The sequence below is a fragment of the Scyliorhinus canicula genome, chromosome 7, assembly GCF_902713615.1.
Source record: "Scyliorhinus canicula chromosome 7, sScyCan1.1, whole genome shotgun sequence".
Lineage (NCBI taxonomy): Eukaryota > Metazoa > Chordata > Chondrichthyes > Carcharhiniformes > Scyliorhinidae > Scyliorhinus > Scyliorhinus canicula.
The window spans coordinates 103,831,121-104,254,587 of NC_052152.1; the positions used below are offsets into that span (position 1 = coordinate 103,831,121).

A 423,467-nucleotide genomic window follows, 5' to 3' on the forward strand; every position below is an offset into this window, starting at 1 on the left:
AGCAAATCCAAATCAAGAACAAATAAGGGAAATCCGCCCTTCCTCATTTCATTTGGCCGATCTGTCGAGCCAGGTCTCCACTAAACCTACATCCCATTGACCAACATTCACAGTGTGTGGGAAGAGGGAGTTCCCCTACCCTGTGGGTGGAAGAAGTGCTTCCTGTTTTCCCTCCTAAACTCTCATTTTCAGATTCTGTTCCCTTTGCTGGATTTCCCCACCAGAGGAAATGGTTTCCCTCTCTCCACCCTTATTGAATCCTGAATCCATTTTAAGTACCTCAAATAAATCACACCTCAATCTGGCTGCGTAATTTAACCCTTTAAGCCCCAGCATTATTCTGATGAATCTGCTCTGAACCCCCTGGTAGTATCTTTTCTGAGGAAAGCGGACACAGCCAAAATCTGTCCAGTTTGTTTCTGCATCTGATTTGAGTTGGGTGATTGGTGAAGTAACAAGAGGTGGTCAGCTAGTGGGCAGAATCATAGAATCCCGACAGTGCAGAAGGAGGCCATTCGGCCCATTAAGTCTGCACCGACCCTTTAGAAAGACCACCCTACCTAAGTCCAATCTCCACCTTATTCCTGCAGCCCCACCCTAAGGAGCAATTTAGCATGACCTAACCACCTAATCTGCACATCTTTGGACTGTGGGAAGAAACCGGAACACACGAAGGAAACCCCCTCAGACAAGCGGAGAATGTGAAAATTCCACATAGTCACCCGAGTCGGCATCGAACCACTGTGCCACCGCGCGGTCCCACACTGACGGACCAGTTCCAACTAGTTGCACAGTAACTGAGGCACCCAAGACCGAATCCTGTGTACAAACCCGTGGCATTATACAACGAGGAGACTGTGTTCCCACAACGAGCATGCAAAACCATGAATGGTTGGAAACCTGCAGCCCTCACTCTAAGAAAGAAAGACTTACATGTCTATCACATATTTCATGACCACCAGCCATTAAGTACTGTTTGATTTAGTAACTCATGTAATGTAGGAAACGCAGCAGCCCATTTACACATAGAAAACTGTGGTTTTTGAGAAATAAATATTTGCCAGGATACTGGGGAGATTAACTCCCCAGCTCTTCTGTGACATGGTGTGGTACATAGACAGAGCCTCAATTAAATGTCTCATCCAGGTAATGGTCCTCCATGGTACGGCGCTGGAACATCAGCCTTCATATTGTCCTCACATCTCCAAAGTGGAACCTAAATCCACAATCTACTGACTCAGAGGCATGGCCTACTAACTGAGCCATGGCCAATAGCCAAATGGATGGTGGGTCAAATTCAGGCAGTTAACATTGTAGTTAATCTCGTTAAAAGGGTAGAGAAATGCTTATCTTAAAGAGCGCTTTAATTTGCTGTATCATGGCCATTGGTTCAGCGGTAGGTACAGAAGATTGCGGGATGCTCTAATCAAGCTTTTTAAGATGCTAAAATGATTCTGTAGGGAAGATACTTCCTTTGCTCGGTGAACCAAGAATGAGTCAACAATCTTTACATTACAATTGGGTCAGCCACTTTCAGCACTTTCTCAATTCTTCATTTTGCAATTCTCTCCCATTAAAAAGCTGTGGACACTGGGGGATAGTTGGGGTTTTAAAGGCAATGTTCTATAGATTTGTGTTGGATAAGGGAATCAAAGGGGCTATAGCAGGTACATGGAGCTTAGCCATATACCAACCATGATATCATGATTGTCATTTTGATGTGGCGATTGTCCCTTTAAGGGCAACACAGCAGAGTAAGGGTCACATGGCCTGTGTTTCCCTTGAAGAGACAATCACCACACATGTTCTCATTGAATGGTGGAGCAGGCCTGAGGGGCTAACTAGCCATCTCCTGTTCCTGTGATTTTTTTTTTATATTTTGAATCAAATGTAAAAATTTTAAGATTTAAACATATAAAGCACATAACATTTAAAAATAAAAACAACCCAAAACAAAACTAACCCCCCCCCCCCCCCCCACTTTCCCCTCTCCTCTCCCCCCTGGCAGTTGGGAGCAACCAGCTCCCCAAAATGCAATACAAACAAACCCCATCTCTTATGGAACATCTCACTCGGCCCCCCTCAGAACAAATTTCACCTTCTCCAAATGCAAGAATTCCCCAGCCACACCGAGGCACAGGGTGGAGAAGCTGACCTCCACCCCAACAGGGCCTGCCTGCGAGCAATCAATGTGGCTAAGGCTAAAACATTTGCCCCCCCCCCCCCGTACTCTTCTGCAACTCCGGCAAGTCCGACACCCCGATTATGGCCCCCAGGGGCCTACGCTCTGAGTCCACATGCAGAATCACTGGCATGGTGCTGAAGAACAACCCCCAAAATGTCTACAACTTCAGGTAGGACCAGAACATGTGTACATGATTGGCCGGACCCCTCCCACACTGCTCACAAAGATCGTCCACCTCCTCAAACTGTTCCGGTATTTCTAAATGCAAACATTACCGTTTGCCATCATGTAGATTCTCTGATACAGGTGGGGCCAGTGACAAGTAAAGGATTTTGATATTACAATTGTTAACTCTGGCTCTTTGATCAATTGGAATTTTATTGATTATATTTTTTAATGATACAAGAACAGTGTTTTAAAGTTTTGTGCCAATCTCTGCAAGAGAGGGCCACTGGGGGAGAAATGAAAAGTATGAGGTAAATCCCCATTTCTGTGTTAGGTATGAACATAGGCAGATACATAGAACTGAGGAGGAACCTCCTCTGGATAGTCAACGAAGATCGTAGGTTTGAGGTATTAGTCACACTGAAAACATGTTTGTAGAGATGATTTTGTTGGTGATTAGGTGAAGGGAAACAAGTGATGGCAAAATTGAGGGTGTGATCATGGATATGGCTGGGAGAGGTCATGTGGGGGACGGGGGGGGGGGGGGGGGGTCACACTGAGTGAAGGTGGCAGGACAGAAAATTGGAGAGGAAGGAAGAGATTTTAAGTGGGAGTCACCAAGCTTGTGTGAGTTGAAAAGTGAAGGACATAGAGCAGGGCCTTAACATAACTAGCATTTAAATAAGCGGCATATGAGCTCAGGGGAATGGGTCAAGCTGCCAAAGGAATAGGTGGAGAGGTCAAAATGAGACCGACCTATCCAAACAAATGTTGCCACTGAGATTGGGTTGGACCAAGTAACATGGATCCAGGTGGAGTTTCTTCGGTGAGCAGGGGGGAGTCATTGCCGGAATAGGGTGGCCATTCATCCAGTTGTATGCTGCACAGTCTGCTTCTCAGCTGGTCTGTGCTCTGTCTGGTACCAGAAGACAATGTCCAGCATTTTTATTTTGAAACACCCAACCTCTAAGAACCACAATCGAACGTGACCACCTTGGAACAGCCGAGGGTTTGGCTTTATTTTCTATTCATTTCCCTCTCTTGAGTCCATTTCTCACCAAAATACATCATTATTCAAGAGCAAGAGGCTCAGGTAGGTTTGTGGCCTGTTGGTGTTAGAATGATCTGATTCCAGTATCCCGACTCTCATTCCAGAGAGAAGCCTGCCTCCTCCCTACCCCCCTGCAAGCTTGGGAGTTTACTGCACCGTGACGATGGTTATAGACACGGAATAATCTGCTCACCTTCCAGAGGTCATATGTGTTGATGTTTACTGTTAACCTACCCAGAGAGCTATTTATAACTAGGCTATGGTGGACAATGTAACTAAATGTAAAATTACAACCTCACCTCTGAAATAGTTGTCCAATGGAACAGGAGATCATTTTTAAAAATAAATTCAGAGTACCAAATGATATTTTTCTAATTAAGATAAATTTAGCGTGCCCAATTCACCTACCCTGCACATCTTTTTGGTTTGTGGGGGTGAGACCCATGCAGATACGGGGAGAATGTGCAAACTCCACATGGACAGTGACCCAGGCCAGGATCGAATCCAGGTCCTCAGTGCCATGAGGCAGCAGTGCTGACCACTGCACCACTGTGCTGCCCCAAATGGTCGATGATTTTGCCTTGTTGGTGAAATACAGTGGGGTAAGAGCATACTGTACTCATGTCAAAGCAGAAGCATGTTCTTGAAGCCTATTCTGACAGTGACACCGATGCCACGAAATCCATTATTCCTGAGTCATTCAGGGGCCACTCTACCCAAGTAGGTTTCTGTCTACAATTGGTTAGTGTTTGGAGCCCGTTTGACTACAGGAGCATCACTGGCTCCCAGGATACAGAAGGATGTTGTATTGGGAGGGCAACAAGAGGTGTGAGTGATTGAAGGATGAGATCAGAGATGGTCTTATCTGTACTTAGTACAATGGAGGGGGGCGACGACTAGCAAGACCATGTGAGAAGACAATTTCAAGGGATGCGGCTGTGAACATAGTTTGGCGAGCTGACACGGGGGAAGAGATTTAGGGAGGATAAAAGAACAGTGAACACAGAGAAGAGAGAACATGATGAGTTGAAATGGAAGGTGAAATCACCGAGGATGAGAAGTTGCTTGAAGTAAAAGCTGAGGGTGGAGCAATCGCAGAGTGATAACAGTTATATTGCACTTGAGAAAGTGATAGGTAGCGAGGATTTTGAAAGAGAGGTGAGAGAGGTGGAACATGGCGGGATGTTAAAAGGAAGACAAAGTGTCAGAGGAGTACGGGAAAGAAGGAGAAAATTGTGATCATTGCCTATATCGGAGCCCTGGGAACCACAGTGGAAAAATGCAGATTAATCTATGTGTCCATATCAGTCCAATTTTAAATAAAAGGAAGAAGATTAAGTTATTCAAGTTTCCGACTTTGTATGTCAATGGATTAATACAATGTGAGTACAAGGCTGCACACAGTAAACTTTCACATTGAACCATAACATCACTTTCAGATTATGACCTAGAATTTAGTCTGGGCCCATTTTCAGAGCACAACACCCTACCCCAACAGCGCATTCAGAGTGAAGACATCAATGTTGGGCCTAGGCGTGGCCAGAAGCCTTCAGGTATGTCCGGAGAGGAGGGAATTGGAACAGGCCACCAGGGGGAGAAGGCAGTGGTCCGAGTGGAGTCCAAGGGAAGGACTCCTGCTCCAAAGGATGAATTTTTAAAATAGATTTTCATTATACCAACTGTTGTCACCGTTGGGGGGTCACAAAAGAATCTTAAGTGGGGAAAGACCCACTTATCCTTCCTGAGTTTTGGAACTGAGTCCTTTAACAGATGTTTTGCCCTTAATTTATGTGACCTGGGGACCGGAACATTTAAAAACAAAAAGAAATCACAAATTTAGCAGTGGGACCAACTGTAGATTGATTGGTAATGGTCATCCCACTGCTACATTGGACCAATTTGCACTCGTTTTCGACTCACAATGGACACAGGCCCAAGTTTCATCGGGACAGTCACCCATTTCTGCACCTGGGCTCCATCTAGTGGTTGATGATGAAACATCATAGGCAGAGAACAGGAAACATGGCTCCTGCTGACCTGGCCTGCCTCCTGGCAATGGTGCACGGCGCAAGGAGAAATCGGAGTCGCAATCCTGGTCAGATACATTCCTGGGAGTTCCATCACTCCCGCCTGCAAGTAAATCGCCCTGCCAAACAGCCTATTTTGCCCCCAGTCTCCAATGATTTTACGATTAATCGATGGAAATGTCCAAATCAAATGAAAAAGAAGTCTCCTTTCTTCATAGAATTTGCGAATGGATTTTGTTTCAAGAAGTGATTTTTTAAAAAAATAATTATTATTCAAGTTTTTTAATAACAATAACAAATTTTCTCACCGCAATTTAAAACAAACAAGGCGTGTTTCCACTCCAAAACAAAACAAGAAAATAACTCTCACCCCCAAAATAAATAATAACAAATAGCAATACAAGAAAGAAGAAAATAACATAACAAACCCACCGCCGTAAAAACACACCCCCCAACCATCCCCAAACCCACCCCCTGCCCCCCCCCCCCTGCCCCCCCCCTCCCCCCTGGGTTGCTGCAGAGACCGACCACTCTCTACCCCTTGGCCAGGAAATCGAGAAAGGGCTGCCACCGCCAAAAGAACCCCTGTACCAACCCCCTCAGGGCAAATTTCATCCTCTCCAACTTGATGAACCCAGCCATGTCGTTGACCCAGGTCTCCGAACTCGGGGGCCGCCTATCCCTCCACTGTAACAGAATCCTGCTCCGGGCTACTAGAGACGCAAAGGCCAGAATGCCGGACTCTCTCGCCTCCTGCACTCCCGGCTCCAAAGCTACCCCAAAGATCGTGAGCCCCCAGCGTGGCCTGACCCTAGACCCAACCACTTCCGACAAAATCCCCGCCACCCCCTTCCAAAGCCCCTCCAGAGCCGGACATGCCCAAAACATATGGGTGTGGTTTGCCGGGCCACCCGAACACCTCCCACACCTGTCTTCCCCTCCGAAAAACCGGCTCATCCTTGCCCCCGTCATGTGAGCCCTGTGCAGCACCTTCAGCTGAATTAGGCTGAGCCGTGCGCAAGAGGAGGAAGAATTCACCCTCTCCAGGGCGTCCGACCACATCCCATCCTCAATCTCTTCCCCTAGCTCTTCCTCCCATTTCGCTTTGAGCTCATCTACTGAGGCCTCCTCTTTCTCCTGCATCAGTTGGTAAATAGCTGAGATCTTCCCTTCCCCGACCCACGTCCCCAAAAGCACCCTATCCTGCACCCCCCTCGGCGGCAGCCGCGGGAACTCTGCCACCTGCCTCTTAACAAAGTCCCTGACCTGCATATACCTAAAAGCGTTCCCAGGGGGGAGGTTCCACTTCCCCACCAGCTCCTCCAGAGTCGCGAACTTCCCATCCAAAAAGAGGTCCCCAAACTGTCTGATGCCTGCCCTGTGCCAACTCCCAAATCCCCCACCCGTTCTCCCTGGCGCAAAACGGTGATTGCCCCGTATCGGGGCCCAAACTGAGGCCTTCACTTCCCCCCTATGCCACCTCCACTGTCCCCAGATTTTGGGGGACGCAACCACCACCGGACCCGTGGAATACTTTGCTGGGGGGAGTGGAAGTGGGGCTGTCACCAAGGCCCCGAGACTCATACCCGCACAGGACGCTACCTCCAGCCTCTTCCATGCGTCACCCTCCCCTTCCGTCACCCACCTGCGAATCATCGCCACGTTCGCCGCCCAATAATATCCACACAGGTTGGGCAGCGCCAGGCCCCCTACCTCCCTTCTTCGCTCCAAAAATACCCTCCACTCGGGGCCTTCCGCACCCACACAAACCCCACAATCGACTTATTCACCCTTCTAAAAAAAGCCTTCGGGATCAACATGGGGAGGCACTGGAAAAGAAACAAAAACCTCGGGAGCACCGTCATTTTAACCGACTGGACCCTGCCCGCCAACGAGAGCGGCAGCGCATCCCACCTCCTGAACTCCTCCTCCATCTGCCCCACCAGCCGCGAAAAGTTAAGCCTATGCATAGCCCCCCAGGTCCTAGCCACATGGACCCCAAGATACCTAAAGCTCCCCTCAGCCCTCCTCAACGGGAGTTCCCCTATCTCCCTCTCCTGACCCCCCGGGTGCAGGACAAACAGCTCGCTTTTCCCCACATTGCGCTTATATCCCGAAAAGTCCCCAAACTCCTCAAGTATCCTCAGCACCTCTGGCATCCCCTCAGTCGGGTCCGCGACATACAGCAGCAGATCATCTGCATATAGCGACAACCGGTGCCCCCCCCCCCCCCCGCACAATCCCCCTCCAACCCTTCGAGTCCCTCAGCGCCATGGCCAGGGGCTCAATTGCTAACGCGAAGAGCAGGGGAGACAAGGGGCACCCCTGCCTCATCCCTCTGGAAAGCCGAAAGTCCTCTGACCTCCTCCCATTCATCACCACACTCGCCACCGGGGAGCTGTACAGCAACCTCACCCAGCTAATGAACCCCTCACCAAACCCAAACCTCCGCAACACCTCCCACAGGTAACTACATTCCACCCTATCAAAAGCTTTCTACACATCCATGGACGCCACTATTTCTGACTACCCAGCCACCGGCGCCATCATCATAACATTCAGGAGCCTCCGCACGTTGGCATTCAATTGTCTCCCCTTTACAAACCCCGTTTGGTCCTCATGGATCACCGTCGGGACCACATCCTCCACCCTCCTGGACAGCACCTTTGCCAACAACTTGACATCTACGTCAAGGAGCGAGATCGGCCTATAATGAAAATGAAATGAAAATCGCTTATTGTCACGAGTAGGCTTCAATTAAGTTACTGTGAAAAGCCCCTAGTCGCCACATTCCGGCGCCTGTCCGGGGAGGCTGGTACGGGAATCGAACCATGCTGCTGGCCTGCTTGGTCTGCTTTAAAAGCCAGCGGTTTAGCCGAGTGTGCTAAACCATCTAAGACCCACACTGAAGGGGGTCCTTGTCCTGCTTCAGGAGCACAGTAAGAAGTCTTACAACACCAGGTTAAAGTCCAACAGGTTTGTTTCAAACACGAGCTTTCGGAGCACGGCTCCTTCTTCAGGTGAATGGAAAGGCTTGTTCCAGAAATGTTTATATAGACACAGTCAGAGATGCCCCGGAATGCGAGCACCTGCAGGCAATCAAATCATCAAAGATGCAGAGAGAGAGGTAACTCCAGGTTAAAGAGGTGTGAATTGTCCCAAGCCAGTTCAGTCGGTAGGCCTCTGCAAGTCCAGGCTTGTTGGTGGGGGCCGAATGTAATGCGACATGAATCCCAGATCCCGGTTGAGTCCGCATTCATGCGTGCGGAACTTAGCTATAAGTTTTTGCTCAGCAATTTTGCGTTGTCGCGTCTCCTGAAGGCCTCCTTGTAGAATGCTGACCCGGAGATCAGAGGCTGAATGTCCTTGACTGCTGAAGTGTTCCCCAACTGGAAGGGAACAGTCCTGCCTTTTGATAGTCGCACGATGCCCGTTTATTCGTTGTCGCAGTGTCTGCATGGTCTCGCCAATGTACCACGCTTCGGGACATCCTTTCCTGCAGCGTATGAGGTAGACTACATTGGTCGAGTCGCACGAGTATGCGCCGCGTACCTGGTGGGTGGTGTTTCCACGTGTAATGGTGGTGTCCATGTCGATGATCTGGCATGTCTTGCAGAGATTACCCTGGCAGGGTTTTGTGGTGTTGTGGTTGCTGTTCTGAAGGCTGGGTAATTTGCTGCAAACAATGGTTTGTTTGAGGTTGCGCGGTTGTTTGAAGGCCAGTAGTGGGGGTGTGGGGATGACCTTGGCAAGATGTCCATCCTCGCTGATGATGTGTTGGAGGCTGCGAAGAAGATGTCGTAGTTTCTCCGCCCCAGGAAAGTACTGGACGACGAAGGGTACTCTGTCAGTGGTGTCCCGTGTTTGTCTTCTGAGGAGGTCGGTGCGGTTTTTTGCTGTGGCGCGGTGGAACTGTCGATCAATGAGTCGAGCGCCATATCCCGTTCGTACGAGGGCATCTTTCAGCATCTGTAGGTGTCTGTTGCGCTCCTCCTTGTCTGAGCAGATCCTGTGTATACGGAGGGCTTGTCCATAGGGGATGGCTTCTTTAATGTGTTTCGGGTGAAAGCTGGAGAAGTGGAGCATCGTGAGATTATCTGTGGGCTTGCGGTAAAGCGAGGTGCTGAGGTGACCGTCCTTGATGGAGACGAGTGTGTCCAAGAATGGAACTGAATTTGGAGAATAGTCCATGGTGAGTTTGATGGTGGGATGGAACTTATTGATGTCATCGTGTAGTCGTTTCAGTGATGTCTCGCCGTGGGTCCAAAGGAAAAAAATGTCATCGATGTATCTGGTGTATAGCATCGGTTGAAAGTCCTGTGTGGTGAGGAAGTCCTGTTCAAACTTGTGCATGAAGGTTCAGGAGCAAAGAGATAATTGTCCTGGACATCGTCGGGGGCAAAGCCCCCCCCCTCCCTGGCCTCATTCAGGGTCCTCACCAGCAGCGGGCCCAGCAAATCTAAAAATTTATTATAAAATTCCACCAGGAACCCTTCAGGCCCCGGCGCTTTCCCTGTCTGCATGCTTCCCAGCGCCTCCACCAGCTCCTCTAATTCAATTGGGGCCCCCAAACCCTCCATCCGCTCGTCCCCTACTCTTGGGAACTCCAGCTTATCCAAAAAGAGGTCTATCCCGCCTGCTTCCCCGGGGGGTACCGCCCGATACAGCCCCTCATAAAAGGATCTGAACACCCCATTGATGTCCTTTCCACCCCGCACTGAGTTCCCACCCGCATCCGTGGCTCCCCCAATTTCTCTAGCTGCCTCCCGCTTCCGGAGCTGGTGAGCCAACATCCGACTTGCCTTCTCCCCGTATTCATACACCGCCCCCTGTGCCCTCCTCCACTGCGCCTCCGCCTTCCGGGTGGTTAAAATGCCAAACTTCGCCTGGAAACTGCGCCGCTCCCTCAGAAGCCCCTCCTCCGGGGTGTCTGCATATCTTCTATCCACCCTGACCATCTCCTCCACCAGCCTCTCCCTCTCGACCCTCTCCCCCTCTCCCTGCGATCCAGAGCCGGATCCAAGCGGTCCAGAGCCGGATCCAGCACCGTGTTAAAGTCCCCGCCCAGAATCAATCCCCCTGTCTCCAGGTCTGGGATCAGGCCCAGCATACGCCGCATGAAGCCCGCATCATCCCAGTTGGGGGGCATAAACATTAACCAAGACCATCTGCTCCCCCTGAAGTCTCCCACTCATCATCACATATCGACCTGCACTATCCGCCACCACTTTGGACGCGACGAACGACAGACTCTTACCCACCAAAATTGCCATCGGACAGTTCTTTGCATCAAGCCCCGAGTGAAACACCTGTCCCACCCAACTTTTTCTTAGCCTCACTTGATCCGTAACCCTGAGGTGCGTCTCCTGGAGCATAGCCACATCTGCTCCCAGCCCCCTCAAGTGAGCCAAGACCCGGGATCGCTTCACCGGACCATTCAGCCCCCTCACGTTCCATGTGACCAACCGAACCCGAGGGGCTGTCCCCTTCCCTCTACGCCGGTCAGCCATTGCCCTTCCTCAACCCACCATGTGCCCAGGGAACCCCCCAAGCCCGCTCCCCACGGTGGCAAACCCCCCTCCCAACCATCCATTCCCTCACAGTCCCTACAGCAACAACCCGGCACCCCCCCTCTGCTCCTCCCCCCCAAACCTCCCCCACCCCCCCCAAGCTAGGGCCCCCCCTAGCTACGTTACCCCCAACATTATGCTTCCGTGAGTCAGTTGACTTCTGCTGACCCTGGCTACTCCCGCCATGACCACGACCCCCCCCCCCCGGATGCAACACAACCGCCAATCCTTCCCTCCCAGCGCCGGCCCCGCCCCCAAATCCTCCAGCGCGGGAAGAAAGCCGCCAACCCGAGCCCCGCCCCTCGACCCAACACGCGGGAAAAAGACGGACACATGACCCATCGGGTCCCCAAACTACTCCCCAACCCACCAGTGGAAAAAACAAAAAATACCACCACAATAAATAACCAACAACCCCAAAGAAACCCCGAAATAACCCAAATAACCATAACTCAAATAGCAAAAACGGCGAAAGCTAACAGGAAACAACCATCAGCAAACACAGCCACTATGGGCGAAAGGATCTCTAAGAGGGCAAAGCCTCCAAGCAAAGTACATTTCCCCCCAGCCCCCCAGTCCTCAGTCCTCATCCAAGTTCTCAGCCTGGACAAAAGCCCAGGCCTCCTCCGGAGAGTCAAAATAGAGCTAGCGTCCTTGTACGTGACCCAGAGGCGAGCCGGCTGTAGAAGGCCAAACTTCACCCCCTTCCTGTGGAGCACTCCCTTCGCACGATTGAAGCCAGCTCTTCTCCTCGCCACCTCCGCACTCCAGTCCTGAAAAATCCGAACGTCCGTATTCTCCCACCTGCTGCTCCTCTCCTTCTTCGCCCACCTCAACACGCACTCCCGGTCAACCAAGCGGTGGAAACGGACCAGCACCACCCTGGGCGGTTCGTTCGTCCTGGGCTTCCGCTGCAGCACTCGATGGGCGCCTTCCAGCTCCAGGGGACCACAAAACAACCCCGCACCCATCAGCGAGTTGAACATTAGGACCATGTAGGCCGCCAAATCCGAACCTTCCAGCCCCTCCGAGAGGCCCAAAATCCGTAGATTCTTCCGGCGGGAGCGGTTCTCCATCTCCTCCATCCTCGCCTGCCATTTCTTGTGCAGTGCCTCGTGCGACTCCACTTTCACTGCCAGGCCCAAAAGCTCATCCTCATTCTCCAAAGCCTTGTGCCGCAGCTCCCGAATCTCCCCGGCCTGAGCCGTCTGAGTCACCACCAGCTTGTCCAGCGAGGCATTAAACGGCTCCAGAATATCAGCCGTGAGCTCCTTGAAGGAGCGCTGAAGCAGCTCCTGCTGGTCCCGCGGCCACAGCTGCCACTCTGCTTCCCCGCCCGCCGCTATCTTGCCTTTTCTGCCTCTCGCCGTTCTCTGAGGTAAAACCGATTTTTGGACCGCTCCGCTGCGAGTCCAGTCCATTCACCGGCTGCTGGGCACACTGGCTGTGTTTCCCCCCGGGGGAAAAGTCGAAACAGCACCGTTGCGGGCTCTTAAAAGAGCCCGAAAATCCAAAAGAAGCGGGAGCTGCCGAACGTGCGTAAAAGTGGACAAATCCTGGGCAAAAAGTTGGAAAAACACTGATCTGGCACCTTCCCCGTGGCCAGAGAGGAATCAAAAATTTTGGGTCCGAGCCCCTGCAATTTCCTCCCTTGCCGCCCACAGCAGTTTTGGACACAATTCATCCGGACCCGGAGATTTGTCCACTTTTATGCCTGCCAAGACCTCCAATATCTTGTCACTCCCATGTCAATTTTCTCAAGACCGTTGCAGTCTCTCTCCGAGTTCCATATGTACCTCCCCATTCCCTTGGATGAAGATAGATGTGAAATATTCGTTCAACACCCTCTGGCTCCACCCACAGATTGCCCCTTGGTCCTTAATGGGCCTATTCTTTCCCTAATTATCCTCTTCCCATTAATATATTTATAGAATATCTTGGGATTTTCCCAACTTTTACCAGCAAGAGATTTCTCATATCCTCTCTTTGCTTCCTTAAGCTCCACCCGACACTTTGCCTCTGCTGATTTGCTCGTCTTGTACTCTCTTTTCCTTCTCATCGTATCCTGAATATCTCTGGTCATCCATTGTTCTTTGGGCTTGTTACTCCTTCCTATCACCCTGGAGGGTACATATGGGCATGTATCCTCCCTATTTCCTTTTGAATGTCCCCCCCCCCCCCCCCCCCCCCACTGTTCTTCTGTAGATTTCTCCACAAGTAGCACTTCCCAGTCTACCTTGGCCAGATCCTGCCTTAATTTACTAAAATCCACTCTCCCCAGATCCAAAACAGTTTTTGTGCCTTGTCTATTTCTTTGTCCACAACAAACTTACATTGCAACATGTTGTGATCGCTATTACTAAATGCTCCCCCACCAACACATCAACCACCTATCTGGCTTCATTCCCCAGAATTAGGTCCAACACCGCACTGTCCCTTGTTGGACCCGTGACACACTGACATAAAAGATTCCCCTGTACACATTTTAAGAAATCCATTCCATCTAACCCCCTCACACTAAGGCTATCCCAATTAATGTTGGGAAAGTTGAAATCACCTAATATAATTACCCTATTATTATTTTTACACACCTTTTCGAATTTCGCACATATTTGCTCCTCGATTTCCCACTGACTATCTGGGGGTCTCTAGTAAACACCTAAAAAATTGTCTGGTTCCTTTTTTATTCCTAAACTCCACAAAGCTTCATTTGACTCCTCTTGCAGGATAGCATCTCTCCTTACCACAGTAACTGATTCCTTAACTAAGAATGCAATGCCATCTCCTCTTTAACCTCCTCCCCTCTCTCGCCTGAGATTCTCTATCCTTGAATGTTGAGTCTCCAATCCCGCCCCTCCCTCAACCACAACTCCATGATGGCTACTATGTCACAATTCCATGTGTCAATCCTCAGTCTTAACTTATCCATTTTACCTGTAATTCTCCTGGCATTAGAGGCTATCCAACATCGCATTACTCCATTGAAATTTTATACGGCTGTCCTCCTCTGTGCTTAATAGCTTTACTGTCTTATGCTGTGTCCCCTGCCTCTGCTGAATTAGTTTAAACTCCTCCCAGCAGCACTAGCAAACCCGCCAGCCAGGATGTTAGTTCCAACCTGATTCAGCCAGAAACGTGAGCTTTGTTCACTCTCCACAAATGTTGTCAGACCTGCTAAGGTTTTCCAGTTTTTTCTAGTCTGAACTGTGATGCTCTCACAGTTGATTAGATCCTACCAACTGGGCAAGGTATTGGAACATTGCAGACTGTCACAGGGCTGGAACACAGCGGAACATTGCAGACTGACACAGGGCTGGAACACAGCGGAACATTGCAGACTGACACAGGGCTGGAACAGAGCGGAACATTGCAGACTGTCACAGGGCTGGAACACAGCAGAACATTGCAGACTGACACAGGGCTGGAACACAGCGGAACATTGCAGACTGACACAGGGCTGGAACACAGCAGAACACTGCAGACTGTCACAGGGCTGGAACACAGCAGAACATTGCAGACTGACACAGGGCTGGAACACAGCAGAACACTGCAGACTGACACAGGGCTGGAACACAGCAGAACATTGCAGACTGACACAGGGCTGGAACACAGCAGAACATTGCAGACTGACACAGGGCTGGAACACAGCAGAACATTGCAGACTGACACAGGGCTGGAACACAGCGGAACATTGCAGACTGTCACAGGGCTGGAACACAGCGGGAATATTGCAGACTGTCACAGGGCTGGAACACAGCGGGAACATTGCAGACTGACACAGGGCTGGAACACAGCAGAACATTGCAGACTGTCACAGGGCTGGAACATAGCAGAACATTGCAGACTGACACAGGGCTGGAACACAGCAGAACATTGCAGACTGACACAGGGCTGGAACACAGCGAAACATTGCAGACTGACACAGGGCTGGAACACAGCAGAACATTGCAGACTGACACAGGGCTGGAACACAGCAGAACATTGCAGACTGACACAGGGCTGGAACACAGCAGAACATTGCAGACTGTCACAGGGTTGGAACACAGCAGAACATTGCAGACTGACACAGGGCTGGAACACAGCAGAACATTGCAGACTGACACAGGGCTGGAACACAGCAGAACATTGCAGACTGACACAGGGCTGGAACACAGCAGAACATTGCAGACTGACACAGGGCTGGAACACAGCGAAACATTGCAGACTGACACAGGGCTGGAACACAGCAGAACATTACAGACTGACACAGGGCTGGAACACAGCAGAACATTGCAGACTGACACAGGGCTGGAACACAGCGAAACATTGCAGACTGACACAGGGCTGGAACACAGCAGAACATTGCAGACTGACACAGGGCTGGAACACAGCAGAACATTGCAGACTGACACAGGGCTGGAACACAGCAGAACATTGCAGACTGACACAGGGCTGGAGCCTGGAACACAGCAGAACATTGCAGACTGACACAGGGCTGGAACACAGCGGAACATTGCAGACTGTCACAGGGCTGGAACACAGCAGAACATTGCAGACTGACACAGGGCTGGAACACAGCGGAACATTGCAGACTGTCACAGGGCTGGAACACAGCAGAACATTGCAGACTGACACAGGGCTGGAACAGAGCGGAACATTGCAGACTGACACAGGGCTGGAACACAGCGGAACATTGCAGACTGACACAGGGCTGGAGCCTGGAACACAGCAGAACATTGCAGACTGACACAGGGCTGGAACACAGCGGAACATTGCAGACTGTCACAGGGCTGGAACACAGCGGGAACATTGCAGACTGACACAGGGCTGGAACACAGCGGAACATTGCAGACTGACACAGGGCTGGAACACAGCAGAACATTGCAGACTGACACAGGGCTGGAACACAGCAGAACATTGCAGACTGACACAGGGCTGGAACACAGCGGAACATTGCAGACTGACACAGGGCTGGAACACAGCAGAACATTGCAGACTGTCACAGGGCTGGAACACAGCAGAACATTGCAGACTGACACAGGGCTGGAACACAGCAGAACATTGCAGACTGACACAGGGCTGGAACACAGCAGAACATTGCAGACTGACACAGGGCTGGAACACAGCAGAACATTGCAGACTGACACAGGGCTGGAACACAGCAGAACATTGCAGACTGACACAGGGCTGGGACACAGCGGAACATTGCAGGTGAACATTGGGCTGGATTCTCCTGAGTCGGGATTCTCCGTTGCGCCAGCAGCCCGAGGCTTTCCCGACGGCCCACAATGGGAAACCCCATTGGTCGGTTGGGGAGATGGATAATCCCGCCCATAGTCTCCCAAATGGAGAATCCCGTCCAAGTCATATCTTGCCACAGCAACCCCAACTCCTTGGGGTTGTCTGTTGGCTCTTAGCTGGATGGTCAGTGTTCACCAGATCAACAGCACAGATGGACGGCATGTGAAATGAAAATTAAAATTGCTTATTGTCACGAGTAGGCTTCAATGAAGTTACTGTGAAAAGCCCCTAGTCGCCACATTCCGGCGCCTGTCCGGGGAGGCTGGTACGGGAATCGAACCGTGCTACTGGCCTGCTTGGTCTGCTTTAAAAGCCAGCGATTTATCCGAGTGAGCTAAACCAGCCCCTTGTGCTGGTGTGGGGCAGTGGTTAGCACTGGGGCTGTGGCGCTGAGGACCCCGGTTCGAATTCCGGCCCTGGGTCACTGCCCGTGTGGAGTTTGCACATTCTCCCCATGTCTGCGTGGGTTTCACCCCCACATCCCAAAGATGTGCAGGTTGGGTGGGTTCAATTCCAGATCAGGTTGGGGTGGTTTTGGGATCTGTCTCCTTGCCCCCTACCCATGCAGGCGTTCATGGACCTGTGGGTTGGGATTGTCCCTTTGGGCAGAGAACTGAAGAAGATTCTCTACCCCGTGGTAGGAAGTTCCACATTCTAACCATTCTCTGAGTAAAGACATTTCTCTGAATTCTTTATTGGATTTACATAGCATCATACAGTATTGACAGCACAAAAATACTTCTGCCCATCAGTTCTAAACCAGTGTTCATGGCCTGTCTCTCACCCTTTGTCATCTAACCCTACCGGGATATCATTTTATTCCATTTTCCCTCATGTAAATATCTGGCTTCCATGTTGTCCACATCTACTTCCTGTGTTAGCCAGTTTCACATTCTAACCATTCTTTCCAGGAGAGGGATTATTTCCTGATTTCCCAATTGGAGGCAGTCCTCGGGTCTGCATCTCAATTGGTTCCTGAAAACCGCAATGTAAATCGAAGTTTTGTAAGTCAGAACTGATTTTCCCAGAGGAACAATGTTATAAATGGGGGATTGGTTCCTGAACCCGATTTTCACTGAAAAGCAACGTTCCCTTTCCATCAGCCTGTGGTCGTGGCACAGCAAAATGAACAGAGATATAGGGCGGGATTCTCCGACCCCCCGCCGGGTTTTTGGGCGGGGGCGGGATTCACACCACGCCGGTCGGGGGCCGTTGGCAGCAGCCCCTCCCCCCACCACGGCAATTCTCCGGGCCCCGATGCGCTGAGTGGCCGCCCGTTTTTGGCCAGTCCCGCCGGCGTGGATTGGACATGGTCCCACATGGCAGGACCTGGCAGATAAGTTGGCTGGTGCGGTCCTCGGGGGGGGGGGGGGGGGGGGGGGGGGGGGTGGGGGGGGGGGCGGATACCACCCCGGAGGGGCCCCCATGGTGGCCTGGCCCGCAATCAGGGCCCACCGATCTGCGGGCAGGCCTGTGCCGTGGGGGCACTTCTTCCTTCCGCGCCGGCCCCTGTAGGGCTCCGCCATGGCCGGCGCGGAGAAGACAACCCCCTGCGCCAGAATACGCCGGCCGGTCTGTGCATGCGCGGAACCACACCAGCAGTTCTGTGCATGCGCTAACTCGCGCAGTCCCTTCGGCACTTGCTGGTGAGGCGCCAACCCCTCCGGCGCCGGCCTAGACCCCGGAAGTGCGGAGAATTCCGCTACTTCCGGTCGGCTCGACACCGGAGTGGTTCGCGCCGTTTCTGACGCCGGTGTCGGGCCATCGCGCCAATCGCGGATAATCCCACGTATAGAGTCGTCCTTATTTGATGTTTTGTAGTTTTGAAGAGTTTACAATGAGTATTAAGCAAACTCAGACTGTTTGTCAAACAGGCACCTGACTCACCAGTTTCTGCTGTGTCAGTTAGTTTTAAACTGGGGCTTTTGTCACGTTAAAATTTGTGAGATTTTCTGTATCTGATAAGCAATTTACCCTTCCTGAAGCTGTGAAAGGTGGAATATCAAGGAACATAACAGGTGGTAAAGCCCAACTCAACTTCTCTCTAATTCTTCTGCCAAATTACTTTAAATCCATGCCCTTTGGGTATTGCTTTTTGCTATTTAATCAATTTAAAAATCATTTTAGATAACTCAATTCGATCTTCCTTTATTTTTAGAATCATAGAATCTCTACAGTGCAGAAGGAGGCCTTCGGCCCATTGAGTCTGCACTGACCCTGTGAAAGAGCACTCTACCAAGGCCCACTACCCCACCCTATCCCTGTAACCCTGGACACTAAGGGGCAATTTAGCATGGCCAATCTACCTAACGTGCACATCTTTGGACTGTGGGAGGAAACTGGAGCACCCGGAGGAAACCCACGCACACACGGGGAGAACATGCAAACTCCACACAGGCAGTCACCCAAGGGTCCCTGGCACTGTCAGGCAGCAGTGCTAACCACCGTGCCGCCCCAACAGTTTGCTGTTGTAGTGTTGTAAAGTCAAAACCAGTGTTGTAAAGCCGAAACAGGGTGTAATGTATAAATGTCATAAATTCTGTTTTTCATAACGTGAATGCCATAAAGACGAGAACTGCCTGTATTAATTACTGCCTTATATTTAGAGCCTCTGGTCTTGGATTCCCACATTATCAAACCACATCATAATTTTGTAGATGTCTTATTAATAATCAATAAATAGCAACGGTTCTTTGAGTAAATTTTCTCAGAGTCCAGCTAAAAGCCAGTCTTGACCAAGGTGTCAATCGATATAAAACGTGCCTTGATGTCCCAGGACTGTTGACCCACTTCCAAGAACAGGTTTGTTTCCTGAAGGAACTGCTAAATGTTGATCCGTAGCTTGAGAAGCCATGTTGGGCCGCAGCTCTTAGTTCAAGTTTCCCAGACCCCTCGGTAACCCTTAAAGGTTTTCCTCGGAATTGAATGTCGGATTGTCCACTCCATCGCTCGAAAGGGAATACTTGGAGATGCTCTTGGTAAACAAGCTGCTCTCCGATTGCATTGTGTAACCAGAGACCAAGCTGGAGCTGTCAGGAAGCTCCTCAGCAGAAGGGTGCACTCCGGAGAATTTACTGTAACTCACCAGGAAGACCCCAGCGAGGAAGAGCAGGGCCGATGAGAAAATGGCGATGTAGACAGCTACTCCCAACACCTGGCTCTGCGGTGTGCCAGGCAAGTGGAAGTGAGGCGGAAATATTATTTCCTGGTTACTCACCACAGACCTCATGTTCCAGGCAGCAGGTATCACCACACAGACACAAGCAAGGATATGGAAAGCTCCTCCAACCACAAACGCAAGCCAGGTTCGCCTGGGTTGTTGTTCTTCGCCAAAATAGACGTTCCTCAGCCCGTAAACATTGGCAATTTTCCCCAGGGCGCCAATAAGAACGGCTACCGGCAGCAGTCCCTGAGCGATGACAATCTCGAATGGGATGAATCGATCGAGTGCGTCCAGTCTCTGGCAGGACATCCGTTGGTAGGGTGGGGTGATCAGTACCTGGCTGTAGAAGCAGACCCTCCAGATGCCAACCCAGGCAACGCCCGAGGTGATCTCAACTGAGCTCACCTGCCAGACTCTCCACTGAACCAGCCCCATGGCAATGGCTGAACCAATCCAGCCCACCGTGCCCAGCACAAAACCCACCAGCTGGAGGGAAGCCCCTTTGGCTTGGTGACCCATGATCCTGAGGTCATTGGGTTAGCATTGGTTTTGCAAGTCGCTGAACAGGATTTGCAATTTTGTGAGGGCTGAGTGAGAGTTAGAGTCCCGCCGGCTCGCTGTAGATCAAGAACTAAAAGGGTTTTGTTTCTTATTGCTGAGCTCCTGTACTGTGGGTTACCTGGATACGCTGTAAACTAACTCTACCCAGTCCACTGCCTTGACCGGGCCTGGTTCAAGGGGCTTTTGTTCATCAGCTGGCACTGTTACTTAACTTAAACCCTGTCAAACCAGACATTCCAGCCAACCTGCATGTGGTAGTTCAAATCCTTTCTCCACAACCAACAGCACAATAGACTGAAAGGGTGATGAAAGCAGATTCAATGCTTCAATAGGAAATGGGATATGTTGTCAGAAAGGAAATAGTTGCAGGACTATGGAGAAAGAGCAACAGAGTGGTATGAATTGGACAGCTCTTTCAAAGAGCGAGGCACTGTGGGCTGAAGGGCCTTTTGCGCGGTATTGTGGTCGACTACTTAGCATCAAACTGTGCTCTCAGTTTGAGAAGGCCTGGGCAGAGCTGCTGTACAGGGGGAACCAGTAAACAGAGCCTCCCTTCCTCTCCTGAAGAACACTCTTTCCTCGAGGAAGGTTTAGTCAGCAGTGGCTCAACAATCTGGTCACCACTTGGACAATGGCAATGGACCTTCATTAATGCTCTCTGTGTTACAGTAACAGCAGGGAGGAAACAATAAGGTTCTGTTCCTGAACTAATAACCCAGGGAATGAGAAATCTACCAGCGTGGTTTGAGAATTTGAATTCAGCGTACTAGAATTCAGTACAAATGAAGTTGCCAAATTGCCAGAAAAACCATCTGGTTCATGTGGGTACTTCAGGGAAGGAACCAACCATCCTTACCCAGTCCGGCATGTGACTCCAATCCCAATCCTGAAATACTGAAGCAAGCCACTCTGGCGTATCAAAACTGCTTAAAGAATAATAAGACAGTTCTTGTGGGTGGATGTGTTTGGAGAGCAAATGTGCTCGTGTGTACGAGAGATTCTATAGTGTCTTTGTGTGCACATAGATTGTGAGGGGCGATTTCCTCTGATCATGAGTGAAATAGGGCGGCACGGTGGCGCAGTGGTAGGCACTGCTGTCTCACAACGCTCAGGACCCGGGTTCAACCCTGGCCCCGGGTCACTGTCCACGCGGAGTTTGCATAGTCTTCCCGTGCCTGCGTGGATCTCACCCCCACAACTCAAAAGGATGTGCAAGATAGATGAATTGGCCACACTAAATTGCCCCTTAATTGGAAAAAAAGAATTGGGTACTCTAAATTTAAAAATAAACAAATAAAAATTACGAGTAGCGAACTCAGTTTCTCTCCACGGAGGCCCTTTTGATGCCAACTCTGATTCTCGAGATTGGGTTTCCAACTGTGGTTGGAGTGTATTCCAGGAGGTTTCATCACATGGTGATTATCCAGGTTCCTGCCATTGGTCGGTTAGTCGCGTCAATCACCAGCATTTCAGAAACCAAGGAGTGCGTGTGTCAGGATCACACTGTATTCCAATTGTGGCTGTAGAGAAATGGGAAGGGAAAGAATCCCGATGATACTTCTCCCAGGTTGCTCTGAGGAGCACCTGGGACATTCATTTGCATTCCCGGTACAATCTGGGAGAGTTGGCGACACTACCCAGAGCTGCAGAGGGTTTGAGGAACTGAAGCACTCTCCATGTAACAGATCGGAAATTCTTCTCTTCTCTGAGAAAGATGCTGGGCCTACAATTCTTGTGTCATGGGAGAGCTGGGGATATGGGGGTGAAATCTGGTTCCACTGAGGTCGCTCTCCATTAGTAGGCCTAACAAAATTATTGGTTCCGGCCTGTCATATATGTGGATTGTTGTTGTGTTGTTGCATGGTCACTGGAATAGTTTAGTCATATGATAGTCCATGATGTCATCGGCTACTTCACTGGTTTTGCTTCAGTCGAGACCATATTATTCACAACCATCTAATAAACCTCTGTTGTTTATTGTAATCAGCCCAGGTGCTTCAGTATTTCCAATCTTTCATTCTGTAAGTACAATAATGTTGTATCTGGTGGGCAGCACGGTGGCGTAGTGGTAGCACTGCAGTCTCACGGCGCTGAGGTCCCAGGTTCAATCCCGACTCTGGGTCACTGTCCATGTGGAGTTTACACATTCTCCTGTGTTTGCTTGGGTTTCACCCCCACAACCCAAAGATGTGCAGGCTAGGTGGATTGGCCACGCTAAATTGCCCCTTAATTGGAAAAAATTAAGTGGATACTCTGAATTTTAAAAAAATAATAATGTTGTATCTGTAAATACTCGGATACATTGACCAGTCTATTAATAGTGTTCTAAAATGAATAGTTTTACCCAGGCGCCCTTATTTACAAGGTGAACAAAGGATAAAACAGGTTCACGGTTTAACGCAACTATATTCACAATTCTCTCACTCAACAAAGTATGACTCAAGGTCACAGCTGAGCTTTAGGTATTACCTACACTTAGTGAAGGAGGCTGGCGAGGCTACGATCACTCGATATGGATGTCCTCTCTGAGTTTTGAAACCCAGGATCCCTTCTTCTTGCAATGGTTGTGCCATAAAAGGAGTACTAATCAGCGCCAGCATGAGCACTTGCTGAGGAGGCCACTGAATTACAGGAGGCCGTTGGATATGGGATCGCTCTCGTTAATTGTATGGAAAAACGGCTTAAGTGGTGATAATTGGTTTCTCGCCACGCTACGGCGAGATCCCAATTTCACCTACGGGAGCGTGTCAGTTGCATCGCAAACTGTTTAGCGCCTGTGCGGATCTTGTTTCTGGCCTCTCCCGCTACTCACCGGCCTCGTTATCCTTTAGCGAAAGCACGATGAGCCGGAGAATCGGGCCGAGTGTCTCTAAGACAGTGGTGGGCAACCTGCAGCCTGGCTCCCCCTTGTGGCCCACCTGAGTTTTGAGTGCAGGCCACGAGACATTTTGTTGACCGTTGTCCAATACGTAGGGTTGCTACATTCCACTGATTTCCAACTGCGTAGTTTTTTTTCCTACCAGTATGACTGAAGTGATGGACACGTAAAGCAAGGACATGTGAAGTGAGGTGTATGCTAATTGCACACAACATTGTGAGAGCCGTGCACTCTTTCTGTGTCCAAAGTGTAAATATTTATTTTTGTTTTTACCACTTAAAGTTAATGACAGTTCTATGAATATATGAATGATTAAGCATTTTCTATAACATGTGATGAAATAATCAACATGTATGAAATGTAGTCAATCTTGTTGAAGGATCATAGTTATTGAACATGCTCGATTTTAATCATGAAATGAAAAATGAAAATCGCTTATTGTCACGAGTAGTCTTCAATGAAGTTACTGTGAAAAGCCCCTAGTCGCCACATTCCGGCGCCTGTCCGGGGAGGCTGGTACGGGAATCGAACCGTGCTGCTGTCCTGCTTTAAAAGCCAGAGATTTAGCCTGGTGAGCTAAACCAGCCCCTAATGCAGCCCACTGAGATGAAGGAGTGCCACGAGTGGAAGCCCGCCCACTCGCCTAGGTTTCCCGTCACTGCTCTAAGTGGATACATCATGGTCACAGTAGAGTTAAATGGGAAAACTGCAGAGCTGCCACTCTATGCTCTCCGAGGAAGTCTTTGGCTGGAAAAGATAAATTTGAACTGGAGTGCTGGGAATGGCTTAGTTGATTCAATGACAGATTTACAGACCATCTTAGAAAAATGCAGCAGTGTATTTGAGAACACATTGGGGCCCATGAAAGGAGTACAACTGTCATTAAAGATCAAGCAAAACAGCCAGCCTAGTTGGCTGTTTCAAGTCCACAGCAGTACCCTACGCTATACGTCCAAAGGTCGAATCTGAACTAGTGAGACTTGTGGATACAGAAATCTTCAAACCCATCACTACTAATGACTGGGGAACTCCTATTGTGCCTGTGATGAAGCAGGATAGAACTATTTGCAGCTGTGGAGATTTCAAAACAATTATCAATCCGGTTCTATGCACAGATCAATACCTGCTACCATTGATTGAGGATTTGTTCACAGGCCTAGCAGGAGGACAGAAGTTTAGCAACATTGGCCTATCGTAGGCCTACCTGCAAATGAATGTTGCAGCTGAATCTCAACACCTGCTCACCATTATAACACATAAAAGTATTTTCCGCTATAAGAGATTATCTTTTGGAATAATGTCAGCACCTGCTTTATTTCAATGGTCTCTGGACCAGATCCTTAAGGGTTTACATGGTGTACCTTGTTACCATGATGACGTACTCACTAGTACCAATGAGCAGGAGCACTTACGTAAGTTAGAAGCCACATTGAAACACCTTTGGATGTATGGTCTGTGTGTCAGGAAGGATAGGTGTGACTTCTTTCAAACATCAGCCCAATATTTAGGCCATGTGACCGATAGCAAGGGTTTACAAAGGCACCTAAGACAATGGAGGCTTTAATGGAGGCCCCATGACCAACAAATGTAACATGGTTAAGTTCATTCCTCGGGTTAATTAACTACAATGGGAAATTCATCCCGATCCTTGCAACCTTACTTAAACCATTACATGAATTTTTTTGTGCATAAAACAAGCGTGGCAATGGACACCAGAGGGCGAAAAAGCATATCAATCAGTTGAACAATCACTGAAGAAGTCAGAAGTGTTGGTAAATTTCAATCTGAATTTACCATTACAACTTGCCTGTATGGTGTTGGAGCAGTGGTGTCACATATACTACATTCAGGAGAAGAAAGACCAATAGCTTTTGCATCAGGTACCTTAACAAGTGCTGAATCAAACTGCGCTCAGTTGGAGAAGGAGACACTGAGCATTATATTTGGTGTACAGAAATTTCACCAATACCTGTATGGTCATCACTTCATGTTGTTGACGGACGACAGGCCCTTAACAGCTATTTCTGGGCCTCACAAAGGCCTTCCATCGTTGGAGCAAGTAAACTGCAAACAATGGTTTTTAGTATTATCTGCACATTCCTACCATATCAAATACTGCCAGTCAGATAGCGATGCCAATGCTAATGCATTGTCACGTTTACCTTTGCCTGCTTGTCAGATACCACTCAGCAGTGAAAATATCTACTATTACGCGCAGAGAGAACACTTTCCACTGACTGCAGCTCAGGTCCAATGACATACCGGAAATGATCCCGTCACAAGAAGGTCCTGGATATGGTATTAAAGAGGAAGACAGCAGGAATGCATCATGAATTAAAGCCATATATTTCCAGAAAGCTCGAGTTGACAGTTCTAGGTGGATGCCTCATGTGTGGGATGAGGGTAATAATTCCTCCAAACTTGGAACAAAGAGTATTAGAACAATTACGTCAGCGGATTGACCAGAAGTCACGGTCACACAATCTGATAATATGGATGGAGTTTCCTCCGGAGACAGTTCTGGTATCCATGCCATTGGTACATTGATGCTTGTAGATAACAACTGCTTTGCGAGTCATCTCCACACCAGCTCATCTTCAGTTTGTGCTGTGTAGGAGACTGGGCTGGTTTGAGCAGGAACCCACTTCTCACTAGTGGTATAGCTGCACGCCAACACTTGCTCTCCTTGTTTAAACAAGCATCTTCTGGGGACATCCAGGTATAGTTCGAATGAAGGAACTTTCACAGAGCTACGATGATGGCCAGGAATCAATACCCAGATAGAAGAAAAAGCCGAACTGCGCCAGCCATGTGTGCAGGTAAGGAAAGCACCGCTTTTTTCCCCCTTACATCCATGTGGCCTAAAATTCCTTGAAATGTCTACACATCGACTTTGCTGGTCAATACAAAGGGCACATTTTCATGCTCCTAGTAGACGCACACTTGGGTAAACAACCGTGGAACAAACCATTGAAAAACTCAATGAGATTCCCGCCAGATTTGGCAAACCAGAATAAATCATGAGTGATAACAGTCCACAGTTCACGGCTCAGGAATTTGAGGATTATTTCAAGATGAATGGTATCCAACACATAAATTCAGCACCTTACCACTCACCCATGAATGGTTGAGCTGAAAAGTTTGGCCAGTCCTTGAAGCATGCACTGAAAGCCTCCAAAGAGTAAAGTTCATTCCATCACTGCTAAAACAGTTTCTGGGCAATGTATCGCAACACCATTGCGGGTCAATCCGCTGACGCAGAGATTGTCGAGGAACCCCCCTGCTACAACTAATCTTCCTTCTGCAAAAGAGGCTGTAACGCCGTCCAGGATAAAGACATCCTCTGATGACCCAGAATATACCTCCAAGGTCAGGGACTAAATCGCTGAAGTGAGTAGACAACCAATGCGGAATAGAGGTCCACTAGATCGCCTTTCGTATTAACTGTATTTTTACTGTGTAATGATTTAATGCCTGCCCTTGTATATATGTTTTAATGACTATGTAAAAATAGGATCGTTATTTGTTATGTTGGACCTTAGAAGTAAAGGGGAAGGGATATTATATATGTGGGTTGTTGTATTGTTTCACGGTCACTTTAAGAGTTTAGTCACGTGATAGTCTGTGACATCATCGGCTACTTTGTGAGCTTTGCCTCAGTCTAGACCAAGCCTTTGTACAATTCATAACCATCTAATAAACCTCTTTTGAGTATTGCATTCAAGCCATGTGCTTCAGCATTTCCATTATTTTATCCAGCAAGTACAATAAACAACAAGACAAAAAGACAACTGGCGACGAGGAACGGATCAGAAGAAAAATTATTTTCCAAAAAGAAAAAGAAAATCAAAGCTTCCGACGGTTGACAGTGAGGGTGATCAACAGTAGGTCGGTGACCACACCCCACATTTGGCATTGGTCCAGTTGTTGAGCACAAATTGAAAAGGAAAAGGTCAATTGGCTCAAATTTATTCTGGCACCCTGAGGAGTTCAGGATGCAGAGCTCGCCACGTGCAGCAGAGTAAGACACAAAGGTAGAGTAGTTGAGGTGCCCTTGCGATCTCAGACCTACCTCAGCTGTGACTGTCCAACCTCTCCCAGTACAATTGCTATGGATCGAGGGCTGCCCACCTTGTGATAAGCTGACAGCATCCGGAGCCTGTCGGATGGCGAATGTGAGGCAACCATTTAGGAGGCAGCCCTCCAAGACGATCACTCGACTGGTCTCACTGCAGACAAGTGTGGAGCACTGCTATTGGCAGACCTGTCCCTGCAGGATTGGGTGGTCCATCCTGAACATATTAAATGGCTTCATCCCCTGGGAATTGGGACAGGGCCTAGTGTCCATGTAGGTCTGCTAACTTTCCAGGATTATTATCCCAGAGTCTCCAGAAATTAAACATGAGGCTGCTGGACACGATTGTGAACAAGCAGAGTGTGGTGAATGAGATTCACACGGTATTATAGTTACCAATGTCACTCTGTTCTAAGTATATATATATGTATCAATATTGTAAGTGCAGTTGCACTACATGACCACCAGGGGGAGTAGCTCTGGGAGTACTTGAGAGTTTGTACTGGGCTCCCCCCTTGGCTCCGCCCAGAACTCCTCCCCCTGGAGCTGCTGCATAAAGATCCGTGCCACAGAGTCAGCCAGCCAGTTCGCCGAAAGTTCAACGGCTAACAGGCTGGCTCTGTTGTGAGTATATTAAAACCGCTATTCTAATCCTACAAGCACGTGTCCGTAGAATTGATGGTTCCATCAATTGTTTCCATTAGCAGGGGAGACTAGGACACGGGGGCACAGCCTTAGAATAAAAGGGAGTCACTTTAGAACAGAGATGAGGAGAAATTTCTTCAGCCAGAGAGTGGTAGGTCTGTGGAATTCATTGCCACAGAGGGCAGTGGAGGTCGGGACGTTGAGTATCTTTAAGACAGAAATTGATAAATTCTTGATTTCTCGAGGAATTAAGGGCTATGGGGAGAGAGCGGGTAAATGGAGTTGAAATCAACCATGATTGAATGGTGGAGTGGACTCGATGGGCCGAATGGCCTTACTTCCGCTCCTATGTCTTATGGTCTTATGGTCTAATTTAATATACTTACGAAACAGTCGAAGTAAATCATGGAAGCAGCCCTCAAGCCCGGACGCCTAGAACTCGACCCGCAGGATGCAGAGGCTAAGGAAATTTTTTCCCACTGGCTGAGATGTTTTAAGGCCTACCTGGCAGAAGCCAGCACCGCTGGAACAACGGAGGAACAAAAACTCAGCCTACTGCACGTGAGGGTAAGCCACAGAATCTCCACACAGCTAAATCCGGCCGGTTCTTACACCGCAGCGCTGGCGATATTGGACAAAATGTATATTAGGCCCATTAACGAGGTTTATGCACTCCACGTGTTTACGACTCGCCATCAGCGGCCTACAGAAACGCTTGCCGAATTTGTAAGGGAATTGAACAACGTTTCCAATGACTGTAATTATCAAGGCGTTACCGCGGCTGAACATAGGGAGCTTGCTGTGCGGGACGTTTTCGTAGCGGGCCTTAGATCTAACTATGTGCGCCAAAGACTGCTAGAAAAGGGAGCCCAGGACTTAGATACTACTGTGGAGGCTGCTACCACTATGGAAGTCTCCTTCCGCAGCCTCACGTCGTTTCCCGCGGACCCCACGACCGCATCGTGGACCCCCGACCAACAGTCCCCCCAGGCCTGTGCCACACGGCCTCCCACCTACCGCGCTGTCAAAGCCAGTTACTCTGCTGCCCCAGTCAGCTACTCAGCTGCTCCAGCCAGCTACTCAGCTGCCCCAGCCTGCCATTTCTGTGGCCAAAGCCAGCACCCGCGGCAGCACTGCCCAGCCCGATCCGCGACCTGCAGCAGCTGCGGGAAGAAAGGCCACTATGCCAGAGTGTGCCTCGCGAAAAGGGCCCCAGTTTTTAACTCCCCAGTAGAGAGAACAAATCGCTCCCAACACCAGTGGGCCCGCGGGGCCCGAAACGCTGCGGCCTACGCCCCGACTCCGCCTCCTCCCGCCATGTGCGATCCACGGGGGCCGCCATCTTGGCAAACCTCCACCATGTGGCCGGCCACGTGCGACTCATGGGGGCCGCCATCTTCCTCGCCGCTCACTACGTGCGATCCACGGGCCCCATCTGCATCGGCATGCTCAGAAAGCTCATCTGAAGAATACGACTTCCCTGGGCACTCATCACGCGGCCCACAACTCAGCGCAGCGATCCTGCATCAAGCTCGCCAGAACGTACCGGCATTTACTCGACCGGACGCCCGCTCGGAAGACTACGACCTTCCCGGGCACTCATCACGCGGCCCGCAACTCAACGCGGTCACCCTAGATCAATCCCGCCCCAAGCACCTACGAAGTTCGATGGCGGAGGTCCAGATCAACGGGTACAGCACGCCATGCCTCTTTGACTCTGGGAGCACTGAGAGCTTTATACACCCAGAGCTGGTAAGACGCTGTTCGCTTTCTATTTTTCCTGTGAGCCAAACTATCGCCCTCGCTTCGGGCTCCCACTCAGTTCAAATCCAAGGACACACCGTCACTACGCTCACAATTCGAGGCGCTAGTTATTCTAAATTTAAATTTATGTCCTGCCCGACCTCTGTGCGCCACTATTATTAGGCCGGGATTTCCAGTGCAACCTCAAGAGCCTCACCCTCAGCTTCGGCGGGCCCCTGCCCCCACTCACTATCCGCAGCCTAGCCACGCTGCGCATCTCCCCCCCTCCTCTCTTCGCCAATCTCACTCCAGATTGCAAACTAGTAGCTACTCGCAGCAGGCGATACAGCCTACAGGATAGGGTCTTTATCCGATCGGAGGTCCGACGGCTGCTCAGTGAGGGGATCATAGAGGCCAGTAATCGTCCCTGGAGAGCTCAGGTGGTGGTTGTCAAGACCGGGGGAAAATTTTGCATGGTCGTCGACTATAGCCAGACCATAAATCGCTTTACGCTCCTCGACGCGTATCCCCTCCCCAGAATTGCAGACATGGTTAACCAGATCGCCCAATATCGGCTATTTTCCACGGTGGATCTGAAGTCAGCATACCACCAGCTCCCAATCCGCCCGGAGGACCGCCACTACACGGCATTCGAGGCCGATGGCCGCCTCTTCCATTTCCTCCGGGTTCCCTTTGGTGTCACTAACGGGGTTTCGGTGTTCCAGCGAGCAATGGACCGAATGGTAGACCAGTACGGGCTGCGGGCCACGTTTCCATACTTGGACAATGTTACCATCTGCGGCTATGACCAACAGGACCACGACGCCAACCTCCACTGTTTTCTCCAAACGGCACAGAAATTAAATCTCACTTATAACAAGGAGAAATGCGTTTTCCGCACAAACAGACTGGCCATCCTCGGCTACGTCGTGGAGAACGGAGTCCTGGGCCCAGACCCGGACCGCATGCGCCCCCTCTTAGAACTCCCCCTCCCTCATTGCCCCAAGGCCCTCAGATGGTGCTTGGGGTTCTTTTCATACTACGCCCAGTGGGTCCCCCAATATGCGAACAAAGCCCGCCCACTCTTTAAGGCCACACGATTTCCCCTGTCTGCTGAGGCGCGCCAGGCCTTCAACTGCATCAAGGAGGACATCGCCAAAGCAGCCATGCGGGCGGTGGATGAATCCACTCCCTTTCAGGTTGAGAGCAACGCCTCAGAGATGGCTCTAGCAGCCACTTTAAATCAGGCAGGGAGGCCCGTTGCATTTTTCTCCTGTGCCCTATCCACTACTGAGCTCCGACACTCCTCTGTCGAGAAGGAAGCACAAGCCATCATGGAGGCTGTTCGTCACTGGAGGCACTACCTCGCAGGTAGGAGGTTCACCCTCATCACCGACCAACGATCGGTTGCCTTTATGTTTGACAACTCGCAAAGGGGCAAAATAAAAAATGATAAAATCCTTCGGTGGAGGATCGTACTCTCCACCTATAGTTACGATATTAAATATCGACCGGGCAAGCTGAACGAGCCCTCGGATGCCCTATCCTGCGGGACATGCGCCAGCGCGCAGATCAGCCGTCTGAAAGCCATCCACGTTGACCTCTGCCATCCAGGGGTCACCCGGCTCGCCCACTACATCAGAGCCCGAAACCTGCCTTTCTCCAACGAGAAGGTAAAAGCGGTCACCAGGGACTGCCCGATCTGTGCGGAGTGCAAACCGCACTTCTATAGACCAGACAGGGCCCACCTGGTCAAGGCTTCTAGGCCCTTTGAATGCCTTGCGATCGATTTCAAAGGGCCACTCCCCTCCACTAACAAAAACATTTATTTCCTCAACATCATCGATGAGTTCTCCCGATTCCCTTTTGCCATTCCGTGCCCCAACATGACCTCCCACACAGTCATAAGGGCCCTGCATAGTGTCTTCACCCTGTTCGGTTTCCCCAGCTACGTGCACAGCGACCGGGGTTCGTCCTTTATGAGCGACGAGCTGCACCAGTACCTGCTCGACAAGGGCATCGCCTCGAGCAGGACTACCAGTTACAACCCCAGGGGGATCGGACAGGTGGAGAGGGAGAACGCGACGGTCTGGAAGACCGTCCTACTGACCCTCCGGTCTAGAAAACCCCAAGTCTCCCAATGGCAAGAAGTCCTCCCCGACGCGCTCCACGCTATCAGATCCCTCCTCTGTACAGCTACAAATCAAACCCCTCACGAGCGGCTCTTCATTTTTTCTAGGGGCACTACCATGGGAGTCTCACTTCCGGCGTGGCTGAGGTCACCAGGCCTGGTCCTCCTGAGGAAGCACGTCAGGGGGCACAAAACTGACCCCCTTGTTGAAAAGGTGCGCCTCCTCCACTCCAACCCCCAGTACGCATTCGTGGAGTTCCCGGACGGTCGCCAGGACACAGTATCCCTTCGGGACCTGGCACCCACTGGATCCAGCACCCCCCCTACCCCCACTGAAGAACCCCTTACCCCGTTCCCTATGCTGCCGCCCCCTCGCGCCCCCGATTCCGCAAGCTCGCCCCACCGGTTCCACCCGCCAGCACCAGCCCGCCCCCAGCGCCCCCAGTCTCCGGTCGAGCCAGAGGTGTATGAAGTTTGGACGAGACCCGCCCCGGAGTCTGCCATCGTACCCCAGCTCTCAACCCCCACCCACCCACCGCAAGAGGCTGCAACCCTGGGCAGCACGGTGGCACAGTGGTTAGCATTGCTGCCTACGGCACTGAAGACCTGGGTTCGAATCCTGGCCCTGGGTCAGTGTCCGTGTGGAGTTTGCACATTCTCCCCGTGTCTGCGTAGGTTTCACGCCCACAACCCAAAGATGTGCAGGATAGGTAGATTGGCCACTCTAAATTGCCCCTTAATTGGAAAAAATAATTGGGTACTCTAAATTTTTTTTTTTTAAAGAAGAGGCTGCAACCCCGGTGCTCCGCAGATTGAAACGAACAATTCGTCCACCGGACAGACTAACTCTGTGAGCCACCACCCCCGCCGGACTCAAATTAGTTCACAGGGGGTGAATGTGGTGAATGAGATTCACACGGTATTATAGTTACCAATGCCACTCTGTTCTAAGTATATATATGTATCAATATTGTAAGTGCAGTTGCACTACATGACCACCAGGGGGAGTCGCTCTGGGAGTACTTGAGAGTTTGTACTGGGCTCCCACCTTGGCTCCGCCCAGAACTCCTCCCCCTGGAGCTGCTGTATAAAGATCGGTGTCACAGAGTCAACCAGCCAGTTCACCGAAAGTTCAACGGCTAACAGGCTGGCTCTGTTGTAAGTATATTAAAACCGCTATTCTAATCCTACAAGCACGTGTCCGTAGAATTGATGGTTCCATCACAGAGACAATTAAATCATTGGCTCATTACAATTATTGTGGGTTTCATCACTTCCTTTGCGCACTTTTGTTTTGAAGAGATTGGAGAAAGGAAAATGCCCATTAAATGAGCCTCTCAGGAGGGGTCATCATGAATCGTAAATGCTATGTCTAATTGGTGACCCAAGGCCCACTCTGTAGGCTGAGGTAGGGGAAAGGATCCACTCCATCACAATGGCACTGAGAGACTGGGAGACACATAGACACAGACACACACACACCCACACCCACACACATAGATCCAGACACATAGATACAGGCACGCATAGTCACAGGCAGACACACACATAGATGCAGACATACATAGACACACACAGAGACACACACACACATAGGCAGAGATATACACACACACAAATACAGACACATACATGGGCGGATGCACACACACATTAAATCAGACACACATGGGCAGACACGCACAAACACACACACATAGACACACATATACAGAGACACACACATAGACACCAACACAAACAGACACACACACCAACACACACACAGACAGAAACATACACAGACACCAATACACACACAGACACATGGACACCAGCAGACAGACTGACACACACAAGGCACACACACACAGACTGACACACACATGGACACCAGCAGACAGACTGACACACACACACACACACAGACACAAATGTGCACTTGTCAGCACACACAGACGCACACACAGAGACAAATTGACCTAACCAACATTTGAATCAGCTCTTAATGATCTATTGATAAAAGCTTCCTCGTCCCCACCCTCAGTGAAGGATGGTGAAGATTCTCCTGTTTTCAGTTCTGTCTCTTTATTCACACTGAAGTCCGTGAACAAGGCCAGTCTGATCATTTCCCCTTGAAAAGTTACAGTGGAATTTCTCTCCAAGTAACTGTGTTTTCCCGGCTGAGTTCTTTTACACAGACTGACACATGTGGGTGTGACTAACACAGCTCTAATTTAGTAAGTATTCCAATCTAAACCTGAACAATCTGTGGACCGGATAGAACTTCCCAAACAGGAAAAGGGACTCGGGTCAAAAAGCTCCATTACTCTCCATAACCACTCTGTTATGTCAGTCAATGGCCAACAGAGGGAGCCGCAGACCACACACAGTCCCAGGCAGGAACGTTTATCGAATCTGATTTAATAAAACACTGGATATTTCCTCACTCTGCAGTGCTCAGCATGGCTCGTTACAAAATAACACATGGTGACACCAGCTCTAACTCACCACCACCTCTCTAGAGATCTCCATTACACCCCAATTTGTCACACTGCTCGTCACTCAGTACTGAGTAAACTAAACCTTGCAAAGACTGAAACCATTGTTTTCATCTCCTGCTAAAAGCTCCATCCTTTTGCCACCAGCTTCATCCATCTCTCTGCCCACTTGCTGAGGCTGAACCCGACACAAGCTCGTTTTCGTAAGAGCCAGAGAGGATCTTCCAACCACATAACCACTAAGGCTGGCTGTCCTCTACAGCTTTATCACATGGCCCCACTCTGTCCCTGCTTCAACTCAGATGCTGTTCTGAAGGCTGTGGTCCGGGGGAAATTATTTTGTTTAAGGCTCGTGCGGATAGGGAAAGGAGGAAGGAACGTGACCGTCTAGTGAGCAAGATAGTGGAGGTGGATAGGGAGTATTCGAGGGTGCCCACCGTGGAGGGATTGGCGAGGAGGAAAACGTTGTTGGGGCAGTTTGACAGCCTGACAACGGAGAGGGTGGTAGGGCAACTGCGTAGGGCAAGAGGGGTGGAATATGAGTATGGGGTTGAAGGCGAGCCACATGCTGGTGGATGCAGGCTGCGTCCAGGGAACTTGGGGATTCAGGTAGCGAGGGAATGGACGGGACTTCATAATTGGAACTTAATGAAACTGGTGGAGGAGGCCAGGGAGGATATTAAGAGGTGGGATCCACTGCACTAACGTTGGCGGGGAGGGTCCAAGTGGTGAAAATTAATATTCTGCCGAGGTTCTTGTTTATCTTTCAGGCTCTCCCGATCTTTATGCCAAAGGCCTTTTTTTGGAAAGTGGACACGATCATCTCGGACTTTGTATGGGTGGGGAAGGTGCCGAGGGTGGGGAGGACCCTGCTACAGAGGCACAGGCAGCAAGGGGGGGGGGGGTTGGCGTTGCCAAACTTGCTTCATTATTATTGGTTGGCGAATGTAGACATGGTGCAGCGGTGGTGGGAAGGAGAAAGGGTAGAGTGGGTGAGGATGGAGGAGGAATCTTGTAAGGGGTCTAGTTTGAGGGGAATGGTGGTGGTAGCGTTGCCCGTGGCTCCAAGTAGATATTCAAGGAGCCCAGAGGTGGTGCAGCCCACGGTGAAGATAGGGATTCTCCAAAATCCAGGCCAAGAGTTGGCGCCAGCGTCAAAACCGACGACAGCGACGCCGGCATCAATGGGCCTCCAGGCCCAGGAATTCACCCCTTCTTCGGGGGCTAGTACGGCACCAGAGTGCTATGCGCTCAAAAGCCGGCACGCCATGGCCGGCGCGGGTCCGTGCATACGCGCCATGGCCAGCGCAACTCCGCGCATGCTCGTGGGTTGCCGTCACTGCGCCAGCCCCCGGGCAATATGACGGAGCCCTACGGGGCCCAGCGCGGAGGAACATAGGCCCCCCCGCCCGAATTAGCCCACCCATCGATTGGTAGGCCCCGATCACGGACCAGGCCACCGTGGAGGCCACCCCCCCCCGGAGTCAGATCCCCCCCCCCACCAGGACGGCCCTGCAGCCGGACCTCTGAGGACCCGCCGGGTAGGACCATACGTAACCCACACCGGCGGGACTCGGCAGGCACTCGGCCAATCGAGCGCGTAGAATCACCGCGTGGTCTGCTTACAACTGCCCCTGACTGGCGTGACAGCGACCGGAGAATCGGCAGCCCGGCTTCAGAGTGCCATGGTGAGATTCTCGCACCGCCCCGGCGACTCTCCGACTCGGCGCAGGATCGGAGAATCCCGGCCATGGAATCAGTTGAGGAAGCATTTTAGGGTGGAAGAATGTCGGTGTTAACGTCGCTGTGTGAGAAAAATGGGTTTGGGCCGGGTGGTGGCGGGGGGGGGGGGGGGGGGGGGGGGGGGGGTTGGATAGTGTATACAGGAGGTGGAGGGAAGTGGGGCTGGTCAAGGTGAGGGATTTGTATTTGGAGGAAGGGTTCACCAGCCTGGAGGAGCTAAGGGAGAGGGTGGAGCTGCCATGGTGGACTGAGTTCATGTATCTGCAGCTTAGGGAAAGGTCTGGAGGGGGTACCCTAGGTTGCCGGGATACACCCTGCTGGAGTGACGGCTGCTTCCAGATGAATTGGGGATATATACAAGTGGCTGGGGAGCAGGGAGGCGAGCGGGTGGTGGGGCCCGTGGGGCCTCACGGTAGCATGGTGGTTAGCATCAATGCTTCACAGCTCCAGGGTCCCAGGTTCGATTCCCGGCTGGGTCACTGTCTGTGTGGAGTCTGCACGTCCTCCCCGTGTGTGCGTGGATTTCCTCCGGGTGCTCCGGTTTCCTCCCACAGTCCAAAGATGTGCGGGTTAGGTGGATTGGCCATGCTAAATTGCCCGTAGTGTAAGGTTAATGGGGGGATTGTTGGGTTACGGGTATACGGGTTACGTGGGTTTAAGTAGGGTGATCATTGCTCGGCACTGTGTTGTTCCTCGTGTCTTAATAAAGCTTGCAGTCTCAAGTGTGGAGAAGATGCTTTATTGTGAGTTCGTTCAGTTTCCAGAGCTCGACCTAGAACTACCTTCCAGTGCTAACTACCAGCTTTGCTTGCTGTGTGTCCTGCTTACCAGCCCGCCTGCTGTGAAGTGTTTCTCACTTCCTGTCCTGATCTATTTATATGGCTCTCCCGTGCTCCCTCTAGTGGTCGCTCAGTTGTGTTGCATCTGGTTAACTTGTGATCACCACATCCCCCTTTTTCTCTTAACATATTTTCTGAACATCGTTAAAGAAAATTGTACATCCTGTCCCAGTGTATTTATAGCTCTCCCGCTCGTGTTTGCTCTGTTGTTTTGTATCTGGTCAATCTACGATCACCACATCCCCCTTTTTCTCATTACATAGTTTCTGTACATCATTAAAGAAATTTTATACAAAACAGTAACTTATGATATGCGTATCTATACAAGTGATGATGCTATTGCCTTAGTTAACAAAGCCAATGTATTTATATGTCCAATCTTAATAAAAACATTTATGAGTCCAAACTTGATGAATTTGTTCAGAGCTTTTTTTCTTTTTGTTGTTGATGACGTGGTGATATTGATATTGCAAGTCCGCTGTGAATGTTGTTGGTGTTCCTTGTTATCTTAAGTACCCAATGCGTCATCCCGAGGTGTCTGCATGGTCACATCACTGATGTTGACTGGCATGGACTTTTTTTTTTTCTGTGCTTGTGGTGTTGATTTATTGTCTCATCCGCCTTGGATGCTGGTGTGCTTGCTCGTTCTGGAGCAGACGTGTGTTTATGCGATTCATCGTCATCCCATGACATGTTTGTAGTCTTGTCATCGTTTTGCCATGCGCTGTGGCATTGTCCGTCATGTGCCAAGTAGTTCCATTGTGTACAAGTCGTTGTTTCATTGCTGTTGTTTCTGTCGTTCTTGTTTTTGTTGTTTTCGTTGCCGTACTTGTCGCTGTTTTTGTCGTTTCCGTCTTTGGTGTTGGCACTGTCGTTGTTCCTGACTTTGTTGTTCTCGTTGCCGGTCTTGGTGCTGTTTTTGTTGTTTCTGTCTTTGGTGTTGTCGCTATCTTTGTTCCTGACTTTGTTGTGTTTGTTGCCATTCTTGTTGTTTCTGTCCCTGTCGTTGTCGCTATCTTTGTGCCTGACGTTGTTGTTTGTCTTGTTGCGCTTCATGTTGCTTTTATTCTTGCTGTTGTCGTTCTCGTTTCTGCTGTGCTTCTTGCTATTGTTGTTTGTCTTGTCGCGCTTCATGTTGCTTTTCTTCTTGCTGTTGTCGTTCTCGTTTCTGCTGTGCTTCTTGCTATTGTTGTTGGTCTTGTCGCGCTTCATGTTGTTTTTGTTCTTGCTGTGTTTCTTTTGACTTTTGTTTTTCTTGTTATACTCTATGAGTGTCCCGAGTGGATAATTTGAGTCATTGAGCATTCCGTCTCGCGAGTGGTGCGAATGATCTGATGTTGCATCGGTGCAGGTGACATCAATCAGTTGTGGAGAATTGGATTCCGCATCTTTGCTTTCTTGGTGCTCGTCTTCTCGCGAGTGGTGCGAATGATCTGATGTTGCATCGGTGCAGGTGACATCAATCAGTTGTGGAGAATTGGATTCCGCATCTTTGCTTTCTTGGTGCTCGTCTTCCGGAGTCAAAGTCTTCTTGATTACATTTGACGCGGTGTCTGTGGACTCTCGGCGCTCCTCTTCTGGAGTCCAAATCTGCATGATTTCAGTTGACGTGGTTTCTCTAGACTCTTGGTGCTCCGCTTCTGGAGTTAAAATCTTCATGATTTCTGTTGATGTTGTCTCACTGGACTCCAGGTGCTCCTCTTCTGGAGTCAAAATTTGCATGGTTTCTTTTTGTTTGATGTCTCTGGACTCCAGGTGCTCCTCTTCTGGAGTCAGAATCTGCATGGTTTCTTTCGGCATTGTCTCTGTGGACTCCAGGTGCTCCTCTTCTGGAGTCAAAATCTGCATGTTTTCTTTTGGCGTTGTCTCTCTGGGCTCCAGGTGCTCCTCTTCTGGAGTCAAAATCTGCATGTTTTCTTTCGGCATCGTCTCTCTGGACTGTTGGGTGGCCCGACTCTGTGCTTCTGTACAGACAAGCTGAGAACTGTCAGTCTCACTGTGATCCTGTACGTCGAGTGCGAGCACCTTGTCACTGTTTTCGCTCTGTGCTTCGGTACAGACAAGCTGAGAACTGTCAGTCTCACTGTGATCCTGTACGTCGAGTGCGAGCACCTTGTCACTGTTTTCGCTCTGTGCTTCGGTACAGACAAGCTGAGAACTGTCAGTCTCACTGTGATCCTGTACGTTGAGTGTGATCACCTTGTCACTGTCTTCGCATGCAGTGGGCAGAGGTGCATTGTCTTCTTCTTGTTCCTGTGAGCGTGTTGGACTTTCATAGTCCGCTCTTTCTTCTTGTTCCTGTGAGCGTGTTGGACTTTCATAGTCTGCTCTTTCTTCTTGTTCCTGTGAGCGTGTTGGACTTTCATAGTCTGCTTTTTCTTCTTGTTCCTGTGAGCGTGTTGGACTTTCATAGTCCGCTCTTTCTTCTTGTTCCTGTGAGCTTGGTAGACTTTCATAGTCTGCTTGCGGTTGCTCAGGTACAGCGGGTTTACCTTCATGGTCTTGTTCATGCTTGGTGTCCGCCCGGGAGTGTTTGCTTGCATCCCTGTTGGCGTCTTTCATCACTCGCACTGTGGAGCCTGTCATTGCTCGCTCCGTGGAGTCTTCCTGTGCTCTCTGTGTGGCGTCGTCTTCGTCTTGGGTATTGCTGTCATCCAATGTATCGACGAGCTGCCATGGCACCATGGTGTTGGATTCATCCACCATGAGTAGATTCGTGTTGAGCTTTGCAACGGTGTCGCTGATGCTGTGATCAGCATGTCCAAATAACTCCTCCATGTCTGAGTAGTATTCTTTGAAAGCCATTTCATCTTGGTTGGCTTCTTCTACCACGAGTTGGTTCGTGTTGAACTTTGCGACCGTGTCGCCGATGCTGTGATTAGCATATCCGACTGACTCAGCTCTGTCTGAGTAGTATTCTTCGAAAACCAAAGCATTTTGGTTGGATTCATCTACCACGAGTTGGTTCGTGTTGTACTTTGCGACCGTGTCGCTGATGCTGTGATAAGCATATCCGACTGACCCAGTCAGGTCTGAGAGGTAATCGTCGAAAAACAAATCATCTTTTGTTGTTTCGGAATTCTTTTTGTTCGCTTCACTGTGTGTGGTGAAGGCAGCTTTTTCCAAGGTTTTGTGCAAGTTGTTTTTCACTGTTGGTTTAAGTTCAGGCGTTTTTCGGTGTTCTGAGGCAAGAAAATTTGGTTTTACCACTTTAAGTGTCTTGTTTTCAATTTTCGGGCATTTCCCTTTTAAGTGGGCGTGGTCAGGATTCTCAGACGTCATGACGTCACGCGTAGGAACGACTTGCACATGCGCAAATCAGCTTTCTTTCCTTGTGCGGTTCGGTGTCCATTGCGCATGCGCGGCTTGCGCATGCGCATGACGGTCCGCGACGAAGACTTTTTTTTGACTGCGCATGCGCGGCTTGCGCATGCGCATAACGATCGGCGCCGCGATCTTTTGTAAACTGCGCATGCGCGACTTCCGGTTCCGGCGCATGCGCAGACGCGATTTGTAGTTCTTTGCTTACCAGAGACTGCAAAATGTGCTCCGACGCCATTTTATCGCGGATTTCAGCGTTTTTTCTTTCTAAAAGTTGTAAGTTACCTTTTCTTTCCGATCTGGACTGGATTTCAGCGTTTTGGCTTTGTGAAAAATTCATGTTATTTCTTCTTTTTGATCTGTACTGTGCATTCGCGATTTCCTGATCTTTTTGTGATTTTTTAAGTCTTGCATCACTCAGTCTCTGTGCAGGTTGGACTGTGAGCATGCCTTGCTGTTCAAATTTCTCACAGTACTCTTCAAATTTGTTTAGTAACGTTTGTAAGCTGTTCCTGTCTTCACCTTTTGAGTATTTAAATCCATTATACACTTTCCTATTGACAGGCCCTTCGATGAGAATTGCTATTTTAATTTTGTCTGAGGCTTCTGCTACATCATTAGCTATGAGATAAAAATCGAACATTTGTTTAAACCTTTTCCAGACATTTCTTACATTACCAGTCGTGTCCAGCTGAGGTGGGTATCCATGCCACATCCTCGAATTAGCGATGTCTTCCCCAGTCAAATGTCCAGTAGGAGATTTCCATGCCATTTTGTGCTTTCTGTATCTGCAGCTGAGTTGTCCTGTAGTAAGCGTCTGAAATCACTGCTGGTACCATGTGTTGTTCCTCGTGTCTTAATAAAGCTCGCAGTCTCAAGTGTGGAGAAGATGCTTTATTGTGAGTTCGTTCAGTTTCCAGAGCTCGACCTAGAACTACCTTCCAGTGCTAACTACCAGCTTTGCTTGCTGTGTGTCCTGCTTACCAGCCCGCCTGCTGTGAAGTGTTTCTCACTTCCTGTCCTGATCTATTTATATGGCTCTCCCGTGCTCCCTCTAGTGGTCGCTCAGTTGTGTTGCATCTGGTTAACTTGTGATCACCACAGGCACAACATCGAGGGCCGAAGGGCCTGTTCTGTGCTGTACTGTTCTATGTTCTATGTTCTAAATGGGAAGTGGAGTTGGGAGAGGAGATCAATTGGGTTGCATGGAGTGAGGCACTGTTGGGTAAACGGGACCTCCTCTTGTGCAAAGATGAACCTGATACAGTTTAAGGTGGTGCATAGGGTGCATATGACTCGGGCGAGAATGTGTGGCTTCTTTTAGGGCAGGGGTGTCAAACTCAAATACACTGTGGGCCAAAATTTAAAAATCGGGACAAGTCGAGGGCCGGACTGGTTCAATGTTTTTTTGCAAAACTTATTGAAATGAACTTATTGAACCTGGAACTAATAAAGCTTAGGTTATTATCTATAAAAACAACATTAAATATTAAATAAATAAAAAAATTAGTTGCATTTATTTCTTATTGCTTTATCTGGAGCTTTTCCTGAGTAATTTCTAATGAAAACATTTTTCCACAGGCCAACACTTTGTGATTCACACTATACCTGAATAAACTCGGCATCAGCCATATCATACGCCATAGGCGCTTCAATTGCTGGGGCCAGCTTTAATAGTAATTAGATATTATTAGGGCAGCACGGTGGCCTAGTGGTTAGCACAACCGCCTCACGCTGAGGTTCCAGGTTCGATCCCGGCTCTGGGTCACTGTCCGTGTGGAGTTTGCTCATTCTCCCCGTGTCTGCGTGGGTTTCGCCCCCACAACCCAAAAATGTGCAGAGTAGGTGGATTGGCCACGCTAAATTGCCCCTTAATTGGAAAAAATAATTGGCTAATATAAATTTTTTTTTAAAAATTAAAATTTAAAAAAAAGTAATTAGATATTATCTCGCGGGCCAAAGATAATTCCACCGCGGGCCGGATTTGGCCCGCGGGCCTTGAGTTTGACATATATGTTTTAGGGGGTAGCAGATGAGTGTCAGAGGTGTGGGCGGAGCCAGTGAATCAGGTGCACATGTTTTGAGGTTGCAAAATATTGGAGAGATTCTGGGCGGGAGCGTTCATGCTCTTAGCCAGGATAGTGGAGGAGGGAGTGGACCCGGACCCTTTGGTGGTGATATTTGGGATTTCAGAGAAGCCGGAGCTCATGGAGAGGAGGAAGGCCGATGTCATGGCCTTCACCTCTCTGATTGCACAGCGGTGAATTTTGCTGCCGTGGCTATCGGCATCGCCACCGGGGTTAGCAGCATGGTTGGGTGACCTGTACGAATTCCTGCGGTTAGAGAAGATGAAGTATGAGTTAAGGGGCTCAGCAGGAGAGTTCAAGAAAAGGTGGGGGTTGGTTGTGACCGTGTTTGAGGAGTTATTCATCGCAGGGGGGTGGGGGGTGGGTGAAAAAGGGAGAAAATCTATATCGGCTGTATAATTGATTGTTGGGAAGTATGTTTCCCGGGGTGCTTTTTTGCTGTAACCCGTTTTGATACATGTTTGTAATAAAATTCATCAAAAAAAATCTCAGCTGCTGCTGAAACCTTTCCAATTCTCCTCTGGCCAGTCTCCATAATCTTAAACTCATCCAAAACCTCCTGCAGCCCACACCCTAACTCACAACCAGTCCTGTCCAACCATCACCTTTCTGCTTCCAGTCTGACCTCAGTTTGAAACCTCTTCCACATATTATCAAATCGCTGTATGGTCACACCTCTCCCTTTCTCTGTCGCCCCTTCAACCTCACAATCCTCTGAAATGTCTGCACTCCTCCAATTCTGGAGGAATTTTAAATGGTTCACCATTGGTTGCTGTGCCTTCAGTACAATTCCAGGGCACCGCCACCCCCTCGCTTGACCAAAGTTAAGTGCTATCAATTTCCAGCTCAGCACTTCAAAATCACTCAAGAGTGCGGGGCATGATTGGAATGCACTTAACTCTGTTTGATGTGGTTGAAGTTTGTAAACATTGTGGTTACAGCACTTAGTGAAGAAGATGAATGAAGCAAGGTTAACAGCTGTTTTGTGGAAGCTGTCAATCACTGCCCAGTACTAGAAGTAAATGAGTGGCTTGCAGCTAAAGGATCTGAGGAGTTTAAGCACAGGTCACAGCTCTTCTCTTTCCATGAATGGACACGTGATGCTTCCAGGTGAGTGTTACAACTGCAATTTTTACACGGCCTCTGTTGGACTGCTCTCTAGTTTCCAGACATTGATCTCTTTTCTGGGGGGTCTCTTTAGTTAGGGGGTTTCCCTATTTAGGCGGTCCCTGGGGGAGTCTCTTCAGTTAGGGGGTCCCGGTGGGAGCAGTCTCTCTATTTTGGGGGTCCTGGGTAGGGGGTGGGGAGGGTACGGGTCGGGTCACTCCCATACTTTGGAAAATGTGGGCACCCAGAAAATTCAGGGGGGGGGGGGGGGCGCAGCCACGGGACTTCACTGTCGGCCCGCCCCCACAAAATCATGGTCCGATGACGGTATCCCCTCAAGAATCCCTTGTATTCCAAGAGATGCATAAATTTACAAGGCGGGGGATACTGAACTGCTTTATGATTTGCGCTCAAAATCAATAGCAATTCTCCTCCGACAGGAGAACATGGGGCTGGGTCCTCCGATTTTGCGGCTGAGTGCCGACGCCAGCACGGAAACAGTGCCGTTTTATGACGCCAAAATCAGCGCCGAACCCTCCCGATTTCTGGACCATTGAGGGGCTAGCAGCCGTGCCGGGTAAGGCAGCTGTGCCGGGTAAGGCAGCCGTGCCGGGTAAGGCAGCCGTGCCGGGTAAGGCAGCCGTGCCGGGTAAGACCCCCGGCTCCCATGCCAGAAACGGCCAGAGAATTGCTGGTCCGTGGTCACGCATGCGCATGGCGACAGCCTGCAGTGATCGCACCGTACAACATGGCACCGGACACGTGCAGACCCGCACCCCACCTCGCGACCCATGGACCAAGCCCCACCTACCCCCCAGTCCCTGCTGAAGCTCCCCCCCCAGCCAGCGGAACGCCCCCCCCACAGCTGCCACACGAGGTTGATGAAAACTCAGAGCACACGTGTCCCGCGCTGTCAGAAAGTCGGCCCATCAGGGGCGGAGCATCAGGGGGAGGGCCTTCAGGTGACGTCCTGAGGCTGTCCCAATGGCGTGCGGCGTATTCCCCGATTATGCTGTTTTGGAGGGGGCGGCGCATCCAAAAACAGATGGTACCCCCGATTTCGGCGTCAAAAGGTTACAATATCGGCGTCGGGCAACCAAGAATCCTGCCCACAGTCTCTCAAATGGAAAATCCTGTCCAAGGAAACAATTCATATTGCACTGAGTCTCTGTCACAGAAAGAATCCATTCTGCCCAATTAGCCCACGTTTCTGCCCTACTCGAACCGTATCCCATTTTTCTCTCACCTACATTTACCATCATAATCCTCTCTTCCCTCCTCCCTCAGGTGTCTGCCTAGTTTCCCCTTAAATTGATCAACACTATTCACTTCAGGGCAGCACGGTGGCACAGTGGTTAGCATTGCTGCCTACGGCGCTGAGGACCCGGGTTCGAATCCCGGCCCTGGGTCACTGTTCGTGTGGAGTTTGCACATTCTCCCCGTGTCTGCGTGGGTTTCGCCCCCACAACCCAAAGATGTGCAGGTTAGGTGAATTGGCCACGCTAGATTGCCCCTTAATTGGAAAAAATAATTGGGTACTCTTTAAAAAAAAAAATTTTTTTTTTAAAACACTATTCACTTCAACCATTCCCTGTGGTAGTGAGTTCCACATTCTACCACTCTTTGGGTGAGAAGGTTTCCTCTGAATCCTTGATGGGATTTCTTGGTGACGATCTGATATTGAAGACCTCCACAGTTATGCTCCTCCCTGCAACAGGAAATATTCTCTCCTTATCCACTGTCAGTCACATCAAAGAGCAGAGTTGGTAACTGGATGTAGTATTATTCATGGGGCAGAGCTGAACGCAGCAGTGGGAGTTACAGGTTTCCGCACTGCAACAAGAAGTATCTCAGCACCACATTTGCTCAGGAATCATCAAAAGCCTCTCCTCATAAAGCAGCCTCAATACCAAATGGCAGTTGTGGATAACTGCGCTGGACAACAACTTGACACTGTCACAGGATCCGATCCCACATTGTGCTATGTACAATACAAAATTGTTCCCATTTCGTAAGACAGCCTGAGAAGATCTTATTAATAAACTCTGGGACAGACACTAAAGTAGTGACAAGATGCACCCCAGGCCAAGGTGTACACCTGTCAAAGTGCTCGTTTTAAATGATTGCAACATTTAATAGATGTCAGCTCTCAGCAAGCCTAATCTACTATAAATATTCAGAACTAGGTTAAATATCGGGAGATGAATCTTTTCCCAGGGGACAGCGACCCCGTGGGCCAAGCTCCCGGCTTTGCTATGAATTCTTGATTCAGTGAGCTTCCCCCAGGTCATGGGGGGGTCTGTTCCTGGCTGGGATGGAGAGAACCTTGTACAAGAGGGAGTTCCTGTATAATCTTGTTTTCATTGCCTGTGGGCAGTCGGAGATGAACTGCCCAGATTTCCGTCTGGTTTTTCACCTCTCCCAGACGATACAAGTTGTTGTTGGGGTGTGTTGTGTCTCTATATTGGCGCACAATGGAAAGCCACTAGGTCAGCAAAGGATGGATGGGCTTGTCACTCCTTCCCTCTCTTTCAAATGACCATGATGTTTGTTAAATCCCAATTTTACAAAGGCAGGCAGCACGGTGGCGCAGTGGTTAGCATTGCAGCCTCACGCGCCGAGGTCCCAGGTTCGATCCAGGCTCTGGGTCCCTGTCCGTGTGGAGTTTGCACATTCTCCCCGTGTCGCGTGGGCTTCAGCCCCACAACCCAAAGATATGCAAGGTAGGTGGATTGGCCATGCTAAATTGCCTCTTAATTGGAAAAAATTAATTGGGTACACTAAATTTAAAAAAAATCCCAATTTTCCAAACTAAACGAGTCACGGTTCAAGAAGGTAGCTCATCACCATCTTCTCAAGGGTAATTAGGGATGGGCAATAAGCACTAGCTTTGTCAGTGACACTCACGTCACAAATGAATATTTTAAAAATCCCACTAACCTCGAGGGGAATGGAGGCTACAAGAGCAAGGAGGCATCAAAGAGTGAAGTTTCTATTGTTGGGGCAGCATGGTGGCCTAGTGGTTAGCACAACCGCCTCACGGCGCTGAGGTCCCAGGTTCGATCCCGGCTCTGGGTCACTGTCCGTGTGGAGTTTGCACATTCTCCCCGTGTCTGCGTGGGTTTCGCCCCCACAACCCAAAAATGTGCAGAGTAGGTGGATTGGCCATGCTAAATTGCCCCTTAATTGGAAACAATAATTGGGTAATCTAAATTTTAAAAAAAAGTTTCTATTGTTAACCTCAAACAATAAACAGCAGCTGTAACACTGCGCAAAGTAGGGCCTTGCCCATTAATGAACATTGAAGATGTGAACATCTTAATAGAGAAATCTAGAAATTTGCAAAACATATTTCCTTAAAGAACTAAAAGAACTAAAATACTCTGTAAGAAGTCTTACAACACCAGGTTAAAGTCCAACAGGTTTGTTTCAAACACGAGCTTTCGGAGCACGGCTCCTTCTTCAGCCGTGCTCCGAAAGCTCGTGTTTGAAACAAACCTGTTGGACTTTAACCTGGTGTTGTAAGACTTCTTACTGTGCTCACCCCAGTCCAACGCCGGCATCTCCACATCATAAAATACTCTGATAAGGGAAGAATGGTTCTGGAACTTTCCAGTCACAAGGGGAGTTTCTGTTGAAATCAGATGATCTACGTGGACCGAGGAATATTGTCCAAACCAGCCCCATATTGACAGGTGGGATTGGGATGGTTCGGGAGTTGACTGTAACCCGTGGACATGAAACAGAATATGAAAGGATTTTCGTCCTGAGTCACCAGGCCCAGGAAATCGATCCTGCCCATTTTGGGAGACTCCTGGGATGTCTGAGGGTTTTGAAATCAGGCTTAACCCTCAAACAGAAGTGCAGAGAGGACGGCAGGCAGGAGGGTTGGGCCTCCCGAATCTATTATATTATCACTGGGTGGCGAACGCTGAAAAGGTGAGGATCTGGGTCAGAGGAGGGGGGAGGGGGGAGGGGGGAGTCCCAGTGGGTTAGGATGTAGGAGAGTCTGTGCAGGGGGTCGGGGCTGAGGACGTTGGCAACAGCGCCGCTCCCGATGGCCCCGGGTAAATATCCTGGGAGTCCGGTGGTGAAGAAGTCCAACGCTGAAGATTTGGAGGCAGTTCAGGCAGCACTTTGAGTTGTGGGCGGGGTTAAGAGAGATGCCGATTAGGGGGAACCATAGGTTTGAGCCAGGGAAGTGGGATGGGAGTTTTCGGAGATGGGAGGAGAGGGGAGTTAGGGTATTAAAGGATTTGTTTCTGGAAGGCCGTTTTGCGAGGCTGGAGGAGTTGGGGAAAACATATGGATTGGGGCAGGGGGGAGGTATTTAGATATCTGCAACTCCAGGATTTTGCCAGGAAGGAGGTTCAGAGTTTCCCTATAGCGCCGGCATCCACATTGTTGGAAGAGGTATTGACGACAGGGGGAATGGAGAAGGGGGTGGTATTGGCGATTTATGGGAAGATTCTGGGGGAGGACAAGGTATCCTTGGAGGGGATTAAAGCGATTTGGGAGGACGAGTTGGGGGAGGGGATGGAGGACGGTCTGTGGTGTGAGGTGCTCCGAAGGGTAAACGCCACAACCTCATGCGCAAGATTGGGGCTGATACAGTTGAAGGTGGTATTTAGGGCGCGCCTCACGAGGGCGAGGATAAGCCAATTCTTAGAGGGGATGGAGGATGTGTGTGAGCACTGTGGGATGATGTTCACATGTTTCCGCCCTGCCTGAAATTGGAGGGGCATTGGAGGGAGGATTTTAAGGCTATCTCGGGGTGATGCATATGAGGTTCGAATCAGGGCCCCTAGAAACCATTTTCGGGGTGTCGGACCGTCCCAGGCTGCAGACGGGTGCGGGGGAAGGTGTCCTAGCCTTTACCTTGCTGATCCTGTTGAGGTGGAGGTCAGCTTCTCCGCCCTGTGCCTCACTGGGCAGGGGGACCTGCTGGAATTTCTGACACTCAAGAAGGTGAAGTATAAGTTGAGGGGGAGGATGGAAGTACTCTACAATTCACAGCCGTTGTTTATCTTGCACTTTCAAGAATTAGATGCCATCGGTCATTAGGGGGTGGTGAATGGGGGCAAGTGGGGGGGGGGGGGGGGCGGTGATTATATTGTTTATTGTTTACCATATATGGGATGACCGTGGATTTTCTTTTGGTCTTTCTTGTTATGTATTTGGGATGCAGGGGTGATGTTTGGGTTTGTGTGTTGGAGGGAGTGCTGGTTAGGGGATTGCTGTTGTATATGTCATTGTCGGGTATCTTGTGCTGGTTATATACTTGATGTAAAAGTGGAAAATGAGGCAAATTAAAATATATTCTTTTAAACTCTCAAACAGATGGCATTGCTCAGTTGGACTTGACCTGGATAATTAATCGGGGCCATTAAAGAATTTTGACAAAGCGCAAGAGGCCTCACGGTAGCATGGTGGTTAGCATCAATGCTTCACAGCTCCAGGGTCCCAGGTTCGATTCCCGGCTGGGTCACTGTCTGTGTGGAGTCTGCACGTCCTCCCCGTGTGTGTGTGGGTTTCCTCCGGGTGCTCCGGTTTCCTCCCACAGTCCAAAGATGTGCGGGTTAGGTGGATTGGCCATGCTAAATTGCCCGTAGTGTAAGGTTAATGGGGGGATTGTTGGGTTACGGGTATACGGGTTACGTGGGTTTAAGTAGGGTGATCATTGCTCGGCACAACATCAAGGGCCGAAGGGCCTGTTCTGTGCTGTACTGTTCTAATTCTAATTCTAAGATATCTCCCAACATTTCTGGAGGACATTTTGTGATACTGGACTATGATATAAATTATAGGTGGCCCTGTAACTACATTTGTGCGCCTATATTACTTTTGAATAGTTCTGATGAAACTAAAGGTACTCATTGGGTTAGATGTCTGTTTAGAAGAGGCAATTTGTAGAAATAGAGAGTGTATACACAATGCTGTCAATATCAGAAAAGACAGAAAATGGCTGTTAGCTATTTTGTGATATTAATGACACAAAATGGCTGAACAAGCCACATTCCATGTAAACTGTCTCATGGGACCCAAGCGTGGGTTCGTATAGAGAGTGTCCCAACAGCCGCTGATAACAGCTTCACAGAACAAGACTTGCAATGTATCCTTGATAAGCTCAAGGTCTAAGGCTGTAGACAGGACACATCATTATGTTAGTTTTGAATGACTTCTGTATGAAGTTAGGGGCGGGTAAGACAACACCCACTTTAACCATATATGTGATAAGTGGGATGCTAGGAAAAATTGATTGACTGCATGTAATAAGTGTGACGCGAATATAGTTGACTGGTTGTATGTAAATGAGAAAACAATTAATTCCGCCCCTTGAATCTGTATATTGAACCGTGTGAGCTTTAGCTCAAGTGGGATAAGGTGCTGTCAGGGGCTGCGGAGTCCCCAGATCTTGTCTCCCAGAATTCTGACATAATAAACTGCTTTTTTAACTTATACTCAAGCCTTTGTGTGAATATTTTCACCCCTAACAATGTAAAAGTGGAAAATAAGGCAAATTAAAATATATTTTTAAAAACTCTCAAACAGATAGCTCAGTTGGACTTGACCTGGATAATTAATCGGGGCCATTAAAGAATTTTGACAAATCGCAAGATATCTCCCAACACTTCTGGAGCAATGTAAATTATTAATATTCAAAGAAGGGCTCATTCTCCCCCTGTCTGCGTGGGTCTCACCCTCAGAACCCAAAAGATGTGCTGGGTAGGGGGATTGGCTGCACTAAATTGCCCCTTAATTGGGAAAAAAAAAGAATTGGGTACTCTAAATTTATTTTTAAAAAGGGGGAAAAAATATTCATTGAAGGGAATTAATGACCAGACAAACTTGCAGGAGATGGTATAGGATAAACAGTTTTCATCCTGACCCACATGGCTGCACCCACCCATGCCAGCCGCAATGGCCCAGTGCCCTGTCCACCAATGCCATCAGAGAGCCAACCCCTGGGCTGCATGAGCCGGGCCATCTAACACTGTTGCTGTTTGCGTTTGCCCCCCCCCCCCCCCCCATTCCCCAGGACAAGACCGCTCATAACCGCCAGGAGCAGGAGAAGACCAGAGGGAGACCGGAAGACCTGCGCCCCTCACCGTGCCCAAGCAGAGGGCATCGTCGCGGGCCGAGGGAGAAGGAGGTCATCGACACCGAGGTCGGAGGCGCGCCACCCAGTGAGACCCCCTGCCTGGTTGCAGGTCCTCACGATACATGCGTGCACACCTATCACCCCTCTCCCCCTCACCCCTCCTCCCTCACCCCTCTCCCCCTCACCCCTCCCTCCTCACCCCACACCCCCCTTATCCCTCCACCCCACATCCCACACCCCTCTACCCCACACCCCTCCCTCCTCACCCCACACCCCCCTTATCCCTCCACCCCACATCCCACACCCCTCTACCCCACACCCCTCCACCCTTCATCCCCCACCCCCCACACAGACACACAGCACACCATGACCCAGGGGACAAACACAGAGGACATCACGACCCAGGGGACGGAAATACAGGGGACAGACGCACAGCACACCACGGCACAGACCCCGGACTGCAGGTCCGATGAGGACATAGACTTTCCAGCCCTGCTATCTCCAACACCATCCACCATCTCAGAGACTGTCACCCCGGTTAGGCAATTTAATGAGGCGGCTTCTGGGACACTCACTGGTGCGTACCACACAGCCGTACCGGTACAGCAGGTGGAGGTAGGAGCAGCTGAGTGGCCGGATGGTCGGAGGGCAGACCGGCCCCAGCAACAAGCTGCCCCCCAGATGGGTCCCGGGCTTCTGGAAGATCCAGTCCCACCCGTAATACAGGGGCAGTCAGAGGCCCCCGGACTAGAGAAGGCGATGACGGCCGGCTTCCAGCATCTGCAGGGGCAGGTGGAGGAGTCCATCCGCGTGCAGGAGCAGGGGTTGGTGCCGGTCATACGTGCCACCCAGGCTGAAACCGCACGGCAGGCGTCCGAGGCAATGGGGGCGACGGTGTCAGACATAGGTTTGGGTTTGCAAGGCCTGGGGCATTCTGTGCAGGCGGGGGCCCTGGGCATGGCTGCCCACTCACAGGCAGCCATGTGCCAGAGCAGCTGCAGATTGCAGCGGCGCTCCTCAGCGTGGCCCAGCACCAGCAGGCCATGGCTGAGAGCATCGGCGCCATTGCCCCGGTGCTAGCCGGCGTCGCACAGACCAAGAGGGAGGTAGCACAGTCCCAGAGAGGCCTGGTCCACTCCCTGTGCTCCACGGCCGCAAACATACAGACCACGGTTGATACCAGAACGGGCATCCAGGACTGGCCGCTCCATGTGTCGGGGGGGCCTCGGGGTCTGACTCCGCTCACAATCCCGCCCCGTGGGAGGAGGAGGTGCTCGGGCCTGTGCCAGTGACTCCTGCAGGGGAGATCCCGGAACACCTCGGACCCCTCCCCCTCATTCGGCAAGGCCTGCCCTTCCTCATCCTCCTTCAGCCATCACCCCTCTGCTGGGCTATATTGTGGAGGATGCAGCAGACCACAACGATGCGGCGACCCTCCTGGCCTTGTACTGGAGGGCCCCTCCGCAGTGGTCCAGGCACCTGAAGCGCATGTTCAGCACCCCAAGGCACCTCCCCACCACAACCCTGGTAGCACAATGGGCATAATTGTAGCGGGTCTCCGCGTTGCTCTGTGGCCTCCGTATAGGCGTCATCAGCCACGACCACAACGGGTAACCCCTGTCGCCCAGCAACCAGCCAGGGGGCGTCTCTCGAACATGCTGGGGATCACGGATTGGGCCAACACAACGAATCACGCACACTGCCCGGGTACCAGGAGCAGATGTGCAGGATCCTCATTTGTTGGTCACGGACCACCTGAACATTCATGGAGTGGTACCCCTTCCTGTTCGTGAACAGCGGCCTGTTATCCGCAGGTGGCCGTAGGCGACATGCAGCCCATCAATTACCCCCTGGACCCCCTGGCGGTGGCAGTGAACCCCGCTGCCCGGGAATTCTGGTGGGCGCGGATGCACCTGTGCACCGATGCCTGGGAGATGTCGGACAGGTCCCCTCTCAGCGACTGGAACGACCCCGTGGCATAAAGTTCAGGGCAACCGTCACCTTGACGGCCACCGGTAGGTGGTGTCCTCCCCCACTCCCACGTGGTGCCAGGTGTGCCATCATGTGGCAGATGGATCGGACAGTCTCCCGGCTCATCTGTAGTCTCGTCCTGCATGCCCAGTCCGGGAGTTACTCAAGGACACACGGGGCCTCATCAGGCATCTCCGTGGCAACACCACCTCCTCCTCATCGTCTTATTCCTCCTCCTCCTCCCCAGCATGTTGGGCAGGCGGCCCTCCAGCCTGAGTGGCTGCCACCTGCCCCTCTGCAGCCCGCTTCTCTGCTGCAGCCTCCGCCGCCTCTCTGAGCTGCGTGCGCTGGCGTTGCCACAGGGCTGCATGCAGGGTAGCAGCCCCTGCCTCGGTGGCCAACATCACAGAGTGGTTCCAAACATTATGATCTGCAGGGTGTGAGGGGAGAAAATGTTACCATGGCGCATAGACCCAGGCACAACCAGGTGCCATGGGCTACATGGTTGCCATGGCTGGCACTGTGCATCCCAGCCACGCATGCCCCCCACCTCGCCCCGTCAGTGCCCCTGCTCCTGGCGCTGTCCCTGCTGCCAGGGCCACCTTTTGATGGCACGCCCCTCATCGGGGGCTGCCGTCAGTGTGGCCCTGGGTCTTCCTCCCGGTGGGTATCGCCGGGTGAGTAGGGCGGCCAGGGAGGGGGGCACCCACCCATAGGCCCGCTAACCTTTCGTTCACCCAGCGCCCGGGGTGGGTGGCCAACAAGATGGAGCTCTGTGCGTCGGCTCTGCCTTGTCCTGTCAGGGGCTCCCCAACTGCTCGGCCTTCCCACCGCAGATAAACATGGCTGGTGTCCTTTCCGGGAGGCCGCATTCCCCCCACGCCAACCTCTACCTCCTCCCGCGGCCACCTCGGTCAGCACACCAGCTTCACAAATTTCTATAGGTGGTTAGAACCACACCGTCGGGAAGGCGGCCATCTGGGCCGCTGAGGCCCCGGAGAATCGGTCGTCAGGGCACTTGTGACAATTCTCTGGGCTGCGTGGCGGGCGCCGCGATTCCATCGAGTTGGGGGATTGGGAGAATTCGGATTCGGCGCAAAACCGGCGTCAAAGCCAATTTTGCCATCGGAGCCGATTCCCCGGCCAATCGCCTTTTGCGATTTTGCGCGATGTCTCGGAGAATCCAGCCCCTCATTTTTACACAACGTGCTCTTACGATATGGAACGCAATGCCTCAAAGAATGGTGGAAGCACATTCAACAGCAACTTTCAAAAGGAAATTGGATACGGTCATACAAAACTGACAGGTTTGTCTAGTCTACTCCATAAAGATGGAACATTATGGCTGGTGGAGCAGATGGAGGAGGAATTTAAAAGGTGGGACATGGTGCCGCTATCGTTGGCGGGTAGAGTGCAGTCCGTCAAAATGACGGTTCTCCCGAGGTTCTTGTTCCTCTTTCAGTGTTTGCGCATCTTTATCCCTAGGGCCTTTTTTAGAAGGGTGACCAGCAGCATCATGAGCTTTGTTTGGGCGCATGGGACCCCGAGGGTGAAGAGGGTCTTCTTGGAGCGGGGTAGAGATGGGGGAGGGCTGGCGTTACCCAATATCTCGGGGTATTATTGGGCGGCCAATGTGTCGATGGTGCGCAAGTGGGTGATGGAGGGGGAGGGGGCAGCATGGAAACGGATGGAGAGGGCGTCCTGTGGAGATACAAGCCTGGGGGCCCTGGTAACGGCGCCGTGGCCGCTCCCTCCCACGAGGTATACCACAAGTCTGGTGGTGGCGGCTACCCTCAAGATTTGGGGGCAGTGGAGGAGACAAAGGGGAGAAGTGGGGGGCTCGATGGAGGCTCCGTTAAGGGGAAACCATCGGTTCGTCCCGGGGAACATTGATGGGGAATTTCAGGGTTGGCACAGAGCGGGCATCAGACAGCTGAGGGACCTGTTTATTGATGGGAGGTTTGCGAGCCTGGGGGAGTTGGAGGAGAAATTTGGGCTCCCCCGGGGAACATGTTCAGGTATCTGCAGGTAAAGGCGTTTGCTAGACGGCAGGTGGAGGGATTCCCTTCGCTTCCCGCGAGGGGGGTGAGTGACAGGGTGCTTTTGGGGGTCTGGGTTGGAGAGGGGAAGATATCTGATATCTACAAGGTTATGCAGGAGGTGGAGGAGGCGTCAGTAGAGGAGCTGAAAGCTAAGTGGGAGGGGGAACTTGGGGAACAGATCGAAGACGGGACATGGGCTGATACCCTGGAGAGGGTTAATTCTTCCTCCTCATGTGCGCGGCTTAGCCTCATCCAATTCAAGGTGCTGCACCGGGCCCACATGTCCGGGTCTAGGATGAGTAGGTTCTTTGGGGCGAAGACAGGTGTGTCAGGTGTTCGGGGAGTCCAGCGAACCATGCCCATATGTTCTGGGCATGCCCGGCACTGGAGGAGTTCTGGAAGGGGGTGGCGAGGACGGTGTCGAGGGTGGTAGGATCCAGGGTCATACCAGGCTGGGGACTCGTGATTTTTGGGGTTGGGGTGGAGCCGGGAGTGCAGGAGGCGAAAGAGGCCGGTGTGCTGGCCTTTGCGTCCCTAGTAGCCCGGCGAAGGATCTTGCTACAATGGAAGGATGCGAGGCCCCCAAGCGTGGAGACCTGGATCAATGACATGGCTGGTTTTATCAAGCTAGAGAGGGTCAAATTCACCCTGAGAGGATCGGTACAAGGGTTCTTTAGGCAGTGGCAACCTTTCCTCGACTTTCTGGCTCAACGATAGGGTACTGGGACAGCAGCAGCAGCAACCCGGGGGAAAGGGGGAGGGGAAGGGAAGGGGAAGGGGGGAGGGGAAGGGGAAGGGGGGAGGAGAAGGGAAGGGAAGGGGGAGGGGAAGGGGAAGGGGAGGGAAAGGGGGGAAGGGGAGGGAAAGGGGGGGAGGGAAAGGGGGGGAGAGAAAGGGGGGAGAGAAAGGGGGGAAGGGGGAGGGAAAGGGGGAGGGAAAGTGGGAGGGGGGACGATGACTATGTTTGTTTATTTAATTTTAATTTATTTTTAAGTTCTCTTGTTGTTCATTGGGGTTGGGGGGGGTGGGGGGGATGCGATACATGTGTTGATACGGTCTGGGGGGTGTTACAGTTATTATGGGGTTATTTTATTGCATTTCATTGTTTGTTGTTATATTTTCTGTAAAGAATTCCAATAAAAATTATTTAAAAAAAAAGATGGAACATTATGACTAAGATTTGATGAATAATTTTGATGCAGCAGGAATACAGGAACTGCAATGTTAGATGGAGATTTATAGTGGTAAGAGTGAACGGTATCGCCATTAGGTTGGTTATTCAGTGGTGGGTATCAACTGGGGATTGCATCAATGGTGACATCTATACACACACTGCTATGTTACCCAGAGTTGAATTGTTAGTTAGAAGCAGTCCAGGACCATTCATTCTGAATAAAAAACCTTCCGCCCAGGATATTCTGTATCAGCCTACACCGAGAAGGGTAGCAAGTGTGTCATCTGTCCTAAGTACCCTCCATTTCATCGACCATCCTGAACCGAACTTCTCTCATCGTCCCTACATCATTGCTGGGTTTGTCCATATTCATTGCGTGAGATCTACCAGCCGCATTGCACTCGAAAGGAGATCCCTCTTCCAGCATCTGCCTGGCTTGGCATGCATCACAAGACGTCGCTATGTGATCTCGCCCATTGTGGGCACCTTGAGAACATCATTCGGTTCTGGGCACTTCCAAGATGAGAAGTGATCTATTAGAGGGTTTTACAAAATTGGATTGAGTAGATGAAGGCAAATGATTTCCTCTTTTGGGGGAGTCCAGACAATGGGGCGTAACCTTGAAAAGTGAGCTAGGCCACGCAGGGGTGATATCAGGCAATAACTCTTCATGAAAACCGTAGCAGACATCTGGAACACCCTCCTGCAACAAAGCCGTTCGATGCCGGGCAATTTAATATTTCAAAACCGAGTGACAGGTACTCCTCTTCCTATGTTCATTTTCTTTTTGTGTGGAGAAGTGGTTTTAATGAGATTGAATCTCAATACTCAGCTCATGAATTGGATCAATTTGTAAAGGCAACATGCACACAGCCACACAAAGTGAAAGCCCCTGATAAAATTCGGGGTTAGTGCAGGTCTAGAACGTGCCTCAATGGTACCCAGGCCAGCGAGGGGAAAAACAGCTTTGATTCACACTTAGCTGGAAGTTATTGATAAGAACAGAGTCTGACCTGGCAATGATGTGTAATCAATTGTTATAAGACTCCGCAACAAATGTGACTAAGGTGGTACAGTGGTTAGCACTGCCGCCTCACAGTGCCAGGGACCTGGTTTTAATTCTGGCCTTGGGTGACTGTCCGTTTGGAGTTTGCACATTCTCCCTGTGCCTGTGTGGGTTGATTCTGGGTGTTCTCGTTTTCTTCTCCAGTCTAAAAATGTACAGGTTATGTGGAGTGGCTATGCTAAATTGTCCCATAGTGTCCAAAGATATATAGGTCAGGGGAGTTGCAGGGATAGGGTGGGGGATAGGACCTGGGTAGGGTGCTCTTTCAGAGATTTGCTGCAGACTCGATGGGCCGAATGGCCTCCTTCTGCACTGTCGGGATTCTATGGATTCTATGAAATGGATACATTGTTATTGTGCTAATGATGAAATGATACTGACAGGTGGCTTCCGGTGGCAGCCATGGTGTGAGCGGTCACACATTTGGTGACTCCCGCTGGTGGCGGTGTTTTTGAACCTTTTCCCCGGCTAATGGGCGGATTTGTTGAGGACAAAAGGTGCAGGAGTGGTGGAAGGAGAGGGTGTCCCGCCGGTGGATGGATTAGAGGACGAGGAGTGGTTTTAAAAGAAAGAAGCAGTTGCGAGAAGCTGTGCCTGCGACACAGAGAAAGATAGCGGAGGGTGAGGGTCGGGCCCTGGCATCTGAGTGGTCGATGGAGCAGCTGGTGGACTTCTTGAACGAGACGTTCACCCAGCAGAGGAAGGAGACTTTGGAGGACCTGGCAAGAGCGGCAGACCCGATTAAGGTCGGAGGGGGATCGTTTCACAGAAGTGGCTGGAAACGAGGCTGGAAGGTCAGAGCCAGACGATACAGAAGGTGGAGGAGACGGTGGGGGAGCACGAGGAACAGCTCACCACGATGACAGCCGAGTTGGGGGTGATGCAGGATACTCAGAGGCAGCTGCAGGAGAAGATGGAGGATTTGGAGAACCGGTCCCGGAAGCAGAACAAGAGGGTCGTAAGGCTGCCGGAGGGCAGCGAGGGAGCGTACGCCAGCTCGTACCTGGCTCAGATGTTCGAGAAGTTGCTGGGGGAGGGGGCCTTTGAACGACCCTTGGAGGTGGACCGGGTGCACAGGGTGCTGATGAGGAAGCCGCAGGGGAACGAGCCGCTGAGGCTGATGGTGGTGCGGCTGCACCGGTTTTTGGATAAGGAACGGTTCTTGAGGTGGGCCAGGCAGACAAGGTGATGTACCTGGGAGGGCAGCGAGCTTGGTGCATACCAGAACCTGGGTGCAGAGCTGGTCAAGAGGAGAGCGGGCTTTAACAAAGTGAAGGCCACCCTCTTTTAAGAGGGAAGTAAAATTCGGAATGCTGTACCCGGCTGGCTCTGGGTGACCTACAATTGCCGTGAACTTTATTGGATTGGAATGGATTTTGTTTATTGTCACGTGTACCGAGGTAGAGTGAAAAGTATTTTTCTGCGAGCAGCTCAACAGATCATTAAGTGCATGAAAAGAAAAGGAAATAAGAGAATATACATAATAGGGCAACACAAGATACACAATGTAACTACATAAGCACTGGCATCGGGTGAAGCATACAGGGGTGTAGTGTTATTCAGGTCAGTCCATAAGAGGGTCATTTAGGAGTCTGGTAACAGCGGGGAAGAAGCTGTTTTTGAGTCTGTTCATGCATGTTCTCGGACCTTTGTGTCTCCTGCCTGATGGAAGAAGTTGGGGGTAGGATGCTAGGTGCCGTGGGCGCGGCTGTCAGGCTAGCTGGGCGAGCTAGTTCACAGAAGCGCAGTGGGGGGTGAGCAGGTGGTTAGAGTGGTGGGAGGGGGGGACTGCTGACCAGGGAGTGGCTTTTGAAATGTGATATGGGGAAGGTGGATGATGATGGACATCTGAGGACGGGCCTGAGGAGGCGTGGTACGCGTGCTGGAGGCTGACCCAGGAGGGGATATGGTTGACCGGTGGGGGTGAATGGGGGGGGGCACCAGGCTGATCACATGGAATGTGAGAGGGCTGAATGGGCCGGTCAAGAGGGCTCGCATGTTCAAGCATGAGGAATCTAAAGACGGACGTGGCATTTGTACAAGAAACGCATCTGAAGACTGGGGATCAAACTAGGCTTAGGAAAGGGTGGGTAGAGCAGGTATTTCATTCTGGGTTGGACTTGAAGACGAGGTGGGTAGCGGTATTGAGAAATAAACGAGTAGCTTTTGAAGTGGGGAGCTTAGTGGCAGATTCGAGAGGGAGGTATGTTATGGTGAGTGGGAAATTAGAAGGCATGCCAGTGGTGTTGGTGAATGTTCATGCCCCGAACTGGAACGATGCAGAGATCATGAGGCGGGTGTTGGGGAAGATTCCGGACCTGGACTTGCACCGGTTGTTAATGGGGGGGGGGGATTTTAACAGTTTTGGATCCAAAGTTGGATTGGTTGAGTCCGAGATCGGGGAGAGTATCGGCGATGGCAAAGGAACTGGGTGGGGTTGATGGAGCGCACGGGGGAGGGGGGGGGGGGGGGGGGGGGGTTTGATCCGTGGAGGTTTGACAGGCCAAGGAATTCTCATTTTTCTCCCATGTGCACAGGGTGTACTACCGAATCGACTATTTTATTGTTGGCGGGGGTGGTCGGTTCGGAGTACTCGACAATTATAGTATCGGACTATGTGCCGCATTGGGTGGACTTGCAGGTAAATCGGGGGACAGGGGGGCAGCACCTGCATTGAAGGTTGGATGTGGGTCTGTTGGCAGATGAGGAGGATTGTGAGCGGATGAGGGCTGCCATTCGGAGATATATGTGGAGCTGAACGACATGGGTGAGGTATAGGCTGCCATGCTGTGGGAGGCATTGAAGGCAGTGGCAAGGGGGGAGTTTATTTTGATACAGGCACACTAGGATGAGATGGAGCGGGCGGAGATGCCGAGGTTAGTCGAGGAGATCCTGCAGGTGGATAGGAGGTACTCGGAAGCACTGAAGGCGGGGTTGTTGGGGGAGCAGCAAAAACTGCAGATGGAGTTTAAGTTATTATGTACGGGGAAGGCGGTAGAGCAATTGAGGAGGGCGAAGAAGGCGGTCTATGAATATGGAGAAAAGGCCAGTGAGGCGAGGAAGCAGGAGGCAGCAATGGAGATCGGAAAAGTGAAGCATGGGAGGGGGGGAGTAGATGGTCTTGGATCCGGTGGGGGTGAATGGGATGTTTGGGGATTTTTATAGGAGGCTGTATGAGTTGGAGGCCCCAACTGGAGTGGAGGGAATGAGGTGAGTTTTGGGGGGGTTGGAGTTCCCAAGGGTGGAGCAGAACCTGGTGGAGCGGCTGGGAGACCCCATTGGGCTAGTGGAGGGTCTTGGGGCAATGCAGGCAGGGAAGGCCCCAGGCCTGGCCAGGTTCCCAGTGGAATTCTTCAAAATGTTTTCAGGGGACCTGGGGCCTCTGCTGGTGAGGGAGTTTAATGAGGTGGGGGAGCAGGGGGTGCTTCACCCGATGTTATCGCAGGACTCTATCCCCTGAATTTTAAAGAAAGACAAGGATCCGGAGCAGTGTGGGACCTACAGGCCAATTTCATTGTTAAATGTGGATGCCAAGTTACTGGCCAAGATTTTGGCCTCAAGGATCAAGGATTATGTGCCAGGGGTTATAGGGGAGGACCAGACGGGCTTTGTTAAGGGGAGGCACCTGTTGGCCAACATCAGAATGTTACTGAACATTATATTGATGCCACCGGAGGGATGAAGTGTGGAGGTGGAGATGCCATGCATGCAGATAAAGCCCAACGGGTGAAGGTGATGCTGGAGCGGGATCGGGGAGGCCTGACTCTCCCGATTTTCACGAATTATTACTGGGCGGCGGACATAGCTATGGTTAGGAAGTGGGTATTGGGGGAGGGGTCGGTGTGGGAGTGGATGGAGGCAGCCTCTTGCAGGGATACGAGTTCGGGTGCACTGTTGACGGCGCCTCTGCCATTCTTGCTGGGCAGGTTCTGGTGGCGGCCTTTCAGGTGTGGGTCAGTGGCGACAGAGGCTGGAGGGGGCCTCTATTTGGGCACCGATTTGTGTGGCGCATTGGACGGAAATTGAGCAGTTTGGGGATCTGTTCATTGAGGGCGGTTTTCCGAGCTTAGAGGAGGAAGTTGAGCTGCCCGCTGGAAATGGGTTCCAGTATTTGCAGGTGAGGGACTTTGTTCGGAGGCAGGTGCCGTACTTTCCTCACCTCCTGCCCCAGGGGCTACAGGATAAGGTGGTGTCAAGAACAGGGGAAGGGAAGGGGTCGGAAATTTACAAGGACCTGATGGACTTGGAGGGAGCCCCGATAGGGGTAGTGAAGCGCAAGTGGGAGGAAGAGTTGGGGAGGGAGTTGGAGGAGGAATTGTGGGAGGAGGCCCTGAGGAGGGTGAATACATCCTCGTTGTGTGCTAGGCTGAGCCTTATCCAGTTTAAGGAGGGTATGCGTGAGTAACCTGGCAGAGTTTCTCAGATTAGAAAAAATGAAGTTCGTCTTGAGGGGTTCTGTGCGGGGAGGAGTTGCCCGGAGGTGGCAGCTGTTTATCGACTTCTTCTGCCGGGAGAGGGGGGTGGTGTTTAAACTGGGGAGGCAGGGGAGTTAGGAAGTGGGGGCACGATGGTGGAGTGTTTTGTTGAGTTTGTTATTTGCAGCCCTGTTGGCTTGTTTTGATTTGGAATTATGTTTGATGTGCAAAACTATAAATGCCTCAAGAAAATATTTTTCAAACAAAAATTATACTGGTAGGTTTCGCTGAAACAGCAAAGTTGCTCTGTTAAACTGAGTCCAAAAAAACCTTTCTCAGGCTTGACATGAAAGATCCAATGTCACAATTTCAAAAAATAAAGCAGAGGGGTTCGACCTGGTATTCAGGCCAATATTCATTCCTCAGGCCACATCATGAAAACAGAGAATCAGGTCATTGCTGTGTGTGGGATCCTGCTGTGTGCAAATTAGCTGCCAACTCCCCCCCTGCATTTCAACGCTGTTTATGGGCACGATCTGACCAAATCCCGTGATGAGTGCGTTTAGCCGGGTGTTTCCTGGCACTCACAGTGCCGAGAAATATCACCATATCTATTGGGACCCTGTTGCAATTTGGGCCTTTGGGGGGCAACTCCCCGCTGAGACTGCATTTAGTCCAGTTGCAGCTTTGCTCACTGGAACACCTCAGTGCAGGAAAAGATCGGAACGCCATTTTTAAAGGCATGATGATCTCTTGACCCCCTGACATGATGCTTGAACGTCAACTCACCTGTAAGGGGTCCTCGACCCAGCAACCCCCCCCCCCCCGGCAACACACGCGCAGGGCACGCCTGGGCCCGCTCCCCACTGCGGGGAAAATGCCACTCTGGCAACTAGGCACTGCTTGTCTGACACTGCCTCTCCCAGCCAGCAGTGCCACCTGGGCACTTTGGCAGTGCCGGGTTGCACTGCCACGGTGGCAGTGCCAAAGTGCCCATTTGGCACCAGCAGTGCCAAGGTGCCACCGCCCATAGGACAACTACCTGGGGGCCCCCAATCCCCCGGGGGAACTTCCAAGTGCCGTTCTGTCTGCTCCCTGTATGTGGGGCCAGCATTGAATGGCGCTTGCCCATGCTCTCCGGGATGAAGGTGACAGATCCCAGGGCCTCGGTAGATCCAGGGAGTGCATATTAAAGTGGGTCCAACTGTCTCGCTCTAACAATACTGATTCAGATTGCAATGTTGTGCGAGATCGCGTTAGCTCTTGCGAGGCATGACGAGTCGGATAGATCCCGGAAGATGGATTTCCCGGCGGCGCCGCCTTTTGGGCGCAACATGGCCGGTAGATCGCAACTTCCATTTCAAAAGTACTGTTTGGTATGTATTGAGATTGTGAAATATAATAGAAACACATGTCTTTCTATCAGCTAAACAATCTCCGCTCAAACACAGATCATTAAGTTTTAGTTATTTTTGAAATGAATTTAGAATATCCAATTCATTTTTTCCAATTAAGGGGCAATTTAGCGTGGCCAATCCACCTACTCTGCACATCCTTGGGTTGTGGGGGCGATTGGGCGAAGCCCACGCAAACACGGGGAGAATGTGCAAACTCCACACGGACAGTGACCCAGAGCCGGGATCGAACCTGGGACCGTGGCGCTGTGAGGCAACCGTGCTAACCACTTGCACCACCGTGCTGCCCTACACAGATCATTAATGTAACTACTGTATCAACATCCTGAGGTTTACCACTGACCACAAACTGAACTAGCCATATAAATACTGTAGCTACAAGAGTAGGCCAGAGGCTGGGAATCCTGCTGTGAGTAACTCACCTCCTTACTCCCCGAAGCCAATCCACCACCTGTTGGAATTCTCCACTTGCCTGGATGAGTGCAGCTCCAGCAACACTCAAGAAGCTCGATACCATCCAGGACAAAGCAGCTCATTTGATTGACACCCTATTCACAAAGATTCACTCCCTCCATCACCGATGCACAGTGGTAGCACCGTGTGTACCATCTACAAGATGCACTGCAGCAACTCACCAAGTTTCCTTATAGACAGAACTTTCCAAACCCGTGACCACTATCATCCAGAAGGACAATGGCAGCAGATACATGGGTAAACCATGTATCCATTCCCAAGTCACTCCCCATCCTGACATGGAATATTTCCCCGTTCCTTCACTGTTGCTGGGTCAAAACCCTGGAACACCCTCCTAACAGCACAGTGATTGTACCTACACCACAGAGATTGCAGCGGTTCAAGAAGGCAGCTCATCTTCTCAAGGGTAATTAGGGATGGGCAATAAATATTGGCCTTGCCAGCGAAGCCCAAATCCCAAGAATTAATTAAAACAACCCTTAATGGTGACTTTTAATGGCAAGCTGACTCTAATCCTGCAATAGGCTAGGTGATCTCCCATAGTGTTAGAACACAGCGAGTTAAAACCAGCATAGTGTCCAGGTGAAGGAAGATTAAAGGGTGGAGGATAATGGGGCCAAGGTATGAAGACATAATTAAATTAGTCCAATTTGAAAATCATAGGTTCTGTCCTTAACTATCATTATAAATTCCTATGTTCATACTGATCCTGGAAACCTCTGTAAACTCGCCACGCTGTAATCGCCTGCCACTGGCGGCGCTGCAGTGCCAAGTTTACAGAGATGCTTCCCTTTATAAATGGAAACACCTGACTTTTCAACAGAAAGAGTCAACAGGAAGTGCATGCAGAGATCCAGAGAAATAAGGCCCAGGTTTGATTCTGGCCCCAGGTCGCTGTCTGTGTGGAGTTTGCACATTCTCCTCGTGTCTGCGTGGGCCTCACCCCCACAACCCAAAGATGTGCTGTTAGGTGGATTGGCCATGCTAAATTGCCCCTTAATTGGAAAGAAAAAAGAATTGGGTGCTCTAAATTTATAAGTGCCCATTCAGTATTTGAAACAGAATGCTCCAGTGTCATGGTACGAGGCAGCTAAGCCCTTGCATTGTCCAAACTCTCCACGGTGCAGATCATTGCATTGTGGGTAGGATGTTGTATTTCGAATAGCACTTAAACCGCAGAAATAAGTTTTCTCTACATTACTTATAAACAGAACGCGAATACTGCACTTCCTCAGTGTGACACAGCTTTACAGTACAAACAGCACTGTCACGCTTCCAACAGTGCATTATATGAAGGTAAAAGTATCACCACCCCTTTGGCCATTTTGTTTTTCTAATGGTGAGATGTTATAACCTGTATCGTTTCAGACCACCTGGTAGTGTAGCCATAATACCTAAAAACAAAACCTCCTCTTGAACAGCTGGATGTTGGCAGAGCCTTGACAGCGATTGCTTGATCACCCTCACTATATTTGATAAGTAAGCTCTGAACATCCTTTCACTCCTGAACAGGATTGAACCCTATTGCAAGATGAAGGCAGAACCCCTTTGAGGTTCCTTCATGAGCTGACCCGAGTCTTTTTGTCTTAGAGTTTTTAAAGGCTACATTCAAAGGTCTGCAGGAGTATGTGAAAGATGGTTCCGTTGAGGCAAAGGTTTGGGTGTACAGATCTGTAAACCGAGAAATAAGATGCAAAAGTGTTCTGACAAAGATTTTTCCAACGAACAGACTCTAAAGTAACTGTCAGCTTCTGTAACCACCTATTTATTTCAATAATTGCTACAATAAATTAATTTAATGCACATTCTTTTTTTAAAGAATATCCAGTTATCACATCATTTTATGAATGTGTCATGTTTATCCAAATGAAAGAACCTGTTTGGGAAAAGAATGAAAAGTGTCGGAATCTTGCTCAAAACCAATAATGAAAGTTTGTTTTTCTCCATTCTTCGCAGATTAAAAAAAAAGACAAATTGGCAGGGGACGGTGGATAATGTTGATGTGGCAGGAAACAGAATCTGAAGTGTATTTGACTAAATATCCAGCAGTTTAAAAACATTAAATGTTCAATATGACAGAACTCAGTTCTGCAGGGAACATTGAAGCTCAGACTTGCGGCTCAATTCTTTTGAGTGATTCCTCCCATGCTCAGCTCCCCCCAGTGGACAGATCCAGCTATACCACACACACTGACAGAAAGAGGGGGGCACATGCTGATGGCAGCTCGGTGCCCAGTCGGAGTTAACCCTTCGGTTTCTTCTACATTGGTTTGCTATCGAGGGGCAGGCTCTCCAGCAGACACTTCAGCTGCTCCTCTCCCAGTTTGATCTTGTCCTCCAGCTCCCTTTGCTCAATGATGAGGGCCGATTTCATCTTCACAAAGTGCTCGTAGTCCTGGAGCAGCTCGTCTGTCAGGTAGCTGCAGAGAATGTCAAGAACCACCCGTTCCCTCCTGTCCAAGTTCTCCTTTAACTCCTTTGCATCTTCGTGCTGCCTCGTAAGGAGCTTTTGTTTTTGAGTGAGGGTCCTCTGCAAAAGGGTGAGGAAAAAAGCAAGAACAATGAATCACCTCTTGCTTAAATATTTGATAAACAGTTGCCACGCTAATTTCTGCGGTTAATAAGATGGTGAAAAAAAGCATATGGGCCACTTAACTTTATCAATCAACACATAGATTACAAAAGCAGGGAGGTGATGTTGGAGTTGCATAGAACTTTGGTGAGGCCGCAGCTGGAGGACTGTGTGCAATTCTGGTCGCCACATTATCGGAATGATGTGATTACACTGGAGGGGGTGCAGAGGTGAATCACCAGGATGTTGCCTGGGATGGAATATGTAAGTTATGAAGAGAGGTTGGATTGGCTTGGGTTGTTTTCACTGGAGCAGAGAAAACTGAGGGGTGACCTAATTGAGGTGTACAAGATTATGAGGGGCATGGACAGGGTGGATAGGAAGCAGCTATTTCCCTTAAGTTATTGAAAATTATTTTTTATTATTATTTTTTTTAAAATTCCAATTAAGGGTCAATTTAGCATGACCAATCCACTTTACCCTGCATATCTTTGGGTTGTGGGGCTGAGACCCACGCAGGCACAGGGAAAATGTGCAAACTCCACACGGAGAGTGGCTGTTCCCCTCAGTTGAAGACTCAGTTGCGAGGGGAAACAAGGTCAGGGGTGGGAGGTTTAGGGAGATTGAGGAAAAGCTTTGAGGGTATGATGGACTGGGAGGGTCCACTGCCTGGGAGGGTGATAGAGGCGGGTTGCCTCACATACTTTAAAAGTATCTGGATGAGTACTTGGCATGTCTTCACATTCAAGACAATGGGCCAAGTGCTGGCAAAAGGGGATTAGGTAGGGAGGTCAGGTGTTTTTCATGTGTCGGTGCAGACTCAATGGGCCAAAAGGCCTCTCTGGCATTGTATTATCCTGTGATTTTTACTAATCCTAACTGTTTTGTTCCAGATTTTGTAAACTGAATTCAAATACTCAAATCATCATACTGAGATTGGAACTGATGTTCCATGACTTATCAACCCAGCCCCTGACTGACTCGCCGAGTATCGTAACACAACACTAAATAATGATATTGGTGCTTTAGTGTGGCCTCTCTTGGTAGGTGGCCAAGCCTTGAACAAGGTGGAAAGACTTAAAGCCACGTACCCGCTCGTCCGGAGAGGCGCTCTCCTCCAGGGTGTTGAGGGCATTTTCTACCCTAGCCAGCCGACCAGAAAGGGACAGCAATAGGTTGACCACTTTGTCCAGGTCTCCGATGAACATTCGGAACTTTTCAAACTCGTTGGGTTTGCAGACCTCTTTGACGAAGGCCTCCACCTCATCGCCCAGGAGATTATTGGCTTGGATGTCATCCTGTAGGCTCTCTCGGGCCTCCCTCAGCACCTGCAGCTTCTTGCTTATACTATCGATCAGCTCTTGCTGTGGAATCAAAACAAGACCAAAATTGGTTCAAAAGAAAGAAGGCCCCCAGGATTTTCTAAAACACCACCTCAGAGCCAATCTTCCCACAATCTCAGATAAAAGCAAAATCTGTGGATGCTGAACAGCTGAAACAAAAACAGAAAGTGATGGATAAACTCAGCAGGTCTGGCAGCATCTGTGGAGAGAGAATCAGAGGGCAGGATTTACCGGTTGTTCACAGGTTTCCCGGTGATGAGGGGTGCTGTCATCAGCAAATCCCGTTGACAAGGGTGAGGTCCCCGCCTCTGCTGAAAAACACTCAGCGGGTGGTCAGTAAATCCAGGATTGGGAAGGGTCATACGGACACAGATGTTATTTCTGTTCCTCTCTCTGAGATGAGGAGGAACTACTTCTTGCAGAGGGCGGTGAATTTGTGGAATTCGCTGCCCCATAGTGCAGCGGAATCTGAATCATTAAATGGTTTCAAGAAGAAGGTAGATATATTTCTGGTTTTAAAAAAAGGGTTAAAGGGATATGGGGAACAGGCAGATAGGTGGATTTGAGAGCAGGAAGAGATCAACCATGATCTGATTGAATGGGGGAACAGGCTCGAAGGGCTGAATTGCCTCCTCTGCTCCTAATTCCTATGTTCTCCACAGATGCTGCCAGACCTGCTGTGTTTATCCAGCATTTCCTGTTTCCATTTACCACAATTTCAGGCTGTCTTCACTTACACTCAAACACCTTGATCTTAGACCCTTTTCTTTTTATGGGGTTTTATTATGAGCCCTTACTAAAGACCCACTTTTTGACAGCCTAAGACTATGGCTGAACATAACTCACTGCAATGATGCTGCAATGACTGGGGTGTGGAAAGGAAGATAGTGGATTCTCAGACTGCTAACCATGCAACTTTCTGTTATTGGAACCGGCAGGAAAACTGGGAAAAGGAAACCCTCTGGAAACAGATCGATCATCGCCTCAAGTCTAGCTCTAACAAGCAGCCTTATGAAAAATAATCTAGGTTTACAAATGTGCGCGTTTCAATCCTGTGAAGATGCTGATGTGTAGGCCTTTGCTACAGTAACCATAGGCCACATAGGTAAGTGGGCTCCAGATGTGGCTAATTGTCATTAGTGATTAATAAACAAACAACAAATAATAGACAGTCATTGGGCACATGCTCTCAAGACTCATATTTGCACAGTGAACTTTAACCCTTTTTTTGTGCTTTATGCTAAAAGGTTGAAACAAAAACAGATAGGCAGAGTGTTTGCTGACTGTTGTGAGTGCTTTAATTCCCTGGTTACTAGATGGTGGCAGATGCTTGTTAATAAATACTTACACACACACACGAAGCCTTCTAAGCTGCAGATCTGCATCCACACCTGTGGCTAGTCAGTGATTTCTATGAACAGCAATGGACCACAGAGTGTGACTGACAGCATTGCAACAGTGACCTCCACCTTTCATATGGTCAGCCAGAAGATTGGATGAGCAAAGTGGCAAGTTTTATGGCTCTACTACAAGCAATTGTGAAATCTAAACAGGCTGCAGGGTTCCTCTTTCCCCATCGTGCAGCCAACAGGAATAAATACACTTCCGAGTTCAGATGGAGGGTGTAAAGACTTTGGGTCCCCTGGAAATTAATGAAGTTACTGTTTTTTTTCCAATTGAGGGTCACCCAGGCCATTGGATTTTGCTTTTATTTGAGCACAGGGCTAAATCGCTGGCTTTCAAAGCAGACCAAGGCAGGCCAGCAGCACGGTTAAATTCCCGTACCACACTCCCCGAACAGGCGCCGGAATGTGGCGACTAGGGGCTGTTCACAGTAACTTCATTTGAAGCCGACTTGTGAAAATAAGCGACTTTCATTTCATTTTTTTCATTTCATTAAGGGGCAATTTAGTGTGGCCAATCCACCTCCCTTTTTGGGTTGTGGGGACGAAACCCACGCAGACACGGGGAGAATGTGCAAACTCCACAAGGACAGTGACCCAGGGCCGGGATGAAACCCGGGTCCTCCGTGTCGTAGACAGCAGTGCTAACCACTGTGCCACCGTGCCGCCCACCTACATAAGAAATGAAACAGCAGGTTAAAACTGGTGAACTAGATTCTGCTGCTGTTGCCGAGGACCCGGGTTCAATCTCGGGTCACTGTCCGTGTGGTGTTTGCACATCCTCCCCATGTCTGCGTGGGTCTCACCCCCACAACCCAAAAAAGATGTGCAGGGTCGGTGGATTGACCACACTAAATTGCCCCTTAATTGGAAAAAAAAGTGGATCGTCTAAATTAAAAAAAAATAGATTCTGCTGCTGTGTTCACAGCTCCATTGCAATAGGAATAGCAGCTCCCATTTTAAACAACGGTTTCTCAATGCAATATAAGCCCACGTCATTCCAGAAGTCCTCACAATCGAGCTTTACAAATGAAGATGTGAACACATCAGGAGTCACAGTCATAAGTGTGTCAGTCGTAGCTCAAACTGAGCCAGCTATATCTAATGTAGTTTTGAAGTTGCACTCCATTCTGAGCAGAGGTCAGGTACTACATTGCAGTGTCCCTCACTACCTCAATTCTTTAGGCCGAATGAATGACCGGATAAATTACCTTCTTTTCTGTGAGGTCATGACTGAGTTCGTCTTCGGAGTCCTCCTCTTCCTCCATCTGCTGCTGCATGTCCTTCATCTTATTCAGCAACTCAGCCTTTGGTGCAGACGTGCTGTAGTAGGTCGAGCTTGTGGTGAGAGAGTCTCCAATTGGCAGAATCTCATCCTCCCTGGTGAGAGAGACAGTTCAGAATAAACACTCGAAGCACCTCCGGACAAAATATTTTAACATGCAAGAAGAAATGACCTCGAGTCATAACCCTCGGCAGGGGTAACTGCTGGCTTTCTCCTCAGACAAGGGCTAATTACTCTGCTAACTTGTGGTGGGCAAATGTTGGCTAGTCTGCTGTAGCCTGATGGGAAGGTGTATCGAGCAAGGATGGAGGTCAGGCACCTGCCAGTGTTTGTGGAACATGATATCGGAGCAGTGAGATTACAAAGAACTTGGCTGCCTTCTGAAGTAGCTCACCAGGTGTATTAAACCTGCTTCCCCAATGGTTCCAGAAGGTCAGCTTCTCAGGGCAATGAGGGACAGTCAATGAATTCCCACCTTGCCAGCGATGCCCACATCCCAAAAATCCCAAACAGGAAAGAGCTGCAAATGTTACATTCCAATGAGCTCTGGACCTTCGACAGACACCGTAGGATCATAAAATCATAGAAATTTCACAGCACAGAAGGAGGACATTCGGCCCACCTTGTCCATGCCAGCCCGATGACACCTAGGCACCCTTTCTAATCTCATCTTCATGCACCCAGTCCAGCCCTATAGCTTAGAGCACTTAAGGTGCAGATCCAGGTACCTTTTTAAAAGTTTAATGTGACTTTTCCTAGCTGCTTATTCTTAATAAATCGCCTTACCTTTCCTCTGTCGTCTTGGGCGAGTAAGATCGACTAGGAAGCAGCTTCCTGCGTTGTTGTGCTTCCTGCAACAAAGTGTCATCTTTGGGGAATATTCCTTCCATCAAATCCATGGTGGTTTTCATTTTGGAATTAGGATACAATATATCCGCCAGGGATCGATCTTTGTCAACGATCTCCCTCGCCAGTTCCTCAGACTTGGTGTCTTCGACATTCTTTTCTTTAGTTTTCACACAGCCGGACACAGGAGAGAGTTCCTCCGTTTCTCTTGGGTTGCTTGCTGCCGCCTCAGACTGTGCGATGCTCAGACCCGTCTCCCTCACCCACTTCGGCTCCTGTCTGGAGTACGCGGCAAAGAGTGAATAAGGGTTCTCACAGGCCCCAATGCCTTCCGGCTGCTCTTTCTCACCAAAGCCAATGAGGTCCACATTGTTCAGGAGGTTGTGCCGGCTTTCCTTCTCCGTCTGACTTTCGGACCGAACTATTTTAATCGGCACCTTCTTGACCGTCATGTTGTTCTCCGTCACTTTCTCAATCCTGTCAAGGATAAACAACATCTCAGCAGAAAAAGAGGCACGAAGGGAAGGAAGTGAACGGGAACGTAAAGGGTCAGTCAGTCAGAAAGAGAAGGGACAACTCTGCAGCTGACGGCTGTCCAGCTAGCTTTAAGACCAGTCTTCAGCTGTTCACACAAACCCTTCTCAATGTGTAAATCAACACACAAACTGACTGGCTTCTCACAACCACACACATCACTTCCCTGACTGTGATTAACTGCTAAGTCTTTACATTGAATGCTACGAATTATCATTCCGGGCGGAAGACTGATAAGATTGTGATCTGACAACAAGTGATTATAATGTAGTGAATGGCCATTTGCAAGAATGCATGAATAATAAAAGACACTGCAGCACAACTAACTCAGTCCACCTGTAAGAGCGTTTACAGAATATTGAGTAAAAAGAAGGCAGTTACTAGGAGAAAGAACTAAAGGGACAAGTGCTCATTGTCTTGCTTTGCATTCCTACTGTGGAGGGAGCCTCACCCACTGAGAGCACACAATAGACATTCCAACATATTTGGCAACCATTTAAAGGCTGCCTCATCTGATAGGTAGCTCCCGAGGAGTTGTGAAACAATCCCTTATCGTTATATGACTGCCACTGCACATTTCTCTCTTTCTCTCAGCTCTGGCTCCAGCGAGGGCAGCACAGTGACGCAGTGGTTAGCACTGCTGCCTCAGGGCGCCGAGGTCCCATGTTCAATCCCAGCTCTGGGTCACTGTCCGTGTGGAGTTTGCACATTCTCCCCGTGTTTGCGTGGGTTTCGCCCCCACAACCCAAAGATGTGCAGGCTAGGTGGACTGGCCACTCTAAATTGCCCCTTAATTGGAACAAATGAATTGGGTACTCTAAATTTATTTTAAAAAATTTAAACGCTCTGGCTCTAGCCTCCCAGTCAGAAGGATGCAGCCTTGAGTTCCACTCCTCACAATTCAGTGCAGGACTGAGAGTGCTGCACTGTCAGAGTTACCATCACAAGTGGACATAAAACACACTACTTAAACAACAGGGAACTCCACTCCACTCCCCCCCCCACCACATAATCTGACCACCAATCTGACCCCCCAAATGGCCTGATGTCCGTGTCAATATTTATAGAATCCCTACAGTGCAGAAGGAGACCATTCGGCCCATCAAGTGTGCACTGACCCTCCGAAAGAGCATTCTATCTCGGCCCACTCCCCCACCCTATCCCCATAACAACACCTAATCGTTGGCCACTAAGGGACAATTTAGCATGGCCAATTCACCTCATCTGCCCATCCCTGGACTGTAATATCACAAAGCAAATAATCCAGTTGTTCATTTTAGCACTGTATGTGGGAGTTTGCTGTGCACAAATTGCTGTTGCATTCCCTGCATTAAAACGTTGTCAGGCCGATCATTGGGATGCCCTAAGACTATAAATGGGAGCCTTTTTTTCAAAGTAAACTATTCAATCTGGGCACAGCGAAGGCAATCGGGTCCTGCTCTAGTGGGCTTTGCGTTTGAAATGAAAATCCTACTTTGTCCAAGCATTGGCCACCTGCCACAATATCGCTCCGTGTCATTAAGTGTCGGATTTTGTTTGCGAACATTCCTTTTCATTTTATTTTTTAAAATATAAATTTAGAGTACCCAATTCATTTTTTCCAATTAAGGGGCAACTTAGTGTGTTCAATCCGCTACCCTGCTCATCTTTGGGTTGTGGGGGCGAAACCGACTCAAACACAGGGAGAATTTGCAAACTCCAGACGGACAGTGACCCAGAGCCGGGATCGAACCTGGGACCTTGGCACCGTGAGACTGCAGTGCTAACCACTGCGCCACCATGCTGCCCTTGCGAACATTCCTTGAGGTGACTTACAACACAAACCCAAGTTGGTGCTCTTCTGAGGGCAGCAAGCGGCACAGTAGTTAGCACTGCTGCCTACGCCGCTGAGGACCCAAGTTCGATCCTGGTCCTGGGTCAGTGTGTGTGTGAAGTTTGCATATTCTCCCCGTGTCGGCGTGGATCTGATCCACACAACCCAAAAAGATTGGTTACACTAAAATTGCCCCTTAATTGGAAAACAAATTGGGTACTAAAATTTAAAAAACAGTTGGTGCTCTTGTGTGTTGTAGGGACCTCCTCTTCTGACAGTGCCACTTGCACAGTGATGCACGGAAACACACACTGTGGGAACGTCACTTGTCAAACACCTCTGCTTAAAACGCCAGCTAAAAGTCGAAAGGAGAGGTGACTTGGGTTTGTGTTGTAAGTCACCTCAAGGAATGTTCGCAAGGGCAGCATGGTGGCGCAGTGGTAGCACTGCAGTCTCACGGTGCCAAGGTCCCAGGTTCGATCCCGGCTCTGTTGGACATGTGGAAAATCTAATCTTTGTATCACTGGACCATACCATCTGAATTTTGTGTCTGGCACAAACCTGGAGCCTCACATTTGCGGCAATCCCAGCCTCCAGATAAAGTTGAGAAACAATGAGATTCTCTACAGTCATCCGTCTTTTCATCCAATGTGTCTTCACCCCCTCTCCCCCATAGCCCTGCAAACCTTTTCTTTTCACACGCTTATCCATTCTCTTTTGAAAGTTATTCTTGAATCTGCTTCCATCGCTCTCTCTTTCAGGCAGCGCACTGCAGATTATCATGATGGTGTCGTGGTTATGTCACTGGATTAGTAATAGGTGCCCAAGCTAAGTATTCAAGTCCCAGCATGGCAGGTGGTGGAATTTAAATTAATTTAATAAAACTGTGGGGCTCGATTTAGTGGCTGCGGACCTGTGCAGACCAGTTAGATCACGGGAGAGGCCCAAATCGGGAACCGAGCAGTTTGCAATCTAACCGGCCCACTCCCGTTGATGGGATATGAATCCCATTTAAATGCAGCGGGTACAAATAATCACCAATTAAGGCCAATCTCCATCTAATTAACGAGATGGTCACCCAATCTAACAGCCTCCTGCAATGTAACCAGCTCCCAAGCGAAAGGTCACACAGATGCCGTTTAGTGCTGGTCCACACACGCGTGTAAGAAGTCTCACAACAGCAGGTTAAAGTCCAACAGGTTTGAAATCACAAGCTTTCGGAGCGTTGCTCCTTCATCTTGGAGACATTGGGCAAGCGCTGTTCAGTACTGGTCTCCACAAACGGGGACAAGATAGAACGGCACTTGTGGGGAGCTCCCAGGTGATTGGAGGCCCCGAGGTGCATGCCTTTTAGGCAGGGTGGTACCCTGGCACTGTTAGTGCCAACTGGGCACAATGGCGCTGCCAGCCTGGTACCTTGAGTGTCACTTGTGTGCCAGCCTGGCATTGTCAAGGTGCCCATGTGGCATTTTCTGCACGGGTGCGATCGGACCAGGGGTGTCTTGTATGGGCGTGGGGAGGGGGGGAATGTGCGGCGGGCTGGGGCCCCTCCCACAGTGCATTGGGGTTGGGGGGGGTTTAGGAGTCGCTTCGAGGGGCTTCCGGCAAGCGGAGTTCCTCAGTGAACAATACGGGGCCTCGGCCGCATGTTCCCCATTGAGACCCCATATCAAATGCGTTTTATAACCTTGTGCGGCTAAACAGGCTCACTATGGCAGTTGTTCCCATTTAGTAAAATTGCGCCCTAAGGTTAGATAGTGGTGGGGAACTCACCAACAGAGCGGGGGAGGGGGGAGAACTCCCAGCCAAACCTGCATGAAATGACGGTTAAAAACCTTTCCGTTAAATCGCTCCCCTGGAATATAAAGTTAGTCTCAGTAATGGTAACCATGCCAGCCATCATCGATTGTTGTAAAATGCCCATTTGGTTCACTAATGTCCTTTGGGGAAGGAAATCTGCCGTCCTTACCTGGTCTGGCCTATAGGTGACTCCAGACCCACAGAAGAAGATACAAAAGTCTGAGGACACACACCAATAGATGCAACAGATTGTTCCTGCTATTACCAGACTCCTGAATGACCCTCTTATGGACTGAACTGATCTTTCTACGCATCTTCTCTACAGTTGGAGCACAAAATACCATATACTTCACCCACTGTCTATGTTTATGTATTTTCGTTATGTAAGCTCATGTATTTATCGTATGTTCTATGTTTCATGTATGGAACAATCTGCTTGCACTGTACACAGAACAATACTTTTCACTGTACCTTGGTAGACGTGACAATAAATCTAAATCTAAAATGTGGTTGTCTCTTAACTGCCCTCTGCAATGGTCTAACAAGTTGTTTAGGGGCAATTAGAGATAGACAACAAATGCTGGTCTGCCAGTGATGCCCACATTCTGTGAAAGAAAAAAAACTTGCTGTGTGAATATAAGATTCCTCATTTGCCCTCTGGTTAACTACCAGTTAGACACTTCAAACAGTTTCTCCTCATCTGCTCTATCTTACTCATCCATAACTTTGAATGCTTCTATCAAATCTCCTCTCAACCAACTCTGATTTAAGAAGACCATCGCGCCCCTTCCCCGGTCTCTACGGGTAACTGAAGTCCCTCCTCTCTGGCACCGACTGAAGGGCCTCCGCCTCCTTCTTAAGCTGTGGGACTCAGAGTTGGACACAACACTCAGGTTGATGACTAATTATTAATATTTAAAAGTTTTTGCATTTACAGTTTGGAGCCAACAGACACCCACCCAACACTCCCCACACTGAGTGCCACACCTTAGCTGTCATACTGCATAGAACATAGAACATTACAGCGCAGTACAGGCCCTTCGGCCCTCAATGTTGCGCTGCCCTGTGAAACCAATCTAAAGCCCATCTACACTATTCCCTTATCATCCATATGTTTCTCCAATGACCATTTAAATGCCCTTAATGTTGGCGAATCCACTACTGTTGCAGGCAGGGCATTCCACACCCCTACTACTCTCTGAGTAAAGAACCTACCTCTGACATCTGTCCTATATCTATCTCCCCTCAATTTAAAGCTATGTCCCCTCATGCTAGCCATCACCATCCGAGGAAAAAGGCTCTCACTGTCCACCCTATCTAATCCTCTGATCATCTTGTATGCCTCAATTAAGTCACCTCTTGACCTTCTCTCTAACGAAAACAGCCTCAAGTCCCTCAGCTTTTCCTCATAAGATCTTCCCTCCATACCTGGCACCATCCTGGTAAATCTCCTCTGTACCCTTTCCCATGCTTCCATATCCTTCCTATAATGCGGCCAGAACTGCACACAATACTCCAAATGCGGCCGCACCAGAGTTTTGTACAGCTGCAACATGACTTCATGGCTCCGAAACTCAATCCCTCTACCAATAAAAGCTAACACACCGTACGCCTTCTTAACAACCCTCTCAACCTGGCAGGTGCAATTTCAGATCGCCTCCCTTAGTCATTCAACGTTATGGGGAATCACACCGCTGTTCTTTCCTGTATGCAGCCAGTGTACACACACATGAACTTTCCGCAGAAGTCGCTAACTAACAATGGTGAGTGAGACTGAGGGCTGCCATTTATTAATCTCTTTTCCTCACTACCCAAGGGCCTTGAGGCCATTTTTTTGCCTTCCGGAGATCAGCTAAACGAGCAAGGGATTGAACCTGGCACTTTCTCAGCCTCAGCTGCTCATTGCCTTCATCAATTGTGAAAGTGGGGCTCATACAAACCCCTATCTTTTTTTTTTATTTTTTTTTATTTTTTTTTAAATAAATTTAGAGTACCCAATTATTTTTTTCCAATTAAGGGGCAATTTAGCGTAGCCAATCCACCTATCCAGCACATCTTTGGGTTGTGGGGGTGAAACCCACGCAGACACAGGGAGAATGTGCAACAAACCCCTATCTTAAAGAAGTTGTCTAGTTGTTACCTTGGAACAGATTTAAATATTAGCACTCCTATTTTCTCCCTCAATTTATGTCACATTTCCAAAGACAAGCCTTTGTATATCCTCATGTCTTCACGTAGCAATGTTTTGTTCTGACCTTGGATATAACTTATAACATCTCCTCACCTTCCCTCCAATTCCTTTTGCCAATTATTGCTAATTGATCTCCTCTCGTTACTGACCCCCCCTCTATATTGATACCAACCTGTACCACAACACCCTCTACATCGATACCAACCTTTACCACACATCCTCTGCATCGACCCAACCTTTAGCACATGGCATCTGCATCGATCCAACCTTTACCACAACACCCACTGCATCGATCCAACCTTTACCACACCACCCACTGCATCGATCCAACCTTTACCACAACACCCACTGCATTGATCCAACCTTTACCACAACACCCACTGCATCGATCCAACCTTTACCACAACACCCACTGCATTGATCCAACCTTTACCACACCACCCACTGCATTGATACCAGCCTTTACCACAACACCCACTGCATTGATCCAACCTTTACCACAACACCCACTGCATCGATCCAACCTTTACCACAACACCCACTGCATTGATTCAACCTTTACCACAACACCCACTGCATTGATCCAACCTTTACCACAACACCCACTGCATTGATCCAACCTTTACCACAACACCCACTGCATTGATACCAGCCTTTACCACAACACCCACTGCATTGATCCAACCTTTACCACAACACCCACTGCATTGATCCAACCTTTACCACAACACCCACTGCATTGATACCAGCCTTTACCACAACACCCACTGCATTGATCCAACCTTTACCACAACACCCACTGCATTGATCCAACCTTTACCACAACACCCACTGCATTGATACCAGCCTTTACCACAACACCCACTGCATTGATCCAACCTTTACCACAACACCCACTGCATTGATCCAACCTTTACCACAATACCCACTGCATTGATCCAACCTTTACCACAACACCCACTGCATTGATCCAACCTTTACCACAACACCCACTGCATCGATCCAACCTTTACCACAACACCCAATACATCGATCCAACCTTTACCACAACACCCACTGCATTGATCCAACCTTTACCACAACACCCACTGCATTGATCCAACCTTTACCACAACACCCACTGCATTGATCCAACCTTTACCACAACACCCACTGCATTGATCCAACCTTTACCACAAGACCCTCTATATTGATACCAACCTTTACCGCAAAGCCCTCTGCATTGATGCCAACCGTTACAACAATGTCCTCTACATTGATACCAGCCTTTACCACAATATCTTCTTCATTGATACCAGCCTTTACCACGTCTTCTGCATTTATATCAATCTTTATCACAACACCCTCTGCATCGATGCCAACCGTTACCACAGCGTCCTGTTCTATATAATTCTTTCATTAAATCTCTGTCTCCCCATCATGTCAATCTCTCTTCTTTAAAACAAAATAGAAGCTTTGTGTCACTGCTTCATTTATTTAATTTTTAAAAGTTTGACAGAAGCACAGTAGTGTCTTACACCCTGGGCCCTGCCCTTGGGTTATTGATAGTCATAAATCAAACTACCTCGAGCTAAATTGAGCGATATGACCAGCTCGCTTGGTTGGCAAACAGCTTCTTCCCCACTGTTACCGATTCCTGATGGCCCTCTCATGAACTGAATTGATCTTTCTACGTATCTTCTCTACAGGTGTAGCACTATATTCCGTATGCTGCACCCGATGTTTATGTTTATGTATGGGCAGCACAGTGGTGCAGTGGCTAGCCCTGCTGCCTCACGACCCCGAGGTCCCGGGTTCGATCCCTGCCCCGAGTCACTGATCGTGTGAAATTTGCACATCCTCCCCGTGTCTGCGTGGGTTTCACCCCCACAACCCAAAAGATGGGCAGGGTAGGTGACTTGGCCATGCTAAATTGCCCTTAATTGGAAAAAAGAATTGGGTACTCTAAATTTATTTTATAAAAGACAATAAATCTAAACCTAATCTCATCTGATCCACCAGTTTAATCATTCACTCCCTCCACAACCCATTAATAGTGGCAGCCGTGTGTACCATCTACAACATGCACTGCAGTAACTCACCAAGGCTCTGTAGGCAGCAGCTTCCAAGCCCATGCCCACTACCGTCTGGAAGGGCATGAGCAGCAGATACCTGGGAACCCCACCACCTGGAAGATCCCCTCCAAGTCACTCGCCACCCTGACTTGGAAATATATCGCAGTTTCTTCACTGTCGCAGGGGCAAAATCCTGGAGCTCCCTCCCTAACAGTACAGTGGGTGTACACACACCTTAGGGGCTGCAGCGGTTCAAGAAGGCAACCCACCACCACATTCTGAAGCACAATAGGAATCGGTAATGAATGCTGGTCTAGCCAATGATGCCCACTTGCTGGAAGTGATTTTTTTTTTTGAATGATCAATTGATAAAATAATTACCTGGTGAGGATGTCATCTTCCACAGTTAGTGGGGGCTTATCGGTGAGTCGCTGTGGTGCAAATTGAGGAGAAGGAGACCGAGGAACATCCAGTGGGAGCTTTGCGATGAAATGGAATGCCAAGCTTTCACTGCTGTCGTCCTTCAGCGGCCCTCCCCCCAGGTGGGCATGCCTGGAGCATTCGCTGAGCTGAGACTCCCGTGAGTCCTGGCCAGCACCAGTGGCGGAACTTGGTGGTAGATCGGTGCCACTGGCTGGCGCTCCAGTTGTGCCCACACACGGCAGGTCAGGTGGCACCTGTGTGGGCTGCGGCAATAGGGTTGTCCCTGAACATGGGAGCTCCTGGGGCCGGTACTTGTCAGATTTTGTTGGCGTTGCCCCTTTCCTCCCCGCCGCCAGCTTCTCCTCAGCCCAGGTGAGATTCTCACCCGAGGCCCAGTATTTACTCAGCGTCTGGCTCTCAGTACAAGTCTGCAGATGGTCCACTTCAGCTTTCCTTTCAAATTCGTCTTCATCCGCTCCTGGGTACCGCTGCCCACTCAGCATGGTGACTGCACGCTCATGCCATTCCTGGGGCTGATTTCCACTGGCTTGTACATTTCTTTCAGACCAGTTGTGCTCAGACTTTTGCTCCAACGTAAATTTCTGTCCCTCTGAGGTATTCTCTGTGCTCCCCGAGTCCTGGTGTCTGCCAATAATAAAAAAAAACAATGCAATCTTTAAACAAGGTTGAATCTTACAGTACAGCAGGAGGCTATTTTGGCCCTTTGACCCTTGCTGACTCAAACCCATCCAATTAGTCCCACTACCCCCTGCTCTTTCTAAATGGAGCTAAGGTATAGCTCCATTTAGAAAGAGCAGGGGCTGGTTTAGCACACAGGGGCTGGTTTAGCACACGGCTAAATCGTTGGCTTTGAAAGCAGACCAAGGCAGGCCAGCAGCACGGTTCAATTCCCATGCCAGCCTCCCCGAACAGGCGCCGGAATGTGGCGACTAGTAACTTCATTTGAAGCCTACTTGTGACAATAAGCGATTTTCATTTCATTTCATCAAACAGGTTTGAAGGGCTGAATGGCCTATTCCCTCTTCCTACGCTCCACCAGCCATTATTCATTGTGGATGGCTCGTTCCCCATTAAGACCCAGCATGATATTAGTGTCATTGTGAGTGGCAACAAGTGCTGCGCAGAGCAGCAGCTATGATTTGCTTTCAAGGAATTACCTCTTTCAATTGAATCACAATAAAGGTTAACCCGAAAGCCTTTTCACCAATCAAGTTCTTCGCCTCCAAGATCATCTCTTTGCTACTTGCCGAATGAATTTAAAAAACGTATTTTGCCTAATGGACAGAATCACAGCACAAAATGAGTCCATTCAGCCCATCACACCCTGTGTTGACTCTGAAAAAGCTGCTCACTCATCTCCATTCCATACAGCTCAAAGATTTTTCTTTGTTAACATGTTCATCCACTTCCCTATGAAAAGCTATTTATTTTGTAATCTGCTCCGAGAACTGCTCCTGATCTGATATTCCACAATCCACTCTGTTCTCTTTGTGATTTTAAATTGATGCACTCCAAACACCCACTCACCGGCCAATGGAACCCACCTACCGGCACAGGCACGATGGCCTCTTTCTGCACCGGGCTTTTCTATGGTTCTGCATCTCCCAGTTTATCAAATCGAAACATTAACTTTGAGTCTCTCTTAACCATCCTCAAGTTGAAATGGTGTTGGGTGGCACAGTGGTTAGCACTGCTACCTCACAGCGCCAGGGACCTGGGATCAATTCCGACCTTGGGTCACTGTGTGGAGTTTGCACGTTCTTCCCGTGTGTGTGTGTGTGTGTGCGCGTTTTCTCCGGGTGCTCCGGTTTCCTCCCACAGTCAAACTATGTGCAGGTTAGGTGGATTGGCCATGCTAAATTGCCCCTTAGTGTCTAGGGGTGTAGAGGTTAGATGGGGTTACGGAGCTTGGGCAGGGCAATGGGAATAAATAGGGTGCCCCTTCAGAGGGTCAGTGCAGACTCGATGGGCTGAATGGCCTCCTTCTGCACTGTAGAAATTCCAGGAGAGAGCCCCCCCCCCCACCCTGCATTCCTTCACTTTATCTTGCTCACAAGTTTTTAAAAAAAATAAATTTAGAGTACCCAATTATTTTTTCCAATTAAGGGGCAATTTAACATGGTCAATCCACCTATCCTGCACATCTTTTGGGTTGTGGGGGTGAAACCCACGCAGACACGGGGAGAATGTGCAAACTCCTCATGGACAGTGACCCAGGGCCGGGATTCAAACCCGGGTCCTCAGCGCCATAGGCAGCAATGCTAACCACTGTGCCACCGTGCTGCCCGATCTTGCTCACAAGTTTGATCTTTTTGGCTAAATGAAAACACCTGAAAATGGCCACATGATTCTGCACGTTCCTTTATGGTAAGTAACAAGAGAGAGCAAGGCAGTCAAGGTAGTAAGCAACCTGTGCATCACATAACAAACACCACAGCTAAGGGGCAGAGCAGGCCCACACTTCTTTACCACACAAGGGAAATGTGGGTGCAGCAAAGTGGATCACCTGGATTCATAACCATTACTACCAAGGATGCCTTGAAACACCACTCGAACAAGAAGGTCTAGTTACTAGCTTGACTAGCGGCCTGCACGGGTTGAAGCGTCACACAGGTATTGGATACCTTTTACCACACACTAGTGACGTCAGCACTGCCTCCCGCAATATGGAGACAAGCTTGCAAGGGGGATTCTAGGCTGTGTTAACAGGAACGGTAAGGAACTCCCAAACCCAAGTCTAAAATAATTAAAGAATTAAAGAAAAGAACTTGCATTTAGGTGGCGCCTTTCACAACCAGAAGCACCTTACAGCCAATGAAATGTTGTTTTGAAGTTACTGTTGTAAAATTGGAAACATGGCAGTTAGTTTGTGCTGGGTGAGGTCTGACTGACTGCAATGCGATTATTACTAGTGTGTTATTCACCCTGGGGTAACACGGACTGCAACTGGATGCAGTTGTACTTGAAAGCAGACTCCAAACTTTGATGTTAGTTCAATACGCTTTATTGAACTTGTTAAGCAGTGCACACAGCTCGCTGTGGGTTGACACTCTACTAATCTAAGCGTGCTTACTATAACTAACTAGAGCAGACTAGCTCTGGGCCACGTGTAGAAGGTGCTAACTGACTGCCACTACAGTTGTCAGCAGTGGAAAGAGGCAGAGTGTTGATGCCTCGTGTATTTTATACTGGGAGACCACCCTTTAGTGTTCTGCCTGGTGATTGGTTTTGTTCTGTCCTGTGTGTTGATTGGCTGTACTGGGGTCTGTCACTGCCTGTCTGTATCTCATTATGTGCATAAGTGTGCTAAACCAGCCTCTATGTTGTCTTGGTTGAAGGATAAATATTGGCCATGACACCGGGCAGAACTCCTTATCTCTTTGAAATTGTGTCATGGATGGGCAGCATGGTGGCACAGTGGTTAGCATTGCTGTCTCACAGCGCCGAGCTCCCAGGTTCGATCCAGGCTCTGGGTCACTGTCTGTGTGGAGTTTGCATATTCTCCCCATGTTTGCGTGGGTTTCGCCCCCAAAATCCAAAGATGTGCAAGGTAGGTGGATTGGCCACACTAAATTGCCCCTTAATTGGAAAAAATGAATTGGGAACACTAAATTAAAAACAAAAAAAAAAGAAATTGTGTCATGGGGTCTTTTATGTTCCACTTGAGGGGGAAGATGGGCCTCAGTTTAATTCTTCCACCTGAAACACAACACTCCTGACACTGCAGCACTCTCTCAGTACAATACTGGAATGTCAGCCACTGGGGCCTTTTATCCACAACCCCAGTTACAGCTGCCACCTGCTGGAGTTTGAGAAACAATGTGTTATGTTATAAAGAGCCATGCCGAGCACTGCAGAGTGAGGAAACATCCAATGTTTTATTAAATCTTTTTTTTTTTTTTAAATTTAGATTAGCCAATTATTTTTTCCAATTAAGGGGCAATTTAGCGTGGCCAATCCACCTACTCTGCACATTTTTGGGTTGTGGGGGCGAAACCCACGCAGACACGGGGAGAACGTGCAAACTCCACACGGACAGTGACCCAGAGCCGGGATCGAACCTGGGACCTCAGCGCCGTGAGGCGGTTGTGCTAACCACTAGGCCACCGTGCTGCCTATGTTTTATTAAATCAGGAGCAGGATTCTCTCGGCCCAGGGCCGGGCCGGAGAATCCCCGTGACCGGCGTTAATCGCGCTACACCGCCCCGACAGCAGCACGTGATTTTCCGCAGAGCGGAGAATCGGTGCCAGGCAGTGGCGTGGTTGGTGCGGTGCTGGTCGGGGGCCGCTCTATGCGGCCGGCCTGCTGATTCTCGGGCTGGGATGGGCCAAGCAGCCATTGTGAAAACGCTGAGTCCCGCCGGAGCCATCCACACCTGCTCTCAGCCAGCGGGAACTCGGCGTGGAAGGGTTGGGGTGGGGCGACTTGTGGGGAGGAAGTGTGGGGGGGGGGGGCTCCGATGTGGCCCGGCCCACGATCGGGGCCCACCGATTGGCCAGCCGGCGTCTCTGGCTGGGAGCCTCATTTCTTCCACGCCGGCCCCTGTAGTCCTGCGCCATGTTGCGTCGGAGCCGGCGCATTGAAGGAAAGCACTCTGCATGCGTGCGGCGGTGTCACTGCGCATGCGCGGATCCCACGGCGCCCAGTTCGCTCTGTGATCAGCAGCTGGAGCAGCGTGAACCGCTCCAGTGCCATGCTGGCCCCTTTTGCGGGCCAGAATTAGTCGTCAGGTCAGCCCATTCACGGCGTGGACACTCTGCCGCGGGATTAGAGAATCCCGTCCCCAGATTCTATAAACGTTCCTGCCTGGGACTGTGTGTGGTCTGCGGCTCCCTCTGTTGGCCATTGACTGACATAACAGAGTGGTTATGGAGAGTAATGGAGCTTTTTGACCTGACTCCCTTTTCCTGTTTGGGAAGTTCTATCCGGTCCACAGATTGTTCAGGTTTAGATTGGAATACTTACTAAATTAGAGCTGTGTTAGTCACACCCACATGTGTCAGTCTGTGTAAAAGAACTCAGCTGGGAGCAGATAGTTACCAGGAGAGAAATTCCACTGTGACTTTCAAAGGGGAAATGATCAGACTGGCCTTGTTCACGGACTTCAGTGTGAATAAAGAGACAGAACTGAAAACAGGAGAATCTTCACCATCCTTCACTGAGGATGGGGACAAGGAAGCTTTTCTTTAGTAGATCTCTGAAAAAAAAAGTTGAATTGAGAGGCTGTTTGGTGTGAGTGTTTGTGCATGTGTGTGTATGTGCATGAGCGTGTGTGCATTTTTGTAATTGTGTGTGCACACACATGTTGAGTGCATGTGATTGCATGAGTGTGTTTCTGTATGTGCGTGCGCGAGTGCATGCGTGTGTACACGTGTGAGTGCGCTCACAGGATGTCTGAACGATGTTGGACAGAAGGTTGAACATTGGCTCAGATACCAGGAGATCCTCCTGCTCTTTGAATTGTACTGTGGGATCTTTTATGCTCACCCAAGATGACAAAGATGGGCATGCAGTGGCTAGCACTGTTGCTTCACAGCACCAGGTTTGATTCCCGGCTTGGGACGCTGTGTGTGTGGAGTCTGCACATTCTCTGTGTCTGCATGGGTTTCCTCCCGTAAGTCCTGAAAGACGTGCTGTTAGGTAATTTGAACAATCTGAATTCTCCCTCAGTGTACCCCAACAGGCGCCGGAGTGTGGTGACTAGGGGTTTTTCACAGTAAGGGCAGCACGGTAGCATGGTGGTTAGCATAAATGCTTCATAGCTCCAGGGTCCCAGGTTCGATTCCCGGCTGGGTCACTGTCTGTGTGGAGTCTGCACGTCCTCCCCCTGTGTGCGTGGGTTTCCTCCGGGTGCTCCGGTTTCCTCCCACAGTCCAAAGATGTGCGGGTTAGGTGGATTGGCCATGCTAAATTGCCCGTAGTGTCCTAAATAGTAAGGTTAAGGGGGGGTTATTGGGTTACGGGTATAGGGTGGTTACGTGGGTTTGAGTAGGGTGATCATGGCTCGGCACAACATCGAGGGCCGAAGGGCCTGTTCTGTGCTGTACTGTTCTATGTTCTAACTTCATTGCAGTGTTAATGTAAACCTACAATGAAGATTTTTAAAAAACAGGGCCTCTGTTCCATATCTCTTCAGTAAGATGGCACTCTGATTTTGCAGTACCCCCTCGGCACAGCATTGGAAAGTTAACCGGGAAAACATGCTCCTAATATATCCTGGAATGTTAAACTCCTGAGTCACATACTCTCCTGATTTCAATGATGTCTGTATGGGCAATTAAGGGGCAATTACCTACTCCTGTGAGACCCACACAGACACGGGGAGAATGTGCAAACTCCATATGGACAGTGATCCGGGGCCGGGATTGAACCTGGGTCCTCAGCGCCGCTGTACGGCTGATGTGCTGATGATTTAGCAGTGGCCTCATTAGTGAGTGGTTGAGTCACGCAGACTGGATTTAATACCTCGTTTACATGAATTATCTAGCCTCTGAAAATGAACAGATGCTGTCATATGTCTCTTTTGTATTTTTCATAAATATATTAACGGAACACGTTTTTAAAAAGTGTTTGGGGTATTTTAATGTTGTGTCACTGTTTATTTATCTCCACCAGAGAAAATATTAATAATCGGATAGATCTAGGGCAGCACGGTGGCCTAGTGGTTAGGACAACCGCCTCACGGCGCTGAGGTCCCAAGTTCGATCCCGGCTCTGGGTCACTGTCCGTGTGGAGTTTGCACATTCTCCCCGTGTCTGCGTGAGTTTCGCCCCCACAACCCAGAAATGTGCAGAGTTGGTGGATTGGACACGCTAAATTGCCCCTTAATTGGAAAAAATAATTGGGTACTCTAAATTTTTTTAAAAACAAAAAAAAAAATCAATCAGATAGATCTAACCAGAGTCGAGGAATTGATCATTATTATATCCTCTTTATTCGGTCCGACTTTAAGTTTTAGTTTTGCTGTTGGCTGAAAGAGTTTGTGCACTGGGTGAGTCACCACAAGCAGCACAAAAATTAGCAGCATATCTGTCAGGAATCACAAAGCACATGCAAACAGAGGGAAGAACAGGGTTGAACCCAGCATTCTGTTCAGCACAGGCTGCATTCAATCTCATGCAACATGCTGCATATGTCTTACAGTTCAGAAGGAGCAGAGACAGAGAGAACACATCCAAGAGTCAGCTATGCCAGGGAATAGGACCTGCAAAGTGGGAAATAAGCAATCAGGCTCATTGATTTGAGCGTTCAACTCCCCACAACAACCCTGCTTCCGGACACACAGAAAGGAACACCAAACCCAACCCTACTAGAACAGGTGAAAGAAAGAAAGGAAGAATTTGCATTTATGTAGCAGCTTTCATAACCTCAGGCTGTTCCCAAAGCGTTTGGACAGCCAATGGAGTAAGTTTGCAATGTTGCCTAGTTGTAATGCACATACAACATGAAAATGGTCAGCAAATCTGCTTTAGATGTTGGCTGAGTGTTTATTATTGACCAGGTCACTGGGAAGGATACCCCTGGCTCATCTTTGAAATAGTGCCGAAAGGCTTTCACTTCCAGCTGAGGTCTCAAATGAGGTCTCCGTTTGGTATCACCTCCTCCAAATGCATGGCCCCGCCCACCCAGCACTCCCCCGCTCGGCCCCGCTCTGCCCCCCGCCCACCCAGCACGGCCCCGCTCCCCCAGCACTGCCACACTGGTGTACCACTACACAGGAGTGTCAGCCCAGATTATGTCATCAAGCCTCTGAAGTGCATCTTGAACTCACAAACGTTCTGACTCAACGACAAGAGTCAAAGCTGAGACCAAAAAAAAGGCGGCGAACTGGGTTAGGAACCACAAAAAGTGCACAACATGACTGCTGCTTCTGAAGCAGGGTGGTGCGTTTTTGTCCTCGTCTGGATTTTCTGGATCATGCATCACTGTGACTAATCTATACCAATCCCATTCCCACGGTGGATCAAATATCCACTGGCACCGAAGTAGGGTTATTAACTCTGATTGGTACCAAGTCTGCGTGGGTCTCACCCCCACAACCCACAAAGATGTGCAGGGTCGGTCAATTGGCCACGCTAAATTACCCCTTTAAAAAATCTCTGATTGGTTGACTTCATCATATTTTCCCCAACCAACAACCAACCGGCCACACACTCCTGCCAATTGATCTGAACTGCTCATCATTGTGACGTCCCAACCTCTGAGGTCAATTAGGAAGTGGAGCAAGTCTTTCATTTCCCTGTTGTCATGATAGCAAGATATTAGGAACGTGGGTCCAGAAATGGGGTCCAAGATGTAGCAGGCAATTTTGGGATTAAATAGACTGAGGAAAAGACTACTAACCGCAGAGTCAGAGGGATATGCCACCCACGGCCTGAGTTCCCTTGTCCCATTCAGACTTAACCTCGTTAGTGGGAACAGACAGGATGCCCCTAGTTCAGCCAGGATGATCTACCTAAGTTCCATTGTCCTTCGGGACAACCGTATTTGACCGGCCAAGTCTCATGACCTATTTGACTTCTTGGCCTTTTGGCTGAGATGAACACGAGGTCAGGTGTGATGCCTGGATCTGGAATGTCTCTCTTGAGACATCCAAACCAACATAATAAAACGGGGTTGCTCTGTCTTTAACTGAAAGATGAAATGTAAAGATACAGGCTACTGATTAAAATTAACGTATTTGAAGGTACCAAGATATTTACAGAATCATCTACACTGGTCAGCAGAAATAAATACTGCATTGAATTACCAAAATATATTTAGTTTATAAAGCAAACATTTAACGTTTGTATTGACAGAAGTGTAAAAGTTAACAAACCAAAAAGATTAGCACGTGATTTCCATTTCATCCAGCTGATGGTGCGACCACAGAATAAAAATTGGATTCAATTTGAACTGGTTTTTGGAGCAACCAAGGAGCTGGATTAGGGATTTGTCCCTATCTATACTCTGATCTCTGGCTTTGTAACTCTGATAATTAAGAAAAAGTCTCATGACATATTTGTCCATCCATGGAAGGTTAGTTGTATATGAATGGCACAGCTCTGTTCTTTTGTAGAAAACGGAGTGGGAAATTAGGAGACAAGATAGCGATGATGTTTGGCCACCTCAGGGAGAACCTTTGTTTGAGGGGATGGGCAGAGCTTTGAGAGAGAGCATCAATGCTGTTCTGAACAGTTACAGGAAAGTGGCTGTGGAAATCGACAAGAAAGTTCATGAAAGTTGCCACCGATCAGGCTTTGCCAAAGGGTTCAGAACGAATGTCCCTAACAGACAAAAAATTGCAAGTATTGCCTTGGCTGTTCTGTGTAAGTGGCATGAGAACAGCATAGTTATTTAAACTGATGTTTAATGGGAGCTAGTGTGTTAAGGTTAAGAAACTGCATGTCATGCTAATGTTAGAGCTGAAGTAAAAGTTTAAATATTGTTTTATTTTCTTTTGTTATAATAGTTTGTTTATAAAATAGGGTGGTACGGTGGCACAGTGGTTAGCATTGCTGCCTCACGGCCCTGAGGACCCGGGTTCGATTCTGACCCCAGGTCACTGTCCGTGTTTGCACATTTTCCCCATGTCTGCGTGGGTCTCACCCCCACAATCCAAAAAGATGTGCAAGGTAGGTGGATTGGCTGCATTAAATTGCCCCTTAATTGGAAAAAAGAATTGGGTGCTCTAAATTTTAAAAAAAATAAAAAATAAATAAAATAACCAAGCCCTATTTCTTATATTATCACTCCTGGAACAAATCGATTTTTCCACAACGCATTAAAACTTTAAAGTTATGGCACCTGGTTCAATATCTTAGCCACTTTTAAGAGCTGACCAGGTGTCTGTAACACCATTGGATATTGCTCGACTGCCAGTCAAACAACCTTTCCTGCCTCATCTCTGATATTTTTATGGCTAATTAATGGAAGTGTCCAATTAAAATTCATTATAAGTGTATCAGTTGTTTTGTTTTTAATGATTTTTTTTCTCCAGTGGCTTCTTGCAGCAGAGACTCCTCACTAATTCATAGGATTTCGGATCAGGCGTAGCCATTCAGCCGCCCAACCATCCCATAAGGTCGTGGCTGATCTGATTGTCTCAATGTCTCATCCGCTTTGCATTCAAGGTTAACCCTTGGCTTCCTCGTACATCAGCAATCTGTCTAATTTTGGCTTGAATACATTAACCCAGCCTCCACTGCTTTCTGGGGAAGAGAGCCCCACACACTAACAATCGTTTTGAGAGAAAACATTTTCCTCATCTCCATCTTAAATGGTAGACTGTTCTTTCTTAAACCCTGGTTCAAGTCAATTCCACAATTGGAAACATCCTCCCAGTATCTACCGCTTCCTCTCAGAATCTTGTATATTTGAATGAGATTACTTCTCATTCTTCTAAACTCCAATTGGAACAGGACTAACTTGTTCAATCATTCTTCACAAGATAAACCCTCCCAGGAATGAGTCGAGTGAACCTTCTCTGTACTGCGTGTAACTAAATTATATATTTGTTCAAATAAGGAGACCAAGGGTGGGATTTACCAGCTGATCACGGCGGCGGGAAATTCCCGGCGATGAGGGGTGCTGTCACCAGGAAATCCCATTGACAAGGACGAGGTTGGTAGATCCTGCTGGTGGGCCGCCTTCGCTGCCAAAAAACACGCGGTGGGGCAGCACGGTGGCTAGCATTGCTGCCTCACGGCACCAAGGTCTCAGGTTCGATCCCGGCTCTGGGTCACTGTCCGTGTGGAGTTTGCACATTCTCCCCATATTTGCATGGGTTTCGCCCCCACAACCCAAAGATGCGCAAGGTAGGTGGATTGGCCATGCTAAATTAACCCTTAATTGGAAAAAAAAATAATTGGGTACTTAAAAATTAAAAAAAAAACACGCGGTGGGGTGATCGGTAAATCTTACCCAATGAGTGTACACACTTTTGTAGATGTGGTCTCAACAACAGTAAAACTTCCCTACTTTTAGATTACATTGTCCTTGCAATAAATACCAACATGCCGCTTGCCTTCCTAATCACTTACTGTACCTGTGTACTAACATTTTGCAATTCATGTACCAGAATGCCCAGATCTCTCTCTACCTCAGAGTTCTGCAATCCCTCTCCCTTTAGTAATAAACTGCATTTCTTATTCTCCCAGCCACAGTGGGCAAGTTCACTTTTTCCCATGTTTTATTCCATCTACCAAATCTTTGCCCACTCATTTAACCTGATTATATCACTTTGCCGACTCCTTACTTCCTGTCGGCAACTTCCTGTCCTATTTATCTTTGTGTCACCGGAAAATGTAGCAAACATACATTTGGTTCCTTTATCCAAATCAATGATATAAATTGTAATTAGTTGACGCCCCAGCAATGATCCCTAGGGCACTCCACTGCAGCTTGCCAACCTGAAAAAGACCCATTTATCCCTGCTTTCTGTTAACCAATCCTTTATACATGCTAATATGTTACCTTCTTCAACCTGTAACCTTATCTTGTGTCATAACATTTTGAGTGGCACCTTATCAAATACCTTTTGCAAGTTCAAGTACACCACATCCACAGGTTCCCCTTTGTCACTCTGCTTAATATTTGCTCAAAAAAATGTAATTAATTAAAAACACTGTCTGATCAAATAATATTTTTCGAAGTGTACTACTATAACTTCCTTAATGATGGAATCGAGCAATTTCCTGATGCCAGACAAACTATAATTTCCTGCTTTCTGTCTCCCTCCTTTCTTGAATAAAGGTTACATTTGCTATTTTCCAATCCACCAGGACCCTTCTCAAATCTAAGGAATTTTGGAAGATTATAGCCAACACCTGGGGCAGCACGGTAGCATTGTGGATAGCACAATCGTTTGACAGCTCCAGGGTCCCAGGTTCGATTCTGGCCTGGGTCACTGTCTGTGCGGAGTCTGCACATCCTCCCCGTGTGTGCGTGGGTTTCCTCCGGGTGCTCCAGTTTCCTCCCACAGTCCAAAGATGTGCAGGTTAGGTGGATTGGCCATGATAAATTGCCCTTAGTGTCCAAAATTGCCCTTAGTGTTGGGTGGGGTTACTGGGTGATGGGGATAGGGTGGAGGTGTTAACCTTGGGTAGGGTGCTCTTTCCAGGAGCTGGTGCAGACTCGATGGGCCGAATGGCCTCCTTCTGCACTGTAAATTCTATGATCTATGACCTCTGTCATCTCTGCAGCCACTGTTAAGACGCTAGGGTTCAGATCATCAGGTTCTGGAGACTTGTCAACCTTTCGGTCTAATAGTTTTCCGAGTACCTTTTCCCTGGCAATGGTAATTTAGGTTCCTGGAAAATTCCTAGAGAACCCCAAGGGGGTTTGGCCTCACTAGGTCCAGGGGAGGTTTCCCAGCCTCACCCTCGTGGTGACAATAGGTGAAAACATGGCAGCCTAAAGTGGAAAGGCCCAATCTGCATCTTACCATCCCTTGCACCAGCAGATGTGCATATGGGTGAACAATAAAAGATGGTCAGTAAGAGAATATTCAGACCAGTATCCATGTACAACAGGGGGGGGGGGGGGGGGGGGGGGGGGGGGGGGGGCGGGAGCTCGACACAATGTCCACATCAAATATCTGTCCACCCGGTCAAATGCCCTGCATTGCCAGCCTTTTTGTGATATTGTTTCAGATTCCCTATAGCTTTAGGTATATAACATATAGCGCATAACACACTCATACCCACCATCACAGCTTCCGAAGTCAGATTGGCCTTCCTGATAGTTAACCCTTGGAAGGCGTTTGGGTCCGGATGGGATCCCTGGTCGTGCACACAGAGCCTGCGCGGACTAGCTGGCAGGTGTGTTCGCGGACATCTTTAACCTGTCCCTACTCTGCTCCGAGGTCCCCACCTGCTTCAAGAAGACCACCATTATACTGGTGCCAAAGAAGAACCAGGCAATGTGCCTCAATGACTATCGTCTGGTGGCCCTGACTTCAATTGTAATAAAGTGCTTTGAGAGGTTGATCATGAAGCACATCACCTCCATACTCCCAGAATGCCTTGATCCACTGCAATTTGCATACCGTCGCAATTGGTCCACAGCAGACACCATTTCCTTGGCCCTACACTCATCCCTAGAGCATCTCGACAACAAGGACTCCTACAACAGATTCCTATTTATTGACTACAGCTCCGCCTTCAACACCATAATCCCAGCCAAGCTCATATCAAAGCTCCAAAACCTAGGACTTGGCTCCTCACTCTGCAACTGGATCCTCGACTTTCTGACCCACAGACCACAATCAGTAAGAATAAGCAGCAACACCTCCCCCACAATAGTCCTCAATACCAGGGCCCCGCAAGGCTGCGTACTTAGCCCCCTACTACACTCCCTGTACATACATGACTGCGTGGCAAAATTTGGTTTCAACGCCATCTACAAGTTTGCTGATGATTCGACCATAGTGGGCTGGATCTCAAATAACGACGAGTCACAATACAGGAGGGAGATAGAGAACTTAGCGGAGTGGTGCAGTGACAACAATCTCTCCCTCAATGCCAGCAAAACTAAAGAGCTGATCATTGACTTCAGGAAGCAAAGTAATGTACACACCCGTCAGCATCAACGGGGCCAAGGTGGAGATGGTTAGCAGCTTCAAATTCCTAGGGGTACACATCACCAAAAATCTGTCCTGGTCCACTCACGTCGACGCTACCATCAAGAAAGCACAACAGCACTATACATTCTCGGGAAACTAAGAAAATTCAACATGTTCACATGAACTCTTACCAATTTTTACAGATGCACCATAGAAAGCATTTTATCTGGCTGCATCACAGCCTGGTATGGCAACTGCTCGGCCCAGGACGGCAAGAAACTTCAGAGAGTCGTGAACACAGCCCAGTCCATTGCACGGACCTGCCTCCCATCCATTGACTCCATCTACAATTCCTGTTGCCTGGGGAAAGCGGGCAGCATAATCAAGGATCCCTCCCACTGACAGAGAAATTTCAGCTAGCTGGGGGGAACGAGCTACGGTACCTGCAGCTCAAAAACTTCCTACGAAAGGAGACAAGGACGTACCCACAACCGCCACGACAGACACTACTGGAAGACCTACTGGACGCAAGTATCCTAGAGAAAGGGAACTGTAGTGACATGTATGGCCGACTGGTAGATAGGGACGACACCGTACTGGACGCAACAAGAAGGAAATGGGAGGACGACCTGGGGATGGAGATAGGGTGGGGACTCTGGAGCGAAGCACTGCATAGGGTCAACTCCACCTCCACGTGCGCAAGGCTCAGCCTGACGCAACTAAAAGTGGTACATAGAGCCCACTTAACGAGAAACCGTATGAGTAGGTTCTTCCCGGAGGTGGAGGACAGATGTGAGCGGTGCCAAAGAGGCCCGGCCAACCACGCCCACATGTTCTGGTCTTGCCCCAGACTTGTGGAGTACTGGACAGCCTTCTTCGAGGCTATGTCCAAAGTGTTGGGGGTGAGGGTGGAGCCATGCCCGAGAGTGGCGGTCTTCGGGGTTTCAGACCAGCCAGATCTATTCCTGGGGAGGAGGGCGGACGCCCTTGCCTTTGCCTCCCTGATCGCCCGCCGTAGAATCCTGTTTGGCTGGCGGTCAACAGCACCGCCCAGAGCTGCAGACTGGCTGTCCGACCTCTCGGATTCTCTCCAAATGGAGAAAATCAAACTCAGCATCCGAGGGTCGGACGACGGCTTCCACAGAACGTGGGAGCCATTCATGCAATTGTTCCGGGACCTGTTTGTGGCCAACGTACAAGAGGAAGAATAGTCGGGGGAAGGTAGCCGGCGGGGAGGGGGGGGCTACGGGCTCGTTACGGGGGTTTGATGGCTAGCTAAGGCCCAAAACCAAACTAAATAAATGCCAATAAACATGTTGGGGAATGTAAAATATGTATGCCGGCAAAGAGGGGGAGGCCGCAGTTATTACTACGAAGATGCTCACCTGTAAATATATATGTTAATTTTTGCGTGTTTTTTTTTCTCTCTCTAACAATTTGTAATTTGTTCAATATAAAACATGAAAACTGAATTAAAAACATTTATAAAAAAAAGGATCCCTCCCACCTGGCTTACTCACTTTTCCAACTTCTTCCATCGGGCAGGAGATACAAAAGTCTGAGAACAGACTAACAGACTCAAAAACAGCTTCTTCCCAGCTATTACCAAACTCCTAAACGACCCTCTTATGGACTGACCTCATTAACACTACACCCTGTATGCTTCACCCAATGCCAGTGTTTATGTAGTTACATTGTGTACCTTGTGTTGCCCTATTATGTATTTTCTTTTTATGTACTTAATGATCTGCTGAGCTGCTCACAGAAAAATACTTTTCACTGTACCTCGGTACGCGTGACAACAAACCAATCTACTTTATTTAAATTTTGGAGAGGCACGGAGATTATTTGCAACTCAAACACCACTCAAAACATCTTCTAAAGATTTTCCAATCTTCTTCAAAAACAGCCACAGTTGCATCAGGATACTGAAAAAAACTTGCATCTATATAGCGCCTACCACAACATCGGGATGTCCCAAAGTGCAGTCACCGCTCTAATGCAGAAAATGTGCGCACAGCAAGATCCCAGTAACTGCAGTAAGATGGTGCCCCGATAACCTGCTTTCATGATATTGGCTTAGGGAGAAATATTAAACAGGTGGCCGAGAGAGCTCTCCTGCTCTTCTTCAAATCATGCCGTGGGATCTTTTACATCCAGCTAACAGGACAGGCACACACACAGTTCAAAGTCTCAACTGAAAGTTCCCCCCCTGCCCCAACCAGGAACTGCACTGGAATATCAGCCCAGATCGTGTGCCCAACTCCCTGGTGTGGGACTTGAACCTCCAACCTCTGACTCGGGGGCAGGCGTACTTGGCAAACATTTGCCTAGTACACAATGTGCCCAGAGTACAAACCTCTAAACAGTCTTTGAAGTAACAGGTTGCCGGGCCGTTCTGGTTGGCAGTCTCCCCGAGGGAGGTTCCCCACAATACATTACTCATGCGGATCGGAGGCCAGATTTAGTGGCACAGAATCAAATTGATCAGTGCTCCAGTTTAAGTTTCCCAAATTCAGATTAAAGAGCAGTGAGGTAACAGAAGGAAAGAGAGAGGAGCACTGCTCCTTCTTTGGAGAGGATTCAAACCAGGCTCCCAGTGGTGCAATAACAGCATTTGAAATGCCCATTTCACTCAGACGCTTCATGCTCGATGGTAGGTGTCAGGGAATAACAGAGCCACAGAAAAACGATCCTTTTGAAAAACATGAGTCATGAGCATTGTGTCTTTCTCCCACGAACTCCTCTGACCCAACCAAAGTAAACATTAACTTCTTGCACAGTGGTGGTGACAATGTGGCATGGTGTTTATGAATTTACAGCAGGCAGGTGTGTGTATATTATGGGCGCCCTGGGATATTGGATCAACATAAAGAGAGCAGTGGGATCCGACTCCTTGGATCCCTGGGAAAGCACACTTTGGCAAGTGAATACACGTACCTCTGGCTGCCACTTTCACAGAATCACAGAATTTACAGTGCAAAAGGAGGCCATTTGGCCCATCGAGTCTGAGCCGGCCCTTGAAAATAGCACCCAACTTCCATGCCTCCACCCTATCCCCATAACCTCACCTAATTATTGGACACTACGGGACAATTTAGTGTAGCTAATCCACCTAACCTGCACATCTTTGGACTGTGGGAGGAAATCGGAGCACCCGGAGGAAACCCACGCAGACACGGGGAGAACATGCAAACTTCACACAAACAGTTACTCAAGGCTGGAATTGAACCTGGGTTCCCTGGAGCTCTGAGACAGCAATGCTAACTATTGTGCCATCGTGCGGCCCCAACTTTCTCCCCCCCCCCCCCCCGCCAGCAATACAGATCGCTAGCAGGGTACTCTAAATAATTGGGTACTCTAAATTAAAAAAAAAAAATTTTGTTTTTGTTTTAAAGAGTACCCAATTTATTTTTCCAATTAAGAGGCAATTTAGCGTGGCCAATCCACCTACCCTGCACATCTTTGGGTTGTGGGGGCGAAACCCACGTGCACATGGGGAGAATGTGCAAACTTCACACGGACAGTGACCCAGGGCCGGGATCGAACCCGGGTCCTCAATGCAGTAGGCAGCAGTGCTAACCACTGTGCCACCATGCTGCCCAATGCAGAGGTACTGATGCTAGTTATAGTGCTGCTAGCCCTTGGGCTAGCTCACACTACCCAAGTCAGCAGAAGGTAGAGGCTGTGTTTAACTCCGAAATACCAAGGGAGTGATGAACTTTAGACTTCAAGCACTTTGTCTTTTCGCTGCTTTCTGCCGTCTACTCATTTCAGATGAGACAGCAAGATTTTCCAATACCAACAATCCAGAAGCTGCTGGTTCAGAGGTTTGAGAGAGACGCTCTCAGCTTTAATCCCTCACTAATAAGGAGTCACATTTACGGGGAGTTTCTGTAACCTCAGGATGTCGCAAGGTGTTTTACAGCCAATGAGATGCTTTTTGTAGTAATGCAGGAAGGGAAGCAGGCAACTTGCACACAGCAAACCCCCACAAACAATGGACAAGGAGCAGTGAATCAGTCTGTGTGATGGCCGAGGAAGAAATATTGGTCTGAACGCAGATGGAAAACTCTCCTGCTCTTCTCTGAGTAGCACGTGAGAGGGAAGACAGGACCTCAGTGTAACATCTCATCTGAAAGACAGCACCTCTGACAAAGCATCACCTCTTCAATTACTGCACTGGAGTATCGGCCTAGAGCACATACCCATGTCTCTGGTATGTGATGTGGTCCCTTAACCATCAGGCTTTGAGGAACCTAGTGAGTCATAGCTGAGACCTCCAAGGAGTCCTCCATGAGAATTGCAGATGGGGGGAGGTTACTTGTCCGTATTAATCTAAGCACCCAGATAGGCCTTAAATAAGCATGATCTCCCCCCCTCCTCACCTCTCTTGCCGTTATGGTATCCAATTGCAACTTCAATAGTATGATTATGATGTATCTTTGCACTGTCTCTAATGTTAACCTCTCCTCAGTACTCTGAACTAGATATGGTGCTTGAGGTGCAGTCTGAGCACAGACCTGTCCATTTGATACTGCTCTTGTTCTATGGTTCAATGTTCTGTTAGTGTTCTCGATGTTGAGATTAGGGGCTCAGTGGGTGGAAGTTTCGGACATGGGCCCTGTGGTATCGCAATCCTCTCTTACTCCTCTCCCGCCCAACCCAATAGTCCTGTCATCCACAATGTGCTATCTGTTGCTTTTGGCTGTCAGTAATTAGGTAGAACGCATTTTGTGGTAGATGATGCAAGAATCTAACCTCACCAAGAGATAAATCTGTTCTGTACCTGAGGGACAACAGCTCTCGTCAATAAATTAAAGAACAGCTCACTTTGCTTTTCTCTGGAAACTGTTCCAGAGTACGAATCAGAAGAATGTCAATCTCTAAACAGTCATGCCAGTTTGTTACGAGGCCCTGAATCCGTGACTGTATCGTTCACCTGGAACTCTCAGAAAAGAATTGCACTTCCTCCATGAACCAGGCCATGCAAATCTCTGCTGTCCACGTCCTTAAGGCACCTTGTCCTGTTCATCGCCGTGCTTGCTGACCAACCTTGTTCCCCAGTCCACAACACCATGAATTCAAAATTCTCACCCTTATGTTAAAAGCCCTCCATTGTCCTCACCAACACAGCCCCCACATCCCCACTCCCGTCTCTGAAGCTTGTCCAGCCCTATAACTCTCCGAGACCTCGGCACTTCTCCAATTCCAGCCTTCTGTGCATCGCCATTTCACTTTACTCCACCATTGATGACCATGCATTCAGCTGCCTAAGCCCTAAGCTCCGAAATTCCCTCCCTAAACGTTTCTGTCTTTAAGCGGCTCCTTTAAACCTACCACTCTGACTAAATGTTTGGTCTTCTGCACTAATGTGGCTCAGCGTCAAATTGTGTTTGATATCGTTCCTGTGACGCAGCATTTCATCACGAGAGATGCTACATAAATGCAAGTTTTGTTGTTGCTCTGTGCTTTACTGTGAATTGCAAACTCTACAAGTTGTGCTAATCTTTTTATTGATGAGTGTACAGATTGCCAAGTATACTCCCTGCGCAAACTTCAAACAGCCAAGGTTTGAACCTTGAAATGTTTCATTACTCCATGGCCCAGGTTACTTGAGCTTTCACTATTCACAGTTTGTAAATCTGTCTCTGATACCCCTCCCCATCCAACTACATTAGCCAAGCCCCCCTTGTGGCTCCTCTTTACCCTCTCTAATATATTTCCTGCCCTCCCTGGCCCCTTGATCTCAGAGCCATTTACTTCAATTCTCCCATTCCGTTTGTCTTTCCCCCCCCCCTGCAGGTTTAACTGTCCCCTGCAGTCCACTTCCCTTCCTGTTAACCAACCCCACCCACCCCCATCCACCCCTTGCACTCTCCCAGCTCAGCACAGCTACCCACCCATCTGTTGGTTTCAGCCATACTGAACAAACTCACTGAATGTATTCATCCTCAAGATGTGGGCATCACTGACACCAGCATTCACTGACCACCCAAGCTGCCCTGAGATGGTGGTGGTGAGCCTCAGTAGAGGTTTGATATTACTGAGCAGCCATTTTGGAGGGACGGTCAGAGTCAGCCATGTTGGTGTGTGATTGGGCAGCACAGTGGTTAGCACTGTCATCTCACAGCTCCAGATTCAATTCTGGCCTTGGATGACTGTATGTGTGGAGTTAGAACCTTCTCCCTGTGTCTGCGTAGGTTTCCTCTGGGTGCTCCGGTTTCTTTCCACTATCCAAAAATGTGCAGATTAGGTTGGGTTACGGGAGTAGTCCTAGTTTAGGGTAATCTTTCAGAGGGTCACCATAGGCTGCTTTCCCCTTTGATGGGGAGAGCTGACTGGTGGTGATTTAACCTGAGGATCACCACACCTTAGGCGAGCAGCAAGGTTGAGATAACAGGGCCGTCAGCCTTCAGCCGGTATGGGATTTGAACCCATGCTTGCATTGTCTTTACTGCACTAGGGTAGAGCGGGAGCCAAATTATTATTTTCTTATTCATTGTGCGATGTGAGAGTCGCTGGCAATGATGACATTTGTTGGCCGTCCCTAATTGCGCAAGAGGAGGTGGAGGTAAACCACAGGGAGGGGAGGAAATCAGGGAGACAGCTGCCAGGCTGTTGTTTATGCTTGACTTTTTACCAAGTTGTTGTTTATGCTCCACTCCAGCCTCTTGCTATCTTACCTCATCTGAATCTCCCATTCCTTCTAGTCCGCTAAAACAGAACACGTTTTTAAAAAAACATTTACAATCCACTGTGCCTCCTCTGGCCCTCGCTCCAGCTCCAATGCCGGTTTTGCCTGGTGGGGCAATTGCCTCCGTTCCCCTCCCCTCATTTGCACTTCTGGTTAAAATCAGGGGCCAGGATTATCGCATTAGTGACACTTCCCCCATAAGGAACCACCACATTCCAATGGGTGCATCCGGGTACCTGGGAATTCTATACTGCAGTCCACCAGAAAGGGCTGGATAACTCAACTGTTTGGCAAAGTGCCACTTTCTTCAATGGAAATGACCCCCTCCTCCCCACAAGGTCTGCCAGAGGAAGAGAAAACTGCAAAAGGGTCGAGGGGCACGGGCGGGTGGGAAGGGAGGAGGTCTCATCCCCCAAAATGTTTTTTAAAAGGATTTTAATCAGCCAGAACTGGAGAGAACTGCATGCTATAATGAAATGAAATGAAAATCGCTTATTGTCACAAGTAGGCTTCAAATGAAGTTACTGTCAAAAGCCCCTAGTCGCCACATTCCGGCGCCTGTTCGGGAAGGCTGGTACGGGAATTGAACCGTGCTGCTGGCCTGCCTTGGTCTGCTTTCAAAGCTAGCGATTTAGCCCTGTGCTAAATGCTGCCTTCCCACCATCAGCCCTGTACTGCACGGTAGCTCAAGTGGATAGCACTGCGGCTTCACAGCGCCAGGGTCCCAGGTTCAATTCCCGGCTTGGGTCACTGTCTGTGCAGAGTCTGCACATTCTCCCAGTGTCTGTGTAGGTTTCCTCCGGGTGCTCTTGTTTCCTCCCACAGTCCAAAGACATGCAGGTTAGGTGGATTGGCCATGATAAATTGCCCTTAGTGACCCAAAAGGTTAGGAGGGGTTATTGGGTTACGGGGATAGGGTGGAAGTGAGGGTTTAAGTGGGTCGGTGCAGACTCGATGGGCTGAATGGCCTCCTTCTGCACTGTATGTTCTATGTTCTACCCTCTCTCCCACTCTCCCCACCCAATATACCCATGGATCCCCAACTTAGCTGTTTCAGCTCACCTCTCCTAACAGTGGCTGACGTGGGCCGGCTACAAACATTGAAAGAACACGTGACCAGTGGCTGTAGACTGCTGTAACCCCCCCCCCAACACCACACACACACTAACAGTACAGATCTCTGCGGTGCGGGGGGGGGGGTGCTCAGCACCTTGGCATTAGCAGGCGTTGTGAGCAGTGCCTGACTGCCATGAGAGGTCACTCTGTGAGCTTTTCGAATATCGGCCAGAACAGCAGAGTGTATCAAACATGAATGGCACACAAACTCTGGGCTGATGCCCCTCACAAACAACAGCCTCTTTTGCATCGGTGCTCCAGAACAGTAAAGCCTTGCTGTAAGGCAGTGCAGAACCACTTAAAAGGGCCAATCCTGCAGAAAGGAGGCCAACTGCATTTAAAAAGATCTCACCACTAAGCGCACAAGTGACTTATATCACTATAGAAACACAACAACTTTATCTGTATAGCACCTTTAGCACACAAAAATGTGGAAAGGGGCTTCGCAGAAGCACAACTTGACAAAAATATATACTGAACTGACAGACAGATGGCTAAGATCTTGATCAGAGAGTAAGGTTTAATGAGCATGTTGAAGAGGAGAGATGGAGAGAGACAGAGAGAGATGGTTGGAAGGCAATGTACGCTGTAATTTGTTTTTGTAGCGTGTGAGCGATTTGCTTAGGTATGTGGGCCCTTTAAATTTTCTTGCGCCGACGTGCACGCATGGTACCTTAAACGGGCTGAATAGCACTGATGGGCTGAATGGCCTCCTTCTGTACTGTATATTCTATGTTCAAAACCGATTCAGCAACTCTAAATGGGCTAGCACCAGTGCCACGTGGAACGCAACCGGTTCCAAGGGAAATGGCACCAGATTTGCTGGGTCCGTGATTGGCGCACATGAGGCCCACACACCGCAGCCACCCTTAAATGATCCATTCCCACACACACACCGTCCCAACCAACAGGATGGCTGCAAGGAAAAGAGCGCTATGGTTCAGGGATGCTGAGCTGAACACCCTCCTGGACGCCGTGGAGAAGGATGACCCTGTACCCCGTCCCGGGAGGAAGGCCACCGGGCGCCGCCATTCGTTGTGCCTGGGCGCAGGTGACAAAGGCGGTCAGCGTCGTGGGCAATGCCGCCCGGACTGGGCAGCAATGCAGGAGACTACACGACCCCCTCAGGGTGAATTGGCTGCTCTGTGCCCCTGGCACTATACCCGCACTCCCACATACCCATAACTCGGCTCCTCCTCCCCAATGGGACGGCTGAACCCCCACCTTGCCCCACATGCTAGCATCCATGCCAGCCGCAATGACTGGGTGCCCTGGCCACTGATGCCATCATCTACCCAACCCCTAGGCAGCATGCTTTGGACAGTCTAACAGTGTCATTGTTTATGTTTTGCCGCATCCACCCCCCCCCCCCCCCCCCCCCCCCCCCCCCCCCCCCCCCCTCCAGGAGAAGGCTGCGCATAACTGCCGGGAGCGGGAGATGACTGGAGGGAGATGACCAGACCTGCAGCCCCTCACCATGCCTCAGCAGAGCTTGGGTGTGGCCCTGGGTAGTCCCCCGGTGGGTGGCTGCCAGTTCGGCGGGGTGTTCGGGGGCGGTGAGGCGCTGTGGCGGAGGTGTGGGGGCAGGTGCACCCATACAACTGGTGCCACTGTGTAGAACCAGGGGCCGTAGTGTTTGATCAGTGGGTGTTCAGCAAGATGGCGGTCAGTGCCTGGGCACTGCCCCAGTTCCATGGGGGGGTACCCTGGGTGCTCGGCTTGCCCTCGCCCCCCTCCTCGCCACCAGCCCCGGCATCCCCAGCCGCAGCTGCACGGCCAGTGTCAGGGCCAGCAGCCCACAGTCACTCCATGCCATTTGGTACCGCCGCTCTCTCGCTCAGCAGCCAGGACGCCAGGTTTACAACTTGCGAGAGCACAAGTGAACAACGCCGTCGGTAAATCGGCCATCGGAGGCGTTGAATCACAGAGGCCCTGCGGCATAGGGCGTCAGGCCCGCTAATGATATGCCGACTGTACTTTCAGCCCACTCGGCGAGCGATGCATTTACGCCAGTTTCTGGGTGCTGTGGTCTCCCAATTTGGCGCCAAACCTGCGCCTACCGCGATTTCGGCGTCGGAAGCTATTCACTGCCCAATCGCGTTTCTCGATTTTGCCATTGGTAAATGGAGAACCCAGCCCCCAGGCATGACCTCCAGTGCTGGAGTGAAGAAAATATCATACAAGGCAAAAGCTTGTCAAACATTATCACTTCAAACAAGACACTGCCCCTTTAAAGGAACCATAAGGGAGCTGAAACCCCAACGTCAATATTTGGATTCTGTTTACAAAGGCAGCAGAGTCCTGCTTTCTGCCCAGTGCATTCACACAGTGAGATGTTAAAGGGGACTTTCACTCCCAACCGGGGTGCAGAGTTGGGAGGATGTGTAAAATCAACTGGCAGAAGGCAAACTTTCCTCAGAAGCTGGCAGTCGGTGAATTACCTGCAGAATTACCTGACAGTCACAAGGCTTTTTCTTTCACGTCCTGTGATCCACCACAACTCTGGCACCATTACAACAAATTCAAATAGATCTGACATGTGCTGAGCATTCACTCCCCCTTCATTTGCATTTCAAAGGTTTCACGAAAAACCCTTCTTTTCATAACATGTTCTAGATTCAGCCAGAATTCTGCAAGTCTTAAAAAAAAGAGCTGTCTCCTTCTCTCCACTCCGACACCCTCCACCTCTCTAACCACCAAACCACCCCCCCCTCAAACAAACTTTCCTTTGGACCGTGAAGAAGTGTACGTGAGAGGTAGAGTGTGACATAAAAGGATGTGCCAACACCAGAAGAGAGGAACAGCCCAACGAGTAAACACACAGCAGTGTCAAGTCACTTCAATAACAGTCCTGGCTCTGAAAATTCCTAAACCGCAACTTTAAAACAGCGCTGGATGTTTGCAAACAAATTCCCCCATTACTTCTCCAGAGAACTTACCTCCATCTGCTATAAAAAAAACAGTCCTACCCCCTCAGCTGGAGGTGACACTCTCCCTCTCTCTGAAGTTTAAGCGAGGGGGGCCCTTCTTTGCAACACGACCACCTTTCAAAACATCCCGACCGTTCCAACTGAGTGAGCTCTCACTCCATGCTTCCCAGAGCAGGCTGGCTTTGCTGTAATGATTTATAGTCGAGAGACAGTCTCACAGATGTTCCACCCACATCCCCACTCCCTCTGTGCCCCACCCATACCACACAGCTGATTGGCTGAGGCTGCACATTACAACACGGGCAGTGACCTCACCCAGTCAGAGGGCTGCACCGACCCATAGCTTCAGTCTGGATTTCCCATCAAAACGTTCCACAAACCCTTCCAAAAATGACTAAAGAAAACGCTACACCTTCAAACCAAAAACCTCAAGTTAAAACATTAATTTGTGGATGACATCCCCACAGTAATATTCCACCCCCCTCTCTATTTCAACTGATGACAGCGTTAGAAATCGTGCCAACCATCGGTCTGTTTCCTTCAGAGCAGCGAGGGTTAAAATACGCTTTCATCGAAGTGCTCAAAATTGTGAGGGGATTTGATTGAGTCAACATGGAAAAACTGATTCCACTGGCAAGGGGGTTGGTAACCAGAGGACACAGATTTAATATCATTGCTGAAAGGAACAGAAGGGAGTTAAGAATAAATACTTTAATGCAGCGAGTTATGACGATGGCGCACTGTTGGAGAGGAAGGTGGAAGGAGATTCAATACTAACTTTTCAAAAGGAATTGGATAAGCCTTTGAAAAGGTGATTTTTTTTCCCCAAGGTAATGTGGACAGGGCAGTGGAATGGAATTATTTGAATGTTTTTTTCAAAGAGCATGTTCGGACTTCCTTTTGAACTGTAAGACTCTACTAATATTCAGATTGGGTTTTGCTTTGCTACCTGTGACTTTTTAAAATATATTAATTTAGAGGATGTGGGCGTCGCTATGAGCCAGCATTTATTGCCCATCCCTAATTCCCCTCGAACTGAATGGCTTTCTCGACCATAGCAGACAAGGAGCTAAAAGTCAACCACGTTACTGTGGGTCTGGAGTCACATGTAGGCCAGACCAGGTAAGGACAGCAGATTTCCTTCCCTAAACGGCATTAGTGAACCAACTTTTTTTTTTAAAACAACAATCGACAATGGTTTCATCACCATCATTGACTTTTAGTTCCAGATTTTTATTGAATTCAAATTTTACCATCTGCGGTGGTGGGATTCGAACCCGGGTGTCTTCTGGATTACTAATTCAGTGACAATGTCACAACGCCACTGCCTCCCCTTTCCACTTTGAATATTAGTAGAAGACAAAACAAAGGGTTCTGAATTGCCTGGATAGATCCTGATAGTAACTAAAGTGAGTCGGAGAATAGGTACAAAAGCAAGGGAGTCATGATAAGCCTGAGTATGACAGTTGTTTGGACTCATCTGGACTTTTGCATCCAGTCTGGGCGCCGCATTTTAGGAACAATATGAAGGTTCTTAGGTGGAATAGAGAGTATGATCCCAGGAATGAGGAACTTCAGTTAAGTGGATAGATTGGAGAGGTGGGGCTGTTGACCTTGAAGAAGTTTAAGAGGAGTTTAGAAAGAGGTATTCAAAATTATGAGGGGTCTGGACAGAGTAGATAGGGAGAAACTTCCTGGTTGGCATTAAGGGTCGAGAACCAGAGGGCACCATTGTAAGGCAACTGGCAAAATGAATAATCATGCCATGAGGAATGCACTGCCTGAGGAATAGAAAAGAGCCAACGTTCATCGGACTCGAAACGTTAGCTCTTTTCTCTCCCTACAGATGCTGCCAGACTTGCTGAGATTTTCCAGCATTTTCCTTTTCGTTTCAGATTCCAGCATCCGCCGTAATTTGCTTTTATGCACTGCCTGAGAATGTGGTGGAGGCACATCCAATCAATGCCTACAAAAGCTAAGTGAATAATCACTTTCAGAGAAAGATGTTGCAGGGCAGTGGGGAAGGGCAGGAGTGGGAAGCGGAGTTGCTCTTCCAGCGAGTCAGGCTGATCACAATGGGCCAAATGGCTTCATTCTGTGCTGTAAATCATTCTATGATTCTATGACTGTGAAGTAGGCTGAATGGAGGCAGTAATATAACACAATCATTTCATGGGTTATCAGTTTCTGCTTTACTACTTCCCAGTTTATCTCCGATTCCGATAGCCAACATCTTTGTCCAAAGGAACTTTGGACTCCTCAGCACTCTAACAATATGAGGCCTTTTCTGATTTCCACCAACCTCCAACCTCCCCCCCACCCCACTCAAAAACAAAGGTACAGAAAGAGAAAATAATGCACAATAGGTCAGTTGGCAGCCGAGGAGAGAGAAACAGAGTTAACATTTCAGGTCAATGACCTTTCATGACAACTAGTTTTGCCAGTCTGTAATACTATCTCTGTCTCTCTCTCTGTCTCTGTCTCTCTCCCCCCCACCACCATCCACATCACTACCACAGATGCTTTGTGGGCTGCTGTATATTCCCAGTTCTGTTTATTTTTCAGCATCTGAAGAACTTTGCTTTTGTTTGAAAATGAATGATATTAGGATGATTAGATGGAACACACCATCACTCCGGGACAGGATTAAGCATTCCCAGATCAGACCCGCACTGCCAGATGCAGTCAATCCAGTTTGGTTCACCTGCCCCCTTGAGGCCCCAAACCCCATACTCACGAGGGTTAATTTTCGTTTTGGAGTACGTGGGTAGTTTATTTAAACGCACTGCTCCTTTACATATTTTTCTGCTCTCAGGCACTTATTTAAAGAGCCCGACTTGTGTGTGGCCTTCTGGAGCACTTATGGGGTGCTGCACAGTCTGGAGGGGGCACTGCATTGAACCAGTGAAACACTCCCTGGTCTCGCTCACTTTCACAATGGCTCAGCTTTGACTTGGTTTTAAGTCTTCCGGTTGCCCCAGAATTCTCCTGGAGACCAGGCGGGTGAGAAGCATTATGGACAATGGCACGATGTCCGGTGTGGATGGGCACTGGGTACCGATTCCCCACGTGAAGGTTGCCTTAGTTTGAGGCCTGATCAGCGCTCCTTGATCCACTCAGAGGCTCTGAGCCACCAGACCACCCATGTACTCGTCTCAGTTTCCATGCAAATAAAGGACACCCTGACAAAAAAAAAGAATAATTTCCCTTCAGGTTTGCTGTGCACTTGTAACTTCATCTGGTCTCGGTTTACTGCAACCTACTGGCCTCCCAATGCTCAGTCAATTGAAGGCTCACGTGCCTGTCGTGCATGGGAAATGAGCAGTCACCCGATTTTGCCTCTCCTCTTGTCCAGCACTGATTCTCATAACCTCATACACTCTGTGCCAGGAGGCTAGTCTGGTCTCTGACCAAGCTCACCATGTGTTGACATGTGAAGCAAGCCAGCGGCTGAAGGAGCAGACACTCTGGCTTTGGTGTCCATCCTCTGGACAACTGCCCATTGTCCCGGGCGTGTCAGTCATGAATTCCTGCTCTCATGATGAACTTGCAAAAGTTTTTGTTTATAAATTTAGAGTACCCAATTCATTTTTTTCCAATTAAGGGGCAATTTAGCGTGTTCAATCCACCCCTCCTGCACATCTTTGGGTTGTCTGGGGTGCTTCGTGAGGCAGCAGGGCTAACCCACTGCGCTGCCGTGCTGCCCTACTCACGAAAGTGTCATGCACACTCAAACTCTAATTGCCATCTGCCTGCATTACCTCCCTCTCTCCCCTTTCTGAACTATCAACTCCTCACAACAGCAAGGCCTCCATTCATGGACATCAATCGAAAGTGGAAGCCATAACTGATTTGCTGTGTTTTTCTTTTAGCCCAGGGTTTATTGAGACTTTCAAACAAATCTCACATACAAAACCCTTTAGCATCATTACGCAGAGATTTTCCTGAACCTTTCTTGTTAATGAGTATGACATTGCTGAGGCAAGGCAGCCATCTTATAAGGTCAACAAAACTACGGGTGAGAAGGTCACAATGTTTCTGCGCGGATGGAAACAGGCTGGCAAACTGCTCTGGACGCAGGAAACATAGGATGTGTAGGGCAACCACTGACCACTCGATAATCACGGGATTCTACTGCAATAGAAGTGGATTTCCACTGCGTGACTACTACACTATGGGGTTAGCTTAGCCTATACAGATAGCAGGCTTTTGTTATTTCAGCTGTGAATCAGCAGTGCTGTTTACACAGACTCCACAGTTTATAAAGAAATGATTGTGCCACACCAGCAAGAAAAGTGCTGCTGTAGGTGGCTTCTTCCTCCCCCCTGGCATCTGCTGGTAATAGGCCGCACGGTTGGTGTGCACCATCTCTGGGACTGCTTAACTGTTCACAGCGGCAAGGCAGGAGCCCCGAACACAAAACTCCACACGCTGTGAGAAAACAGGACAGACGTACCTCACTCATTTCACATGAGGCCATTGAATCCGCTTAATACCTTTTCTCTTGCACACCCCCAATTTCCTTTACTTTGCCTTTGAGGTCCGTGCCACTGGCCATCTGGACTCTGAGCTCCGGTACTCCTTCCCCAGGCCACTTCACCTCTCATCCCCCGTTTTATAAAAAAACTCCTTGAACTCTTCTCCTTGGCTGGGCATTTGGCCCACCTGCCTTTATACTTCACCGCTGGCTCAGCATCAAGCATTATTTGTCCAATACACTCCTGTGCTGCAATCTGGCACATTTTATTGCTTGCTGTCTAAATGCAAGAGCTTGTTCCAATCAAACAAAGCAGTTTTAATTATTGTTTGTCTCAAATTGCACCCAGGAGCCACTCGGTCACATTTCCAGCAAAAACAACAGCCTTTTTGCACTTGAACTGTAGGAGGAAGGTCTTTTCAATGGGACCACTCGGGACTAGGCTAATCTTACAAGAGGGGACAAGTTTGCATTGCTATCCTTTCACAACCTCAGGATACCCCACTGAAGTAATGTTAAAGTGCGGTCATGTGCTGCAAAGTAGAACATGTGACAACCAATTGCTGCACAGCAAGCTCCCACAACAGCAATGCGACATGATGTGGCTGAGAAATAATAATAATTTTTGTTTATTCGTTCGCGAGATGTGGGCGTCAGTGGCTGGACCAGCATTTGTTGCCCATCCCCGAGGGCATTTAAGAGTCAACCACATTGCTGTTGGTCTGGCATCGCATGTAGGGCAGACCAGGTAAGGATGACAGACTTCCTTCCCAAAAGGGTCTTAGTGAACCTGATGAGTATTTAAAAATAAATTTAAAGTACTCAATTATTTTTTTCCCAATTAAGGGGCAATTTATCGTGGCCAATCCACCTACCCTGCACATCTTTGGCTTGTGGGGATGAGACCCAAGCAAACACGGGGAGAATGTGCAAACTCCACACGGACAGTGACCCAGGGCTGGGATCGAACCCGGGTCCTCAGCGCTGTGAGTCAGCAGTGCTATCCACTGTGCCATCCCCGAACCAGGTGGTATTTTACGACAATCAGCAATGGTTTCACGGTCACCTTCAGACTTTTAAGTCCAGATGTTTTTTATTGAATTCAAATTTCACTGTCTGCCGTGGTGGGATTCGAAAACCCAGGTCCCCAGAGCATGATTTTGGGTCTCTGGATTAATAGACCAACGACAATACCACAATGCCACTGCCTCCCCTTATTGACCAGGACATCTGGGAGAATTCCACTGCTTTACTTTGAAATAATGACCATAGGGTCTTCAACACCACCTGAGAGGGTAGACAGAGTCTCAATATAACAGTTCATCCAAACTATGACACCCCAGACAATGCAGCACTGCTTTGAAGCCAAGGTTGGTTGTTCAAATCTCTCCCGACTCAAGAGCAGAAAGACTGAGTGAGGGATGGCACCTTAGTGGTGTCAGTTGATTTTTTGTTATGGTTGAGCTCGTTTGAAGGCCAACTACAGGAATCATTGGATCTAACGAGGCCTAAACATCTCCATATCCTTTGAGGTTGCCAATTGCTTATGTCGCGGGCAGAACTGATCTTACACCACAGCAAAGAACTGGGTGATAGTCAGCCAGCCGTTTTCCACCCCACTCGACCACTGACCTCTGATCAAGCCAGCTTCCCAAAGGCAGGAGGACGAGCAACTAAACAGTCCGCTTGCCGCACTCAGATGCCTCAGAGCCAAAGGAAAGCCCTCCCTGGATACAAGTGGCTGACAGCTGCAGTTGTGCCCACACCCTCCGGGAGCTCTATTCCGTCAGATAACTCGGTTAGTTTCAACCCTTTCGGTGCAAGCATTTGACTGCTTTGGAAACATGTCTTCTCGATGCCAAAGAAGTATTTTCCCTATGGTGCCAAGTTCTGACAGAAGGTTGAGAATGGCCGTTGCTTCTGTGCCAAGGTAGGGGGAATGGGAGGAATCAAAAAAGGGGCAGAAGGATTGTGCCCTCAGGCAATGTGCTTCAGAGACAGCGCACTGGTCCACCCAGCATGCCGCAGGCCTCTCATATAGCACCTCTCATCCTGCCTAGATCAGTGTCATCTCCAAGGAGGGGGCAAAACCAGATAAAAGCCCAGACCAATTCGCCGGCGAATAGAATCCTGCAAATTCCTCCCCGTCACCCTTCGGTGATTGAAGCCAGCCCACGAGATCACTCTGGCCCCGATTAATGTTATACTGTAGAGTACAAAGTGATCTCCAACACAGACAGAAAAAGTCCAGCTCTCGATGGAGGAATCCAGTCAGTCAGAGTTAATTGCAAAGGTGGCAGTCTGTCCACAGGTTCACCAACACCATGGAAAAAACACACCTCCCAACGTTCAATGACCCCTGGTTCCCCTAATTCAGGAGAAGTAACCGACCTACACAAACACAATCACGTCCCTTGATCATCTTGTATTCCTTGATCAAATCACCATTTTGTCCGCACTTTGCTAAAATAGGCAGCTTTTGTGCTCTTTCCAAAGCTTTAATATCCTATGACATATGAGACCAACAAACTGGGCACAGCATTGTGACTGAGGCCTAATGAAGGGCAAGTTCAAGGACGATATGGCAGGGTGGGTTTTGTTGTGAATTGCCCTGCGAATGTGCTTCAGCTTCTCAGACTGACCATGGGCCAATAAAAGACTCAGATCACTTTCTCGGAGAAATTAAAATGTCAGGAGAGGCAGAAATCTGGGGCGGCGGGGGGGGGGGGGGGGGGGGGGGGTTAGGCTATTGTTTCATTATTGAGGGTGTGAAGCACAGGATAGGGATGGAAATGTTTTATGTACCATGTTTATGTTGCTGTTATTGTTATTATTATAAAAACTACAAAGACCCTAAAATAAAATGTTTTCTTTCCAATATAAAAGACTCAGATCTTTGTTTCTCTACTGGCTTTCATTCTTTTATTTGTTGAGCTCATGTGCATTTGGCATTTCACCTGCCCGGGTGCAGTACATGGCACTTTTCAAGGTTAAGCATCATTCACCAATCATTGACCCCTAAACTGGGAGCCAGCCCATCTGCCTGGAACAGGTGAGCACCATCTCCAACGTTAATTCTCCCACTTACCATGGTGTGGTTGGGAAACTTGTGCATTATTCCCAAATCCCTTCACCTAAATCTTAAATGAAAATAACGATGGTCTGAACACCTTTTCCTGAAGGAGCCATCTCTCAGTTTACCAAATCTGCTGCTCTGCAGATCTATAAAACATCACCTCTGACTCTGTTCGACCTCCAATCCTAAAGAACATAGCTTTTTACTGGAAGTACAGCAGTAATTGAACATCATAACCTACGTAAAAATGTTAAGAGGAATCAAGAAGAAAGGATCTAATGGTCCATCTTCCTAACAATGCTGAATGACTGCGATGGAGATGAATTAGTTCACAGAAGGAAAATGATGTCTTGAGCTGTTTCACAGCCTCAGCACATGGAACGTTTCTGTGATGTTTGAATGTTACTACAATGAAGTAATGGAGAGAGTGAAAATACTCAATGGCAATGTAGGAACAGGAGGAGGGCATTCAGCCCCTTCTGAGCCTGCTTTACCTTTCTGAGATAGTGGCTAATCTGAACTCCAGCTTCATTTGTCAAGCGTAGCTCCGTATCTCGTGATAACCTTTTCCCAACGAAAACCTAGCAATCTGAATTCTGAAAGCTCCCTCTGGCCCCCACCCCCTTGTGTGGGTGTGTGTGTGTGTGCGCGCGCGCGTGTGTGCGGGGGGGGGGGGGGGGGGGGGGGGGGGGTAAAGCGTTTCCTGATTTCCCGCCCCTAAGCTGCCATTTTGCTTTTTGTCTAAAAGCTTTGAGTTAACCAGTCCTCACTCAGGCTTTCCACTGAATTACACAATTGCTTTAGGGCACGATCAATTGTTGAAGACATCTGACCATGTTTCATTGCAGGGAGCTATAATTTCAGTGTGGGAGAAGCTAAATATCCTGGGATAACTTCCAAAAAACAACCCTTCCCGGGGATAAAAATCCAGCGTCCGGCATCATTAAAATAAGACCACAAGACATTTTGGCTCATGGATCCACGGTTTAAGTGTCACGTGACTGCACACCACTGCCTGGCGCTGCTTTTATTTACCCACCTTACGGGCAGGCTTGCCCTTCCTCCTCCAGCTGTAAGAGCGGAACGATCCATCGCCTTCTGGTAACCTTCTGGATGTCTTCTCACATCGATGGGAACCTCCTGCAGAATGGTTACAACAGGAAAGTTCTATTCATCAACCTATTATTTGACATCTGTAGTCTGTATTTCATGCAATGCGAAGCAGCTAATTTTGAAACCAAGCCCTGTTAAAGTGTAGAGATCTTGGCTGTGGGCTGGTGTTGGGATTAGTGCGGGAGGTTGGGTGGGAGGGGGGGGTTTGTTTAAGTGGAGGAAGAGCAAGAGATTGCTAACTGTGCAGCCTTTGGTTTCCTGTGCAGTTCACAAGCCCCCTTGATTTATCCTAATGTACCCTGCACTTATCCCATCTTAAACCACTTTGGTTTCCCTATACTCAGGAATGTGTCCTAACCAGATAATTGTAGGGTTAAGGCCTCATGTAAACAGTTCTTGGCAAGAGGAGTCAGTCCCTAAACTGTGCCACTGGATTTTGCAGGCGGGGTGAAATGGAGCTCGGAAAATTGGGCAAAAGTGTGGAAACATCTCAACTTAACACCACTTTTCCACTGACTTTGTTTTGAACTTCCGCCAAGAGCAATTTCACCGCCACATCTATTTTGGGGAGAGATTACAAGAACGGGAGAAGGCCATTTCAGCACCTTCAGCCTGTTCATGCTGTGAGATCATGGCTGATTGATGATCTAACTACATATTTCCGCCTTTGCCCCACATTTCTTTGGATATCCACCAGACTGATTCCTGGGATGGAGGGAATGATGTACGAGGAGAAATTGAGTCGATTAGGATTATTTTCACTGGAGTTCAGAAGAATGAAGGGGAATCTCAGAGAAACCTATGAAATTCTGACACAACAGGACAGATGCAGGAAGGATGTTCCCAATGGTGAGGGAGCCCAGAACCGGGGGTCACAGTCTGAGGATACGGGGTGGACCAGTTAGGACAGAGATAAGGAGAAATTTCTCCACCAAGAGAGTGGTCGGCCTGTGGAATTTGCTACCATGGAAAGTAGTTGAGGCCAAAACATTGTATGTTTTCAAGAAGCAGTTAGATATACCACTTGGGTCGAAACGGATCAAAGGATATGGGGGGGAAGGAGGAAACAGGTTACAGATTTGGTTGATCAGACATGATCATAATGAATGGTGGAGCAGGCTCAAAGGGCCGAATTTCCTCCTCCTGCTCCTTTTTTCAATGTTTCTAGAACAAAAAAATGAACGATCTGAGATTTAAAATGAACAACTGATCTAGCATCAACATGTCTGCTTTGGGAGCGATTTGATTTGCCTCAGTTGTATGAAGCAATGTCCTGGAGATTCATTCATTCCCAGAGATGCTGGTAGGGTTGACAATCCCAATTACTCTTCTCCCTGGGGAGCTTTGCCACGTCACCTCCAAATAAAAATGGGGATTCCACAATCGGGAATGGTCCCTTACCCACAACAGGGCTGGGAATGGCCAATTCGCCCACGCTCATATGGCTTTGCCTAACGCAACCACTCGTGCACCGATGGGAACTGAGGTTGATTGGGTGATGGGAATTTTGATCAGAGGCCCCTCAATGTGGTGCAATACAATTTCTTACTGTCAACATCAGTGACTAACTCCACATGAGCAATGACGTAAGAAATGTGTAACATCTGGCCCATCATCGGAGTCTGGGAGGGGCGAGAGAGTCTAGAGCAGCCCAGGGTGCACATTGGGAGAGTATTTTTCTCTCTCATTCTCTCTTCAGGGTGGTTTCTAGATTGATAACCGAAAGAAACTGCCTTCAAAAGTTCACCACAGCAGTTTGAGAAACTGAGTGCAGTTCTTAAAAAAAAGACATCTGGAAATATAAAGGAGAATAAGTAACTGCGACCACGAAGCTGCCGGACTGTCATAAAAACAAACTGGTGCACTGATGGCCTTCAGAGCATGCTGTCCTAACCGGGTCAGGCCGAGAGGTGACACCAGACACACACCAGCATGGTTGACCCATTAAGTGCCCCCTGGCCCGGCTCTCTGAGTGTACAGCAGCCCCAGTGGAAAGCAGCTCGCCAACACCTTCACTGAGCAGCCGGGGTGGGCACGAGACACGGGCCTCGCCAGAGACTCCCCCATCCCGAGAATGAGTAAGCATGCTGGCTGGGAACGGAAACAAAGATCATACTTTAAAGTAGCAGCAGAGGTGAATGGGGCAGGTCGGCACATGCTGCCTTAGTGGGGAGTACAGTGATAGACTATGGCGGGTGACAAAGGTCTGACTGTGCAATGCTGCTTCAGGTACTTATGTAAGTGTACACTCATTCCAAAGAAACTCAAGGTGTGTAAACATGAGCCACCCAATAACCCTCCTTATTTACACTCCTTGCTCTGTAAATGTGCACTTGTGAAAGGGACCAAGCACAACCTGGTGCTGCAATAATGTCGAGACAAAATTACACAGAAAGATCAGACCAAGAGGGCCATTCAGCCCCTCGCAGCCATCCTGCCATTCAATCAGAATATGACTGATTTGTATTTCAACTTCACTGACCCATTTTGACCCCATCTCCTTTAGGAGGTCACCGACCTAACAGCATTGTCAATTTTATGTTGAAATTTTCAACTGACCCACAGCTTCAACAGGTTTTTGAGGAGAAACCTCCAGATTTCCACTCTCTTTGTGTGAAGACGCTTCTTAATACCAATTTTGATAACCCTGAGACACTGTTTCAACATTTAAGATTGCGCCCCCATGAACGGGACTACCCACTATCACCCCCACCCCACTATCACCCCCACCCACTATCACACCCACCCCACTATCGCCCCCACCCCATTATCACCCCCACCCCACTATCACCCCCACACCACTATCACCCCCACCCACTATCACCCCCACCCCTGCCTACTATCACCCCCACCCCACTATCGCCCCCACCCCACTATCACCCACACCCCACTATCACCCCCACCCCACTATCACCCCTACCCCTGCCCACTATCACCCCCACCCCACTATCACCCCCACCCCACCCCATTATCACCCCACCCCATTATCACCCCACCCCACTATCACCCCCACTATCACCGCCTGCCCACTATCACCCCCACCCCTGCCCACTATCACCCCCACCCCACTATCACCCCCACCCCTGCCCACTATCACCCCCACCCGATTATCACCTCCACCCCACTATCACCCCCACCCCACTATCACCCCCACCCCACTATCATTCCCACCCCTGCCCACTATCATCCCCACCCCACTATCATCCTCACCCCACTATCACCCCCACCCCTGCCCACTATCACCCCCACCCCAGCCCACTATCACCCCCACCCCTGCCCACTATCACCCCCACCCCTGCCCACTATCACCCCCACCCCACTATCACCCCCACCCCTGCCCACTATCACCCCACCCCACTATCACCGCCTGCCCACTATCACCCCCACCCCTGCCCACTATCACCCCCACCCCACTATCACCCCCACCCCACTATCACCCCCACCCCTGCCCACTATCACCCCCACCCGACTATCACCTCCACCCCACTATCACCCCCACCCCACTATCACCCCCACCCCACTATCATTCCCACCCCTGCCCACTATCACCCCCACCCCACTATCATCCCCACCCCACTATCACCCCCACCCCAGCCCACTATCACCCCACCCCTGCCCACTATCACCCCCACCCCTGCCCACTATCACCCCCACCCCACTATCATCCCCACCCCACTATCACCCCCACCCCTGCCCACTATCACCCCACCCCACTATCACCCCCACCCCACTATCACCCCTACCCACTATCACCCCACTCCCACCCCACTATCACCCCCACCCCACTATCACTCCCACCCCTGCCCACTATCACCCTCACCCCACTATCACCCCACCCCTGTCCACTAGCACCCCCACTCCACTATCACCCCCACCCCTGCCCACTATCACCCCCACCCACTATCACCCCCACCCCACTATCATCCCCACCCCACTATCACCCCCAACCCACTATCACCCCCACCCCGTCCACTATCACCCTCACCCCACTATCACCCCCACCCCACTATCACTTCCACCCCCACCCCACTATCACCCCCACCCCACTATCACCCCAACCCACTATCACCCCCACCCCGTCCACTATCACCCTCACCCCACTATCACCCCCACCCCACTATCACTTCCACCCCCACCCCACTATCACCCCCACCCCACTATCACCCCCAACCCCATCCACTATCACCCCCACCCCTACCCCACTATCATTTCCACCCCCACCGCACTATCACCCCACCCCACTATCACCCCCACCCCACTATCACCCCCACCCACTATCACCCCCACCCCACTATCACCCCCACCCCCAATCACCCCCACCCCCAATCACCCCCACCCCACTATCACCCCCACCCTCACCCACTATCACCCCCACCCCACTATCATTTCCACCCCACCCCACTATCACCCCTACCCCACTATCACCCCCACCCCCCACCCATTATCACCCCCCCGTCCACTATTACCCCACCCCCGTCCACTATCACGCCGAACCCCACTATTCCTCCATGACCCCCAACCCACCATCATACCCCTCCCCATTACCCATCATCACATCCTCCCCACTACCCATCAGGCCCTCCCCACTACCCACCATCAGCCCCTCCCCACTACGCGCCATCAGCCCCTCCCCACTACGCACCATCAGCCCCTCCCCACTATCCACCATCAGCCCCTCCCCACTACCCACCATCACCCCCTCCCCACCATCACCCCCTCCCCACTACCCACCATCACCCCCTCCCCACTACCCACCATCAGCCCCTCCCCACTACCCACCATCACCCCCTCCCCACTACCCACCATCACCCCCTCCCCACTACCCACCATCAGCCCCTCCCCACTACCCACCATCACCCCCTCCCAACTACCCACCATCATACCCCTCCCCATTACCCATCATCACATCCTCCCCACTACCCATCAGGCCCTCCCCACTACCCACCATCAGCCCCTCCCCACTACCCACCATCAGCCCCTCCCCACTACCCACCATCACCCCCTCCCCACTACCCACCATCACCCCACCCCACTATTCACCATCACGCCCGCACCCACTACCTGCTACCTACTGTCCCATCCATGACCCACTATGACCCCCACCCCACCACCCACTATGACGCTCCTACCCCACTACCCACCATCACCCTCCTCCCCACTACGAACCTCTCCCAATAACAACCCCCCACAACCTATGAAACCATCTTCCCCTAATGACTCCACCACCCACTACCTGTTATGACCCCCCCCACTGCCACATTACCTGCTACGGCCCCCTGCCCCAAACCAGCTATGACCCCCCCCCATTACCCACTCCGACCCACTGGCCCATTATCCATTACGCCTCCGCTACCTGTTACAACCGTCCTCGTGACTACAACCCCCTCCCCACAACTCCCTACGACCCTCATCCTCACTATGGCCCCCCACCCCACTACCCGCTATGTCCCGATGACCCCTCCACCACATCACCTGCTACCCTCCGAAAGTCCGGACTACGACCTCCCTTATCCACTACGGGCCCCCCTCCCCAATACCACCCCCTACTACGAGCGTCCCTCCCCACTACGACACCCCCTCCCCACAACCCGCTACAATCTCTGTCCCCGCTACAACCCTCCCCTCCCCACTATGAACCCCCTCCCCACAAGCCACTACGACCTCCCTTCCCCACTAAGACCCCCTTCCCCACTACGATCTCCCGCACTACGAGATCCATCACCACTATGACACCCTCGCCCCATTACGACCCCCTCCCCATCCACTGCGACCCCACACTCCAACCACAACAGCCCCTCCTCCCCACTACCTGCTATGACCCGCCATCCCCACTAATCGCAAGAAATCCTCCTCCCCACTATGACCCACCCTCCCCACTATGACCCACCCTCCCCACTATGACGCGCCCTCCCCACTATGACCCCCTTCCCCACTAAGACCCACCCTCCCCACTATGACCCACCCTCTCCACTATGACCCACCCTCCCCACTATGACCCACCCTCCCCACTATGACGCACCCTCCCCACTATGACCCACCCTCCCCACTATGCTCCCTCCTCCCTACTATGACCCACCCTCCCCACTATGACCCACCCTCCCCACTATGACCCACCCTCCCCACTATGACCCACCCTCCCTACTATGACCCACCCTCCCCACTATGACCCACCCTCCCCACTACGATCACCTCCCCTATTACCGGCCACGACCGCCCCACCCTACTACCCACTGCCACCCCATACCCACCATCCGACCAAAGGAAAGAGTTTCTATTTATTTGCAAATTCCAGCTTTTAACTTAGCTCTGGGAGGTAAAACCAGCATTGAGGCTCAAGGATCTGCTGCCACAACCAGCTGACTACAAAGGAAAGTATTATCAAGAAGGACATGTAACCTGTGACATGGGCAAGACAATGTAGGAGCAGAAGTACACCAGACAGCTATGTGAGCATGCTCTGCTATTCAATAAGGTCCAGGCTGATCTTGGATCACAACTCCACCGTCTCGAATTAGCCCCATATCCCTTCAGTCCCGAAAAGTCCAAAATGCCTTGACCTCTCACTTGAGAATCCACAGCTCTCTGAGGTGGAGAATTCCAAAATTTCACAGCCTTACGAGTGAGGACATTTCTCAGTCATCTCGGTCCTGAATAGCCGACCCCCTTATCATGAGGCTTTCCCCACTACATCCAGACTCTCCAGCCAGGGGAAACAGCCTCTCAGCATCTACCTTTCGAACCGTCTCTGAATCTAGCTTCAATGTGATCAATTCTCATCGCTCTGAACTCAATCTCTCCTCAGAGGACAACTCTCGCTACCGAGGAACCAACCCAGTGACTGCATTCTCGCTGAAGCAAATGCACCCCGTAGGTATGGAGGCCAACATTAAAAAAAATTCTTTCATAGGACATCCCCAGGCAAGCCCAGAATTCGTTGCCCATCCCTAACTGTCCCCTGAACTGAGTGGCTTTTAGCCATTTCAGAGGGCTGTGGGTCTGGAGTCACATATAGGCCAGACCAGGTAAAGACGGCAGGGCAGCAGGGTAGCATGGTGGTTAGCATAAATGCTTCACAGCTCCAGGGTCCCAGGTTCAATTCCCGGCTGGGTCACTGTCTGTGTGGAGTCTGCACGTCCTCCCCCTGTGTGCGTGGGTTTCCTCCGGGTGCTCCGGTTTCCTCCCACAGTCCAAAGATGTGCGGGTTAGGTGTATTGGCCATGCTAAATTGCCCGTAGTGTCCTAATAAAAGTAAGGTTAAGGGGGGGATTGTTGGGTTACGGGTATAGGGTGCATACGTGGGTTTGAGTAGGGTGATCATGGCTCGGCACAACATTGAGGGCCGAAGGGCCTGTTCTGTGCTGTACTGTTCTATGTTCTATGTTCTATTTCCTTACCTAAAGGACAATTAGTGAACCAGATGGGTCTTTGCGACAATCAAAGATTGTTGTCATGGTCACCATTATGGAGATTAGCTTTATATTTTGCAAAGTGAATTTAAATTCCACCAGTTGCCACTACGCCACCACTTCCCTTCAGACACTGTTCTAGGTGCGATCCATGATCCTGGTTTTATGCTCCAGGAGTAAGTTAATTAACATCACACATCCTTGGTTGCCTTGACAACCAAACAGCTATCAACACGTGCGACTATCAACACGTGGGACTATCAACACGTGCGGCGGAACATTTTGGTATTTTCAACAACCATCTCTTTCGGCTTCCACGGGTCACATTTCTCTGGTGCCAGACCTTGAGTTACAAACTTAAAATCTGATCATCGCAGCAAATGGAACCCTTTAAAATTATGAAGTGATTTGTCAGAGCGGCCATGAGGAAGATGTTGACCCGGGCGGGAGGGCCCAAATCTAGGAGACATCCTAAAATAGTCACTGATAAACACAGCAAGGAATTTAGGAGAAATGGGTTTCCCTAGAGACTGTTGAGAATGTCCACAAGGAGTTGTCGTGAAGCATTGTGCAGGGGTACTAGACAATAACATATGGGCAAGAGGAAATAGTATGCTGATGGAGGAGGAGGAGGATTCAGTGGAGCATAATGCCCTCCATAGATATAGGGTCCAAAAGGTCCGTTACTGTGTGGATCATTCTATGTTATTCAACGTGAGCAGCTGACAGTTCAGCCGGGAATCAACCACTCAGCCTCCAGATACTGGCCCAGGCAAGATACATTTCTTAGAAGCCCCATTCTTCAGGTGCTGTTCGGTTGAGTCACAGGGCATTCGAAAGATAGGCGCATGCGTTGACTTTGCCACCACTGGCACATTCAAACCCTTCCCCCCGATCTGCCGTGTAAAGCCAGCCCACCCTCGCATGGGCCAGCCACATTTAGGTGCTTTGTGGGAACCTTCAAGGTACAAAAAACATGAAATGCAGTGCGAGAGCGCGGGCTTTCCTGTGGTTTCCCGCGTTGCGGGGCTGGGGGGTGGAGTCGATGACGGGGGGGGGGCCTTAACTGGTTCTTCTCCGCGATGGAGCGGTGCCTGGAGGAGGGATAGGATGGGGGATGATCCCACTTTGGGAGGGGTCGCGTTTTTGGCGGGAGTTTACGGGGTCAGCAGAAGTTAGCTGACCCACGGAAGTACAATGGAGAATACCGGGTTGCTGCTGGCAGGGTCAGGAAGGAGCTGGTGGGGGCCGGGGGGACAGAGGTGAGGTGTTGTCGCTGTGGGGACTGGGTGGGGCGGGGGGGTGCTGGCCTGGGGCGGGCAGTCGACGGGCTATGGATAGTCGACGGGGGAGGGGGGCGGGACGCCCTCTGATCCGGTTGGTCACCTGGAATGCGAGAGGATTGAATGGGCCGGTGAAGCGGTCGAGGGTACTTGCTCATCTGAGGGGGCTAAAGGCAGATGTGGCAATGCTTCAGGAGACCCACCTGAAGGTGGCGGACCAGGTCCGTCTGAGGAAGGGGTGGGTGGGGCAGGTTTTCCACTCTGGGTTGGATGTGAAGAACCGGGGAGTGGCGATTCTGGTGGGGAAAAATGTGTCGTTTGAGGCATCTGAGGTGGTGGCGGATAAGGGGGGTAGGTATGTTATGGTTAGGGGCAGGCTACAAGGAGAGAAGGTGGTACTGGCTAGTGTGTATGCCCCAAATTGGGACGATGCGGGCTTTATGAGGCGTATGCTGGGACGGGTCCCGGACCGAGAGGCGAGAGGTCTGATTATGGTGGGGGACTTCAATACGGTGTTGGATCCTTCACTGGATCGGTCCAGCTCTAGGACAGGTAGGAGGATGGCGGCGGCCAAGGTACTGAGAGGGTTTATGGACCAGATGGGAGGGGTGGATCCATGGAGGCTTGTGAGGCCGAGGGCACGGGAGTACTCTTTCTTCTCCCACGTACATAGGGTCTATTCTCGGATAGACTTCTTCGTGGTGAGTAGGGGACTGATTCCGAGAGTGGAGGAGGCCGAATATTCGGCTATTGCAATCTCCGACCACGCTCCACATTGGATAGAGTTGGAGATGGGGGAGGTGCGGGACCAGCGCCCGTTGTGGCGGTTCGATGTGGGGTTGTTGGCAGAGGAGGAGGTGTGTAGGAGGGTCCGGGCAAGTATTGAGGGGTACCTCGAGGTGAATGATACGGGGGAGGTCCAGGTGGGGATGGTCTGGGAAGCTTTGAAGGCAGTGATTTGTGGGGAGCTGATATCCATCCGGGTACACAGGGAGAGGAGCGAGAGGAGTGAGAGGGATAGACTGGTGGGAAAGATGCTGGAGGTAGACAGGAGATAAGCAGAGGCCCCAGAGGAGGGACTGTTGGGGGAGAGGCGCAGCCTACAGGCTAAATTTGACTTGCTGACCACTAGAAAGGCGGAGGCACCGTGGAGGAAGGCACAAGGGGCAGTGTACGAACATGGTGAAAAGGCGAGTAGGATGCTGGCTCATCAGCTCCGCAAGCGGGATGCGGCTAAGGAAATTGCTGGAGTGAGAGACAAGAGTGGGAATGTGGTGCGGAAGGGGGTAGAGGTGAATGAGATTTTCAAGGACTTTAATGGGGAACTGTACTGGTCGGAGCCAACGGGGGAGAGGGGGGGAATGGAGAGGTTCCTCGACGAGCTTTCTTTCCCGAAGGTGCAGGAGGAGCAGGTGGCGGGGTTGGGGGCGCCGATTGAGCTGGAGGAGCTAGTTAAGGGGATCGGGCAGATGCAGTCAGGGAAGGCGCCGGGGCCGGATGGGTTCCCGGTGGAATTTTATAAAACGTTTGTGGACCTAGTGGGCCCCTTGCTGGTGCGGACACTTAATGAAGTGGGAAGGGGGGACTTTGCCCCCCCCGACAATGTCGCGGGTGCTGATTTTGTTAATCTTAAAGAGGGACAAGGACCCCCAGCAGTGTGGTTCATACAGGCCCATATCTCTCCTCAATGTGGATGCCAAGGTGCTGGCAAAAATCCTGGCCACCAGGATAGAGGACTGTGTGCCAGGGGTTGTACACGAGGACCAGACAGGGTTTGTGAAGGGAAGGCAGCTGAACACGAATGTGCGGAGATTGTTGAATGTCATCATGATGCCGGCGATTGAGGGGGAGGCAGAGATAGTGGTGGCGCTGGATGCAGAGAAGGCCTTCGATAGAGTGGAGTGGGGGTACTTATGGGAGGTGTTGGGGAGGTTTGGATTTGGTGAAGGGTTTATTAGATGGGTGAGACTGCTATATGAGGCCCCGATGGCGTGTGTGGCCACGAATGGGAGGAGGCCGGAGTACTTCCGGCTTCACCGAGGGACCAGGCAGGGTGGTCCCCTGTCCCCCTTGTTGTTTGCATTGGCAATCGAGCCGTTGGCGATGGCGTTGAGGGATTCAGGGAGGTGGAGAGGTTTGGTGCGAGGTGGGGAGGAACATAGGGTGTCGTTGTATGCCGATGATCTGTTACTGTATGTGGCGGACCCGGTGGGAGGGATGCCGGGGGTGTTGGAGCTGCTGGCTGAGTTTGGGACCTTTTCAGGCTATAAACTAAATTTAGGTAAGAGTTAGTTGTTTGTGGTGCACCCTGGAGACCAGGAGGAAGGAATTGGTAGGCTCCCGCTTAGGAGGGCAGGGAGAGTTTTAGGTACCTGGGGGTGCAGGTGGCCAGGGACTGGGGGACTCTTCACAAGCATAATTTCACCAGGCTTGTGGATCAGATGGAGGAGGAGTTCAAGAGGTGGGACATGCTGCCATTGTCGTTGGCGGGGAGGGTGCAGTCCGTCAAAATGACGGTGCTTCCGAGGTTCTTGTTCCTCTTTCAGTGCTTGCCCATCTTCATCCCCAGGGCCTTCTTTAGGAGAGTGACTAGCAGTATCTTGAGCTTTGTGCGGGCACATGGGACTCCGAGAGTGAAGAGGGTTTTCCTGGAGCGAGGGAAGGATAGAGGCAGGCTGGTACTGCCCAACCTTCTGGGGTACTATTGGGCGGCCAATGTGTCAATGGTGCGTAAATGGGTGATGGAGGAGGGAGGGGCAGCGTGGAAAAGAATGGAGATGGCGTCATGTAGAGGTACGAGCCTGGGTGCCATGGTAACGGCGCCGTTGCCACTCTCTCCTAAGAGGTATACCACGTGCCCGGTGGTGGCGGCGACCCTAAGAATCTGGGGACAGTGGAGAGGGCATAAGGGGGAAACAGGGGGCTAGAAGGTGGCTCCATTGGGTGGAAATCATCGGTTCATCTCGGGGAACAATGATGGGGGATTTAGGGGGTAGCAAAGGGTGGGCATCAGTAAATTGAGGGACCTGTTTATTGGCGGGAGGTTTGCGGGCCTGGGGGAACTGGAAGATAAATTTGGGCTCCCCCAAGGCAACATGTTCAGATACTTGCAGGTAAAGGCGTTTGCTAGGCGACAGGTGGAGGACTTCCCTTTACTGCCCTCGCGGGGGGCGATGGACAGAGTGCTTCCGGGGGTGTGGGTCGGAGAGGGGAAGGTGGCTGACATTAATAAGGTAATGCAGGAGGTGGAGGAGTCGTCAGTGGAGGAGCTGAAGGCTAAATGGGAGGAGGAACTCGGGGAGCAGATAGAGGACGGGACTTGGGCGGATGCCTTGGAGAGAGTCAACTCTTCCTCTTCATGTGCGAGGCTTAGTCTCATCCAATTTAAGGTGCTGCACTGGGCCCACATGTCCGGGACTAGGATGAGTAGGTTCTTTGAGGGTGAGGACAGATGCACCAGATGTTCGGGGAGTCCAGCGAACCACGCCCATATGTTCTGGGCATGCCCAGCACTGGAAGAATTCTGGAAGGGGGTGGCGGGGACGGTGTCGAGGGTGGTTGGATCCAGGGTCAAACCAGGGTGGGGACTCGCGATTTTTGGAGTTGCGGTGGAGTCGGGAGTGCAGGAGGCGAAAGAGGCCGGTGTCCTGGCCTTTGCATCCCTAGTAGCCCGGCGGAGGATCTTGCTGCAGTGGAAGGATGCAAGGCCCCCAAGTGTGGAGACCTGGATCAGTGACATGGCGGGATTTATAAAATTGGACAGGGTCAAATTTGCCCTGAGAGGATCAGTACAAGGGTTCTATAAACGGTGGCAGCCTTTTCTGGACTTCCTGGCTCAAAGATAGGTATCTTGGTCAATAGCAACAGCAACCCGGTTGGGGGGGGGGGGAGTTTCTATTTTTTTTTCTCTCTACGGTTATGTAACTTAACATTGTGTTAATTTAAGTTGTTGTTAATATGTTGTGTTGTTCATTGAGGAGGGGCGAATGTTTATGATTGCTATCATTATTGTTATTGTTGGTATTTTATTATGGTACGATGTTGTTGTATAAATTCAACATTTTTCAATAAAAATTATTTTAAAAAAAAAACATGAAATGATTCGCAAGTGTGTGCGCTCGCAGTGCAGCAATCGCTCTGGGGGTGGGCAGTGTATCACTCGCTCTGGGAGGTGGGCAGTGTATCACTCGCTCTGGGAGGTGTGCAGTGTATCACTCACTCTGGGAGGTGGGCAGTGTACCACTCGCTCTGGGAAGTGTGCAGTGTATCACTCGCTCTGGGAGGTGGGCAGTGTATCACTCGCTCTGGGAGGTGGGCAGTGTATCACTCGCTCTGGGAGGTGTGCAGTGTATCACTCGCTTGGGAGGTATGCAGTGTATCACTCGCTCTGGGAGGTTTGCAGTGTATCACTCGCTCTGGGAGGTGTGCAGTGTATCACTCACTCTGGGAGGTTTGCAGTGTATCACTCACTCTGGGAGGTGTGCAGTGTATCACTCGCTCTGGGAGGTTTGCAGTGTATCACTCGCTCTGGGAGGTTTGCAGTGTATCACTCGCTCTGGGAGGTTTGCAGTGTATCACTCGCTCTGGGAGGTTTGCAGTGTATCACTCGCTCTGGGAGGTGTGCAGTGTATCACTCGCTCTGGGAGGTTTGCAGTGTATCACTCGCTCTGGGAGGTGGGCAGTGTATCACTCGCTCTGGGAGGTGTGCAGTGTATCACTCGCTCTGGGAGGTGTGCAGTGTATCACTCGCTCTGGGAGGTGTGCAGTGTATCACTCGCTCTGGGAGGTTTGCAGTGTATCACTCGCTCTGGGAGGTTTGCAGTGTATCACTCGCTCTGGGAGGTGTGCAGTGTATCACTCGCTCTGGGAGGTGTGCAGTGTATCACTCGCTCTGGGAGGTTTGCAGTGTATCACTCGCTCTGGGAGGTGTGCAGTGTATCACTCGCTCTGGGAGGTTTGCAGTGTATCACTCGCTCTGGGAGGTGTGCAGTGTATCACTTGCTCTGGGAGGTGTGCAGTGTATCACTCGCTCTGGGAGGTGTGCAGTGTATCACTCGCTCTGGGAGGTGGGCAGTGTATCACTCGCTCTGGGAGGTCAGAGTGTGGTTGATTCTGGACTTGAAAACTACTGACTTTAGTAAAAAGTAACCACACTATCAACAATAATGAAACCAAGGCTGGTTAAAATGGATTACCTGGATATAGAAGTCAGAGGTAGGGGAGGATCTGGATCTTCCGTGCACATACTGTGGACCCACTGGCCCCTGGAAACTCTGCTCGAGGATATTGTCCGCAGAATGGAACCTTCCAGAGCTCCGAGCCTCTGAGACCTTCCACTGCTCTCTCCATGACGCCTGATATTCCGCAAAAGTGCCCAGCCGCTCTGGTTCAGCATTGTACCCACTTGGGTCTTGTTCATTAAGGTTGCCAGTGGGAGTTGGCTGCCTGGGAAGCCTGCTTGGTTGGGCCGCAGTGTTTCTTAGTGGCCAGCTCCTGCCTGGATCAGGTGCTCCCGTGGCGCTCTCACAGCTCAGTGAGCGGGACTGGGCTCGGCCTTCGGCTTTGGAAGGACATTCCTCAGCATCAGTGCTGTGACACTTCCTGGGAAGCCTCCACTGGGCCTCCCCGCCACTCGGCAGAGGGCCCTGTTTGGGTGGTGGCCTGCAGTAGGCCTGGATAGGGCGGCCCATCTTGCTGACAACCTCGAAGAACTGCCGGCGGTCGGCAAAGGACCTCAGGGGCGTTGTGCCCGGCTGAGATGCCGGAACTTCGTCTGGCACGCCCACCTGGTTCATCTTCTCCGGCTCAGAGTAGGAGCGCAGTTTCTGCTCCGGAGTAAGCCTCTTCCTGCCACCCACACGGGCCAGGTGGTGAGCGCTGGCCTGCACAGGTGCCCTGTGATGGCCAGGCATCATCGCGGGAGGACCCTCCTTGGAAGCAAGAGATACGGCCGGTGCGGGGTAAGCAGGTGTGCGGGGGTCTGTCATTGGGTATTGGCGGGGGGCGACCACAGGTCCCAAGTCTCTCCGTTTGAAGGAGGTGGCCCTGAGGACCCGGGCCTGGGCCTCCTTTAAGTCATCCTTGTAGGAAGCGGAATAGGAACCATCCGAAGCGGAGGCAGAATTGGGTGGGGACTGCTCCTGGCAGCTGCCGGCAGCTGCTTCCACCTCCGAGTTGCCAGTCAAGGCGGCAGCACTTTTGCTTTTCTGCAGTTGGGCCCGCTTTGTTTGGATCTCGTTACGCAGGGCGGTGGCAAAACGGTCACTCCGCTGCTGCTGCTTGCTCTGCGGGCTGACGTCGAGCAGTGGTGGGTGGCCAGAACCATCAGCCCAGGGGGCCTGTAGGCTCCTGCTTTCCTGAGCCAGGGAATGAAGCATCGGTGTCCTGTCAGGAGAGATCATTCCGCCCATCTCCAGCCAACAGGAGTCCAAGGGTTGGTATGGGTCTCCGTCAGAGTAACCAGGTTGCTGGTAGGACTGAGAGGTGCTGGGATCCAGTCCGTAAACTGTGCCACCACTGCCGCTGCGGCCACGTCGCTCTTCCTCATTGAGCTTCTGTGTCCCGTTGGCCGGTGTGCCTATCCTCACTCTTCCCCCCGCTTCGAGCCTGGAGAGGCTGCTGTTGTCCGGGGGGGAGGGCTGATATCTGGGGGGCCTGGGGGTAGTGCTGGGGGCTGCCATGTTGTTTGGAGATGGGCTGGAGGGGTAATTCACTCCTTTAACGCCATCCCTGCATTCCACCTTGACCCAGGGGGGCCGCGTGGCCACTTGAGTGGGCTGCCTGGAGGTGACACAGTAATATCGATTCTGACTGCTGTTGTCTGGGCTCAGCCTGGTGGGAACTGCAAGGGCCGATATCGCTGGCCTGGCTTGGGTCTGATCATAATACTGAGAGCTCTCAGCTGACAGTTCCTGGGGGCTGTGATAAAATGTCGAGCTGGGTGTTGTCCGGGTCCAGTCGGCGTCAGTGTGATAAAAGGTACTTTCGTCGCTGTACTGCCGTTGGTGAGAGGAGGAGAAATTAGGCTGGGAGAAACGGACGTCTGTGCTGGACAAGGAATATTGCAGCTTGCTTGCATAAGGCTGCCTGCTATTGTCTGACAAGGCAGGGGGAGACACATCGCTCATGTACGGGGGGCTGGCCTGCATTAGCCTCCTGCTCTCAGCCCCCAGCTCACGCTCAGTGACCTCTTGGGCCCAATTCCCTTGGATCTGAGGCTTGCCCGAGGCCTGGTGACGAGAGGGTCCGTTCCCATCGCTCAGACCACTGATATGCACTTTCTCGTGCACTTTGGTGGCGGTGAAGCTATCGCTGCGGACCGGAGGGGGTGGGGGAGGAGAGGCCCTCCTGGGGACACGACTATCGCTGGTGATCCTCTTCTCTGGAACATGCCACACCGGCCCGAAGCTTGCTCTGCCCGAGCTGTAGTGCCTGGAGGAAAGCTGCTCCTCTGGCCGTGAGCTCACTCCATCTTCGTTTGTTAGATGTCCCTGTTTCTCCTCCAGGCCGTTCTGATCAGCTGCACTCTGACTCTGCCGTCCATTACCTGGCCTTGTGGCCTCCCATGGGGTCATCCTACTCAATATGTGCTCAGTGGAAGATGAATTGTCACTCTTGGAAGATGACAGGGTATAGTCCGGTGTGCTGGAACTTGTAGAGAATGAGCTGTAGGCCGAATCCCGCTTGTTGTGCTGAGTGATGTGGTCCATGCTGTTGCTGGATTTGGCTGGGGACAGCCTGCCGTGCTGGTAGATGGGCGGCGGCTGGTCTAGGCTGTCCATGCTTCCCAGAGAGCTGAACTGGTCAGACGTACGGTGCAGGTTGGTTTGGTTCCATGTGTTGGAGAGGTCATTCGATGAGGAACTGGGGAGAAAGCAAAATGGAAGATGGGGATTGAGCCACACTATGGTCATGCTATACATAGAACCAGCACATTATTATTCAGTACAGGAGGCCATTTGGTCCATTAAGCCTCTGCTGACTCTTTGAAAGAGTTATCCAATTAACCCCACTCCCTTACACATATCTCAATTTTAAATGTATATCCAATTTGTTTCTATCACTCTTTCAGATCATAACTTGTCAGAAAATATTTCTGCTCATCTTGTTACAATTAAGAGGTTTATACGATGAATAGATTTTAGGACTTTGACTTTATATTTGGGTAAATTAATGGGGCCATGTGACTCGTTCTGAAGTCTGCCTGACAGTAAACCAGGATGGTTTGATTGTTAGAGATCAAAGTAAGACCTGGATTGTTTTATTGGGAAGAAGGTGCAAAATGGCAGCAGTCTCCCAGTTTTCAACATGTAAACAGAGTCTCCCAAAGTCCCAGAAAAGCATTGAAGGTATCAGATTATAAACAGTTGTGCTGTGCACTGTCCATTTACTGTTAAGATGAAAGGGGGTTAGGATCAAGGATATCTAATTAGTGTTTCAACCTAGATACAAGGTTAATGTGCTTCACATTGCAATGAGGAAGAGACCAGAGGAAGTCCTTTTTTTGAGAAAAGGTTCCAGGCTTCCCTACAAATCAGTGAGTATCACAAACAGATAGTAGTTCTATGTGGTCAGCAGACAGAGCAGGTTGCTGGTCTTCTGATCTACCACAGCAGAGTGCGGAGGTGGAGACAGTCTCTGGCAGAAGAGACGCATCCTGCAGACCTCCGAGGATTCCAGGAGATTTGTCCTTGCATGGTCAGGGCGAAGAGCAATCATTAGAATAGGTTTTACTGCTGGTGGCGATTTAAGAAAGAAACTCTCTGAAAACTGAAGAAAGTGCCTGGGGATGATCACTCGAAGTTACCATCCAGTGAAACGGGGACCCACAGGAAACTGGGAGCAACTCTGGACTTTTTGCTAAAAAGATTATAAGTCTGTGGAGAGTACAATGGAAGATAAAAAGGTAAATGTTCTTCCCTATATAAGTTGCCTACAAAAATAAAATAGTGTTTAGTCGATAAGTGTTTTTTCCTTCCTGGGATGTGGGCGTCGCTGGAAAGGTCAACATTTGTTGCCCATCCCTAATTGCCTTTGGACTGAATGACTCGCTAGGCTACATTGAGGGCAAGTCGATCACATTGCTATGGATCTGGAGTTACACTAAGGCCAGATCGAGTAAGGACGGCAGATTTCTTTCCCTGAAGGAACCAATTGGATTTTTACGACAATCGATGATAGTTGACATGGTTACTATTACTTTTTTAAAAATAAATTTAGAATATCCAATTTTATTTTCCAATTAAGGGGTAATTTAAAGTGGGCAATCCATCTATCCTGCGCATCTTTGGGTTGTGGGGGCGAGACCCAAGTAGGCACGGGGAGACTGTGCAAACTCTGCACGGACAGTGACCCGAGGCCAGGATAGAATCCGGGTCCTCGGCTCCGTGAGGTTGCAGTGCTAACCACTGAGCCACCGTGCCACCCATGGTCACTATTACGGAGACTAACTTTACATTCCAGACTTTATTCATTAAATTTAAATTCCACCAGCCGTTGTTGTGGGATTTGAACCAGTGTCCCCAGAGTATTAACCTGGGCCTCTGGATTACGAGACCAGTGTCATTGCCACCAGTGCACCTCTCCACCTTTACTGTTACTGTAAACGTTTTAAAACGTCAAATCCTGAGGTGTCATTCTTTGAGCTAATAATTGGAAGTACAAATTGCTTTAAAGGTTATCAGTCTCCGTGGAGATTGGGACAACCTCTTCACTGGTTCTTACAAAGTTATCTTAAATCTGCCTCCCGGGGTTATTGACTCACGCACAAAGGGAAATAAGTTCTCCTCATTTATTCTTTTCAAAATCCTTTCAGAATTCTGGACACCTTTATTAAAACGTCCCTTAACCACTTCTGCTCAAAGCAGAACAATCCTGCATTCTCCACTCCTAACTAACATGAGGCTCCTCAGCCCCAGGGTTTGTTTCAGTAAAACTGGGTTTACCGACTGTGTCCTGAAAGCTTTGGGTCAGTTGATCAAGAAGAAAGCAGTTTCTGAGGCAACTGATCTCCGTTAATGCCTGGACAATGAGGAGTGGCTGCTCAGGTGACTTTAGGATCTCCAAGCTTCTGGAATTGCGCTGGCGTCTGCTGCAATTGAAGGGTGATCGTCAAGGCCTTGCCCCCAGAAACCAGACAGGAAGAAAAATTCTATTTAAAATTTGCATTTATTAGTTGCAAAATCTTTTGGAGGTGGTGAGGGGAGGGGGTTGGGAGTATGACTGGGCAGGACAGTTGGAAGTCATGTGATGGAAACTCCAGGACTACATCCAACCAGACTTGGCAACACTTAAATGAAGTAGCAGAAACCATCACCATAATCGAGCTCCTGAACAGAACCATCACCAAACTACAGTTTATCCCCTTTACATTTCCATTAATCTTCTTCGCCCATTAAACAAAAACAAAACACAGCCCAAAGAACAATAGAACATAGAGAAATACAGCACAGAACAGGCCCTTCGGCCCACGATGTTGTGCTGAACTTTTGTCCGAGGTTAATCATAGATCATAGAATTTTGGACACTAAGGGCAATTTATCATGGCCAATCCACCCAACCTGCACATCTTTGGACTGTGGGAGGAAACTGGAGCACCCAGAGGAAACCCACGCACACACGGGGAGGATGTGCAGACTCCACACAGACAGTGACCCAAGCCGAAATCGAATCTGGGACCCTGGAGCTGTGAAGCAATTGTGCTAGCCACAATGCTACCGTGCTGCCCTTAAGAACAAATTAATCTACATTCCATTATTCTACCATAATCCATGTACCTATCCAATAGCCGCTTGAAGTTAACAGGCAACACAGGCAACAATAGGCAACACATTCCCCACAGCACTTAAATGCAAGGTTTGCCGACACCGCAGCAGAAAAGGAACATGGCATGGAGTGAAGCACTTACATGGCGTGAGACCTCGAGTGCCATGATAACTGCATCATGGCGGATTCCGGCTGGCTGTCCGTGAACTTTGTCGAATGCCACGAGTGGGGCCTACACGCTGGCTCATTACACCTGGATAGGGGTGGGGGGAGGCAAGTAAATTTACAAGTGAGAAAGATAGCAAGTTAAAGAAGGTTTTTTGCACAATGTATTCAAATATGAGTCAGTTCAATAAAAAAGAGCTGCCCAGCAGTGTGCAGTGCCACACCATTCAAAGAGAGGGCAGTGTGATGACCTGATTTACGGGGAAGCATGGACCAGCCAAGTGGGTCTCTCCTAAACCAAAGTCTACATTGCAACAACAATAGAGCACACACACCGGGGGCCTTCGCTGGCAATCATTTTGGTTTGGATTGGATTTGTTTATTGTCATGTGTACCGAGGAATAGTTAAAAGTATTTTTCTGCGAGCAGCTCAAACAGATCATAAGAAAATCAAAAGAAAATACATAACAGGGAAAGGTTAGTGATAATGTTAGTGTTGGAATTAAATTTCAAAAGATTAGTACGATTATAAGAGATGTAAAAAGAGGATCTGTTTGGGAGAGTTCACAGAGAGTGGCCACGCTCTGAGCGCCATCTTGATTTTTGCCTGTTATTTGGTGTGCAGGGTAGTTTCCAAATGCTTTCATTCAGGTTGCTAGCTCCATCAAAGATTCTTCAGAGATTTCAACTGCAGAACAGAACTTAAACTTTGCGTAATGCCCTGTAAAATGCAAGTGAGGCCTGCCTCAAGCAAGGCAGACCAGTAACTCCGACAGTAAAAATACTTCTCTTTTAAAAAAAACTGCAGTCAAAGCGACTATAAATAACATTAGTTTCAAATATCAATTTTCACCTGATATTTTTAAAACCAGCAAGATATAGATTTTGATAACAGGTTACATTGAGAGGCCTGCACTCACTGCTTTTCATCTGGGAGTGTAATGAGCAAGAGGTGCACCTGAACCCTTAATGACAGATCATTAACTGGGGAAAAGACAAATAGCTTTAGGATATACAGAAATATTGCACGGTCATTTTCTGCCAGATTAGCCCTTTCACGTGCTGTCAAAATCTCTCACCGACTCCTCAATGAAGGGGCTTACATTCTGATGGAATTTCAGATGTTTTGCTTCCAATTACCACATCTGTGGAGTTAATCACCACACCTGCACCTAAAAGCCCTCCTACCGTAGGGCAGCATGGTGGTGCAATGTGTTAGCATTGCTGCCTCACGGCGCCGAGGTCCCAGGTTCGATTCCGGCTCTGGGTCACTGTCCGTGTGGAGTTCCCACATTCTCCCCATGTTTGCGTGGGTTTCGCCCCCACAACCCAAAGATGTGCAGGCTAGGTGTATTGGCCACACTAAAAATTGCCCCTTAATTGGAAAAAATGAATTGGGTATTTTAAATTTATTTTTAAAATCCTCCTACCAGATCCAGGATGCCATGTTCATCAAGCGCTTGTCCATTCAAGCAATCAGTCAGTCAAGGCAGAGAGGGAGAAGCCAGCCTATTCTCCAGCCTCTTTGATCCGGATCATCAAATAAATCCAGTTGAGTGTGAAAAAATAACTTTCAGAGAGATGAAGGGTGATAATGTTTCTAAAGATGACAGGGCTTCCATTCTTGGCCTGTGCACAGTTGACCACTGGGGGACCTTCACTGGAGCCTAGCATTATCTTGGACATCTAACCTCAGTGAGAACCTATAATTCCCACCTGGAAAATATCCCTGCCTCCCACGAACACCTCAGCAAGTTTTCCGGATGGTTCAACCTATTCAATTGCAGGAGCATAAGAACTGTATGGGGCGAGTGGCCTAATTCTGCTCCTATGTCTTGTGGTCTTATGTAGGAGACCATTCAGCCCCTCAAACATGTTACTGGGACACAGCATCTGGAGAAGGCCATTCAGCCTCTCAAACTTGTTCTGCCATCCAATTAGATGGCACAGTAACACAGTGGTTAACACAGTTGCTTCACAGCTCCAGGATCCCAGATTCGATTCACGGCTTGAATCACTGTCTGTGCGGAGTCTGAATGTTCTCCCCGTGCCTGCGTGGGTTTCCTCTGGGTGCTCCGGTATCCTCCCACAGTCCAATGATGTGCAGGTTAGGTGGATTGGCCATGTTAAATTGCCCTTAGTGTCAAAAAAAAAGGTTAGGTGGGGTTACTGGATTACGAGGATAGGTTGGAAGTGTGGGTTTAAATGGGGTGTACTTTCCAAGAGCCAGTGCAGACTTGATGGGCCAAATGGCCTCCTTCTGCACTGTAAATTCTATGATTCTATGATAATGACTGGTACTTAACTCAACTCTACTTTTCCACCTTATCCTTTAATAATCTTATTTCACCAAAATCCATCAGTCTCATTTTGGAACTGACCCATCACCTCAACAGGTACTTTTTGTTTGAAGGGCGGAGCAGATTTTGCAATTTCTACTCCCCATTGTGTGAAGAAGTGCCTCTTGTCATCGCTCCCGAATTGCCTAGCTTTAAGAGTCTTCCTCAGGACCTACCTGAGGAAATAGGTGTGTCTCTATTTAGTCCTTTGAATCCCTTTGCCATATTGTTTTAATGATATTTTATTAAGGTATTTGAAATTTTTTATAACAGTAACATAAACATTGACATCAACATGGTAAAATAAACATTCCCCCCCCCCCCCCCCAGCCCAATCTTCACGCACCTCAACCTCTTTGCCATATTAAACCCATTAATCTTCTGTATCCAAGACAAGCCTGAGTAATCTGCCCTCATTATGTAATTCTTTCAGCCCCCGTACCTTTCATATACTCCTGCAGTGAGATGGTGCACATCATTGATCAAAAGTCTGGGCATTAATAGCAAAGTATGATGAGAAATGTTGGAAAGGGAAATTACAAGTAGTGTGAGGCACACACAAAATATTAGGGGCTGGTTTAGCACAGGGCTAAATAGCTGGCTTTGAAAGCAGACCAAGGTAGGCCAGCAGCATGGTTCAATTCCTGTACCAGCCTCCCCGAACAGGTGCCAGAGTGTGGCGACTAGGGGCTTTGCACAGTAACTTCATTTGAAGCCTACTTGTGACAATAAACGATTTTCATTTAATTTTTTCAACATTACTCTTAAACCACCTGTGGTGCCACTCATGATAGTGGAGATTGTGTGACAAGGCTCCCAAAGAAAAATGAAACAGGCAACATTGAAAGGCAGAAACGTAGATATAGGATATTTTAACTCAGCTACTGATAGTTCAGTTCAAAAGGCTTCTCTGTAAGGTGAGGAACCACCAGGATTTCAAGGAGAAAAGCTTCAAAAGTATAGGAGAGATTGAGGTGCGTTCATTCAAAGATGCAAGATGCTGGGAAACGCACTGCAGCGATCATGGCTGGATGGAGGCCTGAATCACAGCAGCTTATTGTGGACTGAGGGAAACAGAAAATTCCCATCATAAAAGTGGATCTGAAATGTTGGCAGAAAAGCTTTGTTGAAAAATTGTGGCGACAGGAAGTGCACGCAAATGGTCAATTTTGAGTGCTTCCCCTAACTGAGAACGCTGCCTGACTGATCGCATATCCGCCATGTCCCAGTACCTTTGAGGGATATTCACTGCTGGCGACACATTCAACTACTCCTGGTTCGGGGGTCATTGATCATCTAGCAACTCCTATGTTCCCATTCTGAGTTGGTAGCACATCGACTAACCTGCAAAAACTAGCGGATTGCTGTTGTAAACCCAACTCATGACCTTCAGTGAAGGAAACCTTGTCTGGCCTACATGGTTGATTACTGACTGCCTCAGAATGAGTAAGGACAGATATTAAATGATGTCTTGTCAATGTCGCCCACATCTCATCGACAAATATTTTAATGAAGTGCAATCAAGTATGTAATTCTGTACAATTTTTATAAACATTTTATAAAGTCATTTATAATTTTATAACAATAAACGGTACAAATACAAATATAAACATAGTGCAAAAAATATCTCTCCATCACTCACTAATTCCGCCTACCCTAAACACAAAATAGCCCAACCCCCCCCTCCCCCGGCCCCCCGCCATTTAATGCCTCTACTGACAGTTTAGCTTTCCCCGAAGAAGTTGATAAACGGCTGCCACCTCCGGACGAACCCTAACGTTGATCCTGTCAGGGCGAACTTAATTTTCTCAAGTCTGAGAAACCCAGCAATGTCGCTATTCCAAATCTCTGATGTCGGGGGCTTCGAGTCCCTCCACGCGAACAATATCCGTCTCCGGGCTACCAAGGAGGCAAAGGCCAAAACATTAGCCTCTCTCACCCCCTGGACTCCCGGGTCTTCCGATACTCCAAAAATCGGCACCTCTGGACTCGGCACCACCCTTGTTTTTAGCACCGTGGTCATGACATCCGCAAATCGCTGCCTGTATCCCCTAAGCTTCGGGCATGCTCAAAACATATGGACCTGGTTTGCTGGCCCTCCTGCACACCTCGCACACCTGTCCTCTATACCAGAAAAAATGCTCATCCAGGCCACCGTCACGTGTGCCCAGTGTACCACCTTGAATTGTATCAGGCTGAGCCTGGCACATGATGAGGACGTGTTGACTCTGCTCAAAGTATCCGCCCACAGGCCCGCCTCTACCTCCACCCGCCCACCCCAGCTCAACTTCCCATTTACCCTTTAGCTCATCTATCTGAGTTTCCTCCGACTCTATTATGCTCTTTGTACGATGATCAGAAATTCTACCCTTTACCGACAAACCCATATTGTCTTTTCATTTCTTTTTTTGGGCCATTATCAGACATGTTGTGTTAAGGATTTGTGCTTCATACTCACAGCGGGAACAGGGAACAAAGTTGTATTCTAGCAACAGAGGACAGTCACGATCACATACACTTCATGCACTGACGTCACAACCATGCAGATGCCGACATGAACCATTAAACAAAAATGGAGGAGTAATGTTGAGGTAGTCAAGATTGGTGTCCTAGCTTGCCATTAACCAGATGGCTGGTGAAGAGGGAAAGTATTGATGGTGCTGGGGGTTGGTGGGGGGAGCAGTGGAGGTGAAGGGAGGAGGGGGGTAATGGTTAGGCTTGCTGTTACCTCATGGAATTTCTCAAGATCTTCGTCAGAAAGCTCCTCGCCACTTCAGCCTCCGTCTCAGGAGGAATTTTCTGCGCTACAATATCCACCATTTTGCCCTTCCTGAGTAAGCCAAAGAATGAGAGGAAGAAATTCAGCCAAACAGAGGTCCAGAGACAGGAGATGTCATTGGAAAGTGCACGTGGTCACAGCCTCAATACTAGGCCACAAAGCTGCTGTTCAATGAAAGGCAAACAGTTCTGGGTAGGACATGATCTTGTCAGCATTAGAATGGTGCTTGTACTGGGAGACTCCATTTTCCAAGATCCAAATTCTCCAGCTGTTTTCAAAAGCAGACAGTTTTGCTGAATTAACACCCAATATTCTCGAATGTCAACCGTCATTCGTTACTTTTCCATTCCCCAGAGATTTCCCATTTCTATCCCAGATTTAAAGTCAGATGACCCAATGATGTTACAGACAACAGCACTGATACCGATCAATTTTTACTCATCAGCCCCTACAAAAGGACTTCCTCTCCCCGGGGTGCCTTTGCCAACTACGTTCAGTTCCTGAAACATCTGGAAAAGATCATTCAAATTTGGATTTTTATTTTTTATTTATTTTTAAAAATAAATTTAGAGTACCCAATTATTTTTTTCCAATTAAGGGGCAATTTAGTATGGCCAACCCACCTAACCTGCACATCTTTGGGTTGTGGGGGTGAGACCCACACAGACTCGGGGAGAATGCGCAAACTCCACACGGACTGTGGCCCAGGGCCAGGATCGAACCCGGGTCCTCAGCCCCACAGTGCCGCCCTCCAAATTTGGATTTTTATGGAGCATTTTATCTTTTGGTGGTGCTATGCTTTAATTGAGAAGTTAGAAACACAGAAAATAAGAGCAGGCGTAGGCTATTTGGCCTTTCACGTCTACCCCACCATTCATTACACTCTGGCTGATCATCCGACTCAAGAGCCTGTTCCCGCCTTCCCCCCCAATGTCCTTTGATCCCTTTCACCCCATGAGCTACAGAAACAGTTAACCCCAGCCTTTCCTGTCCTCCAAGGGGCACACAACACTAATTGAAAAAAACAAGAGCGTTCTCTTCGGTTTCATCACCGATATTTATCATTCAACAGACACCACTACTATTTGTGGGAGCTTGCTGTGCACAATTGTGGCTGCTGCATTTCTGGCTTTACAATGGTGACTACACTTCAAAATTACATCATTGTCTGTAATGCACTTTGTGACAACCAAATGTGCAAGATACTATATAAAAGCAAGTTTTTCCTTTGTACCGTCAGAATCACAGATGGGTAAATCACCTGGTACCACAGCATCCTGAGGGGATTTCCTGATTTCTGGGCATCGGACCACAGCTGAGCACCGTTACACAATACCACAGCAGAGATGAGAAACTCTGGGCCATTCAATAAAGCATGTCAACAACTTGTATTTACCTAACATATTTAATGCATCAAATATCCCCAGGAACAATTCAACACCAAGCCAAAGAGAATTTGGGGGGGGGGGGGAATGAGCTGTGAATGGGGTCTTAAAGGAAGGGCAAGGAGGTGGAGAAATGGGGGGGAATTCTAGAACATGGCCTTCAGAGTAAAGGTTTTATCATGTTTTAGTATCCATGACAATCCAGGGCTTGACAAACCTCGGAGTACATTGCATGGTTAAGAAGAATGACAGCTATAAACTGCGAGGACGGTTCTTCACACAAAGGGAGTGGAAATCTAGAACTCTCTCTCCCAAAAGGCTGTAGACCAGCCATGATTTAACTGCATATAGGAACAGAGTCAAGGGGCTGAATGGCCTCTTCCTGCTCCGACATTATTCCATTTTCAAGTATCCCATTCCAGATCCACAGTAAACAAGGACTGACTGGCTTCCACAGTACAGCCTTTTGTTTCCTGCAACACAATATATGTTTATTTCCCTGCAATTTTTCAACAGACATTTTCTTTCAGAAGTTAAGACCAGGTACAATCGGTAGAGGTTTTAGAAGGAGAAAGGGGAAACAGGGTTGCGCCGTTTCTCCTCCCCAGTGAGGCTGGACCTTCCACCTGACAAAATACATTCTGTATTCATCGATAAGACGGAAGATCACTCAAATGAGTTTTGATTGGCCAGAGCTGTACAGTATCTATCCTGATTTGGGTTATCCCTGATATCTTTGATGTGGTGCCTTGTGAGAACAGTACTGTAAATCTGTGGTGTGCGGAGGAGGCAGAGGCCACTACCTGAGGCAGCGTAATGCAATCCTTTCAGTGCCGGACAATAGTAGCACTGCACAGCATAAATCCACCCTTGTCCCTCTTCCTCACCTCCCTCGACCTTAGGTTTGCGCTCAGCCTGGCATGGCACATTCGGAATTCTACTTCCTACAATGTTTTATATATTGGCCTGGTTCTGTCTCCTATTCCCTTCCCCACCCTTTCCCTGGAAACCCAAAGAGCCTGTTTAAACCATCTCCAATGCCTGCAGCTATTTGTTCACAGACAAGTCATTTGACAGGTTTGATTTGGTTACCAAAATACCCTCAGAAAGTAGCTGCAAACAGACTGGGTGACATTCTTTAGAGCCATAGAATCCTTACAGTGAAGAAGGAGGCCATTCGGCCCATCGAGTCTGCACTGAACTCTGAAAGAGCAACCTACCGAAGCCCACTTCCCCCAGCCCTATCTCCATAACCAACCTAAACCTGCACATTTTTGGACTGAGAGAGAAACCGGAGCACCCGGAGCATTTTCAAATGAATCAACTTGTCAGTGCTTTCCCTATCGAGCCCCTTCAGAATCTTGCACCAATTCTTATCCTTCTAAAATCCAGACAGTACAGGCCTAGTTTATTCAGTCTCTGTTCATAGGAAACCTTCTCATCCCAGAAACCAATCGTGTGAATCTTCACTGGCACACGTCCAATACAAATACATCCTTCCTTAAATATGGTGACTAAAACTGTGCACAGAACTCCAGACGTGGATCTCACCAAAGCCCTACACAACTAAGAGTTGTCAAGCCTTCAGGATGGGGAGGCAATGGTGTAGTTGTTTTGTCATTGGACTAGCAATCCAGAGACCCAGGGGACTGGGGTTCGAATCCCACCACGGCAGACGGTGAAATTGGATTTTAAAAAATTTTAAATCTGGAATTAAATGTCTAATGATGACCATGAAACCATTGTCAATTGTCAAAAAAACCCACCTGGTTCACCTACCCCCATAACCCAGTAACCCCACCTACCCTTTTTTGGACTCTTAAGGGCAATTTATCATGGACAATCCACCTAACTTGCACACCTTTGGACTTGTGGGAGGAAACCGGAGCACCCGGAGGAAACCCACGCAGACACGGGGAAAACGTGCAGACTCCACGCAGACAGTGACCCAAGCCGAGAATTGAACCTAGGACCCTGGAGCTGTGAAGCAACTGTGCTACCGTGCTGCCCATTTAGACTCCAGAGCCACAGAAATGTGGTTGACTCTTAAATGTCCTCGGGGTTGGTCTAGCAAGTCAACCCAGTTCAAGGGTAATTAGGGATGGGCAATAAATGCTGGCCCTGCCAGCCACTGCTACATCCCATGAATGAAAATACGGATTGATCTGGATTGTTCAGGGATTGAAGATCAATCAATGGGACATCAAAAATGATTGTTTTTCTTTGTCACTTTCTTTACCAGATATAAATATGTATTGAAAAAGGGTGTGTGGTTGGCGGGGACACCACCTTATTGGGTAATGAGTCTTTTTGCTTTCCAATTGATGTATGAAGAAGCCAGTACAGCACAATGGATGTTGGCCGACTGATGGCTGGAGTGTGGGGGGCAAGTCATGTGGATGCAACCACCTCCAGTACTTTTCATCACAGTTGGGGAACCCTATACAGAACTGTAGCAAGACATCACCTCCAACAGTGCAGCATTCTCCCAGTGCAGCACCAAGATCACAACTTCAAACCTCAGGAGTAGCTTGAATCCTTGACCTTCTGACGCAGAGGTCAGGGTGTAACCACTGAACCATGGCTACGAGGAACCAAGAATGAATTCAAAGTCTGATGCCTATCGAACCGGCTTCCTTCCACAAGGGGTTAACTGTTTATTGCAGGAATTATAAGGAAGGTTTATAAAGCTCCTTTGACTCTTGGATGCTATGTGAAGCGATAATAGGTTTGCTGGGGTGCTGAACCAAGTGTAACAAATCATTTGGCCACATGGCAGCAGTGAGGCAATAAACCGATCAGCTAGATCTTTAAGCTTTGAGAGCAGCTGGATTAATAACACAGAGCATAAGGTTCAAAGCTACTGCCGGCTTGTAAATGCAGCAAACACGCTCACTACATTTTCCCTGGCACTCTGCCACACAAGCTATCCGCATAGAGATCCACATGCAGAAGGGCCAATGATGCTCCAGGTTAGCATATACAGTGATTGTCCCTCAAGGACAGAATTCAGAAAAGGCCATTCTCGATCCAGCCCAGTCCCACAATAAACAAACCTCTTCATTCTTCCGCCCCACTGGAAACGCATTTTTATTTATGCAAACCCATAAGCAAATGAGAGGTGTGCTGACAGCTTGCTCACTATTCATCCGGTTGGGTTCTCGTTCCAGTGTGTACAGCAGGTTTCTACACTTTCCGATATCCTTTTCAAAGTAATGTTCTCAGAACCTTAGATGTGGGATTGGGCAATAAAACACCATCAGTGATCTCACATCTCTGAGGATTATTCAGTTTACAACGCTGTTAAAATGTCCCTAAACCACATCGACCACATTGCAATGGCCTTTATTATTTATTATTTAATGCAAATAATACAATGGCCTGTATTATTTATCACCTGAAGAAGGAGCCGTGCTCCGAAAGCTCGTGTTTGAAACAAACCTGTTGGACTTTAACCTGGTGTTGTAAGACTTCTTACTTTATTATTTAAGATCAGCTATTAACCAGTGTCATAAAATATCAGAAAGTAGGAAGGTCCAAGAATGAAAGTCGTAATACTGGTGCAGACAGGTCTGTCACTGTCTAACATTCTGGCATAGCTCTGGTGGAGATAGGTCAGTCACTGTATAACATTGGGGCAAAGCTCTGGTGGAGACAGTCAGTCACTGTATAACATTGGGGCATAGTACTGGTGGAGACAGTCACTGTATAACATTGGGGCATAGTCCTGGTGGAGACAGTCAGTCACTGTATAACATTGGGGCATAGTCCTGGTGGAGACAGTCAGTCACTGTATAACATTGGGGCATAGTACTGGTGGAGACAGTCACTGTATAACATTGGGGCATAGTCCTGGTGGAGACAGTCAGTCACTGTATAACATTGGGGCATAGTACTGGTGGAGATAGGTCAGTCACTGTATAACATTGGGGCCTAGTCCTGGTGGAGACAGTCAGTCACTGTATAACATTGGGGCATAGTCCTGGTGGAGACAGTCAGTCACTGTATAACATTGGGGCATAGTCCTGGTGGAGACAGTCAGTCACTGTATAACAGGGGCTGCAGGGTAGCATGGTGGTTAGCATAAATGCTTCACAGCTCCAGGGTCTCAGGTTCGATTCCCGGCTGGGTCACTGTCTGTGTGGAGTCTGCACGTCCTCCCCCTGTGTGCGTGGGTTTCCTCCGGGTGCTCCGGTTTCCTCCCACAGTCCAAAGATGTGCGGGTTAGGTGGATTGGCCATGCTACATTGCCCGTAGCGTCCTAATAAAAGTAAGGTTAAGGGGGGGTGGGGTTGTTCGGTTACGGGTATAGGGTGGATTCGTGGGTTTGAGTAGGGTGATCATGGCTCGGCACAACATTGAGGGCCGAAGGGCCTGTTCTGTGCTGTACTGTTCTATGTTCTAACATTGGGGCATAGTCCTGGTGGAGACAGTCACTGTATAACATTGGGGCATAGTACTGGTGGAGACAGTCAGTCACTGTATAACATTTGGGCACAGTACTGGTGGAGACAGGTCTACCACTGTATAACATTGGGGCATAGTACTGGTGGAGATAGGTCAGTCACTGTATAACATTGGGGCATAGTACTAGTGGAGACAGTCACTGTATAACATTGGGGCATAGTCCTGGTGGAGACAGGTCTACCACTGTATAACATTGGGGCATAGTCCTGGTGGAGACAGTCAGTCACTGTATAACATTGGGGCATAGTCCTGGTGGAGACAGTCACTGTATAACATTGGGGCATAGTACTGGTGGAGACAGTCAGTCACTGTATAACATTTGGGCACAGTACTGGTGGAGACAGGTCTACCACTGTATAACATTGGGGCATAGTACTGGTGGAGACAGTCAGTCACTGTATAACATTGGGGCATAGTACTGGTGGAGACAGTCAGTCACTGTATAACATTGGGGCATAGTACTGGTGGAGACAGTCAGTCACTGTATAACATTGGGGCATAGTGCTGGTGGAGACAGTCAGTCACTGTGTAACACTGGGCTACAGTACTGGTGGCGATGAGTCTCACTTTTAACACTGGGGTACAGTACAGTTGGGGACAGATCTGTCACTGCATAACACTGGGGTACAGTACTGGTGGGGATGATGCTGTGCCTGTATAACAATGGGGCATAGTACTACGGGGATGAGTCTGTCACTGTATAACACTGGGGTACAGTACTGGTAGGGATAGGTCTGTTACTGTGGAACACTGGGTAGAGTAATGGTGGGGACAGGATTGTCAGTGTATAACACTGTACAGCACTGGTGGGACAAGTCTATCACTGTATAACACTAGGCTACAGTAATGGTGAGGACCGGTTTGTCACTGTATAACACTGGGTACAGTAATGGTGGGGACAGGTTTGTCACTGTATAACACTAGGGTACAGTAATGGTGGGGACAGATTTGTCAGTGTATAACACTGGGGTACAGTAATGTTGAGGACCGGTTGTCACTATAACACTGGGGTACAGTAATGGTGAGGACAGGTTTGTCACTGTATAACACTGGGGTACAGTAATGTTGAGGACAGGTTTGTCACTGTATAACACTAGGGTACAGTAATGGTGGGGACAGGTTTGTCACTGTATAACACTGGGGTACAGTAATCATGGGGACAGGTTTGTCACTGTATAACACTGGGGTACAGTAATGGTGGGGACAGGTTTGTCACTGTATAACACTGGGGTACAGTAATGTTGAGGGCCGGTTGTCACTGTATAACACTGGGGTACAGTAATGGTGGGGACAGGATTGTCACTGTATAACACTGGGGCACAGCAATGTTGAGGACAGGTTTGTCAGTGTATAACACTGGGGTACAGTAATGGTGAGGACAGGTTTGTCAGTGTATAACTGAAAAGCGAGCACTTTTCCAGGAGACACATCCGGAGTGCGACTCGTACAGAGTGGGGATTGAAACTTGGTAATTTGGTGCAGTGAGGTAATTCGGTGCAGAGTGTGAGGAGGTGCTTTTTAACCCTGGTAAGTGACTGGTAAGTAGTCTCTCTTTTTCTTTTCATTGTCTAATTTATTTATTTTTATTTTGAAATTGTAGTTGTTTAAGTTTACCAAGGGTTTAAGACATGGCAGGAGATCCCAGACCCGTGTCATGCTCCTCGTGTGCGATGTGGGAGCTCAGGGACACGTCCACTGTCCCTGGCTCCTTCACGTGCAAGAAGTGTGTTCAGTTGCAGCTCTTGTTAGACCGCTTGACGGCTCTGGAGCTGCGGATAGACTCACTTTGGAGCATCCGCGATGCTGAGGAGGTCGTGGATAGCACGTTTAGCGAGTTGGTCACACCGCAGGTGAAGGTTACTGAGGGAGATAGAAAATGGGTGACCAAAAGAAAGAGCAAGAGTAGGAAGGCAGTGCAGGTGTCCCCTGCGGTCAACTCCCTGCAAAACAGATATACCGCTTTGGATACTGTTGAGGGAGATGGCTTACCAGGGGAAGGCAGCAGCAGCCAGGTTCATGGCACCGTGGCTGGCTCTGCTGCACAGCAGGGCAGGAAGAAAAATGGCAGGGCTATAGTGATAGGGGACTCGATCGTAAGGGGAATAGACAGGCGGTTCTGTGGACGCAATCGAGACTCCAGGATGGTATGTTGCCTCCCTGGTGCAAGGGTCAAGGATGTCTCGGAGCGGCTGCAGGACATTCTGGGGGGGGAGGGTGAACAGCCAGCTGTCGTGGTGCACATAGGCACCAACGATATAGGTAAAAAACGGGATGAGGTCCTACAAGCGGAATTCAGGGAGTTAGGAGTTAAACTAAAAAGTAGGACCTCAAAGGTAGTAATCTCAGGATTGCTACCAGTGCCACGAGCTAGTCAGAGTAGGAATGTCAGGATAGATAGGATGAATGCGTGGCTCGAGAGATGGTGCAAGAGGGAGGGATTCAAATTCCTGGGGCATTGGGACCGGTTCTGGGGGAGGTGGGACCAGTACAAACCGGACGGTCTGCACTTGGGCAGGACTGGAACCGATGTCCTAGGGGGGGTGTTTGCTAGAGCTGTTGGGGAGGGTTTAAACTAATGTGGCAGGGGGATGGGAACCAATGCTGGAAGTTGGAAGGTAGTAAAACAGGGACAGAAACAAAAGGAAGTAAGGGGAAAAGTGCAAGGCAGAGAAGACATAGTCAGAAATCCATAAGGGCGACAGTACAAGGTACAGTGACTGAGGGGAGCACAGTGAATAGGCCCAGTAATAACAAAAGGAATAAAACTGGAGATGTTAAGATTCAAAACAGAGGTAAAAAAACCAACATAAGTGTACTTTACCTGAATGCTCGTAGTATTCGGAATAAAGTAAATGAGTTGGTGGCACAAATCATCGTAAATGACTATGATTTAGTGGCCATTACTGAAACATGGTTAAAGGATGGTCACGACTGGGAGTTAAATATCCGAGGGTATCAAACTATTCGGAAGGACAGAGTGGATGGTAAGGGAGGTGGTGTTGCTCTGTTATTTAAGGATGACATCCGGGCAATAGTAAGGGATGACATCGGTGCTATGGAGGATAAGGTTGAATCCATTTGGGTGGAAATCAGGAATAGTAAGGCGAAAAAGTCACTGATAGGAGTAGTCTATCGGCCACCAAATAGTAACGATATGGTGGGGCAGGCAATAAACAAAGAAATAACTGATGCATGTAGAAATGGTACAGCAGTTATCATGGGGGATTTTAATCTACATGTCGATTGGTTTAACCAGGTCGGTCAAGGCAACCGTGAGGAGGAGTTTATAGAATGTATCCGTGATAGTTTCCTAGAACAGTATGTAATGGAACCTACGAGGGAACAAGCGGTCCTAGATCTTGTCCTGTGTAATGAGACAGGATTGATTCATGATCTCATAGTTAGGGATCCTCTCGGAAGGAGCGATCACAATATGGTGGAATTTAAAATACAGATGGAGGGTGAGAAAGTAAAATCAAATACTAGTGTTTTGTGTTTAAACAAAGGAGATTACAAGGGGATGAGAGAAGAACTAGCTAAGGTAGACTGGGAGCTAAGACTTTATGGTGGAACAGTTGAGGAACAGTGGAGAACCTTCCAAGCGATTTTTCACAGTGCTCAGCAAAGGTTTATACCAACAAAAAGGAAGGACGGAAGAAAGAGGGAAAATCGACCGTGGATATCTAAGGAAATAAGGGAGAGTATCAAATTGAAGGAAAAAGCATATAAAGTGGCAAAGAGTGCTGGGAGATTAGAGGACTGGGAAATCTTTAGGGGGCAGCAGAAAGCTACTAAAAAAGCTATAAAGAAGAGTAAGATAGAGTATGAGAGTAAACTTGCTCAGAATATAAAAACAGACAGTAAAAGTTTTTACAAATATATAAGACAAAAAAGAGTGGCTAAGGTAAATATTGGTCCTTTAGAGGATGAGAAGGGAGTTTTAATAATGGGAAATGAGGAAATGGCTGAGGAACTGAACAGGTTTTTTGGGTCGGTCTTCACAGTGGAAGACACAAATAACATGCCAGCGACTGATAGAAATGAGGCTATGACAGGTGAGGACCTTGAGAGGATTGTTATCACTAAGGAGGGAGTGATGGGCAAGCTAATGGGGCTAAAGGTAGACAAGTCTCCTGGCCCTGATGGAATGCATCCCAGAGTGCTAAAAGAGATGGCTAGGGAAATTGCAGATGCACTAGTGATAATTTACCGAAATTCACTAGACCATGGGGTGGTCCCGGTGGATTGGAAATTAGCAAACGTGACGCCACTGTTTAAAAAAGGAGGTAGGCAGAAAGCAGGAAATTATAGGCCAGTGAGTTTAACTTCGGTAATAGGGAAGATGCTGGAATCTATCATCAAGGAAGAAATTGCGAGGCATCTGGATAGAAATTGTCCCATTGGGCAGACGCAGCATGGGTTCGTTAAAGGCAGGTCATGCCTAACTAATTTAGTGGAATTTTTTGAGGACATTACCAGTGCAGTAGATAACGGGGAGCCGATGGATGTGGTCTATCTGGATTTCCAGAAAGCCTTTGACAAGGTGCCACACAAAAGGTTGCTGCATAAGATAAAGATGCATGGCATTAAGGGTAAAGTAGTAGCATGGATAGAGGATTGGTTAATTAATAGAAAGCAAAGAGTTGGGATAAATGGGTGTTTCTCTGGTTGGCAATCAGTAGCTAGTGGTGTCCCTCAGGGATCCGTGTTGGGCCCACAATTGTTCACAATTTACATTGATGATTTGGAGTTGGGGACCAAGGGCAATGTGTCCAAGTTTGCAGATGACACTAAGATGAGTGGTAAAGCGAAAAGTGCAGAGGATACTGGAAGTCTGCAGAGGGATTTGGATAGGTTAAGTGAATGGGCTCGGGTCTGGCAGATGGAATACAATGTTGACAAATGTGAGGTTATCCATTTTGGTAGGAATAACAGCAAACGGGATTATTATTTAAACGATAAAATATTAAAGCATGCCGCTGTTCAGAGAGACTTGGGTGTGCTAGTGCATGAGTCACAGAAGGTTGGTTTACAAGTGCAACAGGTGATTAAGAAGGCAAATGGAATTTTGTCCTTCATTGCTAGAGGGATGGAGTTTAAGACTAGGGAGGTTATGTTGCAATTGTATAAGGTGTTAGTGCGGCCACACCTGGAGTATTGTGTTCAGTTTTGGTCTCCTTACTTGAGAAAGGACGTACTGGCACTGGAGGGTGTGCAGAGGAGATTCACTAGGTTAATCCCAGAGCTGAAGGGGTTGGATTATGAGGAGAGGTTGAGTAGACTGGGACTGTACTCGTTGGAATTTAGAAGGATGAGGGGGGATCTTATAGAAACATTTAAAATTATGAAGGGAATAGATAGGATAGATGCGGGCAGGTTGTTTCCACTGGCGGGTAACAGCAGAACTAGGGGGCATAGCCTCAAAATAAGGGGAAGTAGATTTAGGACTGAGTTTAGGAGGAACTTCTTCACCCAAAGGGTTGTGAATCTATGGAATTCCTTGCCCAGTGAAGCAGTTGAGGCTCCTTCATTACATGTTTTTAAGGTAAAGATAGATAGTTTTTTGAAGAATAAAGGGATTAAGGGTTATGGTGTTCGGGCCGGAAAGTGGAGCTGAGTCCACAAAAGATCAGCCATGATCTAATTGAATGGCGGAGCAGGCTCGAGGGGCCAGATGGCCTACTCCTGCTCCTAGTTCTTATGTTCTTATGTTCTTATAACACTAGGGTACAGTAATGTTGAGGACACGTTTGTCACCGTTTAACACTAGGGTACAGTAATGGTGAGGACAGGTTTGTCACTGTATAACACTGGCGTACAGTAATGGTGAGGACAGGTTTGTCACTGTATAACACTGGGGTACAGTAATGTTGAGGACAGGTTTGTCACTGTATTACACTGGGGTACAGTAATGGTGGGTACAGGTTTGTCAGTGTATAACACTAGGGTACAGTAATGGTGAGGACAGGTTTGTCACTGTATAACACTGGCGTACAGTAATGGTGAGGACAGGTTTGTCACTGTATTACACTGGGGTACAGTAATGGTGGGTACAGGTTTGTCAGTGTATAACACTAGGGTACAGTAATGGTGAGGACAGGTTTGTCACTGTATAACACTGGGGTACAGTAATGGTGAGGACAGGTTTGTCAGTGTATAACACTGGGGTACAGTAATGTTGAGGACACGTTTGTCACTGTATAACACTGGGTACAGTAATGGTGGGGACAAGTTTGTCAGTGTATAACACTGGGGTGCAGTAATGTTGAGGACCGGTTGTCACTGTATAACACTGGGGTACAGTAATCGTGGGGACAGGTTTGTCAGTGTATAACACTGGGGTACAGTAATGGTGGGGACAGGTTTGTCAGTGTATAACACTGGGGTACAGTAATCATGGGGACAGGTTTGTCACTGTATAACACTGGGGTACAGTAATCGTGGGGACAGGTTTGTCACTGTATAACACTGGAGTACAGTAATGTTGGGGACAGGTTTGTCACTGTATAACACTGGGGTACAGTAAACATGGGGACAGGTTTGTCACTGTATAACACTGGGGTACAGTAATGTTGAGGACAGGTTTGTACCTGTATAACACTGGGGTACAGTAATGTTGAGGCAACGTTTGTCACCGTTTAACACTAGGGTACAGTAATGGTGAGGAGAGGTTTGTCACTGTAGAACACTAGGGTACAGTAATGGTGAGGACAGGTTTGTCAGTGAATAACACTAGGGTACAGTAATGTTGAGGACAGGTTTGTCAGTGTATAACACTGGGGTACAGTAATGTTGAGGACAGGTTTGTCACCGTTTAACACTAGGGTACAGTAATGGTGAGGACAGGTTTGTCAGTGAATAACACTGGGGTACAGTAATGGTGAGGACAGGTTTGTCACTGTATAACACTGGGGTACAGTAATGTTGAGGGCCGGTTGTCACTGTATAACACTGGGGTACAGTAATGGTGGGGACAGGTTTGTCAGTGTATAACACTGGGGTACAGTAATGGTGAGGACAGGTTTGTCAGTGTATAACACTAGGGTACAGTAATGGTGAGGACAGGTTTGTCACTGTATAACACTGGGGTACAGTAATGGTGAGGACAGGTTTGTCTGTGTATAACACTGGGGTACAGTAATGGTGGGGACAGGTTTGTCAGTGTATAACACTAGGGTACAGTAATGGTGAGAACAGGTTTGTCACTGTATAACACTGGGGTACAGTAATGGTGGGGACAGGTTTGTCAGTGTATAACACTAGGGTACAGTAATGGTGAGAACAGGTTTGTCACTGTATAACACTGGGGTACAGTAATGGTGGGGACAGGTTTGTCAGTGTATAACACTGGGTTACAGTAATATTGAGGACAGGTTTGTCACCGTTTAACACTAGGGTACAGTAATGGTGAGGACAAGTTTGTCAGTGTATAACACTGGGGTACAGTAATGGTGGGTACAGGTTTGTCAGTGTATAACACTGGGGTACAGTAATGGTGAGGACAGGTTTGTCACTGTATAACACTGGGGTACAGTAATGGTGGGTACAGGTTTGTCAGTGTATAACACTAGGGTACAGTAATGGTGAGGACAGGTTTGTCACTGTATAACACTGGCGTACAGTAATGGTGAGGACAGGTTTGTCACTGTATTACACTGGGGTACAGTAATGGTGGGTACAGGTTTGTCAGTGTATAACACTAGGGTACAGTAATGTTGATGACAGGTTTGTCACTGTATAACACTGGGGTACAGTAATGTTGATGACAGGTTTGTCAGTGTATAACACTGGGGTACAGTAATGGTGAGGACAGGTTTGTCAGTGTATAACACTGGGGTACAGTAATGGTGAGGACAGGTTTGTCAGTGTATAACACTGGGGTACAGTAATGGTGAGGACAGGTTTGTCACTGTATAACACTGGGGTACAGTAATGTTGAGGACACGTTTGTCACTGTATAACACTGGGTACAGTAATGGTGGGGACAAGTTTGTCAGTGTATAACACTGGGGTGCAGTAATGTTGAGGACCGGTTGTCACTGTATAACACTGGGGTACAGTAATCGTGGGGACAGGTTTGTCAGTGTATAACACTGGGGTACAGTAATGGTGGGGACAGGTTTGTCAGTGTATAACACTGGGGTACAGTAATGTTGAGAACACGTTTGTCACTGTATAACACTGGGGTACAGTAATCGTGGGGACAGGTTTGTCACTGTATAACACTGGGGTACAGTAATGTTGGGGACAGGTTTGTCACTGTATAACACTGGGGTACAGTAAACATGGGGACAGGTTTGTCACTGTATAACACTGGGGTACAGTAATGTTGAGGACAGGTTTGTACCTGTATAACACTGGGGTACAGTAATGTTGAGGACACGTTTGTCACCGTTTAACACTAGGGTACAGTAATGGTGAGGACAGGTTTGTCACTGTAGAACACTAGGGTACAGTAATGGTGAGGACAGGTTTGTCAGTGAATAACACTAGGGTACAGTAATGGTGAGGACAGGTTTGTCACTGTAGAACACTAGGGTACAGTAATGGTGAGGACAGGTTTGTCAGTGAATAACACTAGGGTACAGTAATGTTGAGGACAGGTTTGTCAGTGTATAACACTGGGGTACAGTAATGTTGAGGACAGGTTTGTCACCGTTTAACACTAGGGTACAGTAATGGTGAGGACAGGTTTGTCAGTGTATAACACTGGGGTACAGTAATGGTGGGGACAGGTTTGTCAGTGTATAACACTGGGGTACAGTAATGGTGAGGACAGGTTTGTCAGTGTATAACACTAGGGTACAGTAATGGTGAGGACAGGTTTGTCACTGTATAACACTGGGGTACAGTAATGGTGAGGACAGGTTTGTCTGTGTATAACACTGGGGTACAGTAATGGTGGGGACAGGTTTGTCAGTGTATAACACTAGGGTACAGTAATGGTGAGAACAGGTTTGTCACTGTATAACACTGGGGTACAGTAATGGTGAGGACAGGTTTGTCACTGTATAACACTAGGGTACAGTAATGGTGAGAACAGGTTTGTCACTGTATAACACTGGGGTACAGTAGTGGTGGGGACAGGTTTGTCAGTGTATAACACTGGGTTACAGTAATATTGAGGACAGGTTTGTCACCGTTTAACACTAGGGTACAGTAATGGTGAGGACAGGTTTGTCACTGTATAACACTGGGGTACAGTAATGTTGATGACAGGTTTGTCACTGTATAACACTGGGGTACAGTAATGGTGAGGACAGGTTTGTCAGTGTATAACACTGGGGTACAGTAATGTTGAGGACAGGTTTGTCACTGTATAACACCGGGGTACAGTAATGGTGGGGACAGGTTTGTCACTGTATAACACTGGGGTACAGTAATGTTGAGGACCGGTTGTCACTGTATAACACTAGGGTACAGTAATGGTGAGGACAGGTTTGTCACTGTATAACACTGGGGTACAGTAATGGTGAGGACAGGTTTGTCACTGTATAACACTGGGGTACAGTAATGGTGGGGACAGGTTTGTCACTGTATAACACCGGGGTACAGTAATGTTGAGGACAGGTTTGTCACTGTATAACACTAGGGTACAGTAATGGTGAGGACGGGTTTGTCACTGTATAACACTAGGGTACAGTAATGGTGAGAACAGGTTTGTCACTGTATAACACTGGGGTACAGTAATGGTGGGGACAGGTTTGTCAGTGTATAACACTAGGGTACAGTAATGGTGAGAACAGGTTTGTCAGTGTATAACACTGGGGTACAGTAATGGTGAGGACAGGTTTGTCACTGTATAACACTGGGGTACAGTAATGGTGGGGACAGGTTTGTCAGTGTATAACACTAGGGTACAGTAATGGTGAGAACAGGTTTGTCACTGTATAACACTGGGGTACAGTAATGGTGGGGACAGGTTTGTCAGTGTATAACACTGGGTTACAGTAATATTGAGGACAGGTTTGTCAGTGTATAACACTAGGGTACAGTAATGGTGGGGACAGGTTTGTCAGTGTATAACACTGGGTTACAGTAATATTGAGGACAGGTTTGTCAGTGTATAACACTGGGGTACAGTAAAGTTGAGGACACGTTTGTCACCGTTTAACACTAGGGTACAGTAATGGTGAAGACAGGTTTGTCACTGTATAACACTAGGGTACAGTAATGGTGAAGACAGGTTTGTCAGTGTATAACACTGGGGTACAGTAATGGTGAGGACAGGTTTGTCACTGTGTAACCTTATGCCTCCCTCTCGCCCACCCTATCTCCTTTGCCCATTCCATCTCCCTTGCCCATTCCATCTCCCTCACCTGCCATGATTCTCTCTCATCCATCCTGTCATCACCCTCTCCCCCACTCTGTATTTGCATCTCTCTGTATCTTTACCTCTTTTTCTCTCGGTACAGGATATGTTCCTCGGCCTCCTGATATCTGTATGTTTGGCATTCTCACACTCTCTTTGGATTTTTGTCTCAGTATCTGTACCTATGTCTCTCTCTCTCTCTCTCTCACAGTCTCTCTCTGTCTCAGTACTGTATTTCTGACTCTCCCCTTGTATTTAGTATTTATGTATCACTCTCTCTTTGTACCTGTATCGCTCTGTCTTTGGCACTGTTTGTATCTGCTCCACACTCTCTCTCTGTTAATCATTCACTCTCTTTATACAGAAAGCTACAATTAATGGCCAACTTAATACATTGCTGAAAATAGCAGATCTGACTCACGGCCTTACTTACTGATGCCAGCTCTTTATTTCCAGGTCGTCAAAACTCAATTCAAATTCTCAAACTATGTTAGCGGCATTTGAACTCACATTCTCTGGATTATTAGATGTTAACCATATCTCACCTCTGAGTTAGGAGGTTTTGGGTCCAAGACCCATCCCTGCCACTTGAGCAGATAATCTATGCTGGTAGCTCTGTGCTGTGCAGAATTGCTAGATATTGGATGGCTGTTTATTGGCAATGCTGTCTGCCCTCTCAGGTCAACGTAGAAACAATCTCCTCGTACTGTGTTGAAGAACGGTAAGAAGGTGCTCCCCAATGTCCTTCAACCAATGCCACTTATCTCATTGCTGTTCCTGGGAGCCTCCTGTGGACAGGTTAGCAGCAGTGTTTGCTAAATCGCAATAAGTGATGAAAGATCACCCAGTGTCCAAAATTGGATGACCTTTCTGCCACAAATTGGTGAATTAGCCATCCATCTGCAACATGCCCAGGAACCATGGGACTGAATTTTCCAATTGCTGTGGAGTTTTCCATTCCTGGGAAAGTTGTGTCATGTGCCTATTTCCGACATGGTGCAGGCTGGGACTCTGCATATTGCACAGGCCGCAAAGCACTTTGGGACATCTTGTGGTCAGCAAAGGCGCTATATAAATGCATGTCTTTCTTTCTTTCAAGGCCTTATATTAGTCCAGCCCCATGGACTGTTAGCCCAGTAAAGAAAATGCTGAAATGAGACTAACGGCAAGAGGGGGATGGGGAAGGATAAAAGCTACATGTTGGAAAATAATGACCGTAATTAGTGTTAGGACCCTGAGGCTAGGATCAAAGCAGAGTCCCAGCCTGCACCATGTCGGAAATAGGCACATGACACAACTTTCCCAGGAATGGAAAACTCCACAGCAATTGGAAAATTCAGTCCCATGGTTCCTGGGCATGTTGCAGATGGATGGCTAATTCACCAATTTGTGGCAGAACGGTCATCCAATTTTGGACACTGGGTGATCTTTCAATGCTTGGGAAGGGGGGGGGGGGGGGAGGGGGGGGGTGGCCTAAGAGGAAGCCTTCCAGCACAGGGGGAAGAGAGTGGATGCCTCCAGATGGAGGCCCCGCTCAGCACTTCACATTTTAAATGGTGCCATTGCGGAGGGGGAGCCCCTCTACAGGGTGGCCATCTTCCTGCACAGGCAGGGCATCGGCGAGTTTTAAATCATTCCGCATTTCTAGCTTCTCGGTCTGCCTCCAGGAGGCCAACTCTCGGCTGGCATGGACTGGGAAGTTGCAGTCGGTCGAGGAGGGGAGTCTCATCCGCTGCTTGCAGATTATTGCCAGATTCAGTCCCATGGCTCCTGGGATCACACTTGGAGGCTGCATAGTTTGTCTGGTACACTTACCCTCTGCTCACCGTATTTGCTGGAGGAATAATTGGCTGCCCGGCTGCTGGGATGTTGGTTCTGATTTCAGAGGCTGTTTTTTGCTGTGAAAGTCAGACTCCCTGCAGCTTATGAGTAAATTTGAACCATAAGTGCCACCTCCCTGCCCCAATCATTGACCAACACAACAGTGTCAATATTTACTGCCCAAATAAAAACTCTAGGAGACCTTGTGTGCTCTCCTCGGAAATGGGCCTCCAAACCCCTGGGGTTGATCAGCCAGCCCCGCTCTCAGTTGGTATGGTACCTGACCCAGGCAACAAACTACACACAACCATTATGTCCTCCCATAATGCACTACAAAGCTTATGACAGACAATGGGTTGTTGCTGCTTCATGAGCCGTAGAAATATTGTGAAACCAGCTTAGGAATGGGCTATTTCTACACACCCGTGAAAGGATCAGCAAGCCTGGCCGCATTTACACCCAAAAACTGCCAAGCCGGTTCCAGCTCGTTCAGCAGATTGCTTGAAGGACTAATCCCGGATAAGTCGCTGTAGACAGCTCGCTGTCACTGTCCAAACCTGCAAATCCACACCAAAGTTAAAAGGAAAGAACGATGCTGGTAAATCCTTTGTTTACATGAGGGCCGGAGTAGGGATGTGGGGCACTTGCTGCGACAGCTCAGTCACATGGTCCACAAAATGAGAGAGTTTTAACTGTGAATGAACCGAGACTGAGGGAAGGGAGAAATCCTAGCAATGCAATGTCACGGCTCCGAGTCTGAACACTGTGGGTTCAAATCCGCACCGGAGACAAAATGTTATCTGGCAGGGCAGTACGGAGGGAGCACTGCACCGTCATTCTGAGGGGAGGTTGTGAAAAGTACTATGTAAGTGCGAGAATTTGTTTTGTTTTTCAAAAAATTGATAATAGCCTCAGGTTTCAGTTTGCCATTCGTCAGTCTTTCGATGATGGTGGGTCATTCAAGTGCAGCCACCATTTTGGTTTGTCTTTGAGGCCATCAAAAATGGATGCAAAAGCCAACTTGTGGCCATGGCAAAAATTGGACGAATTTGCTGCCTCTTGGTAGAGTGCCTTGTGTCCCGAGTGCACCCAAAAAGTGGACCCATGTCCCTCAAAAAGACAGGTTGGGAAAGTGTAGGCTCAGAATTCTAAACCTGCAGTACACAAAGCTTCCGACCAAGAACACAAAAAAGACCACACACTCTCTGGTACAATAAAGGGAAGTTTCCAGCCAGATCATCCTTCAAGAATAATGAAATTAAGTGTAGCAGATACCATTGGTGGTGGATTACCCACATCACTGCCTCACCCTGGACTGTTTTTCTTAAGAACCATTCTCAGCATGGTGGCGCAGTGGTTAGCACTGTTGCCTCGTGGCGCCGTGGTCCAGGGTTCGACCTCAGGCCCGGGTCACCGTCCATGTGGTGCTTGCACATTCTCCCCGTGTCTGCATGGGCCTCAGCCCCACAGCCAAAAACATGTGGAGCATAGGGGGATTGGCCACGCTAAATTGCCCCTTAATTGGAAAAAAACGAATTGGGTACTCTATATTTATTTTTAAAAAAGAACCGTTCTCAATCACACAGGAAGAAGAATTCACTTGCCCAATATAACATTGGCAATGCAGGAACAGGAAGAACCCACTCAGCCCCTCAAAACTGCACCGCCATTCAATTGGATCATATCCGATGCTTTCCACAACCTAATTCTCCAGCCTTTGTTCCACTTCCTTTGATAATCTTAACCAACAACAATCTATCATGTCCCCACCATGCACTGCAAACTGTTCCAAGTATTTATCCTAAAAAAAATCTGGAGTGGCCATGAAGCTTCTGAACTGTAAAATGTCAACTGGTTCAGGCATGTCCTTTAGGGACGGAAATCTACTGATCTTACCCCAGCCTGGCCCTGCAGGTGACTCCAGTCTTTCACCGGCACAGTCGATTCCTAATGGCTTTCTTAGCGGCCAAACAAGCCACTCGACTGAACAAAAACCATTCCAAAGGATCACCACACAGCTTGAAATGGTTGAAGGTGGTGTCCCACTGTCACCAATCTCAGAGGACACGAGAGAGATGGGGTGATTAGTGTCACGTTTGCCAATGGTGCTCACATCGGGACAATTCATTTTCAATTATTCTAGAGCTTTGGGGGTTGGGGAAGAGGATCTTTTAGCCTTTTACCTCTTTGATGCAGCAATCCTCAATCAGACAACCAAGATCAGTTAGGATCAGCTTGGGATAGCTGCAAATTCATCAGTGTGTGTGTGTATACAGCTTGGAATACGGAAAGCTCAGACTCATTGCCCCGCCCAACATCCCCACCCCCGACAACCCCATCCTGTCACTGAGAGACCTCCACCCCCAACATCCCCATCCTGTCACTGAGAGACCCCCACCCCCAACAACCCCATCCTGTCACTCAGAGATCCCCTCCCCCAACAACCCCATCCAGTTATTGGGAGACCCCCTCCCCCAACAACCCCATCCAGTTATTGGGAGACCCCCACCCCCGACATCCCCATCCTGCCACTGAGACCCCCTCCCCCAACAACCCATAGAGTTATTGGGAGACCCCCACCCCCGACATCCCCATCCTGTTATTGAGAGACCCCCACCCCGACATCCACATCCTGTCACTGAGAGACCCCCACCCCGACATCCCTATCCTGCCACTGAGACCCCCACCCCCGACATCCCCATCCTGTTATTGAGAGACCCCCACCCCGACATCCACATCCTGTCACTGAGAGACCCCCACCCCGGCATCCCTATCCTGCCACTGAGACCCCCTCCCCCAACAACCCCATCCAGTTATTGGGAGACCCCCACCCCCGACATCCCCATCCTATTATTGAGAGACCCCCCACCCCGACATCCACATCCTGTCACTGAGAGACCCCCACCCCGACATCCCCATCCTGTCACTGAGAGACCCCCACCCCCAACATCCCCATCCTGTCACTGAGAGACCCCCCACCCCCGACATCCCCATCCTGTTATTGAGACACCCCCACCCCGACCTCCCCACCCGGTCACTGAAAGACCCCCACCCCGACATCCCCATCCTGTCACTGAGAGACCCCCACCCCCAACAATCCCATCCAGTTATTGGGAGACCCCCCTCCCCCAACATCCCCATCCAGTTATTAACAGACCCCTCCCCCAACAATCTCATCCAGTTATTGACAGACCCCATCCCCAACAACCCCATCCAGTTATTGGGAGACCCCCCACCCCAGACATCCCCATCCTGTCACTGAGAGACCCCGCCCCCCACAACCCCATCCCGTCACTGAGAGACCCCACCCCCAACAACCTCATCCTGTCACTCAGAGACCCCCCTCCCCCAACAACCCCATCCTGTCACTGAGAGATCCCCTCCCCCAACAACCCCATCCAGTTATTGGGAGACCCCCTCCCCAATAACCCCATCCAGTTATTGGGAGACCCCCACCCCCGACATCCCAATCCTGTCACTGAGACCCCCTCCCCCAACAACCCCATCTAGTTATTGGGAGACCCCGACCCCCAACATCCCCATCCTGTTATTGAGAGACCCCCCACCCCGACATCCACATCCTGTCACTGAGAGACCCCCACCCCGACATCCCCATCCTGTCACTGAGAGACCCCCACCCCCAACAACCCCATCCTGTTATTGAGAGACCCCCCCCCCGACATCCCCACCCTGTCACTGAGAGACCCCCACCCCCAACAACCCCATCCTGTTATTGAGAGATCCCGCCCCCGACATCCCCATCCTGTTATTGAGAGGCCCCCACCCCGACATCCCCACCCTGTCACTGAGAGACCCCCACCCCGACATCCCCATCCTGTTATTGAGAGACCCCCACCCCGACATCCACATCCTGTCACAGAGACCCCCACCCTGACATCCCCATCCTGTCACTGAGAGACCCCCACCCCCGACATTGGTATCCTGTCACTGAGAGACCCCCCCACCCCCGACATCCCCATCCTGTTATTGAGAGACCCCCACCCCGACATCCCCACCCTGTCACTGAGAGACCCCCACCCCCAACAACCCCATCCAGTTATTGGGAGACCCCCTCCCCCAACAACCCCATCCAGTTATTGATAGACCCCTCCCCCAACAAGTTATTGACAGACCCCACCCCCAACAACCCCATCCAGTTATTGGGAGACCCCCACCCACGACATCCCCATCCTGTCACTGAGAGACCCCCACCCCCGACAACCCCATCCTGTCACTGGGTGACCCCCTCCCCCACAACCCCATCCTGTCACTAAGAGACCCCCACCCTGATATTCCCATCCTGTCACTGAGAGTCCCCACCCTGTCACTGAGAGACCCCCACCCCCAACATCCCCACCCTGTCACTGAGAGACTCCCACCCCCAACATCCCCATCCTGTCACTCAGAGACCCCCTCCCCCAACAACCCCATCCTGTCACTGAGAGATCCCCTCCCCCAACAACCCCATCCAGTTATTGGGAGACCCCCACCCCCGACATCCCCATCCTGTTATTGAGAGACCCCCACCCCGACATCCACATCCTGTCACTGAGAGACCCCCACCCCGACATCCCTATCCTGCCACTGAGACCCCCACCCCCGACATCCCCATCCTGTTATTGAGAGACCCCCACCCCGACATCCACATCCTGTCACTGAGAGACCCCCACCCCGGCATCCCTATCCTGCCACTGAGACCCCCTCCCCCAACAACCCCATCCAGTTATTGGGAGACCCCCACCCCCGACATCCCCATCCTATTATTGAGAGACCCCCCCACCCCGACATCCACATCCTGTCACTGAGAGACCCCCACCCCGACATCCCCATCCTGTCACTGAGAGACCCCCACCCCCAACATCCCCATCCTGTCACTGAGAGACCCCCCACCCCCGACATCCCCATCCTGTTATTGAGACACCCCCACCCCGACCTCCCCACCCGGTCACTGAAAGACCCCTACCCCGACATCCCCATCCTGTCACTGAGAGACCCCCACCCCCAACAATCCCATCCAGTTATTGGGAGACCCCCCCTCCCCCAACATCCCCATCCAGTTATTAACAGACCCCTCCCCCAACAATCTCATCCAGTTATTGACAAACCCCATCCCCAACAACCCCATCCAGTTATTGGGAGACCCCCCACCCCAGACATCCCCATCCTGTCACTGAGAGACCCCGCCCCCCCACAACCCCATCCCGTCACTGAGAGACCCCACCCCCAACAACCTCATCCTGTCACTCAGAGACCCCCCTCCCCCAACAACCCCATCCTGTCACTGAGAGATCCCCTCCCCCAACAACCCCATCCAGTTATTGGGAGACCCCCTCCCCCAATAACCCCATCCAGTTATTGGGAGACCCCCACCCCCGACATCCCAATCCTGTCACTGAGACCCCCTCCCCCAACAACCCCATCTAGTTATTGGGAGACCCCGACCCCCAACATCCCCATCCTGTTATTGAGAGACCCCCCACCCCGACATCCACATCCTGTCACTGAGAGACCCCCACCCCGACATCCCCATCCTGTCACTGAGAGACCCCCACCCCCAACAACCCCATCCTGTTATTGAGAAACCCCCCCCCCCCGACATCCCCACCCTGTCACTGAGAGACCCCCACCCCCAACAACCCCATCCTGTTATTGAGAGATCCCGCCCCCGACATCCCCATCCTGTTATTGAGAGGCCCCCACCCCGACATCCCCACCCTGTCACTGAGAGACCCCCACCCCGACATCCCCATCCTGTTATTGAGAGACCCCCACCCCGACATCCACATCCTGTCACAGAGACCCCCACCCTGACATCCCCATCCTGTCACTGAGAGACCCCCACCCCCGACATTGGTATCCTGTCACTGAGAGACCCCCCACCCCCGACATCCCCATCCTGTTATTGAGAGACCCCCACCCCGACATCCCCACCCTGTCACTGAGAGACCCCCACCCCCAACAACCCCATCCAGTTATTGGGAGACCCCCCCCCCCAACAACCCCATCCAGTTATTGATAGACCCCTCCCCCAACAAGTTATTGACAGACCCACCCCCAACAACCCCATCCAGTTATTGGGAGACCCCCACCCACGACATCCCCATCCTGTCACTGAGAGACCCCCCCCCCCGACAACCCCATCCTGTCACTGGGTGACCCCCTCCCCCACAACCCCATCCTGTCACTAAGAGACCCCCACCCTGATATTCCCATCCTGTCACTGAGAGTCCCCACCCTGTCACTGAGAGACCCCCACCCCCAACATCCCCACCCTGTCACTGAGAGACTCCCACCCCCAACATCCCCATCCTGTCACTCAGAGACCCCCTCCCCCAACAACCCCATCCTGTCACTGAGAGATCCCCTCCCCCAACAACCCCATCCAGTTATTGGGAGACCCCCACACCCGACATCCACATCCTGTCACTGAGAGACCCCCACCCCGACGTCCCCATCCTGTCACTGAGAGACCCCCGCCCCCAACATCCCCATCCTGTCACTGAGAGACCCCCCTCCCCCACAACCCCATCCTGTCACTCAGAGACCCCCTCCCCCAACAGCCCCATCCTGTCACTGAGAGACCCCCACCCCCAATATCCCCACCCTGTCACTGAGAGATCCCCACCCTGACATCCCCATCCTGTCATTGAGAGACCCGCACCCCGACATCCCCACCCGGTCACTGAGAGACCCCCACCCCGACATCCCGTCACTGAGAGACCCCCACCCCCAACAACCCCATCCAGTTATTGGGAGACCCCCTCCCCCAACAACCCCATCCAGTTATTAACAGACCCCTCCCCCAACAATCTCATCCAGTTATTGACAGACCCCACCCCCAACAACCCCATCCAGTTATTGGGAGACCCCCACCCCCGACATCCCCATCCTGTCACTGAGAGGCCCCCCTCCCCCACAACCCCATCCTGTCACTGAGAGACCCCTACCCCAACAACCCCATCCTGTCGCTCAGAGACCCCTCCCCCAACAACCCCATCCTGTCACTGAGAGATCCCCTCCCCCAACAACCCCATCCAGTTATTGGGAGACCCCCTCCCCCAACAACCCCATTCCGTTATTGGGAGACCCCCACCTCCGACATCCCCATCCTGTCACTGAGACCCCCTCGCCCAACAACCCCATCTAGTTTTTGGGAGACCCCCACCCCCGACATCCCCATCCTGTTATTGAGAGACCCCCACCCCGACATCCACATCCTGTCACTGAGAGACCCCCACCCCGACGTCCCCATCCTGTCACTGAGAGACCCCCGCCCCCAACATCCCCATCCTGTCACTGAGAGACCCCCCTCCCCCACAACCCCATCCTGTCACTGAGAGACCCCCACCCTGACATCCCCATCCTGTCACTGAGGGACCCCCACCCCCGACAACCCCATCCTGTCACTGAGATACCCCCACCCCCAACAACCCCATCCTGTCACTGAGAGACCCCCTCCCCCAACAACCCCATCCAGTTATTGGGAGACCCCCTCCCCGAACAACCCCATCTAGTTATTGGGAGACCCCGACATCCCCACCCTGTCACTGAGAGACCCCCACCCTGAAATCCCCATCCTGTCACTGAGAGACCCCCACCCCCAACAACCCCATCCAGTTATTGACAGACCCCTCCCCCAACAACCCCAACCAGTTATTGACAGACCCCTCCCCCAACAACCCCAACCAGTTATTGACAGACCCCACCCCCAACAACCCCATCCAGTTATTGGGAGATCCCCACCCCTGACAACCCCATCCTGTCACTGAGTGACCCCCTCCCCCACAACCCCATCCTGTCACTAAGAGACCCCCACCCTGATATTCCCATCCTGTCACTGAGAGTCCCCATCATGTCACTGAGAGACCCCCACCCAGACACCCCATCCTGTCACTGAGAGACCCCCACCCCCAACAACCCAATCCTGTCACTGAGAGACCCCCTCCCCCACAACCCCATCCTGTTATTGAGAGACCCCCACCTCCGGCAACCCCATCCAGTTATTGACAGACCCCCCCCCCCCCAACAACCCCATCCAGTCACTGAGAGACCCCCCTACCCCCGACAACCCCATCCTACCACTGAGAGACCCCCACCCCCAACAACCCTATCCTGTTATTGAGAGACCCCCACCAATGGCAACCCCATCCTTGCGTTCATATCCTCCATGGTTTTGGCACCCACCATATATCTGTAGCCTTAGATCTGACACCCTCGCCTGCCAAGCTCTCACCTCTTAAAAAAAAATTTCAGAGTACCAATTCATTTTTTCCAATTAAGGGGCAATTTAGCGTGGCCAATTGACCTACCCTGCACATCTTTGGGTTGAAACACGGGGAGAATGTGAAAACTCCACACGGACAGTGACCCAGAGCTGGGATCGAACCTGGGACCTCGGCGCCGTGAGGCAGCAATGCTAAACCACTGTGCCATCGTGCTGCCCCAAGCTCTCACCTCTAACTTCATATGTGACCTCCCTTTCCTTTGTTCCACAATTGGCGGCCGTACCTTCAGTCATTTGAGGCCCACACTCTGGGGTTTCCTTCCTGAACCCTTCCCCTCCTTCATTCTCTCTCTCACTCCCTTCCTTTAAAACCCTCCCTTAGACACATCTTTTCAGCCAGGTTTATAGCCAGCTCTGCTAAGATTTCCTTCTTCAGTTTGATGATGGGGTTTTCCCCGTTAGTCTTTGTATCCCAACCTGTCATAATCTTGTAACATCTCTATCAAATCTGCCCTCCAACTCCTTTGTTCCAATGTCCAACCAAGTCGATCTGTTACCACGGCAATGGGTGTTTTGCACATTTGCACTGGGAGTTTATTATCTTGCATCTTTAATTCTAAGAAGAAAGTACGGTCAAAGAGTGAGAGTGGAGCCAGGATCAGATGGCAGGGGAGGAGGCCAATAATCACTTTGCCAACATCTGTCCCTCTCTTCAACTTCTTCTTCCCTATATCATCATCAAAAAGCTCCACGCCTCCCTCTAACCTCACCATCCTAGTTCCTCTCCCACTCTGCACTATTCATAGTTGAGTAGGGGTATTCATCCCAGGGGTCTTACCAATATTAATCCCTTAACCAGCAGCATCCTGGTCATGAGTGCATGATGGTTTGTGGGATCTTGCCGTGCATAGTCTGATTCTCACACAGTGACCCACACAAAGCCAAATCATGCTCTAATGTGTCTGTGGGCAATGTATTCCCAAAGCCATTAGTGGCATGAGCAAGATTGGGAACATCACATTGCCAGGAGTGTCCGAGTGGAACTGGTGGAGGGGCGTAGCGAGCGAGAATCACACTTGACAGTCATGAGCTCATGACCAGATAATCTGCTGGTTAAGGGATAAATATTGATGACAGCCGAACCTGGGTGCTCAAATGTTGTAGCATGAATAGAGGAAATTATTATTGCTCATTAACCAGATAATGATTTTAAATACTTCAAACATTCATTCGCAGGAGTGAGCCCAGAGTATTGAGCAAAACGCATGACCATCATGTTTACAAAAAGATACAGCAATTCTCACACCACATCATACATGGCTGCAGATGCAACACACTGCTGCAGCCTGAAGGAAACTGTCTTCAAAAGGGATTTGAACCGGTTTACGTGAATGAGAAAGGACATAGCAAATGAAATATAATGTGGAAAGTTATGTACTTTGGTGGGAGGAACAGAGTTGCAGGGTATGTCTCAGATGGTGAGAGATTGAGAAGTGTTGATGTCCAAAGGGACCTGGGTGTCCTTGTTCATAAGTCACAGAAAGCTAACGTGCAGATGCAGAAAGCAATTAGGGAGGTAAATGGTATGTTGGCCTTTACCGCAAGAGCATTTAAATACAGGAATAAAGCTGGCTTGCTGCAATTGTATTAGAACCTTGGTTAGACCCAATCTGAAGTATTGTGGACAGTTTTGGTCTCCTTAGCTAAGGAAATATATACTTGCCATAGGGGGAGTGCAGTGGAGTATCACCAGACTTGATCTGAGATGGTGGCATTGTCTTACGATGGGTGATTGAGGAGACTGGGCCTGTATTCTCTAGAGTTCAGAAGAATGAGAGATGATCCCATTGAAACTTAGAAAATTCTTAAGAGGCTTTACAGGTAGATGCAGAAAGGGCATTCACCATGGTTAAGATGGGGGTCGAGTGCCAGAGACACAGACTCAGAATAAGGAGCAAGAAATTTAGGATCGAGATGAGGAGAAATTTCTTCACACAGAGAGAAGTGAATCTTTGGAATTCTTTAACTCATAAGGTTACAGAAGCTCAGTCATTCAGTATGTTCACCAGGCGGCATGTGGCGCAGTGGTTAGCACTGGAACTGCGGCGCTGAGTTCGCGGGTTCGAATCACGGCACTGTCCGTGTGAAGTTTGCATATTCTCCCCATGTCTGCATGGGCTTCGCCCCCACAACCCAAAGATGTGCAAGACAGGTGGATTGGCCACGCTAAATTGCCCCTTAATTGGTGAAAAAATAATTGGGTACTCTAAATTTTTTTTAAATGAAAAAAAAAAGAGTATGTTCACCGATTGAAAGATTTTGAGATACTCAGGGCATCGAGGCATCTTCAAACAGAGGGTGGTGAGCATCTGTAACGAGCTGCCAGAGGCAGTGGTAGAGGTGGGTACAATTTTGTCCTTTAAAAAGCAGTTAGACAGTTACATGGGCAGGGTGGGTATAGAGGGATATGGGCAGGCAAGTGGGACTAGCTTAGTGATAGAAACTGGGGGGCATGGACAAGCTGGGCCAAAGGGCCTGTTTCCATGCTGTAAACATCTATGACTCTACATGGGAAAGGGTTGGAAAATGACATTAAGGTGGACAATCAACCATGAATGGCCTACTTCTGCTTCTATGGGCAGAATTCTCCCATTTTGTTGAGACTTCGTCTTGTGGTGAGGGCGGGAATGTGGAGTGTTTCCCGCTGCGGAAGCTGGCGGGAAAACACGGCAAATCTTCAGAGCCCAACCTTATTGATTATGCACCCGAGTATTTTGCACCATATTCAGTGGTAGGCAAAGCAGGGTTGGATGGTACTCTGTCGTGTCTGGGTGCCATACTGAAATGGTGCCCAACGTTACTGACTCACTGTTGAAGAAAGAAATGGACCTCCTGAGTATGAAGATGGATCTCCAGGGACATTCTGAGGCTGGAAGATGGACCCCCTCAAGGGTACCGAATTTGGAAGATCCATCTGCAGATGTACACACAATCCACTGCTGTTCCAAGGCTGCCCCCCCCCCCCCAATTCATGCTGGCATTAAACTGATTTCTGGGCCTCCTCATACTATTCTCCCCCCCACGCCCTCAATCAAACCCGCTGGTGGGAATCCTATGATTCTAACAAAGCAAGCTATTCCCATTTTTAAACCTTTAGTTCTGTAACCTAGGCTGATAGGCCAGTGTAGAACTGTCAGAGGGGACTTCTTTCAAGCGAAACCAAGGCCCCGTTTGCCCTCTCAGATGGATGTGAAAGATTCCACGGCACAACTGGAAGATTAGAGGAATTATTTCTGATATCCTGACCAATATTTAATCTAAACCAACATCACTAAAAAACATTCATCACTGCATTACTTTTTGCGGGAGCTTTCTGTGCGCAAATTGTTTGCCGCCCTTAGCTCCTCTGACAACAGCAGCCATACTTTCAGAGAGTACTCGGTTGGTTGTTTGCAATGGCCTGAGATCACAAAAGGCACTATATGAATGCACATCCGTAAACTGCTGTGGGAATAATAGCTACGAGCTGCCCTACAAAGCAATGCCGTGCTTTGGCTGGAAGTTCTGAGGGGTGCACATGCTGAGGGCCTACGCCATTAACCATTTGGTCAAAGGAAGACATGGGGTATAGGGGAAGTATACAGATATCCCAGCAGTGAACAAACAGACTGCAGGCACAAAGGCTACAACCAAGCCAAACACACTCACCAAGATATATCAACAGGATCTGAACTTACCAAATCGGGAAGACACAGGGAGTGACACACTGATTAAAAACACCTCACCTTCCACTTACAGTCCGAGGCAGAAGGACACGGTCATCGGCGGACACCCAAGCGTAAACTGGAAGCTCAAATCACCCCGGCCTGCTGCACATCAAGCCCAGCCTGCAAATTCCTCAGGGCACTTCAGAGAGCAGCAGGAACAATGGAGCTGGAGTGAGCTGGGGTGGGTTTACTGGCTGACTTAGGAGGGGACGCAGCAAACAGCAGGAAGAGCAGTTAGCCTCGGTGCGGAGGCATGCTCGCAGGATGCTCGGGCAGCTAGGCACACGAGCAGGGGATACAACATTCCTCACATAGTCTCTAGCAGTGAACTCCGTTCCTTCCCTCCCTCCCTCCCCTGAACCCCCCCTCCTCAGGTAATGTCTGCTGACCAGTCCCTTCTGATTCCCGCGGCCAGAACTAAGCTGAGCATTAACGACTGGCTCTCTCCGCAGCTCTGATTGTACAGATGTCACACAGGCCTATTCACCCTGTGCCTTTCCTCTGAAACCATGGCAACACGTGTGGCCCACTTAATTAGCAGTTATTGCTTAACAAACAGCTTCCCTTCAGGGAGAAGCTATGGGGTTTTCTACGACCCCCCCCCCGTGCAAGCATTTGCCTCCTTCAAAATTAAACCCATGAAATACAATCATAGGAACACTTGTTTATTTTCCTGATTTTTTTTAAAGACATAAGGGCCAGAGCAGATTAAAAACAGGTTTCTGTCTCTAAAGGACATCAGTAAAACAGTTGGCATTCTAGCTGCAATCCAGCACCTACATGGTCAATTTATCAGTTTTTGTTAAGCTAAATTCAAATTCATAAAATGCCACAATGAGGTTGAATCACGTTTCGGTTTGACATTTTAAAGTCTCATTTGAGATTTACTTTTCGTTTTAGGCAGTTTCCCTTTCAGGGACTGCCTCTTTAATTTGTCCCTCAGTTTATTTGACTCAGTTAATTTGACTTAGTTTACTTGGTCATTTACGTTGATCAAAATAGTCGGGATTTGAACTGGCATTGCCTGGATTCCCAATACAGTAGTTTAACCACTGCACCATGGAATAAAGACTGGATAATGGCGCTTTCGCCCTGGTTGCAGCCCAATGAAGAGGCATAACTTTGAGGATTAAAGGCCATGAGGTTAGGAATGGAAAGCACCTCAGCTGCCCCCCCCCCCCCCCCCCCCACCCCACCCCATTAAAGACGCTTGAGGGAAATGATGTGAGGCCTGCCCGAGGGCATGACACACAGGACGGACAGAGAGACTGAGACTGGTGGTACCTCAGCAAGGGAATTAACAGCAGCAGTCTGCTGTTCAGTGTGCAGGCTCAAGGAAACAGGCAGTTTGGGTGAAGTGGAGAAGAGCTATTCGAGGTGGAAACATCCTCAGAGGACAGCATGTCTTGCCCACTAGTGACTGCCAGTATCTGGTATGGCAGACGGATGGGAATCCAAGGGTCGGCTTACATGGGTTGGTGGGTTGGTTTCACATCAGGAAACAAGAGGTAGAACATTAGTTAGTGATGTAGTCAGCGACTTGGAAAGACAAAGGATTAGGAATAGAACGGGCACATGGGTGTCTTTGGGTTGGCATGGACAAGGTGGGCTGAATGGCCCCCTTCTGTGCTGTATCATTTCTATGGTTCTAAGAGGCCACACTTAAGAGTCTAAATAACCCTCATCAGTTAGCTATTTGATTGTGGCAACATCACAAATAATCCTGACAGTGTTACCACCTCCTGGGCGCAGGTATCATTGTTAGCCAATCATGATCCAAACATAGATACATAGAAGATAGGAGCAGGAGGAGGCCTTTTGGCCCTTCGAGCCTGCTCCACCATTCATCACGATCATAGCGGATCATCCAACTCAATAGCCTAATCCTGCTTTCTCCCCATAGCCTTTGATCCCATTCTCCCCAAGTACTATATCCAGTCTCCTCTTGAGTTTTTTGCATCAACTATGTCCTGTGGTATAGGACACACTCTTTGTGTGAAGAAACTCTCCTTGTTTCTGTCCGAAATGGTTTACCCTGAATTCTCAGGCTGTGACCTCTGGTTCTGGACACACCTATCATTGGTAACAACTTCCCTGCAAAAACCCTGTCTAGTCCTGTTAGAATTTTATAAGTCTCGATGAGATCCCCCCTCATTCTTCTGAACTCCAGCAGGAACAATCCCAACCTAGTCAATCTCTCCTCATATGACAGACCCACCATCCCTGGAATCAGTCTGGTAAACCTTCGCTGCATTCCCTCGAGAGTAGGAACATCTTCCTCAGAGAAGGAGACCAAAACTGCACACAATACTCCAAGTGTGACCTCAGCAAGGCCCTATACAATTGCAGCAACACATCCCTGCTTCTATACTCGAAACCTCTCGCAATGAAGGCCAACAGACCATTAGCCTTCTTTACCGCCTGCTGCACTTGCATGCTTACCTTCAGCGAATGGTGCACAAGGACACCCAGGTCCCACTGCACACTCCCCTCTCCCAATTTACAACCATTCAGGTAGTAATCTGCCTTCCTGTTTTTGCTTCCAAAATGAATAACCTCACACATATCCAAATTATACTGCATCTGCCATTGGTTTGCCCACTCGCCCAACCTGTCCAGATCTTGCTGTAGGATCCCTGCATTCTCGTTACAATTCACCCTCCCACCTAATTTGGTATCGTCTGCAAACTTTGAGATGTTACATTTTGTTCCCTCATCCAAATCATTAATATATATTATGAATAGCTGGGGTCCCAGCACCGATCCCTGTGGTACCCCACTGGTTACTGCCTGCCAATTTGAAAAGGACCCATTAAACCCTACTCTTTGTTTCCTCTCTGCCAACCAGTTTTCTATCTACATCAGTACATTTCCCCCAATCCCATGCACTTTAATTTTGCACAATAATCCCTTATGCAGGACTTTGTCAAACGCCTTTTGAAAGTCCAAATATACCACATCGACTGGCTCCCCCTTGTCGACTGTACTCATTACCTCTTCAAAGAATTCCAACAGATTTGTCAAGCATGATTTTCCCTTCATAAATCCATACTGACTCTGACTGATTCTGACGTTATGAATTTGCCATTCCCTGGCCAGGGAGTACTGAGGCCAAAGTTGATCACCCAAAATGCTTCCCTTAGCTGAGAATCAGATGACAGCACAGATTATGATAGGGTCTAAGAATATTTCTCATTCAATCAGGAATGTTTTCGAACTCGACAAAACTAATTTTACACCGCACAGAACTTCTGTCAAATTCACAGTTAGAGGTGAAAAAACAGCTCCAACTCTTTGCCGTCCCGTTTGTTGATATTTTTATGCACCATCCATGGCTCAGTCATTACCACCTTCACCTCCCAAGTCAACTGAATTGAAGCCAGGAGTTTTGAACCCACAATCTAGGCTGACACTCCAGTGCAGCACTGAAGGTGCACTACACTGTTGGGAGGTTCTGTCTTTCAGATGAACCGTTAATCCAAGGCCCCCATCTGCCCTCTTCGGTGCCCATACACAGTCCCACGGCACTATCTGAAGAGGAGCAGGGTGGTGTCACAGCTAATTTCTATCCCTCAATCATCCGCCAAAGCCAATTACCTGGTCACCAACTGGTGTTGGTGAGGTCTTGCTGTGCAGCAAATTGCCTGCCACATTTCCTGCATTACAACAGGGAGGACCATTCAAAAATGTTCCATTAGCCATGAGGGACTATAGGAACATCCTGAGGTTGTGAAAGGCACATTAGCAATGACAATTCTTTCCTTAAACAATGAAACCTTGTTAATAACATAGGAAATTATAACATGGAGGTCAAGAGAACAGGCCTTTCAATAGTCAACATCCACAAAGCAATGAAGGTTTCAATATAGCACACATCTTTTCCTTCCCTCAAACAACAAATAAATCGATGGGAAATTGCAACCTGAATAGGGATACAGATATTAGTTTATGAGCAAACAGGGCCAGAATATTATATACTTCGGGAGATCAAAAAGACTTTGAAACAAGGCGGCATGTGGCACAGTGGTTAGCGGGTTCAAATCCCGGCCTTGGGTCACTGTCCGTGTGGAGTTTGCACATTCTCCCCATGGGTTTCGCCCCCACAAACCAAAGATGTGTAGGTTAGGTGGATTGGACACGCTAAATTGCCCCTTAATTGGAAAAAAAAAAAAATTGGGTACTCTAAAATTAAGAAAAAGCCTTTGAAACCATACAGCATACATGAGATAAACGGGTGTTCTAAACATGCACCATTGTAACACTGAAGTAAGCGGGTGTTATAACCATACAACACTGTAATACAAAGGTAAACAGGTGTTATAAACATACACACTACTGTAATACAGAGGTAAGCGGGTGTATATAAACACACACTACTCTAATACAGAGGTAAGCGGGTGTATATAAACACACACTACTGTAATACAGAGCTGAGCGGGTGTTATAAACACACAAGACTGTAATACAGAGGTAAGCGGGTGTTATAAACACACAGACTACTGTAATACAGAGGTAAGCGGCTGCTATAAACACACACTACTGTAATACAGAGTTGATCGGGTGTTATAAACACACAGACTACTGTAATACAGAGGTAAGCGGGTGTTATAAACACACACTACTGTAATACAGAGTTGATCGGGTGTTATAAACACACAGACTACTGTAATACAGAGGTAAGCGGGTGTTATAAACACACACTACTGTAATACAGAGTTGATCGGGTGTTATAAACACACAGACTACTGTAATACAGAGGTAAGCGGGTGCAATAAACACACACCAGTGTAATACAGAGTTGAGCGGGTGTATATAAACACACACTGCTGTAATACAGAGTTGTGCGGGTGTTATAAACAAAGACTACTGTAATACAGAGTTGAGCGGGTGTTATAAACACACACCAGTGTAATACAGAGTTGAGCGGGTGTATATAAACACACACTGCTGTAATACAGAGTTGAGCGGGTGTTATAAACACAGACTACTGTAATACAGAGTTGAGCGGGTGTTATAAACACTCACCAGTGTAATACAGAGTTGAGCGGGTGTATATAAACACAAACTGCTGCAATACAGAGTTGAGCGGGTGTTATAAACACACACCAGTGTAATACAGAGTTGCGCGGGTGTATATAAACACACAATGCTGTAATACAAAGGAAAGCGGGTGTATATAAACACACAGACTACTGTAATACAGAGGTAAGCGGGTGTGTATATAAACACACACTACTGTAATACAGAGTTGAGTGGGTGTTATAAACACACACTACTGTAATACAGAGGTAAGCGGGTGTTATAAACACACACACTACTGTAATACAGAGGTAAGCGGGTGTATATAAACACATAGACTACTGTAATACAGAGGTAAGCGGGTGTATATAAACACACAGACTACTGTAATACAGAGTTGAGCGGGTGTTATAATCACACACTACTGTAATACAGAGGTAAGCGGGTGGATATAAACACACACTACTGTAATACAGAATTGAGCGGGTGTTATAAACACACAAGACTGTAATACAGAGGTAAGCGGGTGTATATAAACACACAATACTGTAATACTGAGGTAAGCGGGTGTTATAAACACACAGACTACTGTAATACAGAGTTGAGCGGGTGTTATAAACACACACTACTGCAATACAGAGGTAAGCGGGTGTATATAAACACACACTACTGTAATACAGAGTTGAGCAGGTGTTATAAACACACAGACTACTGTAATACAGAGGTATGCGGGTGTATATAAACACACACTACTATAATACAGAGTTGATCGGGTGTTATAAACACACAGACTACTGTAATACAGAGTTGGGCGGGTGTTATAAACACACACTGCTGTAATACAGAGTTGAGCGGGTGTATATAAACACACAGACTACTGTAATGCAGAGGTAAGCGGGTGTTATAAACACAGACTGCTGTAATACAGAGTTGGGCGGGTGTTATAAACACAGACTGCTGTAATACAGAGTTGAGTGGGTGTTATAAACACACACTACTGTAATACAGAGTTGAGCAGGTGTTATAAACAAACTACTGTAATACAGAGGTAAGCGGGTGTTATAAACACACACTGCTGTAATACAGAGGTAAGCGGGTGTTATAAACACACAGACTACTGTAATACAGAGGTAAGCGGGTGTTATAAACACACAGACTACTGTAATACAGAGTTGAGCGGGTGTTATAAACACACACTGCTGTAATACAGAGGTAAGCGGGTGTTATAAACACACACTACTGTAATACAGAATTGAGCGGGTGTTATAAACACACAAGACTGTAATACAGAGGTAAGCGGGTGTATATAAACACACAATACTGTAATACTGAGGTAAGCGGGTGTTATAAACACACAGACTACTGTAATACAGAGGTAAGCGGGTGTATATAAACACACACTACTGTAATACAGAATTGAGCGGGTGTTATAAACACACAAGACTGTAATACAGAGGTAAGCGGGTGTATATAAACACACAATACTGTAATACTGAGGTAAGCGGGTGTTATAAACACAGAGACTACTGTAATACAGAGTTGAGCGGGTGTTATAAACACACACTACTGCAATACAGAGGTAAGCGGGTGTTATAAACACACACTGCTGTAATACACAGGTAAGCGGGTGTTATAAACACACACTACTGTAATACAGAGTTGAGCAGGTGTTATAAACACACACTGCTGTAATACAGAGTTGAGCGGGTGTATATAAACACACAGACTACTGTAATGCAGAGGTAAGCGGGTGTTATAAACACAGACTGCTGTAATACAGAGTTGGGCGGGTGTTATAAACACACACTGCTGTAATACAGAGTTGAGCGGGTGTATATAAACACACAGACTACTGTAATGCAGAGGTAAGCGGGTGTTATAAACACAGACTGCTGTAATACAGAGTTGGGCGGGTGTTATAAACACAGACTGCTGTAATACAGAGTTGAGCGGGTGTTATAAACACACACTACTGTAATACAGAGTTGAGCAGGTGTTATAAACACACTACTGTAATACAGAGGTAAGCGGGTGTTATAAACACACACTGCTGTAATACAGAGGTAAGCGGGTGTTATAAACACACAGACTACTGTAATACAAAGGTAAGCGGGTGTTATAAACACACAGACTACTGTAATACAGAGTTGAGCGGGTGTTATAAACACACACTGTTGTAATACAGAGGTAAGCGGGTGTTATAAACACACACTACTGTAATACAGAATTGAGCGGGTGTTATAAACACACAAGACTGTAATACAGAGGTAAGCGGGTGTATATAAACACACAATACTGTAATACTGAGGTAAGCGGGTGTTATAAACACACAGACTACTGTAATACAGAGTTGAGCGGGTGTTATAAACACACACTACTGCAATACAGAGGTAAGCGGGTGTATATAAACACACACTACTGTAATACAGAGTTGAGCGGGTGTTATAAACACACAGACTACTGTAATACAGAGGTATGCGGGTGTATATAAACACGCACTACTATAATACAGAGTTGATCGGGTGTTATAAACACACAGACTACTGTAATACAGAGTTGAGCAGGTGTTATAAACACACACTACTGTAATACAGAGGTAAGCGGGTGTTATAAACACACACTGCTGTAATACAGAGGTAAGCGGGTGTTATAAACACACACTACTGTAATACAGAGTTGAGCAGGTGTTATAAACACACACTGCTGTAATACAGAGTTGAGCGGGTGTATATAAACACACAGACTACTGTAATGCAGAGGTAAGCGGGTGTTATAAACACAGACTGCTGTAATACAGAGTTGGGCGGGTGTTATAAACACACACTGCTGTAATACAGAGTTGAGCGGGTGTATATAAACACACACTACTGTAATACAGAGTTGAGCAGGTGTTATAAACACACTACTGTAATACAGAGGTAAGCGGGTGTTATAAACACACACTGCTGTAATACAGAGGTAAGCGGGTGTTATAAACACACAGACTACTGTAATACAGAGGTAAGCGGGTGTTATAAACACACAGACTACTGTAATACAGAGTTGAGCGGGTGTTATAAACACACACTGCTGTAATACAGAGGTAAGCGGGTGTTATAAACACACACTACTGTAATACAGAGGTAAGCGGGTGTGTATATAAACACACAGACTACTGTAATGCAGAGGTAAGCGGGTGTTATAAACACAGACTGCTGTAATACAGAGTTGAGCGGGTGTTATAAACACACACTGCTGTAATACAGAGGTAAGCGGGTGTTATAAACACACACTACTGTAATACAGAGGTAAGCGGGTGTGTATATAAACACACAGACTACTGTAATACAGAGGTAAGCGGGTGTTATAAACACACACTGCTGTAATACAGATGTAAGCGGGTGTTATAAACACACACTACTGTAATACAGAGTTGAGCGGGTGTTATAAACACACACTACTGTAATACAGAGTTGAGCGGGTGTTATAAACACACACTACTGTAATACAGAGTTGAGCGGGTGTTATAAACACACACTACTGTAATACAGAGTTGAGCGGGTGTTATAAACACACTACTGTAATACAGAGTTGAGCGGGTGTTATAAACACACACTACTGTAATATAGAGTTGAGCGGGTGTTATAAACACACACTACTGTAATACAGAGGTAAGCTGGTGCTATAAACACACAAGACTGTAATACAGAAGTAAGCGGGTGTTATAAACACACACTACTTTAATACAGATGTAAGCGGGTGTTACAAACACACACTGCTGTAATACAGATGTAAGCGGGTGTTATAAACACACACTTCTGTAATACAGATGTGAGCGGGTGTTATAAACACACACCAGTGTAATACAGATGTAAGCGGGTGTTATAAACACGCACTACTGTAATACAGTTGTGAGCGGGTGTTATAAACACACACCAGTGTAAGACAGAGGTGAGCAGGTGTTATAAACACACAGACTACTGTAATACAAAGGCGAGCGGGTGTTATAAACACAGACTGCTGTAATACAAAGTTGAGCGGGTGTTATAAACACACACCAGTGTAATACAGAGGTGAGCGGGTGTTATAAACACACAGACTACTGTCATACAGAGTTGAGCGGGTGTTATAAACACAGACTGCTGTAATACAGAGTTGAGCGGGTGTTATAAACACAGACTACTGTAATACAAAGTTGAGCGGGTGTTATAAACACACACTACTGTAATGCAAAGGCGAGCAGGGAGTTAAAACACTAACACACAACTGAAGGACTCAGCTGCCATATAAATGCCGCAGTGATCATCAAAAGGTTAATGTATGTTATCTAACCCCAAGGATTATGTTACTGCCATAAACTAGGGAGAACGGAAAGAGTTGTCTCGGGGAGCGCTACATTTGGAAGTTTCAAATAACTGGCGCATTAAGAGTTGGTTTGAAAGTGAGCCTCAGTCGAGTGAAGGCAAGATACGGTTCTGAAGATTAACGCACTTCAAACAGCGTGCTGTTCACTGTGTATTACAGCGGCAACATGGTACAATGAGGGATAACAATTTTTCAGGTTTGTCCAGGAGGCTCCTGCTGTGGGCAACTTGGGAGAAAAAAAAGTGTTTATGTTGCACCTTCTTTGAACGCTTCTGTTTACCAATTCTCAATATATTGGAGACGGCAGAAAAACAGGCCGTCTGAGTGAGGTGGTTGGGAACATTCAGAACTACATCCAACTGGCGTGGGCATGACAAATGCAACAAAGACAAACAGAAAGCTGGACCCCAGTGTAAATGGGATACAATAATGTTCCACCACACCCACACCGCGAACGACGAACATACTTTGGAATGAAGGTCAATTCGACAGGTTCCAGCCCACCTGCAGAAAGGATCAAAGGCAATTAAATAAAAACCATGTCGCGAATATATGCAAGGAGAAATTTACGGAAGAAATTGTTCAAAAGAAGAACAATGTAACATTTGCAGCACTTCAACGTGAAACTGTGATCAGGAATTCAATCACAACAACACGAAACACCCACATGGAAATGATAGCAAGCAACACAGGTGCAGTGTGCACTTTGTACTGCAGGAAATACGCCATGGACATCTTCCTTTTTTTTTTAAATGCTGGAAACTACAGCAGGTCTTGCAGCATCTGTGGAGGAAGAAACTGAGTTAATATTTAGTGTGTGTAAGGCTGTATAGAAGTCACACACCAACAAAACAGTAACTGTTTCCCTCTGTAGATGCTGCCAAATCAGCTGCGTTCCTCCAATATTTTCTGTTTTGATTTCCGATTCCCAACATTCGATGTAATTGCGTTTACTTAGCTGTTTTTCCCAGCATTTTCTAAAGGTAGCTTCTATTTTTTAAAAACTGGGACTGAGTGAGAACATTTGGGTGTTCAATGGGGTGTCCTCATGTAGAAATACTTTAGCACGCACAAGCGAACCAGGGGATTTTGCTGCATTGCATACCTGGGTGATCAATGTGTAACAATTACTGTGTACAAGGATTATCATGTCCCATACTTTCCATGTACAAGGATAACCACCCAGGTAACCAAGTGCCAGGATTACGCTGGAGCTGAACCGTCACAATTGGAAGTAAACACAATTGAAGATTTAGAAACTGAAAACTATTTTCTCACTGTATACCCACTGCTTTTAGTCATACCAATCACAAACCCTTCCGGGATCCCACTTTCTTGGATTTTGACACCTTCTTCTCTTGTCACATGTGCGGAGATATCCGATATTCCTGTAATCTACCCAAAATCAGCACATTGGCGAGAGTCACTGGAATACCAACAACCTAACTTTTTAAATACATTTTCACTTGCAATCAAAAATAACTCACACAAAAAAATGACTCTTCTACTCACGAAATGAACTTGTGGAAAAGCAGGCTGGAGCACCTGAATAGGCAGGAATCTTCATTTAGAACGTAATATCTCTATCCTCAAGAGATTGTCCTTCCCAGGTTTGCGGTACATATGCAGATATGGATTTTTGTTTTGCCCAGTTATAAGACGTGTATAAACTTCTTCAAGGGAGACTTGCAAAAATCTTGCTGGAGACTTATTTGCGTAAATACATACTCTTGTAGTGCCGGTTGGTAGAGTTATGAAAGTTCGCAATATGAGCTTGTATTCCAAGTTTTGAATACAAAGATGCATTGAACCGGTGGTGTACCTCACTTGAGGTTAACTTTGCTTGGTTCAAGGCAGCACAGTGACGCAGTGATTAGCACTGCTGCCTGACGGCGCCGAGTCCCAGATTCGATTCCCCGCTGGGTCACTGCCTGTGCAGAGTCTGCACGTTCACCCTGTGCCTGTGTGGGTTTCCTCCGGGTGCTCCAGTTTCCTCCCACAGTCCAAAGACGTGCAGGTTAAGTGGATTGGCCATGATAAATTGCCCTTAGTGACCAAAAAGGTGAGGAGGGGATATTGGGTTACAGGGATAGGGTGGAACTGAGGGCTTAAGTGGGTCAGTGCAGACTCTATGGGCCGAATGGCCGCCTTCTGCACTGTATGTTCTATGTTCGATCCCAGCTCTGGGTCAGTGTCCGTGTGGAGTTTTCACATTTTCCCCGTGTTTGCGTGGGTTTCGCCCCCACCACCCAAAGATTTGCAGGGTAGGTGGATTGGCCACGCTAAATTGCCCCTTAATTGGAAAAAATGATTGGGTATTCTAAATTTTTAAAAAAACTTTCCCTGGTTCAGCAACTTCAAGAGGTCCACCATGGTAAATTCAAGACAAAGGAAGGAAAGAGCTTGTATTTATATAGCACAACCTCGGGACACCCTGCCCAGAACACTGTTAAGTGTAGTCGCTGGTGGGGACTTGCTGGCCGTTGACGCCAGCGGGATCTTCCAGCCATGCCAACGGTGCACCCCTGCCCCCGTGTGTTTCCCAGTAGCAGGGGATGCATTCAGTAGGAAACACTGTTGGCAAAGGCAGGACCAGAAGATCCCGCCACCGGCCAATGGGGGGGCCGCTGGGAAACACGGCATGCTGCCATGCCACTGTTATAATGTAGAAAATGTGGCAGCCAATTTGCACACAGGAAGCTCGCACAAACAGCAAGGAGACTTTACTGGATAAAAACAAATTACTGCGGATGCTGGAATCTGAAATCAAAGAGAAAACTCTGGAAAATCTCAACAGGTTGGCAGCATCTGTAGGGAGAGGAAAGCGCTAACGTTTTGAGTCCAGACAAAGGAAGACAAAGTCTAAAGAACCCCATCTAGGCCCCCCAAACAAGAGCAAACAATAACCATTACAACTTGGCCTTCAGGTTGGACATGCAATGGCTTAAATATGTGAACCGTGTGAACTAGGGCGAGAAAGTGAAGAAAGGGCCAAAGGATACCCATGTTTAGAAGAGCTTCACTTCTGATTTGTTGTCACCTCTGATGCACCATCAATTGGACTTGAGTCGTAGTGAAGTTCCAAAAACAGGCTTTAATACGCTAGATGTGAGCCCTGCTGTGGTCGCACAGAGAAAGGCCGACTGCCAGCCAGCACGAGCTCTTATACCCCACCTTGTGGGCGGAGCTACCAACCTCTCAGCCAATCGGCGGGGAGTCACATTACCAGCCACAGCCAATTGGCAGAGATGATGTGGAGATGCCGCCGTTGGATTGGGGTGAGCACAGTAAGAAGTCTTACAACACCAGGTTAAAGTCCAACAGGTTTGTTTCAAACACGAGCTTTCGGAGCGCAGCTCCTTCCTCAGGTGAGGAAGGAGCTGCGTTCCGAAAGCTCGAGTTTGAAACAAACCTGTTGGACTTTAACCTGGTGTTGTAAGACTTCTTACTAATTGGCAGAGAGGCACATGACTTGCCTGGGCCAATGGGCAGTGAGGCTGCTGTACCAATGGCAGCTTGGTTCTTTGGTAATATGATCTCTCTAGCCATACTACCACAACCTCTTTGCCCTGAAGCAAACTGAAAGTGGAAAAGAATTCAGGCAGTGATTGTAGTGGAGAAAACAGACTGGGACATTTGGACCCTCTCGCCAGATCTGTAATTCAAGTAACTCATCGCTGATCTGTGACCTAACCCCAGATACATGGGGCGAAATTCTCCGCTCCAGCGCGGCATCGGGAAGGCCGTCGTGAACTCGGCCGAGTTTCACGATGGCCTCGGAGGCCGCCCCTCGCACCCTATTCACCCCCCCCCCCCCCCCCCCCCCCCGCCCAGGGGGCTAGGAGTGGCGCTCCGTAAATCTCAGCCGCCGGGCCTTGACGCTTACGTCAAGGCGGCGCGCCGAGAATGACACGACGGCGGCGCTTAAGTGACTTCAGCCGCGCATGCGCAGTTTGGCCGGCTCCAAACCGCGCATGCGCGGCTGCCATCTTCCCCTCCGCTGCCCCGCAAGACGTGGCGGCTTGATCTTGCGGGGCAGCGGAGGGGAAGAGTGCGTCGCTTGGAGACGCCGGCCCGACGATCGGTGGGCACCGGTCGCGGGCCAGTCCCCTCCCGAGCACAGTCGTGGTGCTCACTTCCTTCTCCGCCCCCCACAAGCCACAAACGAAGATATGGCACCATGTTCACGACGGCAACGACCAGGTGTGGTTGCCGCCGGCGTGAACAGTTCGGGACCGTCAGGCCGCTCGGCCCATCCGGGCCGGAGAATTGCCAGTCGCCGTGGAAACGGCGATTCTGCAAGCGGGTTGGGGGGGGGGGAAAGAGAGAATCGCGGGGGGTGCCAGGGCGGCATGTCGTGAGTCACCCGCCCCTCCCGCGATTCTCCCACCCGGCTTGGGGAGCGGAGAATTCTGCCCATGCTTTGTCTCCATATCGTTACACCCTTTGGCAAACAAAAACCTAGCAATCTTAGTTTTAAAATTAACAATTGATTGAGCATCAATTAGTGTGTGTGAAGAGAGTCCCATCTGCTACCACCTTTGCTCATTTCAATCCTGAATGGTCAAACTCAAATGTTTAGGCGACCCCTCTGATCCTAGACTCCCCAACCAGCGGAAACAGCTTCTCCCATTCTACCCTGATCGGCTCCCCTAAATATCTCAAATATGCAAATCAATTATCACTGAACTGTCCAAATTCCAGGGAATAGTTTGTATATTCTCTTCTTATGATTTAATCTTTGGAGTCCAGCTATCATTCTGGGACATGCACACTACCTTCCCTCCAAGATCAGTATATCCTTGCTAAGGTGTGGTACCCAGAATCGCTCAGAGTAACTCCAGAAGTTTACCCAGGGCTTTGCGAAGCATGACATCTCCCCATCTTTGAATTTTGGCCTCTAGATATAAAGGCCAGAATTCTATTTGTCTTTTTGATTATTTTCTGTACCTCTCTATGAGATTTTAATGATCAATGTACCTGGATCCCCAAGTCTCTTTGAATCTCCATTGTATCTGGCATTTCATCATTTAGGAAGTGCCCTGATCTCTCTCTATCTCACTCTCTCTCAGGCTTGAACTGGATGGCCTCACATTTGCCTACGTTGAAATCCATTTGCCACTTTCACCATTCACTTCATCGATCAATAATTCTTTGCAATGTTACGCTTCTGTTCACAATGCTACCGATCTTTGTTACACCAGCAATTTGAATATGTGGTCTTCTATCCCATTACCTAAGTCATTATTAAATAGTGTAGAGTTGAGGTCGCAGAATATAGTTTGAGGGACAGTAGTCCCATCCTGCCAATTAGAATACCGACCCATTATCCCTACTTTCTGTCTCCTGCGCAGCCAATTTCCTGCCCAATTCAATAATGTTCATTCAATTCCATCCGCAGCAACTTCAAATCGCAGTCTCTTATGGAGAACTTTATCAAATGTCTTCTGGAAGTCCATTTAGCATCTGTAGACCCCTGTCCATTACTTTAGTCAATTTTGCAAAACGTTGGCCGGCACATTGGCACAGTGGTTAGCACTGTTGCCTCACAATGCCAAGGATCCGGGTTTGATCCAGCCCCGGGTCACTATCCGTGTGGTGTTGCCACATTCTCCATGTGTCTGCGTGGGTCTCACCAACCAACCAACCCCTCCCCCCCCCCCCCCCCCACACACAACCCAAAGATGTGAAGGGTAGGTGGATTAACCACGCTGAATTGTCTCTTAATTGGATAAAAAATTAATTCATTTTTTAAAACTTTACAAAAACTTCCATTTGATTCATCAGGTGCGACCAACTCCTCACAAGCCCATGGTGGCTATATGAGCAGCTGAATATTTTGAAGACTCTCCCACACAGATTGTAGAACCTTACAGGAGAGAGGGAGACCATCCAGCCATTATTTGTGTGCCAGCACTCTGAAAGAGCCAACCAATGTGCGCCACCTCCACACACCCCTTCCGCTCCAGCTCCTGCTTTTTACCCACAATCCTTACAAACAATTGGGCAAGCCACTGGACTAATGTGAAACAGAATGCAAATAGTTATCCGGGATTCCCAAATCAATGGACCCCAGTCCCAGACTTCACGACCCAATCACCAGTCCCCGGCCTCCGCACCACCAGTCCCCGGCCTCCGCACCACCAGTCCCCGGCCTCCGCACCACCAGTCCCCGGCCTCCCCACCACCAGTCCCCGGCCTCCCCACCACCAGTCCCCGGCCTCCCCAACACCAGTCCCCGGCCTCCCCACCACCAGTCCCCGGCCTCCCCACCACCAGTCCCCGGCCTCCGCACCACCAGTCCCCGGCCTCCGCACCACCAGTCCCCGGCCTCCCCACCACCAGTCCCCGGCCCCCGCAACACCAGTCCCCGGCCTCCCCACCACCAGTCCCCGGCCTCCCCACCACCAGTCCCCGGCCTCCCCACCACCAGTCCCCGGCCTCCCCACCACCAGTCCCCGGCCTCCCCACCACCAGTCCCCGGCCTCCCCACCACCAGTCCCCGGCCTCCACAACACCAGTCCCCGGCGTCCTCAACACCAGTCCCCGGCCTCCCCACCACCAGTCCCCGGCCTCCGCACCACCAGTCCCCGGCCTCCGCACCACCAGTCCCCGGCCTCCGCCCCACCAGTCCCCGGCCTCCCCCCCACCAGTCCCCGGCCTCCCCCCCACCTGTCCCCGGCCTCCCCACCACCTGTCCCCGGCCTCCCCACCACCAGTCCCCGGCCTCCCCACCACCAGTCCCCGGCCTCCCCACCACCAGTCCCCGGCCTCCCCACCACCAGTCCCCGGCCTCCCCACCACCAGTCCCCGGCCTCCCCACCACCAGTCCCCGGCCTCCCCACCACCAGTCCCCGGCCTCCCCACCACCAGTCCCCGGCCTCCCCACCACCAGTCCCCGGCCTCCCCACCACCAGTCCCCGGCCTCCCCACCACCTGTCCCCGGCCTCCCCACCACCTGTCCCCGGCCTCCCCACCACCTGTCCCCGGCCTCCCCACCACCAGTCCCCGGCCTCCCCACCACCAGTCCCCGGCCTCCGCACCACCAGTCCCCGGCCTCCCCACCACCAGTCCCCGGCCTCCGCAACACCAGTCCCCGGCCTCCGCAACACCAGTCCCCGGCCTCCGCAACACCAGTCCCCGGCCTCCCCACCACCAGTCCCCGGCCTCCCCACCACCAGTCCCCGGCCTCCCCACCACCAGTCCCCGGCCTCCCCACCACCAGTCCCCGGCCTCCCCACCACCAGTCCCCGGCCTCCCCACCACCAGTCCCCGGCCTCCCCACCACCAGTCCCCGGCCTCCCCACCACCAGTCCCCGGCCTCCCCACCACCAGTCCCCGGCCTCCCCACCACCAGTCCCCGGCCTCCCCACCACCAGTCCCCGGCCTCCCCACCACCAGTCCCCGGCCTCCCACCACCAGTCCCCGGCCTCCCCACCACCAGTCCCCGGCCTCCCCACCACCAGTCCCCGGCCTCCCCACCACCAGTCCCCGGCCTCCCCACCACCAGTCCCCGGCCTCCCCACCACCAGTCCCCGGCCTCCCCACCACCACTCCCGGCCTCCCCACCACCAGTCCCCGGCCTCCCCACCACCAGTCCCGGCCTCCCCACCACCAGTCCCCGGCCTCCCCACCACCAGTCCCCGGCCTCCCCACCACCAGTCCCCGGCCTCCCCACCACCAGTCCCCGGCCTCCCCACCACCAGTCCCCGGCCTCCCCACCACCAGTCCCCGGCCTCCCCACCACCAGTCCCCGGCCTCCCCACCACCAGTCCCCGGCCTCCCCACCACCAGTCCCCGGCCTCCCCACCACCAGTCCCCGGCCTCCCCACCACCAGTCCCCGGCCTCCCCACCACCAGTCCCCGGCCTCCCCACCACCAGTCCCCGGCCTCCCCACCACCAGTCCCCGGCCTCCCCACCACCAGTCCCCGGCCTCCCCACCACCAGTCCCCGGCCTCCCCACCACCAGTCCCCCGCCCCCCCACCACCAGTCCCCGGCCTCCCCACCACCAGTCCCCGGCCTCCCCACCACCAGTCCCCGGCCTCCCCACCACCAGTCCCCGGCCTCCCCACCACCAGTCCCCGGCCTCCCCACCACCAGTCCCCGGCCCTCCACACCACCAGTCCCCGGCCTCCACACCACCAGTCCCCGGCCTCCACACCACCAGTCCCCGGCCTCCACACCACCAGTCCCCGGCCTCCCCACCACCAGTCCCCGGCCTCCACACCACCAGTCCCCGGCCTCCCCACCACCAGTCCCCGGCCTCCCCACCACCAGTCCCCGGCCTCCCCACCACCAGTCCCCGGCCTCCCCACCACCAGTCCCCGGCCTCCCCACCACCAGTCCCCGGCCTCCCCACCACCAGTCCCCGGCCTCCCCACCACCAGTCCCCGGCCTCCCCACCACCAGTCCCCGGCCTCCCCACCACCAGTCCCCGGCCTCCGCACCACCTGTCCCCGGCCTCCGCACCACCAGTCCCCGGCCTCCCCACCACCAGTCCCCGGCCTCCCCACCACCAGTCCCCGGCCTCCGCACCACCAGTCCCCGGCCTCCGCACCACCAGTCCCCGGCCTCCCCACCACCAGTCCCCGGCCTCCCCACCACCAGTCCCCGGCCTCCCCACCACCAGTCCCCGGCCTCCCCACCACCAGTCCCCGCCTCCCCACCACCAGTCCCCGGCCTCCCCACCACCAGTCCCCGGCCTCCCCACCACCAGTCCCCGGCCTCCCCACCACCAGTCCCCGGCCTCCCCACCACCAGTACCCGGCCTCCCCACCACCAGTCCCCGGCCTCCCCACCACCAGTCCCCGGCCTCCCCACCACCAGTCCCCGGCCTCCCCACCACCAGTCCCCGGCCTCCCCACCACCAGTCCCCGGCCTCCCCACCACCAGTCCCCGGCCTCCCCACCACCAGTCCCCGGCCTCCCCACCACCAGTCCCCGGCCTCCCCACCACCAGTCCCCGGCCTCCCCACCACCAGTCCCCGGCCTCCCCACCACCAGTCCCCGGCCTCCGCACCACCAGTCCCCGGCCTCCCCACCACCAGTCCCCGGCCTCCCGCACCACCAGTCCCCGGCCTCCGCACCACCAGTCCCCGGCCTCCGCACCACCAGTCCCCGGCCTCCGCACCACCAGTCCCCGGCCTCCGCACCACCAGTCCCCGGCCTCCGCACCACCAGTCCCCGGCCTCCGCACCACCAGTCCCCGGCCTCCGCACCACCAGTCCCCGGCCTCCGCACCACCAGTCCCGGCCTCCGCACCACCAGTCCCCGGCCTCCGCACCACCAGTCCCCGGCCTCCGCACCACCAGTCCCCGGCCTCCGCCCCACCAGTCCCCGGCCTCCGCACCACCAGTCCCCGGCCTCCGCACCACCAGTCCCCGGCCTCCGCACCACCAGTCCCCGGCCTCCGCACCACCAGTCCCCGGCCTCCGCACCACCAGTCCCCGGCCTCCGCACCACCAGTCCCCGGCCTCCGCACCACCAGTCCCCGGCCTCCGCACCACCAGTCCCCGGCCTCCGCCCCACCAGTCCCCGGCCTCCGCCCCACCAGTCCCCGGCCTCCGCCCCACCAGTGCCCGGGCACCGCCCCACCAGTCCACGGCCTCCCCACCACCAGTCCCCGGCCTCCCCACCACCAGTCCCCGGCCTCCACAACACCAGTCCCCGGCCTCCACAACACCAGTCCCCGGCCTCCACAACACCAGTCCCCGGCCTCCACAACACCAGTCCCCGGCCTCCACAACACCAGTCCCCGGCCTCCACAACACCAGTCCCCGGCCTCCACAACACCAGTCCCCGGCCTCCACAACACCAGTCCCCGGCCTCCACAACACCAGTCCCCGGCCTCCACAACACCAGTCCCCGGCCTCCACAACACCAGTCCCCGGCCTCCACAACACCAGTCCCCGGCCTCCACAACACCAGTCCCCGGCCTCCACAACACCAGTCCCCGGCCTCCACAACACCAGTCCCCGGCCTCCACAACACCAGTCCCCGGCCTCCACAACACCAGTCCCCGGCCTCCACAACACCAGTCCCCGGCCTCCACAACACCAGTCCCCGGCCTCCACAACACCAGTCCCCGGCCTCCACAACACCAGTCCCCGGCCTCCACAACACCAGTCCCCGGCCTCCACAACACCAGTCCCCGGCCTCCACAACACCAGTCCCCGGCCTCCACAACACCAGTCCCCGGCCTCCCCACCACCAGTCCCCGGCCTCCCCACCACCAGTCCCCGGCCTCCCCACCACCAGTCCCCGGCCTCCCCACCACCAGTCCCCGGCCTCCCCACCACCAGTCCCCGGCCTCCCCACCACCAGTCCCCGGCCTCCCCACCACCAGTCCCCGGCCTCCACAACACCAGTCCCCGGCCTCCACAACACCAGTCCCCGGCCTCCACAACACCAGTCCCCGGCCTCCACAACACCAGTCCCCGGCCTCCACAACACCAGTCCCCGGCCTCCACAACACCAGTCCCCGGCCTCCACAACACCAGTCCCCGGCCTCCACAACACCAGTCCCCGGCCTCCACAACACCAGTCCCCGGCCTCCACAACACCAGTCCCCGGCCTCCACAACACCAGTCCCCGGCCTCCACAACACCAGTCCCCGGCCTCCACAACACCAGTCCCCCGCCTCCACAACACCAGTCCCCGGCCTCCACAACACCAGTCCCCGGCCTCCACAACACCAGTCCCCGGCCTCCACAACACCAGTCCCCGGCCTCCACAACACCAGTCCCCGGCCTCCACAACACCAGTCCCCGGCATCCCCACCACCAGTCCCCGGCCTCCCCACCACCAGTCCCCGGACTCCCCACCACCAGTCCCCGGCCTCCCCACCACCAGTCCCCGGCCTCCCCACCACCAGTCCCCGGCCTCCCCACCACCAGTCCCCGGCCTCCCCACCACCAGTCCCCGGCCTCCCCACCACCAGTCCCCGGCCTCCCCACCACCAGTCCCCGGCCTCCACAACACCAGTCCCGAGCTCAACACCAAGCCCAGTGTTGCCAGTCCCAGTATCCACAATGTCAGTCCCTGTCTGCAGAACCTCAGTCCCTTTCCACACACCATTCCCAGCCTCCACAACACCATCCCAGCCTCCCTAACACCAGTCACACTCTTCCCCTCTCGTGTGACACTCGTGTCACACCCTTCCCCTATTGGGTCACATTGTAACACACATCCCCCCCCCCAGACCACATCATCCCCCCACCCACTCAGATCACATTATCCCCGCCCCCTCTCAGTTCACCCTGTCCTCTCCCCTCTCTCAAATCTCTGTCCCATGGATCAATTAAAAAGGGCAGTCAATTGTATAGCAACAGGGGGCTTCCGGTGGCGGCATGTAGGTGGAGGTCTCACGTTAGGTGGCTACTACTCGAGGCTCTGGCTTTTGGACTTTAATGCCTGGTTTCAGGGGCAGTTTTTGAATGAGCTGGTGCAGGAAGGTGGGAGATATCCAAGATCCAGAAGAAGGGCACTGGAAAGAAGGAGGCGGAAAAAAGTCTGTTGCCAAATGAGTTGGTTAGTCCGGGGGGAAGTAAGATGGCGGAGGCACGATCGCTGGGTGGGGCCGCTCCCCTCACAGTGGAAACTCTGCCTGAAGTGATGGCCAGACAATTCGAGAGGCAGTTTGCCACGCTCATGGAGGTGCTGCGAAGGGAGATGATGGCTGCAATGAAAGAGTGGGCGGAGGAGGCGATTACTCCGGTAAAGGCAACAGCGTTGAAGACATCGGCTGAGGTGCGGGAGCAAGGAGAGAAGTTGAAAGGGGTGGTGGAGGCCCTGTCGCAGCACAGTGACCAGTTCACCTCAATGGATGAGGAGCTGCGGAGGGTGGTGGAGGCCAACAAAGGGCTCAGAGCCAAGGTGGAGGACCTGGAGAACCAGTCAAGGCGGCAAAATCTACAGATCGTGGGCCTGCCTGAGGGGATGGAGGGCCCGAGGCGAAGATGCTGGCAGAGCTGCAGGGGGAGGGGGACAAACACTCCCTATACGAATTGGACAGAGCACATCAGTCGCTCAGGCCGAAGCCAAATGCGAATGAGCCACCAAGGGTCGTCATAACCTGCTTCCATAAGTTTCCTGTGAAGGAGACGGTGTTGAGTTGGGGAAGCAAAGGTGAGAGGGTAAATGGGACAGCGTTCATTTTCAAATACACCAGGACATGATGGCGGAGTTGGTGAGAAGGTGGGTGACCTGCGGACGGGTGATGGCGGCAGTGTACAGTACCGGCGTGAGGTTTGGGGTGGTCTAACCAACGAAGTTGAGAGTGAAGCACAATTCGAGGAATTTCCATTTTGAATTGGTGGAGGCAGCAGAGGCTTTTGTGAAGGCCAAAGGACTGGGACTGAAATGAATATTGGGACTGGAACTGGGACTTGGACTGAGGGAATGAGGACTGTGCTCTGTCTTTATCTTTCTCGTTTGTCTTTGACGGTGGGGGTGTATGGGTTTTGTATGTGTTGAATGGGGGAGTGTAGTTATCTTTGTTTATAGTTAGCTACAAGTGTATTGGGCTTTGGGTTTATGTCTGTTTCCTGGGGGTGCGGTTTTGTACCTGTTTAGTTGTTTTTTCTGGGGCTGGGTTATGGAGGAGGGGAATGGGAGGGGGGGGGCGGAGCTATGGCACTAGCAAGCAAAGGTTGGCTGGTGAACGGGAGTGTGGTGGGAGGGAGGGGCCACGATCATTGGAACCTGGCCGAACAGGTTTCTAAGGGCCTGGAAGACGGGAAAGGTGGGGGGATGGGATCGATACTGGGAGAGATGCTTGCAAGAGGACGTGGATGGGGGGGTGGAAGGGGTTAAACGGTAACAATAGGATGGGGCATATTAGGCCTGAGGGTGAGGGCCCGGGGTTATGATGATGGTGGACGGGGCGGGGCGGGGTGGGAGGTGAGAGAACACCAGACAGAATAGTGATGTGGAACGTGAGGTTAGGGGCACCGATGAAGAGATTGAGGGTTTTTACACCATGAAGAGCTTAAAAGCCGACGTGATGATGCTGCAGGAGACCCATTTGAGGGTGAAGGATCAGGTGAGACTTAGAAAGGGTTGGGTGAATCAGGTTTTCCCCTCGGGGTTCGATAGCAGGCTCGGGGGCATCAGTATTGGTGGGCAAGAGAGTGAGGTTTCAGATGGAGAAGGTGTTGGCGGGGGCAGGTACGTGATAGTGACGGGGACACTAGAGGGGAGCATTGGCGAGCACATATGGCCCAAACTGGGATGATGCAGGGTTTGTGAAGAGGGTGCTGGGTGCTATCCCAGATCTGGATATGCATGAGCTGATAGTAGCGGGTGTTTGGAACATGGTTGGGAACCGAAGGTGGACATGGTCCAGCCACGCTCGCTGGCCTAGTCGGGCGGGGCGGGGCGGGTCGGGGGGGGGGGGGGGGGGGGGGGGGGGGTGGCGAGGGCGAAGGCGTTGTTTGAGCTAATGAGGGAGATGGGCCGTGGACCCGTGAATGTTGGTACACCTGAGGGATCGGGGGTATTCATAAAATCCCAACAGTGCAGGAGACCATTCGGCCCTTCAAGCCTGAACTGACCTATCAAAAGGGCACTTTACCCATATCCACTCCACCGTATCCCCATAATCTATCCCTGGACAATAGGCCAATTCAACTAACCCACAGATCTTTGGGCTGTTGGAGGAAACCAGAGGACCCGGTAATGCTCTTGTCGGATGGCCTGATTTACAAGAACACTTGTAGCTAAAGCTATAAACAATTTATTAACATAACTGTGGGTAAACTATATACAAAACAACAGATGAATAAAAGTAAGATCATGCACAAGCAACCTCTCTTTTCAGCTTCCTCCAGACAGTCTGAGGTTTAGAACATAGAACATAGAACAGTACAGCACAGAACAGGCCCTTCGGCCCTCAATGTTGTGCCGAGCCATGATCACCCTACTCAAACCCACATATCCACCCTATACCCGTAACCCAACAACCCCCCCCCCTTAACCTTACATTTTTATTAGGACACTACGGGCAATTTAGCATGGCCAATCCACCTAACCCACACACCTTTGGACTGTGGAAGGAAACCGGAGCACCCGGAGGAAACCCACGCACACAGGGGGAGGAGAACAGTACAGCACAGAACAGGCCCTTCGGCCCTCGATGTTGTGCCGAGCAATGATCACCCTACTCAAACCCACGTATCCACCCAATACCCGGAACCCAACAACCCCGCCCCCCTTAACCTTACTTTTTAGGACACCACGGGAAATTTACCATGGCCAATCCACCTAACCCGCACATCTTTCGACTGTGGGAGGAAACCGGAGCACCCGGAGGAAACCCACGCACACACGGGGAGGACGTGCAGACTCCACACAGACAGTGACCCAGCCGGGAATCAAACCTGGGACCCTGGAGCTATGAAGCATTTATGCTAACCACCATGCTACCGTGCTGCCCACCTGACTTTCACCTGACTTTAACATTCACTTATATACTAATGCGACTCCTAGTGGTCAGGCAGTGAATTACAACACAACCGTGATATCACCACACCAGAGCAAACCAACACAGATACAGTACGGGGAGAACGTACAAACTCCACAGAGACAGTCACCCAGGCAGCAGTGCGAACCATTTGTTCCATCGTTTTTCTCTCTGGTACACAAGGTGTATTCGAGAAATTACTTTTTCATGGTGGGAATGGTGCTATTAACTCTCCAAAGCAGATTAATAAAGTATTTGAAGAGTTTTATAGGGATCTATACCGGTTGGAGCCACTGGAGGAGGAGCGGGGAATGAGGGAATTTCTAGATGGGCTGGAGTAGCCGAGGCTGGGTGAGGAGGATACAGCAAGGTTGGAAGGGGTGCGGCAGCAGGAGGTGAAGGAGGCAATTGGGGAGATGCAGGCAGGGAAGACATCAGGGCCCCATGGGTTCCCAGTTGAATTTTATAAGAAATCTAAGGACAAACTGGTGCCATTGATGGTAGGAATGTTTGAGGATACGATAGGCAGGGGTATTTTACCACACACGATGGGGCAGGCTTCCATCTCGTTGCTAGCAAAGAAAGACAAGGAACCGGTGGAGTGTGGATCGTAAAGGCCCATATCTTTCTGAATGTATTGGCCAAGGTGTTGCCGTTAAGGTTGGAAGGGTGTCTCCCGAAGGTGATTGGGGAGGATCAGACGGGGTTCGTAAAGGGAAGGCTGTTGTCCTCAAACATGAGGAATTTTGTTGATGTGGTACTCTCTCTGGCGGAGGGAAGGGAGATGTAGGTGGTGGTGGCACTGGATGCAGGGAAGGCATTTGATCAGGTAGAGTGGGGTTATTTGATGGCGGTAATGCTGGCGGTACAACCGTCAGCAAACTATGGCGATGTTGGACACAAACTATGGGGGGGGGGGGGAAGGAAGTTTTGGGGATGGGTCGAGAGTGGGGTTTAAGGAAATGAAGGGTTTGTTCCTTGGGGGTGCGATTCACGAGCCTAGAGGAATTGGGAGAAAGTATGGGATGGCGCAGGGGAAGGGTTTCGGTACACGCATGTGTGGGATTTTGCAACAAGGTTTTCCCGACATTCCCGATAGTGGCAGGAGGCGGTGCTGTCAGTGGGGGGGGGGGGGGGGGGGGGGGGGGGGGGGGGGGGGGGGGGGGGTTCAGCTTGGTGATTTATGGGAGGACCTTGGAGGAGGATAGGGTGTCCAAGGGATTAAGGCAAAGTGGGAAGAAGAGTTGGCAGTGGTGCGCGAAGAGGGACTGTGGTGTGAGGTGCTGCAGAGGGTAAACGCCTCGGCTTCATGTGCAAGGTTGGGGCTGATGCAGCTGAAGGTAATGTACAGAGCGCACCTCACAAAGTCTAGGCTGAGCTGGCTGTTCGAGGGGGTGGGGGTTGTCTGTGAGCGATGTTGGAGGGCCCCGTGAACCATGTGCATATGTTTTGGTCCTGCCCGAAGCTTGAGTGGTTTTGGAGGACGGCGTTTAGTAGAATCTCGGGGGTTTTACAAGTGTTATGGAGCCCAGTCCCCTGGAAGCCTTATTCGGTGTGTCACACCGGCCCAAGCTGCAGGCGGGAATGGGGGCAGATGTCTTAGCCTCACTGATCACTCAAAGGCGGGTCTTTGAGATCAGTCTCTCCACCCTGTGCCTCGCTGTGGCGGGTGGGACCTGCTGGAGATTTTAACCCTGGAGAAGGTGAAGTTTGAGCTGAGAGCGGAGGGGAGGGGTGGGCGAAGGAGGGGTTATACAATTCTTGGGGTTTGTTCATTATGCACTTTCGGGAGTTGGTTGCTGTTGATTGTTGAGAGGGCGGGGGAGGGGGGGGGTTATTTGGTTGGGATTGTTCTCGTACTGTAAAAATTATGAAAACCTGTTGAATAAAAGTATTTTCAAAAAATTGTATAGCAACAGACTGGGTTAGCAGAGAACAGATGCAGTTGTGCATTTTGTAAGTATTGCTGTGTTATGGGGTCTTTTCTACCCAGCTAAATGGGCAGATGGGATCTGGGTTTGACTCTTAGTGTGAAAGGTGACATCCTCAGACATCGCAGCACTCCCTCAGTACTGCACTACAGTGTCAGAATTCCTACGCCGGTGTGGGGACATAACCCCAGAATAGGAGAATCAAGCCAATGGACAGTGATGAAATGATTATGCCTTTGGCACTGAGGCAATGATTAATAAAGAACAGCAGCTTTAAAGCAGATAAACTCCCGACAATCTGGTGCGACTGAATTTTGTCCATACGAGTATGATCGTGGCGAGTGTGATCGGGACGTGTGTGACGGGGACGAGTATGTGTATGTGACCGTAACGTGTATGTGTATGTGACCGTGATGGGGGCGCGTGTGACGGGGGCGCGTGTGACGGGGGCGCGTGTGACGGGGGCGCGTGTGACGGGGGCGCGTGTGACGGGGGCGCGTGTGATGGGGGCGCGTGTGACGGGGCGCGTGTTACGGGGCGCGTGTGACGGGGCGCGCGTGACGGGGCGCGCGTGACGGGCGCGCGTGACGGGCGCGCGTGACGGGCGCGCGTGACGAGGCGCGCGTGACGGGGCGCGTGTGACGGGGCGCGTGTGACGGGGCGCGTGTGACGGGGCGCGTGTGACAGGGGCGCGTGTGACAGGGGCGCGTGTGACAGGGGCGCGTGTGACAGGGGCGCGTGTGACAGGGGCGCGTGTGACAGGGGCGTGTGTGACAGGGGCGTGTGTGACAGGGGCGTGTGTGACAGGGGCATGTGTGACCGGAATTTGTGTGACTAGCTCGCTGTGTGTTTTGGTCAATTTTGGAGCCTTGTGTCACTGAAATAAATATTAACATAGCGTATTGTATCGATTAATTTTCACTAATTATTCAAACTGTTAATTTCTTGCTCGACCATAAGGTTTTAGATCACAGCTGCAGACCACTAACAATAACATTAGTTCTATTGATGTATAATGTGACCAACCTGGAAATAATAGAATTCATGCTCTGATTTGAGGCTTCTTCTTTCACCTCAGACTGTCAGGTAGTGATTAAAGGATGAGAATTTTGGCATCTTCCAACTCTCAGCAAGTTCCTTCCAGTCAACACACCTGTGCTCTCTGACCTCGATTGCCCGTCAGTCCGGCAGCACCTGGATTTGAACATTCTCATCCTCCCTTTCTGTGTCATCTCCCCTAGCCCTACAACCCCTCGGAGATATCTCCATTGAGCGGCCTCCCCGAACAGGCGCTGGAATGTGGCGACTAGGGGCTTTTCACAGTCATCTTATTGAAGCCTACTTGTGACGATAAGCGATTATTATTATTCTCATTGTTGCCTCTTCAGCATTCCTGATTTTAATCACTGCACCATGGTATACTGTGCATTCAGCTGTGGGCTCTCAGTTTGGAATTCCCTCCTTTTTGTTTACAAATTTAGAGTACCAAATTCATTTTTTTTCCAATTAAGGGGCAATGTAGCATGGCCAATCCACCTATCCTGCACGTCTTTGGGTTGTGGGGGCGAAACCCATGCAGACCAGGGGAGAATGTGCAAACTCCACACAGTCAGTGACCCAGAGCTGGGATCGAACCTGGGACCTTCGTGCCGTGAGGCAGCAGGGCTAACTCACTGCGCCACCGTGCTGCCCCTGAATTCCCTCCTTCAACATCTCCACCTCTCTCTCCTGCTCAAATTGACCTCTTTGACCGAGGTCTGGTGAGCTGTCCTGAAAAAGTGTCTTGGTGTCAAAATCAATCTGATAATTTGGGGCCATCTTACTTTGATAAAGGTTGTTGTTGAAAATACAGAAAAATGTGACATTTGAAACATGGAAGTCTGGCAATATCTGGTCTGAGAGAAATATGAGAGGATACAGGGAAAGATCCCACAAAAGGTTAATAGCAGCTGCAAAGAGTAGGATTATAAAATGCAGATTCTTTCTCACAAGCAGGTTTAGCAAACACACAGGATTCTTGTATTAAGCTAAAACAATGGCTCACACCTTCATTGAAAGTAACTATTTTAGGAAGCATCTGGAAAAGCATGGATGAGAGTTTCAATTGAATTAAGTGACGAATGTTTAAAACAGGCAGGTCTTTCAAGTCATAACCAAGTGAAATTTTAGAATACAGCTAAAAGCAAAGGTTTCACACCTTCATTGAAATTAACTCTCTTAGTAAACAGCTGGAAAGGATGGATGATGTTCAGTTGAATTTGGTGTCAATTCTAAGTGTGAAATTCTACTAATACCAAGTAAATTAACGAAAATTGGAGACAACCTGTCTACGAGAAACATAATTTAAAGTCAAAATCAAAGGCAAAGTTATGAGCTGGGGACAATTGGAAAATTAAACTATTGAAATGATGACAGGAATTAAAAGTAACACCTATTGAAACCAAAGCATTTTTTGAATATCACAAAGGAACTTTGAACATCACAAAGGACAATGTAATCAGATCTGAGAGGTGAGGCTATGCCCAAAATGAATACTTAGTTGGATTAGAATGTTTAGATCAAAGATACTTTTTAACAATCAAAGTGAAATAAGTCAATTTACAATAAGGTAATAAAAACTTAATAATTGTTAGAAAGAGAATATAAACCCAGAGACCAGAAGCAGAAGCAGAACTCAGAGAGAGGAGAGAGGAGAGAAGCATATTCAGCTTTCACAGCTCGGTCATGGGAAATATGAGACAAGCAACCGAGCTTAAACAGCTATACATCTAAGGAAGACTAGAATTTTGAAGTAGGACATTTTTTAAGTCTATATTAGATTCGTATTAATATTTACATCATCAAAGCATTCTTCATTTATTGGATTGATTGGCACCATTTATGATGTAAAGGGATGGGCATTTGTTTGAATCCCATTTTTGCACAGCTGAGAAACCTTTTTTTAAAAATTTAGATTAGCCAATAATTTTTTCCAATTAAGGGGCAATTTAGCGTGGCCAATCCGCCTACTCTGCACATTTTTGGGTTGTGGGGGCGAAACCCACGCAGACACGGGGAGAATGTGCAAACTCCACACGGACAGTGACCCAGAGCCGGGATCGAACCTGGGACCTCAGCGCCGTGAGGCGGTTGTGCTAACCACTAGGCCACCGTGCTGCCTGAGAAGCCATTTTTGAACGAAATGGAGAATCTATAATCTGCCTAGCAACAGCACGAAGCTGCATCTTAAAACGGCACCATGGCCAGAAGATCGTGATATCTGCGAGTCAAGACCCTGACAGTGGGGCAGATATATATATATTCTGATTAAAACTAAGACTTATAAAATGAAATGTTACAAAATGAAATGTTGTAAAACCAAAATGACCCAGGCAGGCAAAGGAAACCTAAGGATTAAATATATTGATTAGATTAGTTTTACACACAGACACAGCACGGTAGCATTGTGGACAGCACAATCGCTTCACAGCTCCAGGGTCCCAGGTTCGATTCTGGCTTGGGTCACTGTCTGTGCGGAGTCTGCACATCCTCCCCGTGTGTGCGTGGGTTTCCTCCGGGTGCTCCGGTTTCCTCCCACAGTCCAAAGATGTGCAAGTTAGGTGGATTGGACATGATAAATTCCCCATAGTGTCCAAAATTGCCCTTAGTGTTGGGTGAGGTTACTGGGTTATGGGGATAGGGTGGAGGTGTTAACCTTGGGTAGGGTGCTCTTTCCAGGAGCCGGTGCAGACTCGATGGGCCGAATGGCCTCCTTCTGCACTGTAAATTCTATGATCTATGATCTATAAATCCTATCAAACAGGAGGCTGACACAATAGATTCCCAGGTTAACCCAGGAACCACACTCAACACCTAATCAAGGTACAGCATAGAGATAATGGGATCCCATTGTAAGTCAAGGGAACACCTATTAAAACCAAGCAGATAACGAGACATTGACGTCAGAGTCAGGAAGCACGGGAAATCATGTATCTGTACTATTTATCTGTACTATTCAAATGTAAAACGGCAAAAGCCCGCCAAAATCTTGCAAATGTTTGTACTCTCTATAAATATTGAACCTCGTCTGCATATCGGAGAGATCACCGTGGTCAAGCCATTGTTAGCAGCTGGCTGCGTGGGTCTCCCTGAAGGACTTCAGAGCTTGTACAATACAGTAAAAACGCTTTGAACCTTGCCTTGAGACTCAACCTCTTGAATGCACTGGCACAAGGGATTTTTCCCTACAACAATTTAAACAGGAGTCAGAGTCAGCTCAGAGATAGCTAGCAGAACCAGCTCTTATAGCTCAGTACATGGAATCGACAAGACACAGCAACAGAGCTAACCAGCAAATCCATCTCAAGAAGACCAGACTTTAAAGAAGATTGATTGTCAAGGTGGGCCTGAAGGTCCCTTCAGCCAACCAGAAGCAAGATCTTTTTACCTTCCTGTAAAGAAAGTGTTTACAGCTTTTAAAAGAAAAAATATAATAATAAAATAACTTAACTTAACCTGAAAAAGTGGTTATTCCTAAAGTCTGCTTTACTTACTTAGCAATGCAGGACCCAGGACATCGATGCTACTAAGTGGTAAGTAGATAAAATCTTCAGTGAAGGTATGGGTTATACCGGGAGATAACTTGAAAATATAGTTTGACCTGAATAGCACCCACTGAAGCCGGCATCGGAGTCAGGGAGTGAGAATCCCTGTTCACCATTTAGAATGTCGGCCCTTTTTGGTATAGGGGGAATTCTAAGAACAATGGTGATATTTCAAAAACAAGGTGCTATACAAATGTAAGTTTCAACACACTGATCTCTGGACCTTCTTCTCTCCCCATCTCCCTCTGTTGAAATCAAGCCCAACCACAGTGTCTATCATGAACTGAGACTTCCCTCCCTCCCTTCCCCAAGAACCTCGCAAACCTGGGCCTTCGCTTTCTGAAGTATTTTTTTCTTTGAAACGCTCCTGGCGTCTCCAGCCTCTCTCTTGGCCTTACCGCATCATAAACTAACGCACCTTCCATTTCACCTTGCTCCTTAGATCCTGCACCACTGCCTTCATATCAGTTTCCACTATAAATAACTGTGCCCAGGGCCAACAGCACACTCTCTCAGGTCACCTTGACAAGCACAATTGCTCCACCGCACCCACAATGAAAATCAAACTACAACAACCATTACAACAACAGTCCTATCGTTTCTCCTGTCAATTCAGGCTGTCATTTGGGTGATTTATTTTGTGTTCATTTACGGGATGTTGCCCTTCAGAAGGTAGTGGTGAACTGCCTTCTTGAGCCGCTGCAGTCCATGCGGTATAGGTACACCTACTGTGAAGTTCGGGAGGGAGTTCCAGGATCCTGACCCAGTGACAAGGAAGAAATATATTCCCAAGTCAGGGTGGTGAGTAACTTGGAGGCGAACCTCCAGGCGGTGGGGTTCCCAGCTATCTGCTATTCTTGTCCTTCTAGATGGTGTGGTCGTGGGTTTGGAAGGTGCTGCCTGAGGAGCCTGGTAAGTTCCTGCAAGGCTGTGACAGTCTGTCAGTAGTCGAGGGATTGAATGCTTATGGAAGGGATGCCAATCAAACAGGCTGTTTTGTCCGGGATGGTATCGAGCTTCTTGAGTGTTGCTGAAGAACTCAACCAGAAGTTGTGAAGCCAAATGCCATTGTGGCAAATTAAATTCCATAGATTTGATAATAAACTCAAAAAGAATGACTCCAGAAGAAAACACTTGAATTTTTATCACAACTTTCTAACCTCAAGCCCATCCCAAAGCATTTTTTACCCAATGAAGTCTTGTTGAAGTGTTGTCAGTGTTATAATGTGAAGCAACAGAGCGGTCAATTGGTGCACATCAACTCCCACCAACACGATCATTGGCAGAAAGCCTGGGGAAATGGCAAAAGGGTGAGAAGGGAGGGGGATGAAAACAGGCACTCCGGACCCTTCGGGAGCGAAGACCCGGCTTGTGAGATGACCTTGACCAGATTGGAGAGGTGAAGAGCAGATCAGGATGTCTAAACCTTCAGTAGACCAGAAGGAAGGAAGCAAGGACGAAACCGCCAGCGAGAACCACCTTGGTGAAGATGGGCCAGAGGAATACCAGCGATCAGATCCATAGCCTACCAAGCCACCTTTATGGATAGTATACATTGACCTTGGATGCCTTGAGTATTTTGTGAGTAATTTAAGGGTTAATTGTGTTAATAAATATTGTTGAATTTTTTTTTTTTAAACTCCCACCAACAGCAAGTAACCAGATAATTTGCTTCCAACGATTATTACCTGAGGGATACATTTTGGCCAGGACACAGCGTCGGGTGTGGGGGGTGCTGTGGGGGGAGAGCTCCTGTGCTTCACTTCGGAAGAGTACCACCTAATCTATTATATCGATTGAGGAGGCAGACAGGGCCTCAGTTTAACATTGGATCAGTATGTTGGACAGTGTAGCACTCCCTCAGTACTGTACTGGTGGCTCTACCCTGACCATGTGCCCTGCTCTCTAGACTGGGGCTTCAAGCAATTGCCTTCAGACTCTCTGAATGCCAGCTGTTAGCGTATAAACCATGCTGCTTAATTAATATCCTTTGTGGGCAGCGGTGCGCAGTGGTTAACACATCTGCCTCACAGCGCCCGGGTTCGATCCTGGCTCTGGGTCACTGTCCATGTGGAGTTTGCACATTCTCCCCGTGTTTGCGTGGGTTTCGCCCCCACAACCCAAAGATGTGCGGGGTAGGTGAATTGGTCACGCTAAATTGCACCTTGATTTGAAAAATTTTAAGTACTAAATATCCTTTGAGTGAAGGATGCCTGTACACCCTCCCTGAACTGGCATGGTAGCACAGTGGTTAGCACTGTTACTTCACAGCGCCAGGGACTCGGGTTCGAAGCTTGGGTCACTGTCTGCGCGGAATTTGCATGTTCTCCCTGTGCCTACGTGGGTTTCCTCCGGATGCTCCGGTTTCCTCCCACAAGTCCCGAACAACATGCCTGTTAGATGAATTAGACATTCTGAACTCTCCTTCTGTGTACCCGAATAGTCGCCGGAGTGTGGCGACTGGGGGATTTTCACAGTAACTTCATTGCAGTGTTCTTGTAAGTCTACTTGTGACAATAATGAAGATTATTATTATTATGAATGGCTCCAGTTAAACATTTGTTAAGTGACTCTCATGCCCTCGGAATCTAGAGCCGAGGACAGGATTTGTTTTTAAATGTATGGATCAGAGGATTATGCTGTAATTCCTCAGACATGCCATGTACCTATTCCACAATCCCTGGGAGTTTATCTCCAATCTGTCTAGAATTCAAGGAGGTTTTCATCCTGTCTGTTCCGGAACGATTTTCCTTTGGCTTCTGCAACTTGCTGTCACAGTCCCCAATAGACACTGCCCCTGAGCCCTGCTGATGTAATGGCTGCCATGGAAACCTAGCAGCATCATTAACTGAAGGACTGACATGGGGGCGGGAAGAACTTCATAATCTCCGTCTTTATGTAAATGGTGGCTGAGAACTGCAGCTGGACACCAGCTGAACAGACCGCGACGCACTGCATTGTTACCTGGATACCAACTGACACATCACAGCAGCAAAAAGACACACCAGAGGACTGTAAGAAAAGAGAGAGAAAGAGAGAGAGAGAGAGGGCCTTGCATTTATGTCGTGCTTCACAGTCATTTAAATAGTTTTGAATTGTAGGAGGTTGCAATCAAAACAATTACCATCTATTCTTGAGGTGTTTAGTTCAAAGATAAATATTGGCCACAAATTGGGGAAACTCCCTTGGATTGCCTCAGAATTGCACCCTTAGAAATTTTAGGCCACCTGAGAGGGCATGTGGTTTAGCTCTCTCGGCTAAATCACTGGCTTTTAAAGCAGACCAAGCAGGCCAGCAGCACGGTTCGATTCCCGTACCAGCCTCCCCGGACAGGCGGCGCAATTTGGCGACAAGGGGCTTTTCACAGTGACTTCATTGAAGCCTACTCGTGACAATAAGCGATTTTCATTTCATCCAAAACTTGGAACTTCAGACAGTGCAGCACTCCTTCAGTACTGACCCTGCGACAATACAGCACTCCTTCAGTACTGACTCTCTGACAGTGCAGCTCTCCCTCAGTACTGACCCACTGACAGTGCAGCATTCCCTCAGTACTGACCCTCTGACAGTGCCACACTCCCTCAGTACTGACTCTCTGACAGTGCAGCACCCCCTCAGTACTGACTCTCTGACAGTGCAGCACTCCCTCAGTACTGACCCACTGACAGTGCAGCACTCCCTCAGTACTGACCCTTCGACAGTACAGCACTATTTCAGTACTGACTCTCTGGCAGTGCAGCACTTCCTCAGTACAGACTCTTCGACAGGGTAGTGCTGACTCAGTATTGATCCATTGACAGTGCAGTCCTCCCTCAGTATTGACCCACTTACAGTGCAGTACTCTCTCAATATTGAATCTCCGACAGTGCTGCACTCCGTCATTACTGACCCTCTGAAAGGGGACTCAGTATTGAACATTGAGCTCATGACAAGACTGGCACACAAGTTCAGAGGGCCAGTACTGTGGGACTGCCACACTGTCAGAGGATCAGGACTGAGGAAGCACTGCAGTGTAGGAGGGTCAGTACAGAGGGAGAGCTGCACTGTTGGAGGGTCAGTACTGAGGACGAGCTGAACGTCGAAGGTTCAGTATTGAGTGGGTACTGTACTGTCGGAGATTCAGTACTGAAGTAGCATTGAACTGTAGAGGGTCAGTACTGATGGAGCACTGTACTGTCAAAGTTTCAGTATTGAGGGAGTGCTCCACTGTTAGAGGGCCAGTACTGAGGAGCGCTGCACTGTCAGCGGGTCAATACAGAGGGGGTGCTGCACTGTCAAAGGGTCAATTCTGAGGGGTACTACATTGTCAGAGGGAGTGCTATCAGAGGGTCAATAATGATGCACTGTCGGAGGGTTGGTATGGAAGGAGAGAGGCACTGTAGAGGGTCAATACTGAGGAGGTGCTGCACTGTCAGAGGGTCAATAATGATGCACTGTCAGAGGGAGTGGTGCACTGTCAGAGGGTCAATAAGGAGGGAGATTTGCAGTCAGAGGTCAATACTGAGGGAATGCTGTACTGTCAGAGGGAGTGCTGCACTGTCAAAGGGTCAGTATGGAGGGTGAACTGCACCGTCAGAGCTTCAGTACTGAAGGAGTGCCCCACTGTCAGAGGAAGCGCTGCATTGTTGGAGGGTCAGTATGGTGGGTGAAATGTGCTGTCAGGCGGTCAGTACTGAGAGAGTGCCTGACTGTTGAGGGTCAGTCCTGACTGTGCAAGCTGCTGTCAGAGGGTCAATACTGAGGGAGAGCTGCACTGTCAGAGAGTCAGTACTGAGGGGGTGCTGCACTGTCAGAGGGTCAGTACTGAGGGTGTGCTGCACTGTCAGAGGGTCAGTACTGTACTGAGGGTGTGCTGCACTGTCAGAGAGTCAGTACTGAGGGGGTGCTGCACTGTCAGAGGATCAGTACTGAGGGTGTGCTGCACTGTCAGAGGGTCAGTACTGTACTGAGGGTGTGCTGCACTGTCAGAGAGTCAGTACTGAGGGGGTGCTGCACTGTCAGAGGGTCAGTACTGAGGGTGTGCTGCACTGTCAGAGGGTCAGCGCTGAGAGTGCGCTGCACTGTCGGAGGGTTAGTACTGAGGGAGTGCTGTACTGTCGGAGGGTCAGTAGTGAGGGAGTGCTGTGCTGTCGGAGGGTCAGTATGGAAAGAGTGCTGCTCTGTCAGATAGTCAGTACTGAGGGGGTGCCCCACAGTCCGAAATGGCATATTTTGACGAGATGTTAAAGTGAGGTCCCAGCTTACCTCTCAGGTGAAGGTAAAAGATCCCATCTCTTTCACAAGGGAGCATTCCCTCATCTGCTGGTCAACATATCCCCCTCAATCATCACCTAAACCAGACTTTCTGATCATTATTTCTGTTTGTGGGCGATAGCTGTGACCATATTGGCTGCACAACAGTGACTAGCTTTCAAACAGTATCTAATTGGTTGCCGAGCACTTTGGAACATTTGGTGATTGCGGATGGTGCTTCATAAATTTAAGTTGTAGGCAGCCGGGTGGGGCAGTGGTTAGCACTGATGCCTCATGGCGCCGAGGTCCCAGGTTCAATCCCGGGCCTGGGGCATTGTCCATGTGGAGTTTGCATTCTCCCCAGGTCTGCATGGGTTTCACCCCCACAAGCCAAAGATGTACAGGGTAAGTGGATTGGCGACGTTAAATTGGCCCTTAATTGGGAAGAAAAAAAAAATTGGGCATTTTACATTTTTTTTAAAAACAACGCAAACGGAGGTAGTTAAAGATGACAGTGGATATGAACACATATTCTGAGGCCGGTCCATAGTTACAGGCCTCCGGTCAACACATACGAAGTGAAAACTCTCCTCTTACCGAATGTCGATCTGAACAAATGCAAATCCGAATTTGAAGTCAGACTTACTCAACAGTTAGCAAGAACAAGAAGTGCTGAGCTATCAAGGTCACACACGGCTGCTTTGGAACCACTCACTGCCTCTCTCCATCTCCGACCCAAAATCCTCCCTTTTAGAAAATCTCCTCCTGTTCCAACTACACCATGGCTTCTGGCCACATCTGTGCGGCGTCGATCAGCCTACGACCAGCTTACCTATGACGGGAATGAGCCACGTCTTATGGGGAAGAGGAGGGGTGATATAAATCCTCAATCCCTCCCTCTTACTGTGACAAACTGTCCCATTAATCACTAATCCCAGTCAGCTGCTCCTCTTATAATTTGTGAGAGAGTAGCTGGAGCACAGAAGAAGAATGGAATGCTATTCAGCATGACAAGACACTTGGGGGGAAACCACTGTGGCTCCCACGAAGGCCTGTCTATTCAGCTCTTAACTTCCCGCTTCCTAATCTCTGCTCCTGTTACAGCTGGCTGCTCATTGATGAATTCAGTCCCTCTGATTGGCAGGTGCCTGTTATCCACCTGGAGAGCTCTGCCCAGCTGCTGTCCATGGGCAGTTCCGGAATCCACTGATCGGAAGTTGCTGTATAACATGGCACGCCTCAGCTGGATTCAATGCCCACACCACGACTTTGAAGACAAAATTCAGTGCAGGGCTGAGAGTGTTGCTCTGTCAGAGATGTTGTCTTTCAGATAAGACGTTAAGCAAAGGTTCCCATCTGCCTTCACACTACTTTGAGGAAAAGCAAGGAGAATTTTCTCTGGTATCCTGGTCAGATATATCTTTCGAAAGACATTGTTGAAAACAGATCATTCTGGTCGTTAACACAATTCTGTGATCTAGCGGTGTGTAAATTGGCTGCTCAATTTCCTACATTACACAACAAGTTACGACAGTGCAAAACTGAACATCAACATTTTTAATAGGGTTTCCATGGAGATGGACCATTGAGCCACACATTGTTCTTGCCCCAGCTCAACTCAGTGAATTCAGCACAGGCCAGGCTTCAGTCCTTGCCTTTCTCTTCATAACACGTCTGCAGTCCATTGCCTCACTGAGCCATCAGGAGAGCCCTAGCTATTGATCTTGATGGTTCCATTTTAAGGACAGTTGGAATGAAGGTAATTTATCCTCAACTTTAATCCTAGGATGGCAGCACTGACATATGAGGAGAGATTGAGTCGGTTAGGATTATATTTGCTGGACGTCAGAAAAATTGGGGGGGGGGGGGGGGAATCTCTTAGAAACCGATAAAAAGATAACGGAACGAGCAGCATTGATGCAAGAAGGATGTTCCTGATGATGGGTATGTCCAGAAACAGGGGTCACAGTCTGGAGATATGGGGTAGACCGTTTAGGACTGAGTTGAGGAGAAATTTCTTCACCCAGAGAGTGGTCGGCCTGTGGAATTCACTACCACAGAGAGCCCAAAACACCAGTTTTCAAGAAGCAGTTAGATCTAGCTCTTCGGACGAAGGGGATCAAAGTATATGGGAGGAAGGTGGAATTAGGCTACTGAGTTGGATGATCAGCCATGATCATAATGAATGGCGAGCAGGTTCAAAGGGCCAAATGACCTCCTCCTGCTTCTATTTACTGTGTTTCTAATGGTGTGTGTACAGTACCAATGCCTCGCCAGCAGATGGCAACATGGGTGTGGCACAGGAAACAACTGCACAAGGCCATTTGACTCGCTATTCAACAGACTCTGTTGCAATTGCAATTAAAACTTCTGTGGTCATTCTCCCCGTGTCTGCCAGGGTTTCACCCCCACAACACAAACATCTGCAGGTTAGGTGGATTGACCACGCTAAATTGCCCCTTAATTGGAATGAAAATAATTGGGTACTCTTAACTTTAAAAAAAAACTCCTGTGGAAACAAAGCTGGCAATTATCTCCAGGATAGATGCCAGAGTTTCGGCCTAGCACCTTCCAAGCTCGCCATTTCCACCACCTCCTTGTTCTTAGGCAGTCCCTATGGATCATGGAGGCGCTGCTTCTACTTGGGTGCTGCTTTAGCACAGGGCTAAATCACTGGCTTTGAAAGCAGACCAAGGCAGGCCAGCAGCATGGTTCAATTGCCATACCAGCCTCCCGAACAGGCGCTGGAATGTGGCGACTAGGGGCTTTTCACAGTAACTTCATTTGAAGCCTACTTGTGACAATAAGCGATTTTCACTTCATTTCATTTTCATGAGTTCCCAGTTAAGTCCAATGCACAATCTGCAGACTCTGCCACTAGCAGGGCAGGTGGTACTTGTCGAGTTGGGTCGGTGACATGTTTGGAGGTATGTACACTCTCCCCATCCTCTCAACCTCACCTCAGCGTGTTCCCGACAAGTCTCTCAATGTGTTCGGTGCTTTCCCGAATGAACCTCCTCCATTTTGGTCAGTCATAAGTAGGAAATGTCCATGAAGTATGGGGGGAATGTTTGATCTCCTCAGGGATGCTTATAGGACGTCCCAAAAACCTTTCCTCTGCGGTCCTGGGAGACTCCTGCCGCAACCAAGTTACAAATAGAGCATCTGCTTCTGAAATCTTGGTCAGGCTCGCAAACATCACGTCCATCCAGCAGAACTGGGTTTATAGTAATATAATAATAATCGTTTATTGTCACAAGTAGGCTTCAATTAAGTTACTGTGAAAAGCCCCTAGTCGCCACATTCTGGCGCCTGTTCAGGGGTGCCGGTACGGGAATTGAACCGTGTTGCTGCCTGGTTCTGCGTTACAAGCCAGCAGTTTAGCCCACTGTGCTAAACAAGTTTAGTGATTAGTGTCTCAATACTCGGAATGTTGGCTTGGAAGAGGATGTTGCTGTGGGAGCATCTTTCTTTTTAAAAATAAATTTAAAGTGCACAATTCTTTTTTTCCAATTAAGGGGCAATTTAGTGTGGCTAATCCACCTACCCTGCACATCTTTGGGTTGTGGGGGTGAAACCCATGCAGACACAAGGAGAATGTGCAAACTTCACACGGACAGTGACCCGGAGTTGGGGTCGAACCCTGGTCCTCAGCGCTGTGAGGCAGCAGTGCTAACCACTGCGCCACAATGCCGCCCTTTGGTCCACCTTTCTTATCACCCTGCCCAAAGAGCACTATGGGTGTACCTACACTACATGGACTGCAGCGGCTCAAGAAGGCAGTTCACTGCAACATTGTCAAGGGAAACCAGGATTGGAGAATAAAGCCAGTCCTAGCCAGCGATGCCAAAATCCCAGAAATTAATATTTTGAAAATGCCTCATCTGGTTCAATTTGTGTTTGATAAAACTCCTGTGAAGCTCCTGGAGTACATTTCACTCTGTCCATGGCTCTGTATAAATGCTGCTCTTGTTAAATGGCTCAAAAGCAAATGCAGCCCAAGTGTGGAAGGGGAGAAAAGCACCTTTGTTATGACTGCATGCTTTCCACAGTCAAATACAGACGGCACAAATTCACTTTCCACCAGTCACGAAAACCCTTGGGCTGATTAGAACCTTCAGCTTCACAAACAGGCCACATGTGGTCGGTCATTTAATGGAATTTTCTTCATTTAGTTAATCTCCCAAAAGAAAAAACTAACAGGTAACAGTCCCCAGATAAGAATCTCCACTGTTACCCTGGCTTCGTAGGTAATGGAGTGAACCTTAATCTGATCTCCCAATCTACATTCTTTCAAGCTCACTAGTTATACCCTCAAAAGATATTTGCATCAAGTATTTTGGGTTAAGGGTCAAACGTCCAGTCTCCATGTCGCAGGAATCTGGTGTTTGAGGCCCAGGCGGCAGACATCATTTCTTATTTTGTAGGGCTGGAAGATGAAAAGTGCCTGTCGCTTTGTGAAAGGACACATTCCGAGTCAGAAGAACCAGATCCGTTCACACTAGCAACTTGCTATATGCACAAATGGATGAGAATGATAACTTAAAGCATTGGTTCCCAAGGACTCGATAACAAATTGCATTTATTAAGCACCCATCGTATAGTGACGCATTCCCGCTGCTTCATAATAAAACCAAAAATTGACACTGAGCCAAGGTATGGGACATTAGGTTAGATGACCAAATACTAGCCCACAGGGGAGTTTTAATAATAATAATTTTTATTAGTGTCAGAAATAAGCTTACATTAACACTGCAATGAAGTTACTGTGAAAAGCCCCTAGTCGCCTGTTTGGGTACACTGAGGGTGAATTCAGAATGTCCAATTCACCTAACAGCACTTCTTCGGGAATTGTGGAAGGAAGCCGGAGCACCCAGAGGAAACCCACACAGACACGGGAACAATGTGCAGACTCCGCACAGACAGTGACCCAAGCGGGAATCGAACCAAGGACCCTGGCGCTGTGAAGCAGCTTTGCTAACCACTGTGCTACCATGTCGCCCTCCCTTCCTCATCTAGGAAACAGAGAGGAGGGGGAGTAAGAAAGAGAGAGGGGAGGGTAAAGAGGGGGGGGGGGGGGTGGGGAAGAGGTGAGGGAGAGGAAGGGAGAGAGAGGAGGAGAGGGAGGGAGAGATGGGAGATAGAGGGGGAGAGAGGACGAGAGAAAGGGGAGAGAGGAAGAGAGAAATGGGAGAGTAAGGGAGAGAGGGAGGAGGGAAGGTGAGGGAGAGGAAGAGAGAGAGGGGGGAGATAGAGTGGAAGAGAGGGAGAGGGAGAGAAAGGGGGGAGAGGAAGAGAGGAGGGAAGGGGGAAGGTGGGGGAGAGAAAGAGAGAGGGGGAAAGAGAGAGGGGGAGAGGGAGTGGGAGAAAGAGGGACTAAGAGAGGAGAGGAAGAGATAGAGATGGGAAAATGACAGAAGAAGAGAAGGGAGATAGAGAGCGAGATGGAAAGTGAGAGGGGGAGGCAGAGAAAAATAGAGCAGGGGAGGGAAAGAGGTGGACACAGAGAGGGAGGGAGAGACAGAGATAGAGAGACAGGAAGGGAGGCGGAGAGAGTGAGAGGGGGAGGGAGAGAGAGACAGAGGGAGGAGGGAGGGGGAGGGAGAGAGGTGGAGACAGAGAGGGAGGGAGAGAGAGACAGAGAGATAGAGATGGGAAGTGGGAGAGGGAGACAGAGGGAGGGAGAGGAGACAGGGAGAGAGAGGCGGGGTTAAGAATGTGTGTGTGAGAGAGTGAGAGAGAGAGAGAGAGAGAGAGTAGAGGAGGGAAATTCCAGCACTTCAACTGAAGACACAACCACCAATGGTGTGGCAAATGAATTGGAAGATGCTTAAGAGGCTAGAGTTGGAGAAACTCAGAATTCTCAGAGGGTTATAAGGCAGATTAAAGCAACAGAACGAGGAGAGGAGATGGACAGATTTGAACATGAGGATGAATTGTTAGCCGATTTGGGGCCAATGTAGATCCAGTGTGTATATTGATAATGGGTGAACGGGACTTGGTCCCAGCAAAGACACAGGCGGCAAAGTTTTGGAAAAGCTGAAGTTTATGGGGAGATGGCTCCAGGGAGCATCGAGTCTCTGGAGGTAACAAAAGTTTGACTTAACCTTTCTTCACTTAGGTTTTTTCAACTTTAGTGGGTGTTCTGTGCCAAGTCTCTTCTTCTGCCTCTTCCCTTGGTCACAGAAAAACTGCACAGAGTACCAGCACTTACTCACGATGGGACAGTTATATTTAACACTGAAAATGAAAAAATGAAATGAAAATCGCTTATTGTCACAAGTAGGCTTCAAATCAAAAGCCCCTAGTCGCCACATTCCAGCACCTGTTCGGGGAGGCTGGTACGGGAATTAAACCGCACTGCTGGCCTGCTTTCAAAGCCAGCGATTTAGCCCTGTGCTCAACCAGCCCCTGTAAGGAAAACCTTAATTTACTGACTGACTGGAGAGTAGGGACTGAATTAAATTGCTCTTCATTTTTAAGTTAGAGCAGGACCTGGGTCTATAGGCTTTATCAGCGAGCAAATTGTTCAACTTGCCTCGGCTAACCTTCAAGTGTCACCTAATTTTAGCTGCAGACTGACAAACCCCTTATTCTCTGTGCACCATTAACTGTTCAGTCATCGTTAACAATAACATTGTTCATCTCCTGCTAAAGCCTGCAAGATATCTGTTGACTGTACTGCCGAAGGACAGTACAGCTGATTGCAGAGGAGTTGGCGATTCAATCACGCAACACAAATTGTCCCACATCTCACCTGTAAATACAGCTTGAATGGCATGATGAAAGTTTTTTAATATGAATTTAGAGTACCCAATTTTTTTTTCCCAATTACGGGGCAATATAGTGTGGCTAATCCACCCAACCAGCACATCTTTTTTTGGGTTGCGGGGGTGAAACCCACGCAGACACGGGGAGAATGTGCAAATTCTACCCGGACAGTGACCCAGGGCCGGGATTCGACCCGGGTCCTCAGCGCCGTAGTCCCAGTGCTAACCACTGTGCCACAGTGGTGTCCTAAAATAAAAGCTTTAAGGGCAGCACTATTGCACAGTGAGTAGCAACTGGATCCTCAACATCCTGACCCAGAGACCACAATCAGTAAGAGTAAACAACAACACTTCCTCCACGATAGTCCTCAATACCAGTACCCCACAGGGCTGCGCACTTAGTCCCCTACTATACTCCCTATACACACACAAGACTGCATGGCAACATTTGGCTCCAACTCCATTGCTGACGACATGACCATAGTGGGCCGGATCCCGAGCAATGATGAGTCAGAATACAGGAGGGAGACAGAGAACCTAGTGGAATGGTGCAACAACAATAATCTATCCCTCAATGCCAGCAAAACTAGAGAGCTGGTCATTGACTTCATGAAGCAAAGTACTGCACACACCCCTGTCTGCGTCAACGGCGCAGAGGTGGAGATGGTTGACAGCTTCAATTTCCTAGGTGTGCACATCACCAAAAATCTGGTCCACCCACATCGACGCTACCACCAAGAAAGCACAACAGTGCCTATATTTGCTCAGGAAATTCGGCATGTCCACATAGACTCTTACCAACTTTTACAGGTGCACCATACAAAGCATCCTATCTTGGTATGGCAACTGCTCGGCCCAGGACCGCAAGAAACTATAGAGAATTGTGAACACAGCCCAGTTCATCACACAAACCTGCCTCCCATCCACTGACTCCATCTACACCTCCCGCTGCCTGGGGAAAGCTGGCAGCATAATCAAAGATCCCTCCCACCCGGCTTACTCACTCTTCCAACTTCTTCCACCGGGCAGGAGTTACAAAAGTCTGAGAACATGCATGGGCAGATTCAAAAACAGCTTCTTCCCTGCTATTCCCAGACTCCTGTGTGCTTCACCCGATGCCTGTGTGTATATATTTAGATTGTGTATTTTATGTTTGCCCTAATAGGTATTTTCCTTTCATGTACGGAAAGATCTGTTTGAGCTGCACGCAGAACAATACTTTCCACTAAACCTCGGTACACGTGACAACAAACAAATCCAATCCTATCTAATCCATTGAGAACAGCACCTCCCCCCCAGCACCCCACAATCATAAAGTCCCCCCGCCACACCGCCCCCACACACACGCAATCACACTGCACCCCACACACAAACTGCCCCACACACACAATCACACTGCCCCACACACACACAACACGCACACAATCACACTGCCCCACACACACAACACGCACACAATCACACTGCCCCACACACACACAAACTGCCCCACACACACAATCACACTGCCCCACACACACAACACGCACACAATCACACTGCCCCACACACACACAATCACACTGCTCCACACACACACTATCACACTGCCCCACACACACACAATCACACTGCCCCACACACACACAATCACACTGCTCCACACACACACTATCACACTGCCCCACACACACACAATCACACTGCCCCACACATACACACACACACAATCACACTGCCCCACAAACACACACAATTACACTGCCCCCCCCCCAAACACACACGCCATCACACTGCCCCCACACAAACACACAAGCACACTGCCCCACACAAACACACTGCCCCGCATACACACAATCACACTGCTCCACACACACACAATCACACTGCACCCCACACACACACAATCACAATCACACTGCCCCACACACACACAATCACACTGCACCCCACACACACACAATCACAATCACACTGCCCCACACACACACACAATCACAATCACACTGCCCCACACACACAATCACACTGCCCCACACACACACACAAGCACACTGCCCCACACAAACACACTGCCCCGCATACACACAATCACACTGCTCCACACACACACAATCACACTGCACCCCACACACACACAATCACACTGCTCCACACACACACAATCACACTGCACCCCACACACACACAATCACAATCACACTGCCCCACACACACACAATCACACTGCACCCCACACACACACAATCACAATCACACTGCCCCACACACACACAATCACAATCACACTGCCCCACACACACAATCACACTGCCCCACACACACACACACACAATCACACTGCCCCACAAACACACACAATTACACTGCCCCCCCCCCGCCCGCACACACACGCCATCACACTGCCCCCACACAAACACACAAGCACACTGCCCCACACAAACACACTGCACCGCATACACACAATCACACTGCTCCACACACACGCAATCACACTGCACCCACACACACACAATCACACTGTCCCACACACACAATCACACTGCCCCACACACAATCACACTGCCCCCCCACACACACACAACCACACTGTACTCACACACACACACAATCACACTGCCCCACACACACACACAATCACACTGCCCCACACACACACAATCACACTGCCCCACACACACACAATCACACTGCCCCACACACACACGTAATCACACTGGCCCACACACATGCAATCACTGCCCCACACACACACACGCAATCACACTGCCCCACACACACACGCAATCACTGCCCCACACACACACACAATCACAATGCCCCACACACACACACAATCACTGCCCCACACACACACACGCAATCACACTGCCCCACACACACACAATCACACTTCCCCCCCACACACACAATCACACTGCCCCACACACACACAATCACATAGCCCCCCCCCCCCACACACACAATCACACTGACCCACACACGCAATCACACTGCCCCACACACACACACAATCACACTGCCCCACACACACACAATCACACTGCCCCACACACACACGCAATCACACTGGCCCACACACACACGCAATCACACTGCCCCACACACACACGCAATCACACAGGCCCACACACACACACACACACACACACACAATCACAGTGGCCCACACACAACCACACTGCCCCTCTCACACACACATACACACACACACACAATCACACTGCCCCACAAACACACACAATTACACTGCCCCCCGCACACACACGCAATCACACTGCCCCCACACACACACAATCACACTGCCCCACACAAACACACAATCACACTGCCCCACACACACACAATCAAACTGCCCCCGGCACACACATGCAATCACACTGCCACACACACACAATCACACTGCCCCACCCAAACACACAATCACACTGCCCCACACACACACACACAATCACACTGCCCCCCCGCGCACACACGCAATCACACTGCCCACACAAACACACAATCACACTGGCCCACACACAATCACACTGCCCCTCTCTCTCTCTCAGACACACCCACACACAATCACACTGCCCCACAAACACATGCAATCACACTGCCCCCCGCACACACACATAATCACACTGCCCCACACAATCACACTGCCCCACACAATCACACTGCCCCACCCAATCACACTGCCCCTGCACCCACACAATCACACTGCCCCACACAATCACACTGCACCACACAAACGCACAATCACACTGCCCCACACACACACACAATCACACTGCCCCACACACACACAATCACACTGCCACACACAATCACACTGCCCCACACAATCACACTGCCCCACACAAACGCACAATCACACTGCCCCACACACACACACAATCACACTGCCCCACACACACACAATCACACTGCCCCACACACACACGCAATCACTGCCCCACACACACACACGCAATCACACTGCCCCACACACACACAATCACACTGCCCCACACACACACGCAATCACACTGCCCCACACACACACAATCACACTGCCCCCCCACACACACAATCACACTGCCCCCCCACACACACAATCACACTGCCCCACACACACACAATCACATAGCCCCCCCCATACTCACACACAATCACACTGCACCCCCACACACACACAATCACACTGACCCACACACGCAATCACACTGCCCCACACACACACGCAATCACACTGGCCCACACACACACGCAATCACACTGCCCCACTCACACACACACACAATCACACTGCCCCACACACACACGCAATCACACAGGCCCACACACACACGCAATCACACTGCCCCACACACACACACAATCACACTGCCCCACTCACACACACACAACCACACTGCCCCCCGCACACACACAGAATCACACTGCCTCCCACACACACACCCGCAATCACACTGCCCCACACACACACGCAATCACTGCCCCACACACACACGCAATCACACTGCCCCACACACACACAATCACACTGCCCCACACACACACGCAATCACACTGCCCCACACACACAATCACACTGCCCCCCCACACACACAATCACACTGCCCCCCCACACACACAATCACACTGCCCCACACACACACAATCACATAGCCCCCCCCATACTCACACACAATCACACTGCACCCCCACACACACACAATCACACTGACCCACACACGCAATCACACTGCCCCACACACACACGCAATCACACTGGCCCACACACACACGCAATCACACTGCCCCACTCACACACACACACAATCACACTGCCCCACACACACACGCAATCACACAGGCCCACACACACACGCAATCACACTGCCCCACACACACACACAATCACACTGCCCCACTCACACACACGCAACCACACTGCCCCCCGCACACACACAGAATCACACTGCCTCCCACACACACACCCGCAATCACACTGCCCCAAACACACACAAGCAATCACACTACCCCCACACACACACAATCACACTGCCCCCCCCACACACACAGAATCACACTGCCCACACTCTCAATCACACTGCCCCCCACATACACTCACAATCACACTGTCCCCCACACACACAATCACACTGCCCCACACACACACAATCACACTGCCCCAAACACACACACACAATCACACTGCCCCCACACACATAGAATCACACTGCCCCCCCCCACACACACAGAATCACACCGCCCCACACTCACACTGCCCCACACACACAATCACACTGCCCCTCACACACACAGACATACACACAATCACACTGCATCCCACACACACACAATCACATTGCCCCTCACACACACGCACAATCACACTGCCACACACACACAATCACACTGCCCCACCCAAACACACAATCACACTGCCCCACACACACAATCACACTGCCCCACACACACACACAATCACACTGCCCCACGCACACACACACAATCACACTGCCCTCCGCGCACACACGCAATCACACTACCCACACAAACACACAATCACACTGGCCCACACACAATCACACTGCCCCCCTCTCTCTCAGACACACACACACAATCACACTGCCCCACACAAACACACAATCACACTGCCCCACACACACACAATCACACTGCCCCACAAAGACACGCAATCACACTGGCCCACACACACACACAATCACACTGCCCCACACACACACACACAATCACACTGCCCCACACACACACAATCACACTGCCCCACACACACACACACAATCACACTGCCCCACACACACACACACACACAATCACACTGCCCCACACACACACACAATCACACTGCCCCCTCCACACACACAATCACACTGCCCCCCCACACACACACAATCACATTGCCCCTCACACACACGCACAATCACACTGCCACACACACACAATCACACTGCCCCACCCAAACACACAATCACACTGCCCCACACACACAATCACACTGCCCCACACACACACACAATCACACTGCCCCACGCACACACACACAATCACACTGCCCTCCGCGCACACACGCAATCACACTACCCACACAAACACACAATCACACTGGCCCACACACAATCACACTGCCCCCCTCTCTCTCAGACACACACACACAATCACACTGCCCCACACAAACACACAATCACACTGCCCCACACACACACAATCACACTGCCCCACAAAGACACGCAATCACACTGGCCCACACACACACACAATCACACTGCCCCACACACACACACACAATCACACTGCCCCACACACACACAATCACACTGCCCCACACACACACACACAATCACACTGCCCCACACACACACACACACACAATCACACTGCCCCACACACACACACAATCACACTGCCCCCTCCACACACACAATCACACTGCCCCCCCACACACACAATCACACTGCCCCCCCCACACACACAATCACACTGCCCCACACACACACAATCACACTGCCCCCCCCATACTCACACACAATCACACTGCACCCCCACACACACACAATCACACTGACCCACACACGCAATCACACTGACCCACACACGCAATCACACTGCCCCACACACGCAATCACACCGCCCCACACACGCAATCACACCGCCCCACACACACACAATCACATAGCCACCCCCATACACACACACTATCACACTGCCACACACACAATCACACTGCCTCCCACACACACACGCAATCACACTACCCCAAACACACACAAGCAATCACAGTACCCCCACACACACACAATCACACTGCACCCCCACACACACACAATCACACTGACCCACACACGCAATCACATTGTCCCACACACGCAATCACACTGCCCCACACACGCAATCACACCGCCCCACACACACAATCACACCACCCCACACACACACAATCACATAGCCCCCCCCATACACACACACTATCACACTGCCCCACACACACACAATCACACTGCCTCCCACACACACACGCAATCACACTACCCCAAACACACACAAGCAATCACAGTACCCCCACACACACACAATCACACTGCCCCCCCACACACACACAATCACACTGCCCCACACACACAATCACACTGCTCCACACACACACAATCACACTGCCCCACACTCACAATCACACTGCCCCACACTCACAATCACACTGCCCCACACTCACACACAATCACACTGCCTCCCACACACACAATCACACTGCCTCCCACACACGCAATCACACTGCCCCACACACACAATCACACTGCCCACACGCACACAATCACACTGCCTCCCACACACACAATCACACTGCCCCACACACACACAATCACACTGCCCCACACTCACAATCACACTGCCCCACACACACACAGACATACATAATCACACTGCCCCACACACACACACACAATCACACTGCCTCCCACACACACAATCACACTGCCCCACACACACACGCAATCACACCGGCCCACACACACACAATCACACTGCCCACACACACACACAATCACACTGCCCCACACAAACACACGCAATCACACTGGCCCACACACACACGCAATCACACTGGCCCACACACACACGCAATCACACTGGCCCACACACACACGCAATCACACTGGCCCACACACACACGCAATCACACTGGCCCACACACACACACACACACAATCACACTGCTCACACACACACACAATCACACTGCCCCACACACACACACACAATCACACTGCCCCACACTCACAATCACACTGCCCCACACACACACAATCGCACTGCCCCACACTCACAATCACACTGCCCCACACACACACAGACATACATAATCACACAGCCCCACACACACACACACAATCACACTGCCTCCCACACACACATTCACACTGCCCCACACTCACACAGACATACATAATCACACTGCCCCACACACACACACACAATCACACTGCCTCCCACACACACAATCACACTGCCCCACACACACACGCAATCACACCGACCCACACACACAATCACACTGCCCACACACACACACAATCACACTGCCCCACACACACACACACAATCACACTGCCCCACACACACACGCAATCACACTGCCCCACACACACACACGCAATCACACTGCCCCACACACACACACGCAATCACACTGCCCCACACACACACAATCACACTGCCCCACACTCACAATCACACTGCCCCACACACACACAGACATACATAATCACACTGCCCCACACACACACACACAATCACACTGCCTCCCACACACACAATCACACTGCCCCACACACACACGCAATCACACCGGCCCACACACACACAATCACACTGCCCACACACACACACAATCACACTGCCCCACACACACACACGCAATCACACTGGCCCACACACACACGCAATCACACTGGCCCACACACACACGCAATCACACTGGCCCACACACACACGCAATCACACTGGCCCACACACACACGCAATCACACTGGCCCACACACACACACAATCACACTGCTCACACACACACACAATCACACTGCCCCACACACACACACACAATCACACTGCCCCACACTCACAATCACACTGCCCCACACACACACACACAATCGCACTGCCCCACACTCACAATCACACTGCCCCACACACACACAGACATACATAATCACACAGCCCCACACACACACACACACAATCACACTGCCTCCCACACACACATTCACACTGCCCCACACTCACACTGACATACATAATCACACTGCCCCCCACACACACACACAATCACACTGCCTCCCACACACACAATCACACTGCCCCACACACACACGCAATCACACCGACCCACACACACAATCACACTGCCCACACACACACACAATCACACTGCCCCACACACACACACACAATCACACTGCCCCACACACACACGCAATCACACTGCCCCACACACACACGCAATCACACTGCCCCACACACACACACGCAATCACACTGGCCCACACAGACACGCAATCACACTGGCCCACACACACACACACACACACACACACAATCACACTGCTCACACACACACACAATCACACTGCCCCACACACACACACACAATTACACTGCCCCACACACACACAATCACACTGCCCCACAAACACATGCAATCACACTGCTCCCCACACACACACGCAATCACACTGCCCCCGCACACACACAATCACACTGCCCCACACACACACAGACATTCATAATCACACTGCCCCACACACACACAATCACACTGCCCCACACTCACAATCACACTGCCCCACACACACACAGACATACATAATCACACTGCCCCACACACACACACACAATCACACTGCCTCCCACACACACAATCACACTGCCCCACACACACACGCAATCACACCGACCCACACACACAATCACACTGCCCACACACACACAATCACACTGCCCCACACACAAACGCAATCACACTGGCCCACACACACACGCAATCACACTGCCCCACACATACACGCAATCACACTGGCCCACACACACACGCAATCACACTGGCCCACACACACACACACAATCACACTGCCCCACACACACACACACAATTACACTGCCCCACACACACACAATCACACTGCCCCACAAACACATGCAATCACACTGCCCCACAAACACATGCAATCACACTGCTCCCCACACACACACGCAATCACACTGCCCCCGCACACACACAATCACACTGCCCCACACAAACACACAATCACACTGCCCCACACAAACACACAATCACACTGCCCCACACACACACGCAATCACACTGCCCCCGCACACACACAATCACACTCCCCCACACAAACACACAATCACACTGCCCCACACACACACACAATCACACTGCCCCACACACACACAATCACACTGCCCCCCCCCCCCCCAACACACACACACACAATCATACTGCCCCCCACACACAATCACACTGGCCCCCAAACACACACACAATCACACTGCCCCACACACACTGGGAGAGGAATTGGGAGTGTGGCGTTGCGTATTGGGAGTGTGAGGGTGACAATTGAGATTGTGGGTGTGAGGAATGGGAGCACGGGTGAGAGGATTAGGTGTGTGTGCGGAATATGGGGTGTATGGGAGTGCAAGGGAAGTATGGGAGTGTGGGGACAGTATGGGAGTGTGGAGTGATGATGTGAGTGTAGGAGGAGTATGGGAGGAGAATGGGAGTGTGGGGTGAGGGGGGGAGGGTGGTATTAGGGCAGCACGGTAGCATGGTGGTTTGTACAAATGCTTCACAGCTCCAGGGTCCGAGGTTTGAATCCCGGCTTAGGTCACTGTCTGTGTGGAGTCTGCACGTTCTCCCCGTGTGTGCGTGGGTTTCCTCCGGGTGCTCAGGTTTCCTCCCACAGTCCAAAGATGTGCAGGTTAGGTGGATTGGCCATGATAAATTGCCCTCAGTGTCCAAATTGCCCTTGATGTAAGGTGGGGTTACTGGGTTATGGGGATAGGGTGGAGGTATGGGTTTGGGTAGGGTGCTCTTTCAAAGAGCCGGTGCAGACTCGATGGGCTGAATGGCCTCCTTCTGCACTGTAAATTCGATGAAGTTAATGAGAGTGTAAGGGGAGTATGGGAGTGTAAGGGGAGTATGGGAGTGTAAGGGGAGTATGGGAGTGTAAGGGGAGTATGGGAGTGTAAGGGGAGTATGGGAGTGTAAGGGGAGTATGGGAGTGCAAGGGGAGTATGGGAGTGTAAGGGGAGTATGGGAGTGTAAGGGGAGTATGGGAGTGTAAGGGGAGTATGGGAGTGTAAGGGGAGTATGGGAGTGTGGGGGAGGATGTGAGTGTGGGAGGAGTATGGGAGGAGAATAGGAGTGTGGGGGGGGGGGCGTATGAGAGTGTAAGGGGAGTATGGGAGTGTAAGGGGAGTATGGGAGTGTAAGGGGAGTATGGGAGTGTAAGGGGAGTATGGGAGTGTAAGGGGAGTATGGGAGTGTAAGGGGAGTATGGGAGTGTAAGGGGAGTATGGGAGTGTAAGGGGAGTATGGGAGTGTAAGGGGAGTATGGGAGTGGAAGGGGAGTATGGGAGTGGAAGGGGAGTATGGGAGTGTAAGGGGAGTATGGGAGTGTGGGGGAGGATGTGAGTGTGGGAGGAGTATGGGAGGAGAATAGGAGTGTGGGGGGGGGGCGTATGAGAGTGTAAGGGGAGTATGGGAGTGTAAGGGGAGTATGGGAGTGTAAGGGGAGTATGGGAGTGTAAGGGGAGTATGGGAGTGTAAGGGGAGTATGGGAGTGTAAGGGGAGTATGGGAGTGTGGGGGAGGATGTGAGTGTGGGAGGAGTATGGGAGGAGAATAGGAGTGTGGGGGGCGCGTATGAGAGTGTAAGGGGAGTATGGGAGTGTAAGGGGAGTATGGGAGTGTAAGGGGAGTATGGGAGTGTGGGGACAGTATGAGACTGTGGAGGAGTATGGGAGTGTGGGGGGAGTCTGGGAGTGTGGGGGGAGTATGGAAGGTAAAATTCCCCCCTGCAAATTCACCCCCCCCTGCCCAACATGTCCCTATGGAGGACTGTTATCAAGAGAACTTTTCTCAAATTCTGGATTGGCTTTTACAACCTTGAATTGACTTTGTTTTGTCCTGTGCAGCAAAGGAATGTTAAGTATTCAAGGATAAATCCTCAGTTCAATTACCTCAGTCATTTTTCCCAGTGAAGGTCATGAGACACGATTCCTCACCCACCCAGAGAGAGAGCTCAGAACGTGGTCTTTACCCATCTCCCTTTGAGAGTGACAGGACCTCCCAATGTGTTTACAGCCAATGAAACATTTTACCAAATGTAGTCAACTGTAACAATTAGCAACTGCAGCAGAAAATTTACACATATAGGTTCCACAAACCGCAATGTGATAATGACCAGATAATCTATTTTATTTTGGGGACAAAATAAGTATTGGCCAGGATACTGGGGAAAAAGCCTTTTGTTGCCTATTTCCTTAAATAATGTCATGTGATCCATTACATTGCCGAGAGGAGGTAGTGGGAGATCAATTTTCACACCCGCACATCCGGGAGTGCAGCACCCAGACCCGGGAGCTGCGGGAGGCACAGACAGATGCGGGTGGGGTACAGACAGACACGGGAGCAGAGGGGCACAGACAGACCGGGGGGGGGGGGGCGCAAAGACAGACCCGGGAGCAGAGGGGCAAAGACAGACCCGGGAGCAGAGGGGCAAAGACAGACCCGGGAGCAGAGGGGCAAAGACAGACCCGGGAGCTGAGGGGCCCAGACAGACCCGGGAGCTGAGGGGCACAGACAGTCCCGGGAGCTGAGGGGCACAGACAGACCCGGGAGCTGAGGGGCACAGACAGTCCCGGGAGCTGCGGGGCACAGACAGTCCCGGGAGCAGAGGGGCACAGGCAGACCCGGGAGCAGAGGGGCAAAGACAGACCCGGAAGCAGAGGGGCACAGACAGACCCGGGAGCAGAGGGGCACAGACAGACCCGGGAGCAGAGGGGCACAGACAGACCCGGGAGCAGAGGGGCACAGACAGACCCGGGAGCAGAGGGGCACAGGCAGACCCGGGAGCAGAGGGGCACAGACAGACCCGGGAGCAGAGGGGGGGACACAGACAGACCCGGGAGCAGAGGGGCACAGACAGACCCGGGAGCAGAGGGGCACAGACAGACCCGGAAGCAGAGGGGGGGACACAGACAGACCCGGGAGCAGAGGGGGGGACACAGACAGACTCGGGAGCAGAGGGGCACACAGACCCGGGAGCTGCGGGGCACAGACAGTCCCGGGAGCAGAGGGGCACAGACAGACCCGGGAGCAGAGGGGCACAGACAGACCCGGAAGCAGAGGGGGGGACACAGACCGACCCGGGAGCAGAGGGGGGGACACAGACAGACTCGGGAGCAGAGGGGCACACAGACCCGGGAGCTGCGGGGCACAGACAGTCCCGGGAGCAGAGGGGCACAGACAGACCCGGGAGCTGCGGTGGGCACAGTCAGACCCGGGAGCTGCGGTGGGCACAGACAGACACGGGAGCAGAGGGAGGGCACGGACAGACCCGGGAGCTGAGGGAGGGCACGGACAGACCCGGGAGCAGAGGGGGGGCACAGACAGACCCGGGAGCAGAGGGGCACAGACAGACCCGGGAGAAGAGGGGCACAGACAGACCCGGGAGCTGCGTGGGGTACAGACAGACTCGGGAGCGGGGGGGGGGGGGGGGGGGGGGGGGGGGGGGGGACATACAGACCCGGGAGCTGCGTGGGGCACACAGACCTGGGAGCAGCGTGGGGCGCAGACAGACCCGGGAGCAGAGGGGCACAGACAGACCCGGGAGCAGAGGGGCACAGACAGACCCGGGAGAAGAGGGGCACAGACAGACCCGGGAGCTGCGTGGGGTACAGACAGACTCGGGAGCGGGGGGGGGGGGGGGCATACAGACCCGGGAGCTGCGTGGGGCACACAGACCCGGGAGCAGCGTGGGGCGCAGACAGACCCGGGGGCAGAGGGGCACAGACAGACCCGGGAGCAGAGGGGCACAGACAGACCCGGGAGCAGAGGGGCACAGACAGACCCGGGAGCAGAGGGGCACAGACAGACCCGGGAGCAGAAGGGCACAGACAGACCCGGGAGAAGAGGGGCACAGACAGACCCGGGAGCTGCGTGGGGTACAGACAGACTCGGGAGCGGGGGGGGGGGGGGGGGCCATACAGACCCGGGAGCTGCGTGGGGCACACAGACCCGGGAGCAGCGTGGGGCGCAGACAGACCCGGGGGCAGAGGGGCACAGACAGACCCGGGAGCAGAGGGGCACAGACAGACCCGGGAGCAGAGGGGCACAGACAGACCCGGGAGCAGAGGGGCACAGACAGACCCGGGAGCAGAGGGGCACAGACAGACCCGGGAGCAGAGGGGCACAGACAGACCCGGGAGCAGAGGGGCACAGACAGACCCGGGAGCTGCGGGGCACAGACAGACCCGGGAGCTGCGGGGGGCACAGTCAGACCCGGGAGCAGAGGGGCACAGACAGACCCGGGAGCAGAGGGGCACAGACAGACCCGGGAGCAGAGGGGCACAGACAGACCCGGGAGCTGAGGGGCACAGACAGACCCGGGAGCAGAGGGTGGGGGCACAGACAGACCCGGGAGCAGAGGGGGGGGCACAGACAGACCCGGGAGCTGCGGGGGGCATAGTCAGACACGGGAGCTGCGTGGGGTACAGACAGACCCGGGAGCGGGGGGGGGGGGGGGCACAGACAGACTCGGGAGCTGCGTGGGGCACAGACAGACCCGGGAGCTGAGGGGCACAGACAGACTCGGGAGCAGAGGGGGGGCACAGACAGACCCGGGAGTAGAGGGGCACAGACAGACCCGGGAGCAGAGGGGGGGGGGCACAGACAGACCCGGGAGCAGACGGGTGGCACAGACAGACCCGGGAGCTGCGTGGAGCACAGACAGACCCGGGAGCAGACGGGTAGCACAGACAGACCCGGGAGCAGAGGGGGGGCACAGACAGACCCGGGAGCAGAGGGGCACAGACAGACCCGGGAGCAGAGGGGGGGCACAGACAGACCCGGGAACAGAGGGGCACTGACAGACCCGGGTGCTGAGGTGCACAGACAGACCCGGGAGAAGAGGGGGGGCACAGACAGACCCGGGAGCAGAGGGGGGGCACAGACAGACCCGGGAGCAGAGGGGCACTGACAGACCCGGGAGCTGAGGGGCGCAGACAGACCCGGGGGCAGAGGGGCACAGACAGACCCGGGAGCAGAGGGGCACAGACAGACCCGGGAGCAGAGGGGCACAGACAGACCCGGGAGCAGAGGGGCACAGACAGACCCGGGAGCAGAGGGGCACAGACAGACCCGGGAGAAGAGGGGCACAGACAGACCCGGGAGCTGCGTGGGGTACAGACAGACTCGGGAGCGGGGGGGGGGGGGGGGGGGGGGGCATACAGACCCGGGAGCTGCGTGGGGCACACAGACCCGGGAGCAGCGTGGGGCGCAGACAGACCCGGGGGCAGAGGGGCACAGACAGACCCGGGAGCAGAGGGGCACAGACAGACCCGGGAGCAGAGGGGCACAGACAGACCCGGGAGCAGAGGGGCACAGACAGACCCGGGAGCAGAGGGGCACAGACAGACCCGGGAGCAGAGGGGCACAGACAGACCTGGGAGCAGAGGGGCACAGACAGACCCGGGAGCTGCGGGGCACAGACAGACCCGGGAGCTGCGGGGGGCACAGTCAGACCCGGGAGCAGAGGGGCACAGACAGACCCGGGAGCAGAGGGGCACAGACAGACCCGGGAGCAGAGGGGCACAGACAGACCCGGGAGCTGAGGGGCACAGACAGACCCGGGAGCAGAGGGTGGGGGCACAGACAGACCCGGGAGCAGAGGGGGGGGCACAGACAGACCCGGGAGCTGCGGGGGGCATAGTCAGACACGGGAGCTGCGTGGGGTACAGACAGACCCGGGAGCGGGGGGGGGGGGGGGCACAGACAGACCCGGGAGCTGCGTGGGGCACAGACAGACCCGGGAGCTGAGGGGCACAGACAGACTCGGGAGCAGAGGGGGGGCACAGACAGACCCGGGAGTAGAGGGGCACAGACAGACCCGGGAGCAGAGGGGGGGGGGCACAGACAGACCCGGGAGCAGACGGGTGGCACAGACAGACCCGGGAGCTGCGTGGAGCACAGACAGACCCGGGAGCAGACGGGTAGCACAGACAGACCCGGGAGCAGAGGGGGGGCACAGACAGACCCGGGAGCAGAGGGGCACAGACAGACCCGGGAGCAGAGGGGGGGCACAGACAGACCCGGGAACAGAGGGGCACTGACAGACCCGGGTGCTGAGGTGCACAGACAGACCCGGGAGAAGAGGGGGGGCACAGACAGACCCGGGAGCAGAGGGGGGGCACAGACAGACCCGGGAGCAGAGGGGCACTGACAGACCCGGGAGCTGAGGGGCACAGACAGACCCGGGAGCAGAGGGGCACAGACAGACCCGGGAGCAGAGGGGCACAGACAGACCCGGGAGCAGAGGGGCAAAGACAGACCCGGGAGCTGCGTGGGGCACAGACAGACCTGGGAGCTGCGGGGCACACAGGCCCGGGAGCAGAGGGGGGGGTGGACACAGACAGACCCGGGAGCAGAGGGGCACAGATAGACCCGGGAGCAGAGGGGCACAGACAGACCCGGGAGCAGAGGGGCACAGATAGACCCGGGAGCAGAGCGGGGCACAGACGGACCCAGGAGGTGCGAGGGGCACAGGCAGACCTGGGAGCTGAGGGGCACAGAGGGGCCCAGGGTGGCAGAGTGCAGTAGCTGGCAGCCAGGTTTTGAATATCCACCCTGGGTTGTCCACTGATAATGACTGCTCTATTTGAACTACATGACCGTTAATACCATGAGGTAATTACAGTTCAACCACAATGGTGACAACGATTCATCTTGTCACAGGCAGAACTGTAGAATAGACAGGTAGATGGATCAGTATTTGGACGGTGTCATAGACAATGCAATTTCCACCCACAAGGGGGTGAGAGAGAGCGTGGTTACACATACTGAAGATATACAGAGGTATCCAGGACGTTTGCTGCCAGGATTTTTATAAATGTCTTTTAAATTTTTATTTAGAGAAGCACAAACAAGATGAAAACTGGTTCAAAGATTGGAGGAGAAACAGCTGGAAGTGAAGTTAACACTCCACCGCTTAAAGGCATCCATTTTAAAACGGGCAGCCCTTAAATCAGTCACTGAATCAATAAATACATTTGTAGAACTAAGGCTACATTTTAGTGAATTGTTGGCTTTGATTAATAAATAACAACACTTTGATGAATCGATCCCAGTTGTTCTTTGATTGTGCTCAGGCTCTAGGAGCCCTTCTGCTGATTCCAAATCCTCATCAACCAGTTCAATCTGCCACCCCCAGTCTCTGTTTACCCACCAGGTCCCAACCCTCCTCCTCTCCCCTGCTACTACCCCAACATCTCACCCCTTCTCCTCCCACAACAGGTGTGGTCAGATTTTGTTACCTCATACCTTCATACCTTTGGTTAACAAATATAAGAAACACACTAGTTTGAAAGTTCTCTTCTCCGTCCCTCAGCCAGAAAGACGTTTTGAGGGAGAATATTCCATCTTTTCACACTCTCGTTTCTCCTTCAAGGTGAAGATGACCGTATTCACCATCTGGGATGTTTGGCCGGGTTCTGGTGGGTATGTAGATGCTGCTAATGGTGATCAATGCCCGGATGGTCCTGCTGTAAATTGGACAGGATATCGTGAATGATTGGGTTTTGGATGAATTACTGACTCAGCAGTTTCTCTCCTTGCATTCCCTCTCTGCCTCTGATATGAGCTGGGTTTGGAAGGAAGTGACTCTGTTTTTCATTTGGTTGTACCTGGCTCAGTGGTCCTGGGTGAGCGTCTTCCAGAACTCAAAAACTGATATCAAAGTCCTACCATCTGATCTACAGAAACATCCAAAAGCAGTTCGAGTGCAAGCAGCTGGGATTCTTGGCATGCGGCTGGTACACAGTGCAAATCTCATTTGCACAGAGCACAGTGGGCAGGACTATTGCTCCATACTCTTTCAATTTGCTCGGCGCACTTACTCCTCTTGATTGCCAGACTAATTGATCTCTGAAGTCTGCTGAAGAATACACTCACTTTGGCGAGTGAGGACGTGGTGCTGAAGTAACTTGATTGGGACAGCGTTAGGCCGAAAGCTCTGAAAAGGTCCCTGGTTCAGTCCCGAGTTTCAGTAGCTGGACTTAAACTACCTTCTGTGTGAAGAAATGTTTCTTGTCACCTCCTGTAACCAGCCTCATTCTAAGGTAATGCCCCCTTGATGCTTTGCAAGGATTCTGGCAACTCAAGCTAGGTGAAGAATGTAGCAAGTATTGTACATTCAATACTCTGTCAGCTGTTGCTTTCTCCGTATGCTCTTTGGCATAATCTCAGCATTGGAAATATTCTACAGAGCGATGGAACATATTGTTAAAGGCATTCAGGGTGTTCGAGTATACGGCAATGACATCATAATTCGGGGTTCCACCCAAGGGGAACACAATCACAGGCTAATTATGGTATGACAAAATATCAGAAGAAATGGGCTACGATTCAATAAGGTCAAATATCAGTTTAATGTAAAGGAAATAACGTTCCCAAGGAGGCAGATTCTTTGTTCAAGGAATACAACCTGATGCCATGAAGATACAAGCCATCATACATATGCCTCGACCTACAGATAAAAAGGGAGGACTGGGCATGAGCAACTTCATTGGAAAGTTCATACCAAATCTCTCAGCAAAGACTGCATGTCTTAGAGATATTCGAAAGGAAGTGAACAACTTCATTTTGACTGACAGCGTGAATATGAATGGATAACACTAAAGAAAGCTCTGATGACCACGCCAGTGTTAACGTTTTTTGATCCAACAAAATATACCAAGATTTCAACAGATGCATCGAATGATGGGTGAGATGCAGTATTGCTGCAGCAGGAAAATGGTAGTGACTGGAAACCAGTAGCATATGCTTCAAGATCTATATCAGAATCTGAATGTTGTTATGCACAAATTAAAAAAAGAGTGGTCAGGGCTAGTGAATGGTTTGGAGAAATTTCATAGCTACATGTATGGTCTACCTATGTTCATTGTTGAAGACAGATCATAGACCACTGGTTGCAATAATCAAGAAGAATCTCAATGAGATGTCTCCTCGTATTCAACGTCTGATGATGAAACTTCAGAGATATGATTTGGAATTAATCTATACACCTGGCAAACATATTGTGGTAGCAGATGCGTTGTCTAGAGCTACAACAGCACAAGATGACAGTTCTACTGGAGAGGATGTGCAGGTTCATGTAGATATGATTACGGAAACACTACCAGTGTTGGATGCAAAGTCAAAACTGATTGTTGAAGAAATAGAGAAGGATGAAGTATTACAAATGGTGATACACAATCTCAACAATGGATGGCTGAAAGGTTCATGTTGTAAATATCGTCACATACAATCAGAGCTAAGTGTAAGAAATGATTTGTTACTAAGGCAAGAGAGGATCGTAATTCCACATTCTCTGCGCAGGGAGTTGCTATAAAGGATTCCTGACGATCACCTTGGAATCGAGAAATGCAAGTGAAGAGAGTGAGATACTGTATATTGGCTGGGAAAAACAGAGACATACAGAAAATGGTGGATAAGTGTACCACTTGTCAACATAATTGACAAGCAAAGGAACCGATTAAAATAGGTGGAATAGTGTCAGTTCCTCGGCAAAAGATTGGGATAGTCTTATTCTACCTTAATGGTAAAGAATATTTAGTAGTGGTAGATTGTTACTCACATTATCCAGAGATAGCACAATTATCTAGCTCATCAGCAAATTGTGTAATCATGCATACAAAAGCAACATTTGCAAGACATGGAATACCTGAGTTAATAATGAGTGAAAATGGACCATGCTTTAACAGTAAAGAATGGCGTGAAAATGCTGATTTTAAGCATGTAACGTCAAGACCATTATACCCACAATCAAATGGCAAAGCAGAAAAAGGGGTTCAGATAGTCAAGCAGTTACTGACGAAGGCTATGGACAGTAAAAATGATCCATATTTAGTACTGCTAAGCTATCAAACATCTCCATTAAGTTGTGGTTTATCGCCAGCAGCAATGTTGATGAATCGGAAACTACGAACAAATCTGCCATCCATACCAAGCAAAGGCTGAATGAGAAGATAAGAGATCAAATGGAATCTCAAAAGAAGAAACAAAAGGACTATTATGACAAGTCTACCAGGAGTCTGAAACCTTTGAAACCAAATGAGATGGTGAGAGTGGAGGATCCTGATGGCTGGTCAAAACGTGCTACGGTATTGCAGAAAACAGGTCCAAGGTCCTATACTGTGATAACTGAGCAAGGACTGGTTTGAAGGAGGAATAGACGAGCACTCCTAAAAGTCAAACAACCTGCTTCTGAACAGCAAGGCGGGGGTGTATATGAAAGTTTCCATTCATCGAAACTGACACAAGTAGTGCAGTGAATGAGTTAAAAGTCAATGGACAGAATGATTTTCAGAACAATGATTCAATCATACTAGCTGCACCCACAGAAGTTCAGAACTATCACACAGATTCACCAAAGTTGAGACGATTAACGAGAAACAGAAACAAACCGGAATGGTTGGATTTGTGAATGGACAATATAACGGTAGATGATGTAAAATACATTGTTACACATATCACATGTAATATTTACTGAATTATATGTTTTCTTCAAAATCTCAAGGAACCAGGATGTAGTGATATGCATTAAGTGTATGTGTAAATATGTATAGCCTCCGACCAGTAGTGTCAGACAAGTAGTAGCATGTGACACTGTAGCCTGGGGGGAGTCTTGAGGAGAAACCATCGTGGTCAGTCGTGTTTGTATTAGTTCCAGTTTTATAGCGTTAGTTTCCTACCCACAGTTTATTATACTATAATAAAATTAACTAGTCTTGAACTAGATGTTCTTTAGTATGCTGACTCAGTAATTGTCTCTGTACACGAACTGTAGTCCGTGTGAAGGTGCACCCTCAGCACTCTTCGGTCGGGAGTTCCAGGATTTTGATCCAGTGACGAAGGAGGAATGACGATATCTGTCCAAGTCAAGATGATGCAGGCACCTAATGTTAGGTCATTGCTGCACATCTGAACTGCAGTTTCCAAACAGCAGCATCGGGTGACTCATCATGTGAAACCCAAGTTGGGAACTGTCCCTGACTTTCTGAACTACCCCAACAAATAATAAAATAGCGACAGTCTCAATGAAGATCTATTCCACGTAAACAACAGCGGTTGAGCTGACTGCCCATGAATGATTTACTAGGAAGCACAGTCCAAAGCAAAACCTTTCACAAAAGGTTCACATGGAAGAAAAGACATGAAATCAATACCCTGAACACATCAGGTTCGTATTACTGGCAGTGAACCTGAATACCACTGCTACTACTGACCAACAAACTGCAGCAGTCTCTATGCTGTATCAGATAAAAAGAATGTGCATTTATATAGCGCCTATCCTGACTGAAGGTTGTCCCAATGTACTTTACAGCCAATTAAGTACTTTTGAAGTGTGGTCACCACTGCAATGTTGGTAATGAGGCAGCCAATTTGTGCTCAGGAAACCCCCACAAATTGCAATGTAATTGATAATAGCCAGTTAATTTGCTTGTGATGTTGATGGAGTGACAAATACTGCCCCTCAAACCAGGAGTACTCACTTGCTCTTTGAAATAGTATTATGCGATCTTATACATCTATAAGAGAGGAGACGTGACTCCGGTTTAAACTAGTTTAATCTGAAAGCCGGCACCTAAAACAATGCAGCAATCCCTCAATACTGCACTCTGATATCAACCCTTCGACCATGGATTTTCAAACTTTGTTCCCAGGACACACTTTTGCCAACCGGCCGACCTTCATGACCTACACTGACCACCCTTCACGACCCACACTGGCTAATCTTCACGGCCGACACCATGTTCGTTTACCGTCAGTGCGAAAGGGGAGCCTGTTTGGTCCTCACCATCTCACTTGAATCTAGTTCAAAGGAGCAGAGGGCAGCACGGTAGCATTGCGGACAGCACAATCGCTTCACAGCTCCAGGGCCCCAGGTTCGATTCCGGCTTGGGTCACTGTCTGTGCGGAGTCTGCACATCCTCCCCGTGTGTGCGTGGGTTTCCTCCGGGTGCTCCAGTTTCCTCCCACAGTCCAAAGATGTGAAAGTTAGGTGGATTAGACATGATAAATTGCCCTTAGTGTCCAAAATTGCCCTTAGTGTTGGGTGGGGTTACTGGGTTATGGGGCTAGGGTGGAGGTGTTAACCTTGGGTAGGGTGCTCTTTCCAGGAGCCTGTGCAGACTCGATGGGCTGAATGGCCTCCTTCTGCACTGTAAATTCTATGACAGGGCAATGTACATATCAGATGCAGACTTCAGCCAGTTCCTTTGTGCTGTCTTCATCTTTATGAAAAAGGAAAAGTCAACCTCGCACATGTAGGTCGTCGTGAAGGGAATTAGCAACAAGATGCTTGTTTTACTTAACACTGGATACTCCTAGGACGTGCTGCACCAGGATGCTGACAGTTTCATGGGCTTTTGGCATGTTTTTAATGTGGGATCACAGGTCAGCTACAGCAGCGTATTCTTTAAATTTGGAGTCAGCTGGGTGCCATGGTGGCGCAGCGATTAACACTGCTGCCTCATGGCGCTGAAGACTTGGGTTCGATCCCGGCCCAGGTCACTGTCCATGTGGAGTTTGCACATTCTGCCTGTGTCTACATGGGTCTCACCCCCACAACCCGAATATGTGCAAGGTAGGTGGATTTCCCATGCTAAATTGCCCCTCAATTAGAAAAAATAATAATCTGGAATAGGCTGTATGTTAATAACGGAGTCTGGGGTCTCAATCTCAAAAGGAACTTTTCATCCAATACTTCTCTCTCAAAGTCTGAAACTTCTCTTATTGCCGATACTACCCTGCATATAATACACATGGGCTTTGTCTCCTTATTGGCACAATTGACAAAACCATACCTCAAGAAATCATCTTTATACTGCTTTGTTCCTGAGTTAAGTTTCTTCTTTGTAGGCTGTTTACCAGAGGCCCTGGAGCTCTGTACAAAGCTAACACTAGCACGGCTTTGTCCTTCCCATGACTCTCCTGTGTAGCTCTCTCCAGCAGATTATGTTGTGAGACCCTGTCCCAATAGATCAATTTGAGTCTCTGGCTGTCTCCTACTTTTAAGAAAACCATTGATCTTCACAATTCACTTGCTTTGCTTGCCAGAAGCTGAAAAATAGAAGTAACACTGCTCCGTGATTTGGCAGCAAAAGCATGAACCTGGGAGGCGCTTGATGTCAATGTGTGTGCAGGGCACATGACCTGCTCTTTGCTGCCACTTTCTCATACTGAGGATACTCCAAAGAGCTTCATTACAGCCCAAATCACTAACATCACTGATAATGGGGCTGAGAGAGTTAAATTCTGAGGATATGTAACATTAACCTGAGCTTCATTCACATGAGTTTAGAACCTTGTGTTACAATCTAATCAAAGTCTTACTATGAGATTATGCCCTCTAGTCCTAGACACTCCCACAGAGGGAAACAACCTCTTAGCATCTTTTCAAAAACATTCATTGAAGGGATGTGAGTGTCGCTGGCTTGACCAGCATTTATTGCCCATCCCTAGTTGCCCTTGAGAAGATGGTGGTGAACTATCTGCCTTCTTGAACCGCTGCAATCCACGAGGTGTAGGTACACCCACAGTGCTGTCAGGATTTTGACCCAATGATAGTGAAGGAACAGAGATATATTTCCAATCCCTTTGAAATGAAGGCCGACATTCCATTTGCCTTCCCAATTCCATGCTGAACATGCATGCTAGTTTCTTGTGTTTAGTGCATGAGGAACCCCAAATCCCGAGATGCTACAGTTTTCTGCCTCATTCTCCATTCAAATGATATTCAGCTCGTTTTTTTTTCCTACCAACATGCATAACTTCACATTCTCTAATAATAACTTCCATCTGCCAAGTTTTCCTCACTCACCTGTCCTGTCTATATCCCTCTGTAGACTCTTTGATTCACCTTCACCACTTGCCTTCCCACCTATCTTTGTGTCATCGACAAACTTGGCAATACTATATTCACTGCCCTCACCCAACTCATTAATATATATTATAAATAATTATGGCCATAGCATGGATCCCTGAGGCATTCCACTAGTTACAGATTGCCACCCCAACTCTCTGACTTCTATCAGTTAGCCAGTCCTCTACACATGCTAATATACCACCTCCAACAACATGGACTCTTATTAAATAGCCTTTTGTGCAGTACCTATCTACTCTGTCCAGCCCCCTCTTGATTTTGAACACTTCTATCAAAACATCACTTCGCCCTCTTCTCCCCAGGGAGACGGTCCATCTTAAGAGGGTGGATGGGACCTCTGTTTAATATGTCATCCAAAAGAACTTCAAATCTTACACACTCCTGCGCACACTTATGCTTAATGCATTCAGAAACCCATATAACATACATCTGAGAATCATCCATGTACACGCATAAATTGTCTGATTTTTAAAAATAAAAAATTTAGAGTATCCAATTATTTTCCAATTAATGGGCAATTCAGCGTGGCCAATCCACCTAACCTGCACATCTGTAGGGTTTTGGGGGCTGAGACCTATGCAGACACAGGGAGAATGTGCAAACTCTACACGGACAGTGACCGGGGCTGAGATTGAACCCGGGTCCTCAGCGCCATGAGGCAGCAGTGCTAACCACTGTGCCACCGTGCCGCCCCAAATTGTCCGATTTAGAGGGGAATCAATTTCATTGTGCAGAAGGAAATAGATACAATGCACAACAAAGACAACTACAGAAATCCAGGGTGGGTGGGTTTTAACTTTTATCACTGGACTAAAAACAAATCATCGCCTGGTTTACATCCTCGTAGACTTTCATTTTGATTGGGCCTATTTTCTCTGGGTTTTGCCCAGTGTTGAAATTACCTGCAGAGGATCTGGGATATTTGTGAACAGGGCAAATAACCATACATCTCCTTAACCAGACTCTAGAATCATTCATGAAGTGCACAGCAAGTGTTCATTTGAAGTGAATTCAATGTAAAAGTATGCACAGAAAGTGAAATAAAAAGAGGGGAAGGAATGTGGAACTAAGAAAGATGGGAATTGAAGGTAAAAGTAAACGCATTATATTTTTTAAGACCCACAAGAACAATTTATATTTGAAGGAATGAGATCCCATATTTGCAATTGCTCATTTTCAGTGCTGGAGAAGATATTTTGTTTTTTCTTTTATCGGATATGGGCAAGGCCAGCATTTATTGCCCATCTCTAATTGGCAATAATTCAATCTGATCACACTGTAAAAGGGTTACTTACACAGGACTGGACAAGTCCTAACTTTCTGTGGTGAGGTTAATCTGTATCTAGAACGACAGTAATGAAATGTAATGCTGTTTAGTACATTTGAATGGGAAGACAGTCAGCGAGAGGCTGCTTACACACAGCTTCTAAAGGAGCAGAGCACCCCAGACAGCAAAAATCTGGATTTTCAGATTTAACTGTACAAATGCTCATCAGAGGTTGGTGTCCAATTTACACATAAATAATAGTGCACATTGTTAACAGTGAATTTTGGGCCACTGAACCGAATCTTGCTTGTTAATGGTTCTCAAAAGAGATCAGTGAGCAACTACCGATGTTCACACATGCACGGTTAAATGTCCAAGGTGCCTGGTTCCTACAAAGGTTGCATCAGCAGAGACACAGGCATGAAAAATATAAAGCCTACAAAGTTGCGCTACTTAGCCAATAGATATCCACTAGCTCACCAAACAAGTTAGGGCTTGCCCATTCGAGCATAAGTTTAAAAAAAAATTTAGAGTACCCAATTATTTTTCCAATTAAGGGGCAATTTAGCGTGACCAATTCACCTAACCTGCACATCTTTGGGTTGTGGGGGGTGAGATCTACACAGACACGGGGAGAATGTGCAAACCCCACACGGACAGTGACCGAGAGACGGGATCGAACCTGGGTCCTCAGCGCCATGAGGCAGCAGTGCTAATCACTGCGTCACCATACTGCCCTTAGCATAAGTAAAATTAAGACTGTTAAGACTTAGTAATTGCAATCCTAGCACTGAAACCTACGTTTTACAAACTTGGGAATTACATTCCTTCAGATTTTAACTATTTTTAAAAAATTGATGTAAGGAACTTGTCAAATCTTTGTTTCGTGTTTCTCTTTTCAATTCCTGTTGCTGCAACATTGCAGTTTCGTTTTAAACTGCAGACTTTGGTCAATCTGGTCAAACTGAAAACACCCCTTATCTAATGTACTGGCCCAGATCTTCCCTTTATGCTCTGTGGCACAGCCTGTGATGTCAGGTTGATGGACTTGGCAAGCAGCCAATCATCGCATCTGAAATTCTGAGACATCTCCTGGTCCCGCTTGCAATTTGTGGAGCCATTCAGAACCTTCTTGAAGAATGGCGGGCCATTTTGTCCTCAGTTCCTTGAAAGATCCAGGCAAGAAGCAGCTTTAAACAAGCTCTTTCCCTCAGCTCTTTCTGCCTGGTAATTTAAGAGGTTTCCAGCCAGACCTGTGGAAGCCACCCCTGTTTAAAAGACTGCAGGTAGTAGCCAGACGCCTGAAAGGTTCTACTGTTTTAAAAGGCTGGGAGCAGTTTCTCCCACCAGGTCTTTAACAGTTTAATCCTCTGTCTGAATGGCTGGCAAAAGCCCAGTCTGAGAAGTCTCTTCACAATATAACCAGACAAGCAGTTGAAAGACAGAGTGGATGTAGAATCTGCTGCAATGAGAATATTCTACAGCCTGCAGGTTCTGGCCAAAGACACCATTAGAAGATCACTGGCTATATGGACTGCTACCACAGCAGCAAAGAACTATCTCATACCTCTTAAACCCTGTTATTTTTTAACCTTTCCCCCTTTCCAACATGTGTCTGTCCTGCATGTGTTGAGGCGGAGAGTGGGACAGGGTTTTGGAAATAGTTAGAATTGCAGGCCACTGTTCCATTCTTACCATTATATGTTCTTCTTTTTCCACCTTTTTCTTTTAATTTAAAGTGCCCAATTCTTTTCTTTCCAATTAAGGGGCAATTTAGTACGGCCAATCCACCCAACCTGTACATCTTTGGGTTGTGGGGGTGAGACTCATGCAGACACGTGGAGAATGTGCAAACTCCACACAGACAGTGAACCGGGGCACAGATTGAACCCGGGTCATCAGCGTCGCGAGGCAGTAGTGCTAACCACTGCGCTACCCTGCTGAGGGTGTCATAACATTGAAAAATGTAAATAATATTCCAATTTCTTTCCGAATCTTCCATCTCCCTGATAATCTGGTCTACATTTTCATCTCTTTATTTTGATTTCTGTACCTGATTTGACACTGAATTAAATATTTTAGCTTGCTCTTCTGCATTTCGGGTCTGTAAGAATTCCTTAATTCGAGTGCAGAGGAGAAAAGCAATTGCTATCTCTGCTCACGTCGATCCCAGCATCACTTGTAGAGAGTGCCAACCTGTTTGCCTTTCTCATCATTGCAAGTCCCAGAAGATCAATTCAAAGCCTGTGGGAAAGTGGAAGTGTGAAAAGTGGTCAGCGCTGTTCATTCGCTGCTGATTGCAAAATCTGGGCCCGTGTTTGGACAGTTAATTTTATAACAGCTAACTGTATTTCACAGAATCTTACGACACAGCGGGAAGTCACCCACCCTATTTTGTTCCTGCTAGTTCATCACAGCTCACCAAACAGCCCCACGTTCCTGCTCTTTCCCCGTGGTTCTGCATTTTCACGGACACACACAACTCGATTTTGAAAGTCATTTTCGAATGTGCTTCCAGCAGTCATTCACCCAGTATACTCCCGGTCACGACAGTACATTGTGTCAAAAAATAATTCCCCTCATCTTCTCCCTGGTTCTTTTGCCAATCACTTTAAAAGTGTCCTCTGCTTACCAAACCTGCTGTGGGGGATATCAAGGTGTGGTGGTAATGTCACTGGACTAGTAAGCCAGAGGCCCAGACTAATTCTCCAGGGACATGGGTTCAAAATCCCACCCTAACAGTTGATGGAATTTAAGAAACTCACGCTCCCAGGGGGAGCAGTTTATCCTTACTTACTCTATCAAAATCCTTCATGATTTTGAATGCTTCAATTAAATCTCTGCTCAAAGGAAAACAATTCTAAAGTCTCCTGTCTATCCATATTTGTGCTGCATCATCATGAATAATAGTTTTCCAGGGGGGCAGCATGGTGGCGCAGTGGTTAGCATTGCTGCCTCACAACGCCGAGGTCCCGGGTTCGATCCAGGCTCTGGGTCACTGTCCGTGTGGAGTTTGCACATTCTCCCGTGTTTGCGTGGGTTTCACCCCCACAACCCAAAGATGTGCAGGTTAGGTGGATTGGCCACGCTAAACTGCCCCTTAATTGGAAAAAATGAATTGGGTACAGTAATTTTTTTAAAAAATGAATAATGGTTTTCCTTGATGTCTATATGTCACAAGGAGATGATCGGCCAACAACAATGTCCAGGAGAGACTGAAATTATACTTCTTCTGTCTGACAATGAAATTTAGGACTCTCAACCACCAGTTCCAAATACAAGAACAACTTGAGAAGCAAGAACTGGCCCACAAATTACCCAGTCTATTTGAACCCAAATTCCCTCCCGCAACAGTTGCTGCTTGGCTTACTGTGCATGTTCCAGAAGGTTCTGCTCTTAAACTGATCTGCTACCTCTGTACCAAAGACAGAGACCTTTTTTCCAGGTGAATGGACCAAGTTTGAGCACTTACGCCCCTCTGGTTTGATTCATGCCTCACCTTCTCACCACTATCTTCAGAGTCCTGTGCGAGCCTTTCACAAGACAGATTGCCTCTTGCCTGTAGCCGGTGAGGATCACATCGTTGATGCTAACCATCTCGTCTCCGACTTGAAGCTTGCCCAGCGCCGCGGCCTTGCTCCCCTCCTCAATCTGCAATTGAACAAACAGATTGAACAGTTACAGAAATTGCTCATTTCACACCCGCCACTCTATGATTCTAACATCCTCCCAAACAAGTTTCTTGTGGTGACCTGGAATGTACTGCCTGAAAGGATGGTGGATGCCGATCCAATCTGTTAAAACTTCCACGAGGGCAACACAGTGACACAGTGGTTAGCATTGCAGCCACGCGGCACCGAAGCCCAGGTTCGATCCTGGCTCTGGGTCACTGTCCGTGTGGAGTGTGGTGAATGTGATTCACACTATATATAGTTGCCAATATCACTCCATGTATATATGTTCGTTATCTACCCATTGTAAGATCAATGCTGTATATAGTTGCCAATATAACTCCGTGTATATATGTTCACTATCCACTATTGTAAGTGCAGTTGCACTATCCGACCACCAGGGGAGTCGCTCTGGGAATACGCGAGAGTTTGTACTGGGCTCCTCCCTTGGCTCCACCCAGGACTCCTCCTCCTGGGACCGATGTATAAAGATCAGTGCCTTAGAGCCAGCCTGCCAGTTCATCTGAAGTTCAATGACGAATAGGCTGGCTCTGTTGTAAGTGTATTAAAGCCTCTGTTCAGATCCAACTACACGTGTTCGCTGAATTGATGGTTCCATCATGGAGTTTGTACATTCTTCCCGTGTTTGCGTGGATTTTGCCCCCACAACCCAAAAGGTGTGCGGGGTAGGTGGATTGGCCATGCTAGATTGCCCCTTAATTGGAAAAAATGAATTGAGTACTCTAAATTTATTTTTTTTAAACGTTCACGAGGACATAAGGAAACAATCAGTGATCTCCCTGTAGGACCTGTGGAGTATGGGCTCCCTGGGTACAGGCTGGAGGCCAATGACCTGAGGCGCGTTAAGGCAGAAGATAAAAGCAGGCCCAAGTCAGAGCCTGGTCAGACCTATCCTCCCAGCGAGGACTGCACCGAGAGTGAGATGCTGTGCTAAGCATGTAATTGTAAATATGTAAATAAATTCACCTTTGTTACCTCCAGCTTCCTTATGAGTTATTATACAATCCTAACTCTCTACGGAAAATTATCATTCATAAACCCAGAACAACCGGAGAGAAAGAGATGCTCTTCAGTCATGTAACGGTACATTATCGCATGTGATCAAGTATGATATCAATGAGCCCGAACAAAACTGGATCAATGGGAATCAGGGGGATAAAACACAAAAAGAAGATGGTTAAGGTGGTGAGAGGTCAATCATCTCAGTTCCGGGACATCACTGCAATAGTTCCTCAGGGTAGTGCCCTAGGCCCAACCATCTTCAGTTGCTTCATCAATGGGCTTCCTTCCATCGTAAGGTCAGAAGTGGGGATATTACCTGATGACTGCACAATGTTCAGTACCATCTGCTACTCTTCAGGCACTGAAGCAGTCCATGCCTGCATGCAGCTACAACTGGACAACAATTGTGCCACTAAAGTGCTAGGCAATGACCATCTCCAACAAGAGAAAAACTAACCAACTCCCCTTGACATTCAATGGCATTACCATCGCTGAATCTCCCACCATCAACAAGGGGAAGTCCCCTCTCCTTTAAATCCGCATCATCGCACCTCTCCTCAAAAAGCCAACCCATAATTAACTTCACCATCCTTCCATATACCATCCAATCATAAATCTCCACCACAAAGGAGAACAGAAAATGAATGCAATCTAGTAAAAGAACATAAAAGCAGACATAAAAGCTGCGGTAGTATGTAAAAAGGAAGTGCTTGGCTAAGACAAATGTGGGTCCATTACAGGCAGAGTCAGGAAATTCATATTAAGGAATGGAGAAATTGCAGAGAATCTAAATGATTACTTTGCCAATATTTTCACTGAGAAATATATTCAGGAAATCTCTCAGATATAGAGATCCAAAGGACTGGGGAGAATGTGGAGTTGAAGGAAATTAGTATTAAAAAGCTTTACTGGGTTTACCACGAGCCCGGTGGTGGCGGCGACCCTAAGAATCTGGGGACAGTGGAGACGGCATCGGGGGAAAACAGGGGGCTCGATGGAGGCTCCACTGGGTGGCAACCATCGGTTCATCCCGGGGAACAAGGATGAGGGATTTAGGGGGTGGCAAAGGGCGGGCATCAGCAAATTGAGGGACCTGTTTAATGGCGGGAGGTTTGCGGGCCTGGGGGAACTGGAAGATAAATTTGGCCTTCCCCAAGGGAACATGTTCAGATACTTGCAGGTAAAGGCGTTTGCCAGGCGACAGGTAGAGGGATTCCCTCTGCTGCCACCGCGGGGGACGATGGACAGAGTGCTTTCGGGGGTGTGGGTCAGAGAGGGGAAGGTGTCTGACATCTATAAGGTAATGCAGGAGGTGGAGGAGTCGTCAGTGGAGGAGCTGAAGGCTAAATGGGAGGAGGAACTTGGGGAGCAGATAGAGGACGGGACTTAGGCGAATGCCTTGGAGAGAGTCAACTCTTCCTCCTCATGTGCGAGGCTTAGTCTCATCCAATTTAAGGTGCTGCACCGGGCCCACATGTCCGGGACTAGGATGAGTAGATTCTTTGGGGGTGAGGACAGGTGCACCAGATGTTCAGGGAGTCCAGCGAACCACGCCCATATGTTCTGGGCATGCCCAGCACTGGAAGAATTCTGGAAGGGGGTGGCGGGGACGGTGTCGAGGGTGGTTGGATCCAGGGTCAAACCAGGGTGGGGACTCGCGATTTTTGGAGTTGCGGTAGAGCCGGGAGTGCAGGAGGCGAAAGAGGCCGGTGTCCTGGTCTTTGCGTCCCTAGTAGCCCGACGAAGGATTCTGCTACAGTGGAAGGATGCAAGGCCCCCAAGTGTGGAGACCTGGATCAGTGACATGGCGGGATTTATAAAATTGGAAAGGGTCAAATTTGCCCTGAGAGGATCAGTACAAGGGTTCTATAAACGATGGCAGCCTTTTCTGGACTTCCTGGCTCAAAGATAGGTAACTTGGTCAATAGCAGCAGCAAACCGGGGTTTGGGGGGGGGGGGGTGTTCCTTATTGTAGTGTCTATTCTGTAACTTTATATTGTGTTAATTTGCGTTGTTGTTATAATGCTGTGTTGTTCATGGAGGTGGGGCGAATGTTTATGATTGTTAATACAGTATTATTGTTATTTTTGGTATTTTACTATGGTGCGTTATTGTTGTATAAATTCAAAATTTTTCAATAAAAATTATTTTAAAAAAAAGTTTTACTGGAGAAAATAATGGGACTTAAAATTGCTAAGTCCCCGGGATCTGGTATAATGCATCCCATAACATTGAAAGAGGTGACAATAGGGATAGTGGATGCATTGGTGATCATTTCCCAAATTCTATAGCTCCTGGAATTGTTCCTGAAGTTTGGAAGGTAGTAAATGTCATCGCACTATTTAAGAAGCGAGGAAAGGAGAAAAGAGGGAACTACAGACCTTTTAGCCATACATCAGAAGTAACGAAAATGCTAGAATCTATTATAAAGGATGTGGTAAAAGGACACGTGGATAATCAGGATCCGATTGGGCATAATCAGCATGGTTTTTGAATGGGAAATCATGCTTGATTAACTTGGAGTTTTTTTGAAGATGCAACTGACAAACTTGAGAAAAGAGAGCTGATGGGATGCAGTATATTTGGATTTTTAGAAGGCTTTTGATAAAGTCCCCCACAGGAGGTTGATTAGCAAAATAAAAGCACCTGGGATAGGAGGCAATATACTGGCATAGAGTTTGGATTGGCTAACAGGCAGAAACAGAGCAGGAATAAACCGGTCATTATTGCATTGGCAGGCTATGGCTAGTGGGGTACCGCAAGGATCAGTATTTGGGGCCCAGCTATTCACATTATATATCAATGATTTGGATGTGGGACCAAATGTAATATTTCCAAGTGTATGGATGATACAAAGCTCAGCGAGAATGTGCGCTGTGAGGAAGATGCAAAGGGGTGGCAGGAGGATTTGGACAGATTTATTGAGTGGGCAAGAACATGGCAGATGGAAAAAAATGTGGAATAATGTGGTCATCCACTTAGGTAAAGGGAACAGATATGCAGAGTATTTCCTAAATGGTAAGAAATTAGAAAGTGTAGATGTACAAAGAGACCAATGTGTCCTTGTCCTCAAGTCACAGAAGGCTAACATGCAGGTGTAACAAGCTATTAGGAAAGCGAATGGAATGTTAACCTTTATCATTGGAGGATTTGAATACAGGAGCGGTGAGGTCTTGCTTCAATTGTAGAGAATATTGGTTAGACCTGCACCTGGGGCACTATGTGCAGTTGGTTCCCATTACCTCAAAGGATATTATTTCCAGAGAGAGTGCAGCCAAGGTTCACCAGGCTTCTTCCAGGGATAGCACTTCACAAACCTGAATTACATACCCCCAGTTTACCGTGTCCCACCTTCGGCCCATCCACCCGTTCACCGTGTCCTCTGCCCAACAACTCCCAACTTCCCTCCCTCTTGCTGCTTTTCACCCATTGCCAACTGGATGTCTAGGTGAGTTGGGTAGGCGGCAAACGGTTCATGGATAAAGCACAGAGAGGATTTGAGGGGGGGGTCCCCCGAGGAGGCGGCAAATAGTTCATGGACGAAGCACAAAGAGGGTTCAAGGGGGTGGCGGCGAGAGGGCTGGAGGGAAAGGAGTGGGTGAGAGGGTCCGAGGGGGAGGCAGAGAGAGGGTCCGAGGGGGAGGCGGCGAGAGGGTCCGAGGGGGAGGCGGCGAGAGGGTTCGAGGGGGAGGCGGCGAGAGGGTTCGAGGGGGAGGCGGCGAGAGGGTTCGAGGGGGAGACGGCGAGAGGGTTCGAGGGGGAGGCGGCGAGAGGGTTCGAGGGGGAGGCGGCGAGAGGGTTCGAGGGGGAGGCGGCGAGAGGGTTCGAGGGGGAGACGGCGAGAGGGTTCGAGGGGGAGACGGCGAGAGGGTTCGAGGGGGAGACGGCGAGAGGGTTCGAGGGGGAGGCGGCGAGAGGGTTCGAGGGGGAGGCGACGAGAGGGTTCGAGGGGGAGGCGGCGAGAGGGTTCGAGGGGGAGGCGGCGAGAGGGTTCGAGGGGGAGGCGGCGAGAGGGTTTGAGGGGGAGGCGGCGAGAGGTTTTGAGGGGGAGGCGGCGAAAGGGTCCGAGGGGGAGGCGGCGAGAGGGTTCGAGGGGGAGGCGGCGAGAGGGTTCGAGGGGGAGGCGGCGAGAGGGTCCGAGGGGGAGGCGGCGAGAGGGTTCGAGGGGGAGGCGGCGAGAGGGTTCGAGGGGGAGGCGGCGAGAGGGTTCGAGGGGGAGGCGGAGAGAGAGTTCGAGGGGGAGGCATCGAGAGGGTTTGTGGGGACAGTGAGCGAGAGGGTTTGAGGGGGAGGAGTGAGCAAGGGTTTGAGGGGAGGAGTCAGCGAGTGGGTTTGAGGGGGAGGAAGTGGCGAGAGTGATTGTGGGGAAGAAGTGACAAGAGGGATCGAGGGAGAAGAAGCGGCGAGAGGGTTCGAGGGAGAAGAAGCGGCGAGAGGGATCGAGGGAGAAGAAGCGACGAGAGGGATCGAGGGAGAAGAAGCGGTGAGAGGGTTCGAGGGGGAGGCAGTGAGAGGATTTGAGCCAGGCCATTAACAATGAAGTGTGCGGCATTGGATGGGCTGGTGGACGGCTGTACAGGCACAATGTCTAAAGGACATTGAGAACGGAACCCATTGTTTTCAGTCCCCACATCAAACTCTGTTCCTGAGTTACCAGGACATCACCCCTGTGCTCACTGACCTACACTGGCTACTGGACATCACCCCTGTGCTCACTGACCTACACTGGCTCATGGATACCACCCCTGTGCTCACTGACCTACACTGGCTCATGGGTACCACCCCTGTGCTCACTGACCTACACTGGCTCATGGATACCACCCCTGTGCTCACTGACCTACACTGGCTCATGGACACCATCCCTGTGCTCACTGACCTACACTGGCTCATGGACATCACCCCTGTGCTCACTGACCTACACTGGCTCATGGATACCGCCCCTGTGCTCACTGACCTACACTGGCTCATGGATACCACCCCTGTGCTCACTGACCTACACTGGCTCATGGATACCACCCCTGTGCTCACTGACCTACACTGGCTCATGGATACCACCCCTGTGCTCACTGACCTACACTGGCTCATGGATACCACCCCTGTGCTCACTGACCTACACTGGCTCATGGATACCACCCCTGTGCTCACTGACCTACACTGGCTACTGGACATCACCCCTGTGCTCACTGACCTACACTGGCTCATGGATACCACCCCTGTGCTCACTGACCTACACTGGCTCATGGACATCACCCCTGTGCTCACTGACCTACACTGGCTCATGGATACAGCCCCTGTGCTCACTGACCTACACTGGCTACTGGACATCACCCCTGTGCTCACTGACCTACACTGGCTCATGGATACCACCCCTGTGCTCACTGACCTACACTGGCTCCTAAACACCACCCCTGTGCTCACTGACCTACACTGGCTCCTAAACACCATCCCTGTGCTCACTGACCTACACTGGCTCATGGACACCACCCCTGTGCTCACTGACCTACACTGGCTCATGGACACCACCCCTGTGCTCACTGACCTACACTGGCTCATGGATACCACCCCTGTGCTCACTGACCTACACTGGCTCATGGATACCACCCCTGTGCTCACTGACCTACACTGGCTGCTGGACACCATCCCTGTGCTCACTGACCTACACTGGCTTCTGGATACCATCCCTGTGCTCACTGACCTACACTGGCTGCTGGACACCACCCCTGTGCTCACTGACCTACACTGGCTCCTAAACACCATCCCTGTGCTCACTGACCTACACTGGCTCATGGATACCATCCCTGTGCTCACTGACCTACACTGGCTCATGGATACCACCCCTGTGCTCACTGACCTACACTGGCTGCTGGACACCATCCCTGTACTCACTGACCTACACTGGCTCATGGATACCACCCCTGTGCTCACTGACCTACACTGGCTGCTGGATACCATCCCTGTGCTCACTGACCTACACTGGCTCATGGATACCACCCCTGTGCTCACTGACCTACACTGGCTGCTGGATACCATCCCTGTGCTCACTGACCTACACTGGCTGCTGGATACCATCCCTGTGCTCACTGACCTACACTGGCTCATGGATACCATCCCTGTGCTCACTGACCTACACTGGCTCATGGATACCATCCCTGTGCTCACTGACCTACACTGGCTGCTGGACACCATCCCTGTGCTCACTGACCTACACTGGCTTCTGGATACCACCCCTGTGCTCACTGACCTACACTGGCTCATGGACATCACCCCTGTGCTCACTGACCTACACTGGCTTCTGGATACCACCCCTGTGCTCACTGACCTACACTGGCTCATGGACATCACCCCTGTGCTCACTGACCTACACTGGCTGCTGGATACCATCCCTGTGCTCACTGACCTACACTGGCTCATGGATACCACCCCTGTGCTCACTGACCTACACTGGCTCATGGACACCATCCCTGTGCTCACTGACCTACACTGGCTCCTAGATACCACCCCTGTGCTCACTGACCTACACTGGCTCATGGACACCATCCCTGTGCTCACTGACCTACACTGGCTTCTGGATACCATCCCTGTGCTCACTGACCTACACTGGCTCATGGATACCACCCCTGTGCTCACTGACCTACACTGGCTGCTGGACACCACCCCTGTGCTCACTGACCTACACTGGCTCATGGATACCACCCCTGTGCTCACTGACCTACACTGGCTGCTGGACACCACCCCTGTGCTCACTGACCTACACTGGCTCCTAAACACCACCCCTGTGCTCACTGACCTACACTGGCTCCTAAACACCATCCCTGTGCTCACTGACCTACACTGGCTCATGGACACCACCCCTGTGCTCACTGACCTACACTGGCTCATGGACACCACCCCTGTGCTCACTGACCTACAGTGGCTCCTAGATACCACCCCTGTGCTCACTGACCTACACTGGCTCATGGACACCATCCCTGTGCTCACTGACCTACACTGGCTCATGGATACCACCCCTGTGCTCACTGACCTACACTGGCTGCTGGATACCATCCCTGTGCTCACTGACCTACACTGGCTCATGGACACCACCCCTGAGCTCACTGAGCTACACTGGCTCATGGATACCACCCCTGTGCTCACTGACCTACACTGGCTCATGGACATCACCCCTGTGCTCACTGACCTACACTGGCTCATGGACATCACCCCTGTGCTCACTGACCTACACTGGCTCATGGACATCACCCCTGTGCTCACTGACCTACACTGGCTCATGGATACCATCCCTGTGCTCACTGACCTACACTGGCTCATGGATACCACCCCTGTGCTCACTGGCCTACACTGGCTCATGGATACCACCCCTGTGATCACTGACCTACACTGGCTCATGGATACCACCCCTGTGCTCACTGACCTACACTGGCTCCTAAACACCACCCCTGTGCTCACTGACCTACACTGGCTCATGGATACCATCCCTGTGCTCACTGACCTACACTGGCTCATGGATACCACCCCTGTGCTCACTGACCTACACTGGCTTCTGGATACCACCCCTGTGCTCACTGACCTACACTGGCTCATGGACATCACCCCTGTGCTCACTGACCTACACTGGCTCATGGATACCACCCCTGTGCTCACTGACCTACACTGGCTCATGGATACCACCCCTGTGCTCACTGACCTACACTGGCTCATGGATACAGCCCCTGTGCTCACTGGCCTACACTGGCTCATGGATACCACCCCTGTGATCACTGACCTACACTGGCTCCTTGTTAAGCAACATCTTGACAACAACAGTTTCAACCTTGTCTCACAATCTCTCAGTGGGAGTTTGTTTTGAGCAGAATGCTGCCGTATTTTCAAAAACAGTGATGACACATCTCACATTTTTCATTATCTTTGAAATGCTTTGGAATGCCCCACAATTAAGAAAGACACTAATATAAGTCTTTCTTTTGGAAAGTGGGGCCATCAAGGTAAAGAAGTGAGTGCAAAGCTGTGTTTATATTTGTGTTGCCCTATTTTTCCAAGTGCAACATTCTGAAGCAAAATGGCAGGATGACTAGACTCCTGGTCCACCTCCCAAAGGGAGGTAATGGTTGGTAACTGGAACAATATTTGCATAACTGCCGGGAGGGGCAGCAGGAGTGGCCGACACCGAGGAACAGCATGAAATCCAACAGGTGCTCTTTGTACCAAATGTGTTGGTGTAAGGACAACTCCCCGGATGGAGCAGGAGTGAAAACAAAATCTATAAAATGTTGTTCCACACACAACCCAATCCCACGGTACCCTTTGCATTATGTTTACTTTTACAGAAAGGCATTGCTTTTGGCACTCGCTTTAACTCTCACACCAGCTTGGTTCAACATTCGAGCGGAGGAGTATTGTACAAACTGACAAAGTGTTGCTCAGTCACACAGACACCGATAGACACACACAGAAACACAGACAAACACGCAGAAACACACACACAGGCACAGAAGCATACAGACAGACAAACATTGAAACATACAAACAGTGAAACATACAGACAGACGGAAACAGACAAACACGCAGAAACACACAGACAGGCACAAAGACACAGACAGGCACAGAGATAAACATACAGACACAGGGACACATAGACACAGAAACACAGACAGCCACAGAAGCACACAGACAGACAAAGAGACACACACACAAACACACAGACACAGAAACACACAGACAGACGCAGAAACACACGACAGACGCAGAAACACACAAATAGACACACGCAGAAACACAGAGAGACACAGACAAACACACAGAAACAAAGACACAAGTAGACACACACAGAAACACACACATACACAGACAAACATGCAGAAATGCACAGACACCGAGACATCGACAGACACAGAGACACAGGCACACACAGAGACAGACATACACACACACAAAGACACAGAAACACACTCGCCAGACTTCTCTGGTCATTGCAATTCACTTTTCCTGCCAGCAGTTCAGCCCAGGCACGGATCTCCCACCGGTGTAGGGTGTTTACAATGGGAAATCCCACTCACAAGCGTGGGAATATAGAATCCTGAAGTCAGCGAATGTCGTGTGGCCGAGAAACACGTGGCTGGGGGACCAGAGAATCCTGCCCACTGACTGATAGGCACACACACACACAGATACAGCAACATTTCAAACTGATAGCGCTTGGGAACTGTGCTCTTCTCCCCCAGTTCAGTTGAACCATCAACGTTTATCTGATCAACGGGCCAACAAGTTCAAAGACAATATGGCCGCTCAGCTACTCAAGTCCATTCTACCACACAAATAGATGATGGTTGATCTGTCTGTTAACTTCATTAAGCCAACTCTGCTGCAGATCCACTGTATTGAAAGTTGACCCCCAGCATTCGGTGCCTTTTGAAGGGAGTGTGTTTCAGATTTGCTGTGCCCTTTGTGTGGAAAAGTGGTTCCCAATTTCATTCCGGAAAATTCTGGCTCTAATTCAAAGATCATATTCCTTTCTTCTGGATTCCCCTGAGCAAAGAAATTGTTTTCACATATGCACCCTATCAAATCTCTTGATCTTTCTAAACCCCTCAAAATACTTGGGTTTATCTTGTCAAAGGTTTCAGTGAATAAAAGGATGTCCAGCGACTGTGGTTAGATTCTCACTGGAGTGAGGAAGCCTCCATAAAACTTCATTGGAATCTGTAAAGATATATATTTTTCATAACTTTCAAAGTACTTGATAATTTTCCCATATATGTTACACCTGGTTTTAATAGGTAATCATCAGGACAGCATGGTGGTGCAGTGGGTTAACACTGCTGCCTTATGGCGCCGAGGTCCCAGGTTCGATACCGGCTCTGGGTCAGTGTCCATGTGGAGTTTGCACATTCTCCCCGGGTCTGCGTGGGTTTCGCCCCCACAGCCTAAAGATGTGTAGGCTAGGTGAATTGGCCATGCTAAATTGCCCCCTAATTGAAAAAATGAATTGGGTACTCTAAATTTATAGCAAAAATAGATAATCATCATTGACAGTAAAATACTGAAAAGTGCAGCAAATGTGACACAACAGATAGAAATTCATTTTTGGGGCATGAACATCGCTGGTAAGGTCGGCATTTATTGTCCAGCCCTTCTCATCTTAAGCTAAGTGTGGCTTGCTGGACAGTCAAGGTTTGATCACACTGATGTGGCACTGGAGTCACGTACATGTTGGACTGGGTGCAGTCCCTTCCCAAGAGGACATTGGTGACATTAGTAGGATTTTCACAGAAATTTCAACGCTCCACAGTCTCCTCCACTCATTCTAGCTTTCATTCTCCAGATGACATCTTCACACAGAATTCAAATTCTCAAGCTGCCACAGTGGGGATTTATTGTAAATTGTTCAAATTTAGCTGCAAGGCTACGTTGTATAGCCATAAGAGCTTTTCAATCATTTCCCACTTCAGAACAGATATTTGAATGGCTGTACAGAACACTGGAGGATCCTGTGGTTATGAAAATGCTGTACAAATACAGGTCTTTTTTTCTTTAAATCTGTTAAAAATACATGGGTGACACGGTGGCGCAGTGGTTAGCACTGCTACCTCACGGCACGAGGAGCCGGGTTCGGTCCCGGCCCCGGGTCACTATCCGTGTGGAATTTGCACATTCTCCCCATGTTTGCGTGGGTCTCAAAGATGCGCAGGTGGATTGGCCACACTAAATTGCACCTTGATTGGAAAAAAAAAAATTGGGTACTCTTTAAAAAAAAAAAAAGATTTTTTACATCTGTTAAAAATACATCGAACAAAAACTTTATTTTTCTTCAACTATTTTCCTTGACAATGAAAGTGATGGAAAATTGATACTGGGATACAATTTTACAGCTATTTTACAGGTGTGAAATTGGCACAAGGGCCTACCAATGTGGCACAGGGACATCCTGCTCATGCATAGAACATAACAGTACAGGAGGCCATTCAGCCCATTGAGTGTGCACCGACCCACTTAAGCCCTCACTTCCACCCTATCCCCGTAATCCAATAACCCCTCTGTCATAATATACAGCGGTATATCATGGTGCAGACACACACTGATGGACACACACAGGGACCAATCAACATGCACAAACACCGCAGCCAATCACCAGTTAGAATACACACACTATAAAAGGCAGAGGGCACCACGGTTCCCGCTCATTCTGGGTGCTGCCTCTCAATGGAACAAGAACTCATCCAGCCCAGCACAGACTCACACCACGTGCTGAGAGAATCAACTGGTTCGGACAAGGCTTAGGTCTCTAGTTTAAGTTAGCATCATTTAGACCCGCAGTCATTGTGTGTTAGTTAGAAGTTAGTTAATAAACTTGAGTTGAACCTTCCTCAGTGTTGGTAGTGTATGTTAGCACACTGGGCTAAATCACTGGCTTTGAAAGCAGACCAAACAGGCCAGCAGCACGGTTCAATTCCCGTAACAGGCGCCGAAATGTGGCGACTAGGGGCTTTTCACAGTAACTTCATTTGAAGCCTACTCGTGACAATAAGCGATTTTCATTTCATTTCATCTCTCAAGTCTACACTAGCCACCACTTTACCCTCCTAACCTTTTTTGTCACTCTGGGCAATTTATCATGGGTAATCCACCTAACCTGAATGTTTTTGGACTGTGGGAGGAAACTGGAGCACCCGGAGGAAACCAACACAGACACGGGGAGAACGTGCAGACTCCACACAGACAGTGACCCAGCGGGGAATCGAACCTGGGACCCAGGCGCTGTGAAGCCACAGTGCTATCCACTTGTGCTACCATGCTGCCCATGCATAGGTAGATGCCCATCACTAAATAGATGCCACATTATCCACAATGTTGCAGAAATCCCAAGATGAATAAACAGCAGCTGATAAGGTGGTGAGAGCACCACAGAGAAACCCGATCACTTTGTTTTCTAATATCCCGCAGCACATCACGGCAAAATCATCTAGAATACAGGCAGCCTTATCCAATCATTAACCAGTGGGGACAGGGACCAAGGCAGCATCCCCTTGCTGTAGCCAGCTGCACTCCACGTACCCAGTACAGTCTGGGGCGCAATATAAACTGCCAACTCCTGGACTATGGTGCTCAGAACCACAATGAGGAGGGATGAGTGCATCCACCAAGATGCCACCATTATTTTATTTTTAAACAAAGATATTCAGCTCATTTTGAAATCGGGAACATTCAATTTCCCCTTTAATAACCACCAAAGACATTCGGTTTACCAGGATACCAGACTTGCAAGCAACAAACGATGATTCAATCTTTTATTGCAGCACGTTACTCCATTGCCAAACATCATGTCTGGGAGGCCATTGGCCTTGAGGATTCGGCAGTTCTCCAGAGATAACGGGAACAATGTAATGAGGCAAGCTGCTTATCTGGGAATATTAAGAGGATATGATTCATTCACTCTCTCTCACACAAGATCAAAATAAAAGCCAGGACATCAGCACCCTTCTGTGTGGAGAAGCAAAGGCAGACTCGATGTCTCCTATCCCCACAAACACCGTCAAGCACAAGGGACAGGAAGTAATTTCCAATTCATTTTCTTTGACAAAGCAGCTCCATGCAAGTCCTGCCACCCACTTTCTCCTCTTCCAGCCATTCACAGCACTGGCCCTTTGAGATGGTAAACAAGATGTTCATTGCTGCTTATATCACGAGAGGCAGAAGCTCCAACAGGGCCCTCTCCATTCACATTATTCGACAGAATATCTCTGGAAACTTGTCCAGCCCTACAAGCCTCTGAGAGGTAGCAAACATTGTTGGCTAATGCTCCTGTGAAACACGTTGGAGTATTTCACTGAGGTGCTATGCAAAGGCCAATTGAGTTATAATCTCATTTCACAACCAGAACCTGGGATTTGAACTAGAGTCAGATTGGAGAAAAACAATTCACCCACAGATGGGGTGGAGGGGTTCTGATTGAAAGGATTTGGGAGTGTTCCCAACCCAGTCTCCATCGCTCACAGGCCGCTGCACGTACATTACAATGACAGAGAAGGTACTTCACAATATATGTGTGTCCTGTACTATGCACGTCTTTATTCCAGCTCTATTACTGAAGATATTCCCAGTGTCCCTCTATGTTATCTGCAACAATTTCAAACTTGAAGCCATTGTCTCCTTCTTTGAACAAAGGACATCATATTCAAAGAATTTTACAAGAATATCACGTTAGGCCTGAACTGAGCAGGACTTGTCGGAGTCAGGTCAGGCATTAATTAAACCTGCTATTTGCGACAGCAGCCGGGGCTAAAAGCCGGGGCCAGTGAAGAGACCCAAACAAACACCCTCAGAAAGGTCAATAGTTTTGGTGTGTAACATTATGTGTAATGTCTGGAACATTAAGAGTTAATGTGACACCATATTCTACCACCAGATGGAGCTGGGGAGCAGCCGTCTAAAACGGAATGCCTCTCAGACTTCTGGGAGAAGGTGTAAGAAGGAATATGGAGAAGCTTAGAGTAGGTTCAAGTTAGGTTGGTTAGCAGTATTGACTTCTGTAGCATAGAATCAAGATAGTCTAATTTATTAGTTAATACCTTGTCAAGTGTTCGAATCATAATTTGTGTAGTGTAAATAAACTAGCTTTGTTTAATAACATAGCTTGATGTTCTTCGTCTACACTGCAACTTTAATCCATCCCGAGTATCACAATGAACATCACAAGGAGTGAATGCCTGGAGATGGTGAGCAGGATTCTCGATGGGGGGGGAAAACACCATTGAAATGTTAAGCCTCAAGATAACTTGCCAGCGATTTACGCAGCCACAGCCCAGAATAAATCAGCAAAAGAACTCAAGACACAACATCAGGGATCAAGGTGTTATACTGGGTGTGAAGGACAGTCACTGGAGTTCAGATCATGTTCAACCAAGATGAGCGTACAAACAATACAGGACAGGACAAAACCCTCTGGTCTACCCAGCCTGTCTACACAATTGTGATATTTTTGTACAAGGCAATATGTACTCTGTAAGTGATGATGGTAGGTAAAAAGTGTATGATCCACTCACGCTTAGTGAGCAAAATCGCTGAGTGTGTCTGCCATTGATCCACAAACACCAGAGGTTCACAAGTTCAATAGGCAGTGCTGAAGTTAGCTAATGCCAGTGGGGGCAGCAAAAAAGGAGGACAAATTAATGTGGGAGAGATTGGAAGGAAGCCCACTTCTGATTAACATGGGCAGAACGTCCATTAGGGCGTCTGTTCCATGCAGGACAGAACCTATTCACCTGGGTATCTCAGTACATCAATCACAAAAAGTCAATATGTAGGTACAGCAATTGATGAGGAAGGCACATGGAATGTTGTTCTTTATTGCAAGGATGGAATATAAAAGTTGGGAAGTCTTGCTAGAGCTGTGCAGGGCATTGGTGAGACCGCACCTGGAGCACTGTGCACAGTTTGATCACCTTACTTAAGGAGGAACAGACTTGTATTGGAGGCAGTTCAGAGAGTGTCTGCGCAATTTGGCTGATTCCTGGGATGAAGTTGAGGAACATTGAACAGGTTGGGCCTATATTCATTGAAGTTTCAAAGAATGAGAGGTGATCTCACTGAAACATGTAAGGTTCTGAGTGGAGGGTGAGGGGCTGGACAAGGTGGGCGCAGAGAGGATGTTTCCTCTTGTTGGGGAATCGAGAACAAGAGGACAGAGTTTAAAGCAGAGGTGCCCAAAATGTCGATGGTGAGCTCGTTTCCAGTTGACCGCGTGCTTGGCGCATGTGTGGTACGCACTTTCCGCACGCTACGCATGCACAGTGTCTGCACAATAAGCACGCTCAGAGAGCAGAGTTGGCACATTTGCAATGTGAGCTTTCTGGCAAGCGGAACAATTGAGGCCCAGTTGATTCAACCTTAAATTCAGAGGTAAAACAGAATGCTTCAAGCTTCAGTCACGACTTTACATAAAAGTATGTCATTAACTTACTTGATGGATATGTAATAGTTACTCCTTCTCCATATATTTAAGGAATAACTTCACTTAAAAAGCTTTTGAAATAAAATATGCAATGCTCTAGTAAATAAAACAAGAACTCGCTTTGATTGGTCATCAATTTTGGCTCTGAAATCAGACTCCACTTTCTGCACGTGCCGTCTCTGTGGGAAAGGTATGATGTTACAACAGAAAATTAATTAGACACTTACGGTTTTGCCCAGGTGATGAAATGTAACTCCAACCTACCCCTGTTTACTACAAAAATACAAGTAGCCTTTGCTACAATATTGTAAGATTTTATCCTTCGGCCTCAACCCAGCTCCTAGTAGGTAAAGTGCACAAAACGACCCTCACTTGTTTGCATTCATGTTTTAATAAGACATCCTGGACACTTTGAATAGGTGCCAACTGAATATTACACAACATTAAACCAATGCTACTTAAGGTACAGTAGCAGATACAATGTTACAGAATTTGTAATCCAAGGGCTTGTCTAAGGGCCTGGGCAGCATAGTAGCACAAGTGGTTAGCACTGTGGCTTCACAGCACCAGGGTCCCAGGTTCAATTCCCCGCTGGGTCACTGTCTGCGTGGAGTCTGCACGTTCTCCCCGTGTCTGCGTGGGTTTCTTCCGGGTGCTCTGGTTTCCTCCCACAGACCAAAGACGTGCAGGTGAGGTGGATTGGCCATAATAAATTGCCCTTAGTGACCAAAAAGGTTAGGAGGGGTTATTGGCTTACGGGGATAGGGTGGAAGGGGCTGGTTTAGCTCACTGGGCTAAATCGCTGGCTTTTAAAGCAGACTAAGCAGGCCAGCAGCACGGTTCGATTCCCGTAACAGCCTCCCCGAACAGGCGCCGGAATGTGGCGACTAGGGACTTTTCACAGTAACTTCATTGAAGCCTACTCGTGACAATAAGCGATTTTCGATTTTCATTTCAAGTGAGGGCTTAAGTGGGTCGGTGCAGACTCAATGGGCCGAATGGCCTCCTTCTGCATTGTATGTTCTATAATAGATAGATCAATGTGTTTGACAGTAAGTCTTCATTAATCTGTAATTTTGGTCATATGATCACAGTGCAGAACAGGCCCTTCAGCCCATCAAAACTGCACTGGCACATGACAAACACCTGACCTACCTACCGAATCTGATTTTCCAGCACTTGGCTCATCGCCTTGAATGTTATGACATGCCAAATGCTCATCCAGGCCTGAATTCATGGTCTGGAGGACAAGAATTTAATTTCCATTATGCTGTTGGAAAATTAAAATTCAATGCATTAAACCCAGTTAAATTCTGGAACCATGGACCACAAAAGTACCAGATTGTTGCAAAAGCCCACCTACCTTACTAATGCCCTTTAGGGGAGGAAATCTTTGCATAATAATGTGCAATCATAGAATCATAGAAGTGACAGTGCAGAAGATGCCATTCGGCCCATCAAGACTGCACCAGCCCTACTTAAAGCCACTATCCCCGTAACCCAGTAACACCAACTAACCTTTTGGACACTAAGAGGCAATTTAGCATGGCCAATCCATCTAACCTGCACATCTTTGGACTGGTGGTCTTGGTGCAACTTTCTTATTTTTATCCACAGTCTGGCAGTATAAAGTCTACATTACGCAACATGCATGAATGTCCCTATGGGGGAAGAGTGGAAAACATAGATCTCAAGTCAGTAAATTCCAGGCTTCCCTGGTTTAAAGATAAGGGGCTGGATTCTCCGCCCCGCCGCGCCACATTTCTGCCTCGACCCACCGGCGGGATTCTCTGCTACGCCAGCCGGTCAATGGGGTTTCCCATTGTGGGACAGCCCCACACCGTCTGGAAACCCACGGGCGCCGGCAAAACGGAGAATCCCATCGGCGGAGAATCCCGCCCCACGGGTCTTCCATTAAAGATGGAGGTGAGGAATGTCTTCGTTCAGAGAGATCTTTGGAATTCCCCACCCTGGGGAATTCCCCACCCTAGCTGTGGAGTAGCTGTTGAACATATTCAAGGTTGCGTTAGGCAGATATTTGATTGTCAGAAGAGTCAAGGGTTATCGGAGGAAGGGGAGATAAGGCCATAATCAGGTCAGCCGTGTGCCTATCTGCAAGTCACCTGCTTGAACCGGCTAGATTCGATGTTAGAAGGTAGAAGGCTTAGTGGGGAATTGGGAGGATGTGAGGGTGGTAGGAATGAGGGACTTGTTTCTGGAGCGGTGGTTTTGTGAGTTTGGAGGAGCTGATGGAGAGGTTTGGGGGTCTCACGGATCAAAACTTTCCGGTATATGCTGGTGAAGATCTTTCCGGCGTCCCTGGTGATGCCACTCTCTTCGCTGTTGGAGGGAGTGCTGTCAGTGTCGGGTATGGAGGAGGGGGTACCTCAGGGATTTAGGGGAGGATTCTGGAGGAAGATATGGTCCTGCTGGAGGGGGGTAAGGCTAGGTGGGAGGAGGAGTTGGGGAAGGTGCTGGTGGAGGAGGTGTGGTGTGAAGTGAACGCCTTTGAGCTCTTGGTCCATAGTCCTGAACATTACAGGGCTTTAAATGCACATGTAAGTATTTTTAAATGTGATGACAGTTTCTGCCTCCACTATCCTTTCAAGCAGCAAGTTCCAAGGTCCCACCACGCTCAGGGTGAAAATGTTCTCCTCAATTCCCCACTAAGCCTTCGACCAATCACTGGGACCTGGTTATTGACATCTCTCATCAGGGAAATAGGCCTTTCCTATCCAATTTATCTCGGCCTCTCATAATCAGTTAAATCTCCCCTCAGTCTCGTGAGGGTGGCATGGTGGCACAGTGGTTAGCACTGCTGCCTTACAGCTCCAGGGACCTGGGTTCAATTCCAGTCTTAGGTGACTGTGTGGAGTTTATACATTCTCCCCATGTCTGCGTGGATTTCCTTCGGGTGTTCCGGATTCCTCCCACATTACAAAGATGTGCAGGTTAGGTGGATTGGCCACGCTAAATTGTCCCTTGGTGTCCAAAGGGTTATTTGGGGTTACTGGGTTATGGGGGTAGAGGGGAAGCATGGGCTTAAGAAGTGTGTTCTTTTCCGTTAGCATTGCTGTCTCACGGCGCCGAGGTCCCAGGTTCGATCCTGGCTCTGGGTCACTGTCCGTGTGAAGTTTACACATTCTCCGTGTCTGCATGGGTTTCACTCCCACAACACAAAAATGTGCAGGTGGATTGGCCATGCCAAATTGCCCCTTAATTGGAAAAAATGAATTTGGTGCTCTAAATTTATTTTAAAAATAGTAGGCTGCTCTTTCCAAGGGTGGTGCAGACTCGATGGGCCAAATGGTCTCCAACTGCACTGTAAGTTCTATGAATCTATGAACTCCAAAGGAAACAAGCCCAGTATATCCAAGTTTTCCTCATAGCTAACGTTCTCCAGTCAAGACAGCATCCTCATAAATCTCTTCCAGGCCATCTCTGGTATGATCACATCCTTCCTTTAGTGTGGTGACTAGAATTTATACAGTACTCTTGTGGCCTAATAAGTTTTTTCTGGATTTCTGAAATAGCCTCCTTGCTTTTATGTTAAATCCATCAGCTAAAAGAAAGAATGATTCTTGTGTGCCTAACTACCTTATTGATCTATTACGGGTCTAACTTGCCGTTTTCCTTTGGATCCCAAGGGCTCTTACTTTTCTGACCAGCCCATTGTGTGGAACATTGTCAGAAGCCTTGCTAAAATCCATATAGCCAACATTACATACGTTACGCCATGATCTTATCGAATGGTGGAGCAGGCCCGAGGGGCTGAATGGCCTACTCCTGCTCCTAATTCATATGTACATATGCTCCTGAATGCATTTTAATACACAGATTTTACTAGAGTAGTTAAAATTCCCGGGTAATACTGCTCTATTGTCATCAACAAACTTACACATTTCCTCTTCTATCTCCTACTGTGTATTTTGGAGCTTATAGTACACTCCAAGCAGTGCCATTACCCCTTATTTGTTCCTCACTTCAACCCATTAGGTGTAATTTGGTGATCCAATATCTGTGACTCACAGAGTACCCAATTGTTATTTTTCAATTAAGGGGCAATTTAGTGTGGCCAATCCATCTACCTTGCACATCTTTGGGTTGTGGGGGTGAAACCCATGCAGATATGGGGGAATGTGCAAACTCAACACAGACAGTGACCCAGGGCCGGGATCGGACCTGGGTCCTCATTGCTGTAGGCAGCAGTGCTAATCACTGCGCCGCCATACTGACCATGTGACTGTTTCTTTAACCAATACAGCAGCCCTCTTTTTTTTCTCCAGCTGTGAAATTAAAAAATGAAAATGAAATGAAAATCGCTTATTGTCACAAGTAGGCTTCAAATGAAGTTACTGTGAAAAGCCCCTAGTCGCCACATTCCAGCGCCTGTTCGGGGAGGCTGGTACGGGAATTGAACCCGCGCAGCTGGCCTGCCTTGGTCTGCTTTCAAAGCCAGTGATTTAGCCTTGTGCTAAACCATGCTGCTGGCCTGCCTTGGTCTGCTTTAAAAGCCAGCGATTTAGCCCAGTGTGCTAAACCAGCCCCATCATTGGTATTGTCATGGACCACTACCCTTGCTTGTTACACTCCACCCGCACCCCCACCAAACCAACTTAGTGACATCCTGGCACCAGGAAGGCACCACGCCATGATGGAGTCGTGTCTGTGGCCACGGAAACGCCAAACTATTTAGGGTGGCACGGTAGCACTGTGGTAAGCACAGTTTCTTCACAGTTCCAGGGTCCCAGGTTTGATTCCCGGCTTGGTTCACTGTCTGTGTGGAGTCTGCATGTTCTCCCCGTGTCTGTGCGGGTTTCCTCCAGGTGCTCCGGTTTCCTCCCACATTCCAAAGATGTGCAGGTCAGGTGGTTTGCCCATGATAAATTGTTTCTTAGCATGGGCTACACTGGGCTAAATCGCTGGCTTGTAATGCAGAACAAGGCAGCAGCGCGGGTTCAATTCCCGTACCAGCCTCCCCGAACAGGCGCCAGAATGTGGCGACTAGGGGCTTTTCACAGTAACTTAATTGAGGCTTACTTGTTACAATAAGTGATTATTATTAGTGTTCAAAAAACGAAGGTTAGGTGTGGTGACTGGGTTGCGTGGGTAGAGGAAGTGTGGGTTCTTTCCAAGTGGCCGGTGCAGACTTGATGGGCTGAATGGCCTCTTTCTGCACTGTAAATTCTACGATTCTATGATTCTATCAAACTCCCAATCCCAGGGCAGCAGGGTGGCACAGTGGATTAGCCCTGCTGCCTCACGGCGCCGAGGTCCCAAGTTCGATCCCGGCTCTGGATCACTGTCCGTGTGGAGTCTGCACATTCTCCCCGTGTTTGCGTGGGTTTCGCCCCCACAACCCAAAGATGTGCAGGCTAGGTGGATTGGCCATGCCAAATTGCCCCTTAATTGGAAAAAATGAATTGGGTACTCTAAATTTATTTTTTAAAACTCCCAATCACTGTTGTGTTTATTGTCTCTCAGAAGGAAAAGAACAAGTTCGTACCACTATTCTTATTTCCCAGTTTCTTTTTGTTCTGGGCTTCCTTCCCCCCCCCAATCCCCTGTACAGGTAAGCCATCATATTGCTCTGGCCTTGGCTCTAGGTTCCCCTGCAAGACCAGCCAAACAATGGTAAAGATACATCAACCACAGAAATATCGGCCTGAGGCAAAATAATTACCCTTGCAACACAAACCTCTTCACTGCCTTTATCCGCTTCAGTCAGAGACAAAAGTATGATCTTCACTGGCTTGAGCCAAAATCCAATAGAATTCACTGATTAGACATGGGTGTGGACTCAGAGACACAGTTTTAGCCACATAAACCAACTTTAGTCGGACCCCTTAAACAAAGTTACACAATAAATGATAAATGTACTCAATGTGTGTAAATTTATTAACCTTGGCAACTTCCATTTCATTTCATTAATTAACCAACATCTACCACCATCCAGTGACCAAGGAAGTATAAAGCACTCATAAGCCTCTCTGCTCTTCATTTCAAGCTTTGGCTAAAGTTCACATGCATACCCTGTGAGAATATTGGTCTTACAATTGCCTCCCCAACGAGTGTCTATTAGTCATGATTTATTCACTGATCAAAATTCTTACCACATCGGAATTCATTGCACAATGCTCGGTCTGAAATGAGACAATCCTAAAATGAAACAGAGTTGCCAGTCAATTCTGAATATGCTGCCATTATTCCCATCCAACACGCTCACAAGGGTCATCTCTCACCTTGCCTAGCCTTGGCACAATTGCAGGTGAACTAACTGGTGACTGGCTCGAGACTGAACGCTGCTGATAAAATAAGCAATTTAACAAAATGTATTCAAATTTCCAACTGATTTCACTTCTCGCCATACAACATGCAAATCTCACTTGGATGAAACTGAGCATGTTTATTAGTGGGATAAAATGAGGGCCGGTCTCTGTCCATTCTGCAATGTGTGCTCCTGCAGGGGAATCCAATTAACATTCCACCATTTTGTCTTCCACAGGGGTAGATGAGGGTAGGGTGTTGGAAATTTATATTGAGTTAATGGATTAGGAGGAAGCCCTGATAGGGATAGTGAAGCATAAGTGGGAGGAAGAGCTGGGGAGGGAGGTGGAGGTTGGGTTGTGGGAGGAGGCTTTGAGGAAAGTGAACGCATCCTCTTCGTGTGCTAAGCTTAGCCTTATTCAGTTCAAGATGGTCCAAAGGGCACATATGACTGTGGCCAGGATGAGTAGGTGTTTTTGAAGGGTGGGAGATAGGTGTGTGCGGCCCGCGAATCATGTCCACATGTGTTGGGCATGTCCCAAGCTTGGGGGTTCTGGCAGGGGTTTGCCAACGTTATGTGGTAGGGAAGCTGCTGGAGAAGATACGGAGGGATAGGATCTATTCCTATTTGGAATAAATGGGCTTATCAGTGACAGGCAACATGGTTTTGCGCAGGGAAAGTCATGTCTTACCAACTTAATAGAATTCTTTGAGGAAGTGACATAGTTGATTGATGAGGGAAGGGCTGTAGATGTCATATACATGGACTTCAGTAAGGCATTTGATAAGGTTCCCCATGGTAGGCTGATGGAGAAAGTGAAGTCTCATGAGGTCCAGGGTGTACTAGCTAGATGGATAAAGAACTGGCTGGGCAACAGGAGACAGAGAGTAGTAGTGGAAGGGAGTTTCTCAAAATGGAGTACTGTGACCAGTGGTGTTCCACAGGGATCCGTGCTGGGACCACTGTTGTTTGTGATATACATAAATGATCCGGAGGAAGGTATTGGCAGTCTGATTAGCAAGTTTGCAGATGACACTAAGATTGGTGGAGTAGCAGATAGTGAAGGGGACTGTCAGAGAATACAGCAGAATATAGATAGATTGGAGAGTTAGGTGGAGAAATGGCAGATGGAGTTCAATCTGGGCAAATGCGAGGTGATGCATTTTGAAAGATCCAATTCAAGAGTGAACTATACGGTAAATGAATAAGCCCTGGGGAAAATTGATGTACAGAAAGTTCAGGTCCATTGTACCCTGAAGGTGGCAACGCAGGTCGATAGAGTGGTCAAGAAGGCATACGGCATGCTTTCCTTCAGCAGACGGGGTATTGAGTACAAGAGCTGGCAGGTCATGTTACAGTTGTATAAGACTTTGGTTCGGCCACATTTGGAATACTGCGTAACAGTTCTGGTCGCCACATTACCGAAAGGATGTGGATGCTTTGGGGAAGGTGCAGAGGAGGTTCACCAGGATGTTGCCTGGTATGGAGGGCGCTAGCTATGAAGAGAGGCTGAGTAGATTAGGATTATTTTCATTAGAAAGACGGAGGTTGAGGGGGGACCTCATTGAGGTCTACAAAATCATGAGAGGTATAGACAGGGTGGATAGCAAGAAGCTTTTTCCCCCAGAGTGGGGGACTCAATTACTAGAGGTCACGGGTTCAAGTTGAGAGGGGAAAAGTTTAAGGGAGATATGCATGGAAAGTTCTTTACGCAGAGGGTGGTGGGTGCCCGGAACGCATTGCCGGCGGAGGTGGTAGAGGTGGGCACGACAGCGTCATTTAAGATGTATCTAGACAGATACATGAATGGGCAGGGAGCAGAGGAATACAGATCCTTAGAAAATAGGCGACAGTTTTAGATAGAGGATCTGGATCGGCGCAGGCTTGGAGGGCCGAAGGGCCTGTTCCTGTGCTGTAATTTTTCTTTGTTCTTTTGTTCTATGTCGGAGATCCTGAAGGTGAACGTGGTCCCGAGTCCAAAAGTGGCGATCTTTAGAGTGTCAGAAGACCGAGGAGTCCAGGGGACGAGAGAGGCCGATGTCCTGGCCTTTGCCTCTCTGGTAGGCGGGAGACGGATCTTATTGGAATGCCAGAACTTGGGACCGCTGAAACCGGGGGTTATGGGTGAGTGACCTGGCAGAGTTCCTCAGGCTGGAGAAGATAAAGTTCATCTTGAGAGGATCTGTGGGGGGGTTTGCCCGGAGATGGCAACTATTCATCGATTTCTTCTAAACTAGTTAAGGTGTCAGCAGTGGTGGTGTGTGTGTGTGTGTGTGTGTGGGGGGGGGGGGGAGGTTAAAAAAAAAAAGGAGGTAGGGGAGTTGGGGAGCGGGAGCTGGTGGGGTGTCAGGTTATTTATTTGTTTTGATTATTTGCAATCCTGTTTGCTTGCTTTTTTATGGATGTGTTTGATGTGTATATATAAATGCCTCAATAAAATATTTTTCAAAAAAAAACCATTCCATTCCAAAGACATAATTTTGACACGTGATTCCACTTGAATTAATTTGATACTTTTCCCATAACTAGAGCATCTTCTTTGACCATTGATCACTAAACCTCTCTCTCAATACATACGAGTGGCTTACACTGTCCTATTCAATGGTCCTCATTTTAATCACTTCAATATTGGAGGCCATCTCTTCAGTTCCAAAGCCCAGAAAATCTGGAATTCCCTCCCTAAATTTCTGCTGAGCAGCTCCACCAAACCTATCTCTTTTGCCATCCTTTTGACCACTCATTCTAATATAGCTTCACATGGCTCAATCTCAAATGTATACTCGAGACCACTCCCATCAAGAGTCATGGGTCATTCTATGACATTAGGGGCATTATATAAATATAAATTATTATTTGCTTTGCTTCAGGAACTGTAGCAACCCCTTTGGTGTTCCTGATTAACCCTATCTAATGCAAAACCATCTCATCATTCTGCATTACTCCTTTGAACTTGATCAACTCAGGATTTCTTTTTAAACTAACACCGAAGGTTGCCAACACTCGAGTGCCCTGGGTTCTCTGGATACTGCAGATTAATCACATGAAAACTGCTGCAAACAGCCATGGAAGAAAAGTCGTGTCGGATGAGCCACCATTCAGGTTCTTCCCCCCCAAAACCCCCACCCCCGGAATTTCTTTGATCATTTCCATTTCGAACTTATTGAAAACGAGGGGGGGGGGGAAATTTGACTGGACAGGGGAAGTGAAGGCTGGGGTTTGTGTGGCAAAACCTCCAGGAACATATTAGCCAGAGTTGGCAATCCAACTAACAGCCATTGCCACGGATTGGGAGTGAGGGGCAGTGCAATGGCATCAGCTCGATTGGTTCTGATGGAACGCAGGCTAGTCCCATGATTTGAGAATTCTGGTTCTGTTCAACGCTGCATTAAGTAGCAGAGATATATTGAAAGCACTATGGCTCCAGTTTACGCTTAATACCTTTGGCCCCTGTGGAGAGACATTTGTTGCCACATGCTGTTTGACATACCAAACTGCTTTTTCCAACGGGGATGGGCTTCTGATCCAACACAGCATGTACAAGTTAAAACCCCAATACTGCTTAAGGCAAACAACATATGAACCATCTGTTGAATTCATGCTGTTCTTACAAGCCTTATGTATATATAACTAAAAGTCAATGCAAAGGACTTTACATGCATATACCATTGTTGAGCATTAAAATGCCATACTTGCTCAGAATTTTAAATCGGGGTGATTGTCAGACACAAACGGAAACATTTCTTTTCATTATAAATTTAGAGTACCCAATTCTTTTTTTCCAATTAAAGGGCAATTTAGAGTCGCCACTCCACCTACCCTGAACATCTTTGGGTTGTGGGAGTGAGACCCATGCAGACAGGAGGGGAATGTACAAACTCCACATGGACAGTGACCCGGGGCCAGTGTCGAACCAGGGTCCTGGGCCCCGTGAGGCAGCAGTGCTAACCACTGTGGCACCGTGCCGCCCCCACAAACAGAAACATGAGCCCAAATTGGTGGGAAGGCCCCAATCCTCATGTGAAAGTGATCAGAAATGGGCCTGTGACTTGTCGCAATTGAAACAAGCATGAACCAGCATTTACTGGTTCGGAGTGTACGTGGAAGTCAGAGTTGAGGAAGGATTCACGTGGTGAGCTGTCGAAGACCGCCACTGAATGCAAGAGACTGCAAAAACCCCTTAGTGACTGGAGTGTCGGCTCCACTTACAAATTACACAATGGGCCTAGTTTAGGCCTCAAATAGTGCTGCCAATTGTAGCTGTAAAGGAGAAACTGAATCTGCAGGTGACTTGACAGACCGAGTCGCATTCCTGGAAAATTCTGTAACGTTTCGTTTCAATATCTTCTCAGCTCCAACGATTGTCCTTATACCTGACAACATCCCTAATGAAAAGATTACCTGTATGAGCAAAGGATGACTCAGACCTGTTACTGAATAAATCTAAACCACCTCCCAACCTCAGGACATCCCAAAGCATTGCATAGCCAAGAAAGTACTTTTTAAAAAGTGTGGTCAATCTTGTAAGGTAGAAAACACAGCAGCCAATTTGCACACAGATTCCACAGAACAGCAGCATGAAGATGTGGCTTAAGAAATAAATATTGAGATAAATAAAGCACTTCTAAATGTATTAAAATATCATCAGGCACTTCACAGGGCATTTCCCAAACAGATTATACAATTGTGTTTGTCAAACCTCACGAGGGCTTCTTTACTGGTGCAAGTTCCACATTTGGCAGCTTGTAGAGACTGACTGGCCTAGTCACCTATTTTGTACGTTGGAATACTTCCCAAGCTTCTCTAAAAGCAAAATACTGCAGATGTTGGAACACTAGAAATCAAACAAGATGTTGTTAGGGAGGGAATTCCAAGATTTTGACCCAGTGACAGTGAAAGAACGGCGTTATATTTACAAGTCAGGGTGGTAAGTGACTTGCGGGGGGACCTCCAAGTGGTGGGGTTCCCAGGCATCTGCTGCTCTTGTCCTTCTGGATGGTAGTGGTCGTGGGTTTGGAAGGTGCTGCCTAAGGAACCTTGGTGAGTTACTGCGGTGCATCTTGTACATGGTACACACGGCTGCCACTGTCTGTCGGTATTGCAGGATTTGAATGTTTGTGGAAGGAGGAGCAATCAAGCGGGCTGTTTTGTCCTGGATGATGTCAAGCTTCTCGAGTGCTGTTGGAGCTGCACTCATTCAGGCAAGTGGAGAGTATTCCATTACACTCCTGACTTGTGCCTTGTAGATGGCAGACAGGCTTTGGGGGTCAGGAAGTTGAGTCCTAGCCTTTGACCTGCCCTGGCAACCACAGTATTTATTTGGCTAGCCAAGTTCAGTTTCTGATCAATGGTAACCCCCAGGATGCTGATAGTGGGGGATTCAGCGATGGCAATGCCATTGAATGTCATAGGGTGGTGGTTAGATCCTCTTTTGTAGGAGATCGTCATTGCCTGGCACTTGTGTGGCGCAAATGTCACTTGCCACTTGTCAGCCCAAGCCTGGATATTGTCCAGGTCTTGCTGCATTTGGATATGGAGCTTCATTATCTGAAAAGTTGCGAATGGTGCTGAACATTGTGCAGTGTAGCCATCTGGGATGGCCACTTCCAGCATATAAAATGGACACTCGCAGAGCATACAGGGAAAAATGGACAATACAAAGTAACAACCAGGCACAGAGCCTGAATGTGTATTTAGAAGACAGACTGCAGACAGAACCGAATCTCTTGGCCGATTTGCACATTGATGGCCCATCTCCGATGATCAAAGGACTAGTGCTCAGGTAGCCGGTACCGTCCCAGACATTCCGGCGCCACTACCTCAGTAAGAAGATACACACAGAGCAAGGCCAACGGCCACTTTGGACATGCCCAGCCATCAAGGCACCCGCCCCTTTATTGGCTCAAATCGATGGCAGTGATTGAGAAGCTGCCCAATTGATTGGGACCAAGTTTAAGGCCCACCTAAAAGCACGCGAAGCCCCCCCGAGTATAAGAAGGAACCCCCGCCACATGTTACCTCTCTTGGAATCGGCTCTCAACTGGAGAGACCCCTCCACCTGCACCACCAGAAGCAAATAAGTTCAAGTTCAAGGCTCGCTACCAGACGGACGATCATAGCTATACTCCTGCTACTTCTTCGAACCCAACAGCCTCAGACCTGAACAACGACCATTGTTCCTCTGACCTAAGTGGGCACCCGAAGTTAAGTATAGGTGTTAGTGATAGATGTAGTTTAGCCTGTAGTGTTATTGTGCATGAGTAAATCATACTGTGTGTAAATAAAGTATCATTGACTTTGAACTAACTAACTGGTGCATTGGCTCTTTTATCGATATTCGGTTGAACCTTGTGGCGGTATCAAGCGATACCTGGCAACTCTGAAAGTATATTCATAATTAAGATTAAGAAAGGCAACCTAATTAATCGCCATATTTATAGCCATTAAAAGAAAGCAACAGCAGTCATCTACAAACATCCCCACTTCTGACCTTATGATGGAGGGGAGGTCATTGATGAAGCAGCTGAACATTGGTTGGGCCTGGGTGATGGCGATTGAAGTCCCCCACCCAGAGCATATTCTGTGCCCTTGCCCCCCTTAGTCCTTCCTCTAAGTGGTGTTCAACATGAAGGAGTTCTGATTCATCATCAGCTGATGGTGGACAGTACTTGGTAATCAGCAGGAGGATTCCTTGCCTATGAGACTTCATGGTGTCCAGAGTCAATATTGAGGCCTCCCAGGGCAACACGCTCCTGACTGTACATCACTGTGCTGCCACCTCTGATGGGTCTGACCTGCCGGTGAAACCCATGGACATACCCAAGAATGGTGATAGTGGTGTCTGGGACATTTTCTGTAAGGTATGATTCTGTGAGTATGGCTATGTCAGACTGTTGCTTGGCTAGTCTGTGAGACTGGCACAGGCCCCCAGATGTTAGTAAGGAGGGCATTGTAGGGTCAAAGGATTGGGTTTTCCATTGACGTTTCTGGTGCCTGGGTTGACCGAACGTTTTTATTCCTTTTTTTTGTGTTTTCGTAGCGGTTGAATAAAACCGAATAGCTTGCTATGCCATTTCAGAGGGCATTTAACAGTCAACCACATTGCCGTGGGTCTGGAGTCATATGTAGACCAGACTGGGTAAGGATGGCAGATTCTTTCCCTAAAGACACTAGTGAACCAGATGGGTTTTTACGACAATCGAAAATGGTTTCATGATTGTCATTAAACTTTTAATTCCAGTTCTGTACTGAGTTTAAATTCCAGCACCTACCATGGTGGGACTTGAACTCTGGGTCTCTGAATTACCAGTCAAGCGACAATACCACTACGCCACCGCCTCCCCAGTCAGGTGACGGAATTTCTCCTGCTTAATCTTGTGGGGCACAGTGCACCCTTGGCTGGGATCATCCACTGGGCACATCCAGGGAACCATGAAGCTGAGCACCATACTGAGGCATTCGGAACTGACCCATCATCCTCCACCGTCGCTCCCTGTCTAAGGCACTACTCATTGCTAAAACTAAACTTTCCTTTGGAACGCCCTGTTATTTTGTGGCAGAAAGTTGTAAAACTGGCAGTGCCTCTTTGACACAGCCAGAGGGCAAGAACATGCCCATGCAGCAAACATTTTATTTTCAGATTTTCACACTGAGCATGTTACGACGACGTGAACGGGCCGCTCCCACAACTAATTCTGGCCCCTACAGGGGGCCAGCACGGCGCTGGAGCGGTTCACGCCACTCCAGCTGCAGATTACGACGTGAACCATGCGCCGCGGGATCGCGCATGCGCAGTTGCACAGCGCCAAAGAGGACATGCGCAATGGCGCTGGTGCCAATGGCCTCCTTCAACAAGCCGGCCCTGACGCAATATGGCGCAGGACTACAGGGGCCGACACGCAAGAAAGGAGGCCCGCAGTCACAAAGACCGGCCGGCCGATCGGTGGGCCCCGATCGCGGGCCAGGCCACATCGGAGGCCCCCTCCGGGGTCGGACCCACCCTCTCCCCCCCAAAGGCCGCCAACCGACCCTTACACGCCGAGGTCCCGCCAGCCCAGAGCAGGTTAGAACGGCCCCGGCGGGACTCGGCTCTTTTCTTATGACTGCTCGGCCCATTCGGGCCGGAGAATCGACGGGTCGGCCGCAATAAGCGGTCCACGACCGGCGCCAATGGCGCCGATTCTCTGCTCTGTGGAGAATCACGTGCCGGCGTCGGGGCAGCGTGGCCTGTTCGCAGGGATTCTCCGGCCCAGCCCAGGGCTGGGAGAATCCCACCCCCTGATGTGCGCTGGCCACCAGGCAAGCCACAGGTACAATGTGACTGCCCTCCCAGTGTGCTACCAGTATTGGATGTTTTCCACTTGTTTCTCACTGGATGGAAATCACCATGTTAAGGAATGTTCTGAGGAATGCAAGCTTTCTGCGGAGCACTCACAAACGATGGAGCACATTCGGATAATGATAACTCAGAGGCAAGCTCTTAAATTGATTCCACATTTGCCAGCAGCATTCTTTTCGTGTCAGGTCTAGAGCAAAAGATAATAAATTCTGACAGGCTGTAGAAACAGTGAGCTCCTGTTCAGTGTAAGAGGGATTTTCCACAATTGCTTTTGCATTGAAAGAGCAGTAACCCATCAGTGCTGTGCAAAGACTCATTCCTCCGTCCCTATGGGAACGCATTCCATCTTTCCCCACACTCACTTTAAGAGGCCAACGGTGCCTCAGTGAATAGTATGCTTGCCTCAGACTCAGGAGGTTGTGGGTTTAACTCCAAATTCAGACACTTGAGCACAACACCCAGGCTGACAACACATTGCAGTACTGAGGGAGTGCAGCGCTGTCTGAGGTACTGCCTTTCAGATGTGGGGTTAAATCACAGTCCTGTCTGCCCGATTTTAGCTGTTCCCCCAAAACGGAAATGCCTGTTCAGAGTTTTGAAGGTCTCCAATGGGTAAACCTTTGCAAATCATTTCACATTCTTTCCTTTTTATAACCGGGTGATCAGGACTCTATACTATACTCCAAATGGACATTCTTTAAAACAGACCCCACAAGGGTAGCACAGTGGCGCAGTGATTAGTACTGCTGCTTCACAGTGTCGAGGACTCGGGTTCGATCCCAGCCCCGGGTCACCGTCCGTGATGAGTTTACACATTCTCCCAGTGTCTGTGTGGGTCTCACCCCCACAGCTCAAACATTGCATTGCGGAGAACTAACCTGCTATTCTTTAAAATCGTGCCATGAGATCAAAAGAGCCCACAATATTAGATATACCCGTGAAACCAAAGAGGGAATTGAGAGGGAAATGGCTTCAGCTGGAGAGTAGTGAGAATGTGGAACTCACTACCACCAGAAACAGTATGGACGGCGCTACAGAGGAAGCGAGACAGCGAAATGAGGGAGAAGGGAATTGAGGGTCTCGATGATAAGAGTTAGGTGAGGAAAGGTAGGTGAAGGCTGGAGTGGAGCATCAACAATGATATGGACTGGATAGGCTGAATGGCCTGCTTCTGTACTGGCACATTCCATGTTATTTTGTACGTCTCAAAATAAATTAATCGGCTGTAAAGAACCTTTGAGGCATAGTGAGGCCATTATTTCTGATGTGTCGCTGCAACACTCCTCAGCACATTTTTATACAAATGACAAAGAGATACAGCCAACCAGCCCAGAAATGCCACCTGTACGTTCACCCACTCTGACCAATGAAGCGGCATTTGGATAAACACCTGAAGAGAAAACATTTTCAAGACGATTGGGAAAATGCTGCCGATCAGGACTGGGGTGGGTTGCTTTTACAGAGTGCCAACATGCTAATTCTATGCGTCTATAGCCTTTATTCAACCCCTCAGCTGGACAGGCGAGGATCTGACTATGTGTGTAATCGTGAACATTCGTGGCACATCCAAATCTTCGACACTGCGTGCACTCAATCCTGCTGCCCTCTATGTCGTCTTTGCTCAAGTACAAGTCTGTCCATATGCAGAGTGCAGGACTGTACACATGCAACATGCAGGACTGTTACTACACAGAATGCAGGTCAGTCCATATATATATTGCAGGACTGCCCATATACAGAATGCAGGACTGTCCATATGCAGAATGCAGGACTGTCCATATACAGAATGCAGACTGTCCCTATGCAACATGCAGGACTGTCCCTGTGCAACATGCAGGACTGTCCATATGCAACATGCAGGACTGTCCATATACAGAATGCAGGACTGTCCATATACAGAATGCAGGACTGTCCATATACAGAATGCAGACTGTCCCTATGCAACATGCAGGACTGTCCATATACAGAATGCAGGACTGTCCATATACAGAATGCAGACTGTCCCTATGCAACATGCAGGACTGTCCATATACAGAATGCAGACTGTCCCTATGCAACATGCAGGACTGTCCCTGTGCAACATGCAGGACTGTCCATATGCAACATGCAGGACTGTCCATATACAGAATGCAGGACTGTCCATATACAGAATGCAGGACTGTCCATATACAGAATGCAGACTGTCCCTATGCAACATGCAGGACTGTCCATATACAGAATGCAGGACTGTCCATATACAGAATGCAGACTGTCCCTATGCAACATGCAGGACTGTCCATATACAGAATGCAGGACTGTCCATATACAGAATGCAGACTGTCCCTATGCAACATGCAGGACTGTCCATATACAGAATGCAGGACTGTCCATATACAGAATGCAGACTGTCCCTATGCAACATGCAGGACTGTCCATATGCAACATGCAGGACTGTCCATATGCAACATGCAGGACTGTCCATATGCAACATGCAGGACTGTCCCTATGCAACATGCAGGACTGTCCCTATGCAACATGCAGGACTGTCCATATGCAACATGCAGGACTGTCCATATACAGAATGCAGGACTGTCCATATACAACATGCAGGACTGTCCATATACAGAATGCAGGACTGTCCATGTACAGAATGCAGGACTGTCCATGTACAACATGCAGGACTGTCCATGTACAACATGCAGGACTGTCCATGTACAACATGCAGGACTGTCCATGTACAACATGCAGGATCTCCAGACACATGCCAGGTTTCGGGTTATAGTGCAGAGTGGTGCAACCGCAGTTCAAGTCATTTTAACAAGGTTAAAGTTTCCACAATTTAGAACTGCACTTACAAATTTAACACTGAGCGACTGATATTTTCGCTGGTTATCTACAGAGACTCAATACAGCTGATTCTCCCACAACACCACTATTGATAGAGGAGCAAAGGAAGGGGGTGGGGGGAAGCTTACCACTGCACAGTTACATTCCAAGCGTATAACAGGCCCCAGAGTCTTAACCCCAGAGTATTAGCTCGAGGCAATCTAAAGATAATCTCTCTGGATCTCGGGAAATAGCTTGTCTCCCCATGGAGGGAGAGAGCATGCAGTCAACATCAGCCAAACAGAATGAGTGTGCAGATTTTCAGTAGATCAGCTTGGAAGATTAGTAAACATGATGCTGGGTTTCCCTGAAGGTCATCTATTCAACTGAGGTCTGTCGAAAATGAGTGGGAAAGAGAGCCTGGGATGTGCGGGGGAGAAGGGGGGGGGGGGGGGGGGGTTGTGGGGGAAGAGAAGACATACCAGATAAATTTAGAGTCATAGGAACAGAAATAGGTCCAAAGAAAGACAAATGGTCAGAGAACGAGAGAGGAAGAGGAGAAAAGATGCGGGTTGGCAAATAAAAAAAACAGTCTGAAGCTAAGAGGTTAGCATCTTGAGAAATGGCTGCAATTTTTAAGCTCCATTAAAAATATACACATGGTTGGAAATGCCTGAAATAAAACCATGGTCCAAATAACTCAAGAGGACAAAAGGTAAGAAGTAAATCAAAGTAAGATAAGGCCCAAGATTCTTCCGGTTCATCCAGAAAATGAGATTAGAACATTATGGGGTGATTAGTCAAGGGGTTTAAAATAATAAAGAGAGATTCAACAGAAAGAAGATTTTTTTTCCCTCAGCAGACAAAATCAAGAACCTGGGAGCAGAAACATCACATTCAATCTCAGCCACTCCAGACTAAAATCTTTATAAATTGATCGTGGATATCTGGAATTCTGGGTCTCAGAAGGCCGAGGATGCTGGGGGTGGAGGTCATAGCAGTAAAGCACAGCAACAGATTATAAAACTGTTTTTTAAACTCCAAAACAATGGTTTTCCACAAGCCATACAATTAGTTTCTGTTGTTTAATTAGAAACAAATATACTTTTTTTTAATTTTAGAGTAACCAATTAATTTTTTCCAATTAAGGGACAATTTAGCGTGGCCAATCCACCTAGCCTACACATCTTTGGGTTGTGGGGGCAAAACCCACGCAAACCCCTCACGGACAGTGACCCAGAGCCGGGATTGAACCTGGGCCTCGACGCCGTGAGGCAGCAGGGCTAACCCACTGCGCCACCGCAGATCCAAATATTCTTATCAAAGGAGACGGCAAGTGATTAATGCAGAGTACCTTGTATGCAACAGTTATTCTTGTTCGACTGACATTCCTCTTTTACATAATTCTCCCCATCTCTCTTGCACTCTTGTCTGACCGAGCCTTTGGACAGCCCTGTTAATGTCTCCCAGGGCTCAATGTCAATCACTGCTTAAAAACGCCAATGAAGTGCCTCAGGAATATTTTTATATATTAAAAGCACGATGCGGAGGTAAGTAATTTTTGTTGTTGGACAATGTAGAAGAATTTATACGTGTAACAAACATGTTGCTCTAATAGGCGAATGTGCGAGACAAAGACAGATATTTGCTATCAGAAATAGTCCCAATAATGACCCTTGGTTACAAACTTTTGAAAGTTTCATGGCCAGAATGAAAAATGCTTCATTTACTCTCTCCCTGCATTTCAATGGACCAGTTTTGCCTCCAGCTAACCTCAATCCCCAACATCATTCACCATTTCTTTAGGACTTCCAAAAAAAAGTACCTTCTCCTCCAAAGCAAAAGAAACAGACAGTACATATTAAACTATGGAAAATTATATTTTATTTTTTATTCATTCATGGGATGTGGGCATCGCTATTTATGCCAACACTTCAAGTCCATCCCTAATTGCCCTTGAGAAGATGGTGGTAGTGAGCTGCCTTCTTGAATCGCTGCAGTCATGCGGTGTCGGTACAACTACTGTGCTGTTAGGGAGGAAGTTCCAGGAATTGATTTTATAAATTTAGAGTACCCAATTATTTTTTTTTCCAATTAAGGGGCATTTTAGCATGGCCAATCCACCTAACCTGCACATCTTTGGCTTGTGGGGGTGAGACCCACATATTGTTCGAGGAATTTGGCCCAGCGACAGTGAAGGAATGGCGATATATTTCCAAGTCAGGATGGTGAGTGACTCGGAGGGGAATCACCAGCTGGTGGGTGTGGTGATATGCATCACTGTAAATACACAAGGAATTAATGTGAATACACTACGACTAAGTAAACACAGAGGCGTCATGACATGCAGACATACAGCTAATTAACACATAGAATAGGACACGACCAATGGGCAGTCAAGACACCCAGAGGTGACACTACCACAAGGGGGCATTACACAACCCATATATAAGAACAGGGCACACATGCTCTGTTTCTTTCCACAGGCGACATTTAGAGAGTAGGACAGGGGCAGATCAGAAGCATCACACCCACCACATGGCTTAGAGCAGACTGGTTAGTTAGACTGAGTTACTATAGCAAGATTAGCAGGAGAGTCGAACTCAGAGAACTGTGCTGATGTTCAATAAATCACATTGAACTTGCTTCAAAGTCTGGAGTATCTTTTCATCAAAGCTGCATCGGGTTGCAGCCTGTGTTATCCCAGAGTACACAACACAACATGGTACCAGTAGTGCCTGTTGAATCTATATAGTTCAACTCTTCAAGAGCCGTGACTACCAGCAACAGCACCCAGGCAAGATGATCGAGATTCTGGTTCCTCAGCAGCTCAGGTACCACGGCAATCTCAGTGCCAACTGGCGTGCATTCAAGCAGAGATTTGAGATTTACATGTTAGCATACGACCTAGATGGCGTGGCTGATGCTGAGAAGATAGCTCTTCTACTCACCATTGTGGGTGAATGTGCAGCAGAAATCTTCAACTCCTTCATGTACTCCAAAGGGCAGGACAAGAGAGACTTCCAGACAGTCCTGGACAAGTTTGAAAACTACTGCGAGGTGAACACAACAGAAATCGGTAAAACTGGCGCCTATACTTGCCACGAGGCAAAGTTAGGCTTGCAACAGAAGCAAACGGCAATTTTGATTAGCAGCCATGTCGCACAAGAAGCCACACACGCAAAGTTCCCGAGAAGACGCGAACCAGCGAAAGTGTTTTGCGCATGCGCGAGAAGCCACGCATAAGCAGTTGCGAGAAGAGCGCACAGTGAAGGAAAAGCAATCTGCGCATGCGCAATCCATTCCTACGCTCTACGTCACAAGCGTCATGATGTCAGAGCCCCTGGACCACGGGGAAATGTCTGAAAATAGTGAAAAAAAAGTTTACGGCCAGAAAACACTTGTTTCACCTGGAACAACAGCACAATGCCTGAACTTCGACCAGTAGCTGAAAGTAACCTCCACAGAACCCTGCAACAAGCAGTCAGCACCGCCCTAAGAGACGATTTAGTCCTTGAAGACTACGACTCAGACGATGATTTCATCATTGGACGTGGCGACCTCAGTACCAAATCCAAACCGCAACGAGATGTATTGTACATTGAAGCATCCAACACAGTTATGGACGGGTTCTTCAGATTTGAGGATCGTCAGCCCAGCATAGACGACATCCTGACCCATGAGTACAGGATTCTGCTGCGGCCTGACGCTAAGAGACAGAGAGAGTTACAAGCCCACAGAGAGGACATGACTTCCGACGGGGATCGCCGAGGAATCAGAGACGGTGTCGCTCAATGAAACAGCAGATGCCACAAAGGACACTGACACAAGTAACTTTGTGAAGGACTCGAATTCTCCACTCGGTTGGTCATTGAGCGCAACAAACACAATAACAAAACCTACAAAAACAACAACAAAGACAACAACAAGAAGCGTAACAGAGGCAACAAACACAACAACAAGCACATCAATAACAAGAATGATAACAACAATAGAACAACAACTGGTATGACATGGTACAACTCTGCCCACGAAGGACAATGTTACTGCTCAGCTCAGTACAAAGGCGAGAGTGCAAACATACCATGGCATGTCAACGCATCTTACCAATTCACATTTGCTACACTACGGACAAGAAAACCAGCTTTCAGGAAAGACGTCATCAAGAATTGCTACCACAAGCATAATAAAAAAGAGCCCACCTCAGACAATGAAGTAATTTGACTACTTGAACACCTCCTGATGACTTCTTGGTTACATAAACACCAGGACACTGACAGCATTCACAAGGGAATGACAACTTCCATAACAGCACAAGAAAGCCACTCAACCATGTAAATTCATGAACTTTGGACTTATAACTATTATTTGGTATTGTATAATCCTCAATGTCATCATAACTATTCTTTGATCGTGTATAGTCATCACAGTCATCATAACTTGTACATGTCATCACTTATTTACCTGTTTTTGTTCAATTTTTCTTTAATACTGTACAGAACATATGTAACACGAAAGAAGGGGGGATGTGGTGATATGCATCACTGTAAATACACAAGGAATTAATGTGAATACACTACGACTAAGTAAACACTAGAGGGAGCACCAGAGACATCATGACATGCAGACATACAGCTAATGAACACATAGAATAGGACACGACCAATGGGCAGTCAAGACACCCAGAGGTGACACGACCACAAGGGGGCATTACACAACCCATATATAAGAACAGGGCACACATGCTCTGTTTCTTTCCACAGGCGACACTTAGGAAGGACAGGGGAAGATCAGAAGCATCACACCCACCACGTGGCTTAGAGCAGACTGATGAGTTACTATAGCAAGATTAGCAGGAGAGACAAACTCATAGAGAACTGTGCTAATGGTTCAATAAATCATATTGAACTTACTTCAAAGTCTGGAGTATCGTTTGGTCAAAGCTGCATCAAGTTGCAGCCTGTGTTATCCCAGAGTACATAACACAACAGTGGGGTTCCCAGGTATCTGCTGCCACTGTCTCCTTTTATTTGGCAGCAGATTTGGAAGGCGTTGTTGAAAGAGGCGGGGCAAGTTGCTGCAGTGCATCTTGTGGATGGGACTCACTGCTGTTACTGTGTGTCACAGGGTGGAGAGAATGAATGGTTTGGAAAGATCCCTCTTCCACTCACTTCAAGGTCCTGAAGAAAGAGGTGTTCTCACTGAAACAAGCTCAAACTGCTTCACTTTGTGCTGCCCCACGGGGCAACACAGAAACTGAACAGACATTTCAGTGCAGCTCTGAGGAGCTGCTGACCCGAAGTTAAACCAAGGCTGCTGCTTTCTCAGATGGATCTCTCTCTAACAGTCCATCAAAGCAAGGAGAACCCACATCAAGAGTGTGTGTGTGGAGTCTGCAGGGCTTCAGTGGCCACACGGTTCTGGCTGACCAAGAGACTCTGTCTGCCATAGATATTTCAGAAGAATTTACAGGTAAATAATCAACCTGTTTGGCCATATTATAAAAGCACCTTCTATGGTTATCAAGTCCTGTAGTGAGATTTGAACCTGGGGCTACAGGCTCCGAGGCAGGGATGCTTCCCACTGCACCATAAGGCCTCTTTGAGTTGGAAGGTCCTTTCAGGTGGATGGAAAAGATCCCATAACTTTATTTCAAATAGAAGTTTCCCAGAGTCCGCCCCTCAAACACCAACCCCCAGAATCAGATCATCCATTCATTTTCCATTTCTGTGGGCCCCTAACTGGAGTTCCACATTGGTCTCCATCTCAGTTATTTATTTTCTTTTCATTTTTTTATAAATTTAGATTACCCAATTCTTTTTTCCAATTAAGGGGCAATTTATCGTGGCCAATCCACCTACTCTGCACATCTTTGGGTTGTGGGGGTGAAACCCACGCAGACACAGAGAGAATGTGCAAACGCCACACGGACAGTGACCCAGAGCCGGGATCGAACCTGGGACCTCGGCGCCATGAGGCTGCTGTGCTAACCACTAGGCCACCGTGCTGCCCCTCCATCACAGTTATAAAGCCTCAGAAATAATTGTTTGGCTGTAAATTACTGTGGACAGACAGAATGTGATATCACATTCACATAAACGTTTGTTCTTTCTCTATTTTAAAAAGAAGCAGGATAAACTACCGACTGCAAACACAAAGGCAGTAAAATGACACCAAATTACTCAGCTGTGTCTGCAGAAACAGATGAGAAAAGGACATTACTGAATGGAAACAAGATCCCGTTGGCCATGTTGTGCACATTCACAGTGCAGCGCTGGCCAGCTTCAGTGCAGGTTGCCTAAAGTCCACTCGGTCTCGGAGTTAGAAACACCGAGGCCCCAAGCCCCACACTTCAGAGATTCGGGCACAATACCCAGGCTGACTGAGGGGGTGCAGCACCGTCAAAGGCACTGTCTTTTAGGGTAGACTGTAAACCTACGTCAGTTGGGATGTGAAAGTTGGGCCTACTGTTTTAAAGAGCTGTCAGGAGAGCTGCCATCCCCCAGTGTCCATGCCGATATCTATCCCTCGGCCAACACTAACAAAACTTGCAGTTGTTTGTTTCCTGCATGGAAATGAGTTGCTGCATCTCCTACATTACAATAATGGCGCTGCTTCAAAACTAAAGGAGCTAATTGATTGTAACGAACGTTGGGTCATCCCGAAGTTGTGAAAGGCGCTATAGAAATGCAAGTCTTATAGAACTTATAGAACAGTACAGCACAGAACAGGCCCTTCGGCCCTCAATGTTGTGCCGAGCCATGATCACCCTACTCAAACCCACGTATACACCCTATACCCGTAACCCAACAACCCCCCCCCTTAACCTTACTTTTATTAGGACACTACGGGCAATTTAGCATGGCCAATCCACCTAACCCGCACATCTTTAGACTGTGGGAGGAAACCGGAGCACCCGGAGGAAACCCACGCACACAGGGGGAGGACGTGCAGACTCCACACAGACAGTGACCCAGCCGGGAATCGAACCTGGGACCCTGGAGCTGTGAAGCATTTATGCTAACCACCATGCTACCCTGCTGCCCAGTCCTTTCCACTGACTGCTTCTCCCACACCAACATCTCTCATCCTGCAAGAAAAGTGACACCCTTGAATTTTGGCTTGGCATCCATCCCACGTGACCACACAGCACAGCAGATGTGTATCTATAGAACAGGGTGAGTTTGGTGCTGGCCACTGAGAGTGGAGCCCCCACGTCAGCTGCTTCCTATTCCAGGCAGCTCTCTATCCCGTTCCAATGGACAAGAGCAGCTCCAATTCCATTGTCAGGATTAAGGTCAGGAAATCCGCCAGTGTGCCCAGAGAATACGGTGCCAGCGACAAGGGCACTCAGAGCAAGCAGTCTCCACTGGAGCCATGGGGGAAGTATTCCACACCTGGAATATCCACCACTGTTTGTTGCCAGGTGCTGACGTCACGCTTCAATGAAGGCTGCTTTGTCTTGCAAATTGCAAATGCTGGATTGTGAAATGCCTGAGCATTTCCTGACTCAGTATCACGTAGCTGGCTGGGGCTGATGTTGCAACTGAGGGAACGTTTTGTTTGAAGATTTATTTAGCCAGCATGTCCAAACAAAAGGGCCCCACAGGTTCTGCATTGGGACTAACCCCTGCACAGATTAGGTCTGGTCTATCCCATTGCAAATTTATCTGCTTGTGCACCCACTTTACATCAGAAGCATCAACGTACAAATTCTGACTCCTAATTTCCCAGAGTATCCTGATCTTCCACTCCCAGGCAGCCCATTTAAAGGTTAGTAGCCCAGGTTTCTCCATTATACCCTCATTACTCTTTAAGGTCTTTAACATCACCAAGTTTGTGACTGGAGGAAGGTTCACTGCAAAACTTTTTAAGCCCCTGGCAATAATATTCTATTCATTGCCTTCATTGCCAACGGGCTGTGGAGGGCAACAGGGAATTAGAGGCCGTTTAGAGTTGCAGGTTGCATAGGGTTACAGTCTGAGAAGAGTTACAATCTGAGCATAGTTACAGGCTGCACAGAGTAACAGGCTGCACAGAGTTACAGGCTGCACAGAGTAACAGGCGGAACTGGGTTACAGGCTGCACATGGTAACAGGTTGTGCAGGGTTACAGGCTGTGCAGGGTTACAGGCTGTGCAGGGTTACAGGGGGTTACAGGCTTTTCAGCATTACAGGCTGTGCAGGGTTACAGGCTGTGCAGGGTTACAGGGGGTTACAGGCTTTTCAGCATTACAGGCTGTGCAGGGTTACAGGCTTTTCAGCATTACATGCTGTGCAGGGTTACAGGGGGTTACAGGCTTTTCAGCATTACAGGCTGTGCAGGGTTACAGGGGGTTACAGGCTTTTCAGCATTACAGGCTGTGCAGGGTTACAGGCTGTACAGGGTTACGGGGGGTCACACGATTTTCAGAGATACAGGCTGTCTCGAGTTACGGGGTTACAGGCTGGTTAGGGTTACGTGGATTACATGCTGTTCAGTGTTACAGGCTGTGCAGAGGTAAGGGGGTTACAGACTGTGCAGGCTTACAGGGGAGTCAACGCTGTTCAGAGTTACAGGCTGGGCAGGTTTACAGGGGATTACAGGCTGGCTGGGGTTGCAGGCTTTTCAGGGTTACAGGGGGTTACACGCTGTTCAGAGTTACAGGCTGGGCCGGTTTACAGATGATAGCATGCTGTTCAGGGTTACAGCTGTCCATGGTTACAGGCTCTTACGGGCTGGTTAGGGTTACAGGCCATACAGGGGGGTTACACGCCGTTCAGACTTACAGGTTGTCCTGGGTTACAGGCTGGTTAGGGTACAGGCTGTGCAGGGTTATAGGGGGTTACAAGCTGTTCAGAGTTACAGGCTGGGCAGGTTTACAGGGGATTACAGGCTGGCTGGGGTTGCAGGCTTTTCAGGGTTACAGGGGGTTACACGCTGTTCAGAGTTACAGGCTGGGCCGGTTTACAGATGATAGCATGCTGTTCAGGGTTACAGCTGTCCATGGTTACAGGCTCTTACGGGCTGGTTAGGGTTACAGGCCATACAGGGGGGTTACACGCCGTTCAGACTTACAGGTTGTCCTGGGTTACAGGCTGGTTAGGGTACAGGCTGTGCAGGGTTATAGGGGGTTACAAGCTGTTCAGAGTTACAGGCTGGGCAGGGTTACAGGAGGTTACATACTGTTCAGAGTTACAGACAGTTACAAACTGGGTTATAGGCTGTGCACGGTTACATGGGGTTGCAGGCTGGTTAGGGCTACAGGTTGTTCAGGGTTACAGGAGGTTACACACTGTTCAGGATTACAGGCTGTGCAGGGTTACAGGGGCTACAGGCTGGTTAGGGTTATAGGGAGTTACACACTGTTCAGCGTTAAAGGCTGGGCAATTTACCGGGGTTATACGCTGTTCAGGGTAACAGGCTGTGGAAAGTTACAGAGGGTTACATGCTGTTCAGGGTTACAGGCTCTTACGGGCTGGTGAGGGTTACAGGCTGTGCAGGATTACAGCGGGTTACACACTGTTCAGAGTTACAGGTTGTCCAGGGTTACAGGCTGTGCAGGGTTACAGGGGGTTACAGGCTGTGCAGGGTTTAGGGGGTTACAGGCTGTGCAGGGTTTAGGGGGTTACAGGCTGTGCAGGGTTACTGGGGGTTACAGGTTGCCCAGGGTTACAGGCTCTTACGGGCTGGTGAGGGTTACAGGCTGTGCAGGATTACAGCGGGTTACACACTGTTCAGAGTTACAGGTTGTCCAGGGTTACAGGCTGTTCTGGGTTACAGGTGGTTACACACTGTTCAGAGTTACAGGCTGTGCAGGATTACAAGGGGGTTACAGGGGGTTACAGGCTAGTTAGGTTTATAGGGGGTTACAGGCTGTGCAGGGTTACAGGGGGGTTACAGGCTGTCCAGGGGGTTACAGGCTGTGCAGGGTTACAGGGGGTTACAGGCTGTGCAGGGTTACAGGGGGTTACAGGCTGTGCAGGGTTATAGGGGGCTACAGTTTGCCCAGGGTTACAGGGGGTTATAGGCTCTGCAGGGTTTAGGGGGTTACAGACTGTACAGGGTTACAGGGAGTTAGAGGCTGTGCAGGGTTACAGGTTGCCCAGGGTTACAGGCTGTGCAGGGTTACAGGGGGTTACAGACTGTGCAGGGTTTAGGGGGTTACAGGCTGTGCAGGGTTTAGGGGGTTACAGGCTGTGCAGGGTTACTGGGGGTTACAGGTTGCCCAGGGTTACAGGGGGTTACAGGTTGCCCAGGGTTACAGGGGGTTACAGGCTGTACAGGGTTACGGGGGTTACAGGCTGTGCAGGGTTTAGGGGGTTACAGGCTGTGCAGGGTTTAGGGGGTTACAGGGGGTTAGAGGCTGTGCAGGGTTACAGGGGTTACAGGTTGCCCAGGGTTACAGGCTGTACAGGGTTACAGGCTGTACAGGGTTACAGGCTGTGCAGGGTTTAGGGGGTTACAGGGGGTTAGAGGCTGTGCAGGGTTACAGGGGATTACAGGTTGCCCAGGGTTACAGGGGGTTACAGGCTGTGCAGGGTTACAGGGGGTTACAGGCTGTGCAGGGTTATAGGGGGTTACAGGTTGCCCAGGGTTACAGGGGGTTACAGGCTGTGCAGGGTTACAGGGGGTTACAGGCTGTGCAGGGTTACAGGGGGTTACAGGCTGTGCAGGGTTACAGGGGATTACAGGCTGTGCAGGGTTACAGGGGATTACAGGTTGCCCAGGGTTACAGGGGGTTACAGGCTGTGCAGGGTTACAGGGGGTTACAGGCTGTGCAGGGTTACAGGGGATTACAGGTTGCCCAGGGTTACAGGGGGTTACAGGCTGTGCAGGGTTACAGGGGGTTACAGGCTGTGCAGGGTTACAGGGGATTACAGGTTGCCCAGGGTTACAGGGGGTTACAGGCTGTGCAGGGTTTAGGGGGATACAGGCTGTGCAGGGTTACAGGGGATTACAGGCTGTGCAGGGTTTAGGGGGATACAGGCTGTGCAGGGTTTAGGGGGATACAGGCTGTGCAGGGTTTAGGGGGTTACAGGCTGTGCAGGGTTACAGGGGATTACAGGCTGTGCAGGGTTCAGGGGGTTACAGGCTGTGCAGGGTTATAGGGGGTTACAGGTTGCCCAGGGTTACAGGGGGTTACAGGCTGTGCAGGGTTATAGGGGGTTACAGGCTGTGCAGGGTTACTGGGGGTTACAGGCTGTGCAGGGTTACAGGGGGTTACAGGATGTGCAGGGTTACAGGCTGTGCAGGGTTATAGGGGGTTACAGGCTGTGCAGGGTTACAGGGGGTTACAGGCTGTGCAGGGTTACAGGGGGTTACAGGCTGTGCAGGGTTTAGGGGGTTACAGGATGTGCAGGGTTACAGGGGGTTACAGGCTGTGCAGGGTTACAGGGGGTTACAGGCTGTGCAGGGTTACAGGGGCTTGCAGGCTGTGCAGGGTTTAGGGGGTTACAGGATGTGCAGGGTTACAGGCTGTGCAGGGTTATAGGGGGTTACAGGCTGTGCAGGGTTACAGGGGGTTACAGGCTGTGCAGGGTTTAGGGGGTTACAGGATGTGCAGGGTTACAGGCTGTGCAGGGTTATAGGGGGTTACAGGCTGTGCAGGGTTACAGGGGGTTACAGGCTGTGCAGGGTTACAGGGGGTTACAGGCTGTGCAGGGTTTAGGGGGTTACAGGATGTGCAGGGTTACAGGCTGTGCAGGGTTATAGGGGGTTACAGGCTGTGCAGGGTTACAGGGGGTTACAGGCTGTGCAGGGTTACAGGGGGTTACAGGCTGTGCAGGGTTTAGGGGGTTACAGGATGTGCAGGGTTACAGGGGGTTACAGGATGTGCAGGGTTACAGGGGGTTACAGGCTGTGCAGGGTTACAGGGGGTTACAGGCTGTGCAGGGTTACAGGGGGTTACAGGCTGTGCAGGGTTACAGGGGGTTACAGGCTGTGCAGGGTTTAGGGGGTTACAGGCTGTGCAGGGTTACAGGGGATTACAGGCTGTGCAGGGTTACAGGGGGTTACAGGCTGTGCAGGGTTACAGGGGGTCACAGGCTATGCTGGGTTTAGGGGGATACAGGCTGTGCAGGGTTTAGGGGGTTACAGGCTGTGCAGGGTTATAGGGGGTTACAGGCTGTGCAGGGTTACAGGGGGTCACAGGTTATGCTGGGTTTAGGGGGTTACAGGCTGTGCAGGGTTTAGGGGGTTACAGGATGTGCAGGGTTACAGGGGGTTACAGGCTGTGCAGGGTTATAGGAGGTTACAGGCTGTGCAGGGTTACAGGGGGTTACAGGCTGTGCAGAGTTACAGGCGGTTTAGGGTTACAGGGGGTTACAGGCGGTTCAGGATTACTGGCTGTGCAGGGTTACAGGGGGTTACAGGCGGTTTAGGGTTACTGGCTGTGCTGAAATCAGAAGATTGTTGTGGATGGGGAGGAAACAAACAGCAGTTAGAAAAATGTACTTTCAACTCCCCAAAACCTTAACCTGCCCCAGTCGGTACACTGATATTGCATGTACAGTTCTGTAACATCTTTACAACATTATTGCACTGCGAACCATCTCTCTTCTCTCAGTCTATTTTGTCACATTTTTGAATGAAACGTTAAAGCAAGACTCGATCGGCTCCTCAGGGGAGGTAATCAATCCCCACAGAATTATTTCAAAGTACACCAGGGGATTTTTCACGCGCCCATAAAACCATAAGATGTAGGAGCAGAAGTAGGCCATTTGGCCTATCACGTATGCTCTGCCATTCAATGAGGTCATGACCAATTTGATGTGATAAACCTCATTTCCACTTTCCCATCTCATCCTCTTAACCCCTGATTTCTTTACTGATTAAAAAATCTGCCTATCTCAGCCTTGAACATCCCGACAACCCTGCCTATACAACCCTCTGTAGTAATAAATTCCACAGATTCATCACCTTCTGAGAAAATAAATTCCTCCTAATGTCTGACTTAAATGGGCGACCCCTCACTCTGAGACTATGTCCTCTGGTCCTAGACTCCCACAGGAGGAAACATCCTCCCAGCATCTACCCTGTCAATCCCCCGAGAATCCCTATACATGTCAATAAGATCTCCCACTCATTCCTCTAAACTCCAATGAGTACACGTCCAATCTACTCAACCTCCCCTCATAAGAAAATCCCTCCATACCCGGGATCAACCGAGTGAACCTTCTCTGAACTGCCTCCAATGCCAGTATATCTTTCCTTCGATAAGGGACCAAAACTGTTCACTGTATTCCAGGTGTGGTCTAACTAGTACCTTGTATAGTTTCAGCAAGACTTCCCTATTTTTATACTTCATTCCCCTTTGGAATAAAGACCATTTCATTTTTTTCCCATTTACTTACTGAACTTGCATGCTAGATTTCTGTCATTTATGCACGAGGACTTCCCAATCCCTCTGTGTTGTAGCTTTCTGTAATCTTTCTCCATTTGAATAATATTCACTCCTGGCTGGAGTGGCACAGTGGTTAGCACTGCTGGCTACGGCGCTGAGGATCCGGGTTCGATCCCGGGCCTAGGCCACTGTCCATGTGGAGTTTGCACATTCTTCCTGTGTCTGAGTGGGTTTCACCCCCACAACCCAAAGATTTGCATGGTAGGTGGATTGGCCATGCTAAATTGTCCCTTATTTGGAAAAAAATAATTGCGTACTCTAAAAATAAAAAATAAAAAAATTCACTCCTGGATAATAGTCACCTCTCAATCCACATCACTAGAACTGATTATCTGATCGTTGTTCCATTGCTACATGCAAGATTACATTTCAATAGCTGCAATTAAATTCCCGATTGTCAAAGACATGATATACATGGTTGTCTGCTCATTATACTTCTCACTTATTTTTTAAATTATTTTTTAAATTATTTTTTATAAATTTAGAGTACCCAGTTATTTTTTTTTTCCAGTTAAGGGGCAATTTAGCATGGCCAATCCACCTACTCTGCACATCTTAGGTTTGTGGGGGTGAGACCCATGCAGACACGGGGAGAATGTGCAAACTCCACACAGACAGTGACCCAGGACTGGGATCGAACCCGGGTCCTCAGCGCCGTAGGCAGCAGTGCTAACCACTGTGCCAGCGTGCCACCCTCTTCCCACTTACTTTTGAGATGGTTACTCTCTATCAACTTCAAAGCCAGCATTTCACAAATCTCAGGGAATAACTGACACCACAGATTCAGATTTTCCTGACACATTTTAGTCAATACGTTACTGTCAATACCGCTGCTCTCTGGGCAAAACCGACAGCAAAATCCCAGACAGTAACAAAAGACAAGTTAATCTGCGGTGAGGGAGAAATTGCTGCCACAGATCACACCTGGAGACATCTGCCTGAGAAGGGGCTATGGTTTAACCGAACACTGACAACAAACCAACTGTTGCTGGAATACATCAAGCTTTGACAGTGGGGTTTGAACCCTTATTTAGTGGCAAGTGTGGCAGAAACCGAGCCAAGTTTAAAAAAAATACTTTTACTCAAATTTTCAGTTTACAAACATATAAAATATTCAACTAGATTCATACAATATACAAAAAATATCCCCCACCTCCCAACCCGTCCTCCCAATTAAAAAATATTTTGTGAACAATTTTCCAGAATAACACCAATAAAACCATTTAAGTATAACAGTTAACAGTACTCCAACCTTTTCATCCACCACCCCCCACACACCCAAAAGAAACAACAATCAATCCCCTCCCCCCCTAACATCTGGTAGTGACCAGCTCTCTGAATAAGGAAATAAATGCTGCCAACTGAGGTAATAATAATAATCTTTATTATTGTCAGAAGTAGGCTTACATTAACACTGCAATGAAGTTACTGTGAAAAGCCGCGAGTTGCTACATTCCAGCGCCTGTTCGGGTCCACAGGGAGAATTCAGAATTTCCAATTCACCTAACAGCACGTCTTTCGGGATTTGTGGGAGGAAACCAGAGGACCCAGAGGAAACCCACGCATCCTTCAACCGATCCTCTCATTTATTTAAAAAATAATTTAGAGTACCCAATTAATTTTTTGCAATTAGGGGGCAATTTAGCGTGGCCAATCCACCTACCTGGCACCTCTTTGGGTTGTGGGGGCGAAACGCATGCAAACACGAGGAGAATGTGCAAACTCCACACAGACACTGACCCAGAGCCGGGATAAAACCTGGGACCTCAGCGCCGTGAGTCATAGAACATACAGTGATTGAATAAAAATTAAAATTATTTTTTTTTAAAATAGAACATACAGTGCAGAAGGAGGCCATTCGGCCCATCGAGTCTGCACCAACCCACTTAAACCCTCACTTCCACCCTATCCCCGTAACCCAATTGCCCCTCCTAACCTTTTTGGTCACGAAGGGCAATTTATCATGGCAAATCCACCTAACCTGCACGTCTTTGGACTGTGGAAGGAAACCGGAGCACCCGGAGGAAACCCACACACACACGGGAAGAACGTGCAGACTCACACAGAAAGTGACCCAGCAGGGAATCGAACCTCGGATCCTGGCGCTGTGAAGCCACAGTGCTGTCCACTTGTGCTACTGTGCTGCCGTGAGGCAGCTGTGCTAACCACTGCTCAACTGTGCTGCCCAGGCTGCTGAAATAACTTTGTCCATCAACGAGGGAGGGGGAGCCAATGAGAAGGAAGCAATCACTTTGCGCGCAAAGCTTTGTACCTGGTAATATCGAAACTGGTTCACTCTTGAGGGCTTATCTCTCTCCAGCCACTCATCAAAACTCAGGAACGTACCATCAACAAACAGATCCCCAAACCTTTCCAACCCCATCCTCCTTCCAAACCCTGAAGGACGAATCTAAAAACTGCTGGCGCAAAACGATGCTTCCCACAGATTAGGACTAACATTGACATGGCACACAGTTCAAATTGGTGTCTAAATTGTCCCCTTATTATCACCGGATTAGCAGTCCATTTCATTAGGAAAAATGGAAGGAAGACGTAATCAATGCCCTCAAGCTGATACATTTACAGTCAGTCCTCTCCATCCGCCTCCACACGGATGCAGCCCCTCCATACCATACCCGCACCTTTGCAATATATGCATCCCAACAATAATATAACAGGTTAGGTAATGCAAGGCCCCTGATTGTCCTTTCCTTTGTAAAAAATAACCTCCGGATCTGCGGGGTCCTACACACCCAAATAAAAGACGAGATCATCTTATTGACTCCTGTAAAAAAAAATATGTTGAAAGGAAAGCTCCAAAAATCCTCGATGACAGCGAGAAAACTTGACATAGCGCCACATCCAGAACCATCAGAGATCAGGGCAGCACGGCGGTGCAGTGGTTAGCACTGCAACCTCACGGCGCTGAGGTCCCAGGTTCGATCCCGGCTCTGGGTCACTGCCCATGTGGATTTTCCACATTCTCCCCGTGTTTGCGTGGGTTTCGCCCCCACAACCCAAAGATGTGCAGGGTAGGTGAATTGGCCCTGCTAAATTGCCCCTTAATTGGAAAACATTAATTGGGTACTCTAAATTTTAAAAAACAATTTTTAAAACAAAGAACCATCAGAGATCAGCAGAACAATGATACCAAATTCAGTTGCTGAGTAATTCTAGTGTCCAGTTTCCCAAAGGTGAAAGGCGAATTAGACGGGAAGATACATATTCCCCCCCGTGGCCTCGCTCGGATGAAATGGAAAGCCCATATTTGGAGAAGCTCAGACTTATGTTACACGTAATGCACAGAAAACCTTCCTCAGAGAGTTTCACCCTTCATTTTCCACAGATTTCTACTCTTTCTTCTTCAAGCCACACAATTCATCTGACACATGCTGGCTGTATGGATCTGCAGAGTTTCCTCACAAGGTCACGATCATGATCCATTCTCCAGGCGAACTTCATAAACTGTTCAAGGAAACTAAACATAAAACTGACAGAAATTACACTTCCTGTACTGCATTCAGCATTGCAACTCGCTCTTAAAACCTTCACTTTCAGACTGAGGCCCATCACACAAATAAATCAGTAACTAGAATGATATTAAGCTGCAAAAACATATATAAAATATAGATAAAAAGCTCTTTTCAAATGATTTCTGCAGGGCAGCTGTTTAGTCAGTTGGTGACCATTTTCACATTTGGGAGATGAAGGGAGATTTATTTAGCACCAAAAAACGTTAATTTATAAAACTTCAGGTGAGCAGGTCACAAAGCAATAGCAATGCCTTCGCCACACAAAGAACAATGTGCACTTGGATAGCACCTTCAGCATGCTGACATGTCCCATGGGGTGGCACACTGTTTAGCACTGCTGCCTCCCAATACCAGGAACCTGCATTCGATTCCAGCCTTAGGTGACTGTGTGGAGTTTGTACATTCTCCCCGTGTCTGCGTGACTTTCCTCCGGATGCTCCGGTTTCCTTCCACAATTCAAAGATGTGTGGGTTGGGTGGGGTTACAGGAATAGGGTGGAGGAGTGGGCCTAGGTAGGTTGCTCTTTCAGATGATCAGTGAACACTCAATGGGCCAAATGACCTCCTTCTGCAGGAATTCTGCAAGGATTCTATGGAATTCACAAGAGTGTCAGCAGACAGGATGTGACAGTGAGCCGCATGACGAGATGTTCGGAGAAGTGTCAGGGTATGTTTGCACAACAAAGTCTTACAACACCAGGTTAAAGTCCAACAGGTTTGATTCAAACACGAGCTTTCGGAGCGCAGCTCCTTCCTCAGGTGAATGGCGAGGTATGTTCCAGAAACATTTATATAGACAAAGTCAGAGATGCTGGACACTGCTTGGAATGCAGGCATTTGCAGGTAATCAAATCATTATAGATCCAGGGAGAGGGATAATCACAGGTTAAAGAGGTGTAAATTGTCTCAAGCCCGAACAGTTGGTAGGATTTTGCAAGTCCAGGCCTGATGGTGGGGGGTGGATGTAATGCGACATGAATCCAAGATCCCTGTTGAGGCCGCACTCATGCGTGCGGAACTTAGCTATAAGTTTTTGCTCGGCAATTCTGCGTTGTCGCGTGTCCTGAAGGCCGCCTTGGAGAACGCTTACCTGGAGATCAGAGGCTGAATGCCCTTGACTGCTGAAGTGTTCCCCGACTGGAAGGGAACATTCCTGCCTGGTGATTGTTGCACGATGCCCGTTCATTCGTTGTCGCAGTGTCTGCATGGTCTCGCCAATGTACCACGCTTCGGGACATCCTTTCCTGCAGCGTATGAGGTAGACTACATTGGTTGAGTCGCACGAGCATGTGCCGCGTACCTGGTGGGTGGTGTTACCACGTGTAATGGTGGTATCCGAGTCGATGATCTGGTATGTCTTGCAGAGATTGCCCTGGCAGGGTTGTGTGGTGTCGTGGTCGCTGTTCTGAAGGCTGGGTAATTTGCTGCAAACAATGGTTTGTTTGAGGTTGTGCGGTTGTTTGAAGGCCAGTAGTGGGGGTGTGGGGATGACCTTGGCAAGATGTTCATCTTCATTGATGATGTGTTGAAGGCTGCGAAGAAGATGTCGTAGTTTCTCCGCCCCAGGAAAGTACTGGACGACGAAGGGTACTCTGTCAGTGGTGTCCCGTGTGTGTCTTCTGAGGAGGTCGGTGCGGTTTTTTGCTGTGGCGCGTTGGAACTGTCGATCGATGAGTCGAGCGCCATATCCCGTTCGTACGAGAGCATCTTTCAGCATCTGTAGGTGTCTGTTACGCTCCTCCTCGTCTGAGCAGATCCTGTGTATACAGAGGGCTTGTCCATAGGGGATGGCTTCTTTAATGTGTTTCGGGTGAAAGCTGGAGAAGTGGAGCATTGTGAGGTTGTCTGTGGGCTTGCCACATTGAGGGCATCTTGAAACCCATCGTACAAGGTACACCCAGCTTCTGTCGCGACACGACGGACTTCCTCCAGAAACTCAGCACCCATGGATCAGTTGAACCAGGAACATTCCTCGTCACAATGGATGTCTCGGCACTCTACACCAGCATCCCCCATGACGACGGCATTGCTGCAACAGCCTCAGTCCTCAACACCGACAACTGCCAATCACCAGACGCAATTCTGCAACTCATCCGCTTCATTCTAGATCACAACGTCTTCACCTTTGACAACAAATTCTTCACCCAGATGCATGGAACAGCAATGGGGACCAAATTTGCACCTCAATATGCCAACATCTTCATGCACAAGTTTGAACAAGACTTCCTCACCACACAGGACCTGCAACCGATGTTATACACCAGATACATCGATGACATTTTTTTCCTTTGGACCCACAGTGAAGAATCACTGAAACGACTACACGATGAGATCAATAAATTCCATCCCACCATCAGACTCACCATGGACTATTCGCCAAATTCTGTTGCATTCTTGGACACACTCATCTCCATCAAGGACGGTCACCTTAGCACTTCGCTTTACCGCAAACCCACAGACAACCTCATGATGCTCCACACATCATCAATGAAGATGAACATCTTGCCAAGGTCATCCCCACACCCCCACTACTGGCCTTCAAACAACCGCGCAACCTCAAACAAACCATTGTTTGCAGCAAATTACCCAGCCTTCAGAACAGCGACCACGACACCACACAACCCTGCCAGGGCAATTTCTGCAAGACATGCCAGATCATCAACTCGGATACCACCATTACACGTGGTAACACCACCCACCAGGTACGCGACACATGCTCGTGCGACTCAACCAATGTAGTCTACCTCTTACGCTGCAGAAAAGGATGTCCCGAAGCGTGGTACATTGGCGAGACCATGCAGACACTGCGACAACGAATGAACGGGCATTGTGCAACAATCACCAGGCAGGAATGTTCCCTTCCAGTCGGGGAACACTTCAGCAGTCAAGGGCATTCAGCCTCTGATCTCCGGGTAAGCGTTCTCCAAGGCGGCCTTCAGGACACGCGACAACGCAGAATTGCCGAGCAAAAACTTATAGCTAAGTTCCGCACGCATGAGTGCGGCCTCAACAGGGATCTTGGATTCATGTCGCATTACATCCACCCCCCACCATCAGGCCTGGACTTGCAAAATCCTACCAACTGTTCGGGCTTGAGACAATTTACACCTCTTTAACCTGTGATTACCCCTCTCCCTGGATCTGTAATGATTTGATTACCTGCAAATGCCTGCATTCCAAGCAGTGTCCAGCATCTCTGACTTTGTCTATATAAATGTTTCTGGAACATACCTCGCCATTCACCTGAGGAAGGAGCTGCGCTCCGAAAGCTCGTGTTTGAATCAAACCTGTTGGACTTTAACCTGGTGTTGTAAGGCTTCTTACTGTGCTCACCCCAGTCCAACGCCGACATCTCCACATCAAGGGTATGTTTGAAGCAGCAGCATAAAGGAGAGATGTTGAGACACAGATTTAAGGAATGGATTCCGGAATGATGGCTCGGGCAGCTGAAGTCACAGTCACCAACGATGGGGCAAACAAAAATGGCGACGAGCAAGGATCCACAACTGGAGGCCGGCAGAGGTCTCGAAGGATTGAAGATTACAAAGGTGGGGAGGGGCGAGACAAGGGAGGGATATGCACATAAGGGTGAGAATTTTAAAATCAAGGCATTGCTGGACAGCACTGAGCTCTTGCCTCACCACCATCTCGCCCTACTCCACTGTTGCTAAATCATCAGCACGAACACCCAACAGCGGGTACTGGATGAGTACAAATTTCCTCCAATCAAATATTGGGAGGGCTGAAGCATTTGTTTTCTGTTCTCATTCCAAATTCCGTTGCAATCTCCATCCCTCTTCCTGTTGTAAGGAACTTGCTAAATCCTGATCTATTTTGTGTTTCTCATTTAATGCCTGTCCTGCTGGCTGGTTTTAAAATCACAGGTCTTTTGGTTTTGGACTGAAAATGCCCCTCCCCCCGCCAACCCAACAAGCTACTTTGTGGACTGATCTGGCAGGTTCCTCAGATTCAGTATGGTCTGTGGCATAGCCCGTGATGACGGATGCGATCGAACAGTCACGCTGCGCCTGAAAAGCAGCTCGCCGTGGTGCAATATGGTCGAAATAAACTGGGAGACAGGGCAGCATGGTGGCACAGTGGTTGGCACTGCTGCCGGGCAGCATGGTGGCACAGTGGTTAGCACTGATAGCTCACGGCGCCGAGGACCTGGGTTCAATCCCGGCCCCGGGCCACTGTCCGTGTGGAGTTTGCACATTCTCCCCGTGTCTGCGTGGGTTTCACCCCCACAACCCAAAGATGTACAGGTTGGATGGATTGGCCATGCTAAATTGCCCCTTAATTGGAAAAAAAAAATTGGGTACTCTAAATTTATTTTTTAAAAAGAAACTGCTAGACCCCGCTCCTGGGATCAACCCAGCTCGCAGCACCTCACAAAATCTAACGTGAGCAGCCAGCAGACTGGATAGAAAATCTGCTGTAAACTCTCAGATAGAAAACTGCAGTAATATCTTGGGAGACTCAGATTTCATCCGATGGTTGCATGATAGAATTGCACAGACCTGAATCTCCTGTGTGAAGGCGATTCCCCAGAGGAAGACCTACAGTCGAGGAGTGCTAATGGATGGTAGTCCTTAAATGACTCAAACTCACTGATGGTTTGCAACACCTCGCATTCTGAAGTGATCACTGCCTACAAGGACCTCAATCTCGCAGTAGAGATCCTGAAATCTCTCTTACCCTTTTAATCACTGTTATTTTTAATCCTTTCCCTGCCCCCATTGTATGTTTGTCTTGTGTGTGTCTGGGTGGAGGGTGGGACGGGGTTTTGAGAATAGGTAGACTAGTAGACCATTGTTCCATTATTTCCATTATAAATTCAGATTTTTTTCTTTTTTTTATAATCTTTATTGTCACAAGCAGGCTTACAATAACACTGTAATGAAGTTACTGTGAAAAGCCCCTAATTGCCACATTCCGGCGCCTGTTCGGGTACACAGAGGGAGAATTCAGAATTTCAAAATTACCTAACAGCAGACTTTTCGGGACTTGTGGGAGGAAACCGGAGCACCCGGAGGAAACCCACGCAGACACAGGAAGAACATGCAGACTCCACACAGACAGTGACCCAAGCCGGGAATCGAACCTGGGACCCTGGAGCTGTGAAAGAACAGTGCTACCCACTGTGCTACCTGTAGTGATCTCTATGTGTGCATGTACACGAGGAGTTAATGTGTAATAAGTAGCACCACATGATGACTAGAGGGCCGGACCAGGGCAGCCACATTGGGTCTCTCTCTCTCTCGCTTGGGTGCACAGTGATCAAAGCAACATCAGACTAGTTTAGATAGCCAGTGGAGTTATATATAGTTACCACAGTTAGATCTTGTTAACCTTATTATTAGTATCAAAGTTAAAGTAGAGAACTCATGTAAATATTGTTGTAGTTACTCAATAAACCTTTTGTTACTCCCGGAAGAGTTCGAATCTTCTTCATCGGGATTCAGAATACCTGATCACTCACCAAGATTTGAGTAGCACATGTTACCTACCAGACAGGTAACAAAACACTACCATGCTGCCCTTGTTATAAATATCTTGTTATAAATAAACAGCAGTTTGTTAATGTTTTACTTATAAACCTGATGCCTGTAACTCATTGGAGAAGTCAAGGCTTAAAGATCTCAGGAAAATACATAAATTATTGGTGAATTAACTTGTGTGGGGTCCATGGGGCTGGCACTCACCCAGGGTGTCATAACACTGGCAAAAGTTCAGATGGAACCAGTCACACTCAAACTTGATATCATGGGCTGGATTCTCCGCCCTGCCGCAGCACATTTGTGTTTCATCCCGCCGGCGGGATGCTCCGTTACGCCGGCTGGTCAATGGGGTTTCCCATTGTGGGGCAGCCCCACGCCGTCGGGAAACGCCCCAGGCTGCCGGCAAAACGGAGTATCCCACCGGCGGAGAATCCAGCCCCATATCTTTTTATTTTAAGGGGCAATTTATCGTGGCCAATCCACCTACCCTGCACATCTTTGGGTTGTGGGGGTGAGACCCAAGCAAACAGGAGGAGAACGTGCAAGCTCCACATGGACAATGACCCGGGATGGAACCCGGGTCCTCGGCATGTACGGCAGCAGTGCTAACCACAGTGCCACCCGAAAACATATCTAATGGCCTTTAGAGAAATAAATCTGTCATTCTTACCTGGTCTGGCCTACATATGACTCCAGACACACAACAAAGCGGTGGAGTCTTAACTGCCCTCTGAATTGGTCTCGCAAGCCACCCAACTCAAGGGCAATTTGAGGTGGACAACAAATGCTGTCCAGATAGTGAGGTCTCCATCCCATAAATTAATAAAAATAAATAAAATGTTTAACTTTAAGATGAGCTTCCAACCTCTTATTCACACCTTGACCGAGAACAGCTATTTCCACTTCCTCAGCTCAGCTGCTGATGGAACTCTCATTCTTTAACTCTAATGGCCTAATCCAGTCCTGGCTAGACTTCCAGATTTCACCCTCTGTAAACCTGAGGCTATCATTGCTGTCTGTATCCTAACTCTCAGTCCCCAAGTCCCACTCTCTTCTCATGCATCTTCATGGCCAAGCAACTTCTTGGTTTCAAAATTCTCATCCTCATTTTCAAATCATAGATCCCCGAAGTGCAGAAGGAGGGTCATTCGGCCCATCGGGTCTACACTGACCCCTCGAATGAGCACTCTAACCATCCACCATGTCCTATCCCCGTAACCCCATAACCTGTACATCTTTGGACACTAAGGGGTAATTTAGCATCATCAAACCCGCACATCTTTGGACTATGGAAGGAAACCAAACCAGAGCACCCGGAGGTAACCCACACAGGCATAGAGAGAATGTGTTAACTCTACACAGACAGAGGGCAGCACGGTGGCACTGTGGTAGCACTGCTGCCTCACGGCGCCGAGGTCCCAGGTTTGATCCTGGCTCTGGGTCACTGTCCATGTGGAGCTTGCACATTCTCCCTGTGTTTGCATGGGTTTCGCTTCTACAACCCAAAGATGTGCAGGCTAAGTGGATTGGCCACGCTAAACTGCCCCTTAATTGGAAAAAATTAATTGTGTGCTCTAAATTTATTTTTTAAAAACTCTACACAGACAGTGACCCATGACCGGATTTGAACCCAGGTCCCTGGCGGTGAGGCAGCAGTGCTAACCACTGAGCCACCATGCCACCCATAAATCCCTCCAAACTGTCAGCCCTGACTATCTCTATAATCTCCTCCTTCAGTACGGTAGCATTGCGGATAGCACAATCGCTTAACAGCTCCAGGGTCCCAGGTTCGATTCCGGCTTGGGTCACTGTCTGTGCGGAGTCTGCACATCCTCCCCGTGTGTGCGTGGGTTTCCTCCGGGTGCTCCGGTTTCCTCCCACAGTCCAAAGATGTGCAGGTTAGGTGGCTTGGCCATGATAAATTGCCCTCAGTGTCCAAAATTGCCCTTAGTGTTGGGTGGGGTTACTGGGTTATGGGGATAGGGTGGAGGTGTTAACCTTGGGTAGGGTGCTCTTTCCAGGAGCCGGTGCAGACTCGATGGGCCGAATGGCCTCCTTCTGCACTGTAAATTCTATGATTCTCCACAACCTCGAAGATACCTGTGTTCATCTAATTCGGGCCTCTTGAGTTCTACTGTGTCTTGAATTGCCGAGGCCTAAAGCTCTGGAATGCCCTCACAGTACCTTTCTGCTTCTCCCCTCCTTTAAGACACACTTGTAAGTGTGCTTCTTTGATCAAGCTTTGGTCATCTGGCCCAATATAGCTTGTGAGTTACTGTCAAACCTTGCTTCACAATGCTTCTGTGAAGCACGTATATCTTATTAAAATGCAAAACATTGTATGTATAAATAAGAGTTGTTGCTGCTATGTTCTGTATGGCTCACTTCTATCGGCACACAGTCCCTTTAAATTGTTTTCCCTGGCCCCCCCAACCCTCACTGCTGAGGGGAAGGTGGGAGGGAAGTTGACTCAGCACTTTTAGGAGAGAGTTCCAGATTTCCACTCACCTGGGAGTGAAACAATACTCCCACATTTCAATTCTGAATGGCTTCACCCGAACATTACGAACCTGTGATTCAGATGACCGCACTCTCACCTCTGGACGGATGGTTAAATGTCACTCCAGAAACGTGCATTTCTGAAGCACCCCCAACATATCAAAATGCCCCAAGGAGCTTCACAGGAGTATTCTCAAATAAGGTTTCACACGCAGCATTGTAAGGAGACAGTATGACAGCTAACTGAAGACTTAGTCAAAGAGTTTGGTTGTGAACTGTGTCTTGAAGGAGGAGAGGCAGAGGGGTTAAGGGAAGCACTTCAATGAATGATGAAGGGGTGGTTCAGGGACAGAGTACCAAAGGGGCAGGAGGTCAGGAAGACTAACAGATAATGAGGAAAATAGAAGGCGATCTCCTCAGGTGTGGAGCAGCAGCTCACAAATAGACACAGGGAATTTCAAATTACATAGGCATGCTTACCAAGGAAGTCTAGGATAAACATGTCTTTGCAATATACAGTGAATGAAGGGATGCGTCAATAGGAGGGCTACTGTAAATACAAATGCCTCCCCCATCTATTTCCTGTCTACCAACTGCCCACTACAAGGGCGAACTACACAATCTATAGGGTCAGGTTCCCTCTTAAGTGGTACCAGTGACATTTGAGCTGACGTGTGAAATCCTGAACTGACCAGACTGTGTACTTGAGTGTGTAACATTGTCATGTCTCGATAAGATATGGGACTGCTCATGTCCTCATCCACATTCCCCCCTCCTTCAGCTCTATCTTCTAATAGAGTAGTAATGATTCAGAGAATTGCCACTCAGATATTGCTGCAGGCGGCATCAATATTGCTTGCATTCCTTTCCTCATACTTTACAACAGTCATGTGCACAGACTCAAAGGGGATTTGTTTTCAAATTGTTTCAGGTTAGAAAGCTGGCAAATAGCTTTACTACGGTAAGACAAAGTATTAAAACACATCTCTTCAAAAGGTGTTGCGATTAACTGAAAAACAGTTTTGTTTACTGGCGATGTCACTGTTGGGCTGCTGGGGATCGATGTGATAAATTGTGAGGATACATTACCTGAATCCAGTCATTGATGCTGTGTGTATCATCCACATCGTTAAAAAGCTACACTGCATGTATTATGTGATGCCACATTTGCAATGCATGAACCTCCTGATCACGTCCCTGTGGGCAATCTCTAACCCACAGGAGGTATGTATTCCTGTGGTTTGGGGCAGGAATGGACTATTAAAAGCACATAGCCTACTGGTTTCAAGTTTCATTTCTGGGATTCCTGGAACCTCCGAGTGAACAGTTTCAAATTCCATGTCCCAATTCTTAGGTTGTGCTCCGACACGAGACTCAACTGTCCCATGGAATGGACTAGCTATGCGGATTCAAAATTGGCTGAGTAATAGGAAACAGTCCGCTGAGGTCACTATTGGGACCTTTGCTTTTCCTGATATATAATAATGATCTGGGGCAATTTTGATTTTGGGAATGACACAACACTTGGAAGTATTGTAAACTGTGAAGAGGACAGTGTAGAACTTCAAAAAGACATAGACAAGTTAGTTGAGTGTGCAGATAGGTAGCAGCTGAACTTCACAGCAGTGAAGTGAGGTGATGCATTTTGGTAGGAAGAAAATGGAGAGACAATATAAAATGAAGGGTGAAGTTATTAAATGGATGCTGGAGCAGAGGTACCTGGGTGTACATGTGCAAGGATCATTGATAGTGGCAGGACAGGTGAAGAGAGCAGTTAATAAAGCATACAGTATTCTGGGCTTTATTACTAGGGGCACAGACGACAACAGCAAGGAGATTATGCTGAATTTATACAAGACATTAGTTAGACCTCAGCTGGAATTTTTTTTGCAGTTCTGGGCGCCACATTATAGTAAGGATGTGACCACATAAGAAGTTTACAAGATTGCTTCCAGGGATGAGAAACTTCAGTTATGAGGATAGATTGGAGATGTTGGGATCGTTCTCCATGAAGAGAAGGCCAAGAGGAGACCTTTTGTGATTCATGTACAAGAGCACCCAGATCCCTTTGTACTCGGCATCTTGCAATCTCTCTCCATTTAAATAATATTCTGCTTCTCTATTATTCCTGCTGTTGTGGGAGAGGTGTTTTCAGAACAACAAAATGTACCATGGAGTTCAACCAACTCCCACCTTTAATGGATTGTTGCTTTTGAAGCACACGGCTTCTTCCCCAGGTTTAGTATTACAATTATGGACAGGTGGTCTTTAAAACAAAATAATGTTTATTCAATGAACTCAAATTAACCTTTTAAATAAACATTAACAGCCCTTACTTCAAAGATAACCCTGAAAATAATACACTACCCAATCTTGCAAACTGTTCCTTTACACATCCAAATGACTTAACAAATCCTTCAAACAGAAGCACATTAGATTTATATTCAATACTTAGACCTTTTTACAATTCCGATTTCACCAAAGGATTAAGAGATAGTCCTTCATGCCAGAGATCACCAGCAATACAGCTAACAGTGTAGCCACCGAAGTTGGCCATTTCCCTGAATACAAAATGGAGGAACGCAAAGCATATAGGATAAAATGGACAATGTTTGCAGCGCCAGAAGGCTGCACCAAGCAGGTGTGGATTCTGTCTGCTAAGAAAGCAGACAGCACCGAAACGAACATTCCGCATACTAATGAGGCAATCACCAGGATAATTAGCATGTTAATGGAACAATTCCAGATACAATGGACACAAATGGGGAAGTAACTGCAACATTGTAAAGGATACCAGACACTCAGGCACCAACAGGGTTCGAAAACAAAGAGCCTGAAGGCCCGCCCAGTTGCAAAGGAACAGCCTCAGTATTGGGGGGATTCAAACATATCGATTGGGAAGAGACCCAATCAATTCCAAGCAGGTAAGGGAGTCCGCCCAAAGGAGTGCGGATCCCTGGGACCTATAAAAAACAGGTCCCACACATGGTTCAGTCTTCTCGTCCAGCCTTCCTCTCTCCTTGACCAGCATTCCTCCGTGGACCAGCACCTCGACCAGCTTTTGCCAAGAAGACCCTGAAGGAGAGAGAGAGAGGTTCGGACAGCAGCCGCCAGCAAGTAAGTGTCTCACAGCGATCGCTACCAGAGATAGACATTCCTGACCCCTTTTAACTTATACCAACCTGAAGTCTGCAGACCAGAGCAGAGCAAGAGGCCTTGTTTCCTGACCCGGCAGTTCCTTCGAGATAAGTATTAGTTTATTTAGCGGTAGGAATAAGTTTAATCCTTTTAGCGTGTGCATGGGTAGTTATTATAATTGTATTATAATAAACTCAGTTGTTTGAACTTACAAATTGGTGTATGGTTTTATTGCTTTGAACTTCACCTTGAACTTGTGGCGGTATCTTAACGATACCTGGCGACTCCAGAGCTAAGTAAAGAAACAGAGCCAAATTGAGTGTTAAGCACACTCACCCAGAACGACCAACATTTACTGGCGACTCCGCCGGGACTCGATTAGGAGTGCCCCCCCCCCCCCCACTCCGAGAGAACCCAGAAATTTGAATTGGAAATCCAATTGGGAAAAGGAAAAACCACAAGTGTTCAAGGAGTTCAAATCAATAGTCATAATTCGGAAGTGTGTTTTTGCATGCGTAACTAACAGGGTTGTAAGGTTAAACCGAGAGATTTTTGTTGCGTCAAACTGTCGGGAGTTTTATAATTGGAACATAGCGAAAGCCGTACCCGTATTTTAAAAGCATTACCTTATTATCCCTTGTTCCAAATTAAAGAGAGAAAGAGGAAATGGCCATGCAGGCAATGGAACGCCTCATGAACTCAGAGCAGTTCGTGGTCGCAGCGACCAGCAGTAGCAGAGTAGGCCAGTGTCCCGTATGGGAGCTGGAACTCAGGAAGTACCTCAAAGGGAAAGGATGGCCCCTTTGGAGTGAGTTTTGTGTGAATGAGGAGACAGGTCCCGGGGGTATAGGACATACTTGGTGGGAGAACCTTTCTCAAATTCACAAGAAGAGTTTAGGAAAAGCACGCAAGCCGATGGCAATTGTGTCCTTCTTGGCACAATTGCGAGGCACAGAGGAGGTCGTTCGGACGCTCCGCAAAGAATTAGAGGAAAGGAATAGGATGAGCAAAGTGGATGTCAGGGACATCGAAAAGGAAAACCTAGAGTTAAGAAGGAAGCTGGCAGAGAAGGATAGAGAGGTGGATGATGCCAAGAGGGCACATCAGTCTTGTCTAGCCCATCTGAGCAGTTCCCAAACACAGTATGAGAAAGCCTATCAGGATGTGCAGCGAGCAGTTCTGATAAGGGAAAATTCAGAGAAGCAGGTAAAGGCACTGCAAAGGCAATGCTCTGACCTAAAGGCAGCTTTAAGAGCACTCCATGCTGCCACCACTGAGCAACGGCAAAGCACCGTAGACCATGCGAAATGTAGGAAGCAGATTGCGCAGCTGCAATCTCTGCTTTCCGTACAGAATAGATGAGGAAAATGCCCCAGACTGGCAGGAATTGAGCGAAACTGCGCAGCGCTATGTTCAGGGAACATGTGCGCCAGCAGCGCAACAGAAAAGGAAAGCACCCCAACCCCCCACAGATCAGATAGTTACCGCACCAATGAACCCAGTCACCACCCAAAGAAAGGCAACCACAGAAGGCGCACCCGACATCACCTACACCACCCCCTTAACCGTAACACAACTAAGGGACGCGTGTGAGAAAATCACCCCGTTCCTCCCCACTGCAGACCCCCACCAATTTTTCGCAAAAGTTAAGCAAAAGGCTACCATGTACGGTCTGGATGAGCGAGAGCAAGTGAAGCTCACAGTGTTGAGTTTAGACTCATCGGTTGTAGCAGCCCTCCCCGACCCGCAGAACGTTGGAGGAGGCACACTAGAGGAGATGCATACAGCTATTTTAGACGCGATAGGGTGCAATAGAGGGGACCCAGTCGAAGGCCTAAATAAGTGTAGGCAGAAGAGGACAAAGCATCCCACAGCATTCGCAGGAAGGCTGTGTATTCATTTCACTGCCGTTTTTGGCGATTTAGACCGAGCACATTTAACCCGCGATAATATGGTTAAATGGACCTGATGTACTATCGATTGCACGCGAGGCGAGTGATTTACCAAAGTCTGGCTTTAATTAACTAGAACACAGCTCTGCGATCGTCTACAGTAGAAAGGGACGATCGTCAGGCGTTTGAGCATTTATACCTCGTTAATAGAGGCGTGGTTAACTCAGCCTCTCGGCCAATCGGTCGAGAGGCACATGACCGACCAGGGCCAATGGTAAGCCGACGTTCTGGCCCAATGGCAGACGAGTATGCAGATCATATCATCACAGGACCCACACCATAATCTCCCACGCCACAGATGCAGGACAGAATGTCTGCAGCAGTTATGACCCCTCAGAAGAGGCCCATAATGAAAAATGGGTTTTGAAAAGATTGTCCCGTGCTTGGGAACAATCCGTCCAAGGCAAGGTTAAAGTAAAGACCCCAGAAGCTCAGGCTGCAGCAGATATAAAGGCAGTAAGAGCGCACCAAAACCCCGCATGGGTAAATGAAGGAAAGAACAGCCCCCCACAGATGTCGCAGGAATGTTACAACTGCGGACAGTTAGGGCATTTTGCAAGGGAATGCAACGGCCCACAGAGATCTCAGAGAGGCCAGCAGACAGGCACTCTGAACAGGAACAAAGCTAAGCCTTTCCACAGTATAGAGACGCAGTCAGGACAGACCAATGTGGACGGAATGGACTGACGGTGTTCGGGCTCCCCCACTTGGGTCTGTGACACCCTCTGGGACTAATCCGGAAGACCGGTGGTCACAGCAAAAATTAGAGGGAAGCCCATAGAATTACTTTGGGACTCAGGAGGGTCCCGCACTACCATTAATTCCACCACCACAGCACAGGCAGACACGTGGCCCACCACATCCACAATTACACTCAGCGGATTTACAGGTCACTCACAGCAGGGACACATTACAGCCCCTGTATCAATTCAGCTAGGGAACATCTCCGCCAGACACCCCGTGGTGTTAGTTAATCTGCCCCGCACAGCAGAACACATACTGGGTATTGATTTTATGAATGCCCACAGCCTGTCGTTTGATCCAGTCAATCAGTGTGTCTGCAGAATGGCAAAATCGGACAGAGCACCCGCAACTCTCACAGTAGGAGAGTATGCAAACAGGATTAGCGCAGTAGGCGACTATTGTTTTGACCCGACCACGCTTAGCACGGACAAACAGGTTAGGGCAGTTTTGAACCGACACAGGACAGCATTTGCCAGTCACCGGCACGACTGCGGCAGAATGACTGGACAAGTTCAAGTTACTGGACCTGACCCCAGACCACAGAGACAGTACCGATTTCCCCTAGAAGCAGAGGGAGAAATTGGAAAAGTTATAGAGAGCTTATTAGAGCAGGGTGTACTTAGGACAGTAGCCTCAACTAATAATGCACCTATTTGGCCAGTGAGGAAGCCCGACGGATCATGGCGTCTGACCATAGATTATCAGGAACTCAACAAAGTAACCCCAGCAGTAGCCCCCATGGTAGCAACAAGTCCCGAGACCATGCTCAAGCAGGGACTCCACTCCAAATATTTCACGGTATTGGACATGAGCAATGGCTTCTGGTCAATCCCATTGGCAAAAGCGTGCCAGTACAAATTTGCCGTCACATTTAAAGGACAGCAGTATACGTGGACATGCCTCCCACAAGGATTCCACAATTCACCCTCCATTTTCCACCGACAGCTGGCAAATGGATGAGCAAAATTTCCCCGACCCGAATGTCTGGTACAGTATGTGGACGACCTATTACTGCAGACAGACACCAAGTCAGAGCACATCACGCTTCTGGCCGAGCTCCTGGAAATTTTACAAGACATTGGATGTTGTTAACCCCAGAAAGGCCCAAATATTAGAGAATCAAGTGATGTATTTGGGTACAGTCATCACGCACGGCAAACGCGAGATCGAGTTCAAAAGAATTGAATCGATTGTCAAATTGCCCCTTCCCCAGAATGTTTCAGCCCTCCGGTCATTTTTAGGACTGGTTGGGTATTGTCGGAACCATATCGATGGTTTTGCGACAAAGGCAGCCCCACTCTCAGACCTCCTTAAGAAAGGAGCCCATTGGGAATGGCTTCCGCAGCATACAGAGGCTGTGGAAGAGTTTAAAAAGGCCCTTAGCGCAGCACCCGCGCTACAAGTTCCAGACCAACTCTCCCCCTATGCAATAGAGGTAGCTAGCACCGATCTGACCCTCTCGGCCGTGCTCCTTCAGGAACGGTGCGAGCAGCTACGACCCGTGGCTTATGCCTCACGACTTTTAGACCCCGTAGAACAAGGATTTTCAGCCTGCGAGAGGCACCTACTAGCAGTTTTTTGGGCAGTTCAGTACTTCTCGTACATTACCGGACTTAATCCCATCACCATTTTGACCGAGCACACCCCCACACAGTTACTTTTAGACGGACGACTGAAGGACGGTTCAGTGAGCCAGATAAGAGCAGCTAGGTGGATACTACTGTTACAAGGACGGGACATAACAGTTAAACGGACCAAAACACACACATTTTTAGCGGACAACCTCCAATATCCAGGACAACCCCATGAATGCGAGATTGTTGCACCCCTACACAACACAGGACCCTTCATTGCAAAGACGCCCCCCCCCAGGAAGATAGGGAATTCAAGCCAGAGCCCCCAGCGCACAGACACGTGTGCCCCATTGAAAATATATGTGGACGGTTCATCCACAGTTTTAGATGGAGAACGCATCACTGGATGCGGGATTTATGTTGAGGATGTGCAGGGTCGCGCACTAGAAGAGATCGCATCAAAATTACCAGGTCACTTAGGCGCGCAGGCAGCAGAGCTCGCGGCCATTGCATATATAGTGGACCACCCAGATTCGTTCCCCAGCCCAGCAGACATATACTCGGACAGTTTATATGACTGTAACAGTTTAACAGACTTTCTACCCCTGTGGAAGACAAGAGGTTTTGTCTCCGCAGACGGGAAGCCCCTTCCATCAGCCCCATTACTCCGCCATATCCTAAAGAAGGCAAAGGATAGGACATATGGCATTATTAAAGTTAGAAATCACCATAGGTCATCCCCCCCTGGAAATGTAAAAGCCGACGCACTGGCAAAAGCAGGTTCCAGGCGAGGTCACTTTTGGACACCCCCAGCTAGCGCACCAGCTAGCGCCCCTGTGAGTGCAGTTCAGGTCTCACAGACAGAAATCAAAGATTTAGTACAGGCACAGAAGCAGGACGAAAATCTCTGGGAGATTTTTAAAGGAAACTTTGTGGCCCAGTACGATAGATTCAAACACGCTTTGACCACACATGATGGTGTGATCATAAAAGATAAATTGCATGTGGTTCCTGAACAGGACAGGAATCAAATGTTTGCCGTATTCCATGACGGTCATGGACACCAAGGGATCGACTCTACCACAACACACCTTAGACAACTCTGTTGGTGGCCCAACTTAAGACAAGATGTCACCCACTACATAGAGAAGTGTTTGATTTGTGCGCAGAATAACCCGGAGAGGTATTCAAAGAAGGCACAACTCAGCCACACTCGCCCCGTTAATGGCCCCTGGACAAACCTCCAGATCGATTTTATAGGACCATTGCCCCCTTGCAGGAATGGCTATAAATATGTTCTGGTGGTCATAGCTACCTTTACCAAATGGGTAGAGGCATTCCCTTCACGCACCAACACAGCAAAGACAGCTGCAAAGATCCTGACCCACCACATCTTTACAAGATGGGGTCACCCCAGAAGTATAGAGTCAGATCAGGGATCTCATTTTACAGGACGGGTCATGAAGAACGTCCTGACCATATTCGGAATAAAACAGAATTTTCACATTGCGTATCACCCCCAGTCAAGCGGGATAGTAGAACGCATGAATCGGACCCTAAAATCGACCCGTAGGAAGATGGTACAGGAGAACAATTCAATTTGGGATTCAGTGCTCCCATTCGCACTAATGTTCATCCGAAATGCAGTTTCATCATCTACAGGATTCACTCCACACACACTCATGACCGGACGCCCTATGAAAGGATCAGAATTCCTTTTAGGACTGGACATGACCAGCCCAGAAGTGACGGCCCTCACACACGAGAAAGCAGTCAAAGAATTAGTTAAGACTGTAAGGTCTGCACAGTTAGCAGCCGCAGTAAAATTGGGAAAAAGACGGAAACAGAGCAGGGCTTGTTTCAACAAGAATGTACACCCCACAGAATTTCAGGTTGGGCAACAGGTTATGCTATCTGTTTATAACCCCAGCACATTTTTGGCTCCTAAATTTTCCGGCCCGTACTCAATTTCGGACAAAATCAGCCCCTCAGTATACAGAATAAAATACCCAAACGGTAAGACTGCGTGGTTTCATATTAACCAGCTAAAGGCTTATGGAACACAGTCAAACCACACGCACCATGTCCTGCTGGATGCAGCAGAACACCTCGCCCGCCCACAAGAGACACATTTCCACCCTCCCCCTCACAGACCAGTTCCTCATCGGACTCGACCTCGACTCCGCCCACTGACTTCAGACCACGCCCCGGAACGCCCACAAGCTGCCACAGCAGAGACAGTGACAGTGAGACTGAGAACAGCCACAGCACTCCACCCTACAGCCCCCACTTCAGTGACTACGACCCCGACTCCAGTGACCCCATGGAGATCACCTACATTAAAAATCCAACACCCAACACTGACGACCCCGAAAACGCTCCTTCAATTTTAGACCCCACGATTTGGAACAGGGACAATTCTTGGAGACTTGTCCGCAATGACGAGAGTGACCCCCGGTCACACAATGCAAAGATTGCATGCCTGATCCATACAAGGGTATGGGATCCGGGAGAAGAGGATGACTTGATGTCTGACTCCCGACTTGCGACCCTGTTCGCAGTGAAGAGAAGTGAGGTGTCCAGATGATGTAAAAAGAGGAACCGCTTGAGAGAAGCGCTGTCCTTTCTGATGGAACCTGCACGTATGTTTGTTTGTTTGTATGTTAAATGTTTGATTTGGAGATTGGCCACTTACTTTTCAGCTGAAAAGCTTGTGAACACCTCACATGCGTGTTAGTTTGTCCGCAGATATTTCTGAGATCTTGACACATCTGAAATGTCTGGAGCCCAGCTCAACTTTTCACAAGGAGCATCTTGGCTCCTCTCCTTTTTTTAGGTGCCCCTCTATTCTGGGAATAGAGGCTGCAATTCCACTACGACTACATTCTTGCCCGTTCATTTCAGGTTGCTCAGGCAGTGGAGAAACGGCATTGAGGACCCGCCCTGTCTGAGGACCCCCCTTTGGTCAGCTAAGCTCGGGTACAGCACAGCACGCCCTACCCGGGGATCCCATACAACTCTTACCCGTCGCGGCACATACGCAACTCATTCGACCTTTTCGTTTCTAAACCTTGGTTTCATTTTTGTTTAAGGTAGCTCTTCGGCCGCCACTCCATATGCTATTTACATCCAAGAACATTTTGGGATGGTAAATTTCAACACTCTGCGAGACGGCTCGCACTGGTTTAAGATAAGTATATGTCTGGTCCTAAATCCGTTTTTGAAAAAAAAATGAAGGAGTCACATGGAAGTGACCATTATAAAGGGAAAATTGGAACAATAGGACAGATATACTTAAAGTCAAGATATTAAGCTGAACACTAACAGATAATATGCTTGATCCCCTTAGCTTTCGGACGTTCAGGAAAGGAACCGAAGCAACAGCACAGTGAGACCCCAGAAGAGAAGAGAAAGAAAGAGAAGAGAAGATGAAGAGCACTCGAATTGCTATGGTTTTAGCTATTGTGGCATCTGTGTGGTTGCGCATGGATGCGGGCCCCCTTTCCCACAGTACAACGTTTGCTAACTTCTCCCAAACCCAGACCACCCCCAGCCCAGTCAATGGTAACAGTACCCCGACCTGGTGTACCAAATTTCTGACATGGTACTCCTTGTCATATGTAATAGAATCACTTTTGGTGATTGCAGTCCTATGTATCATAGTCCAGACCCTCAGGATGAGGAAATGGAGAAGGAGAGCCCACCGCTCGCGGGCCTCAACAGTGTACAAAGTACAATCCCCCATTTTCGGATTCCACCAATCCCCCCCAACCCCTTGATGTATAATAAAAGATTTAATTTTGATACGATCTGTAAATAAAGATTATTGCGGATGTATTATAATGTTCTGGGCTCGACTGCCGAGTCAGAAAATGAAATGTAAAGATGCTGTTGTATGAATGAGTAAGGGTTTAGAATGTTATAGGATGTTTTAAATGTGAGATGAGAATAGTTTATTGAGATAGTTATAGTTTCCCAATTCGAATTGGTAATGCATGTCCCCTTTGACATAGCGCCAATCAGAAACTGTTAGTTAAATTTTTTTTTGCCATAGTTGAGGAAAGAATAAAAGCCATGGAACTCGCTGAGGTCAGGGGACCCAAAGACACCGTAGTTAGGTGATCCTTCATGATTTCTCATGAGGATCACAAGGAGGGAATGTAGCCACCGAAGTTGGCCATTTCCCTGAATACAAAATGGAGGAACGCAAAGCATATAGGATAAAATGGACAATGTTTGCAGCGCCAGAAGGCTGCACCAAGCAGGTGTGGATTCTGTCTGCTAAGAAAGCAGACAGCACCGAAACGAACATTCCGCATACTAATGAGGCAATCACCGGGATAATTAGCACGTTAATGGAATGATTCCAGATACAATGGACACAAATGGGGAAGCAACTGCAACATTGTAAAGGATACCAGACACTCAGGCACCAACAGGGTCGAAAACAAAGAGCCTGAAAGCCCGCCCAGTTGCAAAGGAACAGCCTCAGTATTGGGGGGATTCAAACATATCGATTGGGAAGAGACCCAATCGATTCCAAGCAGGTAAGGGAGTCCGCCCAAAGGGGCGCGGATCCCTCGGACCTATAAAAGACAGGTCCCACACATGGTTCAGTCTTCTCGTCCAGCCCTCCTCTCTCCTTGACCAGCATTCCTCCGTGGACCAGCACCTCGACCAGCTTTTGCCAAGAAGACCCTGAAGGAGAGAGAGGAGGAGGTTCGGACAGCAGCCGCCAGCAAGTAAGTGTCTCACAACGATCGCTACCAGAGATAGACACTCCTGACCCCTTTTAACTTATACCAACCTGAAGTCTGCAGACCAGAGCAGAGCAAGAGGCCTTGTTCCCTGACCCGGCAGTTCCTTCGAGATAAGTATTAGTTTATTTAGCAGTAGGAATAAGTTTAATCCTTTTAGCGTGTGCATGGGTAGTTATAATTGTATTATAATAAACTCAGTTGTTTGAACTTACAAATTGGTGTATGGTTTTATTGCTTTGAACTTCACCTTGAACTTGTGGCGGTATCTTAACGATACCTGGCGACTCCAGAGCTAAGTAAAGAAACAGAGCCAAATTGAGTGTTAAGCACACTCACCCAGAACGACCAACAACAGCCACACCCAAGCTTTCTTCAAACTGAAACTAAAACTCCCAAAAAGCAGAAGTGAGCTCAGCTCCACCCACTCTCTGACATCACTATTTTCTTAAAGGTACATTGCTTAAACATCCATTTCTTAAAGGTGCTCTCACATGACACTGCCAAAGTGGACAATCTCACATTTCTCCACATTATATTCTACCTGCCAATTTCCTGCCCACTCATTTAACTTGCCACTACCCCTTTGCAGCTAGGATACATTGCCATTGGCTCCGCCTTTGGGTGCCTGACACGTTCATCTTTACCTTGCACCATCTTCCCACAGCTAATTGGAAAGCAGATATACGCTTAGTTGCCTTTGGGTGATTCGTGACTGTAGAATCAAACACCATTTTTCCCATGTCCAATATTTTTATAACTTGTTCAAAATAAAGTGCTTGAATAGTTTTTTACAAATACAGTTTGAGTTTTAAAAAAAGCCATTTTAATGCCTCCATGACTTTCATCCCAGCTAGCTTGCAGCAGTGCCCTTGATTAATCTTTGAATCCTGCGGAACTCCAGGGTGAGTTAGGGTGGAGCAGGTGGGATACAGAGAAGGGCTGTAGTGGGAGTTTGCACTCCACTACAATCATCACAGGGGGGTAGTCTTTGGCTGTGGAAAGATGCAGCAGCAGAAGATTGCTCTGTGCTGACTGCCCTGCAGTAATTACTGGCCGATGATGGGCAGCACGGTGAAGCAGTGGTTAGCACTGCTGCCTTATGGCGCCAAGGTCCCAGTTTCGCTCCCGGCTCTGGGTCACTGTCCGTGTGGAGTTTGCACATTCTCCCCGTGACTCACCCCCACAACTCAAAGATGTGCAGGGTAGGTGGATTGGCCATGCTAAATTGCCCCTTAATTGGAAAAAAATAATTGGGTACTCAAAATTTTAAAAAGAAATTACTGGCTGATGATGCTCAGAATGTGTTTGTGTTTGGATGTTGGCTTGCTGCAAGGGAATATTATCTCTGGCTGAGTTGGCAAAGCAGAGGATTAAAATGAGCAGAGCCTTTAGTGATGGAAAGCTGGAGTTTGAAGTGCACGGCACTCTCTTGGGTTGTTGGATTGCTTCTTGGGAATAATACGTTTAAGAGTAAACTGATCGCACCATAAATAAGAATGCATTCTTCAAGGGCGAGTTTTATTGTGCAAGATTCCCTTGTGTACGAGGCCATAATAACAATATTGCAATGGGGAAGAAGGCACGACATGTCAGGAAGTCAGACTCCAGCATTATTTGTTTCTATTGGGGGACATTAACCAATGTAGGTGTCCTGGATTTCTGTTTCTACCAGGCTCTAATGTAGATTTCACGTGGGGGTGTGGAAAAGGTGGTGCTAGGATTCTACCAGGATCATCCAGGTCATTCCCAGTTCCTCCAAACTCGTAATCTCTAAAGGGAGACCAGGTCTGAAGGGACCAGGCAGAGCAACTTTCTGAATCTATTGAACTGGATGGCACCTCACAACCAGGATGCAGTGCGATGGAAGGTGAATTGAGTAGGTAGTAATGCAGTGAATGGGTTTGTGATGTGGTATTACTGCAGCCCTCCGTCTTTTCCTCCCACCCATTCACAGAAACCCGTCATTCCCCTGAGGGTCACAACTTGTGTAGAAGATCAATACTTGGTTTTATGCTGGGATTTTATGCTGCACAATTATATGAGCAGGAGGAGACCATTCAACTCCCCACCCCATCTATCTTCTACTATCCTTGTACTTTAGCACTTTCAAAACCCTATCTCACACCAAGTTCTTTTCTGCACTGTGCACTGACCTGCATTGGCTTTCAAATCCTCCAACACCTCCAATTTCAAATGTTCATTCTCATGTTCAAATGACACAATGGCTTTGCTCCATCCCTCTATATACTCCTCCACCCCTGCATGACCACTGTGTTTCTTTAGGTGGCACAGTGGTTCAGTGGTTTGTATTGCTGCCTCACAGCTCCAGGGACCCACGTTCAATTCTGGCCTTGGGTGACTGCCTGTGTGGAGTTTTCATGTTCTCCTCATCTCTGCGTGTTGTTCCTCTGGGAGCTCAGGTTTCCTCCCACAGTTCAAAGATGTGCAGGTTAGGTGGATTGGCAGGCTTAGTGCCCCTTAGCATCCAAAGATGTGCATGTTAGGTCGGGTTACGGGAATAGGGTGGGGGAGTGGGCCTAGCTCAGGGTGCTCTTTCAGAGGATCGATGCAGACTTGATGGACTGAATGGCCTCCTCCTGTATTGTATGGGTTCTATGGATTCTCCACTTCCTCTTGTGTATCCCTGATGCCCTTCACCTCATCATTGGCAGCCGTGCCTTTACCTGTTTAGGCCCTAAGCTATAGAACTTTCTCCTAAACCGCTCCATCTCTCAATCTCCTTCAAGACATTTTGACCAAACTTTTGTCCACCTATCCTAATTAGCTGCACAAAAGTCTCCAGGTCTGGTGTTCAGTTAGTCCCCGGTGCCGGTTGAAGTGGGGCGGAAGGCCTAAGCTGGTTACGGGCCAGGCATTCAAGCAGCCACTGCCTAAAATCACCAAGAAACTGTCCAAGAAGCGGAGGAAAGCCCGCAAGAAGAGCTACTCCACCTGTGTGTATCGGGTATCGACCCTTCAGCCCGGATCTCCTCCAAGGCCATGAGCCTCATGAACTCCTTCATGATCGACATTACCCAGCGCATCGTCTAAAAGACCTCGCACCTCACCCACAAGCGACAAGCTATCTTAGCCCGGGGAATCCAGAGCACCGTCTGCCTCAAGCTGCCGGGGCAACTGGCCAAACACGCCATCTCCGAGGCCACGAAAGCGGTCACCAAGTACATCAACTCCATCTCAGTCGACCGTAATGAAAGATTTTATTTTCTAAATACCAGATCAATTCCTATCTACACTGAACAGGGTGGAGTTGAGTTCTGGCTTTGGAGGAGTCAAACGCTCAGACCGAATTCTTACTGTGACTGCAGCATCACTGCAAAGCCAATTCACTTTACAGAATGAACCTTGTCAGGGCTCAGCCTGACTCCTGGGTGGATCAGAGCGGGATCCCTTGAAGGAATGAGTTTTTGTCTGGCATAATCAGACTATCGATATACTGCACAACCTCTTAGAATCAACTGGAATATCAGTGGGCTTGGGGAAATCGAGAATTCTCTTTCCAATGATTTGAAATACTTCATTAAGAGACAAGCTTTCAATTTGAAGCACCATTACTATCATTGCACTGTTACCACTGCCCTATGTACAAATATACAAATATGTGGTGCAATAGGTCGCATCCTTGCCTCTGAGCCAGAAGCTCCAGGTTCAAGTCCCACCCCAGGACTTGATGGCCAAGGAAGGTGTGTTCACAACACGGCCAAATAGGTTCAGTGTCCACCTGCAAATCCTTCCAGCCAATGGTTGGTGGTAAAAGTGGGAGAGACTCCTGGTCAGCCACATTTGATGAAGAGTGGTGCCCCTCAAGCTACACCCCCTGGCAACATACTAGTGACCTGTTCCAGGAATAACTAGCTACGGAAACAAACAAAGGACTGTCATAGTGAACCACTCGTTGCGGGAAAAGAATTGGAACTGGAAGTGTACAAATGTGTAGACATGTTCTGACACATGAACTGCTGTTTACTGAAGATGCAGCTTTGAGAATGCATTCAGCTGGTGGTCTGCATCCAATTCTAAACACCGTCCAGAAGAATTTGGAGTCACTGTCAGCCTGTGATAGACAGTAACAATAACTCAAGGGAGGCAGCAAGAAAGCAGCAACTTCAACCAAACACTGAATTGAAAAATCCAGACCAAGACCGACTGGGTCAACGGCTGAGGTGAAATGAAGCTTGATGAGGAGATATCAGCTTGTATTGGTCGCTTGCCCTGGCATTTAGAAAGCTTCAGCCAAGAGGCTGGACAAACCCCAAACTCATGGCTGCCACATGGCTAGTGAAATGTCTAATGCTTGTGTACGAAGCAGACTGCTTTATGGAGCTGAAACTTGGGCTGGAGGATCAGGGGCAGGAATACAGACTGAACTAATTTCATATGTGTATCTTGAGAAAGATCCTTGGGACCCATTGACAGCTTAAAGTTCCCAACACAAAACTACTGCAACTTTTTAAACTCAGCAAGTATTATGGAAATACTCCCATCTAATAATAATCGCGTATTGTTACAAGTAGGCTTCAGTGAAGTTATTGTGAAAAGCCCCTCGTCGCCACATTCCTGCGCCTGTTCGGGGAGGCGGTACGGAAATTGAACCCGCGCTGCTGCCTTGTTCTGCATTACAAGCCAGCTGTTTAGCCCACTGTGCTAAACCAGCCCATATACAGTGACAAAGACTGCGATGGCTGGGCCATGTCATTGCAATTACTGATGGTCACCTCCCAAAAGATGCATTAATTGGAGAGCTTGATGATATTAGCAGACCTGTTAGGTGGCCATCAAGACAGATTCATGCAAGTGAGATATCATTTTATGTCAGATTGACTCCAGCTACTGGGAGCAGTTGGCATTTAGACCATAAGACAAAGGAGCAGAAGTAGACCATTCGATTCATCGAATCTGCTCCGCCTTCAATGAGATCATGGCTGATTTGATATGATAATCCTCAACTCCACCTTCCCATTTGGATCCCCATAACCCTCCATTCCCTTACTGATTAAAAGTCTCAGCCTTCAACATACTTAACGACCCAGCCTCCACAGCACTCTGCGGTAAAGAATTCCACTGATTCACTATCCTCGGAGAATAAATTCCTCCTCATCTCTGTCTAAATGGATAACCCCTTATTCTGAGGCTATGTCCTCTGGTCCTAGACTCTCCCACAAGAGGAAACATCCTCTCAGCATCTACCCTGTCAGTCCCCCTGATAACCTTATGTCTCAATAAGGTTGCCTGTCACTCTTCTAAACTCCAATGAGTACAGGTTCAATCTACTCAATCTCTCCTCATAAGAAAGTCTCCACACTGAAGTGTGCAAATTTGAAGAACGACATCTTTGGATTGCCGCAGAAAAGTTCTATCACAGGAAGGATCATACTGCCATTGCCTCCGCATCAGCAAATGACAACTTTAAGATTCCTCAACTGCAACCGACAATACTTTGCTCGACTTGGGACTGTACTCCCACCTGAAGACCCTCAACATATGAGCAGTGAATGCAAATCATTATCATCACTTGGAGAGGCAGTGGCGTTGTGGTATTATCACTGGACTAATAAACCAGAGACCCAGAGTTATGTTCTGGGGACCCAGGTTCAAATGCTGCCACTGCAGATGGTGACATTTGAACTCAATAAAAATCTGGAATTAAAAAACTCTAATGGTGATCATGAAACTATTGTCGATTGTCGTAAAAACCCATCTGATTCGCTAATGTCCTTTAGGGAAGGAAATCTGCTGTCCTTCCCTGGTCTGGCCTACATGTGACTCCAGACCCACAGCAATGTGGTTGACTCTTAACTGCCCCTCAAGGACAATTAGGGATGGGCAATAAATGCTGGCCCAGCCTGAGACACCCACGACCCATGAACAAATAAAAGAAAATGATCAACGATACAAAGCCAAAGAAACAAGAGAGGAAAATTTACACGCTCAACTGCAATAACGCCAGACATTCCAGCGTCTATTGTACAACAGATGCAACAGCAACTGCATTAAACGCAATATACAATGTTATATGTGCAAGCACACCCACAATTGCAAGATGGCTATAATCAGCTTATGTAGTCCAAGTGCACAGAAATATAAGCATTTTCTACAAACTAAAATATATTTACAAAGGAGCATCAACACGAGCTCCGCAGCTGGCTTTACTGGGAAGCATCACTGTCCAGTGTGAAGGCACCCACACAAACAGGATGTTTCCACCATCAATCCTTGCTGAGTTAGTCAAACTCAATTGGAACACTGCTGGGATCATCACGAACACTCCAATGGCTCTGGAACAGGATTGGAAGGAGTGGGTAGTGTGTGTGTGTGTGTGTGTGTGTGTGGGGGGGGGGGGGGGCTCCTTGATCACCATCCATTGGCTCCTACTGGATATTAGACAGGGTTCTGTTGGCTTGCAATGCCCCTGCATTCAGCAGACTGAGCAACTTAGCTAAACCCGAAGGAAAGGAATAGTCACTTGATTGAGATACCAAATGTTGGTGGCTCGTGTGGGGTACATAACAGCTCAAGGAAAGGCAAAGAAACAGAGCAAAACATTTAGCACAATCCAATACGGTTCTGCTGTGGAGAATCAGACCACTGTCCGAAACACTTCCATTGTTAGCTTCGTGTCAGCAATGTCTCAATTGATATCACTCTCTCTCACGTCAGGTTATGGATTCAAGTCCCACTCCAGAGACTTGGAACACAAAAACCTTGACTGACACTCCAATGCAGTATTGAGAAAATGCTGCATTGTCTGAGGCACCATTATTGGGATGTGGCATGAGGGCCTCATCCAGCCTCTCAGGTGGATGTAAACCATTCTGTGACATTATTTTGGTGAAGAACATGAAAGATCGCCTGGTGCTCTAGCGTTTTGGACACCTTGAGCTCACAAGCTTAACAAATGATTTTCAGCTGTGTTGTCAAATAGCTGCTTTATGGAATGGTCAATAAATGATACAGTCCTACGGACGACTTCTGGAAAAGGGCAGGGTACCACTGGACGGAGCTCGGGATGGAACTGGGGTGGGGATTCTGGAGCAAAGCACTGAGCAGGGCCAACTCCACCGCCCCCTGGCAAGGCTAAGCCTCATGCAGTTCAAAGTGGTGTACAGAGCACACCTGACCAGAACCCAAATGAGAAGGTTTTTCCTGGAGGTGGAGGGTAAATGCGAACGGTGCCAGAGGGGCCCGGCTAACCACACCCTAATGTTCTGGGCATGCCCCAAACTTGCCGGGTTCTGGACAGCCTTCTTCGAGATGATGTCCAATGTTATGGGGGCGGGAGTGGAGCCATGCCTGAGAGTGGCAGACGTCAGGGTATCAGGCCAGCCAAAACGACATAATAATAATAATCTTTATTGTCACAAGTAGGTTTACATTAACACTGCAATGAAGTTACTGTGAAAAGCCCCTAGTCGCCACATTCTGGAGCCTGTTCAGGTACACTGAGGGAGAATTCAGATTGTCCAATTCACCTAACAAGCACTTCTTTCTGGGCTTGTGGGAGGAAACCGGAGCACCCGGAGGAAACCCACGCAGACACGAGGAGAACGTGCAGACTCCACACAGACAGTGACCAAAGCCGGGAATCAAAACTGGGATCCTAGCGCTGTGAAGCAACAATGCTAACCACTGTGCTACCGTGCCGCCCATATCAATATCGAGAATGGGGTGGGGAGGCAAGCGGGGAACCCAGGGGAGTCACACGGAAAAACAGGAGGAGGCGGAGGGGCAGGCAGCCCCCCCCCTTCCCCCGCCACTCCCAAACCCACAAAAACAACTGCAGAAGAGAGGAGCAGATCACAGTAATATTCAGGGCAAAGGTTGGTACCAGGAGTGAATGTTTGTAATAGTTGTAAATAAGAAATTTCACAACGTGAAAATATCAGGTCCACTATATGATAAATTGTTATTCTGCAAAATACTGGAAAATGATAATAAAAGTATTTTATTTAAATGATACAGTCATACCTAATAGAAGCTTTATTTTCCTCCAACAATATATCCAACAATATACCTTGGTACGGCCACATTTGGAGTATTGTGTGCAGTTCTGGTCGCCTCATTTTAGGAAGGACGTGGAAGCTTTGGAAAAGGTGCAAAGGAGATTTACCAGGATGTTGCCTGGAATGGAGAGTAAGTCTTAAGAGGAAAGGTTGAGGGCGCTAGGCCTTTTCGGATTAGAACGGAGAAAGATGAGGGGCGACTTGATCGAGGTTTATAAGATGACCAGGGGAATAGATAGAGTAAACAGTCAGAGACTTTTTCCCCGGGTGGAACAAACCATTACAATGGGACATAAATTGAAGGTGAATGGTGGAAGATATAGGGGGATGTCAGAGGTAGGTTCTTTACCCAGAGAGTAGTGGGGGCGTGGAATGCACTGCCTGTGGAAGTAGTTGAGTCGGAAACATTAGGGACCTTCAAGCGGCTATTGGATAGGTACATGGATTACGGTAGAATAATGGAGTGTAGATTCATTTGTTCTTAAGGGCAGCACAGTAGAACTGTGGATAGCACAATTGCTTCACAGCTCCAGGGTCCGAGTCTGCACAGCATCCCCGTGTACGCGTGGGTTCCTCCGGGTGCTCCTGTTTCCTCCCACAGTCCAAAGATGTGCCGGTTAGGTGGATTGGCCTTAGTGTCCAAAATTGCCCTTAGTGTTGGGTGGGGTTACTGGGTTATGGGGATAGGGTGGAGGCGTTGACCTTGGGTAGGGTGCTCTTTCCAAGAGCCTCTGCAGACTCGATGGGCCGAATGGCCTTCTTCTGCACTGTAAATTCTATGATAACCTATGATTAATCTAGGACAAAGGTTCGGCACAACATCATGGGCCGAAGGGCCTGTTCTGTGCTGTATTTTCTATGTTCTATGTTAATATCTCACTCAACTTAAGGAAAAATCATGGAAAATTGACATTAATGTGACAAGAGTATCGCAATCTGGGGAGGTGCCTTGGTACACCCAAGATATATACAACCAACTTGAACAGCTGGACTGCATCAGACAGAGGTTTTCTTAGGATATGAGGCAGATAAACGTTTTATTAAGATATCAGGCAGAGAAAGGTTTTATTAAGATACGAGGCAGATAAAGGATTGATTAAGATACGAGGCAGATAAAGGTTTGATTAAGAAATGAGGCAGATAAAGGTTTTATTAAGATATGAGGCAGATAAAGATTTTATTAAGATACGAGGCAGATAAAGATTTTATTAAGATATGAGGCAGATAAAGGTTTTATTAAGATATGAGGCAGAGAAAGGTTTTATTAAGATATGAGGCAGATAAGGGCTTTATTAAGATACGAGGCAGCTAAAGGTTTTATTAAGATAGAAGGCAGATAAAGGTTTTTTTAAGATATGAGGCAGATAAGTGCTTTATTAAGATAGAAGGCAGATAAAGGTTTTATTAAGATAGAAGGCAGATAAAGGTTTTATTAAGATAGAAGGCAGATAAAGGTTTTATTAAGATAGAAGGCAGATAAAGGTTTTATTAAGATAGAAGGCTGATAAAGGTTTTATTAAGATAGAAGGCTGATAAAGGTTTTATTAAGATATGAGGCACATAAAGGTTTTATTGAGATATGAGGCAGATAAAGGATTGATTAAGATAGGGGGCAGATCCTCTGCCGTTCCCACTGACACGGTACTCCACCCGTGGTGGTGGCGGTGAGAGTCTGGGGGCAATGGAGGAGGCATGTGGGAGCCTCGGTTTTGTCTCCAATTTGTGATAATCACCGGTTTGCCCCGGGAAGAATGGATGGGGGTTTCGGAGATGGCAGAGAGCAGGAATTGAGAGTGTGGGGGATTTGTTTATAGAAGGGAGCTTTCCTAGCTTGAGGGAGCTGGAGGAGAAATTTGGATCGGCGAGGGGAACTAAATTCAGGTACCTGCTGGTGCGGGACTTCCTGCGTAGGCAGGTTTCAACCTTCCCGCTCCTACCACCAAGAAGGATACAGGACAGGGTAGTTTCCAGAGTATGGGTGGGAGAAGGGAGGGTCTCTGACATCTATAAGGAACTCATGGGGTCAGAGGACACACAGACTGAGGAGCTGAAGTGCAAGTGAAGAGAAGAGGAGCGAGGAGGAGAGATAGAGGATGGTCTATGGACTGACGCGTTGAGTAGAGTCAACGTGTCCACATCATGTGCCAGGCTCAGCCTGATACAGTTCAAGTTCGTTCATCGGGCTCACATGACAGTGGCCCGGATGAGCAGGTTCTTTGGGGTAGAAAGTAGGTGCGCAAGGTGTGCGGGAGGGCCAGCAAACCATGTCCACATGTTTTGGACATGCCCAATACTCAGGGGATTCTGGCAGGGGTTTGCAGACGTCATGTCCACGGTTTTAAAAACAAGGGTGGCACCGAGTCTGGAGGTGGCGATTTTCGGGGTGTTGGAAGACCCGGGAATCCAGGAGGAGAAAGAGGCAGACGTTCTGGCCTTTGCTTCCCTGGTAGCCCGGAGACGGATATCATTAGCTTGGAGGGACTCAAAGCCCCCGAAGTCGGAGATCTGGCTTTCGGACATGGCTAGCTTTCTCTGTTTGGAGAAAATCAAGTTCACCTTCAGAGGGTCACTGTTAGGGTTCGCCCGGAGGTGGCAACCGTTCGTCGACTTCTTTGCGTACAATTAATCGTCAGCAGAAGGGGGGGTTAGTTTAGCTTAGAGTAGGGGGCTAATAAAGGTGGGACTTGCAAGGGAGGAAGCAGGCTTTTTGCACTATGTTTATGGACTCATGTACATTGTTTATTTTGTTGTTGTAAAACCAAAAATAACTCAATAAAATGTTTATTAACAAAAAAAGGTAGGAGGCAGATAAAGGATTGATTAAGATATGAGGCAGATAAAGGTTTTATTAAGATATGAGGCAGATAAAGGTTTTATTAAGATATGAGGCAGATAAAGGTTTTATTAAGGTGTGAGGCAGATAAAGGTTTTATTAAGATATGAGGCAGATAAAGGTTTTATTAAGATATGACGCAGATAAAGGTTTTATTAAGATATGAGGCAGATAAATATTTTATTACGATATGAGCAGAGGGCAGCAGGGCAGAGCTACTGATCATCTGTTCTGGGGAAATTTGCATACGCGCAGTGCGGTCAGCCTAATTTGAAGGTGTACCTGCGAAGGAGACCCGAGGAGTTTGAGTGAAGGCAAGCATCCAGCAGAGGGCAGCAGAGCAGAGCTACTGATCATCTGTTCTGGGGAAATTTGCATACGTGCAGTGCGGTCAGCCTACTTTGAAGGTGTACCTGCGAAGGAGACCCGAGGAGTTTGAGTGAAGGCAAGCATCCAGCAGAGGGCAGCAGAGCAGAGCTACTGATCAGCTGTTCTGGGGAAATTTGCATACGTGCAGTGCGGTCAGCCTAATTTGAAGGTGTACCTGCGAAGGAGACCTGAAGAGTTTGAGTGATGGCAAGCATCCAGCAGAGGGCAGCAGAGCAGAGCTACCGATCATCTGTTCTGGGGAAATTTGCATACGTGCAGTGCGGTCAGCCTAATTTGAAGGTGTACCTGTGAAGGAGACCCGAGGAATTTGAGTGAAGGCAAGCATCCAGCAGGGGCAGCAGAGCAGAGCTACTGATCATCTGTTCTGGGGAAATTTGCATATGTGCAGTGCGGTCAGCCTAATTTGAAGGTGTACCTGCGAAGGAGACCCGAGGAGTTTGAGTGAAGGCTAGCATCCAGCAGAGGGCAGCAGAGCAGAGCTACTGATCATCTGTTCTGGGGAAATTTGTATACGTGCAGTGGGGTCAGCCTAATTTGAAGGTGTACCTGCGAAGGAGACCCGAGGAGTTTGAGTGAAGGCAAGCATCCAGCAGAGCAGAGCTACTGATCAGCTGTTCTGGGTAAATTTGCATGCGTGCAGTGCGGTCAGCCTAATTTGAAGGTGTACCTGCGAAGGAGACCTGAGGAGTTTGAGTGAAGGCAAGCATCCAGCAGAGGGCAGCAGAGCAGAGCTACTGATCAGCTGTTCTGGGGAAATTTGCATACGTGCAGTGCGGTCAGCCTAATTTGAAGGTGTACCTGCGAAGGAGACCCGAGGAGTTTGAGTGAAGGCAAGCATCCAGCAGAGGGCAGCAGAGCAGAGCTACTGATCAGCTGTTCTGGGGAAATTTGCATACGTGCAGTGCGGTCAGCCTAATTTGAAGGTGTATCTGCGAAGGAGACCCGAGGAGTTTGAGTGAAGGCTAGCATCCAGCAGAGGGGAGCAGAGCAGAGCTACTGATCAGCTGTTCTGGGTTTAATTTGCATACGTGCAGTGCGGTCAGCCTAATTTGAAGGTGGTTTGTGGAGGGACTGTTGTCAAGTGACAGTTAAGGGGGAGGGGGAGCAGCCCCAAGTCGTAGTCCACATTGGCACTAACGACATAGGTAGGAAAGGGGACAAGGATGTCAGGCAGGCCTTTAGGGAGCTAGGATGGAAGCTCAGAGCGAGAACAAACAGAGTTATTATCTCTGGGTTGTTGCCCGTACCACGTGATAGTGAGACGAGGAATAGGGAGAGAGAGCAATTAAACACGTGGCTACAGGGATGGTGCAGGCGGGAGGGATTCAGATTTCTGGATAACTGGGGCTCTTTCTGGGGAAGGAACCTCTATAGACAGGATGGTCTACATCTGAACCTGAGGGGCACCAATATCCTGGGGGGGAGATTTGTTAGTGCTCTTCGGGGGGGTTTAAACTAATTCAGCAGGGGCATGGGATTGTAGTTTTGGGGTATGGGAGATTGAGAGTATAGAGGTCAGGAGCACAGATATGACTTCGCAGGAGGGTGCCAGTGTTCAGGTAGGTGGTTTGAAGTGTGTCTACTTCAATGCCAGGAGTATACGAAATAAGGTAGGGGAACTGGCAGCATGGGTTGGTACCTGGGACTACGATGTTGTGGCCATTTCAGAGACATGGATAGAGCAGGGACAGGAATGGTTGTTGCAGGTTCCGGGGTTTAGGTGTTTTAGTAAGCTCAGAGAAGAGGGCAAAAGAGGGGGAGGTGTGGCGCTGCTAGTCAAGGACAGTATTACGGTGGCGGAAAATATACTAGATGGGGACTCTTCTTCCGAGGTAATATGGGCTGAGGTTAGAAACAGGAAAGGAGAGGTCACCCGTTTGGGAGTTTTCTATAGGCCACCTAATAGTTCTAAGGATGTAGAGGAAAGGATGGCGAAGATGATTCTGGAAAAGAGCGAAAGTAACAGGGTAGTTGTTATGGGAGACTTTAACTTTCCAAATATTGACTGGAAAAGATATAGTTCGAGTACATTAGATGGGTCGTTCTTTGTACAATGTGTGCAGGAGGGTTTCCTGACACAATATGTTGACAGGACAACAAGAGGCGAGGCCACATTGGATTTGGTTTTAGGTAATGAACCAGGCCAGGTGTTAGATCTGGAGGTAGGTGAGCACTTTGGAGACAGTGACCACAATTCGGTGACCTTTACGTTAGTGATGGAAAGGGATAAGTATACCCCGCAGGGCATGAGTTATAGCTGGGGGAAGGGCAATTATGATGCCATTAGACATGACTTAGGATGTGTAGGTTGGAGAAGTAGGCTGCAAGGGTTGGGCACACTGGATATGTGGAGCTTGTTCAAGGAACAGCTATTGCGTGTTCTTGATAAGTACGTACTAGTCAGGCAGGGAGGAAGGGGTAGAGCGAGGGAACCGTGGTTTACCAAAGGAGTGGAATCTCTTGTTAAGAGGAAGAAGGAGGCCTATGTGAAGGTGAGGCGTGAAGTTTCAGTTGGGGCGCTTGATAGTTACAAGGAAGCGAGGAAGGATCTAAAGAGAGAGCTAAGACGAGCAAGGAGGGGACATGAGAAATCTTTGGCAGGTAGGATCAAGGAAAACCCAAAAGCTTTCTATAGGTATGTCAGGAATAAAAGAATGACTAGGGTAAGAGTAGGGCCAGTCAAGGACAGTGGTGGGAAGTTGTGTGTGGAGGCTGAGGAGATAAGCGAGATACTAAATGAATACTTTTCGTCAGTATTCACTCAGGAAAAAGATAATGTTGTGGAGGAGAATGCTGAGACCCAGGCTATTAGAATAGATGGCATTGAGGTGCGTAGGGAAGAAGTGTTGGCAATTCTGGACAAGGTGAAAATAGATAAGGCCCCGGGGCCTGATGGGATTTATCCTAGGATTCTCTGGGAAGCCAGGGAAGAGATTGCTGAGCCTTTGGCTTTGATTTTTAGGTCATCATTGGCTACAGGAATAGTGCCAGAGGACTGGAGGATAGCAAATGTGGTCCCTTTGTTCAAGAAGGGGAGTAGAGATAACCCCGGTAACTATAGGCCGGTGAGCCTCACGTCTGTTGTGGGTAAAGTCTTGGAGAGGATTATAAGAGATACGATTTATAATCATCTAGATAGGAATAATATGATTAGGGATAGTCAGCATGGTTTTGTGAAGGGTAGGTCATGCCTCACAAACCTTATCGAGTTCTTTGAGAAGGTGACTGAACAGGTAGACGAGGGTAGAGCAGTTGATGTGGTGTATATGGATTTCAGTAAAGCGTTTGATAAGGTTCCCCACGGTCGGCTATTGCAGAAAATACGGAGGCTGGGGATTGAGGGTGATTTAGAGATGTGGATCAGAAATTGGCTAGTTGAAAGAAGACAGAGAGTGGTAGTTGATGGGAAATGTTCAGAATGGAGTTCAGTTACGAATGGCATACCACAAGGATCTGTTCTGGGGCCGTTGCTGTTTGTCATTTTTATAAATGACCTACAGGAGGGCACAGAAGGTTGGGTGAGTAAATTTGCAGACGACACTAAAGTCGGTGGAGTTGTAGACAGTGTGGAAGGATGTTGCAGGTTACAGAGGGACATAGATAAGCTGCAGAGCTGGGCTGAGAGGTGGCAAATTGAGTTTAATGTAGAGAAGTGTGAGGTGATTCACTTTGGAAAGAATAACAGGAATGTGGAATATTTAGCTAATGGTAAAATTCTTGGTAGTGTGGATGAGCAGAGGGATCTCGGTGTCCATGTACATAGATCCCTGAAAGTTGCCACCCAGGTTGATAGGGTTGTGAAGAAGGCCTATGGTGTGTTGGCCTTTATTGGTAGAGGGATTGAGTTCCGGAGCCATGAGGTCATGTTGCAGCTGTACAAAACTCTGGTACGGCCGCATTTGGAGTATTGCATACAGTTCTGGTCGCCTCATTATAGGAAGGACGTGGAAGCTTTGGAACGGGTGCAGAGGAGATTTACCAGGATGTTGCCTGGTATGGAGGGAAAATCTTATGAGGAAAGGCTGATGGACTTGAGGTTGTTTTCGTTAGAGAGAAGAAGGTTAAGAGGTGACTTAATAGAGGCATACAAAATGATCAGAGGGTTAGATAGGGTGGACAGTGAGAGCCTTCTCCCGCGGATGGAGGTGGCTAGCACGAGGGGACATAGCCTTAAATTGAGGGGTAATAGATATAGGACAGAGGTCAGAGGTAGGTTTTTTACGCAAAGAGTGGTGAGGCTGTGGAATGCCCTACCTGCAACAGTAGTGAACTCGCCAACATTGAGGGCATTTAAAAGTTTATAGGATAAGCATATGGATGATAATGGCATAGTGTAGGTTAGATGGCCTTTAGTTTTTGACTTCCCATGTCGGTGCAACATCGTGGGCCGAAGGGCCTGTACTGCGCTGTTTCGTTCTATGTTCTATGAGGCAGATAAAGGTTTTATCAAAATAAAGATTTGCAAACCCCCAAAGGGTTGTCCCAGAGTTTTCTGGGATTGAAAATTACTCTCCAGGACAAACAATCCCAGGCGGGAAAAAATCAGAGTGGCATTAAACAGGGACAGCAAGTGGTTAGCACTGTTGATCACAGTGCCAGGGCCCCAGGTTTGATTCCTGGCTTGGGTCACTGTCTGTGTGGAGTCTGCACGTTTTCCCCATGGGTTTCCTCCGGATGCTCCGGTTTTCTCCCAGAAATCCCGAAAGACGTGCTGTTCGGTAATTTGCACATTCTGAATTCTCCCTCCATGAACCCGAACAGGTGCCGCAGTGTGGCAACAAGAAGATTTTCACAATAACTTCATTGCAGTGTTTTTAAAAAATATATATTTTTATTCTCCATTTTCACCCAAATTTACACCCAACAATAATCAGTAACGAATGCAATGTCAATCCCCATATCAACAACAATCCCATCCTCCCACCAAACCCCCAAACATTAGCCCGCATGTTAACATAACCAAATACAAAAAGGAAGCAGGAATCACCGATAGTCGCCATTAACACACACAGTTCCCCCTCCCCCCAACCCTCCCAACCGCCCCACCCCCCCAATGTTCGATGTAATCCAACTCTCGAAAGTGCATAATGAATAACGCCCATGAATTGTAGAACCCCTCCATACTTCCCCTCAGTTCAAATTTGACCTTCTCAAGAGTCAAGAATTCCAGCAGGTTCCCCCACCAAGCCAGGGCACAGGGTGGAGAGGTTGATCTCCATCCCAACAGGATCTGCCTTCGGGTGATCAACGAGGGGAAGGCTACAACATCTGCCTCTGCACCCGTTTCCACCCCGGCTGGTCCGACACCACAAATATGGCCTCCCAGGGGCCCGGGTCCAGTTTCACGTGGACCACTTTAAAGATGACCCTAAAAACCTCCTTCCAGTAATCCTCCAGCTTTGGACTAGACCAAAACGTATGAACGTGATTTGCGCTCCCTCGCAACGTTCACACACCTTCTACCCCCTCAAAGAGCCATAAGGTGCGCTCTATACACCACCTTCAGCTGTATCAGCCCCAACCTCGCACACGAGGTGGAGGTGTTCACCCTCCGGAGCACCTCACACCAGAACCCTTCCTCCATACCCTCTCCCAGCTCTTCCTCCCACTTTGCCTTGATGCCTTCCAGCGGCGCCTTCTCCTCCTCCAAAATAGCCCTGTAAACCGACGATACTACCCCCTTCTCCAGTCCCCCTGTCGTCAGCACCTCCTCCAGCAATGTGGAGGCCGGCTCCACCGGGAAGCTCTGTATACAGAGGAGATACATCTCCTTTCTGGCAAAATCTCGAACCTGCATGTATCTAAACCAGGGGTGGGCAAACTTTTCCGTGCAAGGGCCACATTCAGAAATTCACAATTTTAAAGGGCCGCATAGTATATTAAGTAAAATAATTACTTCACCCGGTTATGATTCTGGGCGCCTCATATAGAACATAGAACAGTACAGCACAGAACAGGCCCTTCGGCCCTCGACGTTGTGCCGAGCAATGATCACCCTACTCAAGTCAACGTATCCACCCTATACCAGTAAGTAACCCAACAGCCCCCCCCCCCCCCACCCCCATTAACCTTAAAAAAAATTAAAAATTAAAAAAAAAAATTTTAACATTTTTTTTTTAATGACTTGGTGGGCCGCATAAAGACCTTTGGCGGGCCGCATGTGGCCCGCAGGCCGTAGTTTGCCCACCCCTGATCTAAACATTTCCCTCTGCTCCAGCCCATACTTCGCTTCCAGCTCCTTCAATCCTGCAAACTGACCCCTAAAAAACAAATCTTTCAGTGTCCTAATTCCTTTCTCCTCCCATCTCCGAAAATTTCCACCCACTTCCCTGGCTCAAAACTGTGGTTCTCCCGAATCGGCATTTCCCTTGGCCCTGCCCCCAACATGAAGTGTTGGCGAAACTGCCTCCAAATTCTCAACAAAGCTATTACTATCGGACTCCCTGAGTATTTCCCCGGGGCCATCGGGAGCGGCGCTGTTGCTAGCGCCTTCAAACCCCCCCCCCACCACACAAACCCTCCTCCATTCTGACCCATTCGGAGTCAACCCCTCTGACCTAGCACCGCACCTTCTCCACATTCGCCGGCCAGTAGTAGTACATCAGGTTCGGAAGACCCAAAGACCCTGCCTGCCTTCCTGTCTGTAGTAGCACCTTTATAATTCTGGCCAACTTCCCTCCCCATATGAACAAGGTAATCATCCCTTTAATTTCTCTAACAAATGGCGTTGGCAGGAAAATCGGCAGGCATTGGAAAGTAAACAGGAATCGCGGCAACACATTCATTTTAACTGCCTGTAACCGACCCGTCAGTGACAGAGGGAGACCGTCCCACCTTGCCAGATCAGCTTTCACTCTCCCCACTAAACTAGAAATGTTGTACCTCGAGAGCCTCCCCGCAATCCCAGGCAATCTGCACCCCCAGGTATCTAAAGTGAGTCCCTGCCCTACGGAATGGCAGCCTCCCCACCCCAGCCTCCACCCCTGCCCCCACCACCACAAAATATTGACTCTTTTCTCGATTTAATTTTTACCCCGAGAAAGACCCAAACACCCGAAGCAGCTCCAGTATTCCCTCTATTGACACACTCTGTTCCGACACATATAATAACAAGTCATCGGCATATAGTACACCCTATGCTCGCTTCCCTCTCTCCCCCCCCCTCCCCCCCCCCCCCCCCCCCCCCCCCCCCCGCGCACTAGCCCACTCCATACCCCCAAACCTCTTAACGCAGGGCAGCACGGTGGCCTAGTGGTTAGCACAGCTGCCTCATGGCGCTGAGGTCCCAGGTTTGATCCCGGCTCTGGGTCACTGTACGTGTGGAGTTTGCACATTCACTCCGTATCTGCGTGGGTTTCGCCCCCACAACCCAAAAATGTGCAGAGTAGGTGGATTGGCCACACTAAATTGCCCCTTAATTGGAAAAAATAATTGGGTAATCTAAATTTTAAAAAAAAACCTCAACGCGATGGCCAACAGCCGAATCGCAAGTGCAAACAACAGGGGGGGGACATAGGACGTCCCGGCCTAGTCCCACGGTGGACAGGAAAGTATTCCAAGCTGATGTTATTTGCGCGGACACTCGTCCTCGGCTCCTTATATCGTAGCTTTGCCCAGTTCACAAATCTTGGTCCAATCCCAAACCGCTCCAGAACTGCCATCAAGTACCCCCAGTTCTACCCGGTCAAACGCTTTCTCGGCATCCAATGCCACAACCACCTGTTCCCTTCCCATCCGTTGGAGCCATAACCACGTTCAATACCCTCCTAATGTTCGAAAAAAAGCTCTCCCCCCCCCTCTAACTTCATTGCAGTGTTAATGTAAACCTACTTGTGACTAAAGATTATTATTATTATTATTATTATTATTAATAAACAAAATGGTGTTTCTTCATCTTCTTTGAACATCTTCATGGGGCCCAGGAAGGGAAGACTGTTTCACTAATCCAATTAGGTAACAAATAGTCTCTTCCCTTTCCAATTGGTCTAGGTCGGCAAGCTGCCTGGAGGATGGAGCCATGGTAGGAGGGTGGATGGCTTGGGTGCCTGGAGGCAGGTGGAAGTTTTAATAAAGGCGACGGGAGTCAGACGAATAAAATACAGAAGATATTTATTTATGATACGTACTATTCAACGCTCCCATGGCGAGTGTACAGACCAACAATACCAACTCCCAATACTTCCAGCTGCACAGGGGCACCAGACAAGGATGCCCACTGTCCCCGCTGCTGTTCGCACTAGCAATTGAACCGCTAGCAATCGCGCTCAGGGCAGCAAAAAATTGGAGGGGGATCCGAAGGGGAGGTAGAGAGCACAGAGTCTCACTCTATGCGGATGATCTGCTCCTCTATATCTCGGACCCACAAAGCAGCATGGACGGAATCATCGCGCTCCTGAAAGAGTTTGGAGCCTTCTCGGGCTACAAACTCAACATGAGCAAAAGTGAGATCTTCCCAGTACACCCGCAAGGGGGGGGGGGGGTGGGGGGGGGGGGGGGGGGGGCAGCACTAAAGGGGCTGCTGTTCAATCAAGCCCGACATAAATTCCGCTACCTGGGGATCCAAATAGCCCATGACTGGAAAGGGATCCACAAATGGAACCTCACCAGCCTGACGGAGGAAGTTAAAAAGGACCTGCAAAGATGGAACACACTCCCGCTCTCCCTCGCGGGGAGAGTTCAGACGATCAAAATGAACGTACTGCCCAGGTTCCTCTTCCTGTTTAGATCCATTCCGATCTACATCCCCAAGGCCTTTTTCAAAGCGCTGGACAAACTCATCATGGCGTTCGTATGGGGGGGTAAAAATGCTAGGATCCCAAAGAAGGTCTTACAAAAAACAAAAACCAGGGGAGGGCTAGCCCTCCCGAATCTACAATTCTACCACTGGGCAGCAACAGCCGAGCGAGTAAGGGGATGGATCCAGGAGCCAGAGGCTGAGTGGGTGCGTGCGGAGGAGGCCTCCTGCATGGGAACCTCCCTCCGGGCCCTCGCCACGGCAGCACTCCCATCCCCACCCAAAAAACACTCCAGCAGCCCAGTGGTGACAGCCACCCTCCAATCCTGGAACCAACTGCGGCAGCAACTTGGCCTGACCAAAATGTCGAACAGGGCTCCCATCTGCAACAACCATAGGTTCACACCAGCACTGACTGACGCCACCTTCAAAAGGTGGAGGCAGGACGGGGGGACACTGACAGTCAGGGACCTATACACGGACGACAGGATCGCAACACTGGACGAACTGACAGAGAAATTTCAGCTAGCTGGGGGGAACGAGCTACGGTACCTGCAGCTCAAAAACTTCCTACGAAAGGAGACAAGGACGTACCCACAACCGCCACGACAGACACTACTGGAAGACCTACTGGACGCAAGTATCCTAGAGAAAGGGAACTGTAGTGACATGTATGACCGACTGGTAGATAGGGACGACACCGTACTGGACGCAACAAGAAGGAAATGGGAGGACGACCTGGGGATGGAGATAGGGTGGGGACTCTGGAGCGAAGCACTGCATAGGGTCAACTCCACCTCCACGTGCGCAAGGCTCAGCCTGACGCAACTAAAAGTGGTACATAGAGCCCACTTAACAAGAACCCGTATGAGTAGGTTCTTCCCGGAGGTGGAAGACAGATGTGAACGGTGCCAAAGAGGCCCGGCCAACCACGCCCACATGTTCTGGTCTTGCCCCAGACTCGTGGAGTACTGGACAGCCTTCTTCGAGGTTATGTCCAAAGTGGTGGGAGTGAGGGTGGAGCCATGCCCGATAGTGGCGGTCTTCGGGGTTTCAGAACAGCCAGATCTATTCCTGGGGAGGAGGGCGGACGCCCTTGCCTTTGCCTCCCTGATCGCCCGCCGTAGAATCCTGTTTGGCTGGCGGTCAGCAGCACCGCCCAGAGCTACGGACTGGCTGTCCGACCTCTCGGAATCTCTCCAAATGGAGAAAATCAAATTTGCCATCCGAGGGTCGGACGACGGCTTCCACAGAACGTGGGAGCCATTCATGCAACTGTTCCGGGACCTATTTGTGGCCAATGTACAAGAGGAAGAATAGTCGGGGGAAGGTAGCGGGAGGGGGGGGGAGGCTACAGGTTCGGTACGGGGGTTCGATGGCTAGCTAAGGCCCAAAACCAAACTAAATAAACATGTTGAGGGGGGGGGGGGGGGGGGGGGGGGGGCGGGCGCAGTTACTACTACGAAGATGCTTACCTGTAAATATGTATGTTAATTTTTGCGTGTTTGTTTGTTTTTTTTGGTTTTTTTTTCTCTCCTAACAATTTGTAATTTGTTCAATATAAAATATGAAAACTGAATAAAAACATTTATAAAAAAAAAAATGATACGTACTATTTACAAAAAGGCCCAGTTGAACCTCTCTCTCTGTCAGTCAGTTCCTACCTGGCTGACCTTCTATACAGCATGGTTATCAGCCCCACAGTTGGGGGGGGGGGGGGGGGCTTATACTCCTCGACCCACACGGGGAAAACAATTGATTCCACTCCATGTGTCCCGCGCAGGTTATTAGAGGTCACGTGCTGAATTCCCGGCAATACAGCTGGAATAGGCTCTCTGGCCTGCACTCAATCTCGGCCCTTCACTCTGTTGCCAGGAAAAGGTCCCACTCCATCTCCAGGGGTTTTCCGGTCCTGCAGGACATGTTGTCAGTTCATTTCTCACCCTCTCCTCTGCATTTGTAGTGACACCTTGCCAAGCGCAAGTAATACTGAGCAAAAAATCACCGAGCTGCCCAAAAACAAAGATATATCACAACATGAATAAAACAAACAGCTCCCCGATCCTGGATGTATTTCACATACTAGGGCCCACAGTGCCCCCACAGGAATAAAAATAGCACTCCTCAATGCTGCCCTGGTTACAATTGATCCCATTTGAGGATTAAGGGATTCTCCCCGTGGTCTTGGCCAATATTTATCCACTTTCGAAAACAGATCAGAGAATCATAGAATTTACAGTGCAGAAGAAGGCCATTCGGCCCATCGAGTCCGCACGGCCCTTGGAAAGAGCACTCAATTTTAAGCCCACATCTCCATAGTATCCCCGTAACCCAATAACCCCTCCTACCCTTTTTGGACACTAAGGACAATTTATCATGGCCAATCCACCTAACCTGCACGTCTTTGGACTGTGGGAGGAAACCGGAGCACCCGGAGGAAACCCACGCAGGTGACCGGGTCATTAATTTCATCGCATTGTGGGGCTTGCGGTACACAAATGTGTACTGACACAAAACAGTAACAACACACAAGTAACTCACTGGCACTTTGGAACATCCTGAGGATGTGAAAGTCACCATATAAATGTAAGGCATGCCTAGTCTTCCCTCATTACTTTTGGACTTGAAAATTGCAATGTTCTAATTCCAAACTCTAGCAGCATTGTAGTCCCAATGGCCTGTGGCCTGTGCTCACAACCTCCAATGCCCCTCACAAAACCCGTCAATCAAGAAGACAACTCTAACGCCGCACGGTGGCGCAGTGGTTAGCCCTGCTGCCTCACGATGTCACGGTCCCAGGTCCGATCCCAGCTCTGGGTCACTGTCTGTGTGGAGTTTGCACATTCGCCCCGTGTTTGCGTGGGTTTCGCCCCCACACCCCAAAGATGTGCAGGGTAGGTGGATTGGCCACACTAAATTGCCCCTTAATTGGAAAAAAAGAATTGCGTACTCTAAATTTATTAATAAAAGACAACGCTAGCTCGGTGTATTTTTGGAGATTTGTTCCTGCAGCAATAGATCACCTGACATTTGATCATGTGACACTTGTCAGTTAAAATACACATTTATGTCATGAAACCTGCATTTCCCCAGCCCAGTGTCCTCTTATCTTCCCATCTCCATGAAGCACTTTGGTTCATTTCACAACCCAAACGTCTCCAAACAAGTCCGACAGCAATGAGTACGAGGGGGCCACATCGCAAGTTACAGGAGATGACCAAGACCCTCGTTTTTCAAATCACAGTAATGTTAGTCTCTCCATTCTATCCACGCAACATCCTGCTCGGACCCCTTTTCAGCCCTCCTGCCACACCTACGGTCCTCTGCATCGGGTGCATACTCTACCTCAAACTCTACTGCTGAAATTATTCCAAAGACAGCTGAGGAATGCAAACATTCCTGAAGTACAGGGACCGTGGGCACGTTCTGTTCCTTATAATTGAAACTACAGTCAGAGACTGAAATTCACCGCAGTTACAGGATCGGGCTGTAGTGAAGGTTTGGAGCGATGCTACTTCTACCAGTGATAGCAGGCTTTACTGACTCAAACACCCATTCAACACCTCCCCTAATGGGGAAGCCTCAGCCCTGTTAATGGCAGATTAACACCACTGGCTGGGGGCAAAGAAATAACAAGCCACTTCATAATATAATGAGGAAGGTCAAGGAATCCAAGGAACTGGAAAAGGTTATTCAGCAATGGACTTCCGGAGGCGACCATGGAGTGAGTGGTCGCACATTTGGTGGCGCCCGCTCGTGGCATCTTTTTCGGACCTTTTCCCTGGTTAACAGGGGGATGTGAGGCGGAATAAAGGTGAAGGGGAGTGAGTGGAAGAGACTGACCTCTGTTGTATGGAACTGAGGGGCAGAAGTGGTCGAAAAAGAGGGAATCAGTCGGTTGGGGTTGGTGCGATGCCTGCGACGCACATGGAGATGGCAGAGGGGCAGGGGGCAGCCCTGCCGGCTCAGTGGTCGATGGACCAGCTGGTGAGCTTCTTGAACGAGAAATTCACCCAATAACGAAAGAAGAGTTTGGAGGACCTGGCCCGGCCAGTGGATTTGATCAAGGCGGTGGTCGACCTTAGTGAAAACTAAGCTGGCGGCCCAGGGTCAGGCGATCCAGAGGATGAAGGAGGTGGCGGGGGTACACGAGGAGCAGTTTGCCTCAATGGCAGCGGAGATGGGGCTGATGCAGGACCAGCAGAGGCAGCTCCAGGAGAAGGTTGAAGACCTGGACAACTGGTCACGCAGGCAGAACATAAGGATTGTGGGCCTGCCGGAGGGGAGTGAAGGAGCCGATGCTGGCGCTTATGTGGGGAGGATGCTGGAGAAGCTGCTCGGAGAGGGTGCGTATGCACGGCCTTTGGAGGTGGATCAAGCGCACAGGGCCCTAATGAGGAAGCCCCAGGGGAACGAGCCGCCGAGGGCGATGGTGGTGCAGTTTTACAGGTTCCTGGACAAGGAGCAGATATGATCTAAGGAGATCCATCGAAGATGCCAAAAGACAGTACCGGACCATGCTCGAGTCCCAGGCTAGCCACATAGACCCCCGCCGACTATGGCAAGGCCTGCAAGACATAACGGGCTACAAGATGAAGGCATGTAAAATCGCCGGCTCAAATGCACCCCTCCCTGATGAGCTCAACGTATTCTATGTCTGCTTTGAGCAAGAGGTCAGCGACAGCAAGCCCTCCACCCCAGAAGCCTCAGATAAACTTGTATCTGAGGTCACCATTGCAAGACATCAGAGCAGCCTTCTTGAAGGTCAACCCTCGGAAAGCCACTGGCCCGGATGGGGTACCCGGACAAGAACTCAGGTCTTGCACGGATCAGCTGGCGGGGGCATTCGCAGACATCTTCAACCTCTCTTTGCAACAATCTGAGGTCCCTATCTGCTTCAAGAAGACGACCATCATCCCTGTACCAAAGAAAAGCCAAGCAGCGTGCCTTAATGACTATTGTCCAGTGGCTCTGACATCCATCATTATGAAGTGCTTCAAAAGGTTAGTCATGGCACAAATCAACTCCAGTCTCCAGGATTGCCTTGATCCACTACAGTTTGCCTACCGCTGCAACAGGTCCACAACAGACGCCATCTCCATGGCCCTGCATTCAACACCCAGATAACGCCTAGACCTATGTCAGACTCCTATTTATTGACTACAGCTCAGCCTTCAACACCATTATTCCTACAAAACTCATCTTCAAACTCCGTGGCCTGGGCCTCAGCTCCTTCCTCTGCGACTGGATCTTGAACTTTCTAACCCACAGGCCACAATCAGTAAAGATAGGCAACAACACCTCCTCCACCATCATCTCAACACCAGTGCCCCACAAGCTGTGTCCTCAGCCCCCTACTATACTCCTTATACACCTATGACTTTGTGGCCAAATTCCCCTCCAACTCGATTTTCAGATTTACTGATGACAGCACAGTCGTGGGTCGGATCTCAAACAATGATGAAACAGAGTACAGGAATGAAATAGAGAATCTGGTGAACTGGTATGACGACAATAACCTCTCCCTCAATGTCAACAAAACGAAGGAGATTGTCATCGACTTAAGGAAGTGTAGTGGAGAACATGCACCTGTCTACATCAATGGGAACGAAGTAGAAAGGGTCGAGAGCTTCAAGTCTTTAGACGTCCAGATCACCTGCAACCTGTCCTGGCCCCTCCATGCCGACAATATAGTTAAGAAAGCCCACCAACGACTCTACTTTCTCAAAAGACTAAGGAAATTTGGCATGTCAGCTACGACCCTCACCAACGTTTACAGATGCACCATAGAAAGCATTCTTTCTGGTTGTATCACAGCTTGGTATGGATCCTACTCTGCCCAAGACCGCAGGAAACTACAAAACGTCGTGAATGTAGCTCAATCCATTATGCAAACCAGCTTCCAATCCATTGACTGTCTACAATTCCCGCTGCCTCAGAAAGGCAGCCAGCATAATTAAGGACCCCACGCACCCCGGATATACTCTCTTCCACCTTCTTCCATCAGGAAAAAGATATCAAAGTTTGAGGTCACAGACCAACCGACTCAAGAACAGTTTCTTCCCTACTGCCATCAGACTTTTGAATGGACCTACCTCGTATTAAGTTGATCTTTTCTCTACACCCTAGCTATGACTGTAACATTACATTGAAAGTCTCTCCTTCCTTCCCTCTGCACAGTATGCGTTGTCTGCATTGCATGCAAGAAACAATCCTTTTCACTGTATACTAATACATGTGATTATAATAAATCAAATTTTTAAAAAAAATAATCAGGTGGGCCAGACAGATGAGGCACTGCACCTGGGAGGGCAATGAAATCCGAGTGTACCAGACCTGGATGCAGAGCTGGCCAAGAGCTTTAACAAGGTCAAGGCAGTCCTCTACAAGAAGGGGGTGAAGTTTGGGCTACTGTACCCAGCACGTCTGTGGGTGATCTACAAAGGCTGGGAATTGTACTTTGGTTCTGCGGAGGAGGCTGTAGAATTTGTTTAAAACAATGGACAAAGCAGGAGAAGGTAGACTTTGAACATTTTGTGGAGATGCTGCTCCATTATCTTTGGGGCAATTTCTTTCTTTTTCGGCTTCAGATTTGTTCTCTGTTAGGGGATGGGGATTGGTCTCTTTGTTTGGGATTTGGGAGGGGTTGTTTTTGCTTGTTTCGACTAATGTTCGAGTGGGGGGGAAGGGAATCAATAGGGGTAGGATGCTAGGCGTCATGGGCGGGAGCTGCCAAGCTAGCTGGGCGAGCTGGTTCATGGAAGTGTGATGCGGGGTGTGGAATGTCAGTGGGGGGATGGGGGCAGGGGTTGTTGCTAGGGGATTGGGGGGAGGGAGAAAGTACTGCTGACAGGTGAAGGGTATTTAAAGTGAATGGGGAGGAGGGTCAGGTGCGTCTCTTGTAGCATGGACACATCCGCCTTCAATGTTAAAGCGATTGAAGGCGGATGTGTCCATGCTACAAGAGACGCACCTGAAGTTGGGGGACCAGATTAGGCTAAGGAAGGGATGGGTTGGGCAAGCGTTTCATTCGGGATTGGACTTTAAAACGGAGGGGTGCGGCGATTTTGGGCAATAAGCAGGTGGTGTTAGAGCTAGAAATATAGTGGCAGACTCTGGGGGAAGGTACGTTATGGTAAGCAGGAAATTGGAGGGGATGTCGGTGATGTTAGTAAACATCCATGCCCCGAACTGGGACGATGTTAAATTTATGAGGCAGGTGCTGGGGAAGATTCTGGGCCTGGACTCTCATCAGCTGATTATTGGGGGGGGGGGGGGGGGGGGGGGGAGACACATTAATAAGGTCCTGAATCCGAGACTGGACAGGTCGAGCTTGAGGTCAGGGAGGGTGTCGGTTACAGCTAAGGAGCTTTGGAGGTTCATGGAGCATATTGGGGGGGGGGGTTTGGATCCGTGGAGGTTTGGGAGGCTAAGGGCGAAAGCATTTTCGTTTTACTCCCATGTGCAAGGTGTACTCCCGAATAGATCTCTTCGTGATGGATGACGCTGGCAGGGGTGGTAGATGTTGAGTCTTCGGCAATAGTGGTGTTAGATCATGCTCCGCACTGGGTGGAATTAAGAGTGTGGAAGGCCATCCGGGTGTCAAGATTGTGGTAATCACCACTGATGTATATATTAGGTGATTTGTGGTAAGGCCCTGTACTACAGGTATGGGGGTAATTCCCTGCCTGCTGGTTCACCCAGTAGGCAGAGTATAAATATGTGTGCTCCCCGTACAGCAGCCATTTCACCAGCTGCTGTAGGAAGCCACACATCTTAGTGTATTAAAGCCTCGATTGCATTCAACTCTCGGGGGAGGTTTCCGCAGGTACGGTTTGGGAGGCACTGAAAGCAGTGGACAGGGGGAAGTTTATTTTGATTCGGGCACAGAGGGAGAAGGCGGAGCGGGTGGATATAGAAAGGCTAGTGGAGGAAATCCTGCATGTGAACAGGAGATATGCAGAGGCCCCGAAGGAAGGGCTTTTAGAGGAACGGCAGAGGATGCAAATGGAGTTTGGGTTGTTATCCACGGGTAAGGCAGTAGGCCAGTTGCGAAGGGTGAGAGGGGTGGTATAGGAGTATGGGGAGAAAGCGAGCAGGATGTTAGCGCACCAATTGAGGAAGCAGAGGTGGCTAGAGAAATTGGGGAAGTGAAGGACACAAGTGGGAATACGGTCTTGGACACAGCGGGGGTGAATGGGGAGTTTTACAGCAAATTATATGAGTCGGAACCACCAGTTAGGGAAGAGGGGATGAGGCGGTTTCTGAGAGGGTTGGAGTTCCCGCAGGTTGATGAGGAGCTGGTGGAGGGCCTGGGGGCCCCAATGGGCTTGTAGAAGTAGTAGAGAGGTTGGAGGCGATGCAATGGGGCAAGGCTCCAGGACCGGACGGATACCCGGTAGAATTTTTTAAGAGGTTCTCGGGGGTGTTGGGACTGCTGTTGGAAAGGGCCTTTAATGAAGCAAAGGAGTTGGGAGTGCTCCCCCTGAAGTTGTGACAAGCATCAATCTCCCTCATTTTAAAGCGGGATAAGGACCCGGAAAACTGTGGGTCATACAGGCCCTGTTAAATGTGAATGTCAAAATATTGGCGAAGATCCTGGCCACAAGGATCGAAGACTGCATCCCAGGGGTAATAGGAGAAGACCAAACGGAGTTCGTTAAGGGGCGACATTTGACGACCAACATTAGGAGGTTGCTTAATATAATTATGATGCCTCCAGAGGGGCACGAGATGGTGGTGGCCATGGACACAGAGAAGGCCTTTGATCGGGTGGAGTGGGATTACTTATGGGAGGTCCTGGGATGGTTTGGATTTGGGCAGGGATTTGTGGATTGGGTCAGGTTGTTATATCAGGCACCGGTGTCGAGTGGGCGGACAAATCGGGTGAGATCAGATTACTTCAGGTTGCACTGGGGGACGAAGCAGGGATGTCCATTTTCCCCACTTGGCAATAGAGCCAGTGGCATAGAGAGCGTCGAGGGTCTGGCAGGGGATAATTTGGGTGGGGGTGGAACACAGGGTCTCGCTCTACGTGGACGATCTGCTTCTGTACATATTGGACCTGCTGGTGGGGGTATTGAAGGAATTATGGGGATATTAGAGGAATTCAACCGGTTTTCAGGATACAAATTGAATGTGGGTAAGAGTGAGGTCTTTGCGATCGAGGAGAGGGGGCAGAAGAAGGGACTGGGGGAGGTGCCATTCAAGGTGTGGGAGGGAGTTTTTGATATTTGGGAGCAGCTGCATAAGCTGAATTTGGGTCGGTTGGTAGAAAAAGTGAGGGGGACTTTCGGAGGTGGGATGTGCTTCCGTTGTCATTGGCGGGATCGGGTTCAGACAGGTAAAATTACAGTCCTCCCGAGGTTTTTGTTTGTTTTTCAGAGCCTCCCAATTTTTATCCCCAAGGCGATCTTCAAAAAGGTGAATGCAGAGGTCTCAAAATTTGTTTGGGGGGTAAAACCCCACGGGTGCTGCTGGAGGGAGGCGGGGGGGGGGGGCGGGGTACTCTTCAAGCCCAGTAGTGGTGGAAGCCCTGAGAGTGTGGGGAGAGTGGAGGCAGCACATGCGGCTGATATGTGATAAGCACCGGTTCGCGCTGGGGGGCTGGGTGGGGGCTTTCAGAGGTGGCAGCGGGTAAGGATTTAGAGATTTGGGGATCTCTTTATTATCCCGAGCTTGGAGGAGGAGTTTGAGTTGCCAGGTGGGAATGGGTTCTGATATCTGCAGCTGAGGGATTTTGTGCGGAGGCAGGTTTCGAACTTCCCGCACCTGCCGCACTGGGGACTGCAGAGTAAGGTGGTGTCGAGAACAGGAGTAGGAGAGGAGAAGGTCTCAGAGATCTTTAACAAGCTGATGGAGTGGGAGGGAGCCCCAATAGGGGAGGTGAAGAGAAAGTGGGAAGAAGAGCTGGGTGGGGAGTTGGAGGTCGGGTTATGGGAGGAGGCCCTGAGGAGAGTTACTGAATCCTCATTGTGCGCCAGGCACAGCCTGATACAGTTTAAGGTGGCCCACAGGGCACACATTACTGTGGCCCGGATGAGCAGGTTCTTTGAGGAGGTGGAGGATAGGTGTGGGAGCTGTGAGGGGAGACCTGTGAACCATGTCCATATGTTTTGGGCATGTCCGAGGCCGAGAGGTTTCTGGCAGGGATTTGCTGGCATCATGTCAGAAATCTTACAAATGAGGGTGGTGCCAAGTCCAGAGATGGTGATCTTTGGTGTGTCAGAAGACCCGGGAGCTCAGGGGGTGAGAGGAGCCGACGGCCTGTTCTTTGTGGCCAATCCACCTACCTTGCACATTTTTGGTTGTGGGGGTAAGACCCACACAGACACGGGGAGAATGTGCAAACCCCACACGGACAGTGACCCGGGGCTGGGTTCGAACCCGGGTATCAGCGCTGTGAGGCAGCAGTGCTAACCACTGCATCACCATGCTGCCTGATTTAACACGTAAACTAGTCACTTTCAAACTCAGTGTCGCGACGTGCGGGTGGATCGTGAGCGGGTGTTGGGAGAGTTGCGAAACGATCGGTCAATGCATTCCCGATCACGGGCAGAAGTGCCCAATGGCTGCACCTGTCTTTTTAAAATGCTGGCAATGACCGGCTTTCAAGATAGCCGGCTGTCCCATGCATGCGTGCTCCCTCAGCCCAGCGGGGCAGACTGCCTCCTCAGTTCATCAGCGCGCTGTTCCAGAAGCAGATTTTAAAAAATAAATCGATTAGTCTTCCCACTAGAAGCGGCGATGGAGAGCAGGTTACGCACCTGGTTCACTGATGGCATGTACTCTGGGTGCGGAATTATCGAGGAGACATAGAACATAGAACATAGAACAGTACAGCACAGAACAGGCCCTTCGGCCCTCGATGTTGTGCCGAGCAATGATCACCCTACTCAAACCCATGTATCCACCCTATACCCGTAACCCAACAACTCCCCCCCCCTTAACCTTACTATTAGGACACTACGGGCAATTTAGCATGGCCAATCCACCTAACCCGCACATCTTTGGACTGTGGGAGGAAACCGGAGCACCCGGAGGAAACCCACGCACACACGGGGAGGACGTGCAGACTCCACACAGACAGTGACCCAGCTGGGAATCGAACCTGGGACCCTGGAGCTGTGAAGCATTTATGCTAACCACCATGCTACCGTGCTGCCCCTTCCTCCGTTTTGTAGCTGCTAGCAAGCAAGCAACAGGACTGCGTGAAGAACTGAAGAAGGATCTTTTTGGACTAAAGAAGAGGCCAGAGACACAAACAGGCCAGGATCTCACAACTGAATCTGTTAGAGAGAGCTTCACAGGAGAGTCGAAGGCAGGAAAAGCAGTCCTGCTGTGAGCTCCAGGACCTCTGTTGAGCAAAACATACAGAATGTAACACTGAATGACAAAGCCAGTGAGATCATGAGGACCAAGCAGGCTCATCTGTCACATTAAAGATAAGCAAAAATAACTGACGCAGAGATTCCAACTAGCTAAAGGCAACAAACTCAGATCCCAGGAGCTTAAAAACGTCCTATGGAAGGAGACGAGGACATACCCGCAACCACCAGAACAAACACTATTAGACATCCTAGGCAGAGGGAACTATAGTGACACATACGAATGACTGCTAGAGAGGGCCGACACCGAACTGGACATGACAAGGAGGAAATGGGAGGAAGACTTGGTGTTCCAAATAGGGTGGGGACTCTGGAGCGAAGCACTGCACAGGGTCAACTCTACCTCCACATGCATGAGGCGTAACCTAACGCAGCTAAAAGTGGTAGTTAGAGCCCTCTTGACCAGAACCCGAGCAGGTTCTTCCCGGAGGATAGATGTGAACAGTACCAGGTAGGCCCGGCCAACCACTCCCACATGTTCTGGTCTTTCCCCAGACTTTCTGGGTACTGGACAACCTTCTTTGAGGCAATGTCTAAGGTGGTGGGAATGAGAGTGGAGCCATGCCCAAAAGTGGCGGTTTTCAGGGTATCAGACCAGCCAGATCTCTTCATGAGGAGAAGGGCCAACGCCCTTGCCTCCCTGATCGCACGCCGTAGAATTCTGCTCGTCTGGCGTGCAGCAGCACCACCAAAAGCTGCAGACTGGCTATCCGAACTATTAACATTTCTCCAAATGGAAAAAATCAAATTAACCATCCGTGGCTCGGAAGAGGACTTTCACAAAACATGGGAGCCATTTCCCCGATTGTTCCAGGACTTGTTTGTGGCTAACAAATAAATAAATAAGCAGCCAGGGAGAAATAGTCAGGGCAAGACAGAAAGAGGAAAGTGAGGGAGGACCCGGGGAGGGAGCAAGGTGAGGTAGCAAAACCCAGCAAGAAAGAATGGGGAGTGGCAGTGGGGAGGGGAGAGGGGGGGGGGGGGGGGGGGGGGGGACGGAACAAAAAAGGGGAGCCAGAAAGGGGAACAGATAAGAGAACAAAAGTGAGGGAATGGGTGGGGGGGGGAAGAGAGAGAGAGAGAGAGAGAGAGACAACAGTGGCAGCAACCACAGCACGGCTAAAGAACGTGAAGAAAAACAGGAAGGGGAAACGAGCAATGGCCAAATCCGAGGCAACTGCACAAAAAAATGTCAAAAGCATTAGGGAGCACCACCCAAGTGCCCCTCCACCCCAGTTAGATGATCTGTGAAAAGGAAAGAACAGAAGAGAGGGGAGGAAAGACCCCTCCCGACGGTTATATTTCCTAGAGCCTATGAGTTTTGCTTTGTAAGGTATATACCTGTATCTATTACTTGTACAAAACCCAATAAAAAACATTTCTTAATAAAGATAAGCGCAAATAGTGGGCCGCAACATTTAGCTGGCATGGGTCGCGAAGGCCGGGCGGCGCGGGTCGCGAAGGCCGGGCGGCGCGGGTCGCGAAGGCTGGGCGGCGCGGGTCGCGAAGGCCGGGCGGCGCGGGTCGCGAAGGCCGGGCGGCGCGGGTCGCGAAGGCCGGGCGGCGCGGGTCGCGAAGGCCGGGCGGCGCGGGTCGCGAAGGCCGGGCGGCGCGGGTCGCGAAGGCCGGGCGGCGCGGGTCGCGAAGGCCGGGCAGTGCGGGTCATGAAGCTCGGACAGAGTGGGTCACGAAGGTCGGGCGGCGCGGGTCGCGAAGGCCGGGCAGTGCGGGTCATGAAGCTCGGACAGAGTGGGTCACGAAGGTCGGGCGGCGCGGGTCGCGAAGGCCGGGCAGTGCGGGTCATGAAGCTCGGACAGAGTGGGTCACGAAGGTCGGGCGGCGCGGGTCGCGAAGATCGGGCGGCGTGGGTCGCGAAGGTTGGGCAGCGTGGATGGAAAGCTCGGCTGGCTTGGTAAAAATGGGCCCCTGGGGAAAAAAGGTTGAAAAGCACTGACCTAAACAGTTTTGGTGAACCAACAACCTGGAGAGGCCAGTGTGAAACCAACTGCTCCAGGTTGGCACAGTTGATACCAGCAGTCAAGGAAACGGAGGGTAGGTACAATGTAAAGCTATAGTAACATGACAAGGGGAACAGTGTCTAAGAGAGTCAATGAATAGGCTACTTAAATTGGAGGTGGCAGCATCAAGATATCAAGTACATTACAGTCCTGAAGAGGCATCCATTCACATCCATTTTGCAATGATCAACCTGCAGTAACCTGCAGTGTTCTCTTTGCAGTATTACTTTGTGTTCATACATGGAGGTTGACAATTCATTTATCAACCAATGGAAAACACAGCTACGTCACAAACACAATAGATCAAAGTACAAGATCAAGTTAAATTCCAACGAGGCTAAATGCACAGCCACACTTGCCAGTGCAAACTTGGTTTTGAACATCCTCTGACCTTGTTCAAACATTCATCGTCTGACACCAGTACAAGGCTTGATGCAATGGAGCAGGATTTAATCATTTACAACTATTCCAAGATCCCTGTCATTAAATCGCAGAAACAAAGAAAAACACTGGCCAACACAACATCAAAAAGAGAATTGGATTTGGTGTGGTAGTTCTAGAGAGACTATTTCCTCTGGGAGGCGAATGCAGAAGGCTTCTAATCTACCACTTTAGGGGTGGCACAGTGGTTATCACTGCTGCCTCATGGTGCCGAGGACCTGGGTTTGATCCCAGCCCTGGATCACTGTCCATGTGGAGTTTGCACCTTCTCCCTGTGTCTGCGTGGGTCTCACCCACAACCCAAAGATGTGCAGAGTAGATGGATTGGCCATGCTAAATTGCCTCTTAATTGGAAAAAGAATTGTGTACTCTTTTATTTAAAAAAATAAAATAATCAAGTACATTTGGAAATAAGAATCATCAAGGTTAATTGAGGAGGGAAGTATTCACAAAATATTGGGTTTTAAACATATATCATGTCAGTCCATGTTTCAAAAGGTTCAGGGTGGGAGATATAGGAGGGATGTCCGAGGTAGGTTCTTTACTCAGAGAGTGGTTAGGGTGTGGAATGGACTGCCTGCTGTGATAATGGAGTCGGACACTTTAGAAACTTTCAAGCGGTTATTGGATAGGCACATGGAGCACACCAGAATGACAGGGAGTGGGATAGCTTGATCTGGGTTTCGGACAAGGTTCGGCACAACATCAAGGGCCGAAGGGCCTGTTCTGTGCTGTACTGTTCTATGTTCTATGTAATCTACCAATTGGCACCGCCCGACCTTCGCGACCCGCGCCGCCCGGCCTTCGCGACCCGCGCCGCCCAGCCTTCGCGACCCGCGCCGCCCGGCCTTCGCGACCCGCGCCGCCCGGCCTTCGCGACCCACGCCGCCCGGCCTTCGCGACCCGCGCCGCCCGGCCTTCGCGACCCGCGCCGCCCGGCCTTCGGGAATAGCTCAGCTATTCAGGAGTGGAATCAGGAAGCATTTCTTCAGACACAAGGTGGTGAAAATCTGAAACTCTCACCCCCTAAAAATACCCTGCAGATCAACTGACATTTTCCAAACGGAGACTGATCGATTTTCATTGGGTAAGGGTACTGACAGATCTAGAACATAGGTTTACACTGGGTGAGGGTACTCAGGGATCTTAGTCAATCTCTCCTGGCATCCCCCCCTTCCTGTGGCACTCACCTACCCACCGGCCGTGGACATGTCCCCCGAGATGTGTCCCATCCCCTGGGTGTTCGGATGTTGCGTGTGTGGTGTTGCCTCCTGCAGTATCAAGCATAGTGGCCAAGCATCAAGATGTGATTGGGATGCTCGGCAATGACTCCCACATGCTAAATGGTCCGCCCACCCACGGGAATCCACTTGGGTTGTGTGAAGTGCTCACTTAACCACGATTGCCTATTCCCGTTCAGCAATAGCCTTCAGCCGCACGGCCAGAGGCCTCGGCAGTCGGTGGGGGTTATGGGTGGTCAGTGAGGCAAAAGGTTGCCCTCGGAACAGGTAACTGATCCAGGAGCTGGCATGGTGGTGCAGTGAGCGACAGCCCCCGGTTGCCCCCCCAGGTGATCCCCCCCACAGCAGCCCACCCCTGTGAAGGGTCCCTCACTCGCTGCCGAGTACTGGGCTCTTTGCCTGTGAGCAAAGATGGCTACTCACCTCCTCGGCTCCCCACAGAAGCTCTTCCACCAGGTTCACGTTTTTTGAAAGGAGTACAAATCGGTGCCAGTGTGAGCACTTGCTGGGAGGCCGCTAAAAGATGGGAAGCCATTGGATAAGGGGTGTCTCTCGTTAATTAGATGGAATTGGGGCTTAAGTGGTGATAATTGGTTTCTCGCCATGCTACGGCAAGATCCCAATTTTGCCTACGTGAGCGGGCTGGATGATTCGCAAACTGTCTGGCGTCTGGTGCGGATCTCATTCTTGGCTTCTCCCGCTATTCACCGGCATCATTATGCTTGAGCAAGAGCGTAACGAGGCCGGAGATTTTCACTGGTGGGGATACTCGGGGATTGGGAACAAAGGTTTTCACTGCGTGAGGGTACTGAGGGATCTGCAACATTGGTTTTTCATTGGGTGAGGGTACTGATGGATCTGGAACATTGGGTGAGGGTACTGAGGGATCTGGAACATTGGGTGAGGGTACTGAGGGATCTGGAACATTGGGTGAGGGTACTGAGGGATCTGGAACATTGGGTGAGGGTACTGAGGGATCTGGAACATTGGGTGAGGGTACTGAGGGATCTGGAACATTGGGTGAGGGTACTGAGTGATCTGGAACATTGGGTGAGGGTACTGAGGGATCTGGAATATTGGGTGAGGGTACTGAGGGATCGGGAACATTGGTTTTCATTGGATAGTCAGAGGATTTTTCCCAGGGTAAAGGGGTTAATTACTAGGGGCATAGGTTTAAGGTGCGAGGGGCAAGGTTTAGAGGAGATGTACGAGGCAAGTTTGTTTTTTACATAGAGGGTAGTGGGTGCCTGTAACTCGCTGCCGGAGGAGGTGGTGAAAGCAGGGACGATAGTGGCGTTTAAGGGGCATCTTGACAAATACATGAATAGGATGGGAATAGAGGGATACGGACCCTGGAAGTGCAGAAGATTTTAGTTTAGACGGGCAGCATGGTCGGCACAGGCTTGCAGGCCGAAGGGCCTGTTCCTGTGCTGTACTTTTCTTTGTTCTTTGTTCTTTGAGGGTGAGGGTACTTGGGAATCTGGAACATTGGTTTTCACTGGGTGAGGGTACCGGGTGATCTGGAACATTGGGTGAGGGCACTGAGGGATCGGGAACAGAGGTTTTCACTGGGTGAGGGTACTGAGTGATCTGGAACATTGGGCGAGGGCACTGAGGGATCGGGAACAGAGGTTTTCACTGGGTGAGGGTACTGAGTGATCTGGAACATTGGGTGAGGGCACTGAGGGATCGGGAACAGGTTCAAATTAGCCGAAATTTCATTTTAAAATTTTCACAACTACCAGATGTCCCAAAGCACCTTCCAGCCAGTGAAGTACTTTTTGAAGTGTAGTCACTGTTAAAATGTTGGAAACACGTCAGCCAATTTGTGCACAGCAAGCTCCCACGTACTGTACAGCAATGTGATAATGACCAGGTTATAAACTTTGAGGGAGAAATACTGGCCAGGATACGGAGGATAATTCCCTTGCTCTTCATGGAAATAGTGACATGGCATCTTTTGCATCCACCATCCACCAAAGGAGATGGGGCTTCATTTTTTTTGAACATTTTTTAATTCAAATTTTCAACATTTTTACAAATCCAACTCCTTGTTCTCCTCCATAATCCTACTGTAGATCGTTGAAGTGACCCCACTCTCTAGTAATCCCGCCCCCTTCCCGCCCCCCTTCCCCCCCCCCCCCCCCATCCAACAAAGAGGCGGACAGTGCCACCGGAATGTTCAGAAGACCTTTCTTGCGAAGTTCCGCACCTGCATATACCTAAAGCCCTCCTCATGCTGGAGACAATACTTCACCCCCAACTCCTCCATGCTCGCAAACCGATCCTCCAAAAACAGATGCTTCTCTTTCACCCCTTTCTCCTCACACCCCCGGAACTTCGCACCCATCCTCCCTGGCTCAAACCCATGATTCGCTCTTATTGGCATCACCCTCAATTCTGCCCTCCAACTTGCTGTTGGAAATGCCCCCAAATCTTCAGCGTGGCTACCACCACAGGACTACCCGAGTATTTCCCAGAGGCAAATGGTAACGGCGCCGTTGCCAGCTCCCACAACCCTGACCCCTTTACAAGAACCCACCTCCACCCACACCCAAAAAGTCTCCGTCTCTCTACTCCAGCCATGCTCCTTCTCCGCATTTGCCACTCAGCAACAGTGTAACAAGCTCGGTCGGGCCAAGCTCTCCGACTGCCGCCCCCTTTGGAGCACCGCCTTTCTTACCCTGGCCACCCTCCCTGCCCACACAAACAATGAGACCAGCCTGTCCACTCCTCTAAAGAATGACTTTGACAAAAAGACCAGCAGACACTGGAACAGAAACAGGATCCATGGCAAAATGTTAATTTTTACTGTCTGCACCCAACCTGCCAGGGACAAGGGGAGACTATCCCATCTCACCAAGTTCTCCTTCTCTCTCCCCACCAAGAAATTAAGCCCCTTGTAAAATTAAGCTTACAAAGTCGTGCCCAGTCCCGTGCCACCTAAGAGCAAAGAACATTACAGCACAGGAAGAGGCCCTTCGGCCTACCAAGCCTGCGCCAATCCAGATTCCTTATTTAGACCTACTACTTATTGCCCAAACTATCTGTATCCCTCCATTCCCCGCCCGTTCATGTGCCTATCAAGGTACATCTTAAACATTGCTATTGTGCCTGCCTCCACCTCCTCCACTGGCAACGTGTTCCAGGCACCCACCGAGTGAAAACATTTCCCCTCTCACCTTGAACCTGTGCCCCCTTGTAATTGAGTCTTCCGCACTGGGAAAAAGCTTCTGCCTATTCACCCAGTCAATACATCTCTTATTTTGTAGACCCCAATCAGGTCCTCCTCAGCCTCAATCTTTCCATTAAAAACAATCCGAGTTTATTCAACGTCTCCTCATAGCTAACAAGGGCGGCACGGTAGCACAGAGGTCAGCACAGTTGCTTCAGAACGCCAGGCACCCAGGTTCGATTCCCGGCTTGGGTCACTGTTTGGGCGGAGTCTGCACGTTCTCCCCGTGTCTGTATGGGTTTACTCTGGGTGCTCCGGTTTGCTCCCACAAGTCCCAAAAAGACTTAATTGTTAGGTGAATTGGATATTCTGAATTCTCCTTCAGTATATCCGAACAGGCGCCGGAATGTGGCAACTAGTGGATTTTCACAGTAACTTCATTACAGTATTAATATAAGCCTACTTGTGACATTAATAAAGATTACTATTACACCCTCCAGACGAGGCATCATCCTGGTAAACTTTCTTTGCACTCTCTCCAAAGCATCCACATCCTTCTGATAGTGTGGCGACCAGAACTGCACGCAATATTCCATATGTGGCCTAACTAAAGTTTTATACAACTGTAACATCGCCTGCCAACTCTTTACCCAATGCTCTGGCCGATGAATGGAACCATGGCGTATGCCTTCTCACCACCTTATCCACCTGCATTGCCACTTTCATGGAACTATGGACCTGAACGCCCAGATCCCTCTATGTCAAGATTTCTAAGGGTCTGCCATTTACTGCATAATTCACACCTGAATTTGATCTTCCAAAATGCATCACCTCGCGTTTGTCCGGATTGAACTCCATCTGCCATTTCTCTGCCCAACGCTCCAATCTATCTATATTCTGCTGCATCCTCCGACAGTCCCCTTCACTATCTGCAACTTCACCGTATCATCTGCAAACTTGATAATCAGACCACCTACACTTTCCTCCAGATTATTTATATTACGAACAATAGTGGTCCCAGCACCCTCTAAAATGAGTTGTTGCTATCCGGAATAGCAATTCTCCCAGTTCCCTTTTTAAAAAATTTTATTTTATTCCAAAAATATTCAAAAGTACAAAAACATAAAGAAGTTGGAGAATATTCTTGACATCTCACGATTTACAGTTTGTACAAGTTTTTGCCCCTTTCCAACCCTCTCCCCTCCCTCATCTCTCCCACCCCTCCCATGATGAACAATTCCTCAAACATGGTAATGAACAGTCCCCACCGTGCCTCAAAGCCTTCCGCTGATCCCCTCAATTCACACTTAATCTTCTCCAGTCGGAGAAAGTCGTACAGGTCCCCTAGCCAGGCCGCCACCCCCGGCGGCCTTGTCAACCGCCATTCCAACAAAATCCTTCATTGGGCAACCAGAGAGGCGCAGGCCACCACATCGGCCTTCCTCCTCTCCATCAGCTCCGGCATTTCCAACACCCCAAAAATCGGCAACATAGGGTCCAGCCTGGCCTCTACCTTCACAATCTCTGCTGGTGGCCCAAACACCCCCTCCCAGTATCTCTCTAACTTCTTGCAGACCCAGAACATATGTATGTGGTTTGCTGGTCCTCGCCTACCGTCCTGACATTCATCTGCCACCCCCGGGAAGAACCCACTCCTCCCCGCCCGAGTCATGTGTACCCTATGTACCACCTTAAACTGTATCAAACTCATCCTCGCACGAGGTCGAATTCACCCAGCGCAGCGCCTCACTGCACACTCCCCATCCTATCTCCCCACCCAACTTCTCCTCCCAGTTCTCCTCGATCCTCACCACTTGCGAACCCTCCCACTGGTGAAGATACCACAAAAGATTCACTCTTCCCTAAATTTAACTTACACCCTGAAAATGCCCCAAATTTCTTTAGCAGCCCCATTATGTCCCTTACCGATGGCCCCGGGACCAAGATGTACAGCAGTAGATCGTCCGCCTACAGAGACACCCTATGCTCCCCCCACCTAACTATCCCCTTCCATAAGTCCGAACCCCTCAGCGCAATGGCCAAGGGCTCAATCGCCAATGCGAACAGAAGAGGGGACATGGGGCACCCTGCCTCGTTCCCCAAAATAGTGGGGCTTCATGTTAACCTCTCATTTGAAAGATGGCATCTCCAGTAGAGTAGCACTCGCTCAGTACTACACTGAATTGCAAGCCTTGAATTTTGTGTTCAAGCTCTGGAACGGGACCTGAATCCAGAACCTCATGGCAAGAGTGCCACCCACTGCACATGGAATGGCAGAACAAGCTCAAGGGGCTGAATGGCTTCCTCATGTTCCTGGACTTGGGCCTGTTGAACAAAGTTGATAATCTGGCTCCCTCCAGTTTAACAGTAGCATGTGGAAAATCCATTCCAAACAGGGCTATTTGATTAAAATGAATGGGTCAGAAAGACAGATGTCATCATCCTACACAGGGGTGGGGTACGCTGAAACAAATCATGAAATTAAATTATGTCAGCCATGGAAAAAAAAATACGATTGGGAATGATGAGTGGAGCATGATTCAACTAATTGGGAGCAAAGTCCCATAGCGAGCGCATTTAGCCATGTGTTTCCCGACGCTCACAGTGCAGAGAGACACATGGCTATACAAGCAACTCATGCTGTATAAGGGGCCTCAATGGGGAACGCACGGCTGCGGCCGCACATAGCCACGTTTTACACACTGAGGTGCTCCCCTCGTAGGAACTCCCCAGTGTAGCAAGAGATCAGGACGCCATTTCTCTGAGGCACCCCCGACACCCCCAGCCCAAACACACTATGGGAGGGTCCCTGCAACCCCCGCACCCCATCGAACACCCAAGCAGGACACCCCCAGCCCGATCGTGCGCATGCAAAAATGCAAGCTTGGCACCTTGGCTGTGCCACCTGGAAACCTTGGCAGTGCCAGGCTGGCACGCTGGTGGCACCATCAGTGCTAGGTCACCACGCTGCCCAAAGGTCCTGCAGCTGGGGCCTCCGATCCTCTGGAAGACCCCCACGAGTGCCGTTCCATCTGGTCCCCGTTTGTGGAGACCAGTGCTGAACGACCCTCACCCACGGTCTCTGAGGCGAAAGAGTGAATACCAAAGCCTCAGGTACCTCGGGAGTCTGCACATTGGAGTGAGACTAGCTGTCTCAATTTCATGCAGATTTGTCAAAACATGATCCCGCCCACACAGCGGGATTTACATCACAACATCTAGCGAGATCTCATTAGATCTCATGAGGTGTTGCAAGCCAGGTCGATCCTGGGAATGGGGTCTCCCGGCTTTCATCGGCCACACTGCGTCACGGCGATATGTTTATTGGGTACATATTTAGATGTATTATTAAATGTACCGAGGTACAGTGAAAAGTATTGTTCTGCGTACAGTCCTGACAGATCGTTCCATACATGAAAAAACATAGGACATATAATAAATACACAATGTACATAGACATCGGGTGAAGCAGTGAAGAAGATGTGTGAAGAGATCAGTTTAGGAGTCTGGTAACAGCGGGGAAGGAGCTGTTTTTGAGTCTGTTAGTGTGCGTTCTCAAACTTTTGTATCTCCTACCCGATGGAAGAGGTTGTGAGAAAGAATAACCCAGGTGGGAGGGGTCTTTGATTATGTGGGTGGGTTTGATTATGCTGCCTGCTTTCCCAAGGCAGCACGAGATGAAGACATAGTCAATGGATGGGAGGCAATGAATAGGAGTCTGACGCAGGAGTCCTTGTTGTCGAGATGCTCCAGGGATGGTGTGGCCATTGGATCGCGCCAGTGTTGGAGTGATAGGAAAAGAGGTTTGAGGACGCGTCTTACCACTTGCAGAGCGAGTCAGGCTTTGCCCCTGTTCTCCAGTTGGAGAAGGGCTTGGTTAAGGAGAGTGAGGAGTGGTAGAACTTTCACTGTTGAAAGGAAGTTATTTTTTACAATTGTAGCAACTATGATCTGGAAGATTCCTTAAATCATTATCTTGCTTATTTCTATCACCAGTCCATCCTTTTATATAGTGGCTTAGAGCCCTTTAATATTCACAGGAAAGAGCCCCCGTTACCAGGACATATTGTCATTTGGAGTGCTGTGGCTGCAGTGATGTATGTCAACCCATGCAAGCCAAGGAACACCCGTAATATCCCTGGCTTTTTAAAAAAAGCTGCTTTCCAGGATGTGGGCATCAAGTTGCCAACTCTGATTGAGCATCCTCCCGTAGGGTACATTGCACCATCTCTCATCGCAAACCATCCTAACCTTTTTGTTTTAAAATCCTTCGCCAATATTTTGCTCGAAAATTAAAAACGGTTTTTGAAAAAGAGCTCCTATAATTTCTCTTCCATGTTTTCTCAGAACTGTGAAAATGGGGATTAATCTTTACCCCCTGCAGTTTATAGGGCAACCCTTTCCTATGTTGGCATCACCGACACAGCTGGCATCCCTAGTTGCCTATGTCTTCTTGCAGAGTGTGCTGTGCACTCTGTTCATGCCACACGCTAACAAAGGAAGAAGAATTGCGTTAAAAGGAACTGCGCTGGTAGTAGTTACTTATCAGAAGGATAGGGGCCTGGCCCTGGTGCTGAACTTTCTGAAGAGCAATGAGATCATTCAGCAGTTACATTCCAAATCGGAGTCTCAGATCTATCGAGACGTCCAAGCATTTCACACAGGCACAGAAACAGAACAGGAAAAGACGAGGAGCAGGAGGAGAGCACTGGGAAAAGAGAGAAAAAGAAGGAAAGGCAGTATGAGGGCAACAAAAGGGCAAGCTGAGGCAGACTGAGCAGTTAGTTAAACAGAGAGACTGAAGGAAACCCAAGTAGAGCAGCAGAAAATAGAGCAGGAAAATGGAAGTGGCTTCTCAAGACTTTATTTATCGTTAATTAATTGCACGCAGCAGTACGTGCAATGTTAAAACCAAACACAGGCTTCACAAAATGTAAGATTAGAGGATGCTGGGTATTTTAACCAGGCATGTAGAATTAATTCTGTACTCATTTTGAAATCATGTATTCTACCCTTAGTTTTGTATGATATACAATGATTTGATTTTAATTATATAAACTTGTAGCAATTCAGAAAAGATGGTTTACACTTGCATACCTTACCCCCACCAGGCAACTAACCGCCTAACTCCCCCTTCTTGTAAGGGTGGCACGGTGGCGCAGTGGTTAACACTGCTGCCTCACAGCGATGAGGACCTGGGTTCAATCGCAGCCCACTGTCCGTGTGGAGTTTGCACATTCTCCTTGTCAACATGGGTCTCACCCCCACAACCCAAAGATGTTCAGGGTGGGTGAATTGGCCATGCTAAATTGCCTCTTAAATGGAAAAAATGAATTGGGTACTCGAAAAAGAAACATTTTTAAACTCCCCTTTCTTTCTCCTTGCTAATATTGTTAACTGTTTCCTTCTCTTGTCATATCCTCTTCTCTTGCAATCCATTGTAGCCAACCTTCTCAAAAAACCCACTCAAGACCCATCTATTTATTTTCAAACTACTGCCCCATCTCCAAACTCCCATTCTGTTCCAAGATCCTTGAACATGTCCTCCCCTTCCAAATCTGTACCCTTTCCTGGAATGCCATGTTTAAATCATTCCAATAAGATTTCTGCCTCTGCCACAGTACCAAAACCGCTCTCTGCAAGGTCACAATTAACAACTTATTTTGAATTTGACCAAGGCAAAAGACAGTTCCTTGTCCTTCTCAATCTGCCTGCAGCATTTGACATGATTGATCCCACCACCCTCCCTCATCCAGCTGGGTATGACTGCTCTCGCCATGTCTCTGCTTCTCTACCCAGCTGTAGCCAGAGAATCACTGCAATGGTTTCTCTTCCCACTCCCACACTGTTGCCTCTAGAACCCTCCGTTTTCTCAACTGCCTCATCCCCCTCAAAAACATCCAGAAACACATCAAGCTCTGCATGTATACCCTCGGCACCCAGCTCTACCCCACTAACTCTGATGCCTAACCCCCATCTTGGACTTTGATTTGTCGCACTGCTTGTCTGATAGCCAGGACTGGATGAGTAGAAATTTCCTCTGGGAACAGCTGGGACGCTCAAAGCCATTGTCTTTGGGCCCCACCACAAACCCAGTTTCTCTCCCTGGTTACGGTGTGAAGCTGAACCAATCCATTCACAACCTTGTTAATGTGTTTGGCCCCAAGATGAGATCCTAACCACATAACAGCTCCATGACTTAGACTGACTCCTTCCACCTCTCTATCATTGCCCCATTCCATTCTGACTCAGCTCATCTTCATTCATTCCTTTATCATCTCTGGATTTGACGACTTCAACACTTTACTGGTTAATCTCCCATCTTCCAAATTGCGCGCATCCATAACTCTGCTGCCCATATCTCAACTCACGCCAAGTCCCATTTACCCACGACTTTGGTGTTTCCTCTTCCATTAATACTTCAAATTTAAATATTCTCATCCTCGTTTTCAAATCCCTCCATGATCACCTTCCGCACCTCATCTCTAATCTCCTCTAGCCCTACAGGTCTTTGATATAACTTTGCTTGTGCAATTCTGGAGTGTCCTCAATTTTCAGTACCTCTATCCTATCAACCCTGCTAAATGGAGCAGTTTTACTTGGCTAGTAATTGGCTAGCTGGGCTAATGCTCTGGAAACAGGAGTTCAAATCCTACCATGACAGATGAAGCAGTTTTAAATATAATTAATAAAATGTTACTCATTAATAATCAAGAATTATCATTAAAAACATATCTGTGGGCAGCACGGTGGCACAGTGGTTAGCATTGTAGCCTACGTCGCTGAGGACCCGGGTTCGAATCCCGGCACTGGGTCACTGTCCATGAGGAGTTTGCACATTCTCCCCGTGTCGGCGTGGGTTTCACCCCCACAACCCAAAAGATGTGCAGGATAGGTGGATTGGCCACGCTAAATTGCCCCTTAATTGGAAAAAATAATTTATAAAAGAAAACAAAAAAAAAACATATTTGATTCACGAATATCCTTCAGGGAGGGAAATCTGCCATCCTTGCTGGTCTGGCCTAAACGTGACTCCAGACTCTCAGTAATGCGGTAGACATTTTTGCAATTCCATATTGCTCATGGATGAGGAAACAGCCTTGTTTCTTGTTTCCTGTGTGAAACCTGCTTTGACATTCAGAGGTAAAATATCACCTTCACCATACACTTCTCTTTACCTCATCACAGCTTCTTGTGGCTAGCTCCCCCAACATGTCCTCAAGTCCAAATCCCGATGGCTAATGCTTGAATCTGTGGAAGGAAAGTTTAAACATTCCTGTACGTGACTGCAGCCGGAGGAGTTTTCTCAATCAGCCAGGAGATTGCCCATCACTGGCAGGTTGGGTACCCATTTGCCATGAGGGCTAATCTGGCATCCTTTTCTCACCTTGCAGTTAAGATGCAATGCCACTTTGGGTGAGAATGACGGCAAGCGGAAGAATATGGAGGATGCAGCCACATCATCTTTGGGGAGTAGGGCAGCACGGTGGCCTAGTGGTTAGCACAACCGCCTCACGGCGCTGAGGTCCCAGGTTCGATCCCGGCTTTGGGTCACTGTCCGTGTGGAGTTTGCACATTCTCCCCGTGTCTGCGTGGGTTTCGCCCCCACAACCCAAAAATGTGCAGAGTAGGTGGATTGGCCACTCTAAATTGCTCCTTAATAGAAAAAATTATTGGGTAATCTAAATTTATATTTAAAAAATTTTTTTTTAAATCTTTGGGGAGTTAATAAATAAGCATGCCGTGCTACTTCATAGCAGCTTTTTAAAATATTCTCGAGATATGGACTGGCATTTACTGCCCCGAGAAGGTGTTGGGAATTTTTCTAGAGTAGGACTGGTAGTTTGATACAACTGAACAGCTGGCTAGGCCACGTCAGAAGTGACATGTTGACCCAGACTGAGCAAGAATAGCAGATTTTCTTTCCGAAAGGACATTAATGAACTGGTTGAGTTTTATAGAATTTACAGTGCAGAAGGAGGCCATTCGGCCCATCACTTTTACCAAGACCGGTTAATTTTAACTTCCAGAGATTGGTTTTAAAAAGCAGAATTAAAATTCTTCAAACTGTCCTGGTGTGATTTGAACTCAATGTCCTGTAACATAGCCACTACAGTTTGCAAGCCAGATCTGAAAAATCAACACCGACATTCCAGTGCAGGACTGAGGGAGTGCTGCAGTGTCAGAGATGCTGTCTTTTGTACATTAAATAGATTCTGTTCCCTCAGGTGGATGGTATCCCATGACACTATTTTGGAAATAGCAGTGGGATTCCCCACACCGCTTCAATGTCCTGGCCAATATTTATCCCTCATTCAGCATCACTAAACCAGATGACTTGTTCATTATCCTTTTGCTGTTTGTGGGACAATTCTGTGAGAAAATTGGCTGCAGTGTTTCAGCTTTACATCTGTGACTACATCTTCCAAAAGTAATTAATAAACGGTTATAAAACACTCTGGGATGCCCATAAGTGGGGGTACTGTGATCCTGTGTGAATGCTAGTTTTTAGATTCTTTCTTTTCATTTTGAGGACAAATGGTGCACAAACTACACTCCAAAATTACATAGCAAAAAGGAAAATCTAAATTCTAAAGATAAAGCAAACAGTCCCAATCAGAGAGCTCCTTACTGAATATATATTTTTTTAAATTTAGAGTACCCAATTAATTTTTCCCAATTAAGGGGCAATTTAGCACGGCCAATCCACCTAGCCTGCACATCTTTAGGCTGTGGGGGTGAAACCCACACAAACACGGGGAGAATGTGCAAACTCCACACGGACAGTGACCCAGAGCCGGGATCGAACCTGGGACCTCAGCGCCGTGAGGCAGCAGGCTAGCCACTGTGCCACCATGCTGCCCAGTACTGAATATATAAAAGACACCATTGACTGCAGTCAAATCCAACTCTTGTGGCCATAAGGCTGTTGTTATTGGCCCACTCTTAGACACTCTCTCAGTACAGCCATGCATTCCAATCAGTCACACTGGATTGTTTACAAGTTGCTGACAAGATCAGTGATCATAACTTCCTCTTCTGTCATTATTAAATAGAAACTCTGGAACAATAAATCTAATGCAAAGAAACAAAAAAAACAGTTTCAAATCACCCAAGTTTAGCTCTCATTGCAATAAAGCCTTCAATTCATAGAATCATAGAATCTCTTGGGTGCTGATGGAAGCCATTCGGCCCACTAAGACTGCCCTACCCCTCTGAAAGAACACCCTACTTAGGCCCATTCCACACCTTATCCCTGTAACCCCACCTAGCCTGTACATCCTGGACACCAAGGGGCATTTTCAGCATGGCCAACCCACCTAACCAGCACAACTTTGGACTGTGGGAGGAAACTGGAGCACCTCTGGCGGAAACCCAGGCAGACATGGGGAGAACGTGCAAACTCCAAACTGTCACCCAAGGCCGGAATTGAATGCGGGTTCCTGATGCCATGAGGCAGCAGTGCTGACCACTGTGATACCATGCCGCCCAATTCATCTTCAAGAAAAACAACATCAGTATAGTGTTGACTTTTGAATAAAGTGGGATGAGGGATGTTCTCACAACTTAAGCCCTTAAGCCAATTTACTAGGTTTTTAAAAATTCATTCACAGAATGTGGGTATTTTTAGAAAGACCGGCTTCCCCTATCCCCGTAACCCAATAACCCCTCCTAACCTTTTTGAGCACTAAGGGCAATTTATCATGGCCAATCCACCTAACCTGCACATCTTTGGACTGTGGAAGGAAACCGGAGCACCCGGAGGAAACCCACGCAGACACGGGGAGAACGTGCAGACTCCGCACAGACAGTGACCCAGCAGGGAATCGAACCTGGGACCCTGGCACTGTGAATCCATAGTGCTATCCACTTGTGCTACCATGATAAGTAATGTGCTCTTTTGGAGGGTCGGTGCTTACCCGATGAGCCAAATGGCCTCCTTCCGAACTGTAGGAATTCTATGGAAAGTCCCTGGATTACTAATCCAGTCGCCAATCACTACGCCATCAGTGTTATCAACACGGACCAGCCATCAAGTGTGGATAAAGCAATGTCATTTTAACCATATTACTCATTTCTGTAGAAAACCCTTTACGTCAGCACAGTATCAGTAAATGTACTCCATGTGAGTATGTTTACTTAACACCTATCACCACTCAGTCACCAAGCATGTAAAACATTCAATGATCAAAGACATTCCCACACACTGCTTTACATCTTCCCTTCTTAACAAACAAACAAAAGGTTAACGTTCACATGCACATGTTGTGTAAAAATTGGGATCACATACCCAACAATGTCTATTATTCATTATTTTAAATCTACTGATCAGAAAAGCAATTCATCACAACTGGATTCCCAATTAGCCATGTGTGTCTGGTGGTTAATGCCCTGGACAGCTTTAAACGTATTTATCAATTTATTAATAAAAGAAAATTACTGCGGATACTGGAATCTGAACCCAAAGAGAAAATGCTGGAAAATCGCAGCAGGTCTGGCAGCATCTGTTCGAGAGAGAAAAGAGCTGACGTTTCGAGTCTAGATGACCCTTTGTCAAAGCGGGCTTTGAGGATAAATATTGGCCAGGAAATCAAAAAGAACTCCCCTGTTCTTCTTCGAGATAGCACCATGGGATCTTTCACATGCACCCAAGAGCATAGTTGGGACTGATCCAAAAGGTGGCTCCTCTGACAGTGCAGCACTCCCTCAAGTACTCTATTATCAGTGTCAGTCTGGGGTTACAGGGCCCAGTCTCTGAAGAGGATTCCCTTCACTGGTCCATCTTGAGACCAGGTTTCTCAGTCTGAAAATCCGTTCTCAACATGGTGGTGGATGCCAGGAGAAAACCTCTACATTACCAGCGACAGGTTTTGCCATGCGGCTGAGCAGTTTTTTTTTTAAGGTTGAGTTCACTCAAACCTTTGCAGGAGGGCACAGGCCAGTGTAGTGAGTTAAAGAAAGGAAGACTTGCATTCATAATAATAATAATTATAATCTGCATTAGTGTCACAAGTAGACTTACATTAACACTGCAATGAAGTTACTGTGAAAAGCCCCCAGTCGCCACATTCCGGCGCCTGTTCAAGTACAGAGGGAGAACTGAGAATGTCCAATTCACGTAACTGCAAGTCTTTCGGGACTTGAGAGAGGAAACCGGAGCATCCGGAGGAAACCCACACAGACATGGAGAGAACGTGCAGACTCCGCGCAGACAGTGACTCAAGCCGGGAACCAAACCCGGAACCCTGGCGCTGTGAAGCCACAGTGCTAACCACTATGCTACCGTGCCACCCATATAGTGTCTTTTACCAACACCCGGATACTCCAAAGCACAATTTGGCCAATGAAGTCATTTTGAAATGTTGTCACTATTGTAAAGTGAGAATCCTGGTTAGACAATGGACATCAATCCCTGGGAGCTGTGTTCAAAGCCAGCCCAAGGTGATGTGGTCAGGCCGACCCGGCCCCAATAACAATACACTTAAAGTCAGTGTTCGGATAAAAGATCAACAATCTGAAGCATCTGCTTCTCTTTCCAAAGGTATTGCCCGACCTGCTGTGTGCTTTCCTGACCTTACTTCCAATTTCATTACCTCAGAGGTTGGTTGTGGACATATCTCCTTGACTGGTGGGCTGGAGCGGAGGCAGACAGCGGGATTTCCAATCTGCACCTAGCAAAGCTACCCATGACTTGGGAAAGCTCAATGCTGTTGCTTGGTAGAAGCACTGATAACCCACACCTGAATGAGCACAAGTATTGTCTTTTAAAAAACGAAGTTTCCCGGCAAAGTTTTCACCAGCCTTTCTATTTTAGCTGGTGTCCAACTTGCACATTTCCTGCCACAAAGAGAGGACAGACTGACCAGAAATGCAGTGATGTCATGTCAGCAGGGACCCCATCGCTGGGCACCCTGCTCACAACTGAACACATTGCCATGGCAACCGTGTCTCTAAACTATCACTTCATTAAAATTCGCAAATGTGGAATGCAGCACAGTGAAGAGAGAATCCCCCCCACCCACCCCCCTCCCAGCTTGCTATCCATCAGAGGCAGGCCGGTGGATAAGCCTGGCTACTCTGCAGAGACCAGACCTCTGCCAGCTCAATGTAATCAGTGGCTCATCAAAGAAATTCCACTTGAAAGGGAACTTGTCCCATTTACACCTGGGACACATTGTATGAATAGGAACTGAATGAAACAAAGCCAAGTCAATCCACTGAAACAGGAAGGTAACCAGCCCTTACACTGACAGTCAGAGACTTATGGCTTGAGCCCGTCAAAAGCAATCACCAGGAAGATTCCTTTTGTCGCATGTTATTCATTAGAGTTTTTAATTGACGTTAAATCCTCAGAGTCATGAAAATAAGTCAATGAGAGGTAGTGGGTGTTAAACAAGTGAGAGAGCAGCTGGAGAGAGGTCGGGGGCAGAATTAGTGTCCACGAGAATCACTTTCAGCAAAATTGTCTCTTTATTCATGAGACGTGATCGACACTGGCTAGACCAGCAATTTTATTGCCCATCCCGGGGGGCCACAGTGGTGCACTGCTGCTAGAAAAAGTGAAAAAGGAGAATAAAAATATTTTTTAAAAAATGTTTTGCCTCACGGTGCTGAGGAAGCAGGTCCAATTCCGACCTTGGGTTACTATCCATGTGGCGTTTGCACGTTCTCCCCGCGTCTGTGTGGCTCTCATCCCCACAACCCAAAGATGTGCAGAATAGGTGGATTGGCCACGCTATATTGCCTATTAATTGGTGGGGAAAAATTGGGCACTTGAAATTTTTTTTTTTTTTTTTAAAGGGTGGAGTCAGTGCTATCGTCAATATTGCTGGGATAGACCTGGAGTAAATTGTGACAAGTAGTATGCACGGGAAATTATCCAGTGAGTGTTAATGTGGAGGATGGGGCTAGGCTCAGTTCTGATATCTCCAGGTTACCTGCCCCTACTCACTATCATAAATGGGAGTATGCCATTCAGCTCCTCAAGCCTCTCCTGTCATTCAATCAGCTTGTGTCTATTTTACCACCTTTATGTGAACAGGAGGTGTTAGAAATTGTTATATCAGCAAAATACTTTTCACTGTACCTCGGTACACGTGACAATAAACAAATCCAATCCAATCCAATCCAATGTGGCATTTTGTGCACGGCAAATTCAAACAATCAAATTAAATGAGTTGATGAGTTGCTGTGTTTTTGGCTTTGTTCCACATCCTCCACAGGGTCGCCCAGACACCCAAACCCAGTGAATCTCAAACAAGACAAAATAGTTATCAGCCATGACTCATTCATTCGCTCCCTTACCTGAGTCAGAAGGGCTGTGGGTTGAGGTTCGGCTCCAGAGACATTCAATGCAACTGCGCCATTCAATAGGATCAAGTCCACATACCCATCCGATCCCCAAATCCATTTTGTGCCCACAAATCTATTGATCTCAGCCTCGAACATACTCAACAACTGAGCCCAATCCCTTATCCTGTAACTACTGTCCCAAGTTCTGGACTCTCCGGCCAAGGGAATGGGAACAGTGCATTGTACAAAATTTTTATTGAATTTCCAGTCTTGACTTCATTGGTAGCACTCTCGCCACGGGGTCAGAAGGTTGGAAGTTCAAGTCCCGCTCCAGAAATTTCAGCACATATTCCATGCATCACTGAGGGAGTTCTGCACTGTCAGACATGCTGTCTTTCGCATGCAACATTAAATGAGGCCCCCATTTACCCACCAAGGATGGCATGCAAGTTCCCACGGCACTGTTTGAGTAAGAGCAACAGAGTTATCCCCAGAGTATTGGCTCACATTTAGTCCTCAATCTACATCCATAAAATATGATTATCTGATCAATTATTTCAATGCTGATTGTGAAAGCTTACTGTGAGTAAATTGAGTCATATTTTCTCTATTACGACAATGACTACACTTCAAATGTACGTCAAGGTAGCAACATCATAACATTAACTACTCTTCACCAGTACTCAATTGTGAAGTACCTTCTGACATTCCAAAGCACTATATAAATGCTAATCTCTTCCATTCCAAGAAGGTACTCTTTGTTGGCTTGTCTACAAATGAGAATAATTTATAGAGAAAAAAAAAAGCGCTGAGCATGGGCAGCATGGTAGCACAGTGGGTAGCACTGTTGCTTCACGGCGCCAGGGTCCCAGGTTCGATTCCCGACTTGGGTCATTGTCTGTGTGGAGTCTGCACGTTCTCCCCTTGTCTGCGTAGGTTGCCTCCGTTTCCTCCCACAAGCCCCGAAAGACATGCTGTTCGGTAATTTGGACTTTTAAAATTCTCCCTCCGTGTACCTGAACAGGCACCGGAATGTGGCGACTAGGGGCTTTTCACAGTAACTTCATTGCAGTGTTAATGTAAGCCTACTTGTGGCAATAAAGATTATTATCGAACAGAAAGTGCATTGCACGCACTCTCATTCTGGGCACCCAGACTGCAACAGATTGAGCACATTATATGCAAAACCTATTAGTATGAGAATCAACTCTGTTCCCTCATACAGAAAACTAATTTACCACAGAAACATTAAATTAGCAGCCATTCAAGTCCAGACAGCTGGACAGAGGGCTAATAAACTTTGCTGATTCTCCCCTGGCCAACAATGTGAGCCAGTTAAATCCCAGCTTCGCCAGTAACTCAAATCCTGTCCGATACCACAGTTCAGAACTAAACCTCCACTAGGTCATGCATCATTTGTGAGAAACCTACCTGATCTTCTGATGGCCGAATGAGGAAAAGAGCTTGCTGCAGCACTTTTCATGGCCTCAGGACATCCCAAAGCTCATTATCGCCCATTACTATTGAAGGATAATCACAGTTGTGATGTGGGAAATGTGATGGCCAATTTGCGCACAGCCAGCTCCCACAATATAATAATGACCACGATTACCAGAACACCCCTGCACTTTTAGTGCAAATGGTGCAATGGGATCTTTTACTGGGAGAGCACAAAGAGGTAATCTGAAAGATGGCATCTCCAACAGTGTAAATCTCCCTCAGCGCTGCACTCAATTGTTTGCCTAGATCACATGCTGAACCCCTGGAGGGACAATTGAAGACACAAACTACTGATTCTGAGGCAAGAGTGGTACCCACCAAGCCATGCCTGACAGGTAACTGTGCAAGACAGACTCACTTGGACTGAAGGGTTTGATCCCCAGCCTTTTGCGGAGTTCAATGATTTGGGTCAGGGCTGAATTTGCTTTAACATCTCCGGATCAGAGGACTAGTGGAAGAATATCATCCAGGGTTACATCTCCGGATCACTAAGCCCTATTGGAAACTGTGCCCGTGAAGGGGTGAGGGCCTTTGAATCACATTGCTGTGGGTTACCCATTAACAATGACAACTCGGACAAAGCAACAGAAAGTTGATAACAACCCGATAGATCAAGAACGAATAGAGCCAGGAATAAATATTTACGAAGGGGACAGTGGGAAGGAATTTATTCACATTTCAGTCAAGCAGCCGAATTTTTAATTCCAGTGAATTACAGGATCATAGAATGGTTACATCAAGCATGGTGGCGCAGTGGTTAGCACTGCTGCCTCATGGTGCCAAGGACCCGGATTCGATCCCGGCCCCGGGTCACTGTCCGTGTATCTGCGTGCGTCGCACCCTCACAACCCAAAAAAATGTGCCGAATAGGTGAATTGGCCACATTAAATTGCCCCTTAATTGGAAAAGAGAATTGGGTACTCAAAATTTACAATAAAACAAAATAATGGTTACATCACAGAAGAATACCATTCAGCCCACTGTTTCTATTGCAGAGCAGTTTAGCTTTTCCCAGTGATTGGTCCTTCCCCCAGAGCTCTGCAAATTCTCTTCCTTCCGGGGCTTATCCAATTCTCTTTAGAAACTCAGGATTGAACCTGCATCCTCCACACCCTCAGACAGTGCATTCCAGATCCTAACCACTCACTGCATAACAATGTGTTTCCCACATCACCTTTGGTTCTTTTACTGCTTGCCTTAAACTGGTTTCCTCTGGGTGGAACGGTGGCGCAGTGCTTAACACTGCTGCCTCACAGCACCAAGGAGCTGGGTTCGATCCCGGCCCTGGGTCACTGTCCGTGTGGAGCTTGCAGATTCTCCCAGCGTCTGTGTGGGTCTCACCCCCACAACCTAAAGATGTGCAGGGTAGGTGGATTGGCCACGCTAAATTGCCACACATTTTGGAAAAAAAGCAATTGGGCACTTCAAATTTATTTTTTTAAAACTGGTTTCCTCGGATTCTCCATGCTACCAGCAATGGGAACAGTTTCTCCCCGTCGACAACGTCCAGAACCCTGGTGATTTTGAACACTTCTTATCAAATCTCCTCGTGACTTTCCCATCTTGAAGGAAAGCAGTCCCAATTTATCCCATATATGTGACTGAAATCCCTCATCCCGAGAACCATTCTTATTGTGAACCTTGTCCATCCTTTGCATGGCTCTTATGAGCTAGATTCCGAGATTGGGAGTAAAATTTGCTTGAAGCAAGTTCTGATGCATTGCTATCTAATAGGTAAAGGACTGGACCATTTAATCCCTCCACCCTGTGCCACCATTTAATGAGTAATTAGAACACAGCACTTTCTGCCACATTGAGTGGATAAGGCAAATGGCATAGATACCATGCGGGGGATGCTGGATAAACGCAATAAGAAGTCTTACAACACCAGGTTAAAGTCCACCAGGTTTGTTTCAACACTAGCTTTCGGAGCACTGCTCCTTCCTCAGGAACCTGAGGAAGGAGCTGAGCTCCGAAAGCTCGTGTTTGAAACAAACCTGTTGGACTTTAACCTGGTGCTGTAAGACTTCTTACTGTGTCCACTCCAGTCCAACGCCGGCATCTCCACATCATGGATAAACACAAGGGAGAAAACAATATAAGTAAACTTAGGTGAAGTGTGGAGCACAAAAAGCAAAACAGACCAGATGGGCTGAATGGTCTTTATGTGCACTCTAACTCCTATGTAATTAGATCACAGCCAAGGTGTACCTAAAGAGATGGTGGGATTACCAGCCTTGGCACTATGTTCCAACAGGGAACACAGGCTGAGTTCAGAAATGGTTCACGAGGCTGATTTCTGGGATGAGGGGCTTGTCTGATCAGGAACGGTTGGACAGTTTGGGCCTATACTCATTGGAATTTAGGAGAATGAGAGGCAATCTTATGGAAAGGTGCAAAATTCTGTGGGGGCTTGACTGGGTCGATGCTGAGAGAATGTCTCCCCTAGTGGGGGGAATCTAAAACTGGGGGGGGGCACAGTTTCAGAGTAAGGGGTCTTCATTCAAGCCAGAGATGAGGAAGAATTTCTTCTCTCAAGAGGATAATTCACCTTTGGGATTCTCTACCCAGAGAGCTATGGCGGCTGGATCATTGATTATATCCAAGGAGGGGGTCATGATATTTTTGATCGATAAGGGTTGTATGGGACAGATAGGAAAATTGAGTTGAGGCCACAATCAAATCAAGCATGATGTTGTTGAATAATGGAACAGGCTTGAGGGGCCAAATGGCTTCCTCCTATTTCTTTTGTACCTCAAATCCATTTATCCCGTAAATCCCTTGAAATCTTTTCCATAACAAAGAGCAATCAGTAGGAGTCTGAAAAGTTTGGATTCTTTCAGCATCCACTGCCTCTTGGAGAAAGGAAGTTCGCAATTTCTATTACCCTCTTTCTGAAAGGTTGTGGATGCATCTGCCTCCAGCTGCCAGTCCCAGTGTCTCTCCCCCTAGCCACACAAATATAAACTCACGGCACTGACTCACGTACAGACAAGTGATCACATTCCCGCCTTCGCTCCCACGTACTCTCTGAAAATTGTGCAATTAGTCTGTCTACGACATCAAATCATCCCCCCCACAAAAATCCCAGACCAATGTATCAACCGCCTTTTACTAATTAGGAAGCTCACCCCCGCCCCCCCACTAAAATTACTCACTGCGCTCTCTGTAAAAAATATAGGTATGGATAATTTGTTTCATGCACAATGTGCTGCATATTTCCTCACTAGAAATCCAATTCTCAAGGCAGCATATTGCATCATACGCAAAACAAAAGTCTTACATTTGTATAGCACCTTTTATAATCTCGAGATGTCCCAAAGTGCTGTACAGTCAGTTGAGTATTTTTTAAAGTTGGAACATAGGAAATACAGTTAACAATATCCTCAAAGCAAGTTCCCACAAACAGCACTGTGCTACATTTGTTAATAATCTTTATAATGTGTCACAAATAGGCTGACATTAACACTGCAATGAAGTCACTGTGAAAAGCCCCTTGTGCGACATTCCAGCGCCTGTTCGGGTACACAGAGGGGAGAAATCAGAATGTCCAAATTACCTAACAGCACGTCTTTCGGGACTTGTGGGAGGAAACCGGAGCACCCGGAGGAAATCCATGCAGACACGGGGAGAACGTGCAGACTCCGCACAGACAATGAACCAAGCTGGAAATCGAACCTGGGACCCTGGTGCTGTGGAGCTAACCACTGTGCTACTGTGCGGCCCACAGGCCAAATAATCTGTTTTGCTGGCGAGGAGCAGCATTCATTGTACATCGCCACTTATCCTGGAGATGTGGTGAGACAACCCCTACAGCAGCCAGCGTGGTGAGGGTACTCCCACCCACAGTGCTGTAATGGACGCAGTTCTCGGATTTTGACCATCCACGGGAGACATGCCCATTCGGGATGGTGTGCGACCTAGAGGGGAGCTCAGAGACAATCATTTCTATCCAACTACATTTCAGCAAAGAACATTTGATCCAATTGCCTTAAAGCCAATGTGCCAGCAGTCCCCAACTCGTGATTTGCCACCTTTCACTTTGAAATATATTTAACCACAATTTTTTGGGTATTGCGGATGGATATGTTCAATTGTTGACTTGTTGGGGTTCCATTTTCATGTTTGCAGTTTCTGTTTATCATAGAATTTACAGTGCAGAAGGAGACCATTCGGCCCATCGAGTCTGCACCAGTTCTTTGAAAGAGCACCCTACCCAAGCCCACAACCCCACCCTATCCCCATAACCCAGTAATCCCACCCAACACTAAGGGCAATTTTGGACCCTAAGGGCAATTTAGCATGGCCAAAACACCTAACCTGCACATCTTTGGACTGTGGGAGGAAACCGGAGCACCTGGAGGAAACCCACGCACACACGGGGAGAACGTGCAGACTCCGCACAGACAGTGACCCAAGTCGGGAATCGAACCTAGGACCCTGGAGCTGTGAAGCAATTGTGCTCACCACTATGCTACCGTGCTGCCATTACGCATTACCGTTCTTGTTGGGGTTGAATTTCTATCCAGTTTGGGCATAGATTTGGGGTTTAGTTTTGTGTGGGGTTCTGTTCTCAGTGTTATGAAACTCTATGGCACCCTGTTGGGGTACAATATTTTAAGGAGTTTATATACTTTGTTTTTGTTTAAAGTTAAAGTGTCCAATTCTAAGGGGCAATTTAGTGCAGCCAATCCACCTACCGTAAACATCTTTGGGTTGTGGGGCTGTGACCCACACAGACACAGGTAGAATGTCCAAACTACACACAATAATAATAATCTTTATTATTGTCACAAACAGGCTTACATTTACACTGCAATGACGTTACTGTGAAAATCTGGACAGTGACCCAGGGCCGGGATCGAACACAGGTCCTCGGTGCCTTGAGGCAGCAGTGTCAACCACTTCACCACCGTGCCGTCCTGTTTTTTAAAAAATAATTGTTCTTCACTCTAGGTGGGAGCGGCTCTGCTAACTGCCTGTGTGGAGTTTGCACATTCTCCCCTTGTCTGCATGGGTCTCACCCCCACAACCCAAAGATGTCCTAGGTAGGTGGATTGACCACACTAAATTGTTCCGTAATTGGAAAAAAAAGAATTGGGTACTCTAAAGTTATTTTTTAAAACTCCACGTCCGTCTTCATGTACTCGGCTTAGTCTGATTCAGTTCAAGGTGGTGCGCAGGATGCATCTGACTAAAGTGCATTTTCTTCTGGGCTGGAGGACAAGTGATAGTGTTGTTCTTGGGGCCGGCTAACCATACTCAATGTTCTGGTCGTGTCCCAGGTTAGAAAGCTTTTGTCTCTTTCGTCAACACCATGTCAGAGATAGTCAACACTGATTTGGAGCCACGTCCACTGGTTCCATTTTCAGGATGTCAGATTCGCCAGTGTTCCAGACGGAGGTGAAGGAGGATGTCCTTGCCTTTGCCTCATTAATCGCCTAGAGATGGGTTCTGCCTGGGTGGAGGTCTCTAACTCTGCCCAGTGCCTCGGCTTGGTTGGGTGACCTCATGTGGTTCTTTTGGAGAAGGTCAAGTACACCATTAGGGATCGGTAGCAGAGTTCTACCTAAGATGGCAGCCTTTGGTTCCTTTTTTAAAGAGCGAGTTACCGTCAGTTGTTAAGGAGTTTAGTTTAGTCTTGAAGGGCGGCATGTGGCACAGTAGTTAGCACTGCTGCCTATAGCGCTCAGGACCCAGGTTCGAATCCCGGCCCTGGGTCACTGTCCGTGTGGAGTTTGCACATTCTCCCCACATCTGCTTGGGTTTCACCCCCACAACCCAAAGATGTGTAATTTAGATGCATTGGCCACACTAAATTGCCCCTTAATTGGAGAAAAAAAATAATGGAGCTGTAAAAAAAACGTTAAAAGGCAGTTGAGGGGGGTTAAGTTTATAGGTGTGTTTTCATTTTGTGTGTTAATGTGTAACTTTGGTTGGTTCTTTTGTACACTCTTTTTCTGAACATTTTTAATAAATATATATTTTTTAAATGTAGCCCAGGAAATTGCACCACATGGCTTGACCCCTAATGCTCCAGCCATTAGTCGGCCAACCCATCTTTCCTTGTGACGCACACACTTCCTACGCCAACTGGAAAGCAAAGAGACTCATGACCAAATTAGATGATGCTTGACCGTCAGTCATCAGCCTTTTTACCCCTCCCTCTTTTCAATATTTTTATATCTGGCAAAGAAAAATGTTCAAAGACAATGACAAAAAGTAAATTATCTTTTTTAATATCCCGAGTTTTTCCTCAGGATTTCACACAGCAGAGTACTAGGGATTGATCTTCAGTTCCTGGGGACTCCAGGCCTATTCTGCAGGATTGGCAATCCTAAATGAGGGAGAAGGGAATAACAATGTTTGAGCTACATTTCTCCAAATGAATATCTGTACGTTGGACAGGCATCGTGTTCTATTATACCCTTGTCTGACGACAATGTATAGGAAATGTGGCAGCCAATTTGTACACAGCAAGATCCCACAAGCCGTGATATTGCCCGTGGCTAGATAATGTGTTTGAAGCATTGGATGAAGGTTAAAGTTGGGCTGGGAATCAGGGAAAGCCACTGCTGTTCAAATAGGGCCATGGAGGTTTATTGCATCAACTTGCATGGGCAGATGGACCTCAAATTAGCATCACATCTGGAATACCTCTGTCAGTTTGAACTGTGCGCTCTGGAGTGGGGTTAAATACCCCTCAGTTCAGTTCAGTCATGTAAGTATTCAAAGTGCGGCCACATGCAAAAGAGTAGAAGGGACATCAAGGGCAATTAGGAGAGGTGGCAGCCATTAAGCCCCTTGAGCCCTGTTCTGCAATCCGATTACGTCATAGCTGATCGATGCCTGTACTCCACATCTCTCAAACACCATTTGGGCAGTGGTTAGCACTGCTGCCTCAGTGCCAGGGACTCAGGTTCAATTCCAGCCTTGGGTGGCTGTGTGGAGTTTGTACTTTCTTCCCGTGTCTGCATGTGTTTCCTCCAGATGTTCCGGTTTCCTCTCATAGTGCAAAGATGTGTAGGTTAGGTAGATTGCCATGATAAATTGCCCCTTAATGTCCAATGGTTAGGTGGGGTTACAGCAGTGGGGGGAGGGTGTGGGTCTGCCTAATGCCTAGGTAGGGTACTCGTTCAGAGGGTCAGTACAAACTCAACGGGCTGAATGGCCTCCTTCTGCACTGGAGAGATTCTATGATTCCATGATATCTGAGGAAAACCCACCCATGTCAATGTCAGCTCATTCCCGGTACCCATAACCTTAGAGGAGTTCCAAACTTCCACTACTTTTCGGGTGAGAAAATGTTTCCTGATTTTACTCCTGAACTGTTGGTTCTAATTTTAAGATTTACCATCTTGCACTGGACACCCCCACCTGAGGAAATAATTTCTCAATATGTAACTGAACAGCTCCTTTTCACATTTTTAACGACTTGATCAGGTCACTCTCAGTCTTCTGTGCTCGACTCAGAGTTGCTGCTGGCAGAACCCAATGGTCCAATCTATAATGCAGTCAGGGAGCCCATTTTGAAGCATTTTCTGAAAAAGTATATATCAATGTATGTCTGGCAATGGGCTAATGCTTCAGAATCTATAGCACGTCATTATTCAGGCATACAGCCCCCCACCCACTGGACCTGGCCTAATGTCAGCAATCCTGAACATATCTGTCAATGCAATGAATGATGATGTTCTCTTTTCCACAGCAACCACACAGATATGTGCTCCTCCTGTCGTAATAGTTGGGGGGGGGGGGGGGGGGTGTTTGGGATGGTTGCAAAACCGCACACGTACCCACTGGCACAAACCTTGGGAGGGGTGGGGGAGGGAAGAAAGGGAAATGGAACATTCCAGTCACATTTCACTTTGTGCTAACACACCTCACGAGACTTTAATGCTGGTGGCTAACGAGGTTTGTTCAAAATTCCACATTCCTCAAACAGTGGGCATACCCCTTAATCCCCCCCTCGAAAAGAATCAAACATTCCAACACTCCGCGTACTACAGTAGTTTCTCAAAAGTAAACAAGAGAAAGAATCCAATATAAAAAGCCCTTGAATTGCTGTTCTGTTAGAGAGTTTGGAGCCACAGGCCAGGATTTATTTTTATTTCTTCCAATAAAAATTCTTTTGCTTCCTTTCCAACTTTTTTCCTCTCGTGTGAAGACTCCTGCTGAACACTCCTCGGGCTAGTAAACTCCCAGTTTCTCACCCGATACGAGACAGGGACCAGGCAATTCAACTCGCGGCAGCATCAGAACAACTCAAATATAGCCTTGGGAGGTAAGTTTTCTTTTTCAGAAAAATTCCCCAAACATTGTCATGAGGGTAACGGTGTCTTGAGAGAACCGGAGGGCTGGATTGTGGAGATGTGGAGGCTGGGCTGGCCTTTCAACAAAGGGATGAACTGCCTCAAAATTCAAATGTTGCCACTGGGAAGCTTTCCAGGAGGTTTAATGCATCTGTGTTGTACCAGAAAAGTTGGGCTACAGGCATGCACAACCCTGAATATGCACCAAAATGATAACATGAACATCTGGCACAGGAGATAACGTGTGGGTTTGGAGGTTAAAGTAGTACCATGGGAGTGTTTGCTTAAATTATCCTTCAACAGGAAATTTTACAGAATTAAGATTGATCTTCCTCAAGGGATTAAAGAAATGAGGAAAGATACATGACAGGAGACTAAATAAACTAGGCAGAGTACTAGGCAGGAGATAACTTATTTTGGAATCCTTCGTTTGATTTAGCTGCACCACATAGAGCAGAAATCAAGACTCGCTCTTCTTCGGCAAATCATTCTCCCTTCCAGAATCAGCCCATAACTCCCAGCTTCTTCATTAACCAATTATTTCCTGAAACCTTTCTCCCGAGTTCCCTCCACCCTCACTTGAAACAAGGGGCTCATGGACTTCTTTCTCATAAAGCTGGAAAACATCTGTTCAGCTCCCTCTGCTGCTTCCTTTTCTCTCGGTCGATGAAGCCAAACATTCCCTCCAAGGTTCCCTTGTGTGACATTCCTGAATGTGCATCCTCCTCTGGTTTCTCTCCTATCTCTATTCATGCCTTGTCAGAGTTCATTTTGTCCTTGACCCCCATTATGGGCTTACTTGGTGCATATTCATTCTAGTTCCCTTGTTGGCCGAGATGGATCCACCCAACTTTTCAGAACCACTGCTATCACCTCAATAAACCCACCCAATCACCTCTGTTCTTGCATACCATCGTCCTATGCCCAAAGCCCCTTTCCTCGCCATATATCTTCAACATGTTGTCGCTTCACTAATCTAAGTCCATCTTCCCCACAACTCCATGTTTCAAACTTTTCCATCAGGTCTGTGCCCTTGGCCCGAGGACCCGGGTTCGATCCCGGGTCATTGTCCGTGTGGAGAGATGTGCAGGTAGGTGGATTCATTCATTTTTCATGCATTGCTGGCTAGGTGAGCATCCCCAATTGTCCTTGAGAAGGTGGTGGTAAGCTGCTTTCTTGAACTACTGCAATCCACATAGTGTAGGTATACGCACTGTGCTGTCAGGGAGGAAGTTCCAAGATTTTGACCCAGCAACAGTGAAGGAACAATATATTTCCAAGTCAGGATGGCGGGTGACTTTCATAGAATTTCATAAAATTTACAGTGCAGAAGGAGGCCATTCAGCCCATCGAGTCAGCACTGGCTCTTGGAAAGAGCACCCTACCCAAGCCCATACCTCCACCCTGTCCCCATAACCCAGTAACCCCACCTAACACTAAGGGCAATTTGGACCCTGAGGGCAATTTAGCCTGGCCAATTTACCTAACCTGCACATCTTTGGACTGTGGGAGGAAACCGGAGCACCCGGAGGAAACCCACGCACACATGGGGAGAACGTGCAGACTCCACACAGACAGTGATCCAAGCCGGGATTCGAACCTGGGACCCTGGAGCTGTGAAGCATTTGTGCTAGCCACAATGCTACCGTGCTGCCCATGACTTGGAAGGGACTTCCAGGTGTGTGTCAGCATGTATCTGCTGACCTTCTCCTTCTAGGTGGTGGTGGTCGTGGGCTTGAAAGGTGCTGTCTAAGGAGCCTTGGTGAGTTTCTGCAGTGCTGGTAAACACATCTGCTACTGTTTGTCAGTGGTGAAGGGAGTGAATGCCTGTGGAAGAAGTGCCAATTAAGCGGGTTGCTTTGTCCTGGATGGTATCGAGATTTTAAAAATAAATTTAGTGTACCCAATTCATTTTATCCAATTAAGGGGCAATTTAGCGTTGCCAATCCACCTACCCTGCACATTTTTGGGTTGTGGGGGCGAAACCCACGCAAACACGGGGAGAATGTGTAAACTCCACACGGACAGTGACCCAGAGCCAGGATCAAACCTGGGACCTCGGCGCCGTGAGGCTGCAGGGCTAACCACTGCGCCGCCATGCTGCCCTTATCGAACTTTAAAAAAAAATAAATTTAGAATACCCAATTATTTTTTTCAAATTAAGGGGCAATTTAGCGTGGTCAATCCACCTACCCTACACATCTTTGGGTTGTGGGAGTGAGATCCATGCACACACCGGGAGAATGTACAAACTCATGTGTCAAAGTTCTTGAGTATTGTTGGAGTGCATTCATCCAGGCAAGTGGGGAGTATTCCATCACACTTTGGACTTGTGCCTTGTCGGTGATGGACTGGCTTTGGGGAGGGTCAGGAGGGGAGTTACCCACCACGTGATTCCGAGCTTCTGATCTGCTCTTGCAGGTAAACTATTTTTATGGCTCGTCCAGTTCAGTTTGTGGTCAATGATAATCCCCAGGATGTTGACAGTGGGGGATTCAGTAATGGTAATGCCATTAAATGTCAGGGGGGGTAGGTTTGATTCTCTCTTGTTGGAGATGGTCATTGCCTGACACTTGTGTGTTATTTGCCACTTGTCAGCCCAAGCCTGGATATTGTCCAGGTCTTGCTACATTTGGATTATACATTAACATGTTTGACGAGAATGGGCCTCGACTAGTCAGTTATTCTTATCGCCCGGTGTTCGGAAAGCTCTTTTGCCATGAGCAGTACTCAGCGAAATTTAGTTTTGAACATACATGCAACACTTTGCAAAGGAACTCAAAACCTAACTTCTTATTTTAGGCAAATAGAAACAGAGCACACAGCTGGCAAAGAGGGCAGGTGACACAACCATTTTTTTCTGCAGTTATTCGATCACTCTAGCAATCCCAATGGTTAAACCATTCAAATGATAATTCAACACTGCAAACTGTGATCATCAGTCTCCTCACAGGGATAGTTAGGTGAAATGTAATGTCTGATGTTGCTATCCAGAGCAGACCAAGCAAGGTGTGCAGAGCCAAGGGATACAATTACCATTGATGGTGTCAATGCAATATACCACCCAACCAAGAATGAGTGGACCTGATCACAAGAACACATGAACATAAATTGGGCTAACTTACATGAACCTATATCGAGACAGCATGTCTGTCTCCAACCATTTACAGACCAGAAGGAACTTATAAAGGTCGTAAAAACAGAAAATACTGGGAACTCTCAGCAGGTCTGGAGAGTGAAACAGATTTAACATTTCAAGTCCAATGTACCTCTTTCACAACCCAATTTGTCAGTGCCTAATTATTCGAGAGCAGATGAAAACTTCTTCCCTGTTCTCTCACTGCAGATTTGTATCTTCTCCTGGTTCACAATATTTATTTAATTTCCAACAAAAACAACTATATTTAGATAATGTCTTTGACACAACAGGGGTTGATGGGAGCGTTAGAAAATAAAACTGTCACCATACCATACGAGGGCAGGTGGCAAAAAAGCTTGGTCAAATAAGGTATGTTTTCCCTTAAAACCTACAGTGCTCTCGGTCATTCCCTGTGGCACAGCAATTAACACTTCAACAATCCACTGCTGTAAAGACATTTCATTTAACCATTCTCCTCACGGACTGAATTTTAAATTGAACACCCCCCTCCCCTTCATCACAGACGACCAAGCCTATTCACCAGCAAATCCCTTCAACCTTGAAAAACTTTTTTTCAATCGTCCTCCGAGCATTCGCTGCTTCAGTAAAAACAATCGTGATATTGCAAGTTCTCTTCATAACCATCATTACCCATCCATTGTGTAAGGATTTAATGTTCTTTCTATAATACGATTCATAAAACTAAACATGGCCTAACGATATTAAGAACAAATTTATCAAAGCTCTTTTAATTTTGCACTCTATCAAACCTGAACCGTGATTGCCATTTTTAGTCGCATCATTTATCAGCAATTCTACTTTCAAGAAAATCACATACCTGAATCTCCAAGTCCCTGTTCATCCGCTTGTTTCAGTCAGTACAATAATACTCAAGCTTGACACCATCCAGGACTTGATTGGCACCCCATTTACCACCTTAAACATCCACTCCCTCCTCCACCACCAATGCACAGTGGCAGCAGTGTATACCATCTCTACAAGACGCATTACAACAACTCACCAAACCTGTGACTTTTACCATCTGGAAATACAAGGGCAGCAAACACATGGGAACACCACTATTTGGAAGTTTCCCCTCCTATTCACTCACTATCCTGACTTGGAAATATATCCTTCATGTCGCTGGGCCAAAGTCCTGGAACTCCCTCCCCAACAGCACACTGGGTGTACCTACACCACATCGAGTGAAAGGTTCAAGATGGCGGCTCACGGGCAGCACAGTGGCACAGTGGGTTAGCCCTGCTGCCTCACGGCGCCGAGGTCCCAGGTTCAATCCCAGCTCCGGGTCACTATCTGTGTGGAGTTTGCACATTCTCCCCATGTTTGCGTGGGTTTCGCCCCCCCACAACCCAAACATGTGCAGGCTAGGCGGATTGGCCAAGCTAAATTGCCCCTTAATTGAAAAAAAAAATGAATTGGGTACTCTAAATTTATTTTTTTAAAAGATGGTGGCTCACCATCACCTTCTCCAGGTCAATTGAAATGGGTAATAAATGCAGGCCTCGCCAGCGACCCCACATCGCATGAAAGAATAGAAAGAACACATTTAGCATCTTTCCACTGCCATGTCTAGTCTTGCTCCCAAAATGCATTACCTCACACTAAGCCACAGTAAGTTACATTCATTAACCTACCTTTTCCCAAAAAAATCTCTCTCTATTAACCCCACTCCACTTGCACCTTGTCAAACCCTTCCATCTGGTATTGTGAGCCAATTTCAAAATGATGCTCCCTATACACAGGTGCATAATCATCTACGCACAATTCAGCCTTGGGTAGAAGGGAACACAATCTCAAAGTTTGCTGATACCATGAAGATAGGTTAAGGAGGCCAACAAAAAGGCCTCAGGAGCACATGACCAGACCAATGGGAAAGGGCAGAAAGGTATAAGGGGACAGTTAATATTGACAAGTCTGCTGTGCATTTATGGACCCAACTCTGACCCAATTCCAACTCTTGACTAATTTTAGCAACACTCATTTAACTTAAATCTTCATTTTCTGTCAGTCAGCCAGCTTTGTATAATTATTGCAACATTTTTACTTATACCACACCCTTGAACTTTGCTCACAGTTGCCAGTTTTACACTGGTCTTATTTGAATTTGGATTTCACTCAGGACTATAAGCCCACTGAAAATCAGATTCACGGATATGATCTAGACCAATGTGTGCAGCAGCAAAAATTACTTGCTCTTATATAGTACCTCTCACAACATTAGGACACATGCTAAAGTGCTTTGCAGCCAAGTTTGTTTACTTTGTATCTTCACAGAGGAAGTACTCTGGATGATTATCAACCTGTTGAAACACACCGTGAACTCGCCTTATATAGCCAACATGTCCTGGAGTGGGACTCGAAGCCAAAGCTTCTGGCCCAGAGGCAGAGCTGCTGCCCCCACCCCGAGCCACAAGGACACCTTCCAACCAAGTAAGTACTTCTTGACCTACAGTCAGCATTCTATAACCAGGAACGCAACAACAGATTGCACAGTGCAAGCTCCGACAGACAGCAAAGTGACAACATCCAGATAACATGTTCAATAATTGAGGGATAAATGTTGACCAGGACAATGGGAAGAACTCCTCTGTTTGTCTTTGAAATAGTGGAACCTTAAACATCCAGCCACGAAGGCAGACATAGCCTTGATATAGCATCTCATCCAAAAGGTAGCATTCCGACCGTGCAGCATTCCCACAGTATCGCCGTGGAGCATCAGCCTGGATTTTGGATGAAGTGCCTGGAGTGGAACCTGAACCCACAGCCTTCTGAATCATGGCAGATGTGTGGGTGTGACAACAGGATCTCTGTGTTATCAGGGCTGGTCATTCGAGTCTTCCGTGCGTGCAATTCCCACAATATCGCTAAAGGACTGTGTTAACAGCGGAGGAGGCCAAGTTGGTTTAAAATGAAAGCTGCTTTATTCTGCAGTGAATTAAAACGGACACAAGAACAGCTGGTACAGAGTCACACAGTTCAATCTACACCATTTTATATACGGATGATTAAAAAACACAAATGTGTCCTAAACCTTTCCATCTCTCTCTCTTCCTTCAAGATGTTCCTTAAAAAATTGTACCATTTTGATTAAGCTTTTGGTCACCTGTCCTAATGTCTCACTAGCTGGCTCAGTATCCTACATTAGCGATGTTATAACAGTGCAAGTATGGGCGGACCTATGACATGCCCCTGGTAGTTGAAGTGGGCCCCATGGTAGAGGTCGGCACACAGGACACTGTAGCCAAAGAACTGGACCGTTTCCCAGTACAGATATCACCCTTCAACTGTACAGCCAGATAAAGTGACAAGATGGAATTACACGAGTTACACTGCCAAAACTCTCACGTGTGAAGCTGTCCATCACAAGCTGAACTCCAATGCCTTTTCCAATAGCTCACTGAGGTATTGCGAGTCATTATCACATATAAAGACAACACCGCACATTTGATGAAAATTATTTCTTTCAGTTGTCTGCCACCCTTAACATATCGAGTATAGTGGCTCCAAAGCAAGCAGCGAAAGGTTTTAAATAAGGTCACATTCTACTTTCTACATCTGTCTACATCGTTACACACTGACATATAAATTAGGGGCAGGAAGAGGAGAACTGAGGTGAATACACTAAACTACTACTTGACAGTGTGACAGGAGAAGAGGGCAAGGATGGACAGGCCAAACTTACATTTATTCAGCATCTTGTATGACCTCAGCACCAGCACAAGGCAATTTACAGCCGATGATATATTTCTGACGTGAAGTCACTGTTGTAATGCAGGAAAATGCACCAGCCATTTTGGCACAGGAAGGTCCCACAAGCATGCATTAACAATCAATCTGCGTGAAATGGAACAGGACACCGGGTAGAACTCCCACAGGATCTTTAAATCAGGGACAGCACAGAGAGATTTAACATCTTGTCCAAATGCACCCCCCCCCCCCCCCCCCTAGTTTTCACTAAGTAGAAAACAACAGGGGACTGGAAACTCAACTCGGGGTCATTAAGGACACTCAGACTGCAAACAGGCTAAGGCATTGGGCGGGTAGAAAGATAGATGGAATTTGCCATTATTTTCTTTATTTGTTTTCATTAGAGTTTTTGTTTTTATACACTTTAAAAAAAAATTTGAGTACCCAATATTTGTTTTCCAATTAAGGGGCAATTTAGCATGGCCAATCCACCTAACCTGCACATCTTTGGGTTGTGGGGGTGAAACCCACGCAGACACGAAGAGAAAGTGCAAACTCCACACAGACAGTGACTCGAGGCCAGAACTGAGCCCGGGTCCTCAGTGCCGTAGGTAGCAGTGCTAACCACTGTGCTACCCTTCGTTTCTTTACACAACGAAAATAAAAATACATAAGTCTGTACAAACCCATTACAGTTTACAAACGTCCCATATTGGAGTTAACCTTCAACAGCCCATCCACCCCCTTGTTCCCCTCAAACCCCTCCTGTTATTATATACTATGCTTTCTATGGGGGGGCGATAGTGGACATTTCAATCAGACTGAAGAGTTGCCTTTGTTGGTTCCACAGCATGGCTGGTAGAGTGCTTGGTCTGTGGTGATGGGAGCACTGCTGTGGCCAGGGTCGGAGGGACATCCATTTTCACCCATTCAGCTTCTGGTTCCTTTACTCATCCCCTCACTCTTTCTGCTGTTGTTGCTGTGGTAATAGTGCATGTTTGGGAGGGCCAGGCTCTCATGCTTCTCATTCTTTGTAGGACTTTTACAGGGATCCTTGGGCTCCTGAAATTTGCTATTATATCGGGGGAAGGCGACGTTTACCTGGAGGAAATTATGTCCCAACGTCAGACGAGCAGTCTTAAAGTACAAGAAGCTGCGGAGAGAGCGAGCCATCAGCATAAAGTGAATCCATAGGTTCCAGAAATTGTTGTCAAGGGCCAGCAGGAAGGAATCAGGAGAATGTAATGTTTGTGCCCATCATAGACACTAAAGATTGCATTTCCATAGTGTTTTTAAAGTAACAAAACATCCCAAATCACTTCACAAATGGTGTTCATCAGGTAACAGTTGACCTGGAGACAAAAAGGAATAGCAGGATGGATGAAAGAGATGGATTCTAAGCTGTCTTAAAGGAGAGAGAGGAGGACTGGTCTGAAGTGGGATTTTCCCCAAAGAGTGGGCCTTACCACAGGACCAGAGTTGGAGGAATGTTGAGTTACTGGAGGCTTGTAAAGCTCAAAGAGGTTTTAGATTAATGACCTATAAGAGCATCTGGGGCTTCTCGCTTCCCAGGTTACACTGACACTATTGCAGCAGTCAGTCCAGCAACCAGCACGACAACATTCCCCAAGCCGCACGAAAGGAGATTTACACAACTTTATCATTACCAACCGTTCTTTCAACAGGGTGCCTTCGGTACATAGTGTTGCCAGAAGATGAGGATTGCTTTGCACAAGACTGCTCAAATTTCCCTAGTACATGGAGGAAATTTGCTGAAATCTGTCTGAATTTATACAGGTAAACAAGACAGAAGACTCAATCTTGCACATGATCATATCATGCCATTCCTGACCTTAGGCTATCTCGAAGCGATTTACAATCAATGGAATATCGTCACTATCGTCACTATCGTATTGCAGCAGCTAATTAACGTCCACTAAGTCTGTACAAACAGCAATGTGAGGGCGGCAGAGTGGTGCAGTGGTTAGCACTGCTACCTACAGCAGCAACTGAAAATGGGAGCTCTCCTGTGATTTGGTACCACAAACACGTACATACAGGGCGCTTGATGTCAAGTCTACGAGCAGGGCACACAACCTGCTCACTGCTGCCATGTCTGGCCTAAAGATTGCACACAGCTTCACTTTGTTCTCATTTGAAAGCCGGTAGTGGCCGCCATTCTCAATTTAAACGGCAGTAGCAGCCATTGAGCACTAATCCCGTGATCAGGACCACTGCGGTAATGCTGCGATCGATTGCTTCACGACCCTCCCGACACCTGTTGTGGCACGAACCTTGAAAACCCTGGTCTAATGTATCCAGCTCCGATTCTTTAGACCTGTAGCACGGTAGCACAGTGGCTAGCACGGTGGCTTCATTGCTTCACAGCTCCAGGGTCCCAGGTTCGATTCCCAGCTTGGGTCACTGTCTGTGCAGAGTCTACACGTTCTCCCCACGCGTGCATGGGTTTCCCCCGGGTGCTCCGGTTTCCTCCCACCAGTCGAAAGACATGCAGGTTAGGTGGATTGGTCATGCTAAATTGCCCTTAGTGTCCAAAAAGGTTAGGAGGGGTTATTGGGTTACAGGGACAGGGTAGAAGTGAGGGCTTAAGTAGGTCGGTGCAAACTCGATGGGCCGAATGGCCTCCTTCTGCATTGTATGTTCTATGTTCTGTTCAATCTGCATTGGGGTGATGGGTTGGTGAACAGGTCCAAATTCTCAAAAATGAAACACAATCCAGCATTTTCACCGTTCCATTTTCTGCAGTCTGAACATTCCGATCAATTGGGTTTGAAACACCAGTAAATTGACAACTCCTTATCATGACCCCTGCCCACATCAGCTCCCAATTGCAGCCTCCCAGGACATCAGCTGTCTATCAGGGCTGTCTACCAGGTGTGAGATTATGGTTCAGGGCAACTCTGTCAAATAGAAAAGGTACCTTGACCAGAGGTATACCTGGATCCAACCATTCCATGGGCCATAAAAAAGGAGTCCCGGCGGTCTAGCCTGCCTTCTCAGTTTAACATGAACAATCCTGTGGCAATGTGCAAAGACCAGCACGGGACTTACCCTGTTACCCTGGCCAGTATGAATTGCCAAACCAACATCTCTTAAAAAACAGATGATCTGGTCATTATCTGGTGCTGTTAGTGGAAGCTTGCTGTGCATAAATTCCTACAACAGTGACTCCACTCCAAGAAATGTTTAAAAGCAAATTACTGTGGATCCTGGAATCTGAAACCAAAGAGAAAATACTGGAAAACCTCAGCAGGTCAGGCAGAATCTGTAGGGAGAGAAAAGAGCTGACGTTTCAAGTCCAGATGACCCTTTGCCAAAGCTTTGGGGGGTGGGGTGTCCTGAAAGGAGGTGTAAAATGCAAGTTCGTCCTTGCTGAATACAATTAGGAACATGTTGCACCCTGGCACTTGCGTTGCCTTTCACCTAGCCTCACCCTGCCACTCCAACCATCCCCCCCAAATGCTCCCCATTCCTGTATCTGAAGAGCGGACAGGTCACTTGCTCTCAGGCTTTGTACTGTAGCCAAGTGCTGCACAGTTCACAACAGGAGTGCGGGAGTGACTCAAATTCTCCTTTCCTCTCTTTTCAATAACATGGAACCCCTTCACTCAGGAGTCAGCTCGTGTCCCCGAAAGTGAACAACGATGATGTGCCCTGCTGAGACAGGACGATTTCAATGCACGTGGAGTTCTCGGAGGCTGATCAAAGGCCATTTGCCTCACAATGAGCTGTACAATATGGTCAGAGACAACAGGGACAACCAACAAGCTTACAGGCCACATTCTTCCCACACTGCAGGAAAAATGTGGGGGAAATTCTTTCACAGAGAATGGAAGCCCCGTGATACCTTTTGTTTAAGAAGTGACGTCAAGTCAGCTTTTAAAGCTCGTTTTAATAACTTGCTTTTTTTTTGCAAAAATGTACATTATTCATAAAATTTATGTAAGAGACATTGCAAAACATTTCAAATAGTCAGAACAAGAAAGTGCAATGATAATCACCAGAGGTTAATATGCACTCTGGTGGTGCTTCAATTCAGTAATGAAAACATTTCAATTACTTTGTGATGAGAGTACAATTCTGTTTAACTGTATACACTGGCCGTGTTGCAAGGTGCTTCAATACAGTTGCGTACAGTTAGGATTAAGCACAGGGTCCGAGTGGTTTTACACGGTTAGCAGTCATTAGTCTACATTTGCTCAAAGGCCTTGCAGTAAACTAAACAAGTGGCCCCGGTCCAATTTTCTGCTTAAACAGAACAAATTGCCAACTAGTCAAACTGAATGCCAGTCTTATTCAGTGCTTCTTCCAAAGGGAGTCAAAAAGTATTACACCAAAACGTTGTTCCTTCCCCAACCTACCAGTCTGCTCACAAACTCTGCTTTCACCTGATGGTAAGAATGTGGAACTTGAGATGGTTCAGGATTACTAATGACATGCAATTACTCGGGCAGTGCATTGTGGGACTGCTTTGAGGTCAAGGCAAAGTCAAGTATCTTTAATAATAGAGTTGGGGGGGGGGGGGGGGTGAGAGCAAAGTTCAATCGTATGTGCAAAATTAAATTCCTCCCTTGTAAAGTCAACTTCTGCCATCAGCAATTTATTTTTCCACTCAAAAGTATCAGTGTGATCTTATTTATTCAGCACCAGGAGCTCCCCCAACGCAAAGTTCTCGCAACTCTGGCTCATCAACAGCTCTTCATTTATTTAGGCAGCAGTGTAAAATCATGATTGCGCTCCATCAACAGCAAAGGTTCTTCCCTCCCCCACATTTACAAATGCAGCGACAAAACAGTACCCTTGACTGCAAGAGAAAAACACTTCCAATTCTCCACACAAATCACCCTTACAGCTTTTGAGTTGGCTTGCTGGGTTGCCGGTCAATTAGGGCTGAATTATGGGCAGTTCTCTTTGAACACTCCATAGGCCGACATGCACCCACTAATAACCGAGGGGAGGACGGCCCAACTCAATTCAGTTCGAGAGCTGAGACATTTAGTTTATTAGGCTGGAATGGGTTTAAACCAGGGTCCTGCAAGTTGTGGAGACAAGGCCCAGGGCTCACTGGGAGACAGCCACCATCAGTAAATTCTTCACGTATAAAACCAATCTGCAGCATTAGTCATTATGCCTTGGAATGTTGTAATTGCCTTTATAAGAGCCGCCCATAATCGTCACCAAGGGGAACTCCTAAGCAATGCCAACAAGGCCACAATCAAAATGAGAAGCCGGCCACGTCTGCAGCAGTAATGAAAATGGGAGAGCTTTGTGTTGGCAGCTTCACTACTTGTCCAAGAGTGACACTTCTTCCTTGCCAAAGATACTTTTAACCTCGTGCCACAAAACAATCGTTCTCCCTCTGCAAAATGAGGAAAAAAATAATTCGGTACTCTAAATTTATTTAAGAAAGGAAATGGTGGGTGCCATTTTTCACAATTTTAACATTACAGGTTATATTCACAATCTATCTTTACATTTCATGTTGCATACATAATCTGCTGCATACAGCCCAAGTCGTTTATACAGGATCCAGCCCCTCAGTGCACAATACAGTACTGTGATCTATCCCCATTGAACCTTTGCAGCAACTGCCCCCAAGCTCTAGAACATCCCTCACTGGCATCTTTGTATTTCACAAAACACGATACATTTTTTATTCAGCTCTTGACGACATAGACATCCAACTAAGGTAAACGGAACAAAATTTGGGAAAAGTGTCAGGCCAGTGGGGGCAACCCTATAGCAGCGCCAGGCAGAATCCATCAAACCAAAATCCCTACAATACAGAAGAGGCCATTCAGCCTATCGAGTCTGCACTGACCCTCTGAAAGAGCACCACTACCTAGGCCCACTCTCCCACCCTATCCCTGTCATAATATACACCAGTATATCATGGTGCAGACACACACACTGATGGACATACACTAGGACTAATCAACATGCACAAACACTGCAGCCAATCACCAGTTAGAGCGCACTCACTATAAAGACAGAGGGCATCAGTTTTCCTGCTCATTTGGGATGCAGCCTTTCAGAAGCACAAGAGCTTATCAGTTACAGCACAGACTCTCACCACGTGCTGAGTGATTCGACTGGTTAGGACAGGCACAGGTCTCTAGTTAATCTAGCATTGTGTAACCCACAATAATAGTATGTTTAGCAGTTTATAAGATTTAATAAAATAGTGTTGAACTATTTTTAAGTGTTGGTGGCCTGTATGTGTTTCACGGATCCAGAGCGCCCAACACATCAATCCCCATAAACCCATAACCCCACTTAACCTGTACATTTTTGGACACCAAGAGGCAATTCATCATGGCCAATCCACCTAACCTGCATTTCTTTGGACAGTGGGAGGAAACAGGAGCATCCGGAGGAAACACATGCAGACATAGAGAGAACCTGCAGATTCCGCACACAGTCACACAAGGCCGGAACTGAACATGTGCTGTGAGGCGGCAATGTTAACCACTGTGCCCCGTGCCGACCATGGGCCCGTAGAAAGACTTTCTTCCCATTTATGATGAATAACATTTTTGGAGCAGATGAATCTGGTTCAGGACAGAACAGCCAAATCAAAATCTAGCAATGCCAGCCCATACCTGAAACACGTGTAGAAGATGCACTGGGAATGCAGGAAGACTGCAGAGAAACATACAGCTGCCATTAGTAGCCAAGACCGGGCTTGTGGGCCAATCATCTTGCCTCACACTTATTCCAGGGCCCACTAGTACAATGATTATATCGCAGGACAAGTAACACTGAGCCTGAGAAAATCATCCATGATTTCATATCCCACCAGGAATCTGAATTCTGTTTGCATTCAGTTCAGGAAAAGTAACTGTGATGCTGCTGGGCTGTCAGACAAGAAAGCTGACCTGGTTCACTAACTACCCTACAGAGAAAGGAAACCTGGGAACTGCAATCCTACATCAGCCAGATTAGCTTCCAGCAGCCCTCTGTAGTGGCCAGGCAAACCATTCCGTCATTTTAGCCCCGAGGACGGGCAGCACGGTGGCGCAGTGGGTTAGCCCTGTTGCCTCACGGCGCTGAGGATCCGGGTTCGAATCCCGGCTCTGGGTCACTGTCCGTGTGGAGTTTGCACATTCTCCCCGTGTTTGCGTAGGTTTCGACCCCACATCCCAAAGATGTGCAGGATAGGTGGATTGGCCATGCTAAATTGGCCCTTAATTGGAAAAAGTTAATTGGGCACTCTTAATTTTTTTTTTAAACTTTAGCCCCGAGGAGCTGTTCAAAAGACCCACCACTACCTTCTCAGGGCAATTAAGGGTGGACAATAAATGCCAGCCATATCTTCAGATCAATGCAAGAGGCCGTCTCCAAATGCAACGATTTAATTGTGCAGTGGATTGAAGGGGAGGTGCGAGAGGAGGCCTCTCACAGACCTCCATAGACCCAACCCACAGGGCTTGTATTTCCCTTTGTCTCTTGTGTTTTCATCAATACTTGCAGTATCTCACACACACTCAGCAGGCACAGAAAACTAAAGGAGTGACTGGGAATACATCTTCCAAATCTTCTTCTCGAGTATCACCCACGGCAGGGAAACGTGAACCCAGGCACAAGTAACCATTACAGGAATCTGCTAAAACTGTTAGACTTGATGATGAAACTAATTAACGGTGCCGAGTAAGTCTTGATATACTTTGTTTCCCACATTAGTGGGGCATTATCTTAAGCACAGAAGAGCAGAAGGTTTTCAATGCTGCAGATGCCTCTCACTGTACAATAGGGATAGCACATACATGGACAGAAGGCATCTATAATTGAACTGTCTGTGTCTAATCGCCTCAGTGAACCTTTGTCAGAAGGACAGGTTCTGAAGAGCAATTTGTTAGCAGAACAGCTCATAATTATCTCTCAACCAATATCAGAAATAGGTGATCGAGTCATTGATTTCACTAGTGTGTGAAAATTGGCGACCACATCTGTGACACCACAAAGTGACTACATTTCTAAAATACTTCATTTGTTAGACAGCCGGGGTCGGGAAAGGGACTCTAGAATTGCAAGTTTTACTATATTTCCTTCCTTTAGACATACAGCCCAGTTCTGTCATTGCATTGGGAGAATCCTGCAGGTTTCAGATGGAAGTAGACTCCTCCAGGAAAATGTTCAGCTCCTACATATCCGGTGCCAACATTTCTTCAATTGCCACTCTCTGTGTGATGGGGGAAGTTGGGAGTTCAACCATTGAAAACTATGGAAGTTATTTTTATATATCTATGGACAGGAGAATCGGAGTTTCTCATCCCAGCCATGCCAATGTAAGAAGGCATGGAGGAGGAGAAAGCCCAGTCAAGAGGGCAAATACGCTCAAAATTTGTGCAGCTCAATCAGTCAATCAAGAGTGTGAGAGGCAGAGGGATGTCAGTAAACTAATTTCAGCTGGTGTATGGCACGGGGTGCTGATGAGAGGGGATGAGGGCAAACATAGAACTTAGTCTCAGTAAAAGAAAAGGTTCCCTTTTCTGATTCCAGTTGGCCAGCAAGATGGTGTGTCAATGTTACTCGGGAAAAACATTGTCGGGACAGCGGGTTTGGGAAGTCAGGAAAGAATCCTCTCAGGGAATTCAACACTCAAGACTTCATATTAGAAGAGACAGGAGGACAAGGACGTACCCACAACCGCCACGACAGACACTACTGGAAGACCTACTGGACGCAAGTATCCTAGAGAAAGGGAACTGTAGTGACATGTATGACCGACTGGTAGATAGGGACGACACCGTACTGGACGCAACAAGGAGGAAATGGGAGGACGACCTGGGGATGGAGATAGGATGGGGACTCTGGAGCGAAGCACTGCATAGGGTCAACTCCACCTCCACGTGCGCAAGGCTCAGCCTGACGCAACTAAAAGTGGTACATAGAGCCCACTTAACAAGAACCCGTATGAGTAGGTTCTTCCCGGAGGTGGAAGACAGATGTGAACGGTGCCAAAGAGGCCCGGCCAACCACGCCCACATGTTCTGGTCTTGCCCCAGACTCGTGGAGTACTGGACAGCCTTCTTCGAGGTTATGTCCAAAGTGGTGGGAGTAAGGGTGGAGCCATGCCCGATAGTGGCGGTCTTCGGGGTTTCAGAACAGCCAGATCTATTCCTGGGGAGGAGGGCGGACACCCTTGCCTTTGCCTCCCTGATCGCCCGCCGTAGAATCCTGTTTGGCTGGCGGTCAGCAGCACCGCCCAGAGCTGCGGACTGGCTGTCCGACCTCTCGGAATCTCTCCAAATGGAGAAAATCAAATTTGCCATCCGAGGGTCGGACGACGGCTTCCACAGAACGTGGGAGCCATTCATGCAACTGTTCCGGGACCTATTTGTGGCCAATGTACAAGAGGAAGAATAGTCGGGGGAAGGTAGCGGGAGGGGGGGGGGCTACAGGTTCGTTACGGGGGTTCGATGGCTAGCTAAGGCCCAAAACCAAACTAAATAAACATGTTGGGGGGGGGGGGGGGGGGGGGGGGGGGGGGGGGGGCGCAGTTACTCCTACGAAGATGCTTACCTGTAAATATGTATGTTAATTTTTGCGTGTTTGTTTTTTTTTCTCTCCTAACAATTTGTAATTTGTTCAATATAAAATATGAAAACTGAATAAAAACATTTAAAAAAAAGAAGAGACAGGAGGCGGGGTTCTCTGATCCTGAGGCTAAGTGTTGACGCCGTCAGAAACGCAGTCGCGTTTCTCGACGGCATCAACACGGCCCCAGGATCAGCAATTCTGGCCCCTACAGGGGACCAGCACGGCGCTGGAGCAGTTCACGTGGAATGGGTGCCGGGGGATGCGCGCACGTGCCCTTCAACGCTGAGTTCCCTCCGGCTGAGAGCAGGTGTGGATGGCGCCGACGGGACTTTGCGTTTCCACTGAGAATCGGCGGCCCGGCCGCGTAGAGTGGCTCGCAACTGGCGCCGCGCCAACCACACCGGCGCCAATGGTGCCGCTTCTCCTCTCTGTGGAGAATCATGTGCCGGCGATGGGGCAGCATGGTGCGATTCTCGCCGGTCGCGGGGATTCTCCGGCCCAGCGTTGGGCTGAGAGAATCCAAACCAGGGCTTTTACTCCAGTTGCAATATAATTCACAGCAGCACCAGCTATTGTTATTGACTGTGAGATTTAATAAAATGCACAACACTCATGCATGTGTACACACGGTGTGTACACAAGCACGCGCATGTATACGCGCCACACTCGTACACATACGTCTTAGCATCATTTCCCAGCAAGATTCAGGAATTAATGTGAAAACTGGAAGAGCTATAAATTCAATACAGGGAAAATAGAAAAAGGTGAAAATGAGTAAAGAATGCTGACTGGAAATGATTGTCCCCCTCCAACAATCTATCACCCACAAGGGCAGAGATTAATTGCAGCTTGTTTCATTTCATCATTTTTGCCAAGTTGAGTCTGTAACAGAATCTCATCGACTGGCTTCAAAAATCCATCCATACAGTGGCATACACTTCCATTTTTAGCTCTGGTTCAAGATAATTGTGTACATATTCAATAATAAAAGTTACCTGGACAGCACACCGAGGTCAAATCCTTTCTAAGCATATGGAAGAAAAACAATGTTATTGAATTTTAACCTTGCACTGATAAAGCTGCCTTCAAAAGCTCCTTTTTGTAAAATTAAACAAGCTGCACTGAATTACAACTGGAGTTTGCTTTTTTTTTTAAAAAAGGGATATGAATTCCTGGCATTTCCTCCCTGTTCCCACCCTAACACTGACTGAGGGAGTGTATAGATGAATGACTCACTTTCAGGCCTCAGGCATAGGGGCTAAGAGTTGACTACCAGATACAGACAGGAAGACTCATTAACTCTTGATCAAGAGGGATGCATCCGTACTGGGAGAAAGGATTTAAGGCTTGGAGTAAGAGATTAACCAGATTTTTAAGAAACAGTGGAGGAGGTAGCAACACAAAGCAGCTTAGGCTGAGAATTCCAAAGTGCAGGAGCTCAGTAGTTTGAGATTGAGGGATGGGGGAGGGGAATAGAAGGATCATTAAACAAGCAGCACAGTAACCCAGAGTAAGAGTAACAATGGGTGCAACCTGGGATAAATGTGGACGATTCCCCAAATACTCCGCAATGGAGGTATTGAAAACGTGGATAGAGGTTTTGAAATCGATTCAGTGGAGCACAGAAAACCTGGTGGTGGATGGGATAAACTGAGTGCAAGACTTTATGTGAGACAGCACCCTGAAGTTCTCTGGAATAATCACACAATTATTCATTATATTAACGAGGATGATTGTCTTCTGTGAGTGAGTTAGTGCTGTAGGTGGGCAATCATCTGGATATTGAGCAAGTTAGTTTTGGTGATGGACTGGACATATATAATAATAATAATCTTTATTGTCACAAGTAGGCTTACATTGCAATGAAGTTACTGTGAAAAGCCCCTAGTCGCCACATTCCGGCATCTGTTCAGGTACACAGAGGGAGAATTCAGAATGTCCAAATTACCTATCAGCACGTCTTTTGGGAATTGTGGGAGAAAGCCGGAGCACCCGGAGATTTAAAACCTACCCAGGCTGAAGCAGAATAAATGCTAGCCATGGCTCAGGTGGTAGCAGTTTAGCTTCTAAGTCAGAAGGTTGTAAGTTCAAGGCTGGCTCCAGAGACTGGTGTACAAAATCTCTGCTAATGCTGCAGTGCGGTTCTGAGGGAATGCTGTGCCGTCAAGAGGTGCCGGATGAGAAATTAAATGGAGGCCCTGTCTTGCATTCAACTGGATGTGCAACATCTCATGGGATCACTCAAAGAAGACCAGGTAGTTCTCCCTGGTGTCCTAACCAATAATTATATCACCAATATCATTAAAACAGATTATCATCCTGCTGGTTGTGCACGAATTGGCTGGACATTCATAGAATCATAAAATTTACAGTGCAGAAGGAGGCCATTTAGCCCATCGACTGTGCACCGGCCCTTGGAAAGAACACCCTACTTATTCAATGCATGGAAAAATAAAAAAAGGTGGGGGGAAAAAAGAGTGAAGAATGCTGACTAGAAATTATCAGGCCCACTTCATCATTAAAACTGTGACTTTGGGAGCGATCTACTTGCTGTTCATGGCAGTGGGGTAGTCCAGTCCAATCGGCGCATGGGCTTCCCAGCACGAGGGGGTGCAGTCACTGGTAAATCCCGCTGGCGGGCCGCCTCCGCTACAGAAAAACACGCAGCGGGTTGGGCAGTAACTCCGGCCCTATATTTCCTTTTTTTTTAAATGTATTTTATTACAATCATGTATCAAAACAGGTTACAGCAAACAAACACCCCGGGAAACATACTTCCCAACAATCAACTATACAGTCTGTACAGTTTTTCCTCCTTTTTCAACCCCCCCCCCCCCCCCCCCCCCCCAGCGACGGACAGTCCCTCAAACACGGTCACAAACATCCCCCAACTTTTCTCAAACCCCCTTGCTCCTTAACTCATACTTTATCTCCTATAACCGCAGGGAGTTGTACAGGTCACCCAATCAAGCCGCTAACCCTGGTGGCGATGCTGTCCGCCACTCCAGCAAAATTCACCGCCATGCAATCACACAGGCGAAGGCCACGACGTCAGCCTTCCTCCTCTCCATGAGCTCCGGCTTCTCTGAAACCCCAAATATCGCCACCAAAGGGTTCGGGTCCATCTCTCCTCCACTATTCTGGCTAAGACCGCAAACACTCCCGTCCAAAATCTTCCCAATTTTTCGCAACCCCAAAACAAGTACGCGTGATTCCGGCCCTACATTTCCAAAAGTACTTCACTGGTTGGAAAACACTTTCGGACATCTGGAGGTTGTGAAGTCTCCATTTTTGCCTAAATTTTGTGGATTATGAAAGATGAGATGGTCTCAGCATCCAACAGAGTTTATAATGGCACAGATGGTGCAAGCGGGGAGGAGAGAGCAGAGCCCACATGGAAATGATACTGATAATACTGCAACTGGACCTCTTTGAAAATGAATGTCAAGGGAAGATTTTTTGAAATAAACGATTATTTGGGCAATGAAATTATGACTCATAAACAATCTGAACTAGCTGATATTCCTGAAATACCTGGTCAAACAGGATTGTTTTTTCCATCCCCCACAAATTAGTGCATAGATCTCTATCAAAATCTGTTTATGCTATGTTAACTTCCTTTAAAAAGGTTGACAAATAACTGAAAACTGATGTTCAGCCTCAATGCAGATGTACACTTGGGACGATATAGTTCCTATCCAATCAACTTTGGACAGTCACTTCGCTCCAGGAGATTAAGTAAATCAAATCCATTCCCTCACTTCACAGCTTTTGAATATGTCTCACAAAAGTAATGAACTCAACAGGCTTATATATCCATTTTGCAGTCCAACTCAGGCCCTCTACCACAACACTTTCTCCATCACATTGATGACGGTATTGGTGCTGCTCCATGTTCTTGTCTGAACCTGGGAAAACGTCATTGATTTTGCTTCCAATTTCCACTCCTTTCTAACATTAAGGTGGTCCATCTCTGACACTTCCCTTGACCAATTTCTGGCAATAGGCTGACCACCAATAGAAGAGTCATTTGGACTCAAAACGTTAACTCCGTTTCTCTCTCCACAGATGCTGCCAGACCTGCTGAGTTTTTTCAGCATTTTCCGTTTTTATTTCGAGCATCCGCAGGATTTTGCTTTTGTATAATCTCACCTGACCAAACATGGGCAATTGCTAGATGGGGAAAGGTTGTCTGCATGTCGAGAAACAGCTGGGATATTCGGGCCAGTTTTCCAGCTACGCGTTGCCAATGGAGGGTTTCCCACACCCATTAGTGTCTCCTCCCGATTTACTGGGCAGATGGTTACAGCTGCTGAGAGATCAGGGGCAGAGAGCTCACAATCAAACTGGCATGTGATGTTTCCACATCAGCAGCATGTACCTGTGCAACCAGACCGATTGTGTGGAGAATATATTAAACAATACGGAAGAAACAATACTGGTCACCACACTGTAATAAGGATGGGATTGCACTGGAGAGGGAATTCATCAGAATGTTGCCTGGGCTGGAGCGTTTCAGCTATGAAGTGGGGCTGGATAGGCTGAGGTTGTTTCCCTTAGAGTAGAGAAGGCTGAGGGAGGGCCTGATTGAGGTGTACAAAGTTACAAGGGACATAGATAGGGTAGGTAGTAATAAATTTTTCCCCCTTAGTAGCAGGGTCAATAACCAGGGGTCAGGGGCAGGGGATTTAGAGACAATTTGAGGAAAAACCTTTTCACCCAGAGGGTGGTGGAAATCTGGAACTCACTGATTGAAAGGATGGCAGAGGCAGGAACCATCACAACATTAAAGAACATTTAGATGAGTGCTTGAAACACCATAGTTACGGACCAAGTGCTGGAAAATGGGATTAGAATAGATAGGTATTTGATGGCCAGCGCAGGCACGATGGGCTGAAGGGCTTCTTTTCTGTGCTGTAAATCTTTATGGCTCTATGACTCAAAATCAAAAGACTCAAATATGAGATCTACAATCAAACCCAGCATAAAAGGAAAGGCATGGGGCTAATCTCAACTCTACAACTAAATAGGGGCAGCATGGTGACGTAGTGGTTAGCACTGCTGCCTCACGACTCCGGGGTCCCAGGTTCGATCTCGGCACTGGGTCACTGTCCGTGTGGAGTTTGCGCATTCTCCCCGTGTCTGCGTGGGTTTCACCCCCATAACCCAAAGATGTGTAGGGTAGGTGGATTGGCCACGCTAAATTGCCCCTTAATTGGAAAACATGAATTGGCACTCTAAATTTGTTTTCTTTAAACTCTACAACTAAATGGTTTGAGATAATTGGATACATTTTTGGAAGAGATTGAAGATTGCAGAGAATGCGGAGAAGTAACTCGTGAGGTAAATCTATAGAGTGAGAAGTTTCTTTGGATCCAAAGCACTGCGACCCAATTTATTCGCACTAGATGCATGTGGCTAATTGGGAATCCAGATGTGGCTAATTGCATTTCTGATCATTAATAGGTAAACAATGAGTAATAGATACCATCAGTGGGTACATGATCGCAATGATCGATCACGTGTAGGATCTTTAACCTTTTTGTGTGGTTGTTGGTAAAATGCTGAGATTAAAAGTAGAGTGTGCAAGTGTTTTTGATCCCTGTGAGTTCCTTGGTTATGAAACTGAATGGTGGCAGATGTTAAGTCAATACACACACACCTGGTGCACATTTACCTCTGTGGCAAGTGTACATAAGCAGCTTTTTCCCCGAAATGGGGCTAAGTGGTGTCAACATCACTTGTGGCTAGTCAGTGATATAAACACTGGTAATGGTCTTTTATTCCTAAATATTCCCTATTGTAGCTAATGAAATTGAAGGCGGAAGAACATTGCAACCCATATAGAGCAGGTTTCTGTGGTTTATAAATGCCCAAGTGAATATGCTGGTGTTAAACTGCAGGAATGGCAATCCTTTGTGGTTTGGGTTTAAGCAATATGTAAACTTTGTCAGGCATTTGTACCTGATTCCTGTACTGGCAGTGTTGCTCCAGTAAAATTGGTGAGACAAGATTTTAAAGTTTACAGGACTTTTTGGAAATAGTGCAATGCTCCATGATGGGTCGGCATGAAGTAATTTTATATTAAAGAGCAATGCACATCTTTGGGTTGTGGGCGTGAAATCCGCACAGACACGGGGAGAATGTGCAACTTCTACACGGACAGTGATCCGGAGCCGGGATCGAACCCGGGTCCTCGTCGCCATGAGGCAGCAGTGCTAACCACTGCACCACTGTGACACCCGGCATGAAGTCTTTTTGCAATTATGCCTCTTTCTCTGCCACCCCCCTCCCCCAATTCCATTAGTGAGTTCCTGGTATCCCAATGCATCATTATCGGGGAAGTATGGAGGGGAAAGGAACAAGGAAGGATAAATTAGCAACTGGCTGGCCTGAGCTAGAATATACAGAAAGTCCACCCCTAAAGTTGTAGTTGTAATCCTGAAACATGCAACTTTTAGTGGAACAACTTTAAACAATTCAGATTTTCTCATTACAACTGATGTGTCAGCTGTAGTTAGTTTCTGTAGAAAAAAATTATAATAACCTGTAAATTGAAACAATGTGCATTCCTCAATTCCTACATTCATAAATGAAATACTGGATATACTCAAATAATGGCCAATCTTGTGTAAAGGTCAACCCCTGATTTTTGGGTAAAAATCATTAATTTTTCATATATCTCACATTAAAGTCGATCCCTGACTTCTAGCCAAAAAATCCAAATTTACCACCTGCTCGCCAGTGAAATCAAACTCACCCTGGTGCAAAATTACTCACGAATAGAATCATAAAAAAGCATACCATCGAAGGTAGCTGTTCAGCTCCTCAGTCAACATGTGATGTCGAGGCTGCCACCTCACTGGTCCGCACTGCGTTCCCGCCAATCCCACCATATAATTTGGCAACAAGGTATCCAGAAGGAAGGACAGATACACGGTCCAGTTCAAACTTAAATGTCAGAGCAGATGGGTGACAAGGTGGCACAATGGTTAGCATTGCTGCCTATTGCGCTGAGGATCGGGAATGTCGGTGCGATTGCAGAGCAGATGGGCAGCACGGTAGCACAGTGGTGAGCACTGTCGCTTCACAGTGCCAGGGTCCCAGGTTCGATTCCCGGCTTGGGTCACTGTCTGTGTGGAGTCTGCACGTTCTCCCAGTGTCTGCATGGGTTTCTTCGGGGTGCTCCGGTTTCCTCCCACAGTCCAAAGATGTGCGGGTTAGGTGGATTGACCATGATAAATTGCCCTTAGTGTCCAAAAAGGTGAGGTGGGGTTACGGGGATAAGGTGGAGGCATGGGCTTACGTGGGGTGCCCTTTCCAAGGGCTGGTGCAGACTCGATGGGCTGAATGGCCTCTTTCTGCATTGTAAACTCATTGATTCTATGATCCCGGCCCCAGATCACTGTCCGTGTGGAATTTGCACATTCTCTCTGTGTCTCCGTGGGTTTCACCCCCACAACCCAAAGATGTGCAGGGTAGGTGGATTGGCCACGCTAAATTGCCCCTTAATTGGAAAAAAAATAATTGGGTACTCTAAATTTATTTTTAAAAAGAGATTACAGAGCAGACAAATAACCGAGCAGCACAACGAGAATTCAAAATATCAGAGGTGCATTGGCCACGCTAAACTTTGGCTAAAAGTTTAGCCTTTGAAACTCGACTCTTGCACAAGCACATATGGTTACTTTTAAATAAAATAAATTTAAAAATAAAGAAGGGGCGGCACAGTGGCTAGCACTGCTACCTAGGGCACAGAGGACGCAGGTTCGAAATCCCGCGGGGCCCTGGGTCACTGACGTGTGGAGTTTGCACATTCTCCCCATGTCTGCGTGGGTTTCACCCCCACAAACCAAAATGATGTGCAGGGTAGGTGGATTGGCCACGTTAAATTGCCCTTAATTGGAAAATAACATATTTGGGTACTCAAAATTTTTTTTTAAATTAAAAGAAATATGCTCACTCTTTCTACTTACCTCCCGCTCATCATTTTCCTCTCCTGGTCGCTTCCTCTCGCCGCCTATCTTACTGGCTGACTTTCCCTCTCGCCGTCTCTCTCTCCCCTGAATCCTCACTGTGAGGGAGGGTTTGGAGGGACAGCGAGAGGGAGGAAACGAGTGAGAAGAGTTGTGAGTGGGAAAGTTGGGGAGAAAATTGGCCTGCGGGAGAAACTGTGCCAAAATGGCACCAATCAGATCACGCAACATGAAAGTGGCCCCAGCACAAAATGACACTAAAGCTATGTTCCAAACGAATTGAACTTTGAAAAAGCAGACTCCCAATGCCAAGTACACAAAGTAGCCCCACTAAACCTGCAACATTAAAGCAGAACGATGCTGAAAGACGTACTTAAAACAGGGACTTTAAAACAGGGACATCTGCCCATTTAGCTTCGAAGACACCACACCAGGCAGCAAGGAATAGAAAGATATACCGATAGGGTAGGGTTAGATGAAGTGAGGTGGGAGGAGGCTTATATCAGGCACGAACAACAGCATGGACCAGTTGGGCCAAGGGTCGGTTCCTCAGTTGTACATTCCTTACAATTACCCAATCTGTCCACGCTACTTCCAGACTCACATTTGATAATCAGACTGAACTTATGTCATTAATTAATTCTTAAAATAAAGCATGCCTGCAAACATGAAACTGCAACAAATATTATAATCGTTACAGAACATCCATCAAATTCAAAGTAATTTAAACCCATTGAATTGAGAGTAAACAAGCCTGACCTGTGCTAGAGTCCAGCAGAGATTCTTCTTTCTCCACAGATCCCACAAAGAGAGGCAAGAGCAGGTGACTTTTGTACTTCACCAAGAAACCTGACCATGTCTTTCTTTTCATCCCCACTCCTTTGTTCCATTAGGCATCAAATCTCTCCCCTCCCCCCCCCCCCCCCCCCCCCACCCTCCCAGAGTCTGTTCCACAGGATAAACTATTAAGAGTTGATGCAGAAAAGAAACACACCTGGGCAACAAACGTATTGAAGAAAACAAAGAATCTAATTGATGACCACAAAAAATGAAAAGGAAATATTTTCCCAAGTTTAAAACAAATATTAACCTTTTCTAAACTCCAGGTGAGTTTCTGTGACAAAGCACTTAAAAGAAAGTTACACATGTTAACAATTGTTTCCATTCACAGTAACAAATATTTACAGGAATATTTGAAACAGCAATAGGCTACTCAGCACCTCTGCCAGTTCTGCCAGTTAAATCATAGCTGATTTATACCTCCATTCTATTTACCCTGTTTCCTGTAACCTTTACAAGAGGCAAAAAAGGGGGGGTCAGCAGGACACCAGCGGCTGTGACATAGAGAAGGCATAGGTATTCTGAAAATATTCAGCACTTGAGAGAATGTTCTCCGACAGATCTGCAAATGCCGCAGAGATTCCTGCCAAAATGCCCTTGGAGTGTATGCTTCAGTCCAGGTTGTTTGCAGTGCTTCCTAACCATCTATAAATCACACTAATACAAACCTGGTGAACCAAACTGGCAGAAGTATCCTATGTTAGTCAATTCTTCACCCTCACCCACCTTGTTAACTTAAATACTATCATAGCTACATTCTTTTTTTAAAGTACCCAATTCGTTTTTCCCCAATCCAGGGGCAATTTAATGTGGCCAATCCACCTATCTGCACATCTTTGGGTTGTGGGGGTGAGACCCACGCAGACACGGGGAGAATGCGCAAACTCCATAAGGACAGTGACCCGGGTCCGGGAGCGAACCACTGCGCCACCTTGCAGCCCCATCATAGCTACATTCTGATGCTTCTAACTCATTTTGGAAGAAATTGTTTGCCCTTCCGAAACTTCTTACACATGCTATGGAGTGGTGGACTGTCAAAGGTGCCACCTTTGAGGTGAGACGTTAAACTGAGGCCCCACACTTCTCTCTCAGGTGAACGATATAAAATGGGACAATGTTGAAGAAGGACAGGAGAGTTCTCCCAAGAGTGTTCACCAATATTTATCACTCAATCAACATCGCTAAAAAGGGATTATCTAATCATGCATCTCACAGCTGCGTGTGAGGTATTGTTATGAACAAATTAGCTGCCACATCGTCTTGCATTGCAACACTGGCTTTACTTCAAAAGCACTTCACTGTGAACAGGATAGAGGTGAAAAGGTGCTATCGCAATGCAAACTCATGTCCATGAAGATCTCCCTGCACATGCAATATTTGACCTTCAGCTGAAGATAGGAATTCAGGGAAGGAGAAAAAGAAATGGTACAGAGAGAGAGAGAGAGAGAGAGCAGGAGATGCAACTCCAAAACAACATCCTTTCAATAGGCTCGTGGGTTGAGAAGATGCACAAGAATTAGAAGAGTGTGCAGTCACTGTTGGTGATGTCAGAAAATTATGAAGGGTCGAAGATGGAAGGTTGAGTTTGAAACCCAGGGACTGACTGCTCTGAATCCTTTTTATAGCACTTCACAATGCAGTCAGTCCTATTACAGCAGAAGATACAATGAAGATGGTCTATAAAAATCACATTCAGAACACCAGCCCTCTTCACAAGTCAATGTTCTCGTAATACAAAACCTGTATAATAAAATCAAAATACTGCAGACGCTGGAATCTGAAACAAAAACAGAAAATGCTGGAAAATCTCAATAGGTCTGGCTGCATCCGCAGGGAGAATAAAAGCAGAGGCAGAGTTTTGAGAACAGAATGTACCTGTATATTATAATGTACAGAACTGGTACATTCCAATTCCAAAACCAGACTAGTTACAACAACCAATCCACCAGATTTCAGACTAGAGTAGGGCATGGAGAGGAAATTATTTTCATCAACTGGGAAATCCCTTATTCCAGCAGAAAAAATACACGCAAAAATCGCGCTAGTGAATGGAGTAGAGTAAGTGCATTGTTTAATATTCTCAGATTGAATTCCAATATTAAGAACACACACACAGAGCATATTGGAAATATTTTCCATCCCCGGCTCATTTCCGGAAATAGAAGAGATGATTGTAAAGTGAAGTTTCAGTTTTCACAAATGTTAAGGAGCAATGGGAAATGTATTCTGTTGATATCAAGTCACTGTTAGCAGATGGGCTATTCACACACAATCAATATGAGCTGTTGCAATGTATAAAATGTGTGAAGGTTGTTTCGTAGCCACAGTAAATCAAAACTTATTGATGAGAATAACCACCAGTACAACATTTACCACAGTGGCATGTGCAATTTAAACACGTAAATATTACTTGTGAAAATCTTAGTGGATAAACATTAAATTCTGAATACATTCTTCTTCCACTATTGTTAACTAATTCAAACAAATAGTACCCCTATAAATGTCATGGCAAGCTGTTTGTCTGCAAATATTGTTTATCTTTATCACGGAGTTATTTTAAGCATCAGTTTGGTTGAGTTGGTAGCATTTATCTCTGAGCCAGATGGCTGTAGATTCAAACCACATTGTTAAATATAATATGGGGAGGAGAACAGGCAGGGGAGTACCGCATGGTGCAAATTGCCATCTTTCAGATGAGATGTTAAATTGAAGCCCAATTTCTTCATTTCCATATAAAATATACTTTTTTTAAAAGAAAGACAGTGTTCTAGACTTGGGCATACATCATCATTCCTTCATCGCCATTAATCAAAATTCTGGAACATTCTACAGCAACGTGCGGGTACTTTCACCACATAGACCGCACGCAGAGATTCAAGTGGCCACCTTCGGAGGCAGCATGGGATGGGCAATAAAGGCCGACCTAGTTCGTGGGACCACAACCCGGAGAATAAATTAACATTCGTCCTTCAACCAATACAGTAGAGAAACCTATCTCATTACCGTCTGTGGGGCCTGGCTAATGTGCAAACTGTCTAAACAATTATCTATAAAACAATAATTGAACCAAAGTAATTAATTGGCTGTTACGATTGGGTTGTCGCAAGAGCCGCTTTAGAAATTCAATTATTTTCTTTTATTAAGGGGCAATTTAGCATCTGTTGGTACAGAGGCGAGGGTATCTGGTCTCTCCAGCGCAAAGTTTAGTGCTTGTATCATTTGTTTTTTGTAAAAACATGTTGTGAACTGTTTTAATAATCAGAGTATCCATCCCCCTCCCCGTACATTGGTACTGAGAGGAGGGTACCCTGTTTCTCCAACACAAAATTAGTGTTTGTATTGTTTGGCCTTGTATATATTTTTTACTGTTTTAATAAAACGATATGGTCAATCCACCTACCCTGTACATCATTGGGTTGTGAGGGTGAGACCCATGCAGACATGGGGAGAATGTGCAAACTTCACACGGACAGTGACCCGGGGCCAGGCTCGAACCTGGAACCTCGCCGCCGTGAGACATCAGTGCTAACCGCTGTGCCACCGTGCCGCCATTTAAATTCAATTCTTAAGAGGAAAAATAACTTGCAATTTATATAACACCTCTCACCGCCTCAGGACATCCCAAAGCACTCCTGTGGAGTATTTCTGAAGTGTAGTTGCTGTTGTAGGAAACACAACATGGCAAGCTCCCACAAACAGCAATGGGACAACAATCAGATCATCTGTTTATAGGATGTGAAGTGTCGGGATAAATATGGACCGGGACCCTACTGTCAGAAATGATGCCATTACACGTCCACCTGAGGGAACATTAAACATCTCATCCGGAAGTGGACAACCGGTGACAGTGTCGCACTCCCTCAGTGGGTCAGCCTCTCTGGCTGCAGGACGGTGATTTGAACCCCCCCAAAAAAATCTTTTGGAGTAAGAGGCAGAGTGCTCCCAACTGAACCTTTTTACTGGCAGTGCTGGAGATTTAGACAGGACAAGGAGATTGTTTGTGAATCACAGAGAGCTGGGCAGGCAGCTTTCCCTTACCTTGGTGATGAGGAGGGGCTCCTTGTGCTCCCGCCCCCCTCGGAGGGTAAATCCCCAGGGCGCTCCACCGCTCAGGGCCACCTCCACACAGCGGGAAGCCTCGGCTCCCCTCCGCTCTTTGGCCGGGAGCTGCTCGCCCATTGCCTGCTCCTCAGGGGCAGCCGCTCCCTTTGTGCGCACACCTTCCCCAGCCATGGGGGGAGGAGGCCGGCTCCGGCTCCAGCCGCCACTTTCCGCAGCCAGGAGTGGGCAGCCAGTGGCTCGGGCTCTGTCTGTGGCTCCGGGGAAGCTCTCTCGCCAGGTGAATGCAGTGAGATTTGCAGCGATCCGCCCCCCTCTTGGTCAGTGTGTGTCTGATCAGTCTCCGAGGCAGCTACCTTCCACCTGCAGCCACACACACACTGGGACAACTTGCCAACTCCGCCCCTCTCCTCCAGCACACAGCTATTCACTCACCCTGCTGGGCACTGCCACAAACAGCATTCCCTTTCCAGTCACAGAGCAGAGGCTGGCCATTCATAAGAACTAGGAGCAGGAGTAGGTAATTCAGCCCCTCGAGCCTGCTCCACCATTCAATACGATCACAGCTGATCTTCTCTGGGCCTCAACTCAACTTTCCCGCCCCTTTTCCATAACCCAACAACCCATCATTAATTAAAAATCTGTCTATCTTCTCACATTTACTCAATATCTCAGTATCCAGGGTAACACGGTGGTGCAGTGGTTAGCACTGCTTCTCACGGCACCAAGGACCCGGGTCACTGTCCATGTGGAGTTTGCATATTCTCCCCGTGTCTGCGTGAGACCCACAACCCAAGGATGTGCAGGGTAGGTGGATTGGCCACGCTAAATTGCCCCTTAATTGGGGAGAAAAGAATTGGGCAGTTTAAATTTTAAAAAGAGAAAAAAAAAAATGCCGCATCCACCACACTCTGGGTAGTGAATTCCACAGATTCATGATCCTTTGAAAGAAGTAATTTCTTCTCATCTCTGCTATAAATCTGCTACCACTTATCCTAAAATTATGACCTCTTGTTCTAGATTGCCCCACAAGAGGAAGCATCCACTCTATGTCCACTTTGTCAATACTTTTCATCATCTTATACATCTCAGATTGATCTCCCTTCATTCATCTTAACTGAAAAGGCCTAAACTGCTCAATCTTTCTTAATAAGACAAACCCCTCATTTCTAGAATCAATCTAGTGAACGTCGTCTGAAGTGCCTCCAATGCAATTACATACCCTGGGCGTCACGGTAGCACAGTGGTTAGCACTGTTGCTTCACAGTGCCAGGGTCACAAGCTTGAGTCACTGCCTGTGCGGAGTCAGCACATTCTCCCCATGTCTGCCTGGGTTTCCACCAGGTACTCAGGTTTCCTCCCACAGGCCAAAGTTGTGCAGGTTAGGTGGATTGGCCATGCTAAATTGCCCTAGTGTCGAAAAGGTTAGGTGGGGTGACTAGGTTACCGGGATTGGGTGGAGGTGGGGTGCTGTTTCCAAGTGCCGTTGCCGAGTTCTGCACTGTAAAGTCTATGAAAAGTCTATGAAGGGGACCAAAAATGTGCACAGTACTCCAGGTACAGTCTTGCCCAATGCCTTGTACGATTGTATCAACATTTCCCTACTTTTATTCTCTATTCCTTTACCTATAAAGGCCAAAATTCTATTTGCCTTCCTTATTACCTGATGTACCTGCATATTAGGTTTCTGTGATTCATGCACGAGGTAACCCAGATCCCTCTGCAACAAAGCACTCTGAGCGAATACTCAATGCAGAGGCAGCTTGCATATTCTCCTCGTGTCTGCGTTGGTCTCACCCCCACAACCCAAAAAGGTGTACAGGGTAGGTGAACTGGCCACATAAGTTGCTCCTTAATTGGAATAAAAGAATTGGGTACTCTAAATATATTTTTTTAAATGCAGAGGCAGTGAATAAGACTTTTCAAAAATTTAGAGTACCCAATTATTTTTTCTAATTAAGGGGCAATTTAGCGTGGCCAATCCACCTACCTTGCACGTCTTTGGGTTGTAGGGGTGAGACCCATGCAAACAGGGGAGAATGTGCATACTCCACACAGACAGTGACCAAGGGTCTGAATCAAACCTGGGATCTTGGCGCCATGAGGCAGCAGTGCTAACCACTGCACTACCGTGCCGCCCTGCAGTGGAGAAGACTTAACAATGGACCAGAGAACAGACGGAAGAGTCATGAGAGACCCACCTTCACAGACGAAGGCCCTGAGATGACTGAGGCCCAGAGGATTGGACCCACAGCTCGATCCGGTTCATCGGCATGGGTAGCATGAGAATCTTGGGCAAATCATAGTTGGGATCATTTGGGGCGGGGCGGAGGGGGGGGGGGGGGGGTGAGGAATAACTGTTTTACTGTGTTTCACAATAAACCTGTGTTGAATTATGAAAAAAAATCAAAGCGCTCTGAAATTTCTTTCTCGCATCCAGTGATTGCAATATTATAACCAATGGATCCCTTATCTCCACTGCCACTCCCTAAGGATGTAGGCCCTGGGGACTTGTCTGACTTCAATCCCAATAGTTTGTTTCGCACTTTTTCCCTATTGATGATGATTGTTCTAAGTTCCTCCCTTTCTATCACCTCTGCATTACTTGTTACTATTGGGATCGTACTCGTGTCCTCCATCGTGAAAACTGAGGCAAAATATTGATTTAGCATCTCCGCCAAGGTCAATAAATGGGGACTGGGCCAAGGAAGGAGCTAACCTAAGTGGACCGTACAGCACAAATACAGGCTATTTTCACCAAGTGGTCTATGTTTATGCTTTACACAGACCTCCCAATTAACCCAATCAGCAGATGTTTCTATTCCTTTCTGCCTCATGTTATGAACTGGTTGCTATTTAAATCCATTTTTGATACTCACCTCAACTCCCAGTAGCTCATTACACATTCTAACCACTCTCTGGGTAATGAAGTTTCTTCTTTTTTTAAAAAAAATTTAGATTACCCAATTATATTTCCAATTAAGGGGCAATTTAGTGTGGCCAATCCACCTACTCTGCACATTTTTGGGTTGTGGGGGCGAAACCCACGCAAACACGGGGAGAATGTGTAAACTCCACACGGACAGTGACCCAGAATCGAACCTGGGACCTCAGCGCCGTGAGGCAGCTGTGCTAACCACTAGGCCACGGTGCTGCCCATGAAGTTTATTCTGAATGAAAATCGCTTATTGTCACAAGTAGACTTCAAATGAAGTTACTGTGAAAAGCCCCTAGTCGCCACATTCCGGCGCCTGTTCGGGGAGACTGGTACGGGAATTGAACCGTGCTGCTAGCCTGCCTTGGTGTGCTTTCAAAGCCAGCGATTTAGCCCTGTGCTAAACCTTTATCAATGAGGTGGATTTAGAAAAAAGGGAAGCAAGGGAATTTCTGAGTTGAGGCTGTAAACAACTGGAGGCGCAGCTGGCAATGGTAGGACACAAGAGGCTAGTGCCAAATGTTATGATCCTAGACCAGGTTCCCAAGTTGGTGGTCAGATCCAGTTCGGTACCAATAATGTTTTGTTTACAGCAGACAGAGTTTGTGATTCAAGACACTTGCTAAGGGAATAAGACCACAAGAGTCCACGGGTTTTGAACAAACAAAAATAGACTTTGCTACACAAGGTCAAAAGATAAAACTATTAACAATATTTATCTTGTACTCCAACATTCAGGGTTTATACAAGGTACATGTGAATTAACAGGCAAACGGGGGTCAAAACACATCACATTACACATTAAGTGGCAAATGTGACCAAAACAGATTCATTTCTTCTTGTTTTTAATAAATTTAGAGTACCCATTCATTTTTTGTCCAATTAAGGGGCAATTTAGCGTGGCCAATCCACCGACCCTGCACATCTTTGGGTTTTGGGGGTGAAACCTATGCAAACATGGGGAGAATGTGCAAACTCCACACGACAGTGGCTCAGAGCTGGGATCGAACCTGGGTCCTCGGCGCCGTGAGGCAGCAATACTAACCACTGGCGCCACCGTGCTGCCCGATTCATGGATTTCTTACAACCCACCCAGACTTCAGTAAACATGGTGAGTCATCCGATCACGTTGAATCTCTGTCTCTATCACGAGGTAAGTCAGCCTTCACCTCAGAAGATCGAACTTGAGAATTCTATCCACAGGTTGCTCCTACTCGGATGGTCTCAACAATGGCCCATCTCACAGGTTTTCAATCTCACCTCTCGAGATTCCGTTGCCCTGGATTCCTGAGTATACACTGAAATACCAACACACAAGTACAGCTTCAGCTCTTCGTCCATGCTAAGCAGAACACCACTGTCTCAATGGCCAAAGCACAAGTTCACAAAACTTCTGCTGTTCTCTTGACCTTCAGGGCTTCTTCCGCTTGACCTGGGTCTGCACACACTTTCCCTTTTTGCACAGGCATGCTGGGCCTGTCCTTGACCCAAAGGTACTGAATTGCGTATCTGCAGCACATTCCCAGGCTGCGAATGCACAGAGAAAATTAGTTCTGTTGGGAGTTGGAATTCCCGACCAACGGTCTCAATTCCAAGTTTAGTCTGGCTTCTTAACACAGAGGAAGCAAGACTGTTGGGGCAGGACTGTAGTGCTGGAAGGAATGACAGTAACGGGAAGGGAAGGGAAGGATAGTACACCAAGGTCACAGCAGCCAAGGATATAAGTCCGGATTTTAAATAGAGCTACTTCACTGCTGTGGCAGAAGCAGAACCTGATTGGCAATTTCAAACGTAGAGTTCCAGCAAAGGTAGGCAAGCATTTGGGAGGCAACATGTGCAAAACATTTTTGAACAGAATATAGGTCGGAGATAGGGCAGTTAGCAAGCTCGCACAGAGGGGTCAAGGGTGCACATTGTGAGGATGAATCAGAAACGGTAGTTTTGAAATGGACGAGTTCAGTCCCCAAGGAGAGAGAACTGTTTACAAATAAGGGGTCACCCGTTTAAAAGGGAGATGAGGCAAAATCTTTTCTCTTGAGGGTCATGAACCCAGAAGTGGATAGATTCTTGGTAAACATTAACTGTTTAACATTAACATTAACTGGGGTATTTTTCATGCCAAATGGCAGAACTTTGAATTGGTATATACCATCTGGAGTCACAGAAGCTGAAATCCCCTTCGCCCTTTCGGATAAAGGTACCTGGCAGTAACCTTTAAGTAAATCCAGTTTGGAAATAAAAACTGGTTGTCCCACTTTCTCAATGCAATCCTCCAAACGTGAGATAGGATAAGAGTCCGTTCTTGTAACTGCATTAACCTTTCTATAGTCCACACACAACTGTTGGGTACTGTCTGGTTTTGGTACCATCACTGTGGGTGAGCTCCATTGGCTGCAACCCACTTCAATTATGCCATTTTTAAGCATACTCTCAATCTCTTTGTTAACCTGTGCCAATTTTAAAGGGTTAAGTCTATATGGATGTTGCTTGATTGGAACAGCATTTCCCACATCTACATCATGTATAGCCATTTTAGTACTTCTCAATTTATCTCCACAAACTTGCCCATGTGATATCAATAACTTTTCAGGTCAGTTCGTTTTCCTCTGGAGGGTAACTCACCAATTTATCTCAATTTTAAGGACATCCTCATTTTCCAATTTAATTTGAGATACGTTGAATTCACAGTCATCTGGATTGGTTCGTCACGTTGAGTTAGAATCATTAAAACCTCCTCCTTTTCTCTCCTTCCCCTTCAAAGTACCTTTTAAAGCATATTCACATGACACACTTGGTGATTCTTCCTCCCATCTGGTGTTTTTAACCACATAATTCACCTCATTTGATTTCCTTTCAATCTGATAAGGTCCACAAAACCTAGCTTTAAAGGCTCACCTACCACTGGTAACAATACTAAACCTTTATCTCCACTGGCAAAACTACGAACTTTGGATTTCTTGTCTGCTACCCGTTTCATCACATTTTGTGCAACTTTCAAATGTTGTCCAGCCAATTCACCTGCTCTATTTAATCGTTCCCTAAAATTTGACACGTAATCCAATAGTGTAATTTCTGATTTCTCACTCACCAATTTTTCCTTAATCAATTTAAATGGTCCTCTTACCTCATGACCAAAATTAGTTCAAAAGGACTAAATTTGGTTGACTCATTAAGAGCATCCCTAATTGCAAACAGTACGAATGGAATTCCTTTATCCCAATCCTCTGGATAATCTTGACAATAAGCCCTCAATATTGTCTTTAATGTTTGGTGCCACCTTTTCTAATGCTCCCTGCAATGCGGGATGGTACGCAGTTGATTTAAATTGTATTTATTCCTCAGCTAGTCCATTACTTCTTGAATAACCTTGAGGTAAAAATTGATCCTTGATCCGATTGTATTCTGTGGATGGTCCATATCTCGTAAAGAATTAAGTAACTCCTCCACAATCTTTTTTTTAAAATAAATTAGAGTACCCAATTCATTTTTTTCCAATTAAGGGGGAAATTTAGCATGGCCAATTCACCTACCGCTACACATCTTTGGGTGTGGGGTGAAACCCACGCAGACACGGGAGAATGTACAACTCCACACGACAGTGACCCAGAGCCGGGATCGAACCTGGGACCTCGGCGCCGTGAGGCAGGGCTAACCCACTGTGCCACCGTGCTGCCCTCTCCACAATCTTTTTAGCTGTAATATTACATACTGGAATGGCCGCTGGAGACCATCCATTTAGTCAAAAGATATTGATTCCCACTTTTTGTTTTAGGAAGCGGTCCTACGCAATCAATTAGGACCCTTGTAAAAGGTTCCTCAAATGCTGGAATGGGTATTAAGCCCTTTGGTTTTATCACTGCTTGAGGTTTCCCTATCACCTGACATGTATGACATGATTGACAAAATTTAACTACATCTTATGTAGTCCAGGCCAATAAAAATGATTTTAGATTTTACCTTGAGTTTTCCTTATTCCCAAATGACCTCCCACTGGTACCTCATGTGCAACTCGCAACACCTCCTTTCTATACCCTACCAAATACTACTTGATGAACTTCTGCCCACTTTTCATCCGCCTGCATATGTAAAGGTCTCCATTTTCTCATCAAGATATTATGGTAATAACACTCTGGTATACACTCAGATTCCTCTTCCGTGTACACTTTCTGATACATCCATTTTATTTCTATATATTTTTGTTGTAACCGCCAATTTTCCTGAACTAAAAATATCCGCCTCATCCTCCACTTGTTCTTGTTCTGTTTCAACCATCTGATCAAAATCATTTCTGATTATTGAACTTCCACTTCATCTTCACTCTTTGATTTCTCCTCTTGTCTTAACCTGTGATTTTGTGACCTTGTTACAACACAATCCGGAAAAATCCCAGGATATTCGTCCTTCAATACTTCAGTTATCTAATTTTCCACTGGCTTATCAACCACAGTAGGCATCACTCCCACCTGCGATCCAGCTATATCATTACCCAAGATAAACGGTATTCCTGGACAAGATAGTTTCTCTATTACTCCTACTACCACTTTACCACTCTTCACTGGACTTGCCAAACTTACCTTATATAATGGAAAGCTACTCCTCTCACCCTGAATTCCACATATTACCACCTTTTCTGGCAACATTCTTGCCAAACAACATAACTCCTCATCTCTTACCATTAAAGATCGACTAGCTCCCGTATCTCTTAAAATTGTGACTTTGTTACCTACTCCTTCTGATACACATGAGTAAACTTTACCCACACAAGTACATTCTTTGAAGACATCTGGCACCTTTTTATCAATCACCTCTTGATCAGGCTGTACAATCTTTTGCACCTCTTTCGTTTCACTTAGGCTTTCCTTTACCACTTTAACAAATCCCACTGTCTTAACCTGTTTTACCACATCAGCCTTCCCAGTGCTTTTCTTCAACCACCAACACTGTGACTTTACATGGCCTAGTTTAGAAAACATTTGAAACTTTTCATGTCTCTTCCACCCTCCTGGATTTCGTTTTTAATCTGAGGTATACTCTCCTTATTATCCCCCATCAGATCACCTTTACTTTTACCACTTGAGTATTTCTCATGTCCCCAGTTTCTTTCCCTCACAGGCTAAAAACTAATGTTGGAAACCAAGCTTTGATTTATGAACCAATTCATAATCACCTGCCATTTCTGCTGCTAACCTCACAGTTTTAACGCTATGTTCTTCCACATGAGTTCTCACTACATCAGGAATTGAATTTTTAAACTCCTCCAAAAGTATAATTTATCTGAGAGCTTCATACGTTTGGTCTATTATCAAAGCCCTTATCCACCTATCAAAATCACTCTGTTTGAGCCTTTCAAACTCCATGTTTGTTTGACCGAATTCTTTCCTTAAATTTCTAAACCTTTGTCTGTAAGCTTCAGGAACGAGTTCATAGGCATCTAAGATGGATTTTTTCACCTTCTCATACGTCTCAGATACCTCCTCCGGTAGTGATGCAAACACTTCACCAGCTCTACCTACCAGCTTTGTTTGAATCAGTAATACCCACATGTCCTGCGGCCATTCATTTTTAGCTACCTTCTCAAATGAAAGGAAAACGGCTTCTACCTCCTTCTCATCAAACCTTGGCAATGCTTGGACATATTTAAATAGATTCCCACCAAGCCTTCGACTTTGACACTCTTTCTCACGATCCTCATCACTATCATCCAATTGTATATTTCTCTTTACGTCTGCCAATTTTAACTGACTGTTATGTTTCATAGCCATTTTCTGAAATTTAAACTCTCTGTCTTTTTCCCTTTCCTCTCTATCTCTTTCTTTTTGTTGTGCTGGGGCTATTCTTTCTTTGTTTCTTTCTTCTCTCGCCTTTTCTTTTTCTCTCATTTCATATTCCAGCTGCTTTCATTCTTTTTCATGTTCAAGTTGCTTAATCTGCAACTGGATCTTTGCCATTTCTTTTTTTTTTAAATAATTTTTATTAAGATTTTCAAAAACATATCAAAAACAGAAAATAACAACAAGAAAACAATATTAACAACACAAAGAGAAAAACACACTAACCCCCAAAACCACCCCCCCCCCCCCCCCCCCCAAGTAACTACAACAAGAAGAAATAGATAAACACCCGGCATATTCAATAAACACATATACACATTTCTCCCTTCCCCAGAAACAAACCCCCCCCCCCCCCCTCCCCCCCCCCCCCCCCCCCCCCCCTCGGGTTGCTGCTGCTGCCGTCCTATTTTGCTACCGTTCTGCCAGGAAGTCCAGGAAAGGCTGCCACCGCCTAAAGAACCCTTGTACTGATCCCCTCAGGGAAAATTTCACCTTCTCCAATTTGATGAACCCCGCCATATCATTGATCCAGGCCTCCACGCTTGGGGCCTCACATCCTTCCATTGAAGCAAGATCCTCTGCCGGGCTACTAGGGACGCAAAGGCCAGAACACCGGCCTCTTTCGCCTCCTGCGCTCCCGGCTCCACTGCAACCTCAAAAATTGCGAGTCCCCAGCCTGCCTTGACCCTGGATCCTACCACCCTCGACTCCGTCCTTGCTACCCCCTTCCAAAATTCCCCCAGCGCTGGGCATGCCCAGAACATATGGGCATGGTTCGCTGGGCTCCCCGAGCACCTAGCACACTGTCTTCGCCCCCGAAAAACCTACTCATCCTCATCCCAGTCATGTGGGCCCTGTGCAGCACCTTGAACTGTATGAGGCTGAGCCTCGCACAGGAAGAGGAGGAATTCACTCTTTCCAGGGCATCCGCCCATGTCCCCTCCTCAATCTCCTCACCCAGCTCCACCTCCCATTTACCCTTCAGCTCCCCCACCGAGGCCTCATCCACCTCCTGCGTGACGTGGTACACGTCCAAATCCCCCCCCCCACACCACACCCCCAAGCACCCTGTCTCGTACCCCACGTGGGGGCAGCAGAGGGAACCCCTCCACCTGCCGCCTGGCAAATGCCCTAACCTGTATGTACCTAACATGTTCCCCGGGGGAGCCCAAACTTCCCCTCCAACTCATCCAGGCTCGCAAACCTCCCATCCACAAACAGGTCCCTCAACCTCCTATACCTACCCGTGCCAGCCCAGAAACCCGCCATCGATGCTCCCTGGAACAAACCGGTGGTTCCCCCGTATCGGGGACTCCATCGAGCCCCCCACCTCCCCCCTATGCCGTCTCCATTGCCCCCAAATTTTAAGGGTAGCCGCCACCACCGGGCTCGTGGTATACTTCGTTGGAGGGAGCGGCAACGGCGCCGTTACCAGCGCCTCCAGGCTCGTGTCCACGCAGGACGCCATCTCTCCATCCTCTTCCATGCTGCCCCTGCCCCGTCCATTACCCACTTACGCAACCATCGCTGCGTTGGCAGCCCAATAGTACCCACAGAGGTTGGGCAATGCCCCCCTCCTATCCCTGCCCCGCTCCAAAAACACCCTTCTCACCCTCGGAGTCCCATGCGCCCATACAAATCCCGTAATACTCCTGTGACCCTCCTAAAAAAGGCCTTCGGCATAAGGATGGGGAGGCACTGGAACAGGAACAAAAACCTTGGGGCACCGTCATCTTGACGGACTGCACCCTGCCCGCCAGCGACAGTGGCAACATGTCCCATCTTTTGAACTCCTCCTCCATTTGCTCCACCAGCCTAGTGAGGTTAAGTTTGTGAAGGGCCCCCCAGCTTCTAGCCATCTGGACTCCCAGGTACAGAAAGCTCCTCCCCGCCCTTTTCAGTGGGAGCCTACCAATCCCCCCTCTTGATCCCCCGGGTGCACGACGAACAGCTCACTCTTACCCAGGTTGAGCTTGTACCCAGAAAAGCTCCCAAATTCTCTAAGGATCTGCATCACCTCCGCATTCCCCCACTGGTCCGCCCATAAAGCACAAGTCATCTGCGTATAATGACTCGGTGCTCTCCCCACCCGCACCAGACCCCTCCAATTCCTCGACTCCCTCAACGCCATGGCCAGGGCTCAATTGCCAACGCAAAAGAGCAACGGGACAGGGGACACCCCTGCCTCATCCCCCGGTACAACCGAAAGTACCCCGATCTCCTCCTATTCGTGGCTACGCTCGCCATTGGGGCCTCATATAGCAGCCTCACAAAGTAACCCAAACCTTTCCAGCACCCTCCTACAAGTACCCCACGCTCAACCATCAAGACCTTCTCCCCGTCTAATGCTACCACTATCTCCACCTCCCCTTCTACCACCAGCATCATTATAACATTCAGAAGCCTACGTATATTGGTGTTCAGCTGCCTTCCCTTCACAAACCCCGTCTGGTCCTCATGAATGACCCCCGGTACACAGTCCTCTATCCTTGTGGCCAAGATCTTCGCCAACATCTTGGCATCCACACTGAACAACGAGATCGGCCTATATGATCCACACTGTAGGGGTCTTGTCCCGTTTAAGGATCAAGGAAATCAGCGCCCATGACATAGTCGGGGGCAAAGCCCCCCCCTCCCTTGCCTCGTTAAAGGTCCTAACCAACAGGGGGCCCAACAGGTCTGCCACACATTTTGTAAAATTCGACCGGAAACCCATCCGGCCCCGGCGCCTTCCCCGACTGCATGCTGCCTATCCCTTTGACCAGCTCCTCCAGCTCAATCGGCGCCCCCACCCCCTCCACCTGTCCCTCCTTCACCTTCGGAAATCTCAGCCTATCCAAAAAGCGCCCCATTCCCCCCCCTCCACCGGGGGCTCGGACCGGTACAATTCCCCATAAAAGTCCCTGAAGACCCCATTAATGTCCATCCCCCTTCGCACCACATTGCCTCCCCTATCCGTCACTCCGCCAATCTCCCTGGCCGCGTCTCGCTTACGTAGCTGAAGCGCCAGCACCTACTCGCCTTCTCCCCATATTCGTACACCGCTCCCTGTGCCTTTCTCCACTGAGCTTCCGCCTTTCCGGTGGTCAGCAAGTCGAACTTGGCCTGAAGGTTACGGCGCTCCCCCAACTTCCCTCCTCCGGAGCCTCCGCGTATCTCCTGTCCACCCTCACCATCTCCCCTACCAACCTCTCCCTCTCTCTTTGCTCTCCCCTCCCTATGGGCTTGGATGGAAATCAACTCCCCTCTAATCACCGCCTTCAATGCCTCCCAAAATGTCCCCACCCGGACCTCCCCATTATCGTTGGCCTCTAAGTACCTCTTGATACACCCCCGAACCCGCCCACCACCTTCTCATCCGCCAGCAGTCCCACCTCCAGGCGCCAGAGCGGGCGCTGGTCCCTCTCCTCCCCCAGCTCAAGGTCTACCCAGTGCGGGGCATGATCCGAAATGACTATGGCCGAATACTTGGCATCCTCCACCCTCGAAATCAGCCCCCTACTCAGGACAAAAAAATCGATCCGGGAATAGGCTTTATGCACGTGGGAAAAAAATGAATACTCCCTGGCCCTCGGCCTCGCGAACCTCCAAGGATCCCCCCTCCCATTTGGTCCATAAACCCCCTCAACACCTTAGCCGCCGCGGGCCTCCTTCCCGTCCTGGACATGGATCGATCCAATGGGGGATCCAGCACCGTGTTAAAGTGTCCCCCCCCCCCCCTCCCTCCCCCCCCCCCTCCCCCCCCCAAGTATCAGGCCCCCCGTCTCTGGATCCGGAATGCGGCCCAGCATGCGCCGCATAAACCCGCATCGTCCCAATTTGGGGCATAGATATTCACCAGCACCACCCTCTCCTCCGCAGCTTGCCGCTCAACGTCACATACCTCCCGCCGCTGTCAGCCACCACATTCGACGCCTCAAACGACCCTTTTTCCCACCAGAATCGCCACCCCTCCCGATTTTTTGCATCCAGCCCCGAATGAAACATCTGGCCTACCCAGCCCTTACTCAGTCTAACCTGGTCCGCCACCTTCAGGTGCGTCTCCTGGAGCATGGCCACGTCCGCCTTCAGCCCCATCAGGTGCGTAAACACCCGGGCCCGTTTGACCGGCCCATTCAGCCCCCTCACGTTCCAAGTAATCAGCCGGATCAGAGGGCTCCCTGCCCCCCTCCCCTGCCGACTAGCCATAACCCGTCCCCTGCCCGCCCAGGCCAGCGCCCCCCCGTTCGGCCCGTTCCCCACGGCGGCAAACCCCCACCCCAGCCCCCCCTGCATATTCCAGCTCCTTCCTGGCCATTTCAGCAGCAACCCAGTACAGCACCCCATCCGCCCAAGAACCCAATACACAACCAGCTTAAAACAGCATAAAACAGCATAAAACAACATGAAACAGAGACCCTTCCCACCAAAAGTTAACACAGTTATTTACAAACGCCCGACCCTCAGTCAGAGTCCAACTTCTCGGCCTGCACAAAGGCCCACGCCTCCTCCGGGGACTCAAAATAAAAGTGCCGGTCCTTGAAAGTGACCCACAGACGCGCCGGTTGTAACATGCCAAACTTCACACTCTTCTGTGGAGCACCGCCTTCGTCCGGTTGTACCCGGCCCTCCGCTTTAGCCACCTCCGCACTCCAGTCCTGGTAGATCCGCACCACCGTGTTCTCCCACTTGCTGCTCCGCTCCTTCTTGGCCCACCTAAGCACGCACTCTCGGTCAGCGAACCGGTGGAACCGCACCGCACCGCCTGCGGCTCATTCGGCTTGGGCCTCCTGGCCAGTATTCTGTGGGCCCCCTCCAGCTCCAGGGGCCCCTGGAAGGACCCAGCTCCCATCAGCGAGTTCAACAAAATGACCACATAGGCCCCCAGGTCTGACCCCCTCCAGCCCCTCTGTGAGGCCCAGGATCCACAAATGTTTCCGCCTCGACCGGTTCTCCATCTCCTCGAACCGCTCCTGCCACTTCTTATGGAGCGCCTCATGCATCTCCACCTTTACCGCGAGGGCTGCGGCCTCATCCTCTCTTTCGGAGGCTTGTTGTCGGAGCTCCCGGATCTCCACCCCCTGGGCTGCCTGCATCGCCAGCAGCTTGTCCGTATTCGCCTTTAGCGAGTCCAGCAGCTCCACTTTTAGCTCCTGAAAACAGCGCTGGAGAGTCTCCTGCTGCACCTACGCCCACTGCCTCCATTCCTCGAGGCCTCCGCCGGCCGCCATCTTGATTCTCTTCCCCCGCTTTTTCTTAGGTGCTGCCACCGCTATTTTGCTGGCCCCACTCCTGGTCACGACCATAGACCACTGGGGATCCGCTGCAGACACCTTCCCACGTCAGGAACCGTCGAGCAAGTACCACTGGGGGCCCTTAAAAGAGCCCAAAAGTCCGTTCCTGGCGGGAGCTGCAGAACGTGCGGCTTAGCTCCGCATAGCCGTAAACGGAAGTCGATCTTTGCAATTTCTAAAGAGTCAGACTGTATCTCAGGTAACTTTCAATACTTAACCACCGCCATAATTACCTAACATTTTCGCATTTTGTCAGGTAATGTTAACTGCAATGTAACCGTAAGGTACTGCGTGTGGCCGTTTCCACTCCCAAAAACTTCTGAGCCTCTGAAAGAGCCATTGTCCAAAACATACATCCCACTTAAACTAAAATACCACACCTGAAAAGCAACCACAATATGCTCACACCTGACTGTCTTTAAGTTCACTAAACCAATCCAATAGATAGACTTTTATCCCCCTTGAGCCGCCAATTGTTATGGGCTAGGGTTTAGAGAATCCCAAAGTGTATCATGGAATTCACCTGACCCACAACTTTTAATTGTGGTATGGGGAGCACATGTCTCACCCTACAGGTATGGTACAGCAGAAAATGGACCAGTGGTTTTCAAAACAAAACAATGTTTTTTATGAACTCAAGTTAACCTTTTTAAAGCAAACAGTGAATATTTTAGCAACCAGTAAATCAAACAAATCCCCAAAAATACAACATTACGTAACCTGTATGCTGTCCATTTACACCCAAAAGACTTAACAAACCTTCAATCAGGAGTACATTAGGTTTACATTTAATACTGAGACTTTTTACAATTCTGAGTTCGCCAAATGATCCATAGATAGTCTTTGGATGGCAGAGATCAACAGCAGTGTAGCTCATTGAAAAACACAGACACACCCAAGCTTTCCTCAAACTGAAACTATAAAGCAGAAGTAGAGCTCAGCTCCACAAACACTCTGACATCACTCCGGTAATATGAGCAGGGTGATACGTTATCAGGTCTCGGCGGGATGCACATTTGCGGTTACTATCAGATCATCCATTTAAAAAAATATATTTTTATTTAAGGCATTTAATAGAGATATCAGAGGCAGGAGGGACAGGAGGAATTACAGAGATAGGGAGGGACAAAACCATGGAGGGATTTGAAATGAGGATTAAAATGTTAAAAACAAGGTGTTGCTTAACCAGCAGCCGATCTAGGTTAGCAAGCACAGGGGTGATAGAGGAGTAGGACTCGGTGCAAATTAAAAACAACAGCAGAGCTTTGTATGATCTCACCCTGACGGAAGTTTGCACATGGGGAGCCAGGAGGCCATTAGAAAAATGAGGTCTCGAGGTAACGCAGACATGGATGAGGGTTTCAGCATTGGATCAGCTGAGGGGGAGGTGGACTCAGATAATGTAATGGAGGTAGAAATAGTTAGTCTTAGTTATGGTGCAGCTATATGCTTACTGATGTTCCCACTAAGTTATGCAGCAGTGCAATAATGCAGAAATTCCTGTGCCCGCCACGCACAGGCATCTCTCCTAGATGACTTCATAAGTACGGCCGTGTAAAATGATTGAAAAGACCCGCACAATTTTTTTTGGAAATATTTAATTTCGGACATTTCCATTTTATACAAAACAGAACACGCAATCGAACATTCTACAATTCTCATTATAAACACTTCACCTACCATACCACCCCAGGTGCCCCATTTTATATCTAGAACCTGCACAACTAAACAAGTTGCCAATGCACCACAGAAAACAAATTGCAGGGAATTATGGTGGTCAGAAGCTATCATACCACAGGCAAACATGACACTGAGGCTGTGAACAGACTCGTTCAGCTTCCGACAATTGGCGGGGGCAGGAATGGAGCCAACAGCTGGGAAACTGAGTTTGCAACAGGGACTAAAGACCAGGCTTTGGTTTTCCCAATATTTAATTGGAGGAAATTTCTGCTCAAGTGGTATTAGAGCCATATAACTGCCAGACAACGGGCATCTCCAGTGAGATAGATTCCGAACCTTCCCTTGGTATATACGTTTTTTCAAAATTGCGTACCCAATTCATTTTTTCCAATTAAGGGATGATTTAGTGTGGCCAATCCACCTAACCTGCACATCTTTGGGTTGTGGGGGTGAACACATGCGACATGGGAAGGCTGTGCAAACTCCACACAGACAATGACCCAGAGCCAGGATTCGAACCCGGGTTCTCAGTCCCAATGCTAACCACTGCGCCACATGCTGCCCTTTTGGTATATACTTTAGATAAGTCCTCGCATAACATGGTAGCTGAGGGCTACCATTGACCAGAGATTCAACTGGACCAGCCATGGCTACCAGAGCAGGTCAGTGACTGGATATTCTATAATGAGTGGCTCAAGCCAAATGTCATTACACCACCTCCGAGGTGGAAGTGGGAGGCAGTGGTAGTGCCATTGAACTTGTCATCCAGAGACCCAGGGTAATTTTCTGGAGACCCAGATTCAAATCCCACCACAGCAGATGGCGATATTTGAATTAAATAAAAATCTGGAATTAAAAGTCTAATGATGACCATGAAACTATTGTTGATTATTGTAAAAACCCATCTGGTTCACTAATGTCCTTTAGGGAAGGAAATCTGCCATCTTTACCCACTGCATGTGATTCCAGATGCAGCAATATCCCTTGAAATGCCTAGAAAGCCACTCAGTTCAAGGGCAATTAGGGATGGCCAACAAATGCTGGCCCAGCCAGCGATGCCTACATCCCAAGAATGAGTTTATAAAAAGTCAAGAGTGTGATGGAATACTCTCCACTTGTCTGGGTGCGAGCCGCTGCAACATCAGTGAAGAAGCTCAACAACATTCACCAACAAATAGTTTGATTGGAACCTCACTCATGAGTCCGAACATACACCTGTCCCCCACTGGGGTACCATGAGTGAAATGTATATAGGGTCCACTGTGGCAACTCACTAATGCTCCCTTGGCAGCAAATCTCAAACCCATGGCTTCATTTCCATAGAGGGATAAGGGCAGAAGGTGAATGAGAACACAATCGCTTCCAAATTACACAGCTTCCTGACTTGGACAACATCCCGACTCTTTTGTGGCAGTGAGTCAAAATCCTGGAATTTCATACTGAATAGCATTGTGGGAACATCTTCAGCATGCAGACTGTTCAAGAAAGCAACTCACCACCATCTTCTCATAAGCAACTACTAAATGCTGACCTTGCCCATAATGCCTGCACCCCGAGATTGAATAAAAGAAAATTGAGGTTTTGTAGGGAAGGAGGACATTTTTTGGGGTGAGGGGACCATTTTCAATGTCTGCATGAATGGGGGCCAGAAACAGCGTGTGGGCGGTCAGCAGTTTTGTGGGAATGAAGTTGAGAGAGCTGGAGATGTGCTTATTGAAGAGATGATCTCAATGGAAGTATGGGTTGGGAGTGTGGGTGTGTGATGTGGCATATAAAGGCAGAGAGGAGAGGGGGATTATTTAGAGAAGGCTTGACGAAGAGGATAATGGAAAGGTGAGGCAGAAGCAGCAAAAACATACAAATAGATGGTCTCTAGCTTTGTGATGAATGATGACAAGTCTACATTTGTTCAAGAGGCAAGAGGGAGTGATGAGCAGTGTGAAAGAAGAGGCACAGATTACCGTTTACCTGCAGGATAATCCACCAGTATCAGGGCATTGAAGATCTTGTCATGGTCTCGCGCTGGGTGGCTAAGTGAATCATGTACCAGATTTTCTCGAGCACCAAACTCTTGGATGTGAGCAAAGATGGTGTTTTACCAGAGAGACTGATTGAGATGAGAGACAGTAAAAGTTTTTCTGAATTCACAGTGTCAAAAGTGGAAGCAGTGAACAAATGAGCAAACCAGTGGTTGCCAAAATATTGTGGTGAATAGTGGGCCAAAGGCTAGACAGATAAAAGTGAAAGGGACTTAAGAGAGAGTGCAAGGGAAGAGAAAAGTGGGATTGGAAAAATGTGGGGAGATGAGAGTGATAATAATACAAGGAAGTAGTCAAAGCTATCCCTGTCAACCATGAAGACTATGAGTTCATATTGTTGCACGTTTTACTTGAGTGTATTACGCGTTTATTGGAGTGTATTAACACGCCTCCGTTTAAAGGCCGTGTGCTTAACACTGCTACAGCTCTGTGTGTGTATTTTCAGCTCGGAGTCGCCAGGTACCGTATTTAGACACCTCACAAGTATTTCAAGGTCAGGTTCAAAGTAATAAAACTATACACCGATTAGTAAGTTCAAACGATTGATATTTATTATACAAATATAATACGCATGCACACGCTAAAGACTAATACTTATTACTACTATTAAACGACTAAATACTTATCTAAGTAGGAACCAGTAAGGTCAGGGGACAAGGCCTTTGTTCCTTCCTGGGCTGCACCTTCTGTTCGCTAATAGTCGAATAATGTATAAGCAATGCCGGGTTCACGTAGCGAGCGTCGTTTGGCACTTACTGAACGATGGCTGGTGCTCAACGGCTGGTGATGGGAGACAGGATCAACGGCTGGAGTCGGAGTCAGGATACAACAGCAGATCTGGGCCGGAGTCAAAACAGCAGTCCAAGCCGGAGCACAGAAACAGCGAGGCCGGAGCAAAACAGACAGAACCATGTGCGGGGTCTACCTTTATAGGTCCCCCAATGTCCGTGCCTTTTCGGGGCGGGCCTTTACCTGCCATGTATCGATTGGGTCATTTCCCAATCGATGTCTTACAAACCCCCAATCTGAGGGTCTCTTCTCGATGGGTGGGGCGGTCTCTAGGGTCTTTTGTGATGGATACTTCTGGTGCCGTTTCGTCTGGGCGTCCACTCAAAGTATCCATTCAAACCCAAATGTTGCTATTGTGTGGGCCCAGATCTGGATTGCCTCATTACTATGCAAAGCGTTTTGCTATTTACACCTTTGGTTGAGATCTTTCACCTGGCCATAAACTAGTTTCGATACGTGCAAATGCTAATTAGCCTTTGCAGACTGCTTGTCCTGGCTAAGACTGTTTTCTCCTTACAGTCTTAGCAGTTCTCCATTTTGTTAGCCCAGTGTCCATCTTAGGTGGCTACAATATGGAGGGTGGACAAATTCAGAGGAGGGAGACCAAGAGGTGCTGAGATTTAAATCATTGAGAACGAAGATCGGCTCAGTGCAGAGACTGAGGTAGGGAGAATATTATGGCGAGAAATGGAGGTGGTGGGACTTTGTCAGGTAAAGGTCAGTCAGTGGTGTTTTGAATGAATTGTGAACGATGGAAAATTGTGGTAGGGAGCCAGATGGAATGTGTGGTGATATGCTGGCAGCACGGTGGCATAGTGGTTAGCATTGCTGCCTCACGGCGCCAAAGTCCCAGGTTCGATCCCGGCTCTGGGTCACTGTCCGTGTGGAGTTTGCACATTCTCCCCGTGTTTGTGTGGGTTTCACCCCCACAACCCAAAGATGTGCAGGGTAGGTGGATTGGTCACAATGAATTGCCCCTCAATTGGGAAAAAATGAATTGGGTACTCTAAATTTAGGAAAACAAATATGTGGTGATATGCTTGTAAGCAATATTATCGTATGGCTGATGGTGCGACCTCCAACTAGCAGGTGGTGGTACAGACCCACCACGCGATCTCAAGACAGTGGGGGCACATCGGGTGATACTCAGATGGTTATATGACATAGAAGAGGACAGATATCTGTTGGAATTGAAGGAGCTGGGAGTGAAGTATGGGCTGGAACAGGGGGAACTATTCAGATCCATGCAGGTTCGAGACTTTGCCAGAAAGGAGATACAGAGCTTTCCAGTGGAGCCAGCCTCCACATTGCTGGAGGAGGTGCTGATAACAGGGGTCTGAAGAAGGGGGTAGTATCGACGGTTTACGGGGCTATTTTGGAGGAAGAGGCGCTGCTGGAAGGGACCAGGGAAAAGTGGGAGGAAGAGTTGGGAGAGAGTATGGAGGACGGGTTCTGATGAGAGGTGCTCCGGAGGGTGAACGCCTCCACCTCGTGTGCGAGGTTGGGGCTGATTCAGCTGAAGGTGGTAAATAAAGCACACCTTACAAGGGCAAGGACGAGCCGGCTCTTTGAGGGGGTAGAAGATGTGTATGAACATTGGAGGGGGGCACCGCAAATCACGTTCATATGTTTTGGTCCTGTCCAAAGCTGGAGGATTACTGGAAGGAGATTTTTAGGGTAATTTCTAAAGTGGTCCACGTGAAACTGGACCCGGGCCCTGGGGAGGCCATATTCGGGGTGTCGGACCAGCCGGGGTTGGAAACGGTTGCGGAGGCCGATGTTGTAGCCTTCACCTCATTGATCGCCCGAAGGCGGATCCTGATGGGATGGAGAGCAACATCTCCACCCTGTGCCCTGGCGTGGCGGGGGGACCTGTTGGAATTCTTGACACTTGAGAAGGTCAAATTTGACCTGAGGGGAAGGATGGAGGGGTTCTACAATTCATGGGCATCATTCATCGTGTACTTTCGAGAATTGGCTTACATCGAACATGAGAAGGGGAGGTTGGGAGGAGGGAGATTGTATGTGTTAATGGTGACTAGGGGTGATTCCTAATTCATTTTTGTATATTTGTTTATGTTAACATGCGGGCTAATGTTTGGGGGTTTGGTGGGAGGATGGGATCGTGTTCATTGACATGGAGATTGACGTTGTATTCATTACTGATTATTGTTTATTGTTGGGTGTAAATTTGGGAGAAAATGTGAAAAAGGAGGAGAATAAAAATATCTTTAAAAAAAGATATACACTAGGGGTAGTTCCAGAGAAGTACAAAGTGTGGTGAACATATTTCATTAACCAATCACCATGTATGTAACTCTATCACGCTGTTGCCCATGAGGGCTCCACCTATGGATCATTGTACGGTATTACCTGTGATGTATCATGTTGGTGCCTTTGTGGGCTCCGCCCCTGGCTCCACCCCTTGAGGGGAGGTATAAAGAGCAGTAGCCCTGTAGGCGGCTCTCAGTAGCAGAGCAGTCGCAGGCAGGCACTGTTCTAGTCAATTAAAGCCACAGTTTACTTCTACTCCTTGTTTCGCGTGAATTGATATTCGCATCAATTTAATCGACTACAACACCACAATGGAATAGGCCCTTCAAACCTGACCGACTGGAACTCAACCCACAAGCTGCGGAGGCGAAAGGAATTTTTTTGCACTGGCTCCGCTGTTTCAAAGCCTACCTCGCCACCTCCTCCTCGCCTTTCGTCTCCGACGGTAGCCTCCTCCACGCCTGGGTGAGCCATCGAATCTCTGTACAACGCGAGGAAACTTCCACCGACACAGACACCCTCACGATGCTGAAGTGTCTATACGTAAGGTCATTGAACGAGGTGTACACGCGCATCTCCTCACTACTCGCCGCCAACGCCCTGGGGAATTGCTGGAGGAGTACCTAAGCGACCTCAAAGTCCTTGCGCGAAGTTGCAACTACCAGGCCATTACAGCCACTCAACATATGGACCTCGCCGTCCAGCACACCTACGTGGCTGGAGTCAGGTCCAATTACGTGAGACAGCACCTACTCGAGAAGGGTGCCCTGGACCTGGAAGAGACGGTAAAGCTAGCCTCCTCCCTAGAAGTAGCATTCCAAAGCCTCAATGTGTTCCCGTCTGATCACATGACCCTCTTGCCTCTTGAACAACCCCCATGATACCTTGCTGTATAAGAGAACGTTATCTTACCATGTGTGATTCAATAAAGATCCTGGTTTGGACAAGTCACAAGTCACAAGTCATTCGGTAGATTCCTCGCCAGACATCGAACACCAAACACAACAATATGGTGAGCCAAAAAATGACAAAGCCATGCGGTGGGTGAGCTTTGTTTGCGTAGTGGGACAATGTTTTGGAAGGGAAAACGGTGTTGGAAGAGGATAAAACGAGGGAAGAAATGGTTCTGCAGTACACTAAGTTTCTTTAGCTCTTCAGCTGGCCAAAGGTGGGGCAGCAGGGTGGCGCAGTGGTTAGCATTGCTGCCTCATGGCGCTGAGCTCCCATGTTCGATCCCGGCTCTGGTCTGTCCATGTGGAGTTTGCACATTCTCCCCGTGTCTGTGTGGGTTTCACCCCCACAACCCAAAGATGTGCAGGTTAGGTGGATTGGCCATGCTAAATTGCCCCTTAATTGGAAAAAATTAATTGGCTATTCGAAATTTATTTAAAAAGTAGAAGTTCGGACACGTAATGAATGACAGAGGACGCGATTCTGGAAAGATTTTTAAGTGTGGTAGTGAGCAGGAAGCAGCGAGCTTCCCAGAGCTCGACCCAACGAAGCCGGCAATGCTATTCAATGTTAATTGCTCCACTTAACGAGGCCCCACGGGCTCCTCGCCGCAAATGTAGGCTCGCCAGCAGATTCGCCAGCAGCGCGCACGCCAGCCCCCCGCTAACAAGGTCAAGCAGCACTTGCACTGCCAACCTCCGCCGACTCGCAACAATGGCGCCCAGGAAATGGCCCCAAGATTCAGGGATGCATATGCGGGGAGGCTCCGAGGCGTAATGGAGGCCAGGAGAGATGTCCTGTTCCCCTGAAGGCCCCGGAGGGTCAGCCATACGGTAGGCACTGCTGCCTGGGACGAGGTGGTGGCAGCTCTGAGAGCGGGAGTGTGACCAGGAGGACTGGCCACATGCCAATCCCCCACCAACCCCCGAGACCTTTCCGCGCCCATGTTAGTATCCATGCCCCAACTCTCCATGCTCCCCCCACCCCACACTTCCTTCAACCCCCCAATCCTCCCTTCACACACACCCCCCCCCCCCCCCCCCCCCCCCCCTTCCACCACTATGAACCACCCGTGTGGCTAACAATGTTCTCTCTGTGTCTCCTCATGGAAAGGTTCTCCCACAATTGCTGGGAGAGGGTCCAGACTGGCGGTGGTGTGCCAGACATATGAATCCTCACCTCCTTTGAAGAGTGGATCCTAGAGGTGACTGGGGTGGCCGGGGACAATCGGTCACCAACACGGAGGCTGGTGGATGCCACAGAGGAGAGGAACCACAGGGCCTTGGCCAAAGGACCTGCTAAGCATGAGTTGTTATTGCCTTACTGACTGACACATCCCTCCACTGACCACAGGTCCATTTTCCTGCAGGTCCACCAGCCAACGGTGCTGGCCCATCCTGGGAAGCACCGTATTTAGTTTTCCAGAACACCTCGGAGGAGAGCTCCGAGCAAGACACTATAAATATTTGCGGCACAGCTATCACCCCACCCTCCACCGCAGATACACGCACCTTGGTGGGAAATGTTAGTGGTAAGGCTTCTGAGGCACAATCTGGTGAGCACCACACAGCTGTTGATGCACATCAGATGGAGGCAGGAACTCACAGGTGAGACAGCAGTCGGAGGTCTGTTGGATCCCAGGAACCAGCTGGGTCCCAGCCAGATGTTAGCCTTTGGAAGAGATCACCCCAGAGCTGATGAAGGTGTTAGGATGTTGCCGGGACATTCAGAGGGAGATGTCAGCGACACTCCAGCAGGTCCATAGCTGCTTAGAGAAGTCCCAGAGGCTACGAGTGCAGGAGGTGCCACCGGCAAAGTGTGGCACCGAAGCCAACACTGCTAGGGTGGTGACTGCAGCGGAGAGTCTAGTGCACGACATCGGAACCATTAGTGAAGGTTCCAAGGCATCGTACAGTCACTGGCGGCCATGGCTGAGAGTCTTAGTAGAATGCCTGGCTCGGTGGGGGATGTGACCCAGTACCAGGCTTACCTTGATGAGGTTCTGTGGGACTTGTCCTGGCCTCAGATGGGAATGGCCAAGGCGCTGCGGAGCTTGTGCCAGTTGCAGGTGGGCATTGCTGAAGCGCTGCGGGGCATGACCCAGTCACTGAGGGGCATCGACACCATGGTGCGGACCATGGGAAATCGCCAGGCTGGCAGAGCCAGATGATGCAGGGGAAGCCGGGGCTTGAACCAGCTGTCCCTCTACCCCAAGATGAACCCCAGGGTCCTATAGGCACCGAACGGCAGGAGGGGGTGCTGAGGGCCAACACGGACCCGTCCCATGGAGTGGCCATGGTGGCCATCAGCTCCCCTGAGTTCCACCCCTCTGACGAAGTCGCGTCTCACAGCCAGCAGATCGGACGGGTGGCACGTCTGTGCATGTGAAAGCCAGGGCCTCCCCAGCCCCAAAACCGCCAGAGGATGCCTATCAGAGGCATCAAGGGCCATGGGCCAAGGTAAGCAGCTGGCTGCCTCCACCTCAGATGTACATCCTGGGGAGACACACATGGAGTGGCAGAGCTAGGAGGGCCAAGCACACTAAGGATCACTGAGGGCACTGGGGGAGGGGGTACAGGGTGGAGGGGGGGGGGGGGGGGGGGAGGTGGCAGCACCATTGGTAGAATGGAATTCTTTTTCTTTATAAATTTAGATTACCCAATTCGTTTTTTTCCAATTAAGGGGCAATTTAGCGCGTTCAATCCACCTACCCCACACATCTTTGGGTTGTGGGGTGAAACCCACGCAAACACGGGGAGAATGTGCAAACTCTCCGAACCTGGGACCTCGGCGCCATGAGGCAGCAGGGCTAACCCACTGCGCCACCGTGCTGCCCAAGTGGGGAATTCTCACCCATAATAAACACCCTTGTCACCCACCCTCCGGCTGTGGGCATGCCCCGGGAGCTGTGTCCCATCCCTGGGTGTTCAGATGTTGGCTGCTGCGTGTTGGTGTCACCGGTGTCACCTCGCACAGCGTCCAGCTTCAAGGTGTG

General features: G+C 48.9%; 2 protein-coding genes across 10 annotated transcripts; both read right to left on the reverse strand.

Annotated features, from left to right (window-relative positions):
- Positions 1-19,180: 19,180 nt before the first annotated feature.
- Positions 19,181-19,960, reverse strand: cldn34a (claudin 34a). The gene has a single exon (XM_038802324.1). It carries the CDS (start codon positions 19,958-19,960, stop codon positions 19,181-19,183), a length of 780 nt encoding a protein of 259 aa, XP_038658252.1.
- Positions 19,961-64,459: 44,499 nt separating this feature from the next.
- Positions 64,460-399,079, reverse strand: shroom2a (shroom family member 2a). 9 transcript variants are annotated; one of them, XM_038802577.1, is made up of 11 exons: positions 398,680-399,079; positions 237,442-237,593; positions 136,634-136,735; positions 131,544-131,654; positions 125,833-128,500; positions 111,875-111,975; positions 78,933-79,619; positions 70,100-70,636; positions 69,240-69,408; positions 66,374-66,646; positions 64,460-65,240 (listed from the first exon to the last, which is right to left on the reverse strand). In XM_038802577.1, exons 1-11 carry the CDS (start codon positions 398,872-398,874, stop codon positions 64,971-64,973), a joined length of 5,265 nt encoding a protein of 1,754 aa, XP_038658505.1. In that variant the 5' UTR covers positions 398,875-399,079; the 3' UTR covers positions 64,460-64,970. The 9 variants fall into 9 exon arrangements, with proteins under 9 accessions (XP_038658505.1, XP_038658506.1, XP_038658507.1 ...); XM_038802578.1 differs by lacking the exon at positions 136,634-136,735 and having other exon boundaries at positions 398,680-399,078; XM_038802579.1 differs by lacking the exons at positions 237,442-237,593; positions 398,680-399,079 and adding an exon at positions 166,690-166,991.
- Positions 399,080-423,467: the final 24,388 nt, after the last annotated feature.

Bases quoted from the DNA above. Each gene is read 5' to 3' on its own strand.
- cldn34a (XM_038802324.1), bottom strand. From the start codon at position 19,960: ATGGGTCACCAAGCCAAAGGGGCTTCCCTCCAGCTGGTGGGTTTTGTG.
- shroom2a (XM_038802577.1), bottom strand. From the start codon at position 398,874: ATGGCTGGGGAAGGTGTGCGCACAAAGGGAGCGGCTGCCCCTGAGGAG. The intron at 237,594-398,679 runs GTAAGGGAAAGC...GTTCAATTGCAG, and splicing joins AGCCCCTCCTCATCACCAAG to ATTGAGGAGGGGAGCAAGGC. The intron at 70,637-78,932 runs GTAATTATTTTA...TATCCTTGACAG, and splicing joins GAAGATGACATCCTCACCAG to GATTGAGAAAGTGACGGAGA.